General features: G+C 43.7%; 9 protein-coding genes across 26 annotated transcripts; 2 read left to right on the top strand and 7 right to left on the bottom strand.

The window, feature by feature from the left end:
- Positions 1-1921: 1921 nt before the first annotated feature.
- On the bottom strand, positions 1922-131609 carry LOC106611651 (disks large homolog 5). Of its 4 annotated transcripts, XM_045723553.1 has the most exons (38): positions 130840-131609; positions 82244-82312; positions 80578-80752; positions 78608-78751; positions 75362-75428; positions 75130-75246; positions 67169-67269; positions 66816-66971; positions 44994-45192; positions 44695-44808; positions 41227-41457; positions 30704-30888; positions 30291-30416; positions 29858-29990; positions 29544-29671; positions 29234-29409; positions 27787-27890; positions 25264-25356; positions 22668-23111; positions 20658-21434; positions 20293-20413; positions 19862-20009; positions 19540-19667; positions 18998-19084; positions 18570-18747; positions 14672-14834; positions 13147-13280; positions 12869-13033; positions 12396-12585; positions 11973-12121; positions 10931-11101; positions 10168-10361; positions 8399-8542; positions 7978-8105; positions 7209-7318; positions 3781-3890; positions 3420-3526; positions 1922-2861 (listed from the first exon to the last, which is right to left on the bottom strand). In XM_045723553.1, the coding sequence occupies exons 1-37, from the start codon at positions 131138-131140 to the stop codon at positions 3423-3425; spliced, it is 6264 nt and encodes a 2087-aa protein (XP_045579509.1). In that variant the 5' UTR covers positions 131141-131609; the 3' UTR covers positions 1922-2861; positions 3420-3422. The 4 variants fall into 4 exon arrangements, with proteins under 4 accessions (XP_045579509.1, XP_014067584.1, XP_045579499.1 ...); XM_014212109.2 differs by having other exon boundaries at positions 1922-3526; XM_045723543.1 differs by lacking the exons at positions 1922-2861; positions 3420-3526; positions 3781-3890; ... (1 more) ...; positions 7978-8105; positions 8399-8542 and adding an exon at positions 8567-9910 and having other exon boundaries at positions 80578-80737.
- A 3908-nt stretch (positions 131610-135517) lies between these two features.
- Positions 135518-159647, bottom strand: LOC106611643 (annexin A4). Its single transcript, XM_045723558.1, is given in 17 exon segments — positions 135518-136870; positions 137063-137185; positions 143781-143839; positions 144064-144159; positions 144589-144682; positions 149036-149092; positions 150278-150357; positions 151173-151263; positions 154597-154710; positions 158035-158129; positions 158402-158489; positions 158703-158831; positions 159099-159130; positions 159266-159392; positions 159394-159455; positions 159458-159523; positions 159526-159647. Coding segments are annotated over 17 exon segments (1488 nt in total). The 5' UTR covers positions 159641-159647; the 3' UTR covers positions 135518-136810.
- Positions 159648-179549: 19902 nt separating this feature from the next.
- On the bottom strand, positions 179550-231902 carry LOC106611598 (ribosome-binding protein 1). 10 transcript variants are annotated; one of them, XM_045723586.1, is made up of 29 exons: positions 231493-231899; positions 210090-210218; positions 209760-209858; positions 209076-209598; positions 203704-203861; positions 203140-203262; positions 202592-202744; positions 202316-202434; positions 200033-200186; positions 193736-193853; positions 191496-191677; positions 191117-191151; positions 190950-191028; positions 190502-190539; positions 190289-190370; positions 190147-190184; positions 189843-189930; positions 189570-189610; positions 189207-189354; positions 187451-187540; positions 186857-186949; positions 186318-186389; positions 186058-186138; positions 185302-185385; positions 184915-185007; positions 182043-182084; positions 181792-181890; positions 180812-180958; positions 179550-180467 (listed from the first exon to the last, which is right to left on the bottom strand). In XM_045723586.1, the coding sequence occupies exons 2-29, from the start codon at positions 210189-210191 to the stop codon at positions 180435-180437; spliced, it is 3114 nt and encodes a 1037-aa protein (XP_045579542.1). In that variant the 5' UTR covers positions 210192-210218; positions 231493-231899; the 3' UTR covers positions 179550-180434. The 10 variants fall into 10 exon arrangements, 9 of the variants coding, with proteins under 9 accessions (XP_045579542.1, XP_045579529.1, XP_045579525.1 ...); XM_045723573.1 differs by having other exon boundaries at positions 190941-191028; positions 231493-231898; XM_045723569.1 differs by lacking the exon at positions 191117-191151 and having other exon boundaries at positions 190950-191075; positions 231493-231900.
- Positions 231903-265826: 33924 nt separating this feature from the next.
- LOC106611592 (sorting nexin-5) lies at positions 265827-279302 on the bottom strand. Its single transcript, XM_014211977.2, has 13 exons — positions 279160-279302; positions 276346-276450; positions 275918-276028; positions 274387-274508; positions 274078-274201; positions 273408-273503; positions 272897-273002; positions 271680-271755; positions 271113-271152; positions 270595-270681; positions 270269-270428; positions 270093-270178; positions 265827-269714 (listed from the first exon to the last, which is right to left on the bottom strand). The coding sequence occupies exons 1-13, from the start codon at positions 279289-279291 to the stop codon at positions 269664-269666; spliced, it is 1296 nt and encodes a 431-aa protein (XP_014067452.1). The 5' UTR covers positions 279292-279302; the 3' UTR covers positions 265827-269663.
- A 5023-nt stretch (positions 279303-284325) lies between these two features.
- On the top strand, positions 284326-284832 carry LOC123727777 (mitochondrial genome maintenance exonuclease 1-like). The gene is made up of 2 exons (XM_045696890.1): positions 284326-284521; positions 284633-284832. Exons 1-2 carry the CDS (start codon positions 284326-284328, stop codon positions 284830-284832), a joined length of 396 nt encoding a protein of 131 aa, XP_045552846.1.
- An 8-nt stretch (positions 284833-284840) lies between these two features.
- Positions 284841-289325, bottom strand: si:dkey-76k16.6 (glycine N-acyltransferase-like protein 3). The gene is made up of 3 exons (XM_014215748.2): positions 289132-289325; positions 287710-287906; positions 284841-286385 (listed from the first exon to the last, which is right to left on the bottom strand). The coding sequence occupies exons 1-3, from the start codon at positions 289233-289235 to the stop codon at positions 286177-286179; spliced, it is 510 nt and encodes a 169-aa protein (XP_014071223.2). The 5' UTR covers positions 289236-289325; the 3' UTR covers positions 284841-286176.
- A 19599-nt stretch (positions 289326-308924) lies between these two features.
- Positions 308925-311665, bottom strand: LOC106611588 (cystatin). The gene is made up of 3 exons (XM_014211963.2): positions 311289-311665; positions 309809-309919; positions 308925-309265 (listed from the first exon to the last, which is right to left on the bottom strand). Exons 1-3 carry the CDS (start codon positions 311493-311495, stop codon positions 309185-309187), a joined length of 399 nt encoding a protein of 132 aa, XP_014067438.1. The 5' UTR covers positions 311496-311665; the 3' UTR covers positions 308925-309184.
- Positions 311666-324772: 13107 nt separating this feature from the next.
- On the bottom strand, positions 324773-328077 carry mad2l1bp (MAD2L1 binding protein). Of its 4 annotated transcripts, none has more exons than XM_014211924.2 (3): positions 327590-328077; positions 326978-327273; positions 324773-326669 (listed from the first exon to the last, which is right to left on the bottom strand). In XM_014211924.2, exons 1-3 carry the CDS (start codon positions 327999-328001, stop codon positions 326130-326132), a joined length of 1248 nt encoding a protein of 415 aa, XP_014067399.2. In that variant the 5' UTR covers positions 328002-328077; the 3' UTR covers positions 324773-326129. The 4 variants fall into 4 exon arrangements, with proteins under 4 accessions (XP_014067399.2, XP_014067408.2, XP_014067411.2 ...); XM_014211933.2 differs by having other exon boundaries at positions 324773-326666; positions 327590-328067; XM_014211936.2 differs by having other exon boundaries at positions 327650-328064.
- A 6553-nt stretch (positions 328078-334630) lies between these two features.
- Positions 334631-409352, top strand: LOC106611567 (uncharacterized). Of its 3 annotated transcripts, none has more exons than XM_045723609.1 (26): positions 334631-335290; positions 335385-335465; positions 337099-337171; positions 337364-337483; positions 346046-346162; positions 348141-348238; positions 349616-349731; positions 350806-350948; positions 351676-351844; positions 353855-353980; positions 355460-355635; positions 355791-355862; positions 356241-356300; positions 378914-379033; positions 379881-379932; positions 380154-380291; positions 381983-382065; positions 387910-387965; positions 396717-396810; positions 397657-403431; positions 403840-404127; positions 405612-405685; positions 405913-406137; positions 407891-408020; positions 408123-408276; positions 408387-409352. In XM_045723609.1, the coding sequence occupies exons 2-26, from the start codon at positions 335419-335421 to the stop codon at positions 408626-408628; spliced, it is 8748 nt and encodes a 2915-aa protein (XP_045579565.1). In that variant the 5' UTR covers positions 334631-335290; positions 335385-335418; the 3' UTR covers positions 408629-409352. The 3 variants fall into 3 exon arrangements, with proteins under 3 accessions (XP_045579565.1, XP_045579568.1, XP_045579567.1); XM_045723612.1 differs by having other exon boundaries at positions 335392-335465; XM_045723611.1 differs by lacking the exon at positions 334631-335290 and having other exon boundaries at positions 335314-335465.
- Positions 409353-556267: the final 146915 nt, after the last annotated feature.

A 556267-nucleotide genomic window follows, 5' to 3' on the forward strand; every position in this document is an offset into this window, starting at 1 on the left:
GTGACAAATAAAGTTTAATTTGATTTTGATTTGACTTTACTCTCTCACCTGGTCTTCAAATTAGGGCAAAGAGAAAAATGTGCAGTTTTATAGTTAATCCCATGCTATTCTACACATTCTGCCATTAGGCTGAGAGAAAATGATGTTTTAAAGCACATTTTCTGCAATTCTACATATTCTGTCATTGGGCAGGCGAATATGTGCAGTTTTAAAGCTAATACCATGCTATTCTACACATTTTGCCATGTGGCTGAGAAATTTTTGTTTTTTAAAGCTAAAATATAGGCGTGTTGACTGTGATAAAGGGACTGGATTATGTGCTGTCTTGTTTGCTAAATCAACAAATATAAGCAGGCAGTGATATCCATAGAAACACAGTGACATATGCGTCAATGCGGTCATATTTGTGGCTTATTGGGGGTGTGACTTTCAGCTAGTTATTTTTGCCCACCTGTGAAAGTGAATATAATTTCTGGCTATGCTACTACTAGATATTCCTGGGACTTTACTCTCTCACCTGGTCTTCAAATTAGGGAACTGCATTTTATATAACGTAGTACCGTGTTTGAGTATAGTATGTCTGTTAGTACAAATAGACTATTCATTTAATCAATCAATCAATCAACAAAATGTACTTTATAAAGCCCTTTTTACATCAGCATTTGTCACAAAGTGCTTCACAGATACCCAGTCTAAAACCCCAGAGAGCAAGCAATGCAGAGGCAGAAGCACAGTGTCTAGCAAAAACTCCCTAGAAGGCAGGAACCTAGGAAGAAACCTAGAGGAACCAGGCTCTGAGGGGTGGCCAGTCCTCTTCTGGCTGTGCCGGGTGGAGGGGAACCAGGCTCCGAGGGGTGGCCAGTCCACTTCTGGCTGTGCCGGGTAGAGAGGAACCAGGCTCCGAGGGGTGGCCAGTCCTCTTCTGGCTGTGCCGGGTAGAGAGGAACCAGGCTCCGAGGGGTGGCCAGTGTGAAAAATATGTGAAAAATATGAATATAACAGAGACATAACAGTAGATAGATCATACAGACATGATAATGGGCATAATTACACACTCATCTTAGAATAATATGGATACATTGTCTTCTTCTATAGACCAGTCCAAATACACTAGTAGCAAAGGGGACAGAGTGTATGTCAGACAAGGAGTGAGTTTTCTTGGAAGGTTACTCCTGCAATTACACTTCCATCAGAGTGCTCGTCACTCTTGGTCCTCAGCACACCATGTTATAACCACTCCTGCATGAACACAAATCCAGAGGCGAGTGCAAGCACAAATAACTGTCACGTTCGTCGTAAGGATGGGACCAAGGCGCAGCGGGAATGTGAATACTCATCTTCTTTATTTACGAAGAAAACCAAAATAAACACTTAACCAAAACAACAACGAAGAAACAGTCCTGTGAGGCACACAGCTACACTTGGAACAACTACCCACAAATCCCATAGACAAAACACCCCTATTGAATAGGACCTTCAATTAGAGGCAACGAGAAACAGCTGCCTTCAATTGAAGGTCAAACCAATAAACTAGACATAGAAATAGAAAACCTAGAACGAACATAGAAATACACTAACATAAACCAAAAAACCCCGAAACACCCTAAACAAACACCCCCTGCCACGCCCTGACCAAACTATAATAACAAACAACCCCTTTTACTGGTCAGGACGTGACAATAACACCATCCAGAAAAACAACTAGACAAATCTTTATCAGTCAATTAAGAAAATTGTGATAAAAATATGCATGTCTGTGTATGGTGTATACCTGACACGCTCCAAATGTGCCAGTTCACATATGCAGGTGCTGAGTTTCAGCGGAGTCCCTCGTCTCAGGAGGTAGTTGGCCTTGTGGTGAACGCTTTTGTTTGTGTGTAATGGTACAATGTAAATGTAAATTACAATTAAAACAAATCAATTGGACAACGTTCCCCACATGTATTTATTTTTCTTAACATTTGATACAAATAATATAATTTCATTGAGAAGTGAAGTTATATCTATAGTCTACTTTCGTGTTTCAACCAACATGAGAAGATGAAATATTATAGAAAAAAAAAGGAAAAGTAATTTACCAGTTCATCATAATGCTGAAATCAATGAATTCATCCTCTTTTAGTTTGGTACATTCAAACCCCTAGATCAGAAATAAAATATCCCTTTTTTAAATTCTACATTTCGGGTAATAGAAAGATGCCCATTAGGAAATGTATGAAATGTTAGGAACATTAGAACAACTCTACAACACATACATTTTCTCATGGTGAAACTATCGTACCTACGGTAAAGTATTATTGAATTTCTTAGTGTTCAAGCATTACTAGGTTGAAGGATAAATGGTGCAAAACAAATTTGTGTAGTTTGGCACAACATACAGAAGGAAACATATATAACCTGGAATTTTGCATTGAGAACAGTAAGTGGGTTGTAAAACAAACGTCTGTGGCTTATTCATGAATTACAAAATAAACATTAAGACAAAGTCTGTCATTTACATCAACTTAAAAAATAAAAAAAAGAATCATGCAAATTTGTCATACATTTTTGTCTTTAAATATGTAAATTATATGACAAACAACAGAGGGGAAAAATACAACATACACAATAATTTCTGGTCACTAACTGCTACATTTGTAGGCTATAAAGGAAGGTTCATAACCAACATTATTAGATTGGGATTAGAGAATTTAAATGACAAAGAAAACATACATAAAGATGAGAACACAGTGGTTCATTCCATTCTGTTAAGAAAAACTTGCTGCACCCATGTTGAGCCTGTTGCCATAGCTATAGTTCATCATGGTTATTACATGGTCTTCTAGACTGATCCCAGATCCGTTGTGACATCCTGATAACAACTACAGCACAAACAGGTCTGAGACAAGTCTAAAATGTGTTTTTTTTCTATTCCATGCATCAACTTCTATTCTGACATATGATTGAGAACCATAGGAACAGGAAGAGTCAAGGAGTACCATAGTGGAGTTAAGGGAAAAACATTCAAGTAAAAAAGCATTACAATATTAAATACTAGTGTAAACGAATCTCTAGGCCTGTCTGAAGTATACAGCATCACTATGACATCACCATTATTGTGGGATTATTACTTCTATTCGTGGGGTGTGAGAAAAATCAGTGCTATATGAATCTTCATCTTTCAGATAAGTGTTATTATGTTGAGAGTGTATCAGAGATTGCATCCCAAATAGCACCCTATTCCCTATATATAGTGGGGAAGTAGTGCACTACATAGGGAATATGGTGCTATTTGGGATGCAACCTCACAGTTGATTATTATAACAACAGTGATGTGATATTGTTGACTAGTTTTTACCATTTAGCTGTGGATAAGTGTATAATACCAAACCTTCCTTGTTAAGGGTTGAAGTGTTACATAGATAGAAGCACCTACAAACCTTCTAGAAAGCTCCGTCAGGAATCCATAGGACTTTACTTTGTTCTTGGTCCACTATAGTCATGATCTGAGTGCAAATGTAGGACAGGCTTCCTCCTTGGACGATACCTGCGACACAAAAAAACTGTTGTCAAATCTGGGCCATTACTGTCTCAGAGTAGAAGATCTGGTCCGGTTCTGTCTATGTAACTTTACTCATTATGAACCAACAGGCAAACCTGATCTTAGTTCAGCACTCCTACTCTGAGACAATTTATGAATATGAGGCCTGGAGTCTGACTCCAGACTGTAGGTACATAGGACAGGCCTTCTCACATAGCAACAAACTGAATGTTATTATATGATATTAACATAATACTAACCTGTAAAGACCTTGCTGTACTCCTGTTCAGTTTTCTGTGCCATCTCAAACTGCTCCTTGGAATGTTTCTGAGAGACTTTATCCCGCAAGTATAGAGGATCCTTCTGTTCTCTGAATGAAGGAAAGAACAAAATCATATTAAATATCAAATATTTCAGTTCATTAAAAAAAGAGGTGACATGGCACACAGTTGATATCGCACAGAGACTGTGGTGGCATGGCAACAAAATTACCCCTAATTAAGTGCATAGAAGCCAATCAACATGACAGCAATGACAAAAAAGAAAGACTGTCTCTGCTCTTCACTATAATTGCAGTTTTGATGAGTAATAGTGCTGTACGAACTGAGCGGTAAGTACAGTCAAACTTAAAACAGGCACACAGGGTGACAACTGGGTTAATGAGCTTCTCGTGTCTGTGATCTGTCTGCTCCTGACCTGACCTGCTGTTTCCTTTCCCTGCCTGGCCTACAGTCTACATATTGACTATATGACACCATCCAACGGATAGAAAGTCAGGGAGTGGTTCATGGTTTGGTTCTCTCTCTCGCTCACTCTCAAAGGCATCTGCCATAGACATACAGTGAGGGAAAAAAGTATTTGATCCCCTGCTGATTTTGTATGTTTGCCCACTGACAAAGAAATGATCAGTCTATAATTTTAATGGTAGGTTTATTTGAACAGTGAGAGACAGAATAAAAACAAAAAAATCCAGAAATACGCATGTAAAAAATGTTATAAATTGATTTGCATTTTAATGAGGGAAATAAGTATTTGACCCCCTCTCAATCAGAAAGATTTCTGGCTCCCAGGTGTCTTTTATACAGGTAACGAGCTGAGATTAGGAGCACACTCTTAAAGGGAGTGCTCCTAATCTCAGCTTGTTACCTGAATAAAAAGACACCTGTCCACAGAAGCAATCAATCAATCAGATTCCAAACTCTCCACCATGGCGAAGACCAAAGAGCACTCCAAGGATGTCAGGGACAAGATTGTAGACCTACACAGGCCGGAATGGGCTACAAGACCATCGCCAAGCAGCTTGGTGAGAAGGTGACAACAGTTGGTGCGATTATTCGCAAATGGAAGAAACACAAAAGAACTATCAATCTCCCTCGGCCTGGGGCTCCATGCAAGATCTCACCTCGTGGAGTTGCAATGATCATGAGAACGGTGAGGAATCAGCCCAGAACTACACGGGAGGATCTTGTCAATGATCTCAAGGTAGCTGGGACCATAGTCACCAAGAAAACAATTGGTAACACACTACGCCGTGAAGGACTGAAATCCTGCAGCGCCCGCAAGGTCCCCCTGCTCAAGAAAGCACATATACATGCCCCTCTGCAGTTTGCCAATGAACATCTGAATGATTCAGAGGACAACTGGGTGAAAGTGTTGTGGTCAGATGAGACCAAAATGGAGCTCTTTGGCATCAACTCAACTCGCCGTGTTAGGAGGAGGAGGAATGCTGCCTATGACCCCAAGAACCCCATCCCCACCGTCAAACATGGAGGTGGAAACATTATGCTTTGGGGGTGTTTTTCTGCTAAGGGGACAGGACAACTTCACCGCATCAAAGGGACGATGGACGGGGGCATGTACCGTCAAATCTTGGGTGAGAGCCTCCTTCCCTCAGCCCGGGCATTGAAAATGGGTCGTGGATGGGTATTCCAGCATGACGATGACCCAAAACACACGGCCAAGGCAACAAAGGAGTGGCTCAAGAAGAAGCACATTAAGGTCCTGGAGTGGCCTAGCCAGTCTCCAGACCTTAATCCCATAGAAAAATCTGTGGAGGGAGCTGAAGGTTCGAGTTGCCAAACGTCAGCCTCGAAACCTTAATGACTTGGAGAAGATCTGCAAAGAGGAGTGGGACAAAATCCCTCCTGACGTGTGCAAACCTGGTGGCCAACTACAAGAAACGTCTAACCTCTGTGATTGCCAACAAGGGTTTTGCCACCAAGTACTAAGTCATGTTTTGCAGAGGGGTCAAATACTTATTTCTCTCATTAAAATGCAAATCATTTTATAACATTTTTGACATGCGTTTTTCTGGATTTTTTGTTGTTGTTATTCTGTCTCTCACTGTTCAAATAAACCTACCATTAAAATTATAGACTGATCATTTCTTTGTCAGTGGGCAAACGTACAAAATCAGCTGGGGATCAAATACGTTTTTCCCTCACTGTATTATTCACGTGTTTATATGAGATGATTGATCTCTACTGGTTGCTGGTAGTGTGGAGTGAGTGAAGAGCAGCGAGGGCTTAGCCAAGTAGCTGAGAGTGTACTGTAGGGTCCAGCCTCCAGCCTCTCTCGCTCTCTCTCAGAGACAGAGACGAGCAGCCCCCAGTACAAAGCTCAAAGCTGGAAGAGACAGGCCCAGGTTTCAACCTCTCAGTCACAGGGATAGCTCAGCTAGACGCCCCCGCAGCCCACCACAGAGCTATTGGGCTCAGCCTCTCCTCCCATCCCAGGGACAGCTGGCACTCAGTTGATGACAGAGAAGGCTTAGTTCAATCAGATCCTCTCCATGTCCACTGCCGCACTGCACTAGTCTCTGTGAATGTGTGCGAGTATGTGTGAGACAGTGTGAGTGCCTGCAGGGCACTACAGTGCGCCTAAAAAAATGAAGGATTCTAGCTTTATTACCTCAAATATTTTTCATTGTGCTCCTAAATTTCTTTGTGCACGCCTACATTTTTCAACTTAGACACGTGCTCCTTGTAAAAAAAGTCAGCGTTGAGCCCTGGCGTGTCTGTGCCTGCGTTTGTGTCTGTGTGTGAGAGTGTGCATGTCTGTGTGTTCAGCAGACTTAATCTTCCCCTCTGATTACAAATGAAAATACCAACCAGAGATCTTCTCTAATGAATCACAATTATCCCAAGAGGAGTGTCGGCTTGGGCCGTTTCTGATTAATTACATTTTGATGACTTTGATGAATTTGTTTTGGAACGTGTCTGTGATAGGAATGAATCGGAGATCATTTCTGTAATGTTATAGTAATGAAAGTGCACCTAGACTGAAATACAATGAAACATAATAGACTTCTGTAAGTCAACCGTGAAAACAGCAGGGATATTGGAAAGTGGCAGTAGATGAGGTAATGTGCTGCTGCTTGCTTGCTTGCTGTTTGTGGTGTCGGCAGAGTTACCGAATAAGCACTTTGTAACAAGATCTGATGTAAAAAGGGCTTTATAAATACAGTTGGTTGATTGATTGATAGCATTGTTATTGGTTAAAAAAAGAGTTGTTTAAAGAAGACTAAAGGAGATCCATGAGCTTTCACATTTCAATAGAGGAACTCCATGAGGGAAAGCAGCTGTGATAGCTTGGCCAGATGACTCTGATAGCAGTGGTGTTAGGTCATTGTCTCAAAATGCAGCACACAAAAATAAGTATTTGTAGTAGAATGGGGGCTAGTACTCACTTTATCTGCTTTGCATTTTTGTAGCGAATGAAAATGACGATTGGGTAGATGTGAACGCTGTGAAGCCGTTCAATGGCGTGGGGTGCAATGTCAAGTAAACAGTGACAATCCTTCAAAATAGAAACAACAACAGAATCTAACCAGTTGGGTTTGCATGAGAAATGACAGCACAGCAAAGAATGTTTCCAAAATGACATATCATTAGATCAACTGACAAAACATAACAGCCATTTCGTTAGGTTTTGTCACACTGTACATAACATACACACTGTTACGATATGGGATGGCAGCTGTCATGTATTAATTCAGATATTTACTAGTCCTGTCTATGTACTGTCACGCCCTGACCTGAGAGAGCGGTTTTTCTCTGTTTAGTTAGGTCAGGGTGTGATATGGGGTGGGCATTCTATGTATTTATATTTCTATGTTTTGGCCAGGTATGGTTTCCAATCAGAGGCAGCTGTCTATCGTTGTCTCTGATTGGGAACCATACTTAGGCAGCCTTTTCCCACCTGTGTTTTGTGGGTAGTTATTTTCTGTTTTGTTATTCAGTGACCTGACAGAACTGTTGGCTTTCGTGTTGTTTCTTTTGTTTAAGTGTTTCGTTATCTATAATAAAGTATGAACACTTACCACGCTGCGCTTTGGTCCCCTCTCTACGACAGCCGTAACATGTACAAAATATGCTGAACTGGTTTCTCTCCTAAATATGTTTTTATCTCAATAAGACTAAACTGCAAATAAATAATAATAAATAAACTAAATATACCTTCTCTGTGATTTCCTTGATGGAAGCAACAGTTGTGACATCAAAATGGCCGCTCCTTCGTTTGAAGTCGATGAAGACGCAGTCCTTCACCCCTCGTTCTATCGCCTGCTGAGATGCCTTCATCACCTCTGAATGGACAGACAAAATAATCACATTTCAGTATTTCATGAGTCTGTATAAAATAACACATGATAATTGACAATCAATTTACTTATTTGAATTTACTTACAATCCTGTCATAACATGACATAGCATTATCATAACATGACATAGCACTGTTATAGCATGACATAGCATTATCATAACATGGCATAGCACTGTTATAACATGACATAGCGATGTTCTAACATGAAATAGCATTATCATAACATGACAGCACTGTTATAACATGACAAAGCATTATCACAACATAACAACCCACCAGGTAGGCACCGACAGAACCTCCCGGGGGCCTCCTTCACCAGCATGTCCTTGTTAGCCTCCACTAGGGGCCCCAGAACCAGCACTGGTCTGGGGCTGGAACACTCTACCTTCTGGACCCTCTGGTAGGCCAGGCTCACACCATCTGGTAGATAGACAACACACAGAACCATCAGCAGAATTATGTAAAACTACAGTGTGTATGTACATGATACCCTAACCCTAACCCCAGAACCAGCACAGGTCTGGGAATGGATCACTCCACCTCCTGGACACTCTGGTAGTTAGACATTATAGCACTGTGTCAAAACAGAGATCATGAACACTGCAGTGGAAAACTAGCTTTGCACCTACATGAATAATAGCATATGCCACTTGAGGCACTTTTATCCAAAGTAACTTACAGTACAAAGCAAGTGCATACATTATGGGGAATGTGAACCGTGTTGGAATGGACCAGGAAACCTTGGTGTTGCGAGAGCTGTGCTCTTACCCAGGGCTCTACGCTGACCTTTCATTTTTTTTTTTACAAGCAGCGAGTGTGCGCCTAAGTTGAACAAAATGTAGGAGCACACAAAGAAAAGTAGGAGCACAATGAGAAATATTTGAGGTATCAAGCCGATTTCTTTGTTGTAATGGTCCAAACATGCCAGTCATGAATCTGCGCTCAGTGTATTCCCATGGTGCTCAGTGTATTCTCCATGGTGCTCAGTGTATTCTCCATGGTGCTCAGTGTATTCTCCATGGTGCTCAGTGTATTGTCCATGGTGCTCAGTGTATTGTCCATGGTGCTCAGTGTATTGTCCATGGTGCTCAGTGTATTGTCCATGGTGCTCAGTGTATTCTCCATGGTGCTCAGTGTATTGTCCATGGTGCTCAGTGTATTCTCCATGGTGCTCAGTGTATTCTCCATGGTGCTCAGTGTATTCTCCATGGTGCTCAGTGTATTGTCCATGGTGCTCAGTGTATTGTCCATGGTGCTCAGTGTATTCTCCATGGTGCTCAGTGTATTCTCCATGGTGCTCAGTGTATTCTCCATGGTGCTCAGTGTATTCTCCATGGTGCTCAGTGTATTCTCCATGGTGCTCAGTGTATTCTCCATGGTGCTCAGTGTATTCTCCATGGTGCTCAGTGTATTCTCCATGGTGCTCAGTGTATTCTCCATGGTGCTCAGTGTATTCTCCATGGTGCTCAGTGTATTCTCCATGGTGCTCAGTGTATTCTCCATGGTGCTCAGTGTATTCTCCATGGTGCTCAGTGTATTCTCCATGGTGCTCAGTGTATTCTCCATGGTGCTCAGTGTATTCTCCATGGTGCTCAGTGTATTCTCCATGGTGCTCAGTGTATTCTCCATGGTGCTCAGTGTATTCTCCATGGTGCTCAGTGTATTCTCCATGGTGCTCAGTGTATTCTCCATGGTGCTCAGTGTATTCTCCATGGTGCTCAGTGTATTCTCCATGGTGCTCAGTGTATTCTCCATGGTGCTCAGTGTATTCTCCATGGTGCTCAGGGGCTGCAGTACAGTGAAGTAATCATTGCAACAATTATCCTCTGGGTGATTTTTAACCTCGTGCACTGGTGTTACTAAATTAACACTAAACTCCAGGTCGCACGGCAAAATATTTAGGCGCATATGCGGGTGAAATGGTCGCACTGTAGAGCCCTGTCACCAACTGAGTCACACATGACCATACATGAGATGAATCAAGAATCTACATGTTCCACGGTTATCATTTACAGTACAGCAAGGTTTGAATGGTCCTTCCTCACCCTCCATGATGGGCAGTGAGTCAGTGCTGATGGCGTCCACTAGGTCCTTCCCGTCTTTAGACCCAGAGCGTTTGTGCTTCTGTTTCCTGCGGAAGAAGGACCTGCGAGCGGCAGCCGATAGGGTCTTACTGGCAGTACCGCTCTCATCCTTCATATCAGGCATGCTGTGTCTCCTGTAGAACTCCTGGTCCATTCTGAAAAACACAGGGGAATACACAGTACAACGGGTTTGAATGAAGCAATAAGGCCTATGAAGGTGTGGTATATGGCCAATATACCACGGCTAAGGGCTGTTCTTACGGATGACGGAACGCGGAGTACCTGGATACAACCCTTAGCCGTAGTATATTAACAATACCTGAGGTGCCTTATTGCTATTATAAACTGGTTACCAACGTAATTAGAGCAGTAAAAATAAATGTTTTGTCGTACCCGTGGTATACGGTCTGATATACCATGGCTGTCAGCCAATCAGAATTCAGCGCTTGAACCACCCAGTTTATAATGCTTTTTAAACATGTTATAAGCACGCACAAGCATGAATAAAGTATTTTAATAAGGCTTATCATGTGTTTTTTAACCTTTATTTTAACAGGGAGTCATATTGAGACCCAGGTCTCTTTTACAAATGAGCCCTGCAGAATGCAGAAATACACACATCAAAAATCAAATGCAATCATTAAATATCTCTGTGTATCAACATTTCAACAGACAACATAACTGTTACCTGAAGTTTATTTACGGCAGGTACAGTATGACTTACATGTATTTGCTGGGGACCTGCCCTCGTGCCAGCTTGCGTGCGCTCTCATCTAACTGCCAGGCCATCCAGAAGCCAAAGTTGCCCTTTGGTAGCGTGTCTTCAATGTACAGGATGTCATCCTTCTTGAAACTCAGCTCCAGCTCCATCTCTGCTACTCGCTCATAAAGAGCTCTGAAAGGAGAAGGAACACAGATGGGTTAACGTTCATTTACACAATGGAAAGATCCTTTTCCGGGGGACGCAGTGATATTGTACAGTTAAAGTGAATAGACATGTAAAAACCAGGTACAGTTTATTTGCACCTGATGGATGTTGACTACAGGCCCAATGTGACTCCATACATGAAGAGGATTACAGTAGTAAGATGTTGACTACAGGCCCGAAGTGACTCCATACATGAAGAGGATTACAGTAGTAAGATGTTGACTACAGGCCCAATGTGACTCCATACGTGAAGAGGATTACAGTAGTAAGATGTTGACTACAGGCCCGATGTGACTCCATACACGAAGAGGATTACAGTAGTAAGATGTTGACTACAGGCCCAATGTGACTCCATACATGAAGAGGATTACAGTAGTAAGATGTTGACTACAGGCCCAATGTGACTCCATACACGAAGAGGATTACAGTAGTAAGATGTTGACTACAGGCCCAAAGTGACTCCATACATGAAGAGGATTACAGTAGTAAGATGTTGACTACAGGCCCAATGTGACTCCATACGTGAAGAGGATTACAGTTGTAAGATGTTGACTACAGGCCCAATGTGACTCCATACATGAAGAGGATTACAGTAGTAAGATGTTGACTACAGGCCCAATGTGACTCCATACATGAAGAGGATTACAGTAGTAAGATGTTGACTACAGGCCCAATGTGACTCCATACATGAAGAGGATTACAGTAGTAAGATGTTGACTACAGGCCCGATGTGACTCCATACGTGAAGAGGATTACAGTAGAAAGTGATGTTTCAAAAATAAATATGTGCAGCAATCTGATATGAAAACATTTCTGAGTGACAACATAGTTTTAGTACCTGATATAAAAACCATCTCCTGGTGAGTCTTTGAGCATGGCGAGCTCCTCCAGACGATGTTGGACTTTAAACATGACCGTTTCAGCCGGTTTCAACATCTCCAGGTAAGCCTCTTCCGCAGTCTTATTCTTCATGTTGACACCATTGTACTGTTGAAAAACATCCATTCAATATTGAGCAAAGTAATAATACAAAATATTTGTGAATCACTGAATAGTTTGCTAACATCAAATTAACTGTACATAAAAAATGGAATAGGTAGCTAGCAAATAAAAAGGTATGTGTTGGAGTAACTCTGCCTCTACTTCAGGGCTACACATGGCCCAGGAAGTCTGTATGTATACCTGTCAAACTCTCTACATATGTACCATACAGGTTACCTCTATACTACACCATACAATACTATACGGCTGTATACTGTACCTCCAGTATTTGGTCTCCAGGCACCAGTCCGTCGGGACACTTGGCAGGGCTGTCGTCCTCCAGACTCTCTACATATATACCATACAGGTTCCCTCCACAGAGCTGCACCCCCAGCTCTCCTTGGGGCTTCTTCAGCCGCACCAGCCTCACCTCTGGGGCCCTGCGAGAGCCTGCACCTGGAGAGGATAGCCTGGACAGAGACGGATATGCCTCCCATAGTCAGAGTCTATCTGGCAACCCAATTACCATCATTTCAATTCGGTCAATTCAGGAACGTAACTCAAATTCCAACTTCCTGCATTGACTGAATATGAATGGAATTGACTTAAACCCCGATGACCACTTTCCACTTAATAATTTGGCCATGCTTTGTTCCATACATATTAATAACTAACACCAAGGAACAGAATGCTACAGCTGCTGTTTATTTGATGTATTTCTACAATATTATGACCACCTGAGTTATCCTGTACCTGAAGGAGCTGTGAGGGCTGGTGGCTGGGGTGGTCTGTTTAGAAGGTGGTGTCATGGTCCCTTCGTCTTGCTCACTCAAGGTGTCGATGACGGAGTGATTGTCTGGAGTGGTGGCTCCGCTGAGCTGGGGGGTTGGCTGACCACTGATGGACTCCATACGAGAACTGAAGAGAATGTCATCAAAATCAGTCTCCTATTACCTGGAGCGAGAGAGGTTTCCCAGCTCTGTGTGTGTGTGTGTGTGTGTGTGTGTGTGTGTGTGTGTGTGTGCCCTTACCTGGAGCGAGAGTGGTTTCCCAGCTGGAACATGTGTGGGTTGTACTGAGCCAGGATGGTGATGGTGTCACACTGCTGACCAATCACAAGCCTCGCCTGCTGCTCGTTGGCGTTCCGCAAGTTGATCCCATTAAACTGAAAGAACAACAACAGTTTGAGTGAGTGAGTGTGTGAGGGAGGGATGAGCGAGAGGGATGAGAGAAAGAGACAGAAAGAGAGAAATTTAATTTTTATTGTTTATTTCACATTTGTATATTATCTACCTCACTTGCTTTGGCAATGTTAACACATGTTTCCCATGCCAATAAAGCCCCTTGAATTGAATTGAATAGAATAGAATAGAATAGAATAGAATAGAATAGAGAGAGAGAGAGAGAGAGAGAGAGAGAGAGAGAGAGAGAGAGAGAGAGAGAGAGAGAGAGAGAGAGAGAGAGAAAGGTGAGAGAGAGTAAGATTAAGTTTGAGAATGTGGGTAAATAGCATTTAAACATGTTTTTTGAGTTAAAGGTGCTACATGTAGAATGTTTCAGCCATGTGGAAGCTAGGTGAACACTTAGGCTGAAAATAAACAACTCTGCCCCTCCCCCCATCCCGTTTCCCCACAACACGGTAGAGACTCTGTGGCTGTGGAATCTAGTGGAAACCACTCGCGCTTGAGTCCTTTACTTACAGTATCATCCACCAGCTCTAAACAGCTGAAAATACTATATTTTTCATTATTTAAAAAATATTTGGGTAGCCTAGCGGTTAGAGCGTTGTGCCAGTAACCGAAAGGTTGCTGGTTTGAATACCAGAGCTGACAAGATGAAAGATCTGTCGATGTGCCCTTGAGCAAGGCACTTCACCCTTATTTGCTCCAGGGGCGCCGTACTGCTATGGCTGACCCTGTAAAACAACATATTTTATATCAAATGTATCGGTCGCAGGTGTAGCGAAATGCCACCGCTGCAGGTGACAATACAAAATTAAAACCTATATTTCATAGCGATTTAAATGGTACAATGATGCTGTACACAATGAATTGCTTGTTTTGTCACATAAACTGAAATTAGGCAAACATTATAGAATTCTAACATCCAGGTAATGGCAGGGCGATTTCTGCCATTGATGATTCTGCTTGTGGGAGTGACGCTGAAGGAATAGCGTGGTGGGTGGGGGGGTGCACCCTGCCAATTTAACAATAAGAGCCGGTCCGGCTTTCGTTGACCAATAGGAAGACTGAACCATCATTATGCAATTTTTAACATTGTGAAACCCTATCATTTCATTATTACTGCAGATATATTATGGACGTTTTCTGAAATTACTATACAAAAATAAAACATGATGGTTACCATCATGACTTTCTTACATTTTAGTCATTTAGCAGACACTCTTATCCAGAGTGACTTACAGTAGTGAGAGCATACATTTTCATACTGGTCCCCGGTGGGAATTGAACCAACAACCCTGGCGTTGCAAGCCCAATGATCTACTAACTGAGCTACACGGGACTATGACCCAAAAAGTAGGTGAGGAAAACATACCTCCAGCAGTTGGTCCCCGTACTCCAGCCGCGCTTGGTGTGCAATGCTTCCTGCCGTCACCTTGGACACGAACACACCCCCATTCTCCCCACTCACTATGGAGATGCCCAGCGGTTCTGCCCCCTTCTGTACCGTCACGTTACGGGGCTCCTCCAGATAGGGCCTTTTAGGAGACCAACAGAAAGAAGAACATTACAAAACCTAATACTGACTTAGCGTCATACTGTAGATGACACCACACACACACACACACAACCCATCCCGTTAAAACATCCTCATGCAAGAAGTGGTTTTACTTTGGCACAATTTTGAAATAATACTAAATATCAAAGGCCAATGAAAATGATAAGGGAAAGTACTGACTAGCCTGAATGTGAATGCCTCCTGTTAAAGCATTTTACAACACAACATAAGCTGCGCATACAAAGGATGTTCCAGGCAGGCTCCAGATCATGTTCCAATCATGCGATCAGACAAAATTCAACAGCATCGACATGCAATTTTAAGGAACTAGTGAAAAGCACTGAAGACACTTTAAAGGAATATAATGTGTATTTTCTCTTATGTTATAGCTTAGTCTCAACAACTCACTAAGGACTTCTCAAATGCAAAGGATTAGCGTTGCAAAATTCCAGGAAGTTTCAAAGTGGCACAAAATACTTTTTGGAATTCATGGGAATTTACATAGAATTTACAATTCGGGGAGTTTAAGCACACTGATTGCTTTTCCCCTTATTCTTATATGCTTCCTGTCATCAATTGAGCCATATTACTTAAAGCATTACAAATAAAACAGGCAGGTACTTTAAAAGTGTTAGAAAAATCAAGACTCAAGAGGCACCCATTTCTGCGTGCCTGACTAGTGTAGAACAAACCTCAAGCTCCGTAATGAGGAGAACCTGGGCCTAACAGTCAGAGGCAGGTGGAGAAAGGATCTGTTATAGAACAGATATCTAGAGCAGAGATGAAGCGAGGGAGGGAAGAGAGATGGGATAGGGAGGAGAGGGAAAGAGGGGGAAAGACAGGGTAAGAGGGAAAGACAGGGAAAGAGAGGGAAAGACAGGGAAAGAGAGGGAAAGACAGGGAAAGAGAAGGAAAGACAGGGAAAGAGAAGGAAAGACAGGGAAAGAGAGGGAAAGACAGGGAAAGAGAGGGAAAGACAGGGAAAGAGAGGGAAAGACAGGGAAAGAGTAGGAAAGACAGGGAAAGAGTAGGAAAGACAGGGAAAGAGAAGGAAAGACAGGGAAAGAGAGGGAAAGACAGGGAAAGAGAGGGAAAGACAGGGAAAGAGAGGGAAAGACAGGGAAAGAGAGGGAAAGACAGGGAAAGAGAGGGAAAGGGTGAAAGACAGGGAAAGAGAGGGAAAGACAGGGAAAGAGAGGGAAAGACAGGGAAAGAGAAGGAAAGACAGGGAAAGAGAGGGAAAGACAGGGAAAGAGAAGGAAAGACAGGGAAGAGAAGGAAAGACAGGGAAGAGAAGGAAAGACAGGGAAGAGAAGGAAAGACAGGGAAAGAGAGGGAAAGACAGGGAAGAGAAGGAAAGACAGGGAAAGAGAGGGAAAGACAGGGAAAGAGAGGGAAAGACAGGGAAAGACAGGGAAAGACAGGGAAGAGAAGGAAAGACAGGGAAAGAGAGGGAAAGACAGGGAAAGAGAGGGAAAGACAGGGAAGAGAAGGAAAGACAGGGAAAGACAGGGAAAGACAGGGAAAGAGAGGGAAAGACAGGGAAAGAGAAGGAAAGACAGGGAAGAGAAGGAAAGACAGGGAAGAGAAGGAAAGACAGGGAAGAGAAGGAAAGACAGGGAAAGAGAGGGAAAGACAGGGAAAGAGAGGGAAAGACAGGGAAAGAGAGGGAAAGACAGGGAAAGAGTAGGAAAGAGTAGGAAAGACAGGGAAAGAGAGGGAAAGACAGGGAAGAGAAGGAAAGACAGGGAAAGAGAGGGAAAGACAGGGAAAGAGAGGGAAAGACAGGGAAAGACAGGGAAAGAGAGGGAAAGAGAGGGAAAGAGAGGGAAAGACAGGGAAAGAGAGGGAAAGGGGGAAAGACAGGGAAGAGAAGGAAAGACAGGGAAAGACAGAAGAGAAGGAAAGACAGGGAAAGAGAGGGAAAGACAGGGAAAGAGAGGGAAAGGGGGAAATACAGGGAAGAAAATCCCACAGAGAGGGTGAAGAGAGGGAAAGAGGGCAAGGAGAGGAGAGGAACAGAGGGAAAGGGGAAAAGAGGGAAGAGAAGAAAGAGGGGAAGACGGAAAAAGAGTGATGAGGCAAAGGGGGGAAAGCAAGAAAGGGAAAGGGAGCGAAGAGTAAAATCACACAGAAAGAAGAGGATGCAGGTAATATTCAGAGAGAGCTCCAGATAGACAAGGGGGAAGAAAAGACAGTTTACAGATAAAGTGATAGAAGATGGAGCCGTGCCTGCCACACACGACGTGGGACACAGCTTCCAGACAGTGATGTTTACTGCATCACTAACACTAGATCAGCATCAACTCACAGACAGACAGACGAGAGACAAAGACAAACAGAAGAGAGACAGATGGGATGTATATATCAACATGTTCCATTGACTAATGAGGCAACAGGTAACAGTCAACGTGATGGGGGATGGTACCTCAAAGCAGGTGTGTGTGTGTGTGTGTGTGTGTGTGTGTGTGTGTGTGTGTGTGTGTGTTTTAGAGTCCTGCATCGGGTCAGAAACCCACGCTTCCCCGCGGGTGACCAGCAAAACAATCCCCTGGCGGTTAGAGCGAAAACATTCTTTCAACCCGTGGGTTGGCTCGCGGTTCAGAACAATTATATTGCGGGTCGGAAAGGTCTTAAATCAAAATATATAGATTTTTTACAAACCCAGGAGCTTGTTGTGTTGCATTGTGTTGTGAATTCCATTCTGTGAGTGGTGAGGCAGGCAGTAGGCTACCAGCCACGCAGTGAGAGCGTGTAGAGCAGGGACTGTCTCTTTGTGCGGTGCTGAAACATTCTAATTTGTCCACGTGCAGAGCTATGTTCCGTCCCGCTACCCCACGTGACAATACATTGACATGTTTTCTTTCCCTAGCTAGCCTAGCTCACTTGAAAATGGCTAATGTAACCAGATAAATAAGAAGATAGGTTATGATGGTGGAATACACCATTGTGGAAACAGGTGCTGGTTAGGAAGGATTTTGGAGTCACTGTACACAAGGAGAGCAACCGGGTAGATGGGTAGCTTACACAGCCTGCAAAAAGTGCCCAGAAGGTATTTGTTTCCAATAATTCTGTTCATTATCAGTTTGTTCATTTAGACCATACACACACAGATCATATAAAGTTTAAACGGATGCAGCTGGTGAAAGATTGAGTATAGCCAACTAAATGCATGTATTTTTGTAGGCTATATTAGATTCTGGGAATTGTTCATTTAAGTTTCAATGAAACGATTTGATTATCTGAAAACATATTGAATGTAGAGGTATTGTTTTGTATGTCGGCTATAGGCTTTCATTAGGTAAGAAGGCTAATTAGAAGTCGATTTGATTTGTCAATGTGCTGCATCGCATTATGAAGGAAATAAAATATTGGTTTCCTTTTATTCAAATGTTGAATAGACATGCAGACAAATTAATTAATGCAGGGAAGGGGAATAATAGCCTACTACTCTGGAGTCATAAAAACAATTAAATGTACATTATTTTGCAGGTCACAGATCAGCTCTCGAAACAATGCTATGCGGGTGGGTCGGGTTGCAGAGAAGAATCTGTCCTGATGTGGGGTAATGGGTGGGGCTCGGAATTGATGTAGCCGGCACGGGGCAGGTGTGGCTCCAAAAGAACTGACCCATGTAGGACTCTAGTGTGATGATGCGCGTGTGCATGCGCGCACGTGTGGCTGTGTGTGTGCGTTTGTGCGTGCATGTTAGCACCTGTCCTTCCGTCGGTCCCCAATTAAAGCCGGGCTGACTGATATCCTGGGCTGGGTGGCGCTGGTGGAGATAGAACTCTGTGATTGGCTGCTGGCAAAGGATGCTGTCTCTAGATTGGCGGGGGACATGGGAGGAGTGGAGTGGGACAGAGAGCTGCACTCTGAGTGGGACAACGACCCTGGTGGGGGGACGGCGAGAGGAGGGTGACATGGTGGAAGAAAAGAGAGGGAGGAGAAACTAAGTTACTCACAGGTTATTACTGTGTGGTAATCCATTTGCCCATGTACTTTCTAGGTAAATAACTGCTACTTTTTTAATTGAATCCCTTCAAATACATTCCTGAAAATCTATTCAATACATACATTCATAATTCAATAAGCTTACTGTCGGAGGAGTGTAAATAGCAGCAAGAGACATAGACAACCTACCTCTACCACACCCTGCAACAGACCGTGGGTATCGAGTAGGGGGGATTTTAATACGCTCGTGCCGGAAATGTAAATTACCAGAGGAACCTGTCAAGAACATAAACAGATGGAGGCGAGTTACCAGTAGTAACATACAGACTAACAGTAATAACTACCTCTATCTTAGCGCGGTAAGACAATTGAAAATCTAATATCATTCATGCCATGAAAGACCATACACTGATTGTAACGATAGTAAAAGCACTGCATGTATGATCCCGTGTGGCTCAGTTGGTAGATGCATGCAACTCCAGGGTTGTGGGTTCGAATCCCAAGGGGGACCAGTAAAAGAAAGTTTAAAATGTATCCACTCACCTCTGTAAGTCACTCTGATAAGAGCGTCTGCTAAATGACTAAAATGTAAATGATTGCTGTGCTCATAATTTAAAAATCTAATTATCTTCAACTGAATAAAGTATTTTATTTTCTATTCAATCATTTATTCATTCATTTATTCGTTCATTTGTTCGTTCACTTGTTCATTAATTTGTTCGTTCACTGACCCAGTCTGGTACTGGAGGGCAGGGAGTTGGTGCTGTGTGGTGTCTGGCTACAGGGCGATGAATCTGACGTTAAGTCACCAGACCGCTTGTGGCTCAAATCCAGGCTCAGACGACCTTGGTGCTGGGGACTATAGGAGAAGAACACAGTCATCAGATTCATGCAGCCAATTATGACATGTCTATGTTGAGCTATATTGTAAGATCTAGACCATTAAGAACATTGTTGACATTAAGTTTATGTTTTAATTACTGCCTTCTAATCATGGACTGATTCAGACCTGGGATACCTGGAATTGGCTTGGAACTGAGGAGGGGTATCTACCTGGGGTGAGAGTGTGAGTGGTTGCCTGAGGTGGGTGCAGGAGGACAGTTGTGGTTTGTGTGAACATCATGGCTCCAGGCGGTGTAGACTGGGTTCCTCATCACAGCGGTGACAGCAGGACATGGGGCTAGACCTCTGTGTCCGGGGTCTGGATGACCAAAAACAAGGACATTTACATTTTAGTCATTTAGCAGACACTCTCATACAGCTCTTATATGTTATACGCAATAAGGTAAAAAAGACATGATCACAATCATCATAATTCAAAAGAGACGCTATCTGTGAAATCAGGGCCAGTAAGAGTTAAGAAAACAGGAAATGAAAGAGATCAGGTGCAATATCACACCTGCACTGAAACACAGTGGAGAAAATAAGATAAGAAAATGCATGTTTAATGATAATCTAATAGATGGCTGTAACAGGAGACGTACGTGCGGTCATGGTGCTGCTGTATCCTGGTGGTACCACAGGCATGCTGTAACGATGAGAGCGCATGGGAGAGAAACGCACCAAGTCCACCGGCTCTGGAGACGCCTCGTCGTTAGAGAAACTCTGGACGGACAGTAAACACGGACAGGAACTATCAGCTCTAGTAACACACACTGACACTACATGCAGCGTATGGAAAACGCAGGAGTTTATTGCATAGTGAATATTTGTTGCGTGTAATGGCAAATCAATAAGAATATCAACATCGTACCAAAAGGAAACTTGGAAAGTTTGGCTAAGCACAGCCACAGGGCTCAATTAATTAATCAACCAATCAACCAATCAATCAATCAGGAATGTTAATTACCTGGATAGGGATGTGGATGTGTAGAGGGGTCATGTTCCGGCGTAACGCAGGGGCTGATTTGGGACGGTACCTTCTCCTGTCCCTGTCCAGCTCCTCCCCCCTCTGCCTGCTGACATCCTCATCACATGACTTCCTGGAGCTGATGATTGGCTGCATCCCCTCTCCAGGAGGGTCTATGTAGTAATTTTGCTTCTCACTGTCCCCGTCTCTGTCACGATTTTCTCTGTCTCGGTCCCTCTCTCTGTCTCTTTCCCCATCTCTGTCCCTTTCCCTATCTCTGTCTCGACCCTCCAGCCCCCCCCCCTCCTGTTGTTTGCCCACCAGGGGTAGAACACATGGGGCCTGGCCCGGGGTGGTTGGAGGGGTGCCTGTCCCTGTGGTGATGGTGGAGTCCGAGGCAGAGCTGGTCTGCTGGCGGTGTTTGAACCTGAACGAATCGCTCCTCTGAGGCGGGGTGGGAGGGGTCTGCCCTATCCCCACCCCTGGCCCCACCTCAGACTGAGAGTCCTGCGGGGAGTGTTTTGATAGCTGGGACAAGGAGAGGTAGTCCAGTTTGGAGGACGCCTCGGGCCGTTTGAAGGTGTCTGCGTCGAAGATGGACTTCCTCTGCTTGGGCTTCTTATAGATGGAGAGCTGGGCACACTCGAGGATGGACGCGCCCACCAAGACTTTAGGCCAGGTGCCTCCGCTCGGCTTCTCTCTCTCTGGAGTAGTGGTGTGTCCTTCCTCTCCTCCTCTGTCTCTGTCTCCTCCTCTGTCTCTGTCCAGCAGCGTGCTCTGAATAGAATATAACCCCAGGGTGGAAATTGATATGTTACAGTCTTACACACATAACATTACAGCACACATCAAAAACAATAACATTCAGGAGCTATTTAGAAAAAAACTACTTGACATGCATCCATTCCTCCCCCTCCCTCCACATCCCTCCAACCATCCATCCATTCCTCCCCCTCCCTCCACATCCCTCCAACCATCCATCCATTCCTCCCCCTCCCTCCACATCCCTCCAACCATCCATCCATTCCTCCCCCTCCCTCCACATCCCTCCAACCATCCATCCCCCTCCCTCCACATCCCTCCAACCATCCATCCATTCCTCCCCCTCCCTCCACATCCCTCCAACCATCCATCCATTCCTCCCCCTCCCTCCAACCATCCATCCATTCCTCCCCCTCCCTCCACATCCCTCCAACCATCCATCCATTCCTCCCCCTCCCTCCACATCCCTCCAACCATCCATCCATTCCTCCCCCTCCCTCCACATCCCTCCAACCATCCATCCATTCCTCCCCCTCCCTCCACATCCCTCCAACCATCCATCCATTCCTCCCCCTCCCTCCACATCCCTCCAACCATCCATCCATTCCTCCCCCTCCCTCCACATCCCTCCAACCATCCATCCATTCCTCCCCCTCCCTCCACATCCCTCCATCCATTCCTCCCCTCCCTCCACACCCCTCCAACCATCCATCCATTCCTCCCCCTCCACATCCCTCCAACCATCCATCCATTCCTCCACACCCCTCCAACCATCCATCCATTCCTCCCCCTCCCTCCACATCCATTCCATCTATCCATCCATTCTTCCCCCTACCTCCACATCCCTCCATCCATTCTTCCCCCTACCTCCACATCCCTCCATCCATTCTTCCCCCTACCTCCACATCCCTCCATCCATTCTTCCCCCTACCTCCACATCCCTCCATCCATTCCTCCCCCTCCCTCCACATCCATTCCATCTATCCATCCATTCCTCCCCCTCCCTCCACATCCCTCCATCCATTCTTCTTCCCCCTACCTCCACATCCCTCCATCCATTCTTCCCCCTACCTCCACATCCCTCCATCCATTCCTCCCCCTCCCTCCACATCCTTCCATCTATCCATCCATTCCTCCCCCTCCCTCCACATCCTTCCATCTATCCATCCATTCCTCCCCCTTCCTCCACATCCCTCCATCTATCCATCCATTCCTCCCCCTCCCTCCACCCATCCTTCCAAGACCAACCTGCAGGGTAATACAGTCGGAGGCCACAGGGGTGAAGGTGAGAGGTCGTCTGCTGTGTGACTCCCCTCTCCTGTAGCAGTAGTCCTGGTGGGGCTCTGGGGACCCCAGTGGCCCTGAACTAACTGGGCTGTGCTGCAGACAGCTCTCCCTGTGGGACAGAGAGCGGGAGTACATGGAGCTACTGGAAAACGGCTTGTGCTGGCAGACGGAGCCACCTCTACTGTTGTTGTCTACTGCTACAATGTCACTATGACTCCTGTCTTTGTTGGGATGGTTGTGTCTCTCTCCACCACTGGAGCCAATATCAGGGCAGAACATGTCTGTCTGGGTAGAGCTGTTGTTGTTCTTGGACTTCCGGGAGTGCCAAGAGTGGAGCGAGCGGCAGTTGGAGGTCTTCTCTGAGGCGTCTCGCAGGTTTTCAAAGATACTCTGGCCGGAGCAACTCTGAGGGAGCAAACAAGAGGTCACTCATTTCCACTCAGGTTATTCATAGTGCTGAAATTTGTGACCCGGGAAACATTTACAGTGCATTCAGAAAGAATTCATACCCCTTGACTTAATCCACATTTTGTTGTGTTACAGCCTGAATTAAAAATTGATTTCTCACCCATCTACACACAACATCCCATAATGAACTCTGGCAGCAGGTAGCCCAGTGGTTAGGAACGTTGGGCCAGTAGCCCAAAGGTCGCTGGCTCAAATCCCAGAGCCAACTTGGTGAAAAACCAGTTGATGTGCCCTTGAGCAAGGCACTTAATCCTAATTGCTCCAGGGTTGCCATCAATAATGGCTGATCCCTGGCACTGACCCCTCTCTGTGGGATTTGCAAAAAAAATACGTGAAATAGGACAAATGTAAGCCCCACCTAATTATCTTGTAATAACAAAGTGAAAACGTGTTTTTATACATTTTCACAAATGTATTGAAAATGCCATACAGTAGTATTTCAATTACATAAGTATTCACACCCTTGAGCCAATACTTTATAGAAGCAACTTTGGCGGCGATTACAGCTTTGAGTCGTCTTGGGTATGTCTGTATCAGCTCTGCACATCTGGATTTGGGGATTTTCCCCCATTCTTCCTTGTAGATTTTCTCAAGCTCTGTTAAGTTAGCTGGGGAGCGGCGGTGAACAACAATCTTCAAGTCTTCCACAGAGGTTCAATAGGATTCAAGTCTGGGCTTTGGCTGGGCCACTCAAGTACTTTCACATTCTTGTTCAGAAGCCATTTCAGCGTTGCTATGGCTGTATGCTTGGGGTCATTGTCCTGTTGGAATGTAAATCTTCGCCCCCCAGTGCAAGGTCATTTTCACTCTGAAGCAGGTTTTCATCAAGGATTTTCCTGTATTTGGCTCCATTGTTCTTTCTATCCTTACCAGTCTCCCAGTCCCTGTCGCTGAAAAGCATCCCCATAGCATGCTGCTGCCACCACCATGCTTCACAGTAGGGATGGTGTTAGCGCTTTACATTCAGGCCAAAGAGTACAATTTCTGTCTCCTCAGACCACAGAATCTTTCGCCTTATGCACTCAGACTTTCACGTACCTTTTTGAAAACTCCAGGCGTTCTGTCATGTTGCCTTTTTCTTAGCAGTGGCTTCTGTCTGGACACTCTCCCATAAAAGCCAGATTGTTGAATTGCTGTACAGACTGTTGTCCTTCTGACAGGTTCTCCCATCACAGCCAAGGAACTCTGAAATTCTTGGGTTCTTGGTCACCTCCCTGACTAAGGTCCTTCTTGCCCGGTTGCTCAGTTTGGTCGGACAGCCAGCTCTAGGCAGAGACTAGGTAGTTCCATATTTGTTTTCAATTTCCCAATGATGGAGACCTCTGTCCTCTTGGAAACTTTGAACACTCTAGAAATTGTTTTATATGACTCATCACAAATATATCTCAGAGATCTACAGACAGTTCCTTGGACTTCATGGTATAGTTTCTGCTCTGACATAAACTGTCAACTGTGGGACCTTATACATACAGGTGTGTTTATTTCTAAATCATGTCCAATAATTGAATTGGTCACAGGTGGAGACCAGTCAAGTTGTAGCGACATCTCAAGGATGATCATAGATGCACCTGAGCTCCAATTAGAGTGTCATAGCAAAGGGGTGTGAATACTTATGCAAAACACTTTGTCATTATGGGGTATTGTGTGTAGATGGGTGAGAGAAAAAAACAAGGGGAATGAATACTTTCTGAAGGCACTAACTGTTTAAAAAAAAATAGAGGAAACATTCATGATTATTACTTTCCCATTATTGGCAGGTAGAGTACATGCCAATACGGGTTACTATAACTTAATACCTCAGCTTAATAGACTAAATAAACTTTGTAATTATATGAACCAACCAGTTCCAATACAATATTTCAAATTTTCTCAGCCCCCATTACCAGCTCAAGATATTCATTCCACAGCTCATGCTAACATCTATCTATCCATTGGCTACAGCATTGATAACAAAGCCAGTAGATGAAGATATCCCTAATGGCATCCTATTCCCTATATAGTGCACTACTTTTGGCCAAAACCCTGGTCAAAAGTAATGCACTACATAGGAAATAGTGTGGCATTTGGGACTCAGACAGCCTTAACTCACCTTGATGAGAGAGACGCTGAGAGCATCTCTGCAGCTCCGCAGTAAAGCTTCACACTCAGACAGTGACTTGTTATCTAGTGCAATTCCATTTATCTGTGGAGGGGAAAATGAGGTCAGCACATTGTATCAAAACAATGTTATAGCAGGGAAGCAAGCAGGTCTTCACTTAAACACTCCCAAGTCCCAAATGGCCTCCTATTCCCTATGTAGTGCACTACTTTTGACTAGGGCCCTGGTCAAAAGTAGTGCACTATATAGGGAATAGGGTTCCATTTCATATGCAGACCAAATTATTTATAAATGAATAGAGTCACCAAGGTAATATGCATGCAAACTGTCTGGGCATCCATGAATGTGTTATGAAATGCAATTAAGATACGATGATGCAAAACTACAAATGGGAGAATCGGGTTGGTCATAAACAACAAGCTGAGATTTGCATACAAATATATATTATTAACATGTGACCATGTATTTACAATATAGGTCAGTAATAGTCACTTTCAACTTAGGTCATATACAAGCCTTCATAAACATTTTATTTATTTAACCTTTATTTTAACTGGGAGTCATATTGAGACCCAGGTCTCTTTTACAAATGAGCCCTGCAGAATGCAGAAATACACACATCAAAAATCAAATGCAATCAATAAACGAATATACAGTACCAGTCAAAAGTTTGGATAATTCTACTCATTCAAGGATTTTTCTATATTTTTACATTGTAGAATAATAATGAAAACATCAAAACTATGAAATAACACATATGGAATCATGCAGTGTCCAAAAAAAGCTTTCCACACTTTTGGCATTTTCTCAACCAGCTTGACCTGGAATGCTTTTTCAACAGTCTTGAAGTTCCCACATATGCTGAGCACTTGTTGGCTACTTTTACTTCACTCTGTGGTCTAACTCATCCCAAACCATCTCAACTGGGTTGAGGTCAGGTGATTGTGGAGGCCAGGTCATCTGTTGCAGCACTCCATCACTCTCCATCTTGGTCAAATAGCCCTTACACAGCCTGGAGGTGTGTTGGGACATTGTCCTGTTGAAAAACAAATGATAGTCCCACTAAGTGCAAACCAGATGGGATGGTGTATCGCTGCAGAATGCTGTGGTAGCCATGTTGGTTTAGTGTGCCTTGAATTCTAAATAAATCACTGACAGTGTCACCAGCAAAGCCCCCCCACACCATCACACCTCCTCCTCCATGCTTCACGGTGGGAACCACACATGCGGAGATCATCCGTTCACCTACTCTGCGTCTCACAAAGACACGGCGGTTTGAACCAAAAATCTCACATTTGGATTCATCAGACCAAAGGACAGATTTCCACCGGTCTAATATCCATTGCTCATGTTTCTTGGCCCAAGCAAGTATCTTCTTCTTATTGGTGTCCTTTAGTAGTGGTTTCTTTGCAGCAATGCGATCATGAAGGCCTGATTCACGCAGTCTCCTCTGAACAATTGATGTTGAGATGTGTCTGTTACTTGAACTCTGTGAAGCATTTATTTGGGCTGCAATCTGAGATTCAGTTAATTCTAATGAATTTATCCTCGGCAGCTGAGGTAACTCTGGGGCTTCTTTTCCTGTGGCGGTCCTGAAGAGAGCCAGTTTCATCATAGCGCTTGATGGTTTTTGCTTCTACATCTGCATTGCTTGCTGTTTGGGGTTTCAGGCTGGGTTTCTGTATAGCACTTTGTGACATCGGCTGATGTAAAAAGGGCTTTATAAATACATTTGATTGATTGATTGATGAAACTTTACAAGTTCTTGACATTTTCTGACTGACTGACTTTTATATTTTAAAGTAATGATGGACTGTTGTTTCTCTTTGCTTATTTGAGCTGTTCCTGTCAGAATATGGACTTGGTCTTTTACCAAATAGGGCTATCTTCTGTATACCACCCCTTCCTCGTCACAACACAACTGATTGGCTGAAACGCATTAAGAAGGAAATAAATTCCACAAATTCACTTTTAACAAGGCACACCTGTTAATTGAAATGCATTCCAGGTGACTACCTCATGAAGCTGGTTGAGAGAATGCCAAGAGTGTGCAAAGCTGTCATCAAGACAAAGGGTGGCTACTTTGAAGAATCTAAAATCTAAAATCTATTTTGATTTGTTAAACACTTTTTTGGTTACTAGATGTGTGTTATTTCATAGTTTTGATGTCTTCACTATTATTCTACAATGTAGAAAATAGTAAAAAAAAAAAAAAAACCCTGGAACGAGTAGGTGTGTCCAAACTTTTGACTGGTACTGTATAAATATTAAATACAAAGAAAATACAGATATACAAAAAACGAAATCATACAAAAAACACAATCATATATATTCATGAAGTGTGAGTACTAATCTAGAATTAGGTCCCCACCTAGTCATTCATTTTAATCTAACAGGCTAAACTGATCCTAGATAAGCACTCCTACTCAGATACGTTTTATGGATACAGGCCCAGGTTTAGTAGCAAAACAATATTAGCTTTCATAATAAAAGCAGGTGTAATGTGATACGTACAGCGATGAGTCTATCTCCGACCGTGAGTGAACCCTCCTTGGTTGCTGGAGAGCCCGGAGTGACCCCAGCTACAAACACCCCACACTCCAGCCCTATACCACTGGCTGGAGGAGACAGGGAGGATAACGTCATGTCTTCAGCACACACACATTTCATTAGCCTCCTCCTCGTCACAATCGTCATCATCAATCTTGCGATGGATACTGATCATACAATGACAGAGGTTTCACATTTTGCATTCCATCCAAAAATGGATGTCAAGTGCTTGGGCAGGGCGATACGCACTAAGAAAAGAGGGTTCCTCAAGGGTTCTTTGGGAAGAGTGATGGTTCTATGTGGAACCATAATGACTCAAATAACCCTTTGAGCGCTTCAATGATTCTTTGCAGTTCAGAAAAGGGTTCTTTGCTCTTTAAGTGACAATTCAAATATAGGGGCTCATTAGAATATTTTTGGGCATGGTTTGCTCACAGCTCTTTTGGTGAAACTGCGAGTGAGAGTGACATTCCAGTTGATCTAATGTGTTGTGTTATGATATTACATATTATATATGACAATGCCCAGTGATGGTGTCTTGTGAAAGACTGACCTATGGCCTTGCGTCAATTGAGAACCGATGTCTAAATCAGTAGTTCCCAAACCTCTCCTAGCACACCTGATACAACTTGTCAATTAACACAATAATAACACCTTTGGAATTTTAACAATATAATATGTCTAACCAGAAAAAAGAACCCAGCATTGTTCTTCAAACTGTTTTTTGTAGAAACTTTGCGATTGAGATAAAGGTTCTGTAAAAGAACCATTAAAAAGAGCATCAAAAAAGGCATCAAAAATGGTTGTAATCATAGCAGAATCCTTTTTGGTGCCCTTTTTAAAATAGTTCTTTATAGCACCATAAAGGTTACATTTTTAACCTTATGAGCATGCTTCTTTATAGAACATTCAAAAAAAGTTCTATATAGCACCAAAAAGGGATCCGCTATGTTTAGAAGTGAAAGAAGACTTATTTGGCATTTATATAGAACTGTACCTGTACACGGCCAATCTGTAAATAGCACACCCCACTACCTCATCCCCATATTGTTATTTATCCTCTTGCTCTTTTGCACCCCAGTATCTCTACTTGCACATCTATCACTCCAGTGTTAATGCTAAATTGTAATTATTTTGCCTCTATGGCCTATTTATTGCCTTACCTCCCTAACCTTACTACATTTGCACACACTGTACATAGATTTTCCTATTGTGTTATTGACTGTATGTTTGTTTATGTGTAACTCTGTGTTGTTGTTTTTGTCGTACTGCTTTGCTTTATCTTGGCCAGGTCGCAGTTGTAAATGAGAACTTGTTCTCAACTGGCCTACCTGGTTAAATAAAGGTGAAATAAAAAACATTTAAAAAAATTGTTTTTATTGTGTGAGGTATTGCTGTATATGAGTAATACCTTTGTATCCTGTGAGGTTGATCTCAATAGGAGTGATTAAGCGTCCTCCCATAGATTTCCTCCTGCGGACCACCATATTGATCACTCCTTCTCCGCTCAGCACCGCCTTCAGAACCTGCTTCCTGTCCTTATTGGTCAGGTCCACATTGTTTATCTTCAACAGCCAATCATTCACTCTGTAGAGAGAAGAGCAAACAATAATTTACTTTGTAGAGAGAAGATGCAACCAAGCAGAACTGTAAACAGTGGATGATTAATAATAACAATATGTTTTTCAAAAGTAGGAAGAAGGCCATTAAGTGTGATTTACCTTAGCCTTCCTTCAGCAATACCTCCTCTGTCCACCTTACTCACAAATATCCCACAGTCTCCTGGTAAATATGGCTCATTTATCCCCTCGGCAACGTCAAAACCAAGTGCTTTTAAATCCATGTGCTCCTGAAATAACGTAAATAAAGCATTACTCTTTCCTCATTAGAAAGGCACATTTGATCTAAAATGTGTCCATGTCTGAATATTACTACTGTATTCATTCTTTGTGGTTCAATTCAATTTGGCAATAGCACAAAGTAATGCATGTGGAAGTGGCTAAGGTAAATAGCTTGGTGAGCGCTAAACGCTTACTCTGTTTTTCTCAAACTCCACAACTTCCGTCTCCCACTCCAAAGAGTCGGTGTCGATGGCTGAATCGTGTGAATTATGAGCCATCAGCTGACGAAAACTGGCCTCCTTTTCCAACTGGTCTTCCATCCTTTCTCTGTAGAAAGAAAGATAATCTTTGAAAACAACCTTTACATTTGAAGACAAACTTGTACATGTACAGACAGCCAGTCGTTAGATACACATTTCAACCACTAGGTGGCAATAAAACCTGGTTGTAAATAATACTGTCAGAGCACCAAAACCCACAGTACTTCAAATCAAGTTACAGAACTGGCAAAGTTAAATAATAGGGTTCTATTACTCTGTACTGTAAATCGTTTTCAGAGGTGTATATTCTGATGTGGATTGATGGCGAAATGGATGGATGGAGGATATGGAGGGATGAATAACTCACTTGAGCTCCTTAAGTTCGCGTGACGCGTCATTTTTCTGTTTCCTGGTATCATCTAGGTTTCTCAAGGCATCTGCCAGGTCGCTCACCGCTCGGTCCCTCTCTCTCCTCAGGTTGTCACATAACGTTCTGACAGACACACACACAGGACGTCATCTTTATCTATTTATTCATTACCTTTCAAGCTTGTCCCATTTTATGTAAATATCCAATAATCACCCACTCTTCTCTGGAAATTTAAGACCGAGCCTTTCAACACTTGTAAATTTTCGGCACTGGCCACTGATCCTTGAGTCTTCAATATCGATATAAAGTGTGTTTCTTAGCTATCATCCAGTTGGCTTCCTGACAGGTTCTAGGGGCCACGTGCTATGGGATGTAAGATGTTTCTCTCTATTTATTCTCTCTCTACTCACCGAATACTCTCTCTCTCTGCCACTATCTTGTCTCTCTCCTGAAAGGCCCAGTCGCGTCGACACTTAGCCACCTCTGCTTCCTGCGTCGCCTCCTTCAGCTCCTGAGACATGGCTTCGTACTGCTTCCTCAGCACCTCTATCTCCTTGTTGGCCCGCTCCATGTCCAGGGTTGTCGAGTCTTGTTTCTGATGGGGAGGAAATGGGTGTAGGTTGAAGTTGCCCCTAGATGCTGATCCTGTGTCAGTTTAGTATCCCCCCCACTAATGGTTAAGATACGATTGGGGGAGGGGAAGCTTATCCTAGATCTTTACCTAGGAGAAACTTCACCCCGGAGCGAGGAAATACACAACTATATGACATATTGTTTTTATGACGAACTACACTCAGTGGCCAGTTTATTATGTGTACACCTATCTAGTACTGGGTCGGACCCCCCTTTGCCTCCAGAACAGTCTGAATTCTTCAGGGCATTGGAATGTTGCTCAATTGGTATCAAGGGACCCAACATGTGCCAGGAACACATTCCCCACACCATTACACCACTGCCACCAGCCTGTACCGTTGATATCAGGCAAGATGGGGCCATGTACTCATGCTGCTTACGCCAAATCGCAATCGGAACCGGAATTCCTCGGACCAGGCAATGTTTTTCGTGAACGGGGTGGTGGAACTAATAAACTAGATATTTCAAGCACACAAGTTCTTTCAGTTGAAAATATTAGGTGAATGTGTTTCCTCATAGGAAAACTGGAATTGAGAGTTAAAATTTCAATTCCAACTTCCTGATTTGATTGAACTGAAAATGGAATTGACCCCAACTGACTTGTTGTGTAACATTTTGTTTGAGTGCATCCTATGGATTAGATTATAGATTTGGCTGTGAAGTGGGACAGACAGGGATGTGACGGCTGGTTGTACTTTTTTCATTCCAGCTTTGCTCACTGTGCTGTGCCCTTTACCCAGCGTAACACCGCCAAGCAGGTGCCACATAGCAGGGGATTCATAAAAGATTATCCAGCCAGCCACCACGATGGCAGCAGGGAATTGGACCATTTTAAAAACAAACAGACAGACAGACAGACAGACAGACAGACAGACAGACAGACAGACAGACAGACAGACAGACAGACAGACAGACAGACAGACAGACAGACAGACAGACAGACAGACAGACAGACAGACAGACAGACAGACAGACAGACAGACAGACAGACAGACAGACAGACAGACAGACAGACAGACAGACAGACAGACAGACAGACAGACAGACAGACAGACAGACAGACAGACAGACAGACAGACAGAACCAATTCTACCACAGTATTTCTGCATCCCAAATGGCACCCTATTCCCTATATACAGCGGATTTGGACAGACCCCTTGACTTTCTCCACATTTTGTTACATTACAGCCTTATTCTAAAATGGATTAAATACTTTTTCCCCTCATCAATCTACACACAATACCCGATAATGGCAAAGCGAATACAGTTTTTAGAAATGGTAGCAAATGTATTGAAAATTTTAAAAAACAGACCCTTTGCTATGAGACTCGAAATTGTGCTCAGGTGCATCCTGTTTCCAGTGATTATCCATGAGATGTTTCTACAACTTGATTGGAGTCCACATGTGGTAAATTAAATTGATTGAACATGATTTGGAAAGGCACACACCTGTCTATATAAGGTCCCACAGTTGACAGTGCATATCAGAGCAAAAACCAAGCCATGAGGTCAAAGGAACTGTCCGTAGAGCTCCAAGACAGGATTGTGTCGAGGTACAGATCTGGGGAAGGGTACCAAAAAATGTCTACAGCATTGAAGGTCCCCAAGAACACAGTGGCCTCCATCATTCTTAAATGGAAGAAGTTTGAAACCACCAAGACTCTTCCTAGAGCTGTCCGCCCAGCCAACTGAGCAATCGGGGGAGAAGAGCCTTGGTCAGGGAGGTGGCCAAGAACCTGATGGTCACTCTGACAGAGCTCCAGAGTTTATCTGTGGAGATGGGAGGACCTTCCAGAAGGACAACCATCTCTGCAGCACTCCACCAATAAGGCCTTTATGGTAGAGTGGTTAAGCAAGCAGTGTGGCTTGGCAGGGTTGTGTTTCGGAGGAGGCATGGCTCTCGACCTTCGCCTCACCCAACTCCATGTGGGAGTTGCAGCGATGGGACAAGACTGTAATTACCAATTGGATATCATGAAATTGGGGATAACAATTTCTTTTCTTAAGATTCTCTGGTCTGATGATTGAATTCTTTGGCCTGAATCTGGAGGAAACCTGGCACCATCCCTACAGTGAAGCATGGTTGTGGCAGCATCATGCTGTGGGGAAGTTTTTCAGCGGCAGGGACTGAGAGACTAGTCAGGATTGAGGGAAAGATGAACGGAGCAAAGTACAGAGAGATCCTTGATGAAAACTTGCTCCAGACCGCTCAAGTCCTCAGACTGGGGCGAAGGTTCACCTTCCAACAGGACAATGACCCTAAGCCCACATCCAAGACAACGCAGGAGTGGCTTCGGGACAAGTCTCTGAATGTCCTTGAGTGGCCCCGCCAGAGCCCAGACTTCAACCCGACCAAACATCTCTGGAGAGACCTGAAAATAGCTGTGCAGCGACGCTCCCCATACAACCTGACAGAGTTAGAAAATCTGCAGAGAAGAATGGGAGAAACTCCCCAAATACAGGTGTGCCAAGCTTGAAGTGTCAAACCCAAGATTCGAGCCTGAAATTGCTGCCACAAGTGCTTCAACAAAGTATTGAGTAAAGGGTCGGAATACTTATGTAAATGTCATATTTCTGTTTTTTGTTTTTTTTATGAATTTGCTAAAATTGTGCTTTGACATCATGGGGTATTGTGTGTAGATTGATGAGATAAAAAAAAGATTTAATCCATTTTAGAATAAGGCTGTAACGTAACAAAATGTGGAAAAAGTCAAGGGGTCTGAATTCTTTCCAAATGCACTGTAGATATTCAGTAGAAAATAGAACATTTGTGGGCAGAACTGAAAAGCGTGTGCGAGCAAGGAGGCCTACAAACCTGACTCAGTTACACCAGCTCTGTCAGGAGGAATGGGCCAAAAATCACCCAACCTATTGAGGGAAGCTTGTGGAAGGCTACCTGAAACGTTTGACCCAAGTTAAGCTATTTAAAGGCAATGCTACCAAATACTAATTGAGTGTATGTAAACTTCTGACCCACTGGGAATGTGATGAAAGAAATAAAAGCTGAAATAAATCATTCTCTCTACTATTATTCTGACATTTCACATTCTTAAAATAAAGTGGTGATCCTAACTGACCCAAGACAGGGAATTTTTACTAGGATTAAATGTCAGGAAGTGTGAAAAACTGAGTTTAAATGTATTTGGCTAAGGTGTATGTGTATGTATATTCTAAGTCCGAACCGTCCAGAGTAGTGATGCTAGGTGGGGGGCGGGTGTGGGCAGTGATCGGTTAAAGAGCATGCATTTAGTTTTACTAAATTTACTTTAATGATGTCAATTATGTCAATTAGCCTATCAGAAGCTTCTAAAGCCATGACATCATTTTCTGAATTTTCCAATCTGTTTAAAGGCCCAGTCAACTTAATGTATGTAAACTTCTGACCCACTGGAATTGTGATACAGTGAATTATATAAGTGAAATAATATGTCTGTAAACAATTGTTTGAAAAATTTGTGTTGTGCACAAAGTACAAGTCCTAACCGACCAAAACTAGATTGTTAACAAGAAATTTGTGGAGTGGTTGAAAAACGAGTTTCAATGACTCCAACCTAAGTGTATGTAAACTTCCGACCTCAACTGTATATATACACTGCTCAAAAAAATAAAGGGAACTCTAAAATAACACATCCTAGATCTGAATGAATGAAATAATCTTATTAAATACTTTATCAACCCATGGAGGTCTGGATTTGGAGTCACACTCAAAATTAAAGTGGAAAACCACACTACAGGCTGATCCAACTTTGATGTAATGTCCTTAAAACAAGTCAAAATGAGGCTCAGTAGTGTTTGTGGCCTCCACGTGCCTGTATGACCTCCCTACAATGCCTGGGCATGCTCCTGATGAGGTGGCGGATGGTCTCCTGAGGGATCTCCTCCCAGACCTGGACTAAAGCATCCTCCAACTCCTGGACAGTCTGTGGTGCAACGTGGCGTTGGTGGATGGAGCGAGACATGATGTCCCAGATGTGCTCAATTGGATTCAGGTCTGGGGAACGGGCGGGCCAGTCCATAGCATCAATGCCTTCCTATTGCAGGAACTGTTGACACACTCCAGCCACATGAGGTCTAGCATTGTCTTGCATTAGGAGGAACCCAGGGCCAATCGCACCAGCATATGGTCTCACAAGGGGTCTGAGGATCTCATCTCGGTACCTAATGGCAGTCAGGCTACCTCTGGTGAGCACATGGAGGGCTGTGCGGCCCCCCAAAGAAATGCCACCCCACACCATGACTGACCAACCGCCAAACTGGTCATGCTGGAGGATGTTGCAGGCAGCAGAACGTTCTCCACGGCGTCTCCAGACTCTGTCACGTCTGTCATATGTGCTCAGTGTGAACCTGCTTTCATCTGTGAAGAGCACAGGGTGCCAGTGGCGAATTTGCCAATCTTGGTGTTCTCTGGCAAATGCCAAACGTCCTGCACGGTGTTGGGCTGTAAGCACAACCCCCACCTGTGGACGTTGGGCCCTCATACCACCCGCATGGAGTCTGTTTCTGACCGTTTGAGCAGACACATGCACATTTGTGGCCTGCTGGAGGTCATTTTGCAGGATTCTGGCAGTGCTCCTCCTGCTCCGCCTTGCACAAAGGCGGAGGTAGCGGTCCTGCTGCTGGGTTGTTGCCCTCCTACGGCCTCCTCCACGTCTCCTGATGTACTGGCCTGTCTCCTGGTAGCGCCTCCATGCTCTGGACGCTACGCTGACAGACACAGCAAACCTTCTTGCATTGATGTGCCATCCTGGATTAGCTGCACTACCTGAGCCACGTGTGTGGGTTGTAGACTCCGTCTCATGCTACCACTAGAGTGAAAGCACCGCCAGCATTCAAAAGTGACCAAAACATCAGCCAGGAAGCATAGGAACTGAGAAGTGGTCTGTGGTCACCACCTGCAGAACCACTCCTTTATTGGGGGTGTCTTGCTAATTGCCTATAATTTCCACCTGTTGTCTATTCCATTTGCACAACAGCATGTGAAATTTATTGTCAATCAGTGTTGCTTCCTAAGTGGACAGTTTGATTTCACAGAAGTGTGATTGACTTGGAGTTACATTGTGTTGTTTACCCTTACATTTTTTGAGCAGTGTATATATATATACTGCTCAAAAAAACAAAGGGAACACTTAAACAACACAATGTAACTCCAAGTCAATCACACTTCTGTGAAATCAAACTGTCCACTTAGGAAGCAACAGTGATTGACAATAAATTTCACATGCTGTTGTATATATATAACTCAGCAAAAAAATAAACGTCCCTTTTTCAAAGATAATTCGTAAAAATCCAAATAAGTTCACAGATCTTCATTGTAAAGGGTTTAAACACTGTTTCGCATGCTTGTTCAATGAACCATAAACAATGAATGAACATGCACCAGTGGAACGGTCGTTAAGACACTAACAGCTTACAGACGGTATGAAATTAAAGTCACAGTTATGAAAACTTAGGACACTAAAGAGGCCTTTCTACTGACTCTGAAAAACACCAAAAGAAAGATGCCCAGGGTCCCTGCTCATCTGTGTGAACGTGCCTTAGGCATACTGCAAGGAGGCATGAGGACTGCAGATGTGGTCAGGGCAATAAATTGCAATGTCTGTACTGTGAGATACCTAAGGCAGCGCTACAGGGAGACAGGATGGACAGCTGATCATCCTCGCAGTGGCAGACCACGTGTAACAACACCTGCACAGGATCGGTACATCCGAACATCACACCTGCGGGAAAGGTATAGGATGGCAACAACAACTTCCCAAGTTACACCAGGAACGCACAATCCCTCCATCAGTGCTCAGACTGTCCGCAATAGGCTGAGAGAGGCTGGACTGAGGGCTTGTAGGCCTGTTGTAAGACAGGTGCTCACCAGACATCACCGGCAACGTCGCCTATGGGCACAAACCCACCGTCGCTGGACCAGACAGGACTGGCAAAAAGTGCTCTTCACTGACGAGTCGTGGTTTTGTCTCACCAGGAGTGATGGTCAGATTCACGTTTATCGTCGAAGGAATGAGCGTTACACTGAGGCCTGTACTCTGGAGCGGGATTGACTTGGAGGTGGAGGGTCCGTCATGGTCTGGGGCGGTGTGTCACAGCATCATCGGACTGAGCTTGTTGTCATTGCAGGCAATCTCAATGCTGTGCGTTACAGGGAAGACATCCTCCTCCCTCATGTGGTGTCCTTCCTGCAGGCTCATCCTGACATGACCCTCCAGCATGACAATGCCACCAACCATACTGCTCATTCTGTGCGTGATTTCCTGCAAGACAGGAATGTCAGTGTTCTGCCATGGCCAGCGAAGAGCCCAGATCTCAATCCCATTGGGCACGTCTGGGACCTGTTGGATTGGAGGGTGAGGGCTAGGGCCATTCCCCCCAGAAATGTCCGGGAACTTGCAGGTGCCTTGGTGGAAGAGTGGGGTAACATCTCACAGCAAGAACTGGCAAATCTGGTGCAGTCCATGAGGAGGAGATGCACTGCAGTACTTAATGCAGCTGGTGGCCACACCAGATACTGACTGTTACTTTGACCTCCCCCCTTTGTTCAGGGACACATTATTCCATTTCTGTTAGTCACATGTCTGTGGAACTTGTTCAGTCCATGTCTCAGTTGTTGAATCTTGTTTTGTTCATACAAATATTTACACGTTAAATGTGCTGAATATAAACGGAGTTGACAGCGAGAGGACATTTCTTTTTTTGCTGAGTTATATATATATATATATATATGTAGAATAGGGTGCAATTTGGGACACATCCTATGTTTCAACCTCTCTGCATGCTTCAAAGTGTAACACTGATACTGGGGAAGTGATGCTGAGCAATAGTAGTAGTGAAGCATTGGGCGATTGAATTATGGTCCAGAGTAAATCAATCCCGTTCCATTTCCTGTGTTTACTGTGGCTGTTGGGCAGTAATGAAGTGCTTTGTATAGCGGCAGGCAGCACTTTTATACCCACTATGTGTCAAAGTCAGAGAAATGCCTTCCACTTCAATTGCTGATAATTTCATAATGTAGGGATCTTTTGACTTCTACCTCTGTAGGAAATTCTACAAGACAATCAGAGAGAGAAAGCTTGACACAAAATTAAATGATGCTGGGACAAATGTGTTGTAAGAGCCATGGAGAAGAGTTTCAGCAGTATCTGCAGAGGGGATTCAGAGAGGACAGTATGGGATGATGTGATTTGGGGTAATGCTAAGAATAAGATGAATGCATTAGTCTTTATCTTCACCTCAACACAGAAAGACTATAAACTATAACCAACCAACTACAGTATACAGCAGGGATCATCAACTAGATTCAGCCTCGGGCCAATTTCTTTCTTGAGCACACAGTCGGCGGGCCGGACATCATTTCAAATCATTTGTAGATTGCAGGTTGACCGCAAGAAGCCCAAACTGTTATTATATTTGACTAAAGCATAATCATTTCAAGCCTTGCTTACATTTGTATACAATCACGTCTCTCTATTATTATTCAATCAATCCTGTCTGGCCTGTATGGTCTGTCTGGCCTGTATGGTCTGTCTGGCCTGTATGGTCTGTCTAGCCTGTATGGTCTGTCTGGTCTGTATGGTCTGTCTGGCCTGTATGGTCTGTATGGCCTGTCTAGCCTGTATGACCTGTCTAGCCTGTATGACCTGTCTGTCTAGCCTGTATGGTCTGTATGGTCTATATGGTCTGTCTAGCCTGTATGGCCTGTATGACCTGTCTAGCCTGTATGCCTGTCTGTCTAGCCTGTATGGTCTGTCTGTCTAGCCTGTATGGTCTGTCTGTCTAGCCTGTATGGTCTGTCTGTCTAGCCTGTATGGTCTGTCTGTCTAGCCTGTATGGTCTGTCTGTCTAGCCTGTATGGTCTGTCTGTCTAGCCTGTCTAGCCTGTATGGCCTGTCTGTCTAGCCTGTATGGTCTGTCTGGCCTGTATGTATTGTCTGGCTGGCCTGTATTGTCTGGCTGGCCTGTATTACCTGTCTAGCCTGTATTACCTGTCTAGCCTGTATTACCTGTCTGGCCTGTCTGGGCTGTCTGGCCTGTATGGGCTGTCTGGCCTGTATGGGCTGTATGGCCTGTATTACCTGTCTAGCCTGTATTACCTGTCTAGCCTGTATTACCTGTCTGGCCTGTCTGGGCTGTCTGGCCTGTATGGGCTGTCTGGCCTGTATGACCTGTAATACAGGCCAGACAGACCATACAGGTAATACAGGCCATACAGGCTAGACAGACCATACAGGCTAGACAGACAGTACAGGCTAGACAGACAGACCATACAGGCTAGACAGACAGCCCAGACAGGCCAGACAGCCCAGACAGGCCAGACAGCCCAGACAGGCCAGACAGCCCAGACAAGCTAGACAGGTCATACAGGCTAGACAGGTCATACAGGCTAGACAGGTCATACAGGCTAGACAGGTCATACAGGCCAGACAGACAGGTCATACAGGCTAGACAGACCATCTGGTCTGTATGGTCTGTATGGCCTGTATGGTCTGTCTAGCATGTATGGCCTGTCTAGCCTGTCTAGCCTGTATCATCTGTCTAGCCTGTCTGGCCTGTCTGTATGGTCTGTCTGGCCTGTATTGTCTGTCTGGTCTGTATTGTCTGTCTAGCCTGTACGGTCTGTCTAGTCTGTACGGTCTGTCTAGCCTGTACGGTCTGTCTAGCCTGTACGGTCTGTCTAGCCTGTACGGTCTGTCTAGCCTGTACGGTCTGTCTGGCCTGTATGACCTGAATTGCCTGTCTGACCTGAATTGCCTGTCTGACCTGAATGGTCTGCCTGGTCTGTCTAGCCTGTATGGTCTGTCTGTCTAGCCTGTATGGTCTGTCTGTCTAGCCTGTACTGTCTGTCTAGCCTGTATGGTCTGTCTAGCCTGTATGGCCTGTATTACCTGTATGGTCTGTCTGGCCTGTATTACCTGTCTGGCCTGTATGGCCTGTATTACCTGTCTGGCCTGTATGGTCTGCCTGGTCTGTCTAGCCTGTATGGTCTGTCTGTCTAGCCTGTATGGTCTGTCTGTCTAGCCTGTATGGTCTGTCTGTCTAGCCTGTATGGTCTGTCTAGCCTGTATGGTCTGTCTAGCCTGTATGGTCTGTCTGGCCTGTATTACCTGTATGGCCTGTATGGTCTGTCTGGCCTGTATGACCTAAATGGCCTGTATGGCTTGTATGGTCTGTCTAGCCTGCATGGCCTGTATTACCTGTCTGGCCTGTATTACCTGTCTGGCCTGTATGGTCTGCCTGGTCTGTCTATCCTGTATGGCCTGTCTGTCTAGCCTGTATGGTCTGTCTGTCTAGCCTGTATGACCTGTCTGTCTAGCCTGTATGGCCTGTCTGTCTAGCCTGTATGGTCTGTCTGTCTAGCCTGTATGGCCTGGTCTGTCTAGCCTGTATGGCCTGGTCTGTCTAGCCTGTATGGCCTGTCTGTCTAGCCTGTATGGTCTGTCTGTCTAGCCTGTATGGCCTGTCTGTCTAGCCTGTATGGTCGGTCTGTCTGGCCTGTATGGTCGGTCTGTCTGGCCTGTATGGTCTGTATGGCCTGTATTTCCTGTCTGGCCTGCCTGGCCTGTATGGTCTGTCTGGCCTGTATGGTCTGTCTGGCCTGTATGGTCTGTCTGGCCTGTATGGTCTGTCTAGCCTGTATGGTCTGTCTAGCCTGTATGGTCTGTCTAGCCTGTATGACCTGTCTAGCCTGTATGACCTGTCTAGCCTGTATGACCTGTCTGTCTAGCCTGTATGACCTGTCTGTCTAGCCTGTATGACCTGTCTGTCTAGCCTGTATGACCTGTCTGTCTAGCCTGTATGACCTGTCTGTCTAGCCTGTATGACCTGTCTGTCTAGCCTGTATGACCTGTCTGTCTAGCCTGTATGACCTGTCTAGCCTGTATGACCTGTCTAGCCTGTATGACCTGTCTAGCCTGTATGACCTGTCTGTCTAGCCTGTATGACCTGTCTAGCCTGTATGACCTGTCTAGCCTGTATGACCTGTCTGTCTAGCCTGTATGACCTGTCTAGCCTGTATGACCTGTCTAGCCTGTATGTTCTGTCTATTTCAGCAGCTGGTCTTGCATTTACATTTACATAACATTTAAGTCAGTCAGCAGATGCTCTTATCCAGAACGACTTACATTCATCTTAAGGTAGCTAGGTGAGACAACATTTCTCAGGTATAGCAAGTACAACATTTCCTCAGTAAAGTAGCTTTCAGCAAAGTCAGTGCGAGTATTAGTTCTTGCTGTTCTCTCTTATACAGGTGTGTTTAAGGTGTGTGTGTGTGTCGTAATGATCTCAGGTGTGTGTGTGTTACCTGTCTAGTCTGGTAGTATTCTCTCAGTAGCTGGTCTCTCTGTATGATGGCCTCTGTCCTCTCCTTGCGGGCCACATCTCTCTCCTCCCGGATCGTCTGGATGTCTTTACAGGCCTGGCTCAACTCCTTCTGGGCCTCAGCCTTGTCCTTCACCTCGTGGCAGCACTTCTCCAGCAGCTCATTCTTCTCACAGATAGCTCTGTCTCGGTCAATCAGCGCCGAGCCAAGCTCCTTCAGGACAAAGAAGAGAGCAATTAGCTCAGAAACTTCAAGTGACAACAACAAAAAAAAGAGCCATATCATGGGGTTCCTTGATGTCCTGGTCATTTGTCAACCTTGTTATTGGTGTTTCTACCATGGCATGGCCTTTGTCTTTTATAATAGGATGCAGACGTGCAAGACTTGGAAGGCTTGCAAACTAGCTTATACATTCAGGTGTTTCATACTATTAAATGGCAGCTAATTGATTCTCTGTTATTGACGTGTTTCCTATATCGTTTTAAATAACAAATTAGCACACATAAGATCAACCAAGAGGACATTTCAGCCATGCATTCTGCGCATATTGAACCTTACCTGGCCTGACACAAACAAAATTACATTTACATTTGTTCTGAAAGGGGTACAATTGCTTGTCACTGTAGTGCTTCAGAACTAACCTTCTCCAGGGAAGGCTAACTCAGGGCTAGCTCCATTTATCCTGAAGAAAGTGTCGGAACCGCAAGTTGAGGACCAATGAAATCAGATTCCCTCCCTTCCCTCCTCCTCTTCTGGGCCTCATTTTCACCAAGTGAGTTTCAAGGCGAATGTTATAATTTATGACAATATATACATATCAGTGGAGGCTGGTGGGAGGAGCCATATGAGGGTGGGCTCATTGTAATGGCTGGAATGGAATGAATGAAATGGAGTCGAACATGTGGTTTCCATGTGTTTGATACCGTTCCATTCATGCCACTACAATTACCCCGTCCACCTATAGCTCCTCCCACTACCTCATAAGGCCTTATTTTAAGACCTAGTTTTACCCTACAGTGGCCTGAAATTCCTGGTTTACTGGCCACATCAGGCCTGTAAATCACATTATGCTGGCTTGGAAATTGATGTGTAATTCCTATTGGAATCAAGCCAGAGTTAGGATAGCCAACAGTTGGAATTTGTATTCACCTGCAATCTGCATTCAGAATAACTGACAGGGTTAGGAACATGATAAAGGAGACTACCAAACCATTTAAACTGGAACAACCATTTCAGTAACGGGTGCAATAAAATTAACTAACTGATTGGATTAGTTGAGAAAACTGTACATGAATTATCTTTATGTAGCATAAGATTAATCAGTCAAAGTAAATGCAAAAATACAGATATTAAAACAATTCTTTAAAAAAAATCTACCTGCAGTAGAGCATGCTGGGAAACATGATAATGATTATGGTACAAATTTGCCTTTTTAGGGTACCACCACCGTGACAAAGCCATTAATTCCTTTTAAGTGGCAACAATTCTGCTAAGCAAAGCTACAGATCAGTACCATCAAGAACTGAGGGTAGACAAAATACGTTTGTACCCTTGGAAATGGAGATTTACCTTCACCGTTCATTGAGAATGAGAGTGTGATGATTGTACCTTTATATAAAAACATTGGGTAGAAAAATCGACCATTATACTAGATTATCCACACATGTGCCCTAAAAGGTACCGAACAGTACCATGTGAGATCATACAGTGGGGCAAAAAAGTATTTAGTCGCCACCAATTGTGCAAGTTCTCCCACTTAAAAAGATGAGGCCTGTAACTTTCATCATAGGTACACTTCAACTATGACAGACAAAATGAGAAGAAAAAAAATCCTGAAAAATCACATTGTAGGATTTTTTAATGAATTTATTTGCAAATTATGGTGGAAAATAAGTATTTGGTCAATAACAAAAGTTTATCTCAATACTTTGTTATATACCCTTTGTTGGCAATGACACAGGTCAAACGTTTTCTGTAAGTCTTCACGAGGTTTTCACACACTGTTGCTGGTATTTTGGCCCATTCCTCCATGCAGATCTCCTCTAGAGCAGTGATGTTTTGGGGCTGTCGCTGGGCAACACGGACTTTCAACTCCCTCCAAAGATTTTCTATGGGGTTGAGATCTGGAGACTGGCTAGGCCACTCCAGGACCTTGAAATGCTTCTTATGAAGCCACTCCATTGCCCGGGCGGTGTGTTTGGGATCATTGTCATGCTGAAAGACCCAACCACGTTTCATCTTCAATGCCCTTGCTGATGGAAGGAGGTTTTCACTCAAAATCTCACGATACATGGCCCCATTCATTCTTTCCTTTACACGGATCAGTCGTCCTGGTCCCTTTGTAGAAAAACAGCCCCAAAGCATGATGTTTCCACCCCCCATGCTTCACAGTAGGTATGGTGTTCTTTGGATGCAACTCAGCATTCTTTGTTCTCCAAACACGACGAGTTGAGTTTTTACCAAAAAGTTATATTTTGGTTTCATCTGACCATATGACATTCTCCCAATCTTCTTCTGGATCATCCAAATGCTCTCTAGCAAACTTCAGACGGGCCTGGACATGTACTGGCTTAAGCAGGGGGACACGTCTGGCACTGCAGGATTTGAGTCCCTGGCGGCGTAGTGTGTTACTGATGGTAGGCTTTGTTACTTTGGTCCCAGCTCTCTGCAGGTCATTCACTAGGTCCCCCCGTGTGGTTCTGGGATTTTTGCTCACTGTTCTTGTGATCATTTTGACCCCACGGGGTGAGATCTTGCGTGGAGCCCCAGATCTAGGGAGATTATCAGTGGTCTTGTATGTCTTCCATTTCCTAATAATTGCTCCCACAGTTGATTTCTTCAAACCAAGCTGCTTACCTATTGCAGATTCAGTCTTCCCAGCCTGGTGCAGGTCTACAATTTTGTTTCTGGTGTCCTTTGACAGCTCTTTGGTCTTGGCCATAGTGGAGTTTGGAGTGTGACTGTTTGAGGTTGTGGACAGGTGTCTTTTATACTGATAACAAGTTCAAACAGGTGCCATTAATACAGGTAACGAGTGGAGGACAGAGGAGCCTCTTAAAGAAGAAGTTACAGGTCTGTGAGAGCCAGAAATCTTTCTTGTTTGTAGGTGACCAAATACTTATTTTCCACCATAATTTGCAAATACATTCATTAAAAATCCTACAATGTGACTTTCTGGATTTTCTTTCTCATTTTGTCTGTCATAGTTGGCGTGTACCTATAATGAAAATTACAGGCCTCTCTCATCTTTTTAAGTGGGAGAACTTGCACAATTGGTGGCTGACTAAATACTTTTTTGCCCCACTGTACATGTACCTCTGAAGGTACATTATATGTACAGTATACTGATCTTTTGGTACCCCAGGGAACAATACCGTACCCTTATTTCTGAGTGTGTACCTGCCGTAACACTACATACAGATTGAGGTACAGATTGAGGTATTGCCTTACCTGACGTAGTGCCTCCAACTCTTCGCTGGTCATCCTTTTCTCTGACGAGGTGTTCTTCAGTTTGGCCTCAGCCACCTCCAGCCCTGTCTGGAGCTTGTCCACCTCCGTGATCACCTGCTCCACACAAATACACACAATACACTTTACTGCATTATGGCTGTATTACGGTATTACTATTATACTTTATGTAGTATTTATACAGAAGGAAAAAAGCCTCCTGGCTAAATCTGGCAAATGTATAGAAATGTGCACTGTCCCTATCCAATAAACCTAGTAAAGTAAAAATATGTCTCGCTGACCTGGTCCCTCTCACTCATGATGAGTCTGTACTCATTGAAGACCGAGTCCCTCTCCTCCTTGTACTTCTCACAGTCCTTAACGGCCTTCAGCTGCTGGGTCTTCAGCCGTGTGGATTCTGTCTGCAGCCGCTCCATCTCTCTCTGTAGCTCCTTGTTCTGCACTGCAGCCTTCGACAGCTCCACCTGGGTCGAGTCAAACCTGACACAGGAACAGGACAGGGGGAGAGAGGTGGAGTCAAACCTGACACAGTAACAGGACAGGGGGAGAGAGGTAGAGTCAAACCTGACACAGTAACAGGACAGGGGGAGAGAGGTAGAGTCAAACCTGACACAGTAACAGGACAGGAGGAGAGAGGTAGAGTCAAACCTGACACAGTAACAGGACAGGGGGAGAGAGGTAGAGTCAAACCTGACACAGTAACAGGACAGGGGAGAGAGGTAGAGTCAAACCTGACACAGTAACAGGACAGGGGGAGAGAGGTAGAGTCAAACCTGACACAGTAACAGGACAGGGGGAGAGAGGTAGAGTCAAACCTGACACAGTAACAGGACAGGGGGAGAGAGGTAGAGTCAAACCTGACACAGTAACAGGACAGGGGGAGAGGTAGAGTCAAACCTGACACAGTAACAGGACAGGGGGAGAGAGGTATAGTCAAACCTGACACAGTAACAGGACAGCCGGAGAGAGGTAGAGTCAAACCTGACACAGTAACAGGACAGGGGGAGAGAGGTAGAGTCAAACCTGACACAGTAACAGGACAGGGGAGAGGTAGAGTCAAACCTGACACAGTAACAGGACAGGGGGAGAGGTAGAGTCAAACCTGACACAGTAACAGGACAGGGGGGAGAGAGGTAGAGTCAAACCTGACACAGTAACAGGACAGGGGGAGAGAGGTAGAGTCAAACCTGACACAGTAACAGGACAGGGGAGAGAGGTAGAGTCAAACCTGACACAGTAACAGGACAGGGGGAGAGAGGTAGAGTCAAACCTGACACAGTAACAGGACAGGGGGAGAGAGGTAGAGTCAAACCTGACACAGTAACAGGACAGGGGGAGAGGTAGAGTCAAACCTGACACAGTAACAGGACAGGGGGGAGAGAGGTAGAGTCAAACCTGACACAGTAACAGGACAGGGGGAGAGAGGTAGAGTCAAACCTGACACAGTAACAGGACAGGGGGAGAGAGGTAGAGTCAAACCTGACACAGTAACAGGACAGGGGGGGAGAGGTAGAGTCAAACCTGACACAGTAACAGGACAGGGGAGAGAGGTGGAGTCAAACCTGACACAGTAACAGGACAGGGGGGAGAGGTAGAGTCAAACCTGACACAGTAACAGGACAGGGGGAGAGGTAGAGTCAAACCTGACACAGTAACAGGACAGGGGAGAGAGGTAGAGTCAAACCTGACACAGTAACAGGACAGGGGGAGAGAGGTAGAGTCAAACCTGACACAGTAACAGGACAGGGGAGAGGTAGAGTCAAACCTGACACAGTAACAGGACAGGGGGAGAGAGGTAGAGTCAAACCTGACACAGTAACAGGACAGGGGAGAGAGGTAGAGTCAAACCTGACACAGTAACAGGACAGGGGGAGAGAGGTAGAGTCAAACCTGACACAGTAACAGGACAGGGGGAGAGAGGTAGAGTCAAACCTGACACAGTAACAGGACAGGGCGAGAGAGGTAGAGTCAAACCTGACACAGTAACAGGACAGGGGGAGAGAGGTAGAGTCAAACCTGACACAGTAACAGGACAGGGGAGAGAGGTAGAGTCAAACCTGACACAGTAACAGGACAGGGGGGAGAGGTAGAGTCAAACCTGACACAGTAACAGGACAGGGAGAGAGAGGTAGAGTCAAACCTGACACAGTAACAGGACAGGGGGAGAGAGGTAGAGTCAAACCTGACACAGTAACAGGACAGGGGAGAGAGGTAGAGTCAAACCTGACACAGTAACAGGACAGGGGAGAGAGGTAGAGTCAAACCTGACACAGTAACAGGACAGGGGAGAGAGGTAGAGTCAAACCTGACACAGTAACAGGACAGGGGGAGAGAGGTAGAGTCAAACCTGACACAGTAACAGGACAGGGGAGAGAGGTAGAGTCAAACCTGACACAGTAACAGGACAGGGGGAGAGGTAGAGTCAAACCTGACACAGTAACAGGACAGGGGGGGAGAGGTAGAGTCAAACCTGACACAGTAACAGGACAGGGGGGAGAGAGGTAGAGTCAAACCTGACACAGTAACAGGACAGGGGGAGAGAGGTAGAGTCAAACCTGACACAGTAACAGGACAGGGGGAGAGAGGTAGAGTCAAACCTGACACAGTAACAGGACAGGGGGAGAGAGGTAGAGTCAAACCTGACACAGTAACAGGACAGGGGAGAGAGGTAGAGTCAAACCTGACACAGTAACAGGACAGGGGAGAGAGGTAGAGTCAAACCTGACACAGTAACAGGACAGGGGGAGAGAGGTAGAGTCAAACCTGACACAGTAACAGGACAGGGGGAGAGAGGTAGAGTCAAACCTGACACAGTAACAGGACAGGGGGAGAGAGGTAGAGTCAAACCTGACACAGTAACAGGACAGGGGAGAGAGGTAGAGTCAAACCTGACACAGTAACAGGACAGGGGAGAGAGGTAGAGTCAAACCTGACACAGTAACAGGACAGGGGGAGAGAGGTAGAGTCAAACCTGACACAGTAACAGGACAGGGGGAGAGAGGTAGAGTCAAACCTGACACAGTAACAGGACAGGGGAGAGAGGTAGAGTCAAACCTGACACAGTAACAGGACAGGGGGAGAGAGGTAGAGTCAAACCTGACACAGTAACAGGACAGGGGGGGAGAGGTAGAGTCAAACCTGACACAGTAACAGGACAGGGGAGAGAGGTAGAGTCAAACCTGACACAGTAACAGGACAGGGGGAGAGAGGTAGAGTCAAACCTGACACAGTAACAGGACAGGGGGAGAGAGGTAGAGTCAAACCTGACACAGTAACAGGACAGGGGAGAGAGGTAGAGTCAAACCTGACACAGTAACAGGACAGGGGAGAGAGGTAGAGTCAAACCTGACACAGTAACAGGACAGGGGAGAGAGGTAGAGTCAAACCTGACACAGTAACAGGACAGGGGGAGAGAGGTAGAGTCAAACCTGACACAGTAACAGGACAGGGGGAGAGAGGTAGAGTCAAACCTGACACAGTAACAGGACAGGGGGAGAGAGGTAGAGTCAAACCTGACACAGTAACAGGACAGGGGAGAGAGGTAGAGTCAAACCTGACACAGTAACAGGACAGGGGGGGAGAGGTAGAGTCAAACCTGACACAGTAACAGGACAGGGGGAGAGAGGTAGAGTCAAACCTGACACAGTAACAGGACAGGGGGAGAGAGGTAGAGTCAAACCTGACACAGTAACAGGACAGGGGGAGAGAGGTAGAGTCAAACCTGACACAGTAACAGGACAGGGGGAGAGAGGTAGAGTCAAACCTGACACAGTAACAGGACAGGGGGGAGAGAGGTAGAGTCAAACCTGACACAGTAACAGGACAGGGGAGAGAGGTAGAGTCAAACCTGACACAGTAACAGGACAGGGGAGAGAGGTAGAGTCAAACCTGACACAGTAACAGGACAGGGGAGAGAGGTAGAGTCAAACCTGACACAGTAACAGGACAGGGGGAGAGAGGTAGAGTCAAACCTGACACAGTAACAGGACAGGGGGAGAGAGGTAGAGTCAAACCTGACACAGTAACAGGACAGGGGGGAGAGGTAGAGTCAAACCTGACACAGTAACAGGACAGGGGAGAGAGGTAGAGTCAAACCTGACACAGTAACAGGACAGGGGAGAGAGGTAGAGTCAAACCTGACACAGTAACAGGACAGGGGGGAGAGGTAGAGTCAAACCTGACACAGTAACAGGACAGGGGGAGAGAGGTAGAGTCAAACCTGACACAGTAACAGGACAGGGGGGAGAGAGGTAGAGTCAAACCTGACACAGTAACAGGACAGGGGGAGAGAGGTAGAGTCAAACCTGACACAGTAACAGGACAGGGGGAGAGAGGTAGAGTCAAACCTGACACAGTAACAGGACAGGGGGAGAGGTAGAGTCAAACCTGACACAGTAACAGGACAGGGGAGAGAGGTAGAGTCAAACCTGACACAGTAACAGGACAGGGGGAGAGAGGTAGAGTCAAACCTGACACAGTAACAGGACAGGGGGAGAGAGGTAGAGTCAAACCTGACACAGTAACAGGACAGGGGGAGAGAGGTAGAGTCAAACCTGACACAGTAACAGGACAGGGGGAGAGAGGTAGAGTCAAACCTGACACAGTAACAGGACAGGGGAGAGAGGTAGAGTCAAACCTGACACAGTAACAGGACAGGGGAGAGAGGTAGAGTCAAACCTGACACAGTAACAGGACAGGGGAGAGAGGTAGAGTCAAACCTGACACAGTAACAGGACAGGGGGAGAGAGGTAGAGTCAAACCTGACACAGTAACAGGACAGGGGGAGAGAGGTAGAGTCAAACCTGACACAGTAACAGGACAGGGGGAGAGAGGTAGAGTCAAACCTGACACAGTAACAGGACAGGGGGAGAGAGGTAGAGTCAAACCTGACACAGTAACAGGACAGGGGAGAGAGGTAGAGTCAAACCTGACACAGTAACAGGACAGGGGAGAGGAGGTAGAGTCAAACCTGACACAGTAACAGGACAGGGGGAGAGAGGTAGAGTCAAACCTGACACAGTAACAGGACAGGGGGAGAGAGGTAGAGTCAAACCTGACACAGTAACAGGACAGGGGGAGAGAGGTAGAGTCAAACCTGACACAGTAACAGGACAGGGGGAGAGAGGTAGAGTCAAACCTGACACAGTAACAGGACAGGGGGGAGAGGTAGAGTCAAACCTGACACAGTAACAGGACAGGGGGGAGAGAGGTAGAGTCAAACCTGACACAGTAACAGGACAGGGGGAGAGGTAGAGTCAAACCTGACACAGTAACAGGACAGGGGGAGAGAGGTAGAGTCAAACCTGACACAGTAACAGGACAGGGGGAGAGAGGTAGAGTCAAACCTGACACAGTAACAGGACAGGGGGAGAGAGGTAGAGTCAAACCTGACACAGTAACAGGACAGGGGGAGAGAGGTAGAGTCAAACCTGACACAGTAACAGGACAGGGGGGAGAGAGGTAGAGTCAAACCTGACACAGTAACAGGACAGGGGGAGAGAGGTAGAGTCAAACCTGACACAGTAACAGGACAGGGGGAGAGAGGTAGAGTCAAACCTGACACAGTAACAGGACAGGGGGAAAGAGGTAGAGTCAAACCTGACACAGTAACAGGACAGGGGAGAGAGGTAGAGTCAAACCTGACACAGTAACAGGACAGGGGGAGAGAGGTAGAGTCAAACCTGACACAGTAACAGGACAGGGGGAGAGAGGTAGAGTCAAACCTGACACAGTAACAGGACAGGGGGAGAGAGGTAGAGTCAAACCTGACACAGTAACAGGACAGGGGGAGAGAGGTAGAGTCAAACCTGACACAGTAACAGGACAGGGGAGAGAGGTAGAGTCAAACCTGACACAGTAACAGGACAGGGGGAGAGAGGTAGAGTCAAACCTGACACAGTAACAGGACAGGGGAGAGAGGTAGAGTCAAACCTGACACAGTAACAGGACAGGGGAGAGAGGAGTCAAACCTGACACAGTAACAGGACAGGGGAGAGGTAGAGTCAAACCTGACACAGTAACAGGACAGGGGAGAGAGGTAGAGTCAAACCTGACACAGTAACAGGACAGGGGGAGAGAGGTAGAGTCAAACCTGACACAGTAACAGGACAGGGGGAGAGAGGTAGAGTCAAACCTGACACAGTAACAGGACAGGGGAGAGAGGTAGAGTCAAACCTGACACAGTAACAGGACAGGGGGAGAGGTAGAGTCAAACCTGACACAGTAACAGGACAGGGGGAGAGAGGTAGAGTCAAACCTGACACAGTAACAGGACAGGGGGAGAGAGGTAGAGTCAAACCTGACACAGTAACAGGACAGGGGGAGAGAGGTAGAGTCAAACCTGACACAGTAACAGGACAGGGGGAGAGAGGTAGAGTCAAACCTGACACAGTAACAGGACAGGGGGAGAGGTAGAGTCAAACCTGACACAGTAACAGGACAGGGGGGAGAGGTAGAGTCAAACCTGACACAGTAACAGGACAGGGGGAGAGAGGTAGAGTCAAACCTGACACAGTAACAGGACAGGGGGAGAGAGGTAGAGTCAAACCTGACACAGTAACAGGACAGGGGGAGAGGTAGAGTCAAACCTGACACAGTAACAGGACAGGGGGAGAGAGGTAGAGTCAAACCTGACACAGTAACAGGACAGGGGAGAGAGGTAGAGTCAAACCTGACACAGTAACAGGACAGGGGGAGAGAGGTAGAGTCAAACCTGACACAGTAACAGGACAGGGGAGAGAGGTAGAGTCAAACCTGACACAGTAACAGGACAGGGGGAGAGAGGTAGAGTCAAACCTGACACAGTAACAGGACAGGGGGAGAGAGGTAGAGTCAAACCTGACACAGTAACAGGACAGGGGAGAGAGGTAGAGTCAAACCTGACACAGTAACAGGACAGGGGAGAGAGGTAGAGTCAAACCTGACACAGTAACAGGACAGGGGAGAGAGGTAGAGTCAAACCTGACACAGTAACAGGACAGGGGGAGAGAGGTAGAGTCAAACCTGACACAGTAACAGGACAGGGGGAGAGAGGTAGAGTCAAACCTGACACAGTAACAGGACAGGGGAGAGAGGTAGAGTCAAACCTGACACAGTAACAGGACAGGGGAGAGAGGTAGAGTCAAACCTGACACAGTAACAGGACAGGGGAGAGAGGTAGAGTCAAACCTGACACAGTAACAGGACAGGGGAGAAGGTAGAGTCAAACCTGACACAGTAACAGGACAGGGGGGAGAGGTAGAGTCAAACCTGACACAGTAACAGGACAGGGGGAGAGAGGTAGAGTCAAACCTGACACAGTAACAGGACAGGGGGAGAGGTAGAGTCAAACCTGACACAGTAACAGGACAGGGGAGAGAGGTAGAGTCAAACCTGACACAGTAACAGGACAGGGGGAGAGGTAGAGTCAAACCTGACACAGTAACAGGACAGGGGGAGAGAGGTAGAGTCAAACCTGACACAGTAACAGGACAGGGGGGAGAGGTAGAGTCAAACCTGACACAGTAACAGGACAGGGGGAGAGAGGTAGAGTCAAACCTGACACAGTAACAGGACAGGGGGAGAGAGGTAGAGTCAAACCTGACACAGTAACAGGACAGGGGGAGAGGTAGAGTCAAACCTGACACAGTAACAGGACAGGGGGAGAGAGGTAGAGTCAAACCTGACACAGTAACAGGACAGGGGAGAGAGGTAGAGTCAAACCTGACACAGTAACAGGACAGGGGAGAGAGGTAGAGTCAAACCTGACACAGTAACAGGACAGGGGGAGAGAGGTAGAGTCAAACCTGACACAGTAACAGGACAGGGGGAGAGAGGTAGAGTCAAACCTGACACAGTAACAGGACAGGGGGGAGAGGTAGAGTCAAACCTGACACAGTAACAGGACAGGGGAGAGAGGTAGAGTCAAACCTGACACAGTAACAGGACAGGGGAGAGAGGTAGAGTCAAACCTGACACAGTAACAGGACAGGGGGAGAGAGGTAGAGTCAAACCTGACACAGTAACAGGACAGGGGGAGAGAGGTAGAGTCAAACCTGACACAGTAACAGGACAGGGGAGAGAGGTAGAGTCAAACCTGACACAGTAACAGGACAGGGGGAGAGAGGTAGAGTCAAACCTGACACAGTAACAGGACAGGGGGAGAGAGGTAGAGTCAAACCTGACACAGTAACAGGACAGGGGGGAGGAGGTAGAGTCAAACCTGACACAGTAACAGGACAGGGGGGAGAGGTAGAGTCAAACCTGACACAGTAACAGGACAGGGGAGAGAGGTAGAGTCAAACCTGACACAGTAACAGGACAGGGGGGAGAGAGGTAGAGTCAAACCTGACACAGTAACAGGACAGGGGAGAGAGGTAGAGTCAAACCTGACACAGTAACAGGACAGGGGAGAGAGGTAGAGTCAAACCTGACACAGTAACAGGACAGGGGAGAGAGGTAGAGTCAAACCTGACACAGTAACAGGACAGGGGAGAGAGGTAGAGTCAAACCTGACACAGTAACAGGACAGGGGGAGAGAGGTAGAGTCAAACCTGACACAGTAACAGGACAGGGGGGAGAGGTAGAGTCAAACCTGACACAGTAACAGGACAGGGGGAGAGAGGTAGAGTCAAACCTGACACAGTAACAGGACAGGGGGAGAGAGGTAGAGTCAAACCTGACACAGTAACAGGACAGGGGGAGAGAGGTAGAGTCAAACCTGACACAGTAACAGGACAGGGGGAGAGAGGTAGAGTCAAACCTGACACAGTAACAGGACAGGGGAGAGAGGTAGAGTCAAACCTGACACAGTAACAGGACAGGGGAGAGAGGTAGAGTCAAACCTGACACAGTAACAGGACAGGGGAGAGAGGTAGAGTCAAACCTGACACAGTAACAGGACAGGGGAAGAGAGGTAGAGTCAAACCTGACACAGTGACAGGACAGGGGGGAGAGAGGTAGAGTCAAACCTGACACAGTAACAGGACAGGGGGAGAGAGGTAGAGTCAAACCTGACACAGTAACAGGACAGGGGAGAGAGGTGAGAGTCAAACCTGACACAGTAACAGGACAGGGGGAGAGAGGTAGAGTCAAACCTGACACAGTAACAGGACAGGGGGAGAGGTAGAGTCAAACCTGACACAGTAACAGGACAGGGGGAGAGAGGTAGAGTCACACCTGACACAGTAACAGGACAGGGGGGAGAGGTAGAGTCAAACCTGACACAGTAACAGGACAGGGGGGAGAGAGGTAGAGTCAAACCTGACACAGTAACAGGACAGGGGAGAGAGGTAGAGTCAAACCTGACACAGTAACAGGACAGGGGAGAGAGGTAGAGTCAAACCTGACACAGTAACAGGACAGGGGAGAGAGGTAGAGTCAAACCTGACACAGTAACAGGACAGGGGAGAGAGGTAGAGTCAAACCTGACACAGTAACAGGACAGGGGGAGAGAGGTAGAGTCAAACCTGACACAGTAACAGGACAGGGGGAGAGAGGTAGAGTCAAACCTGACACAGTAACAGGACAGGGGGAGAGAGGTAGAGTCAAACCTGACACAGTAACAGGACAGGGGAGAGGTAGAGTCAAACCTGACACAGTAACAGGACAGGGGGGAGAGGTAGAGTCAAACCTGACACAGTAACAGGACAGGGGGAGAGAGGTAGAGTCAAACCTGACACAGTAACAGGACAGGGGGAGAGAGGTAGAGTCAAACCTGACACAGTAACAGGACAGGGGAGAGAGGTAGAGTCAAACCTGACACAGTAACAGGACAGGGGGAGAGAGGTAGAGTCAAACCTGACACAGTAACAGGACAGGGGGAGAGAGGTAGAGTCAAACCTGACACAGTAACAGGACAGGGGGAGAGAGGTAGAGTCAAACCTGACACAGTAACAGGACAGGGGGAGAGAGGTAGAGTCAAACCTGACACAGTAACAGGACAGGGGGAGAGAGGTAGAGTCAAACCTGACACAGTAACAGGACAGGGGAGAGAGGTAGAGTCAAACCTGACACAGTAACAGGACAGGGGAGAGAGGTAGAGTCAAACCTGACACAGTAACAGGACAGGGGAGAGAGGTAGAGTCAAACCTGACACAGTAACAGGACAGGGGGAGAGAGGTAGAGTCAAACCTGACACAGTAACAGGACAGGGGAGAGAGGTAGAGTCAAACCTGACACAGTAACAGGACAGGGGGAGAGAGGTAGAGTCAAACCTGACACAGTAACAGGACAGGGGAGAGAGGTAGAGTCAAACCTGACACAGTAACAGGACAGGGGGGAGAGAGGTAGAGTCAAACCTGACACAGTAACAGGACAGGGGAGAGAGGTAGAGTCAAACCTGACACAGTAACAGGACAGGGGAGAGAGGTAGAGTCAAACCTGACACAGTAACAGGACAGGGGGGAGAGAGGTAGAGTCAAACCTGACACAGTAACAGGACAGGGGGGAGAGGTAGAGTCAAACCTGACACAGTAACAGGACAGGGGAGAGAGGTAGAGTCAAACCTGACACAGTAACAGGACAGGGGGAGAGGTAGAGTCAAACCTGACACAGTAACAGGACAGGGGGAGAGAGGTAGAGTCAAACCTGACACAGTAACAGGACAGGGGGAGAGGGTAGAGTCAAACCTGACACAGTAACAGGACAGGGGGAGAGAGGTAGAGTCAAACCTGACACAGTAACAGGACAGGGGAGAGAGGTAGAGTCAAACCTGACACAGTAACAGGACAGGGGGAGAGAGGTAGAGTCAAACCTGACACAGTAACAGGACAGGGGAGAGAGGTAGAGTCAAACCTGACACAGTAACAGGACAGGGGGAGAGAGGTAGAGTCAAACCTGACACAGTAACAGGACAGGGGAGAGAGGTAGAGTCAAACCTGACACAGTAACAGGACAGGGGGAGAGAGGTAGAGTCAAACCTGACACAGTAACAGGACAGGGGGAGAGAGGTAGAGTCAAACCTGACACAGTAACAGGACAGGGGGAGAGAGGTAGAGTCAAACCTGACACAGTAACAGGACAGGGGAGAGAGGTAGAGTCAAACCTGACACAGTAACAGGACAGGGGGAGAGAGGTAGAGTCAAACCTGACACAGTAACAGGACAGGGGGAGAGAGGTAGAGTCAAACCTGACACAGTAACAGGACAGGGGAGAGAGGTAGAGTCAAACCTGACACAGTAACAGGACAGGGGAGAGAGGTAGAGTCAAACCTGACACAGTAACAGGACAGGGGAGAGAGGTAGAGTCAAACCTGACACAGTAACAGGACAGGGGGAGAGGTAGAGTCAAACCTGACACAGTAACAGGACAGGGGGGAGAGGTAGAGTCAAACCTGACACAGTAACAGGACAGGGGGAGAGAGGTAGAGTCAAACCTGACACAGTAACAGGACAGGGGAGAGAGGTAGAGTCAAACCTGACACAGTAACAGGACAGGGGGAGAGAGGTAGAGTCAAACCTGACACAGTAACAGGACAGGGGGAGAGAGGTAGAGTCAAACCTGACACAGTAACAGGACAGGGGAGAGAGGTAGAGTCAAACCTGACACAGTAACAGGACAGGGGGAGAGAGGTAGAGTCAAACCTGACACAGTAACAGGACAGGGGGAGAGAGGTAGAGTCAAACCTGACACAGTAACAGGACAGGGGGAGAGAGGTAGAGTCAAACCTGACACAGTAACAGGACAGGGGGAGAGAGGTAGAGTCAAACCTGACACAGTAACAGGACAGGGGGAGAGAGGTAGAGTCAAACCTGACACAGTAACAGGACAGGGGGAGAGAGGTAGAGTCAAACCTGACACAGTAACAGGACAGGGGGAGAGAGGTAGAGTCAAACCTGACACAGTAACAGGACAGGGGGGGAGAGGTAGAGTCAAACCTGACACAGTAACAGGACAGGGGGAGAGAGGTAGAGTCAAACCTGACACAGTAACAGGACAGGGGGAGAGAGGTAGAGTCAAACCTGACACAGTAACAGGACAGGGGGAGAGAGGTAGAGTCAAACCTGACACAGTAACAGGACAGGGGGAGAGAGGTAGAGTCAAACCTGACACAGTAACAGGACAGGGGAGAGAGGTAGAGTCAAACCTGACACAGTAACAGGACAGGGGGAGAGAGGTAGAGTCAAACCTGACACAGTAACAGGACAGGGGAGAGAGGTAGAGTCAAACCTGACACAGTAACAGGACAGGGGGAGAGAGGTAGAGTCAAACCTGACACAGTAACAGGACAGGGGGAGAGAGGTAGAGTCAAACCTGACACAGTAACAGGACAGGGGAGAGAGGTAGAGTCAAACCTGACACAGTAACAGGACAGGGGGAGAGAGGTAGAGTCAAACCTGACACAGTAACAGGACAGGGGAGAGAGGTAGAGTCAAACCTGACACAGTAACAGGACAGGGGGAGAGAGGTAGAGTCAAACCTGACACAGTAACAGGACAGGGGGAGAGAGGTAGAGTCAAACCTGACACAGTAACAGGACAGGGGGAGAGAGGTAGAGTCAAACCTGACACAGTAACAGGACAGGGGGAGAGAGGTAGAGTCAAACCTGACACAGTAACAGGACAGGGGGAGAGAGGTAGAGTCAAACCTGACACAGTAACAGGACAGGGGGAGAGAGGTAGAGTCAAACCTGACACAGTAACAGGACAGGGGGAGAGAGGTAGAGTCAAACCTGACACAGTAACAGGACAGGGGGAGAGAGGTAGAGTCAAACCTGACACAGTAACAGGACAGGGGAGAGAGGTAGAGTCAAACCTGACACAGTAACAGGACAGGGGGGAGAGAGGTAGAGTCAAACCTGACACAGTAACAGGACAGGGGGAGAGAGGTAGAGTCAAACCTGACACAGTAACAGGACAGGGGAGAGAGGTAGAGTCAAACCTGACACAGTAACAGGACAGGGGGAGAGAGGTAGAGTCAAACCTGACACAGTAACAGGACAGGGGAGAGAGGTAGAGTCAAACCTGACACAGTAACAGGACAGGGGAGAGAGGTAGAGTCAAACCTGACACAGTAACAGGACAGGGGGGAGAGAGGTAGAGTCAAACCTGACACAGTAACAGGACAGGGGGAGAGAGGTAGAGTCAAACCTGACACAGTAACAGGACAGGGGAGAGAGGTAGAGTCAAACCTGACACAGTAACAGGACAGGGGAGAAGAGGTAGAGTCAAACCTGACACAGTAACAGGACAGGGGGAGAGAGGTAGAGTCAAACCTGACACAGTAACAGGACAGGGGGAGAGAGGTAGAGTCAAACCTGACACAGTAACAGGACAGGGGGAGAGAGGTAGAGTCAAACCTGACACAGTAACAGGACAGGGGGAGAGAGGTAGAGTCAAACCTGACACAGTAACAGGACAGGGGGAGAGAGGTAGAGTCAAACCTGACACAGTAACAGGACAGGGGGAGAGAGGTAGAGTCAAACCTGACACAGTAACAGGACAGGGGAGAGAGGTAGAGTCAAACCTGACACAGTAACAGGACAGGGGGAGAGAGGTAGAGTCAAACCTGACACAGTAACAGGACAGGGGGAGAGAGGTAGAGTCAAACCTGACACAGTAACAGGACAGGGGAGAGAGGTAGAGTCAAACCTGACACAGTAACAGGACAGGGGAGAGAGGTAGAGTCAAACCTGACACAGTAACAGGACAGGGGGAGAGAGGTAGAGTCAAACCTGACACAGTAACAGGACAGGGGAGAGAGGTAGAGTCAAACCTGACACAGTAACAGGACAGGGGGAGAGAGGTAGAGTCAAACCTGACACAGTAACAGGACAGGGGAGAGAGGTAGAGTCAAACCTGACACAGTAACAGGACAGGGGAGAGAGGTAGAGTCAAACCTGACACAGTAACAGGACAGGGGAGAGAGGTAGAGTCAAACCTGACACAGTAACAGGACAGGGGAGAGAGGTAGAGTCAAACCTGACACAGTAACAGGACAGGGGGAGAGAGGTAGAGTCAAACCTGACACAGTAACAGGACAGGGGGGAGAGGTAGAGTCAAACCTGACACAGTAACAGGACAGGGGGAGAGAGGTAGAGTCAAACCTGACACAGTAACAGGACAGGGGGAGAGAGGTAGAGTCAAACCTGACACAGTAACAGGACAGGGGGAGAGAGGTAGAGTCAAACCTGACACAGTAACAGGACAGGGGGAGAGAGGTAGAGTCAAACCTGACACAGTAACAGGACAGGGGGGAGAGAGGTAGAGTCAAACCTGACACAGTAACAGGACAGGGGGAGAGAGGTAGAGTCAAACCTGACACAGTAACAGGACAGGGGGAGAGAGGTAGAGTCAAACCTGACACAGTAACAGGACAGGGGGAGAGAGGTAGAGTCAAACCTGACACAGTAACAGGACAGGGGGAGAGAGGTAGAGTCAAACCTGACACAGTAACAGGACAGGGGGAGAGAGGTAGAGTCAAACCTGACACAGTAACAGGACAGGGGAGAGAGGTAGAGTCAAACCTGACACAGTAACAGGACAGGGGGAGAGAGGTAGAGTCAAACCTGACACAGTAACAGGACAGGGGGAGAGAGGTAGAGTCAAACCTGACACAGTAACAGGACAGGGGGAGAGAGGTAGAGTCAAACCTGACACAGTAACAGGACAGGGGGAGAGAGGTAGAGTCAAACCTGACACAGTAACAGGACAGGGGGAGAGAGGTAGAGTCAAACCTGACACAGTAACAGGACAGGGGGAGAGAGGTAGAGTCAAACCTGACACAGTAACAGGACAGGGGGAGAGAGGTAGAGTCAAACCTGACACAGTAACAGGACAGGGGGAGAGAGGTAGAGTCAAACCTGACACAGTAACAGGACAGGGGGGAGAGAGGTAGAGTCAAACCTGACACAGTAACAGGACAGGGGGAGAGAGGTAGAGTCAAACCTGACACAGTAACAGGACAGGGGGAGAGAGGTAGAGTCAAACCTGACACAGTAACAGGACAGGGGGAGAGAGGTAGAGTCAAACCTGACACAGTAACAGGGCAGGGGGAGAGAGGTAGAGTCAAACCTGACACAGTAACAGGACAGGGAGAGAGAGGTAGAGTCAAACCTGACACAGTAACAGGACAGGGGAGAGAGGTAGAGTCAAACCTGACACAGTAACAGGACAGGGGGGAGAGAGGTAGAGTCAAACCTGACACAGTAACAGGACAGGGGGAGAGAGGTAGAGTCAAACCTGACACAGTAACAGGACAGGGGGAGAGAGGTAGAGTCAAACCTGACACAGTAACAGGACAGGGGAGAGAGGTAGAGTCAAACCTGACACAGTAACAGGACAGGGGAGAGAGGTAGAGTCAAACCTGACACAGTAACAGGACAGGGGAGAGAGGTAGAGTCAAACCTGACACAGTAACAGGACAGGGGGAGAGAGGTAGAGTCAAACCTGACACAGTAACAGGACAGGGGGAGAGAGGTAGAGTCAAACCTGACACAGTAACAGGACAGGGGGAGAGAGGTAGAGTCAAACCTGACACAGTAACAGGACAGGGGGAGAGAGGTAGAGTCAAACCTGACACAGTAACAGGACAGGGGAGAGAGGTAGAGTCAAACCTGACACAGTAACAGGACAGGGGAGAGAGGTAGAGTCAAACCTGACACAGTAACAGGACAGGGGAGAGAGGTAGAGTCAAACCTGACACAGTAACAGGACAGGGGGAGAGAGGTAGAGTCAAACCTGACACAGTAACAGGACAGGGGAGAGAGGTAGAGTCAAACCTGACACAGTAACAGGACAGGGGGAGAGAGGTAGAGTCAAACCTGACACAGTAACAGGACAGGGGGAGAGGTAGAGTCAAACCTGACACAGTAACAGGACAGGGGAGAGAGGTAGAGTCAAACCTGACACAGTAACAGGACAGGGGAGAGAGGTAGAGTCAAACCTGACACAGTAACAGGACAGGGGGAGAGAGGTAGAGTCAAACCTGACACAGTAACAGGACAGGGGGGAGAGAGGTAGAGTCAAACCTGACACAGTAACAGGACAGGGGGGAGAGAGGTAGAGTCAAACCTGACACAGTAACAGGACAGGGGGAGAGAGGTAGAGTCAAACCTGACACAGTAACAGGACAGGGGGAGAGAGGTAGAGTCAAACCTGACACAGTAACAGGACAGGGGAGAGAGGTAGAGTCAAACCTGACACAGTAACAGGACAGGGGAGAGAGGTAGAGTCAAACCTGACACAGTAACAGGACAGGGGGAGAGAGGTAGAGTCAAACCTGACACAGTAACAGGACAGGGGAGAGAGGTAGAGTCAAACCTGACACAGTAACAGGACAGGGGAGAGAGGTAGAGTCAAACCTGACACAGTAACAGGACAGGGGGAGAGAGGTAGAGTCAAACCTGACACAGTAACAGGACAGGGGGAGAGAGGTAGAGTCAAACCTGACACAGTAACAGGACAGGGGGAGAGAGGTAGAGTCAAACCTGACACAGTAACAGGACAGGGGGAGAGAGGTAGAGTCAAACCTGACACAGTAACAGGACAGGGGGAGAGAGGTAGAGTCAAACCTGACACAGTAACAGGACAGGGGGAGAGAGGTAGAGTCAAACCTGACACAGTAACAGGACAGGGGGAGAGAGGTAGAGTCAAACCTGACACAGTAACAGGACAGGGGGAGAGAGGTAGAGTCAAACCTGACACAGTAACAGGACAGGGGGAGAGAGGTAGAGTCAAACCTGACACAGTAACAGGACAGGGGGAGAGAGGTAGAGTCAAACCTGACACAGTAACAGGACAGGGGGGAGAGGTAGAGTCAAACCTGACACAGTAACAGGACAGGGGGAGAGAGGTAGAGTCAAACCTGACACAGTAACAGGACAGGGGAGAGAGGTAGAGTCAAACCTGACACAGTAACAGGACAGGGGGAGAGAGGTAGAGTCAAACCTGACACAGTAACAGGACAGGGGGGAGAGGTAGAGTCAAACCTGACACAGTAACAGGACAGGGGGAGAGGTAGAGTCAAACCTGACACAGTAACAGGACAGGGGGAGAGAGGTAGAGTCAAACCTGACACAGTAACAGGACAGGGGAGAGAGGTAGAGTCAAACCTGACACAGTAACAGGACAGGGGGAGAGAGGTAGAGTCAAACCTGACACAGTAACAGGACAGGGGGAGAGAGGTAGAGTCAAACCTGACACAGTAACAGGACAGGGGGAGAGAGGTAGAGTCAAACCTGACACAGTAACAGGACAGGGGGAGAGAGGTAGAGTCAAACCTGACACAGTAACAGGACAGGGGGAGAGAGGTAGAGTCAAACCTGACACAGTAACAGGACAGGGGGAGAGGTAGAGTCAAACCTGACACAGTAACAGGACAGGGGGAGAGAGGTAGAGTCAAACCTGACACAGTAACAGGACAGGGGGAGAGAGGTAGAGTCAAACCTGACACAGTAACAGGGCAGGGGGAGAGGTATAGTCAAACCTGACACAGTAACAGGACAGGGAGAGAGAGGTAGAGTCAAACCTGACACAGTAACAGGACAGGGGGAGAGAGGTAGAGTCAAACCTGACACAGTAACAGGACAGGGGAGAGAGGTAGAGTCAAACCTGACACAGTAACAGGACAGGGGGAGAGAGGTAGAGTCAAACCTGACACAGTAACAGGACAGGGGGAGAGAGGTAGAGTCAAACCTGACACAGTAACAGGACAGGGAGAGAGAGGTAGAGTCAAACCTGACACAGTAACAGGACAGGGGAGAGAGGTAGAGTCAAACCTGACACAGTAACAGGACAGGGGGAGAGAGGTAGAGTCAAACCTGACACAGTAACAGGACAGGGGGAGAGAGGTAGAGTCAAACCTGACACAGTAACAGGACAGGGGGGAGAGGTAGAGTCAAACCTGACACAGTAACAGGACAGGGGAGAGAGGTAGAGTCAAACCTGACACAGTAACAGGACAGGGGAGAGAGGTAGAGTCAAACCTGACACAGTAACAGGACAGGGGGAGAGAGGTAGAGTCAAACCTGACACAGTAACAGGACAGGGGGAGAGAGGTAGAGTCAAACCTGACACAGTAACAGGACAGGGGAGAGAGGTAGAGTCAAACCTGACACAGTAACAGGACAGGGGGGAGAGGTAGAGTCAAACCTGACACAGTAACAGGACAGGGGAGAGAGGTAGAGTCAAACCTGACACAGTAACAGGACAGGGGGGAGAGAGGTAGAGTCAAACCTGACACAGTAACAGGACAGGGGGAGAGAGGTAGAGTCAAACCTGACACAGTAACAGGACAGGGGGAGAGAGGTAGAGTCAAACCTGACACAGTAACAGGACAGGGGGAGAGAGGTAGAGTCAAACCTGACACAGTAACAGGACAGGGGGAGAGAGGTAGAGTCAAACCTGACACAGTAACAGGACAGGGGGAGAGAGGTAGAGTCAAACCTGACACAGTAACAGGACAGGGGGAGAGAGGTAGAGTCAAACCTGACACAGTAACAGGACAGGGGGAGAGAGGTAGAGTCAAACCTGACACAGTAACAGGACAGGGGGAGAGAGGTAGAGTCAAACCTGACACAGTAACAGGACAGGGGAGAGAGGTAGAGTCAAACCTGACACAGTAACAGGACAGGGGGAGAGAGGTAGAGTCAAACCTGACACAGTAACAGGACAGGGGAGAGAGGTAGAGTCAAACCTGACACAGTAACAGGACAGGGGGAGAGAGGTAGAGTCAAACCTGACACAGTAACAGGACAGGGGGAGAGAGGTAGAGTCAAACCTGACACAGTAACAGGACAGGGGGGAGAGAGGTAGAGTCAAACCTGACACAGTAACAGGACAGGGGGAGAGAGGTAGAGTCAAACCTGACACAGTAACAGGACAGGGGAGAGAGGTAGAGTCAAACCTGACACAGTAACAGGACAGGGGGAGAGAGGTAGAGTCAAACCTGACACAGTAACAGGACAGGGGGAGAGAGGTAGAGTCAAACCTGACACAGTAACAGGACAGGGGGAGAGAGGTAGAGTCAAACCTGACACAGTAACAGGACAGGGGGAGAGAGGTAGAGTCAAACCTGACACAGTAACAGGACAGGGGGAGAGAGGTAGAGTCAAACCTGACACAGTAACAGGACAGGGGGAGAGAGGTAGAGTCAAACCTGACACAGTAACAGGACAGGGGGAGAGAGGTAAAGAGTGACTGAGTGACAGGACAGGGGGAGAGAGGTCTAGAGAGTCTGAAGTAACAGGACAGGGGGAGAGAGGTGAGAGTGAAGGATGGTTGAAGTGACAGGACAGGGGGAGAGAGGTGAAACGAAGAGGATAGTGACAGGACAGGGGGAGAGAGGTGAAACTAGAAGGGGGTTGAAGTGACAGGACAGGGGGGAGAGAGGTGAAACTAGAAGAGGATGGTTGAAGTGACAGGACAGGGGGGAGAGAGGTGAAACTAGAAGAGGATGGTTGAAGTGACAGGACAGGGGGAGAGAGGTGAAACTAGAAGAGGATGGTTGAAGTGACAGGACAGGGGGGAGAGAGGTGAAACTAGAAGAGGATGGTTGAAGTGACAGGACAGGGGGGAGAGAGGTGAAACTAGAAGAGGATGGTTGAAGTGACAGGACAGGGGGGAGAGAGGTGAAACTAGAAGAGGATGGTTGAAGTGACAGGACAGGGGGGAGAGAGGTGAAACTAGAAGAGGATGGTTGAAGTGACAGGACAGGGGGAGAGAGGTGAAACTAGAAGAGGATGGTTGAAGTGACAGGAGAGACACGGAGATAAGGGGATGAAGTACGATACAAACAAACAGCAGCCTGTTATGTGAATGAGAAGACATAAAATAGCTCACAGTAAAAATAACTTGGTAAAAATAGAGCAACATCTGATAAAAAAAAGCTACATTTGATGAGGCTTGGCCAGTCGGCATCACAAAGGAAACTCTTAAACTAAGTAGCATAGATCTGCAGTCACAGGCCTTCATCTCCTCTGGATTGAATTACTTCAAGCACTTCTGAGTGATTTATGAACAGTTATGAACACTTATGCAGTAATGATGGGGGAAAAAAACAGATGGTTACATATCATAAAATTATTTTGGACGATATTATTGACTCCAAGTTTTGATTTATTTATTTTTGCTAGGTAGCATTAGCTACCGCTAGCCGGAGGTGGTGTTGGAGGGCCAGTAGGAGGCACTCTTTCCTCTGGGCTAAAATAAAATATCCCAATGCCCCAGGGCAGTGATTGGGGATATTGCCCTGTGTAGGGTGCTGTCTTTCGGATGGGAAGTTAAACGGGTGTCCTGACTCTCCGTGGTCACTAAAGATCCCATGGCATTTATTGTAAGAGTAGAGGGGTTAATCCTGGTGTCCTGGGTAAATTTCCCATCTGGCCCTCATACCATCATGGCCACCTAACCATCCCATGCTTCGAATTGTCTCATTCATCCCCCTCCTCTCCCCTGTAACTATTCCCCAGGTGGTTGCTGTAAATGAGAATGTGTTCTCAGCTAACTTGGTTTCTCAAATGATTGCCTCGCCTGGTACACCAACTACTTCTCTGATAGAGTTCAATGTGTCAAATCGGAGGGCCTGTTGTCCGGACCTCTGGTAGTCTCTATGGGGGTGCCACAGGGTTCAATTCTTGGGACGACTCTTTTCTCTGTATACATCAATGATGTCGCTCTTGCTGCTGGTGATTCTCTGATCCACCTCTACGCAGACGACACCATTCTGTATACTTCTGGCCCTTCTTTGGATACTGTGTTAACTAACCTCCAGACGAGCTTCAATGCCATACAACTCTCCTTCCGTGGCCTCCAACTGCTCTTAAATGCAAGTAAAACTAAATGCATGCTCTTCAACCGATCGCTGTCTGCACCTGTCCGCCTGTCCAGCATCACTACTCTGGACGGTTCTGACTTAGAATATGTGGACAACTACAAATACCTAGGTGTCTGGTTAGACTGTAAACTCTCCTTCTAGACTCACATCAAACATCTCCAATCCAAAGTTAAATCTAGTATTGGCTTCCTATTTCGCAACAAAGCATCCTTCACTCATGCTGCCAAACATACCCTTGTAAAACTGACCATCCTACCGATCCTCGACTTCGGCGATGTCATTTACAAAATAGCCTCCAATACCCTACTCAATAAACTGGATGCAGTCTATCCCAGTGCCATCCGTTTTGTCACCAAAGCCCCATATACTACCCACCACTGCGACCTGTATGCTCTCGTTGGCTGGCCCTCGCTTCATACACGTCGCCAAACCCACTGGCTCCAGGTCATCTACAAGACCCTGCTAGGTAATGTTCCCCTTTATCTCAGCTCGCTGGTCACCATAGCAGCACCCACCTGTAGCACGCGCTCCAGCAGGTATATCTCTCTGGTCACCCCCAAAGCCAATTCCTCCTTCAGCCGCCTCTCCTTCCAGTTCTCTGCTGCCAATGACTGGAACGAACTACAAAAATCTCTAAAACTGGAAACACTTATCTCCCTCACTAGCTTTAAGCCCCAGCTGTCAGAGCAGCTCACAGATCACTGCACCTGTACTTAGCCCATCTATAATTTAGCCCAAACAACTACCTCTTCCCCTACTGTATTTATTTATTTATTTTGCTCCTTTGCACCCCATTATTTCTATTTCTACTTTGCACTATCTTCCACTGCAAATCTACCATTCCAGTGTTTTACTTGCTATATTGTATTTACTTCGCCACCATGGCCTTTTTTGCCTTTACCTCCCTTATCTCACCTCATTTGCTCACTTTGTATATAGACTTATTTTTCTACTATATTATTGACTGTATGTTTGTTTTACTCCATGTGTAACTCTGTGTTGTTATATGTGTTGAACTGCTTTGCTTTATCTTGGCCAGGTCGCAATTGTAAATGAGAACTTGTTCTCAACTTGCCTACCTGGTTAAATAAAGGTGAAATAAAAAATAAAACTTACCTGGTAAAATAAGGATAAATAATAAGGGTAATGGTAAATAAAAATAAAACACAATACATATCGGCACCTAAGTATGGTGATAATATTGTATCGTGAGGTCCCTGGCAATTCCCAACCCTATTATATAGACAGGCAATTAAAGTTGACCTCCTTGTGTGTGTGTGTGTGTGTGTGTGTGTGTGTGTGTGTGTGTGTGTGTGTGTGTGTGTGTGTGTCTCTCTCTCTCTCTCTCTTACCTCCTCATAGAGGTAGAGTACTGTTGTTGGTAGTGTGCAGCAGCGTCTCTCTGCTTCAACAACATATCCACCTGTTTCTGTAGCCTCCTGTTCTCCTCATCTGCCTGCTCCAGACGACTCAGGTCTGTGTTGTGGTTGGCAGTCTTCTCATTGTACCTAGAATAATATAATGAAACACCAAGGGAGAGTGAGCTCGTCCACAACCTTCTGGACTGGAGTCCTGCACGCTATCAACGGCTCCAAGAAGGCTAGCTCCCTTAGGGGGGGTCGATATACGTGCCCATCAACACAAGGTCACTAGTACAATATAGTAATATAACAATTAAATGATATATGTTGTCTTGTCGTTGTACCTCTTCCTCAAAGCCTCATAGTCTCTCTTGGTGCCCTCTAGCTTGTCCATAGCTGTGTCATACAGCTTGTTGAGGATCTCTGACGACCCATCTCTCATCACCTGGAACAGAGAGCTCATTCATTTTATTAAACAAATTCAATACTGAAAGTTTAATGCACTGACTATATGTTACTCTGGATAAGAGTCTGTGCTACATGACTACAACTTAAAACAATACAAAATGTACCAAACCATTTATGATAGGACAGTTACAGAGAGGGAGATGGGTAGTTGAAGGACAGTTACAGAGAGGGAGATGGATAGTTGAAGGACAGTTACAGAGAGGGAGATGGATAGTTGAAGGACAGTTACAGAGAGGGAGATGGGTAGTTGAAAGACAGTTACAGAGAGGGAGATGGGTAGTTGAAGGACAGTTACAGAGAGGGAGATGGGTAGTTGAAGGACAGTTACAGAGAGGGAGATGGGTAGTTGAAGGACAGTTACAGAGAGGGAGATGGGTAGTTGAAGGACAGTTACAGAGAGGGAGATGGGTAGTTGAAGGACAGTTACAGAGAGGGAGATGGGTAGTTGAAGGACAGTTACAGAGAGGGAGATGGATAGTTGAAGGACAGTTACAGAGAGGGAGATGGGTAGTTGAAAGACAGTTACAGAGAGGGAGATGGGTAGTTGAAAGACAGTTACAGAGAGGGAGATGGGTAGTTGAAAGACAGTTACAGAGAGGGAGATGGGTAGTTGAAGGACAGTTACAGAGAGGGAGATGGGTAGTTGAAGGACAGTTACAGAGAGGGAGATGGGTAGTTGAAAGACAGTTACAGAGAGGGAGATGGGTAGTTGAAGGACAGTTACAGAGAGGGAGATGGTAGTTGAAGGACTTTATAGAATTGATGCGTGGTCCGGAGTCAGCAGAACTACCACTAGACCAGTCTCCGGCACGTCCTTTTTCCCCATATTGATTTACTATAAACTGTAGGGGAATGCTTTGAGGATGTGAACCCAGCAGCCCTCCAGTTGCCAGATCAATACGCCCTTTTTCAGTACCTGGCCCAGGAATTGCCACTGTGCTATCTATCTATCTAAAAAAAATGGAACCTTTAATTAACTAGGAAAGTCAGTTAAGAACAAATTCTTATTTACAATGACGGCCTACCCCGGCCAAACCCGAACGAGTCTGGGCCAATTGCGCGCCGCCCTATGGGACTCCCGATCACGGCCAGATGTGATGCAGCCTGGAATCGAACCAGGGACTGATATGCAGTGCCTCAGACCGCTGTGCCACTCGGGAGCCCAATCTATCAGTGGAGGCTGGTGGCAGGAGCTATAGGAGGATAGGCTCATTGTAATGGCTGGAATGGAATAAATGGAACCGTAACAAACACATCAAACATATGGAAACCACTTTGACTCTGTTCTATGTATTCCATTGCAAATAGCCTGTCCTCCTATAGGTCCTCCCACCAGCCTCCACTGCTAGTTATCTATCTATCTATACATATACAGTGATTTCGGTAAATATTCAGACCCTTTTTCCACATTTACGTTACAGTCTTATTCTAAAATGGATTTTTTTTTTTTTTATCCTCATCTATCTACACACAATACCCCATAATGACAAAGCATTTACATACAGTACCAGTCAGAAGTTTGGACACACCTACTCATTCAAGGGGTTTTCTTTATTTGTACTATTTTCAACACTGTAGAATAATAGTGAAGACATCAAAACTATGAAATAACACTTACGGAATCATGTAGTAACCAAAAAAGTGTTACACAAATCAAAATATATTTTATATTTGAGATTATTCAAAGTAGCCACCCTTTGCCTTGATGAAAGCTTTGCACACTCTTGGCAATCTCTCAACCAGCTTCATGAGGTAGTCACCTGGAATGCATTTCAAATAACAGGTGTGCCTTGTTAAAAGTTAATTTGTGGAATTTCTTTCCTTCTTAAATGCGTTTGAGCCATCAGTTGTGTTGGGACAAGGTAGGGGTGGTATACAGAAGATAGCCCTATTTGGTAAAAGACCAAGTCCATATTATAGCAAGAACAGCTCAAATAAGCAAAGAGAAATGACAGTCCATCTTTACTTTAAGACATGAAGGTCAGTCAATATGGAACATTTCAAGAACTTTTAAAGTTTCTTCAAGTGCAGTCGCAAATCCCAGGAAGCGCTATGATGAAACTGGCTCTCATGAGGACCGCCACAAGAAAGGAAAACCCAAAGTTACCTCTGCTGCAGAGGACAAGTTCATTAGAGTTACCAGCCTCAGAAATGGCAGCCTAAATAAATGCTTCAGAGTTCAAGTAACAGACACATCTCAACATCAACTGTTCAGAGAAGACTGCGTGAATCAGTCCTTCATGGTCAAATTGCTGCAAAGAAATCACTACTAAAGGACACCAATAAGAAGAAGAGACTTGCTTTGGCCAAAAAACATGAGCAATGGACATTAGACCAGTGGAAATCTGTCCAAATTTGAGATTTTTGGTTCCAACCGCCGTGTCTTTGTGAGATGCAGAGTAGGTGAACGGATGATCTCCGCATGTGTGGTTCCCACCGTGAAGCATGGAGGAGGAGGTGTGATGGTGTGGGGGGGCTTGGCAGGGGACACCGTCTGTGATTTATTTAGAATTCAAGGCACACTTAACCAGCATGGCTCCCACAGCATTCTACATCAATTCGCCATCCCATCTGGTTTGCGCTTAGTGGGACTATCATTTGTTTTTCAACAGAACAATGTCCCAACACACCTCCAGGCTGTGTAATGGTTATTTGACCAAGAAGGAGAGTGATGGAGTGCTGCATCAGATGACCTGGCCTCCACAATCAGCCGACCTCAAGCCAATTGAAATGGTTTGGGATGAGTTGGACCGCAGAATGAAGGAAAAGCAGCCAACAAGTGCTCAGCATATGTGGAACTCCTTTGAGACTGTTGGAAAAGCATGCCTGGTGAAGCTGGTTGAGAGAATGCCAAGAGTGTGCAAAGCTGTCATCAAGGCAAAGGGTGGCAACTTTGAAGAATCTCAAATACAAAATATATTTACATTTTATTGGTTACTACATGATTCCATATGTGTTATTTCATAGTTTTGATGTCTTCACTATTATTCTACAATGTAGAAAATAGTAAAAATAAAGAAAACCCCTTGAATGAGTAGGTGTGTCCAAACTTTGACTGGTACTGTAAGTATTCAGACCCTTTGCTATGAGACTCGAAATTATGCTCAGGTGCATCCTGTTTCCATTGATCATCCTGGAGATGTTTCTACAACTTGATTGGAGTCCAGCTGTGGTAAATTCAATCATTTGATTTGGAAAGGCACACACCTGTCTATATAAGGTCCCACAGTTGTCAGTGCATATCAGAGCAAAAACCAAGCCATGAGGTCAAAGGAATTGTCCGTAGAGCTTCGAGACAGGATTGTGTCGAGGCACAGATCTGGGGAAGGGTACCAAAAAATGGCAAGCATCATATTTGGAGGAAACCAGGCACCGCTCATCACCTGGCCGATACCATCCCTACGGTGAAGCATGGTGGTGGCAGCATCATGCTGTGGGGATGTTTTTCAGCGGCAGGGACTGGAAGACTAGTCAGGATCGAGAGAAAGTGAACAGAGCCAAGTACAGAGAGATCCCTGATGAAAACCTGCTCCAGAGTGCTCAGGACCTCAGACTGGGGCGAAGGTTCACCTTCCAACAAGACAATGACCGTAAGCACACAGCCAGAACAACGCAGGAGTGGCTTCAGGACAAATCTCTGAATGTCCTTGAGTGGCCCAGCCAGAGACCGGACATCAACCCATCGAACATCTCTGGAGAGACCTGAAAATAGCTGTGCAGCGACGCTCCCCATCCAACCTGACAGAGGATCTGCAGAGAAGAATGGGAGAAACTCCCCAAATACAGGTGTGCCAAGCTTGTAGTGTCATACCAAAGAAGACTCGAGGCTGTAATCGCTGCCAAAGGTGCTTCAACAAAGTACTGAGTAAAGGGTCTGAATACTTATGTAAATGTAATTTCAGTTTATTTATTTTTTATACATTTGTAAAAAAAAAATAATAATAATAATAATAATTAAAGCCTGCATTTTCTTTGTCATTATGGGGTATTGTGTGTAGATTGATGAGTGAAAAACCCCAGATTTAATCAATTTCAGAATAAGGCTGTAACGTAATAAAATGTGGAAAAAGTCAAGGGGTCTGAATACTTTCCGAATGCACTGTATCTATAGTACATCTACAGATACAGCACTATACAATACATCTACAGATACAGCACTATACAATACATCTACAGATACAGCACTATACAATACACTACAGTACATCTACAGATACAGCACTATACAATACATCTACAGATACAGCACTATACAATACACTACATCTACAGATACAGCACTATACTACACACTAGAATACAGTCCATCTACAGTACATCTACAGTACAGTGTATCTACAGTACAACTACAGTACATCTACAGTACTGTGTATCTTCAGTACAGTGTATCTACAGTACATCCACAGTACATCTACCGTACAGTCCATCTACAGTACAGTGTATCTACAGTACAGTGTATCCACAGTACATCCACAGTACATCTACAGTACATCTACAGTACAGTGTATCTACAGTACATCTACAGTACAGTCCATCTACAGTACATCCACAGTACATCTACAGTACAGTGTATCTACAGTACATCCACAGTACATCTACTGTACATCTACAGTACATCTACAGTACAGTCCATCTACAGTACATCTACAGTACAGTGTATCTACAGTACATCCACAGTACAGTGTATCTACAGTCCATCCACAGTACATCTACAGTCCATCTACGGTACAGTCTATCTACAGGACATCTACAGTACAGTGTATCCACAGTACATCTACAGTACAGTGTATCTACAGTACATCCACAGTACATCTACAGTCCATCTACAGTACATCTACAGTCCATCTACGGTACATCTACAGTACAGTCCATCTACAGGACATCTACAGTACAGTGTATCTACAGTACAGTGCATCTACAGTCCATCTACGGTACATCTACAGTACAGTCCATCTACAGGACATCTACAGTACAGTGTATCCACAGTACATCCACAGTACAGTGTATCCACAGTACATCCACAGTACAGTGTATCCACAGTACTGTGTATCTACAGGACATCTACAGTACAGTCCATCTACAGTACATCTGCAGTACATCTACAGTACAGTCCATCTACAGTACATCTACAGTACAGTGTATCTACAGTACATCTGCAGTACAGTGCATCTACAGTACATCCACAGTACATCTACAGTACAGTCCATCTACAGTACATCTACAGTACAGTGTATCTACAGTACATCTACAGTACAGTGCATCTACAGTACATCCACAGTACATCTACAGTACAGTCCATCTACAGTACATCTACAGTACAGTGTATATACAGTACATCTACAGTACAGTGTATCTACAGTACATCTACAGTACAGTGTATCTACAGTACATCTGCAGTACATCTACAGTACAGTGTATCTACAGTACATCTACAGTACAGTGTATCTACAGTACATCTACAGTACAGTGTATCTACAGTACTGTGTATCTACAGTACATCTGCATCTACAGTACATCTACAGTACATCTGCATGTACAGTACATCTACAGTCTATCTACATTATACATAACCTCTGTGACCACTGGGAAATACAACAGTAGAATACAGTGGTCTCCATCTCCACCATACAATACATTACAGTACAGTTTATTTACAGCACAACAACACTATAGCACTCTCTCTGCAGCCGTCTCATTGATGACATGGCAGTGCTACAGATAATGACTCAACATGACTGAGTCAACAACCACTCTGTCTGAATAAAGCAGAGCAGACTGAAGTGCCCTCCTCTCCTCCATAGTGTAAAAATAGATTAAGCACCAGAAAACAAGACGTGCTTCAGTCAGTAAGGCAGCATCCCAAATGGCACCCTATTCCCTATATAGTGCACTATAGGCCATGTTCAAAAGTAGTGCATTGTATAGGGAGCCATTTGGGACGCAGCCCATGGCTATATTTACAAAGGTTACACCGAAACTCTGTTTCACTCTGAGAGCTCAGAGATCAAAGGAAAAGGTGCAACATTTTTCTAGTTAAATAAATAACCCAACATTGGAACAGTTTGTCAAATTACTTCCAAGAAAAAAAGTAATTTAGCAGAGTTGAGGGTCTTGGGGCTAAATGAAGACACTAAGCAGAGACTCTTTCAGTCAGAGAGAAGAGAAACCATACAGAACATTTACAATCTGCCTCTCCGGCTCCACTACACTTCTACTGCGACGGCTTTAAAACGACTCAACTAAAGAAAAGGATAATAATATGAACACACCTAATGTACAGTGGGGCAAAAAAGTATTTAGTCAGCCACCAATTGTGCAAGTTCTCCCACTTAAAAAGATGAGAGGCCTAGGTACACTTCAACTATGACAGACAAAATGAGAAAAACAATCCAGAAAATCACATTGTAGGATTTTTTATGAATTTATTTGTCATAATAACGAACATCCCACAGGATGAACAGTCACATACAGTAGGCTACAAAAAATGAATGCACTGACTGGACTATAAAGCGCTTTGGATAAAATTGGCACATATTTGTATGATTATTGCATTATGTATATTCAAAACCTACACAAGACATTTTCTGCACGTCTACCGCATGGCATTGGCTCGCTCATAAAATCCTTAACAGACGTAATTCACAACGGCAGCCTAATTTGAATTGACATCAGGCTCATTTGATTGTGAATTTCTATGCTGTTTGATGTTAGTTTACTTAGTAATGACATGAGCTCATGAGCAATCCCAGCTTTGGGAAGACAATGTATGTGCCCCAAATGGCACCTTATTCCCTTTATAGTGCACTACTTTGGACCAGGACCTGGTCAAAAGTAGAGCACTATATAGGGAATAGGGTGTCATTTGGGACCTGGCCAATTAGCCACCTACTGATCAGACTGGCATTGAAAGCATTCCCCATGAACACGTTAGGTATGACTGACAAACATTTAACGATCTGAACCAAGGGTTCAAACTATAATGAGAGCTAAAATAGATCCTACAGAGTGTGTGTCCCAAATGACACCTTATTCCCTTCAGGCCACTATGGACCCTGGTCAAAAGAGTTAACTATAAAGGGAATAGGGCGTTACTTGAGGTGCAACTAGAGCAGCAATGAGAGAAACTAAATGGTTGATTTAATTAATAATAATTAATTAATAATTTGGTCATGTGTCTAATTTGAAGGCATTTCTGATCGCTATGACGACATAGTGGAATGAGCTCGTCTGACCGTGCTAACGGTCCTAAATGGGCAGAACATGTAGAATCTGTCTCATATGTCAGAATCCAAAAAGGTATTTCAAGACGGCAAAGGTTTCGCCAAAGTTCCCGTCAAACCAGGGATTCGAACTAGCAACACTCTGGTCGCTGGCCTGCTTCTATAACGTCTATGCTAGCTGCCACCCCCTGGACCCAAAGAGAGGACCCTGACCCAAAGAGAGGACCCTGGACCCAAAGAGAGGACCCTGACCCCAAAGAGAGGACCCTGACCCAAAGAGAGGACCCTGACCCAAAGAGAGGACCCTGGACCCAAAGAGAGGACCCTGACCCAAAGAGAGGACCCTGGAGCCAAAGTGAGGACCCTGGAGCCAAAGTGAGGACCCTGGACCCAAAGAGAGGACCCTGGACCCAAAGAGAGGCCCCTGACCCCAAAGAGAGGACCCTGGACCCAAAGAGAGGACCCTGACCCCAAAGAGAGGACCCTGACCCAAAGAGAGGACCCTGGAGCCAAAGTGAGGACCCTGGAGCCAAAGTGAGGACCCTGGACCCAAAGAGAGGACCCTGGAGCCAAAAACCTTGAGCATGTCAGGGTGAGTGTGTATTCTACTCCAATACCTGTTGGTGAAGCAGTCTCATGTCTCCCAGCTCTCTCTGGTCCTCATCATGTAGTCTCCTCATCTCCTCACAGCTCTGTTTCACATGGTTGTGTTCTCTGACCAGCTGGATGTTGTCCTGCAGAATAGAATTAAATAGGATTGAATTGAATTGAATAGAGTACGGTAGTATTCCAATAGGGAAATGTGTTTTGCAACAAAGTACAGGTATACTTGGAATACAGATAACTTACCTGTCTCACAGCATCCAGCTCCTCCTTCAGCGGAGACTGCTCGCTGGCCAGACGGCTGTGGAGCGTGCTGCAAACAGAGAAAAGATACACCAACTTGAACGTGCATCGACCCTGGCAGTGGCATGTGTTCTCTTTTTAATAGGTGTTGTATTTCATGTGCTACAATGAGCAGGTAGGAGCATTCACACAGAGCAAACTACATTGTTGTGCTTAACAATCCAGTGTTCAAAATTGTGAAACTTCAAACTTGTGAGCAGTTTGGTGAAGAAACATTTTCTCAAGCTTTAAAGGAACAATCTACCAGTGCTTTGTGGACAGTTGCTTTTTGTCCCAAATGGGCAAGTCCACTCCAGAAGCAGACTTGCTAGTAAATAAATAAAAATGTTTTTTTTTCTGCTGCAGCCACAGATGAAGACAAACATGGCCTGGACCTAGAGGCAGAGACAGAGGCTTAAACATTGGGGCTAATCCTTCATCTGTCTGTTTTACATTCTGCCCCAGCTGTTAGGTTGGTTGTCCCCACACTATTGAGACAGTATGGCAGACATCATTAAATCACACAAATGGACAGACAGAGAACATCCTACCCCCTCTCCTCACGCCTTTCTTTTCCTCAATAAAGTAGCTATCAGCAAAGTCAGTGTTGCTACACTGTACAAATAGAATGACTCAAAACACCATGATTGTGTAATGAAACTATGAAAAAGAGTGCACCTAAGCTGAGATCTGGTGTTTGAATGGAAACCCAATGTAAGTGTTTTAATACAAAGAATGTCTTTTAAAACATAAATGAAGGACTCTGAAACACCCAAAGTGGTTCTTCAATCTGAATATTGGTGTTTTTAAGAGTGTTGTGAAAACACTTTTGGGGGTTTTAGTGCATGTAAAAGGCAGCATCATCATAATAACACGGTGTTTCTCATACAGGGTTGGGTTAAATGCAGAAGACACATTTCAGTTGAACACATTCAGTTGTACAACTGACTAGGTTACCCCCTTTCCCTGGTTAAGAAATGCAATGGTATATATCATTGATGATAAGGTCCTATGGAGAATATTTATTTTCTCAATGCTTTATTTAGACAGACTAGGAAAAGGAGGGGTAGTAAGATGGTACATTTTGTTGGAATTTGACCCACTCAACCACACAGCTACACTGTAAGAAATGATTCTGGGGTGAATTGTAATCGACAACAAAAAAACAACCAACATAATCCAAATGAATGCAAGTCACAGAGTCTGTGGTGTAGAGGTACGTCACCTGGCTTAGATACAGAGCACAGAGTCTGTGGTCTAGAGGTACGTCACCTGGCTTAGATACAGAGCACAGAGCACAGAGTCTGTGGTCTAGAGGTACGTCACCTGGCTTAGATACAGAGCACAGAGCACAGAGTCTGTGGTGTAGAGGTACGTCACCTGGCTTAGATACAGAGCACAGAGCACAGAGTCTGTGGTCTAGAGGTACGTCACCTGGCTTAGATACAGAGCACAGAGTCTGTGGTGTAGAGGTACGTCACCTGGCTTAGATACAGAGCACAGAGTCTGTGGTCTAGAGGTACGTCACCTGGCTTAGATACAGAGCACAGAGCACAGAGTCTGTGGTCTAGAGGTACGTCACCTGGCTTAGATACAGAGCACAGAGCACAGAGTCTGTGGTCTAGAGGTACGTCACCTGGCTTAGATACAGAGCACAGAGCACAGAGTCTGTGGTCTAGAGGTACGTCACCTGGCTTAGATACAGAGCACAGAGCACAGAGTCTGTGGTCTAGAGGTACGTCACCTGGCTTAGATACAGAGCACAGAGCACAGAGTCTGTGGTCTAGAGGTAAGTCACCTGGCTTAGATACACGTCCCCCCGCTCCCCTCAAAGACCGGGGTTCCCCGCTCCAACCCTTCAATCTGTTTCTCCCACCTATCTCTACCTCCTCCGTCATTTCACAACTGTCTCAATAAAGTGTCAAAATAGCTTACAAAATAATATAATGCAAGTCGTTTCAATTATTTGTTGATTTAATTTTTCCAAAATAATGTAAGAAGGAATCCAACTTAATATGTTGCTCAAAATGTAAGTATATTTTATGAGGATAACAAAAGAGAGAGAAAATTGAGTGATTTAACTCATTAGAAGCCTGTGGTTTTAAAAACCTTGCATTTCCTATCTTACCATGTGACTTGGATTGTGGGTAATTATTATTTTTTAAGACTTTATAGTATAATTCTATATTAGTATTAATTAAGCTTGCTGTGCCATGAGTTGGAATGGATCATGATGAATGGGTAGCACAACTGTCAGGCAAATTGACGTTCAATGAGGACAGCACCCATTCCAATATTCATGATTGTCAATGGAAGAGGTAAGTGCAGAATCCTCATTTCTAGCAGTTCAACCTCCAGTTAGTGCTGGTGGTTTGAACACTTTGCTTAAAAATGCCTGCCAAAACTGTATTAAATGGAAAATGATCAAGTACATAAAACAATGTTAAACATTAAAACACCAGACAATGGGATCTAATTCTGCACTAGACAGGATTCAACACATCCTAATAGAGAGTGTAAAAGAGACAAGGTGTGCATCCCAAATGGCACCCTATTCCCTACTCAGTGCAACCTATGGGTCCTTGTCCAATGTAGTACACTAAATAAGGAATAAGTTGCCATTTACAACGCAGGCTAGAACAGTAATGATCTGATCTTTCTGACAGAAAAGCAGTGGCTCTGCTCACTTCTAAAATCCCTGGTGTCAAAGGATTGGGATGATGGTTTAACTGAGCAGGAGCATTTGGAATGGGACATGAGATTGGTTGACCTCTTACCCCTCGGGAAAAAATGTTCTGTGCAATCTGACGCACAGATCTCATAAGAGGGACAAACACAGGTTAAAAGCCCCTCCATCCATTCCATCGCCTGATTGTTAGAACAGAGAGACTCAGAGCACGCAGGATAAATGAGCTGGGAGAAGGCTAAAATATTTATGGACCCCAACCACTCCCATGCACTTCACTACAGGGTTCAAATACTATTTGAAATACTGTCACAAACTTTGGGTGGGTTTGAATGAGCTCATCTGTTGCGAGCTAACCCCAACCACCTGGCATTCCAGGCAAGCTAAATTGAATGCACAAGGCATTTGAAATAGTTCTAATAGTATTTGAACCCAGGTCTGCACTCTACCACTCACTGGTAGATTAGAAAAGTGTGTGTGTGTGTGTGTGTGTGTGTGTGTGTGTGTGTGTGTACACCACTCACTGGTAGAAGTCAGCTTTCTTCACGGCCTCCTCACATCTCTTCAGTGTTGTGCTGTGTTGGTTCTGTAAGGACTGCAGGTCCACCATGGCCTTCATACACTGCAGCTTCAGATGCTCGTAGTCCTGGCCTGACTTGGAGTTGGGCCTGGTTCACACACACACACACACACACACACACACACACACACACACACACACACACACACACACACACACACACACACACACACACACACACACACACACACACACACACACACACACACACACACACACACACACAGACACACACAGACACACACACACAGACACACACACACACACACACAGACACAGACACAGACACACAGACACAGACACACAGACACACAGACGAGAGATGACAGAAAAGAGTGACGTATCAGAACCAAGCCCCCCAGGAGCAGAACACTATGGTGTGTGCGTTTGGTTATGAGAGAGGTGGGGACGAGCAGCTTCATTCAAAATACATACTCTTGTTTAATGTTTTAACAGAGTTACTGAGATCACAAAATGTGGATCCCATTTAGCGTCGCCTTTTTTTGCTTCTCTTTGCTTCTGGTGGTAGAGTGACTTTGGAGGAATAAAGAGGTGGTCATCCCTGGTGAGCCTGTTATCTGTTGGCTGAGGGTGGTCATCCCTGGTGAGCCTGTTATCTGTTGGCTGAGGGTGGTCATCCCTGGTGAGCCTGTTATCTGTTGGCTGAGGGTGGTCATCCCTGGTGAGCCTGTTATCTGTTGGCTGAGGGTGGTCATCCCTGGTGAGCCTGTTATCTGTTGGCTGAGGGTGGTCATCCCTGGTGAGCCTGTTATCTGTTGGCTGAGGGTGGTCATCCCTGGTGAGCCTGTTATCTGTTGGCTGAGGGTGTTCCCTGGTGAGCCTGTTATCTGTTGGCTGAGGGTGGTCATCCCTGGTGAGCCTGTTATCTGTTGGCTGAGGGTGGTCATCCCTGGTGAGCCTGTTATCTGTTGGCTGAGGGTGGTCATCCCTGGTGAGCCTGTTATCTGTTGGCTGAGGGTGGTCATCCCTGGTGAGCCTGTTATCTGTTGGCTGAGGGTGGTCATCCCTGGTGAGCCTGTTATCTGTTGGCTGAGGGTCTGTCTAGAACGGTTCTAAGTGATGTCAGGCAAGTACATCGCCTGGCTCTGTAGTGAGTCCTGTCCCTACAGTAGCTATAGTGCCTCTGTCTCCTATTATATTGGAATAATCCACCTCCATCAAAGGTGGTCCCAGGTGAAGGCCAGGCTCTGTCTATAGTGAGGGTTGTAGGAAAGGCTTCCCTAACTTCTTCACTCAGGCCTTCACCCTTCCAGCATTGGGGAACATCCCGTGCAAAAGCACTGTTCATGACATAAACTGTTCACACCCCTCTTGTTGGAGGTGAGAACATTTTGCATCAGTTATCGACACACAAATATCATACCCCCCCAAAAAATGCTAACCTCCCCTGTCATTGTAATGGTGAGAGGTTAGCATGTCTTGGGGTTATGATATAAAATGCTAACCTCCCCTGTTATTGTAATGGTGAGAGGTTAGCATGTCTTGGGGGTATGGTATAAAATGCTAACCTCCCCTGTCATTGTAATGGTGAGAGGTTAGCATGTCTTGGGGGGTATGATATTTGTGTGTCTAACTATCTCACTCATCATTATTCACGATTCATTCAGGACTATCTGTAATCATGGTAGAATCCATATTAATGTGTTTAGAATCATATTCTATTCTTATTTACAATAAAAGCGACTCCAAAATGACACAATACATTATTTACCATTCATTTCTATTTGGCACAAAATAATCTGAAACACAACCAAAGCAAACAGCAAATGTATCCAACAAGACTGTAGAGCCCACCCCCCTAGGGGGGCACCCCACAGTTTGGGACCCCCGGTGTAGAGTACTGTAACTGCAGTATCTACAGCGGTTCTGTCTCTACCAAGAGTTCTACTGTACCTGCAGTCATCGAAGGTGGTGCCGGGCGAGGACAGGGCCAGGCGTTTACGGAGCTCGTCCCTCTCGCGGGTCACCTGTCTCAGCTGGAACAGAACCGCCTCCATCTTGTCACTCATCTGACCGTGGCGGTTCTCCATGTGGGCTGGAGGAGGGGATGAGGCTTGACCCGTGGTACCTGTCACAGTCAGACTGTCACTGATGGCTAGGGCCCTTACACCGACATAGGCTCCATCGCCAAATCCACTCCAATAGCCTATACCAAGAGAAGGGCCCTTACACCGACATAGATGATGTGAGGTACATAGGGCAATAGGGTGAATTTGGGATTGGGCCTCAGAAGACATAAGAAGATTCAAGGCAAAAATGGAGACAGAGCTCGCTCTTTCCGCAGTCAGCATACCACAGGTGGCAAGGGCCCTTACCCAAAATAGGCCCAATCCCAAATCGACCCCTAAACCCTACTCCCTGCCCTATGCACTTGTGGAGATCTGAGAGGATTTGATTTGTATTAGCAGTGTGGTTAAAGTTAGCTCCAACCCAGCCCATCAAAGGGCAAGACGGAGCTATAACTATATTGTTTATTAGGCTGCACCTGTGAAATCCTCTCAGATCTCCACAAGCACATAGATGTCGATTTGGAGGACTTGAGGCAAACAATGGAGACTGAGAGCGCTTGTGTCATACTTCATGAAATACATAAGCCAAACAATCCAAAGTAAAGTAGCACATCGTTATTCTGAATAATGTGACAACAATAATCAACAAACCAGCGGGCAAAATGTGGCACATGACGTCTTCATGACTACGTTTAAAGGGGCAACCTGGGATTTAAACAATAACAGAGCGGACACCCCACCACTGTTTTTTTAACTAAGCTCGAGGCAGTTAAGAGCTGAAGTCTTTAAGAACCAATGGCTATATACCATTCATTTGGATGGAACAATCCCAGGTGGCCCCTTTAACCGTTGACTTGTGAGTGTAATCAGTCCAACACTCCAGCCATGCCTCAATTCATTAAATCATAGGGCCTATGTTGCAGTGTTGACATAAACAAAACACCTCTATATGTTTTCTTTCTGGACCTCTGACTGAAGACAACAACAAGCACCACAACAGAGTCCTGCGCCCCTCTCCTCTTTCAGCAGCTCTGCCCTGCAGGGCAATCCCTCTGGCCTCCACCCAAATGGCACCTCATTCCCTATATAGTGCACTACTTTTGACCAGGCCCCATAGGGCTCTGGTAAAATGTAGTGCACCATGTAGGGAATAGGGTGCCATTTGTTACACAGCCTCTATCTCTCTCCCTCAGAGAGAGAATGGCTCAATGAAAACCATTCTGGGGGGTTGGTGGGTTGCTTTTGTAAATCCTTTCACATCTGTGTAATCACTTGTTTGTGCTGACTGTAAGTCAGAAATAGCATGCTGTCTGGTTGGTTAGCCAGTTCTCTGGACCACTTTCACCTAGTTTCCTAATCCATAAGAACAATACATTTATATTCAAACATTCATACTACTACAGGATTTTTCCAGAAATCCTGGTTGGAGGATTCCGGATTTCCTGTATATTTCTGCTCGATTCCAGGAATATTCCAACTTGAGTTTCTGGCAAACCTGGGAATTTTGCAACCCTACTACTGGCAAGAGAGAGAAACCCATCCAGGCTCACCTGCGCTACTGAGGGAACTGCTGCTTTCAGAGTCAGACGGCATGGTGGACAAAACACTGTAGGTGGACCCTGCCAAACAGGACACACAAACATTAAAGTCAGTCCATTCATACAATACATCGTTACTGTTCATCAAAACAAAAATGTGTCTTGGAAGTTGACCAATTCAAACATGTAACTGTAACTAATCTGATGGACGTAAGAAGTGTGTTGTACCGGCCTGCCTGTTTTGTGTTTGTTATTCAATAAAATGTTTGATATTTAACATTTAAAAAATCGGAAATGTGTATGTTTGCTGTCTGTGAAATCCCAACCCTGTTGACACTACACATTTAGAGTGACATTCATTAGTCATGCTCTGATTACGTCAGCACCTTGGGTGTGATAAAAGTGCTTTACAAATGAAATGTATTGCTATTATCTATAGTACAGTAGCCTACTGTAGTATTGTGCCTCAATGCTGTGTATTACTCAGTGACTAACTACACTACACAGGCTTGGTTGAGTTCAAAGGGTTTATTCATAGATCAGTAAGAGACTTTGCTTCAACTTCAGATGAGAGACAGACAGACAGACAGACAGACAGACAGACAGACAGACAGACAGACAGACAGACAGACAGACAGACAGACAGACAGACAGACAGGCAGACAGACAGGCAGACAGACAGACAGGCAGACAGACGACAGGCTTTGGTCGGGTCTGACAGAAGACCCAGCAGAGAGGTGTGTGGCTTATTATCCTAGAGACAGGCGGGGATGCGTCCCAAACGGCACCCTATTCCATATATAGTGCACTTATTTTGACCAGAGCCCTAGAGGCCCTGGTGAAGAAGTAGTGCACACTACAAAGGGAAGAAAGTGCCATTTGGGACACAGGTAGACAGAAAGGCTAAACAGATGCTACTGCTGAAAAGGACCCAAAAGGGACTCAGCTCAGAGCAGTCAGCTTCCTCATGCCACCTCCACACACACACACAGAACAGAATCCTCTCCCATCTACAACTAAAGCTTCTCCTTCAATATGAGGACATTTCTTTATAGAAGCAATTCATTATTAATGAATCGCAAAATTCTAGGCATTATTTTATCAACAATCGTGACAAAAGCAGATTTATGCTTTTGAAGACGATTGAACATGAACCCTTTGCACCACGTTGTTGATAGACTATTTATTGTTGGGACAATCACTTATTTTACCTGCACATCTAAACCTGTATCTTGAGTATCTTGAAATTCCTGCCATGAGAATCTTCCCAACATTGCTCACAGCATCAGGCGCTCAGTCTTACAGCCAACTTACTTAGTTAGGCCTTCTACTCCTTCTGGAGCATACGCCATCGACATCGAGATGACATACAACTCTGTTGAAGGGACAATCTGCAGTTCAAACAACAACAACGTGCACACCCCACCACTGTTTTGGTAAACAGCTGAGGGATAGGAGAAATGTAACCACTCTCAAATGAATAGAGCTATGGACGCAAGGTGGGACCATGGTCTTAACAAGGGTGGAGGTTATACATTGTTTCCAAACAATGGAGCATGCTTATATTTTGGGTTCTGATGGGGTACGACAGTTTAACTAAGCTAATGAGGCATTAATAAGTTATATTCTTGGTGCATACATTTTTGCACTTAAATGCATGATATTATATTCACTTAATTACTTATCTATTGTTGTTGCATTGTCTTGAGGTGAACTTGCAAGACAGCATTTCGTTGCATTATGTACTCCACATATATCATGTGTATATGACTAATAAAAATTGAAGAGACAGAATCATTAGATCACTTGTTTTGGTACTGCTTGTTTTTGGTCACAGGTTCAGGAATGGCTGAATAATTGCAACATTTACCTGGAGTTAACTCTGCAAATAGCACTGCTGGGTGATTTGAAAAGTCGTAGTCAATCGATCAATAATATAATAATAGTCTTAGCAAAATCTGTAGAAGCTATGAGAATAGAAAGGTTCAAAGGTTTTGTGAAACATCACAGCTGAAAAATATACAGCATGGATGGTGTTCAGAGATGGATGGGAGGGGTTGAGTGTATCTGAAGGGTTAGACTAAAAATAACAAAAAACAAGATAAACAATGTCAAATATACTGTGTCCGTAGAATGTAAATAGTATGTATAAGCTGGAAGTAGAACCTGAAGTATTGTTGTCCATTAGTTTACTCCAACTATAAAGAAGGAATGCAGAAACCGCTCCGCTATTTCCTGGTTTCTAAAACTCAAATAGTTTGCCTAATTTCAGTTTATGTCACAAAATAAATATATTCTCCATAAGCCAAATATTGTATTTTCAGCTGTTTGAAGCTAGTGTACAAAACCAAAAGTAAAAGACCAAAAGCGAACCTTAAGAACGGGAAGCAGAGATAGAGCACATAAAATAGCTCTACCACTTCTTAAACTTGCTTTCAGTGAAACTGACAGATCCTTAACTCCCATTTCTATGTGAATCTGGTCACCAAAAAGTTACATATTGCCACTTTAAAAAATAAATATATTTACAAAAAAAGTAAAGGAGTCGGAAAGTATTCAGACCCCTTGACTTTTCCCACATGTTGTTACATTACAGCCTTATTCTAAAATGGATTAAATAAAAAATGTTCCTCAACAATCTACACAAAATACCCCATAGTAAAAAACAGAAATACTTTATTTACATAAGTATTCAGACCCTTTACTATGAGACTCGAAATTGAGCTCAGGTGCATCCTGTTTCTATTGATCATCCATGAGATGTTTCTACAACTTGATTAGAGTCCACCTATGGTAAATGATTTGGAAAGGCACATTCTTGTCTATATAAGGTCCCACAGTTGACAGTGCATGTCAGAGCAGAAACCAAGCCATGAAGTTGAGACAGGATTGTGTCGAGGCACAGATCTGGGGAAGTGTACCAAAACATTTCTGCAGCAAGACCACAGTGGTCTCCATCATTCTTAAATGGAAGAAGTTTGGAACCACCAAGACTCTTCCTAGAGCTGGCCGCCCGGCCAAACTGAGCAATCGGGGGAGAAGGGCCTTGGTTACAGAGGTGACCAAGAACCCAGATGGTCACTCTGACAGAGCTCCAGAGTTCCTCTCTGAAGATGGGAGAACCTTCCAGAAGGACAACCATCTCTGCAGCACTCCACCAATCAGGCCTTCATGGTAGAGTGGCCAGACGGAAGCCAGTCCTTGGTAAAAGACACATGACAGCCCGCTTGGAGTTTGCCAAAAGGCACCTAAAGACTCTCAGACCATGAGAAACAAGATTCTCTGGTCTGATGAAACCAAGATTGAACTCTTTGGCCTGAATACCAAGTGTCACGTCTGGAAGGAAACCTGGCATCATCCCTACGGTGAAGCATGGTGGTGGCAGCATCATGCTGTGGGGATGTTTTTCAGCAGGAGGGACTGGGAGACAAGTCAGGATGAAGGGAAAGATGAACAAAGCAAAGTACAGAGAGATCCTTGATGAAAAGCGCTCTGGAGCAGGTTAGGACCTCAGACTGGGGCGAAGGTTCACCTTCCAACAGGACAATGACCCTAAGCACACAGCCAAGACAACGCAGGAGTGGCTTCGGGACAAGTCTCTGAATGTCCTTGAGTGGCCCAGCCAGAGCTCCAACTTGAACCCGATCGAACATCTCTGGAGAGACTTGAAAAATAGCTGTGCAGCAATGCTCCCCATCCAACCTGACAGAGCTTGAGAGGATCTGCAGAGAAGAATGGGAGAAACTCCCCAAATTTAGGTGTGCCAAGCTTGTAGCGTCATACCCAAGAAGACTCTATGCTGTAATCGCTGCCAAAGGTGCTTCAACAAAGTACTGAGTAAAGGGTCTGAATACTTATGTGAATGTGATATTTCAGTTTTTAAATATTTATACATTTGCAAACATTTCTACAAACCTGTTTTTGCTTTGTCATTATGGGGTATTATGTGTAGATTGATAAGGGAAAAAAACGATTTATTCAATTTTAGAATAAGGCTGTAACGTAACAAAAATGTGGAAAAGGTCAAGGGGTCTGAATACTTTCTGAATGCACTGTATAGGGGATTGGAAATGATGCAGACAAATACATTGATAGAAGCCACAATCTGCAATATTAAAGCTGATCTACCCCCTACATTTCTTTGTTGAATAATAATAATAAAACTTCATATCATTCATTTAAGTAACAAAAAAGATATACCAATTGCAGATTGCCCCTTTAAAGCCACAAACATCCATAACCCCCTGGCCTGTCACCCAGCGCAACACAAAGCCTTAGCACATTCATTAACTTCTACTTGGCTCCAGGATGGAAGAGAACAGCTGATAGAACAGTTTTTTTAGCAACGTCTGGCCATGATGTAAGGCCTACCTACTACTCAAGTCAAAGAGAGCCAGCCAGGGTGACAAATGGTTCTATTTACCCACATCCCAGTAAGAGCACTATATCAATCCCTCTATGGCAACGTTCCCACTAGCTATAGGAGACTGTGGTTGGATTAAAACTAAGCAGAGAGAGAGAGAGAGAGCGAGACGAAAAGAGAGTCCAGAGAGAGAGAGTCCAGAGAGAGAGAGAGAGAGTCCAGAGAGAGAGAGAGAGTCCAGAGAGAGAGAGTCCAGAGAGAGAGAGAGAGAGTCCAGAGAGAGAGAGAGAGTCCAGAGAGAGAGAGTCCAGAGAGAGAGAGAGAGTCCAGAGAGAGAGAGTCCAGAGAGAGGGAGAGAGTCCAGAGAGAGAGAGTCCAGAGAGAGTCCAGAGAGAGTCCAGAGAGAGAGAGAGTCCAGAGAAAGAGAGAGAGTCCAGAGAGAGTCCAGAGAGAGACCAGAGAGTCCAGAGAGAGACCAGAGAGAGTCCAGAGAGAGAGAGAGTCCAGAGAGATAGAGAGAGTCCAGAGAGAGTCCAGAGAGAGACCAGAGAGAGTCCAGAGAGAGACCAGAGAGAGTCCAGAGAGAGAGAGAGTCCAGAGAGAGAGAGAGAGTCCAGAGAGAGAGAGAGAGTCCAGAGAGAGTCCAGAGAGAGACCAGAGAGAGTCCAGAGAGAGAGAGAGAGTCCAGAGAGAGAGAGAGAGTCCAGAGAGAGTCCAGAGAGAGACCAGAGAGAGTCCAGAGAGAGACCAGAGAGAGAGAGAGAGTCCAGAGAGAGTCCAGAGAGAGACCAGAGAGAGTCCAGAGAGAGAGAGAGAGTCCAGAGAGAGAGAGAGAGTCCAGAGAGAGTCCAGAGAGAGACCAGAGAGAGTCCAGAGAGAGACCAGAGAGAGTCCAGAGAGAGAGAGAGTCCAGAGAGAGAGAGAGAGTCCAGAGAGAGAGAGAGTCCAGAGAGAGTCCAGAGAGAGAGAGAGTCCAGAGAGAGAGAGACTCCAGAGAGAGAGATACTCCAGAGAGAGAGATACTCCAGAGAGAGAGACTCCAGAGAGAGAGACTCCAGAGAGAGAGAGTCCAGAGAGAGAGAGAGTCCAGAGAGAGAGAGATCCCAGGCTTACAGTACGGAGTCTCACCCCCTTCCTTTTCCCCCAGCCAGCAGAAGAGTGAAAGAAAAGAGGGATGTGCCTGAGGACCAGAACAGAACAGAGACATCCATCCCCATGGATCAAGTCTGCTTTGTTCTCTACAGCTTGAGTTTCCCATCAGTCTGTTTGGGCAGAGACTGAGGCTACGTGCCAAATGGCACCATACTCCCTATAGTGCACTGCTTTTGGCTAAAGCCCATGAGGGCCCATGACGCCCTGATCAAAAGAATGCACTACATAGGGAATAGGGTGCCATTTCAGACGCAGCCTGAGAGTGTCACAATGGGCAAGGTCCACGCCTCACTCACTTTCTGGCTTCTTGGAAACCATGTGACATTATCTGGAACTTTACTGCTGCAGTTGCTGGGATAGCTAGTGTGAGTGTGTGTGTGTGTGTGTGTGTGTGTGTGTGTGTGTGTGTGTGTGTGTGTGTGTGTGTGTGTGTGTGTGTGTGTGTGTGTGTGTGCGTGTGTGTGTGCCTGTCGTACCTCGTTTGTAACTCATTTGTGTTGATTACTTTGCCACAGCAGAGCAGCTGTGCTCTTCCCTGAACCGGGCGATAAAATGTTCAGATCAGTGGCGGTCTGTGCTGTTTAAGATTAGGGAGGACGATTTATTTTAAACATTTATGAGCATGGCCTTATTTCTATTACAGCATTTTGGATCACTCATTCATATTCCATTCACCCAGCTCGATGTAACATCGATAGGTTTAGGCTACTATATGATACTTTAATTTTCCCTAATCCCATCATGAGGTTGCTACTAGCCTACGAATGTAAGTTTATAACCTAGGTGCACAGGTAGAGAGACAAATTGGAGTAATCAAGGTGACAGACAGTGACACATTCAATACCGCCTTGCATAATCCTGCCGGCATTTAGCTGATCTAGGGTGTAATCATTAGTCCAAACAGTTGCAAATGATAGTTTCTATTGAACAGATTCAGGTAGGCTTATCCACACTTCATTCTGTTTGCTTCCATTCAAGAACAGTTTTTCACCTGCACACACAGTTTATTTTCATAGCAGCCACATACAAACAGCATCATCACTTTTCTCGTTGTATAATTCCTTCTCGGATCTACACCCTCTCCTCCTCTCACCTTCTCCCTTCGCGTGTGGACTTCAGTGCACAACAAAACAGCTGTATGTGACGAGGCAAAAAAAAAAACTTTCCAAGCCAAACCTTCATACCATAACCGCTAAATAGCCTACATCGTTGTCATCATATTAGCTAACGTCATAGTCAACATAGCTACTAGAACTAAGGTGTTAGTAAACCTGCTACAATCAAGCCGTACAGTGTACAGCAAGCAGTTTAACAGTTACACTGGCTGGCCCTGTTATTTTGTGAAGGCAGCAGCTACTCTTCATGGGGTCCAGCAACATTAAGGCAGTTATATACAATATTACATGACATAACATTTCAAAATACTTCTCACAACACATTAAGTGTGTTCCCTCAGGCCACTACTCTACTATCACATACCTACAATACATAATCCATGTGTACGTGTGTGTAGAGTGAGTGTCTTATCATGTGTATGTGTATGTGTGTGTGTGTGTGTGTGTCTTCACAGTCCCAGCAGTTCCATAAGGTGTATTTTTATCAGTTTTTGTATCTGATTCTACTACTTGCATCAGTTACCTGATATGGAATAGAGTTCCATGTAGTCATGACTCTGTTGTACTGAGCACCTCCCATTGTCTGTTTTGAAAATGTCATCAACTTTCTCCAGTCCCAACAACATCATACTGTTTTAGAGACTGAGAGAGACAGTCTGGTAGTGCTCCAGTCCCAACAACATCATACTGTTTTAGAGACTGAGAGAGAGTCTGGTAGTGCTCCAGTCCCAACAACATCAAACTGTTTTAGAGACTGAGAGACACAGTCTGGTAGTGCTCAAGTCCCAACAACATCAAACTGTTTTAGAGACTGAGACAGAGTCTGGTAGTGCTCCAGTCCCAACAACATCATACTGTTTTAGAGACTGAGAGACACAGTCTGGTAGTGCTCCAGTCCCAACAACATCAAACTGTTTTAGAGACAGAGACATAGTCTGGTAGTGCTCCAGTCCCAACAACATCATACTGTTTTAGAGACAGAGACATAGTCTGGTAGTGCTCCAGTCCCAACAGCATCATACTGTTTAGAGACAGAGACATAGTCTGGTAGTGCTCCAGTCCCAACAACATCATACTGTTTTAGAGACTGAGAGACAGAGTCTGGTAGTGCTCCAGTCCCAACAACATCAAACTGTTTTAGAGACTGAGAGACAGAGTCTGGTAGTGCTCCAGTCCCAACAACATCATACTGTTTTAGAGACTGAGAGACAGAGTCTGGTAGTGCTCCAGTCCCAACAGCATCATACTGTTTTAGAGACTGAGAGACAGAGTCTGGTAGTGCTCCAGTCCCAACAACATCAAACTGTTTAGAGACTGAGAGACAGAGTCTGGTAGTGCTCCAGTTTTCTCTGTCAGAAAAGCAACAGAGGACTTGGAAAGCAGATCAGCTCCTGTAGAGATGGCACTATGATTATTGTGAGTAACCTAATTTATGTTGCTTATCTCCACCTTCTAGTGAGTTAAACTGTCATCTCTTACCATTCTGATAGATTGGAGACTGTCAAAAAACATGGTTGTAATGTTAATAATGTGTTTGTTATTCCATTGGTTACCTCTAGGCAGATCCCACAAGGGCCGAATGGCCCACATTCATTGAATATGTAACTTTTAAATGAGTAATCACGAGTAAAACCTTTCTCAGGAATGACCTCATTACTGAGTGCAAAGTTGATTGCATGTTTCTCACTGAAACATGGCTGTCTTCAGACTGTAGCGCCGCTCTTATTGAAGCCTCCCCCCGGACTATCAGCCTCTATTTTTACTAATGCTCTCAGCTATAAGGACATTTTATTTGGCGAATACTGTTTAAATGTCAGCCACCAGTGCTGGCCTTAACCCTGTATAGGCCACCAAAGCACTGCCCCACTTTCTTTACTGATTTCTCTGAACTATTGTCTATTGTCCTTGAGAACTATGATATAAATCATTGTGTTGGGTGATTTTAATATTCATGTTGGCAAAGAGACTGATTCCAATGCCATTGAATTCATGAATCATTTGAGCTCTATGGACTTTATCCAACATGTTACTGGGCCCACCCATAACCATGGCCATAGTCTGGACCTGGTTATTACCACGGGGCTTTATTTTTGACATACCCTCTGTTGCTGATGTTGCTTTATCTAATCCTAATGTGTATTTTTTACCACCTTGTTGCCCATAGCACAGGGTAATACGGAAAGCATTATTAAGAAACGCTATCTGAATTTGCTACAGATTTTTTGAGTGTATAAACAATACTCCATCATCTATTCTGCCTTCCACTTTGATGAGTTAGTTGATAACTTTAATAACAAATGAAGGGCAACTATTGATGCTATAGCTTCAGTAAAGTTGAAAAACACCACATCCAAAATGGAGAGCCCCTTGGATAAGTGAAGAAACTAATAAATTAAAGAGAAATTGCAGAAAGGCAGAGCGGAAATGGAGAAAGTAAAAGTTACAGGTTACATTATTATATTCTGCGAGAGCAATTTGGCATAATATATCCTGAAAGGAGTCACATATATAACAAGGCAATTAGAAAAATGAGCCCGTATGGCATTTCTATCTTGATCACTCATAATCAGAATAATTAGAGAGGGCTCATCTCAACCATTGATGTCCTGATAAATCCTACCCCCGCAAACCTGTGAACTTTCCTCCACATCTAAATGTGATAAGTTTGCTGCATATTTCAGAGATAAGGTAACAAACATTAGGCTGGATATCAGTCAAGCAAGACCTGATGAGAAGTTTGATGATATGTGCCCTAGCAAAGCCACTATGGATTTATTTTGCTCAGGAAAGTCATATCACAACTTAAACCTTCTACCTGCCTTCTCGATCATATCCCCAACACCTTCTTCAAAATAGTTTTTATTTGCATATCAGAAGAAGCGCAAGCTATTGTTAATCACTCCCTGATCACAGGCAATTTCCCTACTGCACTAAAAACTGCTATGGTGAAACCCCTTCTGATGAAAAGTAATCTAGATTCTTCAGCTTTTAGCAATTTTGGAGTAATCTCCAACCTTCCATTCTTAAGCAGAATTCAGGAGAAATTTGTTTTCAAACAGCTAAATACATTTTTAAGTGAAAACTGTATTTAAAAAAAATAATCCAATCTGGATTTCATGCCCACTACAGCACAGAGATGGCCTTAGTTAAATTGGTAAATTATTTTAGAGCCAATACAGATGCCAAACAGCTCTCTGTCCTTGTACTCTTGGATTTATGCGCTGCATTTGACACTGTTGACCATGATGTCATTCTGGACAGACTGAAGAGGTGGGTTGGCCTCGCCAGTCCAGTTCTAAATTGGTTTAGGACCTATTTAACCGGTCAAGAGTTTTTGTCACCCTTGGTGAACATAACTCAGATAAAATACATGTCACGTGGCATTCCACAAGGTTCAATTTTGGGTCCGGAACTGGTCAGTTTATATACAGTACCAGTCAAAAATTTGGACACACCTACTCATTCAAGGGTTTTTCTTTATTTTTTACTATTTTCTACATTGTAGAATAATAGTGAAGACATCAAAACTATGAAATAACACATGGAATCAGGTAGTAACCAAAAAAGCGTTGAACAAATCAAAATATATTTTATATTTGAGATTCTTCAAAGTAGCCCCCTTTGCCTTGATAACAGCATTGCACACTCTTGGCATTCTCTCAACCAGCTTCACCTGGAACGCTTTTCCAACAGTCTTGAAGGAGTTCCCACATTTGCTGAGCACTTGTTGGCTGCTTTTCCTTCACTCTGCGATCCAACTCATCCCAAACCATCTCAATTGAGTTGAGGTCGGGTGATTGTGGAGGCCAGGTCATCTGATGCAGCACTCCATCACTCTCCTTGGTCAAATAGCCAGGAGGTGTGTTTTAGGTCATTGTCCTGTTGAAAAACAAATGATAGTCACACTAAGTGCAAACCAGATGGGATGGCATATCGCTGCAGAATGCTGTGGTAGCCATGCTGGTTAACTGTGCCTTGAATTCTAAATAAATCCAGACAGTGTCACCAGCAAAGCACCCCCACACCATCACACCTCCTCCTCCATGCTTCTCGGTGGGAACCACAAATGCGGAGATCATCCATTCACCTACTCTGCGTCTCACAAAGGCACGGCGGTTGGAACCAAAAATCTCACATTTGGATTCCTCAGACCAAAGGACAGATTTCCACCGGTCTAATGTCCATTGCTCATGTTTCGTGGCCCAAGCAAGTCTTCTTTTTATTGGTGTCCTTTAGTAGTGGTTTCTATGCAGCAATTCGACCATGAAGGCCTGATTCACTCAGTCTCCTCTGAACAGTTGATGTTGAGATGTATCTGCTCCTTGAACTCTGAAGCATTTATGTGGGCTGCAATTTCTGAGGCTGGTAGCCCTGTGGCAGTCCTCATGAGAGCCAGTTTCATCATAGCGCTTGATGGTTTTTGCGACTGCACTTGAAGAAACTTTAAAAGTTCAAGAAATGTTCCGGATTGACTAAACTTCATGTCTTAAAGTAATGATGGACTGTCGTTTTTCTTACCAAATAGCCCTATTTGGAGATAGCCCTATCTTCTTACAAACTGATTGGCTCAAACGCATTAAGGAGGAAAGAATTCCAAAAATGTACTTTTAACAAGGCACACCTGTTAATTGAAATGCATTCCAGGTGACTACATCATGAAGCTGGTTGAGAGAATGAGAAGAGTGTGCAAAGCTATCATCAAGGCAAATGGTGGCTACTTTGAAGAATCTCACATATTAAACATATTTTGATTTGTTTAACACTTTTTTGGTTACTACATGATTCCATTCATATTATTTAATAGTTTTGAGGTCTTCACTATTATTCTACAATGTAGAAAATATAAAAAATAAAGAAAAACCCTGAAATGAGTAGGTGTGTCCAAACTTTTGACTGTATGTTACCCCTTTGGCAGGGTTATCAGAAAGCACAGCATTGATTTTCACTGCTACACAGGCGATACACAACTGTACATTTCTGTGTCACCAGAGGATTTTAGCTCCACGGATAAATTATTAGACTGTATTAGTGATTTAAATACTTGGATGGCTCACAACTTCCTCCAGCTAAATCAAGATAAGACCAAGGTACTTATTGTTAGAGCCAAAGCACAGAGAGAGAATCTGCCCGCACATTTTAAGTCACAGGCAATAAAGATAAAACACCAGGTAAAAAACCTAGGTGTTAGTCAATTTTGAATCGCACATTAGGAATGTGACCAAAATAACTTTTTACCACTTGGAGGATCATTGCCAAGGTGCGGCCGTTTCTCTCCCAGGCTGACACAGAGACTGACCCATGCTTTTATTACAAGCAGGCTTGACTACTGTAAAGCCCCCTTTACTGGCCCAAATACTTTTGACGTTATCGATCATAGTCTGCTGCTGGAAAAATGTATGTGTTATGGCTTTACACCCCCTGCTATATTGTGGATAAAGAGTTACCTGTCTAACAGAACACAGAGGTTTTTATTTAATGGAAGCCTCTCCAACATAATCCAGGTAGAATCAGGAGTTCCCCTGGGCAGCTGTCTAGGCCCATTACTTTTTTATATCTTTACTAATGATATGCTACTGGCTTTGAGTAAAGCCAGAGAGTCTATGTATGCGGATGACTCAACACTATATATTGATACAATAGTAGTTAAGATGGGGAGAAGTCTGTCCATAATAAAGCACTGCTCTACCTTTTTAACAACACTATCAACAAGGCAGGTCCCACAGGCCCTAGATTTGTCGCACCTTGACTACTGTTCAGTCATGTGGTCAGGTGCCAAAAAAATAACTTAGGAAAATTGCAATTGGCTCAGAACAGGGCAGCACGGCTGGCCCTTGGATGTACACAGAGAGCTCTTCACAGTCCCCAAGTCCAGAACAGACTATGGGAGGTGCAAAGTCGGGTAAGTTTTTTATCCGGCCGTGAAAATACTGCCCCCTAGCCCCAACAGGTTAACCTGTTATGGCTAGGGGGCAGTATTTTCACGGCCGGATAAAAAACTTACCCGATTTAATCTGATTATTACTCCTGCCCAGAAACTAGAATATGCATATAATTATTAGCTTTGGATAGAAAACACTCCAAAGTTTCTAAAACTGTTTGAATGGTGTCTGTGAGTATAACAGAACTCATTTGGCAGGCCAAAACCTGAGAAGATTCCATGCAGGAAGTGCCCTGTCTGGCAATTTCTTGGCCTTCTTGATTATCTCTATCCATTACAGAGGATCTCTGCTGTTACGTGACACTTCCTACGGCTCCCATGGGCTCTCAGAAGGCGGCAAAAAGCTGAATCGTGGCTTTGCAGGCTCTGGCTGAAAAAAAGTAGCGCGTTTGGATAGTGGCTGGTCACAGTACTGTGAGACTCAGGCTCGTGCCCGAGTCGACCCCATGCTTTATTTTCTTTCGTCTTTTTACCTAAATGCAGATTCCCGGTCGGAATATTATCGCTTTTTTACGAGAAAAATGGCATAAAAATTGATTTTAAACAGCAGTTGACATGCTTTGAAGTACAGTAATGGAATATTTAGAAATCTTTTGTCACGAAATGCGCCATGCTCGTGACCCTTATTTACACTTCGGATAGTGTCTTGAACGCACTAACAAAACGCCGCTATTTGGATATAACAATGGATTATTTTGAACCAAACCAACATTTGTTATTGAAGTAGCAGTCCTGGGAGTGCATTCTGACGAAGAACACCAAAGGTAATCAAACTTTTCTAATAGTAAATCGGAGTTTGGTCAGGGCTAAACTTGGTGGGTGTCTAAATAGCTAGCCGTGATGGCTGGGCTATCTACTCAGAATATTGCAAAATGTGCTTTCACCGAAAAGCTATTTTAAAATCGGACACCTCGATTGCACAAAGGAGTTCTGTATCTATAATTCTTAAAATAATTGTTATGTTTTTTGTGAACGTTTATCGTGAGTAATTTAGTAAATTCACCGGAGGTTTGCGGGGGGTATGCTAGCTCTGAACGTCACATGCTAATGTAAAAAGCTGGTTTTTTATATAAATATGCACTTGATTGAACAAAACATGCATGTATTGTATAACATAATGTCCTAGGTGTGTCATCTGATGAAGATCATCAAAGGTTAGTGCTGCATTTAGCTGTGGTTTTGTTTTTTGTGACATTATATGCAAGCTTGAAAAATGGGTGTCTGATTATTTCTGGCTGGGTACTCTGCTGACATAATCTAATGTTTTGCTTTCGCTGTAAAGCCTTTTTGAAATCGGACAGTGTGGTTAGATAAAGGAGAGTCTTGTCTTTAAAATGCTGTGAAATAGTCATATGTTTGAAAAATGGAAGTTTTTGTATTTTTGAGGAATTTGTAATTCGCGCCACGCCTATCATTGGATATTGGAGCAGGTGTTCCGCTAGCGGAACGTCTAGATGTAAGAGGTTAAGGAGCCTTTGGGTCCTAGACTTGGCGCTCTGGTACTGCTTGCCATGCGTTAGCAGAGAGAACAGTCTATGACTTGGGTGACTGGAGTCTTTGACAATATTTTGGGCCTTCCTCTGACACCACCTAGTGTATATGTCCTGGATGTCAGGAAGCTTGGCCCCGGTGATGTCCTGGGCCGTATGCACTACCCTCTGTAGCCAAGCAGTTGCCATACCAGGCAGTGATGCAACCGGTCAGGATGCTCTCGATGGTGCAGCTGGGGCCACATGCTAAATATTTTCAGTCTTCTGGAGGGGGAAAAGGTGTTGTCGTGCCCTCTTCAGGACTGTCTTGGTGTGTTTGAACCATGATAGTTCGTTGGTGATGTGAACTAACAAGGAACTTGAACCTCTCAACCCACTCCACTACAGCCCCGTTGATGTTAATGGGGGTCTGACGGCCCGCTTTTTCCTGTACTCCACAATCAGCTCCTTTGTCTTTCTCACATTGAGGGAGAGGTTGTTGTCCTGGCACCACACTGCCAGATCTCTGACCTCCTCCCTATAGGCTGTCTCATCGTTGTCGGTGATCAGGCCTACCACTGTTGTGTCGTACAAGAGGGGACTAAGCACGCACCCCTGAGGGGCCCCAGTGTTGAGGATCAGCGTGGCAGATGTGTTGCGGCCTACCCTTACCACCTGGGAGCGGCCCGTCAGGAAGTCTAGGATCCAGTTGCAGAGGGAGGTGTTTAGTCCCAGGGTCATTAGCTTAGTGATGAGCTTTCTGGGTACTATGGTGTTGAACGCTGAGCTGTAGTCAATGAACAGCATTCTCACATAGGTGTTCCTTTTGTCCAGGTGGGAAAGGGCAGTGTGGGGTGCGATTGAGATTGAGTCGTCTGTGGATCTGTTGGGGCAGTATGCAAATTGGAGTGGGTCTAGGGTTTCTGGGATGATGGTGTTGATGTGAGCCATGACCAGCCTTTCAAAGCATTTCATGGCTACTGACGTGGTAATTTAGGCAGGTTACCTTCGGTTACCTTCGCTTTCAAACATACGGTGGTATGTTTGAAACATGTATTACAGACTCGGACAGGGAGAGGTTGAAAATGTCTGTGAAGACACATGCCAATTGGCATGCTTTGAGTATACGTCCTGTTAAATTGGTCTGGCCCTGCGGGTTTGTGAATGTTGACCTGTTTAAAGGTCTGGCTCACATCGGCTACGGAGAGCATGATCACACAGTCATCAGGAACAGCTGGTGCTCATGCATGCTTCAGTGTTGCTTGCCTCGAAGCGAGCATAAAAGGCATTTAACTCGTCTGGTAGGCTTGCGTCACTAGGCAGCTCACAGCTGGGTTTCCCTTTGTAGTCCGTAATAGTTTTCAAGCCCTGCCACATCCAACGAGCGTCAGAGCCGGTGTAGTAGGATTCAATCTTAATCCTGTATTGACGCTTTGCCTGTTTGATGGTTCGTCTGAGGGCGTAGTGGGATTTCTTATAAGCGTCCGGATTAGTGTCCCACTCCACGAAATCAGCAGCTCTAGCCTTCAGCTCTATGCAGATGTTGCCTGTAATCCATGGCTTCTGGTTTGGGATATGTACGTACGGTCACTGTGGGAATGACAGTGACTGTACTTATTGATGAAGCCGGTGACTGAGGTGGAATACTCCTCAATGCCATTGGATGAATCCTGGAACATATTCCAGTCTGTGCTAGCAAAACAGTCATGTAGCATAGCATCCGCGTCATCTGACCATTGATGTAAGTGGCGTGCATGTTGAATGTCCTTCCCTATAAGCGTTGCTGGAAGTCTGTTGTCAATTTGTTTGTTTTAAAATATCATTGTATCTGGTCAAACACCACTTTCCAAATGTTTACAAAGGGTTGGTAACAAGCTGATTGGTCGGCTATTTCAGCCAGTAAAAGGGGGCTTTACAATTCTTCTGTAGCGGAATGACTTTTGCTTCCCTCCAGGTCTGAGAGCACACACTTTCTTGTAGGCTTAAATTGAAGATATGGCAAATAGGAGTGACAATAACGTCCACTATTATCCTCAGTCATTTTGCATCCAGGTTGTCAGACCCAGGTTACTTGTACATTTTTTCACCTCTTCCACACTCACTTTTCAGAAATAAAAATTACAACGCTTGTCTTTTATCATTTGGTCAGTTATATTTGGATGTGTAGTGTCGGCATTTGCTGCTGGCATGTCATACCTAAGATTGCTAATCTTGCCGATTAAAAAAAATCATTAAAGTAGTTGGCAATATCAGTGGGTTTTGTGATGAATGAGCCATCTGTTTCAATGAACGATAGAGCTGAGTTTGCCTATTTTCCCAAAATGTCATTTAAGGTGCTCCAAAGCTTTTTACTTTCATACTTTATATCATTTATCTTTATTTCATAGTATATTTTATATATTTTTTTGTTTTGTCAAATCATTTCTCAATTTGCATTACGTTTGCCAATCGGTCATGCAGACAGACTTATTTGCAATTCCTTTCGCCTCATTCCTTTTGCCTCAACCATAACGTTTTTCAACTCCTCATCAATCCTCTGGGATTTAACAGTTTTTACAGTAATTTTCTTAATGGGTGCGTGCTTATTAGTAACTGGAATAAGCAATTTCATAAATGTGTCAAGTGCAGCATCTGGTTGCTCCTCATTACACACATCAGACCAGCAAATATTCTTTACATCATCAACATATGAATCACTACAAAACTTATTGTTTGACCTCTTATACACTATATTAGGCACAGCCTTTGGAACCTTGGTTTTCCTAGATATGGCTACTATATTGTGATCGCTACATCCAATGGATTTGGATACTGCTTTAGAGAAGATTTCTGCAGCATTAGTAAAGATGTGATCAATACATGTTGATGATTTCATTCCTGTGCTGTTTGTAAATACCCTGGTAAGTGAACTGATTACATGAACCAGGTTGCATGCACTGGTCACAGTTTGAAGCTTTTTATTGAGTGGGCAGCTTAATGAAAGCCAGTCAATATTAAGGTCACAGAGAAAATATACCTCTCTGTTGATATCAAGCATTTCACATATATCATCCAGATACTGACTGGTACCACTTGGTATCAGCTTCCCACAAGAATGGGCTTTAGGTGAGACAGGTGAACCTGTAGCCATATTACTTCAACAGTATTTAACATGAGATCCTCTTTAAGCTTTACAGGAAGTAGGCAGCAACACTGCCCCCATTGCCATTTCTGTCCTTTCTGTAGATGTTATAGCCATGTATTGCTACCAGGGTATCATCAAAGGTATTATCTAAGTCAGTTTCAAAGATAGTCAGAATATGAATGTAATTTGTTACTAGCAAGTTATTGATTTCTTGAACCTTGTTTCTTAGGCTACATATGTTAATGTGGGCTATTGTTTGCACTTTTCTGGGATGCTTGATTGTTTTTATTGCTTTACTGGGAGGCTTATCAGAAGTAGACATGACAATGTTATTTATGTTTGAGCTGATAGTGCTTCCAACTAGGGCACACTGCCCCAGTGTTAACAGTATAACTGTGGTTCATAGGCACATGATTGCTGTATACAATAGCTGTAGGATTGACAGATGCATTCAGGGAGTTAGAGGGAGATAAATTAGGTCACTTACATTGTGACTTCCAATGCTCCTGGGATAATGTACATGTACTGCAGCATTACTACAATTCAGCGACACAATGGTAGGGATTATCTGAGCTGGGCTTGTATCATTGATAAATCATTGTCTCAACTCCGCCTTGAAATGTGTGGACAGATTCCAGGAGCCACGATGATTTGGATGGACTCCATTATCTTCTGTTTCCAGAAGGTGTCAAAGTTATCTATAAAAGTTATTCCAACAGAGCTAGTAATCTTTTAGCCAGGAGTGTAATGCCAGTAGCCTGCTGAATCTTTTACACCCACGGCCCAACAATGGTACAGGACCTGAAATAATTGGCCGCTTTTTGGAATCTTTCAGAGCTTGAATCAGTTCTTTAAAATACATGTTCAGCAGTTCCGAGCTAGTCCTCCTAATGTTGTTTAAGCCCACATGGACTACGACAGCGTCAGCTCCCGGCAGCTGTCTCAGAACAGTCGGAAGCAGCCTTGTAATGTCCTGTACTCATGCTCCAGGATAGCACAGGGTTTTTGGCCTGGGAACCGAGATGTTTTTTTACCATTTTTTTACCTGATGACGACAGCTTGTGCAATGGCCGAGGAGGTCCAGCCATTATTTCGCCTCAAGTGGTTTCACAAACCCCTAAAGGACCGAAGAGCGGTGGGGCCCGATGGACCCGAGCCAGCTGTAGTATCCATCATGGATGATGAATGGGCTGGAGACTCAGACAGGCTCATGGTCCGATGAGGGGAATTTCTGAGGATCTGAACCCGAGGTAGAAGCCACCATTGTCGGGAGACAGAAGGCGCAGGTACCTCCGTTTCCAATCTTGAATCGGAAGCCCCCAGGGAAAAAGGCGCCGAAACCTCTGGATCCAGGGCAGCAAACGGTTTCTCATCTGTTTCCGGTCTGGCCTTACCGTCGCCTGGTGGCAATAAATTAATACAACCGAAAGCTTACCTGAAAGCTTACCTTGACTTGGAAGAGTTCCAGTGTTGGATAGCCTTAGCCAGCTAGCTAACATAAATAGCATTCCTCTCTGTTTGAGCCGGGTGTTTGAGTAGGCTAAATTAGCTAGCTACATTAGCTAGCTAAGTCAGTGAAAGTGAAAAACAAATACAATGAAATATAGCTAGCTCACTCTCTCTGCTGCTTCTCCTTAATTTTTGAATAAATTAATTTGTTAAAAACTGTTCAACTACTGACTTGCTCTCTCTGAGTGAACTACTCACCACATTTTATGCACTGCAGTGCTAGCTAGCTGTAGCTTATGCTTTCAGTACTAGATTCAATCTCTGATCCTTTGATTGGGTGGACAAGATGTCAGTTCATGCTGAGGACGTCCTCCGGAAGTCGTCATAATTACTGTGTAAGTCTATGGAAGGCGGTGAGAACCATGAGCCTCCTAGATTTTGTACTGAAGTCAATGTACCCAGAGGAGGACGGAAATAGCTAGCACCCCATGGTGCTACCCTACTGAGTGCTGCTGAGGTTGCTGTAGACCTTCATTGCAAAACAGTGTGTTTTAATAAATGATTTGGTGACGTGAATATATTTAATAGTTTTATCTAAAAAGGATTACATTTTTTAATGTTTCACTATTTTTATTTTGCTGAAATTCACTGAGTAGCATGGTACCCTTCCTCCTCTGAGGAGTCTCCACTGGTTCAGGTGGACAGAACGTGACAAATAGGATTTACTAGAAACATTGTTAAGATAAAACGCCCCAACCAAAAAAATATACATTTCTGTACTGAATTTAATAATGCAGTACTAAATAATATCAATTTAATTTGCTGGTCGCGTGCCCAGATTTCAAGATGTTATCGCAGATGTAGCCAAATGCTTGTGTTTCTAACTCCAACAGTGGAGTAATAATACCTAGCTATACAAAACAATACGCACATTATCCAAAAAGTAAAAACAAAGAAAATATCACAACGAGCGATGTCAGATTCAGGAATATAAATATATATACACACAATAGAGAGTATGATGGTGTGTATAGACATGGTCAGTATGTGAATAGAAAATGTGTGTACAACAGTAGTTTTATAGGACGAGCCATGACTAGAATATAAAATATACATATAAAGTGGGTAAAACAGTATGTAAACCTTATTAAAGTGACCAGTGACCAATTACTCTATGTATAGTGCCTTCAGAAGGTATTCACACCCCTTTTCGTTTTCCACATTTTGTTGTGTTACACCCTGCGTTTAAAATGGATTAAAACTAGATTTTTGTCACTGGCCTACACACAACACACCATCATGTCAAAGTGGAATTATGTTTTTCAAAATGTTTACAAATTAATACCGTAATTTCCGGACTATAAGCCGCAACTTTTTTCCCAGGCTTTGAACCTCGCGGCTTAAACAATGACGCGGCTAATATATGGATTTTTCCCTCTTTCAATTTTTTTCTCTCCAAAAAAACACATTCTGTGACATGCTCAGTTTTTTGGCGGCATGAAGCTTTCATTAGACCAATGAAATTGCCGAACGGGTTAAGGTCAAACAACTTTTTTGTTTACTGTTTAGATTAAATCGAGCGCTCTCAAACTTCCCATCATTCTGATTACGGTAGTCATTTTGTCACCCTCATCATGGCAAAGACACGGAGAAATGCATATGCTGCAGCTTTCAAGTTGAAGGCGATTGATCTGGCTGTTGGAAAAGGAAATAGAGCTGCTGCACGGGAGCTTGGTCTTAATGAGTCGATGATAAGACGTTGGAAACAGCAGCGTGAGGAATTGACTCAGTGGAAAAAGACAACTAAAGCTTACTGCTCATTTTTTATTTTTTGTTACAAGCCGTGTTTCGTTAAAGCCTATTTATTTTTGTTACAAGCCGTGTTTCGTTAAAGCCTATTTATTTTTGTTACAAGCAGTGTTTCGTTAAAGCCTGTGTAAAGTTAATTTGTTTCAATGTACCGGTAGGCACCTGCAGCTTATAGACATGTGCGGCTTATTTATGTTCAAAATAATTTTTTAAAAATCATTCAGTGGGTGCGGCTTATATTCAGGTGCGCTTAATAGTCCGGAAATTACGGTACATGAAAAGCTGAAATGTCTTGAGTCAATAACTATTCAACACCTTTATTGTGGCAAGCCTAAAGTTCAGGAGTAAAAATACACATGATAAGTTGCATGGACTCTATGTGCAATAATAGCGGTGAACATGATTTTCAATTAATATCTCAAGTCTGTACCCCACACATACAATTATGTAAGGTCCCTCAGCCGAGCAGTACATTTCAAACACATATTCAACCACAAAGACCAGGGAGGTTTTCCAATGCCTCGCAAAGAAGGGAACCAATTGGTAGATGGGTAAAAATGTAAAAAAGCAGACATTGAATATCCCTTTTAGCATGGTGAAGTTATTATTACACTTTGGATGTTGTATCAATACACCCAGTCACTACAACGATACAGGCGTCCTTCCTAACTCATTTGCCGGAGAGAAAGGAAACCGCTCAGTGATTTCACCATGAGGCCAATGGTGACTTTAAAACAGTTAGAGTTTAATGGCTGTGATAGGAGAAAACTGAGGATGGATCAACAACATTGTAGATACTCCACAAAATGTATCTAAATAATATAGTGAAAAGGAAGCCTGTACAGAATACAATATTCCAAAACATACATCCTGTTTGCAACAAGGCACTAAAGTAATACTGCAAAAACGGTGGCAACACAATTAACTTTAGGTCCTGAATACAAAGTGTTATGTTTGGGGCAAATCCAATACAACACATTACTGAGTAGCACTCTCCATATTTTCAAGCATAGCGGAGGCTGTGTCATGTTATGGGTATGCTTGTAATCGTTAAGGACTGGGGAGTTTTTCAGGATACAAATGAAACAGATGGAGCTAAGCACAGGCAAAATCCTAAAGGAAAACCTGGTTCAGTCTGCTTTCCACCAGACACTAGGAGATTAATTAACCTTTCAGCAGGACAATAACCTAAAACACAAGGCCAAATCTACACTGGAGTTGTTTACCAAGAAGACAGTGAATGTTCCTGAGTGGCCGAGTTACATTTTTGACTTAAATCTACTTGAAAATCTATGGCAAGACCTAAAAATGGTTGTCTAGCGATGATCAACAACCAATTTGACAGAGCTTGAAGCATTTTTAAAAGAATAATGGGCAAATGTTGCACAATCCATGTGTGGCAGCAAGCTCGAGACTCTTTCTTGATTCTTTGTTTTTACCTTTATTTAACTAGGAAAGTCTTAGAGACTTGCCCAGATAGACTTACAGCTGTAATCTCTGTCATAGGTGCTTCTACAAAGTATTCACTCAGGGGTGTGAATACTTATGTAAATTAGATATTTCTCTATTTCATTTTAAATAAATTGGCGAAAGGGTATGAATACTACCTGGAGGCAGTGTACATAGGGCAGCAGTCTCTAAGGTGCAGGGTAGAGTACCGGGTGGTAGCCGGCTAGTAACAGTGACTAAGGTTCAGGGCAGGGTACCGGGTGGAGGCCGGCTAGTAACAGTGACTAAAGTTCAGGGCAGGGTACTGGGTGGAGGCCGGCTAGTAACAGTGACTAAAGTTCAGGGCAGGGTACTGGGTGGAGGCCGGCTAGTAACAGTGACTAAAGTTCAGGGCAGGGTACTGGGTGGAGGCCGGCTAGTAACAGTGACTAAAGTTCAGGGCAGGGTACTGGATGGAGGCCCGCTAGTGGTGACTATTTTACAGTCTGATGGCCTGGAGATAGAAGCTGTTTTTCCCAGTCTCTCAGGCCCAACTTTGATGCACAGGTACTGTCTCCTTCTAGATGGTACTGGGGTGAACAGGCAGTGGCTCGGGTGGCTGAGAGGGCAGGCAGTGGGCCCCCGATGATGCGTTGGGCTGACCACACCACCCTCTGGTGAGCCCTGCAGTTGAGGACGGTGCAATTGCCGTACCAGGCAGTGAAACAGCCCGACAGGATGCTCTCAATGGGGCTCTTTGGATGTTTGTGAAGGGGGCCAAGCCCAATTTCTTCAGCCTCCTGAGGTTGAAGAGGTGCTGTTGTGCCTTCTTCACCATGCTGTCTGTGTGAAGTGACCATTTCAGGTCTTCAGTGATGTGCACGCCGAGGAACTTGAGGCTTTTGACCCTCTCCACTGCGGCACCGTCGATGTGGATGGGGGTGTGCTCGCTCTACCGTCTCCTGTAATCCACAATCAGCTCCTTCGTTTTGTTGACGTTGAGGGAGAGGTTATTTTCCTGGCACCATTCCACCAGAGGTCTCACCTCCTTCCTGTAGGCTGTCTCGTCATTGTTGGTAACCAGGCCTATCACTGTTGTGTTGTCAGCAAACTTGATGAATGAGTTGGAGACATGCGTGAGACTACAGGGGGGGCTGAGCACGCACCCCTGTTGGGCCCCCGTGTTGAGGATCAGCGTGGCGGAGGTGTTGATGCCTACATTCAACACTTGGGTCGGCCCATCAGGATGTCCAGGACCCAGTTGCACAGGGAGGGGTTCAGACCCAGGGCCCTGAGCTTTATGATGAGCTTGTAGGCCACTTTGGTGTTGAAGGCTGAGCTGTAATTGATTAACAGAATTCTTACTTAGGTATTTATCTTGTCCAGTTGGATAGGGCAGTGTGCAGTGCAATGGAGATTGCGTCATCCATGGATCTGTTGTGGCGGTATGCAAATTATAGTGGATCTGGGTTGTCGGGTTAGGTGGAGGTGATATGGTCCTTAACTAGCCTCTCAAAGCACTTCATGATGACAGAAGTGAGTGCTACAGGGCGATAGTCATTTAGTTCAGTTACCGTCCCTTTCTTGGGTACAGGAAGAATGGCTGACATCTTGGATCAAGTGGGGACAACAGACTGGGATATAGACAGATTGAATATGTCCACCATATGTAATGTGTTAATAATAACACATTATCCTACAGTAATAAAAGTCAACAAAATATAAAGCCCTCTTGGGATATGTGAAATAATGGTCCACTATCCCCTCAATTGAAAAGCCTAAATATAGTCTTGTAATAATAACAAAACATTTTAACAAGATGTCCCCTGAGAGTTGACTTGGTAATGAATGTTTGTTTTTTAACACTAAAGGGGTAGATCTGGGATAGAGTGACGGAGGCATGGAGAAGATGAACAGATAAAAGAAGTAGTGTAAGACGAAATGCAGGGCATAAGGACAGAGACAGCTGGCAACATCCCAAATGGCAACCTATTCCCTATTTAGTGTGATACTTATTGGGAATAAGCTGCCATTTGGGACACACTCAGTCACTGAGACATTATTCTCTCCTAGCAATCACTGCTCCATTCTGCCTTTTAGGAGAAATTAAGCACAACTGGAAAAATGAAAACACAACCACTGCTCGCTGGTGTTTGGAGCAAGTGAAACAGAACACAGGGAAGACAAGCCATACACATAAACACAAGCAGACGTGAAAAAAGACATCACACACCCGTCTCTAATATGCTGCAGGAAAGTCATTTAGAGCTCCACCAGAGACACAGAGCGTTCAGCACAGACAAAAGGTTGCATCTGCCAGCACCATGCCCTGCAGCTACCGTCATATAAAAAGGTATAGAATGGCTCGTTAATTAACAAGAAAACAACCTCGGGCTCTTGAACGAACCCCAAACAGATAAGAGCTGCTAACTCAATCTATTAAGTACTGGTAGCAAGTCTAACATACTTATCAATGTTGTCTCAGTTCATATCGTCTCACCCCATCAAAGGCATGTTACCATAACTGCCATCACTATTGTTGACCTCTGTTAATCTGCTAAGCCTTTCAACCCAATCTGTGATATTCTCTTAGGTAATATTAACAGCTCAAGTGCCATCTATCCATCCAGAGTGCTTCTTCTCTCGGTCCCCCCTTCTCTCTATTTCCTACTCTGTCCCCCCTTCTCTCTCTGTCTATTTTCTACTCTGTCCCCCCTTCTCTCTCCGTCTATTTTCTACTCTGTCCCCCCTTCTCTCTCTGTCTATTTTCTACTCTGTCCCCCCTTTTCTCTCTGTCTATTTCTACTCTGTCCCCCCTTCTCTCTCTGTCTATTTTCTACTCTGTCCCCCCTTCTCTCTCCGTCTATTTTCTACTCTGTCCCCCCTTCTCTCTCTGTCTATTTTCTACTCTGTCCCCCCTTCTCTCTCTCTATTTTCTACTCTGTCCCCCTTTCTCTCTCTCTATTTTCTACTCTGTCCCCCCTTCTCTCTCTGTCTATTTCTACTCTGTCCCCCCTTCTCTCTCTGTCTATTTTCTACTCTGTCCCCCCTTCTCTCTCTCTATTTCCTACTCTGTCCCCCCTTCTCTCTCTCTATTTCCTACTCTGTCCCCCCTTCTCTCTCTGTCTATTTCTACTCTGTCCCCCTTCTCTCTCTCTGTCTATTTCCTACTCTGTCCCCCCTTCTCTCTCTCTATTTCCTACTCTGTCCCCCCTTCTCTCTCTCTCTATTTCCTACTCTGTCCCCCCTTCTCTCTCCGTCTATTTCCTACTGTCCCCCCTTCTCTCCATTTTCTACTCTGTCCCCCCTTCTCTCTCCATTTTCTACTCTTTCCCCCCTTCTCTCTCTGTCTATTTTCTACTCTTTCCCCCCTTCTCTCTCTGTCTATTTTCTACTCTTTCCCCCTTCTCTCTCTGTCTATTTTCTACTCTGTCCCCCCTTCTCTCTCTCGGCCTGTGTTGATCAACATGAGGTTATCTAGCTCACACCATGTGGAATGCAGCATGACTTCAGTCTATAGAGACAACAGAACAGAGCAGTAAGGCTGCTGTACTGACAGTGCAGTATTGAAAGCCTGTCTGCTTGACTGGCTATACAGTGTTAATTTCATCACCTATTTCGCCAGGCTAACTCTCCCAGTGGAACAAGCTCCCGGTAGAAAACGGGGCGACGCGACGTTTGGAGCCACTTTACTTATCATGGCGAATGCAACGTTTCCATGGGAGAAGACAGCGTTTGCACCCACAAATTGACAGGGAAAAATACTGCCAACCTCAAGAGACATCTGAAAGTGCATCGTTCTGGTAATAACAGATTGATAATGCTAGCTAGTTAGTTTGCTGCAACCTATCAGACCGCTACTTATGACACAACTTTAATAACAATATAGCTACAGTATGTTCCAGACCGAGACCCTTTGACTTGGCTGTGCGAGGTATATTTTAATTGGTTGCATCAGTGCGAGCTGAACATGATCACCTCAATCAAAAGTTTCAAAAAACGTCCTATCTTTTGGCTACTGAAATCATGAATTGGTCAAACAGTAAAGTGCATTAGCCTCATGATTCCTGTAAAGAAAGTGTCTGCCCAGCCCCTGGGCCTGTTCCGCTGGGGCCGGTTCCGCTGGGGCCTGCTGCTGTGATGAGGGAGCCACTTGATGTGCGCTCCGGGAGAGAGAAAAAGGTTTATTTGTCACGTGCCTTGAACACAATAGGTGTAGACCTTACAGCGAAATGCTTACTTACAAGCTCTAACCAACAGTGCAATTTTGAGTAAAAATATATATATATATATATATATATATATATATATATATATATATATATATATATAAATAAATTGGTATTAGGTAAGCAATAGATAAGTTTAAAAAAAATACAAAAGAAAACAGTAAAATGACAGTGAAAATAACAGTAGCGAGGCTATATACAGGTGGTACCGGAGCCCTATTTTAACAGTATAATATAACAACAATAACATTGTCAACTCACAATTCATGACAATCACTGGATTAGGTTGCCCATCAAAATATATTGAATCATGCATTCCTGCTTAGACATGTTAGATGAAACAACGTATTTATTGAATAGCCTACCATCTCAGTAGTCTATTACACAGTCTAAAGCACTGTGAATGACTTCATAAGGTGATTACAATCATGTTCTATTGAGTGACACTGCAGAAAAAAATTGGTGCGACCAAATCATGGGCTTGTGTCACCAACTGAAAAAGTTAGTGGCACCAGTCTGGAGAATTGTCAAGGGGTGTGATTTTTAATTTGCTGCAGAGTAATGTGTTCTTCTGCCAGTTTGGCTGCAGGGAAGAGAATCATGCGATAGGATGTTATGCTGAAAGATATGTTGGTAGGACAAGGCTACAGTGCCTTCAGAAAGTCCTCACAAACCTTTACTTTTTCTACATTTTGTTGTGTTACAGATTGAATTTAAAATGTATTAAAATGTAGATTGTGGTCACTGGCCTACACACAATACCCCAAATTGGAATGATGTTTTATTTTTTTTATACAAAATTTTGGGGAAAAAATGAAAAGCTGAAATGTATTGAGTCAATAAGTATTCAACCCCTTTGTTATGGAAAGCCTAAATTAGTTCAGGAGTAAACATTTGCTTAACAAGTCACATAATAAATTGCATGGACTCACTCTGTGTGCAATAAGTGTTGAACATAATTTTTTTAATGACTATTTATCTCTGTACCCCACACACACTATTATCTGTAAGGTCCCTCAGTCGAGCAGTGAATTACAAACACAGATTCAACCACAAAGACCAGGGAGGTTTTCCAATGCCTCGCAAAGAAGGGAACCTATTGGTAGATGGGTAAAAAAAAGAAAATGCTGACATTGAATATCCCTTTGAGCATGGTGAAGTTATTATTACACTTTGGATGTCGTATCAATACACCCAGTCACTACAAAGATACAGGTGTCCTTCCTAACTCATTTGCCGGAGAGAAAGGAAACTGATCACTGATTTCACCATGAGGCCAATGGTGACTTTAAAGCAGTTACAGAGTTTAATGGCTGTGATAGAAAACTGAGGATGGATCAACAACATTGAAGTTACTCCACAATACTAACCTAAATGACAGAGTGAAAAGGAGGAAGCCTGTACAGAATACAAATATTACAAAACATGCATCCTGTTTGCAATAAGGCACTAAAGTAAAACTGCAAAATATTTGGCAAATAAATTAACTTTAGGTCCTGAATACAAAGCGTTATGTTTGGGGCAAATCCAACAACACATCACCGAGTACCACTTTTTATATTTTCAAGCATGGTGATGGCTGCATCATGTTATGGGTCTGTCTCTGAGTCTTTGCAGGTGTGTTGGAGTGACAGTGTGCGTTGTGTGCAAAAATAAGGTCAACTCAGATAGTCCGTGTAGCCATTTTGTTAGCTACTTAGTTAGCTATTTTGGAGTGTTATGGCATGAGGATAGAAGATATTCAGGAGCCTGTTGGTGTCAGACTTGATGCACAGGTACTGCTTGCCTTCTTCACGACTATGCGTGTGTCTGTGGACCATTTTAAGTTCTTAGTGATTTGGACACCGATTTCGCTCCACTGCAGCCCCTTGGATGTGGATGGGGTGTGCTCCCACCGCCCGTTTCCTGTAGTTCACGATCAGCTCCTTGGTCTTACTGATATTGAGGGAGAGGTCGTTGTCCCGGCCCCACACTGCCAGGTGATGATGATGACGTTGGAATCATGCATGACCACACTGTCGTGGGTGAACAGCGAGTAAAGGTGGGACACACCCCTGTGGGGCCCCCGTGTTGAGGGTCAGCGTGGCGTGGCCCACAACACCTGGGGTCGGCCCGTTAGGAAGTCCAGCATCCAGATGAAGAGGGAGGTGTTCAGTCCCAGGGTCCTAACCAGGGTGATGAGCTTGGAGGGGACAATGGTGTTGAAAGCTGAGCTGTAGTCAATGAACAGCATTCTCACATAGGTATTCCTCTTATCTAGGTGGGTGAGGGCAGTGTGGAGTGCAATTGAGATTGCGTCGTCTATGGATCTGTTGGGGCGGTATGAAAATGGTAGTGTGTTTAAGGTGTCTGGAATGTTGGAGTTGATGTGGGATGATGTAGTTGATGTGTGCCTTAACCAGCCTCTCAAAGCACTTAATGATTACAGATGTGAGTGATACAGGGTGGCAGTCATTGTGGCATGAATCCTTAGAGTTCTTGGGAACAGGAATGATGGTGGTCATCTTATAATTACAGGATTACAGACTGGGACAAAGAGAGGTTGAAAATTACCGGCAATATACAGCCTTGCGGGTATTGACCTGATTAAAGAATTTATTCACGTCGGCCTCAGAGAGCGAGATCACCCAATCTTCTGGATCGGTGCAGGACCTCACACCTGGCACGATATTGCTATTGTCAAAGCGAGCATGAAATGCATTGAGTTCATCTGGTAGAGAGGCATGGTTGGGCAAATCACGGCTGGGTCTTCTATTGTAATCCATAATGAAATATGGCCCCTGCCACATGTGGCAGGCGTCAGAGCCTGTGTAATATGGCTCCACCTTATTCCTATATTGTCCTTTTGCTCGTTTGAGTCAATGACGGAGATGGTTAACTCTTCGACGATATCGGCAAAGTCCTGAAAGATATTCCAATCAGTCCTGTAGTATAATATAGCATATCAGTCCTGTAGTATAATCTCTGATTCTGGAGACCATTTTTAACGGAGCGAGTCATGGGTAATTCCTGTTTGAGCTTCGGAGCCATGATCTGATTCGCAGAACAGCGGACGTATGCTTGCTTGTGGGTAGAATAACAATGGTCTAGGACTTGATCGCCCCTAGTGGAGGGAGAAGTGTTGCTGGAAGTTGGGCATCACGTCCTTAAAGACGCAGAATTAAAATCGCCGGCAACCAGGAAAGCAGCCACTGGATATACGTTTTCCTGCTTGGTTATAGCCTTGTACAGTTAAAGATGCACTATGCAGAAATCGCTCCACCATTTCCTGGTTGCAAAAATTCTAATAGTTCGCCTAATTTAAGTTCAAGTGAAAAAAAACGAAGCAGTCATTGTGTAGAGAATCATTGTACCATCTAAAACGCTGTGAAATATTTCCCATAACCAAAAATATTGTATATTCGGCTGTTAAAGCTGGTGTACAAAAACCTAAAGTAAAAGACGCACAAAAAAAACTTCAGAACGGGAAACACAGACATAACAGATCTACCACTTCTTAGAGCGATAATGGCACCGGAGGGGATGGCTGCCGTTTTACGGGCTCCTAACCAATTGTGCTATTCGGTGTGTTTTCTTTTGCGTTCTTGGTAACTTTTGTTGTACATAATGTTTCTGCCACTGTCTCTTATGACCTAAAACAGCTTCTGGACATCAGAACAGCGATTACTCACCTCGGACTGGACAAATATTTTTTATTTAATGAATCGGAGACGAAAGATTTACAAATCCTCCCGGACCAGGGCAAAATCGCTGTCATGCGCATGAAGAGGAGACGCCATTACAGGGGCCGCAGATCCGGGTGCTTGGTGGGAATTTGTCAGCAAGTGGATAATCCGCCTTTACCATCTGTCCTACTGGCGAATGTGCAATCACTGGAGAATAAACTGGATGAGCTCCCTTCGATATTATCCTACGAACGGGACATTAAAAACTATAATATCTTGTGTTTTTCCGAGTCATGGCTGAAAGAGGACATGGATTATATACACAGTTGGCTGGGTTTTCCGTGCATCGGCAAGACAGAACATCAACCTCTGGTAAGATGAGGGGTGGTGGTCGCTGTCTATTTGTCAATAGCAGCTGGTGCGTGATCTCTAATATTAAGGAAGTGTCAAGGTTTTGGTCACCTGAAGTACAGGTACCTCATGATAAGCAGTAGACCACGCTATTTACCAACAGAGTTTTCATCTATATTTTTCGTAACTGTCTATTTGCTACCACAAATTGATGCAGGCACTAACACCGCAATCAACGAGCTATATGAGGCCATAAGCAAACAAGAAAATGCTCACCCAGAAGCGGTGTTCCTAGTGGACAGGGATTTTAATGTAGAATTTTTTTAAAATCTGTTTTACTACATTTCTACCAGCATGTCACATGAATCAAAAAAATCAAGCAGGAAGTACCAGTGGCTTGTCCAATACGGAAGTGGTCAGATGATGTGGATGCTAAGCTACAGGAGTGTTTTGCTAGCACAGGAATATGTTCCGGGATTCTGCTGACCCTGCTAGGTAAAGTTCCCCCTTATCTCAGCTCGCTGGTCACCATAGCAGCACCCACCTGTAGCACGCGCTCCAGCAGGTATATCTCTGGTCACCCCCAAAGCCAATTCCTCCTTCGGCCGCCTCTCCTTCCAGTTCTCTGCTGCCAATGACTGGAACGAACTACAAAAATCTCTAAAACTGGAAACACTTATCTCCCTCACTAGCTTTAAGCACCAGCTGTCAGGGCAGCTCGGCTCAGCTCGGATTACTGCACCTGTACATAGCCCATCTATAATTTAGCCCAAACAACTACCTCTTCCCCTACTGTATTTATTTATTTATTTATTTTGCTCCTTTGCACCCCATTATTTCTACTTTGCACTTTCTTCCACTGCAAATCTACCATTCCAGTGTTTTACTTGCTATATTGTATTTACTTCGCCACCATGGCCTTTTTTGCCTTTACCTCCCTTATCTCACCTCATTTGCTCCCTTCGTATATTGACTTATTTTTCTACTATATTATTGACTGTATGTTTCTTTTACTCCATGTGTAGCTCTGTGTTGTTGTATGTGTCAAACTGCTTGCTTTATCTTGGCCAGGTCGCAATTGTAAATGAGAACTTGTTCTCAACTTGCCTACCTGGTTAAATAAAGGTGAAATTAAAAAATTACAATTTAAAAATCATCCAATGGCATTGAGAAGTATACCACATCAGTCACCGGCTTCATCAATAAGTGCATCAACGACATCATCCCCACAGTGACTCAGGCAACATCCACACTGAGCTAAATGCTAGAGCTGTCGCTTTCAAGGAGCAGGACAGTAATCTGGACGATTATAAGAAATCCCGCTATGCCCTCTGACAAACCATCAAACAAGCGTCCATACAGACTAAGATTGAATCTTACTACACCAGCTCTGACGCCCGTCGTATGTGACCGGACTTGCAAACCATTACCGATTACAAAGAAAAACCCAGCCGCGAGCTGCCCAGTGATGCGAGCCTACCAGATGAGCTAAATGCCTTTTATGCTCGCTTCGAGGCATGCAACACTGAACAATACATGAGAGCACCAGCTGTTCTGGATGACTGCGTGATCACACTCTTCGTAGGCGATGTGAGTAAGACCTGTAAACAGGTCAACAATAACAAGGCAGATGGATTACCAGGACACGTACTCAGAGAATGCGCTGACCAACTAGCAAGTGTCTAGCAAGTGTCTTCACTGACATTTTAAACCTCTCCCTGACCGAGTCTGTAATACCAACATGTTTCATACAGACCACCATAGTCACAGTGCCCAAGAACGCCAAGATAACCTGACTAAATGACTACCACCCCGTAGCACTCACATCTGTAACTTTGAAAGGCTGGTCATGGCTGGTCATGGCTCATAACATATCATCCCAAAAACCCTATACCCACTACAATTTGCATTCCGCCCCAACAAATCCACAGATGATGCAATCTCTATTGCACTCCATACTGCCCTTTCCCACCTGGACAAAAGGAACGCCTATGTGAGAATGTTATTCATTGACTACAGCTCAGCGTTCAACACCATAGTGCCCTCAAAGCTCATCACTAGGCTAAGGACCCTGGGACTAAACACCTCCTCTGTCATTGGATCCTGGACTTCCTGACGGGCCGACCCCAGGTGGAAAGGGTAGGCAACAACACATCTGCCACACTGATCCTCAAAATGGGGGCCCCTCAGGGGTGCATGTTTAGTCCCCTCCTGTACTCCCTGTTCACCCACGACTGCATGGCCATGCACAACTGCAACACCTTCATTGATTTTACCGACGACACAACAGTGGTAGGCATTATCACCGACAATTATGACAGCCTATAAGGAGGTCAGAGACCTGGCAGTGTGGTGCCAGGACAACAACAACCTCTCCCTCAATGTGAGCAACACAAAGGAGCTGATCATGGACTATAGGAAAAGGAGGGCCAAGCACACACCCATTCACATCGACGGGGTTATAGTGGAGCGGGTCGATAGCTTCAAGTCCTTTGGTGTCCATATCACAAAAAAAACTATCATGGTCCAAACACACCAAGGCAGTCTTGAAGAAGGCACGACAACGCCTATTCTCACTCAGGAGACTGAAAAGATGTGTCATGGGTCCTCAAATCCTCAAAAAGTTATACAGCTGCACCATCGAGAGCATCCTGACTGGTGGCATCACCGCTTGGTATGGCAACTAGTCGGCATCCGACCATAAGACGCTACAGAGGGTAGTGCGTACGGCCCAATAAATCACTGGGACCAAGCTTCCTGCCATCCAGGACCTCTATACCAGGTGGTGTCAGAGGAAGGCCCTAAAACTTGTGAAAGACTCCAGCCACCCAAGTCATAGACTGTTCTCTCTGCTACCGCACGACAAGCGGTACCAGAGCGCCAAGTCTATAAGACTGCTAAAGAGTTAATCAAATGGCTACACGGACAATTTGCATTGACCCCCTTTTATACGCTGTTGCTACTCGCTGTTTATTATTTATGCAGTCACTTTACCCATACCTACATATACAGTACCAGTCAAACGTTTGAACACATCTACTCATTAAAGGGGTTTTCATTTGAACTATTTTCTAAAATTGTAGAATAATAGTGAAGACTATCGAAACTATGAAATAACACATGGAATCATGTAGTAACTACAAAAGTGTTAAACAAATCAAAATATATTTTATATTTGAGATTCTTCAAAGTAGCCACCCTTTGCCTTGATGACAGCTTTGCACACTCTTTTAAAGAAAAAGTAAACGACAAAAGAATCACAAAATAGCAAAGTTGGGTCGAAACTTGCAAAACGCATCCATCCAGTATGGCACCAACTTCCATTTCTGAAGGCACTGAATGTATGTTTGTGCACATGAAAGTCAGTGATTTACAGTATGTTTACGATAGGTTAATGAGGTAATAAAAATGTGCTGTGACTAAAATGTGACCAAAATTAAAGGGCATTTAAGTTGACTAAAATGGTCCACTGTTTTCGGCATTTTGACAATCACTAGACTAATTCATTAACCAAATGACAAAAATTAGATTAAGACTGCCAGGACAGGGTCCTGTTCATTTGGACACAAAATCAATGGAACCCAGGTGTACCCTCCCTGTTTTTGTTCCATTGGCAGGTAATGCACAGGTCCCAGGAAAGGCCTGTAGAGGAGTGACTGAGTGGAGGAACCTGTCTGCCCAGTAGTGTGGGGAAGAACCCACTGTAACACCAGCTCTCTCTGTCTCTCACACGTTCTCTCTCTCAATCTCCCCCTCTCTCGCTCTCGCTTCACTCCCCCCTCTCTACCTCTCTAATTCTCTGCCTCTGCCCATTGTGACCTGTGTGAACTGCTCATCAGCCTGGTGGTGTAGGATTACAGAGAATACATCCTAAATGGCACTCTATTCCCTATACAGAGCACTATTTTCAACCAGGACCCATAGGACTGTGGTTGAAAGTAGTGCACTATATAGGAAATGGGGTGCCATTTGGGATGCACAGAGTGTGGTTTCTAATGGGCTCCTATGGGTGCATGGATGAAATATAAGGCTTCAGACAGACAGCGGCATAGCACAGGATGAAAAACTTTATAGTAGCCATTTTAACAGCCATGTTACAATTCAGAGACAATGTCATTTTAACAGCCATAGGCCTACTGTTATAATACAATGTCATTGTATTTTCTTTGGTACTTTTTACCCCTTTTTTTGTAATATCCAATTGGTACTTACAGTCCTGTCCCATCGCTGCAACTCCTGTACGGACTCGGGAGAGGCGAAGGTCGAGCCGCACTGCTTCTTGACACACTGCTCGCTTAACCCGGAAGCCAGCCGCACCAATGTGTCGGACGAAAAACACCGTACAACTTTCGACACGAGTCAGCGTGCATGCGCCAGGCCCGCCACAAGGAGTCGCTTGAGCGCGATGGGACAAGAACATCCCGGCCGGCCAAACCCTCCCCTAACTCGGACGACGCTGGGCCAATTGTGAGCCGTCTCATGGGTCTCCCGGTCGGGGACGGCTGCGACTCAGCCTGGGATCGAAACCGGGTCTGTAGAGACGCCTTAGACTGCTGCGCCACTCAGGAGAAGACAATGACTTTTTAACAGTCATAGGCCTACTGTTACAATTCAGTGACAATATCCTTTTAACAGTCATAGGCCTACTGTTACAATTCAGTGACAATATCATTTTAACAGTCATAGGCCTACTGTTACAATTCAGTGACAATATCATTTTAACAGTCATAGGCCTACTGTTACAATTCAGTGACAATATCATTTTAACAGTCATAGGCCTACTGTTACAATTCAGTGACAATATCATTTTAACAGTCATAGGCCTACTGTTACAATTCAGTGACAATATCATTTTAACAGTCATAGGCCTACTGTTACAATTCAGTGACAATGTTTGCACTAAATTTGAGTAAGTTAATTCATAATTGATATCATAAGATTGATATCTTACCAGGAAGAATCACTGGAAACTATGGCATGCTACTCTGGCTGTGTGGAGGAGAAACATGTAATGTAAGAGCCTTTGCAGATGCACAACAAAAGACAAGTGCCAACGAATTAATTAACACTAGCCGCAACTACATAATGTTTGAACAACTTGAGTTCGGTTCAACTCACCACACCAGCCAAGTTGCGTGTGCCAAGTGTTGCAAAATAAATGTACACATACAGTGCATTCAGAAAGTATTCAGACACCTTCCCCTTTTCCACATTTTGTTACGTTACAGCCTTATTCTAAAATGGATTAAACAAATATAGAATCCTCAATCTACACACAATACCACATAATGACAAAGAGAAAACATGTTTTTTGACATGTTTGTACATTTATTAAATACAAATTAAAAACAGAAATACCTTATTTACATAAGTATTCAGACCCTTTGCTATGAGACTCGAAATTGAGCGCAGGTGCACCCTGTTTCTATTGATCATCTTTGAGATGTTTCTACAAGTTGATTGGAGTCCACCTGTGGCAAATTCAATTGATTGGACATGATTTGGAAAGGCACACACCTGTCTATATAAGGTCCCACAGTTGACAGTGCGTGTCAGAGCAAAAACCAAGCAATGAGGTCCAAAGAATTGTCCGTAGAGCTCCGAGACAGGATTGTGTCGAGACACAGATCTGGGGAAGGGTACCATAACATTTCTGCAGCATTGAAGGTCCCCAAGAACACAGGGGCCTCGTCTTGGAACGACCAAGACGCTTCCTTGGGCTGGCCGCCAAGCTAAACTGAGAAATCGGAGGGGAATGGCCTTGGTTAGTGAGGTGACCAAGAACCAGTTACCCTGACAGAGCTCAAGAGTTCCTCTGTGGAGATGGGAGAACTTTCCAGAAGGACAACCATCTCTGCAGCACTCCACCAGTCAGGCCTTTATGGTAGGGTGGCCAAACGGAAGCCACTTCTCAGTAGAAGGCACGACAGCCCGCTTGGACTAACAGAGCATGAGAAACAAGATTCTCTGGTCTGATGAAACCAAGATTGAACTCTTGGCTTGAATGCCAAGTGTCACGTCTGGAGGAAACCTGGCACCATCCCTACGATGAAGCATGGTGGTGGCAGCATCATGCTGTGGGGATGTTTTTCAGCGGCAGGAACTGGGAGACTAGTCAGGATGAAGGGAAAGATGAAAGAAGCAAAGTACAGAGAGATCCTTGATGAAAACCTACTCCAGTGCACTCAGGACCTCAGACTGGGGCAAAGGTTCACCTTCCAACAGGACAACGAACCTAAGCACACAGCCAAGATAAGGAGTAGCTTCGGGACGAGTCTTTGAATGTCCTGGAGTGGCCCAGCCAGAGCTCCGACTTGAACCCGATCAAACATCTCTGGTGAGACCTGAAAATAGTTGTGCAGCCACGCTTCCCATCCAACCTGACAGAGCTTGAGAGGATCTGCAGAGAAGAATGGGAGAAACTCCCCAAATACAGGTGTGCCAAGCTTGTAGCATCATAACCAAGAAGACTCAAAGCTGTAATCGCTGCCAAAGGTACTACAACAAAGTATTGAGCAAACTGTCCGAAGACTTTTTTTTTTTTGATTTTGTGCCGGAACTCCAATTTGAGCAGCAGCAGCTGAAAAAATGAGCTCCTACAAATATTGAAATTTACATGGTTTTTAGAGTGAAGTACATCGGAAAAATGCAAAAGAAAACTGCAAGACTGAATAGGAGAAAAAACAAGCAACAAACAAAGAAGATAGGCTTTTGAAAAATAACTATTTTTCATAAAATTGTAGTTATCTTAGCTAGCTGAATTGTTTACCAGTTGCTAAGCAGTTGCTAGGGACTCTTTTGGAAGAAGCTAGCTAGCTAACGAAGAACAACAAAGAATATCTAGTTAACAGAAGAAAAGAAAGAGAAAATCAGGACAGAAGAAAAAGGATATCAAAGTGAAACAGTTCTCTAAAGACACAAGAGACAATAATACAAGAAACAACACTTCTGTAGCTTGTCAACTATGTGTCTGTCTATCCCTGTTCTCTCCTCTCTGCACAGGCCATACAAACGCTTCACACCGCGTGGCCGCTGCCACTCTAACCTGGTGGTCCCAGCGCGCACGACTCACGTGGAGTTCCAGGTCTCCGGCAGCCTCTGGAACTGCCGGTCTGCAGCCAACAAGGCTGAGTTCATCTCAGCCTATGCTACCCTCCAGTCCCTAGACTTCCTGGCGCTGACGGAAACATGGATTACCACAGATAACACTGCTACTCCTACTGCTCTCTCTTCGTCTGCCCACGTGTTCTCGCATACCCCTAGAGCATCGAGCATCTTTCTCCCCTGACCCATCTGTCTATCTCCTCATTTGAATTCCATGCTGTCACAGTTACCAGCCCTTTCAAGCTTAACATCCTTAGCATTTATCGCCCTCCAGGTTCCCTTGGAGAGTTCATCAATGAGCTTGACGCCTTGATAAGTTCCTTTCCTGAGGATGGCTCACCTCTCACAGTTCTGGGTGACTTTAATCTCCCCACGTCTACCTTTGACTCATTCCTCTCTGCCTCCTTCTTTCCACTCCTCTCCTCTTTTGACCTCACCCTCTCACCTTCCCCCCCTACTCACAAGGCAGGCAATACGCTTGACCTCATCTTTACTAGATGCTGTTCTTCCACTAATCTCATTGCAACTCCCCTCCAAATCTCCGACCACTACCTTGTATCCTGTTCCCTCTTGCTCTCATCCAACACTTCTCACTCTGCCCCTACTCGGATGGTATTGCGCCGTCCCAACCTTCGCTCTCTCTCTCCCGCTACTCTCTCCTCTTCCATCCTATCATCTCTTCCCTCTGCTCAAACCTTCTCCAACCTATCTCCTGATTCTGCCTCCTCAACCCTCCTCTCCTCCCTTTCTGCATCCTTTGATTTTCTCTGTCCCCTATCCTCCAGGCCGGCTCGGTCCTCCCCTCCTGCTCCGTGGCTCGACGACTCACTACGAGCTCACAGAACAGGGCTCCGGGCAGCCGAGCGGAAAAATGGAGGAAAACTCGCCTCCCTGCGGACCTGGCATCCTTTCACTCCCTCCTCTCTACATTCTCCTCTTCTGTCTCTGCTGATAAAGCCACTTTCTACCACTCTAAATTCCAAGCATCTGCCTCTAACCCTAGGAAGCTCTTTGCTACCTTCTCCTCCCTCCTGAATCCTCCTCCCCCTTCCCCCCCCCTGCGGATGACTTCGTCAACCATTTTGAAAAGAAGGTTGACGATATCCGATCCTCGTTTGCTAAGTCAAATGACACCGCTGGTCCTGCTCACACTGCCCTACCCTGTGCTTTGACCTCTTTCTCCCCTCTCTCTCCAGATGAAATCTCGCGTCTTGTGACGGCCGGCCGCCCAACAACCTGCACACTTGACCCTATCCCCTCCTCTCTTCTCCAGACCATTACCGGAGACCTTCTCCCCTTCCTCACCTCGCTCATCAACTCATCCTTGACCGCTGGCTACGTCCCTTCCGTCTTCAAGAGAGCGAGAGTTGCACCCCTTCTGAAAAAACCTACACTCGATCCCTCCGATGTCAACAACTACAGACCAGTATCCCTTCTTTCTTTTCTCTCCAAAACTCTTGAACGTGCCGTCCTTGGCCAGCTCTCCTGCTATGTCTCTCAGAATGACCTTCTTGATCCTAATCAGTCAGGTTTCAAGACTGGGCATTCAACTGAGACTGCTCTTCTCTGTGTCACGGAGGCTCTCCGCACTGCTAAAGCTAACTCTCTCTCCTCTGCTCTCATCCTTCTAGACCTATCTGCTGCCTTTGATACTGTGAACCATCAGATCCTCCTCTCCACCCTCTCCGAGTTGGGCATCTCCGGCGCGGCCCACGCTTGGATTGCGTCCTACCTGACAGGTCGCTCCTACCAGATGGCGTGGCGAGAATCTGTCTCCGCACCATGCGCTCTCACCACTGGTGTCCCCCAGGGCTCTGTTCTAGGCCCTCTCCTATTCTCGCTATACACCAAGTCACTTGGCTCTGTCATATCTTCACATGGTCTCTCCTATCATTGCTATGCAGACGACACACAATTAATCTTCTCCTTTCCCCCTTCTGATAACCAGGCGGCGAATCGCATCTCTGCATGTCTGTCAGACATATCAGTGTGGATGACAGATCACCAGCTCAAGCTAAACCTCGGCAAGATGGAGCTGCTCTTCCTCCCGGGGAAGGACTGCCCATTCCATGATCTCGCCATCACGGTTGACAACTCCCTTGTGTCCTCCTCCCAGAGTGCTAAGAACCTTGGCGTGATCCTGGACAACACCCTGTCATTCTCCACTAACATCAAGGCGGTGACCCGATCCTGTAGGTTCATGCTCTACAACATTCGCAGAGTACGACCCTGCCTCACACAGGAAGCGGCGCAGGTCCTAATCCAGGCACTTGTCATCTCCCGTCTGGATTACTGCAACTCGCTGTTGGCTGGGCTCCCTGCCTGTGCCATTAAACCCCTACAACTCATCCAGAACGCCGCAGCCCGTCTGGTGTTCAACCTTCCCAAGTTCTCTCACGTCACCCCGCTCCTCCGCTCTGGATAAGAGCGTCTGCTAAATGACTTAAATGTAAATGTAAATGTACTTATGTAAATGTGATATCTTTTTTTTTATATACATTTGCAAAAATGTCTAAAAAGCTGTTTTTGCTTTGTCATTATGGACTATGATGTGTAAATTGATGAGGGGGGAAAATAAATGTAATAATTTTTAGAACAAGGCTGTAATGTAACAAAATGTGCACTGTACATGTTATTCAATCATTTCATCCACAGCACTTGTGCACGTGAACAAGCGTCTGTGTAGCCAGGCGCTATTAGAGATGCTCCCCATCTACTCATTGGTTTTCAGGAGCATACAACCCCACGTGGGTATTTGAAAGATGAACGAGGAGAGGTTAATCATAAATAACTAACCAAAAACTCTGAGAGCATAATTTTCATATGTCATATGAATTTAACATTAATTACTCTGCCATTTTCAAAGTCATGTCCCCCCGTCCTTGACTTTTCCTAAATAAAAGTCTATTCAACACACTGAATTTCGATATGACAGAATTTCTGTTATAAGCATTTATAACCCTTCCTTCACCAGTTGACTGCCATCTGACAATGGCCGATCGGACACTGGCCCTTCCAAACTACACCTAAACTATATCAAAACTAATTTCACACATAGGCATACAATAATAGATGTAGCCTAAAGACTACATTCATTTGACAATATTATCAATTGACTTGTGAAGAGACTGCAGCGCACCGTGGGTAATTGAAAAAGAAGGGAATGGAGCTTACCTTCATAACCTATCGGAAAGAGCAGGTTCTCAGGTTTCTAAAACACTACATGTCACACCCTGATCTGTTTCACCGGTCTTTGTGATTGTCTCCACCCCCCTCCAGGTGTCGCCCATCTTCCACATTATCCCCTGTGTATTTATACCTGTGTTCTCTATTTGTCTATTGCCAGTTCGTCTTGTTTGTCAAGTCAACCAGCGTTTTGTCTCAGCTCCTGCTTTTCCCCAGTCTCTCTTTTTTCTCACCTACCTGGTTTTGACCCTTGCCTGTCCTGTCTCTGAGCCTGCCTGTCTGCCTGACCACTCTGCCTGCCCCTGCCGTCCTATACCTTTGCCCCTTCTCTGGATTACCGACCTCTGCCTGACCCTGAGCGTGCCTGCCGTCCTGTACCTTTGCCTGGATTATCGACCCCTGCCTGCCTTGAACTGTTGTTTGCCTGCCCCTGTTGCTGTAACAAATATTGTTACCTCGACACAGTCTGCATCTGGGTCTTACCTTCAAACCTGATAATACATTTGCCAAACAACTTAAAATTAAGGCATAGTTTCCATTTCAAAATATCACTTTTTTGTCAAATATTACAGCAGCTACATTCCATGAGTTCTACATGTGAGCACTTATGGCAGCATAGCCAAGGGCTACTAAGCACAGACTAGTAACAGAACATAAAATATGATGTTCTTTTGAAATATAATATATTCTTTTTTTTATGTTTCTAAAGACCTGCCTTAACGAAATAATGAATTTCTTTGCGATGCTGTATAACCCTTAAATTGTGGCATTTTGTGGTTTTTCATTTTTACATATAGCCTGCAGCAGAGTTCCCAAATAGGCGGCGCCGCGGGGCAAATTTGCAGAGTTTTCTGAGCAAAACAAAATGTGTATATTTCTTTTAGAATTGTTGTTCTTGGACATAAAAGACTTTAAAATCACCAGGAAATTAGCTCAGTGATTTGGATTTTGGAAATCTGTTCAAGTATTTCCTCACATAAATAGAGAGGCATATGTGATCATATCCCAATGTAATCAAGGTTTGAAATAATTCTGTTTTTCTCAAATACTATATCTGTTTGGGGTTCTTGCTGTCAATTTGCAGTGTACAAATTATTTACAGTGCATTCAGAAAGTATTCATACCCCTTGACTTATTACACATTTTGTTGTGTTACAGCCTGAATTCAAAACAGATTAAATATATATTTTTTCTTACCCATCTACACACTATACCCCATAATGAAAGTGAAAACGTTTTAGAAATTTTTGCAAATGTATTGAAAAATAAATATCTCATTCACATTAGTATTCACACCTGAGTCAATACTTTGTAGAAGCACCTTTGGCAGCGATTACAGCTGTGAGTCTTTCTGGGTAACATTTGCCAATTATTATTTTCAAACTTCTTCAAGCTCTGTCAAATTGGTAGTTGATCATAGCTAGACAATCATTTTTCAGGTATCGTCATAGAAGTAGATTTAAGTCAAAATTAACTCGGCCACTCAGGAACATTCACAGTCTTCTTGGTAAGCAACATCAGTGTAGATTTGGCCTTGTGTTTTAGGTTATTGTCCTGCTGAAAGTTGATTTAATCTCCATGTGTCTAGTGGAAAGCAAACTGAACCAGGTATTCCTCTAGGATTTTGCCTGTGCTTAGTTTATTACATTTATTTTTCTTCCTGAAAAACTCCCCAGTCCTTAATGATTACAAGCATACCCATAACATGATGCAGCCACCACTATGCTTAAAAATATGAAGAGTGGTATTCAGTAACGTGTTGAATTAAACACTTTGTATTCAGGAAGAAAAAAATATATATATATATTGTTCTAAGAAAAAAAAAATATATATACTCTTGTTCTAAGAAATGAAGGCTATTCCATGTGAGAAATTGCCAAGAAACTGAAGACTTCGTACAACGCTGTGTACTACTCCCTTCACAGAACAGCGCAAATTGTCTCTAACCAGAATAGAAAGAGGAGTGGGAGGCCCTGGTGCACAACTGAGCAAAAGGACAAGTACATTACAGTGTCTAGTTTGAGAAACGGATGCCTCACAAGTCCTCAACTGGCAGCTTCATTAAATAGTACCTGCAAAACACCAGTCTCAACGTCAACAGTGAAAAGGCGACTCCGAGATGCTAGCCTCTATGCAGAGTTCCTCTGTCCAGTGTCTGTGTTCTTTTGCCCAACTTAATCTTATATTTTTATTGTCCAGTCTGAGATATGGCTTTTTCCTTGCAACTCTGCCTAAAAGGCCAGCATCCCGGAGTCGCCTCTTCACTGTCGACCTTCTTTAATCTGTATGCCTACAGTAGCAAGAAAAAGTATGTGAACCCTTTGGAAATACCTGGATTTCTGCATAAATTGGTCATAAAATTGTATATGATCTACATCTAGGCCACAACAATAGACAAACACATTCTGCTTAAACTAATAACACACAAACAATTATACATTTTCATGTCTTTATTGAACACAACGTGTAAACATTCACAGTGCAGGGTGGAAAAAGTATGTGAACCCTTGGATTTAATAACTGGTTGACCCTCCTTTTGCAGCAATAACCTCAACCCAATGTTTTCTCGTCAGTTGCAGATCAGACCTGCACAACGGTCAGGACGAATTTCGGACCATTCCTCTTTACAAAACTGTTTCAGTTCAGCAATATTCTTGGGATGTCTGGTGTGAACTGCTCTCTTGAGGTCATGCCACAGCATCTCAAACAGGTTGCGGTCAGGACTCTGACTGGGCCACTCCAGAAGGCATATTTTCTTCTGTTGAAGCCATTCTGTTGTTGATCTACTCTGTGTGTTGGGTCATTGTCCTGTTGCATCACCCAATTTCTGTTGAGCTTCAATTGGCAGACAGAGACCCTTACATTCTCCTGCAAAATGTCTTGATAAACTTGGGAATTCATTTTTCTGTCAATAATAGCAAGCTGTCCAGGCCCTGAGGCAGCAAAGCAGCCCCAAACCATGATGCTCCCTCCGCCGTACTTTACAGTTGGGATGAGGTTTTGATGTTGGTGTGCTGTGCCTTTTCTCCACACAGTGTTGTGTGTTCCTTCCAAACAACTCAACTGTAGTTTCATCGGTCCACAGAATGTTTTGCCAGTAGCGCTGTGGAACATCCAGGTGCACTTTTGCAAACGTCAGACATGCAGCAATGTTTTTTTTGGACAGCAGTGGCTTCTTCCGTGGTGTCCTCCCATGAACACCATTCTTGTTTAGTGATTTATGTATCGTAGACTAGTCAACAGAGATGTTAGCATGTTCCAGAGATTTATGTAAGTCTTTAGTTGACACTCTAGAATTCTTCTTAATCTCATTGAGCATTCTTCGCGGTGCTCTTGCAGTCATCTTTGCAAGACGGCCACTCCTAGGCAGAGTAGCAACAGTGCTGAACTTTCTCCATTTATAGACAATTTGTCTTACCGTGGACTGATGAACGTCAAGGCTTTTAGAGATACTTCACTAACCCTTTCCAGCTTTATGCAAGTCAACAATTCTTAATCTTAGGTCTTCTGAGATCTCTTTTGTTCGAGTCAAGGTTCACATCAGGCAATGCTTCTTGTGATAGCTAACCTGGAGTCCAATCAAATTTGTGTTTGCTGACTCCTGACTCCAATTAGCTTGTGGAGAAGTCATTAGCCTAGGGATTCACATACTTTTTCCAACCTACACAATGAATGTTTAAATGATGTATTCAATATAGACAAGAAAAATACAATAACTTGTGTGTTATTAGTTTAAGCACACTATGTTTGTCTATAAGATCAGATCAAATTTGATGACCAATTTATGCAGAAATTCAGGTAATTCCAAAGGGTTCACATACTTTTTCTTGCCATGTATGTAGATATTCCATTAAAAATCAGCCGTTTCCAGCTACAATAGTCATTTACAACATTAACAATGTCTACACTGTATAGACACTGTTCTGATCAATTTGATGTTATTTTAAATGGACAAAAAAAAGGATTTTCTTTCAAAAATAAGGACATTTCTAAGTGACCCCAAAATGTTAAACGGTAGTGTATATATTAAATGTTTTTATTAAGACTGTTAGAATGTAATGGCTCATAACAGGATTGTTAGATGCCCTATTTGGAGTAGAGAAAAACATGATTTTGTATGATGGTCAAAATTCTACAAAGGATCATATGCGTTTCAGGTAAAATAACAACCCAATGTTCATCTCCCAGGACAGAACTAGCTAAATGTACATGAATGTTTCATGTGCGTTTGACATGCCCCCAAATTAATATAGTTTCTGAATTTTTTCACCTGCGTGTCATGATCGTGTCTGATGTGGATGGACAAAATCAACACGAGGCACGTGCATGGCTGGTGTAGTCAGTAAGTCAAACTTCAGTTTCGTTCAACTCAATGGAGGCTGTCAACGCTTAACAGACTTGCACCATTGAAGTGTAATAACACATTAACTACAGATAGGTAGGCCGCAACCTCACTAAAATGTGTCTTATGAAATGCAGCGGTTAAAGGCTATGAATATGGCTACGTTTACACAGGCAACCCAATTCTGATACTTTTCCACTAATTGGTCTTTTGACCAATCACATCAGCTCTTTTGCCAATAATTGGGCTACCTGTGTAAATCGCAGCCTATACGTCTTTAATAAACTACTCGAGAGGCAGGTTATAGTGACACCTTTTGAAATGATGCCCAATTATCATAATATTGAGCTGAAGAGTATTGAACTACACTGACTGATAATGACGCATACACTAGCATATTAACCATAACAGCTAAAATATGCTAAACATTATTTCCCCAGCTTCAGGATTTTGCAGTGGGGGGAAAAAAGCCTAAGTTCATGTGAGGTTGAAAGGAAACGATGGCACTGGGCGGATGCTTTCAGGAACACAAAGGCCGCAAATTAGCCCAAAAATATTCTGAATGTGGGTTAGGGGTAAATAAGTCATAGAATAGACAAAGAGAGCAGCTGCACAGGAGGCTGTGAGGTGATATGCTGCTAACAAACATCTTCTCCTCTTAACCTTACAGCTACTAAACACTGGACTCTGTCAAAAGCAATATGAACACTGGTAGATTAAACTTATAGACTAGGTGGTCCTTTTAGAGCAAATATATAGACCTAGTGATCATGCAGGTATAGCAGAGTTAGGAATGTGCAGTAATAGTGCAGGTATAACAGTGTTCGGAATGTGCAGTAATAGTGCAGGTATAACAGAGTTAGGAATGTGCAGTAATAGTGCAGGTATAACAGTGTTAGGAATGTGCAGTAATAGTGCAGGTATAACAGTGTTAGGAATGTGCAGTAATAGTGCAGGTATAGCAGAGTTAGGAATGTGCAGTAAACCCTCCCCTAACCCAGACAGTGAAGGGCCAATTGTGCGCCGCCCTATGGGACTCCCGGTTGTGACACAGCCTGGGAACAAACCAGAGTCTGTAGTGACGCCTCTAGTACTGCAATGCAGTGCCTTAGACAGCTGTGCCACTCGGGAGGCCATGTAAAAGCCTTACTCTGATATCTTAAATCGGCGTAAGATCAAAATCGAAGTAAGCATACACCGATAGAGGTCGACCGATTAATAGGGCCGATCTCAAGTTTTCATAACAATCGGTAATCGTCATTTTTGGGCGCCGATTATGGACGATTACATTGCATTCCATGAGAAGACTGTGTGTCAGGCTGCCCACCTGTTACGCGAGGGCAGCAAGGAGCCAAGGTAAGTAGCTAGCTAGCATTAAACTTATCTTATAAAAAACAATCAATCTTCACATAATCACTAGTTAACTACACATGGTTGATGATATTACTAGGTTAACTAGCTTGTCCTGCGTTGCATATAATCGATGTGGTGCCTGTTCATTTCTCATCGAATCACAGCCTACTTTGCCAAACGGGGGATGATTTAACAAAAGAGCATTTGCGAAAAAAGCACAATCGTTGCACGAATGTACCTAACCATAAACATCAATGCCTTTCTTTAAAATCAATACACAGAAGTACATTTTTTTAAACCTGCATATTTTGTTAAAATAAAATCATGTTAGCAGGCAATATTAACTAGGGAAATTGTGTCACTTCTCTTGCGTTCATTGCAAACAGAGTCAGGGTATATGCAGAAGTTTGGGCCGCCTGGCTCGTTGCGAACTGTGTGAAGACCATTTCTTCTTAACAAAGACAGTAATTAATTTGCCTGAATTTTACGTAATTATGACATAACATTGAAGGTTGTGCAATGTCACAGGAATATTTAGACTTAGGGTTACCAACCGTTCGATAAAATACGGAACAGTTCCGTATTTCACTGAAAGAAAAAACGTTTTGTTTTCAAAATTATAGTTTGCGGATTTCACCATATTAATGACCAAAGGCTCGTATTTCTGTGTTTATTATTATATTATAATTAAGTCTATGATTTGATATTTGATAGAGCAGTCTGACTGAGCGGTGGTAGGCAGCAGCAGGCTCGTAAGCATTCATTCAATATTTCCTACGTTTGCCAGCAGCTCTTAGCAATGCTTGATTCACACGCTGTTCATGACTTCAAGCCTATCAACTCCTGAGATTAGGCTGGCAATACTAGTGCCTATTAGAACATCCAATAGTCAACGGTATATGAAATACAAATGGTATAGAGAGAAATAGTCGATGTGTCATAATTCCTATAATAACTACAACCTAAAACTTCTTAACTGGGAATATTGAAGAACTGGGAATATTGAACCACCAGCTGTCATATGTTCTGAGCAAGGAACTTAAACATTAGCTTTTTTACATGGCACATATTGCACTTTTACTTTTCTTCTCCAACACTGTGTTTTTCCATTATTTAAACCAAATGGAACATGTTTCATTATTTATTTGAGACTAAATAGATTTTATTTATGTATTATATTAAGTTAAAATAAGTGTTCATTGTTCATTGAGTATTGTTGCAATTGTCATTATTACAAATATATAAAAATTAATCGGCCGATATTTTATATATATATATAAAAATCGGCCGATTAATTGGTATCGCGGCTTTTTTTGGTCCTCCAATAATCGGTTGGAGTTTTCACATACAAACTTTATACAGTATGTCCGAACTCAGAATTAAATATGCTTACCAAAAATAACATGGTCGCTGTGGTAGAATGTTTTGATTGGAAAGTTTCTGCATTCATCAGTGCCCTCATGTATCCATGAAAACAGGATTATTAGGGAATCGTTCTTGCAAAGCATGTAAATGTTTTAATCAAATTATTATACTATCTGACAACCCACAATAATTGCATTATTGTATGCATGTAACCATACTCATTGACAAGCCCAACATAAGGATTTGACAAGAGAGCAAAAACTGACTGGTACCCAGGTTAAAGAAAGGGGTGGAATAACTATATTTTGGGGTATCATCTACACCTACCTGTATTAGACGGAGGTCTCAGACTCTGACTATAGGTTTCTTATTGAATACTGAATGCTAAAAATGCTACTATGAAAGCTGTTAATCCAGTTTACCTTCTCTGTCTGATTCTGAGAAACTAGCTACCTTTTCTACACAGTTTTAACACGAAAAGCAATCCAAAGTTTATCACACATTACTATCACCTTATAACACAGTCACTGTAATGTAGGTGCAAACTCTCATTCAGTTGGCTTTGACATTTAACATCTATACAGTTATTGATTGTGTTCCAATAAGAGCATGGCCACTCTCACTACCACACCATTGATTATTTTAGTAATTTAATTCCATTAAATACTTTCACTAATAATACTTTCACTAATAGCAATGGGGGGTAAGGTGTTCAACCTGTGTGTGAGTGTAAAATCACTGTCGGTCTCTCTTTCTCTCTAAAAATAGAATTTAACCCAAAGAAACCCAAAGTCCCTCCACACTTTGTCCTGCTATCCTTTATGTTGTCATATTGTTAATATCAAAGCTGGAGAAGTGAATTAGGTTGGAATGGAGAACACACACACACACACACACACACACACACACACACACACACACACACACACACACACACACACACACACACTAGATCAAATCTTAAAGTGGACCACCAGATGTGGCAGATGTCCATAATGAACGTGGGACTGAGACCACACATGGGGCATAGTGACGTCAAGTTGTTTACATCGTCTTGTGATGGTCTTGATCATCTCAACGACTGCATTTGACAGATTTCTGGCCCATATTTCGGGTATGTATAATGACATTCTTTGACATTTGATTTGAGGATTGTAATTTCTCACCAGATGAATGATCTACGTCTCCAACGCCGTTCATTAAAAGTGCAGAATTCAGGTGAGGGTGCGTCTTTTCTAGGGCAACGCAAAGGTCTTTGAAATGGTCTCTCTCTTTGCTTATCAAGATTTTCAGCAGAAGAACCACTTTCTCCGAGTTGGACGAGCAGTTGTGACTCAGTTCAAAACGTTCCGATTGGGTGAGGGTACCAGTTTGAGACAACACCTCCACGACCCGGTCTGCATGTGTTATTGACTCCAGTAAGTTCTGGTAGCGTTTATCTAACAACTCTTTGTGCTTAGACTCCATCTCTCTCAACTCGCTGCTATTTGCACGACACCGCGTTGCCTACGTTTTATCAGCTGACCACTTTAAGATATCTATACAGTTCAGCTGTAACTCTTTCTGGATAGGTCACTTCTTGGAAGAGTTGAGTCGTCGTCCCGCGATTGTAGTGCATAGCCAAATTGTGTCGCTTTTCACCCCAAATAGAAAAGAGTAGACCCAAGTAGCCATATTTGTTGCCCAGGGCTGTTGACTGGTGCGCTAAGAAAAAGGGTTACATTTTACCACAGCGTTCAAGATCCAACTTTTCCTCCGTTTTCGTGACTATTAGGCTACGTCTGAAGTGGTCCGCTTCGTATACCCATTAAATCCGGTCTTTCTAAGTCGAGTTCGACCGACATGCTGAAAAGTAGTCCAACTCTTTAAGAGCCTTTGCCCAGAACCGCAACCTCCACCATGACTCGAGCGCAGCAGCTGTAGTTCCCCTGCCAATCATATTTTAGTGCAATGGCCAAGTGGGCGGGGCTTTTCACAGGCGCACCTGGCTTAAAACTTTACATTGAAAGGTAGAACAATATTACTGTGAATTGGTAGGGACACCATTTGCGATAAAATAGACCCACAAAAATAATAGCAATATTGAATTATCCCCGTTATTTCCTGTCATTTTCTGCTGAATGGAGGATCTTTGTAGTGAAAAATATTCAGTAGGTCTGTTGCATTATATAATTTCTCATGGCACGTTTTCCTCTGATGTATTTTATACCTATTTCTAAACCACAACACTCTGTCGATTATTAGGCTATCAGTTTGTATAAAATATTACAATATTCTGTTTATACTGAACGAGATATATTCCTCTTTGTGTCCCAAAAGGCAGCATATTTCCTGTATAATGCATAATTTTGACCAGAGCCCCTAATGCACTATATACGGAAAAGTGTTCCATTTAAGACGTATTCCTATCTGGATTGTCCACTGGTTGACACATCTGCACTTATACTTTTGCTTCTGCTCTACATAGTCGAATCCTTCTCACATCATCTAAAAGAAGGATTCAGTGACTGGAGGCAGAAGTCACATCTGCCATGCAGATGAGAAGGTCTTGAGAAACAAACGAGATTGAGTGAGGAAGACGAGATGAGGAGGCAAATGCTGGGAGATGGGGTCAATGGCCTAACTCTAAGCTATAACACACAGCCTCTAACCCTGACATCTATGGCCTATTTCTAACCCAACACTACAGTTTTATCATTGGAATGTGATACAAAACGAGGCCACGGTGTGCTTTAGGACCATGCGGACATCTCCGAGCAGTCGGGTAGGCTGTTTGGAGTGATAATCCGACTGGATAAAATAATATGTATATATATGGTATGGTAAATCCAAAGTTGCGCCCCTGGTAACATCTATGGGCCCTGTTCAAAAGTAGTGCCCTATATAGGGCATAGGGTGCCATTTGGGATGCAAACAATGCCATTCATTGCAGTAACCCATACACAGACGACCACCGCTGAGCTGGCCCTACTGTGAGTGAGCTTAATTCTGTACACACTGTGCCTATAGACTGACCCCTTGGCGTTTTAAACAGCTTGAAAACAATACTACTGATTATTCTAAATCGGTCAGCTCAGCTACTTCAGCTTTTTACTTGGAAAATCCATATAGAGCTGATTGGAATTTTGTGAAAATATGTAAATTCCTCGAACCTAACTGTCACAGAACATACGGGGTGTGAGGGTTGCTATTGAATGCTATAGTAGTCTTCTACTGTCAATTAGAATTCATTTGAACTTGAAATGCACATTGTGCTATCATATAGTCTATGAATGAATGCACGTGCATGCACACATTCACACACATGTGCGTGCCCGCACTCATACACACACGCACACATACACACACATACACATACACAAACACACTTAAGGGGGCTGAAACATCCCATCAACTCATGGTATAGATACAATTGGATACAATAGGATTTTATTGTAATACATCAAAAGACTTCACTTGTTTAGTTCATCAGAGGTAGCATGATTGAAAGGGTAGGCTATACATGCCAAAATCCAGGATTAAATGGGTGAGTTTCACTGCATCGGGAAATCTGCTATCTCATTATGATGTGTTATTCTTCTAATCCTTAATTTTTCATGGAGGATTGAGAGTTAAACAGGGATTACTACATCCATGGCAACCAAATGTCACTTCGGCAGAACGTTCACTCATTCCATATCAACTGGCTGGATAAATTCCACTCCTATCAACTCCTGTGAGTGACCACATTGTGCTACTGTCTATCCCCATAACTGGATGTAAATAAAGTAGAATGCCATGTTTCAGATCGGATTGATTGAAAAAGAGTATTTCCAACCTGAAAAAGAGTGTGTCCTGTCAGGAGCAGGGGTTAGGAAGTACACTCAAATTCCAATTCTCTTCAACACCTTTCAGTAAAGATTTTAAACATTTGGAACTGGAATTTAGTTTACTTTCTGAATTGACTTGACTTGAATTGAAATGGAATTGATCCCAACCCTGGTCAGTAATCAAATCATTTCAGTCTGAATTGTCTCCCCGGACCCTTTCTACATGAATTGAACATGGAATGGTATGGATCAGGTGAGAGACAGACAACCTGCCCCAACCTCCCTTGAGTACAATATACAGTAGTAGAGACAGTCCCAGGGGGAAGAAGACCCAGTGAGTCAGTCAATCAGTACATGGTGGTCTGACCTTGACAGCAGCTCTGGTTGACAGTAGCCCTGGTCTGACTGCACCAGTTCAGTTCTGATGACGCATGGACATATTATTGATCAACATGACTCTATGGGAGCATTTAAACAGCAAGCCAAATGTAGATTCCCCCACTCCCAGCCAATATGGCACATTCAGCCATTCTCTCTGATAGACAGCTGGAAATGACTATATGTGCACGCCATAGACGGTATAGGTGTATGTGTTTAAGCTGTGTAAAGGGCATGATGATTAGAAAGGCTTAAATATTTTCCTGGTACTAAAATATGTGTTAATAATTCATCAAGTGTAACTCTGTAACAACAGTACAAGGAAGTGGTCGGACTTTCCCGCTTTGCTCCTAATTTACCTTTGACCTTTATATTTGATGAAGGAAGGATCACATGGATTTACAAAGTGAAGGGTCATTTAGTAGTAACACCAAGCTAACCCTCAAACACAAAGATTTGGTTCCTATTTTTCCTCAGTATTATTGACATTTGTGTCATTAGAAGATGCTCTTAGAGCCTTTTTACACATACAAAATGTGTAAAATAATATTTTTTTTGACGTCAGATTTATACAGAGCGACTTACAATAAGTCAACTACGGTGGGTGAAAGAACCACAATCATTGCAGGTAAATCCAGCTTCAAAATAGCCTCTTTGATATGTAATTTATAAGTCTGTGACGGTACGATACAAGAAGCCTAGTCAACATATGTTAAAATGATTACAGATGCATGAGAAAAGCTTCATTCACTTAACATAAGAGTAGGGGTGTTAACCCCCGGTGCCTTGGCTAAATCCCCAATCTTTCATACCAATCATACCATCATGGCCACCAAATCAACCACAGCTTCCAAATTGGCTCATTCATCCCCTCTGAAACTCTTCCCCAGGTCATTGCTGTAAAATAATGTGTTCTCAGTCAACTTACCTGGTAAAATTAGGGTAAATAAGGGAGGGAAGAGAGTGGGAAAGATAGGAAAAGAGAGGGGGGGAGTCTTTGAAATATTGCCTTTGAATACATTTCTCTCATCCTCCATTTCATCCACTATTTTTAGCAGCCCAGCTAAAGCTCTCTGCTGTGCTAAAACCACTATCTGGTGTGGCAGTGAACTCTAACGCAAACCAACCTTTTTCTCAAGTCCCAATTGGCACCCTATTCGATGGGCCTTGGTCAAAAGTAGTGCACTATAAAGGGAATAGGATGCCATATGAGACACTATTTAATTTCCCCTCTCAGATAAGAGAGGAAGGCCCATGCAGAGACGATACTTTCATATGAGCCTTTTCATTTCCACCTTTGACTGTAGGTAAGGTGAGGTAAATCTTGTCTCTGAAGAGGGATTGAATGTCAGCTTGACTTCGATGTGTCTGCGTAGGTTCAAGGTGCAAATGAAACAGGCCTTTGAAATGCAAATTATCAATGTTGTCTTAAACAGCTGTCTAATAGGGAAATGACTATTTAAGAAGTTATTAAATGTCTCTCACTAGAGAAATTAGTCATTGCCTGGTCCCAAGTCTGTTTGTGCTCTTTCCATCTTCAATGCTGTCCTTGTCCAGCCTATGAGTGTAAAGGATTTAGCTTAATAGCACTCAGGCTATGACAATCAATGATATGAATATGAAGGACAAAAATCAAATTATTGAAACAGAAAATGAGTCAGTCAAAATATTTTAATTGACACTAAGGATGCCGTTATAAGCCTGTGGATGAACTTTACAACAATCAAATGATTGTAAACGTTAGTTTGTACAAAGGCAGCACTTTTGGGCCATTGTGACAAGTAAAAAAAGTGGTATTAATATAATAGCTATATACTGTGCCAGAAGTTATCATTTTCCAGTTACCATGTCTCAGTGGATCCATTGCCAATTTCACTTGTGTATAAAACCTGCTCTCTACTGGCATAACATTTTACTACATGTATACCGGTTATAGATACCTATGTAATGAATAAATGTTTCACGTTTGGCAAACAGATGCACAATGACTTACATTCAAATTACGGTAAAAATGGCAATGAACGATTACATGAGAAACAAATATTGACTTGTGTGGAACTAAATAGCTTTCAAAATAGATGGTATAACATTGAAAGAGTTGCATGCCATGGCGGGTTTTGGGTCTGCAGCATAAAAGGCAACATTGTGTTTATATCTGGGAAACAAGCAATGGAAAATTGCCTACATTAATAAAAGGTGTCACTAACAGAGAAAAATTTGGGAAAAAATGTGTGGTGATATTTCATTATTATTGGCTTTCATTCTAAATGAAACAAGGTGCTAATTTGCATAGAATATAGTAGTAGTCAGCAATAAAACTGTATGATACAACATTTTGTATATCTTAAGTATCTAAATCTCCTAAAATATTTGCACGTGTTTACACAAAGGCTTTAACATCCAGAAATGTTAATATATATTTAGTTTTTGGCAGAAAGCTAATCATTTGTAAATTATAGTACTGTATTTTAGTATACAATGATACTATCCTGATAACATGAAATATGATTACACATATCATGATTTAAAAAACATTTGAAAATGCAGTGGTGTAAAGTACTTAAGTAAAAATACTTTTTCTATTAAGGGATCTTTACTTTTAATCAAGTGTGACAATTGGGTACTTTTTCCACCACTGTGAAAATGTATCAAGACTACACAATAACTGATTGCATATGCAGCAAAGAAAATAATTATCTTGCATATATCATTTAGTACATTATGGTGTGTGTGTGTTAGTAGTTAGTAATGAAATGTTGCATTGGAGTGTGAGACACAAGTAAGGCTAAAATAACGACATGCATCACAGGTTGATATAGGATCGTGTCTGGCACATTCTTATGGACTAGCACACTCATAGAAATAGAACGGCCATAGCACCTCCGAATTGAAATATTCTCATTCTAACTCTATGACTTCACTGTCCTGGTTGATGTAGACGAATTTCCCTCTAATCACTTCCACCACACAGCTTCAGCAGCATCTTCTTGTAGTCACCAGAGGTGTCACCCTATCAGATGGAGAGAAAAAAACAGTATTAAATGCATCATTTTCCATTAGATAAACCAAGAAATGAATATAATTTATTATTATTCATTAATTTCCATAATTTTGGCAGCAATCCATCTCCATAGCATAAAATCAATGGATTGATTCCAATAAAATAATTTTAGCATAGTGATTATTTGTGTAAGCTACATACAGAGATAGCAGTGTACAGTGATTTCCCGTAGGTCTGCTGATACACCTGTCTGATGTCCAGCATGTCCACCTCAGAGCGAGTCACCATGACCCGAATCAGAGTCCTGTCCTTGGTCCCAGCCCCCTGGGAACACATAGTACAGAGTCAATACTAAACATGAATTAAAGGATTTATATCACAGAGGGGTTAAGGCATCAGTATGCTTCAGTTCGGCTGGCGCCAAGCCAAACTCGGCTAGGCAAACCGAACGAGTGTGCTTGCATACTCCCTTAAAAATTTGAAAAAAGCGGCAATAGTACCGTTTGTCCATTTTGAGACACCGTAGCCAGTATACACTTCAAAATAGTCAGAATTAATCCAAGATGACTCAAGAAAACTGTCAATAATTTTGACGTTTTTGCAACTTTACATTTAACTAAAATATTCGTGCAGTATTTATCAGTGAAAAATTGTGCATGAAAACGAGTCGTCTCTCATTGAATGACAACAAAGACTTTATTGAAGAATCCCTACTTTTGACCAATCACTGACAAAGGGGCATAGACTTCAGCTACTGACTTTGGCTACCAACTTCGGCTTGCCTCGAGAAAATAAATGTGCCCGAATAGTTGAAAAAACCCTTACCGAAGTCCAAAACTTTACAAAATGTCATCATAATATAAGCATAATCTCTCTACTCAACACAGTAGGTGACATCCCATGAAGTAGCACTGAAACATAGCTTGTAGTCTCCATCACTCCATCACCCCTATTACTAGCCTGTTCAACCTCTCTTTCGTATCGTCTGAGATCCCTAAAGATTGGAAAGCTGCCGCGGTCATCCCCCTCTTCAAAGGGGGAGACACTCTAGACCCAAACTGCTACAGACCTATATCTATCCTACCCTGCCTTTCTAAAGTCTTCGAAAGCCAAGTTAACAAACAGATCACCGACCATTTTGAATCCGACTGTACCTTCTCCGCTATGCAATCTGGTTTCTGAGCTGGTCATGGGTGCACCTCAGCCACACAAGGTCCTAAACGATATCATAACCGCCATCGATAAAAGACAATGCTGTGCAGCCATCTTCATCGACCTGGCCAAGGCTTTCGACTCGTGTCAATCACCGCATTCTTTTCGGCAGACTCAACAGCCTTGGTTTCTCAAATGACTGCCTCGCCTGGTTCACCAACTACTACTCAGATAGAGTTCAGTGTGTCAAATCGGAGGGCCTGTTGTCCGGACCTCTGGCAGTCTCTATGGGGGTGCCACAGGGTTAAATTCTCGGGCCGACTCTTTTCTCTGCATACACCAATGATGTCGCTCTTGCTGCTGGTGATTCTCTGATCCACCTCTACGCAGACGACACCGTTCTGTATACTTCTGGCCCTTCTTTGGACACTGTGTTAACAAACCTCCAGACGAGCTTCAATGCCATACAACACTCCTTCCGTGGCCTCCAACTGCTCTTAAATGCAAGTAAAACTAAATGCATAGTCTTCAACCGATCGCTGTCCACACCCGCCCGCCCGTCTAGCATCACTACTCTGGACGGCTCAGACTTAGAATATTTGGACAACTACAAATACCTAGGTGTCTGGTTAGACTGTAAACTCTCCTTCCAGACTCACATTTAAGCATCTCCAAAATTAAATCTAGAATCGGCTTGCTATTTCGCAACAAAGCATCCTTCACTCATGCTGCCAAACATACCCTTGTAAAACTGACTATCCTACCGATCCTTGACTTCGGCAATGTCATTTACAAAATAGCCTCCAACATACTACTCAGCAAATTGGATGTTGTCTATCACAGTGCCATCCATTTTGTCACCAAAGCCCCATAACCTACCCACCACTGCGACCTGCATGCTCTTGTTGGCTGGCACTCGCTTCATATTCGTCGCCAAACCCACTGGCTCCAGGTCATCTATAAAGGTCTTTGCTAGGTAAAGCCCAGCCTTATCTCAGCTCACTGGTCACCATAGCAGCACGCGCTCCAACAGGTATATTTCACTGGTCATCCCCAAAGCGAACTCCTTATTTGGCCGCCTCTCTGCTGCAAGTGACTGGAACTAATTGCAAAAATCACTGAAAGCTGGAGTCTTATATCTCCCTCACTGACTTTAAGCATCAGCTGTCAGAGCAGCTAACCGATCATTGTACCTGTACATAGCACATCTGTAAATAGCCCACCCAACTACCTCATCCCCATATTGTTATAAAAATAATTATCCTTTGCATCCCAGTATCTCTACCTGCACATTCATCTTCTGCACATCTATCACTCCAGTGTTTTAAATTGTAATTATTTCTCCACTATGGCCTATTTATTTATTGCCTTACCTCCCTAATCTTACTACATTTGCACACACTGTATATAGATTTTTCTATTGTGTTATTGACTGTACGTTTGTTTATTCCATGTGTAACTCTGTGTTGTTGTTTGTGTAGCACTGCTTTGCTTTATCTTGGCCAGGTCGCAGTTGTAAATGAGAACTTGTTCTCAACTGGCCTACCTGGTTAAATAAAGGTGAAATAAAAAATACATGAAAATCACTATGGCGTCTAAATGTGTGTGTGTGTAAGTGCTGAGTGATTAGTGCTTTTTGAGTTTGATTCGGTTTCGGTTCGATTATTAAAAAATAATCACGGTCTTCTATTTCGGTTTCGATTATTTGGGTTGAATGCTGTAACACAGAATACATTTTTTTTAAAGGGTCCCATGATGGTAGTCACTGCTCATTACTGCCTATTGCTTCTTAAGCATCTTTGTTTTACTAAAATATTTCAGTTGTGTATATTATATTTGTTCTATTTGACTGCTGCCTATGCGGTCTGACAAAATCACTATTTTGTAGTTCTTCAAAGTAAATAAGGCATCATTTTATGACTGCTGAATACCAACTATTAAATCACTTAGATCATTTATTTTCAGGTAGAGATACACAACATGAGAAAAAGTACGTGGACACCTGCTCATCGAACATCTCATTCCAAAATCATGGCCATTAATATGGAGTTGGTCCCCCCCTTTGCTACTATAATAGCCTCCACTCTTCTGGGAAGGCTTTCCACTAGATGTTACAACATTGCTGCGGGGACTTGCTCACATTCAGCCACAAGAGCATTAGTGAGGTGGGACACTGATGTTGGGTGATTAGGCCTGGCTCGCAGTCGGTGTTCCAATTCATCCCAAAGGTGTTCGATGGGGTTGAGGTCAGGGCTCTGTGCAGGCCAGTCAAGCTCTTCCACACCAATCTCAACAAACCATTTCTGTAGGGACCTCGCTTTGTGCACTGGGGCATTGTCATGTTGAAACAGGAAAGTCCTTCCCCAAACTGTTGCCACAAAGTTGGAAGCACAGAATCGTCTAGAATGTCACTTGAATGCAGTAGCGTTAATATTTCCCTTCACTGGATTTAAGGGGCCTAACCCGAACCATGAAAAACAGCCACAGGCCATTATTCCACCTCCACCAAACTACACAGTTGGCACTATGCGTTGGGGCAGGTAGCGTTCTCCTGGCGTCTGCCAAACCCAGATTCATCCATTTGACTGCCAGATGGTGAAGCATGATTCATCACTCCAGAGAACGAGTTTCCACTGCTCCAGAGTCCAATGGCGGCGAGCTTTACACCAGCCGATGCTTGGCATTGCGCATGGTGATCTTAGGCTTGTGTGCGGCTACTCGGTCATGGAATCCCATTTCACGAAGCTCCCGACTAACAGTCATTGTGCTAACGTTTCTTCCAGCGGCAGGACAGACGATTTTTACACGCTATTGTTACGGAGTCTACATTGGTGTCTGTCTTTATTACTTTATCCAATATTTCATACTGAAACAGCTATGTGCTTCAGCACTTGGCGGTCCCGTTCTGTGAGCTTATGTGGCCTACCACTTCACTGCTCAGCCTTTGTTGCTCCTAGACATTTCCACTTCACAATAACAGCATTTACAGTTGACTGGGGCAGCTCTAGCAGGACAGACATTTTATGAACTGACTTGTTGGAAAAGTGGCATCCTATGACGGTGCCACACTGAAAGTCACTGAGCTCTTCAGTAAGTCCATTCTGCTGCCAATGTTTGTCTATGGAGATTGCATGGCTGCGTGCTCAATTTTATACACCTGACAGCAACGAGTGTGGCTGAAATAGCAGAATCCACTAATTTGAAGGAGTGTCCACATACCTTTGTATATATAGTGTACCTCGCGACGCAACAGCTGCTCTCTATATCCCCTCAAGATTGCACATTCTTCCGCCTCTGCCATAGCATGCGTAAAAGAAACAGACCGGACAAGTAGATGCGCAATGGATTATGGTCATTGTAGTTAATTACCACGTTTTATGCACTAAATTATGTAGAATTGAGCTGTTGGAAACTACAACTCCCTATTACATCGCACAGTTCAGGCTGGATCTGATTTATCTCTAGACAAAGAAGAAAAAAACGGAACGAAATGGAATTCAAATAATTGAACCCTGTCAATTAGTTGTTGAACATTTTTTGGTTAATCACTCAGCACTAGTGTGTGTGTGTGTGTGTGTGTGTGTGTGTGTGTGTGAAAATATGTCTAAATCAAATCAAATTTTATTGGTCACATACACATGGTTAGCAGGTGTTAATGCGAGTGTAGCGAAATGCTTGTGCTTCTAGTTCCGACCATGCAGTAATATCTAACAAGTAATCTAACCTAACAATTTCACAACAACTACCTTATACACACAAGTGTAAAGGAATGAATATGAATATAAAAATATAGGAATGAGTGATGGCCGTACGGCATAGGCAAGATGCAGTAGATGGTATAGAGTACAGTATATACATATGAGATGAGTAATGTAGGGTATGAAAACATATATAAAGTGGCATTGTTTAAAGTGGCTAGTGATACATTTAATTACATACATTTTTCCATTATTAAAGTGGCTAGAGTTGAGTCAGTATGTTGGCAGCAGCCACTCAATGTTAGTGATGGCTGTTTAACAGTCTGATGGCCTTGAGATAGAAGCCGTTTTTCAGTCTCTCGGTCCCAGCTTTGATGCACCTGTACTGACCTCGCCTTCTGGATGGTAGCGGGGTGAACAGGCAGTGGCTCAGGTGGTTGTTGTCCTTGATGATCTTTTTGGCCTTCCGGTGACATCGGAGGGCAGGTAGTTTGCACCCGGTGATGCGTTGTGCAGACCCCACTACCCTCTGGAGAGCCTTACGGTTATGGGTGGAGCAGCTGCCGTACCAGGCGGTGATACAGCCCGACAGGATGCTCTCGATTGTGCATCTGTAAAAGTTTGTGAGTGTTTTTGGTGACAAGCCGAATTTCTTCAGCCTCCTGAGGTTGAAGAGGCGCTGCTGCGCCTTCTTCACCACGCTGTCTGTGTGGGTGGACCATTTCAGTTTGTCCTTGATGTGTACGCCGAGGAACTTAAAACTCTCCACCCTCTCCACTACTGTCCCGTCAATGTAGATAGGGGGCTGCTCCCTCTGCTGTTTCCTGAAGTCCACGATCATCTCCTTTGTTTTGTTGACATTGAGTGTGAGGTTATTTTCCTGACACCACACTCCGAGGGCTCTCACCTCCTCCCTGTAGGCCATCTCGTCGTTGTTGGTAATCAAGCCTACCACTGTAGTGTCGTCTGCAAACTTGATGATTGAGTTGGAGGCGTGCATGGCCACGCAGTCGTGGGTGAACAGGGAGTACAGGAGAGGGCTGAGAACGCACCCTTGTGGGGACCCAGTGTTGAGGATCAGTGGGGTGGAGATGTTGTTACCTACCCTCACCACCTGGGGGCGACCCGTCAGGAAGTTCAGGACCCAGTTGCACAGGGCGGGGTCGAGACCCAGGGTCTCGAGCTTAATGACGAGTTTGGAGGGTACTATGGTGTTAAATGCTGAGCTGTAATCGATGAACAGCATTCTTACATAGGTATTCCTCTTGTCCAGATGGGTTAGGGCAGTGTGCAGTGTTATGGCGATTGCGTCGTCAGTGGACCTATTGAGGCGGTAAGCAAATTGGAGTGGGTCTAGGGTGTCAGGGTAGGGTGGAGGTGATATGGTACTTGACTAGTCTCTCAAAGCACTTCAAGATGACGGAAGAGAGTGCTACAGGGCGGTAGTCATTTAGCTCAGTTACCTTAGCTTTCTTGGGAACAGGAATAATGGGGGCCCTCTTGAAGCATGTGGGGACAGCAGACTGGGATAAGGATTGATTGAATATGTCTGTAAACACACCAGCCAGCTGGTCTGCGCATGCTCTGAGGACGCGGCCGGGGATGCCGTCTGGGCCTGCAGCCTTGCGAGGGTTAACACGTTTAAATGTTTTACTCACGTTGGCTGCAGTGAAGGAGAGCCCGCAGGTTTTGGTAGCGGGCTGTGTTAGTGGCACTGTATTGTCCTCAAAGTGAGCAAAGAAGTTGTTTAGTCTGTCTGGGAGCAAGACATCGTGGTCCACAACGGGGCTGTTTTTTCTTTTGTAGTCTCTTTTGTGATTGACAGTTTTTTTCTTTTGTGATTGACTGTAGACCCTGCCACATAACTCTCGTGTCTGAGCCTTTGAATTGCGACTCCACTTTGTCTCTATACTGACACTTAGCTTATTTGATTGCCTTGCGGAGGGAATAGCTAATAGCTAAGACACTATAGTGATAGTGACTACAAACAATGTCTCATGGCGGCTACCCGTAAACACGGTTTAACAACATTTCCATCAGCGGAGTGGGAAACAGTTTTCTTTCCTTACCGCCATGGCCTTGTGAAGCCTCTCTGCAAAGTATTCAGGAGTGTTCCTGATGCATTTCACTGCAACACAAGAAGACAAGGCTTTACTTCATAGAGTAGAGACATGACTAACCTTCATACTGGCTTAGTCCCAAGTAGCAACCCATTCCTCCTTTAGAGCCCTATGTAGACACTGTGCATATCAAACCAAACCAAAGTGATCCTGAATCATATGATTTTCAACACTCATCAGTCAACAGGAATTTCAGATCCAAAAAGTGCTAGATAGTTATTTCTGAACTTACCAACAGCCACCATGCCATCCTCCACATCCCCAGACATCTCCCTGCAGATGCTCTTCACGATGTCTCTGCCACACATCTGTTGGTACTCATGGAACACTAGCAGAAACAAGAACCATGGGCAGGGTTGTTATAAACATGTCATAAGGTTGTTATAGCCATAGGCAGGGTTGTTATAACATAGGCAGGGTTGTTATAAACATGTAATAAGGTTGTCATAATATACTAATGAGCCATGGCTGTTATAACCATGGGCAGGGTTGTAATAACATGTAATACGGTTGTTATAGCCATAGGCAGGGTTGTTAAGCATGTAATAAGGTTGTCATACTAATGAGCCCTTTGCAAAGTTGCTATAACCATGCGCCGGGTTGCTGGAACCATGCGCCGGGTCGCTATAACCATGTAATAAAAAACAGTATATGAGGAAACAACCTCACTCAATATGTGAGAGGTTACAACCCTGTCGGCCAGAACAGTGAACTGACTTGGTAATATAAACACAGATACTGCAGGATGGTTAGCTACCTGCTCTCAGGTGGGGTTTGCTCCTGGCACACAGTATGGCGTTGAACTGGGACTCATCTGTCCCCACTTTGTTCTCCCCGGCAGCATACAGTTTCTAAACACACAACATAACATGATCAGTTTCTAAACACACAACATGATCAGTTTCTAAAGCACAACATGATCAGTTTCTAAAGCACAACATGATCAGTTTCTAAACGCACAACATGATCAGTATCTAACGCACAACATGATCAGTTTCTAACGCACAACATGATCAGTTTCTAAAGCACAACATGATCAGTTTCTAACGCACAACATGATCAGTTTCTAACGCACAACATGATCAGTTTCTAAACACACAACATAACATGATCAGTTTCTAAACACACAACATAACATGATCAGTTTCTAAACGCACAACATAACGATCAGTTTCTAACGCACAACATAACACGATCAGTTTCTAACGCACAACATAACACGATCAGTTTCTAACGCACAACATAACACGATCAGTTTCTAACGCACAACATAACACGATCAGTTTCTAACGCACAACATGATCAGTTTCTAACGCACAACATGATCAGTTTCTAACGCACAACATGATCAGTTTCTAACGCACAACATGATCAGTTTCTAAACACATAACATGATCAGTTTCTAAACGCACAACATGATCAGTTTCTAAACGCACAACATGATCAGTTTCTAAACACACAACATGATCAGTTTCTAAACACACAACATGATCAGTATCTAACACACAACATGATCAGTTTCTAAACACACAACATGATCAGTTTCTAACGCACAACATGATCAGTTTCTAAAGCACAACATGATCAGTTTCTAATGCACAACATGATCAGTTTCTAACGCACAACATGATCAGTTTCTAACGCACAACATGATCAGTTTTTAACACAACATAATCAGTTTCTAACGCACAACCTAACATGATCAGTTTCTAACGCACAACATGATCAGTTTCTAACGCACAACATGATCAGTTTCTAAAGCACAACATGATCAGTTTCTAAACGCACAACATGATCAGTTTCTAAACGCACAACATGATCAGTTTCTAACGCACAACATGATCAGTTTCTAACGCACAACATGATCAGTATCTAACGCACAACATGATCAGTTTCTAACGCACAACATGATCAGTTTCTAACGCACAACATGATCAGTTTCTAACGCACAACATGATCAGTTTCTAAACGCACAACATGATCAGTTTCTAACGCACAACATGATCAGTTTCTAAACACACAACATGATCAGTTTCTAACGCACAACATGATCAGTTTCTAACACACAACATGATCAGTTTCTAAACACAACATGATCAGTTTCTAACACACAACATGATCAGTATCTAACACACAACATAACACGATCAGTTTCTAACGCACAACATAACACGATCAGTTTCTAACGCACAACACGATCAGTTTCTAACGCACAACATAACACGATCAGTTTCTAACGCACAACATGATCAGTTTCTAACGCACAACACAACATGATCAGTTTCTAACACACAACATGATCAGTTTCTAACGCAAAACACAACATGATCAGTTTCTAACACACAACATGATCAGTTTCTAACGCACAACATGATCAGTTTTTAACACAACATAATCAGTTTCTAACGCACAACATAACATGATCAGTTTCTAACAAACAACATAACATGATCAGTTTCTAAACACACAACATAACATGATCAGTTTCTAACACACAACATGATCAGTTTCTAACGCACAACATGATCAGTTTCTAATGCACAACATAACACGATCAGTTTCTAACGCACAACATAACACGATCAGTTTCTAACACACAACATGATCAGTTTCTAACACACAACATGATCAGTATCTAACACACAACATGATCAGTATCTAACACACAACATGATCAGTATCTAACGCACAACATGATCAGTTTCTAACACACAACATGATCAGTTTCTAACGCACAACATGATCAGTTTCTAACGCACAACATGATCAGTTTCTAAACGCACAACATGATCAGTTTCTAACGCACAACATGATCAGTTTCTAACGCACAACATGATCAGTTTCTAACGCACAACATGATCAGTATCTAACACACAACATGATCAGTATCTAACACACAACATGATCAGTATCTAACGCACAACATGATCAGTATCTAACACACAACATGATCAGTTTCTAACACACAACATGATCAGTATCTAACACACAACATGATCAGTATCTAACACACAACATGATCAGTATCTAACACACAACATGATCAGTTTCTAACACACAACATGATCAGTATCTAACACACAACATGATCAGTATCTAACACACAACATGATCAGTATCTAACACACAACATGATCAGTTTCTAACACACAACATGATCAGTTTCTAACACACAACATGATCAGTTTCTAACACACAACATGATCAGTTTCTAACACACAACATGATCAGTATCTAACACACAACATGATCAGTATCTAACGCACAACATGATCAGTATCTAACGCACAACATGATCAGTTTCTAATGCACAACATGATCAGTTTCTAAACGCACAACATGATCAGTTTCTAATGCACAACATGATCAGTTTCTAACGCACAACATGATCAGTTTCTAACGCACAACATGATCAGTTTCTAATGCACAACATGATCAGTTTCTAATGCACAACATAACACGATCAGTTTCTAACACACAACATGATCAGTTTCTAATGCACAACATAACACGATCAGTTTCTAACGCACAACATAACATGATCAGTTTCTAACGCACAACATGATCAGTTTCTAATGCACAACATAACATTATCAGTTTCTAACACACAACTGCTCTTAAACGCTAGTAAAACTAAATGCATGCTTTTCAACCGATCGCTGCCCACACCCGCCCTCCAGACCGGCATCACTACTCTGGACGGTTCTGATTTAGAATATGTGGCCAACTACAAATAACTAGGTGTCTGGCTAGACTGTAAACTCTCCTTCCAGACTCATATTAAACATCTCCAATCCAAAATTAAATCTAGAATCGGCTTCCTATTTCGCAACAAAGCCTCCTTCACTCACTCACGCCGCCAAACATACCCTCGTAAAACTGACTATCCTACCGATCCTCGACTTCGGCGATGTCATTTACAAAATAGCCTCCAACACTCTACTCAGCAAACTGGATGCAGTCTATCACAGTGTCATCGGTTTTGTCACCAAAGCCCCATATACCACCCACCATTGCGACCTGTATGTTCTCGTCGGCTGGCCCTCGCTGCATATTCGTCGCCAGAACCACTGGCTCCAGGTCATCTATAAGCCTTTGCTAGGAAAAGCTCCGCCTTATCTCAGCTCACTGGTCATGATAACAACACCCACCCGTAGCACGCGCTCCAGCAGGTATATCTCACTGGTCACCCCCAAAGCCAACACCTCTTTGGCCGCCTTTCCTTCCAGTTCTCTGCTGCCAGTGACTGGAACGAATTGCAAGAATCGCTGAAGCTGGAGACTTATATTTCCCTCACTAACTTTAAACATCAGCTATCTGAGCAGCTAACCGTTCGCTGCAGCTGTACACAGCCCATCTGTAAATAGCCCATCCAATCTACCTACCTCATCCCCATATTGTTTTTATTTACTTTTTTGCACTCCAGTATTTCTACTTGCACATCATCATCTGCACATCTATCACTCCAGTGTTAATTTGCTCAATTGTAATTACTTGCTACTATGGCCTATTTATTGCCTTACCTCCTCATGCCATTTTCACACACTGTGTATATAGACTTTTTTTTATTTTTTAAATGGTGTTATTGACTGAACGTTTGTTTATTCCATGTGTAACTCTGTGTTGTTGTTTGTGTCGCACTGCTTTGCTTTATCTTGGCCACGTTGCAGTTGCAAATGAGAACTTGTTCTCAACTGGCCTACCTGGTTAAATAAAGGTGAAATAAAAAATAAAACAATAAACAACATGATGAGTTTCTAACACACAACATGATCAGTATCTAACACACAACATGATCAGTATCTAACACACAACATGATCAGTATCTAACACACAACATGATCAGTATCTAACACACAACATGATCAGTATCTAACACACAACATGATCAGTATCTAACACACAACATGATCAGTATCTAACACACAACATGATCAGTATCTAACACAAAATAACACTATCAGTAGAAGCATGAAATGCTTGTTTAACTCTTTGGAATCATACGGCTGCCAATATTTTTTTTATTCAATTTTTTAACATGAATATTGGCAGACACATGCTTCCTTAAGTAAAGTTTCAGATCAGAAATGAAACAAATAATGTCCAATTTCGTATAAGCCTACTGGGTATATAAGCACTATTGTGACATCACAAAGATCTTTAAAACAATTGAATTTCTATTATATTAACAGAACAGTGTTCACCTGAGCATCCTGTTTGGCCATGTTGGTGTCCACTTGTTCCCTCTCGTCTCGATTTCCCTTCAAACAGGAAGCAAAAAGATGGTTTTACTACAAAAGAAGTGGATGCGTCCCAAATGGCATCTTATTCCCTATATAGTGCACTGCTTTTGACCAGTGCCTGGGAGGCAGACGATATTATTCCACGGGGGGGAATCTGGAAACCCTTACAAACTATGAATAGTGGAATACTGGTAGCTAGGAAGGAATTTGAGGCATGGAAACTCAACTTCTCCTCCCCAATTTCAGTAATTGCTTCCATAAATCTTCCAGGGCATCTTTATGGGTTTGTATCCTAAATTACACCCTATTCCATTTATAGTGCCCTATTTTTGACCAGGCCCATACGGTTCTGGTCAAAAGTAGTGCACTATATAGGGAATAGGCTGCAGTTTTGGGATGCAGCCATAGACCCATTGCTTGTTGAAAAATCCAGACCCAGCCGCATCAAAAGTTTTGGGCACATATTCGCAGTAGAAAGGGGTATGTTTACATTGAAGTGGATACGATCACATTCAACTTCAAATACAGCTCCTGCGAGTTAACAAACACGTAATCAGATGGTCATCGTCTACAACATTGCAGATGTCATTGGAGGACTGATTACGTAGCATGCCAGCGAGGCAAGGTAAAATATCCCAAATAGAGCTAGGTAAAGCCAGAAGAATAATTACTTGTTGAACATAGCTATAGCCATCAGTCTTGTGTGTTTTCATGGTCATCACTCACACACTACTAAGTTTGTCAATGTCCCAACATCAGTGTATAGCTATCTGCTACAGGACGTTTTGCTGCGAGCATACATGTGCACCACTCCAATATGACGTTTGCTTGTAAACAAAAAATGGCTCTATAATAGGCTGTACTTCCTGACTCCTGACTCAGGAAGGGGCTATAGTAGATGTTTATCTTGAGAGGGCAATAGCAGTTTCATACAAATCTGGTTTCCCGAGTCGTTTTCGCTTGTTCACTTCATTAAAATAATATGACATTTCAGAAATTGTTAACACAAATGAAAGATATGTCTAATTTGTAGCCATTAGATAGCCAGTTTGAAGTGCAAGAGCACCGACTTTGTTGAGTATTAGGTTGTCATCATGAATCAGCTTTAGCCTTCACTTTCAAAGATGTTACACAATGATAACGATTAACAACACATCAATAACATAACAAAAACCCATCGATAACATATCAATAAAAAGTTACCTGACAGAGTGAGACGAGGAGCCTACGGAAGTGTCCTGAGGTGTCGTTACTGATGGAATCCTCCAGGGTCTTACCATACTCTGAAACAAACAGAATTTCAATACATATTCTTAAACGAACGGCATTTCAGTCAGTTACTCTGAAACACACAGGGCAGGTGTCTAGGCTCCTTACTTTTTTCAATCTTTACTAATGACATGCCACTGGCTCTGAGTAAAGCCTGTGTGTCTATGTATGCTGATGACTCAACACTATTCATGTCAGCTACCACAGCAAGTGAAATCACTGCAACACCTAACAAAGAGCTGCAGTTAGTTTCAGAGTGGGTGACAAGGAATAAGTTAGTCCTAAATATTTATAAAACTAAAAGCATTGTATTTGGGACAAATCATTCACTAAACCTCAACTAAATCATGTTGAAATTGAGCAAGTTGAGGTGACTAAACTGCTTGGAGTAACCCTGGATTGTAAACTGTCATCAAAACATATTGGTACAACAGTAGCTAAGATGGGGAGAAGTCTGTCCATAATAAAGTGCTACTCTGCCTTCTTAACAACACTATCAACAAGGCAGGTCCTACAGGTTCTAGATTTGTCGCACCTTGACTACTATTCAGTCGTGTGGTCAGTTGCCACAAACACACACACGATAGCATACGCATTATACACAGAGGTACACATGGATTTTGTACTGTAGATATGTGGTAGTGGTGGAGTAGGTGTGTTGTGAAATCTGTGAATGTATTGTAATGTTTTTTAAAAATTGTATAAACTGCCTTAACTCTGCTGGACCCCAGGAAGAGTAGCTGCTACCTTGGCATTTTAGCTACTGTTGCCTTGGCAGCAGCTACTGGGGATCCATAATAAATACAAATAATAAATACACAGCTCTTACCATGTTTGTAAATTTGATTGATTTCTCTGATTTCTGCATTGGAGCGAGATGACAGGATCTCAATCAGACATGCTTCATCAGTACCTGCACCCTGAGAACAAAACCAGCCAGGGTTAAGTATACAGTAAATTGGAATCCTCATCTCTCCCAAGTGGACATTCTCTCTTTCTCCCCTGACCCATCTGTCTATCTCCTCATTTGAATTCCATGCTGTCACAGTTACCAGCCCTTTCAAGCTTAACATCCTTATCATTTATCGCCCTCCAGGTTCCCTTGGAGAGTTCATCAATGAGCTTGACGCCTTGATAAGTTCCTTTCCTGAGGATGGCTCACCTCTCACAGTTCTGGGTGACTTTAACCTCCCCACGTCTACCTTCGACTCATTCCTCTCTGCCTCCTTCTTTCCACTCCTCTTTCGACCTCACCCTCTCACCTTCCCCCCTACTCACAAGGCAGGCAATACGCTTGACCTCATCTTTACTAGATGCTGTTCTTCCACTAATCTCATTGCAACTCCCCTCCAAGTCTCCGACCACTACCTTGTATCCTTTTCCCTCTCGCTCTCATCCAACACTTCTCACTCTGCCCCTACTCGGATGGTATTGCGCCGTCCCAACCTTCGCTCTCTCTCTCCCGCTACTCTCTCCTCTTCCATCCTATCATCTCTTCCCTCTGCTCAAACCTTCTCCAACCTATCTCCTGATTCTGCCTCCTCAACCCTCCTCTCCTCCCTCTCTGCATCCTTTGATTTCCTCTGTCCCCTATCCTCCAGGCCGGCTCGGTCCTCCCCTCCTGCTCCGTGGCTCGACGACTCACTGCGAGCTCACAGAACAGGGCTCGGGGCAGCCGAGCGGAAATGGAGGAAAACTCGCCTCCCTGCGGACCTGGCATCCTTTCACTCCCTCCTCTCTACATTTTCCTCTTCTGTCTCTGCTGCTAAAGCCACTTTCTACCACTCTAAACTCCAAGCATCTGCCTCTAACCCTAGGAAGCTCTTTGCTACCTTCTCCTCCCTCCTGAATCCTCCTCCCCCTCCCCACCCCTCCTCCCTCTCTGCGGATGACTTCGTCAACCATTTTGAAAAGAAGGTTGACGACATCCGATCGTCGTTTGCTAAGTCAAACGACACTGCTGGTCCTGCTCACACTGCCCTACCCTGTGCTTTGACCTCTTTCTCCCCTCTCTCTCCAGATGAAATCTTGCGTCTTGTGACGGCCGGCCGCCCAACAACCTGCCCACTTGACCCTATCCCCTCCTCTCTTCTCCAGACCATTTCCGGAGACCTTTTCCCCTACCTCACCTCGCTCATCAACTCATCCTTGACCGCTGGCTACGTCCCTTCCATCTTCAAGAGAGCGAGAGTTGCACCCCTTCTGAAAAAACCTACACTCAATCCCTCCGATGTCAACAACTACAGACCAGTATCCCTTCTTGCCTTTCTCTCCAAAACTCTTGAACGTGCCGTCCTTGGCCAGCTCTCTTGCTATCTCTCTCAGAATTACCTTCTTGATCCTAATCAGTCAGGTTTCAAGACTGGGCATTCAACTGAGACTGCTCTTCTCTGTGTCACGGAGGCTCTCCGCACTGCTAAAGCTAACTCTCTCTCCTCTGCTCTCATCCTTCTAGACCTATCTGCTGCCTTTGATACCGTGAACCATCAGATCCTCCTCTCCACCCTCTCCGAGCTGGGCATCTCCGGCGCCGCCCACGCTTGGATTGCGTCCTACCTGACAGGTCGCTCCTACCAGGTGGCGTGGCGAGAATCTGTCTCCGCACCACGTGCTCTCACCACTGGTGTCCCCCAGGGCTCTGTTCTTGGCCCACTCCTATTCTCGATATACACCAAGTCACTTGGCTCTGTCATATCCTCACATGGTCTCTCATATCATTGCTATGCAGATGACACACAATTAATCTTCTCCTTTCCCCCTTCTGACAACCAGGTGGCGAATCGCATCTCTGCATGTCTGGCAGACATATCAGTGTGGATGACGGATCACCACCTCAAGCTGAACCTCGGCAAGACGGAGCTGCTCTTCCTCCCGGGGAAGGACTGCCCGTTCCATGATCTCGCCATCACGGTTGACAACTCCCTTGTGTCCTCCTCCCAGAGTGCTAAGAGCCTTGGCGTGACCCTGGACAACACCCTGTCGTTCTCCACCAACATCAAGGCGGTGACCCGATCCTGTAGGTTCATGCTCTACAACATTCGCAGAGTACGACCCTGCCTCACACAGGAAGCGGCGCAGGTCCTAATCCAGGCACTTGTCATCTCCCGTCTGGATTATTGCAACTCGCTGTTGGCTGGGCTCCCTGCCTGTGCCATTAAACCCCTACAACTCATCCAGAACGCCGCAGCCCGTCTGGTGTTCAACCTTCCCAAGTTCTCTCACGTCACCCCGCTCCTCCGCTCTCTCCACTGGCTTCCAGTCGAAGCTCGCATCCGCTACAAGACCATGGTGCTTGCCTACGGAGCTGTGAGGGGAACGGCACCTCCGTACCTTCAGGCTCTGATCAGGCCCTACACCCAAACAAGGGCACTCCGTTCATCCACCTCTGGCCTGCTCGCCTCCCTACCTCTGAGGAAGCACAGTTCCCGCTCAGCCCAGTCAAAACTGTTCGCTGCTCTGGCACCCCAATGGTGGAACAAGCTCCCTCACGACGCCAGGACAGCGGAGTCAATCACCACCTTCCGGAGACACCTGAAACCCCACCTCTTCAAGGAATACCTGGGATAGGATAAAGTAATCCTTCTAACCCCCCCCTTAAAAGATTTAGATGCACTATTGTAAAGTGGTTGTTCCACTGGATATTATAAGGTGAATGCACCAATTTGTAAGTCGCTCTGGATAAGAGCATCTGCTAAATGACTTAAAATGTAAAATGTAAATATATAAATGCTATGTGTATGAGTTCCAGAAAAGATCTAGAAGACAATAATAATTACTGGCCAGGTGCAATAAAGTAATACTTATTCTGTACAGCTACAGTAAATCACCACATAGTTCACCATATAGTTTGTGGTTCAAGACAAGAATACATCATGGCCCAAGTAATACTTGTTCTCTACAAGCTACAGTAAGTAGCTAAATCACTTTTGTTCACCAGATAGTAAGATGGGTGATTCCTCAGGCCTCAACATACCTGACTTTTACTGTCTTTAATTGAGTTTTTCTTTCTGTTTCATACTGAAATGACTCACAAAAGAGGCCTAATATAAAGAGTGGAATAACCTGGGTGGTGTTCAGTAGGCACGAAACAGAAGAAAACGGTCCATAACGGACTGAAATGGGGAGGTAATATCAGAACTTGTCCAATAAGAAGCTTGTTTCTGTTGTTTTGTTTCAAAATGTTATCCGACGTTTTGCTCTAATGAACATGACCCTGGTATAGTCTAAGAGTAAACAAAAGAACCCGTTCAAACCGATATGGCTTCTTTGAGTTCAGATGCATCGAACTTGGCTGGTGTCTGCAACATGGCAATAGCCAGCTTCTCAAAACTCCCAGTCAGCTCAGACTTTAGATCGTGGAATAAATCCTGTGAAAAAGAAGATTGTGTAAGAGGTCACTCAACATACAGTAAATCTGTGCCCCAAATGTGCTGCTGCTCCACCCAATTCCCTTTATAGCACACTACTTTCGACCAGGGCTCATAGGGGAATAAATAGGGAATAGGGTGTCATTTGAGATTGTGGTGTAAATTAACCTGTTGGGGCTAGGGGGCAGTATTTTCACGGCCGGATAAAAAACGTACCCGATTTAAACTGGTTACTACTCTTGCCCAGAAGCGAGAATATGCATATAATTAGTAGATTTGGATAGAAAACACTCTAAAGTTTCTAAGACTGTTTGAATGGTGTCTGTGAGTATAACAGAACTCATATGGCAGGCCAAAGTCTGAGAAGATTCCATACAGGAAGTGCCCTGTCTGACAATTTGTTGTCCTTCTGTTGCATCTCTATCGAAAATATAGCATCTGTGCTGTAACGTGACACTTTCTAAGGCTTCCATTGGCTCTCTAAAGCCGCCAGAAAGTGGAATGGGGTGTCTGCTGTCTCTGGGCAAAGTACAGCAGCATAGTTTAAGTGGTCAGCCTGGGGACAGTGAGACAGATGCGAGTTCACAAGACTGGAATATTATCGCTATTTTACGAGAAAAAAATGCATAAAAATTGATTTTAAACAGCGTTTGACATGCTTCGAATATTTTGAAATTGTTTGTCACGAAATGCACTCGCGCGTTACCCTTCGGATAGTGACCTGAACCCACAACAAAACGGAGGTATTTGGATATAACTATGGATTATTTGGAACCAAAACAACATTTGTTGTTGAAGTAGAAGTCCTGGGAGTGCATTCTGATGAAGAACAGCAAAGGTAATCCGATTTTTCTAATAGTAATTCTGAGTTTAGTGAGCCCCAAACTTGGTGGGTGTCAAATTAGCTAGCCTGTGATGGTCGAGCTATGTACTCAGAATATTGCAAAATGTGCTTTCGCCGAAAAGCTATTTTAAAATCTGACATAGCGTTTGCATAAAGGAGTTCTGTATCTATAATTCTTAAAATAATTGTTATGTATTTTGTCAACGTTTATCATGAGTAATTTAGTAAATTCACCGGAAGTTTTTGGTGGGTATGCTAGTTCTGAACATCACATGCTAATGTAAAAAGCTGTTTTTTGATATAAATATGAACTTGATTGAACAAAACATCCATGTATTGTATAACATAATGTCCTAGGAGTGTCATCTGATGAAGATCATCAAAGGTTAGTGCTGCATTTAGCTGTGGTTTTGGTTTTTGTGACATATATGTTTGCTTTGAAAATGGCTGTGTGATTATTTTTGGCAGGGTACTCTCCTGACATAATCTAATGTTTTGCTTTCGCTGTAAAGCCTTTTTGAAATCGGACAATGTGGTTAGATTAACGAGAGTCTTGTCTTTAAAATGGTGTAAAATAGTCATATTGTCACGTCCTGACCAGTATAAGGGTTAATTGTTATTGTAGTTTGGTCAGGACGTGGCAGAGGGTATTTCTTTTATGTGGTTCGGGGTGGTGGTTGTTGTAGAAGGGCATTTGATTTATGTATTCCAGGGTTTTTGGGCACTGTGTCATATTCATGTATTTCTATGTTTAGTCTAGTGTATCTGTTTCTATGTTTAGTTAACTGGGGTTGGGACTCTCAATTGAAGGCAGGTGTTGTCTCTTTGCCTTTGATTGAGAGTCCTATATATTAGGGTGTGTTTGGGTTTGTATTTTGTGGGAGATTGTTTCTTGTTTTGCCTGTTTCTTGTTTAGCGTGAGTAAGCCTTACAAGACTGTTGTGTTGATCGTGAGTTCGTTGTTTATTATTTTGGTGTTCGTAATTTTGAGTTAAATAAAACGTCAAGATGAGCATCCACCATCCTGCTGCATTTTGGTCCTCCTTTCCCAACGACAACCGTGACACATATATTTTTTGGGTATTTGTATTTCGTGCCACGCGATTCCACTGGCTGTTGACTAGGGTGGGACGCAACGTCCCACCTAGCCCATAGAAGTTAAATATTAATTACATACTATACTGTTGAATTAGACACAGTGTCTCCCGACCCCTCCTGTCTCAGCCTCCAGTATTTATGCTGCAAAAGTTTGTGTCGGGGGCTAGGGTCAGTCTGTTATATCTGGAGTATTTCTCCTGTCTTATCTGGTGTCCTGTGTGAATTGAGGTATGCTCTCTCTAATTCTCTCTTTCTTTCTCTCTCTCGGAGGACCTGAGCCCTAGGACCATGCCTCAGGACTACCTGGCCTGATGACACCTTGCTGTCCCCAGTCCACCTGGTTGTGCTGCTGCTCCAGTTTCAACTGTTCTGCCTGCGGCTATGGAACCCTGACCTGTTCACCGAACGTGCTACCTGTCCCAGACCTGCTGTTTTCAACTCTCTAGAGACAGCAGGAGTGGTAGAGATACTCTGAATGATCGGCTATGAAAAGCCAACTGACGTTTACTCCTGAGGTGCTGACCCGTTGCACCGTCTACAACCACTGTGATTATTATTATTTGACCCTGCTGGTCATCTATGAACATTTGAACATCTTGGCCATGTTCTGTTATAATCTCTACCCGTCACAGCCAGACGAGGACTGGCCACCCCTCATAACCTTGTTCCTCTCTAGGTTTCTTCCTAGGTTTTGGCCTTTCTAGGGAGTTTTCCTAGCCACCGTGCTTCTGTACCTGCATTGCTTGCTGTTTTGGGTTTTAGGCTGGGTTTCTGTACAGCACTTTGTGACATCAGCTGATGTAAGAAGGGCTTTATAAATAAATTTGATTGACATACTAGGCTGTTTTACTTAAGAGAATTGTTATATGTTAGTATTTTTACTGATACAGGCTTGTCGTGTGACTTAGTCATAAATCTTGGCATACAGATAAGAGCCGTTAGGGTGCGACCTCAGTATGTACAATCCTGTTTTCACAATCTACAGGAACTTAGATGTGTGAAAACAAGCAGGAAGGAACAGACAGTTGATGTTGCCACCATTATCTGAACAGACAAGCTAAATCTGCTTTTACACACCATGTTCCGTCCCTGTTTCCATCTGATAAACTGCCACGTAGACAAAATAGGTGGTCGTTTTTCTATAAGAGAGAGAACTCTGTTCATTGGGCTTTCCTAACGATGCACTGAGTGGTTGTTATTGATTGCTTCATTTTTGCAAATGTTATAATAAAGTTGTTTTGAAGAATAGTCTCTCTCTCCTTTTGGTTAGAATTACCACTACAGGACGCAGACATAGATGAACACTACATGGAAGTTAAACTAACAGCAACAATAGCAGACAATAGAAGAAACCACAGTCATTACTCTAGTGTAAACCTCACCTTCCCATAAGTGGTTTTGTAGGCTGCAACCATTGGAACCCTCTGCTTGCTGGTGCGGCTTCCAAGAAGCTCAATTATAGCGGACTCATCCGTGCCTGTTGAAAATAATCTATTATTAGCAGTTTAACTGGTAGTAGATGGAATGTGTATCACTAAATAGTGTGCTCTTAATTGTATAATATTCTACATATGCATCTAGCCATTGAATATTTATAGAATATAATAAAATAACTATTTTCCCCAGAAGGAACTTCAGTTATGTAATGTGCATCTCTAAATAATGTGTTATTAGAATTTTATTGAATCTCATCAAATCCTTCATACATCTATCCATGATAGTGAATGTCTATAATGATGAACTACTGACCAAAGCCCTTCATGGCCTTGCGGAGGACTTCCACATCCCTCAGAGGGTCAGCACCTGGGTGGTCCTTTATCGCACCCCTGTAACCTCTCTAATGACAAATACAAACAAGTACTGAAAATTAAGCAAGGAAATGCTGAAACAAGGAAATGCTGAAACAAGGAAATGCTGAAACAAGGAAATACTGAAACAAGGAAATACTTTGTAAAGCATATTAGCAAAAAGCTATGTAAATACATTTAAATACAGGTTAATGGTTTCAATCCACATGACACAAACTGAAAAAGAAACAAGAGATTCTCACATTGATGGCAGGTGAATGGGGAATAGCCGGAGCACCACCTCCGTATCCTGGCATGGAGGGGTTGGGTGCCGGGGCTCCTCCAGGGTAGCCAGGCATGGGCTGCTGTCCTGGGGCAGGACCTCCGCCTGGCTGAAATGGAGAAAACTAGGTGATTAGCTGGTATCACATTACTGGCTTTGGCTATGTCCCAAATGGCACACTATTCCCTAAATAGTGCACTACTTTAGACAAGGGCCCATAGGAATGGGGAGCCATTTGGGACATAATGACATGGTAACAGACTCTATACATGTTACAGGGTGTGTAGATCAGGTCGTAAATAAAAGCCTGTCAATATGTTGGTAGTAACTTGGTTCTTAGTTAGCTACTTGATACAAGATAATAAGTCATATTTACCATTCCACCAACAGGGGCTCCACCCCACCCACCTAGAGAATGAAGAGACAACAAGTAAGTGATGTTGCATGATTTTAATGAACAGGATAACTCCAAACCAGAGCAAGCACACTTTTGCACTACCATGAAAACAAAATACTAATGTAGTCCCAAAATAATAGCCTTACCTTGTGCTGGAGGAATGGAAGGATAACCTCCGGCCTGCTGGGGAGGGTAGCCCCCTGCCTGAGGGGGGTAGCCCCCTGCCTGAGGGGGGTAGCCCCCTGCCTGGGGTGGGTAGCCCCCGGCCTGGGGGTGGGTAGCCGCCGGCCTGGGGTGGGTAGCCGCCGGCCTGGGGTGGGTAGCCGCCGGCCTGGGGGGGTAGCCGCCGGCCTGGGGGGGGTAGCCGCCGGCCTGGGGGGGATATGCACCCGGTTGTGGGGGTAGCCACCTGCCTGGGGAGGGTAGCCACCTGCCTGGGGAGGGTAGCCACCTGCCTGGGGAGGGTAGCCACCTGCCTGGGGAGGGTAGCCACCGGAGGGAGGGTAACCTGGATAACTCATCTTTAGGACCTGAAAGGCGCAAGTATTTAAAAAAAAAAATATTTATACAGTTGAAGTCAGAAGTTTACATACACTTAGGTTGGAGTCATTAAAACTAGTTTTTTAACCACTCCACAAATGTCTTATTAACAAACTATAGTTTTGGCAAGTCGGTTAGGACATCTACTATGTGCATGACAAGTCATTTTTCCAACAATTGTTTACAGACAGATTATTTCACTGTATCACAATTCCAGTGGGTCAGAAGTTTACATACACTAAGTTGAGTGTGCCTCTAACCTGTTTAGGATAGGGGGCAGTATTTTCACGGCCGGATAAAAAACGTACCCGATTTAATCTGGTTATTACTCCTGCCCAGAAACTAGAATAGGCATATACTTAGTAGATTTGGATAGAAAACACCCTAACGTTTCTAAAACTGTTTGAATGGTGTCTGTGAGTATAACATAACTCATATGGCAGGCCAAAACCTGAGAAGATTATGTACAGGAAGTGCCCTCTCTGACCATTCCTTGGGCTTCTTGACTCTTTTTATTGAAAACTTAGGATCTTTGCTGTAACGTGACACTTCCTACGGCTCCCATAGGCTCTCAGAACCCGGGAAAAAGCTGAACGATGTCGAGGCAGCCCCTGGCTGAAAAACATTAGCGCCTTTGGTAAGTGGTCTATCAGAGGACAATGAGACTGAGGCGCGTGCACGAGGCGACCCCATGTTTTTATTTTCTCTCTCTTTGAACGTAAACACGGTTTCCCAGTCGGAATATTATCGCTTTTTTACGAGAAAAATTGCATAAAAATTGATTTTAAACAGCGGTTGACATGCTTCGAAGTACGGTAATGGAATATTTAGAATTTTTTTGTGACGAAATGCGTCGGGCGAATCACCCTTCTTTACACTTCGGATAGTGTCTTGAACGCACAAACAAAACAGAGGATATTTGAACATAACTATGGATTATTTTGGACCAAACCAACATTTGTTATTGAAGTAGAAGTCCTGGGAGTGCATTCTGACGAAGAACAGGAAAGGTAATCAAACTTTTCTAATAGTAAATCTGATTTTGGTGAAGGCTAAACTTGCTGGGTGTCTAAATAGCTAGCCCTGTGATGCCGGGCTATCTACTCAGAATATTGCAAAATGTGCTTTCACCGAAAAGCTATTTTAAAATCGGACATATCGAGTGCATACAGGAGTTCTGTATCTATAATTCTTAAAATAATTGTTATGCTTTTTGTGAACGTTTATCGTGAGTAATTTAGTAAATTGTTAGTGAATTCGCCGGAAGTTTGCGGGGGGGTATGCTAGTTCTGAACGTCACATGCTAATGTAAAAAGCTGGTTTTTGATATAAATATGAACTTGATTGAACAAAACATGCATGTATTGTATAACATAATGTCCTAGGTGTGTCATCTGATGAAGATAATCAAAGATTAGTGCTGCATTTAGCTGTCTTCTGGGTTTTTGTGACATTATATGCTAGCTTGAAAAATGGGTGTCTGATTATTTCTGGCTGGGTACTCTGCTGACAATCTAATGTTTTGCTTTCGTTGTAAAGCCTTTTTGAAATCGGACAGTGTGGTTAGATTAACGAGAGTCTTGTCTTTAAATAGCTGTAAAATAGTCATATGTTTGAGAAATTGAAGTAATAGCATTTCTAAGGTATTTGAAAATCGCGCCACAGGATTCAACTGGCTGTTACGTAGGTGGGACGATTTGGTGCCACCTAGCCCAGAGAGGTTAAACAGCTTGGAAAATTCCTGAAAATTATGTCATGGCTTTAGAAGCTTCTGATAGGCTAATTGACATAATTTGAGTCAATTGGAGGTGTACCTGTGGATGTATTTCAAGGCCTGCCTTCAAACTCAGTGCCTCTTTGCTTGACATCATGGGAAAATCAAAAGAAATCAGCCAAGACCTCAGAAAAACATTATAGACCTCCACAAGTCTGGTTCATCCTTGAGAGCAATTTCCAAACGCCTGAAGGCACCACGTTCATCTGTACAAACAATAGTACGCAAGTATAAACACCATGGGACCACGCAGTCGTCATACCGCTCAGTAAGGAGACGCGTTCTGTCTCCTAGAGATGAACGTACTTTGATGCGAAAAGTGCAAATCAATCCCAGAACAACAGCAAAGGACCTTGTGAAGATGCTGGAGGAAACAGGTACAAAAGTATCTATATCCACAGTAAACCGAGTCCTATATTGACATAACTTGAAAGGCTACTCAGCAAGCAAGAAGCCACTGCTCCAAAACCGCCATTATAAAATCCAGACTACGGTTTGCAACTGCACAAAGGGGTCAAAGATGGTACTTTTTGGAGAAATGTCCTCTGGTCTGATGAAACAAAAATAGAACTGTTTTGCCATAATGACCATAATTATGTTTGGAGGAAAAAGGGGGAGAATTGCATGCCGAAGAACACCATCCCAACCGTCAAGCACGGGGGTGGCAGCATCATGTTGTGCGGGTGCTTTGCTGCAGGAGGGACTGGTGCACTTCACAAAATAGATGGCATCATGAGGTATGATGCCAGAGCACCTTCTTCCAGTCATAATTTAAATGATGTTTGGCAAACTCCAAGCGCTTGCGTCTGTGTCTTGGGGTCAGAAAGGGCTTTCCTCTGGAAACCCTTCCAAAGAGCCTGTGGTTGTGGAGGAGGCGTCTGATGGTGCTTTTTGAAACCTGGTGACCCCAAGATGCCACCAAGGCCTGCAATTCTTTCACAGTGATTCTTGAGGATTTTGTTGCTTCTCTCACCATCCTCCTCCCTATCCTGGGGGGCAAAATGCATTTGCATCCTCTACCCGTGACTTTTTCAACTGTTCCATATCTTTTGAATTTTTGTATAATTGCCCTGACAGTGCTCAGTGGTATATTCAATCATTTGTGGATCTTCCTGTAGCCATTACCATATTTATGAAGGTTTACGACCATGGACTGTAAAAATGGCACTGGAGCAGAAGGCAGACGTTATACGTGACCCCAAACGATTGTGTTTTTTTGTTTGTTTATTTGTGTTGTTTGTAACTTATTTCTTTATTATTTCTGTACATAATGTTGCCGCTACCATCTCTTATGACCGAAAATAACTTCTAGACATCAGGACTGCGATAGCCGAGGACTTTAATGCAGGGAAACTTAAATCAGCTTAACCTAATTTCTATCAACATGTTAAATGTACAACCAGAGGGAAAAGAACTCTGGACCACCTATACTCATTTTACATTTTAGTCATTTAGCAGACGCTCTTATCCAGAGCGACTTACAGTATTGAATGCATACATTTCATACATTTGTTCTCCGTACTGGTCCCCCGTGGGAATCGAACCCACAACCCTGGCGTTGCAAACACCATGCTTTACCAACTGAGCCACATGGGACTCCACACAGAGATGCATACAAAGCTCTCCCTTGCCCTCCATTTGGCAAATCTGACCATAATTCTATCCTCCGGATTCCTGCTTACAAGCAAAAATTAAAGCAGGAAGCATCAGTGACTAGATCAATAAAAAAGTGGTCAGATGAAACAGATGCTAAGCTACATGACTGTTTTGCTAGCACAGACTGGAATATGTTCCGGGATTCCTTCAATGGCATTCAGGAGTACACCACATCAGTCATTGGCTTCATCAATAAGTCGATGACGTTGTACCCACAGTGACTGTACGTGGGTACAACCATGGATTACAGGCAGCATCCGCACTGAGCTAAAGGCTAGAGCTGCCTCTTTCAAGGAGCGGGACTCTAACCCGGAAGCTTATAAGAAATCCCGCTATGCCCTCCGACGAACCATCAAACAGGCAAAGCGTCAATACAGGACTAAGATTGAGTCCTACTACACCGGCTCTGACGCTCGTCGGATGTGTCAGGGCCTGCAAACCATTACAGATTACAAAGGGAAGCACAGCTGAGAGCTGCCCAGTGACACAAGCCTACCGGAGGAGCTAAACTACTTCTATGCTCACTTCGAGGCAAATAACACTGAAACATGCATGAGAGCACCAGTTGTACCGGAAGACTATGTGATCACGCTCTACACAGCCGATGTGAGTAAGACCTTTAGACAGGTCAACATTCACAAGGCCGAGGGCCAGATGGATTACCAAGACGTGTACTGCGAGCATGGGCTGACCAACCAGCAACTCTCTCCCTGTCCGAGTCTGTAATACCAACATGTTTTAAGCAGACCACCATAGTGCCTGTGCCCAAGAACACTAAGGTAACCTGCGTAAATGACTACTGACCCATAGCACTCACGTCTGTAGCTATGAAGTGCTTTGAAAGGCTGGTTATGGCTCACATTTTATATTTTGCCTTTATTTAACCAGGTAGGCCAGTTGGGAACAATTTCTCATTTACAACTGTGACCTGGCCAAGATAAAGCAAAGCAGTGCGACAAAAACAACAACACAGAGTTACACATGTGATAAACAAACGTACAGTCAATAACATAATAGAAAAGTCTATGTACAGTGTGTGCAAATGTAGTAAGATTAGGGAGATAAGGCAATAAATAGGCCATAGAGGTGAAATAATTACAATTTAGCATTAACACTGGAGTGACAGATGTGCAGATGATGGTGTGCAAGTAGAGATACTGGGTTGCAAAAGAGCAAAAAAAATATAATAACAATATGGGGATGAGGTGTTGGATGGGCGGGTGTTGCTATGGTGACCAGTGAGCTGAGATAAGGTTGGGCTTTACCTAGCAAAAACGTATAGATGACCTGGAGCCAGTGGGTTTGGCGACAAACATGTACCAACACCATCATCCCTAACCCTAACCCTTTTCCCATCTGGACAAAAGGAACACCTACGTGAGAATGCTATTCATTGACTACAGCTCAGCGTTCAACACCATAGTGCCCTCAAAGCTCATCACTAAGCTAAGGACCCTGGGACTAAACACCTCCCTCTGCAACTGGATCCTGGACTTCCTGACGAGCCGCCCCCATGTGGTAAGGGTAGGTAACAACACATCCGCCACGCTGATCCTCAACACAGGGGCACCTCAGGGGTGCGTGCTCAGCCCCCTCCTGTACTCCCTGTTCACTCATGACTGCACGGCCAGGCATGACTCCAAACCATCATTAAATCTGCCGATGACACAACAGTGGTAGGCCTGATCCCTGTAGGTACTGATTATCAGTACATCACTGGGGCCAAGCTTCCTGCCATCCAGGACCTCTATACCAGGCGGTGTCAGAGGAAGGCCCTGAAAATTGTCAAAGACTCCAGCCACCCTAGTCATAGACTTCTCTCTGCTACCACACGGCAAGCAGAGCGCCAAGTCTAGGTCCAAGAGGCTTCTAAACAGCTTCTACCCCCAAGCCATAAGACTCCTGAACATCTAGTCAAATGGCTACCCAGACTATTCACATTACGCGCTGGTTTTCAATGTATTTCAAGTCTGAAGACTAAGATGGCCATTGCAAAATGGTTAATTTTGTGGTCAATTACCCATTTCTTTGTGGATTTTGATGTGTGCTTGGGGTTATTGTCTTGCTAGAAGATCCACTTGCAGTCAAGTTTCAGCCTCCTGGCAGAGGCAACCAGGTTTTTGGCTAAAATATCCTGGTACTTGTTAAAGTTCATGATTCAGTTGACCTTAAGAAGGACCCCAGGACCAGTAGAAGCTAAACAGACCCATAATATCAAAGGTCCACCACAATATTTTACAGTGCTATTTCCTGGCACTTGGATTGGAACCGGTACTACGGGCAGATGACAAAAAAGTAGAGCTCTTTGGCCTGGATGCATATACAGAAAAGTACCTCATACCTACTGTAAAATATGGTGGTGGATCTTTGATGTTATGGTTATTTTTATTGCTTCCACTGGTTCTGGAGCCCTTGTTATGGTCAACACATATGGGAACATACATAGGAGGTACCGGGAAGAAATTTAAATCTACTTTCACCCCTGGGTAAGTTTCTCAAAACCAAGTGAAATCGCAAAAGAAGTGTCTGGACACTTCTACAACATACCATTTAAAGTCAAAATACAGATTTGGTAAAAAATTAAAGTTAACTCATCCTTTAAGCATACACAGACATTTCCATGTGACAAGATTTCCAGGCATTGGATTATTACATAAGAAAAAGCTCATTGTTTTGCGTAACACCTACTTCCCCTTAGACTTGGCAAGTTAAATAAAGGTTAAATGAAATGGAGATAAAAAAAAGTTTGAGTCTTCCTTCCTTTCCAAAACACACTGTAAGGACATGACATACGTACCTTTCCTAAAGGATCAGAGGAAGCATAATTACTGGGGAAAAATAGCTGACCAAATATTCTTTTCAAAGAATAAATCTGCTAATTTTATTCAGAGAATAAAGAAGTGTAAAGGCATAGTTCACTAAATATACTCAAATTATAATAGAGAAGTAAAAGTTCACAGGCAAATGGAGACTCGATGTGCCTCGCATAGGCTACATGGAGTAGTTGAGATGAATGATATGACTCTGGGATCAAATGAACAAACAGTAGACACTATTACAGACTCGTGACCAGTTTACCAGTATTCCACTACCACGACTTGATGTGAGGCCGGGGTATACCAGAATAAACATAAACTGCCTAGCAGGTTTCTGGTTTCAGGGCCTGTAATCGCAAAGTGGTGCACTAGGTTCAGTTTTGCCTTTTAAATCGTAATTAATACAAGGGAGACCTGTTCTTACATCAGCACTCCTACTTTGAGACACTCCCTGGACTGGTTAACCCCAACAAAGCAACATAACCAGTGACATATGGAGGGGGATTGGGTGTTCCCCACCCCCTCCACTCTGTTGTGCCGAAAATCTAGGCTGCATTTCATTTTTTTTTATGGTGTTTGATTGCAGGGGAGGCGCTAGTAATGTCTGCAGTTTTCAGTTTGGCTATTTGTTTCAAGTGTATTAGTCTAAATACATCTCTTTGCCAAAATTCGTCATCTCTCCCATGTCTTATTCGGCTAGTAGTTGTTCTGAAATGTTTATTGCCTGCCTACATTTTACTCCCTCCTCTATGTTTAATATAACACACATACATTAATTATTAATTTCGGTTGCCTATCCCGACGTGAAGTTTGTTCTATTGAAAGTATTTGACTCTAGACACCAAATTAAGGAAATTAGAAGGGGGGGAATTTCAGCAGGCAAGAAAATTAAATGAAATGAAACGCAGCCTAACGTGATCATTGACAGCTGCCTTGAAGGACACAAATAAAAAATACTTTCTGCTACTAAGATCAGTGAACTGTAGGCTAAACTGACAACGGAGTGAAGAGCAGAAATCTCAACTAGCAAGCAAGTCGCAGCAATGAAGAATTGAGTGTGTTCACGCGAAGGGGGGAGAGAATTCTGGCAGGGGGCGATTTTCGGCACAACACCGGGATCTCAGTCGTATCTACCCTGAACACGGAATTATCTGAATAAACAGGCCGGGGGGCGGGGCCAGTACAGGCCTAATGCAAAGTTTAACAATTAAAGTAATTGCTAGAGAACTAGCTTCGAACACACGACAATGTGTCTGTCAAGGCTTGATTCTTCGATTTGAACACAACAAAATAACGAAATAAAACCATAAAGCAAATAATTTCATAAAACAACATACTTTCGGCTACATCAGACTAGAATGGTTGCTACAATGTAACCTTCCAGCCAATCAGAATAGTCTGTGTTGTCTCATGTTTCATGTGTTCCTTTCTCCGCTGAATAATAAATATATGATACACTGAGGTTGTTACATAATATTACAATGTAGCCATCCAAGAAATATCACATTGTAGCCAAGTAGCCTACGCATCCCGAGTTGAGGCAAAATGGCAGTTTGAGATTAAACTATAGCCTGCCTCTATTGCGTAGGTCTAATTAGAAAACCTGTTCGATCTGCCAAGTAGGTTCATGTAGGAGAAGAAAAATATGACAAATAGTGTAGCGATTAAACAAGTGACAATAACTAAATCCAGGATAGTTAACAAATAAGAGCGTTTTCAAAGGGCGATGGTGGGCTTGGTGTTGAAACGAGATGCTGACATGGGAAATGCTTTGCTCTGACAGAAAATTAGCAGAATAGCTAAATAAAGCCATTCATTAGATTAAACCTGCACACAATTCTAAAAGCACATTTCGATAAATAGTCGAGTTCACTTGGATCGGTACAAAAGCTAACATTTAAGAATATAACCCTATAAAATCAAAATAACTTGTCTTACTTGATTTTGACGGCGGGTGCCGTTGAAGGGGAGATTCAGGAAGTAGTATGGGTGGGTCAGTGTATTTGTTGTGCTTTCTATTTTTTATCATTATATATAGTCCCATTTCTGTGTTTGCAAACATTGTGATGCTCGGAAGTTGGTGGCAGAACACGGGAGAGTTCTTATAAAATGCCAGCTAAAAAAGCCTATATTTACATTTTACTTATGAGTGCATTTCACACTACTTATGGATTACAATTGGATTTTAAGGCTCGTATGAATGTCCTGCTTAATATAATGTTTGTGTCTTCATCGCAAATCAACTGCATCATACTTAAAAAACAAACTTCAACCAGTAAAATGGCTTTTTGGCTAGCTTTCGCTACAGCTACAATTATTCTAGCTAACTGCTGCATCCAAAATAGTTATTATGCAAAGATCACAACAAAATAGGATTTTAGCGACTGCTCAAGCAAGAATCAAAACATCATTGTAAACATATGAGAACCCCCCAAAATGATTTTGTTTAAAAGGAATAAAAACATTAATTTAGGCTATGTTGAATGGGCGCAGATGGTGATGGCTTTCTTTGTTTCTCCTTATTTTTTTTATTCATAATACATAAACTTACATTGCTACATCATACAAAACAGAACGCATGTATTAACAAGAAAATACTAAAACATACAAAAATATCAATGAAATAATAAAAAAATAAACAATTCTAGTACAAGTGTAATCACTCTGAAAAAATATAATTATAATGATTCAGGAAAATGTTATTCTTGTTATTCACTAGGGATAATGTTTTAATAAGATTGAATTTAACTATCAAAAATTTGTAGTTTTGGTATAGAATTTTGGATTTTTTGTTTGTGTCTAAAGTATTTGTCAACAAGAATTTAAAAAATCATAATTATTTCAATGGTCTTGTTATCATTGTAATAGTAACATATTATATCCGTCATGTCAAAAACACAGGTAGTGTTCATAATGGTAAATAAGTATTCTGCAAGGTTTTCCCAAAATTCTGACACAAATTTACATTCAAAGAACAAGTGAGAGATTCTCACCTTTTTCACAGAAAACACATATATCATCAATAGCCACAAATTTGGACAACATAGAATTACAAGGATATATCTTATGTCAAATTTTAAAATGAACTTCCTTAAATTTGTTTGGGTATTCAATATTTGTAAGGCCTTAACCATGCATTTTTCCAGACAATGTCAGGAATAAGCATGTTCCAGAAAAATGTTCCTCTAGGTGTAAGTTGGTCTTGTGAATGGAGAATTTGTCTTATATTTATCACAACAAGATTTCTCAAGTAAGCCCACGCCTTTAAAACTGAGTTCTGGATAAGCTTTGTGATCATTACCAAAGCTGAGATGAGTTTTCATTAGTGTAGTTAGACCACTGGGAACAGCTTTGATCACAGAAATAAACTCTATGGAAGGTATTGGAAACTTTTTCAATGTTATAAATTGTTCATATGTAAGAATATTACCCCTGTTGTCAAAAGCATCAAGAACAAAGTCAATATTTCTCTCATGCCAGCTGAGGTAGAACAATGACTTATTCCTTACAGTTATATCTGAATTATTCCACAAAAGAGCTTTATGTGGGGAAAATATGTGCAGGAAACATATTTTCCAGGCCATTAAAGCTTGTTGGTGGAACCTAGCCAATTTAGTGGGTAATCTTTCAGGAATATAATTACACTTCAGTAAAAATTGAAGACCTCCCAACTTATTAAACACATTATTTGGAATGAAATACCATATTGAATCAGTATTCATCAAACATCTTTTCAACCAGTTTATCTTAAAAGTGTTATTTACAGTTGAAGTCGGAAGTTTATATGCACCTTAGCCAAATACATTTAAACTCAGTTTTTCACAATTCCTGACATTTAATCCTTATAAAAATCTCTGTCTTAGGTTAGTTAGGATCACCACTTTAGGGCTATATCTGTTCTTAGTTCTATATTTTTTTAACGGGGCATGCTTATTTAAGATGGCGAGGAAAGCACTTTTAAAGAATAACCAGGCATCCTCTACTGACGGGATGAGGTCAATATCCTTCCAGGATACCCGGGCCAAGCCGATTAGAAAGGCTTGCTCGCTGAAGTGTTTCAGGGAGCGTTTGACAGTGATGAGGGGTGGTCGTTTGACCGCGGATCCATTACGCACGCAGGCAATGAGGCAGTGATCCTGGTTGAAGACAGCAGGGGTGTATTTAGAGGGCAAGTTGGTCAGGATGATATCTGATCCTGCGGTATCATAGCCTCTTTGATGCGGAGCTTCTTCTCATCCAGAAACTTGTTCCCCTTGGCCATTTTCCAGATGATGTCCCTGTAATGGCGTATAGTTAAGCGCAAGATGATACTGCGTGGGGGTTCATCAGATCTTCGTTTCCCAATTCGATCACGTCTCTTAGCTTGTCTTTGATGCACAGAGCCACCTTTCCCAGGATATTAATGACTGCTTCCCTAATATCCTCTCCCGCCACCTCTTTTACACCTAGGGGTTTCAGATTCCACCTGCGAGAGTACCTTTGAAGTTCAGCTACATTCTCACACAGCTCATTATATTGGGATTGCAGTTTCTTCAACTCATTCTCTAGGAACGTTATCTTTTCCTTGTTCTCGCTCACAATTTTGTGAAGCTGACTGACAGTTTCTGACAAATTATCGATCTTCTTTGATGTTACTTCGGTGGCCCGCTCTATGATGGACACTTTGGAGAACGTGGCGTCTTGTTTAGTAGACAGGGACTGGATTGCAGAGAAAAGTTCAGACATGGAAATGTCATCTTTCACCGGTGGATTTTTTTATTGGGGTCTGAGGTAAAGAGGTTGCAAGGATTTCATCGTGGTCAGTTTTGTTCTTTCTATTGTTTGAGCTCGCTGCATCTTGTGTATCCATGCTGCTCTGGCTCTCGTCGTGGCTAGCTAGCATGTCTGCCGTCTTCTGTGAGGCTTGGATATTCCGTCAACTATTGTCTTTCTGTTGTGTTCTTCCCATTCAACTTGACAAAAACGAACTCTAAACTTATCCTATGTTGCTAAAACAAGTTATAGTTAGTTTCTTTCAACATTGATAGCCAATACTAGACTTAACTGCCTAACCCTCAATGTTGCTTTGACAGGCGAGAAAACACTCCCTCTCACAGCAACGCCATCTTGTCCCTCCCTGATGTCTTTCTTACTAAGGTCAGAAGTCTGTGCGTGACGTCAGTGTGTCGGGGTCTATATATTTTTTCTGACGGCATACTTTAATTTAACATATTTACATCATCATTCAAAGTCTATCTGTACATCTGCATTTTATCCTAATATAAATAAACGTACAATAACATACATACATTTATATTTTCTCCCAAATCACGTTATTATACAATATTCAAGTACAATCCAACCAAACTGTAGGTGTAATCCGAATAAATTAACCTGTTAAAGGCACACTCAGTAGTTTGTTACAAACAACAAAATAACTGATTCAAAAAAATCCCTTTAAAATGCTATATGAACAAAGACGAACAATATATGCAAAATCCAACCGTTGTAATGAAGGGGGAGGAGCTCAGCGGCTGTGTGTGGGTGTTTGACTGTGAAAGACACAGATGAGAGCCAACTAGTAAAAGCACAGCCCCCTTCATTATCGAGGCACTGTGCCTTCAACACCAAAGAGCCATTCCAGACCCTGAAGTCAGAAGGACTTTGAGAGAAAAGTCTCAAGTTTTATTTTTAAGTACAATGAAACCAGTGCAGTAATCAAGATCAGTAGTAAAAATATTTATAAAGTAAAGTAAAGTAGAAAGTCAGTAGCTATATACAGGGTCAGTTCCAGGGTCAGTAGCTATATATAGGGTCAGTTCCAGGGTCAGTAGCTATATACAAGGTCAGTTCCAGGGTCAGTAGCTATATACAGGGTCAGTTCCAGGGTCAGTAGCTATATCCAGGGTCAGTTCCAGGGTCAGTAGCTATATACAAGGTCAGTTCCAGGGTCAGTAGCTATATACAGGGTCAGTTGTGGGGTCAGTAGCTATATACAGGGTCAGTTCCAGGGTCAGTAGCTATATACAGGGTCAGTTCCAGGGTCAGTAGCTATATACAGGGTCAGTTCCAGGGTCAGTAGCTATATACAGGGTCAGTTCCAAGGTCAGTAGCTATATACAGGGTCAGTTCCAAGGTCAGTAGCTATATCCAGGGTCAGTAGCTATATACAGGGTCAGTTCCAGGGTCAGTAGCTATATACAACGTCAGTTCCAGGGTCGGTAGCTATATCCAGGGTCAGTAGCTATATACAAGGTCAGTTCCAGGGTCAGTAGCTATATACAAGGTCAGTTCCAGGGTCAGTAGCTATATACAGGGTCAGTTCCAGGGTCAGTAGCTATATACAGGGTCAGTTCCAGGGTCAGTAGCTATATACAGGGTCAGTTCCAAGGTCAGTAGCTATATACAGGGTCAGTTCCAGGGTCAGTAGCTATATCCAGGGTCAGTTCCAAGGTCAGTAGCTATATACAGGGTCAGTTCCAGGGTCAGTAGCTATATCCAGGGTCAGTAGCTATATACAGGGTCAGTTCCAAGGTCAGTAGCTATATACAGGGTCAGTTCCAGGGTCAGTAGCTATATACAGGGTCAGTTCCAGGGTCAGTAGCTATATACAGGGTCAGTTCCAGGGTCAGTAGCTATATACAGGGTCAGTAGCTATATACAAGGTCAGTTCCAGGGTTGGTAGCTATATACAGGGTCAGTTCCAGGGTCAGTAGCTATATACAGGGTCAGTTCCAGGGTCAGTAGCTATATACAGGGTCAGTTCCAGGGTCAGTAGCTATATACAGAGTCAGTTCCAGGGTCAGTAGCTATATACAGGGTCAGTTCCAGGGTCAGTAGCTATATACAGAGTCAGTTCCAGGGTCAGTAGCTATATACAGGGTCAGTTCCAGGGTCAGTAGCTATATACAGAGTCAGTTCCAGGGTCAGTAGCTATATACAGGGTCAGTTCCAGGGTCAGTAGCTATATACAGGGTCAGTAGCTATATACAAGGTCAGTTCCAGGGTTGGTAGCTATATCCAGGGTCAGTAGCTATATACAGGGTCAGTTCCAGGGTCAGTAGCTATATACAGGCTCAGTTCCAGGGTCAGTAGCTATATACAGGGTCAGTTCCAAGGTCAGTAGCTATATACAGGGTCAGTTCCAGGGTCAGTAGCTATATACAGGGTCAGTTCCAAGGTCAGTAGCTATATACAGGGTCAGTAGCTATATACAGGGTCAGTTCCAGGGTCAGTAGCTATATACAGGGTCAGTTCCAAGGTCAGTAGCTATATACAGGGTCAGTTCCAGGGTCAGTAGCTATATACAGGGTCAGTTCCAAGGTCAGTAGCTATATACAGGGTCAGTTCCAGGGTCAGTAGCTATATACAGGGTCAGTTCCAGGGTCAGTAGCTATATACAGGGTCAGTAGCTATATACAGGGTCAGTTCCAAGGTCAGTAGCTATATACAGGGTCAGTAGCTATATACAGGGTCAGTTCCAGGGTCAGTAGCTATATACAGGGTCAGTTCCAGGGTCAGTAGCTATATACAGGGTCAGTTCCAGGGTCAGTAGCTATATACAGGGTCAGTTCCAGAGTCAGTGCCAATACCATATTTACAATGTGCAAGGATAAAGGAGTGGTAGGGGTAGATATGTATAGGGGTAAAGTGACTAGGCATCAGGATATATTATAAACAGAGTACCAGTAGCATATACAGTATGATAAATGTGTGTGCGTGTGATGTACAGTATGTGAGCAAATTAAGTGAGTGTGTGTGTTGGAGTGTCCGTGTGAGCGTGTGTGTGTGAGTGAAAAGTCAATGTAGATGGTCCGTGTAGCCATTTTGTTAACTATTTAGCAGTCTTATGGCTTGAGGATATAAGCTGTTCAGGAGCCTGTTGGTGTCAGACTGGTTGCTCCGGTACCACTAGCCGTGCGGAAGCAGAGAGAACAGTCTATGGCTTAGGTGTCTGGAGTCTTGCAACATTTTCCGGGCCTTCCTTTCATGATATAGAGGTCCTGGACGGCAGGGATCTCGGCCCCAGTGATGTACTGGGCTGTCTGCACCACCATCTGTAGCGCCATGCAATCGAGGGCTTAGCAGTTGCCATACCAAGCAGTGATGCAGCCAGACTGTTTGCGTGTGTGTGGACCATTTTATGTCTTTAGTGATTTGGACACAGAGGAACTTCAAATCAAATGTTATTTGTCACATGATTCGTAAACAACAGGTGTAGACTAACAGTGTAATACCTACGTGTTTCAAGCAAACCACCATAGTCACTGTGCCCAAGAACACCAAGGTAACCTGTCTAAATGACTACCGCCCCATAGCACTCACATCTGTGGCCATGAAATCTTTTGAAAGGCTGGTCATGGCTCACATCAACACCATCATCCTCGAAACCCTAGACCCACTCCAATTCGCATACCGCCCACTGATCCACAGAAAACGCCATCTTTATTGTTCAACACCATAGTGCCGACCAAGATCATCAGTAAGCTAAGGAGCCTGGGACTGAACACCTCCCTCTGCAACTGGATCCTGGACTTCCTGATGGCCCGCCCCCAGGTGGTGAGGGTAGGCAACAACACATCTGCCACGCTGATCCTCAACACGGGGGCCCCTGAGGGGTGCGTGCTTAGTACCTTCCTGTACTCCCTGTTCACACAGGACTGCGTGGCCAAGCACGACTCCAACGCCATCATTAAGTTTGCCAATGACAACAATGTTAGGCCTGATCACTGACAACGATGTGACAGCCTATAGGGAGGTCAGAGACCTGGCAGGTTGGTGCCAGGACAACAACCTCTCCATCAACGTGGGCAAGGCAAAGGAGCTTATTTTGGACTACAGGAAACAGAGCTGAACACACCTCATTCACACCGACAGGGTTGTAGTGGAGCTGGCCGAGAGCTTCAAGTTCCTAGTTGTCCACATCGCTAACGACCTGTCATGGTCAAAAGAAACAGTCGTGAATAGGGCATGACAATGCCTCTTCACCCTCGGAGGCTGAAAAGATTTGGCATGGGCCCTCAGATCCTGAAAAAGTTATACAGCTGCACCATTGAGAGCATCTTGACTGGCTGCATCACCACTTGGTATGGCAACTCCTCGGCATCTGACCGCAAGGCGCTAGAGGTTAGTGCGTACGGCCCAGTACATCACTGGGGCCAAGCTTCCTGCCATCCAGGACCTCTATACTAGGCAGTGTCAGAGGAAGGCCCTAAAAATTGTCTAAGACTCCAGCCACCTAAGTCATGGACTGTTCTCGCTGCTACCGTACGACAAGCGATACCGGAGTGCCAAGTCTGGGACCAAAAGGCTCCTGAACAGCTTCTACCCGAAAGTCATGACTGCTGAACAGATAATCAAATGGCTACCCGGGATTATTGACCACAGTTTTTTTTTTTTTTAATTGCACTGACTCTCTTGCACTGGCTCTATGCACATTCACACCTACTACACTGACACTAACAGACACACACACACGCACGCACGCATATTGACGCCACATACACACAGCTGCTACTCTGTTTATTATACAGTACCGGTCAAAAGTTTGGACACACCTACTCATTCAAGGGTTTTTATTAATTTGTACTATTTTCTACATTGTAGAATAATAATAGTGAAGACATAAAAACTATGCAATAACACATATGGAATCATTGAGTAACCAAAAAACTGTTAAACAAATCAAAATATATTTTATATTTGAGTTTATTCAAAGTAGCCAACCTTTGCCTTGACAACAGCTTTGCAAACTCTTGGCATTCTCTCAACTAGCTTCATGAGGTAGTCACCTGGAATGCATTTCAATTAACAGGTGTGCCATGTTAAAAGTAAATCTGTGGAATTTTTTTCCTACTTAATGCATTTGAGCCAACCAGTTGTGTAAAGGTAGGGTTGGTATACAGAAGATAGCCCTATTTGGTAAAAGACCAAGTCCATATTATGGCAAGAACAGCTCAAATAAGTAAAGAAAACAACAGTCCATCATTACTTTAAGACATGAAGTTCAGTCAATTCGGAAAATGTCAAGAATTTTTTACGTTTCTTCAAGTGCAGTCGCAAAAACCATCAAGCGCTATGATGAAACTGGCTATCATGAGGACCGCCACAGGAAAGGAAGACCCAGAGTTACCTCTACTGCAGAGGATATGTTGATTATAGTTAATTGCACCTCAGATTGTTACTTGACGCATTTATTTGGGAAGCAGACACATCTCAACATCAACTGTTCAGAGGAGACTGTGTGAATTAGGCCTTCATGGTCGAATTGCTGCAAAGAAACCACTAATAAAGGACAACAATAAGAAGAGACTTGCTTGTGCCAAGAAACACGAGCAATGAACATTAGACCGGTGGAAATCTGTCCTTTGGTCTGATAAGTCCAAATATGAGATTTCTGGTTCCAACCGCTGTCTCTTTGTGAGACGCAGAGTAGGTGAACGGATGATCTCCGCATGTGTGGTTCCAAGCGTGAAGCATGGAGGAGGAGGTGTGATGGTGCTTTTCTGGTGACACTGTCTGTGATTCATTTAGAATTTAAGGCACACTTAACAAGCATGGCTACCACAGCATTCTGCAGCAATATACCATCCTATCTGGTTTGCACTTAGTGAGACATCATTTGTTTTTCAACAGGACAATGACCCAAAACACCTCCAGGCTGTGTAAGGGCTATTTGACCAAGGAGAGTGATGGAGTGCTACATCAGATGACCTGGCCTCCACAATCACCCGACCTCAACCCAATTGAGATGGTTTGGGATAAGTTGGACCGCAGAGTGAAGGAAAAGCAGCCAACAAGTGCTCAGCATATGTGGGAACTCCTTCAAGCCTGTTGGAAAAGAATTCCTTATGTAGCTGGTTGAGAGAATACCAAGAGTATGCAAAGCTGTCATCAAGGCAAAAGGTGAAGAATCACAAATATAAAAATATATATACAGTTGAAGTCGGAAGTTTACATACACTTTAGCCAAATACATTTAAACTCAGTTTTTCACAATTCCTGACATTTAATCCGAGTAAACATTCCCTGTCTTAGGTCAGTTAGGATCACCACTTTATTTTAAGAATGTGAAGTGTCAGAATAATAGTAGAGAGAATGATTTATTTCAGCTTTTATTTCTTTCATCACATTCCCAGTGGGTCAGAAGTTTACATACACTCAATTAGTATTTGGTGGCATTGCCTTTAAACTGTTTAACTTGGGTCAAATGTTTTGGGTAGCCTTCCACAAGCTTCCCACAATAAGTTGGGTGAATTTTGGCCCATTCCTCTATGGTAGAGCTGGTGTAACTGAGTCAGGTTTGTAGGCCTCCTTGCTCACACAAGCTTTTTCAGTTCTGCCCACAAATTTTCTACAGGATTGAGGTCAGGGCTTTGTGATGGCCACTCCAATACCTTGACATTGTTGTCCTTAAGACATTTTGCCACAACTTTGGAAGTATGCTTGGGGTCATTGTCCATTTGGAAGACCCATTTGCGACCAAGTTTTAACTTCCTGACTGATGTCTTGAGATGTTGCTTCAATATATCCACATAATTTCCCTCCCTCATGATGCCATCTATTTTGTGAAGTGCACCAGTCCCTCCTGCAGCAAAGCACCCCCACAACATGAAGCTGCCACCCCCGTGCTTCACGGTTGGGATGGTGTTCTTCGGCTTGCAAGCCTCACCCCTTTTTCCTCCAAACATAACAATGGTCATTATGGCCAAACAGTTCTATTTTTGTTTCACCAGACCAGAGGACATTTCTCCAAAAGGCACAGTCAACTTAGTGTATGTAAACTTCTGACCCACTGGAATTGTGGTACAGTGAATTATAAGTGAAATAATCTGTCTGTAAACAATTGTTGGAAAAATTACTTGTGTCATGCACAAAGTAGATGTCCTAACCGACTTGCCAAAACTATAGTTTGTTAACAAGACATTTGTTGAGTGGTTGAAAAACAAGTTTTAATGACTCCAACCTAAGTGTATGTAAACTTCCAACTTCAACTGTAAATACCGTTTTTGTTACTATATGATTCCATGTGTTATTTCATAGTTTTGATGTCTTCACTATTATTGTACATTGTAGAAAAATAGTAAAAATAAAGAAAAACCCTGGAATGAGTAGGTGTGTCCAAACTTTTGACTGGTACTGTATATCCCCTGATTGCCTCATCACTTTTACCCCTACCTACATCTACATACTGTATTACATCGTACCCTTTCACATTGACTGTACTGATACCCCTTGTATTTTGCCTTGTTGTATTACCATTTCCTTTTATATTTAGAACGTATGTATAACTTTGTAACTCTGTAATGTTGGGAATAGGCTTGTAATTCAGCACTTCATGGTAAAGTCTACATCGGTTGTATTATGCGACCAATAAAATGTTATTCTGAATTATAGGACTCCTTCAGCTATCATCTTTTTATTTTAAATGATTTGTTCAAATATTGAATTTGGCTTTTACTACAGCCCATAGAAACGCATTGAATAGCATTCTTAAATGGCAAAAAATACATTTAAAAAAAATACGCTTTTGAAGTGTCCCTCCTGTATTTAGGAGATATAAGAACGCTCGGGAAATATTGTAGTTTTTTTGGACACATTTAACCGCTTACATTTGTTAGCATAAAACTACCTCCATAGTTCAGTGACACTTCAGGAGGATGAAGAGCAAATAGGAGAATACTATTATGTCTGCGAGAGTTATCTTTCCATATAGTGGTCATATTACCATTCGGACACTATCAGACGTTTTCGTGAGAAGACCGATATTCAGGATGTCTCATGGTCTGACCAACACCGCTGTAGCTCGTCCACCTTCCACTGCAGGTGCAGAAAGCTGACATAGGCAGATGGGATGGATTGAGAGTTTAAATTTCCAGATTTTGATGGGGATATTTTTGTTACTTTGCACTGGTGCATCAATAGACTTAAGGACTGTAGCCCCTGACATTTTATTTAACTAGGCAAGTCAATGACGGCTTACCACAGCCAAACCCTCCCGATGCTGGGCCAATTGCGCCCTATGGGACTCCAGATCACAGCTGGTTGTGATACAGTTCGGGATCGAACCAGGTTCTGTAGTGACACCTCTTGCACTGAGATACAATGCCTTAGACTGCTGTGCCACTCAGGGGCCCAAAATGCGGCATTTTAGTCTGTGTAATAGGATTCTACCTTGTTCCTATATCGTCCTTGCTTGTTTGATGGCTCTGCAGAGGTTGTAGCGGGATTTATTCTACTTGTTTGTGTCCTCAGCTATAGCTTCGGGGTTGGCTGCGATACATAGCCCTGTGTGCAGTAGCCCTGTCCTTTATTTTAGCGCCAACCTCGGTGTTATTCCGGGGCTTTTGATCGAGGAAACAGCGAGCATTCACTTTGGCAACAACGTCGGTGATGCATTTCTTAATGAAGCCTGTGATGGAGGTTAGCTCGTCGATGCTATCGGCGGAGTCCTGGAACATATACCTGTCAGTGCTCGCAAATAAGTCCTGTAGCCTCTGATAGTGTGACCGTTATGTGGCAGTTTATCCAAATTAGGTGGATGTTTATCAATATTAGATGGCTAATGTAACAATCCTGCTTTCTGGAACAGCCACAAGGTCTCTTTCATCAATCCTTTGTTTAAATGTCAACAACAACAGGTTCAAGCAGGACTGAGTCACAACACATAGCTACATTGTAGTTTATTCTTTATCAAATTCATTCATGTGTGTTGGCAGCCAGCTACTGCACACACAGTACTGAAGGAGGCACTCACTGTATTGCATTCGCCCATCATCCATTGTGGGTACCATAAAATCTACCCGCCATTCAACCAACCTCTTAGAAAAGACACACACAAAAGGTGTGTCCGAAAGTGGCACCATATTTATTCCCTATATAGTTCACTTCTTTTGATCAAGGGCCCATTGCGTTTCGTCGAGGGCCCTGGTCAAAAGTAGTGGGCTATATAGGGAATAGGGTGCCATTTTGGATACAAAGTAATTGCACAGGTTGATGTACGCGTTAACGCACAATTGTTTTCCCTTTTAACACTGGACTCTGGTTTGGGGGGGGTCATTATGAATATAAGGCAGAGTAGGTAATAGGTTAACTCTGGTCCAGGGCGTTAATCGATAGCGATACAGGGCGTAGTGGAGGAACGTGCACGAATGCCCTGGACCAAAGCTAGTATTAGGTATAACTCCTGACATAGCCAGAATCGTAGATGGAATGGAGGTTTTTCTTCAACAAAGTTTTGTTTGCAGCATAGTCTTTTTTTCCTCATCACAGATCATACAATGAAATGGTCATAGCAATAGCTAAACATCTTGGTCCGATTTCACAGACACAGATTAAGCCTAGTCCTGGACTAAAAAGTTATTTTAAATGGAGATTCTCCATTGAGCATGCATCTGTGTCCGGGAAACTGGTCCTTTGATTCTTACAGGAGTTGCAGAAATCAACTACTACAGTACAAAGAAATAAGAATGGTTTTGGAATGCATAACTGTGGTAATAGTAATCATATGAAGGCCTTTTTGGAATGTTTTAATGTCTTGTCTTCAGTCTCTTAAACAGATGTTCCTTCCTTCAGCACTGTACTCTGAAAGTCAGACACAAAAATACACATTTACAACCACACGCAAACAATAAATACATGAATCAATCAAAACAATCATTGATGGACATTACAAAAAAATATAGAAAAGACATGACATAACCACACTCATGCAGCAGTTCAAAACAGTATTACTGTAGTCATTCAGGCTAAGTATACAATAATAAAAAAATATATATTTAACTCTGTATTCCACTAAGCAGATGCAGATATCCAAAACAACTGTCAGTACAGTGAGTGGATACATTTTTAGTTTGGGTATGTGATCCCTGTGGGAATTGAACCCACAACCTTAGCATAATAAATGAGTAATAGATTGTAATAGCCACCTTGGTCTCATCAGAGTGGTCCTGTAGTGTGCGGTGTTTGTTCCTCTCTTTGGCGAGCTGCTCCTGAGTGTACTTTAAGAGCTGCTGGAGTTTGGTGGCTGCTTGGCCAAGATCTTTGATTAGTTTTCTCTCTTTCTGTAGGCGCTCCTGAGGAGAAAAGAAGAGGGACAGACGATGATCCTTCGGACCTCACACAACCTCATCGGCTTCAGTACTGACCAGGGCGTGTATTCATAAAGTGTCTCAGAGTAGGAGTGCTGATCTGGGATCAGTTTTTCCTTTTAGACTATAGTGAATGGACAGGGGTGACCCATAGAGATGTATAACGATCACAACGTTGAATAGGCTACTGTACATCCCATTATAGCATTTGTGACAGCATGGGCAGCGCTATTCAGGCACCATTTTAAAATTAGTCAATTTGTTCTTATACTACTTCTATGAGCTGGTAAACTAACTTTAAGGGTGCATACTGCCACTTGGAGTGTGTTGTTTGAACAGGTATAAAGCCAAGGTTGGTGATTTATTGCCACCTACAGTTATGGAATGTTAGCTCAAGAGTATGATTAATTGGCTGATTCCTCCTGATGACCTGGATGGAATCATGTGATCCTTCCTTGACCCATAATAAGTTGACTACTTTAAAATTGTAAAAGTCCTCAATGGCAGTGCCCATGCTAAAACAGGCATTTGGGCACTAGAGTCCTCACCCCAGATAGATGTATAAATCCTAGATCAGCACTCCTATTCAGAGACACTTGATGAATACTGGCCCTGGTCCACATTTAGTAGGCAAACGTTGTCCAATGTTGCAGGGTTAGGGTTAGAAATGTAATGAATAGAGCCTACATGATTACTATTTTTATTCTACATGTCAAAGAGACATGTTTGTTCTACATAACATATTTCTATCCGAAAGTTCCACAGCATTGTGTCCTGATGAACACAGCCAAGGGTCATGTTCAGTGCTATGTGGGTACCTTTAGTTGAGCTACGTCCTCTGTGTTGGCCTGTGGGGAGTCTCCTGCCTCTTTCAGCAGGTCCAGCTGAGCCTGGAGCTCTGCAACTGTCTTCTGAGCCTGGGGATCAAGACAAAACAGTCAGAGAAACAGTTGATCCGACAAATCACTGTGTCTAACTAAGCAGTTTTGTTGTTAGCCAATGTCAAACTTGCTAGCAAGAGCTACCCTCTTCCGATTGGTATGTAGTGAGGGGTGGGCGAGGGTAGTACCTGTTCAAACTCCTCTGTGGTCTGATTCAACTGGGACTGGACCTTGAGATGGACAAAATATAGTATAAGATGAATATCTGTACTAGAGGTCGACCGATTAATCGGAATGGACGATTAATTAGGGTCGATTTCAAGTTTTCATAACAATCGGTAATCGGCATTTTTGGATGCCGATTACATTGCGCTCCACGAGGAGACTGCGTGGCAGGCTGACCACCTGCTACACGAGTGCAGCAAGGAGCCAAGGTACATTTCTAGCTAGCATTAAACTTCTTATAAAAAACAAATCAATCTTAACATAATCACTAGTTAACTACACGTGGTTGATGATATTACTAGTTTATCTAGCTTGTCCTGCGTTGCATATAATCAATGCGGTGCCTGTTAATTTATCATCAAATCACAGCCTACTTCGCCAAACGGGTGATGATTTAACAAGCACATGCGCGAAAAAAAGCACAATCGTTGCACCAATGTGTACCTAACCATAAACATCAATGCCTTTCTTTAAAAATCAATACACAAGTAAAACATTTTAAACCTGCATATTTAGTTAATATTGCCTGCTAACATGAATTTCTTTAAACTAGGGAAATTGTGTCACTTCTCTTGCGTTCTGTGCAAGCAGAGTCAGGGTATATGCAGCAGTTTGGGCAACCTGGCTCGTTGCGAACTGTGTGAAGACCATTTCTTCCTAACAAAGACTAATTAATTTGCCAGAATTTTACATAATTATAACATAACATTGCAGGTTGTGCAATGTAACAGCAATATTTAGACTTAGGGTTACCGCCTGTTCGATACAATATGGAACGGTTCCGTATTTCACTGAATGAATTAAACGTTTTGTTTTTTCGAAATTATAGTTTCCGGATTTGACCATATTAATAACCTAAGGCTCGTATTTCTGTGTGTTTATTATAATTAAGTCTATGATTTGATAGAGCAGTCTGACTGAGCGATGGTAGGCAGCAGCACGCTCGTAAGCATTCATTCAAACAGCACTTTCCTGCGTTTTCCAGCAGCTCTTCGCTGTGCTTCAAGCGTTGCGCTGTTTATGACTTCAAGCCTATCAACTCCCGAGATTAGGCTGGCAGTACTAAAGTGCCTATAAGAACATCCAATAGTCAAAGGTATATGAAATACAAATGGTATAGAGAGAAATAGTCCTATAATAACTACAAACTAAAACTTCTTAACTGGGAATATTGAAGACTCATGTTAAAAGGAACCACCAGCTTTCATATGTTCTGAGCAAGGAACTTAAACGTTAGCTTTTTTACATGGCACATATTGCACTTTTACTTTCTTCTCCAACACTTTGTTTTTGCATTATTTAAACCAAATTGAACATGTTTCATTATTTATTTGAGACTAAATTGATTTTATTTATGTATTATATTAAGTTAAAATAAGTGTTCATTGTTCATTCAGTATTGTTGTAAATTGTCTTCATTACAAAAAATAAATAAATAAATAAATATAAATCGGCTGATTAATCGGTATCAGCATTTTTTGGTCCTCCAATAATCGGTATCGGTGTTGAAAAATCATAAATCGGTCGACCTCTAATCTGTACGGACACTAGAGATGTTGTGTGTTCCTCCTTGCTACAGACAAAAATAGATAAAAGCATGTAAAAGCACTATAAAATGTTTTGATTTGCGCACCCACACCACCCTGTGTCATGTTAGTGCCCACTTCACTCCACACCAGGCAAGAAGCAGCGTCAAGACCAAAACAGTGTGGTTCTTCAGTGAAAAATCTAAAATCAGTGGGAAACTGAACCCAAGGAGTGAGTGATCATGCTAAGATGAGATTGATAGAAGCCGTGGTTAGAGTAGCTGCAGTTGGTAGTCAACACACACTGGCTGGTTAAACACACACCATGGTTAGAGTAGCTGCAGCTGGTAGTCAACACACACTGGCTGGTTAAACACACACCATGGTTAGAGTAGTGTTGGAGCAAACACACTGGCTGGTTAAACACACACCATGGTTAGAGTAGCTGCAGCTGGTAGTCAACACACACTGGCTGGTTAAACACACACCATGGTTAGAGTAGCTGCGCTGGTAGTCAACACACACACTGGCTGGTTAAACACACACCATGGTTAGAGTAGCTGCAGCTGGTAGTCAACACACACTGGCTGGTTAAACACACACCATGGTTAGAGTAGCTGCAGCTGGTAGTCAACACACACTGGCTGGTTAAACACACACCATGGTTAGAGTAGCTGCAGCTGGTAGTCAACACACACTGGCTGGTTAAACACACACCATGGTTAGAGTAGCTGCAGCTGGTAGTCAACACACACACTGGCTGGTTAAACACACACCATGGTTAGAGTAGCTGTGAATGGAGAGGACTGGACAGACTAGACAAACAGTCGGGCTCAGAGGAAGCAACGTTCTGGAGCTAGTGACGACCCCCGTCTGAAGCACAGGCATACCAGATTGCCCTTCTGTTTCTTTTATTTCTGTAATGTTTTTATCAATCAAAATGTGTCAGTTAAAGAACACTTTTCTACTGCGATCAAATGGTTCCTAACTCCACAGATACATGGTTTAACAGCAGGAGAGATACTCATTTAGAATTTAGTCCATAGAAATAAAATCTAGTCATTTTATTTATGAGTTAGTCCCTATACATGACATGCCAAGATGGCTGCCATTACTAGAACATTTTAAAACCTCTGGCTGCTGTCTATGGTCATGACATCAGCCAGTAGTATTTGTATATCTCTCTATTCCCTGGTTGTGGTAACCATTGCTGTCCAGTGACCAGTTTCCAGAAAGTCTAGTACCCCCCATTAGAACAGACAAGCAGTGAAGGGTGCCCCATGACCTATAACCTCCGGTGCACTCTGACCTCAGGCTCTGATTGGCTGTTCTGTGCCCTGGTTTCAGGGACTGCCTCCTGGCTCTGAGCACACATCATCGCCTCGCTCAGCTGACCTCTGACCTGGAAAAGGAAGCTCCAAGGGTTAGGGACAAGAGGGGAGGGGAAGAATTGTGATACATACCAAGTAGACCTCAACAGGCAGCCCACTGCGTTTCCTGTCAGGACCACAGGAGACAGGGGCGTGCACACACAGTCTTGTTTAACTAACCTTGTGGGGGATTGATTCCATTCCCTATTTTCCCTAGTCCCAAAACCTAACCTTAAACCCCTAACCTTTTTCCTTGTGGGGACTAACAAAATGTGGTCACATTTTTGTTTGTTTACTATTCTAGTGGGGACTTCTCTTTCTCCTACCGTAGCCAGCACTTCCTTGTGCGTCTGGGCTTCCGTCTGGGCTGACTCCAGCGGACTCTGAGACTCTGACAGTAGCTGCTTCAACTGGAGAAGACAGACCAGAACAATTTTACTTAACCTTTATTTGACAGGGAGTCATATTGAGACCAAGGTCTCTTTTGCAAATGAGCCCTGCAATTACAAAGATGCAAAAAAGGAATAGAAAACCCAATCATTCTTCAGTAAATATATCCTCAATCAGCAGTGTGAATTGCCCTAGAGGCACCAAACAAGAGTCTCAGCAATGTACTAGATTATTTGGTCAGCCATGTGATTTAGTGAGACAAGAGCACAAACCAGCTGGTGATATGGGATGATGTCTTTACTAGTCAGTGTATCGGTGTCATCAATCCCCTGTGTCTGGACGGTCTCTGACTGTTTCTACTACATGAATGCTGGTGTGTATAGCTAGTGTACCTATGGTGTACTGTATGGATGTAGATGTGTATAGCTAGTGTACTGTATGGATGTAGATGTGTATAGCTAGTGTACCTATGGTGTACTGTATGGATGTAGATGTGTATAGCTAGTGTACTGTATGGATGTAGATGTGTATAGCTAGTGTACTGTATGGATGTAGATGTGTATAGCTAGTGTACCTATGGTGTACTGTATGGATGTAGATGTGTGTAGCTAGTGTACCTATGGTGTACTGTATGGATGTAGATGTGTATAGCTAGTGTACCTATGGTGTACTGTATGGATGTAGATGTGTACCGGTGCCATTTCCTCCTCTGTCGGGGCGGTCTCGGACTGTTTCTCCAATTGGGCTTCCAACAACATCAACTGCTCCTTCAGCTGGAGGAAGAGGAGGTTAAGGAGTCCATTAGTGAAGTACAATTCAGTACAGACAGTACCAGTCCAGCACTACACACCTACTGGACCGTAGTTGAAATCAGCCTGATATTATGATAAACCCATTCAGGTGGAAATTAATGAACAGATTATTTTATAAAATGTCGATATATTTATTATACCTGTTCTATGCTTTGGTTCTCTGCCTTCAAGCTCTCTGCAGTCTCCTTCAGAGTGTGCACTTGTTCCAGGGCCTAGTGTGAGTAGAGAGGGTGTGCTTTAGAACATGGCAGTGTTTCCCCAATAATCATTGAACAGTGGCGGGGTGATTTTTAAAAATACATTTGTGGTAATTTTCGGGATGTAAATGTTTTCAGTGTAAACTTAAACGACTATGTAGAGAATATATTTCTACATACTTTATATCTGGTTTTGGTATATAGAGCTATATTTTAATAAGATATTTAAGTAAAATAAATAAAAACTAGACAGTCAGAGAATTTAAAATCACAGCACAAGAACACAGCATAAGCCATGGCAAAATGTGAAGAATTTCAGGAAATGTGCTTTAAAACAGCAAAATTTTGTCTCTGTGGCCAAGAAAAGGGCCTTTAAAATGTTGGGTCGGAGACGGCAACATTGGCCACGCCCACTAATACACTGCAGGGCCACACAGAGAGAGTACTGTATTACAGTTGGAGAGAAAACACTGCTTCTTCACCTTCTTCAACTGGTCCTCAGAGTCAGCAATCTTGGATTTCCACACCAGCTCCTCCTGCTCAACACTCTTCTGAAGGCACTTCAGCATTCCTTCCTGTGTAGAGACAGATACATGATTGTGTGAGTATTTCTTTATTTGAAATTTTGCAGGATGAAATCTTGTAGACCACAACTCGCTCACTCACACACACACACACTTGTATTTTTAAGCAAGAAAACGTTTTGCTTGAGGTCAAATTTCACATCTTTATAGATGCAGGTTTTGGGTGATAAATTCGGTAGATCTATCCCCCATTTACACCCGTCTCTCACTCACACAAACATGTAATTGTCTTATGTTGTAGGCCCATTTTTAAGTTAATCTAGAGCAGGGGTATTCAAATCTTACACTACGAGGTCCAAAGTACTGCTGGTTTTCTGTTCTACCAGAATTAATTGCACCCACCTGGTGTCCCAGATCTAAATCAGTCCCTAATTAGAGGGAATAATGAAAAAAGCAGTGGAACTGGTTTCAAGATCCACATTTTAATTTGAGGGATCTAGATATGCCGATGTGTAAACGAACTGGGCGTGTTGTGTTGTTGTAGGTACTCACTGTTTCAGCGAGGACTGTTCTGTACTGGTCACACTCTGCCTGCAGTGTCCCGTGGCTGTCCTCTGCTTCCTTCAGTTTCTCCAACAGCTCCTGGAATCAAAACACCACAGTCAGTCAGAACAAATGAGAAAACATTAATGTCCATTACATTTTCTACAAATGTGATATTTTTCTGTGGTGCTCTGGCTTACAGGTAAAAGCAGATAAACGATATACAGTAGCAGTCAAAGTTTGGACACACCTACTCATTCCAGGTTTTTGCGTAATTTTTTACTATTCTCTACATTGTAGAATAATAGTGAAGATATCAAAACTATCAAATAACACATTTGGAATAATGTAGAAACCAAAAAGTGTTAAACAAATCAAAATATATTTTATATTGGAGATTCTTCAAAGTAGCCACCCGTTGCCTTGTTGACAGCTTTGCACACTCTTGGCATTCTCTCAACCAGCTTCATGAGGTAGTCACCTGGAATGCATTTCAATTAACAGGTGTGCCTTGTTAAAAGTGAATTTGTGTAATTTAATGCGTTTGTGCCAATCAGTTGTATTGTGACAAGGTAGGGGTGGTATACAGAAGATAGCTCTATTAGGTAAAAGACCAAGTCCATATTATTGCAAGAACAGCTCAAATAAGCAAAGAGAAATGACAATCCAGCTTTACTTTAAGACATGAAGGTCAGTCAATGGGAAAAATGTCAAGAACTTTGAAAGTTTCTTCAAGTGCAGTCGCAAAAACCATCAAAGCACTATGATGAAACTTGCTCTCATGAGGACCGCCACAGTAAAGGAAGACCCCGAGTCAACTCTGCTGTAGAGGATAAGTTCATTAGAGTTACCAGCCTCAGAAATTGCAGCCCAAATAAAGGGGGGTTCAAGTAACAGAAACATCTCAACATCAACTATTCAGAGGAGACTGTGTGAATCAGGCCTTCATGGTCGAATTGCTGCAAAGAAACCACTACTAAAGGACACCAATAATAAGAAGAGACTTGCTTGGGCCAAGAAACACGAGCAATGGACATTAGACCGGTGACATTAGATCTGATGAGTCCAAATTTGCGATTTTTGGTTCCAACCGCCGTGTCTTTGTGAGATGCAGAGTAGGTGAACGGATGATCTCCACGTGTGGTTCCCACCGTGAAGAATAGAGGTGGCGGTGTGATGGTGCTTTGCTGGTGACACCATCTTTGATGCATTTAGAATTGAAGGCACACTTAACCAGCATTGCTACGACAGCATTCTGCACCGATACGCCATCCAATCTGGTTTGCGCTTAGTGGGACTATCATTTGTTTTTCAACAGGACAATGACCCAACACACCTCCAGGCTGTGTAAGGGCTATTTGACCAAGAAGGAGAGTGATGAGTGCTGCATCAGATGACCTGGCCTCCACAATCACCCAACCTCAACCCAATTGAGATGGTTTGGGATGAGTTGGACCGCAGAGTGAAGGAAAAGCAGCCAACAAGTGCTCAGCATATGTGGGAACTCCAAGACTGTTGGAAAAGCATATGTTCGGTAGCCAAAAGCATATGTTCGGTAGCCAATCTTTGTCGAACATTGCATATAGAACTGCCGTGAATAGAGCAGACGTGATTCCTTATTCTACATGTCAGAGAGGCACGTTTGTTCGACAAAACCTATTTCTATCTAAACGTTTCATAAACGGGCCACATGACTTCTGTCAGACCAGACCAAACCACTCAAGTTATGATCATGGCTCAGTCAGATTTGTACATCATGTCTTACCGGCAGCTCTGTGCTCAGCTCTGATTCCTGGCTCTGCTGGACCTGAGCGAGGGTCTCCTGTACCTTCCGCGATTGGTCCCTGGCTTCCCTTAGCTCCACCTGTAGTGATGCCATCATAGCGTCCCTCTCTGCCAGACTAATAAACAACCAGAGGGCCAGAAACACAGTTTACTTTAGTATCCTTTTTATATAGAAGCGCCAAAAGCAAATATTCCATATAGCTTTTAATCAACATTTGTATTGTTTTACTGTAAAATGTGTTGCGATTTTAAAGACACTTTAAATACAGTTTGATTTGATATTCCACAAGGGAAAAACCAAGTTAAAATCAATGGGTTTGGTGATGAACAAGGCTTTTTGTACCTGGTTTGTAGCGCCGCCAGTTCTGCGGTGTTGTCGGACTGCTGAAACATAAAGCAGGAATTCAGATAACTATATCCTACGGTAGTACAATTCAAGTTGATACACAAGAAGGGCAACTATAGCCTGGTCCCAAAGCTGTTTGTGCGGTCTTGCCAACTCCTACGGTTGTTGTCATACCAAACGACCGTAGGAGATTGGTAAAACAGCACAAATGGGCCTGGGACCAGACTAGGGTAACTGTAGGTGACTGTAGGAGAGGAATGGCACACTTACAGCAGGGCTGCTCTGGGCCTGCTCTGATGTTTCTTTGAGTTGCTTCACGTCTTCTGTTGATGCGTCTTGGCTCGTTCTCTCCTTCAGACTGGAATGAAGGACCACATGGTTAACCAGCATTAGGCAATGGTGTGTTGTAATGAAGTTGTATTGAAACATATATTTTTTTGTTTGTTGTTGATCAAGTGAGCACAAGGCATAGAACTATAATTACTAGAACTAACAATCCCATTCAAGACAATGTTCTGTCCCTTCTAGTAAGTATATTCTTCTGAAACTAGGTTTCAGTAAAACCATAACTCACCTGTTGAGTAGCTGTTCCGTCTCTCCAGTGACATCAGCCTGACAAAAAAGCAGTCAACTATGAGAAAACATGTCAATATTCATAATGGAAAAGCTGTCGTGTAAATATAGAAATGTACCACTTTTAGCTCAAAGAAACTTACGGGAGAGTTTTTAAGTTGCTCCATCTCTTCTTTAAGCTGCTTCAGTTCTTCCTGAAGTGATGCCACCAGGCTTGCTTCCTCACTGAAATTAAGAGAGATTCATATGAGGATGTTCAGGTACATAATAGCAGAATTGAACAAAGTTGGTGACATAGTTTCAGCTTCAAATGGGTGATTTAAACTGAAATAGCAGTGGACTTGCTCCAGACATACCTTTTAGGTGCCCACTCTGTCTCGGCTGTAGCGACTGCCTGCCGGGACAGAGTAAGAAGATAATGAAAGATAAAAAGACAACATTATGGTTCTCAATACCCCCCTTTGGAAACCAAATGTCTCTTCCCAATGGATACAATTCTGCCTAGAAATGTCCAAATACATTCAGTTAGGAAATCAATAGAGAACTAACTGATTCAGTTAGGAAATCAATGAAATAAATGTATTTATAAAGCCCTGTACAGAAACCCAGCCTAAAACCCCAAACAGCAAGCAATGGAGGATGTAGAAGCACGGTGTCTAGGAAAAACTCCCTGGAAAGGCCAGAACCTAGGAAGAAACCTAGAGAGGAAATCAATAGAGAAATAACTGATTCAGTTAGTCAAAGTGCATGGCCATCCAATTAGCAAGCACAATGAATACAGAATAGACTACTTACAGAACTTACAGTAGCCTCCTGTTTCATTTCTTGGAGCTGCTTCAGCTCCTGTTGGAGTGATGCCAACTGACTGTCTCTGTCCTGAAGACTGGAAGATAAATGATTGGTGTTGTTGAGAAAAGACCAACTCCACATCTATAAAGAGAATTATGAGGGACAGATTATCAAAACCATACCTGCTCTTTAGCTGTTCCAACTCAGTGGAGTTACCCTGTAAAACATAAATAAACATGAATTTCAGAAGTGGACCCCAAAAAAACATTGATAGCATGGTTTTCACCACCACAACATCTCCGGACAAGCCATTGCTCATTAGCACCAGAGAGGTTTGAAACAGACACTCAATTTGTGATTACCTCCTGCAAATACTTTGAACAAATTTGCCATTGACAGTGCTCTGAAACTTCATCATTGGTATTTACAGAAAGTCATCGCATTTTGAGTCTCTCAGTTAACAACCTCTCTGGCACTAGTAAGCACTGGCTCACGCAGAGTGTGCAAGTGCTGGTTGGGAGCAGTCTAGGCGCTTACCCTAACCCTGATCTGATAACTCACCTCCGTGTCCTCGTCCACGTCTCTGTTGTGGCTGGCCTCCAGCAGCACGTTGATGGATTCTACCTGATCCTCCAGTTGTCCCTTCTCCAGCTTGGTCTGCTCCAGCTGGGCTGTTAGGGCCTCCACCTGGGCACTACGCTCTTTCAGATCAGCCTCTATCCTGCCCAGATGGACCTGGATGTCTGGAGGGATGGCAGACAACACTCACTACAAACTATATATTTATAGAGCACCAGCTGTTCTGGACGACTGTGATCACGCTCTCTGTAGCCGATGTGAGCAAGACCATTAAACAGGTCAACATTCAAAGTCGCGGGGCCAGACGGATTACCAGGACGTGTACTCAAAGCATGCGCGGACCAACTAGCAAGTGTCTTCACTGACATTTTCAACCTCTCCCTGACCGAGTCTGTAATACATACATGTTTCAAGCAGACCACCATAGTCCCTGTGCCCAAGAAAGCGAAGGTAACCTGCCTAAATGATTACTGCCCCGTAGCACTCACGTCGGTAGCCATGAAAGGCTCACGTCAACACCATCATGCCGGGAAACACAAGATCCACTCCAATTTGCATACCGCCCCAACAGATCCACAGATGACGCAATCTCAATCGCACTCCACACTGCCCTTTCCCACCTGGACAAAAGGAACACCTACGTGAGAATGCTGTTCATTGACTACAGCTCAGCATTCAAACACCACAGTGCCCACAAAGCTCATCACTAAGCTAAGGACCATGGGACTAAACACCTCCCTCTGCAACTGGATCCTGCACTTCCTGACAGACAGACCCCAGGTGGTAAGGGTAGGCAACAATACATCTGCCACTCTGATCCTCAACACTGGGGCCTCTCAGGGGTGCGTGCTTAGTTCCCTCCTGTATTCCCTGTTCACCCACGACTGCATGGCCAAGCATGACTCCAACACCATCATTAAGTTTGCTGACAACAGTGGTAGGCCTGATCACCGACAACGATGAGACAGTCTATAGGGAGGAGGTCAGACACTTGGCAGCATGGTTGCCAGGACAACAACCTCTCCCTCAATGTGAGCAAGACAAAAGGAGCTGATCGTGGACTACAGGAAAAGGCGGGCCGAACAGGCCCCCATTAACATCGACGGGGTTGTAGTGGAGCGGGTCGAGAGTTTCAAGTTCCTTGGTGTCCACATCACCTACGAACGATCATGGTCCAAACACACCAAAACAGTCGTGAAGAGGGCATGACAACACCTTTTCCCCTCAGGAGAAAAGATTTGGCATGGGCCCCAGATCCTCAAAAACTTCTACAGCTGCACCATCGAGAGCATCCTGACCGGTTGCGTCACCGCCTGGTATGGCAACTGCTCTGCATCTGACCGTAAGGCGCTACAGAGGGTAGAGTGTACGGCCCAGTACATCACTGGGGCCAAGCTTCCTGACATCCAGGACCTATATGCACTAGGCAGTGTCAGAGGAAGGCCCCAAAAAATTGTCAAAGACTCCAGTCGCCCAAGTCATAGACTGTTCTCTCTGCTACCGCACGGCAAGCGGTACCAGAGCATCAAGTCTAGGACCAAAAGGCTCCTTAACAGCTTCTACCCCCAAGCCATAAGACTGCTGAACAATTAATCAAATGGCCACCCGGACTATTTACATTGACTGACGCCCCCCTTTGTTTTTACACTGCTGCTACATGCTGTTCATTATCTATGCAGTGTCGATTTACAAATGACCTATACTAACCTGTACCCCCGCACATTGACTATGTACCGGTACCCCCTGTATATAGCCTCGTTATTGTTATGCAATTTTCTTGTTTTACTTTAAGATTATATATATAAAAAAATATATAATAATCACTTTAGTTTATTTAGTAAATATTGTCTTAACTATTTCTTGAACTGCATTGTTGGTTAAGGGCTTGTAAGTAAGCATTTCACGGTAAGGTCTACACCTGTTGTATTCGGCGCATGTGACAAATAAAATTTGATTAACGCTGTTGAATCAATAGATCTTATTTAGTGCAATTTTGAAGAATAAAATACAATTGGTTAAGGTTGGCAGTCAAATAACGTGACTATAGCTAATCCGATTTCTTATTTTGGTCGGTTTATTAAATCTGACGGTTCAATTTAATGGTCAAATTTGAGGAAAGTTTGACATTGACTTCAATTGAGCATTTTCACTTCATACCCCGTTAGTGGAATTGGAATTCTGGAATTCGAACAAACATGGCCGAAACGTGAATAATGTCTTACCTGAGAGGGTGGTAGCGTCCTGCTGGGCTTTCTCCAGGGTGCTCTGTGAACTCCTCAACTCCTCACTAACCTCCTCCAGCCTCCTCTGCAGCACCTGCTCACTCTCTACACGGCTGGCCTGAGGTAGAGTTAGACATATTTTAATATTCTGTAATACTACAGTAAGCATTGTAACAGCATGCGCAGGGTAAGATATGACCACAACTAGAATGAGATTGTATTTCTATGATTATAACAGTATGACATTATTCCCAGGGTCTGGCCTGAGGATGAAGGGTGGGGGCGCATTGTATGTTACTAACCACCAGAGGGCAGCAGAGGCTAAATACAAAATATATCTACTACATTATTATCCAGCTACAGAGTTAGTAATAGGTATACAACTGGTGTGTGTGAGAGAGAGAGAGCGAAAGAGAGAGACTAGAATCTGGAGGGCTAAGGATAGTGACGTGTATATTCACTAATAGGCACGTAACATTCTGTTGATAAACCTCGGGACGGTCCAGGAGGACATGATAATTAAATGATTAAATAAAATGAACTCTTGACTGCCAGGAAGTAAAACATTGACTCACTCACTTCACACATCCCATAATAGTACACACACACACACACACACCATTCCATTAGGATTTACCGAATGGACTAAACACAGCTGGTGTGTAGTAGTGTTTTAAACTTTGCTTGGGCACATAGCACACATTCCATCTTGTGCCAGCCAGCCAGCCAATTAGTCAGCCCGTGAGCCAGCCAACCAGTCAGCAACCAACCAGCCAGCCAGCTAGTCATTCAGCCCCATTATTGTGTGGCTGCATTCCATATCAACACACAGCTCTATGATTTCAAGGCCATCAGAGACCCCAGCCGCATCACAGGCGCATTAGACGGGTGGGGTACCAGCCGGTAGCTAAGGCTTTAGAGGGGTAGGGGACCAGCCGAGGGTAAGGCTTTAGAGGGGAGGGGGACCAGCCGGAGGGTAAGGCTTTAGAGGGGTGGGGGACCAGCCGGTGGGTAAGGCTTTAGAGGGGTGGGGGACCAGCCGGTGGGTAAGGCGAAGGCTCACAGCAAACTGGCAGTTCTAGAACTAGGGTGCAGCCTAGCAGTTCAACCTACCCTTGGATATATTGGAATTCCTAATTTTCCTTGATCACACAACAGACTAGCTAAATCTAGTGCAATACTATGTCATGACTGTCCTGTGAGCATCCAGATGGGTCAGATCAGCTTTGCAGCAGATGACTTCAGCCAGACTGGTGGTGGGTTGACAGTTCACACCCTGTTGTAAATCAGGGATTAGAACGTTCAGCTTTCTCCCTCTCCAAATTCACACAGGAATGTGCCTTTGTTTCATAGACGTTTCTCGCTGAAACTCTAACACGTTCTAAAGCGAATACTGGAACAATATTTCTAACATAGAACGTGTGGAATGGTCAGAAGTGATCTAAAGAAGAATGTCATTTTGGTTATTTTGTGATGTCATTAAAAATATGTTATAAAGGAAATACTGTAACTTGAAAAGTATATACACACTACATGTACGAAGTCTCCATCCTTTACGTTGTGTATGAAAAATGATGTGTTTTTGTTAACCTTTTCATACGTGAGTTCCAAATATCTCTAACGGTCGACCCCAGTGTGAGTTGTTTTATGCACATGTCAGAATGCACTCACTGTTCCAAAATGTGATTATTACGCAACAGGACAGTTAACACGCGCTGCCTGCTAATTATCTATAGGCTGGGTTTCAACTTGTCAAAATTATTTTCTAACAGTTAGAATTGAGGTGTGTTCCGCCTCTTCATTAATTTACATAGAAGTAGCCCTTTTCAGCGTTGTGGACAATTTATGTTCGAGGCTTTACTGAGCCAGACAAACTTCTCTTCGAGGAGAGCCCACGCATTTCACCAATGTTTGCGCAGATCAAGTATGTAGATATTTGCGCAATCTTGCACGAATTGAAACATTTTCTGGCTGGCAAATAATAACTTTGGACACGTGTGCGTTCCAATCAAAGTTGCTTATTTTCTGTATATCGTGTTGTTGTTTCTACTGTATGTATGTATGTATGTATGTATGTATGTATGTATGTATGTATGTATGTATGTATGCATGCATGTACGTACGTATGTACGTACGTACAGTTGAAGTTTACATACACCTTAGCCAAATACATTTAAACTCAGTTTCACAATTCCTGATATTTAATCCTAGTAAAAATTCCCTGTCTTAGGTCAGTTAGGGTCACCACTTTATTTTAAGAATGTGAAATGTCAGAATAATAGTATAGAGAATTATTCATTTCAGCTTTTATTTCTTTCATCACATTCCTAGTGGGTCAGAAGTTTATACACTCAATTAGAATTTGGTAACATTGCCTAAATTGTTTAACTTGGGTCAAACGTTTTGTGTAGCCTTCCACAAGCTTCCCACAATAGGTTAGGTGAATTTTGGCCCATTCCTTCTGACAGAGCAGGTGTAACTGAGTCAGGTTTGTAGGCCTTCTTGCTCACACACGCTTTTTCCGTTCTGCCAACAAATTTTCAATTGGATTGAGGTCAGGGCTTTGTGCTGGCCACTCCAATACCTTGACATTGTTGTCCTTAAGCCATTTTGCCACAACTTTGGAAGTATGCTTGGGGTCATTGTCCATTTGGAAGACACATTTGCAACCAAGCTTTAAATTCCTGACTGATGTCTTGAGATGTTGCTTCAATATATCCACCTAATTTTCCTACCTCATGATGCCATCTATTTTGTGAAGTGCACCAGTCCCTCCTGCAGCAAAGCACCCCTACAACATGATGCTGCCACCCCCATGCTTCACGGTATTCTTCGGCACGCAAGCTTTCCCCATTTTTCTCAAAATAACAATGGTCATTATTCTTCTTAAAAAATATGTTTTAACCTTTATTTAACTAGGCAAGTCAGTTAAGAACAAATTCTTATTTTCAATGACGGCCTAGGAACAGTGGGTTAACTGCCTTGTTCAGAGGCAGAACAACATATTTTTACCTTGTCAGCTCGGAGATTCGATCTTGCAAACTTTCGGTTACAAGTCCATCGCTCTAACCAGTAGGCTACCTGCCGCCCAATTATGGCCAAACAGTTCTATTTTTGTTTCATCAGACCAGAGGACATTTCTCCAAAAAGTACAATCTTTGACCCCATGTGCAGTTGCAAATCTGCTTTGAGAGGGACTGAAACGCCTTACAATGAAACTAACGGTGTCAGTCCCACCACTGACCCGGTGACTCCAACTGGTGAAACACTGTGCGATATCGCCGAAAGATATCCTCCTCTCAGTTTGCAGGTACTGGAACGGTTACCCACGACAGCCACTGAGCTTTTTGAAGCACAAACACCAGGAGATATGGTTGAAAGGTTACAGCCAATCTACTAACAACGTGACTACTGACAACTCGTACAAAGGGTCTGACATTTTCGTTCAAAAGGGTCGAGACTACGTGCAACACTGTACGAGGCCACCCGATCAGCCAACAAATCAAGTTGTAAACTTCCCCATGAGAACAGAGAGGAGCGGACAAGCCCCTCGACAGGGATAAACTCATAGAATACATCTGTGACATCACGGAGGTGTCACACTGGTAGTAAAAGAAGTCCAGTGGACTTTCTACCTCCAAAAACAAATGGCAACAATAATCATTTATTGCCATGTGTAGTCTCAACTACAATGCTACTAGTAAAATGCTCTAGTCATGTGTTCCGGTACGATAACATTTTGGGATAAATTGGTAGGGTAGCTGGTCCCCTTGGGTACCAATGTCAGCAACAGTCATTAAGAAGGTTAGAGACCTAACAATTCGAATTGCCATTGATAACAGCGGTAGTAGTCACTCAGATTGCAACACGTGTAAGGGAATCTCCAAAACACTCTTCTGATGGTTAACACAGATGCCACTAATAAATAGAACCCTTCATTCAGGAGGAAAGTTAGAAGTCATGAACCATGATCACACCGCATACAACTGGTTCAGTACTTATAGAGTACTTCCGTCATGAGGTTAGCTCCTCCATGGATAATATAGCTTTGAAATAGACTCCTTCATATCTATCGCGACTACAATGGTGTAAGACACTTAGTAAAACCACTAAAGGTCCCCTTGACATATGGCTTGAGGTTGGCACCGATTCTTACAAACACACGGTCATTGACATGGAAATTATCTGATGACGTCAGACTCATTCTACCCAGATTGCAGCCTACCAGGATACTTAGTTTTCTTGCCCTTGACATGTGCGCTTGTGCAAGCATAAACGCACATGCACCACAAAAGATTTTTATGTGGATTTATACTAGGATCACTTAAGGGTCCGAGCAAAATACCAGTCTTGGTAAAGTTGAAAATAGACCCTGAAGCCCTTTGACTCTAAAGCTACATTAATCACCAGTTTCTCCCCAGAGGTCCATAGGTCATCCCTGTAGACGGTCCAAATCTAGTGCCTTACAGATGTAGACTTATCATGTAGTTATCAACTTAGGATAGTGCACTAAGAAACACACCACTATGTAGGATCGCCCTCATTTAGCCAAGACCATGGACCAGTGGCTACACAGAGTGTTTTAGATGTAATTTGTGGTTTAGTACGGTACCATGCGTCACTGCTCCAGTCCAGCATCCAGGGACACAAAAGCTCTAACTGACAATGAATGGGCGACATAAACCAAATAGAAACTGATCATTTTGTTTCTACTCGTCAGTATTATTTACTAAAACTGTTGTTACACAAAGGTTTTTATTCTAAGAGAAACAAAATGCTCAATTATATTCCATGATATTCTTAAGATATATGTGTTGACTGAATATAAGCAAGTGATGTCTGCTAAATAATCAAGTTGATGGTGCAGTCATATAGCCTCGGCACCTACATAAAGCTGAGTGACTCACTCATTCATGGATTTGGATCAAAATAAATAAGTACCAACATTCTTTCTGATAGTCTTTAATAAAGAAATGTTTTTGTTTTCCTGACCTGGACACCATGTAAACTCAGCAAAAGAAGAAACGTCTTTCAAAGATAATTCATAAAAATCCAAATAACTTCACAGATCTTCATTGTAAAGGGTTTAAACACTGTTTCCCATGCTTGTTCAATGAACCATAAATAATTAATGAACATGCACCTGTGGAACGGTCGTTAAGACACTAGCAGCTTACAGACGGTAGGCAATTAAGGTCACAATTATGAAAACGTAGGACACCAGAGGCCTTTCTACTGACTCTGAAAAACACCAAAAGATGCCCAGGGTCCCTGCTCATTTGCGTGAACGTGCCTTAGGCATGCTGCAAGGAGGCATGAAGACTGCAGATGTGGCCAGGGCAATAAATTGCAATGTCCCTACTGTGAGACGCCTAAGACAGAGCTACAGGGAGACAGGACGGACAGCTGATCGTCCTCGCAGTGGCAGACCACATGTAACAACACCTGCACAGGATCAGTACATCTGAACATCACACCTGCGGGACAGGTATAGGATGGCAACAACAACTGCCCGAGTTACACCAGGAACGCACAATCCCTCCATCAGTGCTCAGACTGTCCGCAATAGGCTGAGAGAGGCTGGACTGAGGGCTTGTTGGCCTGTTGTAAGACAGGTCCTCACCCGGCAACAACGTCGCCTATGGGCACAAATCCACCGTCGCTGAACCAGACAGGACTGGCAAAAAGTGCTCTTCACTGACGAGTCACGGTTTTGTCTCACCAGGGGTGATGGTTGGATTCGCGTTTATCGTTGAAGGAATGAGCGTTACACCGAGGCCTGTACTCTGGAGTGGGATCAATTTGGAGGTGGAGGGTCCGTCATGGTCTGGGGCGGTGTGTCACAGCATCATCGGACTGAGCTTGTTGGAGGTTACGACTGTTACGAATGATAATATGATACAAGGTTATGATTAATACGTTGACTATTTTATGGATGTGATAGGTAAAGACCTTTAGAGTTTCATTCGGGACATGGTAACTCTTTAAACAACCGCTCTCGTGGTGCCCCAAATTCCTAATTAGTTAATTGTTACATGATTAACTTAAAAATCGGATAACAATTAAACAGTTAGTTGATTAGATAAATAACAGTCATCAGATTAATGAAAGTAAAGTCACGACAACTACTTACAGTATGTTACATTTTCCTGGGTCACAGAACAGACTAGCTAAATCTGGTGCGATACTACTTATAGCAGCAGGGCCAGTACCTCCAGCCCTCTCCAGATGTTGTCATTAGTCTGAACGTGTGTGTGTCCATGTGCGTCTGTGTGCGTCTGTGTTTTCCAGTCCTACCTGCAGTAGAGTAAGTTGTTTCTCTACAGAAGACACCTTAGTCTCCAGCCCTCTTTTGACCTTCTCATCAGCTTGAAGGCTCTCACTCCTCTCCCCCAGCTCCTTGGTCAGTCTGGCACAGTCCTGTCTCAGCTTGGCAAGCTCTGCATTCTGTCTGAGGAGAGAAGAGAGAGGGAGGCCAGGTCAGTCAGGAAAATACACTACATGGCTAAAAGTATGTGGACACCTGCTCGTCAAACAGCTCATTCCAAAATCATGGGTATTAATATGGAGTTGGTCCCGCCTTTGCTGTTATAACAGACTCCACTCTTCTGGGAAGGCTTTCCACTAGATGTTGGAACACTGCTGCGGGGACTTGCTCACATTCAGCCACAAGAGCATTAGTGAGGTCGGCCACTGTTGTTTGGCAATTAGACATGACTCGCAGTCGGTGTTCCAATTCATCCCAAAGGTGTTCGATGGGATTGAGGTCAGGGCTCTGTGCAGGCCAGTCAAGTTCTTCCACACCGATCTCGATAAACCTTTTCTGTATGGACTTTACTTTGTGCACAGGGGCATTGTCATGCTGAAACAAAGTTGAAAGCACAGAATAGTCTAGAATGTCATTGTATTCTGTAGCGTTAAGATCACCCTTTACTGGAACTATGAAAAACAGCCGCAGACCATTATTCCTCTTCCACCAAACTTAACAGTTGGCACTATGCACTTGGGCAGGTAGCGTTCTCCTGGCATCCGCCAAACGCAGATTCATCCGTTTGACTGAGAGTTGTTGAAGCGTGATTCATCACTCCAGAGAACGCGTTTACCCTGCTCCAGTCCAATGGCAGCGAGCTTTACACCACTCCAGCACAAGCTTGGCATTGCACATGGTGATCTTAGGCTTGTGTGAGGCTGCTCGGCCATGAAAACCCACTTCATGACTTTGCTTCCAGAGGCAGTTTGGAACTTGATAGTGAGTGTTGCAACTGAGGACAGACGATTTTTACTTGTTACGCTCACAGAACGGCAGTCCCGTTCTGTGAGCTTGTGTGGCCTACCACTTCGCAGCTGAGCCGTTGTCGCTCCTAGACATTTCCACTTCACAATAACAGCACTTACAGTTGACTGGGACAGCTCTAGCAGGACAGAAATTTGACAAACTGACTTGTTGGAAAGGTGCCCGCCTATGACGGTGCCACGTTGAAAGTCCCTGAGCTCTTCAGTAAGGCCATTCTACTGACAATGTTTATCTATGGGGATTGCATGGCCTCATGCTCGATTGTATACACCTGTCAGAAACGGGTGTGGCTGAAAAAGCAGAATCCACTAATTTGAAGGGGTGTCCACATACTTTTGGCCATGTAGTGTACCTCAGAGCAGGCTTCAGTCTCTTAGTCAGACACACTAATCCTAGACCTAGTAATCCTAATTTACTGTGTTCCATACAAATTTACATCTGCATTCTCAAAACAAAACGTATTCTTCGTAGTGGCAAATACTAAAACGTTTTGGGACAGGGGCCAGGAACAGACACCTACTTGCTCTCTGCCTGGCTGGTGGCCTGGTTCAGGGTTAGGGGTTTAGGTTAGGAACAGACACCTACTTGCTCTCTGCCTGGCTGGTGGCCTGGTTCAGGGTTAGGGGTTAGGTTAGGAACAGACACCTACTTGCTCTCTGCCTGGCTGGTGGCCTGGTTCAGGGTTAGGGGTTAGGTTAGGAACAGACACCTACTTGCTCTCTGCCTGGCTGGTGGCCTGGTTCAGGGTTAGGGGTTAGGTTAGGAACAGACACCTACTTGCTCTCTGCCTGGCTGGTGGCCTGGTTCAGGGTTAGGGGTTAGGTTAGGAACAGACACCTACTTGCTCTCTGCCTGGCTGGTGGCCTGGTTCAGGGTTAGGGGTTAGGTTAGGAACAGACACCTACTTGCTCTCTGCCTGGCTGGTGGCCTGGTTCAGGGTTAGGGGTTAGGTTAGGAACAGACACCTACTTGCTCTCTGCCTGGCTGGTGGCCTGGTTCAGGGTTAGGGGTTAGGTTAGGAACAGACACCTACTTGCTCTCTGCCTGGCTGGTGGCCTGGTTCAGGGTTAGGTTGGTTAGGAACAGACACCTACTTGCTCTCTGCCTGGCTGGTGGCCTGGTTCAGGGTTAGGGTTTAGGTTAGGAACAGACACCTACTTGCTCTCTGCCTGGCTGGTGGCCTGGTTCAGGGTTAGGGGTTAGGTTAGGAACAGACACCTACTTGCTCTCTGCCTGGCTGGTGGCCTGGTTCAGGGTTAGGATTTAGGTTAGGAACAGACACCTACTTGCTCTCTGCCTGGCTGGTGGCCTGGTTCAGGGCATCTCTGAGGATGGAGTTCTCTTGCTGCAGACAAGCCAGCTGGGCAGTGGGACCTGACTCCAACTGCTCCTGAAGACTGATGACCTTAGAGTAGGGAGGGACATTTGACTTCAAGTTTTGGAATGCTTTGGAAATCTTTACATAACTAATTTAAATCCAATAAAGTATACTGAATTCTAATGAGAAAAAGACAGCAGCTGACAGACAGAGATAGACCTGCATTCTATTCTATATACACTACCTTGGCGGTGAGTTTCTGTGTCTGTGCTACGTGGTCCTGGTAGGAGGCCTGCATCCGAGCCTGCAGAGCGATCATCTCTTGCTCCCTGGACGAGAGCTGCGAACTCAGCCTGGTTTCCACACTGGCCACCTTGGACTTCTCAGCAAACAGCTCCTACAGAAGGAGGAGAGATACAGACTGTCAGACAGCTCCTAGAAGGACTGGGGTCAATTCAGGAAGTAATTCAATGATTTTTTTTTTTTTTTAAATGTCATATTAATTTTAAACATTTTCATTTATTTTTTTTAATATTTCATGTGAAATTCCAAATCCCTTCCTGAATTGACCCCAACCCTGGCTCCTACACACAGACAACAGTGGTAAACAATTGTTCAACTCGTCCATGGGAGGGGTTCTAGTTATGTGGTTATCTAGTTATAAGTCGTATTTTCAGAGATATTCTCAATGTGTGAGAATGTGTGTTTTACCCCGGTGAGTTCTCCGAGTCTGTTCTTGGTTGCGGTGACACACTCCTGCGCATTGTTTGTGTATGTGTGTGTGTGTGTTACCTTGGTGAGTTCCCTCAGTCTGTTCTTGGTTGCGGTGGCGTCCTCTTGCTGAGTTGCCAGCTGTTTCTGATTCTCCTCTAACTGTTTCTTCATCACAGCCACCGGGTCGCCCTTCTGAGTAGCCTGAGTAGCACGCGCACACACAGGAAGTTAGTCACAATCAATATCAAAATCAACAACTGTAGTGTATTTGTGAGTGTCTGACCAATCACCCATCCTCCTCATGCATGACGTGTGTCAGTGTCACCACCCCTCCCAGTGGTTTCTCCCGTCCCATGCAGTACCACCCCCCCACCACACACAAACACTCCCAGTCCAACCCCCTCAAATGACATTTCCCATCCAGTCCTGACCAGATTGTATTATATGCCCTGCCGGATTCCCTACCCTCCAACTCAAGCCTTACATTTGTCAACCCCCCTTCAACTCCACAATGGTATCTCCCATTCCGGGTCATACCACAATGTCATGCATGATGTCCTCCCCCAACCCCCAGAGTGATTTCATATCACCCCTCTCCACCCCCAGACTGACATATCTCCCATCCCACGCCACGGGTCGTACCATGTGCCAGGTGTCTTGTTTGATGCCAGCCTTGTCAGACAGGATCTCTATGAGGCGCTGGGCCTCTCCCTGACTGATCACCATACTGCTAACGGTAGAGGCCAGGGCCCTGTAGGGCAGGTACAGGGGGGAATCCAGACCAGAGTCCACTGCTACGGCTAAACAGAGAGCACAACAGGGAGAGAGATGTTATTACACATTATTACAAGCATCCAGAGAGTCAGCTGCTACAGGTAAGGAGAGGAAATCATAGATATTAATAAAACATCCTTCCCTACTGAGAAAAGCACTCATCAAAAGGACAGTTACTGTGCACAGGAATACAATGTTGGCAGAACTTGGGAAGTTAAGGGGTAAAAAGCCATGTGGAATATTCCTACTGTCTGGTACAGTATGCCTGCCATCGTAAGATTGTGGGTTCTCACACTGCCACCAGGCTAGGGCCTGGTCAGTAACAGGGGAGGGAACTGGGCACTGCGGGCAGCCTAGGGCCTGGTCAGTAACAGGGGAGGGAACTGGGCACTGCGGGCAGCCTAGGGCCTGGTCAGTAACAGGGGAGGGAACTGGGCACTGCGGCCAGCCTAGGGCCTGGTCAGTAACAGGGGAGGGAACTGGGTACCACCAGCCTAGGGCCTGGTCAGTAACAGGGGAGGGAACTGGGCACTACCACCAGCCTAGGGCCTGGTCAGTAACAGGGGAGGGAACTGGGCACTGCCACCAGCCTAGGGCCTGGTCAGTAACAGGGGAGGGAACTGGGCACTGCCACCAGCCTAGGGCCTGGTCAGTAACAGGGGAGGGAACTGGGCACTGCCACCAGCCTAGGGCCTGGTCAGTAACAGGGGAGGGAACTGGGCACTACCACCAGCCTAGGGCCTGGTCAGTAACAGGGGAGGGAACTGGGCACTGCCACCAGCCTAGGGCCTGGTCAGTAACAGGGGAGGGAACTGGGCACTGCCACCAGGCTAGGGCCTGGTCAGTAACAGGGGAGGGAACTGGGCACTGCCACCAGGCTAGGGCCTGGTCAGTAACAGGGGAGGGAACTGGGCACTACCACCAGCCTAGGGCCTGGTCAGTAACAGGGGAGGGAACTGGGTACCACCAGCCTAGGGCCTGGTCAGTAACAGGGGAGGGAACTGGGTACCACCAGCCTAGGGCCTGGTCAGTAACAGGGGAGGGAACTGGGCACTACCACCAGCCTAGGGCATTCTATTCTATTAGGTTTGACTGATATTTGGCAGAAATCAGTTGTCTTGGTGGGGAGTTTGTGGGGTAAAAGGCAATAAATGAAGGCTAAATACAGTTGAAGTTGGAAGTTTACATACACCTTAGTCAAATACATTTAAACTCCGTTTTTAAACATTCCTGATATTATATCCTAGTAGAAAATCCGTCTTAGGTCAGTTAGGATTAACCACTTTATTTTAAGAATGTGAAATGTCAGAATAATAGTAGAGAGAATTATTTATTTCAGCTTTTCTTTATTTTATCACATTCTCAGTGGGTCAGAAGTTTACATACACTCAATTAGTATTTGGTAGCATTGCTTTTAAATTGTTTAACTTGGGTCAAAGGTTTCGGGTAGCCTTCCACAAGCTTCCCACAATAAGTTGGGTGAATTTTGGCCCATTCCTCCTGACAGAGCTGGTGTAACTGAGCCAGGTTTGTAGGCCTCCTTACTCACACACGCTTTTTCAGTTCTGCCCAAAGATTTTCTACAGGATTGAGGTCAGGGCTTTGTGATGGCCACTCCAATACCTTGACTTTGCTGTCCTTAAGCCATTATGCCACAACTTTGGAAGTGTGCTTGGGGTCATTGTCCATTTGGAAGACCCATTTGCGACCAAGTTTTAACTTCCTGACTTATGTCTTGAGATGTTGCTTCAATATATCCACATAAATTTCCTACCTCATGATGCCATCTATTTTGTGAAGTGCACCAGTCCCTCCTGCAGCAAAGCACCCCCACAACATGATGCTGCCACCCCCGTGCTTCACGGTTGGGATGGTGTTCTTCAGCATGCAAGCCTCCCCCCTTTTCTCTCCAAACATAACGATGGTCATTAAGGCCAACAGTTCTATTTTTGTTTCATCAGACCAGAGGACATTTCTCCAAAAAGTACCATCTTTGTCCCCATGTGCAGTTGCAAACCGTAGTCTGGCTTTTTTGGAGCAGTGGCTTCTTTCTTGCCGAGTGGCCTTTCAGGTTATGTCGATATAGGACTCGTTTTACTGTGGATATAGATACTTTTGTACCTGTTTCCTCCAGCATCTTCACAAGGTCCTTTTCTGTTGTTCTGGGATTGATTTGCACTTTTCGCAACAAAGTACGTTCATCTCTAGGAGACAGAACACGCCTCCTTCCTGAGTGGTATGACGGCTGCATGGTCCCATGGTGTTTATACTTGCGTACTATTGTTTGAACATGGTTCCTTCAGGCATTTAGAAATTGCTCCCAAGGATGAACCAGACTTGTGGAGGTCTACAATCTTTGGCTGATTTCTTTTGATTTACCCATGATGTCAAGCAAAGAGGCACAGAGTTGTTTGAAGGTAGGCCTTGAAATACATCCACAGGTACACCTCCAATTGACTCAAATTATGTCAATTAGCCTATCAGAAGCTTCTAAAGCCATGACATCCTTTTCGGGAATTTTTCAAGCTGTTTAAAAGGCACAGTCAACTTAGTGAATGTAAACTTCTGAACCACTGGAATTGTGATACAGTGAATTATAAATAATCTGTCTGTAAACAATTGTTGGAAAAATTACTTGTGTCATGCACAAAGTAGATGTCCTAACCGACTTGCCAAAACAATAGTTTGTTAACAAGAAATTTGTGGAGTGGTTGAAAAACGAGTTTTAATGACTCCAACCTAAGTGTATTTAAACTTCCGACATCAACTGTATGTCTATTATGCTTAATATGTCTGTCATCACAAGACTGAGTAAATTCCCATGGCTCAGGACAGAGTGGGTGGGAACTGGGCAGCTGAACCCCTGGCTGAGAGGGCAGAGTGGTACCAGGCAAACACAGCCCCTGTGGCACCAGAGAAACTCCCTATTGTCTGGGTTACTGAGAGGCTTTGTCAGCTAGCACAACAGGGCCAAAGCTGTGCACACATACACATGCACACACTGAGCAGGAGGGCGCCACTGCAGCCAAGAACAGACTGAGAATTGAACCGGGTACCACACACCCACACGTTGTCATTGTTGTAGTAAGAGTGTTACAGTAGTGCTTGTGTTTTGGCTAAAGTAGTTCCTGCGTAGACTACCATTTCCACTCATTAAAAACAGAAAGATATGTTTTTAACAGCCTACCTAGCAGTTACCTCACTTCCTGTGTTGGTCTGTCTGTCAGTCACAAAAACACAACCCATATAAGGAAGAATGACATCTACAGACAGACAACATACTTCCCTGGTTTTCCAGAAATCCTGGTTGGAGGATTCCAGATTTCCTGCTTATTCACTCCTGATAGCAGGATTCCTCCAACAGGGATTTCGGGAAAACCATGGAATGTATTGAAAGTTCCTGGAATTTTACAACCCTAGGATAAACTACTGTACTTGTGATCCTGTACTTGTGGTCCTGTTGTTCTTGTGCAGCTGGCACACAGAATGAGGGAAGCTTTTCTTTGAAGACCTACTCTGTTTGGTGGCGCGCACACACACACACACACACACACACACACACACACACACACACAGGCCTTGGCCATGTCCTGCATAATGTGTGCAGTAGTAGTCTTTCGACCAGACCACACCCAGTTAGACTGGCTGAGATCAGAGTCCACCACGGCAGCCTTCGTCAGATGCCGCCGAAACGCATCCGTTTTGCTCTGACCTATGCTGCTAAAAAAAAAAAGACATGAAAACTTAAAGAATATTTCAGTGAGTGCAGGTTTTTCTTTCTTCCATGTATACCTTTTGAACCCGGCACCCAAACACTGTTACGACAAACTTCTCAGCTGAGCACACCAATTCCTCATTCTAATCAGTCCACCACAGAGAAAACAGCTAAGCTTTGTTCTGCAGTGTAGGAGCACAAGTCTCTCTGTAGATATTATATAGTCCGGACTATTATATAATTAAGCAATAAGGCCCGAGGAGGTGTGGTATATTGGCCATATACCACAAACCCTTGACGTGCCTTATTGCTACTATAAACTGGTTAACAACGTAATTAGAACAGTAAACAAGTAATTTTGCGTCATACCCATGGTATATTGTCTGATATGAAACTGTGTGGTTCGAGCCCTGAATGCTGATTGGCTGAAAGCCAATACCACGGGTATGAGAAAACATTTATTTTTACTGCTCTAATTGCGTAGGTAACCAGTTTATATTAGCAGTAAGTCACCTCGGGGGTTTGTGATATATGGCTAATATACCACGGCTAAGGGCTGTGTCCAGGCACTGCGTGTTGCGTCAATCAGCATCCAGGAGCCGTTTCTCTAAATCAAATAGCCTACTAGTTAGAAATGGAACTGGAAGAGCTGCTGTTCATTGATATCTCTTAGACAATGTAAACTAAGCTTTGTCCCTATTATTGCTAAAACAATTTCTATTTTCTGCAAAATTGAAAAAATATGCAACTAGGAAACTAAAAGGCATGCCCACACGCCAATATTTATCAATAATGCCTTGCGATCAGGAGGACGGCCTTTCACATCGACCCAATGCAGTATCCGTACCCTTGGCGATATCATGGATAGTAATGATTTGAGGTCATTCCAAGATCTGAAGGAAGCATTTTTTTTATTTTTTTACTTAAGTCAGCTATGCTGGCCTATGGAGTTCCATGGGAAACCCAGCTGTCGACCCATCCAATGATGGAATTTTTAAACAGACTATCTGGTCTCCCGAAAGGACTAATCTCTGTAACATATAAACTATTGGAAAGCCCATACTCTGAGCTAGCCATTAAAAAGTATGGCCCACAGATCTAAATGTAACTGAATCATCCTTTAACTGGACCAGAATACAGAAAAACATTACCCTGGAATCCTGACCATCAATTTATTCATTTCAACTTTGTTCACAGATTAACACCCAATAAATGTTTTATAATGAAATTGGCCTCAAATCTTTGTGTGCATTGCTCTGTTCTTTTTTATTTTGAGTGGCAGCCAACAGTTACTAGGAAATATCAAATGGAAATATGATAACTGAATATATGAATATGACTGAATGTTATACCTGTAACCCCCTTCTAATGTTATACCTGTAACCGAAAAAATGACAAACTAAATAAAAAGTTGGTCATAAAAAATACATGCATATTATCAACAGTTGTGTTGCTCTCCAGTTATGTGAAATAATACATATGTAAAATGATTGAAATACAATGAAAATAGACAAAGCTTCCTTACCAGATTCTGCTTTTTTCTTGGAAGATGCCTTCTTCTTAGAAGGGTTCTGAGCCTTGGCCTCCTGAGCCTTGGCCTCCTGAGCCTTGGCCTCCTGAGCCTTGGCCTCCTGAGCCTTGGCCTCCTGAGCCTTGGCCTCCTGAGCCTTGGCCTCCTGAGCCTTGGCTGCAGTCTGCTGGGAGCCAACTGGGGGCACTGCCATCACGGGGACCTCCTTGGTGACAGCCTCCAGGACTGGTGCAGGCTTGGAGGGGGCAACGGGTGTGGTGGTTGCCTGAGCTGGCTCTACCTTGGCCACCTTCTTCTCCTTCTTCTTCTTTGGTGCAGGGGCAGGTGGGGCCTCTACGGCAGTGGGAACTGGGTGAGTGGTTGGTTCAGGGGCAGGGGCAGGAGCAGTGACTCTTTCTGGGGCTGGGGTTGGTTCAGGTTCAGGCTCGGCCACTGGGACCTCCTCTGGTTCCGATTCTGGCAGCTTCCCATTGGGCTTGTCTTCCTTCTTCTTACCACGGTTCTTCTTCTCAGATGCCTTAATGATTAGAATAATACATTTCATTTAGAACACACTTTTACATTATATGACAATCAAAATGCGCTACAGTATGTGCATTAAAATGCAAGCAGACACACACAGCTAGAATAATTCTACAAAAAGGCATTTGAGTAGAGGTGTGTTTTGTCTCGTTTTACCTTGTCCTTCTTCTTGTCCTTCTTGGTCAGTTGGCTGGGAGGTGCCATTTTGCCCAGCTCTCTACGCTGCTGGGCCAGAGCCTCCTCATACGAGGTCTCCTTCATGGAGAAGAATGAGAAAACATAACAGTTAAATGTAATACATGCTCACCACGACGACAACAACTGTGTATCTCAGTAGGTAGAGCATGGTGCTTGCAATACCAGTGTTGTGGGTTTGAGTGCTGCTGGGGCTACCCATAAGAAAAATGCACGCATGCATGACTAAGTCGCTTTGGATCTGCTAAATGGTATACATTATGATTATTATATTAACAACAGTTAGGCTACCTTCATGGAGAAGGTGGAGACCAGGACGATGCCGAGGGCTGAGATGACCATGAAGCCTCCAAATACCATGATGCCTAGCGTCTGAGGGTCATACAGCTCCATGATGACCACTATGACGGGTTAGCTGTCCTGTTGGACGGGGAGAAAAAAAAACAGAAATTATTAGAATTGTATTTCACCTTTAAGGACCAATGGAATGGCCTAAAAAAGGTGCAGACTTAGCCCACCCGGGGCACCGGGCCATGCAAAACGAACTCGCCCAGTGAAAGAGATGGGGTGTGGGAGGGCGGGAGTGTGAAAGCCTGTGTAAAGTAATCAGTACAGATGGTTAGTGTTTTTAATAACAGTGTTCAAATCAAATTTTCACATGCGCCGAATACAACAGGTGTAAACCTTACAGTGAAATGCTTACAAGCCCTTAACCAACAAGAAAATCACCCCCCCCAAAAAAGATAAGAATAACAGATAATTAAAGAGCAGCAATAGCGGGGCTATATACAGGTGATACCAATACAGAGTCAATGTTGGGGGGGTGGGGGCAATGCAAATAGTCTGCATAGCCATTTGATTAGCCATTCAGGAGTCTTATGGCTTGGGGGTAGAAGCTATTTAGAAGCTTCTTGGACCTAGACTTGGCGCTCCGGTACTGCTTGACGTGCGGTAGCAGAGAGAACAGTCTATGAGTAGGCTGGCTGGAGTCTGACAATTTTTAGGGCCTTCCTCTGACACCGCCTGGTACAGAGGTCCTGGATGGCAGGAAACTTGGCCCCGGTGATGTACTGGGCCGTACGCACTACCCTCTGTAGTGCCTTGCGGTTGCCATACCAGGCAGTGATGCAACCAGTCAGGATGCTCTTGATGGTGCAGCTGTAAAATCTTTTGAGGATCTGAGAACCCATCCAAAATCTTTTCAGTCTCCTGAGGGGGAATAGGTTTTGTCGTGCCCTCTTCACAATTGTCGTGGTGTGCTTGGACCATGTTAGTTTGTTGGTGATGTGGACGCCAAGGAACTTGAAGCTCTCAACCTGCTCCACTACAACCCCATCGATGAGAATGGGGGTGTGCTCGGTCCTCCTTTTCCTGTAGTCCACAATCATCTCCATTGTCTTGATCACCTTGCGGGAGAGGTTGTTGTCCTTGCGCCACACGGTCAGGTCTTTGACCTCCTCCCTATAGGCTGTCTCATCGTTGTTGGTGATCAGATGTGTTGCTACCTACCCTCACCACCTGGGTGTGGCCTGTCAGGAAGTCCAGGATCCAGTTGCAGAGGGAGGTGTTTAGTCCCAGGATCCTTAGCTTAGTGATGAGCTTTGACGGTACTATGGTGTTGAACGCTGAGCTGTAGTCAATGAACAGCATTCTCACATAGGTGTTCCTTTTGTACAGGTGGGAAAGGGCAGTGTGCAGTACAATAGAGATTACATCATCTGTGGATCTGTTGGTGTGGTATGCAAATTGGAGTGGGTCTAGGGTTTCTGGGATAATGGTGTTGATGTGAGCCATGACCAGCCTTTCAAAGCATTTCATGTCTACAGACGTGAGTGCTACGGGTTGGTAGTCACTTAGGCAGGTTACCGTAGTGTTCTTGGGCACAAGGACTATGGTGGTCTGCTTTAAACATGTTGGTATTAGACTCAGACAGGGAGAGGTTGAAAATGTCAGTGAAGACACTTGCCAGTTGGTCAGCGCATACTCGGAGTACACGTCCTGGTAATTGTTGGACAAGTTTAAAAGCTCTTTGTTCTATTGTATACATAGAGACAGTTTATTTTTCCTACAGTTACACACATTTAAAATGCTTCAAGCTTTAACAGTACTTATGGATGTGTGTCGCCATTAATAATATATGCCATTTAGCAGATGCTTTTATCCAAAAGCGACTTCTAGTCATGCGCATACATTTTACACATGGATGGTCCCGGGAATTTAACCCACTACCCTGGGGTTACAAACACCATGCTCTACCAACTGAGCTACAAGACCACAAAATACATTTACTCGATTCATTATTTTAATCGTTTGACAGCCCTAGAAATAAATAATCAGAAATTAAAATTGGCCCGTTGATGCAGCTGAATTTTAAATGACATTGGAGGCCCTTTGGCCTAGAGACATTTTCGCATTTAAGCCAATTTCCTGCAATTCTACAAATTTCTCCATGGAGCTGAGAAAATATTGCAGTTTTAAAGCCAATTTCCTGCAATTCTATGCATTTGCCATGGCTAATGCTGTGTTGAGTAAAACAAACAATAATAATAATAATATCAATACTGCTAAATTCATTGTTTTGTGAATTTTCAATTCTCGACTGTCTAGCTGTCATTTTGGTGATTGAGAACTAACAAAGCTTATATTATTTTAAAATATATAGGTCCATTATCTTTTCTACATGCTTTATATCTGGTTTTAGTAATTTAAGCTTACACTGAAAGCATTTTTCCATCCAGAATTTGTATTTTATTTATTATACTGTTTGGACTTAGGCGACCCAGAAAGAAATGCTTAGGCGGCACACCCAAGCACTTCAATAGCAGAAAAATCCCTGTATATCAAAAGGGCACTTCATTTCATATCACAGGCTTTTAAAATCCAATATTGGAGCACAATTTCTACTTAAAATATCAAAGTGACGCAAAAGGGACTCGTTAAACACACAGGGAAATGGATAGTTAGGTCTAGCCTAATTAAAAGGGCATTTGGTCTAACTCCAAGTTGTCTTCAGCTCTCTCATCTAGATCTTAGACAACCTTTGCCTTCAAGATCAAAGTACAAAGTTTGCACCTCTAGCACAGTATCTGGGATTCCCTACATAAGAGGACCTACACCTCGCATTTTCTTTCAACTGCAATGGCAAATTGTGTTAGACTACAACATGTTTAATAAAAGGGTGAAACCATTTGAAAATCAATCACATTATGACAGCATCCCCTTTGATTTTCATTCATGTTTCCATTGGAAGAAGTGGTCAGAAAGTGATCTTTCGGACCTGAATGACAAAACTTTCAGGAGATAAAAGTTTACCCATTTTACATACCCCACCATACCATGAGACATTTAAAAGCTTACAAACAGGGTTGCGAAACTATTTTATAATTTTTGGATTGACGTTTAAAGAACTTTTCCCACCTACAAAACACACCCACAAGAGACACCCACATCAAACCATACCCCCAAAACCCAACTCAAGTTGGAATTCAGTCATGGTCGCTAGCATTTCTTAATGAACCAAATCTAAAAACGAGGCCAAATCAAGAAGTGCAGTCGCCCTTTAAGGTTAAAAATGACATTAAAAAACATTTTAAAATTGTTTGACAAGCTTTTAAATTACATCAAATCTCAACCGTTGATCTTTGCAGTGATGAAGCCATGGAATGCAAAATAGGTCAACTTTGAGCAGCCTTATCTCTTGAATGTTTTGGTATTCAGGTACAAAGTCACTTTCTGAGCACTTCTTCAATGGGCAAACCTGTAATCAGCCCAGGTGACAGACCCAGGTCTATAGTGGTCAAGGTCCTAAGGTTCAAGGACAAGATGGCTGTTCTGGAGAGAGCCAAGAACTTGAGAGGAATCAACATCTTCCTCAATGAGAACTTCTCTGAAGCTGTGCGTCAGAGGCAGATAGAACTTATCCCAGCTATGAAAGCTGCCACAGAGCGTGGGGACATTGCTTACATCTGCTACGACAAGCTCATTGTCCACCCTCCCAAAAGTCTGGGAGGAGTGAGAGCTTCAGGCCAACGTCACACACAAGTGCCTGATTGTTTGGCTAATATATTGTAGTCAATGTTTTTATTTTACAAAAACATTTCTCCATATGTCTATCGGTGATAGGCTACCCAGGAAAGGGCTAAGAATAGCCAATATTAATGAAGCCTTAGAAATAAAGTTAATGAAATCAATAACTTGCTAACATTCATACATTTATTTATATAACTAGGCAAGTCAGTTAAGAACAAATTCTTATTTACAATGACGACCTACCGAGGAACAGTGGATTAACTGCCTTGTTCAGGGGTAGAAGGACAGATTTTTACCTTGTCAGCTCAGGGATTCGATCCAGCAACCTTTCGGTTACTGGCCCAACGCTCTAACCACTAGGCTTCCTGCTGCACGCGCACACACCTTTGGGGTCACTTAGAAATGTCCCTGGTTTTTTCAATTAAAGCACATCATTTTGTCCATTAAAATAGCATCAAATTGATCAGAAATGCAGTGTAGACCTTGTTCATGTTGTAAATGACTATTGTAGCTAGAAAGGGCAGATTTTTAATGGAATACCTACATAGGCGTACAGAGGCCCATTATCAGCAACCATCACCCCTGTGTTCCAATGGCACGTTGTTTTAGCTAATACAAGTTTATCATTTTAAAAGGCTAATTGATCAAAGGTCAAAAGACCTTTCTTCTGAAACTCGTCAGTCTATTCTTGTTCTGAGAAATGAAAGCTATTCCATGTGAGAAATTGGCAAGAAACTGAAGATCTTGAATAACACTGTGTACTACTCCCTTCACAGAACAGCGCAAATTGGCTCGAACCAGAATAGAAAGAGTGGGAGGCCCTGGTGCACAACTGAGCAAGAGGACAAGTACATTAGAGTGTCTAGTTTGAGAAACAGACGCCGCACAAGTCCTCAACTGGTAGCTTCATTAAATAGTACCCGCAAAACACCAGTCTCAACGTCAACAGTGAAGAGGCGACTCCAGGATGCTGGCCTTCTAGGCAGAGTTGCAAAAAAAAAGCCATCTGGCCACCAGATTTTCTATGGGTTTTAAGGTCTGGAGACTGGCTAGGCCACTCCAGGACCTTAATGTGCTTCTTCTTGAGCCACTTCTTTGTTGCCTTGGCCGTGTGTTTTGGGTCATTGTCATGCTGGAATACCCATCCACAACCCATTTTCAATGCCCTGGCTAAGGAAAGGAGGCTCTCACCCAAGACTTGACGGTACATGGCCCCGTCCATCGTCCCTTTGATGCGGTGAAGTTGTCCTGTCTCCTTAGCAGAAAAACACCCCCAAAACATAATGTTTCCACCTCCATGTTTGACGGTGGGGATGGTGTTCTTGGGGTCATAGGCAGCATTCCTCCTCCTCCAAACACGATGAGTTGAGTTGATGCCAAAGAGCTCCATTTTGGTCTCATCTGACCACAACACTTTCACCCAGTTGTCCTCTGAATCATTCAGATGTTCATTGGCAAACTTCAGACGGGCATGTATATGTGCTTTCTTGAGCAGGGGGACCTTGCAGGTGCTGCAGGATTTCAGTCCTTCACGGTGTAGTGTGTTACCAATTGTTTTCTTGGTGACTATGGTCCCAGCTGCCTTGAGATCATTGACAAGATCCTCCCGTGTAGTTCTGGGGTGATTCCTCACCGTTCTCATGATCATTGCAACTCCACGAGGTGAGATCTTGCATGGAGCACCAGGCCGAGGTAGATTGACAGTTCGTGTTTCTTCCATTTGCGAATAATCGCACCAACTGTTGTCACCTCACCAAGCTGCTTGGCGATGGTCTTGTAGCCCATTCCAGCCTTGTGTAGGTCTACAATCTTGTACCTGACATCCTTGGAGAGCTCTTTGTTCTTGGCCATGGTGGAGAGTTTGGAATCTGATTGATTGATTGCTTCTGTGGACAGGTGTCTTTTATACAGGTAACAAGCTGCGGTTAGGAGCACTCCCTTTAAGAGTGTGCTCCTAATCTCAGCTCGTTACCTGTATAAAAGACACCTGGGAGCCAGAAATCTTTCTGATTGAGAGGGGGTCAAATACTTATTTCCTTCATTAAAATGCAAATCTATTTATAACATTTTTGACATGCGTTTTTCTGGATTTTTTTGTTGTTATTCTGTCTCTCACTGTTCAAATAAACCTACCATTAAAATTATGGACGGATCATTTCTTTGTCAGTGGGCAAATGTACAAAATCAGCAGGTGATGAAATACTTTTTTCCCCTCACTGTATGTATATACACACATACACTGGCCATCTCTGAAACTCACTTAATTCCTTTGATGATACAGCAGCAGCAAGATAAGGATATAACATCTACAGAAAAGACAGGAAAGCATATGGGGAGGTGTTGCTGTACACTGAATGTACAAAAACATTAGGAACACCTTCCTAATATTGAGTTGCACCACCTTTTGCCCTCAGAACAGCCTCACTTCATCAGGGCACGGACCCGAAAGTTGTCGAAAGCGGATGCTGGCCCATGTTGACTTCAATGCTTCATACAAAATGTTTCTCAGGAATCCTTTGGTGAAGATGTATGTTGGTCTGATATGTATGAGGAAGTGAATCCAGATGCAGAACTGGAAGTATTTGTAAAATTATTCATGACAATTGTCGACAAGCATGCACCTGTTTTTTTATTTATTTAACCTCTTACATCTAGACGTTCCGCTAGCGGAACACCTGCTCCAATATCCAATGATAGGCGAGCGCGAAATCCGAAAACTTCAATTTTTCAAACATGACTATTTTACACCATTTTAAAAAGACTCTCCTTTATCTAACCACACTGTCCGATTTCAAAAAGGCTTTACAGCGAAAGCAAAACATTAGATTATGTCAGCAGAGTACCCAGCCAGAAATAATCAGACACCCATTTTTCAAGCTAGCATATGTCACAAAAAACAAAACCACAGCTAAATGCAGCACTAACCTTTGATGATCTTCATCAGATGACACTCCTAGGACATTATGTTATACAATACATGTATGTTTTGTTCAATCAAGTTCATATTTATATCAAAAACCAGCTTTTTACATTAGCATGTGACGTTCAGAACTAGCATTCCCACCGAAACCTTCCAGTGAATTTACTAAATTACTCACGATAAACGTTTACAAAAAACATAACAATTATTTTAAGAATTATAGATACAGAACTCCTTTATGCAATCGCGGTGTCCGATTTTAAAATAGCTTTTCGGTGAAAGCACATTTTGCAATATTCTGAGTAGATAGCCCGGCCATCACAGGCTAGCTATTTTGACACCCACCAAGTTTGGTACTCACCAAACTCAGATTTACTATAAGAAATATTGGATTACCTTTGCTGTTCTTCGTCAGAATGCACTCCCAGGACTTCTACTTCAATAACAAAATGTTGGTTTGGTTCCAAATAATCCATAGTTATATCCAAATAGCGGCGTTTTGTTGTGCGTTCAAGACACTATCCGAAGGGTAAAGAAGGGTGACGCGCCTGGCGCGTTTCGTGACAAAAAAAATTCAAAATATTCCATTACCGTGCATGTCAAACGAAGCATGTCAAACGCTGTTTAAAATCAATTTTTATGCGATTTTTCTCGTAAAAAAGCGATAATATTCCGACCGGGAAACCCTGTTTTAGTTCAAAGACTGAAAATAAAAACATGGAGTCGTCTCGTGCACGCGCGCACCAGTCTCATTGTTCTCAGATCGACCACTTACCAAATGCTCTACTGTTTTTCAGCCATGGCCTGCAAAGTCATCATTCAACGTTCTGGTGCCTTCTGTGAGCCTATGGGAGCGTTAGAAAATGTCACGTTACAGCAGAGATCCCCTGTTTTGGATAGAGATGATCAAGAAGGCCAAGAAATGGTCAGAGAGGGCGCTTCCTGTTTGGAATCTTCTCAGGTTTTGGCCTGCCAAATGAGTTCTGTTATACTCACAGACACCATTCAAACAGTTTTAGAAACTTTGGAGTGTTTTCTATCCAAAGCTAATAATTATATGCATATTCTAGTTTCTGGGCAGGAGTAATAATCAGATTAAATCGGGTACGTTTTTTATCCGGCCGTGAAAATACTGCCCCCTATCCATAACAAGTTAACCTTTTTAACTAGGCAAGTCAGTCAAGAACAAATTCTTATTTACAATGACGGCCTATGAAAAGGCATCCTGAAGGGACGGGGGCTGGGATAAAAAAATATAGGACAAAAACGCACATCACGACGAGAGAACACTACATAAAGAGAGACCTAAGACAACAACACAGCAAGGCAGCAACACATGACAACACAGCATGGTAGCAACACAACAACATGGTACAAACATTATGGGGCACAGACAACAGCACAAAGGGCAAGAAGGTAGAGACAACAATACATCCCACAAAGCAGCCACAACTGTCAGTAAGAGTGTCCATGATTGAGTCTTTGAATGAAGAGATTTATATAAAACGATCCAGTTTGAGTGTTTGTTGCAGCTCGTTCCAGTCGCTAGCTGCAGCGAACTGAAAAGTGGAGCGACCCACGGATGTGTGTGCTTTGGGGACCTTTAACAGAATGTGACTGGCAGAACGGGTGTTGTATGTGGAGGATGAGGGCTGTAGTAGGTATCTCAGATAGGGGGGAGTGAGGCCTAAGAGAGATTTATAAATAAGCATCAACCAGTGGGTCTTGCGACAGGTATACAGAGATGACCAGTTTACAGAGGAGTATAGAGTGCAGCGATGTGTCCTATAAGGAGCATTGGTGGCAAATCTGATGACCGAATGGTAAAGAACATCCGTTACAAAAATAATTTTGAGCCCCCTGGCTGATGATGAAAAAGAAAAACTGTATGGTTCAAATAAATTATGCAAAAGTTGTGGCAAACAAGTCAGGCTGCTCAGCTGATTGTCTAAATTTACAGTATGTCAACCATTTTGTGACAACTTAAAAATAATAAATTATATTACCAAACCAAGATAAATGACAAAAAACACACAAAGGAAAAAGACTTGAGTACCGTAGCCCTTTACACTCGTACATGGATAGTAGCTGTACAGTAACATGCTATACATGATGGGTAGTAGCTGTACAGTAACATGCTATACATGACGTCAGAGCTTTGGCTAGGCGCTTCACAGCGCTGTATGGGTTTTGACTGACAGCGGTTCTGAACTTGAGCACTGCGCATGACAAGAAGTTGCCCCCATCCCTCCGGCTAATTGGGCAACTTTTGCTAATATTTTGTCTGAGTGACGGAAATGCTGTAAATTAAGATGATTCAATGTATTTTGAAAGATGAGACATTGAGGATTATAATAAATACCGTTTTGTTATCATACAAGCAAACCAAACACCTGTGAGTCCAAATGTGCACTTCACATTTCCAAATCATAAAACTCAAGTCATATACAGTGTCAACGTTTATGATCACTATGTTTGATGTACAAGATGACATGGCGATATATTCTGTTGAGAACAACCCAGGGTATGACCATTTTTCTTTATTGTGAGCCCCCGAATGCACTCATGACTCATTTCTATGAGCACCAAAATTACAATATGTTTCTCTGAATTGCCATGTGAAAACCTAACACTAAGATCATATTTTATAACTTAGCTAGTCACGTTGGCAATAGAACAAGCTTTCAAATTATGCCCACCTGACCCAGATTGCGATTTACAATGGACCGTTTTTGGATAGCGTAAACAGTAATTTTGTGATGGCGGAGATGCAGGGCTGTGTTCCAAATGAAACAACTACAAGTAAGCTTGCCCTAGTTCCTGAACAGCAAAGCTAGGGGAGAACAAAAAAAAAGTACCTTATAGTTGAAGACTCTTCAAGTCATAAAAGCGCATTAAAATTGCTTAGGAACTGTTCACACATTGGAGAGGTGTGTGACCACTTGGAGACACTGGATAGTCCTCTTACTCAAACACCTTGTACTTACCCCACATTTTCCACGAATAGTCTTATGATACTGAATATATCCAGAGTATTTTCAGATTTCATTATCAACAAATGATGCAAAAAGTAAAAAAAATAATAATAATAATAAAAAGTCACAAACCAACAGTGTAATGTCTGGATTCAGTCATGGGTCAGGTGAACTGTTGTGTATTCACCTTTATGATGTATTCACCTTTAACATCTCTAAAACTTTTCCCATTATATCAAAACTGTTCCCTTTCAATTGCTACCATGGTTATGCATATGCTTTTCATATTTCTTCTGTAAGAAAGATTTCAATTCAGCCCTATTCATACAAGCTAATTCCCACATGTAAAGGGTCAAGTTAGTATGGGAGAGGTGGAAAAACTATTGTTATCCATCAATAATAAGCCACCAGGTATTGACAACCTAGATGGGAAACTATTGGGAATGGTAGCAGACTGTATTGCCACCCCTATTTGCTAGATATTTAACCAAAGCCTGAAGGAGTGTGTCCACCAATGGCGTAAAGTATTTCAGTAAAAACACTTTAAAGAACTACTTAAGCATTTTTTCCCCCTGTACCTTACTATTTATATTTGACTACTTTTAAAGAAAAGAAAGAATGTAGTTTTTACTCCATACATTTTCTCTGACACCCAAAAGTACTTGTTACATTTTGACAGGAAAATAGTCACCCCTAGTGCGTCTGAACCGGCGGACTCACTAAACACAAATGCTTCGTTTGTAAATTATGTCTAAGTATTGGAGTGTGCCCCTGGCTATCCATCAATAAAAATAACATTTAAGTGGTGCCGTCTGGTTTGCTTAATATAAGGAATTTTAAATGGTTTACAATTTTACTTTTGATACTTAAGTACATTTGAGCATGTACATTTACTTTTGATACTTAAGTATATTTAAAACCAAATACTTTTAGACTTTTACTCAAGTAGTATTTTACTGAGTGACTTTCACTTGAGTCATTTTCTATTAAGGTATCTTAACTTTTACTCTAGTAGGACAATTGAGTACTTTTTCCACCACTGCTGTCCACAGGCGTGGGAGGAAGCTAAAGTAATTCCACTACCTAAAAATAGTAAAGCACCCTTTGCTGGCTTGAACAGCCACCCAAATCAATTTGCTGCCTGGTCTTAGTAGATTGGATGGCGAGAATTGTGTTTGACTACTGACTTTCAGCATTCCTATAGAGAAGGGCACTCAGCTTGTACTGCACTGACTCAGATGACTGATGATTGCCTAAAATAAACGGATAATAAGATGATAGTTGGAGCTGTATTGTTAGATTTCAGAGCAGCCTTTGATGTTATTAATCCTAAAGCTTCTCTAACATCAGATATGTACAGTGCGGTGTCCTTCAGGGCAGCTGCCTTGGGCCGTTACTGTTCTCTATTTTTACAAATGGTTTGCCACTAGTCTTACACAAAGCTACAATACTAGGTATGCAAATTACTTCACAGTCTACAGGTCAGCATCCAAAGCCAGTGAGCTCACTGAAATTCAAAATAAGGAGTTGCGGTCAGTATCAGAATGGGTGATTAATAATAAACTGGTCTTAAATACATATAAAACCAAAAAAATTGTATTTGGTTCAAAGCATTCTCTAAGACCTAAACCGCAACTGGAGTTGTGCATAGAGGGTCTTAACATTGAGCAAGTCAAGGAAACTAAACTCCTAGGGATATTGTCATTGCCAAGTCATATTGACAAATTTGTTGTGAAGATGGGGAGGGATGTGTCTGTTATAAAAAGATGATCTGCGTTTGACACAAAATCAACTGTACTAGTTGTTCAGGGTCTTGTCCCATGTGACCTAACCACCTCGATTCGGTCTTACGTAGCAAAATGTTAAATTGTTTTTTACATTAGATAAAAATTAGAGCTAGAAAATTGTATATCATACACTGCAGTTGAGGAACAACGGGAAAGTCATTCTGCTTTGAAAGTTGATAAACTTGTAGCCCCACTTTTGAGTAAATGGTCCTTGAATATTTTGATACACCTACTGGAGAGCCCTTCTTTGTCAGTCATTCAGCATCATTCACACCCTCTCTTAAGCCTTAGCCACACCCATCTCTTTAAGGATTCACATGTGAGGCCATGTGGTAAACACACGCTATATCAAATAAAATGTGTCTATTTGTCACATGCACAGGATACAGAATGTGTAAACTGTATAGGGACAGTACTTGCATACCAGCAATATCAAAAACTGAAAGTGTTCAAATAAAAATATTTTATCGTTATTAGATTACCCGACACACTTGTCTAAATGTATGGATCGTGTGAAGGAAATGCTATAACCAGCCTCCACCCACATCTAGCTAAGCAGATGGATCACTATTGTCTACACATGTTCATGAAATACAATCGATGGCCTTAATCACCTCCAGACACACCCAATTTGATAGGTTGTGTAATAATCTGGCCGAAGTGGAGTCTTTTGATTAGACATGTAGCTAGCTAGCTAAACAATGAACCTGCATAACCCAACTCATACTACTACCAATACAAACACTGTCATAGCTATAGTATGAATCTGCAGGTAAAGCTAACAAACTAGGTTCAATGTTAACTAGCAATGCAAATCGATTTCTGATTCAAATAATATTACTACACAGATCATAAATGTAAGGTTAGCTAGCGAGCCAGCAAGCTAACATTTGCTAACTAACAGTATGCTTTAACTTGCAATAAAAATAACTTTGACAAAATTATAAAGTGTATCTGGAAAATGTAGCTAGACTCCTGCCCGTATACATGGATGAATGCTTCATGGCAGACTGGAACCATTTAACTCTGTTTTGTTTGTAGCTACAGCTTGTTTGGCCAGCTTTGTGTCAAGTCACACCGGTTCACACTGACCGTGTGTGACGTGTGCAGAAAGTAGCCCATCACTTTTTCCTACCGATCTGCCGATAGCGTCTGCTAAATTCTGGGCATCAATGTTGTGGAGAAAAGTAGCAAACTTTTGTAGTTCGATGGTTAACGTTATATCTTTCAAAAACAGCACGGTAGAAAGGACTGTCAACACATACTGAACAGCTCACGTTAAAGACTGGTCTGCCATGTAGCACGCTTCTATCTAAACTCATTTCCCGGCATGTCCAGCCCATAGATTATCTCAGCCAATCATGGCTAGTGGGAAGGTTCCTGTGTTTTTCCATGGCTAAACCAACCAGGCTTGTAATTTAACAATTTTAATCGTATTTATGGATGGAATACAAGTTTGTTATTAAGGCACGTGAAAATTGACGTTCCAGAAGGCATTTCTGACAAAAAAACGCATTTTGATAAAAAATGTCATGTTTACGTTCAAATGCTGCTCCTGTGAAGTACAGTAGAGACGTTGACATATGCATAGTTTCCTGAAACGAGTCACATGTGGTCAAGTGCAGCAAAGCAAGACCTAGCAAAGCTGCAGCTGGCTCAAAACAGAGCAGCACACCTTGCCCTTAACTACACATACAAAACTAACATCAACAACATGCATGCCAGTCTTTCCTGGTTGACAATTGAGAGACTTACTGCTTCTCTTTTAGTTATGAGAAATGTTACTGTCATAAATTCCAGATTGTTTGCATAATCAAATAACATTCAACTCAGGCACCCATACATACCTCACAAGACATGCCACCAGGAGTTTCTTCAGTCCCCAGATCCAAAACGAATTCACGGCAACGCAAAGTATTATACAGAGCATTGATCGCATGGAACTAACATCTCTAATTACTCAAGCAAACAGCAAAACTACCTTTAAAATCAGATTAAGCAACATCTCACGGAACGGTGGGGACTGTGAGGGGACACACAGACAATCATTTTGTTGTATTGTTTGTATTATAATTTTTGCATATCGTTGTATTTAAAATTTGTGTGACTGTCCTTGTCTATCAGTGTTCTGTTACTTGTCATGTTTTGTGCTTTTTGTGGACCCCAGGAAGAATAGCCTAGCTGCTACTTCTGCAAAAGCTAATTGGGATCCAAATAAACAAATAATTATGGAAGGTTTCATTCAAATCAAAAGGGGTGCTGTCAAAAAGTGATTGAATTCAAATGGATTAACCCTAAACTAAACCCATTTTGGCAAATCAAAAGAAAGAAGTATGCTTGAATTGAAAGCTCTTTCTGCCACCCAAACGCAGCATAGCCTACCTGCTCAGTGTTTTTATAGGCCTAATTATGGCTTGGTGGAATTAACCATTCGGCAAATTATGCAAAGGGAGGAGGAAATATAAGCAGTGAGTCATGCCAAGAGCTCAGCCTCTCCATTTGGTTAGGAAGTAAGGTCAAGCTAGACAGAGCAAACAGAGTGTGCCTGCCTCTAACTTGCACACCAAGCTTAAAAAACATATGTGTAGAAAGAAAAGGCAACACAAAGCTAGCCATATGCCACCTACTGTACCTCTGAAGAAATGTCCCTTTCATGCAGAGAGAAATGCAAATCTCAGTCATTTAGGAAAATCATATAGCCTATTAGGCAACATCATTTTCCATCCTTCCCATTCTCTCTAATATCAGTATACTCCATCAGAAGCTCTCCATGACAGTCAATAGAATTTAGCCTATTAGGGTTGCCACATGTCCCGGATTGTATAGGACAGTACCACATTTTGGCACTTTGTCACGCATCCCACACCCAAACAATCACGTCCTGCATTTTATCAACAAATTAAAACCAGTCATTTACAAAAAAAAGGTTGATTTGTCCTATATTTCAGTCAGGTGAGAACTGACAGTCCAACCTGTCTCTATTGCAGTCACGTTGCACTTATGACAAGATATTATATGATAAAGATGTGCTGCTGGTAATGTTATACACTTCTCCAATCGTTGTTGAGATCTGATAATCACGGTACTCCATCTTGTTTATTTTTTTGTTTATCTGTCAGCCCTAGCCCCAAACTCAGGCCCTGTGTGTAGTTAACTGACCCTCTCTGCCCATTCATCACCATTTTACCTGTTGTTGTTGTTGTCTTAGCTGATTAGCTGTTGTTGTCTTACCCGTTGTTGTCTTAGCTAGCTCTCCCAATCAATACCTGTGATTGCTTTATGCCTCGCTTTGTCTCTCTCTCATGTCAATATGCCTTGTATACTGTTGTTTAGGATAGTTATCATTGTTTTAATTTACTGCGGAGCCCCTAGTCCCACTCAACATGCCTCAGATACCTCCTTTGTCCCACCTCCCACGCATGCGGTGACGTCACCCAGCATAACTAGTATGTCCAGAGATGCAACCTCTCTTATCGTCACAAAATGCCTGGGTTTACCTCCACTGTACCCGAGCCCCACCATACCCGTCTGTACATTGTGCCCTGAATCTATCCTACCACGCCCAGAAATCTGCTCCTTTTATTCTCTGTCCCCAACGCACTAGACGACCAGTTTTGATAGCCTTTAGCCGTACCCTCAGCCTACTCCTCCTCTGTTCCTCGGGTGATGTGGAGGTTAACTCAGGCTCTGCGTGTCCCCAGGCACTCTCATTTGTTGACTTCTGCAACCAAAAAAGCATTGGTTTCATGCATGTTAACATCAGAAGCCTCCTCCCTAAGTTTGTTTTACTCACTGCTTTAGCACACTCCGCCAACCCTGATGTCCTTGACGTGTCTGAATACTGGCTTAGGAAGGCCACCAAATATTCGGAGGTTTCCATCCCCAACTACAACATTTTCCGTCAAGATAGAACTGCCAAAGTGGGATGAGTTGCAATCTACTGCAGAGATAGCCTGCAAAGTTCTGTCATACTTTTCAAGTCTATGCCCAAACAGTTCTAGCTCCTAATTTTAAAAATTGATCTCCCCAGAAACAAATCTCTCACTGTTGCCGCCTGTTTTAGACCCCCCTCAGCTCCCAGCTGTGCTCTGGACACCATATGTGAATTGATTGCCCCTCATCTATCATCAGAGTTCGTTCTGTAAGGTGACCTAAAGTGGGATATGCTTAACACCCCGGCAGTCCTATAATCTAAACTAGATGCCCTGTATCTCACACAAATTATCAAGAAACCCACAAGGTACAATCCAAAAACCGTAAACATGGGCACCCTCATAGATATCATCCTGACCAACTTGCCCTCCAAATACACCTCTGCTGTTTTCAATCAGGATCTCAGCGATCACTGCCTCATTGCCTGCGTCCGCTATGGGTCCAAGGTCAAACGACCACCCCTCATCACTGTCAAACACTCCCTAAAACACTTCTGCAAGCAGGCCTTTCTAATCGACCTGGCCCGGGTATCCTGGAAGGATATTGACCTCATCCCGTCAGTAGAGGATGCCTGGTTACACTTTAAAAAGTACTTTCCTCACCATCTTAAATAAGCATGCCCCGTAAAAAAAAAATTGAACTAGGAATAGATATAGCACTTGGTTCACTCCAGACCTGACTGCCCTCAACCAGCACAAAAACATCCTGTGGCGGACTGCAATAACATTGAATAGTCCCTGTGATATGCAACTGTTCAGGGAAGTCAGGAACCAATACACACAGTCAGTCAGGAAAGCTAAGGCTAGCTTATCCAAACAGAAATTGACATCCTGTTGCTCTAACTCCAAAATGTTCTGGGACACTGTAAAGTCCATGGAGAACAAGAGCACCTCCTCACAGCTGCCCACTGCACTGAGGCTAGGTAACAGTGTCACCACCGATAAATCCACGATAATCGAGAATTTCAATAAGCATTTCTATACAGCTGCTTTCCTCCTGGCTACCCCAACCCCGGCCAACAGCTCCACAACCCCCGCAGCTACTTGCCCAAGCCTCCCCAGCTTCTCCTTCACCCAAATCCAGATAACAGATGTTCTGAAAGAGCTGCAAAACCTGGACCCGTACAAATCAGCTGGGCTAGACAATCTGGACCCTCTCTTTCTAAAACTATCCGCCGCCATTGCTGCAACCACTATTACCAGTCTGTTCACCTCTCTTTCATATCGTCCGAGATCCCTAAAGATTGGAAAGCTGCCGCGGTCATCCCCCTCTTCAAAGGGGGTGACACTCTAGACCCAAACTGTTATAGACCTATATCCATCCTGCCCTGCCTTTCTAAAGTCTTCGAAAGCCAAGTTAATAAACAGATCACTGACCATTTCGAATCCCACCGTACCTTCTCCGTTGTGCAATCCAGTTTCTGAGCTGGTCACGGGTGCATCTCAGCCACGCTCAAGGTACTAAACGATATCATAACCGCCATCTATAAAAGATTGTACTGTGCAGCCGTCTTCATCGACCTGGACAAGGCTTTCGACTTTGTCAATCACCACATTCTTATCGGCAGACTCAATAGCCTTGGTTTCTCAAACGACTGCCTCGCCTGACTCACCAACTACTTCTCAGACAGAGTTCAATGTGTCAAATTGGAGGGCCTGTTGTCTGGACCGCTGGCAGTCTGGATGGGGAAACCACAGGGTTCAATTCTCGGGCCGACTCTTTTCTCTGTATATATCAATGATGTCGCTCTTGCTGCGGGTGATTCCCTGATCCACCTCTACGCAGACGACACCATTCTATATTCATCTGGCCCTTCCTTGGACACTGTGTTAACCTCTCTAGGCTAGGCGGGACGAATTCGTCCCACCTACGTAACAGCCAGTGTAATCCAGTGGCGCGATTTTCAAAACGTTAAAAATCCTATTACTTCAATTTCTCAAACATATGACTATTTTACAGCCATTTAAAGATAAGACTCTCGTTAATCTAACCACACTGTCCGATTTCAAAAAGGCTTTACAACGAAAGCAAAACATTAGATTATGTCAGCAGAGTACCAAGCCAGAAATAATCAGACACCCATTTTTCAAGCCAGCATATAATGTCACCAAAACCCAGAAGACAGCTAAATGCAGCACTCACCTTTGATGATCTTCATCAGATGACAACCCTAGGACATTATGTTATACAATACATGCATGTTTTGTTCAATCAAGTTCATATTTATATCAAAAACCAGCTTTTTACATTAGCATGTGACGTTCAGAACTAGCATACCCCCCGCAAACTTACGGGGAATTCGCTAACATTTTACTAAATTACTCACGATAAACGTTCACAAAAAGCATAACAATTATTTTAAGAATTATAGATACAGACCTCCTCTATGCACTCGATATGTCCGATTTTAAAATAGCTTTTTGGTGAAAGCACATTTTGCAATATTCTAAGTATATAGCCCAGGCATCACGGGCTCGCTATTTAGACACCCGGCAAGTTTAGCACTCACCATAATCATATTTACTATTATAAAAATGTCATTACCTTTTGTTGTCTTCGTCAGAATGCACACCCAGGACGTCTACTTCAATAACAAATGTTGGTTTGGTCCAAAATAATCCATCGTTATATCCGAATAGCGGCGTTTTGTTCGTGCGTTCCAGACACTATCCGAAATAGTAAAGAAGTGTCGCGGCGCTTGGCGCAATTCCTGACAATAAAATTCAAAGTATTCAATTGCCGTACGTCGAAGCATGTCAACCGCTGTTTAAAATCAATTTTTACGTCATTTTTCTCGTAGAAAAGCGGTAAAATTCCGACAGGGAATCTCCTTTTCGGCAAACAGAGGAAAAAATCCCAAAGGCGGGGGCGGTCGGGGTCACGCGCATAAGCTAGTGTCTCTTGATGGGCCACTTGAGAAAGGCGATAATGTGTTTCAGCCTGGGGCTGGAATGACGACATTCTGTTTTTTCCCGGGCTATGAGAGCCTATGGACGACGTGGGAAGTGTCACGTTAGAGCAGAGATCCTTAGTAAATGATAGAGATGGCAAAGAAGTTCCAGAAATGGTCAGACAGGCCACTTCCTGTAAAGGAATCTCTCAGGTTTTGACCTGCCATTTGAGTTCTGTTATACTCACAGACACCATTCAAACAGTTTTAGAAAATTTAGGGTGTTTTCTATCCATATGTAATAAGTATATGCATATTCTAGTTACTGAGTAGGAGTGGTAACCAGATTAAATCGGGTATGTTTTTTATCCAGCCGTGTCAATGCTGCCCCCTAGCCCTAACAGGTTAACAAACCTCCAAACGAGCTTCAATGCCATACAACACTCCTTCCGTGGCCTCCAACTGCTATTAAACGCTAGTAAAACTAAATGCATGCTTTTCAACCGTTCGCTGCCTGCACCCGCCGAGCATCACTACTCTGGACGGTTCTAACTTAGGTATTTGTAGTTGCCCACATATTCTAGGTGTCTGGCTAGACTGTAAACTCTCCTTCCAGACTCATATTAAACATCTCCTATCCAAAATTAAATCTAGAATCGTCTTTCTATTCCGCAACAAAGCCTCCTTCACTCATGCAACCAAACACACCATCATAAAACTGACTATCCTACCGATCCTCGACTTCGGCGATGTCATTTACAAAATAGCCTCCAACACTCTACTCAGCAAACTGGATGCAGTCTATCACAGTGCCATCCGTTTTGTCACTAAAGCCCCATATACCACCCACCACTGCGCCCAGTATGCTCTCGTCGGCTGGCCCTCGCTACACATTCGTCGCCAGACCCACTGGCTCCAGGTCATCTATAAGTCTTTGCTAGGTAAAGCGCCGCCTTATCTCAGCTCACTGATAACAATAACAACACCCACCCGTAGCACGCGCTCCAGCAGTATATCTCACTGGTCATCCCCAAAGCCAACACCTCCTTTGGCCGCCTTTCCTTCCAGTTCTCTGCTGCCAATGACTGGAACGAATTGCAAAAAAAATAAAAAATAAAAATAAATAAATAAAATTAAAATCGCTGAAGCTGGAGACTTATATCTCCCTCACTAACTTTAAACATCAGCTTTCCGAGCAGCTAACCGAACGCTGCAGCTGTACATAGCCCATCCAATCTACCTACCTCATCCCCATATTGTTTTTATTTACTTTTCTGCTCTTTTGCACTCCAGTATTTCTACTAGCACATCATCATCTGCACATCTATCACTCCAGTGTTCATTTTGCTAAATTGTAATTACTTGCTACTATGGCCTATTTATTGCCTTACCTCCTCACGCCATTTGCACACACTGTATATAGACTTTTTTTATTAAATGTATTGTGTTATTGACCGTACGTTTGTTTATTCCATGTATAACTGTGTTGTTGTTTGTGTCGCACTGCTTTGCTTTATCTTGGCCAGGTTGCAGTTGTAAATGAGAACTTGTTCTCAACTAGCCTACCTGGTTAAATAAAGGTGAAATTAAAAAATAAATTATAATAATTCTGCGCAGTCCAAGAAGAGGCGTTGGCCAATTTCATATCGTCAACCAAATACATTTGTCAACTCCTTTCGGGCTACATTCCAGCTAAACTAGGAGTGGACAGTTAACTACCGGTACTTACAAAAAGCGTGCATCTAACAAAGAGTTACGAAAGTAAATAGCCATATTAGACTTCAAGACATAAGGTAATTTTGTCAAACTCTCAATGCCCATTCAACATATTTGCTGCTACTTTATTCAACCCTGTTTTAAAAGTCTCCCTAACAGTTTAGATTCCCTGACACAAACCAGAAATGTTTCCTTGGCCAAATATTCCCAGAATTTCATAAAACAGACACATAAATGTTCTCGTTTTTCTGGATCACCAAAAGAGTCGGCTACGTACACTTCAATTAGCTCACTCAGTGCAGTTGGGGTAGATGTGTGTGTGCTTGGCATTATAGTGCCAAGCATGATATGTATCATTATAACAAGTGCTTGGCATAATGCCAACAGCCCAATGCTCCGTCCAAGTTTGTCTGGACATTCCAAAGGGATTATTTTACTCCCCGGCCAGAGAAGTAACTTCCCCCCAGCCCCTGCTCTCTGACTCCCATCCAAATCAAATCCAATTTTATTGGTCAAAAACACATGTTTAGCAGATGTTATTGCGGGTGTAGCGAAATGCTTGTGTTTTTATACATACATATATATTTTTTATCCTTATGATACATGATGCTGTATTCGTCCAGGGGCCCCCGACCTCCCAGATAGCATATGAATACCCCATAAGCGCCAGCAAGAAATTTGCTTTAAAACCGCTAAATGTTATCATCCTTGGCAAAATGTGAAGAATAGCATGAGATTAGCTATAAAATAGCACATTTTATCTCTGTCCCATGACAAAGTGTTGAAATGCAGGAAGTTCGTTTTTTGGGGGAAAAACTGCTAAAACAAATTCATACTGCCCCCCCCAAAAAAAAAAAAAGTGGCGGTAGGTGCCCTGGTGCCCCAAATGCGGTGGTCTGTCAGGCCCTGTATTCAGCATGTTTATCATAAAAACGCTGTCATGTAATTTCGAAATATTTTATCATGGCATGAAATGGAAATTAAGTTGTGTCATTACTAACTGGCATCTTGTGGGAAACTGTCGTAACTTGCAAAGCTAACGCGTTAGCAAGAAAGTCGAGATAACCAGCTGAGAATTCGCAACTCCACAAATCTATGTAACTACCGTTACACAGAGTTTATCTTGCTATGTAGCGACATCACATCTCGAGTTGAGAATGATCAGCTAGGAGCTGGCTAGCTAACGTTAGCTAGGATAGTAGGCTACTACACGTTAGCTAGCTGGCTTTTTAGCCATTTAACTTAGTTTCATTGCTAGTTTATTATTATAAAATTGCGAAGTTGTCAGCTTCTGCCTAGTAAGAATCACATGCTAAATAGTTACAGTCATCATTAGCCAACCAGCTAGTTAGTTAGTTAGTTAGTCTGACTTCCATCCATATGAAATATGGAATAAGGTTCTGATTTTTCAGAATAGTATTCTAGAGCTCTTCAGAATTCATACCTTATTTTTTATATATATCTGCTGATGTAGCTACTGTAGACCGCTTCTGGAGGCGGTTGAAGAAGCACGGATTTTGTCGTTGAATTCCTTTCAATCTGAAGTCAAATATGCAACTATTTTCACAAATTATCTCTCTCAGGCAGTCCGTCTGGGAATCCTCTTCCTTTAAATGGAGTCGTGGCACTTTGAGCTGGCTCACACCGGGCCAGTGAGGGGGTTCGATTAATCTCGCCCGGGCGCCCATGTACAACATTCAAACATTTATTTTATGTTGACAAAATGACTGAGCCGCGCACAGATTAGAGAATGGTGCTCCTCCCTCCCCGCTTTCGCACGATGTTTGACGGCATTTGCTTAAACACCGACTCCGATTTTGTGCCCTGGGCTCATGTCCCTGTTGGATATTGGGCGGATTCGATTCCATGGCCCGTGACGTGACAGGCAAAAGCGGTGAGGGAGGAGCGCCTTTCTCAAATCGGACAGTAATCTGCGCAGTTCAGTTATGTTGTCATCAAGGCAGCATGGTGCATCGTCCACAAACAAATAACATATATTTTCCATAAAATATATTTTTCATTGGGAAGAAAGATAAAGCGTTTTCATCAAAATCCTTAATTACTTCTCGTGCTTAATTACGTCACTGTTGTTTTGAGCCGATTTCGCCGTGGACTTTGAATGGGGCACCTGGCTCACATCCCGGAGGCAGCCCGGTCCCAAAACTAATGCAATCAAATTGTGCTAAACACGGCCACACCGCCACTAGTAAACATGAATCCCCTCATTAATCCACAAGATTCCTAATTGGCTAAATCTACTCACAATGGAAAGTGTTTCTGGGAGTTGTTGTTTAAATACTCGTTGGAATTACTTGGCTTGAACGGTGAAAGCTCGTTAAAACTACAACAGATGAGGAGAGGGACACACTGGCAAGAACGTGAGCATCACATATTATTTTCATGCTCCCTTTGTGGACACGATTTTATTCGAGAATATTCAAGGTAGCTATGCACATCTGTTTCTGGCACACGAGGTTGGTGGCACCTTCATTGGGAAGGATGGGCTCTTGGTAATGGCCAAGATAAAGCATAGCAATTCGATACATACAACAACACAGAGTTACACATGGAATAAACAAAACATTCAGTCAATAATACAGTAGAAAAAAAGAAAAAATTCTATATACAGTGAGTGCAAATGAGGTAAGATAAGGGAGTTAAGGCAATAAATAGGCCATTGTGGCGAAGTAATTACAAATAAGCAATTAAACACTGGAATGGTAGATGTGCAGGAGATGAATGTGCAAGTAGAGATACTGGGGTGCAAAGGAGCAAGATAAATAAATAAATACAGTATGGGGATGAGGTAGATAGATGGGCTGTTTACAGATAGGCTATGTACAGGTGCAGTGATCTGTTAGCTGCTCTGACAGCTGGTGCTTAAAGCTAGTGAGGGAGATATGAGTCTCCAGCTTCAGAGATTTTTGCAGTTCGTTCCAGTCATTGGCAGCAGAGAACTGGAAGGAAAGGCGACCAAAGGACGAATTGGCTTTGGGGGTGACCAGTGAGATATACCTGCTGGATCACGTGCTACGAGTGGGTGCTGCTATGGTGACCAGTGAGCTGAGATAAGGTGGGGCTTTACCTAGCAGGGACTTGTAGATGACCTGGAGCCAGTGGGTTTGGCGACGAGTATGAAGCGAGGGCCAACCAACGAGAGCATACAGGTCTTTGGTGACAAAATGGATGGCACTGTGATAGACTGCATCCAATTTGTTGAGTAAAGTGTTGGAGGCTACTTTATAGATGACATCGCCGAAGTCGAGGATCGGGAGGATGGTCAGTTTTACAAGGGTATGTTTGGCAGCATGAGTGAAGGATGCTTTGTTGCGATATAGGAAGCCGATTCTAGATTTAATTTTGGATTGGAGATGCTTAATGTGAGTCTGGAAGGAGAGTTTACAGTCTAACCAGACACCTAGGTATTTGTTGAACCCTGTGGCATCCCCATAGAGACTGCCAGAGGTCCGGACAACAGGCCCTCTGATTTGACACACTGAACTCTATCAGAGAAGTAGTTGGTGAACCAGGCGAGGCAATCATTTGAGAAACCAAAGCTGTCGAGTCTGCCAATAAGAATGTGGTGATTGACAGAGTCGAAAGCCTTGGCCAGGTCGATGAATACGGCTGCAAAGTAATGTCTCTTATCGATGGCGGTTATGATGTCGTTTAGGACCTTGAGCGTGGCTGAGGTGCACCCATGACCAGCTCTGAAACCAGATTGCATAGCGGAGAAGGTATGGTGGGATTCGAAATGGTCGGTAATCTGTTTGTTAACTTGGCTTTCGAAGACCTTAGAAAGACAGGGTAGGATAGGTCTGTAGCAGTTTGGGTCGAGTGTGTCCCCCTTTGAAGAGGGGGATGACCGCTGCAGCTTTACAATCTTTGGGAATCTCAGACGATACAAAAGAGAGGTTGAACAGGCTAGTGATAGGGGTTGCAACAATTTTGGCAGATAATTTTAGAAAGAAAGGGTCCAGATTGTCTAGCCCGGCTGATTTGTAGGGGTCCAGATTTTGCAGCTCTTTCAGAACATCAGCTATCTGGATGTGGGTGAAGGAGAAATGGTGGGGGCTTTGGCGGGTTGCTGTGGAGGGTGCCGGGCAGTTGACCGGGGTAGGGGTAGGGGTAGCCAGGTGGAAAGCATGGCCAGCCGTAGAGAAATGCTTATTGATATTCTCAATTATAGTGGATTTATCGGTGGTAAGTGTTTCCTAGCCTCAGAGCAGTGGGCAGCTGGGAAGAGGTGCTCTTATTCTCAATGGACTTTACAGGGTCCCAGAACTTTTTTGAGTTTGTACTACAGGATGCAAATTTCTGTTTGAAAAAACTAGCCTTAGCTTTCCTAACTACCTGTGTATATTTGTTCCTAACTTCCTTCAAAAGTTGCATATCACGGGGGCGATTCGATGCTAATGTAGAATGCCACAGGATGTTTTTGTGCTGGTCAAGGGCAGACAGGTCTGGAGTGAACCAAGGACTATATCTATTCCTAGCTCTACATTTTTTGAATGGGGCATGCTTATTTAAGATTGTGAGGAAGGCACTTTTAAAGAATAACCAGGCATCATCTACTGACGGGATGAGGTCAATGTCATTCCAGGATACCCCTGCCAGGTAGATTAGAAAGGCCTGCTCGCAGAAGTGTTTTAGGGAGCGTTCGACAGTGATGAGGGGTGGTCGTTTGGTTGCAAACCCATTACGGATGCAGGCAATGAGGCAGTGATCGCTGAGATCTTGGTTGAAAACAGCAGAGGTGTATTCGGAGGATGAGTTAGTTAGGATGATATCTATGAGGGTGCCGTGTTTACGGATTTGGGGTTGTACCTGGTAGGTTCATTGATTATTTGTGTGAGATTGAGGGCATCAAGCTTAGATTGTAGGATGGCCAGGGTGTTAAGCATGTCCCAGTTTAGGTCACCTAGTAGCACTAGCTCAGAAGATAGATGGGGGCAATCAATTCACATATGGTGTCGAGGGCACAGCTAGAGGCAGAGGGTGGTCTATAGCAAGCGGCAACAGTGGGAGACTTGTTTCTGGAAAGGTGAATTTTTAGAAGTAGAAGCTCGAATTGTTTGGGTACAGACTTGGATAGTAATACACAACTCTGCAGGCTATCTTTGCAGTAGATTGCAACACCGCCCCATTTGGTAGTTCTATCTTGGTGGAAAATGTTATAGTTAGGGATGGAGATTTGAGGGTTTTTGATGGTTTTCCTAAACCAGGATTCAGACACGGCTAAGACATCCGGGTTGGCAGAGTGTGCTAAAGCAGTGAGTAAAACAAACTTAGGCAGTAGGCTTCTAATGTTGACATGCATGAAACTAAGGCTTTTATGGTTACAGAAGTCAACAAATGAGAGAACCTGGGGAGTGGGAGTGGAGCTAGGCACGGCAGGACATGGATTAACCTCTACATCACCAGAGGAACAGAGGAGAAGTAGGATAAGGGTACGGCTAAAGGCTATACGAACTGGCCGTCTAGCACGTTCGGAACAGAGAGTAAAAGGAGCAGGTTTCTGGGCACGATAGCATAGATTCAAGGCATAGTGTACAGACAAAGATAAGGTAGGATGTGAGTACATTGGAGGTAAACCTAGGCATTGAGTAATGATGAGATAGATATAGTCTTTAGAGATGTTTAAACCAGGTGATGTCATCGCATATGTAGGAGGTGGAACAACATGGTTGGTTAAGGCATATTGAGCAGGGCTAGAGGCTCTTCAGTGAAATAAGACAGTAATCACTAACCAGGACAGTAATGGACGAGGCATATTGATATTAGAGAGAGGCATGCATAGCCAAGTGAACATATGCGTCCAGTGAGTGGTTGGGCTGGCTGGGGACACAGCGATTCAGACAGTTAGCAGGCCGGTGCTAACAAGCTAACAGTTAGTAGGCCGGGGCTAAACAAACTAGCAGTTAGCAGGCCGGGGCTAAACAAGCTAGCAGTTAGTAGGCCGGGGCTAAACAAACTAGCAGTTAGCAGGCCGGGGCTAAACAAGCTAGCAGTTAGCAGACTGGGGCTAGCAAGCAAGCAGTTAGCAGACCGGGTTAGCAAGCATGCAGTTAGCAGACCAGGGCAAGCAAGCAGTTAGCAGACCGGGGCAAGCAAGCTAGCAGTTAGCGGACCGGGGCAAGCAATAGAGAAGGATAGAGAATTCCAAGATAGATATTGAATTCCATAGAGAATAGGAATATGAGACAGTCCTCTGTCTCTTTGAGTAGCCTATATCTAATCAGATTAGGTCATTTTGGAGTTTGTGGTGAGTACGATAGAATAGAACTGATTAGAATAACTTTGTTTTCAGGGTGAATTGCCCATGATGGTCGCCATCCCTTTTCCCAGGCAACCATGTGAAGAAAAACCGAGATCACGCAGACAGTCATCCAGACTTACACAAGAAGTGACCATCAATCAATGAAATTTATTTATAAAGCCCTTTTTACATTAGCAGATGTCACAAAGTGCTATACAGAAACCCAGCCTAAAACCCCAAACAGCAAGCAATGCAGATGTAGAAGCACGGTGTCTAGGAAAAACTCCCTAGAAAGGCCAGAACCTAGGAAGAAACCTAGAGAGGAACCAGGCTCAGAGGGGGTGGCCTGCCCTCTTCTGCCTGTACTGAGTAGATAACGGGTGGGGTGGTGGGGCTCTATCAGCCGGGGTCCGGGAGAAGGTAGCACGCCCTGTGAAGTCAGGTTAGGTCAAGGGTCTACAGCTGCAGTCATAACAGCAACATGACAAGGTGGATTGGGGACAGGAACAGCCGGGAGTTCTGGAAAAATTACACATACCGGTATTCAAGGAGGAGTCTGTCATTTGTTTTCTAATGATCTTTTCGTTAAAGAAAGTTCAATGTGACAATTTGATCCAAACTTTAGGTCACATAAAGATAAGATAGAAACAGATCCCTATGCTGTCAAATATGTCACTTCAGCACCACAGCCTCTGTTCAGCCATCACCTTATAATGCCATCACAACCACACCTATCACACAAAGAAAATGGATGGAAATAGATCTCTGTGCTGTGAAGTGATGGCAGCAACCTGTGCATTCAACAGAGCTCTTCCATTCCCTTTAGGGAATACAGTGTCCTCTACCTTCACCACTGACAGTGCTGTTCCAAACCATCCACTCCAGGGCCATCACAACTGCACCTGTTGGATGTGCTGAAAAGTCACTGGTCACTGTAGACTACACACACACACTTCCTGACGTGTGCCAAAAGGTAATTTTCTTACACTGCTAGCTGCAGGCACCAGGATAACACTGTAGGCTACACACGCACACTTCCTGACGTGAGCCAAAATGTACTTTTTTCACACTGCTAGCAGCACCAGGATAACACTGTAGGCTACACACACTTCCTGACGTGAGCCAAAATGTAATTTTTTCACACTGCTAGCTGCAGGCACCAGGATAACACTGTCAGAAACACTGTTAGCACCGCAGTGACGTCTTTGTTTTTCGTACGTCTGCTGCTGTTAGTGAGTGTGTGTTACCTTGTCAGCCTTATCTGTTGGCGAAAGACACGCACACCTGTTAAGATGCAATAATTGATTAACCTAATAACCAACGTTTCGACAGACAAGTTGTCTTCATCAGGGTATAATAACCTTGTCAGCCTTGCTTGTACTCAAAAGCTGACAGAGTAAAAGCTTCACACCTCACCTTCTCTTTCTCCTTTCCGTCCTTTCTACTGAACACAAAAGACTGCTTCTCTCGGGCGTCAATGACATATCAGCTCCTATGAATGAAAGGTCATATTTTGGTTATGCTGTAGCCATATTCAACTCCATGTATTGCAATGCTGTTGAAGCTTACGTACAGGGCCGGTCCTGGACGTTCTGCCGCCCTAGGCAAGGCAAAAATCAAGACAATAAAATGTATAACCAATAGAAGTGCTTCCCTAAAAGCTGCCTGGGTTTAAACAAACATATTCTCGTTTCAAAAAGAGAAAAGCTCAATTAATAGGAACAGAATAGCAAAGTCATTTTTTTTGTATCCCCTCGAATATTATAGGCTGCAGTTTAGCTTCAGATTGTCATAGAGAGGAATCAATATATTCCCATATGGATCAGAGTCATGTCTTTGCCGGCATTTTAGAGCTTGTCTCTACCATAAGGCGCCAGAGTTAAGCATTGTTATAGAACGCTTGATATAATCTGGATACATTTTATGTATTTATTTCAAAATATAAATCAAACAATAGATATCCTTTTTCCCTTTTCTTTAACAAAGGGTATATGATACCCTCACTCAATTCGAGACCTGGTTTTAGTCAAACACACCAAGCCCTTCCCAGACACGGAGGTATTTAATCAGTGCATGCGACAGTATTGGAGTATTTGGCTATACCAACATCTATGGATAGGATAATTGTGTCTGTCAAACAGGTAGGCTTACCACTTCTTTTTTGGAAGATGAAGAAATAAACTCCAATTATCTATGCCCATAAACATGTTTGGTGGACGCGTGCACGTATAGGAGGTCCCTTACCAGGCAGAGGGGAATTTTACTTTAACCCCTGCATCGGGGAGGTACATTGTTGCGATCACTATGCAACCTACTACCTATAGTAGGAAAACAAGTTTCTTATTAATAATATCCCACCTGTTATCACACATGGCACGACCCCATAATTGTTACAATTACAATAAAAATAACACTTTTATTTAACATATTTAACATATATTTTAATATTCCTGTAGAACTGTAAAACAGAGTAAGATCATTTGAACTTTGGAAACAAGTGCTTTTATAAATGCATGACGGGTCTCGTTTCGCTGGAGCAGTGTAAAATAAGCTTTATGTCAATGACCCAGCCTTAACGAATTTCGTTGATTTACATATTGAATTGATTGTCCAACATTAGCATTAATTTATTTCGTCTCCACCTAGAGCGGCCTCTTTCCTCTGCTGTGGCGCTGCATTGCAGTCAGCGATGTTTTCTCTCGGTAGCTGTCCATGGTCATGAAATCAAATCGTCTGAGTTTGATTGGACACCAGCCTGATCTCCAGCTCCTTCCACCTCTGGAAACCATCTAGGTGGTCATGTGACTTCTCATGCGAGCTGAGGAGGTGGCACTGATTCTTCCAGTCCCTGGTTTCATCCCTGACCAGGGCAGATTTGCACTCGCACTTCGCCATCCTCCTATTGTAGTGGGCCACCGAAAACGTTCGCTGCCCCTCATCACTTGGTAAATTCCCCTCCTTATCCTGATGTGGCCCAGCCTGCACTAACATCCCGTAAAGATCAATTTATATATCTTGGCCACTCACCGGATCTTTTATGTTTTTTGTCTGGGAGTCGGATTTAGCAGCAGCACCACCACTGTCATCTGGGACGGGGAGCGACAAATCTGGGTCCAAGATAGTAGGGTCTTCGCCGGCATTGTTTGTAGGTGTGGCTAGACCTGGTGCGACCACCTGTTCTTGTCCAGCCAGAGAGCTGTCATCATTGGTGGAAGTGCATGGCTCGGACTTCTTCGGTTTGCCCTCTTCGCTGCTGGAATCAGCGAACGGGGGCTCGTCGTTCTCGGCGAATGAATGGCCTGTCCTCGTAGGCTTGTCATTCTCCACACCGGCTGATGGACATTGCTGCACACTGATACATTTCACCAGCGAATTTCTTTGGTTTAGAGATTGTGCCTCTTTTCTCATTGTTTGGCATTAACATGGTAACAAATTGTTTCAAATCTCTATAGATTAGTTTTAGCTAAAAGTATATCCACTATTAGTAGCTAGCTAAAGTCACTAATCGTCTTCGTCACACACACTTTTTTTTTTAATGCAATCATTTATTTGAAATATTCATTTTTATTAATGTTTCACAATTGGATAATCCCATATAAACACACACATCACCATAGCACCACTAGGATAGTGGGAGTGAACTTCGGGAGAAGCGGGAATGGGGTGGGGGCGGGAACTGCAGCAACGCTATGAGCTGGTGGTTGGGGTGCCGCGGGCGGTGTAAATCAGGGGCGACGGAGGGCGGCAGCCAATTGTCAAAATACAGCCTCAAATTCAAGTGCCGCCATAGGCGATGGCCTAATCTTTCCTAATGGGAGGGCCGGCCCTGCTTACATACACAGCCGGGGGAAGGTGTTGGCGGGGGTTGTGGTGCTGGGATGCATTGTTGCTATATACACAAAGTCATAAAACAAAGAACGGAATCCGGTCAATCCTCCAATGCTGACAAATGAATTGTTCTTGTGCACACAAAAATATTTGTTTTCCAATGACACAGTAAAAACTATAACTGCATACATAACCTAAAAAAAAGGAAACGCTGAATTAATGAAAGGAAATGCTAAAAGTACTGCTTAGAATGTATTAATTTGATCCATGATTAGTGAACATACTCAACATACTGTGCCCTGTGTAAACATGTCAACATGTTTACACAGGACCAGCAGTAAAAGAGATCCAGGTCTCAGTCTGTTTTCCCTGTTAAAATAAAGATTAAAAAAATAAATAAAAAATACTGTATAATGATGTTGAACATTTTGATGCATGTTGGGCCCAACACCAGCCTAATACAGCATTTACAATACAGCCTACCACAGTATGTTGCTATGCAATCTGGTTTCCGAGCAAGTTATGGGTGCACCTCAAGGTCCTAAATGATATCATAACCGCCATTGATAAAAGACAATACTGTGCAGCTGTATTCATCGACCTGGCCAAGGCTTTCGACTCTGTCAATCACCGCATTCTTATCGGCAGACTCAATAGCCTTGGTTTCTAAAATGACTGCCTCGTCTGGTTCACCAACTACTACTCAGATAGAGTTCAGTGTGTCAAATCGGAGGGCCTGTTGTCCGGACCTCTGGCAGTCTCTATGGGGGTGCCACAGGGTTCAATTCTCAGGCTGACTCTTTTCTCTGTATACATCAATGATGTCGCTTTTGCTGCTGGTGATTCTCTGATCCACCTCTACGCAGACGACACAATTCTGTATACTTCTGGCCCTTCTTTGGACACTGTGTTAACAAACCTCCAGACGAGCTTCAATGCCATACAACTCTCCTTCCGTGGCCCCCAACTGCTCTTAAATGCAAGTAAAACTAAATGCATGCTCTTCAACCGATCGTTGCCCACACCTGCCCGCCCGTCACGCATCACTACTCTGGACGGTTCTGACTTAGAATATGTGGACAACTACAAATACCTAGGTGCCTGGTTAGACTGTAAACTCTCCTTCCAGACTCACATTAAGCATCTCCAATCCAAAATTAAATCTAGAATCGGCTTCCTATTTCGCAACAAAGCATACTTCACTCATGCTGCCAAACATACCATCGTAAAACTGACTATCCTACCGATCCTCGACTTCGGCGATGTCCTTTACAAAATAGCCTCCAACACTCTACTCAGCAAATTGGATGCAGTCTATCACAGTGCCATCCGTTTTATCACCAAAGCCCCATATACTACCTGTATGCGACCTGTATGCTCTCGTTGGCTGGCCCCCACTTCATATTCGTCGCCAAACCCACTGGCTCCAGGTCATCTATAAGTCTTTGCTAGGTAAAAATAAATAAAAATATATATAATAGCTATAGTATATGGGTCAATCTATTTTAATTCAATAACTTCTTGACAGCATCCATTTGGATTTAAACAACTTTCCATACATGTATGCCCATGGAAGAAGTGGTCGGAAAGTGACTTTTTGGACCTGAATCCCAAAACATTCATGAGATAAAGGTGCTCAAAGTTGGTCCATTTTGAATACCCCACCATACCATGAGACATCGATGTCTTCATCACTGGGAAAGATAAAAGGTTGAGTTTGATATAATTTAAAAGCTTACAAACACTCTTCTCAAACAATTTTATTATTTCTTGAAATAAATATTTTAAATTAACATTGTAATTAAAAAAAAAACTTTAATGTCAATTATCTATCCGCATAGGTTGTAATGTAGCTTAGACCCTATTTCACATCGTCTGAGGATTTCGTGTTGTGCCCACATCGGTTGAGACACAACATGCTCTTGAATAAAGCGGGGGATTTCAATCATAGAAATAACATTTATAGAATGGACCTATCCCTTCAGACCACAGACCATTAGCTGGCACACCATTGAAATTTAAATTGAATTGACATTTTTACTACTAATTACTACCACAAAGATGACTGCCAGCCCACCCACCGTTGAATGTTATGTCTTGTTGTATTATCTATATTTATTTGATTTCAATAGGTTTCCTATGGAGGATTGACAGTATAATTTAAAACAACAGATATTACCATTCAAGTCAACATTCTCTCGTGTGAACCTCCAACCATCTTTGTGGTACCATTTGAAAGATGAAATTTCAATTCTATTCATATTTTAGTATATTTATTAGCCAAAACATGTCTCAACTGATTGTGGGCACAGCACAAACACCTTAGATTATGTAAAATAGGGTCTCAGGTACAACATACTGTATGCGAATATGAAAACAACGTGTAAGATAATTGACATTAAAAGGTCAAAAAAATGACAGAATTTGTACAATTTAAAAAAAAAAATTGTATGACAACCCTGTTTGTAAGCTTTTAAATTATATAAATCTTAACCTTTTGTCTTTTCCAGTGATGAAGACATGGATGTCTAATAGTACGGTGGGGAATCTAAAATGGGTCAATTTTGAGCACCTTTATCTCTTGAATGTTTTGGGATTCAGGTCCAAAAAGTCACTTTCTAAGCACTTGTACAAATGGGCAAATATGTATGGAAAGTTTAATTCAAATCAAAAAGGGGTGCTGTCAAAAAGTGATTGAATTCAAATAGATTTACCCAAATAGATTTATTAGACCATTGAAGCTTTGACCTCAGCCTTGACCTCAGCTCCATGGATAGTCACAACTGTTACTGATCCCCCTTCAGAGTAAACAAGTATTGTGGAGTAACTACAATGTTGTTGATCCAGCCTCAGTTTTCTCCTATCACAGCAATTAAACTCTGTAACTGTTTTGAAGTCCCCATTGGACCCATGGTGAAATCCCTGTGCGGTTTCCTTCCTCTCCGGCAACTGAGTTAGGAATGATGACTGTATCTTTGTAGTGACTGGGTGTATTGATACACCATCCAAAACCTAATTAATAACTTCACTATGCTCAAAGGGATATTCAGTATCTGCTTTTTTACATTTCTACCCATCTACCAATATGTGCCCTCCTTTGCGAGGCATTGGAAAACCTTCCTGGTCGTTGTGGTTGAATTTGTGTTTAAAATTCACTGCTCGACTGAGGGACCTTACAGACGATTGTATGTGTGGGGTACAGAGATTAGGTAGTCATTCAAAAATCATGTTAAACATTATTATTGCACACAGAGTGAGTCCATGCAACTTATTATGTGACTTGTTAAGCACATTTTTAGTACTGAACTTATTTAGGCTTACCATAACAAAAGGGGTTGAATACTTATTGACTGACTTTTTATTTGTAATTAATTTGTAAACATTTCTCAAAACATAAATCCACTTTGACATTATGGGGTAAGTGTGTAGATCAGTGACAAAATCTAAATTGAATCCATTTTAATTCCGGCTGTAACACAACAAAATTTGGAAAAAGTCAAGGGGTGTAAATACTTTGTGAAGGCACTCTACCCTTGACACAGACTACACTCTAGTGCTCTGTGGTGTGTGAGCCTCATGTGAAGTACTTTCAGATGCACAACGCTTAACTGCCAACCAACTGACTAAGGGGAACTCAGTTCAAGTCATGCGTGTGTCCCTCTGATGCACTACTGGAACCCAAGACTCCAATTTTCATCTTTAAGTTCAACCCAGCATGAAGGAGAGCCTGAAGCACTTAATTTCTCTCCTGGGCTTGTACTGATACTAAGAGTATGACCACGGGCCCTGAAGCCTATGTTATTGTGCTGCCCTGCCCTCTGGCTCTGTTTCCTCATTTTTGGCAATACCATGTGACTCATATCCAGCTCCTAAAAGTAAAACATTGTGTGCGTCCCAAAAGGCAGCCCACGCCCTATAAAGTTCACCACTGATGACCAGGGCCCATATGGTTCGGGTCAAAAATAGCACACTATAATATAGGGAATAGAGTGCCATTTGGGATGCAATCATTGACTTCAGTTCAGTCAGTTCATAGTAGCCTTTTCTCCGCCTTGCCCTTTTAAAATGCTGCTGTTTCTCTGTTTGCAGCTCATGGCACATACTAGCATTATGTCCGATACCGAATAATATATTGACATGAAAACCATAACACAATTGACATGAAGTACAGTATTTATGCCCCAGACAACAAGAGAGATTTGATATGGACAATCTAAATAATGATTTCTATCCTAAATGTTTCTAATCAGCGTTTCTGTGGTGTCTTCGTGAGTATAATTTGACTCTTGATCATTTTGTTGTGAGCAAACAGTATTATCAATGACACAAGACACTGCCGAGGTAGGGCACTGCAGGGCAGGGGAAACTAACCTGTCTATTTGCAGTAGTGAAATACTGACTCAAACACACAGTACAGGCAAATCCTAATTTAGTCTGCTGCTGAAGATTTGATCCCAGAAAAACTACCCACCGTCTTTATAGCGTGTTATGTACATTTGAAGTCGGAAGTTTACATACACCTTAGCCAAATACATTTAAACTCCGTTTTTCACAATTCCTGACCTTTAATCCTAGTAAAAATTCCCTGTCTTAGGTCAGTTAGGATCACCACTTTATTTTAAGAATGTGAAATGTCAGAATATTAGTAGAGAGAATGATTTATTTCAGCTTTTATTTCATCACATTCCCAATGGGTCAGAAGTTTACATACACTCAATTAGTATTTGATAACATTGCCTTTAAATTGTTCAACTTGGGTCAAACGTTTCGGGTAGCTTTCCACAAGCTTCCCACAATAAGTTGGGTGAATTTTGGCCCATTCCTCCTGACAAAGCTGGTGTAACTGAGTCATGCTTGTAGGCCTCCTTGCTCGCACACGCTTTTTCAGTTCTGCCCACAAATTTTCTACAGGATTGAGGTCATGGCTTTGTGATGGCCACTCCAATACCTTGACTTTGCTGTCCTTAAGCCATTATGCCACAACTTTGGAAGTATGCTTGGGGTCATTGTCCATTTGGAAGACCCATTTGCGACCAAGCTTTAACTTCCTGACTGATGTCTTGAGATGTTGCTTCAATATATCCACATATTTTCCTGCCTCATGACGCCAAGTATTTTGTGAAGTACACCAGTCCCTCCTGCAGCAAAGCACCCCCACAACATGATGCTGCCACCCCCATGCTTCATGGTTGGGATGGTGTTCTTTGGCTTGCAAGCCTCCCCCTTTTTCCTCCAAACGTAACGATGGTCATTATGGCCAAACAGTTCTATTTTTGTTTCATCAGACCAGAGGACATTTCTCCAAAAAGTACGATCTTTGTCCCCATGTGCAGTTGTAAAACGTAGTCTGGCTTTTTTTTTATGGCGGTTTTGGAGCAGGGCTTCTTCCTTGCTGAGCGGCCTTTCAGGTTATGTCGATATACTGTGGATGCAGATATTTTTGTACCTGTTTCCTCCAGCATCTTCACAAGGTCCTTTGCTGTTGTTCTGGGATTGATTTGCAGTTTTTGCATGAAAGTACGTTCATCTCTAGAAGACAGAACACGTCTCCTTCCTGAGTGGTATGATGGCTGCGTGGTCCCATGGTGTTTATACTTGCGTACTATTGTTTGTACAGATGAACGTGGTACCTTCAGGCGTTTGGAAATTGCTCGCAAGGATGAACCAGACTTGTGGAGGTCTACCATTTTTTTCTGAGGTCTTGGCTGATTTCTTTTGATTTTCCCATGATGTCAAGCAAAGAGGCACTGAGTTTGAAGGTAGGCCTTGAAATACATCCACAGGTACAACTCCAATTGACTCAAATTATGTCAGTTAGCCTATCAGAAGCTTCTGAAGCCATGACATAATTTTCTGGAATTTTCCAAGCTGTTTAAAGGCACAGTCAACTTCGTGTATGTAAACTTCTGACCCACTGGAATTGTGATACAGTGAATTATAAGTGAAATAATTTGTCTGTAAACAATTGTTGGAAAAATGACTTGTGTCATGCACTAACATTTACATTTAAGTCATTTAGCAGACGCTCTTATCCAGAGCGACTTACAAATTGGTGGATTCACCTTATGATATCCAGTGGAACAACCACTTTACAATAGTGCATCTAAATCTTTTAAGGGGGGGGGTTAGAAGGATTACTTTATCCTATCCCAGGTATTCCTTAAAGAGGTGGGGTTTCAGGTGTCTCCGGAAGGTGGTGATTGACTCCGCTGTCCTGGCGTCGTGAGGGAGCTTGTTCCACCATTGGGGTGCCAGAGCAGCGAACAGTTTTGACTGGGCTGAGCGGGAACTGTGCTTCCTCAGAGGTAGGGAGGCGAGCAGGCCAGAGGTGGATGAACGCAGTGCCCTTGTTTGGGTGTAGGGCCTGATCAGAGCCTGAAGGTACGGAGGTGCCGTTCCCCTCACAGCTCCGTAGGCAAGCACCATGGTCTTGTAGCGGATGCGAGCTTCAACAGGAAGCCAGTGGAGAGAGCGGAGGAGCGGGGTGACGTGAGAGAACTTGGGAAGGTTGAACACCAGACGGGCTGCGGCGTTCTGGATGAGTTGTAGGGGTTTAATGGCACAGGCAGGGAGCCCAGCCAACAGCGAGTTGCAGTAATCCAGACGGGAGATGACATGTGCCTGGATTAGGACATGCGCCGCTTCCTGTGTGAGGCAGGGTCGTACTCTGCGAATGTTGTAGAGCATGAACCTACAGGATCGGGTCACCGCCTTGATGTTAGTAGAGAACGACAGGGTGTTGTCCAGGGTCACGCCAAGGTTCTTAGCACTCTGGGAGGAGGACACAATGGAGTTGTCAACTGTGATGGCGAGATCATGGAACGGGCAGTCCTTCCCCGGGAGGAAGAGCAGCTCCGTCTTGCCGAGGTTCAGCTTGAGGTGGTGATCCGTCATCCACACTAATATGTCTGCCAGACATGCAGAGATGCGATTCGCCACCTGGTTATCAGAAGGGGGAAAGGAGAAGATTAATTGTGTGTTGTCTGCATAGCAATGATAGGAGAGACCATGTGAGGATATGACAGAGCCAAGTGACTTGGTGTATAGCGAGAATAGGAGAGGGCCTAGAACAGAGCCCTGTGGGACACCAGTGGTGAGAGCACGTGGTGCGGAGACAGATTCTCGCCACGCCACCTGGTAGGAGCGACCTGTCAGGTAGGACGCAATCCAAGCCTGGGCCGCGCCGGAGATGCCCAACTCGGAGAGGGTGGAGAGGAGGATCTGATGGTTCACCGTATCAAAGGCAGCAGATAGGTCTAGGAGGATGAGAGCAGAGGAGAGAGAGTTAGCTTTAGCAGTGCGGAGAGCCTCCGTGACACAGAGAAGAGCAGTCTCAGTTGAATGACCAGTCTTGAAACCTGACTGATTTGGATCAAGAAGGTCATTCTGAGAGAGATAGCAGGAGAGCTGGCCAAGGACGGCACGTTCAAGAGTTTTGGAGAGAAAAGAAAGAAGGGATACTGGTCTGTAGTTGTTGACTTCGGAGGGATCGAGTGTAGGTTTTTTCAGAAGGGGTGCAACTCTCGCTCTCTTGAAGACGGAAGGGACGTAGCCAGCGGTCAAGGAGGAGTTGATGAGCGAGGTGAGGTAAGGGAGAAGGTCTCCGGAAATGGTCTGGAGAAGAGAGGAGGGGATAGGGTCAAGCGGGCAGGTTGTTGGGCGGCCGGCCGTCACAAGACGCGAGACGCAAGACGCAGCCTTCCCTGTAGCTCAGTTGGTAGAGCATGGTGTTTGCAATGCCAGGGTTGTGGGTTCGATTCCCACGGGGGGCCAGCACAGAATTTTTTTTTTTTTTAAATGTATGAAATGTATGCATTCACTACTGTAAGTCGCTCTGGATAAGAGCATCTGCTAAATGACTAAAAATGACTAAAAATTTCATCTGGAGAGAGAGGGGAGAAAGAGGTCAAAGAACAGGGTAGGGCAGTGTGAGCAGGACCAGCGGTGTCGTTTGACTTAGCAAACGAGGATCGGATGTCGTCGACCTTCTTTTCAAAATGGTTGACGAAGTCATCCGTAGAGAGGGAGGAGGGGGGGAGGGGGAGGAGGATTCAGGAGGGAGGAGAAGGTGGCAAAGACCTTCCTAGGGTTAGAGGCAGATGCTTGGAATTTAGAGTGGTAGAAAGTGGCTTTCGCAGCAGCGACAGAAGAGGAAAATGTAGAGAGGAGGGAGTGAAAGGATGCCAGGTCCGCAGGGAGGCGAGTTTTCCTCCATTTCCGCTCGGCTGCCCGGAGCCCTGTTCTGTGAGCTCGCAATGAGTCGTCGAGCCACGGAGCAGGAGGGGAGGACCGAGCCGGCCTGGAGGATAGGGGACATAGAAAATCAAAGGATGCAGAAAGGGAGGAGAGGAGGGTTGAGGAGGCAGAATCAGGAGATAGGTTGGAGAAGGTTTGAGCAGAGGGAAGAGATGATAAGATGGAAGAGGAGAGAGTAGCGGGAGAGAGAGAGCGAAGGTTGGGACGGCGCAATACCATCCGAGTAGGGGCAGAGTGAGAAGTGTTGGAGGAGAGCGAGAGGGAAAAGGATACAAGGTAGTGGTCGGAGACTTGGAGGGGAGTTGCAATGAGATTAGTGGACGAACAGCATCTAGTAAAGATGAGGTCAAGCGTATTGCCTGCCTTGTGAGTAGGGGGGGAAGGTGAGAGGGTGAGGTCAAAAGAGGAGAGGAGTGGAAAGAAGGAGGCAGAGAGGAATGAGTCAAAGGTAGACGTGGGAAGGTTAAAGTCACCCAGAACTGTGAGAGGTGAGCCATCCTCAGGAAAGGAACTTATCAAGACGTCAAGCTCATTGATGAACTCTCCAAGGGAACCTGGAGGGCGATAAATGATAAGGATGTTAAGCTTGAAAGGGCTGGTAACTGTGACAGCATGGAATTCAAATGAGGAGATAGACAGATGGGTCAGGGGAGAAAGAGAGAATGTCCACTTGGGAGAGATGAGGATTCCAGTGCCACCACCCCGCTGGCCAGATGCTCTCTGGGTATGCGAGAACACGTGGGCAGACGAGGAGAGAGCAGTAGGAGTAGCAGTGTTATCTGTGATAATCCATGTTTCCGTCAGTGCCAAGAAGTCGAGGTGCTGGAGGGTAGCATAGGCTGAGATGAACTCAGCCTTGTTGGCCGCAGACCGGCAGTTCCAGAGGCTGCCGGAGACCTGGAACTCCATGTGGGTCGTGCGCGCTGTGACCACCAGGTTAGAGTGGCAGCGGCCACGCGGTGTGAAGCGTTTGTGTGGCCTGTGCAGAGGGGAGAGAACAGGGATAGACAGACACATAGTTGACAGGCTACAGAAGAGGCTACGCTAATGCAAAGGAGATTGGAATGACAAGTGGACTACACTTCTCGAATGTTCAGAAAGTTAAGCTTATGTTGCAAAAATTTTATTGACTAAAATGACGAAGATGATACAGTACTGCTGGCTGGTGAAGTAGGCTAGCTAGCAGTGGCTGCGTTGTTGACTTTGTTTGAACGTGTAGCTGGCTAGGTAACCTCGATAGTTTCAGTACTACACCTTATCATGATACAAAAGCAACTATGTAGCTAGCTAACATAGCACTAATCAAGACGTTCCTTTGTAATGTATTTAGTTTCTACAATGCTGCTCGTCGGTAATAGTTGGCTAGGTTTGGAAAAATGGCGACGCGGGGGACGAAAATAGCTGGCTAGCTAACCTCGATAATTACTCTAAACTACACAATTATCTTAGATACAAAGACAGCAAAGACAGCTATGTAGCTAGCTAGCACTACACTAATCAAGTCGTTCCGTTGTAATGTAATAGTTTCTACAGTGCTGCTAGTCGGTAGAAGTTGGCTAGTTGGCTAGCTAGCAGTGTTGACTGAGTTAGGAGGACGAAAACAGCTGGCTGGCTAGCTAACCTCGATAATTACTCACAAAGTAGATGTCCTAACCGTCTTGCCAAAACTATAGTTTGTTAACAAGAAATTTGTGGAGTGGTTGAAAAACGAGTTTTAATGGCTCCAACCTAAGTGTATGTAAACTTCCGACTTCAACTGTATGCTATCATTCTGTTATGTTGTCATTTTTTTCTTGTTTCCATTTTCTTCTAGTCCATTACACATCTAGAAATACATATTGGACTGAAAGGCCTCTTGTTAAATTCACTGTTAGTCCAATGTAGAGCCTCTCACAATGGCTGGCAGAACCCCTGGAGGCGTGCCAGGGAAACCCCCTGCTGGTCCTGCATCAATGATAACTGTGTGTGAAATGGCACTATATAGTGAATAGAGAGCCATTTGACCATTGACAGACAACTCTCTGATAAAGCAGCCATTCTGGAACGGGGGCTTTTTGGCATCTGCAAGATGTCAATATAGTGGCATATCCAATCAGATTGCATTGCTGGATTCCGAAATGCCCGTAGCCACAGATCTAGGATCAGCTTACCATACCTAAATCCTAACCTTAACCATTAAGAGGAGAAACACAAAACTGACGTTAGATCAGTGTCAAGAAGAAACTATATCCTACTCCTCTGTCTCATATAAAGGACTCTGGTTACCTTCTACCTTTAACAACTGATTTAAGATCAGCTTTCTTAACATCAACAAGAAATGCATTAGAAGTCATGACGTCTGCAATATGGCGAAAGCTGGTGTGGCTGACTTGAGAGCCGGTTGTGTGTGTTGTGTGTGTGTGTAATTGGCCTTAACCATTATGTCACCAGTCACCTTACCCAAAGAGCCAGGGAGGGGCATTCGTACTTAAAGACATTTAAACTGCAATTACCAGAAAACAAGTTTGACATGTTTCATGACATGAGAGACAAAAAGGTAACACTTCACTATTCTTAGAGGATTTATTAAATGTTTATAAGCGGTTCAGCCATATCTCTTATAATCCCAGAGTACTCACCAAGGCTCTATGACAGCCTTGGCAACATACTGTAGCGTATATTCCCTCCATGGAATTGACTTTGGACGAGTTCATTGAACAGGAAGGCACAGGTCTTTATCGAATATTTTTGGAATTCGAACAACTCTTCTAATTTACTCAAACATCAACATGGCCTATTAGACCACTTTCCATTGGTGCTGATAGATGTAAGTCTGCATCCAAAATCATACCCTATATAGTGCACTTCTTTTGACCAGAGAGGTATGGCCCTGCTCAAAAGTAGTGGACTACATGGGGAATAGGGTGCCATTTGGGACACAACCATTGTGAACACTATTTGTCATTCTGCAGTTGAATAGTGAGTGTTATTTGCCAGTTTGCCAGTGTTACTGCTGTGTGGGAAATGGCTGTTTGCTCTGTACACGTTACAACAATGTTTGCTTAGGAAGTCTAGGGCTCCCGAGTGGCGCAGTGGTCTAAGACACTGCATTTCAGTGCAAGAGGCGTCACTGCAGTACCTGGTTTGAATCCAGGCTGGATCACATCTGGCCATTATTGGGAGTCCAATAGGGCAGCGCACTATTGGCCCAGCGTCGTCCGGGTTTGGCCGGGTTAAGCCGTCATTGTAAATAAGAATTTGTTCTTAAATGACTTGTCTAGTTAAAAAAATTTTGTTACCTTTTATTTAAGAAAGTCTCAGCACAGCTCTCACATTGGAGAGACACGCACACACACACAAATTCCACAACCTCGAAGCACATTTCCTCCAGAGCTTATGGTTCTGTGAAGAGGAAGGTAAAATGAGCTGCAAGGTGCAAGAATCTACACTGAACAAAAATATAAAACGCAACAAGTAAAAGTGTTGGTCCCAAGCATCATGAGATGAAATAAAAGATCCCAGAAATTGTCCATACAAAATGCCTATTCAAATCAAATTTAATTTGTCACATGCGCCGAATACACCTTACCGTGAAATGCAGTTCAAGAAAGAGTTAAGAAAATATTTACTAAATAAACTAAAGTAAAAAAAAATATCATAAATGTAACAAAATAACAATAACGAGGCTATATTACAACGGAACGATTTGACTAGTGCAGTGTTAGCTAGCTAGCTACTTAGTTGTCTTTGTCATAGCTTGATAATTGTGTAGTTTAGTAATTATCGAGGTTAGCTAGCCAGCCATCGAGGTTAGCTAGCCAGCTATTAACGTCCCCCGCGACGCCATTTTTCCTAACCCAGCCAACTATTACCTACGAGCAGCATTGTAGAAACTAAATACACTACAAGGAACGTCTTGATTAGTGTTATGTTAGCTAGCTAGCTACAAAGTTGCTTTGTATCATGACAAGGTGTAGTACTGAAACTATCAAGGTTACCTAGCCAGCTACACGTTCAAAGTCAACAACGCAGCCACTGCTAGCTAGCCTACTCCACCAGCCAGCAGTACTGTATCATTTTCGTCATTTTAGTCAATAAGATTTTTGCAACGTAAGCTTAACTTTCTGAACATTCGAGACGTGTAGTCCACTTGTCATTCCAATCTCCTTTGCATTAGCGTAGCCACTTCTGTAGCTTGTCTACTATGTGTCTGTCTATCCCTGTTCTCTCCCCTCTGCACAGGCCATACAAACGCTCCACACCGCGTGGCCGCTGCCACTCTAACCTGGTGGTCCCAGCGCGCACGACCAACGTGGAGTTCCAGGTCTCCGGCAGCCTCTGGAACTGCCGGTCTGCGGCCAACAAGGCTGAGTTCATCTCAGCCTATGCTACCCTCCAGTCCCTAGACTTCCTGGCGCTGACGGAAACATGGATTACCACAGAAAACACTGCTACTCCTACTGCTCTCTCCTCGTCTGCCCACGTGTTCTCGCATACCCCTAGAGCATCGAGCCAGCGGGGTGGTGGCACTGGAATCCTCATCTCTCCCAAGTGGACATTCTCTCTTTCTCCCCTGACCCATCTGTCTATCTCCTCATTTGAAATCCATGCTGTCACAGTTACCAGCCCTTTCAAGCTTAACATCCTTATCATTTATCGCCCTCCAGGTTCCCTTGGAGAGTTCATCGATGAGCTTGACGTCTTGATAAGTTCCTTTCCTGAGGATGGCTCACCTCTCACAGTTCTGGGTGACTTTAACCTCCCCACGTCTACCTTTGACTCATTCCTCTCTGCCTCCTTCTTTCCACTCCTCTCCTCTTTTGACCTCACCCTCTCACCTTCCCCCCCTACTCACAAGGCAGGCAATACGCTCGACCTCATCTTTACTAGATGCTGTTCTTCCACTAATCTCATTGCAACTCCCCTCCAAGTCTCCGACCACTACCTTGTATCCTTTTCCCTCTCGCTCTCCTCCAACACTTCTCACTCTGCCCCTACTCGGATGGTATTGCGCCATCCCAATCTTCGCTCTCTCTCTCCCGCTACTCTCTCCTCTTCCATCTTATCATCTCTTCCCTCTGCTCAAACCTTCTCCAACCTATCTCCTGATTCTGCCTCCTCAACCCTCCTCTCCTCCCTTTCTGCATCCTTTGATTTTCTATGTCCCCTATCCTCCAGGCCGGCTCGGTCCTCCCCTCCTGCTCCGTGGCTCGACGACTCATTGCGAGCTCACAGAACAGGGCTCCGGGCAGCCGAGCGGAAATGGAGGAAAACTCGCCTCACTGCGGACCTGGCATCCTTTCACTCCCTCCTCTCTACATTTTCCTCTTCTGTCTCTGCTGCTAAAGCCACTTTCTACCACTCTAAACTCCAAGCATCTGCCTCTAACCCTAGAAAGCTCTTTGCTACCTTCTCCTCCCTCCTGAATCCTCCCCCCCCCCCTCCTCACTCTCTGCGGATGACTTCGTCAACCATTTTGAAAAGAAGGTTGACGACATCCGATCCTCGTTTGCTAAGTCAAACGACACCGCTGGTCCTGCTCACACTGCCCTACCCTGTGCTTTGACCTCTTTCTCCCCTCTCTCCAGATGAAATCTCGCGTCTTGTGACGGCTGGCCGCCCAACAACCTGCCCACTTGAACCTATCCCCTCCTCTCTTCTCCAGACCATTTCCGGAGACCTTCTCCCCTACCTCACCTCGCTCATCAACTCATCCTTGACCGCTGGCTACGTCCCTTCCGTCTTCAAGAGAGCGAGAGTTGCACCCCTTCTGAAAAAACCTACACTCGATCCCTCCGATGTCAACAACTACAGACCAGTATCCCTTCTTTCTTTTCTCTCCAAAACTCTTGAACGTGCCGTCCTTGGCCAGCTCTCTTGCTATCTCTCTCAGAATTACCTTCTTGATCCTAATCAGTCAGGTTTCAAGACTGAGCATTCAACTGAGACTGCTCTTCTCTGTGTCACGGAGGCTCTCCGCACTGCTAAAGCTAACTCTCTCTCCTCTGCTCTCATTCTTCTAGACCTATCTGCTGCCTTTGATACTGTGAACCATCAGATCCTCCTCTCCACCCTCTCCGAGCTGGGCATCTCCGGCGCGGCCCACGCTTGGATTGCGTCCTACCTGACAGGTCGCTCCTACCAGGTGGCGTGGCGAGAATCTGTCTCCGCACCACGTGCTCTCACCACTGGTGTCCCCCAGGGCTCTGTTCTAGGCCCTCTCCTATTCTCGCTATACACCAAGTCACTTGGCTCTGTCATATCCTCACATGGTCTCTCATATCATTGCTATGCAGATGACACACAATTAATCTTCTCCTTTCCCCCTTCTGACAACCAGGTGGCGAATCGCATCTCTGCATGTCTGGCAGACATATCAGTGTGGATGACGGATCACCACCTCAAGCTGAACCTCGGCAAGACGGAGCTGCTCTTCCTCCCGGGGAAGGACTGCCCGTTCCATGATCTCGCCATCACGGTTGACAACTCCCTTGTGTCCTCCTCCCAGAGTGCTAAGAGCCTCGGCGTGACCCTGGACAACACCCTGTCGTTCTCCACTAACATCAAGGCGGTGACCCGATCCTGTAGGTTCATGCTCTACAACATTCGCAGAGTACGACCCTGCCTCACACAGGAAGCGGCGCAGGTCCTAATCCAGGCACTTGTCATCTCCCGTCTGGATTACTGCAACTCGTTGTTGGCTGGGCTCCCTGCCTGTGCCATTAAACCCCTACAACTCATCCAGAACGCCGCAGCCCGTCTGGTGTTCAACCTTCCCAAGTTCTCTCATGTCACCCCGCTCCTCCGCTCTCTCCACTGGCTTCCAGTCGAAGCTCGCATCCGCTACAAGACCATGGTGCTTGCCTACGGAGCTGTGAGGGGAACGGCACCTCCGTACCTTCAGGCTCTGATCAGGCCCTACACCCAAACAAGGGCACTGCGTTCATCCACCTCTGGCCTGCTCGCCTCCCTACCTCTGAGGAAGCACAGTTCCCGCTCAGCCCAGTCAAAACTGTTCGCTGCTCTGGCACCCCAATGGTGGAACAAGCTCCCTCACGACGCCAGGACAGCGTAGTCAATCACCACCTTCCGGAGACACCTGAAACCCCACCTCTTTAAGGAATACCTGGGATAGGATAAAGTAATCCTTCTAACCCCCCCCTTAAAAGATTTAGATGCACTATTGTAAAGTGGTTGTTCCACTGGATATTATAAGGTGAATGCACCAATTTGTAAGTCGCTCTGGATAGGAGCGTCTGCTAAATGACTTAAATGTAAATGTATATACAGGGGGTACCGTACCGAGTCAATGTGCGGGGGTAAAAGGTTAGTCAAGGTAATTTGTACCTGTAGGTAGGGGTAAAGTGACAACAGATAATAAACAGCGAGTAGCAGCAATGTAAAAACGGGGGGTGGGGGGGGGGTCAACGTAGACAGTCCGGGTGGCCATTTGATTAATTGTCCAGTAGTCTTATGGCTTGGGGGTAGAAGCTGTTAAGCAGCCTTTTGGTCCTAGACTTGGTGCTCCAGTACCGCTTGCCGTGAGGTAACAGAGAGAACAGTCTATGACTTGGGTGACTGGAGTCTTTGACAATTTTTTGGACCTTCCTCTGACACCACCTGGTATATACAGCACCAGTCAAAAGTTTGGACACACCTACTCATTCAAGGGTTCTTCTAGACTTCAAAACTATGAAAGGACACATACGGAATCATGTAGCAACTAAAAAAAGTGTTAGGAGTTCCCACATATGCTGAGCACTTGTTTGCCGCTTTTCCTTCACTCCACGGTCTAACTCATCCCAAACCATCTCAATTGGGTTGAGATGCAGCACTCCATCACTCTCCTTCTTGGTCAAATAGCCCTTACACAGCCTGAAGGTGTGTTGGGTCATTGTCCTGTTGAAAAACAAAAGATAGTCCCACTAAGCTCAAATCAGATGGAATGGCATATTGCTGCAGAATGATGTGGTAGCCATGCTGGTTAAGTGTGCCTAGAATTATAAATAAGCACCCCCACACCATCACACCTCCTCCTCCTCCATGCTTCACGGTGGGAACCACACATGTGGAGATCCTCCGTTCATCTACTCTGCATCTCACAAAGACACGGCGGTTGGAACCAAAAATCCCAAAATTTGGACTCATTAGCCCAAAGGACTGATTTCCACGAGTCTAATGTCCATTTATTGGCACAAGCAAGTCTCATTATTATTGGTGTCCTTAAGTAGTGGTTTCTTTGCAGCAATTCAACCATGAAGGCATGATTCACACTCTCCTCTGAACAGTTGATGTTGAGATGTGTCTGTTATTTGACGCATTTATTTGGGATGCAATCTGAGGTGCAATTAACTCTAACTTATAATTCGCAGCAGACATAACTGTGGGTCTTCCTTTCCTGTGGCGGTCCTCATGAAAGCCAGTTTCATCATAGCACTTGACGGTTTTTGTGACTGCACTTGAAGAAACCTTAGCAGTTCTTGACATTTTCCAGATTGACTGACCGTCAGGTCTTAAAGTTATGATGGACTGTCGTTTCTTTTAGCTTATTTGAGCCGTTCTTACCATAACATGGACTTGGTCTTTTATCAATTAGGGCTATCTTCTGTATACATACCATACCTTGTCCAAAACACAACTGATTGGCTCAAAAGCATTAAGGAAGAAAGAATTCCAAAAATATACTTTTAACAAGGCACACCTGTTAATTGAAATGCATTCCAGGTGACTACCTCATGAAGCTGGTTGAGAGAATGCCAAGGCTTTGCAAAGCTGTCATTAAGGCAAAGGGTGGCACTTTGAAGAATCTCAAATATAAAATATAGTTTGATTTGTTTAACACTTTTGGTTACTACATGTGTTATTTCATAATTTTGATCTCTACACTATTATTCTACAATGTATAAAATTGTGAAAAAATAAAGAAAAACCCTTGAATGAGTAGGTGTGTCTGAACTTTTGATGGGTACTGTAGGTCCTGGATGGCAGGAAGCTGGGCCCCAGTGATGTCCTGGGCCATACACACTACCCTCTGTAGCGTCTTATGGTCAGATGCCGAACAGTTGCCATACCAGGCAGTGATGCAACAGGTCAGGATGCTCTCTATGATGCAGCTTTAGAACTTTTTGAGGATCTGGGGACCCATGCCAAATCTTTGCAGTCTCCTGAGGGGAAAAAGGTGTTGTCACGACTGTCTTGGTGTGTTTGGATCATGATAGTTCGTTGGTGATGGGACACCAAGGAACTTGAACCTCTTGACCTGCTCCACTACAGCCTCGTCGGAGTTAATGGGGGCCTGTTCAGCCTGCCTTTTCCTGTAGTCCACGATCAGCTCATTTGTCTTGCTCACATTGAGGGAGAGGTTGTTGTCCTGGCACCACTCTTCCAGGTCTCTGACCTCCTTCCTATAGGCTGTCTCATCATTGTCGGTAATCAGGCCTACCACTGTTGTGTCGTCAGCAAACTTAATGATGGTGTGGAGTCGTGCTTGGCCACGCAGTCGTGGGTGAACAGGGAGAACAGGAGGGGACTAAGCACGCACCCCTGAGGGGCCCCAGTGTTGAGGATCAGCGTGGCAGATGTGTTGTTGCCTACCCTTACCACCTTGGGGCAGCCCGTCAGGAATTTCAGGATCCAGTTTCAGAGGAAGGTGTTTAGTCCCAGTGTCGTTAGCTTAGTGATGAGCTTTGTGGGCACTATGGTGTTGAATGCTAAGCTGTAGTCAATGAACAGCATTCTCACATAGGTGTTCCTTTTGTCCAGGTGGGAAAGGGCAGTGTGGAGTGCGATTGAGATTGCGTCATCTGTGGATCTGTTAGGGCAGTATGCGAATTGGAGCAGGTCTAGGGATTCCGGGATGATGTGAGCCATGACAAGCCTTTCAAAGCACTTCATGGCTACCGACGTGAGTGCTACGGGGCGGTAATCATTTAGGCAGGTTACCTTTGCTTTATTTGGCACAGGGACTATGGTGGTCTGCTTGAAACATGTAGGTATTACAGACTCGTTCAGGGAGAAGTTGAAAATGTCAGTGAATACACTTGCCAGTTGGTCCGCACCTGCTTTGAATACTCGTTCTGGTCATCCGTCTGGCCTCGCAGCTTTGTGAATGTTGACCTGTTTAATAAAGGTCTTGCTCACAATCAGCTACGGAGAGCGTGATCACACAGTCGTCTGGAACAGCTGGTGCTCTCATGCACGCTTCAGTGTTGCTTGCCTCAATGCGAGCATAAAAGGCATTTAGCTCGTCTGGTAGGCTCGCGTCACTGGGCAGCTCGTGGCTGGGTTTCCCTTTGTAGTCCGTAATAGTTTGCAAGCCCTGCCACAGCCGACGAGCGTCAGACCCTGTGTAGTAGGATTCAATCATAGTCCTGTGTTGACGCTTTTCCTGTTTGATGGTTTGTCTATGGGTGTAGCGGGATTTCTTATAAGCATCAGTATTAGTGTCCCTCTCCTTGAAAGTGGCAGCTCTAGCCTTTAGCTCGGTGCAGGTGTTGCCTGTAATCCATGGCTTCTGGTTGGGATATGTACGTACGGTCATTGTTGGGACAACGTCATCGATGAAGCCAATGACAGATGTGGTGTACTCCTCAATGTCATTGGATGAATCCTGGAACATATTCCAGTTGTTGCTAGCAAAACAGTCCTGTAGATTAGAACTTGCGTCATCTGACCACTTCCGTATTGAGCGAATCACTGGTAATTCCTGCTTTAGTTTTTGCTTGTAACCAGGAATCAGGAGGATAGAATTCTGGTCAGATTTGCTAAATGGAGGGCGAGGGAGAGATTTGTATGCGTCTCTGTGTGTGGAGTAAAGGTGGTCTAGAGCTTTTTCCTCTGGTTGCAGGTGACATGCTGGTAGACATTAGGTAAAACGAATGCATCGCTTTGTGGTGGTAAATAGACGGCTACGAATAATATAGATGAGTACTCTCTTGGTAGATAGTGTGGTCTACAGCTTATCATGAGGTACTCTACCTCGGGCGAGCAATAACTCGAAACTTCTGTAATATTAGACATTGCGCAATAGCTGTTATTGACAAATGGACACACACCACCGCCCCTCGTCTTATCAAACGTAGCTGCTCTGTCCTGCCGATGCATGGAAAACCCAGCCAGCTCTATATTATAACTTAAGATATTACAGTTTTTAAATGTCCAGTTGGTAGGATAATCTTAATTGTAGATAGTACAGTTTATTTTCCAATGGTTGTATGTTGGCCAATAGTACGGATGGTAGTGGAGGTTTACTCACTTGCCTACGAATTCTCACGAGGCACCACGACCTCCTCCCCTTTTTTCTCCGTCTTTTCTTCACACGAATGACAGGGACCTGGTCTCGAGAAAGCAGTATATCCTTCGCATTGGACTCATTAAAGAAAAATATCTTTGTCCAGTTCGAGGTGAGTTAATCGCTGTTCTGATGTCCAGAAGCTCTTTGTCATAAGAGACAGTAGCAGCAACATTATGTACAAAATTAATTACAAACAATGTGAAAAAACAAAGATGCGGGGCTGGTTTTGTGGCTGTTGGACTTCTTGAGCCAACGCTCACAGCGAGTCAAAATAGGTCCCTACGTGTCGGATATACGCAATACCAACACAGGCTCTCCTCAGGGATGTTTTGTCCCCACTCCTGTACACTAATATCTGTACTAGTTCCCATACTGACAGACACCTCGTTACGTTCGCTGTTGACATTGCCTTGGTCAGCCTGTTGCATGATGACGAGGAACATCATGGCCCGGTCCTAGATGACTTTGTAGAGTGGTGTGAGGAACCACACTTGGTCCTCAATACCAACAAGACCAAAGAGATGTGCATAGACTTCAGGAGGCGTACAACACCTACCTCTGCAACATCTATCAGAGGTCAGAATATAGAAATTGTAGAGGAATACAAATATCTGGGTGTCCTTTTGGACAATAAGCTTCAGTGGAGTAAATGTACAGACCTGATCTACAAAAAGAGCCAACAGAGACTGTACTTTCTCAAAAAGCTGGGATCGTTTAATGTAGACTGTACTATATTGACTCTGTTTTACAAATCTTCTATTGAGAGTATTTTAACTTTTTGTATTGTTTGTTGGTTTGGCAATGCCACTGACAGCCAGAGAAATATGTTGAGAAGGATTATTACCACAGCAAGCAGGGTACTTGGAGTCAAACTGTCAGGCCTGGATGATATCTAAGGTCAGGGCCCTCCGTAAGGCTCACAAAATAATTTTACCCAAGCCACCCTCTGTACCTGGACTTTGAACTACTCCCCTCTGGGCGCAGGTATAGGGCACCCATCCGCAGGTAAAACAGAACTAGACAATCATTTGTGCCAGGTGTGATATCCCTCCTAAATAGCTCAGGCTAATGTTCCTATTTACTCCATAAGGCCAGCAGGCTAGACTTTCTTTTTTTTAATGTTTTATTTCTTTACATTTTTATTTATTGGTATGTAACTGTTGTATTGTCAATTTTGTTTGGTATTTAAACGCCACTTTAAATGTGTACATGACACTGCAAAACATTTCCCCATGGGGACAATAAAGTAAGTAAGTAAGAATGCAGTGATTGACAGAGTCGAAAGCCTTGGCCAGGTCGATGAAGACGGCTGCACAGTACTGTCTTTTATCGATGGCGGTTATGATATCGGTTTAGGACCTTGAGCATGGCTGAGGTGCACCCATGACACGCTCGGAATCCAGATTGCATAGCGGAGAAGGTACGGTGGGATTCGAAATGGTCGGTGATCTGTTTGTTAACTTGGCTTTCGAAGACTTTAGAATGGCAGGGTAGGATAGATATAGGTCTGTAACAGTTTGGGTCTAGAGTGTCTCCCCCTTTGAAGAGGAGGATGACCGCGGCAGCTTTCCAAACTTTAGGGATCTCAGACGATACGAAAGAGAGGTTGAACAGGCTAATAATAGGGGTTGCAACAATTGCAGCGGATAGTTTTAGAAAGAGAGGGTTCAGATTGTCTAGCCCAGCTGATTTGTAGGGATCCAGATTTTGCAGCTCTTTCAGAACATCAGCTATCTGGATTTGGGTGAAGGAGAAATGGGGGAGTCTTGGGCAAGTTTCTGTGGGGGGGTGCGGAGCTGTTGACCGGGGTAGGGGTAGCCAGGTGGAAAGCATGGCCAGCTGTAGGAAAATGCTTATTGAAATTCTAGATTATCGTAGATTTATCGGTGGTGATAGTGTTTCCTAGCCTCAGTGCAGTGGGCAGCTGTGAGGAGGTGTTCTTATTCTCCATGGACTTTACAGGGTCCCAGAACTTTTTGGAGTTTCTGCTACAGGATGCAAATTTCTGTTTGAAAAAGCTAGCCTTTGCTTTCCTAACTGCTTGTGTATATTGGTTCCTAACTTCCCTGAAAAGTTGCATATCGCCGGGGCTATTCGATGCTAATGCAGTACGCCACAGGATGTTTTTGTGCTGGTCAAGGGCAGTCAAGTCTGGAATGAACCAAGGGCTATATCTGTTCTTAGTTCTACATTTTTTGAATGGGGCATGCTTATTTAAGATGGTGAGGAAAGTACTTTTTAAAGCGTAACCAGGCATCCTCTACTGACAGAATGAGGTCAATATCCTTCCAGGATACCCGGGCCAGGTAGATTAGAAGGCCTTCTCGCTGAAGTGTTTTAGGGAGCGTTTGACAGAGATGAGGGGTGGTCGTTTGACCGCGGACCCATTAGACGCAGGGGGGGTCTATAACATGTAGCAACAGTGAGAGGCTTATTTCTGGAAAGGTGGATTTTTAAAAGCAAAAGCTTGAACTGTTTGGGCACAGACCAGAATAGCACGACAGAACTCTGCAAGCTAACTCCAGTCCCTTTGGCAGTTCCATCTTGGCGGAAAATGCTGTAGTTGGTGATGGAAATTTCAGAATTTTTGGTGGCCTTCCTAAGCCCGGATTCAGACACGGCTAGGACATCAGGGTTGGCGGAGTGTGCTAAAGCAGTGAATAAAACAAACTTAGGGAGGAGGCTTCTGATGTTAACATGCATGAAACCAAGGCTTTTACAGTTACAAAAGTCAACTAATGATAGCGCCTGGGGAATAGGAGTGAAACTGGGGGCTACAGGGCCTGGGTTAACCTCTACATCACCAGAGGAACAGAGGAGGAGTAGGGTAAGGTTAAGGCTAAAGGCTATTAGAACTGGTCGTCTAGTGCGTTGGGGACAGAGAATAAAAGGAGGATATTTCTGGGCGTGGTAGAATAGATTCAGGGCATAATGTACAGACAATGGTATGGTAGGATGAGAGTACAGTGGAGGTAAACCTAGGCGTTGAGTGACGATGAGAGGTTTAGTCTCTGGAGGCACCAGTTAAGCTAGGTGAGGTCTCCGCATGTGTGTGGGGTGGGACGAAAGAGCTGTCTAAGGCATTTTAAGCAGGACTGAGGGCTATACAGTGAAATAAAACAATAACTAGCCAAGACCGCAGTAGACAAGGCATATTGACATTCGAGAGAGGCATAAAGCAATCACAGGTGTTGATCAGGAGCGCTAAGACAACAATGGGGAAATGGCGATGAATGGGCAGAGTGGGTCAGTAAGGTAGTACATACAGGACCTGAGTTCGAGGCTGGGGCCGACAGGTAAACAAAATGAGGTACCGTGTTATTGAAACAGTCCAGGGGGCATCAGCTGTGTAGCCGAGTGATCATAGGGTCAAAGGAGCAGCAATAGGTGAGTCAGGGTGCCGTTCGGTAGTCACTACAACGCTAGGCGAGCAGGGGACACAGCGTTCAAAAAAGCTAGCGGGCCATGGCCAGTGATGGTTTTTCGGCGATATGGTAACAGAATAGCCTATTGAGACCACATCGGGCGATCACGTCGGCAGTCCAGTCGTGATGGCCAATTGGAAAAGGTATTGTAGACCTAGAATTAGCTTGTATATGGGCCTAGCTCGAGGCTAGCTGGTGCTTGCTTCGTGACAGAGGCGTTAGCTGACAGCCACTCGTTTGCAGCTAGCTAGCTGTGATGATCCGGTGTAATGATCCAGAGCTGCAGGAATCCGGTGTTTGGTAGAGAGAAGCAGTCCAATAAGCTCTGGGTTGATATCGCGCTGTGCAGACTGGCAGGTGTTGTCCGAGCTAAGGCTGGCGACCGAGAAAAAGGTGACGACGGCTAGCCGTGGCTAACAAAGACTAGTAGCTAGTTAGCTGGCTAGCTCCTGATGGAAGTTCCAGTTATATGGAATAAAAACAGCAGATCCGTACCACATTTGGTGAGGCGGGTTGCAGGAAAGTATATTTAGTTCGTAAATAGAAAGTGAGATTAAGATATATACGACACGGGATAAGAAAGACAAATACACACGTCCTACTGCTACGCCATCTTGGATTGCCATTGACATGCATGACTCAGGCCCATACTCTACACAGACCAGTGCGCCATAACCAATCAGAGCTGCAGTAGGCCTATAAGCAAATAGACCATTGCCATATATGGATCTCTGCCATTCACTTTGAACTGGACTTTTCACTGTATGGGCAGTTATAGATCATTTGTAGTCAGCAATGGGGAGTGATTGCTTCCTACAAGAGCACAAAACATGTGAATTTCTAGACAAGTCAAGTAAAGGGCTTTTTTTTGTCTTAAAAGGGCAGTGTTGTATTTTGAGACAGGTTTGAATAAGCTTAGTAGCCAATAGGCAGAGGGTAGCATAATTTGTATGAGTCTCTGTAATAATGGTATGGGAATAATGATGCATTTCATTTTGTAAAGTGGTTTCTTGCATCAAAACAACATTTTCAGTCACCTCCTTGTCTGACGGACAAGTGGATAAACATGTTGTTAAGCCCGGCATGTTTTTTTCCCCCAGAAGTCTCATGGAATGTAGGCCTACTTTGAACGCCACACATTGGCTGCTACTGTAGGCTGAATGATAGAACAGCTATTTCCATGTTAAAATGTTATGGGATGCATTTTTATGTTCAACTAGCCACAGTAGCCTACTTGAACACTATTAAAACTAACTTAAAGCGGCTACCGCCTGTGTTCACAGTAAACGCACGCCGGAAGTTGCACCAAAATTTCACAACTTTTAAGTTTGCGCTCAGCAGACCTGAAATCTGTGACATTTTTGTTGTTGAGGGAACGTTGATTTCCAATCATGTGAAATCCATAGATTAGGGCCTAATTTATTTAAATTGACTGATATCCTTATATGAACTGTAACTCAGTAAAATCTTAGAAATTGTTGCATTTATATTTTTGTTCAGTGTAAATCTGATTGTTGTAGCTAAAAGGCTTGTCAGTTAACACTTGGTTTGTACCTATGGAATTATCTTTAATCTTTAACAAACATTCAGAAAAATACAAGGTAGTGTATACATGTACAGTTCTGTAGATTGTAGACAGCATCAGGCCATAGGAAAGCTTTTACCAATCATATTCTCACTAAACCCAAACAAGTAGAAGCGTGTAAAGAGCTCGGCCAGTGTATTTCAGAGGCCCTAGTGCAGGGCTGTAAAGAGCTCAGCCAGTGCATTTCAGGCTGTAGGCCCGCTGGTTTGTTTAGTAGCGGTTGCTAAGAAGCACTCGCCAAGCTAGATATGTAGTCACAGCGTGCTTTGGTAGTGACAAGTCCCTGAGGCACACTGTCAATTCCTCTCCACTCACCTACAGTACACTACAGCAGACTGTCTGTCCCAGTCTTACCTCAGGACACAGGATGAGTGACCAATCTTTTTAACAGACACACGGAAGGACACATACACAGAGTTTACTGTTCTAAGATATGGAAGTTCCTCTTACAGTTGAGTAAAGTTAGTCAAGATAAGTTCCCCTTACAGTCCAAGGGGAAACTGCACCTGGCATTGCAACTGGCAGCCTTTTCCAGCCTAAATATACACTACCTTCCCATGACACTCCAAAATATGTTGTCATCAAATCAGCATTGCCAATGATAGTCCTACTGTGGACCTTACTGTGAGCAGGGGAACTCAGAACAGACACATACTGTATGTTCAACAGTATAGTGGCAACGCTCTGAGAGAAAGTACATCATTACAAAGTAGTGTTGAGGTGATTATGGGGTCTATTCATGCATTTTCAACATTGTGCATAAAAATACCTTAAACTCCCTATACCAACTGACATGGCCTATTGTGAGATGAGAAAAGGCAAACCAGTGCGTAAAAAAAAATAACACTTCCAGATATTAGTAGTTTAGGTTTTTGGTGGGCTACTCTCTCCTATCCTCTTCAGCATGCAGACTGCACCACCTGCTGGTGTGAAGATGCCATGGTCCTGGTGACAGTTGATGTTCACTTCAATAGTAATATGCTACTTTCAAATTTGCATACATTGTTTTTGTGTAGAGCTTATCATTGGTTGATTCTGATACTTGCTAAGTCAGAAATGTCCAAATTCTGAGTTGTCTTGAACGAGTCCATCTTATCAGAGTGATGATATCACACGCTGTTCTATTACCTTAATAAGATACTAACACAGTAAGTATTTTGGGAAAGAACTTATTTAATGTCATTATTGCATTTTTTTTTTTATGTAGACGCTCCGTAAGAAAAAGAACTAGGTAAAGAAGTATTTCACACAGTTGTAATCCATTAGAAATACATTCAATTAGCAAAAAAACATTTTAGATTTCTTTATAAACACAGCTCTCTCTGGGCTTGGAAATGATTGCTAAGTATTTACCATCTTCATAGTGCATTATTTTGTACATTTTATCTCATTCTTTTCTTAAACAATTCAAAGAATTCAATCGTTTTTGTTTCAATATGAACCCTTTCATTTCACAGGTTAATGAGTGTTGGCATAGCCTGGTCCCTGATCTGTTAGTGCTCTTGCCAACGCCACTGCTGTCATAGTCAAGCCAGACCAGGCATGACAAATCCATAAGGAGTAGGCAAGACTGCAGAAACAGACTGGTACCCAGGCTAGTTTAGCACTGGCAAAGGTTCTGTCAGTAACAAAAAGCAATAGGAGAAATATAGGCTACGCCAAACTTAATTGCTTAAAAACAAATACTGCATCAGCAGTAAGAAGCAAGGGGATTGGTGGGTTGGTTAGGTTAGTGTTGCTCTGTAAGCAGGTGTAGTAGGCCACTGGTAAACAACAGGAAATCAATGAAGTGCACAGTCATGTAGCCTACTCTCTGCATCCCAATTATATTGGTAGTGTACACTCGTCCTCATCACACAATTGAAAACATTGGATTGGTATAAGCATGTCAGAGCCTTTCAAATTCATGAAGGGAAGTGAACACTTAGGGCAGAACATTCTAGAATTGAAACATAGACAACAGCTTCAAGCAGATGCTGAAGGACATGAGTCAGTCAAACTCCTCTGAATAAGTGCTAGGACCAGAGTTACTCTCCAATAGCCAATATAAGTCTAGTGCTTGATGCTTGCTTAATGTTAACTATATAAAACATGAAGCTTCCCAACTGACCAGGCTACATATGCAATGTAATGATTGTGCCGACTTGACAGAGCACAATCCTACAGTAACTTTAAAATGTATGTCAAGCAAAATCCAATAATTTCAAGGTTTAACAAACCATACAACTATGCACAACTACTTTAAACATTTGAGAGAAATAAATAAAACGACTGGATAAACTGGGCAGATGCAAAGTTCAGTAACAGATTTACAGTAAAATCTGTTTTTTTCTGTTACCAAACGTATCTACACAGTTCTTCCTGTAAAATATGCTTTTGTAAACTTTTCAGTGGAAATTAATGTTTAACCTAACTTTTTGTTTGGTATACATTTTAAAGTGAAACATCTGAGTATAATTCCGTTACCATGGAAATTCCCTAGAGCAACTGGCTGAAGGGTGAGTGGACTTGGACCTGCTGCTGGCCTCAAACTTCCTGCTGTGTGTGTGTCACGTGATTCATAGGTATACAGTACAGTCAGCTACTACGGGTGGACTTCACTGACTGATTCAAACTAGTCCACTGACCATTCACTCAATGAGTACAGAAACCAGTGTTTCCTGGCACTCACGAGTCTAGACATGGCAGATTGAAAAGGGGGGGGGGAATACATTTGTAAAAAAAGAAAATCAACAACAAAAAAATCTCACATATCACGTGTTTGTTTGGCAGTCAACTTTGATAAAAGGGACAACTACCAGTCCTGACACTCACAAGGGCTGTGGTGAAAATAATCTATTGGTCCATATTATGTGTAAGTAAACTTGTCAAAAGCAATGTGAATCTTAAGAATTTAGCTCCAGTTACTGGCAGTAATGGAGACGAACGTGAGAAGAGCCATGTAGCCATTCCTGAGGTACGGCCAAAGCATTTCTGTGTAGTACCACACAGTATGGATACACAACCACACACACACACTAGTGTGTACTCAGCATTCTTAACCATGAAAAAGAGCACTTCACTTCACTGGCGGTTTGAGAGAGTTCGGCCCAGACTAATCTGAGTATGTAGTCTAAGTCCCAATTCTCCACCCTTCTCCCACTTCCTGTCATGGATTTAACAATGGTGGAAACTCCCATCAGCCAATGTTTACATCAACCCAATGTATTTAAATCCAGGACGGGAGTGTGCAAGTGCACACTTTGGTAGAAAGGTGGACAACCGGGACGCAGTCATAAGGACCTTTATTTAGGCACTAAGTTAGTCTCTCTCCCTTTTCCATCCACTTTATATGTTCTTTATGAACAGTTGCTCCATCTGGGTCGTATTCACTAGGCACAAAACCGAAGGAAAAAACAAACAGGGAGGGGCTCTGAACTTGTCCAATAAGAAATTGTTTTCGTTTTCTATTGCAAAATGTTTTGCTACACCGTGGCCTAATGAATACGACCTTTTAAACTGTTCCATTACAAACCAGAGAAGCGGCAGCTGAGCTCAGCTGTCAGTTATTTACTATGTGATTCCTCCGAGTATTTCTGGTTTAAAGTGGCGTTGCAGTAAGAAAACAGACAGCTATACCCGCACCATAAAAACCTCAGGTTATTCCAAAACAACTCTGCCTAGTTAAACTCTTAAGCTAGATTCACATTCAGTAGGTCCAAATTCCACCTAAATTAAATACTTATTGTGTTCTGTTGCAAAACGGTTTGCTACGGAGTTCCCTAATGAACACGACCCAGATGTATGCACTTACATATATAAAAGTGCGGGACCTAACGGGGTTCGTTAAGAGTTTGCTGTGAAAGGCAAGCAAAACATCACAATGAGGCTATTATTCCACAATCAACATCGTTAAAAATGGAAGATACAAGAATAAAGAGTAATCCATCCAGAATAGAAAAATGTATCACAATCTATGATTCGTAAATTCACTCTGGAGTGCCAAAGGGCGCTCGTAAATTCAGAGCGTTGTCAGATTGTCCGTTTGTGAATTTAGAGCCACACTGGACGCCCTGGCCGAGGAGTAGGGTTGATCTGAGCGTTCGGGCCTCACAACGGCAGTCAAACATCCAAGCTAACTGGCTAAAGTAAGTTAGCTTGCTAGGTACTTCCAGACATAAACGAGGGAACACCTCACTCTGCTAGGGCAAGTAAAATGGTCAGAGGTCGTTAGGCTGTTTATCGTTATCCAGAGCGTTGGTGACAGCTGGCAACAATTTAATTATGTTTACTGACACCGGCCATATTCAACAGGTGTTGAGCGTTCGTTCATCAGTTATTCTGCGTTCTGGCACACTGAGACGAGAGCGCTCTGAAATCGGAGCAGATAACCAGAGTGAATTTACGAAGGCGCCCAGATGAAAGAGGAATATCAGAAGACAATGCAAGCGGCTACATTCTCCCTGTTCCGGAATGCTGGCATCACAAAAGGTGAGTGTTACATGAGGCGGAGTAGAAAGAGATGGGTTGCCAGGTGGGCAGGGACTATGCAAACCTTGAGACAGAAACTGCAAACAGACGGCTGCAGGTTCTTGTGCAGGTTTCTGAAATGGCATCATTTGGGGGTGGAGGTACCCAGGATCGTGTTTAATAGGCATAGAATGCTCTGAAACCGAGTGAAACGGTGAGGGACTATCTAATTCTGTGTAATAAGAAAGGCTCCTTTCCTTTTGCAAATGGATGTTTTTCTACCATGTCCCCTAATGAACACGACCCAAGGTCCCCTGGGGGTAGAGGGTGGTGGGAAGGGGTGTCCAGGTTCTCTTCTCAAAGGCTGGGTCAGTAGCCTGGTTCCAGATCCGTTTGTGCTTTTGCCTACGCCATTGGCACTGTTCTGCATGACAGTTCCATACGGAGTTGGCAAGACAGCAAAAAACAGACTGGCACCCAGGCTAGCTGGTCGGTGGGTGGTGGTCTGGCGGTCTGGGAGGATTGGTAGGAGACAGGTGGTTCAGTTGCTCTTGAGAAGCTCAATGCAGCCCTGCAGCAGAGCCATGTTGTTCTGTAGTTACAAAGAGAACAGGGATATCAGTATCATATCCATTCAACAACAGACATTTCACAAGGATAAGGGCACAATATACCACATAACATGAACCACATTTTGCTCATAGTTGCTACATATTCCATATTCACTGAAAGCTCCTGAACAGTCCAGTCTATCAGAGAAAAGTACCAACAATGTAGTGTTGTGTCTGCGGTTGGTCTAGTGGGGAACACCTCCTGCAGCACATAACAGTTTAGTGATATTGTGGGATTGAATCCCACGGCTTCTGATTGTCATTCGATCTCTCTCCTCCGCCTATATTTCATTACTGCATATCCCCCCCAAAAATCTCAAACACGGGAAGGAAAAACAACTCTGTGTACCCTGACTCACCTTGGCGTGTTTGATCTCCAGTTCAGCCATCTCTATTAGGTTCTTACGGAAAGCCACCACTCTCCTGCCCTTAAAACTGGTCAGCTCTGGGAGGAGAAGACCATACTGTCAGTTTACTCACTGTACTGTATTATAGAAGAAAATGTTAGCCCAAACACACACCGTCTTACACAAACCTCTTTTTCCAGACTCGGAGAGCTTGTCAAACTTCTGCAGACACTGTTGTTGGTGCTCCTCAGCCTGGGTGATGTCTTTACTCTTCAGCCGGGCCTTGTCCAGGGCCTTGTTACTGTTCTCATAGTCAGCCAGGGCCCGGGCCCGCCTGTACAACAGGTCCTAACACACACACACACACGTAGTGGTTAACACAAACAGCATTTCTCAGAGAACGTATGTAATATGCATGCCTACCGTGTTTCCACATGCATTGAAGAAAAAACAAATGATTCAAGAAGAAGTTGCTGAGGGTTTTTGAGAGAGAAACAGACTAGACGTGGCTCACCTTGGCTGCCTGGATGTCCAGCATGTAGTAACGGAGCAGCTCTGTGAGCTTCAGCTCCTCATCTGACGCCACTCTGCCCTCCACTTTCTACAGGCAGGACCAGATAGACAACATCGATGCTACCGCCATGCTCAAAGAACATAAGATACACATTTAAAAATATATATAAATGACACTCGCACATTTCCAACTAGCACTGACTTTGCTGATTGCTACTTTAGAGGAAAATTGTACTTACTATGACTGAGATATGTGGTTGTCTCACCTAGCTATCTTAAGATGAACTGCATGTCGCGCTGGATAAGAGTGTCTGCTAAATGACTAACTTGTAAAAAATGTAGACATTTGCACAGCTCACAAAAGCAAAATGCACACACACGTGTTTAAAATGTATTGCTGACCTCACAAAATTTGAATTTGCATGGAAATGGACAATAGGGATTATATAAAAACATATACAATGAATAGAAAAACAATCCAGGTTGAGAAGTGCAGAAGACCAGCACTGTGGTTCTTACCCTTAGTTTTTCAAACAGGTCTGCAAACTTCTCAAGGTGCCTGAAGGGAATAGACAAACCATGAGAACTTGAGTAAAGTCACAATTTGTTGTTGCTGATATTGGGTGAGATGTAAAGCATTCATTTAGCAACCCATAAACTCTTGTAGCTAGACTACATAAACATACATGGTACCCTAGATCGATGATTATACTATGGGCACCGATAGCTAACAAGCAGCAATAGTTCCAGTGCTTGGGTTCTCAATCACTGATTATTTGGACAAATCATGATTTTGCAGGTGTTCGCATCTTTCTGAATTTCAGAACGGGGGGGCATTTTTCCCATATAATAATTGCCCGTAATTTGCAAAGAGGTTGGAGCTCCTTGTTCTGGTTCCGCTCCTCATTCTAGCATCTCTTCATCTTCTCTTAAGACGTATTGTCCCATAACTTAATCAAGCTTCTGACTAATTACGTAAGACTTTAGTTCTGGGTTAACCGAGATTAAGCCACCCGTAGTTGGCTTGAGGAAACAACGGCACCATTCGTATACCTCGAACTAGAGCGTATTTATATTGTTACTCACTTTTTAAGTGCGGTGTTGTCGTCGACAGAGAGACTGTTCAAAGTGGCAGAGATGTGGATGTAATCATCAGCAACATCTGAGACAAAATACAACATGTTAAAATCTAAATTCTTGGCCCACTTTAAATCTGAACTCAGCCCGAGTGACTTCAAGAGGTTAGGGGTCACCATATTGCAAAACCTGGTATCCTAGGTGGTCTCCCTGAGGCCAAGGGTCAACGGCTGTAAATTCCAAGCAATCAATAAAACTCAGTATGGGTAACCTACTGTGAGAAGTTGCACCACTTTGGTGACGCCACACAATGCTACTACACATCCTGCTTTTCATCTAAAAACATCTGAACGTCTTAAACCGATCTGGCCTTAATGGCTACATGTACTCTTAAATCTCCACCCGGCACAGCCAGAAGAGGCCTGGCCACCCCTCGGCGCCTGGTTCCCCTCCACCCGGCACAGCCAGAAGAGGACTGGCCACCCCTCGGAGCCTGGTTCCCCTCCACCCGGCACAGCCAGAAGAGGACTGGCCACCCCTCGGAGCCTGGTTCCCCTCTACCCGGCACAGCCAGAAGAGGACTGGCCACCACTCGGCGCCTGGTTCCTCTCTACCCGGCACAGCCAGAAGTACTGCCAGAAGTGGACTGGCCACCGGAGCCTGGTTCCCCTCAGGAAGAGGACTGCACGGGCCTGGTTCCTCTCTACCCGGCACAGCCAGAAGTGGACTGGCCACCCTCGGAGCTTTCCCTGAAGCGGGCCTGGTTCCCCTCACGGCACAGGGGGGACTGGATAGAGCCTGGTTCCCCTAGGTTTCTTCCTACATTCCTGCCTTCTGAGTTTTTCCTAGCCACTGTGCTTCTGCATCACCATTGCTTGCTCTTTGGGGTTTTAGGGTAGGCAGTGTTTGACTTTGGCAGGAGCTGAGTACTTGCACCTCAAATGTTCTGTTCCTCTCATAGAGTATTAGCAAAAAATTATTGTGGAGCTTCTGCACCTAACTATAAAACAGTACCGGCAGCCAAAATGAGTACCGGCACCCATTTTAGTCCGAAGTCCAGCATTGAGGCTAGGTATCGCCAAAGCAATATGACAACTGCTGATGTTAAAAAGGGCTTTATAAATGACATGTGATTGATTGAGCCAGATATGAAGGGGAAAAAAACACTGTTCTTATCAATAACTCAAAAAGCAAAAAGTTGGTTGTTGTTGATATCATAGTCATACTTTTGTGAGAGCGGGTCATCTTCTCTGCCCTGGCAGTAGAGTCTTTGATCTTGGACGAATAATCAAGCAGGAAGGTCTTCTCCTGCTCAAAGAAATCATCTACTTCCTGCAAGAACAAAAAATATATAAAAAAAAAGACATAAACCTTCTGCCTAAGACACAAAAAACACAAAGCCAGATCTTCATCCTGGATACGAAGGTCCCTGCTCAGCTTGTAAACCGTTACGATCTGTAGCTGCATTTGTTTCTCTTTGTTTAAGTCTGCTACTGTAATGCATTGACTTTCTGCATCTGGTTTGTAATGCACTGCTGACCTCACAAAATGACATTTCATGGAAATGGACAAATGGGCTTGTTTGACAATGCAGGCGACTGCTGACTGATCTTGAAATCACCTTGCATAAATTAATGTTTGTAGGTCAGTCAATCACAATTTACCCACAATGCCTCACAGATGTGATGCTCTCGAATGTGGCTGGTATTGTATGATATGGGCTGAGGCCACACCTACCTTTATCCCAGAGATGATGACCTCGTCAGCACTCTTGACCATGTTCTTAAAGAAACTCCCAAACGTCTCCTTGGCGTTCTTCCTTCGTACGCTCAGCTACGTGGACCAATCACAGGGAGGGAAATTATTTATTTAGCCAATGAGACCACAGTACAAGTTCGCAATGTAAAATTGATTACGTAAGCTACAATACCTGTGGCACTGTCTTGTGGAAGCCTTTTGTTCCACATAGGAATGAAGAAAGTGAGTAAGAACTACAATAAGTGTTCCGGTTTTTCCTGATAATTTTATAAAATGTCTGTATAACATTTCCCAAAAGGACAAACAAAACCATCTCGGCAGACCCTGGCTGACTCACAGCTCCACTGACCGAGTGGTTTAGAAATAGAGCTGAACTCAGCAGCAGGATGTGTGTCCTAGGTCTGCTTGCCTGTCTTCCTCTATCCCCCTCCCTCCTCTATCCCCCTCCCTCCATCCAGCCATCGTGTTCACTAGGCACAAAACGGAAGAAAATGACTGGAAATTGAGAGGTACTAACTGAACTGCATTGGGAAATGTTTTTCAACGGTGTGCTCTAGTGAACACGACTCAGCAGTTAACTAGGAAGTCAGTACTGCTGGAAAGTACGCAGTCTGTTTTCTTCGTTTCCTTTTCCAAGTGTCAAACTCACATCCTGGTCATACTCCAGGAATATCTGGAAGTTTCTGTCCTTGCTCAGGATCGGGTGAGAAGATAGTCGCTGCAGGAATACCTCGTGGACTTGTACAGTCTTCTTAAATACAGCCAGGTACTCACTGGGAGACAGAGAGCCAGAAGATGGCAAATTACCAACTGATAGTGCGCACATACAGATACACAAGCTTGAGATCACCAGAATCATTCCCACAGGTATCGTAATACAACATTTAAAAATGCAGAACTGTGCCAATTAAGCTTGGACACAGTGACAAGGGGTAAAGGAGGAAAGGTCAGAACTCACGCCTCTAACTCCTGCTTCATCTTGGTGTATTCCTCCTTGGTCATGGTGGCTTCTCCCTCGCCCAGTTTATGCATCTTCTCCCTTGGGCTCTCGAAGTCTGGCTTCGGGGGGGCTGGGGGGATCTGGACAGACAGGGAGAGGAAAAGAGCAGAGGGGGAGTAATGGAGGAAGGGGAGAGGTAGAGAGGAAATGGGGAGAGGAGCAAGGGCAGAGGAAGAGAGGAAGGGGAAGTTGAGGAGAGGCGAAGGTAGGGGAGAGGAGAGGGAGCTTCTAGTAAGATTTCCTACACAGGCATGTCCCTGCATGCAGAGCTGCAATAAAACTGCTGATATAAAAAACATTTGAGCAGAAACCAGAGTGCTTTGCATCTTCCCCTTCATCAAATAACACTCACATGTCCTGACAGTGAACTTGCAAAATTACATTCACAGTGGCAGCATTGGCTGTGAGTGTGAACTATACTGTAATTAAGTGGTGTGTGTGTGCGCGTGCATATTCCGTAGACTACTCCATAGAGCTGGGACGATAAACTGAAAATGATCAATACTGACCACTTATCACAGGCATTTTGCTGATATCGTTCATTACGATAAGTAGCCGATACTAGATAAGTTTAAAATGAAATACGTTTGCTAATCTGGATCACTGTTAATGGAACAACTGATGGCTACAACCATCAAACCAGTATTAGTAGTTAAGGATAGAAATAAACATCTGTGGTGTACATTAAATGTTATAAACTACCGTAATTGCCGGACTATTAAGCGCACCTGAATATAAGCCGCACCCACTGAATTTAAAAATATATATTATTCGGAACATAAATAAGCCGCAGGTGCCTACCGGTACATTGAAACAAATCAACTTTACACAGGCTTTAACGAAACACGGCTTGTAACAAACAAAAAAATTTGCAGTAAGCTTTAGTTGTCTTTTTGCACTGAGTCAATTCCTCACGCTGCTGTTTCCAACGTCTTATCATCGACTCATTAAGACCAAGCTCCCGTGCAGCAGCTCTATTTCCTTTTCCAACAGCCAGATCAATCGCCTTCAACTTGAAAGCTGCATCATATGCATTTCTACGTGTCTTTGCCATGATGAGGCTGACAAAATGACTACCGTAATCAGAATGATGGGAAGTTTGAGAGCGCTCGATTTAATCTAAACAGTAAACAAAAAAGTTGTTTGACCTTAACCCGTTTGGCAATTTCATTGGTCTAATGAAAGCTTCATGCCGCCAAAAAACTGAGCACGTCACAGAATGTTTTTTTTGTAGAAAAAAAAATTGAAAGCGGGAAAAATCCATATATTAGCTGCGTCATTGTTTAAGCCGTGAGGTTCAAAGCTGGGAAAAAAGTTGCGGCTTATAGTCCGGAATTTACGGTACTCATTATCGCATCAATCCAGGAAATTTATCGCGATGTGGACTTTTTGTCCATATCGCCCAGCTCTACTGCTCAAGTCACTCAATGAGCCCAGCGTAGTCCCAAACCAGTGTGCGTGTGTGTGGTGGACTTAACAGGTCACTCACGATGAGCCCAGCGTAGTCCTCAGTCTCAACCAGCGTGTCATGGAGCCAGATAAAGTCCTCATGTTGCCTAGGAACAGAGAAGTCTGGCTTCTGGAAGGAGCTCAGGGTGGTCTGACAGAAAAGACAATTCAAGCTCCATTTAAAGTGCATTACCACAAGGTTGTAATATACTTTAAAAGTAAAACATCTAGAGATAGACAGTTACTGTTATTTATTTTTCGCTGACACTGATCCAGAGCGACTTACAGTGCAGCATTCAACTAAGGTAAGTAAGACAACCACATTTGACATAGAAACAACATAAGCCGTAGTTCAAGCCTGCTGTACACGAAGAGCATTATATATTATTTGAATAACTGACAGGGAAGTGAGGGAACTAGCGGTGACCCTTAGCTTAGGAACTGAAACTGTGGAGTTGCTGTTTTTACCTTGGTGTGGACAGTGAACTTGACTTTGTCACGTTCACAGAGTGCATCAGGAATGTCGATGAGTAGAGAGGCGTCGTTGTTTAGGTCCACAGACACAGAGCGTGCCTAAGACAAGGGAGAAGAGGGTAAAGGACAAGGTTATTTCAGCTTTTATTTCTTTCAGCACATTCCCAGTGGGTCAGAAGTTTACATACACTCAATTAGCATTTGGTAGCATTGCCTTTAAATTGTTCAACTTGGGTCAAACGTTTTGGGTAGCTTTCCACAAGCTTCCCACAATAAGTTGGGTGAATTTTGGTCCATTCCTCGTGACAGAACTTGTGTAATTGAGCCAGGTTTGTAGGCCTCCTTGCTCACACACACTTTTTCAGTTCTGCCCACACATTTTCTATAGGACTGAGGTCAGGGCTTTGTGATGGCTTCTCGAATACCTTGACTTTGCTGTCCTTAAGCCATTATGCCACAACTTTGGAAGTGTGCTTGGGGTCATTGTCCATTTGGAAGACACATTTGCGACCAAGCTTTAACTTCCTGACTGATGTCTTGAGATGTTGCTTCAATATATCCACCCTCATGATGCCATCTATTTTGTGAAGTGCACCAGTCCCTCCTGCAGCAAAGCACCCCCACAACATGATGCTGCCACCCCCATGCTTCACGGTTGGGATGGTGTTCTTCAGCATGCAAGCCTCCCCCTTTTTCCTCCAAACACAACGATGGCCATTATGGCCAAACAGTTCTATTCTTGTTTCATCAGACCAGAGGACATTTCTCCAAAAAGTACAATCTCTGTCCCCATGTGCAGTTGCAAACCGTAGTCTGGATTTTTTATGGTGGTTTTGGAGCAGGGCTTCTTCCTCGCTGAGCGGCCTTTCAGGTTATGTCGATATAGGACTCGTTTTACTGGGGATATAGATACTTTCGTACTTGTTTCCTCCAGCACCTTCACAAGGTCCTTTGCTGTTGTTCTGGGATTGATTTGCACTTTTCGCACCAAAGTACGTTCATCTCTAGGAGACAGAACGCGTCTCCTTCCTGAGCGGTATGACTGCTGCATGGTCCCATGGTGTTTATACTTGCGTACTATTGTTTGTACAGATGAACATGGTAACTTCAGGCATTTGGAAATTGCTCCCAAGGATGAACCAGACTTGTGGCGGTCCACACATTTTTTCCTGAGGTCTTGGCTGATTTCTTTGGATTTTCCCATGATCTGAAGCAAAGAGGCACTGAGTTTGAAGGCAGGCCTTGAAATACACCCACAGGTACACCTCCAATTGACTCAAATGATGTCAATTAGCCTATCAGAAGCTTCTAAAGCCATGACCTCATTTTCTGGACTTTTCCAAGCTGTTTAAAAGCACAGTCAACTTAGTGTATGCAAACTTCTGACCCACTGGAATTGTGATACAGTGAATTATAAGTGAAATAATCTGTCTGTAAACAATTGTTGGGAAAATTACTTATTTCATGCACAAAGTAGATGTCTTAACAGACTTGCCAAAACTATAGTTTAACAAGAAATTTGTGGAGTGGCTGAAAAACGAGTTTCAATGACTTCAACCTAAGTGTATGTAAACTTCCGACTTCAACTGTATATATCCTTGGGATTGAATTACACACTCACCGCACTTGAAGCAATAACTCCAGCTGATTTCCCAAAAGGGTCAGTCAGTGTTCCCAAGAGTCTGCTAGCTAGTGCACATTTCTCCTAGCATGGTCCCAGATCTGTTTGTGCCATCCTACCACTCCCTATGGTCATTATTGTCAAGGCTACGTTTCTCCCATCTTAACAACTGTTTCTGTTTGAGTAGGAGAAACCTTGATCGTATGGGTGGCCCCAGTGGGAACTGACCCATGATCCTGGCGTTGCAAGCACCATTCTCTATCAATTTAGCCAGTACTTCCTGTGTGAATAACCCACAGCCTCAGTGTTTCACCATACTACTACCGAACTCTGCTACTCAGCTTGACAGAGTCAACCGAAATAAAGCAGAGTAAGTCTCCTCTGGAAAGTCTCAGAGGAAAAGGAGAAAACAAATTGCAGAAAATAAAATAACCACAGGCCTGTCCAATTCCACACCATATGTAAGCGATCTGAGTTATTCTGTCATTGGCCAGGACAATACTAGCCTCTTACTGCCACGTTGCAAGTCCCCAAAGGCAATGCTTAGATCAGTGGTCTGTGGTCCAAATTCTAAACTCAATAGCCCTCTAGCTAGATATAATTCAAAATAGTAATGGGGGTAACAGGAAGAGCAGAAATTAAACCAGCGAGCCTGGCCTGACGTTATTGGGGTTAGTGCTGTGCCATGCAAGCCCAACTCTCTTGTCAGAGGCAGTGGAACACAGAGGCTTCGACATCAAGTACTTACGGCAAACTAAAAGTAGCCTGGGGTGGTGACAATACAATAATGGATAAGACATTTTGTGACAACATTCATCTGTGAAGTAGTTAGCTAGGCCAATGCCAAAGATCGTGGTAGAATGTTTTCTATACCGCCTCCAATACTAGTTGACGTTATAAGTTACACTGTTGCTTTCAACAGACTGTAGCTGTTGATTCCTCTATTTAGCTAGCCAGGCAACCTTATTTTCAGTTTATTAGCTAGCCAGCGAAATTTATCATAGATACCTGACTGTTTCAATAGCGTTACCTAAATACTGCACAGTTGTGTTTTAAGCAAGTGAGCATCTCATGAACTTCCTCGCTAGCTAGCTAAAATATAGGCTACAGTTAGCTGGCTATTTAACATTAAGCGAAGAGCAAGGTAGTTGGCTAACAAAGACGATAGTACATCGTTCATAACGTACCTTTTCTTTTTCGCTATCATCAAGAGTAGATGTCATGATTATAAAAGTACAACAACGTTGCAGATCGTCGTATTGTGCTGCAAGTCTAGCTATCTTCTGGAAACAACCCCCGTTTCGCTCTTCCTGTCTCATGACAGATAAATCCCGCCCAATAACTCACCCTGATGTTTTTGATTGGACAAGGTTTCTGAACGTCAATCAAAATAGTTCGTTGCTTTTTTTTGTCCAACCCAAGTCGCATTTCGAACATACGTTACCGGTACAACAATTAAACATAATAAATAATTACATTTGTAATAATGTACTGTATATGGCCACAGCGTATGTGGACTTTTCGAAGTAAACTTTGGTTCCATGTCAGGAAAACACGGACCAGTTTCAAAGACCCACCTTCAAGGGATTACTGGACTAGTTTTGTCTATCATGTCCCATCAAGGATTTACTTGAGAAAAAAACGACATGCCTTGCAGCCTGTCCCTCATCGGTCAAAATGTTGTAACAAAACAAAAATCGCGCGACGTTTGGGAGGTAACGACTGTCCACTACATGTATTCATTGTTTTCCATATATTCAGTAATCATTTCATGTAACCAAAGCATAGGCTAAGGTACTCCCTGTTCACCAATGACTGCATGGCCAAGCACGACTCCAACACCATCATTAAGTTTCCTGAGGACACAACAGTGGTAGGCCTGATCACCAACAACGATGAGACAGCCTATAGGGAGGAGGTCAGAGACCTGGCAGTGTGGTGCCAGGATAACAACCTCTCCCTCAACGTGATCAAGACAAAGGAGATGATTGTGGACTACAGAAAAAGGAGGACCAAGCATGCCCCCATTTTCATCGACGGGGCTGTAGTGGAGCAGGTTGAGAGCTTCAAGTTCCTTGGTGTCCACATCACCAACAAACTATCATGGTCCAAACACACCAAGACAGTCCTGAAGAGGGCACAACAATGTCTATTCCCCCACAAGAGACTGAAAAGATTTGGCATGGGTCATCAGATCCTCCAAAAGTTCTACAGCTGCAACATCGAGAGCATCCTGACTGGTTGCATCACTGCCTGGTACGGCAACTGCTTGGCCTCCGACAGCAAGGCACTACAGAGGGTAGTGCGTACGGCCCAGTACATCACTGGGGCCAAGCTTCCAGGTGTAACAGTGTAGGTTCTGTCCCTCTCTTCGCCCCAACCAGGGACCCTTGCACACATCAACAACTGACACCCACGAAGCATCGTTACCCATCGCGCCACAAAAGCCGCGGCCCTTGCAACGCAAGGGGAATAACCACTTCATGTCTCAGAGCGAGTGACGTCACTGATTGAAACGCTATTAGGGCACACCACCGCTAACTAACTAGCCATTTCACATCCGTTACACAGGCGGTGTCAGAGCATGGCCCCAAAAAATTCCAAGGACTCCAGCCACCCCAGTCATAGACTGTTCTCTCTGCTACCGCACGGCAAGCGGTACCCATGCGCCAAGTCTAGGTCAAAAAGGCTTCTTAACTGCTTCTAACCCCTATAGGACTCTTGAACAATAAATCAAATGGCTACCCGGACTATTTGCATTGTCCCCACCCCACCCCCCATTTTTACGCTGCTGCTACATTCTCTTTATTATCTATGCATAGTCACTTTACCTCTACCTACATGTATATATTACCTCGACTAACCGCTGCCCCCGCACATTGACTCTGTGCTGGAACCCTCTGTACCGGAACCCCCTGTATTTAGCCTCGCTACTGTTATTTTATTGTTACTCCGTAATTATTTGTTCTATTTATTTATTTATTTTTCTAAAACTGCATTGTTGGTTAAGGGCTTGTAAGTAAGCATTTCACTGTAAGGTCTACACCTGTTGTATTCAGTGCATGTGACAAATACAATTTTATTTGTTGTATTGAGTCACTCTAAATACAAAGCCGCAAACGCAAAGATGGAGAAAGAACGTATATCAAATCAAATTGATTTATATAGCCCTTCTTAGATCAGCTGATATCTTAAAGTGCTGTACAGAAACCCAGCCTAAAACCCCAAACAGCAAGCAATGCAGGTGTAGAAGCACAGTGGCTAGGAAAAACTCCCTAGAAAGGCCAAACCCTAGGAAGAAACCTAGAGAGGAACCAGGCTATGAGGGGTGGCCAGTCCTCTTCTGGCTGTGCCGGGTGGAGATTATAGCAGAACATGGCCAAGATGTTCAAATGTTCATAAATGACCAGCATGGTCAAATAATAATAATCACAGTAGTTGTCGAGGGTGCAGCAGGTCAGCACCTCTACCGCTCCTGCTGTCTCTAGAGTTGAAAACAGCATGTCTGGGACAGGTATCACGTCCGGTGAACAGGTCAGGGTTCCATAGCTGCAGGCAGAACAGTTAAAACTGGAGCAGCAGCACAGCCAGGTGGACTGGGGACAGCAAGGAGTCATCATGCCAGGTAGTCCTGAGGCATGGTCCTAGGGCTCAGATCCTCTGAGAGAGCATACTTAAATTCACACAGGACACCAGATAAGACAGGAGAAATACTTCAGATAACAGACTGACCCTAGCTCCCTGACACATAAACTACTGCAGCATAAATACTGGAGGCTGAGACAGGAGGGGTCAGGAGACAGTGTGGCCCCATCCGATGATACCCCCGGACAGGGCCAAACAGGCAGGATATAACCCCACCCACTTTGCCAAAGCACAGCCCCCCACACCACTAGAGGGATATCTTCAACCACCAACTTACCATCCTGAGACAAGGCCGAGTATAGCCCACAAAGATCTCCACCACGGCACAACCCAAGGGTGGGGGGTGCTAACCCAGACAGGAAGACCACGTCAGTGACTCAACCCACTCAAGTGACGCACCCCTCCTGGGGATGGCATGGAAGAGCACCAGATAAGCCAGTGACTCAGCCCCTGTAAAAGGGTTAGAGGCAGAGAATCCCAGTGGAGAGAGGGGAACCGGCCAGGCAGAGACAGCTAGGGCGGTTCGTTGCTCCAGTGCCTTTCCATTCACCTTCACACTCCTAGGCCAGACTACACTCAATCATAGGACCTACTGAAGAGATGAGTCTTCAATAAAGACTTAAAGGTTGAGACCGAGTCTGCGTCTCTCACATGGGTAGGCAGACCATTCCATAAAAATTGAGCTCTATAGGAGAAAGCCCTGCCTCCAGCTGTTTGCTTAGAAATTCTAGGGACAATTAGGAGGCCTGCGTCTTGTGACCGTAGCGTACGTGTAGGTATGTACGGCAGGACCAAATCGGAAAGATGGGTAGGAGCAAGCCCATGTAATGCTTTGTAGGTTAGCAGTAGAACCTTGAAATCAGCCCTTGCCTTAACAGGAAGCCAGTGTAGGGAGGCTAGCACTGGAGTAATATGATCACATTTTTTGGTTCTAGTCAGGATTCTAGCAGCCGTATTTAGCACTAACTGAAGTTTATTTAGTGCTTTATCCGGGTAGCCGGAAAGTAGAGCATTGCAGTAGTCTGACCTAGAAGTAACAAAAGCAAAAGCAAGTTTTCTGCATCATTTTTGGACAGAAAATGTCAGATTTTTGCAATGTTACGTAGATGGAAAAAAGCTGTCCTTGAAACAGTCTTGATATGTTCGTCAAAAGAGAGATCAGGGTTCAGAGTAACGCTGAGGTCCTTCACAGTTTTATTTGAGACGACTGTACAACCATCAAGAGTAATTGTCAGATTCAACAGAAGATTTCTTTGTTTCTTGGGACCTAGAACAAGCATCTCTGTTTTGTCCGAGTTTAAAAGTAGAAAGTTTGCAGCCATCCACTTCCTTATGTCTGAAACACAGGCTTCCAGCGAGGTCAATTTTGGGGCTTCACCATGTTTCATTGAAATGTACAGCTGTAGCAGTGAAAGTTAACATTATGTTTTCAAATGACATCCCCAAGAGTTAAAATATATAATGAAAACAATAGTGTTCCTAAAACGGAACCTTGAGGAACACTGAAATTTACATCCACAGAGACAAACTGATATCGTTCCGACAGATAAGATCTAAACCAGGCCAGAACTTGTCCGTGTAGACCAATTTGGGTTTCCAATCTCTCCAAAAGAATGTGGTGATCGATGGTATCAAAAGCAGCACTAAGGTCTAGGAGCACGAGGACAGATGCAGAGCCTCGGTCTGACGCCATTAAAAGGTAATTTACCACCTTCACAAGTGCAGTCTCAGTGCTATGATGGGGCCTAAAACCAGACTGAAGCATTTCGTATACATTGTTTGTCTTCAGGAAGGCAGTGAGTTGCTGCGCAACAGCTTTTTCCAACACATTTTGAGAGGAATGGGAGATTCGATATAGGCCAATAGTTTTTTTATATTTTCTGGGTCAAGGTTTGGCTTTTTCAAGAGAGACTTTATTACTGCCACTTTTAGTGAGTTTGGTACACATCCGGTGGATAGAGAGACGCTTATTATGTTCAACATAGGAGGGCCAAGCACAGGAAGCAGCTCTTTCAGTAGTTTAGATGGAATAGGGTCCAGTATGCAGCTTGAAGGTTTAGAGGCGATGATTATTTTCATTGTGTCAAGAGATATAGTACTAAAACACTTTAATGTCTCCCTTGATCCTAGGTCCTGGCAGAGTTGTGCAGACTCAGGACAACTGAGCTTTGGAGGAATACGCAGATTTAAAGAGGAGTCCGTAATTTGCTTTCTAATGATCATGATCTTCTCCTCAAAGAAGTTCATGAATTTATTACTGCTGAAGTGAAAGCCATCCTCTCTTGGGGAATGCTGCTTTTTATTTAGCTTTGCGACAGTATCAAAAATACATTTTGGATTCTTCTTATTTTCCTCAATTAAGTTGGAAAAATAGGATGATCGAGCAGCAGTGAGGGCTCTTCGATACTGCACGGTACTGTCTTTCCAAGCTAGTCGGAAGACTTCCAGTTTGGTGTGGCGCCATTTCCGTTCCAATTTTCTGGAAGCTTGCTTCAGAGCTCGGGTATTGTCTGTATACCAGGGAGCTAGTTTATGTTGACAAATGTTTTTAGTTTTTAGGGGTGCGACTGCATCTAGGGTATTGCGCAAGGTTAAATTGAGTTCCTCAGTTAGGTGGTTAACTGATTTTTGTCCTCTGTCATCCTTGGGTATATGTCCTACAACTTTCACTGTGTACTATTGTATGTGGCAAGCTAAGTTAACTAACTATGCATTTCTATCAGCTGTTTAGATGTGCCCATCGTGTGTGGGAGCCAGCTAGGGTTGTGACTGGACTCTTCTCCCATTGTACCCCGACTTCCGTGAATACTTTCTCCACTTCCAATGTATCTCCAGCTTGTAAGAAAAGCAGTCCATACAGTTCCATGGACAGCAGACGTTACTCTACACTTGTTAAGTCAGTTGTGTCCCACTGAGTCAGTGCTCAAACTACCAAGATCCTAGAGGAGCCAGATGCTCAAATCTACGGACCTGTGAGAAAATCCCAAACACCCTCTTAACGACTGCCACCCAAAGTGCTTAAAATCCTTCACCCGTTGCTTAACCGCAACAGGGCATTTGAATCTGGCGAAACTGAGCTTGGGTGTGTGATCCATATCCTTCAGCAGACACTATCCCCGGAACAAAAGTTTTACCTGGAGAGGTGTAAGAGGAAGATGATCACTCAACTGGTAGAGGACAGCTTTAAGGAATACAATATGAGTAAGCAGGTGTAAGCAGAACCCTCTGATTGTAAAAGTTTATTTAATTCTCAAAAATATGAATTTGCCATATATGAGGACATACACACAAACAAACATGTCAGATCTAGTCAGGGAAGGGAAGCTATTCCACGTGACTGTAGGGAGTGTTTGCCCATTGACAACAGAGGAGGCCCCAGGGGAAGACACAGCAGATCCTGAGAAGGCACCAGAGGTTCCAGCAGAGGTAGAGGGGTACATGGAGAGTATACACCATATGCAGGAGGACGTTAGGGGAGTGAGAGCCATCGAGAGCCGTGTGCAGCATGACAAACTAGGCTATCTTTGATTTGTGGCCTGCGTTGCTTTCTACAGGTGAGGATGGCCACGTTCCAGGCTAACTACATTGCAGACGACTACCAGATCTCTCAACGACTGGATAGATGTTCAACATATCAGCTAACCACATAATTTGATGTAATGCAACGTCTGCAATGTTGTCAGCCTGGAACGCGACCAACATCTTATCAAAGAAACGACTAGAGGCTCTACCTGACCTGTACGTTTATTTGGCCAACTCAGACTTTTATTCATTCTCTCCAGACACAGATAAAGCCTAGCCCTGGACTAAAAAAACATGTATGCTCAATGGAGAATCTCAATTGAAAGTGCTTTTAACGGAAACATAAGAGGTTGAAACCTTTCCTCATCAACATGTACGACAATCCTCTACAGGTGGCAGACTACTTTGGGGCCTTAAACAACGACGTGAACTACAACTACCATACTCTCATCCTAATTCACTTCCTACAGCTCCTCCTTAGCACTAATCCTTCAATGTTAGCAGTTTTGAAGGTTCTGGATAGGAATAAGCAGTGTAGTGATGGAGCTTCCAGTATTGCTGCCACCATACAGAAATGCAAACATCGACGAGTTAGGGCCAAGGGGGAAGAGCAGGGAGTGAAATGAGTCTCTCTCTCAAATGTCTTTCTCACTTAATACACAATGTGCTTCATTTCCTCCATGGGTTCTTGCTCTCCCTGCAGGTTGAGAATAGACAGATAGTAGTGGCCTATAAAGATGGTTCCCTGGCCCATCTACTGAAAAAGGGACGTTTCTATTTTTTGTTGAGTTTAATTATATTTATTTTTCTATTTTTTGTTTTGTTTTTGTAAACATTCCCTCATTTGAGGTTTTAAATTAACATTTGGAATCAGAAATCTAAACAACACGAATGAAGTGTTATTGCTCAGAATACAATTAGCATATCTTATGTGTCATTCTAATTACACCACACTGAAAATAAGCCTGGAGAAACAAACATAATGGGGTCCCGTGTGGCTCAGTTGGTAGAGCATGGCGCTCTATGCAAGACCTTAGTCACAAACTGTTAAAGTCAAACCATGCAGCCCTGTATTGAGGGTCCTCAGTAAAGCCCAGGTTGGTGTAGAGGCTGTAGGACAGTGTATTCTCCTCCTCAACGAAGCAGTACACTGGGAAGCCCTGAGAATAGAGTCTCCTGGACATGCTGCTGACCAGGGCTTTGGCCAGGCCCTGTCCTCTGTGCTCCTGCAGGGTGTACAACATACCTGTGATGGGGTAGGAACCATTGTTTTGGTAATTGTTTCCCAGTGCGCCCAAAATAAGGAGGGACATGTAAAATGTATAAAAGCATTCCTTAGTCCTGTTCAAGTGAGAGCTGTGTACAGTGCCTTCAGAAAGTATTCACACCCTTTAGCTTTTTCCATATTTTGTTGTGTTACAGCCTGAATTTCAAATTTATTAAATCGAGGTTTTGTGTCACTGTCATACACATAATACCCCACAATGTCAAAGTGGACTAGTGTTTTTTTTAATGTTTACAAATTAATAAAAAATGAAAGGCTGAAATGGCCAGCAGCATACCACCCTGCATCCCACTGCTGGCTTGCTTCTGAAGCTAAGCAGGGTTGGTCCTGGTCAGTCCCTGGAAGTGGTGTTGGAGTGCTAGTAGGAGTGACCCTTTCCTCTGGTCTAAAAAAAATATCCCAATGCCCCCGGGCAGTGATTGGGGACATTGCCCTGTGTAGGGTGCTGTCTTTCGGATGGGAAGTCAAATGGGTGTCCTGACTCTCTGTGGTCACTAAAGATCCCATGGCACTTATCGTGAGAGTAAGGGGTGTCAACCGCGGTGTCCTGGCTAAATTCCCAATCTGGCCTTCATACCATCTTGGCCACCTAATCATCCCCAGCTTACGATTGGCTCATTGATCCCCCCTCCTCTCCCCTGTAACTATTCCCAGGTCGTTGCTGTAAATGAGAACGTGTTCTCAGTCAGCTTACCTGGTAAAATAAGGGATAAATAAATTAAAATAAATGTATTGAGTCAATAAATATTCAACTCCTTTGTTAAAGAAAGCCTAAATTAGTTCAGGAGCAAAAATTACAAGTCACATAAATTGTATGAACTCACTCTGTGTGCAATAATAATGTTCAACATGATTTTTTAATGACTACCTCATCTCTGTACCCCACAGAGAATTATCTGAAGGTTCCTCAGTCGAGCAGTGAATTTCAAGCACAGATTCAACCATAGTGGTGGCTGCATCATGCTATGGGTATGCTTGTAATCATTAAGGAGAGGGGAGTTTTTCAGGATACAAATGAAACGGATGGAGCTAAGCACAGCCAAAATCCTAGAGGAAAACCTGGTTCAGTCTGCTGTCCACCAGACACTGGGAGATTAATTCACCTTTCAGCAAGACAATAACCTAAAACACAACGCCAAATCTACACTAGAGTTGCTTACCAAGAAGACATTGAGTGGCCGAGTTACAGTTTTGACTTAAATCTACTAGAAAATCTATTACAAGACCTGAAAAAATAAAATAATTGAAAAATTGAAAACCAATTTGACAGAGGTATTCCACATACCCATGGCACAGGAGGAATAGGTCAGAATCCAGGCTATGGGCTGCTGGCTCTCTGCATCCAGCACACAGCAAGACGGGTAGTGCCGGATCATGTTCCGGATCATCTGGAAACTGTCCTCCGTGTTCCCGAACTTCCAGGTTTTGTTGACTAGATCAGTGTGGGATTCGTCCAGTGAGGATATCATTGATTCAATTGCACTGTGGATTTGAGAAGGAAAGAAAGAAGAGAGGTGTGAGATAGATAGCACATCGTAAAGCGGCTGCTCGGGGTAACTCCGTCGGGATCTCAAATTACCGTTGAGCGTTAGAAAAGTAGAATACACAAGGTTCACTTAAGAGTATTAAGGACCTAAGCCACCCGAGCCATGGTCCGTTCACTCTGCTACCATCTAGCAGGTGCATCAGAGCTGGGACTGAGAGACTGAAATACTGCTTCTATCTCAAATCAAATTTTATTTGTCACATACACATAGCAGATGTTAATGCGAGTGTAACGAAATGCTTGTGCTTCTAGTTCCGACCATGCAGTAATATCTAACAAGTAATCTAACCTAACAATTTCACAACAACTACCTTATACACACAAGTGTAAAGGAATGAATAAGAATATGTACATAAAAATATATGAATGAGTGATGGCCGAATGGCATAGGCAAGATGCAGTAGATGGTATAGAGTACAGTATATTTATCTCCAGGCCATCAGACTGTTGAACAGCCATCACTAGCTGGATACCTGCCCGGTACTCTGCCCTGCACCTTGAGACTAATGCCCCATGTATATAGAGACATTTAACAGTGGTCACTTCATTTACTTTTTATATACTGTTGTTTACTCACTGTGTATGTATACTGTATTCTCCACATAGCTCATCCTAATATACCTACTATTGTACCTACCATTTTCTTTTCCAAATGATATACTGTCTAATGTCTATACACATCATGTATTTATATTCTGGATTTTTACATCGCTCACTCTAATATAGTATCTACTTTGGATTTTTAATTGTACTTGTTCTCATTTCTTGTTTAGATTGTTTTATTATTTGTGTATTGAATTTGCTAGACATTCTACTGCACTGTTGGAGCTGGTAACGTAAGCATTTCACTGCACCTGCTATAACAACTGCAAATCTCTGTACGCGACCAATAAAATGTTATTTTAAATTTGGTATAGTGAATCCTCAGTTTTCCTCTTGTTATGTCAGTCACTGACAGTCACTCAAGTAGCCCATGTCAGCAATGGTACTGCCCATGCATGCAGTGCACTTGCCATTGATTTTGTTTGAATGTGACACTCAGATATCATAAGAACATTGCACAAGTCATGGCAAAATTTGTAGAATTGCAGGAAATTAGCTTTAAAATTGCAAAAATGTCTCTACCCCATGGTAAAAGGAAAAGAGCTGAGCCCATCATACCTTTCTACAGGTGGAAGGCGGGATGGATCCTGGAGCACCATCATGTGACTAACAGACACTTTATTCACGGGTACCTTTCTCTCAGAAGCCATCGCCATCACCATCTCCTCATAGCAAAGACTGGTGCCTAAAATAGCAGACGGCTGTAATGTTGGCAAACAACTTCTATGAAATTGAACTTTGTGCTATATGGTGTGTGACTAATGAAACCACCCCAGATCCCAGCAGCCTAGAGACAACCGGAGACACCAGGGGCCGTATCTATCAAGCGTCTCAGAATAGGAGTGCTGATCTAGGATCAGTTCCTCCTTCTTCATAAATATGAAAAACTGATCCACTATGTTAGTAGAGGAAGGTGCAATAATGACCTGAACCAGAGCTCAGTTTGGGGGAGCTTGAGAGAGAGCTAAAGAGGGCGTTACACTCTGAATGGGGAATTCTCAACATGGTACATGCATTTTAAGGTCCATGGGTGATGGTTTTAGGAGAGAGAGAAACTTACTTTAGTTTCAGGAAAGAGAAACAACAAGAGAGACAGAGGGGGGTGGGGCGAGCAGGCAAAGTGCAAGTGGCAGGTACTGTAATTACAGTGTAATTACCTAAACAGAGGAACTTTGTCCAGTCAATTATGTTGTTCTCTTCAAGGATATTCCTAAAAGAAGCTTCATCTTTAGTAAAAACACATGTGTCTTTAAAAAGGTCCCCCTCCTGCAAAATGGGCAAATGCAGAGTTGAGACATCAAAATACACATTATTTCTATTAAGATTGGGACAGGTGTATCTTTATGAACTTATCTAATGTTACCTTCTCATATGGTGGTTTGCAGAGAATGACATTGAATTCTGGCCAGCGGTCCACAAAAACCTGAATCGGGTCAGCCATAACTCTGTTCATCAGGAAAATGTAACCATAAACCTTGACAAGACAAGGCAAAAATAACCCTTAGACACTACAGATAAAATTGGACATGTACCTGACAGTTCCTTAGATGCCTCCTTTATAGTCAATATATTTTGTCTAGCATTTGTATCTGTTATGTTTCAAGTCCAGTGTGGCTCAGTTGGTAGAGCATGGTGCTTGCAACGCCAGGGATGTAGGTTTGATTCCCACGGAGGTGCAGTACAGGGGGAAAAAAATACAAAAAAATGTATCCACTCACTACTGTAAGTTTCGCTGGATGAGAGCCAAATTACTAAAAATGTAAATGTTGCTGTTTTACACCGAGTATACAAAACATTAGGAACACCTTCCTAATATTGAGCTGCCCTCAGAACAACAACAATAGCGTTACACAGTTGTGTCAAGTTGGCTGAATGTCCTTTGGGTGGTGAACCATTCTTGATACACATGAGAAACTGTTGAGTGTGAAAAACCCAGCAGCGTTGCAGTTCTTGACACACTCAAACCGGTGCGCCTGGAACCTACTGCCATACCCTGTTCAAAGGCACATAAATCTTTTGTGTTTCCCACTCACCCTCTGAATGGCACACATGCACAATCCATGTCTCAATTATGTCAAGGCTTAAAAATACTTAATGTGTCTCCTCCCCTTCATCTACACTGATTGAAGTGGATTTAACAAGCGACATCAATAAGGCATCATAGCTTTCACCTGGTCAGTCGATGTCAAGCAAAGAGCAGGTGTTCCTGATGTTTTGTACACTCAGTGTATGTTTTAATATATATTTTTATTTATTTATTCATTTTATTTCACCTTTATTTTACCAGGTAGGCTAGTTGAGAACAAGTTCTCATTTGCAACTGCGACCTGGCCAAGATAAAGCAAAGCAGTTCGACACATACAACAACACAGAGTTACAGATGGAATAAACAAACATACAATCAATAATACAGTAGAAAAATCTATATACAGCATGTGCAAATGAGGTAGGATAAGAGAGGTAACACAATAAATAGGCTATGGTGGCAAATTAATTACAATATAGCAATTAAACACTGGAATGGTAGATGTGCAGAAGATGAATGTGGAAGTTGAGATACTGAGGTGCAAGGGAGCAAGATAAATAAATACAGTATGGGGATGAGGTAGATTGGATGGGCTATTTACAGATGAGCTATGTACAGGTGCAGTGATCTGTGAGCTGCTCTGACAGCTGGTGCTTAAAGCTAGTGAGGGAGGTAAGAGTCTCCAGCTTCAGAGATCTTTTCAGTTCGTTCCAGTCATTGGCAGCAGAGAACTGGAAGGAGAGGCGGCCAAAGGAAAAATTGGCTTTGGGGGTGACCAGTGAGATATACCTGCTGGAGCGCGTGCTACGAGTGGGTGCTGCTATGGTGACCAGTGAGCTGAGATAAGGCGGGGCTTTACCTAGCAGAAACTTGTAGATGACCTGGAGCCAGTGGGTTTGATGACGAGTATGAAGCGAGGGCCAGCCAACGAGAGCATGCAAGTCGCAGTGGTTTTGGTGACAAAACGGATGGCACTGTGATAGACTGCATCCAATTTGCTGAGTAGAGTGTTGGAGGCTATTTTGTAAATGACATCGCCAAAGTCGAGGATCGGTAGGATGGTCAGTTTTACGAGGGTATGTTTGGCAGCATGAGTGAAGGATGCTTTGTTGCGAAATAGGAAACTGATTCTAGATTGAATTTTGGATTGGAGATGTTTAATGTGAGTCTGGAAGGAGAGTTTACAGTCTAACCAGACACCTAGGTATTTGTAGTTGTCCACATATTCTAAGTCAGAACCGTCCAGAGTAGTGATGCTGGACGGGCGGGCAGGTGCGGGCAGAGATCGGTTGAAGAGCATGCATTTAGTTTTACTTGCATTTAAGAGCAGTTGGAGGCCACGGAAGGAGAGTTGTATGGCATTGAAACTCATCTGGAGGTTTGTTAACACAGTGTCCAACGAAGGGCTAGAGGTATACAGAATGGTGTCGTCTGCATAGAGTTGGATCAAAGAAACACCAGCAGCGAAAGCGACATCATTGATGTATACAGAGAAGAGTCGGCCCGGAAATTGAGCCCTGTGGCACCCCCATAGAGACTGCCAGAGGTCCGGGCAACAGGCCCTCCGATTTGACATACTGAACTCTATCGGAGAAGTAGTTGGTGAACCAAGCGAGGCAATCATTTGAGAAACCTGTTGAGTCTGCCAAAGAATGTGATTGACAGAGTCGAAAGCCTGGCTGAGCGTGGCTGAGGTGCACCCATGACCAGCTCTGAAACCAGATTGCATAGCGGAGAAGGTACGGTGAGATTCTAAATGGTCGGTAATCTGTTTGTTAACTTGGCTTTCGAAGACTTTAGAAAGGCAGGGTAGAATAGATATAGGTCTGTAACAGTTTGGGTCTAGAGTGTCTCCCCCTTTGAAGTGGGGGATGACCGCGGCAGCTTTCCAATCTATGGGAATCTCAGACGATATGAAAGAGAGGTTGAACAGGCTAGTAATAGGGGTTGCAACAATTTCAGCGGATAATTTTAGAAAGAGAGGGTCCAGATTGTCTAGCCCGGCTGATTTATAGGGGTTCAGATTTTGCAGCTCTTTCAGAACATCAGCTATCTGGATTTGGGTGAAGGAGAAGTGGGGGAGGTTTGAGCGAGTTGCTGTGGGGAGCGCAGGGCTGTTGACCGGGGTAGGGGTAGCCAGGTGGAAAGCATAGCCAGCCGTAGAAAAATGCTTATTGAAATTCTCAATTATTGTGGATTTATCGGTAGTGACAGTGTTTGCTAGCCTCAGTGCAGTTTGCAGCTGGGAGGGGGTGCTCTTATTCTCCATGGACTTTACAGTGTCCCAGAACATTTTTGAGTTTGTACTACAGGATGCAAATTTCTGTTTGAAAAAGCTAGCCTTAGCTTTCCTAACTGCCTGTGTATATTTGTTCCTAACTTCCCTGAAAAGTTGCATATCACGGGGGCTATTCGAAGCTAATGCAGAACGCACAGGATGTTTTTGTGCTGGTCAAGGGCAGACAGGTCTGGAGTGAACCAAGGGTTATATCTATTCCTAGTTCTACATTTTTTGAATGGAGCATGCTTATTTAACATGGTGAGGAAGGCACTTTTAAAGAATAACCAGGCATCATCTACTGACGGGATGAGGTCAATGTCATTCCAGGATACCCCGGCCAGGTCGATTAGAAAGGCCTGTTCGCTGAAGTGTTTTAGGGAGTGTTTGACAGTGATGAGGGGTGGTCGTTTGGTTGCAGACCCATTACGGATGCAGGCAATGAGGCAGTGATCGCTGAGATCTTGGTTGAAAACAGCAGAGGTGTATTTGGAGGGCAAGTTAGTTAGGATGATATCTATGAGGGTGCTCGTGTTTACGGATTTGGGGTTGTACCTGGTAGGTTCATTGATAATTTGTGTGAAATTGAGGGCATCAAACTTAGATTGTAGGATGGCCGGGGTGTTAAGCATGTACCAGTTTAGGTCACCTAGCAGCACGAGCTCAGAAGATAGATGGGGGCAATAAATTCACATATGGTGTCCAGGGCACAGCTGGGGGCAGAGGGTGAGACACTTGTTTCTGGAAAGGTGAATTTTTAAAAGTAGAAGCTCAAATAGTTTTGACACAGACCTGGATAGTAAGACAGAAGTCTGCAGGCTATCTCTGCAGTAGATTGCAACACCGCCCCCTTTGGCAGTTCTATCTTGGCGGAAAATGTTATAGTTAGGGATGGAAATTTCAGGGTTTTTGGTGGTTTTCCTAAGCCAGGATTCAGACACGGCTAAGACATACGGGTTGGCAGAATGTGCTAAAGCACTGAATAAAGCAAACTTAGGGAGTAGGCTTCTAATGTCAACATGCATGAAACCAAGGCTTTTACAGTTACAGAAGTCAACAAATGAAAGCACCTGGGGAGTAGGAGTGGAGCTAGGCACTGCAGCTCCTGGATTAACCTCTACATCACCAGAGGAACAGAGGAGAAGTAGGATAAAGGTACGGCTAAAAGCTATAAGAACTGGCCGTCTAGCACATTCAGAACAGAGAGTAAAGGGAGCAGGTTTCTGGGCACGATAGCATAGATTCAAGGCATAGCCCCCAGGCGTTCTCTCGTGGTAACCTGAATTTTAGAAAACCTTGTCTGAAGAAATAGCACCATTTTTACTTGAAATCTTTAAGGAGGCTTTAAATAAGAGAGAACTGCCTGCCTCTCTGAAGCAAGGGGTTATTACTCTTATACCTAAACCACACAAGGATCTCTTAAATATTGATAATTGGCGTCCAATCACACTCCTAAATAACGACTACAAAATTATAGCCTTAATCTTTGCAAAAAGGTTAAAGTCTTGCTTGAATTATCTGATTGATGAATGTCAATAAGGGTTTATGAAAGGGTGCCATATATCTAATAATCTGAGGCTGGTGTTAGACTTGTTGAGTATTGTGATCTGTTGGATGACTTCCCTGTTAATCTATTTTTGGATTTTCAGAAAGCATTTGATACAGTAAGTCACAATTTTATCTTTGATTGTCTTAAGCATATGAAGTTTGGTCTTTTTTTATGCTATTAGAACTCTGTATAATGGTGGCAATAGCTGTATCAAACTCTGTCATGGAACTTCTTCAAGGTTTAACATTTACAAAGGAATACGACAAGGTTGTCCAATTTCACCTTTTTTTTTTTTTGTATCTCAAATGTTATGCTCATTAGTTCATAAAAGTACATTTGAAGGCATTACATTCTAGGCCAGAGAGATCAAGATATCCCTACTGGCGGATGACACCTCACTTTTTTTGAAAAATGTGTCACAAGCTAGATTAGCATTGGATACCGTGAAGCAGTTCTCCAAAATCTCAGGTTTGGTATTAAATCTTTCCAAATGTGAGAAGTTTGTTCTGAAAGGAGCTGTCAATCCAGCAGATTGTAACATCTCTGAAAAAGATACTGTAACCTACCTCGGTGTAAAGATCACCAAAAATCTTAAGGCTGTGAATGATCTTAATTTGAACCCTGTAACTGAATCTGTCAACAACACAAAAAATCCTCATGGTCAGGGAGAGATTTAAGTCTTCAAGGAAGGGTGCTTTTATCCAAAGCTGAGGGGCTGTGTTTTTTCATCTATTGACATTCCCAAATCCACTTGCTGTGCCTTAGATAGGCTATTGTACAACTTCATATGGAAAAAAGCCACATAAGATAAAAAGAGATGTTATCACCAACAGGGTTTGTGATGGCGGTCTAAATGTCTTAGACTTCACTCTCTTTAATCAGATATCAAAAATCAACTGGGTTAAAAGGTACAGAAAAAATCATCATAGTTTCTGGAATATTATACCTCATTTTGTTTTCAGAAGGGCATCATTTTTTACTACAATGTCCATATATTGTGGGTAAATTTCCTGTGAAACTGGCGGCTTTTCACAAGCAGGCTTTAACTTCTTATGGATGGGTGGCAGTATTGAGTAGCTTGGATGACTGACGTGCCCAGAGTAAACTGCCTGCTACTCACGCCCAGAAGCTAATATATGCATATTATTAGTAGATTTGGATAGAAAACACTCTGAAGTTTCTAAAACTGTCTGAATGATGTCTGTGAGTATAACAGAACTCATATGGCAGGCAAAAACCTGATATAAAATCCAACCAGGAAGTGGTTTGTAGTTTTTCAAGTGATTGCCTATCCAAACTACAGTGTCTGTGGGGTAATTTTGCACTTCCTAAGGCTTCCACTAGATGTCAACAGTCTTTAGAACCTTGTTTGAGGCTTCTACTGTGAACTGGGGGAGAATAAGAGCTCATTGAGTGAGAGGACTGCCAGCAGGGCATGAGCCTCAGCCATGCGCGCTCACGTGAGAGGTAGCTCAGTTCCATTGCATTTCTGTCGAACTGCTTTGCTTTATCTTGGCCAGGTCGCAATTGTAAATGAGATCTTGTTCTCAACTTGCCTACCTGGTTAAATAAAGGTGAAATAAATAAATAAAACATTGGGTGAGGCGGGTTGCAGGAGAGTATTTTGAAGTTGAGGTTTAGGAAAAATATTAAAAAGAATGCGAAGAAAAATATATAAAAAGATATATACCATGGGACGAGACAAAACAAAGACAAAGACGTCTGACTGCTACGCCATCTTTGAACTCTTTAGGCTATGTAGTAGAGTTAAAATGGTTATTCCAGCAAACTTCAAATTATTAGAATAGTACACAACGCAGAACAGAACAATCAGGTTGAGGGTCAGTGGCCAAAGCCCGCGAACAGGAATATTCCAAGTTCAGACAGAAGGGGGGAGTCAGATCGCCAGGAACTTTACTTTTGGTTTCTAATTTTAATTGTTGCTCTACTGGTGATGCCTGTTGATGTTAGGTAGGCAGCTACAGTAGCTGAATGATGTTAACATCTTCAGGTTTTGTTTCATTAAATGTATTTTATTTTATCTGGGTGCTTACGTCACCTACTAACACCCTGGTACTACCCATAGATCCCGCTCTCCTCAGTCTGAGAAAACACTGAGAGAGAAAGGTACGGGTTGCAGATTACTCCTTTGTAGAAGTCCGTAACGTGAAATAAATAAACGTCCCAAGGTTAATGCTGTAGATATTGTTATAAGGGGATGTGAGACTATCGAAACACGTAACTTTCAGAGTTTTATTGTTGTTATTAATATAGTTACAGAGTGCTAAAAGTGTTGCTAGCTAGTATGACTTTCTTTCTGTGATGCAGACGGCTAGCTGAGCTGCCGACTAGTGATGGTGTTGCATTATGGGGGATGTAGTTTTTGCCCTCTAAGGCGATTTTACGTTGTAACTTGTTTGTGTTGCAGTGGTTTTGTACATGAGTTGTTGTATTTTGCTACTATCAACACTGAAAGCACCTAGCAATGTATTGGGGATGTGAGACAGGATATGTGTTTTACCTTTCTTCATGCTCCTGTGTAGAACAACTTGTCAGGTGGTGCATTGGAGACTGATGTGTTCCTGTCCTGTCTTTTCATAATACTATTGCAGGTATGGTTCTATTGTCTAAGAATTAAGATTATACATTCTTTGTATTAAGGACTGGTTATTATTTTATACTATACATTATGGCTTTATGTATGAGTGTGATTGTGAGAGTCTGAGAAAACACTGAGAGAGAAAGAACAACTTGTCAGGTGGTGCATTGGAGACTGATGTGTTCCTGTCCTGTCTTTTCATAATACTATTGCAGATCAACATAAAAGCCTAAAAGACAGCCGTGGTGTCGCTCTTCATTTCTTGGTTCTCCTGTGGTGCATAAGAAACCCGCTACAGCTACATCTTATCCGACTTGCCACAACTAAAGGAAAAATAGTTATTCTGTTATAATATATAATAATGTAATCTATTCCAAAAAGCATAATCTTTGCATTATCAAATCAAATTACAATTTATTTAAAGTGCATTTAAGCCTTAATAAACTTCACAAAAAAAAGTATAATTTAATAATAAAAATGAATATAAATCACACTATACTACCTTAATACCCACCTGCTGCGACTGAGGAAATAGCTCTTTCAGTTGGGTCTCAACAGTCTTCAGCTGCATTTCATTCAGTTGCTCCATGGTTGTTCCTCGTTCTGACACTTGCATGACTTGACACTAAACAAACGACTGTACAATAGGCTAAATAGCCTAAGGCTGGCAAATCATTACATTACTTCCAGAATTTATCACGCAATAGTGAACAATTTTACTTCAACATGTTTTTACAATCTTCTGTAGTTTACTTTCGGAGTTACGAGGGAGGTGAAATGACTCCCACATCGTGAAAATGACAAACTGACCCGTTCTTATTTTGGTCAAAAACTACTTTAAATCGAAAAAGTGTCTGTGCACATGCGCAGTTCGGCGCAAGACGACCGTTCGACCCGATGATGTATTTGTACGCTTACATTTAGCTAGCCAACGTCGCCATGACATCTCCTACCAGCGTGATTGGGGATTTATATTGGAGAAACAGTTTTAGCCTGTCTTCATGTAACAGTGTAGGTTCCGTCCCTCTCTTCGCCCCAACCCGGGCTCGAACCAGGGACCCTTGCACACATCAACAACTGACACCCCACGAAGCATCGTTACCCATCGCGCCACAAAAGCCGCGGCCCTTGCAACGCAAGGGGCAACCCTACTTCAAGTCTCAGAGCTAGTGACGTCACCGATTGAAACGCTATTAGCGCGCACCACCGCTAACTAACTAGCCATTTCACATCGGTTACATTCATACTGTTGTAGTCCAAAAAAACAAAGTATTTACCTCTGGTTCTTTCAGCCATTCCTATGGGGAAAATGAGTCGGGAAAGAATTGGGTTTTGGGATAAACCCCTGCAAACAAGGTCTGTTAACACAGGCTTAGGATATTTTATACGTTTTGTTCTATGAGATAATATCAGTCAGTTAACATGACCTTTATGTTTTCTGAAGCTTTTAATGTGCTTTTTTAAATGATTACATAAATGCTTCAAAATTCACAAAAAGTGACATAAACTGATTAAGATTATCTCAGAACAAAACGTTTAAGATCTGCTAAGCCTGTGTTTACCACAGACCTTATTTTCGGCGTTTATCCAAACGCCTACAAAAACTCCATTCTTATTCCCATAGGCTTTGTCCAATGAACCATGGCAGAGTTAGTGCCAACAAAAAGACACCATTACTTTCTCTCTATAAGAGTCCTGTCCTGTATATTTTGTAAATGAATAATTAGGGTGAAAATGTGCACAATTATTGATATATGTATACTAGTTATCCTACAAAGAATAATCAAAACTATTTCTATAAGTTATATTGTGATTTATATGTTTATGTTTTATTTTTTAAAGCCTAAATGGTCAATATGTTTTTTGTGTGTGTACTCCTATCATTAATTGGACTGTATATACAGTGAGCTCCAAAAGTATTGGGACAGTGACAAATGTTTTGTTGTTTTGGCTCTGTATGCCAGCACTTTGGATTTGCAATTGCACAATAACATTAAATAGTACCCGCAAAACACCAGTCTCAACGTCAACAGTGAAGAGGCGACTCCGGGATGCTGGCCTTCTAGGCAGAGTTGCAAAGAAAAAACATATCTCAGACTGGCAAATAAAAAGAAAAGATTAAGATGGGCAAAAGAACACAGACACTGGACAGAAGAACTCTGCCTAGATGGCCAGCATCCCGGAGTTGCCTCTTCACTGTTGACGTTGAGACTGGTGTTTTGCAGGTACTATTTAATGAAGCTGCCAGTTGAGGACTTGTGAGGCGTCTGTTTCTCAAACTAGACACTCTAATGTACTTGTCCTCTTTCTCAGTTGTGCACCGGGGCCTCCCACTCCTCTTTCTATTCTGGTAAGAGCCAGTTTGCGCTGTTCTGCGAAGGGAGTAGTACACAGCATTGTATGAGATCTTCAGTTTCTTGGCAATTTCTCACATGGAATGGCCTTCATTTCTCAGAACAAGTATATGTAACCGATGTGAAATGGCTAGTTAGTTAGCGGTGGTGCGCACTAATAGCGTTTCAATCAGTGACGTCACTCGCTCTGAGACTTGAAGTAGGGTTTCCCCTTGCGTTGCAAGGGCCGCGGCTTTTGTGGCGCGATGGGTAACGATGCTTCGTGGGGTGTCAGTTGTTGATGTGTGCAAGGGTCCCTGGTTCGAGCCCAGGTTGGGGCGAAGAGAGGGAGGGAACCTACACTGTTACATATAGACTGACGAGTTGCAGAAGAAAGTACTTTGTTTCTGGCCATTTTGAGCCTGTAATCGAACCCACAAATGCTGATGCTCCAGATACTCAACTAGTCTAAAGAAGGCCAGGTTTATTGCTTCTTTAATTGGCACAAGTTTTCAGCTGTGCTAACATAATTGCAAAAGGGTTTTCGAATGATCAATTAGCCTTTTAAAATTATAAACTTGGATTAGCTAACACAACGTGCCATTGGAACACAGGAGTGATGGTTGCTGATAATGGATCTCTGTACACCTATGTAGATATTAAATAAAAAAACTGCCATTTCCAGCTACAATAGTCATGTACAACATTAACAATGTCTACACTGTATTTCTGATCAATTTGATGTTATTTTAATGGACCAAAAATTAGTTTTTCTTTCAAAAACAAGGACATTTCTACGTGACCCCAAACTTTTGAACGGTAGTTAATATATATATATACATATAGTATCTATATCTTTTTTTACAGGACAAATCTGAGGGCGCACGTGCCCCTGTGCCCCCTGCATGATGCCATAATAACTACCTATTGTGGTCATAGTTATTTTTTATGCTGTTAACAATATTGTCAATGCTATAATGTTATTTATCCTACTAAAGCTATCACTTCTTTATGTTAGCAGACTTTTTTTAAAGTCTGCTAACGTTTACTTATAGTATTTTACAAAATTCGACCATTTGTATTACTTTTACTATCTGTATTTCGGGACTTTTATTTTGAAGGGAAATTGCCGAGGTCACGTCCTTAGGTCTTGCTTATTTTTGCTGGCTTCTCAGAGGTACAAAGTATAAACAAAGATTTTTATTACTAAACCACAGCCTGTGGTTTAGCATTGTACAAGTTTTCATAAGCATTCGACTCCCATCACATAATGACAAAATAACAGACAGGCCTATTGTCAGTGTTGAAAAATTACAGCACAAGTAGACTAACAGATAGCACTCAGTCAGTCCATCAAGACATTATAAATATGTTAGAAGGCATTATACCTATTGTATACCACATTTATAAATTGATAAAAAGTCAGACAAGTGACTACAATAGGCTATATGTCAAAGGTATGCAGTTTGCTGCATAATGGACTGACTGAGTGCTATCTGTGGTCGTCTCCACAGAAAGAAGTGGGAAACTGGCTTTTGTATTTAGATTCAATGGAATGTTATCGAAATACCTATTATATGTTAGCCTACTTGTGCTATAATTTTTCAACACTGACAATAAGCCTGTCTGTTATTTTGTCATTATGTGATGGGAGTCGAATGTTTATGAAAACTTATACAGTGGAATATTCCCAAAAGTGCAGACTCCGCCCACCAGCTCTGCGGGCGAGCTAAAACAAACACACTTATTTAGATTCATGCTGCGAACTGCATACCTTTGACATATAGCCTATTGTAGCCCACCGGTGCTGCGGGCGAGTTAAAACAAACACCTATATACTTACTTGTAACACATCCAATCATAGCTCCGAAGTTTACTCAAAATTAAACATTAACGAAGTGTATACCATTTGGGGACAGTCGAAAGCATAAGTAATCAAGTGATTTGGTTACTTTGTAGGCCTATTACTCCATTGTGCAATAGCCAGCAGGGTATAATTTCAGCCTGTTTGTGGGTTCCTTTTGTGTGGGTAGTTGGTTTTAGTTCTGCTGACTGTTGTTTTGTTCAAGGATGAAGATTCTGAACTTGAATGAACTGCTGGTTGCTGAAATAATTCTTCGATCACATTTATTTAAAATAAAATAAAATTACATTTGTCACACGCGCCAAATACAACAGGTGAAATGCTTACTTACAAAACCTTAACCAACAATGCAGTTTTAAGAAAAATAAGTGTTAAGTAAAAAATAGATAGGTAAAAAATTAAATAAATAAAAGTAACAAATAATTAAAGAGTAGCAGTAAAATAACTGTTGCGAGGCTATATACAGGGGGTACCGGTACAGAGTAAATGAGCGGGGGCGCCGGTTAGTGAAGGTAATTGAGGTAATATGTACAGTGAGGGAAAAAAGTATTTGATCCCCTGCTGATTTTGTACGTTTGCCCACTGACAAAAAAATGATCAGTCTATAATTTTAATGGTAGGTTTATTTGAACAGTGAGAGAAAGAATAACAACAACAAAAAATCCAGAAAAACGCATGTCAAAAAATTTTGAAATTGATTTGCATTTTAATGAGGGAAATAAGTATTTGACCCCTCTGCAAAACATGACTTAGTACTTGGTGGCAAAACCTTTGTTGGCAATCACAGAGGTCAGACGTTTCTTGTAGTTGGCCACCAGGTTTGCACACATCTCAGGAGGGATTTTGTCCCACTCCTCTTTGCAGATCTTCTCCAAGTCATTAAGGTTTTGAGGCTGACGTTTGGCAACTCGAACCTTCAGCTCCCTCCACAGATTTCCTATGGGATTAAGGTCTGGAGACTAGCTAGGCCACTCCAGGACCTTAATGTGCTTCTTCTTGAGCCACTCCTTTGTTGCCTTGGCCGTGTATTTTGGGTCATTGTCATGCTGGAATACCCATCCATGACCCATTTTCAGAGGTTCTCACCCAAGATTTGACGGTACATGGCCCCGTCCATCGTACCTTTGATGCGGTGAAGTTGTCCTGTCCCCTGAGCAGAAAAACACCCCCAAAGCATAATGTTTCGACCTCCATGTTTGACGGTGGGGATGGTGTTCTTGGGGTCATAGGCAGCATTCCTCCTCCTCCAAACACGGCGAGTTGAGTTGATGCCAAAGAGCTCCATTTTGGTCTCATCTGACCACAACACTTTCACCCAGTTTTCCTCTGAATCATTCAGATGTTCATTGGCAAACTTCAGACGGGCTTGTATATGTGCTTTCTTGAGCAGGGGGACCTTGCGGGCGCTGCAGGATTTCAGTCCTTCACGGCGTAGTGTGTTACCAATTGGTTTCTTGGTGACTATGGTCCCAGCTGCCTTGAGATCATTGACAAGATCCTCCCGTGTAGTTCTGGGGTGATTCCTCACCGTTCTCATGATCATTGCAACTCCACGAGGTGAGATCTTGCATGGAGCCCCAGGCCGAGGGAGATTGACAGTTCTTTTGTGTTTCTTCCATTTGCGAATAATCGCACCAACTGTTGTCACCTTCTCACCAAGCTGCTTGGCGATGGTCTTGTAGCCCATTCCAGCCTTGTGTAGGTCTACAATCTTGTCCCTGACATCCTTGGAGAGCTCTTTGGTCTTGGCCATGGTGGAGAGTTTGGAATCTGATTGATTGATTGCTTCTGTGGACAGGTGTCTTTTATACAGGTAACAAACTGAGATTAGGAGCACTCCCTTTATGAGTGTGCTCCTAATCTCAGCTCGTTACCTGTATAAAAGACACCTGGGAGCCAGAAATCTTTCTGATTGAGAGGGGGTCAAATACTTATTTCCCTCATTAAAATGCAAATCAATTCATAACATTTTTGACAAGCGTTTTTCTGGATTTTTTTGTTGTTATTCTGTCTCTCACTGTTCAAATAAACCTACCATTAAAATTATAGACTGATCATTTCTTTGTCAGTGGGCAAACGTACAATATCAGCAGGGGATCAAATACTTTTTTCCCTCACTGTACATGTAGGCAGTTTTTTAGGGCCTTCCTCTGACACTGCCTGGTAAAGAGGTCCTGGGTGGCAGGAAGCTTGGCCCCAGTGATGTACTGGGCCGTACGCACTACCCTCTGTAGTGCCATGCATTCGGAGGCGAAGCAGTTACCATACCAGGCAGTGATGCAATCAGTCATGATGCTCTCGATGGCGCAGCTGTAGAACTTTTTGAGGATCTGAGGACCCATACCAAATCTTTTAAGTTTCCTGAGGAGGAATAAGCTTTGTCGTGCCCTCTTCACAACTGTCTTGGACCATGATAGTTTGTTGATGATTTGGACACCAAAGGAAGCTCTCAACCTGTTCCACTACAGCCCTGTCGATGAGAATGGGGGCGTGCTCGGTCCTCCTTTTCCTGTAGTCCACAATCAAATCCTTTTTCTTGGTCATGTTGAGGGAGAGGTTGTTATCCTGGCACCATATGGCTAGGTATCTGACCTCCTCCTTGTAGGCTGTCTCATCGTTGTCGGTGATCAGGCCTACCACTGTTTTGTCATCGGCAAATTTGATAATGGTGTTGGAGTTGTGCCTGGCTATGCGGTCATGAGTGAACAGGGAGTACTGGAGGGGACTGAGCACGCACCCCTGAGGGGCCCCCGTGTTGAGGATCAGCATGGTGGATATGTTGTTACCTACCCTCACTACCTGGGGGCGGCGCGTCAGGAAGTCCAGGATCCAGTTGCAGGTGTTTAGTCCCAGAGTTGTTAGCTTAGTGATTTAAAGGCACTATAGTGATGAACACTGAGCTGTAGTCAATGAATAGCATTCTCACATAGGTATTCCTTTTGTCCAGGTGGGAAAGGGCAGTGTGGCGTGTAATAGAGATTGCATCATCTGTGGATCTGTTGGGGCGGTATGCAAATTGTAGTGGGTCTAGGGTTTCTGGGATAATGGTGTTGGTGTGAGCCATGACCAGTCTTTCAAAGCACTTCATGGCAACAGATGTGAGTGCTACGGGTCTGTAGCCATTTAGGCAGTTTACCTTAGTGTTCCAGGGCACAGGGACTATGGTGGTCTGCTTGAAACATGTTGGTATTATAGACTTAGTCAGGGACAGGTTGACAGTGTCAGTGAAGGCACTTGTCAGTTGGTCAGCACATGCTCGGAGTACACGTCCTGGTAATCCATCTGGCCTTGCGGCCTTGAGAATGTTGGCCTGTTTAAAGGTCTTACTCACATCGGCTACGGAGTGTGTGATTACACAGTCGTCTGGAACAGCTGATGCTCTCATGCATATTTCAGTGTTACTTGCCTTGAAGCTAGTATAGAAGTAATTTTGCTCATCTGGTAGGCTCGTGTCACTTGGCAGCTCGCAGCTGTGCTTCCCTTTGTAGTCTGTAATAGTTTGCAAGCCCTGCCACATCCGATGAGCGTCGGAGCCGGTGTAGTATTTGGCTGTCCCCATTGGAGAACCCTTTTTGGTTCCAGGTAGAACCCTTTTGATTTTAGGTGGAACCTAAACTCAGCAAAAATAGAAACGTCCTCTCACTGTCAACTGCGTTTATTTTCAGCAAACTTAACATGTATTAAATATTTGTATGAACATAACAAGATTCAACAACTGCCCCAGACCATGACGGACCCTCCACCTCCAAATCGATCCCGCTTCAGAGTACAGGCCTCGGTGTAACGCTCATTCCTTCGACGATAAACTCGGTTCCGACCATCACCCCTGGTGAGACAAAACTGTGACTCGTCAGTGAAGAGCACTTTTTGCCAGTCCTGTCTGGTCCAGCGACGGTGGGTTTGTGCCCATAGGCGACGTTGTTGCCGGTGAAGACTGGTGAGGACCGGCCTTACAACATGTCACGCCTTGACCATAGAGAGCCCTTGGTTCTCTATGGTGTTGTAGGTCAGGGCGTGACTAGGAGGTGTTCTAGTCTTTTCATTTCTATTTTGGTGCTCTTGGTATGGTTCCCAATTAGAGGCAGCTGATGTTCATTGTCTCTAATTGGGGATCATACTTAAGGTGTCCCTGTTCCCACCTGCTTTGTGGGATATTGTTTGTGTTAGTGTGTTTAGCACTACGGCTTTCACGTTCGTTTTATGTTTGTTTATTGTTTTGGTAGTTTCACTATATAATAAAGTATGTGGAACTCAACTCACGCTGCGCCTTGGTCCGCTCCTTTAAACGATCGTGACAGAATATCCCACCAAACAAGGACCAAGCAGCGTGCAACGGAGGGAAAAGTGAGTTGGACCTGGGAAGAGATCATGGGAGGATGCGAGACCCTTCCTTGGTGGGAGTCGCCAGGAAATCAGGAAGGACAGCGACGACGCGGCCACAGAAACCCCAAGATTACCCAGAGCCCGAATGGGAGTCGATGGAGGAGTGCAATGAGGGATACCGGAGAGAAGAGTTAGCGAGGAGTAGGCTACAGCGCAGGCGTGCTGAAGAGCGTGTCATCAGTCCGGTGCCATCTGTGCCGGCTCCATGCACCAGGCCACCAGTGCGCCTCCCCAGCCTGGTATGTCCTGTGCCGGTTCCTCGCACTCGCCATGAGGAGCGTGTCTTCAGTCCGCTGCCACAGAAACCCCAAGATTCTTTGGGGGGAGGCACATGGAGCTGGCGGCTGAGCAGAGGGAAGCGCCAGAGACCGTCAGGGAGGCGATGGAGAAGTTGGGGGAGAGAGAGAGGAGAGAGATGTTGGTCAAGTGTGTTCTGCTCAACATTCGACCTGAAGAGCCTGTCAGCAGTCTGGTAAAGTCTGTGCCGGTTTCACGCATCTGGCCTCCAGTGCGCCTCCCCAGTCCAGTACGTCCTGTGCCAGCTCCCCGCACTCGCCCTGAAGTGTGTGTCATCAGTCCGGTGAAAGCTGTACCGGCTCCACGCACCAGGCCTCCAGTGCGCCTCCCCAGTCCGGTACGTCCTGTGCCAGCTCCTCGCACTCGCCCTGAAGTGCGTGTCACCAGTCCGGTGCCACCTGTGCCGGCTCCACGCAACAGGCCTCCAGTGCGCCTCCCCAGTCCGGGACGTCCTGTGCCAGCTCCCCGCATTCACCCTGAAGTGCATGTCAACAGTCCGGTGCCACCTGTACCGGCTCCATGCACTAGGCCTCCAGTGCACCTCTCCAGCCCGGAGCGTCCTGTGCCGGCTCCACGGACTCGACCTGAGGAGCGTGTCATCAGTCCGGTGCAACCTGCACTGATGCCCAGTCCAGGCACGGTGTCCAGTCCCGCTCCCTGGCAGGAGCCTCCCTCTGCACCGGTGCCCAGTCCAGGCACGGCGTCCAGTCCCGCTCCAAAGCCGGAGCCTTCCTCTGCGCCGGTGCCCAGTCCAGGCACGGCGTCCAGTCCCGCTCCATGGCAGGAGCCTTCCTCTGCGCCGGTGCCCAGTCCAGGCACGGCGTCCAGTCCCGCTCCATGGCAGGAGCCTTCCTCTGCGCCGGTGCCCAGTCAAGGCACGGCGTCCAGTCCCGCTCCAAGGCCGGAGCCCTCCTCTGTGCCGGTGCCCAGTCCAGGCATCCAGTACCGCTCCAAGGCCGGAGCCTTCCTCTGCGCCAATGCCCAGTCCAGGCACGGCGTTCAGCCTGGCGCCATAGCCAGATCCGGGGTCTGGGCGGGGACGGCGACCCGCACCGGAGCCGCCGCCGACACTAGTCACCCCCCTACCCTCCCCATTTGGTTTCAGGTTTTGCGGCCGGAGTCCACACCTTTGAGGGGGGGTACTGTCATGCCCTGACTATAGAGAGCCCTTGGTTCTCTATGGTGTTGTAGGTCAGGGCGTGACTAGAGGGTGTTTCATTTCTATGTTGGTGCTCTTGGTCCGCTCCTTTAAACGATCGTGACACAACAGGCCTACAAGCCCTCAGTCCAGCCTCTCTCAGCCTATTGCGGACAGTCTGAGCACTGATGGAGGGATTGTGCATTCCTGATGTAACTTGTAACCCTGTACCCATCCCGCAGGTGTGATGTTCAGATGTACCGATCCTCTGCAGGTGTTGTTACACGTGGTCTGCCACTGCGAGGACGATCAGCTATCTGTCCTGTCTCCCTGTAGCGCTGTCTTAGGCGTCTCACAGTAGGGACATTGCAATTTATTGTCTTGGCCACATCTGCAGTCCTCATGCCTCCTTGCAGCATATCTAAGGCACGTTCACGCAGATGAGCAGGGCTGTCATGTGCCTTTTATTGAGGATCGGCTTCCGTCTGGCCACTCTACCATAAAGGCCTGATTTGTGGAGGGCCGGAGAGATGGTTGTGCTCGTGGAAGGTTCTTCCATCTTCACAGAGGAGCACTGGAGCGCTTTAATAGTGACCATCGGGATCTTGGTCACCTCCTCCGATTGCTCAGTTTGGCTGGGCGGCCAGCTCTAGGAAGAGTTTTGGTGGTTCCAAACTTCTTCCATTTAAGAATGATGGAGGCCACTGTGTTCTTGGGGACCTTCAACACTGCAGAAATGTTTTTGTACTCTTCCCCAGAGCTGTGCCGCAAGACAATCCTTTCTCAGAGCGCTACGGACAATTCCTTCAACCTCATGGCTTGGTTTTTACTCTGACATGCACTGTTAACTGTTGGACCTTACATAGACAGGTGTGTACCTTTCCAAATCATGACCAATTCAATTTACCACAGGTGGACTCCAATCAAGTTGTAGAAAGGATGATCAATGGAAAAAGGATGCACCTGAGCTCAATTTCGAGTCTCATAGCAAAGGGTCTGAATACCTGTAAATAATGTAAAAAAGTTATGTTTTTTATACATTTGCCAACATTTCTAAAAACCTGTTTTCACTTTGTCATTATGGGGTTTTGTGTACAGATTGTCATTTTTGTATTAAATCCATTTTACATTACATTTTAGTAATTTAGCAGACGCTCTTATCCAGAGCGACTTACAGTAGTGAATGCATACATTTCACTTCATGCATTTAAAAAAAAAAAATTGTACTGGTCCCCCGTGGAAATCCATTTGAGAAAAAGGCTGTAACGTAACAAAATGTGGAAAAACTCAAGGGGTTTAAATACTTTCCGAATGCAATATACCACAAACCCCAAAGGCGTCTTATTGCTATTATAAACTGGTTACCAACGTAATTAGGGCAGTAAAATAAATGTTTTGTCATACCCGTGGTATACGATCTGATATACCACGACTTTTAGCCAATTCAGGGCTTGAACAACCCAGTTTATAATAATGTATAAATAGCCAATAGTCCCTTATGATGCACCTTGTTTTTAGTAGTCCCTTGTCTCTGACCCATTATCAATTATTTTAAAAATGCTGTGATATTCAATAGGTATGCTGTGTCATGGGGCGGACTGGGACCAGAAATCAGCCCTGGCATTTCAAACACACAGCCCCCGGCCCATTTTTCACAACATAAAAAAAAAAAGTTGACAGGCCCACTGGGCTAAAAACAGACAAGCCCATCTGTCTTATTACATTTATCTGTCACATCCTGTTTTCTGTGGGTTCTGTGACTCATTGGGCGTGTGACTAGCGGTTGTATTTCTCAACTTTGGACACAGTCATGCATATCTAGAACTTACTTTGTAAAGGAGAGGTTTGGGCATATGGCAACAAAATGTAGCAAATAACCACATGTAAATGTTCCAAAACATCTCTTTATTTAGTTAACTGTTGCATCATTTTAATACTACATTCTCAAGACAACAATGTTTGCATTAAGTGCTTATATTAGTGTGGGGATGCAATAAGTTTGAAAATCTGTTATTAGTGGGATTCTCTGAATACATCCTAGACAAGGAGGTTGAACTGCATTGGTAAGACTAACAAATAACACTAGATAATACTAGTTATTGTGTAGACTAGACATTCATTGAAGTCTTCTCTTCATTGTGTCTTTACTGCTTGCACTGGTTCTTGACCATCTGGATATCGCTCAGCCAGGGGCGGCTCCACACCTCGAAGGTGCACTTGTAGGGCTGAGGAGACAGAAAGCAACATGAGTTGGCATAGTAACACAACCTTTCAGCAAGCAGAACACTTGACAATGGACTTGTTCGACATTGCAGCCGACTGCCTGATCTACAAATCAACTTGCGTCATAAATAACTACTCATTATTTGTAGATCAGTCACAATATATCAGTTTTTATGCTCTTGAACATGGCCAAAGGCTGCACACAGCCTCAATTTGTTAGGGCATGGACAGAATGAAGTGGATTTAACAAGTGACATCAGTTAGGGAACATAGCTTTCACCTGGTCAGTCTGTCATGGAAAGAGCAGGTGTTCTTAATGTTTTGAATACTCAGTGTATAGCAATAACTGAACATTTATAAGTAGTTTATCAACGGTAGTCTAAATTCTTAGTTACCAATGTGCTTTGACTGTTTGCAACATGTTACAAACAATCTATGGACCAGTTATAAGCCGGACATATAGGAAGCTCCGATAACCGACTGGCACTTAGGCTGAGGACAAACCGATCTGGGAACAGGCTAGTCTAGGCCCTAGTGGTCCTTACCGCAGCCATCTGTGTGTCCTTGTGCACGGAGCAGACCTTCTCAACACCTCCCTTCCTGCATGGGGTCCTGGCCATCTGCACTGTGAAGATGTACTTCATCCCAGATACCAACTGTAGGCAAGCAGGTGGGTTACACAAACAATATTTTTTAATCATGGCCATCATTTTATGGGATCATATCATTCACATATACAGAAATCACATCTGCTTTCAAAGTAATTTTGAAAGTTTTATTGATTGTCCATGTCATGTTAGATTAGGCCAGGGTGGCATTCTGTTTCTGCTCTTTTGCCAAATCCTGGCAGAACTGCCATGCAAAACACAGTACATTAAAGCAAAAACAGATTGGCACTCTTGACTATCTTAGGCTATGAGATCAACTAACTGAGCTGATGAACAGCATTTTGGCCTAATCCTAGATTGGTTCTTCTCCCTATCATGCACGGATGATAAATAATTGAACAGGAAAAAAAACGGAATCCAATCCATGATCCACCCCTTCCGCATTCTATGCTGTGTTCTCAAATCAGCCCACCTGGTTTAGAAATGAATAGTCCTCTGCATAATGGCGAATGTGCACTGATCCAGAGGGGTTGGGAAATTGGCATATAAACAGACAATCATTGAGCTTTCAATGTGGTGGTACTCTTGTGTTAATCTGATGAACTCCCTGGCAAGAAGACCCATTCCCATTTTCAGTCATTTAGCAGATGCTCTTATCCAGAGCGACTTAGTTCATGTTTCATTCCTCACTTGAGGAATGAAACATGAGAAAACAGAATAAGCATGGACAGGCGCCAGAGGTCTTTTGGGCATCTATGTTTGGTCCTGCCTAGACTTGTCCCAATCATAGACATCTATGTTTCACAGCACAGTACAGAAGAGCGCAGCACAGTAGAGAAAATTAGGTATAGTTGAGTACAGTAGAATGTACCATATTGTACTCTACTGAATTAAACTATATTGTACTGTACTCTGAATAAAACTCTACTGTGCCATACTATACTGTTCAAACTTGTGAAACAGCCTTGACGTCTATGATTCTTTCAGATTTGGTCTGGGCTGACCAAATTGGTACTTGTTTATTGGCGACTTTTATTCGAATAATACCCAGCATGCCTCGTTCGTTTTTTTTAACATTTAGGTCGTTCAGCTTATCCAGAACGACTTAAATATGTCAGTCATAACAAGAAACAGTTATTTCTATAACCGTCACTAAGAATGTTATTGTAGTTGGTTAATTCATTTTGAACATCGCTGCCATCTTTAAAGCTTTTAAAAAAAGCTAACAAATGCATGTGACAGATTGGCATATTTTTTATAATAATAAATTCCTCCCATACTGCAACCATCCATAAAAGACGCATTTTGAACATACGTATTTTCTAATTTATGTATTTTCTAAGTAATTTTGCTCACTGGGTAAACTACACAAACAAAATTATCTTGTCGTGAACTAATAAAGGGAAAAGGATCAGACCTGTTTCTGTGCCTTGACAACCTTGGCCACCTGCCTGACAAAAATGTCGTTTGATTTCTTGTTGTGTTCGACCACCGCGAACTGCAGGGCGTCTCTCGTTCCTTGGTCGTTCATATTTGCGTCCATGGGGCCTCCGATCAAACCGGCGCTCGCCACGGTAAAGGCCACGGCGAGCAAAGGAACGACGATCTTCCATTCCATGATCATTTTCCCGTTTGATACCTTTTTTTTATCGTAACTCCAATAGTATTAAACAAACAAATTCTTGCCTCAGACGACTGTTATATAAACACGGTGACGTCACTGCCTGCTTGCTGAGAATGGGGCTTGATCTTGATTCCACCAATCACTTCAACCCAAAACCTAAAGAGGAGGACCTAAAAGTATACACGCATTAAGTGCGTTTGTTTTGCAGAACGGCTCTTTTTTTTTTTTTTAAACCAGGCAAGTCAGTTAAGAACAAATTCTTATTTACAATGACGGCCTAGGAACAGTGCCCCAGAACTGCCTTGTTCTGGGGCAGAACGACACATTTTTACCTTGTCTGCTCGGGGATTCGATCCTTTCGGTTACTGGCTCAACACTCACCTGCCGACTGGCTTACCCAGTCTTGTTTGCCTGGTTGTACAGCTAAATACATAATTGAAAAACACTTATGAAACGTCACGAGACCCTGCTCACCAATGGATTTGTAAAAAAAACAAAAAAACATTTCATATGGCCCTGAAGCAAAATTTGATTTGCAAATTCTTGGTTCCATTTGAAAGGAAACACTGACGTTTGTGGAAATGTGAAAGGAATGTAACCTCAAACTCATATTGTACAGATGAAGAATTCTGCAAAGAAAGATGCCCAGGGTCCCTGGGCATCCAACCATCACCCCGGTGAGACAAAACCGCAAAGTCCGGACAAAAGTTAGACATTTTTAAATATTTTTTTAGATACAGTATGTCACCCATTATTATGTATATTGTTGCAAACACTAACACAATTATGCCATGGGTGTTCATTTATATTTTTAGGAGAAATTTCAACATTTTACAAACAACTTTGTCATTAGAATTTACACTGATGTACATTGACACTTTCCAGCTCAATAACTCCCTTAATTTAATAGTTTGCAACACAAATATTCAAAAGAAGGGTAAGTGATAACATATTTATACACTTATCTTTTTATGTTAAATGAATGGCCTCGTGACACCAAATTTACACACACACACACATACATATATATATATATATATGTATATAAATAAATGATAAACTAAATAGGCCTACGACTAGGATTTATCAGCCATTAATGAATGCCTTTAGGGATTATTGGCAATTTATACATTCTAGTACAGGGGTATTCAACTCTTACCCTATGACAGGGATCATCAAATAGAGTCAGCCGCGGGCTGACTTTCTTGAGCGGATGGTCAGGGGGCCAAGACATAATTACAAATAATTTGTAGACTGCAAATTGACTGCAAGAAGCCTAAACAGATATAATAGTTGGCTAAAACATAATCAATTCAAACTTTGCTTACATTTGTATATGATCACATACATCTCTGTATTATGCGTGGGAATAATTTGGAACAGATTTACTCAATTAAAATCACTTTGAGATGCTTTGCAGGTGTTTTTACAGTCTTTTCTGTCCCAAAAATAATAACCTTACCCATGATCCTCCAGTTGGGGAACCCTGCCCTACAAGGTATGGAGCCTGCTGGTTTTAACCTGATAATTAATTGCAATCACCTGTGTCTCAGGTCTAAATCAGTCCCTGATTAGAGGGAACAATGAAAAAATGCACAAGGCAGTAGAACTGGCATCGAGGTCCGGAATTGAGTTTGAGGGAATAACATTAAGACAGTGCTGGCTAATGCAACCCTGTTCCTGGTGACCTACCTTTCTGTAGGTTTTCTCTCCAACCCCAGTTGCAACTAACCTGATTAATTTAATCAACAACCAGTTTATTCTAATCAGGTGTGCTAGATTAGGGATGCAGTGAAAACCTACAGGATGATAGCTCTCCAGGAACAGGGTTGGAGAGCCCTGCCTAGACTAGATTTGTGAATTGGCTTCTGTGCTTGTTATATAGCCTACAGAAACCTCATCATGACAACAATACACACAGGCTGGAGGAGTTGTAGAAAATCAAATCAAATTTTGTTCGCAAAAACTTATTTAGTAGATGTTATTGCAGGTGTCGCGAAATGCTTGTGTTCCTAATTCCAACAGTGAAGTAATATTTAAGAGATAGTGGCTGAGAAGCTGGTGTTAGGAGGGTATAGAGTCCCAGTGGAGGTGTCATAATACCCATAAAACCTAGCGGTCAAACAGGGAAATGGTTCCAATCATTTTTCCACCGTTCCTTTTTCCCCGTAGAGGATTTTAGAAACACTTAAAATAAGGGCTGTGTTTTGTGTAGCATTATCCTGGCATGACGTTTTGATAACCATGTAAATCTCTAGGAAAAGGTGACTTTTATCAATATATTCGGCTCTATTTACTCTCAGATTCGAAAATGCTAATTCACATAAAAGTAGGCGTCATGCAAAACTACAAATCCCTGCAAGCTCCTGCATGTCCTCTCTAGCTGACATCTTTGCTAACAGGTATTGTGTCAATTTAAAACTTGCACAAGACAATTCACATCATTGTCCATTTAAAGAAATGTAGCCAATTTATTCATTACTAAATTTAACGTTAGTTAATCCAGATATTATTACCTTTGCCTCAATTCATCAGTTTCGTCCAGAGGACCATAGCATTGGTTGTTCTTTAGCCACATTAGCAGCTAATTAGAATTTCATTTTGGGGAGGGTAAATACAGGCAACTATTTTGATAGAAGTCACCTTGTCCTAGAGAGATTTACACATTTATCAAAACATCACGCCAGGGTAAGCCTACACAAAAAACAGCCCTTATTTTAATTGTTTCTAAAATCCCATATGGGAAAAATTTATTGTGGAAAAACGATTGGAACCATTTCCCTGTTTGACCGCTAGGTATTATGACTCATACTGTCACAGATAGAACAATGAGACAGATATTTCACTGGATGTATAAATATGGCGTTTCCACTTATTACCAAATATGGTTGTGAGAGGAAGCCCACTGGGGGGCAGATGGGGAAGTCGGAACGAGATGGATCTTGGCCTACATTCTGCAAATGTTCTTATCGATGAAAACTCGAATCTGTTATGAACAGAGTGGACTAAGTTTTGTAGACTTTAGCCTTTGCCAAAGTTTTTAAAAATCGTGTTGTTTAGAAGGAGTGCAAAGTCCAACTGAGTTAGTGCACACGTGAATTTCACAGAGTAAGCGTTCCCTAATGGAAATATGCAGATGTATGCAAGAACAGGCCAATAAGATCTCGCAAGCTCGTGCTTGGCTCTGCCCACCTACCTATGTGTAGAAAATAGTAAAAATCAAGAAAAACACTTGAATGAGTAGGTGTGTCCAAACTTTTGACTGGTATAGTACATTGACAGCAGACTATGGTGCAGGGTTGAGTAACCGGGTGGTAGCCGGCTAGTGACAGTGACTAAGGTTCAGGGCAGGGTATTGGGCGGAGGCCGGCTGGTGGTGACTATTTAACAGTCTGATGGCCTAGAGATAGAAGCTGTTTCTCGGTCCCAGCTTTGATGCAACTGTACTGACATGACGTAAGATGGGGCCGAAGAGGATGGCTGACGTTTTACATGCTCCTAACCAACTGTGCTATTTTGTTAGTTTTTTGCGTTGTTTGTAACTTATTTTTTTAAACTTATTTTGAACATAGTGTTGCTGCTTATGTCTCTTATGACCGGAAATAACTTCTGGACATCAGAACAGCGATTGCTCACCTTGAACTGGAAGAAGATTTTTCCTTTAACAAGTCCAACAAACAGGCTCAAATCCCCCCCATGAAAATGGGGAGCAGGTCGGGCTGCCTTCGGAGAATCCGTAGACGAGTGCGTAAACTACCAATGTCATCAGTTCTACTAGCTAACATGCAATCATTGGAAGAAAAATGATGACCTACGATTACGATTATCCTACCAACGGGACATTAAAAACTGTAATATCTTATGTTTCACCGAGTTGTGGCTGAACGACGACATGGATAATATAGAGCTGGCGGGATTTTCCATGCACCGGCAGAACAGAGAAGCTACGTCTGTTAAGACGAGTGGTGGGGGTGTGTGTCTATTTGTCAATAACAGCTGGTGCGCGATGTCTAATATTAAAGAAGTCTCAAGGTATTGCTCGCCTGAGGTAGAGTACCAAGAGAGTTGTCATCTATATTATTCTTAGCCGTCTATTTACCCCCACAGACTGATGCTGGCACTAAGACTGCACTCAACCAACTCCATAAGGCCATAAGCAAACAAGAAAATGCTCATCCAGAAGTGGCGCTCCAAGTGGACTTTAATGCAGGCAAACTTAAATCAATTTTACCACATTACCAGCATGTCACATGTGCAACTAGAGGAGAAAAAAACTCTACACACAGAGATGCTTACAAAGCTCTCCCCCGCCCCCCATTTGGCAAATCTCACCATAGTTCTATCCTCCTGATTCCTGCTTACAAGCAAAAACTAAAGCAGGAAGTACCAGTGACTCGCTCAATACGGAAGTGGTCAGATGAGGCAGATGCTACGCTACAGGATTGTTTTGCTAGCACAGACTGGAATATGTTCCGGGATTCATCCAATGGCATTGAGGAGTATACCACCTCAGTCATTGGCTTCATCAATAAGTGCATCGACGACATCATCCAGAGAGTGACCGTACATACATATCCCAACCAGAAGCCATGGATTACAGGCAACATCCGCATCGAGCTAAAGGCTAGAGCTGCCGCTTTCAAGGAGCAGGACACTAATCCAGACGCTTATAAGAAATCCCGCTATGCGCTCAGACAAACCATCAAACAAGCAAAGCATCAATACAGGATTAAGATTGAATCCTACTACACCGGCTCTGACACTCGTCGGATGTGGCAGGGCTTGAAAACTATTACGGACCACAAAGGGAAACCCAACCGCGAGCATACCGGATGAGCAAAATGCCTTTTACGCTCGTTTCGAGGCAAGCAACACTGAAGCATGCATGAGAGCACCGGCTGTTCTGGTCGACTGTGTTATAATGCTCTCGGTAGTCAACGTGAGCAAGACCTTTAAACAGGTCAACATTCACAAAGCCGCGGGGACAGATGGATTACCAGGACGTGTACTCAAAGCATGCACAGACCAACTGGCAAGTGTCTTCACAGACATTTTCAACCTTTCCCTGACCGAGACTGTAATACCTACATGTTTCAAGCAGACTACCATAGTCCCTGTGCCCAAGGAAGCGAAGGTAAGCTGCCTAAATGATTACTGCCCTGTAGCACTCATGTCGGTAGCCAGGAAGTGCTTTGAAAGGCTGGTCATGGCTCACATCAACAGCATCCTCCCAGATACCCTAGACCCACTCCAATTCGCATACCGCCCCAACAGATGCACAGAAGATGTAATCTCAATCATACTCCACACTGCCCTTTCCCACCTTGACAAAAGGAACACCTATGTGAGAATGCTGTTCATTGACTACAGCTCAGCGTTCAACACCATAGTGCCCACAAAGCTCATCATAAAGCTAAGAACCCTGGGACTAAACACCTCCCTCTGCAAATGGATCCTGGACTTCCTGACGGGCCACACTGGGTAGGCAACAACACGTCTGCCACGCTGATCCTCAACACTGGGGCCCCTCAGGGGTGTGTACTTAGTCCCCTCCTGTACCCCCTGTTCACCCATGACTGCGTGGCCAAACACGACTCCAACACCATCATCAAGTTTGCTAACGACACAACAGTGGTAGGCCTGATCACCGACAATGATGAGACAGCCTATAGGAAGGAGGTCAGAAAACTGGCAGTGTGGTGCCAGGACAATAACCTCTCCCTCAATGTGAGCAAAACAAAGTAGCTGATTGTGTACTACAGGAAAAGGCGAGCCGAACAGGCCCCCGTTCTCATCGATGGGTCTGTAGTGGAGCAGGTTGAGAGTTTCAAGTTCCTTGGTGTCCACATCACCAACAAACTATCATAGTCCAAACACACCAAGACAGTCGTGAAGAGGGCACAACAAAACATTTTCCCCCTCAGGAGACTGAAAAGATTTGGCATGGGTCCCCAGATCCTCAAAAAGTTCTACAGCTGCACCATCGAGAGCATCCTGATCAGTTGCATCACCGCCTGGTATGGCAACTGCTCGGCATCTGACTGTAAGAATCTACAGAGGGTAGTGCGTACGGCCCAGTACATCACTGGGGACAAGCTCCTGCCATCCAGGACCTATATAATAGGTGGTGTCAGAAGAAAGCCCATCAAATTTTCAGAGACTCCAGTCACCCAGACTCCAGACTGTCTTCTCTGCTACTGCACGGCAAGCGGTACTTGAGTGCTAAGTCTAGGACCAAAAGGCTCCTTAACAGCTTCTACCCCCAAGCCATAAGACTGCTGAACAATTAATCAAATGGCCACCGGACTATTTACATTGCCCCCCCATTTGTTTTATACACTGCTGCTACTCGCTGTTTATTATCTATGCATAGTCACTTCACCTCTACCTACATGTACAAATTACCTCAACTAATTTAGTTTATTTGGTAAATATTTTCTTAACTCCTCTTGAACTGCACTGTTGGTTAAGGGCTTGTAAGTAAGCATTTCACGGTAAGGTCTACACTTGTATTTGGCGCATGTGAAAAATAAAGTTTGATTTGATTTGACCTCGCCCTCTGGATGGTAGCGGGGTGAACAGACCGTGACTTGGATATCTGAGTTCCTTAATGATCGTTTTGGCCTTCCAGGTGCTTTAGATGTCCTGGAGGGCAGGCACTGTACCCCCGGTGATGCGTTGGTCAGACTGAACCACCTTCTAGAGAGCCCTGCGGTTACGGACTGTGCAGTTGCCGTACCAGGCGGTGATACAGCCCGACAGAATGCTCTCAATGATTCATCTGTAAAAGTTTGTACACTAGAAGGTATAATAGTAATAAATGTCCCACTTCTATCTTTATTTATTATTTAATTATCAAGCAACATTTAATAGTTCAATATGAATACAATAAGGAGATTCATGAAGAAGAATACGTTATTGTCCATTGTCATTTTCTGATTCTGGTAATTGATCTTCGTTTTACTTTTTAACCCAGACCCATTCAGTAAAGTCTTACTATTAATTCACTGTACTAGGACAAGGTAGGCTACTAAGGGCTATGGTCTTCCTTTGGTGTCATGCTAACTTATTGTATCTGCTCTTCTTCTGTGGTGTCCCTCCCGGCAGGCTTTAACACTCTGGATGCAGCGAGGGTCTTCCACAAGCTGATGGAGAGTCTGGGATTCTGAGAGTATTATCTGCAAAGAGGAGACTGGGGCTCACTCATCAATACCAACATGGCCCAGATGAAGCCACAGTAAGAACAGAGTCCCAATTCTCCACTCTTTTCTAGATGTGTCCACTTGCACACTCCCAATCATGGATTTTAAAGCATGTGATTGGTGTAAGCATTGGCTGGAGTGATTTGCCAGCATTGTTTAATCCATGAGAAAAAAGTGTTCATCTGTATACTTTGGGTGAAAATCAGGACGCACCCTAAGAACAGAGAGACAGCTTGCCCCAACTGTCCTTCCCCTTGGACCTCTTTCATCTTTGTTGATCTGTTAGGTGTGTTAGGTTCAAATTTTTCAGAGTAAATAACTCACGGACACTAGAGAAGCTTAACCAAGTTTAATTCTTCCCAAAGGGTCATTACAGCTGTAATTCATACAAAGACATGTTCCCACCATCACAAGTATACATACTCCACTTTAGACACCCCTCCTTCTCTCCAATCCATACATCTTATAGTTCGACAGGAAGAGGGTAACAGGATAATGAACCATTATTTCTCCCTTCAGGGGATCTGACCTGACCTCCTAACCTCAACCCTTCCTTCGCCTAATCCACAGATGTCCTCTCATATCACCTATCGCACTCCCGTGACTCCCTCCCGTCTACCCAGCACATTCCACAGCCACTCTGTCTTTCTACATAGAACCATTAACTTCTGACATAAAAACCAGTCTCTTTCACTCCTTTATATACCATGCTTCTGATCTATCATGTCTTTAGTATATCAATGTTCAAAGTTTACTCCGAATCCAACAGGTGGAAGCAAGCAATATGGTGGAAGCGCCACCACTATACTGCTTACACATACCCAGACCCTTCAGATGTGCAAATATCGAAGGGTTAGGGCTGCAGGGACATTAGTGTACACAGATTCAAATGTTTTCAGTGCATTGAACTTGAGTCAATCCTCAACACTAAACCCCACTAAGCAGACAGCCCCCTTTGTTTAATTCTCTAAATTGAGTGACCACATTCTTTTCTCTCTTCCTGTGCTACTGTAGGTGTGTGAAGGGTCTCCACCTCAATATGGTAACTGGCAAACAGAGGGGGTTGGGTGTCCTGTTTACTGTCCTGATTGGTCGCTAGCTGCCCTGGTTGGGTTCACCCGGGAGGACGTCAGGAGATTGTATGGCTTAGTAGGTTTCATGGAGGGGAACGTACTGTATATTATCCTAAGTGGCGCAACGATCTAAGGCACTGCATCTCAGTACAAGAGGTGTCACTACAGTCCCTGGTTCAAATCCAGGCTGTATCACATCTGGCTGTGATTGGGAGTACCATAGGGTGGTGCACAATTGGTCCAGCATCGTCCAGGTTTGGCTGGGGTAGGCCGTCATTGTAAATAAGAATTTGTTCTTAACTGACTTGCTTAGTTAAATAAATAAAAAAATTCAATAAAAAATATGAGATCCTCAGGGAGACTGGCTAGCTGCTCATCCAGGCCACCAAGCAAGACTCTGTTGGTGAGAATGTGATCATCACACACATTTTTACCTCACTGTCAAACACACAAACTGCCCATCTGAAATTCAAAGTAGTAATATGATGTATTGTATGATCATATGTTTTTAACCTGTGATATCCTTTGTGGAAGCAATAGCACTTTTTAATGTCCAAGACACATTTCCCCTCAGGGACAACAAAATAAATCCTAAATCCTAATCGAGGCGTTCTGAAGAAACCTACACTGGATGGATTCGAGGTGGCTCTAGTCATGCACGTAAATAAAAATAAATAAATACAATTTGTGGACAATGTCTCCCCTTGCAGGTTGAGAGGTGAATGACTCTCCAGTGGCTCTACAGACTGGAAAAGTTTTCCACCTGGACTGACTTCAACAACAGGGACTTGGGTAACACTTTATTTGGTTAGTCCATCTGTAGTTGCTCTACAGACTATCTACAGATGATCAGTAACATTTCAACTAACTATCTACTAAAACAAACCCTAACCTTAGCAAGCAGTTGCTTATGAAAAGGTACACTGAACAAAAATATAAATGCAACATTGAAAGGGCTAGTCCCATGTTTCATTACCTGAAATAAATGATCCCTGAAATGTTTCATACACACAAAAACCTTATTTCACTCAAATTGCGCACAAATTTGTTTACATCCCTGTTAGTGAGCATTTCTCCTTTGCCAAGATAATCAATCCACCTGACAGGTGTGGCATACAAAGAAACTGATTAAACAGCGTGTTCATTACACAGGTGCACCTTGTTTTGGGGACAATAAAAAGCCACTCTAAAAATGTTCAGTTTTGTCACACAACACAATGCCACAGATGTCTCAAGTTTTGAGGGAGCGTATAATTGGCATGGTGAATGCAGGAATGTGCCACCAGAGCTGTTGCCAGTGAATTTAATGTTAATTTCTGTACCATAGGTCACATCCAACATTGTTTTAGACAATTTGGCAGTACATCCAACCGGGCCTCACAACCGCCTCACAATGGCGTTGTGTGGGCGAGCGGTTTGCTAATGTCAAAGTTGGGAACAGAACGCCCCATGGTGGCTGTGGGGTTATGGTATGGGCAGGCATAAGCTACAGACAACAAACACAATTGCGTTTTATAGCTGGGAAATTTAAATGCACAGAGATACCGTGATTGAGGCCCATTGTCGTGCCATTCATCCGCCGCCATCACTTCATGTTTCAGCATGATAATGCTGTGTCGCAAGGAAGGACCTGTACACAGTTCCTGGAAGCAGAACATGTCCCAGTTCTTCCATGGCCTGCATACTCACCAGACGTCACCCATTGAGCTTGTTTGGGATGTTCTGGATCGACTTATCCGACAGCGTGTTCCAGTTCCCCACAATATACCACTTCGCACACCCATTGAAGAGTGGTTCAACATTCCACAGGCCACAATCAACATCCAGATCAACTCTATGTGAAGGAGATGTGTTGCACTGCATGAGGCAAATGTTGGTCACACCAGATACTGACTGGTTTTCTGGTCCACACCCTTACTTTTTTTTATAAAGGTATGTGACCAACAGATGCATATCTGTATTCCCAGACATGTGAAATCCATAGATTAGGGCCTAATGAATTTATTACAATTGACTGATTTCCTTATATGAATTATAACTCAGTCAAATCTTTGAAATTGTTGCATGTTGAGTCTATATTTTTGTGCAGTATAGTTTGTTGATAGAACATATAGTTGAAGTCAGAAGTTTACATACACCTTAGCCAAATACATTTAAACTCTGTTTTTCACAATTCCTGACATTTAATCCTAGTTAAAATTCCCTGTCTTTGGTCAGTTAAGACAACCACTTTATTTTCAGAATGTGAAATAATAATAGAGAGTGATTTATTTCAGCTTTTATTTCTTTCATCACATTCCCAGTGGGTCAGAAGTTTACATACACTCAATTAGTATTTGGTAGCATTGCCTTTACATTTTTTAACTTGGGTCAAACATTTCAGGTAGCCTTCCACAATAAGTTGGGTGAATTTTGGCCCATTCCTCCTGACAGTGCTGGTGTAACTGAGCCAGGTTTGTAGGCCTCCTAGCTCGCACACGCTTTTTCAGTTCTGCCCACAGATTTTCTATAGGATTGAGGTCATGGCTTTGTGATGGCCACTCCAATACCTTGACTTTGTTGTCCTTAAGCCATTTTGCCACAACTTTGGAAGTATGCTTGGGGTCATTGTCCATTTGGAAGACCCATTTGCGACCAAGCTTTAACGTCCTGACTGATGTATTGAGATGTTGCTTCAACATATTCACATAATTGTCCATTCCCATGATGCCATCTATTTTGTTATGTGCACAAGTCCCTCCTGCAGCAAAGCACCCCCACAACATGATGCTCCCACCCCCGTGCTTCACGGTTGAGATGGTGTTATTCGGCTTGCAAGCCTCCCCCTTTTTCCTCCAAACATAACGATGGTCATTACAGCCAAACAGTTCTATTTTTGTTTCATCAGACCAGAGGACATTTCTCCAAAAAGTACGATCTTTGTCCCCATGTGTAGTTGCAAACCGTAGTCTGGCTTTTATAATGGAGCAGTGGCTTCTTCCTTGCTGAGTGGCCTTTCAGGTTATGTCGATATAGGACTCGTTTTACTGTGGATATAGATACTTTTGTACCTGTTTCCTCCAGCATCTTCACGAGGTTCTTTGCTGTTGTTCTGGGATTGATTTGTACTTCACGCACCAAAGTATGTTCATCTCTAGGAGACAGAACGTGTCTCCTTCCTGAGCGGTATGACGGTTACGTGGTCCCATGGTGTTTATACTTGTGTACTATTGTTTGTACAGATGAACGTGGTACCTTCAGGCATTTGGAAATTGCTCTCAAGGATGAACCAGACTGTGATGGTCTACAATTTTTGGCTGAATTATTTAGATTTTCCCATGATGTCAAGCAAAGAGGCAATGAGTTTGAAGGTAGGCCTTGAAATACATCCACAGGTACACCTCCAATTGACTGAAATTATGTCAATTAGCCTATCAGATGCTTCTAATGCAATGACATATGGAATTTTCCAAGCTGTTTAAAGGCATAGTCAACTCAGTGTATTTAAACTTCTGACCCACTGGAATTGTGATACAGTGAATTAATTATAAGTGAAACAATTGTCTGTCAACAATTGTTGGAAAAATAACTTGTCATGCATAACGTAATGTCCTAACCGACTTGCCAAAACTATAGTTTGTTAACAAGACATTTGTGGAGTGGTTGAAAAACAAGTTTTAATGACTCCAACCTAAGTGTATGTAAACTTCCGACTTCAACTGTATACAGATGGAATATCCAAATAAAGTGTGACCGGGACTTGGAAGACGGGGCTAGAGGAGAAATCCACCCCCTTTTGATGGCCAGTTCTACCAGCTGCTGGTTATTGTCTGCATCCCAAATGGCACCCTAATCCATTCTAGTGCACTACATTTGACACAGATCAAAAGTAGAGCACTATATAGACAATGGAGTATCATTTCAGATGCAGACACAGCATTCTTCCTGTTGTCGGAGCTGCTGATTGGTCCTTTCTTTTTCCCGTCTTTAGGAAGTTCACCCTGGACTACCTGCTGACCAACACTATGATCTACTGGACCACCGGCTCCATCGTCTCTACAAAGAGAACCTCAAGACCAACATTGAGAACAGACTGGATAACGAGTGAGTGTTTGTGTTGCAGCACAGTGCTCCACTATGACATGAGGCTGTTGGCTTTCTCTCTACAGGGCCTGTCATTTAATACCTGTTTAATGAAAACAGTAATGCCACTTAATATGCCATAAGTAACTTACTGTACATTTGTAGTTGTATGTGATCCTTGCAGGACTTGAACCCATGACCAACTGAATTACAGAGCCCTAATCATACTTGCTTTATGATTGCAGGCTCCCAATAATGAGGGTCTCTAAGTGGTTGTTTGACCTACTTTAGTTGAATGGACTGATTCTAATTCACCCTGGGAAAGAGCGCCTGCTAAATGAGTGTCTGCTGTGAATAAAATGTAATTGTGTTGCAGTGTTTGTTCTCTCTCGTGTCCTCAGGAAGAGGGTGTACAGTATGTGCCTACAGGCTTAGCGACGTTCCTTAATGAGATAATGCATGTGCCCCAGCCGTGGGCCAGGTTCAGGAACATCTACTCCTACTTCCCCCGAGGAAGCCACTTCGCTGCCTTCGAAGAGGCACGGCTCTTGGCCGACGACCTGCTGCAGTTTGTTAGGAAGGTGGAGAAGTTGTAGGGCTGATGCAACAGCCAGTCCCAAATTGCTACCTACCACTTGGCACAAACCCCTCAATGTTTGCAGTTCTGTAGATTCTGGATAGGTATAAGAAGTGCAGTGGTGAAGCTCACACCATATTTGCTGACATAATAAAGACCTGCAGAAATGAAGGGTTAGGGCCAAGGAAGAGAGGTAGGAAGCGTTTGGGACCGTCAGGAGAAGGGGTGGGACATGGGTTTGGTATGTAATGAACACAACCCAGGTACGTACACTGCACTCTCCAGCCAAGTGCCAGGAAGAGAACCAACAGAACTTCAGGGACTTCGTGTTATCACAGAGGTGCACAACTAATTTCTAATAGGTCAAGTTTCTCTAAAACCATTTTATACTGTTATCAAAGCTCAAAATCACAAACTGTCTTATCAAGTCAATATTTGAAATACTCTGTCAAACAATGCTATTATAATTTAAGATCAATGTAATATGCATAAAGCTTAGTCATTTGATAATGTGTACTATCAGTCAAAACATAATTGACCAGCACTAATACATTCAGGTTACAAATGTCTTCCATATTGAACAAGAACTGTGAAAGCAACATATAATCATAGATGTTTCAGCTCTTTCCTTCTCTTGTCCTTGTTGCAATAATGCACTACTGCTGTAATCGTGACTATTGTGACAGCCCTGTAATGTCTGGTTGGTTAAGTCTTTTGTAGTGTCTAATATTGGTGGGGCTGGTTTCCCAGAATAACCCGGACACAGCTTAAGTCTAGTCCTGGAATGTATACTACAATTCATCTTTTAGTTGCAGATGTGTACAATTCAAATGAACCTGAAATCATTTAGTGATCATGCTAAAACGGACATACAGCACTGTATATTTACAAAATATTGTTTCAGACCTCCATTTTTAAGCTATTGAAAACCAAGACACGTCAATGTACAGTACAGGTACAGCCAGTGTTGCGTCTCAACCAGATGAAAAGTAGGCATACTGTGCATAACATTTTTTAGTAGGCTATATTATACACAGTAACAGCACCAATACTGTTTTCATTACAGCACATAGCCAAGCTAAAAGTAAATACATAGCTAAAAGACAACATAATTAATTAAAAATCATTCTGTACAGATCCCGACAGTTTTTCATATGACTGGTAATAAAAACACAGTCCCTGGACTAGGCTCAGGATTACATACGCTGTGTTTACACAGGCAGCACAATTTTGATATTTTTTTAATTTCACATGAGATCTTTTTCAGAGCTGATCTGATTGGTCAAAAGACCAATTAGTGAAAACAAGATCAGAACTGGACTGCCTGTGTAAACGCAGCCAGAGAGACAGGGGTCCCTGAGAGAGAGAGAGAGGTATGGCAAATGTGTAAATCCGCTCAGTCAACACTTTTGCTGCGTTTACACAGGTCCATATTCACAAATGGTCTCTGAGTGCTGATCTAGGACCAGGTGCCCTCAGTCCATATAATGTTAGTCATTGTGATCAAAAAGATCAAACTGAACCTAGATCAGCACTCCTACTCGGAGACACTTCATAAAGACGGGCCCAGTTTTGCCTTCAGATCAGTACGAGTAGGATTATATAGACATGGGGGACCTGATCCTAGATCAGTACTCTTACTTTCAGACTCTGAATACAGGACCTTGTCTCATCTCATACTATGGCTGTGGGTCAGAGTACCTTCCTTGTCCCTTGTATGTCACTTGCTGAAGCCTTTGATAGCCAAGGGGGCCTGAAACCACACATAATCCTGCCAGGCAGTCTGCCCTCCTCCCTCAGACGTCCCAGACCCAGAGACACTACTGGGGTCACAAGACAGAGAAATAACCTGGCTCCTCACCCGTGTGGGGACCTTGAAATCCAGCTTGGGCCGGAACCACCCCACACCACAGTCCCTATGGGCCAGAACCATGACCGTCGTGGCTGTGAGCCGGACAGGTTTAGCGTCAGACAACAGGTCGGCCACGAAGAGCGTGCGGAAGACTTGGCGCAAACACGAGGAGACGCGTAGGCTCCGGTCGCCGGCGGCTAGTATCACATCCTCCATGTTGACTTCGTATTGCTCCTTGGGAAGGAGGAGGGAGCCGCCGACCAGGAGGAGCACGCGGGGGACCAGGGAGAGGGAGAAGAGCACTTCCAGTTGTTGTAGCACCTGCTCAAGGTCTTGGAGGGTACGCTGGCACCTCCTCCAGTCCAGGCCTTCTGCAGTGGACTGACCGGGCCTCCAGCCCACCGCCTCCTCATTCCGGGGGAAAGAGGAAGAGAGAGGGCCTGGGGTCAAACAGCAACTCATAGATACTAGACAACACTGCTAGGAGTAGGGCTATTATAGCAGACAGTATTTATTCGATTGGAATAAATCTGTATTGGAGGAGGTTCCCAAGGTTCATCCCTTCCGACCTTCTCCAATTCATTTTGAGAAAGTGGTGAGAAGAGATGAAACAAGGAATTAAAGAAAGACAAATTGGGAAAACAGTCATTGATGTTAAATAAGTAGTGAGAGAAACATGGTCGAGAACGTTGGAAGCCTCACTGCCCAGCACTCACCTGCATGGCAGCTTGCTGTCTCTTCTGAGAGTAAACCAGCTGGTCATAGGTCATGGGCAGCTGTTGTCTTTGGTAAAGGATACACTTCAGTATCTCACTGACGAAGCGGCAGCAGCCCTCCTGTGTGACCAAGCCTGGGAACACTACCTCCACACAGCCCTCCTCCCTGGCCCTCCGTAGCGTCTCTGCATCGTCAGCCTCAGCCTGCTTGGAGGGGGTCAGAGGGGGGAGAGTGGTGGCTGTGTCTGTGCTGGTCTCGGTGACAACCTGACAGGTACTATCTGTGGATGACGGATCTGTGGATAGAACACAATAGAATCATCTGATAGGAATCATTTGAGCAGATTACTGTGAAATAACTTTTTAGGAGATAGGTTCTGGGTTTCCAAGACTAATGAGAGGCTAGGCACCATGGTGGCATGCAACCAGTCAGAGAGACTAGGCTGTCATAAGTGTTGTTGGTTCAATAAGCTTATTTTACAATACAAACAATTTCTATAGCTATGTTTCAAAGAATTGATCACCTGACATATCATGCGTATGACCTGGCTGACTGACGAATGATATTATCATGCACACGAGAGATATCTTAGCTACAAGTACTGTAGCTACCTACGAATAGCAACACGTGAACATCATGCCCAAGTGAATAGGAATAGAAGAGAGACCGACCAACATCAGAGACACAGGAGAGGATGTCGTTTTCCTTATCGTCCGTGGTTACTACGATATCTTTGGATTTAATCTCATCTGATTTGAAGCTGTTTGATGTGTTACATCTGCTTGTTGTTGTCGGTGTTTCCCGGGATAGTCGCCCCGACGTTTCCGTAGCTGGTTGTTCGTCTGAGAAGTCGTTTGTCCTGCTCGGGACGTTACATATGGTGTCGGATTTAATGTGTATGTTGATCCCTTTTCCTTGCGAAGTTGGGAGACACATTTTTGATCGAAGGTTGTGATCATTTGTGAATGTATTTGTTGTCTCTCCGTTCCCCGTGACCACCTCCCTGCTAGCTTGTTCCGCCATCGCTGACTCGTTTTGAAAAATTCCACTCAGTGCGTTGCATCATGGGAGACGAGTGGAAACCGGTCATTGCTAGAAGGGAGTCAAGCTTCTTCTTCTTTGAGGTTTAACGGCGGTTGGCATCAAATACATTTTGCATTACCGCCACCTACTACACTGGAGTATAACTCCCTGCTGCTTCGCTTGAATCTTTTTTTATAAATCAACAAATACCCTACCATCTAAACCTACCAACCTACTCCTCTATTTACATCTATTTAGTTCTACCTAAGGCCAACAGCCTGAAAGGATGGGACACCACCACTTAACACACCCTGTAACTCTTCTGACGTCAAGTCTCGCACACCCAAATACCTCTCTGCAGCTGCCACCACCACCTCAACTTTCTTCACTGCCTCAGCATAAGACAACTTGTGCACTACTCTAACCCTGGAAATCTCAACCTGCCTCTCTTGACCAGACATTTTTTATCCCCAGCCCCAATGTACATCCCTACAATTAACACATACCACTACTTTCCCCAATGCTACACATTCCTTTGTCTCATGCCCTTCTGCACACTTCTCACACCTAGTAACCTCCCTCCTACATACTGCTGTGACATGCCCATAAGCTTGATACCTGTAAAACGTAATGTATACGGCACAAAAGTTTGCACGGGATAACTTATATATCCTTCCATCACTTTGTCAGGCAAAGACTCAACATCAAAACTGAAAAGAACAGACCGATTCTTCTTTTTCACCATTCACGCCACCCTGTCTGCGTCGCACCAAACGACGAACTTCACAAACACCTGCAATCTTAAGGGATCTAGCTTTCGTCAAATGAACGTCAAAAGTAGAATTTGGGGGGATTTTAGCTAACCCTAAACCTTTTCTAAACATTTACATAATTCTCTTAACCTGCTACATGTATTATCCTAACCTGCTCCCTAAGTTCTCTTAACCTGCTGTGAAAAGTCAAATCTGACTTTAATTTGACAAAAGCTCCATTACGAAAAAAGATTGCACTCAGGGTGTACTATAACTGCAGTATTCGACAAATACTGCGTCCAACATTTTTTTTTTACTGCAGTGGTTTTAGAGTGCAGTATAACTACTAGAGTTATTCTGCAATAACTGCGTCCAAAATACCATAGTCCACTGCAGTTACTGCACTTTGACTGCAGTTTCAAAACTCAAATCTTTTTTTGTAAGGCCTGGATCAAAGGTGTTTATAACTAACCCAAGACAGACCACAGCACTTCTTTTTCTTCTTTTTCTTCTTCTATGATATCATGGCAGACTGCAAACAAATGTTTCAAGTGCATGCCGTCACCTACTGTGCTTGAATGTCCGATCAATCATGATCTGCCCAATTCTATACTACCATGAAAATTCTAAACCAAATAAATTCCTACTAACTTCTACCACACCCTCTCCCCCAAAAAACTCCCGACCCCATTAAACTTAATCTATATTATGCTGAAAAAATCCACCCTTAGGATTGTTCAGCATGTCAGAAACCATTTCAACAGTAACGTATGTTACCTACAATATCTATTTTGCCATCTTCACAATAACCTTCATCCTGGAATTTCTGCTTTCCACAACGGAGTCGTATTGATAACCTTACCAATTAAAGCTATGAAGTCAACTTTATTAATTATCAAAGTGTCATTTGACACCGCACATTCATGAGTTCAAGGTTTTCTGGACAGGCCTCAAAACCATGCCAAGACCAGTAGAAGCACTGACTACAGTTGCTACTGCAGGAACATCCATGTAAGCGCCTCTACCCCTATTACGGGGGCTGAGTCACTGGCTTACTGGTGTTCTTCCATGCCGTCCCTGGGAGGGGTGCGTCACTTGAGTGGGTTGAGTCACTGACGTGGTCTTCCTGTCTGGGTTGGTGCCCCCCCTTGGGCTGTGGTAGGATATAACCCCACCCACTTTGCCAAAGCACAGCCTCCACACCACTGGAGGGATATCTCCAACCACCAACATACCATCCTGGGACAAGGCCGAGTATAGCCCACAAAGATCTCCACCACGGCACAACCCAAGGGGGGGCGCCAACCCAGACAGGAAGACCACGTCAGTGACTCAACCCACTCAAGTGACGCACCCCACCTAGGGACGGCATGGAAGAACACCAATAAGCCAGTGACTCAGCCCCTGTAATAGGGTTAGAGGCAGAGAATCCCAGTGGAGAGAGGGGAACCGGCCAGGCAGAGACCGCAAGGGCGGTTCGTTGCTCCAGAGCTATTCCGTTCACCTTCACACTCCTGGGCCAGACTACACTCAATCATAGGACCCACTGAAGAGATGAGTCTTCAGTAAAGACTTAAAGGTTGAGACCGAGTCTGCATCTCTCACATGGGTAGGCAGACTATTCCATAGAAATTGAGCTCTATAGGAGAAAGCCCTGCCTCCAGCTGTTTGCTGAGAAATTCTAGGGACAATTAGGAGGCCTGCGTCTTGTGACCGTAGCGTGCGTGTAGGTATGTATGGCAGGACCAAATCGGAAAGATAGGTAGGAGCAAGCCCATGTAATGCTTTGTAGGTTGGCAGTAAAACCTTGAAATAAGCCCTTGCCTTAACAGGAAGCCAGTGTAGGGAGGCTAACACTGGAGTAATATGATCAAATTTTGGGGTTCTAGTCAGGATTCTAGCAGCAGTATTTGGCACTAACTGAAGTTTATTTAATGCTTTATCCGGGTAGCCAGAAAGTAGAGCATTGCAGTAGTCCAACCTAGAAGTAACAAAGGCATGGATTAATTTTTCTGCATCATTTTTGGACAGAAAGTTTGTGATTTTTGCAATGTTACGTAGATGGAAAAAAGCTGCCCTTGAAACAGTCTTGATATGTTCTTCAAAAGAGAGATCAGGGTCCAGAGTAACGCCGAGGTCCTTCACAGTTTTATTTGAGACGACTGTACAGCCATCAAGATTAATTGTCAGATTTAACAGAAGATCTCTTTGTTTCTTGGGACCTAGAACAAGCATCTCTGTTTTGTCCGAGTTTAAAAGTAGAAAGTTTGCAGCCATCCACTTCCATATGTCTGAAACACAGGCTTCCAGCGAGGGCAATTTTGGGGCTTCACCATGTTTCATTGAAATGTACAGCTGTAGCAGTGAAAGTTAACATTATGTTTTCGAATGACATCCCCAAGAGGTAAAATATATAGTGAAAACAATAGTGGTCCTAAAACGGAACCTTGAGGAACACCAACATTTACAGTTGATTTGTCAGAGGACAGACCATTCACAGAGACAAACTGATATCTTTCCGACAGATAAGATCTAAACCAGGCCAGAACTTGTCCGTGTAGACCAATTTGGGTTTCCAATCTCTCCAAAAGAATGTGGTGATCGATGGTATCAAAAGCAGCACTAAGATCTAGGAGCACGAGTACAGATGCAGAGCCTCGGTCTGACATCATTAAAAGGTCATTTACCACCTTCACAAGTGTAGTCTCAGTGCTATGATGGGGTCTAAAACCAGACTGAAGTATTTCGTATACATTGTTTGTCTTCAGGAAGGCAGTGAGTTACTGCGCAACAGCTTTTTCTAAATTTTTTAAGAGGAATGGAAGATTCTATATAGGCCGATTGTTTTTTATATTTTCTGGGTCAAGGTTTGGCTTTTTCAAGAGAGGTTTTATTACTGCCACTTTTAGTGAGTTTGGTACACATCTGGTGGATAGAGAGCCGTTTATTATGTTCAACATAGGAGGGCCAAGCACAGGAAGCAGCTCTTTCAGTAGTTTAGTTGGAATAGGGTCCAGTATGCAGCTTGAAGGTTTAGAGGCCATGATTATTTTCATCATTGTGTCAAGAGATATAGTACTAAAACACTTTAATGTCTCCCTTGGTCCTAGGTCCTGGCAGAGTTGTGCAGACTCAGGACAACTGAGCTTTGGAGGAATACGCAGATTTAAAGAGGAGTCCGTAATTTGCTTTCTAATGATCATGATCTTCTCCTCAAAGAAGTTCTTGAATTTATTACTGCTGAAGTGAAAGCCATCCTCTCTTGGGGAATGCTGCTTTTTAGTTAGCTTTGTGACAGTATCAAAAATACTTTTTGGATTGTTCTTATTTTCCTCAATTAAGTTGGAAAAATAGGATGATCGAGCAGCAGTGAGGACTCTTCGATACTGCACGGTACTGTCTTTCCAAGCTAGTCGGAAGACTTCCAGTTTGGTGTGGCGCCATTTCCGTTCCAATTTTCTGGAAGCTTGCTTCAAAGCTCGTCTATTTTCTGTGCTATTTTCTGTGCTTTCAAATGCTTTCAGTTTTTAGGGGTGCAACTGCATCTAGGGTATTGCGCAAAGTTAAATTGAGTCCCTCAGTTAGGTGGTTAACTGATTTTTGTCCTCTGATGTCCTTGGGTAGGCAGAGGGAGTCTGGGAGGGCATCAAGGAATCTTTGGGTTGTCTGAGAATTTATAGCACGACTTTTGATGCTCCTTGGTTGGGGTCTGAGCAGATTATTTGTTGCGATTGCAAACGTAATAAAATGGTGGTCCGATAGTCCAGGATTATGAGGGAAAACATAAAGATCCACAACATTTATTCCACGGGACAAAACTAGGTCCACGGGACAAAACCCACTGAGTCGATGATGGCTCCGAAAGCCTTTTGGAGTGGGTCTGTGGACTTTTCCATGTGAATATTAAAGTCACCAAAAATTAGAATATTATCTGCTGTGACTACAATGTCCGTCCGATAGGAATTCAGGGAACTCAGTGAGGAACGCTGTATATGGCCCAGGAGGCCTGTAAACAGTAGCTATAAAAAGTGATTGAGTAGGCTGCATAGATTTCATGACTAGAAGCTCAAAAGACAAAAACGTCGTTGTTGTTTTTTTGTAAATTGAACTTTGCTATCATAAATGTTAGCCACACCTCCGCCTTTGCGGGATGCACGGGGGATATGGTCACTAGTGTAACCAGGAGGTGAGGCCTCATTTAACACAGTAAATTCATCAGACTTAAGCCATGTTTCAGTCAGGCCAATCACATCAAGATTATGATCAGTGATTAGTTCATTGACTATAACTGCCTTTGAAGTGAGGGATCTAACATTAAGTAGCCCTATTTTGAGATGTGAGGTATCACGATCTCTTTCAATAATGGCAGGAATGGAGGAGGTCTTTATTCTAGTGAGATTGCTAAAGCGAACACCGCCATGTTTAGTTTTGCCCAACCTAGGTCGAGGCACAGACACGGTCTCAATGGGGATAGCTGAGCTGACTACACTGACTGTGCTAGTGGCAGACTCCACTAAGCTGGCAGGCTGGCTAACAGCCTGCTGCCTGGCCTGCACCCTATTTCATTGTGGAGCTAGGGGAGTTAGAGCCCTGTCTAGGTTCGTAGATAAGATGAGAGCACCCCTCCAGCTAGGATGGAGTCCGTCACTCCTCAACAGGCCAGGCTTGGTCCTGTTTGTGGGTGAGTCCCAGAAAGAGGGCCAATTATCTACAAATTCTATCTTTTGGGAGGGGCAGAAAACAGTTTTCAACCAGCGATTGAGTTGTGAGACTGCTGTAGAGCTCATCACTCCCCCTAACTGGGAGGGGGCCAGAGACAATTACTCGATGCCGACACATCTTTCTGGCTGATTTACACGCTGAAGCTATGTTGCGCTTGGTGACCTCTGACTGTTTCATCCTAACATCATTGGTGCCGACGTGGATAACATTATCTCTATACTCTCTACACTCGCCAGTGAAGAGACCTCTTGTGGCATTTCTTGTGGGGTATGCATGGGTGTCCGAGCTGTGTGCCAGTAGTTTAGACAGACAGCTTGGTGCATTCAACATGTCAATACCTCTCATAAATAAAAGTACTGATGAAGTCAATCTCTCCTCCACTTTCAGCCAGGAGAGACTGACATGCATATTATTAATATTAGCTCTCTGCGTACATCCAAGGGCCAGCCGTGCTGCCCTGTTCTGAGCTAATTGTAATTTTCCTAAGTCCTTTTTTGTGGCACCTGACCACATGACTGAACAGTAGTCAAGGTGTGACAATACTAGGGCCTGTAGGACCTGCCTTGTTGATAGTGTTGTTAAGAAGGCGTGGCACTGCTTTATTATAGACAGACTTCTCCCCATCTTAGCTACTACTGCATCAATATGTTTTGACCATGACAGTTTACAATCTAGTGTTACTCCAAGCAGTTTAGTCATCTCAACTTGCTCAATTTCCACATGATTTATTACAATATTTAGTTGAGGTTTAGGGTTTAGTGAGTGTATTGTTCCAAATACAATGCTTTTAGTTTTAGAAATATTTAGGGCTAACTTATTCCTTGCCACCCACTCTGAAACTAACTGCAGCTCTTTGTTGAGTGTTGCAGTCATTTCAGTCGCTGTAGTAGCTGACCTGTACAGGCTTTACTCAAAGTCAGTGACAATGCAGTGCATATGGGACAAATTCTCAAACATTGAAACTAAGGAATCCTATCTGTACATTTTCTTTAATATCATCTATGGACATAGATATTGTGACCCCATTGATGACTCCGCTCAACATAGCATATGCACCAGGTAAGCATTTCACTGTAAGGTCTTCACCTGTTGTATTTGGCGCATGTGGCAAATAACATGTGATTTGAGGTACATTGCTTTTAACCTTCTTCCCATTAAGCTTTTCCATTTGCAGAATCTTCCCTTGTTGAGCCTGGCTATCCACAGCCTGTCGTTTTCAATGGGACCGAATTAGTCATAGGGGCAGAGCCAAGCACGAGCAAGCGCAACCTGGCTAGCGAGATCCTATTGCCGCGTTCTAGCATGTATTTGGCTATTTCCTTTAGGGAACGCCTACTCTAATGTGTGCGTGTGCAATAACTCAATTCACAACTGTACTCCTTCTAAACAACGCCATTTTTTAAACCTTTGGCGAAGGGTAAAGACTACAACACTTAGTCCACTCTGTTCGTAATAAATTATAGTTTTAGAAACAGAAAACTGTTGAGAGAATGTCGTCCATAATCCATCTCTCTCCATCTTCTCCCACTGGCCACTGGGCCTTCTCTAACCACCATATAAGGTAGTGAGTGGAAACGCCAAGCGCATGCTTCACATTTATACATCCGGTTAAATATCTGTCTCATTGTTCTATCTGTGGCGGAATACCTTCTTGACATGACCGTGGAAGACTGGAGCCCAAATCAAGTAGAGCCACCTAGCGGTGAGTCTGTGCACACTTGGACAAGCACAGTGGCAGCAGCTGCATCACGCAGTTAATCAAATTGATATCAGTCCGTTCTGAGAAGTACACTATTGGAAGAGGCCTGCAAACGAGTAAGTTTCACACAGCTATTAAAACTGAATCAGTATGTTGCCATTTCAAAGATTTTAACGGATTGTAGCTACTTATGTGACTGACACGGTGCAGTTCTCAGGTGACTTGGACGAAAGTGCGCTGTGCCATGGCGTCAGTGCGTGTGGCTGTCCGTGTACGACCCTTGATGAAAAGGTCTGTATACCGATGGAGTCAGTCAATACGCACTATAGCAACGTTAATGAACAGTATTTCTACACAGTTTCACATTACTTATTATTCTTCTCTTGGGTACATGGAGGGGCATATTGAAAAAGTGTAAGTGGAAAGTTGTTGCAGTTTTAAAGTAACTGTTCAGTTACTATCTCATATGTTCATTCTGTTAACTCCTACCCAAATAATGTTGTTGACTCATCCTATAGTGGTATTTGTTGCCACCGCATACATTCTAGAAGAAACACTTCCAAAAACTCCACCTCAAACAGGCCGTATAAAACACAGAAAAGCTGCTTTTTAAAATACTTTTTAACAAAAAATGTGTCAGGAAAACGATTTGACTCATGTAGGTCATATTTCATAGACATTTGCAAACGTTGGACAATCACTTTAAAGGTTGACTTTGGGTAAAAATACAATTTAAATCAAGTATTTTTTTGTAACTGATAATGTACTATCAAATGCTTTCCCAAACTCATATCCCCTGTTTCAACGAGGCCTTTATTTTATTTAACTAGGTAAGTCAGTTAAGAACAAATTCTTATTTTCAATCACAGTCTAGGAACAGTGGGTTAACTGCCTTGTTCAGGGGCAGAATGACAGATTTTTACCTTGTCAGCTCGGGAATTTGATCTAGCAACCGTTCGGTTACTAGTCCAACGCTCTAACCACTGGGCTATGTACAGTCATGTTGACATATCAGTATTTTTTTTATTATATGACTTAGGCTTCTTTAGTCCATTAAAGGGCTAATGTTACTCTTTATAGTCCAAGGACATAAAATGTTCTGTTTAGGGGAGAATTGGCTGTGGCAGCCAAATACTCCATCTAAACGTGAATCAATTCTCAATTGCAATATTGTTGTAGAAATATGAAGTCCCCTCCTAACAAAATAATTTCACAAATGTAAAATATGTTCACTGTTTTAACCGGTTTAAATAGTTGCAGCCGACATTATTCTTTCAGTGACAACACATTTGTGTATTCCTATTACACACAGGTTTTCGTAGACGCAGATGATTAGAACATAGTCGATAATGTCGTTGCTCTGTTTTCCGTAAACAAGCGCTGTAACATGGACATATGGCTGTGTGGGAACCCTAACCCTATAAATGCGTGTAGTAATATAACCGTGTTTTAAAATAAAATGATTTCTCGCTTATATAAAACATACGTTCCTTATGTTTCCAAAACCAAACCGCAAGCGACGCGTGTTAACATTTCGAGCAAGCGTTGAGCTCTAAATAAAACTCCCCCGGCCAGAAGATACTATCGTCAATAGGGGCTAAATGTAGTTGGCGTCTATATGGGCTAGATATTCCTCAGAATAAGAATGAAGGCTATATATGTTGTGATATAGTCGTCATTCACACAACACATTTTGAAGTCCAATGGTGATTTTTCAAAGAATAACTGCACAGTTCCAACTCTTCTTACCTGATAAGAGGGGGATTTCTGATTCAAGTAAATTATCATGACACTGACTGTATTTATCAAGGCACTAACAATCAATTGGCTGTAGGCCTACATTGGGCATTGTATTCAGTTTTCTACATAAAACAGCCTGACTGACTTAAAGTAAACTGCTCAAAAATCTACATTAATTTCACAGAGAAAAGGAAATGTCTGCGACGGTCATTATCCACATGGAGGGGAGCACCACTTCCATAGATTGCAACAAAAAGGTGAATTATTGATTAATTTCCATGCAAAATATATATAAAATTAAGCATTCAAAGAACAATGTTTAAGAGACATTTTTGTACAAATATCGGGACCAACTAAAGGCTCTAGAATGAGGATGACATGTTGCACAATGACTAAAATAACAATACCGCTCCTGTTTTATAAATTAATCTAAGCTATTATGCTTGTAGCACCTTTCCAAAGGCACCCCTGGCACTGGGCTGAAGGACAGAGGCAGACAGTCATTCTCCTATGATTTCTCCTACGATTCTACAGATGTCGGAAGCCCCAACTTTGTGCCTCAGGAGAAGGTATAGAACACAAACACACCTATAAACCTGCAGCCACTCTCAAGCCAAGTGGTAAGCTGTTGGTTACAACTTGATCAGCTATACTCTATGGTGTGTGTGTTCTCTTTTCTACATGGAGGAGAGGCTGTGCATCTCTTATCTTCAGCTCCAGACTTGAGTCCTGCAGTGATGTTCTTCAAACTCTTTGTACTCTAGAGCAGAACCCTCAGATACTGACTGAATTCACCCTGTTTTCACACATGCTTCAGGCTTAACCCCTATTTCACCTCTTACTCTCACCCCCAGGGCCCTCTTCAACCACCCCCATCACTGTTGCACCCCATATAATTACATATAGGACACCTCCTATGCTCCTCTCTCACCACTGTCTACTAAGATTCCAGTATTTTGTACACCATGCACTGTCTGAGGCTGTATATAATACTATACATGTTGAAGTAAGACCAACTCTTGTGAACCTGTCCCCAACCATTGCATACTCTGTACCTAAAACCAAATAAAAATCAAATGTTATTTGTCACATGCGCTGAATAAAACGGCTGTAGACCTTACAGTGAAATGCTTACTTACAAGCCCTTAACCAACAATGCTGTTAAAAAAAAAATGCCGGAAAAAAAATGCCTTAAAAAAAATGATAAAATAATTAAAGAGCAGCAGTCAAATAACAATAGTGAGGCTATATACAGGGGGGTACCGGTACAGAGTCAATGTGCAGGGGCACCGGTTAGTTGAGGTAATATGTATATGTAGTTATTAAAGTGACTATGCATAGATGATAAGAGAGCAGCAGTGGTGTAAAAGAGAGGGGGGGAGACAGTGCAAATAGTCTGGGTAGCCATTTGATTAGATGTTCAGGAGTCTTGTGGCTTGTTTAGCCGTTCAGAAGCCTCTTGGACCAAGACTTGGCACTCCAGTACTGCTTGCCATCCGGTAGCAGAGAGAACAGTCTATGACTAGGGTGGCTGGAGTTGGACAATTTTTAGGGCCTTCCTCGGACACCGCCTGGTATAGAGGTCCTGTATGGCAGGAAGCTTGGCTCCAGTGATGTACTGGGCCGTACGCACTACCCACTGTAGTGCCTTGCGGTTGGAGGCTGAGCAGTTGTCATACCAGGCAGTAATGCAACTATTCAGGATGCTCTCGATGGTGCAGCTGTAGAACCCTTTGAGGACCCATGCAAAATCTTTTCAGTCTCCTGAAGGGGAATAGGTTTTGTCGTGCTGTTGGGTTCTGAGAATATGGAATATACTTATTCATGTCACTTAGGGAGAGAGGGTAATGTATACCGTTTACATTATATCAGGTATGCTATTGAAATATTGAGTGCAGGGAAGCAATCACATGTGGCAGGCATTGATAAGGGGAGAGAGCCATGGATTAGTGATGAAGGGGGGTCGAGGTCAGGTCACATTAAGGGAGAAATAAGTTTATGGCCGTATTACTTTGTCCTGCCTAGCAGTAAAGACACAATGTTTGTTCAGATGTGTAGGAGGAGACTCGGCCTAGGAGAACGGGTTAAATATCAGTCCTTGTGTGAACAATGTCTTTGTCTAATGCAGCTGTATTGCTCCTCTGGGAAGGATAAACTTGGTTAAGCTTTCAGTGTCAGTTGAGTTTTTACTCTGAGAACTAGTACGTAACAGTGCCCTCATCATGATTGTCTTGGTGTGCTTGGACCATGTTATTTTGTTGATGTGGACACCAAGGAACTTGAAGCTCCACTACAGCCCAATCGATGAAAATGGGGGCGTACTTGGTCCTCCTTTTCCTGTAGTCCACAATCATCTCCTTTGACTTGATCACGATGAGGGAGAGGTTGTTGTCCTGGCACCACACGGCCAGGTCTCTGACCTCCTCCCTATAGGCTGTCTCGTCGGTGATCAGGTCTACCCCTGTTGTGTCATTGGCAAACTTGATGATGGTGTTGGAGTCGTGCCAGGCCATGCAGTCATGAGTGAACAGGGCGTACAGGAGGGAACTGAGCACGCATCCCCGAGGGGGCCCCGGTGCCTGGTTCCTCTCTAGGTTTCTTTCTAGATTCTGGCCTTTCTAGGGAGTTTTTCCTAGCCACTGTGCTTCTACACCTGCATTGCTTGCTGTTTGGGGTTTTAGGCTGGGTTTCTGTACAGCACTTTGTGACATCAGCTGATGTAAGAAGGGCTTTATCCTCTCTAGGGTAGGTGGCACCAAATCGTCCCACCTACGTAACAGCCAGTGTAATCCCGTGGCGCGTTATTCAAAAACCTCAAATGCAAAAACTTCAATTTTTCAAACATATGACTATTTTACACCATTTTAAAGACAACTCTCGTTAATCTAACCACACTGTCCGATTTCAAAAAGGCTTTACAACGAAAGCAAAACATTAGATTATGTCAGCAGAGTACCCAGCCAGAAATAATCAGACACCCATTTTTCAAGCTAGCATATAATGTCACAAAAAACAACCACAGCTAAATGCAGCACTAACCTTTGATGATCTTCATCAGATGACAACCCTAGGACATTATGTTATACAATACATGCATGTTTTGTTCAATCAAGTTCATATTTATATCAAAAACCAGCTTTTTACATTAGCATGTGACTAGCATTCCCACCGAACACTGCCGGTGAATTTACTAAATTACTCACGATAAACGTTCACAAAAAGCATAAGAATTATAGATACAGAACTCCTCTATGCACTCGATATGTCCGATTTTAAAATAGCTTTTCGGTGAAAGCACATTTTGAAATATTCTCAGTAGATAGCCCTGTGATGCCGGGCTATTTAGACACCCAGCAAGTTTAGCACTCACCAAAGTTAGATTTACTATAAGAAAAATGTTATTACCTTGGCTGTCTTCGTCAGAATGCACTCCCAGGACTTCTACTTCAATAACAAATGTTGGTTTGGTTCAAAATAATCCATAGTTATATCCAAACAGCGGCGTTTTGTTCGTGCGTTCAAGACACTATCCGAAAGGGTAAATAAGGGTGACGAGCATGGCGCAATTCGTGACAAAATGTCTAAATATTCCATTACCGTACTTCGAAGCATGTCAACCGCTGTTTAAAATCAATTTTTATGCCATTTTCTCATAAAAAAGCGATAATATTCCGACCGGGAATCTGCGTTTAGGTAAACAGACGAAAGAAAATAAAGCATGGGGTCGACTCGGGCACGCGCCTAAGCCCATAGTACTCTGATCGGCCACTTGCCAAAAGCGATAATGTGTTTCAGCCAGAGGCTGCCTCGATATCGTTCAGCTTTTTCCCGGGCTCTGAGAGCCTATGGGAGCTGTAGGAAGTGTCACGTTAGAGCAAAGATCTTCAATAAAAAGAGCCAAGATGAAACACAACTTGTCAGACAGGCCACTTCCTGCATGGAATCTTCTCAGGTTTTGGCCTGCCATATGAGTTCTGTTATACTCACAGACACCATTCAAACAGTTTTAGAAACTTTAGGGTGTTTTCTATCCAAAGCCAATAATTATATGCATATTCTAGTTACTGGGCAGGAGTAGTAACCAGATTAAATCGGGTACGTTTTTTTATCCGGCCGTGTCAATACTGCCCCCTAGCCCTAACAGGTTAAAAATACATTTGATTGATTGAGGATCAGCGTGGCGGATGTGTTACCTAATCTTACAGCCTGGAGGTGGCCCATCAGGAAGTCCAGGATCCAGTTGCAGAGGGAGGTGTTTAGTCCCAGGGTCCTTAGCTTAGTGATGAGCTTTGAGGGCTCTATGGTGTTGAACGCTGAGCTGTAGTCAATGAATAGCGTTCTCAAATAGGTCTTCCTTTTGTCCAGGTGTGAAAGGGCAGTGTGGAGTGCAATAGAGATTGAATCATCTGTTAGGATGGTATGCAAATTGTAGCGGGTCTAGTGTTTCTGGGACAATGGTGTTGATATGAGCCGCCTTTCAAACCACTTCATGGCTACAGATGTGAGTGCTACAGGTCGGTGTTTTTCCTATTTTGTTGCATTACAACTTATATTTAAATTGATTTTATTTGGATTTCATGTAATTGACATACACAAAATAGTCAATTGGTGAAATGAAAAAAATGATTTGTTTAAAAAAATGGAAAAGGGGTGCATGTACATGTATTCACCCCCTTTACTATGAAGCCACTAAATAACATCTGGTGCAACTAATTCCCTTCAGAAGTCACATAATTAGTTAAATAAAGTCCACCTGTGTGCAATCTGTCTCATGATCTCAGTGTATATATATATACACTAGAGGTCGACCGATTATGGTTTTTCAACGCCGATACCGATTATTGGAGGACCCGAAAAAAGCCCGATACCGATTTAATCGGCCGAATTATTTATTTATTTGTAATAATGACAATTACAACAATACTGAATGAACACTTATTTTAATTTAAAATAATACATGGATAAAATCCATTTAGCCTCAAATAAATAGTGAAACATGTTCAATTTGGTTGAAATAATGCAAAAACAAAGTGTTGGAGAAGAAAGTAAAAGTGCAATATGTGCCATGTAAGAAAGCTAACGTTTAAGTTCCTTGCTCAGAACATGAGAACATATGAAAGCTGGTGGTTCCTTTTAACATGAGTCTTCAATATTCCCAGTTAAGAAGTTTTAGGTTGTAGTTATTATAGGACTATTTCTCTCTATACCATTTGTATTTCATATACCTTTGACTATTGGATGTTCTTATAGGCACTTTAGTATTGCCAGTGTAACAGTATAGCTTCCGTCCCTCTCCTCGCCCCTACCTGGGCTCGAACCAGGAACACGTCGACAACAGCCACCCTCAAAGCATCGTTAGCCATTGCTCCACAAAAGCCACATCCCTTGCAGAGCAAGGGGAACAACTACTCCAAGTCTCAGGGTGAGTGACGCTATTAGCGCGCACCCCGCTAACTAGCTAGCCATTTCACATCGGTTACACCAGCCTAATCTCGGGAGTTGATAGGCTTGAAGTCATAAACAGCTCAATGCTTGAAGAACTGCTGGCAAACGCAGGAAAGTGCTGTTTGAATGAATGCTTACAAGCCTGCTGCTGCCTACCATCGCTCAGTCAGACTGCTCTATTATCAAATCATAGACTTAATTATAACATAACACACAGAAATACGAGCCTTAGGTCATTAATATGATCGTATCCGGAAACTATCTTTTTATCTAACGGATGGCATCCCTAAGTCTAAATATTGCTGTTACATTGTACAACATTCAATGTTATGTCATAATTATGTACAATTCTGGCAAATTAATTACGGTCTTTGTTAGGAAGAAATGGTCTTCACACAGTTCGCAACGAGCCAGGCGGCCCAAACTGCTGCATATACCCTGACTGCTTGCACGGAACGCTAGAGAAGTGACACAATTTCCCTAGTTATAAGAAATTCATGTTAGCAGGCAATATTAACTAAATATGCAGGTTTAAAAATATATACTTGTGTTTTGATTTTAAAGAAAGGCATTGTTTATGGTTAGGTACACATTGGTGCAACGACAGCGCTTTTTTTTTCGCGAATGTGCTTGTTAAATCCTCACCCGTTTGGCGAAGTAGGCTGTGATTCGACGAGAAATGAACAGGCACCGCATCGATTATATGCAATGCAGGACAAGCTCGATAAACTAGTAATATCATCAACCATGTGTAGTCTGTTTTTTATAAGATACATTTAATGCTAGCTAGCAACTTACCTTGGCTTCTTGCTGCCCTCGCGTAACAGGTAGTCAGCCTGCCACGCAGGCTCCTCGTGGAGTGCAATGTAAGGCAGGTGGTTAGAGCGTTGGACTAGTAACCGGAAGGTTGCAAAAACAAATCCCCGAGCTGACAAGGTAAAAATCTGTCGTTCTGCCCCTGAACAAGGCAGTTAACTCACCGTTCCTAGGCCGTCATTGAAAATCATTGAGAATGTGTTCTTAACTGACTTGCCTAGTTAAATAAAGGTGTAAATAAATAATGGCCACAATCAGTGTCCAAAAATACAGATTATGAAAACTTGAAATCGGCCCAAATTAATCGCCCATTCCGATTAATCGGTCGACCTCTAATATACACACCTGTTCTGAAAGGCCCCAGAGACTGCAAGGGGCACAACCAAGCAAGTGGCAATATAAAACCAAGGAGCTCTCCAAACAGGTCAGGGACAAAGTTGTGGAGAAGTACAGATCAGGGTTGGGTTCAAAAAAAATATCTGAAACTTTGAACATCCCATGGAGCACCATTTAAATCCATTATTTAAAAATGGAAATAATATGGCACTACAACAAACCTGCCAAGAGAGGGCTACCCACCAAAACTCACGGACCAGGCAAGGAGGGCATTAATTGGAGAGGCAACAAAGAGACCAAAGCTGACTCTGAAGGAGCTGCAAAGCTCCACATCGGACATTGGAGTATCTGTCCATAGGACCACTTTAAGCCGTACACTCCACAGAGTTAGGCTTTACAGAAGAGTGGCCAGAAAAAGCCATTGCTTAAAGAAAAAAAATAAGCAAACATGTTTGGTCTTCGGCATGTGGGAGACTTTTCAAACATATGGAAGAAGGTACTCTGCTCAGATGAAACAAATATTGAGCTTTTTGGCCATCAAGGAAAACGCTATTTCTGGCGCAAACCCGACACCTCATCACCCCGAGGACACCATACCATAAGCATGGTGGTGGCAGCATCATGCTGTGTAGAGGTAAACCGATTCCGATTTTTCAAAGCCGATAGCGATTATTGGAGGACCAAAAAACCCGATACCGATTTAATTGGGCAATTAATGAAAAAAATATAGATATTTGTAATAATGACAATTACAACAATACTGAATGAACAATGGTTCTCATTGTTCATTCAGTATTGTTGTTTACTTTTGTTTTAACTTAATATAATAAATAAAATCTCTTTGGTCTCAAATAAATAATGAAACATGCTCAATTTGGTTTAAATAATGGAAAAACAGTGTTGGAGAAGGTAAGTGCAGTATGTGCCATGTAAATAAGCTAACATTTGTCAATAAGCTAACGTTTAAGTTCCTTCCTCAGAACATGAAAGCTGGTGGTTCAATATTCCCAGTTCTTCAATATTCCCAGTTAAGAAGTTTTAGGTTGTAGTTATTATAGGAATTATGACGCGTCGACTATTTCTCTCTATACCATTTGTATTTTATATACTTTTGCCTATTGGATCTTCTAATAGGCACTAGCATTGCCAGCCTAATCTCAGGAGTTGATAGGCTTGAAGTCATGAACAGCGTGTGAATCAACCATTGCTAAGAGCTGTTGGCAAACGTAGTAAAGTTTGAATGAATGCTTACGAGCATGCTGCTGCCTGCCACTGCTCAGTCACTGCTCTATCAAATATCAAATCATAGACTTAATTATAATTAACACAGAAATTACGAGCCTTTGGTTATTAATATGGTCAAATCCGGAAACTATCATTTTGAAAGCAAAACGTTTATTTTTTCAGTGAAATACGGAACCGTTCCATATTTTTTCGAACGGTTGGCAACCCTAAGTCTAAATATTGCTGTTGCATTGCACAACCTTCAATGTTATGTCATAATTATGTAAAATTCTGGCAAATTAGTTCGCAACGAGCCAGGCGGCCCAAACCGTTGCATATACCCTGACTCTGCATGCAATGAACGCGAAAGAAGTGACACAATTTCCCTAGTTAATATTGCCTGCTAACATGAATTTCTTTAAACTAAATATGCAGGTTTAAAAAAAATATACTTCTGTGTATTGATTTTAAGGAAACCATTGTTTATGGTTAGGTACATTCGTGCAACGATTGCGCTTTTTTTAAAAACATCACCCGTTTGGTGAAGTAGGCTGTGATTCGATGATAAATTAACAGGCACCGCATTGACTATATGCAACATAGGACAAGCTAGTTAACTGCACATGGTTTATGATATTACTAGGTTAACTAGTGATTATGTTAAGATTTGATTTAAAAAAAAAAAAAATAAAAAAGTGTAATGCTAGCTAGCAACTTACCTTGGCTCCTTGCTGCACTCGCGTAACGGGTGGTCAGCCTGTCAGTTTCCTCATGGAATGCAATATAATCGGCATCCAAAAATGCCGATTACTGATTGTTATGAAAATGTGAAATTGGCCCTAATTAATCGGTATGGCTAGTCGGTCTAATGCTGTGGGGATGTTTTTCATCGGCAGAGATTGGGAAACTGGTCAGAATTGAAGGAATGATGGACACTAAATAACAGGGGGGGGGTGAATAGTTATGCACGCTCAAGTTTTCATTTGCATCTTCAAAGTGGTAGGCATGTTGTGTAAATCAAATGATACAAACCCCCCAAAAATCTATTTTAATTCCAGGTTGTAAGGCAACAAAATAAGAAAAATGCCAAGGGGGGGGGGGGGGTGAATACTTTCGCAAGCCACTGTAGGCAGGTTACCTTAGTGTTCTTGGGCACAGGGACTATGGTGGTCTGCTTGAAACATTTTGTTATTACAGACTCCGACAGGGAGAGGTTGAATATGTCAGTCAAGACACTTGCTAGTTGGTCAGCGCATATAGTTTCAGGTGTTTAAAGACTTGCACTGTGATGTTTCTCTGTGTCATTGCAGGTGTTTAAAGACTTGGGCTGTGATGTCCTGGAGGCAGCGTTTGATGGTTATAACGCCTGTGTGTTCGCCTATGGACAGACGGGATCAGGGAAGTCTCATACCATGATGGGAAGCCCAGTAAGTCACTTTTGAGACGCCATGATAATATGCACTATTGTTGATTCACTCCGGTCACAGAGCTGTTTGAGTTAGTGTTTGTGCCACAGAGATCCTATTGAATAATATGCAGTTCTATGTATCCTGTAGTGTTGCCTTCAATTATTCCATTTCAATTCAGTGAATTCTGTAAGAAACCCTTATTTTCTTCCTGAATGAACCATTTCTATCCATTTTTTAAATCTCTCTGCAACTTGATCCTGGACTTCCTAACAGGCCGCCCCCAGGTGGAACGAGTAGGCAGCAACACATACGCCACGCTGATCCTCAACACGGGGGCCCCTCGGGTGTGTGCTCAGTGCCCTCGTGTACTCCCTGTTCACTCATGACTGCATGGCCAGGCACGACTCCAACACCATCATCAAGTTTTCCGATGACACAACAGTGGTAGGCCTGATGGCCAACAACGATGAGACAGCCTATAGGGAGGAGGTCAGAGACCTGGCTGTGTGGTGCCAGGACAACCACCTCTCCCTCAACGTGGTCAAGACAAAGGAGATGATTGTGGACTACAGGAAAAGGAGGACCGAGCACGTCCCCATTCTCATCGACGTGGCTGTAGTGGAGCAGGTTGAGAGCTTCAAGTTCCTTGGTGTCCACATCACCAACAAACTATCATGGTCCAAGCACACAAAGACAGTTGTGAAGAGGGCACGGCAAAGCATATTCCCCCTCAGGAGACTGAAAAGATTTGGCATGGGCCCCCAGATCCTCAAAAGGTTTTACAGCTGCACCATCGAGAGCATCCTGACCGGTTGCATCACTGCCTGGTATGGCCTCTGACCGCAAGACACTACAGAGGGTAGTACGTACGGCTCAGTATCTTACTTGGGCCAAGCTTCCTGGCATCCAGGACCTCTGTACCAGGCTGTGTCCGAGGAAGGCCTTAAAAATTGTCAGACTCCAGCCACCCTTGTCATGGACTGTTCTCTCTGCTACTGCATGGCAAGCGGTACCGGAGCGCCACGTCTAGGTCCAAGAGGCTTCTGAACAGCTTCTACCCGACGCCATAAGACTCCTGAACAGCTAATCAAAGGGCTACCCAGACCCCTCTTTTATGCTGCTCCTACTCTGTTTATTTACTTTAACTCTACCTAAATGTACATATTACTTCGACTAACCGGTGCCCCCGCACATTGACTCTGTACTGGTACCCCTTGTATTAAGCCTCACTATTGTTATTTTACTGCTGATGTTTAATTATTTGTTACTTTTCTCTCTTAAGGCATTGTTGGTTAAGGGCTTGTAAGTAAGCATGTCACTAAGGGCTACACCTGTTGAATTCGGCGCATGTGACATAACATTTTATTTGTTTCTCTCCACTAATCAGAAAATGTGATGAGTGGAGCCGTCTGAGTCCCGTCCATTTACTGTCGCTCTCCATATCTCTCTTCTCCTTGCACAGCACAGGAAACACTCAGTACACAAAAGTCAGACTGTCTGAGGCTAATGAGTTTTCTGCTTGTCTAACCACCAGGATACTTTTATACAAGGTCAACAGCACCATACAGAGCTGCTGTCAACATGTAGGATAATCATACAGGGCTGTTAATAACAATATTCACTATCTGCTGTGTGTGCTAATTAGAAACAAGGACAGGACATCACAAATCAGAGTGGACCGACGTGCTGTTACGCCTCAGTAACGCTAACTCCACATTAGATGCCCTGGCTGGCTGGCTAGTTGGTATTTGTAGGCTGTTAAAGCAGTTGCCTGAATGGATGAGTCAGTGTGTGGACAGAAGAGGAGATGGAATATAGGAAATGTTTTACCACACATAGCCTCTAATGGTGAACAGGGATAGTACTAAGGTTAATCAAATACAGTTTTCATTTATTTATAATAAATGTAAATAATTCTGAAGGGTATTATTATATTATTACAGTATGTTTAGCAAATATAAATGTAAGTCCTCTGTCATACTTTCTACTGTTGCAGGGAGATATAGGTCTGATTCCACGGATCTGTGAAGGCCTGTTCTGTCAGATATCAGAGAAGAGCCAGGGGGATGGGGCCTCATTCCGCACAGAGGTCAGGTAAGAGTCAGCACTGCTGAGCAACAAACAACAACCAGGATGCTGTCACGGAACATTTTATGGCGACACGAGATGGCTACAAGGTACAGATTTCCTCTGGGGGACCAGTAGCAGTTTAAATACGTCTGGCAGACACTGTGGTCCAACGGTCTTGGCTGGATGGCATATTAATTTAGCTCCTATCTAACAAGTAACTAATTACCTGACAAGTGAGGAATGGCCCATGTGCGGCCATCTGTTGGTTTTTGCTGCATTTACCTGGCTAGACTTTTACCTGGCTAGACTTTTACCTGGCTAGACTTTTACCTGGCTAGACTTTTACCTGGCTAGACTTTTACCTGGCTAGACTTTTAGCCAGTAGTGTAGATAAGAACAATATGTGGTGGATGCCCCAACTGGAAGTCTGAGGGACAATAGCTAGCTATCCGCTAGCTGAATTAATTGCCAAACCCCATAGAGGAGTGCTAGCTTACCTGACTGCCAATCCTCATAGGATAGACTAGCTGAGCTAATTGCTACAGTAGCTGACCTGACTGGCAAGCCAAACTTTTGCCTTAATAGACTTCTGCCCATTGTGAATGATTGCGGAGTACAAAGTGCATGCTGTATGTCTGTATGCCAATGAGCATAAAGAAACGCTGTAATTTAACATCTCTCCTGTCAGTAATAATTATTTTGGCTTTTATGACTAAATAAAAACATTTCCCCAGCCACTGTCAGAATAAATGGGTTGTGAGAACTATTGTAATTCAATAAATATCATCTAGGTGTTTTAAAATGTATTCAGGTGGAAGTTGTTTCAGCTTTCATTTGTGTGCTCACAGAGAAATCATTGTGAGCACTAAAGTAGGCAGGTCGTTGACTCGAGTTTTCCAAACAACTGAGCAATAACATTCACTGTCATTTCCTCTCGCTAACAAATGAACAGAATCTCTGTTCAGGCGGTGAATATTATTTGCTCTGAAGTTAGTCTCTTTAATCTCTGTCAGTACAACAATCGATGAGAAAAATCATGGATTTTAATGTGTTTTTCTGACATGGTTTAATTGGGTAATTCGTTAACTGAGCGCTGAAAATGAGCTTGAAATACCATTTGTCAGTGGATGGATCTAGTGAAAAGTTGTGTTGATATTTTTCTTATGGTTGAGTGAAAGCAGCCATGTCAGTGTGACAGACATCAGGAACAGGAAATGGAGTAGCTTTCTAACGTCTTCAGACTGATGTAATTCTCTGAGGTTTGATAGTGGAATGAAGACAAGTAGTTTTAATCACATGGCCAACCTCTTTAGAGCATGTAGCTACTGAAGGAAGCATGCGGTAGATTGTTCTGCAGTCTGACGATGGTGATGTGAAATGTTCCATGTGTTCTTCTGTTAGTTACCTGGAGATCTATAATGAGCGTGTGCAGGATCTTCTCACGACTAAGAAGAGCCCAGAGAACGGGTCAGGACTCAAGGTCAGAGAACACCCCAAGGATGGGCCGTATGTGGAGGGTAAGACTTCCTCTCTCACAACCATACTACCACATTGATTAAGAACAGACCAGTGGTATAATCATAATGTTGACAAGCATATAAATACAATGAATAGAGAGGGCATCTCCAGTCAAGTCAATGATGGCAAAATGGGTGGACTGGCAGCCATTTTGAGTATAGGAAGTAAAAGCTGAAGGTGTACCCTTCAATTTCTGCTGACACTACAAAAATGCATTCCATTCTAAATTACCATGGCAATCCAGCATCAGTTGATAGAACATTCCAAAATACCATGGAAATTATTGCAGCCATTGCGAGTATACCCATGAGTTTACCAGTCAAATTACCAGGGTTAGAGCTTCCAAGACCGTTCTATTCATTATATTACCCTTTACAGACAGAATGCTGGTACAGTGACGGGTCGATAGCAACAATTGATAACCTTTAAGACAATTTTTAAAAAGTTCTGCATCAGAAACATCTGTACTTTTTCAGACAGTAGAATTCTGCTCTGGCATAGAATGTTTTGTCTGTTTCCCTGACCACAATAGACATCGCTGCTTTTACTGCAGTGTAATTTTTTATGGTATGGTAGCTAGATGTTTTATTTCTACTAAATGTCTTGGTAAGTCACAGTATTTAATTAACTTTAACATCCCTTTTTTAGGAGAGTGGTCTGAGTGCTCGCAGCTGGAGATTATTTAATTGACAGTTCTGGTGATGGACGTTAGTCCCACTTCAGAAGCGGCATTCCTTTACAGACAAGTAAAATGGCTGTTCAGTGGCACTTCGAAGCAATCTCCAGAGGTTTCATGGCAGGCATTTAGAAAGCTGTAGTTTACCCTTAGACAGACAAACAAACATGTCGTAGCCGAGGTGCTTTCAAGGTGGCACATTCCGTAAGTCTGAAAAGGGTACCTTTCTATGTTGACAAGGCTCCTTTCTCCAGTGAGATTCTCCTACTGGTCTGGGCCGTAGACAGGCATGATGCTAACCAACACAGACAGGTCATAGTGACTAACAGGATCTGAGCATGTCAGTATATGTGATGTGTCAGTGTGATTCTCCTTGGGGGGGTGTGTGTGTGTTCAGACCTGTCGAAGCACCTGGTTCAGAACTACAGGGATATAGAGAAGCTGTTGCATGCTGGGAAAGCCAAACGCACCACGTCGAGCACGGGCATGAACGATGTTAGCAGCCGCTCGCACGCCATCTTCACCATCAACTTCACGCAGGTACACACACACTGTTAGTGACCAAGTGTTCACTACATCTATTTTGATTAATATAACAATATATGCTACTTTTATCCAAAGCATCTTACTGTACATTGAGTCATAAATGTTTCTGTGTCACTGTGTGATCCCTGTAGGGAATTGAACCCACAACCGTGCTTACAACCTTATCAACTGGTGTGTGTGGTTGACGCTTTTGATTTTGTAAATACTATATTTTCTAGCCTTAGGGTGCAACCGAAGACCAGCCCTCAAGAGCCAGTTAGTCCATTTATTGAGTAAATTTGTCCAAAATTAGTATTGAACATGTTTGCTTTGAGCCACATCCAGCTATACATGTTAAGTAGCACCGTATTGATTGTTAGTTCCCCTTTGCCCTTCATAGGCAAAGTGTTGAAGGTGATTCCACAAATCAGATTTCCACTTCCTGCATGGAATCTTCTCAGGTTTTGGCCTGCCATATGAGTTCTGTTATACTCAGACACCATTCAAACAGTTTTAGAAACTTGAGTGTTTTCTATCCAGAGCTAATAATTATATGCATATTCTAGTTACTGGGCAGGAGTAGTAACCAGATTAAATCCGGTACGTTTTTTATCCGGCCGTGTAAATACTGCCCCCTAGCCCCAACAGGTTAAATGGATGGTTTGCTTTGGATCCTTCTCTCTCTCCCTCCCTTCATCCATTCCCATGGATAACAGCTCTGAGTGTATGTACCCATCTCCAGGCTCGTTTTGATGCAGAGCTGCCATGTGAGATGGTGAGTAAGATCCACCTGGTAGATTTGGCGGGCAGTGAGAGGGCCGACGCCACGTGCGCCACCGGTGCCAGGCTGAAGGAAGGAGCCAACATCAACAAGTCCCTGGTCACACTGGGCATTGTCATCTCTGCTCTGGGTAAATGATGCTTAGTACACACACCAGGGTTTCTGTTAGCCAGCTTTTAGCCGATTACATAAAAAATGAAAAGCCAATAAATAAAATTGCTGCTGGTCAATTGTCCGGGAGAAGAGAACAATCGAATTGCAAAATAATGCTTTTTAGCCTATTCATTCATGGAAATTCCAGTCGATGTAAATGCATATCACTGTTCATGCTTATCAGTCTATAGGTTAATTTGCATAATTTCGTGGAATTAAATTGTTTTGCGTGTGAAGTATATTCGTTATGGATCTAATTTATCACACAGGTACAGAATGCACAGCCTTTGAGCGGAAAATCTGTCAGGCAGCGCAAGAGCTGCTGCTACAGCATCTCAAACAGCAAATGCATAGGCATCAGCTCGTCACACCACTAATGAGCAGTATGCATTTTGAAAACATATACTTAATTGTTTTGAAACCTGAACGTTTTACTACATGTTATGAGGCATGTCTTGCTTCAAAGTAGCCTAGCCAAAACCGGACCATATCCATGAAGGCAATTATTTTATATAAACCTTCTTTCATTGTCCAGTAGCCAAAGGCACAATCCTAGTCATATTAGCAACCTATGTTAGTTGTTGCATATTAGATCTCCCCTCTTTCTAAATGTCAACAAAAAAATTACAGCAGATCAGAACGTTTGGCTTGAAATGTTGATACACTATTGTTTCTTCATATTATAAACACAGCAATATTTGAATCTGTCATATGAATCCGCTTTTGACAATTGCATTATGGAACGAAGATTCACCTGTAGCCTACTGCCTTGTACGCATTGCTGAGCTTATGTGAAGAAACAATAGTGTATCAACATATTAAGCTAAATGTATGTTGCATCAGATAAATTATTTTAAAAAAAATGTTTGTACTTTTTACCCCTTTTTTCTCCACAATTTCGTGATATCCAATTGGTAGTTACAGTCCTGTCCTATCGCTTCAACTCCCGTACGGACTCGGGAGAGGCGAAGGTCGAGAGCCGTGGGTCCTCCAAAACACGACCCTGCCAAGCCACACTGCTGCTTGACACACTACTTGCTTAACCCGGAAGCCAGCCGTACCAATGTGTCGGAGGAAACACTACAACTGGCGACCGAAGTCCATTTACAGGCTCCTGGCCCACCACAAGGAGTTGCTAGAGTGTGATGGGACAAGGACATGCTGGCCAAACCCTTCCATAAGCAGGATGACGCTGGGCCGATTGTGCACCGCCTCATGGGTCGCCCGGTCATGGCTGGCTGTCTGTAGTGGTGCCTCAAGCACTGCAATGCAGTGCCTTATACCGCTGCACCACTCGGGAGGCGGAATTACCATATTCTAAATGCGATTTCTGACGACTGTTGGTGGATGCACTAATCAGGTTACGCACCCAATGCATATGGGTCCGGTACGTTTCTCAATGTCCATTTTAAATTAAAATTCTACCGTTCAAATGTCCAGTGCCACAAACCCTGACACAGACATGGTACACACGCACGTGCCACACCACATGCCTGATGCCAACCATGACACAACAACTTACTCCATTTTAGACTCAGTAAGTTAATAACACCAATTAGATTCTGGATAAGGATTCATTTCTTAAATCAGTCTGCTGCACAAGTGGTAGCTACATGTACTTATGATTCCATTTCTATCTGCCTAGTTTTGTGGCACATTGTTACATGCTTTTGTAGTTGGTTTTGGAGAGGATGTTTTTGTGTAATTTTCTATTTCAGTGTTTGTCTTTACGTGGAGGAGAAGTTGGAGGGGTTACCAAGAGGAAAAAGCAGCACTTTGTACCCCTATAAAGACTCTGTCCTAACCCCTCTTTCTGTCTGTGTCCTCCTAGCTGATATAATTGGAGCATTAGGAAGTAAGTGAAGGCTCTCGGTCCCAGACCATTGGAAGAAGAGGAAGCAGCTGTTTATCCCCTACAGAGACTGTTCTGACCAGGCTTTTTCTCTATCTCTCTTGGTCTCTCGCTCTGTGTGTGTGGCTGGAGAAGGAGATGGAGGGGGCTCCCACAAGGGAAAAAGGAAGAAGCCGCTCTTCATCCCCTACAGAGATTCTGTTCTGACCTGGCTCCTGAAAGACAGCCTGGGAGGAAACTCCAAGACCATCATGATAGCAAGTATGGTTGATCTTAATCAGTGGTATTCAAATTGGGGTCACAATCCTATATTTAAAAAAAATAAATAAGAGTACATATTATTATAATGGACAATATACACACTTTTTGAGAAGAATACATTGAAAAATAACATTTTGAGTAAATATAATTATTGGATGACTTGATTTTGATGAGATGAAAATGTAATGAATTGAAGGTTATTTGTTGTTGATGTAAAAATAGAAATGTACTGATTTTAAAGGTTGCCATTAGATTAAGGGTTGAGGTCGTGAAATAAATGGTGTCCCTACTGAAAAAGTTTGAATACCACTGATCTAAGTCCTACCTCTGACACTACACAGCGTAACACGTTCTTTGTTCCCTCCACCAAGCAGTTAAGCGATGCCTTTGCATGTTGATAAGGGGGAACTAGTAATGTAACCTATTTGGTGGGGAATATTCCTAGTATTCCTTTGGGTATTACTGTTTAGCACAGCTGCTGATTAAATACAGGCAGGAGTTAAAGTTATCCTTCTTTGCGACGGATTTACGTTATATGGATTTTACAATTTAATTTAGTATTTTTTGGGGGAGATGTATATTAAATATGAATCCAATATTGAAAAGGACTGGAATTAGTCAACTATCATTTTAATACATGATGGTTATTACTTTTTTCTACATGAAAGGGAAGGTTAACACTCGGCGTGCTGGAATTCCAGAGCTACTAGAATGGCCTTCCTGACTGTTGATATTTCAACTGTGTAAATATTCCAGAATAGTGAAATTAATGCATTTATTATGTTTAAAATATGTCATATATGAAACCTCAGGACACCAAATGTAAATTGTAATCAGACAAATGTATTGATTGATCCAGAAGCGCATAGACTGTAAATACTAAAATAAGACGATAATGTATTTTCTGCTTGTAAGACAATAGTTGCCTGCCCAGCTAATGCATGACCCAAACTACACCTAAATTATATTGAAACTAAATTCGCACACACATTAGATGTAGCCTAAAGACAAGATTAAATTGACAATCGTCTGATGGGTATAAAATTGTCTTAATTTAAAGAAAATCTATGACCTTCCTAAACAAAACATTAATGAATTTCTTTTTGATATATTTAAATGGATTTATTAGACTGGTCTATTGTGACTTGTGGAGGCCTGGCTATTTTACTGATAGAAATGCAAAAAGTTTTTGTATTTCTTGTATTTATCTCAAAGTACTACTACTACTACTACTACTACTAAAATACACATATTTAGGAAAAGTCAGGGACAGGTATGTTTAAGGTTTTTATTGAAATTAAGTTATTAAAATTACTAAATTGAAAATGGTCAGATTTTCGTGGTGTTTCTACTGTTAACTTGGCCCCAGACAGTCAATCTGAGATCGTCTTACGTTTCAGTCATGGATTATCATTTGCTATAACTCCTGTACAGGGGATTTTTAGTAAGAGATGTGTTCCTGTCAATGTTCCCGCCCAGCTCTTTCTCCTGCTGACGTGAACTACAGTGATACACTGAGCACGCTGCACTACGCTAACCGAGCTAAAAACATCGTCAACAAGCCCACAGTCAACGAGGAGAGCAGTGTTACAGTCATCAGAAAACTGCAGGAGGAGATTGTCAGACTGAAAGGTCTAGTGGAGAAGAACAACCAGGTAGATGGGGAGGGTGGGTGTGTATGTTAAAGCATTTGGCTAATATCTGTACATGTGACTCTCCAGCAAAGCAACCATGTGTGTGTGTGAGAGAGAGATTATGTAAGGGTTTGTTGAAGTACAATGCTCATACAGTATGGCCTCTCTCTCGCCAGGCTCGCCTTTCTCCTCAGGATCTCTCCAAGACACTGAAGGTGGAGGAGAAACTTCACAAGAATGAGGTCAAAGTGAGTTCACTCTTTAGGCCTACAGGAAGTGTTCCTGGGTTGACTTGTGTATGTTTCTCAGTGTGACTCCTAAGGTCTTGGGTTCTATTCCTGCTGGGATCGTCATACACATTCTAAAGCTGAATGCATTCACTGTAGCTTATTGTAAGTGTCTGCCAGTACCTCGTGGAATGTACTGAATGTGTTTCTCTGCAAATATGAAAAGTTGTATGTCAATGTTTTGTGACAACAGATCTGTTCTCTCAACAACTGGAGACGCATAAGTTTAGCTTTTTTAATTAACTAGAAAATCAACAGTTATTTCTAGTTGTTTATTCAAGTTAGGCCGCTAACTTATTGATCATGCTTTGTAGTAAACCCTTCTGTGCTCTCCCACAGGTGTTAGAACTGACCAGGGAGTGGACCAACAAGTGGGGGGAGACCCAGAACATTCTCAAGGTACAGTTGGCAATCCTTCCTCTGTTTAATGTTTTGGATCTAAACCTTCGTACAACATTTTCTCTGACTCACACAATTTTGGCGAGATGATATATGCGCTCTCTCACTCATCCCCATCGCTGGCATATCGGTTTATGCATTGGCTGACTCATAGGTCAGCAACAAAGGCTCTCCACTAGATAGATGATGATATCATGTACTCATTTTCTAGCATCTGGGGTATGCTGGAATGTAGAATGAGTCTTGGGCGCTGGAATGCCAGTCACTGTGTAAACCTAGTGAACAGTAAGACATTTGAACCTTTTCTTGCTCTGTCATCTTGTCTCCATTTGTGTGATTATCGGTCACACTTTCTCAGACACATGCGCAAGCGGGTACACTTCTCCCAGTGGATCGGCCGAAAAGATGGCTGTGTCAGTGTCTGAGCTTTGGGCCCCGTCTGACCGTCTGTCTAGATCCACAGCTCCCTCAGAAGGCCATAGGCGTTTGACATGTATAAGCACTATTTATCTTTAAGGGTATATCTCAAATGAAACCTTTTCTCTTTATAGTGTACTACTTTTGGTCAAAAGTAGTGCACTACATAGGGTGACATTTGGGACTTACACTTAGTCTTGGCTGCCTGGCTTCTCATCTCACACAATTCTGTTGCTAGAACCATCTCTTGTTTGTGTGGCAGCCAAATAAGATTACAAAAAAGTTCTGAAATATCCAGGGACCAATTTGCTGTTGGTTCTGTCAACTCAGAACCTCTATCCCAAATTGCACCCTATTCCCTTTATAGGGCTCTGGTCAAAAGTAGTGCACTGTATAGGGAATAGGGTGCCATTTGGGATGTAGTAACAGAGGCTCAGCGGGCTTCATAGTGCTGTCTGGTGTATGGAAATGAGTTGGTTGATACTCGGCACAGTATAATCACTTGATGTAGGAGGACTTTGGTGCAGTATTTTCTAGTTTTCCAGTAAATGAACATTTTGTTTTCTGCTTATTAGTTCTTGTCGTGGACTGATTAGCTAGCTATGCTGATTATGAACTGAATAATGTTTGGAAAGAAGAACCAAATTGTTTGGAAATTAAAGTTGGAGGATTTTGCAAGATTGTATTATGACAATTGCACTAAGCCACACTGGCCACTTGATTTAATACTAAAACTTGCTAGTCCATGTACCCTTTGGTCTTCTTAACGATCAGCCCTTCGATTGGGTTTGTTCGCTTACCCACTTCAATCAGTGTAGATGAAGGGGAGGAGACAGGTTAAAGAAGCATTTTTAAGCCTTGAGACAATTGAGACATAGATTGTGCCATTAAGAGGTTGAATGGGCTAGACAAAATATTTAAGTGCCTTCTAGCAGGGTTTGGTAGTAGGTGCCAGGCACACCGGTTTGTGTCAAGAACTGCAACGTTGCTCGGTTTTTCATGCTCAACGGTTTCCTGTGTGTATCAAGAATGGTCCACCACCCAAAGGACATCAAAATCAAATCGAAATGTTTTTATTAGTCACATGTGTAGACCTTAGTGAAATGCTTACTTACAAGCCCCTAACCAACAATGCAGTTAAAATTTTTTTTTACGAAGAATAAATAAAAGTAACATGTAATTAAAGAGCAGCAGTAAAATAACAATAGCGAGACTATATACAGGGGGGTACTGGTACAGAGTCAATGTGAGGGGGCACCGGTTAGTTGAGGTAATTTGTACATGTAGGTAGAGTTATTAAAGTGACTAGGCATAGATGATAACAACAGAGTAGCAGCGGTGTAAAAAAAAAAAGAGGGGGGGCAATGTAAATAGTCTGGGTAGCCATTTGATTAGATTCAGGAGTCTTATGGCTTGGGGGTAGAAGCTGTTTAGAAGCCTCTTGGACCTAGATTTGGCGCTCCGGTACCGCTTGTCGTGCGGTAGCAGAAAGCACAGTATGACTAGGGTGGCTGGAGTCTTAAACAATTTTTAGGGCCTTCCTCTGGTGTAGAGGTCCTGGATGGCAGGAAGCTTGGTCCCAGTGGTGTACTGGCCCGTATGCACTACCCTCTGTAGTGCCTTGCGGTCGGAGGCCGAGCAGTTTCCATACCAGGAAGTGATGCAACCAGTCGGGATGCTCTTGATGGTGCAGCTGTAGAACCTTTTGAGGACCGATGCCAAATCCTGCGAACTTGACACAACAGTGGGAAGCATTGGAGTGAACTGTTTTCGACACAATGTAGAGTCCATGCCCTGACGAATTGAGGGCAAAAGGGGAGGAGGGGTTTTGTGCAACTCAATATTAGTAAGGTGTTCCTAATGTTTGATATACTCGGTGTATATACACAACCGGTCAAAAGTTTTTTAGAACACCTACTCATTCAAGGGTTTTTCTTTATTTTGACTATTTTCTTCATTGCAGAATAATAGTGAAGACATCAGAACTATGAAATGACACATATGGAATCATGTAGTAACCAAAAGTGTTAAACAAATCAAAATATATTTTATTTTTGAGATTCTTCAAAGTAGCCACCCTTTTCCTTGATGACAGCTTTGCACACTCTTGACATTCTCTCAACCAGCTTCACCTGGAATGGTTTTCCAACAGTCTTGAAGTAGTTCCCACATATGCTGAGCACTTTTCATTCACTCTGCGGTCCGACTCATCCCAAACCATCTCAACTTGGTCATGGCCAGGTCATCTGATGCAGCACTCCTTCTTGGTAAAATAGCCCTTACACAGCCTGGAGGTGTGTTAGGTCATTGTCCTGTTGAAAAACAAATGATAGTCCCACTAAGCACAAACCAGATGGCATGGCGTATCGCTGCAGAATGCTGTGGTAGCCATGCTGGTTAAGTGTGCCTTGAATCCTAAATAAATCAGTGTCACCAGCACAGTACCATAACACCTCCTCCATGCTTTACGGTGGGGAAATACACATGCGGAGATCATCTGTTCACCAACACCGCATCTCACAAAGACACGGCGGTTGGGACCAAAAATCTCCAATTTGGACTCCAGACCAAAGGATACATTTCCACTGGTCTAATGTCCATTGCTCATGTTTCTTGGCCAAAGCAAGTCTTTTCTTCTTATTGGTGTCCTTTAGTAGTGATTTCTTTGCAGCAATTTGACCATGAAGGCCTGATTTACGCAGTCTCTGAACAGTTGATGTGTCTGTTACTTGAACTCTGAGGCATTTATTTGGGCTGTAATTTCTCAGGCTGGTAACTCTTATCGTCTGCAGCAGAGGTAAATCTGGGTTTTCTTTTCCTGTTGCGGTCCTCATGAGAGCCTGTTTCATCATAGCACTTGAGAACTTTCAAAGTGCTTGAAATGTTCCATATTGACTGACCTTCATGTCTTAAAGTACTGATGGACTGTCGTTCTTCCCTTATTTGAGCTGTTCTTGCCATAATATGGACTTAGAGCTATTTGGTAAAAGACAATCTTCTGCATACTTGTCAAAACGCAACTGGTTGGCTCAAATGCATTAAATTCCACAGATTAACTTTTAACAAGAGACACCTGTTAATTGAAATGCATATCAGGTGACTACCTCATGAAGCTGGTTGAGAGAATGCCAAGTGTGCAAAGCTGTCGTCAAGGCAAAGGGGTTACTTTGAAGAATATCCAATATAAAATATATTTAGACTGGTTTAACCCTTTTTTGCTTACTACATGGTTCCATATGTGTTATTTAATAGTTTTGATGTCTACAATGTAGAAAATAGTAAATAACAAGAAACCCTGGAATAAGTAGGTGTTTCCAAACTTTTGACTGTGTTTGACTGTATACAACCCAATATGGACTTAGAGTTGCAAGTTTTCCTACATTCAGTTGCCAGTTTACAAAACAATCTAACCAACGTTCCCCTCTTTCTTCCTTGTTCCGTCCCATGTAACTGCTGCTTATAGTTCCTGTAACCTACCAGCGGGTGTCAGTGTTGCTCTGCTGAACCTCAACATGGCGTTGCTATTTAATTTTCCAGCTATTTAGCTTAAATGGCATCCAGCTGACATTATAGCTGCTTAAATGGTCCTGAAGTCAACATCTGACACTGGGAGAAGAGTGAGGGAGAGAAGGGGAAACTCATCAGACATGCCTAATCGCTTACTCTCTCTACATCCCATATGGCTCATCAGTGTGCCGGAGAGAGAGTGGGAGAGAATTTCCCCCTTCACACTTAAGCGTGCCAGCACAGAGTTTAGTTTATGCTACTCAGGCCCAAGGATAAAATAAGAAGTTGATGTTCACTTCAGCTTCGCAGAGATGACAGGTTTTGAGGCAAAAGTTGGAAAAAGCGTTCTAGGGGGTGGGGAAAACACAGGTCGCGCAGCCACTCCATTTGAATCTCAATTGTATTTCCTTGATTCCTCATCTCCTGCTCAAAACCCATTGGATGAGAAGTTCAGAGGGGAGAGACCTCTGACCTTCTCAATCAATGGGTTTTGAAAAGGTGAGGAATCAAGGAAAAGCAGTTGAGTTTCTCACATGTACTTGGCCCAGCTGAGACGAGTTGAAAAGGACTTGATTTACTTTCACATTAAATTGGTTCAACTTCTCAAGTAGCTCTTGTTCAGGCCTTGAGTTTTCCTACAGTGTCTACATGGACTAGTCCTAGATGGTGGTGATTGTTCCCCACATAACACAGCAGGGTCATACTCTAAGGCTGTTCAGAACAGGTGTATGGTTTCTTGAACAAGAATAATGCATGACAGACGAATAGAGGGTGAGAGAAGACATCAGGAGGAAGATAAGATGACAGACTGACACATGCACACATTTTTAGCTGGTCGGCATTGGCATCATGTTTCCAAGTGTCAACCATGTTCAGCTTTGAATCTTATTCACAATTTTCTGCAGTGGTTACTTTACTCACTTTGAAACGTTGCATTTCATTTCAAAATCTTTAAGCATTTGCACCCCACTGAACTGGACCCTGCTGCTAGAGCTAATGAACATTGTAGTTTATTACCTGACACTGCTGATATCTAATTAACAGATCTTGATTAGCTACATAGGGCACTGGGGCAGGCAGGTAGCCTAGTGGTTAGAGCATTGGACTAGTAACCGAAAGGTTACTAGATTGAATCCCCGAGCTGACAAGAATCTGTCGTTCTGCCCCTGAACAAGGCAGTTAACCCACTGTTCCTAGGCCGTCATTGTAAATAAGAATCTGTTCTTAACTGACTTGCTAACTTAAAGGGAAAATAAAAAATTAAATTAATTTAGCTGCTGTCCTGTCTGTCCCACGTGTATATTATTACAGCCATGTTGTAAATCTCAGATTACATGTTCAACGGTCAATCATATGGGCTGTGTCTGAAATGGCACCTGGGCCCTGGTAAAAAAAGCTTTTCACTATGAAGGGTACCATTTTTGCCAAAAAGTTCACATCTCTGAGGTCACATATTTTGTCTTTTTTTAAAAAAAAATGTTTTTTTAGAACAATCTGGTTTTTCTGATGTATGGTGGGTATGAAATCCCACAAGGCAAAACTCTCTCTCCTCCCCCCCCCATGTTGAGCATACCTGTTCACGTATTGACTATTGGTTTGTTGATGACAAATTGTCACTTGTCAACGTTTGCAACTATGACTGCATTGTAATATCTGACCATGCTCCTCTTGTCCTCCAGTTTACAGTCCCTGATAGAAAAAGCCTTAACAAAGTCTGGTGCCTTAACTCGCTGCTGACTGAACAAAGTTTTGACTTTATCACAGCTCAAATAGTGTTTTGTGGAAGTCAATAAGACTCCTGATATTTCTCCCTCTATTCTATGGGAAACGGTTAAAGCTTTTATTCGTGGACAGATGATCTCATACTCAGCCAACAAAAACAAAACAACATGCATAGAAAGTGGCTGAGAGTAATTTAGGGATTGGCGTCCCATCAACGGGACAGTTGTAAATCATGCAGCACCTTGTGTCACGATCGCAGATTTTAGAGAAACAACAAATGTCGATGCATATAAGTGTCTTATATCGGCTGAAAGCTTAAATTCTTGTTAATATAACTGCACTGTCCAATTTACAGTAGCTATTACTGTGAAAAAATGCCATGTTTGAGGAGAGCTCCTAACAAAACACTTTTTTTCACCACGATAAGTTTGATAAATTCACCGTTGAAGGTGAAATGTGTACTTACATTCTGAAATCTTGCTCTGATTTATCATCCAAAGGGTCCCAGAGATAACATGAAGTGTCGTTTTGTTAGATTATTTTTCATATGCTAAAAAGGTCCGTATAGCATGCACGATTGATTTTTTTTTTTGTATTTCCACTCGGTCAATTTGCAAAGGGAATCTGTGAAAATCTAACCCTAAACGTTGTTTCAACCAGTCAAATCACGTTCGTATGTATTCCTCAGATCCTAGAAATTAACCAGACTTCACTATCATTAAGGGTGCAGTATATCCTATAGGACACCAAATTTGGTCAGAGCGTGACGCCTTCATGGCACGCCGATGACGTGGGCGTTCTTCACCTGATCGACTTTAACTTTGTCGAATAAGCACCAATCGGGGTCAAACAAAGCTAGCTAGATAGCCAATGAGCTGGGTATCCGGAAACCCTGTATCTTTTGCAAAATGTAGCTGCTAACCTTTTATGACAGCATGCCTTTTCCTTTTGGACAAAAAATTATAAGAATATTCAGAGTTAGGAAAACTGGTTGTTTTGCAAATGTTGAACTTATAAGATGGCTACTAATACTGGAAAAGCTAAATCAAAGTCCAAGTATACAGATTTGACTATTCTTGCAGAAAAATGTAATATGAATGCAAACATCTCCTTCACGATTCTCCCAAATGTACCTGGGTGACTTCATACTAATTTTGATGTAGTTCGCTCATACTTCAAGTTATCAGTCTGAAACTTTTCACATGCACTGCTACCATCTTGTGGACACCATTGAAATTACAACGAGTGATGGCTGGAAGTGGGACCTTTCTGTTGCATTTCAAAGATGGTGGCAGAAAGAAAGACTTTATTTTATTCTACCAGATCTATTGTGTTATATTCCCCTAGATTCAATTCACATTTCCACAAACTTCAAATGGTATCAAGAATATGCATATCCTTGCTACAGGCAGTTAGATTTGGGTATGTCATTTTAGGCGAAAATTGAAAAAAAGGGGGCTATCCCTAAGAAGTCTTATAGACCGTATTCACAAACTGGTCATCAGTGCTCCATCTCCCTGACCTGTACAGAACTATCTTTACAATTAGTTTGACTTGATTTCAACAGCCCAAGCTGAACGGCATCTGCTGAGGGCCCGTCATTCTACTTTTGAATATGGTGAAAAGGCGAGTAGAAATCTAGCCCAACAATTAAGCACAGCTTCCTGCCTAATCTCCCAGCTTCGTACTGAAGCAGGGACGATTTCAAATGATAACCATGTGATCAATAAGCAGTTAAACATTTACTTTGATTTATATTGCACTGAAGCCACTGATGATTCCCCGTTGATACACTTTCAAGTTTAGCAATACTGAAGCTAAACAATGCGGTGAGACTGGATCTTGATAAACCACTTCAGAAATTTTACAAGCCATGAAGTCCTTAAAGAATGGCGACGCACTGTGACCAGAAGGGTTCTCAGCAGAATTTAAGACATTTGCTAAACAGCTCGTACCGCTTTAAGCCCCAGCCTTCTCCCACTCCTTTGATACGAAATCTCTACCCCAGACTTTTTACTAAGCCACTATATCAATCATTCTAAAGAAAGATAAGGATCCCCTCGTGTGTGTGTGTGTGCCTCCTACATGCCTATTTCATTTCTGGATGTAGACTAAAGTATTAGCTAAACCCTAGCACTTAGACTTGATATTGCCTTACCTTCTATAATCAACCCCAATCGGAAAAGCTTTATTAAAACATAATTTTAAAAAATTAGATATTTACTACACCCACTGCAAACTCGAATGCAGAAAAGGTGTTTGACCGTGTAGAATGGGATTGTTTATTCCAAGAGTTTAAAATAAGATACAAATCTCCACTGGCTTCAGTTAGAACTAATGGCATCCTTTCTGAATACTTTCCTTTACAAAGTTACACTAGGCAGGGGTGTTTTGATGTCTCGACTCCTTATTTCTATAGCCATAGAGCCACATTGCTCTACGTAGCGGTGCGGTAGTGGTAAGCAGAGGTCTCACTTTAACACAAAATCTCACTTTATGCTAATGATATTCTTTAATTAATCTCTGGTATAAACCAGTGGAGGCTCATCAGAGGAGGAAGGGGAGGGCCATTTTCAGTGAATTTCATAAAACAAAAAATAGTGGAACATTTAAATGTTATCCTTTTTAGGTACAACTATACTAAATATATTAATGTCACCAAATAATCAATTAAAACAGGTCTAACCTCAGCAGCACTCAAAATTAAGGAAAAGCGAGAACATTGCTAGATATATAAAAATACACAGTTGAAGTCAGAAGTTTACATACACTTAGGTTGGAGTCATTAAAACTCGTTTTTCAACCACTCCACACATTTCTTGTTAACAAACTATAGTTTTGGCAAAACGGTTAGGACATCTACTTTGTGCATGACACAATTTTTCCAACAATTGTTTCCAGACAGATTATTTCACTTATAATTCACTATCACAATTCCAGTGGGTCAGAAGTTTACATACGCTAAGTTGACTGTGCCTTTAAACAGCTTGGAAAATTCTAGATAATGATGTCATGGCTTTAGAAGCTTCTGATAGGCTAATTGACATTTCAGTCAATTGGAGTTGTACCTGTGGATGTATTTCAAGGCCTACCTTCAAACTCAGTGCCTCTTCGCTTGACAACATGGGAAAATCCAAAGAAATCAGCCAGTACCTCAGAAAAAAATTGTAGACCTCCAAGTCTGGTTCATCCTTGGGAGCAATTTCCAAATGCCTGAAGGTACCACGTTCATCTGTACAAACAATAGTACACAAGTATAAACCCCATGGGACCACGCAGCCGTCATACCGCTCAAGAAGGAGACGTTCTGTCTCCTAGAGATGAACATACTTTGGTGCAAAAAGTGCAAATCAATCCCAGAACAACAGCAAAGGAGCTTGTAAAGATGCTGGAGGAAACGGGTACAAAAGTATCTATATCCACAGTAAAACGAGTCCTATATCTACATAACCTGAAAGGCCGCTCAGCAAGGAAGAAGCCACTGCTCCCAAACCGGAAGGAGAATTGTGGATATATTGAAGCAACATCTCAATACATCCGTCAGGAAGTTAAAGCTTGGTTGCAAATGGGTCTTCCAAATGACAATGACCCCAAGCATACTTCCAAAGGTGTGGCAAAATGGCTTAAGGACAACAAAGTCAAGGTATTGGAGTGCCCGTCACAAAGCTCTGACCTCAATCCAATACAGAAAATGTGGGGGGAGAACTGGAAAAAATGTGTGCGAGCAAGGAGGCCTACAAACCTAACTCAGTTACACCAGCTCTGTCAGGAGGAACGGGCCAGAATTCACCCAACTTATTGTGGGAAGCTTATGGAAGGCTACCCAAAACGTTTGACCCAAGTTAAACAATTTAAAGGCAATGCTACCAAATATTAATTGAGTGTATGTAAACTTCTGACCCACTGGGAATGTGATGAAAGAAATAAAATCTGAAATAACTCATTCTCTCTACTATTATTCTGGCATTTCACATTCTTAAAATAAAGTAGTGATCCTAACTGACCAAAGACAGGGAATTTTACTAGGATTAAATGTCAGGAATTATGAAAAACTGAGTTTAAATGTATTTGGCTAAGGTGTATGTAAACTTCTGACTTCAACTATATATATATATATATATATATATATATATATATATATATATATATATATATATATATATATATATATATATATATATATATATATATATATATATATATATATATATAATATATATCACTTAGCTTGCAATGCAGCTAGTTAGTTTAGCCTACTCAAACTCCCAGTTCAAACAGAGAGGGATGCTATGTTGGACAGCCATAGCCAGCTAGCTAACACTGGAACTCTTCCAAGTCAAAGTAAGCTTTTGGTTTTATTAATTTACGGCATGATTTGGTTACTAACGCATTAGTTCTAGTAGCCATGTTGACTGACATTAATATGGTGAAAACGATGTAGGCTTTGTGTAGCGGTTATGGTATGAAAGGTTTTTTCACCTGGTCACACAGCTGTTGTATACACCCTTGATCACACGCATACACAGAACTAGCAGCCACGTATAAACCGCATCACTTTGCTCATTGTATATATAATTCCTTCTTGCATCTATGCTCGCTCTTCCTCTCACCTTTCCCCTTTGCTTGTCGACTTCAGTGCACAATACAACAGCTGTAACCCAATCATGCACTGTGTACAGCAAGCATGTTAGCAGTTACACTGGTGGGCCCCGGTGACAATAAATTAAACAGCTAGCTAACATAACATCCCTCTTTGTTTTGAACCGGGTGTTATGAGTAGGCTAAACTAGCTAGCTGCACTGCTAGCTAAGTGAAAGTAAAAAAACTAAAATACAAACACCTATAGCTAGCTAGCTCTTGCTTAATTCAAGAAGAAATTAATTTGTTAAACTATTGTCTGTCTTTGAATCAAATTCAAACCACATTTTATGCAGTGCTAGCTAGCTGTAGCTTGTGCTTTCATTACTAGATTCCTTCTTTGATCCTTCGTTCTCTGCAGGAGCTCTGATAGATTGATGTACTCCGGAGTTGTCATAATTACTGTGCATGTCTATGGAAGATGGTGAGAACCATGAGCCTCCTAGGTTTTGTATTGAAGTCAATGTACCCAGATGAGGACAGAAGCTAGCTGTCCTCTGGCTACACCATGGTGCTACCCTACAGAGTGCTGCTGAGGCTGCTTTAGACCTACATTGCGAAACAGTTTGTTTTTAATCAATTATTTAATGACGTGAATATATTTAGTATAGTTCCATCTAAAAAGGATAACTTTTTTTAAAATGTGTAACTTTTTATGAAATTCACTGAGGATGGTCCTCTGAGGAGCCTCCACTGATTCTCACCAAAAGATGTATAGTTCTTGAGTGGAACAGCATCCACCCTCCATTGCACAGTCGAAGGCTGCATGATTTTATTCACTTTTTAAATACAATAAAACACAACTTGCCTTTTTAAAGTATAAAATATGTATTTCATTCTACCTGTGGACCGCCAGACCCTCCTTTTTTGACTTTGTTATTTATTTTTAAATATTTTATTTGCATCCATTGTGTGTGTGTGTGTGTGTGTGTGTGTGTGTGTGGCTGGATTGGTCCCGCTAAGAATCTGTTACCATACCTGTCCATACCTCGGAGTTGTGCTTCTTGGTCCTGGTCCTTGGGACCCATTAAACCTCTCATTTGGGTTGGATGGGGGCCAGGGGAAGGAATATGTGCAACCCTTTGTGTTCCCAGGAGCTGGGAAGCATTTCCCTCCAATGTGAAAATGTCCATGTCCTTGAATGTACATGACCCATCTGAATACATACATGCATGCATACAGTACCAGTCAAAAGTTTGGGCACACCTACTCATTCCAGGCTTTTTATTTGTTTACTATTTTATACATTGTAGAATAACAGTGAAGACATCAAAACTATGAAATAAGACCTATGGAATCATGTAGTAACCAAAAAGTGTTAAACAAATCAAAATATATTTAAGATTCTTCAAAGTAGACACTGCCTTGATGACAGCTTTGCACACTCTTGGCATTCTCTCAACCAGCTTCATGAGGTAATCACCTAGAATGCATTTTAATTAACAGGTGTGCCTTAAGTTAATTTGTGGATTTTGTTTCCTATTGCGTTTGAGACAATCAGTTGTGTTGACAAGGTAGGGCTATCTTCTGTATACCACCCCTATTTGGTAAGAGACCAAGTCCATATTATGCCACGAACAGCTCAAATAAGCAAAGAGAAATGACAGCTATCATTACTTTAAGACATGAAGGTCAGTCAACGCTTAGCACTTGAAAAACTTTTAAAGTTGCTTCAAGTGCGGTCGCAAAAACCAAGCGCTATGATGAAACAGGTTTTCATGAGGACCGCAACAGGAAAGAAAGACCCAGAGTTACCTCTGCTGCAGAGGATACGTTCATTAGTTACCAGCCTCAGAAATTGTAGCCCAAATAAATGCTTCACAGAATTCAAGTAACAGACACATCTCAACATCAACTATTCAGAGGAGACTGTGTGAATCAGGCCTTGATGGTTGAATTGCTGCAAAGAAACCACTACTAAAGGACACCAATAAGATGAAGAGACTTAGACATTAGACCGGTGGAAGTCTGTCCTTTTGGTCTGAAGAGTCAAAATTAGAGATTTTTGGTTCCAACCGTTGTCTTTGTGAGATGCAGAGAAGGCAATGCAAATAGTCTGGGTGGCCATTGATTAGATGTTCAGGAGTCTTTTGGCTTGGGGGAGGAAGCTGTTTAGAAGCCTCTTGGACCTAGACTTGGCGCTCCGGTACCGCTTGCCGTGCCGTAGAAGAAAGAACAGTATGACTAGGGTGGCTGGAGTCTTTGACAAATTTTTTTGGGCCATCCTCTGACACCGCCTGGTATAAAGTCAGGATGCTGTCGATGGTGCAGCTGTTTAACCTTTTGAGGATCTGAGGACTCATGCCAAATCTTTTCAGTCCTGAGGTGGATTAGGTTTTATCGTGCCCTCTTCACAACAAAACCCTTGAATGAGTAGGTGTGTCAACTTTTGACTGGTACCGCGCGCGCACACACACACACTCTGATATGAAGCCTGGCCATGTTTTTCCATGTTAAATGTTCAGCACGTCACCCGGTCTGAAAGGCCACTGTACTGGCAAGCGGCAGGCATACTGATGTTGCCATAACGATAAGTGTTTGATGAACAGCTTTATGGATTTGACATTTTGTCTTCCCCTATATTTGAATTCTGTGCAGGGTGACGAGTGGTCGAACTAGCCATAGAGCCAGGGGTACGGTGTGGAATGCAGGGGATGTATTAGTGGCTATAGTGTGTGTGTGGAGACGGGTTAATTCTGTTGATGAGAGCTGCTTCGCTTCTCCCTGAAAGGAAAAGGCTGTGAGGCTCCCTCCATGGAGCCAGGGGTACGGTGAGGAATGCGGGCGACCATATTAGGCTCCCGCTCCTCGTCAGAGAAGGAGAGCAGTGTAAACACAAGGTTAATGACGTTTCCCAGGTAGATTTTAGAATGCAAATGGCACCCAATTCCTCATTTAGTCCACTACTAAATAGGGAATATGGCACCCCTTTTGACCGTAGCCGTATGGGCCCTGGTCATAAGTAGTGCACTAAATAGGGAATAGGGTGGCATTTGGGATGCAGTTAAAGATTGTTTGCAAGGTTCGTGGGAAAGGTAATTTATGAGATGGTTTGAAGAGCAGCCTTAGGGAAGAGGTGGCGGGAGAAAGGTAGAGGGAAAGATACCAAAATGTTCTCATCTCCTGCTGTATCCTTTCACGCGTGCACACACAAGATTGCAGGATGTACCTGCACATTTTTGGAGAGAGGTGGCGCAGATGAATGCAAACCTGTTCTTATCGTGTGGGTAGCGTCCCAAATGTAGCCCTATCCCCTATATCGTGCACTACTATAGTTAAAAGAAGTGCACTATATACGGAATAGGGTACCATTTGGGACACACGCTTGGAATGAAGAACATGATGAAAAAATATGAGGCGCTTTGCCCTCTTGATTTGCAGAAAGGGAGACTGTTACTTTCTGGAGGTTTTATACTGTCATGAGAGCTAGTGCCAACGGGACTGTTAGTTGGGTTGGATGAATCAATTGCTCTCGCTCTCTTCCTGATCTTTTTTTTAATTTTCTGTCAGCTCAAAGCGCACATTGCACAGTTTCTCTAGAGAAATCACATCCAGCCAGAACTATGCAATGTATTAGGGAGTTGTAGTTTCCAACAGGCTAATATTTGACGTAGTTTAGCGCATAAAGTGGTAAATAACTACATTGTGCATCTACTTGTCCGGTCTGTTTCAAAAGACCGTACGCCTGCTACAGAAGAGACAGTAATCCGTGATCGATCGTGAGGAGATGGAGAGCTGCTGTTGCTTCGTGAGGTATCTCTACCTGAAAATACATGATCAAAGTGATTTTGAAGAAGTACAAAATTGTGATTTTGTCAGAGCATACGCAGCAGCTTTATAGAGATGAGATTATGACTTGGAATGAAAAGTCTTCAAATAAAACAAATGTAATATACACATTAAATATTTTAGGAAAGTAATGTGAATAAAATACTGGTAATAATTGATAGACAGTAATGGGCGTTCACTACCATCATGGGACATTTATGTATTTTTTTTCTATTCAACCCAAATAATCAAAACCGTGATTGTTTTTGATAGTCGAACCGACCACAAAAAGCACTAATCGCTCGCTCGGCGCTACATCTGTCATCCCCACAGACTTTCTGTTCTTCCGCCATTGTCTTTGGTCTGTCATTTCTACATTATATTTAATCATTAAGGGATTCCATGACATTCTAGTATCTACCCTTTAAGCAGTTAGGCCTTGATGTATCATTTGAGATGACCTTAGAACAATCACAATCTATAACCTTTACATGAGCGATGGAGCTCAATTTCAGATGGCTTGACTTGACTCGCAGTGGAAATCAATACGCATTCAAGTTGCTGCTGTTTTTGAGCCCTTAACTTCAATCAAGTCCACAGTAAATCCCATTAATGCCTAGATCTGTAATCTATGAGCTTCATTCTAATGTCTTTGGCCACTTCCCTTAGACCTGCTCTGACTGGAGAAGTCTTGTTGTGCTTTTTTATTGAAGTGTTTCAGTATGGGTTTCTGTACGCGAGGTGGACAGACGGGTGACTTTCTTGCAAGCTGGACAGGTGCTTTGCTGTCCTACTGTGTAGTTTGTTTGTTTGATATGTAGAGTCAAGTAGGGAAACTCCTAGGTGTCTGTAGATGCTCAGAAACCCATGTAAAGATGGAATCTGCATGTAGGGGATACGGTTAAACTGTCCGTCCCGTGGCAATTATTTTGTTGCATAAGCAGAGCTGGGGAGCGTTGCACATCGTGATTTTTGTTGTTGCAGTACATATGCTGCTGTTCTATCGTGTGTGTGTGTGTGTGTGTGTGTGTAATGATGTCGGAGGTGTAAAAAAGCGGCGCTAGCAGTAACTTCTTTGTTTAAATATCGGAAACGGACATGTCACTTTCACCATTATGGATTCTAGCTTGAAAGCCATCTGCAGTTGGGTGACATTTTAATAATGCAATGTTTGCTCTCAAGGCCTCAAGCATTTTGTTGCAACTCCCAAATATAAAACCCAATAATTCAAGTATCTGTGATGGGTGAACATAATTTCAATTTCTTTGGAGAGATATCCCCCCAAGTTACCACAGCACTGTTCCATTTTGAGATGGCCTACTACCCTACTCTGCCCTGTGCTATCTCTGTGGGAGGAGTTTTTATTGATGTGACGGATTAAGTAAAGTTTGCCATATTTATAAAATATATTGGAAATCTTACTCACTAGTTTTCTCATCATAGCTCTCCGATGAATAGACGCTCTCATCAGAGCTCTCATGGACAGGTGGTGGGCTGACCTTGCAGTGGAGTTACTTTTAATTTATGTAAAGTGAAGTAGGGAAACTGAGTGGAAGTGCTCACAAATGCATGAAAGCCATCATCTGCAGTTGGGTGAAATTTTAATGCGAGTTTAAATGCTGCCCAAGCCTGGCTGATAGATGAGTGTGTGTGTGTGTGTGTTTGTGCCCAAGCCTGCCCAAAAGATAATTACGTCCACCACCTGCCTCAATCAAGGGATGGAGAGCGGCATCATGCTGCATGGCCTGGCCCTATACTCTGATTTGGTCTGACTAAGAAAGAGAATCTCATCTACCCATCCTGTCTCAGGGAAGTGTGTGTCCAGGCCTGTAGTTAATTAAAGGGTTCCTTCACAGACTTCATTAGAGGTGAAGAGAGGAGCCTGGCAGATTAATGCACTGTGTCACTTCACTGAGACAGGACTGGGAGATGAGACACAGACACACACTGAAGGAGTTGGTTTGTTATTCAGCAGGAGCCACTGACTGAAAGAAAAAGGCCGTTTAGCCTTGAACCCAAGGTGGGAAGTCTGCTCTGTTTTTAATGTCTGGTGCCATTTCATCAATGTCAATAGTCATAACACTGGTGACTTGTATTTTATGTATGTATGTGTATGTGTATGTGTATGTGTGTATATGTATGTGTGTGTATTATATATATATATATGTATATGTGTATTTTATGTATATGTATGTATATATGTATATATATGTATATATGTATATATATGTGTATATATGTGTGTATATATATATGTGTATATATATATACTGCTCAAAAAAATAAAGGGAACACTAAAATAACACATCCTAGATCTGAATGAAATAATCGTATGAAATACTTTTTTCTTTACATAGTTGAATGTGCTGACAACAAAATCACACATTTGATTTCCATTGATTATTTATCAACCCATGGAGGTCTGGATTTGGAGTCACACTCAAAATTTAAAGTGGAAAACCACACTACAGGCTGATCCAACTTTGTAATGTCCTTAAAACAACTAAAAATGAGGCTCAGTAGTGTGTGTGGCCTCCACGTGCCTGTATGACCTCCCTACAACGCCTGGGCATGCTCCTGATGAGGTGGCGGATGGTCTCCTGAGGGATCTCCTCCCAGACCTGGACTAAAGCATCTGCCAACTCCTGGACAGCCTGTGGTGCAATGTGGCGTTGGTGGATGGAACGAGACATGATGTCCCAGATGTGCTCAATTGGATTCAGGTCTGGGGAACGGGCGGGCCAGTCCTCTTGCAGGAACTGCTGACACTCCAGCCACATGAGGTCTAGCATTGTCTTGCATTAGGAGGAACCCATGGCCAACCGCACCAGCATATGGTCTCACAAGGGGTCTGAGGATCTCATCTCGGTACGTAATGGCAGTCAGACTACCTCTGGCGAGCACATGGAGGGCTGTGCGGCCCCCCAAAGAAATGCCACCCCACGCCATGACTGACCCACCGCCAAACCGGTCATGCTGGAGGATGTTGCAGGCAGCAGAACGTTCTCCACGGTGTCTCCAGACTCTGTCACGTCTGTCACGTGCTCAGTGTGAACCTGCTTTCATCTGTGAAGAGCACAGGGCGCCAGTGGCGAATTTGCCAATCTTGGTGTTCTCTGGCAAATGCCAAACGTCCTGCACGGTGTTGGGCTGTAAGCACAACCCCCACCTGTGGACGTCGGGCCCTCATACCACCCTCATGGAGTCTGTTTCTGACCGTTTGAGCAGACACATGCACATTTGTGGCCTGCTGGAGGTCATTTTGCAGGATTCTGGCAGTGCTCCTCCTGCTCCTCCTTGCACAAAGGCGGAGGTAGCGGTCCTCCTACGGCCTCCTCCACGTCTCCTGATGTACTGGCCTGTCTCCTGGTAGCGCCTCCATGCTCTGGACACTACGCTGACAGACACAGCAAACCTTCTTGCCACAGCTCGCATTGATGTGCCATCCTGGATGAGCTGCACTACCTGAGCCACTTGTGTGGGTTGTAGACTCCATCTCATGCTACCACTAGAGTGAAAGCACCGCCAGCATTCAAAATTGACCAAAACATCAGCCAGGAAGCATAGGAACTGAGAAGTGGTCTGTGGTCCCCACCTGCAGAACCACTCCTTTATTGGGGGTGTCTTGCTTATTGCCTATAATTTCCACCTGTTGTCTATTCCATTTGCACAACAGCATGTGAAATTTATTGTCTATCAGTGTTGCTTCCTAAGTGGACAGTTTGATTTCACAGAAGTGTGATTGACTTGGAGTTACATTGTGTTGTTTAAGTGTTCACTTTATTTTTATGAGCAGTGTGTGTGTGTGCGCACGAATGTCGACTCCCTCTCTCAGGACAGTTTCCTGATATTAGCCAAGCTCCCGTACTGTGGGCAGTGAAGCAGACAGATCGCCGATGGAAATGTAGAATTGTAGCTCTCTGTACTAAAACGTTGAAAATGTCTTCCACAGATCAATTCCATTTATCCTGCCTCTTATCACCCTCTTCTGACGTGCAGAAACCTGAAATGCATATTTAGCAGGGATTTCTGGACAAGCGTCATGGATTTTTCCACCTGAACATTCATTGATTTGAGGCTGACTTTTGAGTTTCTGATGCGACCAAAGGCTAACGTGGGGGTGTGACTGCCTCTAATGTGAATGTCAGCACTATAAGGGCAGCATTCATCACACACACACTCACACTAACTATAGGGTCGCATTAATCAGACTCGTGGAGTATGGATGTTAAAAACCCTTCTATTAGTCAGTGTTTGACATGGAGGTTTCTGTGTGAATGAATGAATAAATAAATAAATAAAAATGTTCAGAAAGGAAAATGGTTGATACGGCCATGAAATTGTTCAATAATGATTCATATTCACCCGATCCTTCAACCTTTCCTCATGAAGATGGTGCATTGAAAGATAACTTGTTCTATAAAGGGCTTACAAGTAAGCATTTCACTGTAAGGTTGTATTCGGTGCATGTGACAAATACGATTTGATTACGAGGAGGGCAACATGCAGTGCCTTCAGAAAGTATTCCTGCCCCTTGACTTATTCCACATTGTGGTGTTACAACCTGAATTCAAAATAGCAAGCTTTTTGTTTCTCACCCATCTACACACTACCCCATAATGACAGTGAAAACATGTTTTTAGACATTTTTGTACAGAAATATCTTATTTACATAAGTATTCACACCCCTGAGTCAATACATGATAGACTAAAGCTGTGAGTTTTTCTGGGTAAGTCTGTAAGAGCGTTCCATACCTGAAATTCTTCGTTCTCTGTTAAGTTGGTTATTGATCATTGCGAGACAGCCATTTTCAGGTCTTGCCTTAGCTTTTCAAACCGTATTAAGTTAGTTTTAACTTGGCTACTCAGGAACATTCAATGTTGTCTTGAAGCAACTCGTGTCTTTTTTTTTTGCCTTGTTTTAGGTTACTATCCTGCTCAAAGGTGAATTTGTCTCCCAGTGTCGGTTGGAATGCAGACTGAACTAAGTTTTTCTCTAGGATTTTGCCTGTGATTAGCTCTATTCAGATTATTTTTATAAAAATAAAAACTCCCTAGTCCTTCCTGATGACGGGCATACTCTTGTTGCAGCCACCACCATGCTTGAAAATATGAAGTGGTACTCATTGATGTTAGAATTGCCCCAAACATAACGCTTTGTGTTCAGGACATAAAGTACATTTATTTGCCACATTTTTGGCAGTTTAGTGCCTTATTTCAAACAGGATGTATGTTTTCGGAATATTTTTATTCTGTACAGGCTTCCTTTTCAGTGTCATTTAGGATATTAGCCTAGTAGTTAGAGCATTGGGCCAGTAACTGAAAGGTTGCTGGATCGAATCCCCAAGCTGACAAGGCAAAAATCTGTCCTTCTGTCCCTGAGCAAGGCAGTTTACCCACTGTTCCCCGGGCGCCGACGACTTGAATGTCGATTATGGCAGCCCCCCACACCTCTGCTTCAGAGGGGTTGGGTTAAATACGGAAGACACATTTCAGTTGAATGCATTGTTGTACAACTGACTAGGTTTCCCCCTTTCCCTTTCCTTTCCCTGGTATTGTGGAGTAACGATGTTGATCCATCCTCAGTTTTCTATCGCAGCCATTAAACTCTGTAACTGTTTTAAAGTCACCATTGGCCTCATGGTGAAATCCCTGAGCAGATTCCTTCTTCTCCGACAACTGAGTTAGGAAGGACTCCTGTATCTTTAGTGACTGGGTGTAGTGATAGACCATGGAATAATAATTAATATACTGTTTGCTTTGGTATTTTTTTTATTTTTACCCATCTATCAATAGGTGCTCTTTGCGAGGCATTGGAAAACCTCCATGGTCTTTGGTTGAATCTTTATTAGAAATTCACTGCTCAACTGAGGGACCTTACAATTATCTGTATGTCTGGGGTACAGAGATCAGGTAATCATTCAAAAATCATGAACACAGTGAGTCCATGCAACTATGTGACTTAAGCAAATTTTTACTCGTTAACTTATTTAGGCTTGCCATAACATAGGTTGAATGCTTATTGACTCAAGACATTTAAGCTTTTCATGTTTTATTAATTTGTAAACAGTTCTGAAGCATAATCCCATTTTGACATTATGGGGTATTTTGTGTAGTCCAGTGACAATCTCAATATATACATTTGAAATTCAAGCTGTAACAACAAGATGTGGAAACATCAAGGGGTGTGAGTAGTTTCTGAAGGCACGCTATACCTTTTATATTCAGAAGAGGTGGATGGGGTTTGGAGGGTGTGTTTAGAGTAACAAAATCGCTGCCAAGGCAACGTCTACTCTTCCTGGGGTCCAAACAGGAAACACATAAAATGAATAATATACAGTACATAATGTCTGTCTCTGGTGGGAATTCCACTAACGGTCCGTATGTAGCCAAACGTAGCTGCTGCTCATTCCGTTTGCGCGAAAATCGCTTAATGTTTTAAAACAGTATAGAGACACATACCAGCTCTACTGATAGTACTGCTACTACCCGCAGTACTACACCTGCACCTGTCGACGACACAAGTTCTGCTTCCACGAGCACATCCAATGCTAGCATCAGTAATTCTACATTTGTTGTTAGCCCAGCTAGCATGGAGACTGACAGTTGTGAATCTGATGCAGCAGAAGATACTGCTCGCTTACCCGGGAAAGCACCGAACAACAGACCGGGACGTTGGACCATCGAAGAGGCGCAAATATGATGAGAACTACATTGATTTGGGGTTCACTTATATTGGAAGTAGTGCCTTTCCTCAAACACAGTCAGTACTTTTGCACATATAACAATCTCACAACTCGAAGAAACCTTCACTCTTGCGCAGACATTTAGAAACAAAACATGCCAATTTGAAAAATAAGCCACGGAAGTTTGAGTGAAAATTAAGACTTGAGTAGTAAGATGTATAAAAGCAACAGATACCATGAATGAGAAGGGTCTAGAAGCGTCTTATATGGTGAGCTACCGAGTGGCTAGGTCAGGCAAGCCCCATGCTATTGTGGAGGACTTAATTCTTCCTGCTGCCACGGATATGGCTGGGACAATGCTGGGGGAAATGGCCCAAAAAACTATACAGACAATGCCTTAATCAAAAAAATGTTTCACGACATCAGTGACATGGCAGGAGCTGTTTTGAAACAATTACTGCGTCGCATACAAGCCAGTGAATTCTATGCGTTACAGCTGAATGAGTCAACAGACGTGGCGGGCTTGGCACTGCGCCTGGTATATGTCCGTTACGTTTATGGGGGATCAATTAAGGAAGACATCCTCTTCTGCAAACCACTGGAAACCAGGACAACAGGAGAGGATATTTTTTAAAGTACTGGACAGCTTTGTGACATCAAATGGACTTTGGTGGTCAAGATGTTGGTATATGTACTGTGATGGCACAAAAGCCACAAAATAGTGGAGTGGTAATGCACGTGGGTACACTGCAGCATCCACCGAGGCTCTTGCTGCCAAGGAAATGCCTGACAGCTTGAAAGACATTTTAGACACTACAGTGAAAATGGTTAACTTTAAAGCAAGGCCCCTGAACTCTCGTGTATTTTCTGCGGTATGCAATGATTTGGGCAGCGACCATGTAACGCTTTTACAACATACAGAAAGAAGTGTGCTGTATGTGTCTGACTATGTATGACTGTCTGTCTCTGATTTATGTATGATCATACATGCACTACTGTTCAAAAGTTTGGGGTCACTTAGAAATGTCCTTGTTTTTGAAAGAACTTCTCGCATGGAATAACCTTCATTTCTCAGAAAGAATAGACGGACAAGTTTCAGAAGAAATGTCTTTGTTTCTGGCCATTTTGAGCTTGTAATCGAACTGTCTTTGACTGTAACTGTCTATGACCCTGAGTGTCTCTGATTCTGTGTGTCTTTGACTGACTGTGTGCTGACGCTCCAGATACTGAACTAGTCTATTGTATGTTGGTTTATTCCATGTGTAAGACTGTTATGTGTCGAACTGCTTTGCTTCATCTTGGCCAGGTCGCATTTGCAAATGAGAACTTGTTTTCAACTAGCCTACCTGGTTAAATAAAGGTGAAATAAATAAGGCCAGTTTTATTTCTTCTTTAATCAGTACAACAGTTATCAGCTGTGCAAACATAATTGCAAAAGGGTTTTCTAATGATCAATTAGCCTTTTAAAATGATAAACTTGGATTAGCTAACACAATGTGCCATTGGAACACAGGAGTGATGGTTGCTGATAATGGGCCTCTGTACGCCTATGTAGATATTCCATTAAAAATCAGGCGTTTCCAGCTACAATAGTCATTTACAATATTAACAATGTCTACACTGTATTTCTGATGTTATTTTAATGGACAAATGTGCTTTTCAAAAACAAGGACATTTCTAAGTGACCCCAAACCTTTGAACGTTGGTGTGTATGAGAAGACAGTGTTGGACTTCTACCTCACCTGTCTGTTAATCTCCTGCTATATAGGAGACTGTAGCTCTGAGGAAGCAGGGTATAGGCGTAGTGCTGAGTTAACATGTTAACATGTTATCATAATAGTAGTACTACCCTGTTCTGTGTCTGGTACTATATAGGAGGGGACTGTAGCTCTGAGGAAGCAGGGTATAGGCGTGGTCATGGACTCCAAACTACCTCACCTAATCGGCATCGATGATGATCTTCTCAGCAATGGCATCATTCTCTATCATTTAAAAGTGAGTAAGACAAATACATAGAGTATACTGTATACACTGAGTGTATAAAACTTTAGGAACGTCTTCCAAATTTTGATTTGCACTCCCTTGTGCCTTCAGAACAGCCTCAATTTGTCAGGGCATGGACTCTACAAGGTGTCGAAAGCATTCCACAGGGATGCTGGCCCATGTTGACTGCAATGCTTCCCACAGTTGTCATTGGCTGGATGTTCTTTGGGTGGTGGACCATTCTTCATAGACATGAGAAACTGTTGAGCGTGAAAAACCCAGCAGTGTTGCAGTTCTTGATACAAACTGGTGTGCCTTGCATCTACTACCATAGCACATTCAAAGGCACTTAAATATTTTGTCTTTCCCATTCACCCTCTGAATGGCAAAGATGCACAATCCATGTCTCAATTGTTTCATGGCTTAAAAATCCTTTAACCTCTGTCCTTCCCTTCAACTGCACTGATTGAAGTGGATTTAACAAGTGACATCAATAAGGGATCACAGCTTTCACCTGGTCAGTCTGTCATGGAAAGAGCAGGTGTTCCTAATGTTTTGTACACTCGGTGTACTTTCTCAGTGGGTCTGTGGTACTAGCCAATAGTGTAGCTTGTTTTAAAACTACTGCTAAATGTGGAAAATCCATATTAGTTTATTCACTACTGGTCTCTTAGTCTACATACCAAATGTCACCCTCTTCCCTTTTAAAGTGCACTCCATTTGACCAGGGCTATAGTAGTGCACTATATACGGAATAGGGTGCCGTTTGGGATGCATCCTTAGATTTGGATTCTCCCGTGAGCAAATCAGCTTACCATCAGGCAGACCTAATGGCATTGGCCTTGTGATCTGATTGCAGGAGGGCAGGACGCTGGTGGGTCGAGACGAGGCTTCATCCAATCCGGATATTGGTGAGTCAGTAGGCAGACAGGATATCTGCTGTGGGCTGTTGCTTGGGGTTCATGTGAGTTTAGTGTTATTCCAGAGCATTAGACACTCATTTTCCTGTGTCTTACACTGATCATTATATGATCTAGATAAGTGATTCTGAGCCTCACCTCAACTGACCCCCTTAAACTCACGCTTTTTCTACATCAACCTCTGACCGCTTCTCTCCCTTTCTTCCCTGCAGTGCTACATGGTGCTGGTCTGCTGGATGAACACTGTGTGTTTGAGAACCGTGATGGAGTTGTGACTCTGATCCCCCAGACGGGGGCACTGTGCTCTGTCAACCAACTGGAGACGACCCTGCCCTGTCAGCTGACACAGGGTAAGAAGCTGTGTGTGTCATCTCTCATCTCCCGGTCGTGTGTGAGTGTGTGTAGAGACTCTGCAGGATAATGTGTACAAAATCCTCTCTCTGACCCTGGGAGTTGGAGGCACAAGCTTTGAGGCTCACAAACTTTGCGACTGGTCATTTCCGTCCTCCAACCGGGGCGCTGGGACAGTTGGTCATTTCCGTCCTCCAACCGGGGCGCTGGGACAGTTGGTCATTTCCGTCCTCCAACCGGGGCGCTGGGACAGTTGGTCATTTCCGTCCTCCAACCGGGGCGCTGGGACAGTTGTACCTATAATCTAAACCGGCGCATCTCTTTCAATGAGCCTGTGTGGACTTGGAAGACATCTTTCCCCTTCTTACTTTGGGACTAGACAACACAACTCTTAACTTTCAGGCAACTTGACAAATAAACAGAAAAAGTTTTACTCATTTTCTCAGTCCTTTGCCGCGGTAAAGTGAATATATTGCCATGAAGTACACAATCTCTCTGACATGATTGGCTTTCGTCAAGACCCCGGCTGGGTGATTTACCGAAGGTAATAGGCTAGAAAAACTCTAGGATGTGTTGTAAAGCTATGGAATAGAGGCTGGTATTGGGGCTTATATATCTAGCAGGCTCACACTTAAAAGATTTTCTCCAGGTCTCACATGCACGCTCGCTCTCTCCTTCTTTCTGTGCAGAAAATACTAATCTTGCTTCGATTAATAGCTTCTGACGAGTGACAATGCACCTGAGCTGCAACAGGAGCAGAAATTACTATCATTTGTTGTGTAGAAAATGGCCTGAGATGCAGTTGCTTCGGAGGGGCTATTGGGTCAATTGAAATGGCTATGAAGGAGTAGTTGCAGGGACCTTTTGATGTGGGGTGCTGGGACTCTCACTCTTTCTCCTCTATCCTCTCACTCACACACACACGCACACGCACAGCTGTTCTTTATTTCTGAGCCAGAGCCGGTTGGTGTAAGCGAGGCTACGATTGGAAAAAAGCTTACAGGCAGACAGACCTGGCAGAGCTAACTGAATAGTGGGTTTTTCTATCGGGGCCAAAGTTAGCTCTTCAGCTCTCTGCCTGCCTGACTGGCTCTATTCCCACTTTTCTGTAAAGGTTGATCCTGGTCTCTACTTCAGACCCCACTCTGCTATCACCACCATCTGCCAATTGACCGGAGAGGCCTGGAGCTTTGTTCAGGGCTTTTTCCAAGGCCTCTCACCCACAAATGTTTAGTAAAATAAATGTCATCTGCCCTGTGGAGAAGGGATGTGAGCGTGGTTCACAGCCACTCCTGACTGGTAACACTGAATGCTTCAGAGGGAGACACAATGCAGGAATTTGAAGTGGATACCATGAGAAGAGGTGAAGAGGCAGCACTTTAATCTTAACAACATTTGGGAGAGATGTGTTGTGCGCCTCCCACTAAAACTGAACCCACTTTATCAGCTTTTAATACTGTTCTAATTACCAACCGTCCACTGCCACAGCACTCAACTCAGGGCTGGTTTCCCAGACACCGATCAAGCTTAGTCCTGGACTAAAAATCTATTTCAATAGAGATTCTCTTTAGTCCAGGACTAAGTTTTTTATCTTTGTCCAGGAAACCAACCATCAGTGTAAAACTTTGTTCACGTTATAACTATGTTCCATTTACATTGAGCATGTTTGTCTCTGTCTGGTTGGTTTCAGGTGCAGTAATCCAGTTAGGGAGAGGGACTATATTCCGTTTCAACCATCCTAATGAAGCTGAACATCTCAGAGAGCAACACAAGGTGAGTCACACCACAACCACTCTTACTAACCCAACCCCCCCGACCACACCACAACCACTCTTACTAACCCAACCCCCCCCGACCACACCACAACCACTCTTACTAACCCAACCCCCCCGACCACACCACAACCACTCTTACTAACCCAACCCCCCCGACCACACCACAACCACTCTTACTAACCCAACCCCCCCAGACCACACCACAACCACTCTTACTAACCCAACCCCCCCAGACCACACCACAACCACTCTTACTAACCCAACCCCCCAGACCACACCACAACCACTCTTACTAACCCAACCCCCCGACCACACCACAACCACTCTTACTAACCCAACCCCCCCGACCACACCACAACCACTCTTACTAACCCAACCCCCCCCCGACCACACCACAACCACTCTTACTAACCCAACCCCCCCAGACCACACCACAACCACTCTTACTAACCCAACCCCCCCCAGACCACACCACAACCACTCTTACTAACCCAACCCCCCCCCGACCACACCACAACCACTCTTACTAACCCAACCCCCCCGACCACACCACAACCACTCTTACTAACCCAACCCCCCCCGACCACACCACAACCACTCTTACTAACCCAACCCCCCCGACCACACCACAACCACTCTTACTAACCCAACCCCCCCCGACCACACCACAACCACTCTTACTAACCCAACCCCCCCGACCACACCACAACCACTCTTACTAACCCAACCCCCCCCGACCACACCACAACCACTCTTACTAACCCAACCCCCCCAGACCACACCACAACCACTCTTACTAACCCCCCGACCACACCACAACCACTCTTACTAACCCAACCCCCCAGACCACACCACAACCACTCTTACTAACCCAACCCCCCCAGACCACACCACAACCACTCTTACTAACCCAACCCCCCCGACCACACCACAACCACTCTTACTAACCCAACCCCCCCGACCACACCACAACCACTCTTACTAACCCAACCCCCCCGACCACACCACAACCACTCTTACTAACCCAACCCCCCCCAGACCACACCACAACCACTCTTACTAACCCAACCCCCCCCAGACCACACCACAACCACTCTTACTAACCCAACCCCCCGACCACACCACAACCACTCTTACTAACCCAACCCCCCGACCACACCACAACCACTCTTACTAACCCAACCCCCCCGACCACACCACAACCACTCTTACTAACCCAACCCCCCAGACCACACCACAACCACTCTTACTAACCCAACCCCCCCCAGACCACACCACAACCACTCTTACTAACCCAACCCCCCCAGACCACACCACAACCACTCTTACTAACCCAACCCCCCCAGACCACACCACAACCACTCTTACTAACCCAACCCCCCCCGACCACACCACAACCACTCTTACTAACCCAACCCCCCCAGACCACACCACAACCACTCTTACTAACCCAACCCCCCCAGACCACACCACAACCACTCTTACTAACCCAACCCCCCCGACCACACCACAACCACTCTTACTAACCCAACCCCCCCCACCACACCACAACCACTCTTACTAACCCAACCCCCCGACCACACCACAACCACTCTTACTAACCCAACCCCCCCCAGACCACACCACAACCACTCTTACTAACCCAACCCCCCCGACCACACCACAACCACTCTTACTAACCCAACCCCCCCGACCACACCACAACCACTCTTACTAACCCAACCCCCCCAGACCACACCACAACCACTCTTACTAACCCAACCCCCCCCAGACCACACCACAACCACTCTTACTAACCCAACCCCCCCCAGACCACACCACAACCACTCTTACTAACCCAACCCCCCCAGACCACACCACAACCACTCTTACTAACCCAACCCCCCCGACCACACCACAACCACTCTTACTAACCCAACCCCCCCAGACCACACCACAACCACTCTTACTAACCCAACCCCCCCCAGACCACACCACAACCACTCTTATTCTCTTGGGGCCAGTTTCCCGGACACCGACTAAGCCTATCCCTGGACTAAAAAACACTTTCAATAGACAATTTACATTTAGCATGCTCTTTATTCCAGGGCTAGTTTTGTATTAATATTTTTGGGAAATCAGTCCTTGCAACCCAATCAACTCTTATTTCCAGACCAGAGTAAACTCCAGCCCAGAACATAACCTTACATTTCCCTAACTTTCCTGTTATAGATCAGTTAGCTTGTGATTTCTGCTCAAGTTTATCTAACCCAGTACGTAAAGTCATTTGCAATTCTTCATCTCGGAGTCATAATTAGTGCTGTGCCGTCGGATATATATCAAACAAGGAAAAAACACATCTTCAAAGAAATGCATCTTCCACTTCCTCTAAGCTATCACTGTAAATACTGTATCTCCTCCTACTTTACCATGTCTGTACACACACACACACACACACACACACACACACACACACACACACACACACACACACACAGAGATGTGAAGCACTTCTGGTAACACCTGCTGGCATAATACTTCATAGCTTGTTATCAACAAGTATTTATTTATAATGTCTTATAATAAGGCATATAATATGCTCTCAAGGTGGCTGGTATTTAGTCAGGATCATGATGATTGTAAGACATAAGGGGGTCATATATTGTATGCTTATGACAAGTCTAGTCTAACTGAATTAAAATGCATTATATACCTGCTGGTTTTAAGTACTGTAAAGTGTTACCGAACTGCTTCTTTGGATAATGGGCTGTAACTGGCAGGTTCCAGGCTCAGTGCTCTTTATAGTGTACTACTTTTGACCAGGGACCATAGGGCACTTTGTAGGGAATAGGGTTCCATTTGGGACGCTGACATCCATTTACTGAGGCAGGTTCAGCAGGTAATGGTAGAGTTCCAGGTTGTTAAGTCCTTTTAATGTAGAGTATATTTCATGAAGCCAGTGACTGATGCAAGAGTTTCTATACCAACAATTATTAGTTAATACTTGCTGTAAGCACCTTTTGGAAGCCATTACATCTGTAAATCCTATTGAATGAGATTGTATCAACTCTTAGGTAAACATATAAGATTCAGTCCAATTGCTCAATACATTTGCTTGTGAATCATTGGGCAGGAATGGCCCTGGAGGACATGGTTGCTGATTTTAGGGGCTCCTAATCAATTGTGCTATTGTGTTTAACTTTGTACATAATGTTTCTGCCAACGTCTCTTATGACCGAAAAGAGCTTCGGGATATCAGGACAGCGATAACTCCCCTCGCACAAAGATTTTTTTCTTTAAAGAGTCGACGCAAAGATTTACTTCAGACACCGGGACGAGGCCCAAATCCCTGTCAATCGCTTGAAGAGACTGAGATATCGGGGACGTAGTTTGGGATGCCTTGTAAGGATCCGAAGGCGAGTGGGTAATCCGCCTCTACCATCAGTCCTATTAGCCAACGTGCAATCATTGGATAATAAAATCGATGAGCTCTGATCAAGACTAACCTACCAACGGGACATTAAAAACTGTAATATCTTCTGTTTAACCGAGTCGTTGCTGAACGACGACATGGATAACATACAGTTGGCTGGGTTTTCCATACATCGGCATAGATAGAACAGCTGCCTCTAAGACAAGAGGTGGCGGTCTGTCTGTGGCGGTCTGTACTGTACGTACATACATACCCCAACCAGAAGTCATGACAAAAATTACAGGCAACATCCACACTGAGCTAAAGGGTAGAGCTGCCGCTTTCAAGGAGCGGGACTCTAACCCGGAAGCTTTGAAGAAATCCCGCTATGGCCTCCGATGAACCATCAAACAAGCAAAGCGTTAATATAGGACTAAGATTGGATCGTACTACACCGGCTCCAACACTCGTCGGATGTGGCAGTGCTTGCAAGCTATTAGACTATAAAGGGAAGCACAGCCGCGAGCTTCCGAGTGACACAAGCGAACCAGACGAGCTAAATTACTTAAATGCTCGCTTCGAGGCAAGCAACACTGAAGCATGCATGAGAGCACCAGCTGTTCCAGATGACTGATCACGGTCTCCGTAGCCGATGTGAGTAAGATCTTTAAACAGGTCAACATTCACAAGACTGCAGGGCCAGACGGATTACCAGGACGTGTATTCCGAGCATGCGCTGACCTACTGGCAAGTGTCTACACTGACATTTTCAAACTGGCCCTGACCGGGTCTGTAATACCAACATGTTTCAAGCAGACCACCATAGTCTCTGTATCCAAGAACATGAAGGCAACCTGCCTAAATGCCTACCAACCCGTAGCACTCACGTCTGTAGCATGAAGTGCTTTGACAGGCTGGTCATATCTCACATCAACACCATTATCACAGAAACCTAAACTCTCCAATTTGCATACCACCTCCACAGATGATGCAGTCTCTATTGCACTCCACACTGCCCTTTCCCACCTGGACAAAAGGAACACTTACGTGAGAATTCTATTCATTGACTACAGCTCAGTGTTCAACACCATAGTGCCCTCAAAGCTCATCACTAAGCTAAGGACCCTGGGACTAAACACCTCCCTCTGCAACTGGATCCTGGACTTCCTGACGGGCCACCCCCAGGTGGTAAGGGTAGGTAACACATCTGCTACGCTGATCCTCATGGGCGCGTGCTCAGTCCCCTCCTGTACTCCCTGTTCAACCATGACTGCATGGCCAAGCACAACTCCAACATCATTAAGTTTGCCGACGACACAACAGTGGTAGGCCTGATCACTGACAACGATGAGACAGCCTATAGACCTGGCAGTGTGGTGCCAGGATAACAACCTCTCCCTCAACGTGATCACGACAAAGATGATTGTGGACTACAGGAAAACGAGGGCCGAGCACGTCCCCATTCTCATCGACAGGGCTGTAGTGGAGCAGGTCGAGAGCTTCAAGTTCATTGGTGTCCATGTCACCAACAAACTATCATGGTCCAAACACACCAAGACAGTCATGAAGAGGGCACGACAACGCGTATTCCCCCTCAGGAGACTGAAAAGATTTGACATGGGTCATCAGATCCTCAAAAGGTTCTACAGCTTCACCATCGAGAGCATCCTGACTGGTTGCATCACTGCCTGGTATGGCAACTCAGTACATCATCACTGGGGCCAAGCTTCCTGCCATCCAGGACCTCTATACTGGTGTCAGAGGAAGGAAGACCTTAAAAATTTCCAGACTCTAGCCACCCTAGACCCCCCCCCCCCCCCATCATTTGTTATGCTGCTGCTACTCTGTTTATCTATGCTTAGTCACTTTACCTTTTTTATTTACTTCAGTTTATTTTAGTAAATCATTTCATAACACTTTATTTTTCTTACAAACCCTTATCCAAGAATGTATTTAAGTAAGCATTTCACTGTTGTATTCGATGCATAAACTTTGATTTAAACTTGTCTCTGCTTTTCAAGCAAATTTAATTCAGGACTGAGACTGGAACAATCAACACCTATTGGAAAGCCATTCTGGTCTGACTTTGGAATTAGTTTGATTGTCCTGCTGAAAAATATAGACAACTTTTTAATGATTTGAAAGAATTTCAATACATTTTCTTTCACTTAGAAAATGTGGACTAGATTGGTAGGAAAATATCTAATGTAATCTTTTTTTAATTGTTGACTTTCACTAAGCACTGTAATTGCCCGGTCTTTGGAAGGACGACAAGTGTATAGATCAGGAACAGCATGTTCAATGTCTCCATGTTTTCAAAACCATTTGGAGCTTAGTTTCCATTATGTCCATAAAGTCCTTTGGTGGGACCTCTTATGTTTGCAACATCCAGTTGTTTTTACTAGTGAAAGTGTGTGTGTGTAATACTGTGTATCTTATGTTTTCTCCCAGAGTGGCCTTCTCTCCAGCCTTTCCTTGACCGACTTCTCCAGGCTTTTCCATCCTGGGTGAGTTAACCTCTATGGGCTAGGTGGGACGCTAGCGTGCCACCCGTGGTGCACTCCATCAACAGCAGGTGCATTTCAAGAGCGGCAAATTTGAATCCAAATAAATGTCAAAATTCAAATTTTTCAAACATACAACTATTTTACACCCTTTGAAAGATAAACATCTCCTTAATCTAACCACGTTTTACGATTTCAAAAAGGTTTTACGGCGAAAGCATAAATTTAGAGTATGTTAGGACAGTACATTTACAAGAGTTGTGTGTAATGTTTTGTCAATTCAAAGACGGTCACACAAACCATAAAACCAGCTAAAAGGATGCACTAACCTTTTACAATCTCCATCAGATGACACTCCTAGGACATTATGTTAGACAATGCATGCATTTTTAGTTCTATCAAGTTCATATTTATATCCAAAAACAGCGTTTTACTATGGCATTGATGTTGAGGAAATCGTTTCCCTCCAATAACAGGCAGTCAAGTCAGTACCACAAATGAAATAATTAAAATTAGAAAACATTGGTAAAATATTATATTGTCATTTAAAGAATTATAGATTTACATCTCTTGAACGCAATCAACTTGCCAGATTTAAAAATAACCTTACTGGGAAATCACACTTTGCAATAATCTGAGCACTGCGGGGAGATCATGTTGGGGAGATCTAAAATCGAAAATACTATGTAAATAATCCATTACCTTTGATTCTCTTCATCAGATGTCACTTCCAGGTATCACAGGTCCATAACGAATGTAGTTTTGTTCAAAAAAGCTCATCATTTATGTCCAAAAATCTCCGTCTTGTTAGCACATGATCTAAGCCAGCCGGACTTCTCGTCATGAACGAGGGGAAAAAATATATTTCCGTTCGTTCAAACATGTCAAACGTTGTATAGCATTAATCATTAGGGCCTTTTTTAACCAGAACATGAATAATATTCAAGGTGGACGAATGCATACTCTTTTATAACGTATTGGAACGAGGGTACCCAACATGAACTCGCGCGCCAGGTGTCTAATGGGCCATCATCGTTCCATGGCTCTTGTTCGGTCAGATCTCCCTCCAGAAGACTCAAAACACTTTGTAAAGGCTGGTGACATCTAGTGGAAGCAATAGGAAGTGCCAAAATATTCCTCAGCCCCTGTTTTTCAATGGGATAAGTTTAAAGGTAATACAACACATCAGGTATCCACTTCCTGTCAGAAAATGTCTCAGGGTTTTGCCTGCCAAATGAGTTCTGTTATACTCAGACACCATTCAAACAGTTTTAGAAAATTTAGGGTGTTTTCTATCCATATGTAATAAGTATATGCATATTCTAGTTACTGGGTAGGAGTGGTAACCAGATTAAATCGGGTATGTTTTTTTTATCCAGCCGTGTCAATACTGCCCCCTAGCCCTAACAGGTTAACACGCATGCATGCACACACGCACGCACCCATGAACCCCCCCCTCCACTCCCATAATATTGCAACTACACAAACATGTCATTGGATGGGTATTCTAATTTCTTGGTAACAATTAGATACCTTACTGTAACGGTTTTCCATTTAAAATGGTAAAGACAGGTGGTAGTTTCATCAGCTGTTGTGCAATATGATTTTTGACTGCACTAGAAACCAGTAGGCTTCTCCAGTCGGAGATGACGTTACATAAATAAATAAAAAATTGAGGATCAGAACACCATTAAGGCAGAGGATTATTTACATTGTGGTCCTCCTCGGTGTTGCTTGTTGCCTAGTGTTGGTCAGTCTGGCATGAAGACCAAATAAAACCCATTTGTCACTGCTCCCTCCAATTGAAGTGTAAGTGGGGAGCGTACACACACATACACACTCCTGTAGACCACTGATGGAGTAGGACACAGCAGGCTTCTCTCAGCCTCTGTGTGGGGGTGATCACAGTAGGCCTGTTCCTTGGCTCCTAGGCCTGGTTGTGTGATCTGGTGTTACAGCTACTACTCCTGTCTGACTTGTAATTTACTCCGCAAGACAACGTCCCCTAACAGCGGCACAGCACTCTCCTGCAGGCTTTAGACAGAAGATATGATTTGGAGAGGGGATTGAGGGAGATGGATGGAGGGAGGGAGATGTGGTGGAGGGAGGGTCTGCGAGGGAATGTGAGGAGAAAAGATGGAGGGGGAGGGAAGGAGACAAAGATAGAAGACAGGAGATGGAGAGAACGAGCTAGTCAGATGAGATGGATATCCTCTCGTGCTAGTGGGTGATATTGAGAATGCAATCTTGGAGAAGTTCAGAGGTCGTATATCCTAGTGGGATTCAGAGGGATAAGATACAACCATCAGTGTTAGAGATGTCTCTAACACTGAAAGATAGCAGACAGACAAAACAAAGCTAAAACACAGATACGACAACATGCAGCCACCATAGTTACCACACACTCTAAAGCCAGGTGGACAGTTTCTCACATTAAACCACTTTTTCTTTTTTTTTTTGTCTTGCCAACGTAATGGTGCGCAGACTAAGCTATGTAGCACAGACGGGTGTCGCACACTACGAGATTCTTAACTTGATCGTGAGGATTCTCGATAATGTTGTTTCGCAAAAATGTGATTAGATTTAACATAGCTATGAGCTGTGGCTCAAATCAAATTTTATTAGTCACATGTGTGAAAATACAACAGGTGGGGACCTTACAGTGAAATGCTTACTTATGTGTTATTGACTGTATGCTTGTTTATCCCACATGTAACTCTGTTGTTTTTTTGTCACACTGCTTTGCTTTATCTTGGCCAGGTCGCAGATGTAAATGAGAACTTGTTCTCAACTGGCCTACCTGGTTAAATAAAGGTGAAATAAATAAAAACTACAAAAAAACAATGCAGTTAAAAAAAATACATATAAGAAACAAAAGTAACAAGTAATTAAAGAGCAGCAGTAAAATAACAATAGGGTGACTATATACAGGGGGGTACCGGTACAGAGTCAATGTGAGGGGGCACCGGTTAGTTGAAGTAATATGTACATGTAGGTAAAGTTATTAAAGTGACTATGCATAGATTATAACAACAGAGTAGCAGTGGTATAAAAAAGAGGGGGGGAGGGGGGTCATTTGATTAGATGTTCAGGAGTCTTGTGGCTTGGGGGTGGAAGGGAAGCTGTTTAGAAGCCTCTTGGACCCAGACTTGGCTCTACGGTACCGCTTGCCATACGGTAGCAGGGAGAACAGTCTAGGGTGGCTGGATAATTATTTGTATTTTTTTTAATTACCCCTTTTTTTTCTCCCCAATTTCGTGGTATCCAATTGGTAGTTAGTCTTGTCTCATCGCTGCAACTCCCGTACGGACTCGGGAGAGACAAAGGCTGAGAGCCATGCGTCCTCCGAAACACAACCCAACCAAGCCGCACTGCTTCTTGACACAATGCACATCCATCCCGGAAGCCAGCCGCACCAATGTGTCGGAGGAAACACCATACACCTGGCAACCTGGTCACTGCGCCCGGCCTGCCACAGGAGTCGCAAGTGCGCGATGAGACAAGGATATTCCTGCCGGCCACACCCTCCCTAACCCGGACAACGCTGGGCCAATTGAGCGTCGCCCCATGGGCCTCCCGGTCGCGGCCGGCTGCGACAGAGCCTGGACTCGAACCCAGAATCTCTGGTGGCACAGCTAGCACTGCGATGCAGTGCCTTAGACCACTGCGCCACCCAGGAGGCTCTGTGGCTGGAGTTTTTGACAATTTTTAGGGCCTTCCTCTGACACCGCCTGGTAAAGAGGTCCTGGATGGCAGGAAGCTTGGCCCCAGTGATGTACTGGGCTGTACGCACTACCCTCTGTAGCGCCTTGCGGTCGGAGGCTGAGCAATTGCCATACCAGGCAGTGATGCAACCAGTCAGGATGTTCTCGATGGTGCAGCTGTAGAACCGTTTGGAGGATCTGAGGACACATGCCAAATCTTTTCAGTCTCCTGAGGGGGAGTAGGTTTGGTCATGCCCTCTTCACGACTTTCACGACTGTCTTTGTATGCTTGGACCATGTTGGTGTTGTGGACACCAAGGAACTTGAATCTCGCCGACATTTTGAATTGAATAACATTGCTTGTGAACTTCAGAGCCCTCCGGGATTACATCTTTGACCTGCTCAAATTAAACGAGTGTCGGTCGCACGCCCAGTGTAAGCGACGACATGGGGATTCCCCCCAATCTCAAAACATTTGTCTGGGACAGCTAAATCATGGCCAAAATCATTTAGTGTACACCCTGCTTAACAGATAATGGACTGAGAAGACTGGGATAGTTTTGGCTGCTCTAAAATGAGGTGTGTGCGTGTACAGTATATCGAGAGACTCATATATATATATAGATAGATAGATAGATAGATAGATAGAGATATAGTTGGAGTCATTGAAACTCGTTTTTCAACCACTCCACACATTTCTTGTTAACAAACTATAGTTTTGGAAAGTCGATTAAGACATCTACTTTGTGCATGACACAAGTCATTTTTCCAACAATTGTTTACAGACAGATTATTTCACTATCACAATTCCAGTGGGTCAGAAGTTTACATACACTAGGTTGACTGGGCCTTTAGCTTGAAAAACAGCTTGAAAAATTCTAGAAAATTGTCATGCTTTAGAAGCTTCTGATAGGCTAATTGACATCATTTGAGTCAATTGGAGGTGTACCTGTGGATGTATTTCAAGGCCTACTATCAAACACAGTGCCTTTTTGCTTGACATCATGGGAAAATCTAAATAAATCAGCCAAGACCTCAGAGAAAAAAAAAATGTAGAACTCCAAGTCTGGTACATCCTTGGGAGTAATTTCCAAACGCCTGAAGGTACCACGTTCATCTGTACAAACAATAGTACGCACCATGGGACCACGCATCCGTCATACCGCTCAGGAAGGAGACGCGTTCTGTCTCCTGGAGATTAATGTGCTTTGGTGCGAAAAGTGCAAATCAATCCCAGAACAACAGCAAAGGACCTTGTGAAGATGCTGGAGGAAACGGGTACAAAGTATCTAAATCCACAGTAAAACGAGTCCTATATCGACATAACCTGAAAGGCCGCTCAGCAAGGTAGAAGCCACTGCTCCAAAACCGCTATAAGAAATCCAGACTACAGTTTGCAACTGCACATGGGGACAAAGATTGTACTTTTTGGAGAAATGTCCTCTGGTCTGATGAAACAAGAATAGAACTGTTTGGCCATAATGACCATTGTTATGTTTGGAGGAAAAAGGGGGATGCTTGCAAACCGAAGAACACCATCCCAACCGTGAAGCACAGAGGTGGCAGCATCATGTTGTGGGGGTGCTTTGCTGCAGGAGGGACTGGTGCACTTCACAAAATAGATGGCATCTTGAGGTGGTAAAACGGCTTTAGGACAACAAAGTCGAGCTATTGGCGTGGCCATCGCAAAGCCCTGACCTCAATCTTATAGAACATTTGTGGGTAGAACTGAAAAAGCATGTGCGAGCGAAGGAGGCCTACAAACCTGACTCAGTTACACCAGCTATGTCAGGAGGAATGGGCCAAAATTCAACCAACTTATTGTGTGAAGCTACCCGTAACATTTGACCCAAGTTAAACTATTTAAAGGCAATGCTACCAAATACTAATTGAGTGTATTTAAACTTCTGACCCACTGGGAATGTGATGGAAGAAATAAAAGTTGAAATAAATAATTCTATATTATTCTGACATTTCACATTCTTAAAATAAAGTGGTGATCCTAACAAACCAAAGACAGGGAATTTTACTAGGATTAAATGTCAGGAATTGTGAAACACTTTAGTTGAATACATTTAAACTCAGTTTATGTAAACTTCCAACTTCAAGTGTGTATATATATACTGCTCAAAAAAATAAAGGGAACACTTAAACAACATAATGTAACTCCAAGTCAATCACACTTCTGTGAAATCAAACTGTCCACTTAGGAAGCAACACTGATTGACAATAAATTTCACATGCTGTTGTGCAAATGGAATAGACAACAGGTGGAAATTATAGGCAATAAGCAAGACACCCCCAATAAAGGAATGGTTCAGCAGGTGGGGACCGCAGACCACTTCTCAGTTCCTATGCTTCCTGGCTGATGTTTTGGTCACTTTTGAATGCTGGCGGTGCTTTCACTCTAGTGGTAGCATGAGACGGACTCTACAACCCACACAAGTGGCTCAGGTAGTGCAGCTCATCCAGGATGGCACATCAATGCGAGCTGTGGCAAGAATGTTTGCTGTGTCTGTCAGCGTAGTGTCCAGAGCATGGAGGCGCTACCAGGAGACAGTCCAGTACATCAGGAGACGTGGAGGAGGCCGTAGGAGGGCAACAACCCAGCAGCAGGACCGCTACCTCCGCCTTTGTGCAAGGAGGAGCACTGCCAGAGCCCTGCAAAATGACCTCCAGCAGACCACAAATGTGCATGTGTCTGCTCAAATGGTCAGAAACAGACTCCATGAGGGTGGTATGAGGGCCCGACGTCCACAGGTGGGGGTTGTGCTTACAGCCCAACACCGTGCAGGACGTTTGGCATTTGCCAGAGAACACCAAGATTGGCAAATTCGCCACTGGCGCCTTGTGCTCTTCACAGATGAAAGCAGGTTCACACTGAGCACGTGACAGAGTCTGGAGACGCCGTGGAGAATGTTCTGCTGCCTGCAACATCCTCCAGCATGACCGGTTTGGCAGTGGGTCAGTCATGGTGTGGGGTGGCATTTCTTTGGGGGGCCGCACAGCCCTCCATGTGCTCGCCAGAGGTAGCCTGACTGCCATTAGGTACCGAGATGAGATCCTCAGACCCCTTGTGAGACCATATGCTGGTGCGGTTGGCCCTGGGTTCCTTCTAATGCAAGACAATGCTAGACCTCATGTGGCTGGAGTGTGTCAGCAGTTCCTGCAAGAGGAAGGCATTGATGCTATGGACTGGCCCGCCCGTTCCCCAGACCTGAATCCAATTGAGCACATCTGGGACATCATGTCTCGCTCCATCCACCAACGCCACATTGCACCACAGACTGTCCAGGAGTTGGCGGATGCATTAGTCAAGGTCTGGGAGGAGATCCCTCAGGAGACCATCCGCCACCTCATCAGGAGCATGCCCAGGCGTTGTAGAGAGGTCATACAGGCACGTGGAGGACACACACTACTGAGCCTCATTTTGACTTGTTTTAAGGACATTACATCAAAGTTGGATCAGCCTGTAGTGTGGTTTTCCACTTTAATTTTGAGTGTGACTCCAAATCCAGACCTCCATGGGTTGATAAATTGGATTTCCATTGATTCTTTTTGTGTGATTTTGTTGTCAGCACATTCAACTATGTAAAGAAAAAAGTATTTAATAAGATTATTTCATTCATTCAGATCTAGGATGTGTTGTTTGTGTTCCCTTTATTTTTTTGAGCAGTGTATATTTATACATATTTGTGTGTGTGTATACATACATACATACATACATACATACACATGTGCATGTGTGTTTAACTGTCTTGCTGTACTTGTGAGGATGTTTTGGGGACCAACTATCTGTTTCAATTCAAAATACTATTTTCCCTAACCCTAACCTTTAAACCTAAAATAGCCTTTTTACAAGTGAGGACAGGCAAAATGTCCACACTTTTTAGATATTTTTTTTTGGTTTACGATTCTTGTGAGGACGTATAGTAAAACGTGCCGCACGCGTGCTCGCGCGCTATTCGATTTGAATAGCAAACAGCCCCAATGTCTGGATAAGGATTATGGGACACTCAACTAGCTGTGAAGTGAAGCAGAATGACTGTGCGTGTGTAGATTGGAGGATTAACATAAAGTACAATACTGGGTCTGCGTCCCAAATGGCACCCTATTTCTTATGTGCCCTGGTCAAAAGTAGTGCACTATACAGGAACCAGGGTGCTATTTGTGACGCGACCTCTATCTGGGAGTGTGGGGGGGAGGAGTACACCGAGCGAAACCAAATATACAGCTCGGGAAGATATCTGACAGCAGACTTAGCGAGGGCTAAATGTATTACTGTATTAGTGTGTGTGTGTGTGTGTGTGTGTGTGTGTCTGTGCATGAGTCTCTTGTGTCACAGCATGAAAATAATTTAAATGGCTTTTGGAGAAAAAAAAAGGTTACTGCCAGCGGGATAAACCCAATTTGCTCTGAACCTCCATCCCTCTCGTCTTTTATATATTGTTAGTGTCCGTCAAGTTTTTACTCAAATTAGAACCTATGAAAGCTTAAACCAAGTTTATTCTTCCCAGAGGATCAATACAGCTGCATTAGACAAAGACATTGTTCACCCAAGCACTAATATTTAACCCTTTCTCCTAGGCTGAGTTGAGTCAATTTCTACTACTGCTAGGCAGGAAACTAAATTTGCCCGTAAACTTTTCTTTCTCCCTTAACGTGACCTGACCTCGACCCCCTTCATCACTAATCCATGGCCTTCTCCCCTTATCAGTGACTGCCACGTGATCACTTTCCCTGCACTCAGCACATTCCAAGCTTAATTGCACACACTATTATACCTTCCTCCTACAGATAACCATTAACTTCTGGTGTAGACCCTCTAAACCTAAGCACTCAATATTTCAATAGGATACCTGATAATTAACCCTATCCCAAGTTTAGGAGTCAGTACCCAGAGTCTATTGATCTAGAGAGGGAGAGGGGGATCCATGTCCTCTGGCTTAACCGCTGCCTTATCGAGATCCTATTAAATTACTTTACCAATATGGATGATTTCTAGTGTTCTAATTCTTGATTATATGGCTACCTCCTTCTCCACCAACAGGATGGATGTGTTCGCTGTAGCAGGAGAGAATGGAGAGTCTAGACAACAGAGGAGCTCTGTGCACTCTCCTCAACTACAGACCTGTACGGTTATGGTACGTACACACACAGTGATATAAACACGTACATGCATAGATGGATACTGTGCTAGTGGATGGGTAAACCTTTTACTAACTAACAATGGGGCAAATTTGCTAAATGTTTCTAACAAAAAGGTAAAATGGAGATTAAGTGTTTAAGATAGACAACATGTGAAGTGGGTTTAACTGTCAGACTATGGTGTAGGCTGCGTTTCTATCTCCACAGCATGCCCAATACATTGCTTTATTCCATGTGTATGTGAGTGCTCTGAACGTCGCCATCTCAGCTCTAGTCAGGTCGGATTTCACAGCTTCTTCTTTGCAAATTGTTAGATAATAATATAATGGCTACTCCTGTCCCCTGCCTCGGCCTAATGCATTCACGCACGCACACACAGCCTAATACAGACTTTTATGGAGCATGAAATGCCTGTTCCCTTGGCTTGTTTTCTTTGTTTAATATGCACATATTTCAAACCCATTACCTTCCTGCAGGGTTTTCAGAGCCCACCTCAGAGAAAACGACTAGCGTTTTGTGAAAGCACATTGTACACAAAGCAAGACGTTAGTGTGTTTACATCTCTCCCTGTCTCTCTCTCCTGCTCCCCCCCTCTCTCTGATCCTCACTCCATTGGCTTGTTAATGCTTTGATTAATGTTTTTTCTACAGAAGAAAACAGACATGCTTTAAATACTTGAAAAGGTTATTTTTTTCATTGGCTTTCTTACCAGTCCTTTTACTTTTGAATGAACAATTTCTATTAAAAACAAACAGGCTACCTGGTTATATGAGGAATGACTTGTTTCAAAAATTTGAAAGATGAAGCAGAAGTTATTTATCATGTTTTTCTCTCTCACCCAGACAGAGGCCATGCCTATGGAGGCTCCTGTCTCTGTCTCTCGTCATCCTTCAGCGTGTTATGCTGTACCTCTTCAGATTGGAGCCGGAGCCCCTCAGCATCTGCAGGCCGTCTCCTCTCTGCATGCTGGGGTAAACAGGTGGAGCTTCGGTGCGGCTGAGGGCCGTGAACGGCCCTGCAGTATTACTAATGAAGAGAGCCAGAGGAGGGCCAGGGCCTCCCCAGTCCACCGGACAGGGACTCCTACTCTCACTTCCGACCTCACTCCCACTGCCTTGGAACGGGACAGCCTGCAGCAGGGATTGGAAGGAGAGGTGGAAGAGTGGGATTCATGTCATCAATCAGGGTCTGGGGTGGGAGTGTCTGATAGGTGGCTGGAGGGAGCTCTGCGTAGAGCGAGGGAAGAGGGAGGACTCTATTGGGGTGAGGAGGCCTGGTCTGGACCTGGGGCAAGAGACAAGGAAAGGAACCGGGCCCTCCAGCAGACACCTGTCCTCCTGGTCCAGCAGGCTGATGTATGTACCGTTGGGCCGGAGGGGCTACCGGGGCCTGCTAACAAGAGCCCAGGTGTCCTGTCAGGCCTACCTGATGGCTGCAGGGTCCTGGGAGGGGTCCTGGCAACTGACTGCTGCAGAAGGGACCTGTCCAGGGCCGGAGCCCGCTACCGTGGCCCTGCAGGGACCTCATTAGGCACTGCTGTATCCTATCTGCAGAGAGGAGACGGAGGAGGAATAGACTGGTGGACAGAGGAACGAACGGACCGTGCCCACCTCCCACAGGCCAGCAGCAGCTCAACATACACACAGACCTCTCTCTCTCGGTTTGACACACACACTCCCTCTGTGTCTCAGCTCGACAATCACAGCCAGGCAACACACACTGCCTCTCTGTCTCAGATTGACACACACAATGACAGCCAGGCAACACACACTACCACTCGGCAGGACAGACACAGACGCAGCCAGGCAGTACGCGGTCTACCGCTAGAGGCTTTGGAGGGCCAGTTCAGTCGTGTCATGATGGATCGATCCAGGACGACGGTGAAGGGCCACAGGGAGAACAACAAGGAGGGGGAGGCTGGGGCTAGGAGGGAAGAGGTGGAGCAGAACTTCAGGCTGGGCGCTCTAGTTAGCAGGGTGTTTAGGGAGGAGGAGGAGCGGAAAGAGGAGCTGGAGGAGGAGAACCAGTTCTCCGTCTCTGGACTAAGTGCTGTGGTTAGAAGGGTATGCCCGATCTCTGGGATTGGAGCGGAGCAGGAGCTAGACTCTCTGGGGGAAGAGCTCTCTGGGATGGGTTCTCTGGTCAGCAGGGGGCTCTCCTGGATGTTTCCGGACATAGGCTGTCTCCTTCGCAGCTCCACCCCCAGGATCCTGCAGCAGATCTGGGACGGTACAGGAGTTCTGCAGCCTGCAGCTGGGGGAGGGGCTGGCAGTCTGCAGCCTGGAGCTGGGGGAGGAGCCAGCTCCAACTGGTCCAGTCAGGTTGTCTCCATTGTGGGGGAAAGTCGGGTGCTGTCGGTTGTCAAAGATAGCCAGGTCTTCTCATTGGTCAGAGAGAGTCACGTGTACTCCCTGGTCCGAGACAGTCAGGTGTTCTCTATGGTCAGTGAGCTGCCCTTTGTGCATCACATCAGCACAGAGCTAACTCAAGACTTCGGGATCATTCACAATGAGCTCACACAGGTTCTTCAGCCAGTGGCGTCAACTGGACTCCAGCAGAAAGCTATTGACCTCAACACAACACCAGAAATAAAACAGCCCCTAGTTCACAACACTGTCCTCAGCACAGTAACGAGCCTGTACCCAGCCCACAACACCATAGAATTTGCAAATAAACGGAACACAGGTAAAGAAGTGGATTGGAGAGCAGAGGAACAGAGTCCCATCAGAGAACTGGCTTGTACATCGGAGCAGGAGGGTGGAGAGGAAGCTCTAGCTAAGTTTGAACAGAGTCCTGTCAGAGGACTGGCATGTACATCAGAGCACGATGGTGGAGATGAAGCTCTAGCTAAGTCAGAAGAACCAAGTCCCATCAGAGAACTAGAGTGTACATTGGAGGGCGGAGAGGAAGCTCTAGCTGTTTCGGAGGAACAGATTCCCATCAGAGAACTGGCGTGTACATCAGAGAACAAGGGTGGAGAGGAAGCTCTAGCTAAGTCAAAAGAACCAAGTCCCATCAGAGAAGTGGAGTGTACATCGGAGCAGGAGGCCAAAGAGGAAGATAAGTCGGTGGAACAGTGTCCCATCAGAGAACTGGCGTGTACATCAGAGAACAAGGGTGGGGAGGAAGCTCTAGCTAAGTCGGAGGAACGGAGTCCCATCAGAGAACAACAGTGTACAACAGAGCACGATGGTGGAGATGACGCTCTAGCTAAGTCAGAAGAACCAAGTCCCATCAGAGAACTAAAGTGTACATTGGAGCAGGAGGGCGGAGAGAAAGCTCTAGCTATTTCGGAGGAACAGAGCCCCATCAGAGAACTGGCGTGTACATCAGAGAACAAGGGCAGAGAGGAAGCTCTAGCTAAGTCAGAACCAAGTCCCATCAGAGAAGTGGAGTATACATCGGAGCAAGAGGGCAGAGAGGAAGCTCTACCTAAGTTGGAGGAACAGATTCCCATCAGAGAACTGGCGTGTACATCAGAGAACAAGGGTGGAGAGGAAGCTCTAGCTAAGTCAAAAGAACCAAGTCCCATCAGAGAAGTGGAGTGTACATCGGAGCAGGAGGTCAAAGAGGAAGATAAGTCGGAGGAACAGTGTCCCATCAGAGAACTGGCGTGTACATCAGAGAACAAGGGTGGAGAGGAAGCTCTACCTAAGTCGGAGGAACGGAGTCCCATCAGAGAACAACAGTGTACAACAGAGCACCAGGATGGAGAGCAAGCTCTAGCTAAGTCAGAAAGAACAAGTCCCATCAGAGAAGTGGAGTATACATCGGAGCGAGAGGGCAGAGAGGAAGCTCTAGCTAAGTTGGAGGAACAGAGTCCCATCAGAGAACAACAGTGTACAACAGAGCACGAGGATGGAGAGGAAGCTCTAGCTAAGTCGGAGAAACGGAGTACTATCAGAGAACTGGCATGTACATCAGAGCACGAGGATGGAGAGGAAGCTCTAGCTAAGTCAGAAGAACCAAGTCCCATCAGAGAACTGGAGTGTATATCAGAGCAGGAGGGCAGAGAGGAAGCTCTAGCTAAGTCAGTAGAACCAAGTCCCATCAGAGAACTAAAGTGTACATTGGAGCAGGAGGGAGGAGAGGAAGCTCTAGCTATTTCGGAGGAACAGATCCCCATCAGAGAACTGGCGTGTACATCAGAGCACGAGGGTGGAGAGGAAGCTCTAGCTAAGTCGACGGAACAGAGTATCATCAGAGAACTGGCGTGTACAACAGCGAACAAGGGTGGAGAGGAAGCTCTAGCTAAGTCAGAAGAACCAAGTCCCATCAGAGAAGTGGAGTGTACATCGGAGCAAGAGGGCAGAGAGGAAGCTCTACCTAAGTTGGAGGAACAGAGTCCTGTCAGAGAACTGGAGTGTACATCAGAGCAGGAGGGCAGAGAGGAAGCTCTAGCTAAGTCGGAGGAACGGAGTCCCATCAGAGAACAACGGTGTACAACAGAGCACGATGGTGGAGATGAAGCTCTAGCTAAGTCAGAAGAACCAAGTCCCATCAGAGAACTAGAGTGTACATTGGAGGGCGGAGAGGAAGCTCTAGCTGTTTCGGAGGAACAGATTCCCATCAGAGAACTGGCGTGTACATCAGAGAACAAGGGTGGAGAGGAAGCTCTAGCTAAGTCAAAAGAACCAAGTCCCATCAGAGAAGTGGAGTGTACATCGGAGCAGGAGGCCAAAGAGGAAGATAAGTCGGTGGAACAGTGTCCCATCAGAGAACTGGCGTGTACATCAGAGAACAAGGGTGGGGAGGAAGCTCTAGCTAAGTCGGAGGAACGGAGTCCCATCAGAGAACAACAGTGTACAACAGAGCACGATGGTGGAGATGACGCTCTAGCTAAGTCAGAAGAACCAAGTCCCATCAGAGAACTAAAGTGTACATTGGAGCAGGAGGGCGGAGAGAAAGCTCTAGCTATTTCGGAGGAACAGAGCCCCATCAGAGAACTGGCGTGTACATCAGAGAACAAGGGCAGAGAGGAAGCTCTAGCTAAGTCAGAACCAAGTCCCATCAGAGAAGTGGAGTATACATCGGAGCAAGAGGGCAGAGAGGAAGCTCTACCTAAGTTGGAGGAACAGATTCCCATCAGAGAACTGGCGTGTACATCAGAGAACAAGGGTGGAGAGGAAGCTCTAGCTAAGTCAAAAGAACCAAGTCCCATCAGAGAAGTGGAGTGTACATCGGAGCAGGAGGTCAAAGAGGAAGATAAGTCGGAGGAACAGTGTCCCATCAGAGAACTGGCGTGTACATCAGAGAACAAGGGTGGAGAGGAAGCTCTACCTAAGTCGGAGGAACGGAGTCCCATCAGAGAACAACAGTGTACAACAGAGCACCAGGATGGAGAGCAAGCTCTAGCTAAGTCAGAAAGAACAAGTCCCATCAGAGAAGTGGAGTATACATCGGAGCGAGAGGGCAGAGAGGAAGCTCTAGCTAAGTTGGAGGAACAGAGTCCCATCAGAGAACAACAGTGTACAACAGAGCACGATGGTGGAGAGGACGCTCTAGCTAAGTTAGAGGAACAGAGTCCTATCAGAGAACTGGAGTGTACATCAGAGCAGGAGGGCAGAGAGGAAGCTCTAGCTAAGTCAGTAGAACCAAGTCCCATCAGAGAACTAAAGTGTACATTGGAGCAGGAGGGAGGAGAGGAAGCTCTAGCTATTTCGGAGGAACAGATCCCCATCAGAGAACTGGCGTGTACATCAGAGCACGAGGGTGGAGAGGAAGCTCTAGCTAAGTCGACGGAACAGAGTATCATCAGAGAACTGGCGTGTACAACAGCGAACAAGGGTGGAGAGGAAGCTCTAGCTAAGTCAGAAGAACAAAGTCCCATCAGAGAACTAGAGTGTACATCGGAGGGCAGAGAGGAAGCTCTAGCTAAGTCAGAAGAACCAAGTCCCATCAGAGAACTAAAGTGTACATTGGAGCAGGAGGGCGGAGAGAAAGCTCTAGCTATTTCGGAGGAACAGAGCCCCATCAGAGAACTGGCGTGTACATCAGAGAACAAGGGCAGAGAGGAAGCTCTAGCTAAGTCAGAACCAAGTCCCATCAGAGAAGTAGAGTGTACATCGGAGCAGGAGGGCGGAGAGGAAGCTCTAGCTAAGTTGGAGGAACAGAGTCCCATCAGAGAACTGGCGTGTACATCAGAGCACGATGGTGGCGATGAAGCTCTAGCTAAGTCAGAAGAACCAAGTCCCATCAGAGAAGTGGAGTATACATCAGAGCACGACGGTGGAGAGGAAGCTCTAGCTAAGTCGGAGGAACAGAGTCCCATCACAGAACTGGAGTTTACATCGGAGCACAAGGGTGGAGGTGAAGCTATAGCTAATTCAGAAGAACCAAGTCCCATCAGAGAACTGGAGTGTACATCAGAGCAGGAGGGCAGAGAGGAAGTTCTAGTTAAGTCAGAGGAACAGAGTATAACCAAGGAGGCGCTGTGGCCATCACGATCTCGATCTGGTCCTTTGGAGGACCAACGGTGTGTCACTTGTGGAGCCAAGAGCACCAAGTCACAGGCCCCTCCAGAGCAGCATAACAACACCAGTTCCACATCCCCAGAGAATATCTTTATTCCTGGGCATGGGAATCAGAGGACTGATGATGTTCAGGTGTATTATGGGGTGCGTTTTCTTTTTCTTTTTTAAACCCATATATAATAATTGTAAATTGTGATTAAATAATTCAGCCTTTGATGCTATTGATACCGTGAGTGCGTTCACTACAACAAAACGGTTTACAACGTTTAATTCAATGGAGATGGCACTGTATTTAACGACCAGAACAGTGTAATTATGGTGGCCCCGAGGGAGGTTGTATATGGTGTTTTCTGCACGAGTTTTACGATTTCAAATGGTCACACCCATATTGATCTGACCACACCGCGAAGGCTGCTGAAGAACGATGTGCATAGTTTTGGGTAAACGCGTTGTTCAGTGCAAACGTCAAGCAACGTAGCAAATGTTGAATCGAACTGAACGCACATATGTAATGTTGCTTTAATAAAGTAAACCATTTTCTCTTTCTCTCAGAGCCTGGTGGAGTTCCCAGGGGCTCTGGTTAAACTCCAGTCCCTTCCCGTATCCACCCTCCTGGGCTGTCTCCAGTCCGTCCTCCCCTCAGTCTTTACCTCACGGAGACTACTGGCTCTCTACTGGCTGGGCGTGGCTAACTGCAGCCAGCCCCACCCACACCTCGCCCTTGTTCTCCTATTGGAGTCCTGCCTCTACGCCCTGACCTTTGACCCTGACATGCCCGATCAGACCACTTCTCTGACAGTGTTCCACCACCTCCCCCTGCTACAGGTTAAGGAGATCCTGGTAGGCTGTTTTTTTTGTTTTTTATAAGAAAAAAATTATATTATATAAATGTTATTGTTCTACCAATTAAATCATTTTTCTTTGTACCTACTAAGATTTTTCTTTATCAGCATCCAGATTTTTCTATATATTCACTATATACACTACCGTTGAAAAGTTTGGGGTCACTTAGAAATGTCTTTTTTTTCCAAGAAAAGCACATTGTCTTGTCCATTTAAAATAATATCAAATTGATCAGAAATACAGTGTAAACATTTAATGTTGTAAATTACTATTGTTGCTGGAAATGGCTTTAATTTTTTTTGTGGAATACCCTTTTCTAGTTATGTTAGCATATGACAACTGTTGTGCTGATTTTAAAGAAGCAATAAAACTGGTCTTCTTTAGACTAGTTGAGTATCTGGAGCATCAATATTTGTGGGTTCGATTACAGGCTCAAAATGGCCAGAAACAATGAACTTCCTTCTGAAACTCATCAGTCTATTCTTGTTCTGAGAAATGAAGGCTATTCCATGTGAGAAATTGCCAAGAAATTGAGGATCTCGTACAACCCTGTGTACTACTCCTTTCACAGAACATCACAAACTGGCTGTAACCAGAATAGAAAGAGTGGGAGGCCCCGGTGCACAACTGAGCAAGAGGACAAGTACATTTAGTGTCTCTTTGAGAAACAGACGGCTCACAAGTCCTCAACTGGAAGCTTCATTAAATAGTACCCGCAAAACACCAGTCTCAATGTCAATAGTGAAGAGGTGACTCCGGGATGCTGGCCTTCTAGGCAGAGTTGCAAAGAAAAAGCCATATCTCAGACTGGCCAATAAAAAGAAAAGATTAAGATGGGTAAAAGAACACAGATAATGGACAGAGGAACTCTGCCTAGAAGGCCAGCATCCCGGAGTCGCCTCTTCACTGTTGACGTTTAGACTGGTGTTTTCCGGGTACTATTTAATGAAGCTGCCAGTTGAGGACTTGTGAGGCTTCTTTAATCAGCACAACAGTTTTCAGCTGTGCTAACATAACTGCAAAAGGGTTTTCTAATGATCAATTAGCCTTTTAAAATGGTACACTTGGATTAGCTAACACAACGTGCCATTGGAACACAGGAGTGATGGTTGCTGATAATGGGCCTCTGTACGCCTATGTAGATATTCCATTAAAAATCAGGCGTTTCCAGCTACATAAGTCATTTACAACAATGTCTAAACTGTAATTCTGATCAATTTGATGCTATTTTAATGGACAAAAAATTTGCTTTCAAAAACAAGGACATTTGTAAGTGACCCAAAACTTTTGAACGGTAGTGTATGTGGACACCCCTTCGAATGAGTGGTTTTGGTAATTTCAGCCACACCCGTTGCTGACAGGTGTATAAAATCGAGGCCATGATTTTGGAATGAGATGTTTGACGAGCAGGTGTCCACATATACTTTTGCTCATGTAGTTTATATCCATCTGTTCATCTATTCATTTATCCATCCATCTAGGTGGGTTTTTGCGGTCAGAGCCTGCGTCTCAAGGCCTCCAGTGAGGAGTGTGTCCTCACTCTCTACACCCACAGGTAAAGGACAGAACCAAGGTGCTTAACTCTTATCCTCTAAACAAATGAATGGGTGCTTGGAGCCAACAGTGGATCAAGAATGATCGCCAATCAAACGGTCACATTTTTTTCCAGATAGGCCAGCACTTGAATATAAGTAGATTGTAAAGTAGTTTACTAAGAAATGTTGCTTAAATATAGATGTCTTTTTTTAAACTAAGCTTCAGTTGCACCCTATACTTCCACAGCCAGACCCTCACCCAGGCCCTCACCCACACCCTGCTTGGGGTCCTCTGTCCTGGGGACCAGCGAGTGTCCCAACACCCCCTCCTGGTGGAGAACCTGATGGTTCTGTCTCTAGACTGGAAGGCACAGGCACCTGACCTACTGCTGAATGCTGAACTGAGGCTGTCTGGCCAGTTCCACAAGACCCTAGCTGACCTGGTCTACCTCGTCCACGGCAACATGAACCGGTATGGTAGTAGTGGTGGTCTCAGGCTGTCTGGCCAGTTCCACAAGACCATGGCCAGGTAGTAGTATTTCCTGTTCTTGAAAGGATAGCTCAGATATTACAGCTCTATTTCTTCTATTCAGTGTCTGTTTCAGGGAAAGCAAGTCAGTGGGCAGTTGAGAGGTAAAGATGTATATCTATCGATCGATAGGATATATATCTATACACACACACACACACACACACACACACACACACACACACACACAGTTGAAGTCGGAAGATTACATAAACCTTAGCAAAATACATTTAAACTCAGTTTTTCACAATTCCTGACATTTAATACTTGTAAAAATTCCCGGTCTTAGGTCAGTTACGATCCCCACTTTATTTTAATGTGAAATGTCAGAATAATAGTACAGTGATTTATTTCTTCCATCAAATTCCCAGTGGGTCAGAAGTTTACATACACTCAATTAGTATTTGGTAGCATTTCCTTTAAATTGTTTAACTTGAGTCAAACATTTCGGATAGCCTTCTCCAATCTTCCCACAATAAGTTTGGTGAATTTTGGCCCATTCCTCGTGACAGAGCTGGTGTAACTGAGTCAGGTTTGTAGGCCTCCTTGCTCGCACACGGTTTTTCAGTTCAGCCCACAACATTTCTGTAGGATTGAGGTCAGGGCTTTGTGATGGCCACTCCAATACTTCGACTTTGTTGTCTTTAAACCATTTTGCCACAACTTTGGAAGTATGCTTGGGGTCATTGTGCATTTGGAAGACCCATTTGCGACCAAGCTTTAACTTCCTGACTGATTTCTTGAGATGTTGCTTCAATATATCCACCTAATTTCCCTCTCTCATGATGCCATCTATTTTGTGAAGTGCACCAGTCCCTCCTGCAGCAAAGCACCCCCACAACATGATGCTGCCACCCCCGTGCTTCACGGTTGGGATGGTGTTCTTCGGCTTGCAAGTATCCCCCTTTTTCCTCCAAACATAATGATGGTCAGTATGGCCAAGCAGTTCTATTTTTGTTTCATCAGACCAGAGGACATTTCTCCAAAAAGTACGATCTTTGTCCCCATGTGCAGTTGCAAACCGTAGTCTGGCTTTTTTATGGATGGTTGTGGAGCAGTGGCTTCACGGCCTTTCAGGTTATGTCGATATAGAACTCGTTTTACTGTGGATATAGACTCTTTTGTACCTGTTTCCTCCAGCATCTTCACAAGGTCCTTTTCTGTTGTTCTGGGATTGATTTGCACTTTTCGCACCAAAGTACGTTCATCTCTAGGAGACAGAACGCGTCTCCTTCCTGAGCTATATGACGGCTATGTGGTCCCATGGTGTTTGTACAGATGAACGTGGCACTTTCAGGTGTTTGGAAATTGCTCCCAAGGATGAACCAGACTTGTGGAGGTCTACAATCTTTTTTTCTGAGTTCTTGGCTGATTTCTTTTGATTTTCCCATGATGTCAAGAAAAGAGGCACTGAGTTTGAAGGTAGGCCTTGAAATACATCCACAGGTACACCTCCAATTGACTCAAATGATGTCAATTAGCCTATCAGAAGCTTCTAAAGCCATGACATCATTTTCTGGAATTTTCCAAGCTGTTTAAAGGCCCAGTCAACTTAGTGTATTTAAACTTCTGACCCACTGGAATTGTGATGCATTGAATTATAAGTGAAATAATCTGTCTGTAAACAATTCTTGGAAAAATTACTTGTGTCATGCACAAAGTAGATTATCTATCTAAAATGTTTTAGTCTTTTCAGACAGAAGCCTCATCTGGGACAGGTTAGACTGCTGCTTTACACCAGCGTTGGTGTGATAACGACCCCTGACCCCAGACCTGACCCCTGGGCCCAGCTCCTCCTCACAGACACACACCTGGGACTGGTGCAGGTACATTAACTATGTCAAATACATTTCTTAATAAATTAATACATTCATTAATTTATGCAGGAGGATGCCATGCGCAAAGCACTCACTCACTCGTTCACTTAGGAGGATACAGTGTTCCACCCCGTCCCCCTGCTGTCCCGCCAGGCCCAGTTCAAGGGGGTGACCCTCCGTTGCCTCTCCGACGTCCGCTGTGTGATAGTCCGAGACGGGGTTGGGTGCTCGACCAGTGTGGGTGGAGATGGAGCCGGGGATGAAGGTATGATGTATTTAACCATTGAAAAACACAATTCAACCACACATATGGATACAGTTTATTTAAATTAATCAACGAAAACAGTTTAACAACTTATTTCTGTATGGTCTTAGGTGGGGCAACCAGGCTGGACATCATCCTGTCTCAGGACTGGAGAACCAGGAAAGAGAGGCCTGGAGTTCACCCTGAAAGAGGTGCTGAAGCTGATGGAAGTGCGGTAGGGGTGGTAGTTGGAGCTAGTGTCCTGTCTGCTGCCTCTAATTCATGTCCTCTGCAGCAGGCTGAAGTATGGAAATTACATTTCAGCTGCTCCTCCGAGGCCGCCTGTCTGATTAATCACTTGTCAAACGTCTGAATGGTCACTGATCAAGGACTAGAGGACTGGACAGAACATAATGAACTACAGCTTAGACAGGTACCAGTTCTGTCCGGTCCTAACTCGCATCGAGAGGACAGCAAGGTGTGTGTTTGCTCACTGAGTGGCAGTCAAGGGTCCAATGTATCTCAAACAAACAATGGAGAATATCGCTAGCATTAAACTATTTAGGGCCAGTTTCCCGAACACAGACTAAGCCTAGTCATGGACTTAACAGCAGGCTCAAAAGACGATCTCCTTATTCCTTATAGTCCAGGGAACAGGCCCATAGAGTATAGTAATACATTGATGTGTTTAAGTTTTGGTGAATGTTTCCATGCACATATTTCTAGGCAATTTCTAAATCAAATGTTCCACTTACTTTCACGTTCATTTAAAGAGACTCAGCAACATGACATAGTAGTGGTCCATAGTGGGTCAATTTCCGCAAAAACTGAGAGCATTGAAGCGCGAGGCTCAACTTCTCCGCTGTCTTGGTGTCCTAGCTACCAGCGAACACATGTGCATGAGCAGATACTGTGTGTGACTGAGAGCGAATTCCTGCATCTCGCACATCTCAATATTTGCGGAGCTGCTTGTGGCCACGTCATTTCGCAGTATACCTTTTTGCTGTTTTTGTTCACACTATGGAGGGAACACAGGACACTTGATTCTACAGAATGTAAGCCATTAAGGGAAGATGTGAAGGGCACAAATAATTGCAGGGTAAGCTTTTTATGCATATTTGCACATTTGACCACAAAATAGACCAGTGTTAAATATTAAAATGTTTGTTTTATGGACGTGTAAACGATGAATGTGTTTTATACCAAATAAAGTCATGCAATTGAATTAAATATATTTGGAATATTTGCCTGTCATAATTTGACACTCGCTGTAAATTATGTATTAAAATGATCATGTTTACAATGCTGCAGGTGGCAAGGCTGTTTTTTGTTTGTAAACTAATAAAAGTAATTATTTTTTGATTTGTCAGTCAATTGTTTATAGTAGACTCTTGTGTGAAGGGTTGGAACTCTTTAGAATTTGGCTGACGCTGTTCATTCTTTGAATCTCTCTTTGGCGCCATGATCTAATTTCCCTTTGTTTTCCTGTCTTTCACACAAATTCTGTCTCATCTCTCTCTCCATCTGTCTGGCTGTCTCTGTTTCTTCACTTGTGCTCTCTCGCTCTGTGATAACTCTGTCAGTAACTTGCTTCCTCTTGTCCCTCAGGACCCAGCCTAGGGTAAATCAGTATTCTACTCCAAGCTCGGCACCACACACACCTGTTTAAGTGCCTGAGGTCAAGGTGAACCTCTTAACTGCTATTTCCCAACTCCTACACCCAATACCCAATAGATTTTCCTTTTCCAGTGAACATTGCGCTACACCAATGGATAGGCCTTTTGTAGTGGATAAAAACTGATGAAGATGTTGGTTTAACAGCTGATCATCATGGTCCATCTGAGAAGAATTTGAGGTCAAACTAATTTAGAAGCTGACAGGCTGAGTGCACGTACACTGAGATCAGGACTGACTGTGCTCCAATACAGCCTGCTAAATTACAGGCCCAGCAGCAGCAGAGTGCAATAAATCCTGCTTTCTCTTCCTTTCTTCTCTCCTAGTCTGAATGGGATGATGGGGAGAAAAGGGTATGTGCATAGGGACGGGAGGTTTGGGGCAATTTTGCGGCACTATGCTTTTACTGGTGTTTCCAGCAATGTCCACTAGTTTTCCTGCAGGTAGGAATCCTAGGAAATGTTCTGCGATTGACACAATCAATGTCTGGTTTGTGCGTGTGTGTTTGGCAGGGAGATTGCCTAAGCCAGGGGAGGCATAGCTCTGCGACTCAATCGCACAAAGCCTATTTGGAAGGGAATACTATTAAATAAGTGATTCTACACCTCGCTTTGTTCAAACTGATCCACTCCAACAGACTTGAAGTTATAGCTAAAAATGTGTCAATTAGGCACAGTTAATGGGTGAGTTGATTAAACCAACCAATGAAGTATGTTTTTGTGAATTCGGGGGTAGCCCTGACCAGGACTCAAACCCAGGTCCAGCGACCATTAAGCCAACACCTTAACCATTACCCCAAGAGAGCCAAACCTCTTTGCATACGGTTAATGTTGGCTTGACAGTTTCTGGGTTTGGGTCGGGGCTACCCCCAAATTCACTGCCCTTTTAAATGTTCCTAATTGACCCATTTTTTTTTAGTAACTTCTGAGTCCATTGTCCTTTCAAATGATCAAAGATTGATGAGTTGGTTATTTGAATCAGCTGTGTAGTGCTAGGGCAAAAACCAACACGTGCACCCCTTGTGGTCCAGAGGAAGGATTGTGGGAAACCCTGATGTAGGGAATAGGGTGTCATTTGGGGGGGACCATGTTCTCCCCATCAGATTAGACCACGCTGTGAATGTACACGAGATGTATCACAACTCTTTACAGGTCTCAGTCCGTCTAAAAGGCTCTCTACTTTCTCTCGTCCTCTTTTCCTCTCCTTTCTCTTCCTCTCCGTTTTCTTCCTCTTTCTCTCCTGAGTGCTGAAAGACATTTCATTAGTGCACTCAAGCCATCCATCTGTCCTTCGTTGTGTATTTTGTCATCTCCATCCCCTTCATCCCTCTTTTGTATCAAACACCAAAAGGATGAGAAGAAAAAAGAAATCATAACCTAATGTTGCGTATTAAAATGTAGATCCATGCTCTAACAACGTGCAAGGGAAAGTTTGAATTATGGTTTCATTTTCTTCGCCCCCGGCTCATTTCTAAATTCTGAAGCTATATTGGAGGGGGGCTAATGTATTGCAAATATTTGTACAGGTCCTGAAAGGGGTTGTTAATATACTGTAGATGAGAGAGGAGACTCTGTCCTCTAGTAGATAAGCCTATAAAGTGGAGTCTGTAATTGAAAACACAGCGTAAGTTCATTCCGTTCTGAATTAGACTTCACCTCACACACACTTTATGAAGGTCCATCTAACAAACCAGTTGAGATTTGTGATTGAAAAATAATCATTGATCATTCTCTCCCCCCTTTATGTCCCAAATGGCAACCTATTCCCAATCTAGTGCACTACTGCCCTATAGTCCCTGATCAAAAGTAGTGCACTACATAGGAAATAGGGTGCCATTTGGCACACCATCTCTTAGTAGAGAAGCAGTGAGATGAGGGAGAGAAGGACTGTTCTGTCTTAATAAAACCAGTCACTCTAACATTTCATCTTCAATAACCCCTCGTGTTCTCTTCTGCCATATCAACCTAAGACCTTCAAAGTTTTTCTTTGTAACTGTGCTGCTTTGAACATTCATGGAAGAAAAAATAAATATCTGTGTAAAAAAGTGTCTAATCTTTCAGTGGTTGTCATCTTGGTATCTCAAAATAAAATAAATAGTGGTTTTGTTTGGGTCATAAAGTTCAGACGGTTCTGTATCATAATGCACTGTATCAATCATACCATCAATAATGGCACTGACCGAATCTTCGACCGGACCAAAAGTTTAAACGTGTTGTAGGCTAAATGTCCATGCCTAGCCTGGTCAGCGCCAAGTTTTGGTGCTAACAGATCATTCCTCCAGCCTACAGAAAATGTAATCTTGGTTGTCAAAAATAAATAACATTTTTGACATGCGTTTTTCTGGATTTTGTTGTTATTCTGTCTCTCACTGTTCAAATAAACCTTCCATTAAAATTATAGACTGATCATTTCTTTGTCAGTGGGCAAACGTGCAAAATCAGCAGGGGATCAAATACTTTTTTCCCTCACTGTATGTCCCCTCTTTCTCTGTCCCATGTCCCCCTGTCCCCTTTACCTTTTTCGCCTGCCCCATGCCCCCTTTTTCCTGTCCCCTGTCCCTGTCCCCTGTATGTGTTCACTGTGTGTCATTATTATTTTCTGTAATAGATGGCTGAGCCGTACGGGCCACAGTCAGGGTTTAGGTTACCTCCACCCCAGGCAACTTCGAGCGAGACTAGGGTTTAGGAAACACTGGATGCATCCCAAATACACCCTATATAGGAGACACTGGATGCAGGCCTTGGTCAAAAGTAGAGCACTAGACAGGGAATAGGGGGCTATTTGGGATGCAGACACTCATTCTTAGCATAGGCATCAGGCATGGAGATATTCATAGGTCAAGCTCTGAATTCTAATGCTTACCGTTGTTGGATTTCTCTGCCTGGCCTCCAGTATTAGTGTTGTGAATCTGAACACAGTTTGTTCCCTTCACAATTTAGTCATAAACAAAGCTGTCAGTTCTCAGTGTATTTAGCCTTACCTGTGAATGTAATGTCCTCTCAAGGCTTTGTATTCTAATGCCATAGACTTAGACAACTCTAGTGCCCCAAAACACCTTTTAGCATGGGCAGTGCCATTGAGGACTTAAACCATTTTGAAGTAGTCAACTGGATGGGACTTCCTATGGGTTAAGGAAGGATCATATAATTCCATTCAGATCATCAGGAGGGATCAGCCAATTAATTATACTCTCAAGTTAACATTCCATACCTGCAGGTGTCAATAAGTCATCAACCTTTATACCTGTTCAAACAACACACTCCAGTTGGCAGTATGCTCCCTTAAAGTTAGTTTACCAATTCATAGAAGTAGTAGAATAAGAAATGGACTACTTTAAAATGGAGATAGCCTCAATAGCATTGCCCATGCTGTCAGAGATGCTATAATGGAGCAGATACAAAGATGAGAAGTCAAACTAAGTCTATGTATAAAGCTATGTATTGTTTGAGTTTATCTGTGCTCATTATTCATAGTTTGTTTACCTCTTAATTTAGTCATAAACGGAGCTGTCAGTCTTCAGTCAGATTTCTGAGGTTGAGCTCACTTGATCACTCTATCCTTAGAGGGCAAAATAAATTAACCAAGATGTACACAATCCAAGTAATGCAAAAACGTATAAAGGCTGTAGGGCTATTTCTGTTGTTGCTCAATTAGCCAATGGATATAGAAAGGCTAAATTCAGTAAGACATATACTGGAGAATATTAAAACTAGTTGAATTATCTACAGTATAATAGCTGTATTCTTTGTTCTGTTTTCAGTGGCGAGTTCTTCACAGTTCTACTTTAACACAGAAGGAGCGTCAAAGTTGCACTGAACGTGTGTGAATGTGAGTGTCTGAGTGTGTATCTGAGTGTGTGAGTATCTGATCTCAGTGTGTGAGTGTCTGAGTGTGTGAGTATCTCAGTGTGTGAGTATCTCAGTGTGTGAGTATCTGAGTGCGTGAGTGAGTATCTGATCTCAGTGTGTCTGTGTGTGAATATCTGAGTGTGTGAGTATCTGAGTGTGTGAGTGTCTGAGTGTGTGAGTGTCTGAGTGGGTGAGTATCTGAGTGTGTGAGTATCTGAGTGTGTGAGTGTCTGAGTGTGTGAGTGTCTGAGTGGGTGAGTATCTGAGTGTGTGAGTATCTGAGTGTGTGAGTGTCTGAGGGTCTGAGTGTGTGAGGGTGTGTGTGTGTGTGTGTGTGTGTGAGGGTCTGAGTGTGTGTGTATCTGTGTGTGTGAGTATCTGAGTGTGTGACTGTGTGTGTGTGTGAGTATCTGAGTGTGTGAATGTGTGTGTGTGTGAGTGTCTGAGTATGTGTGTGTGTGAGTATCTGAATGTCTGATTGTCAGAGCGTAAGAGTGTTTGAGTCTTTGAGTGTGTAAGTGTCTGAGTGTGTGAGTGTCTGATCTCAGTGTGTAAGTGTCTGAGTGTGTGAGTGTCTGATCTCAGTGTGTAAGTGTCTGAGTGTGTGAGTATCTGAATGTCTGATTGTCAGAGTATCTGATTGTCAGTGTGTGAGTATCTGAGTGTGTGAGTGTGTGAGTGTGTGAGTATCTGAGTGTGTGAGTGTGTGAGTATCTGAGTGTGTGAGTATCTGATCTCAGTGTCTGTGTGTGTGTGTGTGTGAGTATCTGTGTGTGTGAGTATCTAAATGTTAGTGTTTGAGTGTGAGTATCCGAGTGTCTGAGTGTCTGAGTGTCTGATCTGAGTGTGTGAGTATCTGATCTCAGTGTCTGAGTGTGTGAGTATCTTAGTGTGTGAGTATCTGAGTGTGTGAGTTTCTGAGTGTGCGAGTATCTGATCTGAGTGTGTGAGTATCTGAGAGTGTGAGTATCTGATCTGAGTGTCTGAGTGTGTAAATGTATGAGTGACTGAGTATCTTGTGTCTGAGTGTGTGAGTGTCTGAGTATCTTGTGTGTGAGTGTGTGAATATCTAAGTGTGTGAGTGTCTGAGTGTCTGAGTGTGTGAGGGTCTGAGTGTGTGTGTATCTGTGTGTGTGAGTATCTGAGTGTGTGAATGTGTGTGTGTGAGTATCTGAGTGTGTGAATGTGTGTGTGTGAGTATCTGAATGTCTGATTGTCAGAGCGTGTGAGTGTTTGAGTGTCTGAGTGTCTGAGTATCTGAGTGTGTGAGAATCTGAGTGTCTGAGTATCTGAGTGTGTGAGAATCTGAGTGTGTGAGTATCTGAGTGTGTGAGTATCTGAGTGTGTGAGTATCTGAATGTGTGAGTATCTGAGTGTGTGAGTGTGTGAGTATCTAAGTGTGTGAGTGCCAGAGTGTGTGAGTATCTGAGTGTGAGTATCTGAGTGTGTGAGTATCTGAGTGGTTCTGTATCTGAGTGTGTGAGTATCTGAGTGTGTGAGTATCTGAGTGTGTGTGTATCTGAGTGTGTGAGTATCTGAGTGTGTGAGTGTGTGAGTATCTGAGTGTGTCTGTATCTGAGTGTGTGAGTATCTGAGTGTGTGAGTATCTGAGTGTGTGAGTATCTGAGTGTGTGAGTATCTGAGTGTGTGAGTATCTGAGTATATGAGTATCTGAGTGTGTGAGTGTCTGAATATCTGAGTGTGTGAGTGTCTGAATATCTGAGTGTGTGAGTGTCTGAATATCTGAGTGTCTGAGTGTGTGAGTATCTGAGTGTGTGAGTATCTGAGTGTGTGAGTGTCTGAATATCTGAGTGTCTGAGTGTGTGAGTATCTGAGTGTGTGAGTATCTGAGTGTGTGAGTGTCTGAGTGTGTGAGTGTCTGAATATCTGAGTGTCTGAGTGTGTGAGTATCTGAGTGTGTGAGTGTCTGAGTGTGTGAGTATCTGAGTGTGAGAGTGTCTAAGTGTGTGAGTATCTGAGTGTGAGAGTGTCTAAGTGTGTGAGTGAGTGTCTGATCTCAGTGTGTCTGTGTGTGAATATCTAAGTGTGTGAGTATCTGAGTGTGTGAGTGTGGGAGTATCTGTGTGTGTGAGTATCTGCGTGTGTGAATGTGTGTGTGTGAGTGTCTGAGTATGTGTGTGTGTGAGTATCTGAGTGTGTGTGTAACTGAGTGTGTGAGTGTGTGAGTATCTGAGTGTGTGTGTAACTGAGTGTGTGAGTGTGTGAGTATCTGAGTGTGTGAGTATCTGAGTGTGTGAGTATCTGAGTGTCAGAGTATCTGTGTGTGTGAGTATCTGAGTGTGTGTGTAACTGAGTGTGTGAGTGTGTGAGTATCTGAGTGTGTGAGTATCTGAGTGTGTGAGTATCTGAGTGTGTGTGTATCTGAGTGTGTGTGTATCTGAGTGTGTGAGTATCTATGTGTGTGAGTATCTGAGTGTGTGTGTATCTGAGTGTGTGTGTATCTGAGTGTGTGAGTATCTGAGTGTCTGAATGTGTGAGTATCTGAGTGTGTGAGTATCTGAGTGTGTGAGTATCTGAGTGTGTGTGTATCTGAGTGTGTGAGTATCTGAGTGTGTGAGTATCTGAGTGTGTGTTTATCTGAGTGTGTGAGTATCTGAGTGTGTGAGTATCTGAGTGTGTGTTTATCTGAGTGTGTGAGTATCTGAGTGTCTGAGTATCTGAGTGTGTGAGTATCTGAGTGGTTCTGTATCTGAGTGTGTGAGTATCTGGGTGTGTGTGTATCTGAGTGTGTGAGTATCTGAGTGTGTGAGTGTGTGAGTATCTGAGTGTGTCTGTATCTGAGTGTGAGTATCTGAGTGTGTGAGTATCTGAGTGTGTGAGTATCTGAGTATATGAGTATCTGAGTGTGTGAGTGTCTGAATATGTGAGTGTGTGAGTGTCTGAATATCTGAGTGTGTGAGTGTCTGAATATCTGAGTGTCTGAGTGTGTGAGTATCTGAGTGTGTGAGTATCTGAGTGTGTGAGTGTCTGAATATCTGAGTGTCTGAGTGTGTGAGTATCTGAGTGTGTGAGTATCTGAGTGTGTGAGTGTCTGAGTGTGTGAGTGTCTGAATATCTGAGTGGCTGAGTGTGTGAGTATCTGAGTGTGTGAGTATCTGAGTGTGTGAGTGTCTGAATATCTGAGTGTCTGAGTGTGTGAGTATCTGAGTGTGTGAGTATCTGAGTGTGTGAGTGTCTGAGTGTGTGAGTGTCTGAATATCTGAGTGGCTGAGTGTGTGAGTATCTGAGTGTGTGAGTATCTGAGTGTTCGAGTGTCTGAATATCTGAGTGTCTGAGTGTGTGAGTATCTGATTGTGTGAGTATCTGAGTGTGTGAGTGTCTGAATATCTGAGTGTGTGAGTGTCTGAATATCTGAGTGTCTGAGTGTGTGAGTATCTGAGTGTGTGAGTATCTGAGTATGTGAGTTTCTGAATATCTGAGTGTGTGAGTGTCTGAATATCTGAGTGTGTGAGTGTCTGAATATCTGAGTGTCTGAGTCTGTGAGCGTCTGAATGTGTGAGTATCTGAATGTGTGTTTATCTGAGTGTGTGAGTATCTGAGTGTGTGAGTATCTGAGTGTGTGAGTATCTGAGTGTGTGTATCTGAGTGTGTGTTTATCTGAGTGTGTGAGTATCTGGGTGAGTGTCTGAATGTGTGAGTATCTGAGTGTGTGAGTATCTGAGTGTGTGAGTATCTGAGTGTCTGAGTATCTGAGTGTGTGTATCTGAGTGTCTGTTTATCTGAGTGTGTGAGTATCTGAGTGTGTGAGTATCTGAGTGTCTGAATGTGTGAGTGTCTGAGTGTGTGAGTGTCTGAATGTGTGAGTATCTGAGTGTGTGAGTGTCTGAGTTTGTGTGTATCTGAGTGTGTGAGTGTCTGAGTGTGTGTGTATCTGAGTGTGTGAGTATCTGAGTGTGTGAGTATCTGAGTGTGTGAGTGTCTGAGTGTGTGAGTATCTGAGTGTGAGTATCTGAGTGTTTGAGTATCTGAGTGTGTATGTATCTGAGTGTGTGAGTATCTGAGTGTGTGAGTATCTGAGTGTGTGAGTATCTGAGTGTGTGAGTGTGTGAGTATCTGATGTGAGTGTGTTAGCGTGTAAATGTATGAGTGACTGAGTATCTTGTGTCTGAGTATATTGTGTCTTAGTGTGTGAGTGTCAGAGTATCTTGTGTGTGAGTGTGTGAGGGTCTGAGTGTGTGTGTGAGTATCTGATCTCAGTGTGTGAGTGTATGAGTATCTGAGTGTCTGAGTGTGTATCTGATCTCAGTGTGTCTGTGTGTGAATATCTAAGTGTGTGAGTATCTGAGTGTGTGAGTATCTGAGTGTGTGAGAATGTGAGTGTCTGAGTGTCTGAGTGTCTAAGTGTGTGAGTGAGTGTCTGATCTCAGTGTGTCTGTGTGTGAATATCTAAGTGTGTGAGTATCTGAGTGTGTGAGTGTGTGAGTATCTGAGTGTGTGAGTGTGGGAGTATCTGTGTGTATGAGTATCTGAGTGTGTGAATGTGTGTGTGTGAGTATCTGAGTGTGTGAATGTGTGTGTGTGAGTGTCTGAGTATGTGTGTGTGTGAGTATCTGAGTGTGTGTGTGTAACTGAGTGTGTGAGTGTGTGAGTATCTGAGTGTGTGTGTAACTGAGTGTGTGAGTGTGTGAGTATCTGAGTGTGTGAGTATCTGAGTGTGTGAGTATCTGAGTGTCAGAGTATCTGTGTGTGTGAGTATCTGAGTGTGTGTGTAACTGAGTGTGTGAGTGTGTGAGTATCTGAGTGTGTGAGTATCTGAGTGTGTGAGTATCTGAGTGTCAGAGTATCTGTGTGTGTGAGTATCTGAGTGTGTGTGTAACTGAGTGTGTGAGTGTGTGAGTATCTGAGTGTGTGAGTATCTGAGTGTGTGAGTATCTGAGTGTGTGTGTATCTGAGTGTGTGTGTATCTGAGTGTGTGAGTATCTAAGTGTGTGAGTATCTGAGTGTGTGTGTATCTGAGTGTGTGTGTATCTGAGTGTGTGAGTATCTGAGTGTCTGAATGTGTGTGTGTGAGTATCTGAGTGTGTGAATGTGTGTGTGTGAGTGTCTGAGTATGTGTGTGTGTGAGTATCTGAGTGTGTGTGTAACTGAGTGTGTGAGTGTGTGAGTATCTGAGTGTGTGTGTAACTGAGTGTGTGAGTGTGTGAGTATCTGAGTGTGTGAGTATCTGAGTGTGTGAGTATCTGAGTGTCAGAGTATCTGTGTGTGTGAGTATCTGAGTGTGTGTGTAACTGAGTGTGTGAGTGTGTGAGTATCTGAGTGTGTGAGTATCTGAGTGTGTGAGTATCTGAGTGTGTGTGTATCTGAGTGTGTGTGTATCTGAGTGTGTGAGTATCTATGTGTGTGAGTATCTGAGTGTGTGTGTATCTGAGTGTGTGTGTATCTGAGTGTGTGAGTATCTGAGTGTCTGAATGTGTGAGTATCTGAGTGTGTGAGTATCTGAGTGTGTGAGTATCTGAGTGTGTGTGTATCTGAGTGTGTGAGTATCTGAGTGTGTGAGTATCTGAGTGTGTGTTTATCTGAGTGTGTGAGTATCTGAGTGTGTGAGTATCTGAGTGTGTGTTTATCTGAGTGTGTGAGTATCTGAGTGTCTGAGTATCTGAGTGTGTGAGTATCTGAGTGGTTCTGTATCTGAGTGTGTGAGTATCTGGGTGTGTGTGTATCTGAGTGTGTGAGTATCTGAGTGTGTGAGTGTGTGAGTATCTGAGTGTGTCTGTATCTGAGTGTGAGTATCTGAGTGTGTGAGTATCTGAGTGTGTGAGTATCTGAGTATATGAGTATCTGAGTGTGTGAGTGTCTGAATATGTGAGTGTGTGAGTGTCTGAATATCTGAGTGTCTGAGTGTGTGAGTATCTGAGTGTGTGAGTATCTGAGTGTGTGAGTGTCTGAATATCTGAGTGTCTGAGTGTGTGAGTATCTGAGTGTGTGAGTATCTGAGTGTGTGAGTGTCTGAGTGTGTGAGTGTCTGAATATCTGAGTGGCTGAGTGTGTGAGTATCTGAGTGTGTGAGTATCTGAGTGTGTGAGTGTCTGAATATCTGAGTGTCTGAGTGTGTGAGTATCTGAGTGTGTGAGTATCTGAGTGTGTGAGTGTCTGAGTGTGTGAGTGTCTGAATATCTGAGTGGCTGAGTGTGTGAGTATCTGAGTGTGTGAGTATCTGAGTGTTCGAGTGTCTGAATATCTGAGTGTCTGAGTGTGTGAGTATCTGATTGTGTGAGTATCTGAGTGTGTGAGTGTCTGAATATCTGAGTGTGTGAGTGTCTGAATATCTGAGTGTCTGAGTGTGTGAGTATCTGAGTGTGTGAGTATCTGAGTATGTGAGTTTCTGAATATCTGAGTGTGTGAGTGTCTGAATATCTGAGTGTGTGAGTGTCTGAATATCTGAGTGTCTGAGTCTGTGAGCGTCTGAATGTGTGAGTATCTGAATGTGTGTTTATCTGAGTGTGTGAGTATCTGAGTGTGTGAGTATCTGAGTGTGTGAGTATCTGAGTGTGTGTATCTGAGTGTGTGTTTATCTGAGTGTGTGAGTATCTGGGTGAGTGTCTGAATGTGTGAGTATCTGAGTGTGTGAGTATCTGAGTGTGTGAGTATCTGAGTGTCTGAGTATCTGAGTGTGTGTATCTGAGTGTCTGTTTATCTGAGTGTGTGAGTATCTGAGTGTGTGAGTATCTGAGTGTCTGAATGTGTGAGTGTCTGAGTGTGTGAGTGTCTGAATGTGTGAGTATCTGAGTGTGTGAGTGTCTGAGTTTGTGTGTATCTGAGTGTGTGAGTGTCTGAGTGTGTGTGTATCTGAGTGTGTGAGTATCTGAGTGTGTGAGTATCTGAGTGTGTGAGTGTCTGAGTGTGTGAGTATCTGAGTGTGAGTATCTGAGTGTTTGAGTATCTGAGTGTGTATGTATCTGAGTGTGTGAGTATCTGAGTGTGTGAGTATCTGAGTGTGTGAGTATCTGAGTGTGTGAGTGTGTGAGTATCTGATGTGAGTGTGTTAGCGTGTAAATGTATGAGTGACTGAGTATCTTGTGTCTGAGTATATTGTGTCTTAGTGTGTGAGTGTCAGAGTATCTTGTGTGTGAGTGTGTGAGGGTCTGAGTGTGTGTGTGAGTATCTGATCTCAGTGTGTGAGTGTATGAGTATCTGAGTGTCTGAGTGTGTATCTGATCTCAGTGTGTCTGTGTGTGAATATCTAAGTGTGTGAGTATCTGAGTGTGTGAGTATCTGAGTGTGTGAGAATGTGAGTGTCTGAGTGTCTGAGTGTCTAAGTGTGTGAGTGAGTGTCTGATCTCAGTGTGTCTGTGTGTGAATATCTAAGTGTGTGAGTATCTGAGTGTGTGAGTGTGTGAGTATCTGAGTGTGTGAGTGTGGGAGTATCTGTGTGTATGAGTATCTGAGTGTGTGAATGTGTGTGTGTGAGTATCTGAGTGTGTGAATGTGTGTGTGTGAGTGTCTGAGTATGTGTGTGTGTGAGTATCTGAGTGTGTGTGTGTAACTGAGTGTGTGAGTGTGTGAGTATCTGAGTGTGTGTGTAACTGAGTGTGTGAGTGTGTGAGTATCTGAGTGTGTGAGTATCTGAGTGTGTGAGTATCTGAGTGTCAGAGTATCTGTGTGTGTGAGTATCTGAGTGTGTGTGTAACTGAGTGTGTGAGTGTGTGAGTATCTGAGTGTGTGAGTATCTGAGTGTGTGAGTATCTGAGTGTCAGAGTATCTGTGTGTGTGAGTATCTGAGTGTGTGTGTAACTGAGTGTGTGAGTGTGTGAGTATCTGAGTGTGTGAGTATCTGAGTGTGTGAGTATCTGAGTGTGTGTGTATCTGAGTGTGTGTGTATCTGAGTGTGTGAGTATCTAAGTGTGTGAGTATCTGAGTGTGTGTGTATCTGAGTGTGTGTGTATCTGAGTGTGTGAGTATCTGAGTGTCTGAATGTGTGTGTGTGAGTATCTGAGTGTGTGAATGTGTGTGTGTGAGTGTCTGAGTATGTGTGTGTGTGAGTATCTGAGTGTGTGTGTGTAACTGAGTGTGTGAGTGTGTGAGTATCTGAGTGTGTGTGTAACTGAGTGTGTGAGTGTGTGAGTATCTGAGTGTGTGAGTATCTGAGTGTGTGAGTATCTGAGTGTCAGAGTATCTGTGTGTGTGAGTATCTGAGTGTGTGTGTAACTGAGTGTGTGAGTGTGTGAGTATCTGAGTGTGTGAGTATCTGAGTGTGTGAGTATCTGAGTGTCAGAGTATCTGTGTGTGTGAGTATCTGAGTGTGTGTGTAACTGAGTGTGTGAGTGTGTGAGTATCTGAGTGTGTGAGTATCTGAGTGTGTGAGTATCTGAGTGTGTGTGTATCTGAGTGTGTGTGTATCTGAGTGTGTGAGTATCTAAGTGTGTGAGTATCTGAGTGTGTGTGTATCTGAGTGTGTGTGTATCTGAGTGTGTGAGTATCTGAGTGTCTGAATGTGTGAGTATCTGAGTGTGTGAGTATCTGAGTGTGTGAGTATCTGAGTGTGTGTGTATCTGAGTGTGTGAGTATCTGAGTGTGTGAGTATCTGAGTGTGTGAGTATCTGAGTGTGTGAGTATCTGAGTGTGTGAGTATCTGAGTGTGTGTTTATCTGAGTGTGTGAGTATCTGAGTGTCTGAGTATCTGAGTGTGTGAGTATCTGAGTGGTTCTGTATCTGAGTGTGTGAGTATCTGGGTGTGTGTGTATCTGAGTGTGTGAGTATCTGAGTGTGTGAGTGTGTGAGTATCTGAGTGTGTCTGTATCTGAGTGTGAGTATCTGAGTGTGTGAGTATCTGAGTGTGTGAGTATCTGAGTATATGAGTATCTGAGTGTGTGAGTGTCTGAATATGTGAGTGTGTGAGTGTCTGAATATCTGAGTGTGTGAGTGTCTGAATATCTGAGTGTCTGAGTGTGTGAGTATCTGAGTGTGTGAGTATCTGAGTGTGTGAGTGTCTGAATATCTGAGTGTCTGAGTGTGTGAGTATCTGAGTGTGTGAGTATCTGAGTGTGTGAGTGTCTGAGTGTGTGAGTGTCTGAATATCTGAGTGGCTGAGTGTGTGAGTATCTGAGTGTGTGAGTATCTGAGTGTGTGAGTGTCTGAATATCTGAGTGTCTGAGTGTGTGAGTATCTGAGTGTGTGAGTATCTGAGTGTGTGAGTGTCTGAGTGTGTGAGTGTCTGAATATCTGAGTGGCTGAGTGTGTGAGTATCTGAGTGTGTGAGTATCTGAGTGTTGGAGTGTCTGAATATCTGAGTGTCTGAGTGTGTGAGTATCTGATTGTGTGAGTATCTGAGTGTGTGAGTGTCTGAATATCTGAGTGTGTGAGTGTCTGAATATCTGAGTGTCTGAGTGTGTGAGTATCTGAGTGTGTGAGTATCTGAGTATGTGAGTTTCTGAATATCTGAGTGTGTGAGTGTCTGAATATCTGAGTGTGTGAGTGTCTGAATATCTGAGTGTCTGAGTCTGTGAGCGTCTGAATGTGTGAGTATCTGAATGTGTGTTTATCTGAGTGTGTGAGTATCTGAGTGTGTGAGTATCTGAGTGTGTGAGTATCTGAGTGTGTGTATCTGAGTGTGTGTTTATCTGAGTGTGTGAGTATCTGGGTGAGTGTCTGAATGTGTGAGTATCTGAGTGTGTGAGTATCTGAGTGTGTGAGTATCTGAGTGTCTGAGTATCTGAGTGTGTGTATCTGAGTGTCTGTTTATCTGAGTGTGTGAGTATCTGAGTGTGTGAGTATCTGAGTGTCTGAATGTGTGAGTGTCTGAGTGTGTGAGTGTCTGAATGTGTGAGTATCTGAGTGTGTGAGTGTCTGAGTTTGTGTGTATCTGAGTGTGTGAGTGTCTGAGTGTGTGTGTATCTGAGTGTGTGAGTATCTGAGTGTGTGAGTATCTGAGTGTGTGAGTGTCTGAGTGTGTGAGTATCTGAGTGTGAGTATCTGAGTGTTTGAGTATCTGAGTGTGTATGTATCTGAGTGTGTGAGTATCTGAGTGTGTGAGTATCTGAGTGTGTGAGTATCTGAGTGTGTGAGTGTGTGAGTATCTGATGTGAGTGTGTTAGCGTGTAAATGTATGAGTGACTGAGTATCTTGTGTCTGACTATATTGTGTCTTAGTGTGTGAGTGTCAGAGTATCTTGTGTGTGAGTGTGTGAGGGTCTGAGTGTGTGTGTGAGTATCTGATCTCAGTGTGTGAGTGTATGAGTATCTGAGTGTCTGAGTGTGTATCTGATCTCAGTGTGTCTGTGTGTGAATATCTAAGTGTGTGAGTATCTGAGTGTGTGAGTATCTGAGTGTGTGAGAATGTGAGTGTCTGAGTGTCTGAGTGTCTAAGTGTGTGAGTGAGTGTCTGATCTCAGTGTGTCTGTGTGTGAATATCTAAGTGTGTGAGTATCTGAGTGTGTGAGTGTGTGAGTATCTGAGTGTGTGAGTGTGGGAGTATCTGTGTGTATGAGTATCTGAGTGTGTGAATGTGTGTGTGTGAGTATCTGAGTGTGTGAATGTGTGTGTGTGAGTGTCTGAGTATGTGTGTGTGTGAGTATCTGAGTGTGTGTGTGTAACTGAGTGTGTGAGTGTGTGAGTATCTGAGTGTGTGTGTAACTGAGTGTGTGAGTGTGTGAGTATCTGAGTGTGTGAGTATCTGAGTGTGTGAGTATCTGAGTGTCAGAGTATCTGTGTGTGTGAGTATCTGAGTGTGTGTGTAACTGAGTGTGTGAGTGTGTGAGTATCTGAGTGTGTGAGTATCTGAGTGTGTGAGTATCTGAGTGTGTGTGTATCTGAGTGTGTGTGTATCTGAGTGTGTGAGTATCTAAGTGTGTGAGTATCTGAGTGTGTGTGTATCTGAGTGTGTGTGTATCTGAGTGTGTGAGTATCTGTGTGTGTGAGTATCTGAGTTTGTGAGTATCTGAGTGTGTGAGTATCTGAGTGTGTGAGTATCTGAGTGTGTGAGTATCTGAGTATGTGAGTGTCTGAGTGTGTGAGTATCTGAGTGTGTGAGTATCTGAGTGTGTGAGTATCTGAGTGTGTGAGAATGTGAGTATCTGAGTGTGTGAGTATCTGAGTGTGTGAGTATCTGATTGTGTGAGTGTCTGAGTGTGTGAGTATCTGAGTGTGTGTATCTGAGTGTGTGTTTATCTGAGTGTGTGAGTATCTGGGTGAGTGTCTGAATGTGTGAGTATCTGAGTGTGTGAGTATCTGAGTGTGTGAGTATCTGAGTGTGTGAGTATCTGAGTGTGTGTATCTGAGTGTCTGTTTATCTGAGTGTGTGAGTATCTGAGTGTGTGAGTATCTGAGTGTCTGAATGTGTGAGTGTCTGAGTGTGTGAGTGTCTGAATGTGTGAGTATCTGAGTGTGTGAGTGTCTGAGTTTGTGTGTATCTGAGTGTGTGAGTGTCTGAGTGTGTGTGTATCTGAGTGTGTGAGTATCTGAGTGTGTGAGTATCTGAGTGTGTGAGTGTCTGAGTGTGTGAGTATCTGAGTGTGAGTATCTGAGTGTTTGAGTATCTGAGTGTGTATGTATCTGAGTGTGTGAGTATCTGAGTGTGTGAGTATCTGAGTGTGTGAGTATCTGAGTGTGTGAGTGTGTGAGTATCTGATGTGAGTGTGTTAGCGTGTAAATGTATGAGTGACTGAGTATCTTGTGTCTGAGTATATTGTGTCTTAGTGTGTGAGTGTCAGAGTATCTTGTGTGTGAGTGTGTGATGGTCTGAGTGTGTGTGTGAGTATCTGATCTCAGTGTGTGAGTGTATGAGTATCTGAGTGTCTGAGTGTGTATCTGATCTCAGTGTGTCCGTGTGTGAATATCTAAGTGTGTGAGTATCTGAGTGTGTGAGTATCTGAGTGTGTGAGAATGTGAGTGTCTGAGTGTCTGAGTGTCTAAGTGTGTGAGTGAGTGTCTGATCTCAGTGTGTCTGTGTGTGAATATCTAAGTGTGTGAGTATCTGAGTGTGTGAGTGTGTGAGTGTGTGAGTATCTGAGTGTGTGAGTGTGGGAGTATCTGTGTGTGTGAGTATCTGAGTGTGTGAATGTGTGTGTGTGAGTATCTGAGTGTGTGAATGTGTGTGTGTGAGTGTCTGAGTATGTGTGTGTGTGAGTATCTGAGTGTGTGTGTGTAACTGAGTGTGTGAGTGTGTGAGTATCTGAGTGTGTGTGTAACTGAGTGTGTGAGTGTGTGAGTATCTGAGTGTGTGAGTATCTGAGTGTGTGAGTATCTGAGTGTCAGAGTATCTGTGTGTGTGAGTATCTGAGTGTGTGTGTAACTGAGTGTGTGAGTGTGTGAGTATCTGAGTGTGTGAGTATCTGAGTGTGTGAGTATCTGAGTGTGTGTGTATCTGAGTGTGTGTGTATCTGAGTGTGTGAGTATCTAAGTGTGTGAGTATCTGAGTGTGTGTGTATCTGAGTGTGTGAGTATCTGAGTGTGTGAGTATCTGAGTGTGTGAGTATCTGAGTGTGTGAGTATCTGAGTGTGTGAGTATCTGAGTATGTGAGTGTCTGAGTGTGTGAGTATCTGAGTGTGTGAGTATCTGAGTGTGTGAGTATCTGAGTGTGTGAGAATGTGAGTATCTGAGTGTGTGAGTATCTGAGTATGTGAGTATCTGAGTGTGTGAGTATCTGAGTATGTGAGAATGTGAGTATCTGAGTGTGTGAGTGTCTGAGTGTGTGAGTATCTGAGTGTGTGAGTGTCTGAGTGTGTGAGTATCTGAGTGTGTGAGTATCTGAGTGTGTGAGTATCTGAGTGTGTGAGTGTCTGAGTGTGTGAGTGTCTGAGTGTGTGAGTGTCTGAGTGTGTGAGTATCTGAGTGTGTGAGTATCTGAGTGTGTGAGTATCTGAGTGTGTGTTTATCTGAGTGTGTGAGTATCTGAGTGTGTGAGTATCTGAGTGTGTGAGTGTCTGAGTATGTGAGTGTCTGAGTGTGTGAGTATCTGAGTGTGTGAGTATCTGAGTGTGTGAGTATCTGAGTGTGTGAGAATGTGAGTATCTGAGTGTGTGAGTATCTGAGTGTGTGAGTATCTGATTGTGTGAGTGTCTGAGTGCGTGAGTATCTGAGTGTGTGAGTATCTGAGTGTGTGAGTATCTGAGTGTGTGAGAATGTGAGTGTCTGAGTGTGTGAGTATCTGAGTGTGTGAGTATCTGAGTGTGTGAGTATCTGAGTGTGTGTTTATCTGAGTGTGTGAGTATCTGAGTGTGTGAGTGTCTGAGTGTGTGAGTATCTGAGTGTGTGAGTATCTGAGTGTGTGAGTATCTGAGTGTGTGAGAATGTGCGTGTCTGAGTGTGTGAGTGTCTGAGTGTGTGAGTATCTGAGTGTGTGAGTATCTGAGTGTGTGAGTATCTGAGTGTGTGTTTATCTGAGTGTGTGAGTATCTGAGTGTGTGAGTATCTGAGTGTGTGAGTATCTGAGTGGTTCTGTATCTGAGTGTGTGAGTATCTGAGTGTGTGAGTATCTGAGTGTGTGTGTATCTGAGTGTGTGAGTATCTGAGTGTGTGAGTGTGTGAGTATCTGAGTGTGTCTGTATCTGAGTGTGTGAGTATCTGAGTGTGTGAGTATCTGAGTGTGTGAGTATCTGAGTGTGTGAATATCTAAGAGTGTGAGTATCTAAGTGTGTGAGTATCTGAGTGTGTGAGTATCTGAGTATGTGAGTATCTGAGTGTGTGAATATCTAAGTGTGTGAGAATCTGAGTGTCTGAGTATCTAAGTGTGTGAGTATCTGAGTGTGTGAGTATCTGAGTGTGTGAGTATCTGAGTGTGTGAGTATCTGAGTGTGTGAGTATCTGAGTGTGTGAGTGTCTGAGTGTGTGAGTATCTGAGTGTGTGAGTATCTGAGTGTGTGAGTATCTGAGTGTGTGAGAATGTGAGTATCTGAGTGTGTGAGTATCTGAGTATGTGAGTATCTGAGTGTGTGAGTATCTGAGTATGTAAGAATGTGAGTATCTGAGTGTGTGAGTGTCTGAGTGTGTGAGTATCTGAGTGTGTGAGTATCTGAGTGTGTGTGTATCTGAGTGTGTGTGTATCTGAGTGTGTGAGTATCTGAGTGTGTGAGTATCTGAGTGTGTGAGTATCTGAGTGTGTGAGTATCTGAGTATGTGAGTGTCTGAGTGTGTGAGTATCTGAGTGTGTGAGTATCTGAGTGTGTGAGTATCTGATTGTGTGAGAATGTGAGTATCTGAGTGTGTGAGTATCTGAGTATGTGAGTATCTGAGTGTGTGAGTATCTGAGTATGTGAGAATGTGAGTATCTGAGTGTGTGAGTGTCTGAGTGTGTGAGTATCTGAGTGTGTGAGTGTCTGAGTGTGTGAGTATCTGAGTGTGTGAGTATCTGATTGTGTGAGTATCTGAGTGTGTGAGAATGTGAGTATCTGAGTGTGTGAGTGTCTGAGTGTGTGAGTATCTGAGTGTGTGAGTATCTGAGTGTGTGTTTATCTGAGTGTGTGAGTATCTGAGTGTGTGAGTATCTGAGTGTGTGTTTATCTGAGTGTGTGAGTATCTGAGTGTGTGAGTATCTGAGTGTGTGTTTATCTGAGTGTGTGAGTATCTGAGTGTGTGAGTATCTGAGTGTGTGAGTATCTGGGTGTGTGTGTATCTGAGTGTGTGAGTATCTGAGTGTGTGAGTGTGTGAGTATCTGAGTGTGTCTGTATCTGAGTGTGAGTATCTGAGTGTGTGAGTATCTGAGTGTGTGAGTATCTGAGTGTGTGAGTATCTGAGTATATGAGTATCTGAGTGTGTGAGTGTCTGAATATCTGAGTGTGTGAGTGTCTGAATATCTGAGTATGTGAGTTTCTGAATATCTGAGTGTGTGAGTGTCTGAATATCTGAGTGTGTGAGTGTCTGAATATCTGAGTCTCTGAGTGTGTGAGCGTCTGAATGTGTGAGTATCTGAATGTGTGTTTATCTGAGTGTGTGAGTATCTGAGTGTGTGAGTATCTGAGTGTGTGTATCTGAGTGTGTGTTTATCTGAGTGTGTGAGTATCTGGGTGAGTGTCTGAATGTGTGAGTATCTGAGTGTGTGAGTATCTGAGTGTGTGAGTATCTGAGTGTGTGAGTATCTGAGTGTGTGAGTATCTGAGTGTGTGTATCTGAGTGTCTGTTTATCTGAGTGTGTGAGTATCTGAGTGTGTGAGTATCTGAGTGTCTGAATGTGTGAGTGTCTGAGTGTGTGAGTGTCTGAATGTGTGAGTATCTGAGTGTGTGAGTGTCTGAGTTTGTGTGTATCTGATTGTGTGAGTGTCTGAGTGCGTGAGTATCTGAGTGTGTGAGTATCTGAGTGTGTGAGTATCTGAGTGTGTGAGAATGTGAGTGTCTGAGTGTGTGAGTATCTGAGTGTGTGAGTATCTGATTGTGTGAGTGTCTGAGTGCGTGAGTATCTGAGTGTGTGAGTATCTGAGTGTGTGAGTATCTGAGTGTGTGAGAATGTGAGTGTCTGAGTGTGTGAGTATCTGAGTGTGTGAGTATCTGAGTGTGTGAGTATCTGAGTGTGTGTTTATCTGAGTGTGTGAGTATCTGAGTGTGTGAGTGTCTGAGTGTGTGAGTATCTGAGTGTGTGAGTATCTGAGTGTGTGAGTATCTGAGTGTGTGAGAATGTGCGTGTCTGAGTGTGTGAGTGTCTGAGTGTGTGAGTATCTGAGTGTGTGAGTATCTGAGTGTGTGAGTATCTGAGTGTGTGTTTATCTGAGTGTGTGAGTATCTGAGTGTGTGAGTATCTGAGTGTGTGAGTATCTGAGTGGTTCTGTATCTGAGTGTGTGAGTATCTGAGTGTGTGAGTATCTGAGTGTGTGTGTATCTGAGTGTGTGAGTATCTGAGTGTGTGAGTGTGTGAGTATCTGAGTGTGTCTGTATCTGAGTGTGTGAGTATCTGAGTGTGTGAGTATCTGAGTGTGTGAGTATCTGAGTGTGTGAATATCTAAGAGTGTGAGTATCTAAGTGTGTGAGTATCTGAGTGTGTGAGTATCTGAGTATGTGAGTATCTGAGTGTCTGAATATCTAAGTGTGTGAGAATCTGAGTGTCTGAGTATCTAAGTGTGTGAGTGTCTGAGTGTGTGAGTATCTGAGTGTGTGAGTATCTGAGTGTGTGAGTATCTGATTGTGTGAGACTGTGTGTATCTGAGTGTGTGAGTATCTGAGTGTGTGAGTATCTGAGTGTGTGAGTGTCTGAGTGTGTGAGTATCTGAGTGTGAGTATCTGAGTGTTTGAGTATCTGAGTGTGTATGTATCTGAGTGTGTGAGTATCTGAGTGTGTGAGTATCTGAGTGTGTGAGTATCTGAGTGTGTGAGTGTGTGAGTATCTGATGTGAGTGTGTTAGCGTGTAAATGTATGAGTGACTGAGTATCTTGTGTCTGACTATATTGTGTCTTAGTGTGTGAGTGTCAGAGTATCTTGTGTGTGAGTGTGTGAGGGTCTGAGTGTGTGTGTGAGTATCTGATCTCAGTGTGTGAGTGTATGAGTATCTGAGTGTCTGAGTGTGTATCTGATCTCAGTGTGTCTGTGTGTGAATATCTAAGTGTGTGAGTATCTGAGTGTGTGAGTATCTGAGTGTGTGAGAATGTGAGTGTCTGAGTGTCTGAGTGTCTAAGTGTGTGAGTGAGTGTCTGATCTCAGTGTGTCTGTGTGTGAATATCTAAGTGTGTGAGTATCTGAGTGTGTGAGTGTGTGAGTATCTGAGTGTGTGAGTGTGGGAGTATCTGTGTGTATGAGTATCTGAGTGTGTGAATGTGTGTGTGTGAGTATCTGAGTGTGTGAATGTGTGTGTGTGAGTGTCTGAGTATGTGTGTGTGTGAGTATCTGAGTGTGTGTGTGTAACTGAGTGTGTGAGTGTGTGAGTATCTGAGTGTGTGTGTAACTGAGTGTGTGAGTGTGTGAGTATCTGAGTGTGTGAGTATCTGAGTGTGTGAGTATCTGAGTGTCAGAGTATCTGTGTGTGTGAGTATCTGAGTGTGTGTGTAACTGAGTGTGTGAGTGTGTGAGTATCTGAGTGTGTGAGTATCTGAGTGTGTGAGTATCTGAGTGTGTGTGTATCTGAGTGTGTGTGTATCTGAGTGTGTGAGTATCTAAGTGTGTGAGTATCTGAGTGTGTGTGTATCTGAGTGTGTGTGTATCTGAGTGTGTGAGTATCTGTGTGTGTGAGTATCTGAGTTTGTGAGTATCTGAGTGTGTGAGTATCTGAGTGTGTGAGTATCTGAGTGTGTGAGTATCTGAGTATGTGAGTGTCTGAGTGTGTGAGTATCTGAGTGTGTGAGTATCTGAGTGTGTGAGTATCTGAGTGTGTGAGAATGTGAGTATCTGAGTGTGTGAGTATCTGAGTGTGTGAGTATCTGATTGTGTGAGTGTCTGAGTGTGTGAGTATCTGAGTGTGTGTATCTGAGTGTGTGTTTATCTGAGTGTGTGAGTATCTGGGTGAGTGTCTGAATGTGTGAGTATCTGAGTGTGTGAGTATCTGAGTGTGTGAGTATCTGAGTGTGTGAGTATCTGAGTGTGTGTATCTGAGTGTCTGTTTATCTGAGTGTGTGAGTATCTGAGTGTGTGAGTATCTGAGTGTCTGAATGTGTGAGTGTCTGAGTGTGTGAGTGTCTGAATGTGTGAGTATCTGAGTGTGTGAGTGTCTGAGTTTGTGTGTATCTGAGTGTGTGAGTGTCTGAGTGTGTGTGTATCTGAGTGTGTGAGTATCTGAGTGTGTGAGTATCTGAGTGTGTGAGTGTCTGAGTGTGTGAGTATCTGAGTGTGAGTATCTGAGTGTTTGAGTATCTGAGTGTGTATGTATCTGAGTGTGTGAGTATCTGAGTGTGTGAGTATCTGAGTGTGTGAGTATCTGAGTGTGTGAGTGTGTGAGTATCTGATGTGAGTGTGTTAGCGTGTAAATGTATGAGTGACTGAGTATCTTGTGTCTGAGTATATTGTGTCTTAGTGTGTGAGTGTCAGAGTATCTTGTGTGTGAGTGTGTGATGGTCTGAGTGTGTGTGTGAGTATCTGATCTCAGTGTGTGAGTGTATGAGTATCTGAGTGTCTGAGTGTGTATCTGATCTCAGTGTGTCCGTGTGTGAATATCTAAGTGTGTGAGTATCTGAGTGTGTGAGTATCTGAGTGTGTGAGAATGTGAGTGTCTGAGTGTCTGAGTGTCTAAGTGTGTGAGTGAGTGTCTGATCTCAGTGTGTCTGTGTGTGAATATCTAAGTGTGTGAGTATCTGAGTGTGTGAGTGTGTGAGTGTGTGAGTATCTGAGTGTGTGAGTGTGGGAGTATCTGTGTGTGTGAGTATCTGAGTGTGTGAATGTGTGTGTGTGAGTATCTGAGTGTGTGAATGTGTGTGTGTGAGTGTCTGAGTATGTGTGTGTGTGAGTATCTGAGTGTGTGTGTGTAACTGAGTGTGTGAGTGTGTGAGTATCTGAGTGTGTGTGTAACTGAGTGTGTGAGTGTGTGAGTATCTGAGTGTGTGAGTATCTGAGTGTGTGAGTATCTGAGTGTCAGAGTATCTGTGTGTGTGAGTATCTGAGTGTGTGTGTAACTGAGTGTGTGAGTGTGTGAGTATCTGAGTGTGTGAGTATCTGAGTGTGTGAGTATCTGAGTGTGTGTGTATCTGAGTGTGTGTGTATCTGAGTGTGTGAGTATCTAAGTGTGTGAGTATCTGAGTGTGTGTGTATCTGAGTGTGTGAGTATCTGAGTGTGTGAGTATCTGAGTGTGTGAGTATCTGAGTGTGTGAGTATCTGAGTGTGTGAGTATCTGAGTATGTGAGTGTCTGAGTGTGTGAGTATCTGAGTGTGTGAGTATCTGAGTGTGTGAGTATCTGAGTGTGTGAGAATGTGAGTATCTGAGTGTGTGAGTATCTGAGTATGTGAGTATCTGAGTGTGTGAGTATCTGAGTATGTGAGAATGTGAGTATCTGAGTGTGTGAGTGTCTGAGTGTGTGAGTATCTGAGTGTGTGAGTGTCTGAGTGTGTGAGTATCTGAGTGTGTGAGTATCTGAGTGTGTGAGTATCTGAGTGTGTGAGTGTCTGAGTGTGTGAGTGTCTGAGTGTGTGAGTGTCTGAGTGTGTGAGTATCTGAGTGTGTGAGTATCTGAGTGTGTGAGTATCTGAGTGTGTGTTTATCTGAGTGTGTGAGTATCTGAGTGTGTGAGTATCTGAGTGTGTGAGTGTCTGAGTATGTGAGTGTCTGAGTGTGTGAGTATCTGAGTGTGTGAGTATCTGAGTGTGTGAGTATCTGAGTGTGTGAGAATGTGAGTATCTGAGTGTGTGAGTATCTGAGTGTGTGAGTATCTGATTGTGTGAGTGTCTGAGTGCGTGAGTATCTGAGTGTGTGAGTATCTGAGTGTGTGAGTATCTGAGTGTGTGAGAATGTGCGTGTCTGAGTGTGTGAGTGTCTGAGTGTGTGAGTATCTGAGTGTGTGAGTATCTGAGTGTGTGAGTATCTGAGTGTGTGTTTATCTGAGTGTGTGAGTATCTGAGTGTGTGAGTATCTGAGTGTGTGAGTATCTGAGTGGTTCTGTATCTGAGTGTGTGAGTATCTGAGTGTGTGAGTATCTGAGTGTGTGTGTATCTGAGTGTGTGAGTATCTGAGTGTGTGAGTGTGTGAGTATCTGAGTGTGTCTGTATCTGAGTGTGTGAGTATCTGAGTGTGTGAGTATCTGAGTGTGTGAGTATCTGAGTGTGTGAATATCTAAGAGTGTGAGTATCTAAGTGTGTGAGTATCTGAGTGTGTGAGTATCTGAGTATGTGAGTATCTGAGTGTGTGAATATCTAAGTGTGTGAGAATCTGAGTGTCTGAGTATCTAAGTGTGTGAGTATCTGAGTGTGTGAGTATCTGAGTGTGTGAGTATCTGAGTGTGTGAGTATCTGAGTGTGTGAGTATCTGAGTGTGTGAGTGTCTGAGTGTGTGAGTATCTGAGTGTGTGAGTATCTGAGTGTGTGAGTATCTGAGTGTGTGAGAATGTGAGTATCTGAGTGTGTGAGTATCTGAGTATGTGAGTATCTGAGTGTGTGAGTATCTGAGTATGTAAGAATGTGAGTATCTGAGTGTGTGAGTGTCTGAGTGTGTGAGTATCTGAGTGTGTGAGTATCTGAGTGTGTGTGTATCTGAGTGTGTGTGTATCTGAGTGTGTGAGTATCTGAGTGTGTGAGTATCTGAGTGTGTGAGTATCTGAGTGTGTGAGTATCTGAGTATGTGAGTGTCTGAGTGTGTGAGTATCTGAGTGTGTGAGTATCTGAGTGTGTGAGTATCTGATTGTGTGAGAATGTGAGTATCTGAGTGTGTGAGTATCTGAGTATGTGAGTATCTGAGTGTGTGAGTATCTGAGTATGTGAGAATGTGAGTATCTGAGTGTGTGAGTGTCTGAGTGTGTGAGTATCTGAGTGTGTGAGTGTCTGAGTGTGTGAGTATCTGAGTGTGTGAGTATCTGATTGTGTGAGTATCTGAGTGTGTGAGAATGTGAGTATCTGAGTGTGTGAGTGTCTGAGTGTGTGAGTATCTGAGTGTGTGAGTATCTGAGTGTGTGTTTATCTGAGTGTGTGAGTATCTGAGTGTGTGAGTATCTGAGTGTGTGTTTATCTGAGTGTGTGAGTATCTGAGTGTGTGAGTATCTGAGTGTGTGTTTATCTGAGTGTGTGAGTATCTGAGTGTGTGAGTATCTGAGTGTGTGAGTATCTGGGTGTGTGTGTATCTGAGTGTGTGAGTATCTGAGTGTGTGAGTGTGTGAGTATCTGAGTGTGTCTGTATCTGAGTGTGAGTATCTGAGTGTGTGAGTATCTGAGTGTGTGAGTATCTGAGTGTGTGAGTATCTGAGTATATGAGTATCTGAGTGTGTGAGTGTCTGAATATCTGAGTGTGTGAGTGTCTGAATATCTGAGTATGTGAGTTTCTGAATATCTGAGTGTGTGAGTGTCTGAATATCTGAGTGTGTGAGTGTCTGAATATCTGAGTCTCTGAGTGTGTGAGCGTCTGAATGTGTGAGTATCTGAATGTGTGTTTATCTGAGTGTGTGAGTATCTGAGTGTGTGAGTATCTGAGTGTGTGTATCTGAGTGTGTGTTTATCTGAGTGTGTGAGTATCTGGGTGAGTGTCTGAATGTGTGAGTATCTGAGTGTGTGAGTATCTGAGTGTGTGAGTATCTGAGTGTGTGAGTATCTGAGTGTGTGAGTATCTGAGTGTGTGTATCTGAGTGTCTGTTTATCTGAGTGTGTGAGTATCTGAGTGTGTGAGTATCTGAGTGTCTGAATGTGTGAGTGTCTGAGTGTGTGAGTGTCTGAATGTGTGAGTATCTGAGTGTGTGAGTGTCTGAGTTTGTGTGTATCTGATTGTGTGAGTGTCTGAGTGCGTGAGTATCTGAGTGTGTGAGTATCTGAGTGTGTGAGTATCTGAGTGTGTGAGAATGTGAGTGTCTGAGTGTGTGAGTATCTGAGTGTGTGAGTATCTGATTGTGTGAGTGTCTGAGTGCGTGAGTATCTGAGTGTGTGAGTATCTGAGTGTGTGAGTATCTGAGTGTGTGAGAATGTGAGTGTCTGAGTGTGTGAGTATCTGAGTGTGTGAGTATCTGAGTGTGTGAGTATCTGAGTGTGTGTTTATCTGAGTGTGTGAGTATCTGAGTGTGTGAGTGTCTGAGTGTGTGAGTATCTGAGTGTGTGAGTATCTGAGTGTGTGAGTATCTGAGTGTGTGAGAATGTGCGTGTCTGAGTGTGTGAGTGTCTGAGTGTGTGAGTATCTGAGTGTGTGAGTATCTGAGTGTGTGAGTATCTGAGTGTGTGTTTATCTGAGTGTGTGAGTATCTGAGTGTGTGAGTATCTGAGTGTGTGAGTATCTGAGTGGTTCTGTATCTGAGTGTGTGAGTATCTGAGTGTGTGAGTATCTGAGTGTGTGTGTATCTGAGTGTGTGAGTATCTGAGTGTGTGAGTGTGTGAGTATCTGAGTGTGTCTGTATCTGAGTGTGTGAGTATCTGAGTGTGTGAGTATCTGAGTGTGTGTGTATCTGAGTGTGTGAGTATCTGAGTGTGTGAGTGTGTGAGTATCTGAGTGTGTCTGTATCTGAGTATGTGAGTATCTGAGTGTCTGAATATCTAAGTGTGTGAGAATCTGAGTGTCTGAGTATCTAAGTGTGTGAGTATCTGAGTGTGTGAGTATCTGAGTGTGTGAGTATCTGAGTGTGTGAGTATCTGAGTGTGTGAGTATCTGAGTGTGTGAGTGTCTGAGTGTGTGAGTATCTGAGTGTGTGAGTATCTGAGTGTGTGAGTATCTGAGTGTGTGAGAATGTGAGTATCTGAGTGTGTGAGTATCTGAGTATGTGAGTATCTGAGTGTGTGAGTATCTGAGTATGTAAGAATGTGAGTATCTGAGTGTGTGAGTGTCTGAGTGTGTGAGTATCTGAGTGTGTGAGTATCTGAGTGTGTGTGTATCTGAGTGTGTGTGTATCTGAGTGTGTGAGTATCTGAGTGTGTGAGTATCTGAGTGTGTGAGTATCTGAGTGTGTGAGTATCTGAGTATGTGAGTGTCTGAGTGTGTGAGTATCTGAGTGTGTGAGTATCTGAGTGTGTGAGTATCTGATTGTGTGAGAATGTGAGTATCTGAGTGTGTGAGTATCTGAGTATGTGAGTATCTGAGTGTGTGAGTATCTGAGTATGTGAGAATGTGAGTATCTGAGTGTGTGAGTGTCTGAGTGTGTGAGTATCTGAGTGTGTGAGTGTCTGAGTGTGTGAGTATCTGAGTGTGTGAGTATCTGATTGTGTGAGTATCTGAGTGTGTGAGAATGTGAGTATCTGAGTGTGTGAGTGTCTGAGTGTGTGAGTATCTGAGTGTGTGAGTATCTGAGTGTGTGTTTATCTGAGTGTGTGAGTATCTGAGTGTGTGAGTATCTGAGTGTGTGTTTATCTGAGTGTGTGAGTATCTGAGTGTGTGAGTATCTGAGTGTGTGTTTATCTGAGTGTGTGAGTATCTGAGTGTGTGAGTATCTGAGTGTGTGAGTATCTGGGTGTGTGTGTATCTGAGTGTGTGAGTATCTGAGTGTGTGAGTGTTTGAGTATCTGAGTGTGTCTGTATCTGAGTGTGAGTATCTGAGTGTGTGAGTATCTGAGTGTGTGAGTATCTGAGTGTGTGAGTATCTGAGTATATGAGTATCTGAGTGTGTGAGTGTCTGAATATCTGAGTGTGTGAGTGTCTGAATATCTGAGTATGTGAGTTTCTGAATATCTGAGTGTGTGAGTGTCTGAATATCTGAGTGTGTGAGTGTCTGAATATCTGAGTCTCTGAGTGTGTGAGCGTCTGAATGTGTGAGTATCTGAATGTGTGTTTATCTGAGTGTGTGAGTATCTGAGTGTGTGAGTATCTGAGTGTGTGTATCTGAGTGTGTGTTTATCTGAGTGTGTGAGTATCTGGGTGAGTGTCTGAATGTGTGAGTATCTGAGTGTGTGAGTATCTGAGTGTGTGAGTATCTGAGTGTGTGAGTATCTGAGTGTGTGAGTATCTGAGTGTGTGTATCTGAGTGTCTGTTTATCTGAGTGTGTGAGTATCTGAGTGTGTGAGTATCTGAGTGTCTGAATGTGTGAGTGTCTGAGTGTGTGAGTGTCTGAATGTGTGAGTATCTGAGTGTGTGAGTGTCTGAGTTTGTGTGTATCTGAGTGTGTGAGTGTCTGAGTGTGTGTGTATCTGAGTGTGTGAGTATCTGAGTGTGTGAGTATCTGAGTGTGTGAGTGTCTGAGTGTGTGAGTATCTGAGTGTGAGTATCTGAGTGTTTGAGTATCTGAGTGTGTATGTATCTGAGTGTGTGAGTATCTGAGTGTGTGAGTATCTGAGTGTGTGAGTATCTGAGTGTGTGAGTGTGTGAGTATCTGATGTGAGTGTGTTAGCGTGTAAATGTATGAGTGACTGAGTATCTTGTGTCTGAGTATATTGTATCTTAGTGTGTGAGTGTCAGAGTATCTTGTGTGTGAGTGTGTGATGGTCTGAGTGTGTGAGTATCTGAGTGTGTGAGTGTCTGAGTGTGTGAGTATCTGAGTGTGTGAGTGTCTGAGTGTGTGAGTATCTGAGTGTGTGAGTATCTGATTGTGTGAGTATCTGAGTGTGTGAGAATGTGAGTATCTGAGTGTGTGAGTGTCTGAGTGTGTGAGTATCTGAGTGTGTGAGTATCTGAGTGTGTGTTTATCTGAGTGTGTGAGTATCTGAGTGTGTGAGTATCTGAGTGTGTGTTTATCTGAGTGTGTGAGTATCTGAGTGTGTGAGTATCTGAGTGTGTGTTTATCTGAGTGTGTGAGTATCTGAGTGTGTGAGTATCTGAGTGTGTGAGTATCTGGGTGTGTGTGTATCTGAGTGTGTGAGTATCTGAGTGTGTGAGTGTGTGAGTATCTGAGTGTGTCTGTATCTGAGTGTGAGTATCTGAGTGTGTGAGTATCTGAGTGTGTGAGTATCTGAGTGTGTGAGTATCTGAGTATATGAGTATCTGAGTGTGTGAGTGTCTGAATATCTGAGTGTGTGAGTGTCTGAATATCTGAGTATGTGAGTTTCTGAATATCTGAGTGTGTGAGTGTCTGAATATCTGAGTGTGTGAGTGTCTGAATATCTGAGTCTCTGAGTGTGTGAGCGTCTGAATGTGTGAGTATCTGAATGTGTGTTTATCTGTGTGTGAGTATCTGAGTGTGTGAGTATCTGAGTGTGTGTATCTGAGTGTGTGTTTATCTGAGTGTGTGAGTATCTGGGTGAGTGTCTGAATGTGTGAGTATCTGAGTGTGTGAGTATCTGAGTGTGTGAGTATCTGAGTGTGTGAGTATCTGAGTGTGTGAGTATCTGAGTGTGTGTATCTGAGTGTCTGTTTATCTGAGTGTGTGAGTATCTGAGTGTGTGAGTATCTGAGTGTCTGAATGTGTGAGTGTCTGAGTGTGTGAGTGTCTGAATGTGTGAGTATCTGAGTGTGTGAGTGTCTGAGTTTGTGTGTATCTGAGTGTGTGAGTGTCTGAGTGTGTGTGTATCTGAGTGTGTGAGTATCTGAGTGTGTGAGTATCTGAGTGTGTGAGTGTCTGAGTGTGTGAGTATCTGAGTGTGTGAGTATCTGAGTGTGTGAGTGTGTGAGTATCTGATGTGAGTGTGTTAGCGTGTAAATGTATGAGTGACTGAGTATCTTGTGTCTGAGTATATTGTATCTTAGTGTGTGAGTGTCAGAGTATCTTGTGTGTGAGTGTGTGATGGTCTGAGTGTGTGTGTGAGTATCTGATCTCAGTGTGTGAGTGTATGAGTATCTGAGTGTCTGAGTGTGTATCTGATCTCAGTGTGTCCGTGTGTGAATATCTAAGTGTGTGAGTATCTGAGTGTGTGAGTATCTGAGTGTGTGAGAATGTGAGTGTCTGAGTGTCTAAGTGTGTGAGTGAGTGTCTGATCTCAGTGTGTCTGTGTGTGAATATCTAAGTGTGTGAGTATCTGAGTGTGCGAGTGTGTGAGTATCTGAGTGTGTGAGTGTGGGAGTATCTGTGTGTGTGAGTATCTGAGTGTGTGAATGTGTGTGTGTGAGTATCTGAGTGTGTGAATGTGTGTGTGTGAGTGTCTGAGTATGTGTGTGTGTGAGTATCTGAGTGTGTGTGTGTAACTGAGTGTGTGAGTGTGTGTGTAACTGAGTGTGTGAGTGTGTGAGTATCTGAGAGTGTGAGTATCTGAGTGTGTGAGTATCTGAGTGTCAGAGTATCTGTGTGTGTGAGTATCTGAGTGTGTGTGTAACTGAGTGTGTGAGTGTGTGAGTATCTGAGTGTGTGAGTATCTGAGTGTGTGAGTATCTGAGTGTGTGTGTATCTGAGTGTGTGTGTATCTGAGTGTGTGAGTATCTAAGTGTGTGAGTATCTGAGTGTGTGTGTATCTGAGTGTGTGAGTATCTGAGTGTGTGAGTATCTGAGTGTGTGAGTATCTGAGTGTGTGAGTATCTGAGTATGTGAGTGTCTGAGTGTGTGAGTATCTGAGTGTGTGAGTATCTGAGTGTGTGAGTATCTGAGTGTGTGAGAATGTGAGTATCTGAGTGTGTGAGTATCTGAGTATGTGAGTATCTGAGTGTGTGAGTATCTGAGTATGTGAGAATGTGAGTATCTGAGTGTGTGAGTGTCTGAGTGTGTGAGTATCTGAGTGTGTGAGTGTCTGAGTGTGTGAGTATCTGAGTGTGTGAGTATCTGAGTGTGTGAGTATCTGAGTGTGTGAGAATGTGAGTGTCTGAGTGTGTGAGTGTCTGAGTGTGTGAGTATCTGAGTGTGTGAGTATCTGAGTGTGTGAGTATCTGAGTGTGTGTTTATCTGAGTGTGTGAGTATCTGAGTGTGTGAGTATCTGAGTGTGTGAGTATCTGAGTATGTGAGTGTCTGAGTGTGTGAGTATCTGAGTGTGTGAGTATCTGAGTGTGTGAGAATGTGAGTATCTGAGTGTGTAAGTATCTGAGTGTGTGAGTATCTGATTGTGTGAGTGTCTGAGTATGTGAGTATCTGAGTGTGTGAGTATCTGAGTGTGTGAGTATCTGAGTGTGTGAGAATGTGAGTGTCTGAGTGTGTGAGTGTCTGAGTGTGTGAGTATCTGAGTGTGTGAGTATCTGAGTGTGTGAGTATCTGAGTGTGTGTTTATCTGAGTGTGTGAGTATCTGACTGTGTGAGTGTCTGAGTGTGTGAGTATCTGAGTGTGTGAGTATCTGAGTGTGTGAGTATCTGAGTGTGTGAGAATGTGCGTGTCTGAGTGTGTGAGTGTCTGAGTGTGTGAGTATCTGAGTGTGTGAGTATCTGAGTGTGTGAGTATCTGAGTGTGTGTTTATCTGAGTGTGTGAGTATCTGAGTGTGTGAGTATCTGAGTGTGTGAGTATCTGAGTGGTTATGTATCTGAGTGTGTGAGTATCTGAGTGTGTGAGTATCTGAGTGTGTGTGTATCTGAGTGTGTGAGTATCTGAGTGTGTGAGTGTGTGAGTATCTGAGTGTGTCTGTATCTGAGTGTGTGAGTATCTGAGTGTGTGAGTATCTGAGTGTGTGAGTATCTGAGTGTGTGAATATCTAAGAGTGTGAGTATCTAAGTGTGTGAGTATCTGAGTGTGTGAGTATCTGAGTATGTGAGTATCTGAGTTTGTGAATATCTAAGTGTGTGAGAATCTGAGTGTCTGAGTATCTAAGTGTGTGAGTATCTGAGTGTGTGAGTATCTGAGTGTGTGAGTATCTGAGTGTGTGAGTATCTGAGTGTGTGAGTATCTGAGTGTGTGAGTGTCTGAGTGTGTGAGTATCTGAGTGTGTGAGTATCTGAGTGTGTGAGAATGTGAGTATCTGAGTGTGTGAGTATCTGAGTATGTGAGTATCTGAGTGTGTGAGTATCTGAGTATGTGAGAATGTGAGTATCTGAGTGTGTGAGTGTCTGAGTGTGTGAGTATCTGAGTGTGTGTGTATCTGAGTGTGTGAGTATCTGAGTGTGTGAGTATCTGAGTGTGTGAGTATCTGAGTATGTGAGTATCTGAGTGTGTGAATATCTAAGTGTGTGAAAATCTGAGTGTCTGAGTATCTAAGTGTGTGAGTATCTGAGTGTATGAGTATCTGAGTGTGTGAGTATCTGAGTGTGTGAGTATCTGAGTGTGTGAGTATCTGAGTATGTGAGTGTCTGAGTGTGTGAGTATCTGAGTGTGTGAGTATCTGAGTGTGTGAGTATCTGATTGTGTGAGACTGTGTGTATCTGAGTGTGTGAGTATCTGAGTGTGTGAGTATCTGAGTGTGTGAGTGTCTGAGTGTGTGAGTATCTGAGTGTGAGTATCTGAGTGTTTGAGTATCTGAGTGTGTATGTATCTGAGTGTGTGAGTATCTGAGTGTGTGAGTATCTGAGTGTGTGAGTATCTGAGTGTGTGAGTGTGTGAGTATCTGATGTGAGTGTGTTAGCGTGTAAATGTATGAGTGACTGAGTATCTTGTGTCTGAGTATATTGTATCTTAGTGTGTGAGTGTCAGAGTATCTTGTGTGTGAGTGTGTGATGGTCTGAGTGTGTGTGTGAGTATCTGATCTCAGTGTGTGAGTGTATGAGTATCTGAGTGTCTGAGTGTGTATCTGATCTCAGTGTGTCCGTGTGTGAATATCTAAGTGTGTGAGTATCTGAGTGTGTGAGTATCTGAGTGTGTGAGAATGTGAGTGTCTGAGTGTCTAAGTGTGTGAGTGAGTGTCTGATCTCAGTGTGTCTGTGTGTGAATATCTAAGTGTGTGAGTATCTGAGTGTGCGAGTGTGTGAGTATCTTAGTGTGTGAGTGTGGGAGTATCTGTGTGTGTGAGTATCTGAGTGTGTGTTTATCTGAGTGTGTGAGTATCTGACTGTGTGAGTGTCTGAGTGTGTGAGTATCTGAGTGTGTGAGTATCTGAGTGTGTGAGTATCTGAGTGTGTGAGAATGTGCGTGTCTGAGTGTGTGAGTGTCTGAGTGTGTGAGTATCTGAGTGTGTGAGTATCTGAGTGTGTGAGTATCTGAGTGTGTGTTTATCTGAGTGTGTGAGTATCTGAGTGTGTGAGTATCTGAGTGTGTGAGTATCTGAGTGGTTATGTATCTGAGTGTGTGAGTATCTGAGTGTGTGAGTATCTGAGTGTGTGTGTATCTGAGTGTGTGAGTATCTGAGTGTGTGAGTGTGTGAGTATCTGAGTGTGTCTGTATCTGAGTGTGTGAGTATCTGAGTGTGTGAGTATCTGAGTGTGTGAGTATCTGAGTGTGTGAATATCTAAGAGTGTGAGTATCTAAGTGTGTGAGTATCTGAGTGTGTGAGTATCTGAGTATGTGAGTATCTGAGTTTGTGAATATCTAAGTGTGTGAGAATCTGAGTGTCTGAGTATCTAAGTGTGTGAGTATCTGAGTGTGTGAGTATCTGAGTGTGTGAGTATCTGAGTGTGTGAGTATCTGAGTGTGTGAGTATCTGAGTGTGTGAGTGTCTGAGTGTGTGAGTATCTGAGTGTGTGAGTATCTGAGTGTGTGAGAATGTGAGTATCTGAGTGTGTGAGTATCTGAGTATGTGAGTATCTGAGTGTGTGAGTATCTGAGTATGTGAGAATGTGAGTATCTGAGTGTGTGAGTGTCTGAGTGTGTGAGTATCTGAGTGTGTGTGTATCTGAGTGTGTGAGTATCTGAGTGTGTGAGTATCTGAGTGTGTGAGTATCTGAGTATGTGAGTATCTGAGTGTGTGAATATCTAAGTGTGTGAAAATCTGAGTGTCTGAGTATCTAAGTGTGTGAGTATCTGAGTGTATGAGTATCTGAGTGTGTGAGTATCTGAGTGTGTGAGTATCTGAGTGTGTGAGTATCTGAGTATGTGAGTGTCTGAGTGTGTGAGTATCTGAGTGTGTGAGTATCTGAGTGTGTGAGTATCTGATTGTGTGAGACTGTGTGTATCTGAGTGTGTGAGTATCTGAGTGTGTGAGTATCTGAGTGTGTGAGTGTCTGAGTGTGTGAGTATCTGAGTGTGAGTATCTGAGTGTTTGAGTATCTGAGTGTGTATGTATCTGAGTGTGTGAGTATCTGAGTGTGTGAGTATCTGAGTGTGTGAGTATCTGAGTGTGTGAGTGTGTGAGTATCTGATGTGAGTGTGTTAGCGTGTAAATGTATGAGTGACTGAGTATCTTGTGTCTGAGTATATTGTATCTTAGTGTGTGAGTGTCAGAGTATCTTGTGTGTGAGTGTGTGATGGTCTGAGTGTGTGTGTGAGTATCTGATCTCAGTGTGTGAGTGTATGAGTATCTGAGTGTCTGAGTGTGTATCTGATCTCAGTGTGTCCGTGTGTGAATATCTAAGTGTGTGAGTATCTGAGTGTGTGAGTATCTGAGTGTGTGAGAATGTGAGTGTCTGAGTGTCTAAGTGTGTGAGTGAGTGTCTGATCTCAGTGTGTCTGTGTGTGAATATCTAAGTGTGTGAGTATCTGAGTGTGCGAGTGTGTGAGTATCTTAGTGTGTGAGTGTGGGAGTATCTGTGTGTGTGAGTATCTGAGTGTGTGAATGTGTGTGTGTGAGTATCTGAGTGTGTGAATGTGTGTGTGTGAGTGTCTGAGTATGTGTGTGTGTGAGTATCTGAGTGTGTGTGTGTAACTGAGTGTGTGAGTGTGTGTGTAACTGAGTGTGTGAGTGTGTGAGTATCTGAGAGTGTGAGTATCTGAGTGTGTGAGTATCTGAGTGTCAGAGTATCTGTGTGTGTGAGTATCTGAGTGTGTGTGTAACTGAGTGTGTGAGTGTGTGAGTATCTGAGTGTGTGAGTATCTGAGTGTGTGAGTATCTGAGTGTGTGTGTATCTGAGTGTGTGTGTATCTGAGTGTGTGAGTATCTAAGTGTGTGAGTATCTGAGTGTGTGTGTATCTGAGTGTGTGAGTATCTGAGTGTGTGAGTATCTGAGTGTGTGAGTATCTGAGTGTGTGAGTATCTGAGTATGTGAGTGTCTGAGTGTGTGAGTATCTGAGTGTGTGAGTATCTGAGTGTGTGAGTATCTGAGTGTGTGAGAATGTGAGTATCTGAGTGTGTGAGTATCTGAGTATGTGAGTATCTGAGTGTGTGAGTATCTGAGTATGTGAGAATGTGAGTATCTGAGTGTGTGAGTGTCTGAGTGTGTGAGTATCTGAGTGTGTGAGTGTCTGAGTGTGTGAGTATCTGAGTGTGTGAGTATCTGAGTGTGTGAGTATCTGAGTGTGTGAGAATGTGAGTGTCTGAGTGTGTGAGTGTCTGAGTGTGTGAGTATCTGAGTGTGTGAGTATCTGAGTGTATGAGTATCTGAGTGTGTGAGTATCTGAGTGTGTGAGTATCTGAGTGTGTGAGTATCTGAGTATGTGAGTGTCTGAGTGTGTGAGTATCTGAGTGTGTGAGTATCTGAGTGTGTGAGTATCTGATTGTGTGAGACTGTGTGTATCTGAGTGTGTGAGTATCTGAGTGTGTGAGTATCTGAGTGTGTGAGTGTCTGAGTGTGTGAGTATCTGAGTGTGAGTATCTGAGTGTTTGAGTATCTGAGTGTGTATGTATCTGAGTGTGTGAGTATCTGAGTGTGTGAGTATCTGAGTGTGTGAGTATCTGAGTGTGTGAGTGTGTGAGTATCTGATGTGAGTGTGTTAGCGTGTAAATGTATGAGTGACTGAGTATCTTGTGTCTGAGTATATTGTATCTTAGTGTGTGAGTGTCAGAGTATCTTGTGTGTGAGTGTGTGATGGTCTGAGTGTGTGTGTGAGTATCTGATCTCAGTGTGTGAGTGTATGAGTATCTGAGTGTCTGAGTGTGTATCTGATCTCAGTGTGTCCGTGTGTGAATATCTAAGTGTGTGAGTATCTGAGTGTGTGAGTATCTGAGTGTGTGAGAATGTGAGTGTCTGAGTGTCTAAGTGTGTGAGTGAGTGTCTGATCTCAGTGTGTCTGTGTGTGAATATCTAAGTGTGTGAGTATCTGAGTGTGCGAGTGTGTGAGTATCTGAGTGTGTGAGTGTGGGAGTATCTGTGTGTGTGAGTATCTGAGTGTGTGAATGTGTGTGTGTGAGTATCTGAGTGTGTGAATGTGTGTGTGTGAGTGTCTGAGTATGTGTGTGTGTGAGTATCTGAGTGTGTGTGTGTAACTGAGTGTGTGAGTGTGTGTGTAACTGAGTGTGTGAGTGTGTGAGTATCTGAGAGTGTGAGTATCTGAGTGTGTGAGTATCTGAGTGTCAGAGTATCTGTGTGTGTGAGTATCTGAGTGTGTGTGTAACTGAGTGTGTGAGTGTGTGAGTATCTGAGTGTGTGAGTATCTGAGTGTGTGAGTATCTGAGTGTGTGTGTATCTGAGTGTGTGTGTATCTGAGTGTGTGAGTATCTAAGTGTGTGAGTATCTGAGTGTGTGTGTATCTGAGTGTGTGAGTATCTGAGTGTGTGAGTATCTGAGTGTGTGAGTATCTGAGTGTGTGAGTATCTGAGTATGTGAGTGTCTGAGTGTGTGAGTATCTGAGTGTGTGAGTATCTGAGTGTGTGAGTATCTGAGTGTGTGAGAATGTGAGTATCTGAGTGTGTGAGTATCTGAGTATGTGAGTATCTGAGTGTGTGAGTATCTGAGTATGTGAGAATGTGAGTATCTGAGTGTGTGAGTGTCTGAGTGTGTGAGTATCTGAGTGTGTGAGTGTCTGAGTGTGTGAGTATCTGAGTGTGTGAGTATCTGAGTGTGTGAGTATCTGAGTGTGTGGGAATGTGAGTGTCTGAGTGTGTGAGTGTCTGAGTGTGTGAGTATCTGAGTGTGTGAGTATCTGAGTGTGTGAGTATCTGAGTGTGTGTTTATCTGAGTGTGTGAGTATCTGACTGTGTGAGTGTCTGAGTGTGTGAGTATCTGAGTGTGTGAGTATCTGAGTGTGTGAGTATCTGAGTGTGTGAGAATGTGCGTGTCTGAGTGTGTGAGTGTCTGAGTGTGTGAGTATCTGAGTGTGTGAGTATCTGAGTGTGTGAGTATCTGAGTGTGTGTTTATCTGAGTGTGTGAGTATCTGAGTGTGTGAGTATCTGAGTGTGTGAGTATCTGAGTGGTTATGTATCTGAGTGTGTGAGTATCTGAGTGTGTGAGTATCTGAGTGTGTGTGTATCTGAGTGTGTGAGTATCTGAGTGTGTGAGTGTGTGAGTATCTGAGTGTGTCTGTATCTGAGTGTGTGAGTATCTGAGTGTGTGAGTATCTGAGTGTGTGAGTATCTGAGTGTGTGAATATCTAAGAGTGTGAGTATCTAAGTGTGTGAGTATCTGAGTGTGTGAGTATCTGAGTATGTGAGTATCTGAGTTTGTGAATATCTAAGTGTGTGAGAATCTGAGTGTCTGAGTATCTAAGTGTGTGAGTATCTGAGTGTGTGAGTATCTGAGTGTGTGAGTATCTGAGTGTGTGAGTATCTGAGTGTGTGAGTATCTGAGTGTGTGAGTGTCTGAGTGTGTGAGTATCTGAGTGTGTGAGTATCTGAGTGTGTGAGAATGTGAGTATCTGAGTGTGTGAGTATCTGAGTATGTGAGTATCTGAGTGTGTGAGTATCTGAGTATGTGAGAATGTGAGTATCTGAGTGTGTGAGTGTCTGAGTGTGTGAGTATCTGAGTGTGTGAGTATCTGAGTGTGTGTGTATCTGAGTGTGTGAGTATCTGAGTGTGTGAGTATCTGAGTGTGTGAGTATCTGAGTATGTGAGTATCTGAGTGTGTGAATATCTAAGTGTGTGAAAATCTGAGTGTCTGAGTATCTAAGTGTGTGAGTATCTGAGTGTATGAGTATCTGAGTGTGTGAGTATCTGAGTGTGTGAGTATCTGAGTGTGTGAGTATCTGAGTATGTGAGTGTCTGAGTGTGTGAGTATCTGAGTGTGTGAGTATCTGAGTGTGTGAGTATCTGATTGTGTGAGACTGTGTGTATCTGAGTGTGTGAGTATCTGAGTGTGTGAGTATCTGAGTGTGTGAGTGTCTGAGTGTGTGAGTATCTGAGTGTGAGTATCTGAGTGTTTGAGTATCTGAGTGTGTATGTATCTGAGTGTGTGAGTATCTGAGTGTGTGAGTATCTGAGTGTGTGAGTATCTGAGTGTGTGAGTGTGTGAGTATCTGATGTGAGTGTGTTAGCGTGTAAATGTATGAGTGACTGAGTATCTTGTGTCTGAGTATATTGTATCTTAGTGTGTGAGTGTCAGAGTATCTTGTGTGTGAGTGTGTGATGGTCTGAGTGTGTGTGTGAGTATCTGATCTCAGTGTGTGAGTGTATGAGTATCTGAGTGTCTGAGTGTGTATCTGATCTCAGTGTGTCCGTGTGTGAATATCTAAGTGTGTGAGTATCTGAGTGTGTGAGTATCTGAGTGTGTGAGAATGTGAGTGTCTGAGTGTCTAAGTGTGTGAGTGAGTGTCTGATCTCAGTGTGTCTGTGTGTGAATATCTAAGTGTGTGAGTATCTGAGTGTGCGAGTGTGTGAGTATCTGAGTGTGTGAGTGTGGGAGTATCTGTGTGTGTGAGTATCTGAGTGTGTGAATGTGTGTGTGTGAGTATCTGAGTGTGTGAATGTGTGTGTGTGAGTGTCTGAGTATGTGTGTGTGTGAGTATCTGAGTGTGTGTGTGTAACTGAGTGTGTGAGTGTGTGTGTAACTGAGTGTGTGAGTGTGTGAGTATCTGAGAGTGTGAGTATCTGAGTGTGTGAGTATCTGAGTGTCAGAGTATCTGTGTGTGTGAGTATCTGAGTGTGTGTGTAACTGAGTGTGTGAGTGTGTGAGTATCTGAGTGTGTGAGTATCTGAGTGTGTGAGTATCTGAGTGTGTGTGTATCTGAGTGTGTGTGTATCTGAGTGTGTGAGTATCTAAGTGTGTGAGTATCTGAGTGTGTGTGTATCTGAGTGTGTGAGTATCTGAGTGTGTGAGTATCTGAGTGTGTGAGTATCTGAGTGTGTGAGTATCTGAGTATGTGAGTGTCTGAGTGTGTGAGTATCTGAGTGTGTGAGTATCTGAGTGTGTGAGTATCTGAGTGTGTGAGAATGTGAGTATCTGAGTGTGTGAGTATCTGAGTATGTGAGTATCTGAGTGTGTGAGTATCTGAGTATGTGAGAATGTGAGTATCTGAGTGTGTGAGTGTCTGAGTGTGTGAGTATCTGAGTGTGTGAGTGTCTGAGTGTGTGAGTATCTGAGTGTGTGAGTATCTGAGTGTGTGAGTATCTGAGTGTGTGAGAATGTGAGTGTCTGAGTGTGTGAGTGTCTGAGTGTGTGAGTATCTGAGTGTGTGAGTATCTGAGTGTATGAGTATCTGAGTGTGTGAGTATCTGAGTGTGTGAGTATCTGAGTGTGTGAGTATCTGAGTATGTGAGTGTCTGAGTGTGTGAGTATCTGAGTGTGTGAGTATCTGAGTGTGTGAGTATCTGATTGTGTGAGACTGTGTGTATCTGAGTGTGTGAGTATCTGAGTGTGTGAGTATCTGAGTGTGTGAGTGTCTGAGTGTGTGAGTATCTGAGTGTGAGTATCTGAGTGTTTGAGTATCTGAGTGTGTATGTATCTGAGTGTGTGAGTATCTGAGTGTGTGAGTATCTGAGTGTGTGAGTATCTGAGTGTGTGAGTGTGTGAGTATCTGATGTGAGTGTGTTAGCGTGTAAATGTATGAGTGACTGAGTATCTTGTGTCTGAGTATATTGTATCTTAGTGTGTGAGTGTCAGAGTATCTTGTGTGTGAGTGTGTGATGGTCTGAGTGTGTGTGTGAGTATCTGATCTCAGTGTGTGAGTGTATGAGTATCTGAGTGTCTGAGTGTGTATCTGATCTCAGTGTGTCCGTGTGTGAATATCTAAGTGTGTGAGTATCTGAGTGTGTGAGTATCTGAGTGTGTGAGAATGTGAGTGTCTGAGTGTCTAAGTGTGTGAGTGAGTGTCTGATCTCAGTGTGTCTGTGTGTGAATATCTAAGTGTGTGAGTATCTGAGTGTGCGAGTGTGTGAGTATCTGAGTGTGTGAGTGTGGGAGTATCTGTGTGTGTGAGTATCTGAGTGTGTGAATGTGTGTGTGTGAGTATCTGAGTGTGTGAATGTGTGTGTGTGAGTGTCTGAGTATGTGTGTGTGTGAGTATCTGAGTGTGTGTGTGTAACTGAGTGTGTGAGTGTGTGTGTAACTGATTGTGTGAGTGTGTGAGTATCTGAGAGTGTGAGTATCTGAGTGTGTGAGTATCTGAGTGTCAGAGTATCTGTGTGTGTGAGTATCTGAGTGTGTGTGTAACTGAGTGTGTGAGTGTGTGAGTATCTGAGTGTGTGAGTATCTGAGTGTGTGAGTATCTGAGTGTGTGTGTATCTGAGTGTGTGTGTATCTGAGTGTGTGAGTATCTAAGTGTGTGAGTATCTGAGTGTGTGTGTATCTGAGTGTGTGAGTATCTGAGTGTGTGAGTATCTGAGTGTGTGAGTATCTGAGTGTGTGAGTATCTGAGTATGTGAGTGTCTGAGTGTGTGAGTATCTGAGTGTGTGAGTATCTGAGTGTGTGAGTATCTGAGTGTGTGAGAATGTGAGTATCTGAGTGTGTGAGTATCTGAGTATGTGAGTATCTGAGTGTGTGAGTATCTGAGTATGTGAGAATGTGAGTATCTGAGTGTGTGAGTGTCTGAGTGTGTGAGTATCTGAGTGTGTGAGTGTCTGAGTGTGTGAGTATCTGAGTGTGTGAGTATCTGAGTGTGTGAGTATCTGAGTGTGTGAGAATGTGAGTGTCTGAGTGTGTGAGTGTCTGAGTGTGTGAGTATCTGAGTGTGTGAGTATCTGAGTGTGTGAGTATCTGAGTGTGTGAGTATCTGAGTGTGTGTTTATCTGAGTGTGTGAGTATCTGAGTGTGTGAGTATCTGAGTGTGTGAGTATCTGAGTATGTGAGTGTCTGAGTGTGTGAGTATCTGAGTGTGTGAGTATCTGAGTGTGTGAGTATCTGAGTGTGTGAGAATGTGAGTATCTGAGTGTGTGAGTATCTGAGTGTGTGAGTATCTGATTGTGTGAGTGTCTGAGTGTGTGAGTATCTGAGTGTGTGAGTATCTGAGTGTGTGAGTATCTGAGTGTGTGAGAATGTGAGTGTCTGAGTGTGTGAGTGTCTGAGTGTGTGAGTATCTGAGTGTGTGAGTATCTGAGTGTGTGAGTATCTGAGTGTGTGTTTATCTGAGTGTGTGAGTATCTGACTGTGTGAGTGTCTGAGTGTGTGAGTATCTGAGTGTGTGAGTATCTGAGTGTGTGAGTATCTGAGTGTGTGAGAATGTGCGTGTCTGAGTGTGTGAGTGTCTGAGTGTGTGAGTATCTGAGTGTGTGAGTATCTGAGTGTGTGAGTATCTGAGTGTGTGTTTATCTGAGTGTGTGAGTATCTGAGTGTGTGAGTATCTGAGTGTGTGAGTATCTGAGTGGTTATGTATCTGAGTGTGTGAGTATCTGAGTGTGTGAGTATCTGAGTGTGTGTGTATCTGAGTGTGTGAGTATCTGAGTGTGTGAGTGTGTGAGTATCTGAGTGTGTCTGTATCTGAGTGTGTGAGTATCTGAGTGTGTGAGTATCTGAGTGTGTGAGTATCTGAGTGTGTGAGTATCTAAGAGTGTGAGTATCTAAGAGTGTGAGTATCTAAGTGTGTGAGTATCTGAGTATGTGAGTATCTGAGTTTGTGAATATCTAAGTGTGTGAGAATCTGAGTGTCTGAGTATCTAAGTGTGTGAGTATCTGAGTGTGTGAGTATCTGAGTGTGTGAGTATCTGAGTTTGTGAGTATCTGAGTGTGTGAGTATCTGAGTGTGTGAGTGTCTGAGTGTGTGAGTATCTGAGTGTGTGAGTATCTGAGTGTGTGAGTATCTGAGTGTGTGAGAGTGTGAGTATCTGAGTATGTGAGTATCTGAGTGTGTGAGTATCTGAGTATGTGAGAATGTGAGTATCTGAGTGTGTGAGTGTCTGAGTGTGTGAGTATCTGAGTGTGTGAGTATCTGAGTGTGTGTGTATCTGAGTGTGTGAGTATCTGAGTGTGTGAGTATCTGAGTGTGTGAGTATCTGAGTATGTGAGTATCTGAGTGTGTGAATATCTAAGTGTGTGAAAATCTGAGTGTCTGAGTATCTAAGTGTGTGAGTATCTGAGTGTATGAGTATCTGAGTGTGTGAGTATCTGAGTGTGTGAGTATCTGAGTGTGTGAGTATCTGAGTATGTGAGTGTCTGAGTGTGTGAGTATCTGAGTGTGTGAGTATCTGAGTGTGTGAGTATCTGATTGTGTGAGAATGTGAGTATCTGAGTGTGTGAGTATCTGAGTATGTGAGTATCTGAGTGTGTGAGTATCTGAGTATGTGAGAATGTGAGTATCTGAGTGTGTGAGTGTCTGAGTGTGTGAGTATCTGAGTGTGTGAGTGTCTGAGTGTGTGAGTATCTGAGTGTGTGAGTATCTGATTGTGTGAGTATCTGAGTGTGTGAGAATGTGAGTATCTGAGTGTGTGAGTGTCTGAGTGTGTGAGTATCTGAGTGTGTGAGTATCTGAGTGTGTGTTTATCTGAGTGTGTGAGTATCTGAGTGTGTGAGTATCTGAGTGTGTGTTTATCTGAGTGTGTGAGTATCTGAGTGTCTGAGTATCTGAGTGTGTGAGTATCTGAGTGGTTCTGTATCTGAGTGTGTGAGTATCTGAGTGTGTGAGTATCTGGGTGTGTGTGTGTATCTGAGTGTGTGAGTATCTGAGTGTGTGAGTGTGTGAGTATCTGAGTGTGTCTGTATCTGAGTGTGAGTATCTGAGTGTGTGAGTATCTGAGTGTGTGAGTATCTGAGTGTGTGAGTATCTGAGTGTGTGAGTATCTGAGTATATGAGTATCTGAGTGTGTGAGTGTCTGAATATCTGAGTGTGTGAGTGTCTGAATATCTGAGTATGTGAGTTTCTGAATATCTGAGTGTGTGAGTGTCTGAATATCTGAGTGTGTGAGTGTCTGAATATCTGAGTGTCTGAGTGTGAGAGCGTCTGAATGTGTGAGTATCTGAATGTGTGTTTATCTGAGTGTGTGAGTATCTGAGTGTGTGAGTATCTGAGTGTGTGAGTATCTGAGTGTGTGTATCTGAGTGTGTGTTTATCTGAGTGTGTGAGTATCTGGGTGAGTGTCTGAATGTGTGAGTATCTGAGTGTGTGAGTATCTGAGTGTGTGAGTATCTGAGTGTGTGAGTATCTGAGTGTGAGTATCTGAGTGTTTGAGTATCTGAGTGTGTATGTATCTGAGTGTGTGAGTATCTGAGTGTGTGAGTATCTGAGTGTGTGAGTATCTGAGTGTGTGAGTGTGTGAGTATCTGATGTGAGTGTGTTAGCGTGTAAATGTATGAGTGACTGAGTATCTTGTGTCTGAGTATATTGTGTCTTAGTGTGTGAGTGTCAGAGTATCTTGTGTGTGAGTGTGTGATGGTCTGAGTGTGTGTGTGAGTATCTGATCTCAGTGTGTGAGTGTATGAGTATCTGAGTGTCTGAGTGTGTATCTGATCTCAGTGTGTCCGTGTGTGAATATCTAAGTGTGTGAATATCTGAGTGTGTGAGTGTGTGAGTGTGTGATTATCTGAGTGTGTGAGTGTGGGAGTATCTGTGTGTGTGAGTATCTGAGTGTGTGAATGTGTGTGTGTGAGTATCTGAGTGTGTGAATGTGTGTGTGTGAGTGTCTGAGTATGTGTGTGTGTGAGTATCTGAGTGTGTGTGTGTAACTGAGTGTGTGAGTGTGTGAGTATCTGAGTGTGTGTGTAACTGAGTGTGTGAGTGTGTGAGTATCTGAGTGTGTGAGTATCTGAGTGTGTGAGTATCTGAGTGTCAGAGTATCTGTGTGTGTGAGTATCTGAGTGTGTGTGTAACTGAGTGTGTGAGTGTGTGAGTATCTGAGTGTGTGAGTATCTGAGTGTGTGAGTGTCTGAGTGTGTGAGTATCTGAGTGTGTGAGTATCTGAGTGTGTGAGTATCTGAGTGTGTGAGAATGTGAGTGTCTGAGTGTGTGAGTGTCTGAGTGTGTGAGTATCTGAGTGTGTGAGTATCTGAGTGTGTGAGTATCTGAGTGTGTGTTTATCTGAGTGTGTGAGTATCTGAGTGTGTGAGTATCTGAGTGTGTGAGTATCTGAGTATGTGAGTGTCTGAGTGTGTGAGTATCTGAGTGTGTGAGTATCTGAGTGTGTGAGTATCTGAGTGTGTGAGAATGTGAGTATCTGAGTGTGTGAGTATCTGAGTGTGTGAGTATCTGATTGTGTGAGTGTCTGAGTGTGTGAGTATCTGAGTGTGTGAGTATCTGAGTGTGTGAGTATCTGAGTGTGTGAGAATGTGAGTGTCTGAGTGTGTGAGTGTCTGAGTGTGTGAGTATCTGAGTGTGTGAGTATCTGAGTGTGTGAGTATCTGAGTGTGTGTTTATCTGAGTGTGTGAGTATCTGAGTGTGTGAGTGTCTGAGTGTGTGAGTATCTGAGTGTGTGAGTATCTGAGTGTGTGAGTATCTGAGTATATGAGTATCTGAGTGTGTGAGTATCTGAGTGTGTGAGTATCTGAGTATATGAGTATCTGAGTGTGTGAGTGTCTGAATATCTGAGTGTGTGAGTGTCTGAATATCTGAGTATGTGAGTTTCTGAATATCTGAGTGTGTGAGTGTCTGAATATCTGAGTGTGTGAGTGTCTGAATATCTGAGTGTCTGAGTGTGTGAGCGTCTGAATGTGTGAGTATCTGAATGTGTGTTTATCTGAGTGTGTGAGTATCTGAGTGTGTGAGTATCTGAGTGTGTGAGTATCTGAGTGTGTGTATCTGAGTGTGTGTTTATCTGAGTGTGTGAGTATCTGGGTGAGTGTCTGAATGTGTGAGTATCTGAGTGTGTGAGTATCTGAGTGTGTGAGTATCTGAGTGTGTGAGTATCTGAGTGTGAGTATCTGAGTGTTTGAGTATCTGAGTGTGTATGTATCTGAGTGTGTGAGTATCTGAGTGTATGAGTATCTGAGTGTGTGAGTATCTGAGTGTGTGAGTGTGTGAGTATCTGATGTGAGTGTGTTAGCGTGTAAATGTATGAGTGACTGAGTATCTTGTGTCTGAGTATATTGTGTCTTAGTGTGTGAGTGTCAGAGTATCTTGTGTGTGAGTGTGTGATGGTCTGAGTGTGTGTGTGAGTATCTGATCTCAGTGTGTGAGTGTATGAGTATCTGAGTGTCTGAGTGTGTATCTGATCTCAATGTGTCCGTGTGTGAATATCTAAGTGTGTGAGTATCTGAGTGTGTGAGTATCTGAGTGTGTGAGAATGTGAGTGTCTGAGTGTCTGAGTGTCTAAGTGTGTGAGTGAGTGTCTGATCTCAGCGTGTCTGTGTGTGAATATCTAAGTGTGTGAGTATCTGAGTGTGTGAGTGTGTGAGTGTGTGATTATCTGAGTGTGTGAGTGTGGGAGTATCTGTGTGTGTGAGTATCTGAGTGTGTGAATGTGTGTGTGTGAGTATCTGAGTGTGTGAATGTGTGTGTGTGAGTGTCTGAGTATGTGTGTGTGTGAGTATCTGAGTGTGTGTGTGTAACTGAGTGTGTGAGTGTGTGAGTATCTGAGTGTGTGTGTAACTGAGTGTGTGAGTGTGTGAGTATCTGAGTGTGTGAGTATCTGAGTGTGTGAGTATCTGAGTGTCAGAGTATCTGTGTGTGTGAGTATCTGAGTGTGTGTGTAACTGAGTGTGTGAGTGTGTGAGTATCTGAGTGTGTGAGTATCTGAGTGTGTGAGTGTCTGAGTGTGTGAGTATCTGAGTGTGTGAGTATCTGAGTGTGTGAGTATCTGAGTGTGTGAGAATGTGAGTGTCTGAGTGTGTGAGTGTCTGAGTGTGTGAGTATCTGAGTGTGTGAGTATCTGAGTGTGTGAGTATCTGAGTGTGTGTTTATCTGAGTGTGTGAGTATCTGAGTGTGTGAGTATCTGAGTGTGTGAGTATCTGAGTATGTGAGAATGGGAGTATCTGAGTGTGTGAGTATCTGAGTGTGTGAGTATCTGATTGTGTGAGTGTCTGAGTGTGTGAGTATCTGAGTGTGTGAGTATCTGAGTGTGTGAGTATCTGAGTGTGTGAGAATGGGAGTATCTGAGTGTGTGAGTATCTGAGTGTGTGAGTATCTGATTGTGTGAGTGTCTGAGTGTGTGAGTATCTGAGTGTGTGAGTATCTGAGTGTGTGAGTATCTGAGTGTGTGAGAATGTGAGTGTCTGAGTGTGTGAGTGTCTGAGTGTGTGAGTATCTGAGTGTGTGAGTGTCTGAGTGTGTGAGTATCTGAGTGTGTGTTTATCTGAGTGTGTGAGTATCTGAGTGTGTGAGTGTCTGAGTGTGTGAGTATCTGAGTGTGTGAGTATCTGAGTGTGTGAGTATCTGAGTGTGTGAGAATGTGCGTGTCTGAGTGTGTGAGTGTCTGAGTGTGTGAGTATCTGAGTGTGTGAGTATCTGAGTGTGTGAGTATCTGAGTGTGTGTTTATCTGAGTGTGTGAGTATCTGAGTGTGTGAGTATCTGAGTGTGTGAGTATCTGAGTGGTTATGTATCTGAGTGTGTGAGTATCTGAGTGTGTGAGTATCTGAGTGTGTGTGTATCTGAGTGTGTGAGTATCTGAGTGTGTGAGTGTGTGAGTATCTGAGTGTGTCTGTATCTGAGTGTGTGAGTATCTGAGTGTGTGAGTATCTGAGTGTGTGAGTATCTGAGTGTGTGAATATCTAAGAGTGTGAGTATCTAAGTGTGTGAGTATCTGAGTGTGTGAGTATCTGAGTATGTGAGTATCTGAGTGTGTGAATATCTAAGTGTGTGAGAATCTGAGTGTCTGAGTATCTAAGTGTGTGAGTATCTGAGTGTGTGAGTATCTGAGTGTGTGAGTATCTGAGTGTGTGAGTATCTGAGTGTGTGAGTATCTGAGTGTGTGAGTGTCTGAGTGTGTGAGTATCTGAGTGTGTGAGTATCTCAGTGTGTGAGTATCTGAGTGTGTGAGAATGTGAGTATCTGAGTGTGTGAGTATCTGAGTATGTGAGTATCTGAGTGTGTGAGTATCTGAGTATGTGAGATTGTGAGTATCTGAGTGTGTGAGTGTCTGAGTGTGTGAGTATCTGAGTGTGTGAGTATCTGAGTGTGTGTGTATCTGAGTGTGTGAGTATCTGAGTGTGTGAGTATCTGAGTGCGTGAGTATCTGAGTATGTGAGTATCTGAGTGTGTGAATATCTAAGTGTGTGAAAATCTGAGTGTCTGAGTATCTAAGTGTGTGAGTATCTGAGTGTATGAGTATCTGAGTGTGTGAGTATCTGAGTGTGTGAGTATCTGAGTGTGTGAGTATCTGAGTATGTGAGTGTCTGAGTGTGTGAGTATCTGAGTGTGTGAGTATCTGAGTGTGTGAGTATCTGATTGTGTGAGAATGTGAGTATCTGAGTGTTTGAGTATCTGAGTATGTGAGTATCTGAGTGTGTGAGTATCTGAGTATGTGAGAATGTGAGTATCTGAGTGTGTGAGTGTGTGAGTATCTGAGTGTGTGAGTATCTGAGTGTGTGAGTATCTGAGTGTGTGAGTATCTGAGTGTGTGAGAATGTGAGTATCTGAGTGTGTGAGTATCTGAGTGTGTGAGTATCTGAGTGTGTGAGTATCTGAGTGTGTGAGTATCTGAGTGTGTGAGTATCTGAGTGTGTGTTTATCTGAGAGTGTGAGTATCTGAGTGTGTGAGTATCTGAGTGTCTGAGTATCTGAGTGTGTGAGTATCTGAGTGGTTCTGTATCTGAGTGTGTGAGTATCTGAGTGTGTGAGTGTGTCAGTATCTGAGTGTGTCTGTATCTGAGTGTGTGAGTATCTGAGTGTGTGAGTATCTGAGTGTGTGAGTATCTGAGTGTGTGAGTATCTGAGTGTGTGAGTATCTGAGTATATGAGTATCTGAGTGTGTGAGTGTCTGAATATCTGAGTGTGTGAGTGTCTGAATATCTGAGTATGTGAGTTTCTGAATATCTGAGTGTGTGAGTGTCTGAATATCTGAGTGTGTGAGTGTCTGAATATCTGAGTGTCTGAGTGTGTGAGCGTCTGAATGTCTGAGTATCTGAATGTGTGTTTATCTGAGTGTGTGAGTATCTGAGTGTGTGAGTATCTGAGTGTGTGAGTATCTGAGTGTGTGTATCTGAGTGTGTGTTTATCTGAGTGTGTGAGTATCTGGGTGAGTGTCTGAATGTGTGAGTATCTGAGTGTGTGAGTATCTGAGTGTGTGAGTATCTGAGTGTGTGAGTATCTGAGTGTGAGTATCTGAGTGTTTGAGTATCTGAGTGTGTATGTATCTGAGTGTGTGAGTATCTGAGTGTGTGAGTATCTGAGTGTGTGAGTATCTGAGTGTGTGAGTGTGTGAGTATCTGATGTGAGTGTGTTAGCGTGTAAATGTATGAGTGACTGAGTATCTTGTGTCTGAGTATATTGTGTCTTAGTGTGTGAGTGTCAGAGTATCTTGTGTGTGAGTGTGTGATGGTCCGAGTGTGTGTGTGAGTATCTGATCTCAGTGTGTGAGTGTATGAGTATCTGAGTGTCTGAGTGTGTATCTGATCTCAGTGTGTCCGTGTGTGAATATCTAAGTGTGTGAGTATCTGAGTGTGTGAGTATCTGAGTGTGTGAGAATGTGAGTGTCTGAGTGTCTGAGTGTCTAAGTGTGTGAGTGAGTGTCTGATCTCAGTGTGTCTGTGTGTGAATATCTAAGTGTGTGAGTATCTGAGTGTGTGAGTGTGTGAGTGTGTGAGTATCTGAGTGTGTGAGTGTGGGAGTATCTGTGTGTGTGAGTATCTGAGTGTGTGAATGTGTGTGTGTGAGTATCTGAGTGTGTGAATGTGTGTGTGTGAGTGTCTGAGTATGTGTGTGTGTGAGTATCTGAGTGTGTGAGTATCTGAGTATGTGAGTGTCTGAGTGTGTGAGTATCTGAGTGTGTGAGTATCTGAGTGTGTGAGTATCTGATTGTGTGAGAATGTGAGTATCTGAGTGTTTGAGTATCTGAGTATGTGAGTATCTGAGTGTGTGAGTATCTGAGTATGTGAGAATGTGAGTATCTGAGTGTGTGAGTGTCTGAGTGTGTGAGTATCTGAGTGTGTGAGTGTCTGAGTGTGTGAGTATCTGAGTGTGTGAGTATCTGATTGTGTGAGTATCTGAGTGTGTGAGAATGTGAGTATCTGAGTGTGTGAGTGTCTGAGTGTGTGAGTATCTGAGTGTGTGAGTATCTGAGTGTGTGTTTATCTGAGTGTGTGAGTATCTGAGTGTGTGAGTATCTGAGTGTGTGTTTATCTGAGTGTGTGAGTATCTGAGTGTCTGAGTATCTGAGTGTGTGAGTATCTGAGTGGTTCTGTATCTGAGTGTGTGTGTATCTGAGTGTGTGAGTATCTGAGTGTGTGAGTGTGTGAGTATCTGAGTGTGTCTGTATCTGAGTGTGAGTATCTGAGTGTGTGAGTATCTGAGTGTGTGAGTATCTGAGTGTGTGAGTATCTGAGTGTGTGAGTATCTGAGTATATGAGTATCTGAGTGTGTGAGTGTCTGAATATCTGAGTGTGTGAGTGTCTGAATATCTGAGTATGTGAGTTTCTGAATATCTGAGTGTGTGAGTGTCTGAATATCTGAGTGTGTGAGTGTCTGAATATCTGAGTGTCTGAGTGTGTGAGCGTCTGAATGTGTGAGTATCTGAATGTGTGTTTATCTGAGTGTGTGAGTATCTGAGTGTGTGAGTATCTGAGTGTGTGAGTATCTGAGTGTGTGTATCTGAGTGTGTGTTTATCTGAGTGTGTGAGTATCTGGGTGAGTGTCTGAATGTGTGAGCATCTGAGTGTGTGAGTATCTGAGTGTGTGAGTATCTGAGTGTGTGAGTATCTGAGTGTGAGTATCTGAGTGTTTGAGTATCTGAGTGTGTATGTATCTGAGTGTGTGAGTATCTGAGTGTGTGAGTATCTGAGTGTGTGAGTATCTGAGTGTGTGAGTGTGTGAGTATCTGATGTGAGTGTGTTAGCGTGTAAATGTATGAGTGACTGAGTATCTTGTGTCTGAGTATATTGTGTCTTAGTGTGTGAGTGTCAGAGTATCTTGTGTGTGAGTGTGTGATGGTCTGAGTGTGTGTGTGAGTATCTGATCTCAGTGTGTGAGTGTATGAGTATCTGAGTGTCTGAGTGTGTATCTGATCTCAGTGTGTCCGTGTGTGAATATCTAAGTGTGTGAGTATCTGAGTGTGTGAGTATCTGAGTGTGTGAGAATGTGAGTGTCTGAGTGTCTGAGTGTCTAAGTGTGTGAGTGAGTGTCTGATCTCAGTGTGTCTGTGTGTGAATATCTAAGTGTGTGAGTATCTGAGTGTGTGAGTGTGTGAGTGTGTGAGTATCTGAGTGTGTGAGTGTGGGAGTATCTGTGTGTGTGAGTATCTGAGTGTGTGAATGTGTGTGTGTGAGTATCTGAGTGTGTGAATGTGTGTGTGTGAGTGTCTGAGTATGTGTGTGTGTGAGTATCTGAGTGTGTGTGTGTAACTGAGTGTGTGAGTGTGTGAGTATCTGAGTGTGTGTGTAACTGAATGTGTGAGTGTGTGAGTATCTGAGTGTGTGAGTATCTGAGTGTGTGAGTATCTGAGTGTCAGAGTATCTGTGTGTGTGAGTATCTGAGTGTGTGTGTAACTGAGTGTGTGAGTGTGTGAGTATCTGAGTGTGTGAGTATATGAGTGTGTGAGTATCTGAGTGTGTGTGTATCTGAGTGTGTGTGTATCTGAGTGTGTGAGTATCTAAGTGTGTGAGTATCTGAGTGTGTGTGTATCTGAGTGTGTGAGTATCTGAGTGTGTGAGTATCTGAGTGTGTGAGTATCTGAGTGTGTGAGTATCTGAGTGTGTGAGTATCTGAGTATGTGAGTGTCTGAGTGTGTGAGTATCTGAGTGTGTGAGTATCTGAGTGTGTGAGTATCTGAGTGTGTGAGAATGTGAGTATCTGAGTGTGTGAGTATCTGAGTATGTGAGTATCTGAGTGTGTGAGTATCTGAGTATGTGAGAATGTGAGTATCTGAGTGTGTGAGTGTCTGAGTGTGTGAGTATCTGAGTGTGTGAGTGTCTGAGTGTGTGAGTATCTGAGTGTGTGAGTATCTGAGTGTGTGAGTATCTGAGTGTGTGAGAATGTGAGTGTCTGAGTGTGTGAGTGTCTGAGTGTGTGAGTATCTGAGTGTGTGAGTATCTGAGTGTGTGAGTATCTGAGTGTGTGTTTATCTGAGTGTGTGAGTATCTGAGTGTGTGAGTATCTGAGTGTGTGAGTATCTGAGTATGTGAGTGTCTGAGTGTGTGAGTATCTGAGTGTGTGAGTATCTGAGTGTGTGAGTATCTGAGTGTGTGAGAATGTGAGTATCTGAGTGTGTGAGTATCTGAGTGTGTGAGTATCTGATTGTGTGAGTGTCTGAGTGCGTGAGTATCTGAGTGTGTGAGTATCTGAGTGTGTGAGTATCTGAGTGTGTGAGAATGTGAGTGTCTGAGTGTGTGAGTGTCTGAGTGTGTGAGTATCTGAGTGTGTGTTTATCTGAGTGTGTGAGTATCTGAGTGTGTGAGTGTCTGAGTGTGTGAGTATCTGAGTGTGTGAGTATCTGAGTGTGTGAGTATCTGAGTGTGTGAGAATGTGCGTGTCTGAGTGTGTGAGTGTCTGAGTGTGTGAGTATCTGAGTGTGTGAGTATCTGAGTGTGTGAGTATCTGAGTGTGTGTTTATCTGATTGTGTGAGTATCTGAGTGTGTGAGTATCTGAGTGTGTGTATCTGAGTGTGTGTTTATCTGAGTGTGTGAGTATCTGGGTGAGTGTCTGAATGTGTGAGTATCTGAGTGTGTGAGTATCTGAGTGTGTGAGTATCTGAGTGTGTGAGTATCTGAGTGTGAGTATCTGAGTGTTTGAGTATCTGAGTGTGTATGTATCTGAGTGTGTGAGTATCTGAGTGTGTGAGTATCTGAGTGTGTGAGTATCTGAGTGTGTGAGTGTGTGAGTATCTGATGTGAGTGTGTTAGCGTGTAAATGTATGAGTGACTGAGTATCTTGTGTCTGAGTATATTGTGTCTTAGTGTGTGAGTGTCAGAGTATCTTGTGTGTGAGTGTGTGATGGTCTGAGTGTGTGTGTGAGTATCTGATCTCAGTGTGTGAGTGTATGAGTATCTGAGTGTCTGAGTGTGTATCTGATCTCAGTGTGTCCGTGTGTGAATATCTAAGTGTGTGAGTATCTGAGTGTGTGAGTATCTGAGTGTGTGAGAATGTGAGTGTCTGAGTGTCTGAGTGTCTAAGTGTGTGAGTGAGTGTCTGATCTCAGTGTGTCTGTGTGTGAATATCTAAGTGTGTGAGTATCTGAGTGAGTGAGTGTGTGAGTGTGTGAGTATCTGAGTGTGTGAGTGTGGGAGTATCTGTGTGTGTGAGTATCTGAGTGTGTGAATGTGTGTGTGTGAGTATCTGAGTGTGTGAATGTGTGTGTGTGAGTGTCTGAGTATGTGTGTGTGTGAGTATCTGAGTGTGTGTGTGTAACTGAGTGTGTGAGTGTGTGAGTATCTGAGTGTGTGTGTAACTGAATGTGTGAGTGTGTGAGTATCTGAGTGTGTGAGTATCTGAGTGTGTGAGTATCTGAGTGTCAGAGTATCTGTGTGTGTGAGTATCTGAGTGTGTGTGTAACTGAGTGTGTGAGTGTGTGAGTATCTGAGTGTGTGAGTATATGAGTGTGTGAGTATCTGAGTGTGTGTGTATCTGAGTGTGTGTGTATCTGAGTGTGTGAGTATCTAAGTGTGTGAGTATCTGAGTGTGTGTGTATCTGAGTGTGTGAGTATCTGAGTGTGTGAGTATCTGAGTGTGTGAGTATCTGAGTGTGTGAGTATCTGAGTGTGTGAGTATCTGAGTATGTGAGTGTCTGAGTGTGTGAGTATCTGAGTGTGTGAGTATCTGAGTGTGTGAGTATCTGAGTGTGTGAGAATGTGAGTATCTGAGTGTGTGAGTATCTGAGTATGTGAGTATCTGAGTGTGTGAGTATCTGAGTATGTGAGAATGTGAGTATCTGAGTGTGTGAGTGTCTGAGTGTGTGAGTATCTGAGTGTGTGAGTGTCTGAGTGTGTGAGTATCTGAGTGTGTGAGTATCTGAGTGTGTGAGTATCTGAGTGTGTGAGAATGTGAGTGTCTGAGTGTGTGAGTGTCTGAGTGTGTGAGTATCTGAGTGTGTGAGTATCTGAGTGTGTGAGTATCTGAGTGTGTGTTTATCTGAGTGTGTGAGTATCTGAGTGTGTGAGTATCTGAGTGTGTGAGTATCTGAGTATGTGAGTGTCTGAGTGTGTGAGTATCTGAGTGTGTGAGTATCTGAGTGTGTGAGTATCTGAGTGTGTGAGAATGTGAGTATCTGAGTGTGTGAGTATCTGAGTGTGTGAGTATCTGATTGTGTGAGTGTCTGAGTGCGTGAGTATCTGAGTGTGTGAGTATCTGAGTGTGTGAGTATCTGAGTGTGTGAGAATGTGAGTGTCTGAGTGTGTGAGTGTCTGAGTGTGTGAGTATCTGAGTGTGTGTTTATCTGAGTGTGTGAGTATCTGAGTGTGTGAGTGTCTGAGTGTGTGAGTATCTGAGTGTGTGAGTATCTGAGTGTGTGAGTGTCTGAGTGTGTGAGAATGTGCGTGTCTGAGTGTGTGAGTGTCTGAGTGTGTGAGTATCTGAGTGTGTGAGTATCTGAGTGTGTGAGTATCTGAGTGTGTGTTTATCTGAGTGTGTGAGTATCTGAGTGTGTGAGTATCTGAGTGTGTGAGTATCTTAGTGGTTCTGTATCTGAGTGTGTGAGTATCTGAGTGTGTGAGTATCTGAGTGTGTGTGTATCTGAGTGTGTGAGTATCTGAGTGTGTGAGTGTGTGAGTATCTGAGTGTGTCTGTATCTGAGTGTGTGAGTATCTGAGTGTGTGAGTATCTGAGTGTGTGAGTATCTGAGTGTGTGAATATCTAAGAGTGTGAGTATCTAAGTGTGTGAGTATCTGAGTGTGAGAGTATCTGAGTATGTGAGTATCTGAGTGTGTGAATATCTAAGTGTGTGAGAATCTGAGTGTCTGAGTATCTAAGTGTGTGAGTATCTGAGTGTGTGAGTATCTTAGTGTGTGAGTATCTGAGTGTGTGAGTATCTGAGTGTGTGAGTATCTGAGTGTGTGAGTGTCTGAGTGTGTGAGTATCTGAGTGTATGAGTATCTGAGTGTGTGAGTATCTGAATGTGTGAGAATGTGAGTATCTGAGTGTGTGAGTATCTGAGTATGTGAGTATCTGAGTGTGTGAGTATCTGAGTATGTGAGAATGTGAGTATCTGAGTGTGTGAGTGTCTGAGTGTGTGAGTATCTGAGTGTGTGAGTATCTGAGTGTGTGTGTATCTGAGTGTGTGAGTATCTGAGTGTGTGAGTATCTGAGTGTGTGAGTATCTGAGTATGTGAGTATCTGAGTGTGTGAATATCTAAGTGTGTGAAAATCTGAGTGTCTGAGTATCTAAGTGTGTGAGTATCTGAGTGTGTGAGTATCTGAGTGTGTGAGTATCTGAGTGTGTGAGTATCTGAGTGTGTGAGTATCTGAGTATGTGAGGGTCTGAGTGTGTGAGTGTCTGAGTGTGTGAGTATCTGAGTGTGTGAGTATCTGAGTGTGTGAGTATCTGATTGTGTGAGAATGTGAGTATCTGAGTGTGTGAGTATCTGAGTATGTGAGTATCTGAGTGTGTGAGTATCTGAGTATGTGAGAATGTGAGTATCTGAGTGTGTGAGTGTCTGAGTGTGTGAGTATCTGAGTGTGTGAGTGTCTGAGTGTGTGAGTATCTGAGTGTGTGAGTATCTGATTGTGTGAGTATCTGAGTGTGTGAGAATGTGAGTATCTGAGTGTGTGAGTGTCTGAGTGTGTGAGTATCTGAGTGTGTGAGTATCTGAGTGTGTGTTTATCTGAGTGTGTGAGTATCTGAGTGTGTGAGTATCTGAGTGTGTGTTTATCTGAGTGTGTGAGTATCTGAGTGTGTGAGTATCTGAGTGTGTGTTTATCTGAGTGTGTGAGTATCTGAGTATGTGAGTATCTGAGTGTGTGAGTATCTGGGTGTGTGTGTATCTGAGTGTGTGAGTATCTGAGTGTGTGAGTGTGTGAGTATCTGAGTGTGTCTGTATCTGAGTGTGAGTATCTGAGTGTGTGAGTATCTGAGTGTGTGAGTATCTGAGTGTGTGAGTATCTGAGTATATGAGTATCTGAGTGTGTGAGTGTCTGAATATCTGAGTGTGTGAGTGTCTGAATATCTGAGTATGTGAGTTTCTGAATATCTGAGTGTGTGAGTGTCTGAATATCTGAGTGTGTGAGTCTCTGAATATCTGAGTCTCTGAGTGTGTGAGCGTCTGAATGTGTGAGTATCTGAATGTGTGTTTATCTGAGTGTGTGAGTATCTGAGTGTGTGAGTATCTGAGTGTGTGTATCTGAGTGTGTGTTTATCTGAGTGTGTGAGTATCTGGGTGAGTGTCTGAATGTGTGAGTATCTGAGTGTGTGAGTATCTGAGTGTGTGAGTATCTGAGTGTGTGAGTATCTGAGTGTGTGAGTATCTGAGTGTGTGAGTATCTGAGTGTGTGTATCTGAGTGTCTGTTTATCTGAGTGTGTGAGTATCTGAGTGTGTGAGTATCTGAGTGTCTGAATGTGTGAGTGTCTGAGTGTGTGAGTGTCTGAATGTGTGAGTATCTGAGTGTGTGAGTATCTGAGTGTGTGAGCATCTGAGTGTGTGAGTATCTGAGTGTGTGAGTGTGTGAGTATCTGAGTGTCTGAGTATCTGAGTGTCTGAGTATCTGAGTGTGTGAGTATCTGAGTGTGTGAGTATCTGAGTGTGTGAGTATCAGAGTGTGTGAGTGTGCGAGAATCTGAGTGTCTGAGTATCTGAGTGTGTGAGTATCTGAGTGTGTGAGTATCTGAGTGTGTGAGTATCTGAGTGTGTGTGTATCTGAGTGTGTGAGTATCTGAGTGTGTCAGTATCTGAGTGTGTGAGTATCTGAGTTTGTGAGTATCTGAGTGTGTGTATCTGAGTTTGTGTTTATCTGAGTGTGTGAGTATCTGAGTGTGTGAGAATGTGAGTATCTGAGTGTGTGAGTATCTGAGTGTGTGTTTATCTGAGTGTGTGAGTATCTGAGTGTGTGAGTATCTGTGTGAGTGTCTGAATGTGTGAGTATCTGAGTGTGTGAGTATATGAGTGTGTGAGTATCTGAGTGTGTGAGTATCTGAGTGTGTGTATCTGAGTGTGTGTTTATCTGAGTGTGTGAGTATCTGAGTGTGTGAATGTGTGAGTGTCTGAGTGTGTGAGTATCTGAGTGTGTGAGTATCTGAGTTTGTGAGTATCTCAGTGTGTGTATCTGAGTGTGTGTTTATCTGAGTGTGTGAGTATCTGAGTGTGTGAGAATGTGAGTATCTGAGTGTGTGAGTATCTGATTGTGTGTATCTGAGTGTGTGTTTATCTGAGTGTGTGAGTATCTGAGTGTGTGAGTATCTGTGTGAGTGTCTGAATGTGTGAGTATCTGAGTGTGTGAGTGTCTGAGTGTGTGTGTATCTGAGTGTGTGAGTGTCTGAGTGTGTGTGTATCTGAGTGTGTGAGTATCTGAGTGTGTGAGTATCTGAGTGTGTGAGTTTCTGAGTGTGTGAGTATCTGAGTGTGTGAGTATCTGAGTGTGTGAGTATCTGAGTGTGTGAGTATCTGAGTGTGAGTATCTGAGTGTTTGAGTATCTGAGTGTGTGAGTATCTGAGTGTGTGAGGTTCTGAGTGTGTGAGGTTCTGAGTGTGTGAGTATCTGAGGGTGTGAGTATTTGAGTGTGTGAGTATCTGAGTGTGTGAGTATCTGAGTGTGTGAGTATCTGAGTGTGTGAGTATCTGAGTGTGTGAGTATTTGAGTGTGTGAGTATCTGAGTGTGTGAGTATCTGAGTGTGTGAGTATCTGAGTGTGTGTGTATCTGAGTGTGTGAGTATCTGAGTGTGTGAGTATCTGAGTGTGTGAGTATCTGAGTGTGTGAGTATCTGAGTGTGTGAGTGTGTGAGTATCTGAGTGTGTGAGTATCTGAGTGTGTGAGTATCTGAGTGTGTGTATCTGAGTGTGTGTTTATCTGAGTGTGTGAGTGTCTGAGTGTGTGAGTATCTGAGTGTTTGAGTATCTGAGTGTGTGAGTATCTGAGTGTGTGAATATCTGAGTGTGTGAGTGTGTGAGTATCTGAGTGTCTGAGTATCTGAGTGTGTGAGTATCTGAGTGTGTGTGTATCTGAGTGTGTGAGTATCTGAGTGTGTGAGTATCTGTGTGAGTGTCTGAATGTGTGAGTATCTGAGTGTGTGAGTATCTGAGTGTGTGAGTATCTGAGTGTGTGAGTTTCTGAATATCTGAGTGTGTGCGTGTCTGAATATCTGAGTGTCTGAGTGTGTGAGTATCTGAGTGTGTGAGTTTCTGAATATCTGAGTGTGTGAGTGTCTGAATATCTGAGTGTGTGAGTGTCTGAATATCTGAGTGTCTGAGTGTGTGAGTATCTGAGTGTGTGAGTATCTGAGTGTTTGAGTATCTGAGTGTGTGAGTATCTGAGTGTGTGAGTATCTGAGTGTGTGAGTGTGTGAGTATCTGAGTGTCTGAGTATCTGAGTGTGTGAGTATCTGAGTGTGTGTGTATCTGAGTGTGTGAGTGTCTGAATGTGTGAGTATCTGAGTGTGTGAGTGTCTGAATGTGTGAGTATTTGAATGTGTGTTTATCTGAGTGTTCGAGTATCTGAGTGTGTGAGTATCTGAGTGTGTCAGTATCTGAGTGTGTGAGTATCTGAGTTTGTGAGTATCTGAGTGTGTGTATCTGAGTTTGTGTTTATCTGAGTGTGTGAGTATCTGAGTGTGTGAGAATGTGAGTATCTGAGTGTGTGAGTATCTGAGTGTGTGTTTATCTGAGTGTGTGAGTATCTGAGTGTGTGAGTATCTGTGTGAGTGTCTGAATGTGTGAGTATCTGAGTGTGTGAGTATATGAGTGTGTGAGTATCTGAGTGTGTGAGTATCTGAGTGTGTGTATCTGAGTGTGTGTTTATCTGAGTGTGTGAGTATCTGAGTGTGTGAATGTGTGAGTGTCTGAGTGTGTGAGTATCTGAGTGTGTGAGTATCTGAGTTTGTGAGTATCTCAGTGTGTGTATCTGAGTGTGTGTTTATCTGAGTGTGTGAGTATCTGAGTGTGTGAGAATGTGAGTATCTGAGTGTGTGAGTATCTGATTGTGTGTATCTGAGTGTGTGTTTATCTGAGTGTGTGAGTATCTGAGTGTGTGAGTATCTGTGTGAGTGTCTGAATGTGTGAGTATCTGAGTGTGTGAGTGTCTGAGTGTGTGTGTATCTGAGTGTGTGAGTGTCTGAGTGTGTGTGTATCTGAGTGTGTGAGTATCTGAGTGTGTGAGTATCTGAGTGTGTGAGCTTCTGAGTGTGTGAGTATCTGAGTGTGTGTGTATCTGAGTGTGTGAGTATCTGAGTGTGTGAGTATCTGAGTGTGAGTATCTGAGTGTTTGAGTATCTGAGTGTGTGAGTATCTGAGTGTGTGAGGTTCTGAGTGTGTGAGGTTCTGAGTGTGTGAGTATCTGAGGGTGTGAGTATTTGAGTGTGTGAGTATCTGAGTGTGTGAGTAACTGAGTGTGTGAGTATCTGAGTGTGTGAGTATCTGAGTGTGTGAGTATTTGAGTGTGTGAGTATCTGAGTGTGTGAGTATCTGAGTGTGTGAGTATCTGAGTGTGTGTGTATCTGAGTGTGTGAGTATCTGAGTGTGTGAGTATCTGAGTGTGTGAGTATCTGAGTGTGTGAGTATCTGAGTGTGTGAGTGTGTGAGTATCTGAGTGTGTGAGTATCTGAGTGTGTGAGTATCTGAGTGTGTGTATCTGAGTGTGTGTTTATCTGAGTGTGTGAGTGTCTGAGTGTGTGAGTATCTGAGTGTTTGAGTATCTGAGTGTGTGAGTATCTGAGTGTGTGAGTATCTGAGTGTGTGAGTGTGTGAGTATCTGAGTGTCTGAGTATCTGAGTGTGTGAGTATCTGAGTGTGTGTGTATCTGAGTGTGTGAGTATCTGAGTGTGTGAGTATCTGTGTGAGTGTCAAAATGTGTGAGTATCTGAGTGTGTGAGTATCTGAGTGTGTGAGTATCTGAGTGTGTGAGTTTCTGAATATCTGAGTGTGTGCGTGTCTGAATATCTGAGTGTCTGAGTGTGTGAGTATCTGAGTGTGTGAGTTTCTGAATATCTGAGTGTGTGAGTGTCTGAATATCTGAGTGTGTGAGTGTCTGAATATCTGAGTGTCTGAGTGTGTGAGTATCTGAGTGTGTTAGTATCTGAGTGTTTGAGTATCTGAGTGTGTGAGTATCTGAGTGTGTGAGTATCTGAGTGTGTGAGTGTGTGAGTATCTGAGTGTCTGAGTATCTGAGTGTGTGAGTATCTGAGTGTGTGTGTATCTGAGTGTGTGAGTGTCTGAATGTGTGAGTATCTGAGTGTGTGAGTGTCTGAATGTGTGAGTATTTGAATGTGTGTTTATCTGAGTGTTCGAGTATCTGAGTGTGTGAGTATCTGAGTGTGTGAGTATCTGAGTGTGTTTATTTGAGTGTGTGTTTATCTGAGTGTGTGAGTATCTGAGTGTGTGAGTATCTGTGTGAGTGTCTGAATGTGTGAGTATCTGAGTGTGTGAGTATCTGAGTGTGTGAGTATCTGAGTGTGTGAGTATCTGAGTGTGTGAGTATCTGAGTGTCTGAAAGTCTGAGTGTGTGAGTGTCTGAATGTGTGAGTATCTGAGTGTGTGAGTGTCTGAGTGTGTGTGTATCTGAGTGTGTGAGTATCTGAGTGTGTGAGTGTCTGAGTGTGTGAGTATCTGAGTGTGTGTGTTTCTGAGTGTGTGAGTATCTGAGTGTGTGAGTATCTGAGTGTGAGTATCTGAGTGTTTGAGTATCTGAGTGTGTGAGTGTCTGAGTGTGTGAGTATCTGAGTGTGTGTGTATCTGAGTGTGTGAGTATCTGAGTGTGTGAGTATCTGAGTGTGTGAGTATCTGAGTGTGTGAGTATCTGAGTGTGTGTGTATCTGAGTGTGTGAGTATCTGAGTGTGTGAGTATCTGAGTGCGTGAGCATCTGAGTGTGTGAGTATCTGAGTGTGTGAGTGTGTGAGTATCTGAGTGTCTGAGTATCTGAGTGTGTGAGTATCTGAGTGTGTGAGTATCTGAGTGTGTGAGTATCAGAGTGTGTGAGTGTGCGAGAATCTGAGTGTCTGAGTATCTGAGTGTGTGAGTATCTGAGTGTGTGAGTATCTGAGTGTGTGAGTATCTGAGTGTGTGTGTATCTGAGTGTGTGAGTATCTGAGTGTGTCAGTATCTGAGTGTGTGAGTATCTGAGTTTGTGAGTATCTGAGTGTGTGTATCTGAGTTTGTGTTTATCTGAGTGTGTGAGTATCTGAGTGTGTGAGAATGTGAGTATCTGAGTGTGTGAGTATCTGAGTGTGTGTTTATCTGAGTGTGTGAGTATCTGAGTGTGTGAGTATCTGTGTGAGTGTCTGAATGTGTGAGTATCTGAGTGTGTGAGTATATGAGTGTGTGAGTATCTGAGTGTGTGAGTATCTGAGTGTGTGAGTATCTGAGTGTGTGTATCTGAGTGTGTGTTTATCTGAGTGTGTGAGTATCTGAGTGTGTGAATGTGTGAGTGTCTGAGTGTGTGAGTATCTGAGTGTGTGAGTATCTGAGTTTGTGAGTATCTCAGTGTGTGTATCTGAGTGTGTGTTTATCTGAGTGTGTGAGTATCTGAGTGTGTGAGTGTCTGAGTGTGTGTGTATCTGAGTGTGTGAGTGTCTGAGTGTGTGTGTATCTGAGTGTGTGAGTATCTGAGTGTGTGAGTATCTGAGTGTGTGAGTATCTGAGTGTGTGAGTATCTGAGTGTGTGAGTATCTGAGTGTGTGAGTATCTGAGTGTGTGAGTATCTGAGTGTGAGTATCTGAGTGTTTGAGTATCTGAGTGTGTGAGTATCTGAGTGTGTGAGGTTCTGAGTGTGTGAGGTTCTGAGTGTGTGAGTATCTGAGTGTGTGAGTATCTGAGTGTGTGAGTATCTGAGTGTGTGAGTATCTGAGTGTGTGAGTATCTGAGTGTGTGAGTATCTGAGTGTGTGAGTATCTGAGTGTGTGAGTATCTGAGTGTGTCTGTATCTGAGTGTGTGAGTATCTGAGTGTGTGAGTATCTGAGTGTGTGTATCTGAGTGTGTGTTTATCTGAGTGTGTGAGTATCTGAGTGTGTGAGAATGTGAGTATCTGAGTGTGTGAGTATCTGAGTGTGTGTTTATCTGAGTGTGTGAGTATCTGAGTGTGTGAGTATCTGTGTGAGTGTCTGAATGTGTGAGTATCTGAGTGTGTGAGTATATGAGTGTGTGAGTATCTGAGTGTGTGAGTATCTGAGTGTGTGAGTATCTGAGTGTGTGTATCTGAGTGTGTGTTTATCTGAGTGTGTGAGTATCTGAGTGTGTGAATGTGTGAGTGTCTGAGTGTGTGAGTATCTGAGTGTGTGAGTATCTGAGTGTGTGAGTATCTCAGTGTGTGTATCTGAGTGTGTGTTTATCTGAGTGTGTGAGTATCTGAGTGTGTGAGTGTCTGAGTGTGTGAGTATCTGAGTGTGTGAGTGTCTGAGTGTGTGAGTATCTGAGTGTGTGAGTATCTGAGTGTGTGAGTATCTGAGTGTGTGAGTATCTGAGTGTGTGAGTATCTGAGTGTGTGTGTATCTGAGTGTGTGAGTATCTGAGTGTGTGAGTATCTGAGTGTGAGTATCTGAGTGTTTGAGTATCTGAGTGTGTGAGTATCTGAGTGTGTGAGGTTCTGAGTGTGTGAGGTTCTGAGTGTGTGAGTATCTGAGTGTGTGAGTATTTGAGTGTGTGAGTATCTGAGTGTGTGAGTATCTGAGTGTGTGAGTATCTGAGTGTGTGAGTATCTGAGTGTGTGAGTATTTGAGTGTGTGAGTATCTGAGTGTGTGAGTATCTGAGTGTGTGAGTATCTGAGTGTGTGAGTATCTGAGTGTGTGAGTATCTGAGTGTGTGAGTATCTGAGTGTGTGAGTATCTGAGTGTGTGAGTGTGTGAGTATCTGAGTGTCTGAGTATCTGAGTGTGTGAGTATCTGAGTGTGTGTGTATCTGAGTGTGTGAGTATCTGAGTGTGTGAGTATCTGTGTGAGTGTCTGAATGTGTGAGTATCTGAGTGTGTGAGTATCTGAGTGTGTGAGTATCTGAGTGTGTGAGTTTCTGAATATCTGAGTGTGTGAGTGTCTGAATATCTGAGTGTCTGAGTGTGTGAGTATCTGAGTGTGTGAGTTTCTGAATATCTGAGTGTGTGAGTGTCTGAATATCTGAGTGTGTGAGTGTCTGAATATCTGAGTGTCTGAGTGTGTGAGTATCTGAGTGTGTTAGTACCTGAGTGTTTGAGTATCTGAGTGTGTGAGTATCTGAGTGTGTGAGTATCTGAGTGTGTGAGTGTGTGAGTATCTGAGTGTCTGAGTATCTGAGTGTGTGAGTATCTGAGTGTGTGTGTATCTGAGTGTGTGAGTGTCTGAATGTGTGAGTATCTGAGTGTGTGAGTGTCTGAATGTGTGAGTATTTGAATGTGTGTTTATCTGAGTGTTCGAGTATCTGAGTGTGTGAGTATCTGAGTGTGTGAGTATCTGAGTGTGTTTATTTGAGTGTGTGTTTATCTGAGTGTGTGAGTATCTGAGTGTGTGAGTATCTGTGTGAGTGTCTGAATGTGTGAGTATCTGAGTGTGTGAGTATCTGAGTGTGTGAGTATCTGAGTGTGTGAGTATCTGAGTGTGTGAGTATCTGAGTGTCTGAAAGTCTGAGTGTGTGAGTGTCTGAATGTGTGAGTATCTGAGTGTGTGAGTGTCTGAGTGTGTGTGTATCTGAGTGTGTGAGTATCTGAGTGTGTGAGTGTCTGAGTGTGTGAGTATCTGAGTGTGTGTGTTTCTGAGTGTGTGAGTATCTGAGTGTGTGAGTATCTGATTGTGAGTATCTGAGTGTTTGAGTATCTGAGTGTGTGAGTGTCTGAGTGTGTGAGTATCTGAGTGTGTGTGTATCTGAGTGTGTGAGTATCTGAGTGTGTGAGTATCTGAGTGTGTGAGTATCTGAGTGTGTGAGTATCTGAGTGTGTGTGTATCTGAGTGTGTGAGTATCTGAGTGTGTGAGTATCTGAGTGTGTGAGCATCTGAGTGTGTGAGTATCTGAGTGTGTGAGTGTGTGAGTATCTGAGTGTCTGAGTATCTGAGTGTGTGAGTATCTGAGTGTGTGAGTATCTGAGTGTGTGAGTATCAGAGTGTGTGAGTGTGCGAGAATCTGAGTGTCTGAGTATCTGAGTGTGTGAGTATCTGAGTGTGTGAGTATCTGAGTGTGTGAGTATCTGAGTGTGTGTGTATCTGAGTGTGTGAGTATCTGAGTGTGTCAGTATCTGAGTGTGTGAGTATCTGAGTTTGTGAGTATCTGAGTGTGTGTATCTGAGTTTGTGTTTATCTGAGTGTGTGAGTATCTGAGTGTGTGAGAATGTGAGTATCTGAGTGTGTGAGTATCTGAGTGTGTGTTTATCTGAGTGTGTGAGTATCTGAGTGTGTGAGTATCTGTGTGAGTGTCTGAATGTGTGAGTATCTGAGTGTGTGAGTATATGAGTGTGTGAGTATCTGAGTGTGTGAGTATCTGAGTGTGTGAGTATCTGAGTGTGTGTATCTGAGTGTGTGTTTATCTGAGTGTGTGAGTATCTGAGTGTGTGAATGTGTGAGTGTCTGAGTGTGTGAGTATCTGAGTGTGTGAGTATCTGAGTTTGTGAGTATCTCAGTGTGTGTATCTGAGTGTGTGTTTATCTGAGTGTGTGAGTATCTGAGTGTGTGAGAATGTGAGTATCTGAGTGTGTGAGTATCTGATTGTGTGTATCTGAGTGTGTGTTTATCTGAGTGTGTGAGTATCTGAGTGTGTGAGTATCTGTGTGAGTGTCTGAATGTGTGAGTATCTGAGTGTGTGAGTGTCTGAGTGTGTGTGTATCTGAGTGTGTGAGTGTCTGAGTGTGTGTGTATCTGAGTGTGTGAGTATCTGAGTGTGTGAGTATCTGAGTGTGTGAGTTTCTGAGTGTGTGAGTATCTGAGTGTGTGTGTATCTGAGTGTGTGAGTATCTGAGTGTGTGAGTATCTGAGTGTGAGTATCTGAGTGTTTGAGTATCTGAGTGTGTGAGTATCTGAGTGTGTGAGGTTCTGAGTGTGTGAGGTTCTGAGTGTGTGAGTATCTGAGTGTGTGAGTATTTGAGTGTGTGAGTATCTGAGTGTGTGAGTATCTGAGTGTGTGAGTATCTGAGTGTGTGAGTATCTGAGTGTGTGAGTATTTGAGTGTGTGAGTATCTGAGTGTGTGAGTATCTGAGTGTGTGAGTATCTGAGTGTGTGTGTATCTGAGTGTGTGAGTATCTGAGTGTGTGAGTATCTGAGTGTGTGAGTATCTGAGTGTGTGAGTGTGTGAGTATCTGAGTGTGTGAGTATCTGAGTGTGTGAGTATCTGAGTGTGTGAGTATCTGAGTGTGTGAGTATCTGAGTGTGTGAGTATCTGAGTGTGTGAGTATCTGAGTGTGTGAGTATCTGAGTGTGTGTGTATCTGAGTGTGTGAGTATCTGAGTGTGTGAGTATCTGTGTGAGTGTCTGAGTGTGTGCGTGTCTGAATATCTGAGTGTCTGAGTGTGTGAGTATCTGAGTGTGTGAGTTTCTGAATATCTGAGTGTGTGAGTGTCTGAATATCTGAGTGTGTGAGTGTCTGAATATCTGAGTGTCTGAGTGTGTGAGTATCTGAGTGTGTGAGTATCTGAGTGTTTGAGTATCTGAGTGTGTGAGTATCTGAGTGTGTGAGTATCTGAGTGTGTGAGTGTGTGAGTATCTGAGTGTCTGAGTATCTGAGTGTGTGAGTATCTGAGTGTGTGAGTATCTGAGTGTGTGAGTGTCTGAGTGTGTGAGTATCTGAGTGTGTGAGTGTCTGAATGTGTGAGTATCTGAATGTGTGTTTATCTGAGTGTTCGAGTATCTGAGTGTGTGAGTATCTGAGTGTGTGAGTATCTGAGTGTGTGTATTTGAGTGTGTGTTTATCTGAGTGTGTGAGTATCTGAGTGTGTGAGTATCTGTGTGAGTGTCTGAATGTGTGAGTATCTGAGTGTGTGAGTATCTGAGTGTGTGAGTATCTGAGTGTGTGAGTATCTGAGTGTGTGAGTATCTGAGTGTGTGAATAGTGTGAGTGTGTGAGTGTCTGAATGTGTGAGTATCTGAGTGTGTGAGTGTCTGAGTGTGTGTGTATCTGAGTGTGTGAGTATCTGAGTGTGTGAGTGTCTGAGTGTGTGAGTATCTGAGTGTGTGTGTATCTGAGTGTGTGAGTATCTGAGTGTGTGAGTATCTGAGTGTGAGTATCTGAGTGTTTGAGTATCTGAGTGTGTGAGTGTCTGAGTGTGTGAGTATCTGAGTGTGTGAGTATCTGAGTGTGTGAGTATCTGAGTGTGTGAGTATCTGAGTGTGTGAGTATCTGAGTGTGTGAGTATCTGAGTGTGTGTGTATCTGAGTGTGTGAGTATCTGAGTGTGTGAGTATCTGAGTGTGTGAGTATCTGAGTGTGTGAGTATCTGAGTGTGTGAGTGTGTGAGTATCTGAGTGTCTGAGTATCTGAGTGTGTGAGTATCTGAGTGTGTGAGTATCTGAGTGTGTGAGTATCTGAGTGTGAGTGTGTGAGTATCTGAGTGTGTGAGTATCTGAGTGTGTGAGTATCTGAGTGTGTGAGTATCTGAGTGTGTGAGTATCTGAGTGTGTGAGTATCTGAGTGTGTGAGTATCTGAGTGTGTGAGTATCTGAGTGTGTGAGTATCTGAGTGTGTGAGTATCTGAGTGTGTGAGTATCTGAGTGTGTGAGTATCTGAGTGTGTGAGTATCTGAGTGTGTGAGTATCTGAGTGTGTGATGTGTGAGTATCTGAGTGTGTGAGTATCTGAGTGTGTGAGTATCTGAGTGTGTGAGTATCTGAGTGTGTGTATCTGAGTGTGTGTTTATCTGAGTGTGTGAGTATCTGAGTGTGTGGATGTGAGTATCTGAGTGTGTGAGTATCTGAGTGTGTGGTATCTGAGTGTGTGTTTATCTGAGTGTGTGAGTATCTGAGTGTGTGAGTATCTGTGTGAGTGTCTGAATGTGTGAGTATCTGAGTGTGTGAGTATCTGAGTGTGTGAGTATCTGAGTGTGTGAGTATCTGAGTGTGTGTGTATCTGAGTGTGTGAGTATCTGAGTGTGTGAGTATCTGAGTGTGTGAGTATCTGAGTGTGTGAGTATCTGAGTGTGTGAGTATCTGAGTGTGTGAGTATCTGAGTGTGTGAGTATCTGAGTGTGTGAGTATCTGAGTGTGTGAGTATCTAAGTTTGTGAGTATCTGAGTGAGTGAATATCTAAGTGTGTGAGTATCTAAGTGTGTGAGTATCTGAGTGTGTGAGTATCTGAGTGTGTGAGAATGTGAGTGTCTGAGTGTGTGAGTATCTGAGTGTGTGAGTATCTGAGTGTGTGAGTATCTGAGTGTGTGAGTATCTGAGTGTGTGAGTATCTGAGTGTGTGAGTATCTGAGTGTGTGAGTATCTGAGTGTGTGAGTATCTGAGTGTGTGAGTATCTGAGTGTGTGAGTATCTGAGTGTGTGAGTATCTGAGTGTGTGAGTATCTGAGTGTGTGAGTATCTGAGTGTGTGAGTATCTGAGTGTGTGAGTATCTGAGTGTGTGAGTATCTGAGTGTGTGAGTATCTGAGTGTGTGAGTGTGTGAGTATCTGAGTGTGTGAGTATCTGAGTGTGTGAGTATCTGAGTGTGTGAGTATCTGAGTGTGTGAGTATCTGAGTGTGTGAGTATCTGAGTGTGTGAGTATCTGAGTGTGTGAGTATCTGAGTGTGTGAGTATCTGAGTGTGTGAGTATCTGAGTGTGTGAGTATCTGAGTGTGTGAGTATCTGAGTGTGTGAGTATCTGTGTGAGTGTCTGAGTGTGTGAGTATCTGAGTGTGTGAGTATCTGAGTGTGTGAGTATCTGAGTGTGTGAGTATCTGAGTGTGTGGTATCTGAGTGTGTGTTTATCTGAGTGTGTGAGTATCTGAGTGTGTGAGTATCTGAGTGTCTGAATGTGTGAGTGTCTGAGTGTGTGAGTATCTGAGTGTGTGAGTATCTGAGTGTGTGAGTATCTGAGTGTGTGAGTATCTGAGTGTGTGAGTGTCTGAGTGTGTGAGTATCTGAGTGTGTGAGTATCTGAGTGTGTGAGTATCTGAGTGTGTGAGTGTCTGAGTGTGTGAGTATCTGAGTGTGTGAGTATCTGAGTGTGTGAGTATCTGAGTGTGTGAGTATCTGAGTGTGTGAGTATCTGAGTGTGTGAGTATCTGAGTGTGTGAGTATCTGAGTGTGTGAGTATCTGAGTGTGTGAGTATCTGTGTGAGTGTCTGAATGTGTGAGTATCTGAGTGTGTGAGTATCTGAGTGTGTGAGTATCTGAGTGTGTGAGTATCTGAGTGTGTGAGTATCTGAGTGTGTGAGTATCTGAGTGTGTGAGTATCTGAGTGTGTGAGTATCTGAGTGTGTGAGTATCTGAGTGTGTGAGTATCTGAATGTGTGAGTAACTGAGTGTGTGAGTATCTGAGTGTGTGAGTATCTGAGTGTGTGAGTATCTGAGTGTGTGAGTATCTGAGTTTGTGAGTATCTGAGTGAGTGAATATCTGAGTGTGTGAGTATCTAAGTGTGTGAGTATCTGAGTGTGTGAGTATCTGAGTGTGTGAGTATCTGAGTATGTGAGAATGTGAGTATCTGAGTGTGTGAGTGTGTGAGTATCTGAGTGTGTGAGTATCTGAGTGTGTGAGTATCTGAGTGTGTGAGTATCTGAGTGTGTGAGTATCTGAGTGTGTGAGTATCTGAGTGTGTGAGTATCTGAGTGTGTGAGTATCTGAGTGTGAGTATCTGAGTGTGTGAGTATCTGAGTGTGTGAGTATCTGAGTGTGTGAGTGTGTGAGTATCTGAGTGTGTGAGTATCTGAGTGTGTGAGTATCTGAGTGTGTGAGTATCTGAGTGTGTGAGTGTGTGAGTATCTGAGTGTGTGAGTATCTGAGTGTGTGAGTATCTGAGTGTGTGAGTATCTGAGTGTGTGAGTATCTGAGTGTGTGTGTATCTGAGTGTGTGAGTATCTGAGTGTGTGAGTATCTGAGTGTGTGAGTATCTGAGTGTGTGAGTATCTGAGTGTGTGAGTGTCTGAGTGTGTGAGTATCTGAGTGTGTGAGTATCTGAGTGTGTGAGTATCTGAGTGTGTGTATCTGAGTGTGTGTTTATCTGAGTGTGTGAGTATCTGAGTGTGTGAGTATCTGAGTGTGTGAGTATCTGAGTGTGTGAGTATCTGAGTGTGTGTGTATCTGAGTGTGTGAGTATCTGAGTGTGTGAGTATCTGAGTGTCTGAATGTGTGAGTATCTGAGTGTGTGAGTGTCTGAGTGTGTGAGTATCTGAGTGTGTGAGTATCTGAGTGTGTGAGTATCTGAGTGTGTGAGTGTCTGAGTGTGTGTGTATCTGAGTGTGTGAGTATCTGAGTGTGTGAGTATCTGAGTGTGTGAGTATCTGAGTGTGTGAGTATCTGAGTGTGTGAGTATCTGAGTGTGTGAGTATCTGAGTGTGTGAGTATCTGTGTGAGTGTCTGAATGTGTGAGTATCTGAGTGTGTGAGTATCTGAGTGTGTGAGTATCTGAGTGTGTGTATCTGAGTGTGTGTTTATCTGAGTGTGTGAGTATCTGAGTGTGTGAGTATCTGAGTGTGTGAGTATCTGAGTGTGTGAGTGTCTGAGTGTGTGAGTATCTGAGTGTGTGAGTATCTGTGTGAGTGTCTGAATGTGTGAGTATCTGAGTGTGTGAGTATCTGAGTGTGTGAGTATCTGAGTGTGTGAGTATCTGAGTGTGTGTATCTGAGTGTGTGTTTATCTGAGTGTGTGAGTATCTGAGTGTGTGAGTATCTGAGTGTGTGAGTATCTGAGTGTGTGAGTATCTGAGTGTGTGAGTATCTGAGTGTGTGAGTGTGTGAGTATCTGAGTGTGTGAGTATCTGAGTGTGTGAGTATCTGAGTGTGTGAGTGTCTGAATGTGTGAGTATCTGAGTGTGTGAGTATCTGAGTGTGTGAGTATCTGAGTGTGTGAGTATCTGAGTGTGTGAGTATCTGAGTGTGTGTTTATCTGAGTGTGTGAGTATCTGAGTGTGTGAGTATCTGAGTGTGTGAGTATCTGAGTGTGTGTTTATCTGAGTGTGTGAGTATCTGAGTGTCTGAGTATCTGAGTGTGTGAGTATCTGAGTGTGTGAGTATCTGAGTGTGTGAGTATCTGAGTGTGTGTATCTGAGTGTATGTTTATCTGAGTGTGTGAGTATCTGAGTGTGTGAGTATCTGTGTGAGTGTCTGAATGTGTGAGTATCTGAGTGTGTGAGTATCTGAGTGTGTGAGTATCTGAGTGTGTGAGTATCTGAGTGTCTGAATGTGTGAGTGTCTGAGTGTGTGAGTATCTGAGTGTGTGAGTGTCTGAGTGTGTGAGTATCTGAGTGTGTGAGTATCTGAGTGTGTGAGTATCTGAGTGTGTGTGTATCTGAGTGTGTGAGTATCTGAGTGTGTGAGTATCTGAGTGTGTGAGCATCTGAGTGTGTGAGTATCTGAGTGTGTGAGTGTGTGAGTATCTGAGTGTCTGAGTATCTGAGTGTGTGAGTATCTGAGTGTGTGAGTATCTGAGTGTGTGAGTATCTGAGTGTGTGAGTGTGCGAGTATCTGAGTGTGTGAGTATCTGAGTGTGTGTGTATCTGAGTGTGTGAGTGTCTGAGTGTGTGAGTATCTGAGTGTGTGAGTATCTGAGTGTGTGAGTATCTGAGTGTGTGTTTATCTGAGTGTGTGAGTATCTGAGTGTGTGTATCTGAGTGTGTGTTTATCTGAGTGTGTGAGTATCTGAGTGTGTGAATGTGTGAGTGTCTGAGTGTGTGAGTATCTGAGTGTGTGAGTATCTGAGTTTGTGAGTATCTCAGTGTGTGTATCTGAGTGTGTGTTTATCTGAGTGTGTGAGTATCTGAGTGTGTGAGAATGTGAGTATCTGAGTGTGTGAGTATCTGAGTGTGTGTATCTGAGTGTGTGTTTATCTGAGTGTGTGAGTATCTGAGTGTGTGAGTATCTGTGTGAGTGTCTGAATGTGTGAGTATCTGAGTGTGTGAGTGTCTGAGTGTGTGTGTATCTGAGTGTGTGAGTGTCTGAGTGTGTGTGTATCTGAGTGTGTGAGTATCTGAGTGTGTGAGTATCTGAGTGTGTGAGTTTCTGAGTGTGTGAGTATCTGAGTGTGTGAGTATCTGAGTGTGTGAGTATCTGAGTGTGTGAGTATCTGAGTGTGTGAGTATCTGAGTGTTTGAGTATCTGAGTGTGTGAGTGTCTGAGTGTGTGAGTATCTGAGTGTGTGTGTATCTGAGTGTGTGAGTATCTGAGTGTGTGAGTATCTGAGTGTGTGAGTATCTGTGTGAGTGTCTGAATGTGTGAGTATCTGAGTGTGTGAGTATCTGAGTGTGTGAGTATCTGAGTGTGTGAGTATCTGAGTGTGTGTATCTGAGTGTGTGTTTATCTGAGTGTGTGAGTATCTGAGTGTGTGAGTATCTGAGTGTGTGAGTATCTGAGTGTGTGAGGTTCTGAGTGTGTGAGTATCTGAGTGTGTGAGTATTTGAGTGTGTGAGTATCTGAGTGTGTGAGTATCTGAGTGTGTGAGTATCTGAGTGTGTGAGTATCTGAGTGTGTGAGTATCTGAGTGTGTGAGTGTGTGAGTATCTGAGTGTGTGAGTATCTGAGTGTGTGAGTATCTGAGTGTGTGAGTGTGTGAGTATCTGAGTGTGTGAGTATCTGAGTGTGTGAGTATCTGAGTGTGTGAGTATCTGAGTGTGTGAGTATCTGAGTATGTGAGTGTGTGAGTATCTGAGTGTCTGAGTATCTGAGTGTGTGAGTATCTGAGTGTGTGAGTATCTGAGTGTGTGAGTATCTGAGTGTGTGTATCTGAGTGTATGTTTATCTGAGTGTGTGAGTATCTGAGTGTGTGAGTATCTGTGTGAGTGTCTGAATGTGTGAGTATCTGAGTGTGTGAGTATCTGAGTGTGTGAGTATCTGAGTGTGTGAGTATCTGAGTGTCTGAAGGTGTGAGTGTCTGAGTGTGTGAGTGTATTCATGTGTGAGTATCTGAGTGTGTGAGTGTCTGAGTGTGTGTGTATCTGAGTGTGTGAGTATCTGAGTGTGTGTGTATCTGAGTGTGTGAGTATCTGAGTGTGTGAGTATCTGAGTGTGTGAGTGTCTGAGTGTGTGTGTATATGAGTGTGTGAGTATCTGAGTGTGTGAGTATCTGAGTGTGTGAGTATCTGAGTGTTTGAGTATCTGAGTGTGTGAGTGTCTGAGTGTGTGAGTATCTGAGTGTGTGTGTATCTGAGTGTGTGAGTATCTGAGTGTGTGAGTATCTGAGTGTGTGAGTATCTGAGTGTGTGAGTATCTGAGTGTGTGAGTATCTGAGTGTGTGAGTATCTGAGTGTGTGAGTATCTGAGTGTGTGAATATCTGAGTGTGTGAGTATCTGAGTGTGTGAGTATCTGAGTGTGTGTGTATCTGAGTGTGTGAGTATCTGAGTGTTTGAGTATCTGAGTGTGTGAGTATCTGAGTGTGTGTGTATCTGAGTGTGTGAGTGTCTGAATGTGTGAGTATCTGAGTGTGTGAGTATCTGAGTGTGTGAGTATCTGAGTGTCTGAGTATCTGAGTGTGTGTGTATCTGAGTGTGTGAGTGTCTGAATGTGTGAGTGTGTGAGTATCTGAGTGTGTGAGTATCTGAGTGTGTGAGTATCTGAGTGTGTGAGTATCTGAGTGTGTGAGTATCTGAGTGTGTGTATCTGAGTGTGTGAGTATCTGAGTGTGTGAGTATCTGAGTGTGAGAGTATCTGAGTGTGTGAGTGTGTGAGTATCTGAGTGTCTGAGTATCTGAGTGTGTGAGTATCTGAGTGTGTGAGGATCTGAGTGTGTGAGTATCTGAGTGTGTGAGTATCTGAGTGTGTGAGTATCTGAGTGTGTGAGTGTGCGAGTATCTGAGTGTCTGAGTATCTGAGTGTGTGAGTATCTGAGTGTGTGAGTATCTGAGTGTGTGAGTATCTGAGTGTGTGTGTATCTGAGTGTGTCAGTATCTGAGTGTTTGAGTATCTGAGTGTGTGAGTATCTGAGTGTGTGAGTATCTGAGTGTGTGAGTATCTGAGTGTGTGAGTATCTGAGTGTGTGAGTATCTGAGTGTGTGAGAATGTGAGTATCTGAGTGTGTGAGTATCTGAGTGTGTGTATCTGAGTGTGTGTTTATCTGAGTGTGTGAGTATCTGAGTGTGTGAGTATATGTGTGAGTGTCTGAATGTGTGAGTATCTGAGTGTGTGTGAGTATCTGAGTGTGTGAGTATCTGAGTGTGTGAGTATCTGAGTGTGTGAGTATCTGAGTGTGTGTATCTGAGTGTGTGTTTATCTGAGTGTGTGAGTATCTGAGTGTGTGAGTATCTGAGTGTCTGAATGTGTGAGTGTCTGAGTGTGTGAGTGTCTGAATGTGTGAGTATCTGAGTGTGTGAGTGTCTGAGTGTGTGTGTATCTGAGTGTGTGAGTGTCTGAGTGTGTGTGCATCTGAGTGTGTGAGTATCTGAGTGTGTGAGTATCTGAGTATGTGAGTGTCTGAGTGTGTGAGTATCTGAGTGTGTGTGTATCTGAGTGTGTGAGTATCTGAGTGTGTGAGTATCTGAGTGTGAGTATCTGAGTGTCTGTGTATCTGAGTGTGTGAGTATCTGAGTGTGTGTATCTGAGTGTGTGTTTATCTGAGTGTGTGTTTATCTGAGTGTGTGAGTATCTGAGTGTGTGTTTATCTGAGTGTGTGAGTATCTGAGTGTGTGAGTATCTGAGTGTGTGAGTATCTGAGTGTGTGAGTGTCTGAGTGTGTGAGTATCTGAGTGTGTGAGTATTTGAGTGTGTGAGTATCTGAGTGTGTGAGTATCTGAGTGTGTGAGTATCTGAGTGTGTGAGTGTGTGAGTATCTGAGTGTCTGAGTATCTGAGTGTGTGAGTATCTGAGTGTGTGAGTATCTGAGTGTGTGAGTATCTGAGTGTGTGAGTGTGCGATTATCTGAGTGTCTGAGTATCTGAGTGTGTGAGTATCTGAGTGTGTGAGTATCTGAGTGTGTGAGTATCTGAGTGTGTGTGTATCTGAGTGTGTGAGTATCTGAGTGTTTGAGTATCTGAGTGTGTGAGTATCTGAGTGTGTGTGTATCTGAGTGTGTGAGTGTCTGAGTGTGTGAGTATCTGAGTGTGTGAGTATCTGAGTGTGTGAGTATCTGAGTGTGTGTATCTGAGTGTGTGTTTATCTGAGTGTGTGAGTATCTGAGTGTGTGAGAATGTGAGTATCTGAGTGTGTGAGTATCTGAGTGTGTGTATCTGAGTGTGTGTTTATCTGAGTGTGTGAGTATCTGAGTGTGTGAGTATCTGTGTGAGTGTCTGAATGTGTGAGTATCTGAGTGTGTGAGTATCTGAGTGTGTGAGTATCTGAGTGTGTGAGAATCTGAGTGTGTGAGTATCTGAGTGTGTGTATCTGAGTGTGTGTTTATCTGAGTGTGTGAGTATCTGAGTGTGTGAGTATCTGAGTGTCTGAATGTGTGAGTGTCTGAGTGTGTGAGTGTCTGAATGTGTGAGTATCTGAGTGTGTGTGTATCTGAGTGTGTGAGTATCTGAGTGTGTGAGTATCTGAGTGTGTGAGTATCTGAGTGTGTGAGTATCTGAGTGTCTGAAGGTGTGAGTGTCTGAGTGTGTGAGTATCTGAGTGTGTGAGTGTCTGAGTGTGTGTGTATCTGAGTGTGTGAGTATCTGAGTGTGTGAGTGTCTGAGTGTGTGAGTATCTGAGTGTGTGAGTATCTGTGTGAGTGTCTGAATGTGTGAGTATCTGAGTGTGTGAGTATCTGAGTGTGTGAGTATCTGAGTGTGTGAGTATCTGAGTGTGTGTATCTGAGTGTGTGTTTATCTGAGTGTGTGAGTATCTGAGTGTGTGAGTATCTGAGTGTGTGAGTATCTGAGTGTGTGAGTGTCTGAGTGTGTGAGTATCTGAGTGTGTGAGTGTGTGAGTATCTGAGTGTGTGAGTATCTGAGTGTGTGTGTATCTGAGTGTGTGAGTGTCTGAATGTGTGAGTATCTGAGTGTGTGAGTATCTGAGTGTGTGAGTATCTGAGTGTGTGAGTATCTGAGTGTGTGTATCTGAGTGTGTGTTTATCTGAGTGTGTGAGTATCTGAGTGTGTGAGTATCTGAGTGTGTGTATCTGAGTGTGTGTTTATCTGAGTGTGTGAGTATCTGAGTGTCTGAGTATCTGAGTGTGTGAGTATCTGAGTGTGTGAGTATCTGAGTGTGTGAGTATCTGAGTGTGTGTATCTGAGTGTGTGTTTATCTGAGTGTGTGAGTATCTGAGTGTGTGAGTATCTGTGTGAGTGTCTGAATGTGTGAGTATCTGAGTGTGTGAGTATCTGAGTGTGTGAGTATCTGAGTGTCTGAAGGTGTGAGTGTCTGAGTGTGTGAGTATCTGAGTGTGTGAGTGTCTGAGTGTGTGTGTATCTGAGTGTGTGAGTATCTGAGTGTGTGAGTATCTGAGTGTGTGTGTATCTGAGTGTGTGAGTATCTGAGTGTGTGAGTATCTGAGTGTGTGAGTATCTGAGTGTGTGAGTATCTGAGTGTGTGAGTGTGTGAGTATCTGAGTGTCTGAGTATCTGAGTGTGTGAGTATCTGAGTGTGTGAGTATCTGAGTGTGTGAGTATCTGAGTGTGTGAGTGTGCGAGTATCTGAGTGTGTGAGTATCTGAGTGTGTGTGTATCTGAGTGTGTGAGTGTCTGAGTGTGTGAGTATCTGAGTGTGTGAGTATCTGAGTGTGTGTATCTGAGTGTGTGTTTATCTGAGTGTGTGAGTATCTGAGTGTGTGTATCTGAGTGTGTGTTTATCTGAGTGTGTGAGTATCTGAGTGTGTGAATGTGTGAGTGTCTGAGTGTGTGAGTATCTGAGTGTGTGAGTATCTGAGTTTGTGAGTATCTCAGTGTGTGTATCTGAGTGTGTATTTATCTGAGTGTGTGAGTATCTGAGTGTGTGAGAATGTGAGTATCTGAGTGTGTGAGTATCTGAGTGTGTGTATCTGAGTGTGTGTTTATCTGAGTGTGTGAGTATCTGAGTGTGTGAGTATCTGTGTGAGTGTCTGAATGTGTGAGTATCTGAGTGTGTGAGTGTCTGAGTGTGTGTGTATCTGAGTGTGTGAGTGTCTGAGTGTGTGTGTATCTGAGTGTGTGAGTATCTGAGTGTGTGAGTATCTGAGTGTGTGAGTTTCTGAGTGTGTGAGTATCTGAGTGTGTGAGTATCTGAGTGTGTGAGTATCTGAGTGTGTGAGTATCTGAGTGTGTGAGTATCTGAGTGTTTGAGTATCTGAGTGTGTGAGTGTCTGAGAGTGTGAGTATCTGAGTGCGTGTGCATCTGAGTGTGTGAGTATCTGAGTGTGTGAGTATCTGAGTGTGTGAGTATCTGTGTGAGTGTCTGAATGTGTGAGTATCTGAGTGTGTGAGTATCTGAGTGTGTGAGTATCTGAGTGTGTGAGTATCTGAGTGTGTGTATCTGAGTGTGTGTTTATCTGAGTGTGTGAGTATCTGAGTGTGTGAGTATCTGAGTGTGTGAGTATCTGAGTGTGTGAGGTTCTGAGTGTGTGAGTATCTGAGTGTGTGAGTATTTGAGTGTGTGAGTATCTGAGTGTGTGAGTATCTGAGTGTGTGAGTATCTGAGTGTGTGAGTATCTGAGTGTGTGAGTATCTGAGTGTGTGAGTGTGTGAGTATCTGAGTGTGTGAGTATCTGAGTGTGTGAGTATCTGAGTGTGTGAGTGTGTGAGTATCTGAGTGTGTGAGTATCTGAGTGTGTGAGTATCTGAGTGTGTGAGTATCTGAGTGTGTGAGTATCTGAGTATGTGAGTGTGTGAGTATCTGAGTGTCTGAGTATCTGAGTGTGTGAGTATCTGAGTGTGTGAGTATCTGAGTGTGTGAGTATCTGAGTGTGTGTATCTGAGTGTATGTTTATCTGAGTGTGTGAGTATCTGAGTGTGTGAGTATCTGTGTGAGTGTCTGAATGTGTGAGTATCTGAGTGTGTGAGTATCTGAGTGTGTGAGTATCTGAGTGTGTGAGTATCTGAGTGTCTGAAGGTGTGAGTGTCTGAGTGTGTGAGTGTCATTCATGTGTGAGTATCTGAGTGTGTGAGTGTCTGAGTGTGGGTGTATCTGAGTGTGTGAGTGTCTGAGTGTGTGTGTATCTGAGTGTGTGAGTATCTGAGTGTGTGAGTATCTGAGTGTGTGAGTGTCTGAGTGTGTGTGTATATGAGTGTGTGAGTATCTGAGTGTGTGAGTATCTGAGTGTGAGTATCTGAGTGTTTGAGTATCTGAGTGTGTGAGTGTCTGAGTGTATGAGTATCTGAGTGTGTGTGTATCTGAGTGTGTGAGTATCTGAGTGTGTGAGTATCTGAGTGTGTGAGTATCTGAGTGTGTGAGTATCTGAGTCTGTGTGTATCTGAGTGTGTGAGTATCTGAGTGTGTGAGTATCTGAGTGTGTGAATATCTGAGTGTGTGAGTATCTGAGTGTTTGAGTATCTGAGTGTGTGTGTATCTGAGTGTGTCAGTATCTGAGTGTTTGAGTATCTGAGTGTGTGAGTATCTGAGTGTGTGTGTGTATCTGAGTGTGTGAGTGTCTGAATGTGTGAGTATCTGAGTGTGTGAGTATCTGAGTGTGTGAGTATCTGAGTGTTTGAGTATCTGAGTGTGTGTGTGTATCTGAGTGTGTGAGTGTCTGAATGTGTGAGTATCTGAGTGTGTGAGTATCTGAGTGTGTGAGTATCTGAGTGTGTGTATCTGAGTGTTTGAGTATCTGAGTGTGTGAGTGTCTGAGTGTATGAGTATCTGAGTGTGTGTGTATCTGAGTGTGTGAGTATCTGAGTGTGTGAGTATCTGAGTGTGTGAGTATCTGAGTGTGTGAGTATCTGAGTCTGTGTGTATCTGAGTGTGTGAGTATCTGAGTGTGTGAGTATCTGAGTGTGAATATCTGAGTGTGTGAGTATCTGAGTGTTTGAGTATCTGAGTGTGTGTGTATCTGAGTGTGTCAGTATCTGAGTGTTTGAGTATCTGAGTGTGTGAGTATCTGAGTGTGTGTGTGTATCTGAGTGTGTGAGTGTCTGAATGTGTGAGTATCTGAGTGTGTGAGTATCTGAGTGTGTGAGTATCTGAGTGTTTGAGTATCTGAGTGTGTGTGTGTATCTGAGTGTGTGAGTGTCTGAATGTGTGAGTATCTGAGTGTGTGAGTATCTGAGTGTGTGAGTATCTCAGTGTGTGTATCTGAGTGTGTGAGTATCTGAGTGTGTGAGTATCTGAGTGTGAGAGTATCTGAGTGTGTGAGTGTGTGAGTATCTGAGTGTCTGAGTATCTGAGTGTGTGAGTATCTGAGTGTGTGAGGATCTGAGTGTGTGAGTATCTGAGTGTGTGAGTATCTGAGTGTGTGAGTATCTGAGTGTGTGAGTGTGCGAGTATCTGAGTGTCTGAGTATCTGAGTGTGTGAGTATCTGAGTGTGTGAGTATCTGAGTGTGTGTGTATCTGAGTGTGTCAGTATCTGAGTGTTTGATTATCTGAGTGTGTGAGTATCTGAGTGTGTGTGTATCTGAGTGTGTGAGTGTCTGAATGTGTGAGTATCTGAGTGTGTGAGTATCTGAGTGTGTGAGAATGTGAGTATCTGAGTGTGTGAGTATCTGAGTGTGTGTATCTGAGTGTGTGTTTATCTGAGTGTGTGAGTATCTGAGTGTGTGAGTATATGTGTGAGTGTCTGAATGTGTGAGTATCTGAGTGTGTGTGAGTATCTGAGTGTGTGAGTATCTGAGTGTGTGAGTATCTGAGTGTGTGAGTATCTGAGTGTGTGTATCTGAGTGTGTGTTTATCTGAGTGTGTGAGTATCTGAGTGTGTGAGTATCTGAGTGTCTGAATGTGTGAGTGTCTGAGTGTGTGAGTGTCTGAATGTGTGAGTATCTGAGTGTGTGAGTGTCTGAGTGTGTGTGTATCTGAGTGTGTGAGTGTCTGAGTGTGTGTGCATCTGAGTGTGTGAGTATCTGAGTGTGTGAGTATCTGAGTATGTGAGTGTCTGAGTGTGTGAGTATCTGAGTGTGTGTGTATCTGAGTGTGTGAGTATCTGAGTGTGTGAGTATCTGAGTGTGAGTATCTGAGTGTCTGTGTATCTGAGTGTGTGAGTATCTGAGTGTGTGAGTATCTGAGTGTGTGAGTATCTGTGTGAGTGTCTGAATGTGTGAGTATCTGAGTGTGTGAGTATCTGAGTGTGTGTATCTGAGTGTGTGTTTATCTGAGTGTGTGTTTATCTGAGTGTGTGAGTATCTGAGTGTGTGTTTATCTGAGTGTGTGAGTATCTGAGTGTGTGAGTATCTGAGTGTGTGAGTATCTGAGTGTGTGAGTGTCTGAGTGTGTGAGTATCTGAGTGTGTGAGTATTTGAGTGTGTGAGTATCTGAGTGTGTGAGTATCTGAGTGTGTGAGTATCTGAGTGTGTGAGTATCTGAGTGTGTGAGTGTGTGAGTATCTGAGTGTCTGAGTATCTGAGTGTGTGAGTATCTGAGTGTGTGAGTATCTGAGTGTGTGAGTATCTGAGTGTGTGAGTGTGCGATTATCTGAGTGTCTGAGTATCTGAGTGTGTGAGTATCTGAGTGTGTGAGTATCTGAGTGTGTGAGTATCTGAGTGTGTGTGTATCTGAGTGTGTCAGTATCTGAGTGTTTGAGTATCTGAGTGTGTGAGTATCTGAGTGTGTGAATGTGTGAGTGTCTGAATGTGTGAGTATCTGAGTGTGTGAGTATCTGAGTGTGTGATTATCTGAGTGTGTGTATCTGAGTGTGTGTTTATCTGAGTGTGTGAGTATCTGAGTGTGTGAGAATGTGAGTATCTGAGTGTGTGAGTATCTGAGTGTGTGTATCTGAGTGTGTGTTTATCTGAGTGTGTGAGTATCTGAGTGTGTGAGTATCTGTGTGAGTGTCTGAATGTGTGAGTATCTGAGTGTGTGAGTATCTGAGTGTGTGAGTATCTGAGTGTGTGAGAATCTGAGTGTGTGAGTATCTGAGTGTGTGTATCTGAGTGTGTGTTTATCTGAGTGTGTGAGTATCTGAGTGTGTGAGTATCTGAGTGTCTGAATGTGTGAGTGTCTGAGTGTGTGAGTGTCTGAATGTGTGAGTATCTGAGTGTGTGAGTGTCTGAGTGTGTGTGTATCTGAGTGTGTGAGTGTCTGAGTGTGTGTGTATCTGAGTGTGTGAGTATCTGAGTGTGTGAGTATCTGAGTGTGTGAGTGTCTGAGTGTGTGAGTATCTGAGTGTGTGTGTATCTGAGTGTGTGAGTATCTGAGTGTGTGAGTATCTGAGTGTGAGTATCTGAGTGTTTGAGTATCTGAGTGTGTGAGTGTCTGAGTGTGTGAGTATCTGAGTGTGTGTGTATCTGAGTGTGTGAGTATCTGAGTGTGTGAGTATCTGAGTGTGTGAGTATCTGTGTGAGTGTCTGAATGTGTGAGTATCTGAATGTGTGAGTATCTGAATGTGTGAGTATCTGAGTGTGTGAGTATCTGAGTGTGTGAGTATCTGAGTGTGTGAGTGTCTGAGTGTGTGAGTATCTGAGTGTGTGAGTATCTGTGTGAGTGTCTGAATGTGTGAGTATCTGAGTGTGTGAGTATCTGAGTGTGTGAGTATCTGAGTGTGTGAGTATCTGAGTGTGTGTATCTGAGTGTGTGTTTATCTGAGTGTGTGAGTATCTGAGTGTGTGAGTATCTGAGTGTGTGAGTATCTGAGTGTGTGAGTGTCTGAGTGTGTGAGTATCTGAGTGTGTGAGTGTGTGAGTATCTGAGTGTGTGAGTATCTGAGTGTGTGTGTATCTGAGTGTGTGAGTGTCTGAGTGTGTGAGTATCTGAGTGTGTGAGTATCTGAGTGTGTGAGTATCTGAGTGTGTGAGTATCTGAGTGTGTGTATCTGAGTGTGTGTTTATCTGAGTGTGTGAGTATCTGAGTGTGTGAGTATCTGAGTGTGTGAGTATCTGAGTGTGTGAGTATCTGAGTGTGTGAGTATCTGAGTGTGTGAGTGTGTGAGTATCTGAGTGTCTGAGTATCTGAGTGTGTGAATATCTGAGTGTGTGAGTATCTGAGTGTGTGAGTATCTGAGTGTGTGAGTGTGCGAGTATCTGAGTGTGTGAGTATCTGAGTGTGTGTGTATCTGAGTGTGTGAGTGTCTGAGCGTGTGAGTATCTGAGTGTGTGAGTATCTGAGTGTGTGTATCTGAGTGTGTGTTTATCTGAGTGTGTGAGTATCTGAGTGTGTGTTTATCTGAGTGTGTGTTTATCTGAGTGTGTGAGTATCTGAGTGTGTGAATGTGTGAGTGTCTGAGTGTGTGAGTATCTGAGTGTGTGAGTATCTGAGTTTGTGAGTATCTCAGTGTGTGTATCTGAGTGTGTATTTATCTGAGTGTGTGAGTATCTGAGTGTGTGAGAATGTGAGTATCTGAGTGTGTGAGTATCTGAGTGTGTGTATCTGAGTGTGTGTTTATCTGAGTGTGTGAGTATCTGAGTGTGTGAGTATCTGTGTGAGTGTCTGAATGTGTGAGTATCTGAGTGTGTGAGTGTCTGAGTGTGTGTGTATCTGAGTGTGTGAGTGTCTGAGTGTGTGTGTATCTGAGTGTGTGAGTATCTGAGTGTGTGAGTATCTGAGTGTGTGAGTTTCTGAGTGTGTGAGTATCTGAGTGTGTGAGTATCTTAGTGTGTGTGTATCTGAGTGTGTGAGTATCTGAGTGTGTGAGTATCTGAGTGTTTGAGTATCTGAGTGTGTGAGTGTCTGAGAGTGTGAGTATCTGAGTGCGTGTGCATCTGAGTGTGTGAGTATCTGAGTGTGTGAGTATCTGAGTGTGTGAGTATCTGTGTGAGTGTCTGAATGTGTGAGTATCTGAGTGTGTGAGTATCTGAGTGTGTGAGTATCTGAGTGTGTGAGTATCTGAGTGTGTGAGTATCTGAGTGTGTGTATCTGAGTGTGTGTTTATCTGAGTGTGTGAGTATCTGAGTGTGTGAGTATCTGAGTGTGTGAGTATCTGAGTGTGTGAGGTTCTGAGTGTGTGAGTATTTGAGTGTGTGAGTATCTGAGTGTGTGAGTATCTGAGTGTGTGAATGTGTGAGTGTCTGAGTGTGTGAGTATCTGAGTATGTGAGTATCTGAGTTTGTGAGTATCTCAGTGTGTGTATCTGAGTGTGTATTTATCTGAGTGTGTGAGTATCTGAGTGTGTGAGAATGTGAGTATCTGAGTGTGTGAGTATCTGAGTGTGTGTATCTGAGTGTGTGTTTATCTGAGTGTGTGAGTATCTGAGTGTGTGAGTATCTGTGTGTGTCTGAATGTGTGAGTATCTGAGTGTGTGAGTGTCTGAGTGTGTGTGTATCTGAGTGTGTGAGTGTCTGAGTGTGTGTGTATCTGAGTGTGTGAGTATCTGAGTGTGTGAGTATCTGAGTGTGTGAGTTTCTGAGTGTGTGAGTATCTGAGTGTGTGAGTATCTTAGTGTGTGTGTATCTGAGTGTGTGAGTATCTGAGTGTGTGAGTATCTGAGTGTTTGAGTATCTGAGTGTGTGAGTGTCTGAGTGTGTGAGTATCTGAGTGCGTGTGCATCTGAGTGTGTGAGTATCTGAGTGTGTGAGTATCTGAGTGTGTGAGTATCTGTGTGAGTGTCTGAATGTGTGAGTATCTGAGTGTGTGAGTATCTGAGTGTGTGAGTATCTGAGTGTGTGAGTATCTGAGTGTGTGAGTATCTGAGTGTGTGTATCTGAGTGTGTGTTTATCTGAGTGTGTGAGTATCTGAGTGTGTGAGTATCTGAGTGTGTGAGTATCTGAGTGTGTGAGGTTCTGAGTGTGTGAGTATCTGAGTGTGTGAGTATTTGAGTGTGTGAGTATCTGAGTGTGTGAGTATCTGAGTGTGTGAGTATCTGAGTGTGTGAGTGTGTGAGTATCTGAGTGTGTGAGTATCTGAGTGTGTGAGTATCTGAGTGTGTGAGTATCTGAGTGTGTGAGTATCTGAGTGTGTGAGTGTGTGAGTATCTGAGTGTCTGAGTATCTGAGTGTGTGAGTATCTGAGTGTGTGAGTATCTGAGTGTGTGAGTATCTGAGTATGTGAGTGTGTGAGTATCTGAGTGTCTGAGTATCTGAGTGTGTGAGTATCTGAGTGTGTGAGTATCTGAGTGTGTGAGTATCTGAGTGTGTGTATCTGAGTGTATGTTTATCTGAGTGTGTGAGTATCTGAGTGTGTGAGTATCTGAGTGTGTGAGTATCTGAGTGTCTGAAGGTGTGAGTGTCTGAGTGTGTGAGTGTCATTCATGTGTGAGTATCTGAGTGTGTGAGTGTCTGAGTGTGTGTGTATCTGAGTGTGTGAGTATCTGAGTGTGTGAGTATCTGAGTGTGTGAGTGTCTGAGTGTGTGTGTATCTGAGTGTGTGAGTATCTGAGTGTGTGAGTATCTGAGTGTGAGTATCTGAGTGTTTGAGTATCTGAGTGTGTGAGTGTCTGAGTGTATGAGTATCTGAGTGTGTGTGTATCTGAGTGTGTGAGTATCTGAGTGTGTGAGTATCTGAGTGTGTGAGTATCTGAGTGTGTGAGTATCTGAGTCTGTGTGTATCTGAGTGTGTGAGTATCTGAGTGTGTGAGTATCTGAGTGTGTGAGTATCTGAGTGTGTGAGTATCTGAGTGTGTGAGTATCTGAGTGTGTGAGAATCTGAGTGTGTGAGTATCTGAGTGTGTGAGTATCTGAGTGTGTGAGTGTGTGAGTATCTGAGTGTGTGAGTATCTGAGTGTGTGAGTATCTGAGTGTTTGAGTATCTGAGTGTGTGAGTATCTGAGTGTGTGAGTGTGTGAGTATCTGAGTGTCTGAGTATCTGAGTGTGTGAGTATCTGAGTGTGTGAGTATCTGAGTGTGTGAGTATCTGAGTATGTGAGTGTGTGAGTATCTGAGTGTGTGAGTATCTGAGTGTGTGAGTATCTGAGTGTGTGAGTATCTGAGTGTGTGTATCTGAGTGTATGTTTATCTGAGTGTGTGAGTATCTGAGTGTGTGAGTATCTGAGTGTGTGAGTATCTGAGTGTGTGAGTATCTGAGTGTCTGAAGGTGTGAGTGTCTGAGTGTGTGAGTGTCATTCATGTGTGAGTATCTGAGTGTGTGAGTGTCTGAGTGTGTGTGTATCTGAGTGTGTGAGTGTCTGAGTGTGTGTGTATCTGAGTGTGTGAGTATCTGAGTGTGTGAGTATCTGAGTGTGTGAGTGTCTGAGTGTGTGTGTATCTGAGTGTGTGAGTATCTGAGTGTGTGAGTATCTGAGTGTGAGTATCTGAGTGTTTGAGTATCTGAGTGTGTGAGTGTCTGAGTGTATGAGTATCTGAGTGTGTGTGTATCTGAGTGTGTGAGTATCTGAGTGTGTGAGTATCTGAGTGTGTGAGTATCTGAGTGTGTGAGTATCTGAGTCTGTGTGTATCTGAGTGTGTGAGTATCTGAGTGTGTGAGTATCTGAGTGTGTGAATATCTGAGTGTGTGAGTATCTGAGTGTGTGAGTATCTGAGTGTGTGTGTATCTGAGTGTGTCAGTATCTGAGTGTTTGAGTATCTGAGTGTGTGAGTATCTGAGTGTGTGTGTATCTGAGTGTGTGAGTGTCTGAATGTGTGAGTATCTGAGTGTGTGAGTATCTGAGTGTGTGAGTATCTGAGTGTGTGTATCTGAGTGTGTGTTTATCTGAGTGTGTGAGTATCTGAGTGTGTGAGAATGTTAGTATCTGAGTGTGTGAGTATCTGAGTGTGTGAGTATCTGAGTGTGAGAGTATCTGAGTGTGTGAGTGTGTGAGTATCTGAGTGTCTGAGTATCTGAGTGTGTGAGTATCTGAGTGTGTGAGTGTCTGAGTGTGTGTGTATCTGAGTGTGTGAGTATCTGAGTGTGTGAGTATCTGAGTGTGTGAGTTTCTGAGTGTGTGAGTATCTGAGTGTGTGAGTATCTTAGTGTGTGTGTATCTGAGTGTGTGAGTATCTGAGTGTGTGAGTATCTGAGTGTTTGAGTATCTGAGTGTGTGAGTGTCTGAGAGTGTGAGTATCTGAGTGCGTGTGCATCTGAGTGTGTGAGTATCTGAGTGTGTGAGTATCTGAGTGTGTGAGTATCTGTGTGAGTGTCTGAATGTGTGAGTATCTGAGTGTGTGAGTATCTGAGTGTGTGAGTATCTGAGTGTGTGAGTATCTGAGTGTGTGAGTATCTGAGTGTGTGTATCTGAGTGTGTGTTTATCTGAGTGTGTGAGTATCTGAGTGTGTGAGTATCTGAGTGTGTGAGTATCTGAGTGTGTGAGGTTCTGAGTGTGTGAGTATCTGAGTGTGTGAGTATCTGAGTGTGTGAGTATCTGAGTGTGTGAATGTGTGAGTGTCTGAGTGTGTGAGTATCTGAGTGTGTGAGTATCTGAGTTTGTGAGTATCTCAGTGTGTGTATCTGAGTGTGTATTTATCTGAGTGTGTGAGTATCTGAGTGTGTGAGAATGTGAGTATCTGAGTGTGTGAGTATCTGAGTGTGTGTATCTGAGTGTGTGTTTATCTGAGTGTGTGAGTATCTGAGTGTGTGTGTATCTGTGTGAGTGTCTGAATGTGTGAGTATCTGAGTGTGTGAGTGTCTGAGTGTGTGTGTATCTGAGTGTGTGAGTGTCTGAGTGTGTGTGTATCTGAGTGTGTGAGTATCTGAGTGTGTGAGTATCTGAGTGTGTGAGTTTCTGAGTGTGTGAGTATCTGAGTGTGTGAGTATCTTAGTGTGTGTGTATCTGAGTGTGTGAGTATCTGAGTGTGTGAGTATCTGAGTGTTTGAGTATCTGAGTGTGTGAGTGTCTGAGAGTGTGAGTATCTGAGTGCGTGTGCATCTGAGTGTGTGAGTATCTGAGTGTGTGAGTATCTGAGTGTGTGAGTATCTGTGTGAGTGTCTGAATGTGTGAGTATCTGAGTGTGTGAGTATCTGAGTGTGTGAGTATCTGAGTGTGTGAGTATCTGAGTGTGTGTATCTGAGTGTGTGTTTATCTGAGTGTGTGAGTATCTGAGTGTGTGAGTATCTGAGTGTGTGAGTATCTGAGTGTGTGAGGTTCTGAGTGTGTGAGTATCTGAGTGTGTGAGTATTTGAGTGTGTGAGTATCTGAGTGTGTGAGTATCTGAGTGTGTGAGTATCTGAGTGTGTGAGTGTGTGAGTATCTGAGTGTGTGAGTATCTGAGTGTGTGAGTATCTGAGTGTTTGAGTATCTGAGTGTGTGAGTATCTGAGTGTGTGAGTGTGTGAGTATCTGAGTGTCTGAGTATCTGAGTGTGTGAGTATCTGAGTGTGTGAGTATCTGAGTGTGTGAGTATCTGAGTATGTGAGTGTGTGAGTATCTGAGTGTCTGAGTATCTGAGTGTGTGAGTATCTGAGTGTGTGAGTATCTGAGTGTCTGAAGGTGTGAGTGTCTGAGTGTGTGAGTGTCATTCATGTGTGAGTATCTGAGTGTGTGAGTGTCTGAGTGTGTGTGTGTATCTGAGTGTGTGAGTGTCTGAGTGTGTGTGTATCTGAGTGTGTGAGTATCTGAGTGTGTGAGTATCTGAGTGTGTGAGTGTCTGAGTGTGTGTGTATCTGAGTGTGTGAGTATCTGAGTGTGTGAGTATCTGAGTGTGAGTATCTGAGTGTTTGAGTATCTGAGTGTGTGAGTGTCTGAGTGTGTGAGTATCTGAGTGTGTGTGTATCTGAGTGTGTGAGTATCTGAGTGTGTGAGTATCTGAGTGTGTGAGTATCTGAGTGTGTGAGTATCTGAGTCTGTGTGTATCTGAGTGTGTGAGTATCTGAGTGTGTGAGTATCTGAGTGTGTGAATATCTGAGTGTGTGAGTATCTGAGTGTGTGAGTATCTGAGTGTGTGAGTATCTGAGTGTGTGAGTATCTGAGTGTGTGAGTATCTGAGTGTGTGAGTGTGTGAGTATCTGAGTGTGTGAGTATCTGAGTGTGTGAGTATCTGAGTGTTTGAGTATCTGAGTGTGTGAGTATCTGAGTGTGTGAGTGTGTGAGTATCTGAGTGTCTGAGTATCTGAGTGTGTGAGTATCTGAGTGTGTGAGTATCTGAGTGTGTGAGTATCTGAGTATGTGAGTGTGTGAGTATCTGAGTGTCTGAGTATCTGAGTGTGTGAGTATCTGAGTGTGTGAGTATCTGAGTGTCTGAAGGTGTGAGTGTCTGAGTGTGTGAGTGTCATTCATGTGTGAGTATCTGAGTGTGTGAGTGTCTGAGTGTGTGTGTGTATCTGAGTGTGTGAGTGTCTGAGTGTGTGTGTATCTGAGTGTGTGAGTATCTGAGTGTGTGAGTATCTGAGTGTGTGAGTGTCTGAGTGTGTGTGTATCTGAGTGTGTGAGTATCTGAGTGTGTGAGTATCTGAGTGTGAGTATCTGAGTGTTTGAGTATCTGAGTGTGTGAGTGTCTGAGTGTATGAGTATCTGAGTGTGTGTGTATCTGAGTGTGTGAGTATCTGAGTGTGTGAGTATCTGAGTGTGTGAGTATCTGAGTGTGTGAGTATCTGAGTGTGTGTGTATCTGAGTGTGTGAGTATCTGAGTGTGTGAGTATCTGAGTGTGTGAATATCTGAGTGTGTGAGTATCTGAGTGTGTGAGTATCTGAGTGTGTGAGTATCTGAGTGTGTGAGTATCTGAGTGTGTGAGTATCTGAGTGTGTGAGTGTGTGAGTATCTGAGTGTGTGAGTATCTGAGTGTGTGAGTATCTGAGTGTGTGAGTATCTGAGTGTGTGAGTATCTGAGTGTGTGAGTGTGTGAGTGTCTGAGTGTCTGAGTATCTGAGTGTGTGAGTATCTGAGTGTGTGAGTATCTGAGTGTGTGAGTATCTGAGTATGTGAGTGTGTGAGTATCTGAGTGTCTGAGTATCTGAGTGTGTGAGTATCTGAGTGTGTGAGTATCTGAGTGTGTGAAAATCTGAGTGTGTGTATCTGAGTGTATGTTTATCTGAGTGTGTGAGTATCTGAGTGTGTGAGTATCTGTGTGAGTGTCTGAATGTGTGAGTATCTGAGTGTGTGAGTATCTGAGTGTGTGAGTATCTGAGTGTGTGAGTATCTGAGTGTCTGAAGGTGTGAGTGTCTGAGTGTGTGAGTGTCATTCATGTGTGAGTATCTGAGTGTGTGAGTGTCTGAGTGTGTGTGTGTATCTGAGTGTGTGAGTGTCTGAGTGTGTGTGTATCTGAGTGTGTGAGTATCTGAGTGTGTGAGTATCTGAGTGTGTGAGTGTCTGAGTGTGTGTGTATCTGAGTGTGTGAGTATCTGAGTGTGTGAGTATCTGAGTGTGAGTATCTGAGTGTTTGAGTATCTGAGTGTGTGAGTGTCTGAGTGTATGAGTATCTGAGTGTGTGTGTATCTGAGTGTGTGAGTATCTGAGTGTGTGAGTATCTGAGTGTGTGAGTATCTGAGTGTGTGAGTATCTGAGTCTGTGTGTATCTGAGTGTGTGAGTATCTGAGTGTGTGAGTATCTGAGTGTGTGAATATCTGAGTGTGTGAGTATCTGAGTGTGTGAGTATCTGAGTGTGTGTGTATCTGAGTGTGTCAGTATCTGAGTGTTTGAGTATCTGAGTGTGTGAGTATCTGAGTGTGTGTGTATCTGAGTGTGTGAGTGTCTGAATGTGTGAGTATCTGAGTGTGTGAGTATCTGAGTGTGTGAGTATCTGAGTGTGTGTATCTGAGTGTGTGTTTATCTGAGTGTGTGAGTATCTGAGTGTGTGAGAATGTTAGTATCTGAGTGTGTGAGTATCTGAGTGTGTGAGTATCTGAGTGTGAGAGTATCTGAGTGTGTGAGTGTGTGAGTATCTGAGTGTCTGAGTATCTGAGTGTGTGAGTATCTGAGTGTGTGAGGATCTGAGTGTGTGAGTATCTGAGTGTGTGAGTATCTGAGTGTGTGAGTATCTGAGTGTGTGTATCTGAGTGTGTGTTTATCTGAGTGTGTGAGTATCTGAGTGTCTGAGTATCTGAGTGTGTGAGTATCTGAGTGTGTGAGTATCTGAGTGTGTGTTTATCTGAGTGTGTGAGTATCTGAGTGTGTGAGTATATGTGTGAGTGTCTGAATGTGTGAGTATCTGAGTGTGTGTGAGTATCTGAGTGTGTGAGTATCTGAGTGTGTGAGAATGTGAGTATCTGAGTGTGTGAGTATCTGAGTGTGTGTATCTGAGTGTGTGTTTATCTGAGTGTGTGAGTATCTGAGTGTGTGAGTATATGTGTGAGTGTCTGAATGTGTGAGTATCTGAGTGTGTGTGAGTATCTGAGTGTGTGAGTATCTGAGTGTGTGAGTATCTGAGTGTGTGAGTATCTGAGTGTGTGTATCTGAGTGTGTGTTTATCTGAGTGTGTGAGTATCTGAGTGTGTGAGTATCTGAGTGTCTGAATGTGTGAGTGTCTGAGTGTGTGAGTGTCTGAGTGTGTGAGTGTCTGAGTGTGTGAGTGTCTGAGTGTGTGTGTATCTGAGTGTGTGAGTGTCTGAGTGTGTGTGCATCTGAGTGTGTGAGTATCTGAGTGTGTGAGTATCTGAGTATGTGAGTGTCTGAGTGTGTGAGTATCTGAGTGTGTGTGTATCTGAGTGTGTGAGTATCTGAGTGTGTGAGTATCTGAGTGTGAGTATCTGAGTGTCTGTGTATCTGAGTGTGTGAGTATCTGAGTGTGTGAGTATCTGAGTGTGTGAGTATCTGTGTGAGTGTCTGAATGTGTGAGTATCTGAGTGTGTGAGTATCTGAGTGTGTGTATCTGAGTGTGTGTTTATCTGAGTGTGTGTTTATCTGAGTGTGTGAGTATCTGAGTGTGTGAGTGTCTGAGTGTGTGAGTATCTGAGTGTGTGTATCTGAGTGTGTGAGTGTCTGAGTGTGTGTGTATCTGAGTGTGTGAGTGTCTGAGTGTGTGTGTATCTGAGTGTGTGAGTATCTGAGTGTGTGAGTATCTGAGTGTGTGAGTTTCTGAGTGTGTGAGTATCTGAGTGTGTGAGTATCTTAGTGTGTGTGTATCTGAGTGTGTGAGTATCTGAGTGTGTGAGTATCTGAGTGTTTGAGTATCTGAGTGTGTGAGTGTCTGAGAGTGTGAGTATCTGAGTGCGTGTGCATCTGAGTGTGTGAGTATCTGAGTGTGTGAGTATCTGAGTGTGTGAGTATCTGTGTGAGTGTCTGAATGTGTGAGTATCTGAGTGTGTGAGTATCTGAGTGTGTGAGTATCTGAGTGTGTGAGTATCTGAGTGTGTGAGTATCTGAGTGTGTGTATCTGAGTTTGTGTTTATCTGAGTGTGTGAGTATCTGAGTGTGTGAGTATCTGAGTGTGTGAGTATCTGAGTGTGTGAGGTTCTGAGTGTGTGAGTATTTGAGTGTGTGAGTATCTGAGTGTGTGAGTATCTGAGTGTGTGAATGTGTGAGTGTCTGAGTGTGTGAGTATCTGAGTGTGTGAGTATCTGAGTTTGTGAGTATCTCAGTGTGTGTATCTGAGTGTGTATTTATCTGAGTGTGTGAGTATCTGAGTGTGTGAGAATGTGAGTATCTGAGTGTGTGAGTATCTGAGTGTGTGTATCTGAGTGTGTGTTTATCTGAGTGAGTGAGTATCTGAGTGTGTGAGTATCTGAGTGTGTGAGTATCTGAGTGTGAGTATCTGAGTGTTTGAGTATCTGAGTGTGTGAGTGTCTGAGTGTATGAGTATCTGAGTGTGTGTGTATCTGAGTGTGTGAGTATCTGAGTGTGTGAGTATCTGAGTGTGTGAGTATCTGAGTGTGTGAGTATCTGAGTCTGTGTGTATCTGAGTGTGTGAGTATCTGAGTGTGTGAGTATCTGAGTGTGTGAATATCTGAGTGTGTGAGTATCTGAGTGTGTGAGTATCTGAGTGTGTGAGTATCTGAGTGTGTGAGTATCTGAGTGTGTGAGTATCTGAGTGTGTGAGTGTGTGAGTATCTGAGTGTGTGAGTATCTGAGTGTGTGAGTATCTGAGTGTTTGAGTATCTGAGTGTGTGAGTATCTGAGTGTGTGAGTGTGTGAGTATCTGAGTGTCTGAGTATCTGAGTGTGTGAGTATCTGAGTGTGTGAGTATCTGAGTGTGTGAGTATCTGAGTATGTGAGTGTGTGAGTATCTGAGTGTCTGAGTATCTGAGTGTGTGAGTATCTGAGTGTGTGAGTATCTGAGTGTGTGAAAATCTGAGTGTGTGTATCTGAGTGTATGTTTATCTGAGTGTGTGAGTATCTGAGTGTGTGAGTATCTGTGTGAGTGTCTGAATGTGTGAGTATCTGAGTGTGTGAGTATCTGAGTGTGTGAGTATCTGAGTGTGTGAGTATCTGAGTGTCTGAAGGTGTGAGTGTCTGAGTGTGTGAGTGTCATTCATGTGTGAGTATCTGAGTGTGTGAGTGTCTGAGTGTGTGTGTGTATCTGAGTGTGTGAGTGTCTGAGTGTGTGTGTATCTGAGTGTGTGAGTATCTGAGTGTGTGAGTATCTGAGTGTGTGAGTGTCTGAGTGTGTGTGTATCTGAGTGTGTGAGTATCTGAGTGTGTGAGTATCTGAGTGTGAGTATCTGAGTGTTTGAGTATCTGAGTGTGTGAGTGTCTGAGTGTATGAGTATCTGAGTGTGTGTGTATCTGAGTGTGTGAGTATCTGAGTGTGTGAGTATCTGAGTGTGTGAGTATCTGAGTGTGTGAGTATCTGAGTCTGTGTGTATCTGAGTGTGTGAGTATCTGAGTGTGTGAGTATCTGAGTGTGTGAATATCTGAGTGTGTGAGTATCTGAGTGTGTGAGTATCTGAGTGTGTGTGTATCTGAGTGTGTCAGTATCTGAGTGTTTGAGTATCTGAGTGTGTGAGTATCTGAGTGTGTGTGTATCTGAGTGTGTGAGTGTCTGAATGTGTGAGTATCTGAGTGTGTGAGTATCTGAGTGTGTGAGTATCTGAGTGTGTGTATCTGAGTGTGTGTTTATCTGAGTGTGTGAGTATCTGAGTGTGTGAGAATGTTAGTATCTGAGTGTGTGAGTATCTGAGTGTGTGAGTATCTGAGTGTGAGAGTATCTGAGTGTGTGAGTGTGTGAGTATCTGAGTGTCTGAGTATCTGAGTGTGTGAGTATCTGAGTGTGTGAGGATCTGAGTGTGTGAGTATCTGAGTGTGTGAGTATCTGAGTGTGTGAGTATCTGAGTGTGTGTATCTGAGTGTGTGTTTATCTGAGTGTGTGAGTATCTGAGTGTCTGAGTATCTGAGTGTGTGAGTATCTGAGTGTGTGAGTATCTGAGTGTGTGTTTATCTGAGTGTGTGAGTATCTGAGTGTGTGAGTATATGTGTGAGTGTCTGAATGTGTGAGTATCTGAGTGTGTGTGAGTATCTGAGTGTGTGAGTATCTGAGTGTGTGAGAATGTGAGTATCTGAGTGTGTGAGTATCTGAGTGTGTGTATCTGAGTGTGTGTTTATCTGAGTGTGTGAGTATCTGAGTGTGTGAGTATATGTGTGAGTGTCTGAATGTGTGAGTATCTGAGTGTGTGTGAGTATCTGAGTGTGTGAGTATCTGAGTGTGTGAGTATCTGAGTGCGTGAGTATCTGAGTGTGTGTATCTGAGTGTGTGTTTATCTGAGTGTGTGAGTATCTGAGTGTGTGAGTATCTGAGTGTCTGAATGTGTGAGTGTCTGAGTGTGTGAGTGTCTGAGTGTGTGAGTGTCTGAGTGTGTGAGTGTCTGAGTGTGTGTGTATCTGAGTGTGTGAGTGTCTGAGTGTGTGTGCATCTGAGTGTGTGAGTATCTGAGTGTGTGAGTATCTGAGTATGTGAGTGTCTGAGTGTGTGAGTATCTGAGTGTGTGTGTATCTGAGTGTGTGAGTATCTGAGTGTGTGAGTATCTGAGTGTGAGTATCTGAGTGTCTGTGTATCTGAGTGTGTGAGTATCTGAGTGTGTGAGTATCTGAGTGTGTGAGTATCTGTGTGAGTGTCTGAATGTGTGAGTATCTGAGTGTGTGAGTATCTGAGTGTGTGTATCTGAGTGTGTGTTTATCTGAGTGTGTGTTTATCTGAGTGTGTGAGTATCTGAGTGTGTGAGTGTCTGAGTGTGTGAGTATCTGAGTGTGTGTATCTGAGTGTGTGAGTGTCTGAGTGTGTGTGTATCTGAGTGTGTGAGTGTCTGAGTGTGTGTGTATCTGAGTGTGTGAGTATCTGAGTGTGTGAGTATCTGAGTGTGTGAGTTTCTGAGTGTGTGAGTATCTGAGTGTGTGAGTATCTTAGTGTGTGTGTATCTGAGTGTGTGAGTATCTGAGTGTGTGAGTATCTGAGTGTTTGAGTATCTGAGTGTGTGAGTGTCTGAGAGTGTGAGTATCTGAGTGCGTGTGCATCTGAGTGTGTGAGTATCTGAGTGTGTGAGTATCTGAGTGTGTGAGTATCTGTGTGAGTGTCTGAATGTGTGAGTATCTGAGTGTGTGAGTATCTGAGTGTGTGAGTATCTGAGTGTGTGAGTATCTGAGTGTGTGAGTATCTGAGTGTGTGTATCTGAGTTTGTGTTTATCTGAGTGTGTGAGTATCTGAGTGTGTGAGTATCTGAGTGTGTGAGTATCTGAGTGTGTGAGGTTCTGAGTGTGTGAGTATTTGAGTGTGTGAGTATCTGAGTGTGTGAGTATCTGAGTGTGTGAATGTGTGAGTGTCTGAGTGTGTGAGTATCTGAGTGTGTGAGTATCTGAGTTTGTGAGTATCTCAGTGTGTGTATCTGAGTGTGTATTTATCTGAGTGTGTGAGTATCTGAGTGTGTGAGAATGTGAGTATCTGAGTGTGTGAGTATCTGAGTGTGTGTATCTGAGTGTGTGTTTATCTGAGTGAGTGAGTATCTGAGTGTGTGAGTATCTGTGTGAGTGTCTGAATGTGTGAGTATCTGAGTGTGTGAGTGTCTGAGTGTGTGTGTATCTGAGTGTGTGAGTGTCTGAGTGTGTGTGTATCTGAGTGTGTGAGTATCTGAGTGTGTGAGTATCTGAGTGTGTGAGTTTCTGAGTGTGTGAGTATCTGAGTGTGTGAGTATCTTAGTGTGTGTGTATCTGAGTGTGTGAGTATCTGAGTGTTTGAGTATCTGAGTGTGTGAGTGTCTGAGAGTGTGAGTATCTGAGTGCGTGTGCATCTGAGTGTGTGAGTATCTGAGTGTGTGAGTATCTGAGTGTGTGAGTATCTGTGTGAGTGTCTGAATGTGTGAGTATCTGAGTGTGTGAGTATCTGAGTGTGTGAGTATCTGAGTGTGTGAGTATCTGAGTGTGTGTATCTGAGTGTGTGTTTATCTGAGTGTGTGAGTATCTGAGTGTGTGAGTATCTGAGTGTGTGAGTATCTGAGTGTGTGAGGTTCTGAGTGTGTGAGTATCTGAGTGTGTGAGTATTTGAGTGTGTGAGTATCTGAGTGTGTGAGTATCTGAGTGTGTGAGTATCTGAGTGTGTGAGTATCTGAGTGTGTGAGTGTGTGAGTATCTGAGTGTGTGAGTATCTGAGTGTGTGAGTATCTGAGTGTTTGAGTATCTGAGTGTGTGAGTATCTGAGTGTGTGAGTGTGTGAGTATCTGAGTGTCTGAGTATCTGAGTGTGTGAGTATCTGAGTGTGTGAGTATCTGAGTGTGTGAGTATCTGAGTATGTGAGTGTGTGAGTATCTGAGTGTCTGAGTATCTGAGTGTGTGAGTATCTGAGTGTGTGAGTATCTGAGTGTGTGAGTATCTGAGTGTGTGTATCTGAGTGTATGTTTATCTGAGTGTGTGAGTATCTGAGTGTGTGAGTATCTGTGTGAGTGTCTGAATGTGTGAGTATCTGAGTGTGTGAGTATCTGAGTGTGTGAGTATCTGAGTGTGTGAGTATCTGAGTGTCTGAAGGTGTGAGTGTCTGAGTGTGTGAGTGTCATTCATGTGTGAGTATCTGAGTGTGTGAGTGTCTGAGTGTGTGTGTGTATCTGAGTTTGTGAGTGTCTGAGTGTGTGTGTATCTGAGTGTGTGAGTATCTGAGTGTGAGTATCTGAGTGTCTGTGTATCTGAGTGTGTGAGTATCTGAGTGTGTGAGTATCTGAGTGTGTGAGTATCTGTGTGAGTGTCTGAATGTGTGAGTATCTGAGTGTGTGAGTATCTGAGTGTGTGTATCTGAGTGTGTGTTTATCTGAGTGTGTGTTTATCTGAGTGTGTGAGTATCTGAGTGTGTGAGTTACTGAGTGTGTGAGTGTCTGAGTGTGTGTATCTGAGTGTGTGAGTGTCTGAGTGTGTGTGTATCTGAGTGTGTGAGTGTCTGAGTGTGTGTGTATCTGAGTGTGTGAGTATCTGAGTGTGTGAGTATCTGAGTGTGTGAGTTTCTGAGTGTGTGAGTATCTGAGTGTGTGAGTATCTTAGTGTGTGTGTATCTGAGTGTGTGAGTATCTGAGTGTGTGAGTATCTGAGTGTTTGAGTATCTGAGTGTGTGAGTGTCTGAGAGTGTGAGTATCTGAGTGCGTGTGCATCTGAGTGTGTGAGTATCTGAGTGTGTGAGTATCTGAGTGTGTGAGTATCTGTGTGAGTGTCTGAATGTGTGAGTATCTGAGTGTGTGAGTATCTGAGTGTGTGAGTATCTGAGTGTGTGAGTATCTGAGTGTGTGAGTATCTGAGTGTGTGTATCTGAGTGTGTGTTTATCTGAGTGTGTGAGTATCTGAGTGTGTGAGTATCTGAGTGTGTGAGTATCTGAGTGTGTGAGGTTCTGAGTGTGTGAGTATTTGAGTGTGTGAGTATCTGAGTGTGTGAGTATCTGAGTGTGTGAATGTGTGAGTGTCTGAGTGTGTGAGTATCTGAGTGTGTGAGTATCTGAGTTTGTGAGTATCTCAGTGTGTGTATCTGAGTGTGTATTTATCTGAGTGTGTGAGTATCTGAGTGTGTGAGAATGTGAGTATCTGAGTGTGTGAGTATCTGAGTGTGTGTATCTGAGTGTGTGTTTATCTGAGTGTGTGAGTATCTGAGTGTGTGAGTATCTGTGTGAGTGTCTGAATGTGTGAGTATCTGAGTGTGTGAGTGTCTGAGTGTGTGTGTATCTGAGTGTGTGAGTGTCTGAGTGTGTGTGTATCTGAGTGTGTGAGTATCTGAGTGTGTGAGTATCTGAGTGTGTGAGTTTCTGAGTGTGTGAGTATCTGAGTGTGTGAGTATCTTAGTGTGTGTGTATCTGAGTGTGTGAGTATCTGAGTGTGTGAGTATCTGAGTGTTTGATTATCTGAGTGTGTGAGTGTCTGAGAGTGTGAGTATCTGAGTGCGTGTGCATCTGAGTGTGTGAGTATCTGAGTGTGTGAGTATCTGAGTGTGTGAGTATCTGTGTGAGTGTCTGAATGTGTGAGTATCTGAGTGTGTGAGTATCTGAGTGTGTGAGTATCTGAGTGTGTGAGTATCTGAGTGTGTGAGTATCTGAGTGTGTGTATCTGAGTGTGTGTTTATCTGAGTGTGTGAGTATCTGAGTGTGTGAGTATCTGAGTGTGTGAGTATCTGAGTGTGTGAGGTTCTGAGTGTGTGAGTATCTGAGTGTGTGAGTATTTGAGTGTGTGAGTATCTGAGTGTGTGAGTATCTGAGTGTGTGAGTATCTGAGTGTGTGAGTATCTGAGTGTGTGAGTATCTGAGTGTTTGATTATCTGAGTGTGTGAGTGTCTGAGAGTGTGAGTATCTGAGTGCGTGTGCATCTGAGTGTGTGAGTATCTGAGTGTGTGAGTATCTGAGTGTGTGAGTATCTGTGTGAGTGTCTGAATGTGTGAGTATCTGAGTGTGTGAGTATCTGAGTGTGTGAGTATCTGAGTGTGTGAGTATCTGAGTGTGTGAGTATCTGAGTGTGTGTATCTGAGTGTGTGTTTATCTGAGTGTGTGAGTATCTGAGTGTGTGAGTATCTGAGTGTGTGAGTATCTGAGTGTGTGAGGTTCTGAGTGTGTGAGTATCTGAGTGTGTGAGTATTTGAGTGTGTGAGTATCTGAGTGTGTGAGTATCTGAGTGTGTGAGTATCTGAGTGTGTGAGTATCTGAGTGTGTGAGTGTGTGAGTATCTGAGTGTGTGAGTATCTGAGTGTGTGAGTATCTGAGTGTTTGAGTATCTGAGTGTGTGAGTATCTGAGTGTGTGAGTGTGTGAGTATCTGAGTGTCTGAGTATCTGAGTGTGTGAGTATCTGAGTGTGTGAGTATCTGAGTGTGTGAGTATCTGAGTATGTGAGTGTGTGAGTATCTGAGTGTCTGAGTATCTGAGTGTGTGAGTATCTGAGTGTGTGAGTATCTGTGTGAGTGTCTGAATGTGTGAGTATCTGAGTGTGTGAGTATCTGAGTGTGTGAGTATCTGAGTGTGTGAGTATCTGAGTGTCTGAAGGTGTGAGTGTCTGAGTGTGTGAGTGTCATTCATGTGTGAGTATCTGAGTGTGTGAGTGTCTGAGTGTGTGTGTATCTGAGTGTGTGAGTGTCTGAGTGTGTGTGTATCTGAGTGTGTGAGTATCTGAGTGTGTGAGTATCTGAGTGTGTGAGTGTCTGAGTGTGTGTGTATCTGAGTGTGTGAGTATCTGAGTGTGTGAGTATCTGAGTGTGAGTATCTGAGTGTTTGAGTATCTGAGTGTGTGAGTGTCTGAGTGTATGAGTATCTGAGTGTGTGTGTATCTGAGTGTGTGAGTATCTGAGTGTGTGAGTATCTGAGTGTGTGAGTATCTGAGTGTGTGAGTGTGTGAGTATCTGAGTGTGTGAGTATTTGAGTGTGTGAGTATCTGAGTGTGTGAGTATCTGAGTGTGTGAGTATCTGAGTGTGTGAGTATCTGAGTGTGTGAGTGTGTGAGTATCTGAGTGTGTGAGTATCTGAGTGTGTGAGTATCTGAGTGTTTGAGTATCTGAGTGTGTGAGTATCTGAGTGTGTGAGTGTGTGAGTATCTGAGTGTCTGAGTATCTGAGTGTGTGAGTATCTGAGTGTGTGAGTATCTGAGTGTGTGAGTATCTGAGTATGTGAGTGTGTGAGTATCTGAGTGTCTGAGTATCTGAGTGTGTGAGTATCTGAGTGTGTGAGTATCTGAGTGTGTGAGTATCTGAGTGTGTGTATCTGAGTGTATGTTTATCTGAGTGTGTGAGTATCTGAGTGTGTGAGTATCTGTGTGAGTGTCTGAATGTGTGAGTATCTGAGTGTGTGAGTATCTGAGTGTGTGAGTATCTGAGTGTGTGAGTATCTGAGTGTCTGAAGGTGTGAGTGTCTGAGTGTGTGAGTGTCATTCATGTGTGAGTATCTGAGTGTGTGAGTGTCTGAGTGTGTGTGTATCTGAGTGTGTGAGTGTCTGAGTGTGTGTGTATCTGAGTGTGTGAGTATCTGAGTGTGAGTATCTGAGTGTCTGTGTATCTGAGTGTGTGAGTATCTGAGTGTGTGAGTATCTGAGTGTGTGAGTATCTGTGTGAGTGTCTGAATGTGTGAGTATCTGAGTGTGTGAGTATCTGAGTGTGTGTATCTGAGTGTGTGTTTATCTGAGTGTGTGTTTATCTGAGTGTGTGAGTATCTGAGTGTGTGAGTGTCTGAGTGTGTGAGTATCTGAGTGTGTGTATCTGAGTGTGTGAGTGTCTGAGTGTGTGTGTATCTGAGTGTGTGAGTGTCTGAGTGTGTGTGTATCTGAGTGTGTGAGTATCTGAGTGTGTGAGTATCTGAGTGTGTGAGTTTCTGAGTGTGTGAGTATCTGAGTGTGTGAGTATCTTAGTGTGTGTGTATCTGAGTGTGTGAGTATCTGAGTGTGTGAGTATCTGAGTGTTTGAGTATCTGAGTGTGTGAGTGTCTGAGAGTGTGAGTATCTGAGTGCGTGTGCATCTGAGTGTGTGAGTATCTGAGTGTGTGAGTATCTGAGTGTGTGAGTATCTGTGTGAGTGTCTGAATGTGTGAGTATCTGAGTGTGTGAGTATCTGAGTGTGTGAGTATCTGAGTGTGTGAGTATCTGAGTGTGTGAGTATCTGAGTGTGTGTATCTGAGTGTGTGTTTATCTGAGTGTGTGAGTATCTGAGTGTGTGAGTATCTGAGTGTGTGAGTATCTGAGTGTGTGAGGTTCTGAGTGTGTGAGTATCTGAGTGTGTGAGTATTTGAGTGTGTGAGTATCTGAGTGTGTGAGTATCTGAGTGTGTGAGTATCTGAGTGTGTGAGTATCTGAGTGTGTGAGTGTGTGAGTATCTGAGTGTGTGAGTATCTGAGTGTGTGAGTATCTGAGTGTTTGAGTATCTGAGTGTGTGAGTATCTGAGTGTGTGAGTGTGTGAGTATCTGAGTGTCTGAGTATCTGAGTGTGTGAGTATCTGAGTGTGTGAGTATCTGAGTGTGTGAGTATCTGAGTATGTGAGTGTGTGAGTATCTGAGTGTCTGAGTATCTGAGTGTGTGAGTATCTGAGTGTGTGAGTATCTGAGTGTGTGAGTATCTGAGTGTGTGTATCTGAGTGTATGTTTATCTGAGTGTGTGAGTATCTGAGTGTGTGAGTATCTGTGTGAGTGTCTGAATGTGTGAGTATCTGAGTGTGTGAGTATCTGAGTGTGTGAGTATCTGAGTGTGTGAGTATCTGAGTGTCTGAAGGTGTGAGTGTCTGAGTGTGTGAGTGTCATTCATGTGTGAGTATCTGAGTGTGTGAGTGTCTGAGTGTGTGTGTATCTGAGTGTGTGAGTGTCTGAGTGTGTGTGTATCTGAGTGTGTGAGTATCTGAGTGTGTGAGTATCTGAGTGTGTGAGTGTCTGAGTGTGTGTGTATCTGAGTGTGTGAGTATCTGAGTGTGTGAGTATCTGAGTGTGAGTATCTGAGTGTTTGAGTATCTGAGTGTGTGAGTGTCTGAGTGTATGAGTATCTGAGTGTGTGTGTATCTGAGTGTGTGAGTATCTGAGTGTGTGAGTATCTGAGTGTGTGAGTGTGTGAGTATCTGAGTGTGTGAGTATCTGAGTGTGTGAGTATCTGAGTGTTTGAGTATCTGAGTGTGTGTGTATCTGAGTGTGTGAGTATCTGAGTGTGTGAGTATCTGAGTGTGTGAGTATCTGAGTGTGTGAGTGTGTGAGTATCTGAGTGTGTGAGTATTTGAGTGTGTGAGTATCTGAGTGTGTGAGTATCTGAGTGTGTGAGTATCTGAGTGTGTGAGTATCTGAGTGTGTGAGTGTGTGAGTATCTGAGTGTGTGAGTATCTGAGTGTGTGAGTATCTGAGTGTTTGAGTATCTGAGTGTGTGAGTATCTGAGTGTGTGAGTGTGTGAGTATCTGAGTGTCTGAGTATCTGAGTGTGTGAGTATCTGAGTGTGTGAGTATCTGAGTGTGTGAGTATCTGAGTATGTGAGTGTGTGAGTATCTGAGTGTCTGAGTATCTGAGTGTGTGAGTATCTGAGTGTGTGAGTATCTGAGTGTGTGAGTATCTGAGTGTGTGTATCTGAGTGTATGTTTATCTGAGTGTGTGAGTATCTGAGTGTGTGAGTATCTGTGTGAGTGTCTGAATGTGTGAGTATCTGAGTGTGTGAGTATCTGAGTGTGTGAGTATCTGAGTGTGTGAGTATCTGAGTGTCTGAAGGTGTGAGTGTCTGAGTGTGTGAGTGTCATTCATGTGTGAGTATCTGAGTGTGTGAGTGTCTGAGTGTGTGTGTATCTGAGTGTGTGAGTGTCTGAGTGTGTGTGTATCTGAGTGTGTGAGTATCTGAGTGTGAGTATCTGAGTGTCTGTGTATCTGAGTGTGTGAGTATCTGAGTGTGTGAGTATCTGAGTGTGTGAGTATCTGTGTGAGTGTCTGAATGTGTGAGTATCTGAGTGTGTGAGTATCTGAGTGTGTGTATCTGAGTGTGTGTTTATCTGAGTGTGTGTTTATCTGAGTGTGTGAGTATCTGAGTGTGTGAGTGTCTGAGTGTGTGAGTATCTGAGTGTGTGTATCTGAGTGTGTGAGTGTCTGAGTGTGTGTGTATCTGAGTGTGTGAGTGTCTGAGTGTGTGTGTATCTGAGTGTGTGAGTATCTGAGTGTGTGAGTATCTGAGTGTGTGAGTTTCTGAGTGTGTGAGTATCTGAGTGTGTGAGTATCTTAGTGTGTGTGTATCTGAGTGTGTGAGTATCTGAGTGTGTGAGTATCTGAGTGTTTGAGTATCTGAGTGTGTGAGTGTCTGAGAGTGTGAGTATCTGAGTGCGTGTGCATCTGAGTGTGTGAGTATCTGAGTGTGTGAGTATCTGAGTGTGTGAGTATCTGTGTGAGTGTCTGAATGTGTGAGTATCTGAGTGTGTGAGTATCTGAGTGTGTGAGTATCTGAGTGTGTGAGTATCTGAGTGTGTGTATCTGAGTGTGTGTTTATCTGAGTGTGTGAGTATCTGAGTGTGTGAGTATCTGAGTGTGTGAGTATCTGAGTGTGTGAGGTTCTGAGTGTGTGAGTATCTGAGTGTGTGAGTATTTGAGTGTGTGAGTATCTGAGTGTGTGAGTATCTGAGTGTGTGAGTATCTGAGTGTGTGAGTATCTGAGTGTGTGAGTGTGTGAGTATCTGAGTGTGTGAGTATCTGAGTGTGTGAGTATCTGAGTGTTTGAGTATCTGAGTGTGTGAGTATCTGAGTGTGTGAGTGTGTGAGTATCTGAGTGTCTGAGTATCTGAGTGTGTGAGTATCTGAGTGTGTGAGTATCTGAGTGTGTGAGTATCTGAGTATGTGAGTGTGTGAGTATCTGAGTGTCTGAGTATCTGAGTGTGTGAGTATCTGAGTGTGTGAGTATCTGAGTGTGTGAGTATCTGAGTGTGTGTATCTGAGTGTATGTTTATCTGAGTGTGTGAGTATCTGAGTGTGTGAGTATCTGTGTGAGTGTCTGAATGTGTGAGTATCTGAGTGTGTGAGTATCTGAGTGTGTGAGTATCTGAGTGTGTGAGTATCTGAGTGTCTGAAGGTGTGAGTGTCTGAGTGTGTGAGTGTCATTCATGTGTGAGTATCTGAGTGTGTGAGTGTCTGAGTGTGTGTGTATCTGAGTGTGTGAGTGTCTGAGTGTGTGTGTATCTGAGTGTGTGAGTATCTGAGTGTGTGAGTATCTGAGTGTGTGAGTGTCTGAGTGTGTGTGTATCTGAGTGTGTGAGTATCTGAGTGTGTGAGTATCTGAGTGTGAGTATCTGAGTGTTTGAGTATCTGAGTGTGTGAGTGTCTGAGTGTATGAGTATCTGAGTGTGTGTGTATCTGAGTGTGTGAGTATCTGAGTGTGTGAGTATCTGAGTGTGTGAGTATCTGAGTGTGTGAGTATCTGAGTGTGTGAGTATCTGAGTCTGTGTGTATCTGAGTGTGTGAGTATCTGAGTGTGTGAGTATCTGAGTGTGTGAGTGTGTGAGTATCTGAGTGTGTGAGTATCTGAGTGTGTGAGGTTCTGAGTGTGTGAGTATCTGAGTGTGTGAGTATTTGAGTGTGTGAGTATCTGAGTGTGTGAGTATCTGAGTGTGTGAGTATCTGAGTGTGTGAGTATCTGAGTGTGTGAGTGTGTGAGTATCTGAGTGTGTGAGTATCTGAGTGTGTGAGTATCTGAGTGTTTGAGTATCTGAGTGTGTGAGTATCTGAGTGTGTGAGTGTGTGAGTATCTGAGTGTCTGAGTATCTGAGTGTGTGAGTATCTGAGTGTGTGAGTATCTGAGTGTGTGAGTATCTGAGTATGTGAGTGTGTGAGTATCTGAGTGTCTGAGTATCTGAGTGTGTGAGTATCTGAGTGTGTGAGTATCTGAGTGTGTGAGTATCTGAGTGTGTGTATCTGAGTGTATGTTTATCTGAGTGTGTGAGTATCTGAGTGTGTGAGTATCTGTGTGAGCGTCTGAATGTGTGAGTATCTGAGTGTGTGAGTATCTGAGTGTGTGAGTATCTGAGTGTGTGAGTATCTGAGTGTCTGAAGGTGTGAGTGTCTGAGTGTGTGAGTGTCATTCATGTGTGAGTATCTGAGTGTGTGAGTGTCTGAGTGTGTGTGTGTATCTGAGTGTGTGAGTGTCTGAGTGTGTGTGTATCTGAGTGTGTGAGTATCTGAGTGTGAGTATCTGAGTGTCTGTGTATCTGAGTGTGTGAGTATCTGAGTGTGTGAGTATCTGAGTGTGTGAGTATCTGTGTGAGTGTCTGAATGTGTGAGTATCTGAGTGTGTGAGTATCTGAGTGTGTGTATCTGAGTGTGTGTTTATCTGAGTGTGTGTTTATCTGAGTGTGTGAGTATCTGAGTGTGTGAGTGTCTGAGTGTGTAAGTATCTGAGTGTGTGTATCTGAGTGTGTGAGTGTCTGAGTGTGTGTGTATCTGAGTGTGTGAGTGTCTGAGTGTGTGTGTATCTGAGTGTGTGAGTATCTGAGTGTGTGAGTATCTGAGTGTGTGAGTTTCTGAGTGTGTGAGTATCTGAGTGTGTGAGTATCTTAGTGTGTGTGTATCTGAGTGTGTGAGTATCTGAGTGTGTGAGTATCTGAGTGTTTGAGTATCTGAGTGTGTGAGTGTCTGAGAGTGTGAGTATCTGAGTGCGTGTGCATCTGAGTGTGTGAGTATCTGAGTGTGTGAGTATCTGAGTGTGTGAGTATCTGTGTGAGTGTCTGAATGTGTGAGTATCTGAGTGTGTGAGTATCTGAGTGTGTGAGTATCTGAGTGTGTGAGTATCTGAGTGTGTGAGTATCTGAGTGTGTGTATCTGAGTGTGTGTTTATCTGAGTGTGTGAGTATCTGAGTGTGTGAGTATCTGAGTGTGTGAGTATCTGAGTGTGTGAGGTTCTGAGTGTGTGAGTATTTGAGTGTGTGAGTATCTGAGTGTGTGAGTATCTGAGTTTGTGAGTATCTCAGTGTGTGTATCTGAGTGTGTATTTATCTGAGTGTGTGAGTATCTGAGTGTGTGAGAATGTGAGTATCTGAGTGTGTGAGTATCTGAGTGTGTGTATCTGAGTGTGTGTTTATCTGAGTGTGTGAGTATCTGAGTGTGTGAGTATCTGTGTGAGTGTCTGAATGTGTGAGTATCTGAGTGTGTGAGTGTCTGAGTGTGTGTGTATCTGAGTGTGTGAGTGTCTGAGTGTGTGTGTATCTGAGTGTGTGAGTATCTGAGTGTGTGAGTATCTGAGTGTGTGAGTTTCTGAGTGTGTGAGTATCTGAGTGTGTGAGTATCTTAGTGTGTGTGTATCTGAGTGTGTGAGTATCTGAGTGTGTGAGTATCTGAGTGTTTGAGTATCTGAGTGTGTGAGTGTCTGAGAGTGTGAGTATCTGAGTGCGTGTGCATCTGAGTGTGTGAGTATCTGAGTGTGTGAGTATCTGAGTGTGTGAGTATCTGTGTGAGTGTCTGAATGTGTGAGTATCTGAGTGTGTGAGTATCTGAGTGTGTGAGTATCTGAGTGTGTGAGTATCTGAGTGTGTGAGTATCTGAGTGTGTGTATCTGAGTGTGTGTTTATCTGAGTGTGTGAGTATCTGAGTGTGTGAGTATCTGAGTGTGTGAGTATCTGAGTGTGTGAGGTTCTGAGTGTGTGAGTATCTGAGTGTGTGAGTATTTGAGTGTGTGAGTATCTGAGTGTGTGAGTATCTGAGTGTGTGAGTATCTGAGTGTGTGAGTATCTGAGTGTGTGAGTATCTGAGTATGTGAGTGTGTGAGTATCTGAGTGTCTGAGTATCTGAGTGTGTGAGTATCTGAGTGTGTGAGTATCTGAGTGTGTGAGTATCTGAGTGTGTGTATCTGAGTGTATGTTTATCTGAGTGTGTGAGTATCTGAGTGTGTGAGTATCTGTGTGAGTGTCTGAATGTGTGAGTATCTGAGTGTGTGAGTATCTGAGTGTGTGAGTATCTGAGTGTGTGAGTATCTGAGTGTCTGAAGGTGTGAGTGTCTGAGTGTGTGAGTGTCATTCATGTGTGAGTATCTGAGTGTGTGAGTGTCTGAGTGTGTGTGTATCTGAGTGTGTGAGTGTCTGAGTGTGTGTGTATCTGAGTGTGTGAGTATCTGAGTGTGTGAGTATCTGAGTGTGTGAGTGTCTGAGTGTGTGAGTATCTGAGTGTGTGAGTATCTGAGTGTGTGAGTATCTGAGTGTGAGTATCTGAGTGTTTGAGTATCTGAGTGTGTGAGTGTCTGAGTGTATGAGTATCTGAGTGTGTGTGTATCTGAGTGTGTGAGTATCTGAGTGTGTGAGTATCTGAGTGTGTGAGTATCTGAGTGTGTGAGTATCTGAGTGTGTGAGTATCTGAGTCTGTGTGTATCTGAGTGTGTGAGTATCTGAGTGTGTGAGTATCTGAGTGTGTGAGTGTGTGAGTATCTGAGTGTGTGAGTATCTGAGTGTGTGAGGTTCTGAGTGTGTGAGTATCTGAGTGTGTGAGTATTTGAGTGTGTGAGTATCTGAGTGTGTGAGTATCTGAGTGTGTGAGTATCTGAGTGTGTGAGTATCTGAGTGTGTGAGTGTGTGAGTATCTGAGTGTGTGAGTATCTGAGTGTGTGAGTATCTGAGTGTTTGAGTATCTGAGTGTGTGAGTATCTGAGTGTGTGAGTGTGTGAGTATCTGAGTGTCTGAGTATCTGAGTGTGTGAGTATCTGAGTGTGTGAGTATCTGAGTGTGTGAGTATCTGAGTATGTGAGTGTGTGAGTATCTGAGTGTCTGAGTATCTGAGTGTGTGAGTATCTGAGTGTGTGAGTATCTGAGTGTGTGAGTATCTGAGTGTGTGTATCTGAGTGTATGTTTATCTGAGTGTGTGAGTATCTGAGTGTGTGAGTATCTGTGTGAGTGTCTGAATGTGTGAGTATCTGAGTGTGTGAGTATCTGAGTGTGTGAGTATCTGAGTGTGTGAGTATCTGAGTGTCTGAAGGTGTGAGTGTCTGAGTGTGTGAGTGTCATTCATGTGTGAGTATCTGAGTGTGTGAGTGTCTGAGTGTGTGTGTGTATCTGAGTGTGTGAGTGTCTGAGTGTGTGTGTATCTGAGTGTGTGAGTATCTGAGTGTGAGTATCTGAGTGTCTGTGTATCTGAGTGTGTGAGTATCTGAGTGTGTGAGTATCTGAGTGTGTGAGTATCTGTGTGAGTGTCTGAATGTGTGAGTATCTGAGTGTGTGAGTATCTGAGTGTGTGTATCTGAGTGTGTGTTTATCTGAGTGTGTGTTTATCTGAGTGTGTGAGTATCTGAGTGTGTGAGTGTCTGAGTGTGTAAGTATCTGAGTGTGTGTATCTGAGTGTGTGAGTGTCTGAGTGTGTGTGTATCTGAGTGTGTGAGTGTCTGAGTGTGTGTGTATCTGAGTGTGTGAGTATCTGAGTGTGTGAGTATCTGAGTGTGTGAGTTTCTGAGTGTGTGAGTATCTGAGTGTGTGAGTATCTTAGTGTGTGTGTATCTGAGTGTGTGAGTATCTGAGTGTGTGAGTATCTGAGTGTTTGAGTATCTGAGTGTGTGAGTGTCTGAGAGTGTGAGTATCTGAGTGCGTGTGCATCTGAGTGTGTGAGTATCTGAGTGTGTGAGTATCTGAGTGTGTGAGTATCTGTGTGAGTGTCTGAATGTGTGAGTATCTGAGTGTGTGAGTATCTGAGTGTGTGAGTATCTGAGTGTGTGAGTATCTGAGTGTGTGAGTATCTGAGTGTGTGTATCTGAGTGTGTGTTTATCTGAGTGTGTGAGTATCTGAGTGTGTGAGTATCTGAGTGTGTGAGTATCTGAGTGTGTGAGGTTCTGAGTGTGTGAGTATTTGAGTGTGTGAGTATCTGAGTGTGTGAGTATCTGAGTTTGTGAGTATCTCAGTGTGTGTATCTGAGTGTGTATTTATCTGAGTGTGTGAGTATCTGAGTGTGTGAGAATGTGAGTATCTGAGTGTGTGAGTATCTGAGTGTGTGTATCTGAGTGTGTGTTTATCTGAGTGTGTGAGTATCTGAGTGTGTGAGTATCTGTGTGAGTGTCTGAATGTGTGAGTATCTGAGTGTGTGAGTGTCTGAGTGTGTGTGTATCTGAGTGTGTGAGTGTCTGAGTGTGTGTGTATCTGAGTGTGTGAGTATCTGAGTGTGTGAGTATCTGAGTGTGTGAGTTTCTGAGTGTGTGAGTATCTGAGTGTGTGAGTATCTTAGTGTGTGTGTATCTGAGTGTGTGAGTATCTGAGTGTGTGAGTATCTGAGTGTTTGAGTATCTGAGTGTGTGAGTGTCTGAGAGTGTGAGTATCTGAGTGCGTGTGCATCTGAGTGTGTGAGTATCTGAGTGTGTGAGTATCTGAGTGTGTGAGTATCTGTGTGAGTGTCTGAATGTGTGAGTATCTGAGTGTGTGAGTATCTGAGTGTGTGAGTATCTGAGTGTGTGAGTATCTGAGTGTGTGAGTATCTGAGTGTGTGTATCTGAGTGTGTGTTTATCTGAGTGTGTGAGTATCTGAGTGTGTGAGTATCTGAGTGTGTGAGTATCTGAGTGTGTGAGGTTCTGAGTGTGTGAGTATCTGAGTGTGTGAGTATTTGAGTGTGTGAGTATCTGAGTGTGTGAGTATCTGAGTGTGTGAGTATCTGAGTGTGTGAGTATCTGAGTGTGTGAGTGTGTGAGTATCTGAGTGTGTGAGTATCTGAGTGTGTGAGTATCTGAGTGTTTGAGTATCTGAGTGTGTGAGTATCTGAGTGTGTGAGTGTGTGAGTATCTGAGTGTCTGAGTATCTGAGTGTGTGAGTATCTGAGTGTGTGAGTATCTGAGTGTGTGAGTATCTGAGTATGTGAGTGTGTGAGTATCTGAGTGTCTGAGTATCTGAGTGTGTGAGTATCTGAGTGTGTGAGTATCTGAGTGTGTGAGTATCTGAGTGTGTGTATCTGAGTGTATGTTTATCTGAGTGTGTGAGTATCTGAGTGTGTGAGTATCTGTGTGAGTGTCTGAATGTGTGAGTATCTGAGTGTGTGAGTATCTGAGTGTGTGAGTATCTGAGTGTGTGAGTATCTGAGTGTCTGAAGGTGTGAGTGTCTGAGTGTGTGAGTGTCATTCATGTGTGAGTATCTGAGTGTGTGAGTGTCTGAGTGTGTGTGTATATGAGTGTGTGAGTGTCTGAGTGTGTGTGTATCTGAGTGTGTGAGTATCTGAGTGTGTGAGTATCTGAGTGTGTGAGTGTCTGAGTGTGTGTGTATCTGAGTGTGTGAGTATCTGAGTGTGTGAGTATCTGAGTGTGAGTATCTGAGTGTTTGAGTATCTGAGTGTGTGAGTGTCTGAGTGTATGAGTATCTGAGTGTGTGTGTATCTGAGTGTGTGAGTATCTGAGTGTGTGAGTATCTGAGTGTGTGAGTATCTGAGTGTGTGAGTATCTGAGTCTGTGTGTATCTGAGTGTGTGAGTATCTGAGTGTGTGAGTATCTGAGTGTGTGAATATCTGAATGTGTGAGTATCTGAGTGTGTGAGTATCTGAGTGTGTGAGTATCTGAGTGTGTGAGTATCTGAGTGTGTGAGTATCTGAGTGTGTGAGTATCTGAGTGTGTGAGTGTGTGAGTGTCTGAGTGTGTGAGTATCTGAGTGTGTGAGTATCTGAGTGTTTGAGTATCTGAGTGTGTGAGTATCTGAGTGTGTGAGTGTGTGAGTATCTGAGTGTCTGAGTATCTGAGTGTGTGAGTATCTGAGTGTGTGAGTATCTGAGTGTGTGAGTATCTGAGTATGTGAGTGTGTGAGTATCTGAGTGTCTGAGAATCTGAGTGTGTGAGTATCTGAGTGTGTGAGTATCTGAGTGTGTGAGTATCTGAGTGTGTGTATCTGAGTGTATGTTTATCTGAGTGTGTGAGTATCTGAGTGTGTGAGTATCTGTGTGAGTGTCTGAATGTGTGAGTATCTGAGTGTGTGAGTATCTGAGTGTGTGAGTATCTGAGTGTGTGAGTATCTGAGTGTCTGAAGGTGTGAGTGTCTGAGTGTGTGAGTGTCATTCATGTGTGAGTATCTGAGTGTGTGAGTGTCTGAGTGTGTGTGTATCTGAGTGTGTGAGTGTCTGAGTGTGTGTGTATCTGAGTGTGTGAGTATCTGAGTGTGTGAGTATCTGAGTGTGTGAGTGTCTGAGTGTGTGTGTATCTGAGTGTGTGAGTATCTGAGTGTGTGAGTATCTGAGTGTGAGTATCTGAGTGTTTGAGTATCTGAGTGTGTGAGTGTCTGAGTGTATGAGTATCTGAGTGTGTGTGTATCTGAGTGTGTGAGTATCTGAGTGTGTGAGTATCTGAGTGTGTGAGTATCTGAGTGTGTGAGTATCTGAGTCTGTGTGTATCTGAGTGTGTGAGTATCTGAGTGTGTGAGTATCTGAGTGTGTGAATATCTGAGTGTGTGAGTATCTGAGTGTGTGAGTATCTGAGTGTGTGTGTATCTGAGTGTGTCAGTATCTGAGTGTTTGAGTATCTGAGTGTGTGAGTATCTGAGTGTGTGTGTATCTGAGTGTGTGAGTGTCTGAATGTGTGAGTATCTGAGTGTGTGAGTATCTGAGTGTGTGAGTATCTGAGTGTGTGTATCTGAGTGTGTGTTTATCTGAGTGTGTGAGTATCTGAGTGTGTGAGAATGTTAGTATCTGAGTGTGTGAGTATCTGAGTGTGTGAGTATCTGAGTGTGAGAGTATCTGAGTGTGTGAGTGTGTGAGTATCTGAGTGTCTGAGTATCTGAGTGTGTGAGTATCTGAGTGTGTGAGGATCTGAGTGTGTGAGTATCTGAGTATGTGAGTATCTGAGTGTGTGAGTATCTGAGTGTGTGAGTATGCGAGTATCTGAGTGTCTGAGTATCTGAGTGTGTGAGTATCTGAGTGTGTGAGTATCTGAGTGTGTGAGTATCTGAGTGTGTGTGTATCTGAGTGTGTCAGTATCTGAGTGTTTGAGTATCTGAGTGTGTGAGTATCTGAGTGTGTGTGTATCTGAGTGTGTGAGTGTCTGAATGTGTGAGTATCTGAGTGTGTGAGTATCTGAGTGTGTGAGTATCTGAGTGTGTGTATCTGAGTGTGTGTTTATCTGAGTGTGTGAGTATCTGAGTGTGTGAGAATGTGAGTATCTGAGTGTGTGAGTATCTGAGTGTGTGTATCTGAGTGTGTGTTTATCTGAGTGTGTGAGTATCTGAGTGTGTGAGTATATGTGTGAGTGTCTGAATGTGTGAGTATCTGAGTGTGTGTGAGTATCTGAGTGTGTGAGTATCTGAGTGTGTGAGTATCTGAGTGTGTGAGTATCTGAGTGTGTGTATCTGAGTGTGTGTTTATCTGAGTGTGTGAGTATCTGAGTGTGTGCGTATCTGAGTGTCTGAATGTGTGAGTGTCTGAGTGTGTGAGTGTCTGAGTGTGTGAGTGTCTGAGTGTGTGAGTGTCTGAGTGTGTGTGTATCTGAGTGTGTGAGTGTCTGAGTGTGTGTGCATCTGAGTGTGTGAGTATCTGAGTGTGTGAGTATCTGAGTGTGAGTATCTGAGTGTCTGTGTATCTGAGTGTGTGAGTATCTGAGTGTGTGAGTATCTGAGTGTGTGAGTATCTGTGTGAGTGTCTGAATGTGTGAGTATCTGAGTGTGTGAGTATCTGAGTGTGTGTATCTGAGTGTGTGTTTATCTGAGTGTGTGTTTATCTGAGTGTGTGAGTATCTGAGTGTGTGAGTGTCTGAGTGTGTGAGTATCTGAGTGTGTGTATCTGAGTGTGTGAGTGTCTGAGTGTGTGAGTATCTGAGTGTGTGAGTGTCTGAGTGTGTGAGTATCTGAGTGTGTGAGTATCTGAGTGTGTGTGTATCTGAGTGTGTGAGTGTCTGAGTGTGTGAGTATCCGAGTGTGTGAGTATCTGAGTGTGTGTATCTGAGTGTGTGTTTATCTGAGTGTGTGAGTATCTGAGTGTGTGTTCATCTGAGTGTGTGAGTATCTGAGTGTGTGAATGTGTGAGTGTCTGAGTGTGTGAGTATCTGAGTGTGTGAGTATCTGAGTTTGTGAGTATCTCAGTGTGTGTATCTGAGTGTGTATTTATCTGAGTGTGTGAGTATCTGAGTGTGTGAGAATGTGAGTATCTGAGTGTGTGAGTATCTGAGTGTGTGTATCTGAGTGTGTGTTTATCTGAGTGTGTGAGTATCTGAGTGTGTGAGTATCTGTGTGAGTGTCTGAATGTGTGAGTATCTGAGTGTGTGAGTGTCTGAGTGTGTGTGTATCTGAGTGTGTGAGTGTCTGAGTGTGTGTGTATCTGAGTGTGTGAGTATCTGAGTGTGTGAGTATCTGAGTGTGTGAGTTTCTGAGTGTGTGAGTATCTGAGTGTGTGAGTATCTGAGTGTGTGTGTATCTGAGTGTGTGAGTATCTGAGTGTGTGAGTATCTGAGTGTTTGAGTATCTGAGTGTGTGAGTGTCTGAGAGTGTGAGTATCTGAGTGCGTGTGCATCTGAGTGTGTGAGTATCTGAGTGTGTGAGTATCTGAGTGTGTGAGTATCTGTGTGAGTGTCTGAATGTGTGAGTATCTGAGTGTGTGAGTATCTGAGTGTGTGAGTATCTGAGTGTGTGAGTATCTGAGTGTGTGAGTATCTGAGTGTGTGTATCTGAGTGTGTGTTTATCTGAGTGTGTGAGTATCTGAGTGTGTGAGTATCTGAGTGTGTGAGTATCTGAGTGTGTGAGGTTCTGAGTGTGTGAGTATCTGAGTGTGTGAGTATTTGAGTGTGTGAGTATCTGAGTGTGTGAGTATCTGAGTGTGTGAGTATCTGAGTGTGTGAGTATCTGAGTGTGTGAGTGTGTGAGTATCTGAGTGTGTGAGTGTCTGAGTGTGTGAGTATCTGAGTGTGTGTATCTGAGTGTGTGAGTGTCTGAGTGTGTGAGTATCTGAGTGTGTGAGTGTCTGAGTGTGTGAGTATCTGAGTGTGTGAGTATCTGAGTGTGTGTGTATCTGAGTGTGTGAGTGTCTGAGTGTGTGAGTATCTGAGTGTGTGAGTATATGTGTGAGTGTCTGAGTGTGTGAGTATCTGAGTGTGTGTGAGTATCTGAGTGTGTGAGTATCTGAGTGTGTGAGTATCTGAGTGTGTGTATCTGAGTGTGTGTTTATCTGAGTGTGTGAGTATCTGAGTGTGTGCGTATCTGAGTGTCTGAATGTGTGAGTGTCTGAGTGTGTGAGTGTCTGAGTGTGTGAGTGTCTGAGTGTGTGAGTGTCTGAGTGTGTGTGTATCTGAGTGTGTGAGTGTCTGAGTGTGTGTGCATCTGAGTGTGTGAGTATCTGAGTGTGTGAGTATCTGAGTATGTGAGTGTCTGAGTGTGTGAGTATCTGAGTGTGTGTGTATCTGAGTGTGTGAGTATCTGAGTGTGTGAGTATCTGAGTGTGAGTATCTGAGTGTCTGTGTATCTGAGTGTGTGAGTATCTGAGTGTGTGAGTATCTGAGTGTGTGAGTATCTGTGTGAGTGTCTGAATGTGTGAGTATCTGAGTGTGTGAGTATCTGAGTGTGTGTATCTGAGTGTGTGTTTATCTGAGTGTGTGTTTATCTGAGTGTGTGAGTATCTGAGTGTGTGAGTGTCTGAGTGTGTGAGTATCTGAGTGTGTGTATCTGAGTGTGTGAGTGTCTGAGTGTGTGAGTATCTGAGTGTGTGAGTGTCTGAGTGTGTGAGTATCTGAGTGTGTGAGTATCTGAGTGTGTGTGTATCTGAGTGTGTGAGTGTCTGAGTGTGTGAGTATCTGAGTGTGTGAGTATCTGAGTGTGTGTATCTGAGTGTGTGTTTATCTGAGTGTGTGAGTATCTGAGTGTGTGTTCATCTGAGTGTGTGAGTATCTGAGTGTGTGAATGTGTGAGTGTCTGAGTGTGTGAGTATCTGAGTGTGTGAGTATCTGAGTTTGTGAGTATCTCAGTGTGTGTATCTGAGTGTGTATTTATCTGAGTGTGTGAGTATCTGAGTGTGTGAGAATGTGAGTATCTGAGTGTGTGAGTATCTGAGTGTGTGTATCTGAGTGTGTGTTTATCTGAGTGTGTATCTGAGTGTGTGAGTATCTGTGTGAGTGTCTGAATGTGTGAGTATCTGAGTGTGTGAGTGTCTGAGTGTGTGTGTATCTGAGTGTGTGAGTGTCTGAGTGTGTGTGTATCTGAGTGTGTGAGTATCTGAGTGTGTGAGTATCTGAGTGTGTGAGTTTCTGAGTGTGTGAGTATCTGAGTGTGTGAGTATCTGAGTGTGTGTGTATCTGAGTGTGTGAGTATCTGAGTGTGTGAGTATCTGAGTGTTTGAGTATCTGAGTGTGTGAGTGTCTGAGAGTGTGAGTATCTGAGTGCGTGTGCATCTGAGTGTGTGAGTATCTGAGTGTGTGAGTATCTGAGTGTGTGAGTATCTGTGTGAGTGTCTGAATGTGTGAGTATCTGAGTGTGTGAGTATCTGAGTGTGTGAGTATCTGAGTGTGTGAGTATCTGAGTGTGTGTATCTGAGTGTGTGTTTATCTGAGTGTGTGAGTATCTGAGTGTGTGAGTATCTGAGTGTGTGAGTATCTGAGTGTGTGAGGTTCTGAGTGTGTGAGTATCTGAGTGTGTGAGTATTTGAGTGTGTGAGTATCTGAGTGTGTGAGTATCTGAGTGTGTGAGTATCTGAGTGTGTGAGTATCTGAGTGTGTGAGTGTGTGAGTATCTGAGTGTGTGAGTGTCTGAGTGTGTGAGTATCTGAGTGTGTGTATCTGAGTGTGTGAGTGTCTGAGTGTGTGAGTATCTGAGTGTGTGAGTGTCTGAGTGTGTGAGTATCTGAGTGTGTGAGTATCTGAGTGTGTGTGTATCTGAGTGTGTGAGTGTCTGAGTGTGTGAGTATCTGAGTGTGTGAGTATCTGAGTGTGTGTATCTGAGTGTGTGTTTATCTGAGTGTGTGAGTATCTGAGTGTGTGTTCATCTGAGTGTGTGAGTATCTGAGTGTGTGAATGTGTGAGTGTCTGAGTGTGTGAGTATCTGAGTGTGTGAGTATCTGAGTTTGTGAGTATCTCAGTGTGTGTATCTGAGTGTGTATTTATCTGAGTGTGTGAGTATCTGAGTGTGTGAGAATGTGAGTATCTGAGTGTGTGAGTATCTGAGTGTGTGTATCTGAGTGTGTGTTTATCTGAGTGTGTGAGTATCTGAGTGTGTGAGTATCTGTGTGAGTGTCTGAATGTGTGAGTATCTGAGTGTGTGAGTGTCTGAGTGTGTGTGTATCTGAGTGTGTGAGTGTCTGAGTGTGTGTGTATCTGAGTGTGTGAGTATCTGAGTGTGTGAGTATCTGAGTGTGTGAGTTTCTGAGTGTGTGAGTATCTGAGTGTGTGAGTATCTGAGTGTGTGTGTATCTGAGTGTGTGAGTATCTGAGTGTGTGAGTATCTGAGTGTTTGAGTATCTGAGTGTGTGAGTGTCTGAGAGTGTGAGTATCTGAGTGCGTGTGCATCTGAGTGTGTGAGTATCTGAGTGTGTGAGTATCTGAGTGTGTGAGTATCTGTGTGAGTGTCTGAATGTGTGAGTATCTGAGTGTGTGAGTATCTGAGTGTGTGAGTATCTGAGTGTGTGAGTATCTGAGTGTGTGTATCTGAGTGTGTGTTTATCTGAGTGTGTGAGTATCTGAGTGTGTGAGTATCTGAGTGTGTGAGTATCTGAGTGTGTGAGGTTCTGAGTGTGTGAGTATCTGAGTGTGTGAGTATTTGAGTGTGTGAGTATCTGAGTGTGTGAGTATCTGAGTGTGTGAGTATCTGAGTGTGTGAGTATCTGAGTGTGTGAGTGTGTGAGTATCTGAGTGTGTGAGTATCTGAGTGTGTGAGTATCTGAGTGTTTGAGTATCTGAGTGTGTGAGTATCTGAGTGTGTGAGTGTGTGAGTATCTGAGTGTGTGAGTATCTGAGTGTGTGTATCTGAGTGTATGTTTATCTGAGTGTGTGAGTATCTGAGTGTGTGAGTATCTGTGTGAGTGTCTGAATGTGAGAGTATCTGAGTGTGTGAGTATCTGAGTGTGTGAGTATCTGAGTGTGTGAGTATCTGAGTGTCTGAAGGTGTGAGTGTCTGAGTGTGTGAGTGTCATTCATGTGTGAGTATCTGAGTGTGTGAGTGTCTGAGTGTGTGTGTATCTGAGTGTGTGAGTGTCTGAGTGTGTGTGTATCTGAGTGTGTGAGTATCTGAGTGTGTGAGTATCTGAGTGTGTGAGTGTCTGAGTGTGTGTGTATCTGAGTGTGTGAGTATCTGAGTGTGTGAGTATCTGAGTGTGAGTATCTGAGTGTTTGAGTATCTGAGTGTGTGAGTGTCTGAGTGTATGAGTATCTGAGTGTGTGTGTATCTGAGTGTGTGAGTATCTGAGTGTGTGAGTATCTGAGTGTGTGAGTATCTGAGTGTGTGAGTATCTGAGTCTGTGTGTATCTGAGTGTGTGAGTATCTGAGTGTGTGAGTATCTGAGTGTGTGAATATCTGAGTGTGTGAGTATCTGAGTGTGTGAGTATCTGAGTGTGTGAGTATCTGTGTGAGTGTCTGAATGTGTGAGTATCTGAGTGTGTGAGTATCTGAGTGTGTGAGTATCTGAGTGTGTGAGTATCTGAGTGTCTGAAGGTGTGAGTGTCTGAGTGTGTGAGTGTCATTCATGTGTGAGTATCTGAGTGTGTGAGTGTCTGAGTGTGTGTGTATCTGAGTGTGTGAGTGTCTGAGTGTGTGTGTATCTGAGTGTGTGAGTATCTGAGTGTGTGAGTATCTGAGTGTGTGAGTGTCTGAGTGTGTGTGTATCTGAGTGTGTGAGTATCTGAGTGTGTGAGTATCTGAGTGTGAGTATCTGAGTGTTTGAGTATCTGAGTGTGTGAGTGTCTGAGTGTGTGAGTATCTGAGTGTGTGTGTATCTGAGTGTGTGAGTATCTGAGTGTGTGAGTATCTGAGTGTGTGAGTATCTGAGTGTGTGAGTATCTGAGTCTGTGTGTATCTGAGTGTGTGAGTATCTGAGTGTGTGAGTATCTGAGTGTGTGAGTATCTGAGTGTGTGAGTATCTGAGTGTGTGAGTATCTGAGTGTGTGTGTATCTGAGTGTGTCAGTATCTGAGTGTTTGAGTATCTGAGTGTGTGAGTATCTGAGTGTGTGTGTATCTGAGTGTGTGAGTGTCTGAATGTGTGAGTATCTGAGTGTGTGAGTATCTGAGTGTGTGAGTATCTGAGTGTGTGTATCTGAGTGTGTGTTTATCTGAGTGTGTGAGTATCTGAGTGTGTGAGAATGTTAGTATCTGAGTGTGTGAGTATCTGAGTGTGTGAGTATCTGAGTGTGAGAGTATCTGAGTGTGTGAGTGTGTGAGTATCTGAGTGTCTGAGTATCTGAGTGTGTGAGTATCTGAGTGTGTGAGGATCTGAGTGTGTGAGTATCTGAGTATGTGAGTATCTGAGTGTGTGAGTATCTGAGTGTGTGAGTATGCGAGTATCTGAGTGTCTGAGTATCTGAGTGTGTGAGTATCTGAGTGTGTGAGTATCTGAGTGTGTGAGTATCTGAGTGTGTGTGTATCTGAGTGTGTCAGTATCTGAGTGTTTGAGTATCTGAGTGTGTGAGTATCTGAGTGTGTGTGTATCTGAGTGTGTGAGTGTCTGAATGTGTGAGTATCTGAGTGTGTGAGTATCTGAGTGTGTGAGTATCTGAGTGTGTGTATCTGAGTGTGTGTTTATCTGAGTGTGTGAGTATCTGAGTGTGTGAGAATGTGAGTATCTGAGTGTGTGAGTATCTGAGTGTGTGTATCTGAGTGTGTGTTTATCTGAGTGTGTGAGTATCTGAGTGTGTGAGTATATGTGTGAGTGTCTGAATGTGTGAGTATCTGAGTGTGTGTGAGTATCTGAGTGTGTGAGTATCTGAGTGTGTGAGTATCTGAGTGTGTGAGTATCTGAGTGTGTGTATCTGAGTGTGTGTTTATCTGAGTGTGTGAGTATCTGAGTGTGTGAGTATCTGAGTGTCTGAATGTGTGAGTGTCTGAGTGTGTGAGTGTCTGAGTGTGTGAGTGTCTGAGTGTGTGAGTGTCTGAGTGTGTGTGTATCTGAGTGTGTGAGTGTCTGAGTGTGTGTGCATCTGAGTGTGTGAGTATCTGAGTGTGTGAGTATCTGAGTGTGAGTATCTGAGTGTCTGTGTATCTGAGTGTGTGAGTATCTGAGTGTGTGAGTATCTGAGTGTGTGAGTATCTGTGTGAGTGTCTGAATGTGTGAGTATCTGAGTGTGTGAGTATCTGAGTGTGTGTATCTGAGTGTGTGTTTATCTGAGTGTGTGTTTATCTGAGTGTGTGAGTATCTGAGTGTGTGAGTGTCTGAGTGTGTGAGTATCTGAGTGTGTGTATCTGAGTGTGTGAGTGTCTGAGTGTGTGAGTATCTGAGTGTGTGAGTGTCTGAGTGTGTGAGTATCTGAGTGTGTGAGTATCTGAGTGTGTGTGTATCTGAGTGTGTGAGTGTCTGAGTGTGTGAGTATCTGAGTGTGTGAGTATCTGAGTGTGTGTATCTGAGTGTGTGTTTATCTGAGTGTGTGAGTATCTGAGTGTGTGTTCATCTGAGTGTGTGAGTATCTGAGTGTGTGAATGTGTGAGTGTCTGAGTGTGTGAGTATCTGAGTGTGTGAGTATCTGAGTTTGTGAGTATCTCAGTGTGTGTATCTGAGTGTGTATTTATCTGAGTGTGTGAGTATCTGAGTGTGTGAGAATGTGAGTATCTGAGTGTGTGAGTATCTGAGTGTGTGTATCTGAGTGTGTGTTTATCTGAGTGTGTGAGTATCTGAGTGTGTGAGTATCTGTGTGAGTGTCTGAATGTGTGAGTATCTGAGTGTGTGAGTGTCTGAGTGTGTGTGTATCTGAGTGTGTGAGTGTCTGAGTGTGTGTGTATCTGAGTGTGTGAGTATCTGAGTGTGTGAGTATCTGAGTGTGTGAGTTTCTGAGTGTGTGAGTATCTGAGTGTGTGAGTATCTGAGTGTGTGTGTATCTGAGTGTGTGAGTATCTGAGTGTGTGAGTATCTGAGTGTTTGAGTATCTGAGTGTGTGAGTGTCTGAGAGTGTGAGTATCTGAGTGCGTGTGCATCTGAGTGTGTGAGTATCTGAGTGTGTGAGTATCTGAGTGTGTGAGTATCTGTGTGAGTGTCTGAATGTGTGAGTATCTGAGTGTGTGAGTATCTGAGTGTGTGAGTATCTGAGTGTGTGAGTATCTGAGTGTGTGAGTATCTGAGTGTGTGTATCTGAGTGTGTGTTTATCTGAGTGTGTGAGTATCTGAGTGTGTGAGTATCTGAGTGTGTGAGTATCTGAGTGTGTGAGGTTCTGAGTGTGTGAGTATCTGAGTGTGTGAGTATTTGAGTGTGTGAGTATCTGAGTGTGTGAGTATCTGAGTGTGTGAGTATCTGAGTGTGTGAGTATCTGAGTGTGTGAGTGTGTGAGTATCTGAGTGTGTGAGTGTCTGAGTGTGTGAGTATCTGAGTGTGTGTATCTGAGTGTGTGAGTGTCTGAGTGTGTGAGTATCTGAGTGTGTGAGTGTCTGAGTGTGTGAGTATCTGAGTGTGTGAGTATCTGAGTGTGTGAGTATCTGAGTGTGTGAGTGTCTGAGTGTGTGAGTATCTGAGTGTGTGAGTATATGTGTGAGTGTCTGAATGTGTGAGTATCTGAGTGTGTGTGAGTATCTGAGTGTGTGAGTATCTGAGTGTGTGAGTATCTGAGTGTGTGTATCTGAGTGTGTGTTTATCTGAGTGTGTGAGTATCTGAGTGTGTGAGTATCTGAGTGTCTGAATGTGTGAGTGTCTGAGTGTGTGAGTGTCTGAGTGTGTGAGTGTCTGAGTGTGTGAGTGTCTGAGTGTGTGTGTATCTGAGTGTGTGAGTGTCTGAGTGTGTGTGCATCTGAGTGTGTGAGTATCTGAGTGTGTGAGTATCTGAGTATGTGAGTGTCTGAGTGTGTGAGTATCTGAGTGTGTGTGTATCTGAGTGTGTGAGTATCTGAGTGTGTGAGTATCTGAGTGTGAGTATCTGAGTGTCTGTGTATCTGAGTGTGTGAGTATCTGAGTGTGTGAGTATCTGAGTGTGTGAGTATCTGTGTGAGTGTCTGAATGTGTGAGTATCTGAGTGTGTGAGTATCTGAGTGTGTGTATCTGAGTGTGTGTTTATCTGAGTGTGTGTTTATCTGAGTGTGTGAGTATCTGAGTGTGTGAGTGTCTGAGTGTGTGAGTATCTGAGTGTGTGTATCTGAGTGTGTGAGTGTCTGAGTGTGTGAGTATCTGAGTGTGTGAGTGTCTGAGTGTGTGAGTATCTGAGTGTGTGAGTATCTGAGTGTGTGTGTATCTGAGTGTGTGAGTGTCTGAGTGTGTGAGTATCTGAGTGTGTGAGTATCTGAGTGTGTGTATCTGAGTGTGTGTTTATCTGAGTGTGTGAGTATCTGAGTGTGTGTTCATCTGAGTGTGTGAGTATCTGAGTGTGTGAATGTGTGAGTGTCTGAGTGTGTGAGTATCTGAGTGTGTGAGTATCTGAGTTTGTGAGTATCTCAGTGTGTGTATCTGAGTGTGTATTTATCTGAGTGTGTGAGTATCTGAGTGTGTGAGAATGTGAGTATCTGAGTGTGTGAGTATCTGAGTGTGTGTATCTGAGTGTGTGTTTATCTGAGTGTGTATCTGAGTGTGTGAGTATCTGTGTGAGTGTCTGAATGTGTGAGTATCTGAGTGTGTGAGTGTCTGAGTGTGTGTGTATCTGAGTGTGTGAGTGTCTGAGTGTGTGTGTATCTGAGTGTGTGAGTATCTGAGTGTGTGAGTATCTGAGTGTGTGAGTTTCTGAGTGTGTGAGTATCTGAGTGTGTGAGTATCTGAGTGTGTGTGTATCTGAGTGTGTGAGTATCTGAGTGTGTGAGTATCTGAGTGTTTGAGTATCTGAGTGTGTGAGTGTCTGAGAGTGTGAGTATCTGAGTGCGTGTGCATCTGAGTGTGTGAGTATCTGAGTGTGTGAGTATCTGAGTGTGTGAGTATCTGTGTGAGTGTCTGAATGTGTGAGTATCTGAGTGTGTGAGTATCTGAGTGTGTGAGTATCTGAGTGTGTGAGTATCTGAGTGTGTGTATCTGAGTGTGTGTTTATCTGAGTGTGTGAGTATCTGAGTGTGTGAGTATCTGAGTGTGTGAGTATCTGAGTGTGTGAGGTTCTGAGTGTGTGAGTATCTGAGTGTGTGAGTATTTGAGTGTGTGAGTATCTGAGTGTGTGAGTATCTGAGTGTGTGAGTATCTGAGTGTGTGAGTATCTGAGTGTGTGAGTGTGTGAGTATCTGAGTGTGTGAGTGTCTGAGTGTGTGAGTATCTGAGTGTGTGTATCTGAGTGTGTGAGTGTCTGAGTGTGTGAGTATCTGAGTGTGTGAGTGTCTGAGTGTGTGAGTATCTGAGTGTGTGAGTATCTGAGTGTGTGTGTATCTGAGTGTGTGAGTGTCTGAGTGTGTGAGTATCTGAGTGTGTGAGTATCTGAGTGTGTGTATCTGAGTGTGTGTTTATCTGAGTGTGTGAGTATCTGAGTGTGTGTTCATCTGAGTGTGTGAGTATCTGAGTGTGTGAATGTGTGAGTGTCTGAGTGTGTGAGTATCTGAGTGTGTGAGTATCTGAGTTTGTGAGTATCTCAGTGTGTGTATCTGAGTGTGTATTTATCTGAGTGTGTGAGTATCTGAGTGTGTGAGAATGTGAGTATCTGAGTGTGTGAGTATCTGAGTGTGTGTATCTGAGTGTGTGTTTATCTGAGTGTGTGAGTATCTGAGTGTGTGAGTATCTGTGTGAGTGTCTGAATGTGTGAGTATCTGAGTGTGTGAGTGTCTGAGTGTGTGTGTATCTGAGTGTGTGAGTGTCTGAGTGTGTGTGTATCTGAGTGTGTGAGTATCTGAGTGTGTGAGTATCTGAGTGTGTGAGTTTCTGAGTGTGTGAGTATCTGAGTGTGTGAGTATCTGAGTGTGTGTGTATCTGAGTGTGTGAGTATCTGAGTGTGTGAGTATCTGAGTGTTTGAGTATCTGAGTGTGTGAGTGTCTGAGAGTGTGAGTATCTGAGTGCGTGTGCATCTGAGTGTGTGAGTATCTGAGTGTGTGAGTATCTGAGTGTGTGAGTATCTGTGTGAGTGTCTGAATGTGTGAGTATCTGAGTGTGTGAGTATCTGAGTGTGTGAGTATCTGAGTGTGTGAGTATCTGAGTGTGTGAGTATCTGAGTGTGTGTATCTGAGTGTGTGTTTATCTGAGTGTGTGAGTATCTGAGTGTGTGAGTATCTGAGTGTGTGAGTATCTGAGTGTGTGAGGTTCTGAGTGTGTGAGTATCTGAGTGTGTGAGTATTTGAGTGTGTGAGTATCTGAGTGTGTGAGTATCTGAGTGTGTGAGTATCTGAGTGTGTGAGTATCTGAGTGTGTGAGTGTGTGAGTATCTGAGTGTGTGAGTATCTGAGTGTGTGAGTATCTGAGTGTTTGAGTATCTGAGTGTGTGAGTATCTGAGTGTGTGAGTGTGTGAGTATCTGAGTGTGTGAGTATCTGAATGTGTGTATCTGAGTGTATGTTTATCTGAGTGTGTGAGTATCTGAGTGTGTGAGTATCTGTGTGAGTGTCTGAATGTGAGAGTATCTGAGTGTGTGAGTATCTGAGTGTGTGAGTATCTGAGTGTGTGAGTATCTGAGTGTCTGAAGGTGTGAGTGTCTGAGTGTGTGAGTGTCATTCATGTGTGAGTATCTGAGTGTGTGAGTGTCTGAGTGTGTGTGTATCTGAGTGTGTGAGTGTCTGAGTGTGTGTGTATCTGAGTGTGTGAGTATCTGAGTGTGTGAGTATCTGAGTGTGTGAGTGTCTGAGTGTGTGTGTATCTGAGTGTGTGAGTATCTGAGTGTGTGAGTATCTGAGTGTGAGTATCTGAGTGTTTGAGTATCTGAGTGTGTGAGTGTCTGAGTGTATGAGTATCTGAGTGTGTGTGTATCTGAGTGTGTGAGTATCTGAGTGTGTGAGTATCTGAGTGTGTGAGTATCTGAGTGTGTGAGTATCTGAGTCTGTGTGTATCTGAGTGTGTGAGTATCTGAGTGTGTGAGTATCTGAGTGTGTGAATATCTGAGTGTGTGAGTATCTGAGTGTGTGAGTATCTGAGTGTGTGTGTATCTGAGTGTGTCAGTATCTGAGTGTTTGAGTATCTGAGTGTGTGAGTATCTGAGTGTGTGTGTATCTGAGTGTGTGAGTGTCTGAATGTGTGAGTATCTGAGTGTGTGAGTATCTGAGTGTGTGAGTATCTGAGTGTGTGTATCTGAGTGTGTGTTTATCTGAGTGTGTGAGTATCTGAGTGTGTGAGAATGTTAGTATCTGAGTGTGTGAGTATCTGAGTGTTTGAGTATCTGAGTGTGAGAGTATCTGAGTGTGTGAGTGTGTGAGTATCTGAGTGTCTGAGTATCTGAGTGTGTGAGTATCTGAGTGTGTGAGGATCTGAGTGTGTGAGTATCTGAGTGTGTGAGTATCTGAGTGTGTGAGTATCTGAGTGTGTGAGTGTGCGAGTATCTGAGTGTCTGAGTATCTGAGTGTGTGAGTATCTGAGTGTGTGAGTATCTGAGTGTGTGAGTATCTGAGTGTGTGTGTATCTGAGTGTGTCAGTATCTGAGTGTTTGAGTATCTGAGTGTGTGAGTATCTGAGTGTGTGTGTATCTGAGTGTGTGAGTGTCTGAATGTGTGAGTATCTGAGTGTGTGAGTATCTGAGTGTGTGAGTATCTGAGTGTGTGTATCTGAGTGTGTGTTTATCTGAGTGTGTGAGTATCTGAGTGTGTGAGAATGTGAGTATCTGAGTGTGTGAGTATCTGAGTGTGTGTATCTGAGTGTGTGTTTATCTGAGTGTGTGAGTATCTGAGTGTGTGAGTATATGTGTGAGTGTCTGAATGTGTGAGTATCTGAGTGTGTGTGAGTATCTGAGTGTGTGAGTATCTGAGTGTGTGAGTATCTGAGTGTGTGAGTATCTGAGTGTGTGTATCTGAGTGTGTGTTTATCTGAGTGTGTGAGTATCTGAGTGTGTGAGTATCTGAGTGTCTGAATGTGTGAGTGTCTGAGTGTGTGAGTGTCTGAGTGTGTGAGTGTCTGAGTGTGTGAGTGTCTGAGTGTGTGTGTATCTGAGTGTGTGAGTGTCTGAGTGTGTGTGCATCTGAGTGTGTGAGTATCTGAGTGTGTGAGTATCTGAGTATGTGAGTGTCTGAGTGTGTGAGTATCTGAGTGTGTGTGTATCTGAGTGTGTGAGTATCTGAGTGTGTGAGAATCTGAGTGTGAGTATCTGAGTGTCTGTGTATCTGAGTGTGTGAGTATCTGAGTGTGTGAGTATCTGAGTGTGTGAGTATCTGTGTGAGTGTCTGAATGTGTGAGTATCTGAGTGTGTGAGTATCTGAGTGTGTGTATCTGAGTGTGTGTTTATCTGAGTGTGTGTTTATCTGAGTGTGTGAGTATCTGAGTGTGTGTTTATCTGAGTGTGTGAGTATCTGAGTGTGTGAGTATCTGAGTGTGTGAGTATCTGAGTGTGTGTATCTGAGTGTGTGTTTATCTGAGTGTGTGAGTATCTGAGTGTGTGAGTATCTGAGTGTGTGAGTATCTGAGTGTGTGAGGTTCTGAGTGTGTGAGTATCTGAGTGTGTGAGTATTTGAGTGTGTGAGTATCTGAGTGTGTGAGTATCTGAGTGTGTGAGTATCTGAGTGTGTGAGTATCTGAGTGTGTGAGTGTGTGAGTATCTGAGTGTGTGAGTATCTGAGTGTGTGAGTATCTGAGTGTTTGAGTATCTGAGTGTGTGAGTATCTGAGTGTGTGAGTGTGTGAGTATCTGAGTGTCTGAGTATCTGAGTGTGTGAGTATCTGAGTGTGTGAGTATCTGAGTGTGTGAGTATCTGAGTATGTGAGTGTGTGAGTATCTGAGTGTCTGAGTATCTGAGTGTGTGAGTATCTGAGTGTGTGAGTATCTGAGTGTGTGAGTATCTGAGTGTGTGTATCTGAGTGTGTGTTTATCTGAGTGTGTGAGTATCTGAGTGTGTGAGTATCTGTGTGAGTGTCTGAATGTGTGAGTATCTGAGTGTGTGAGTATCTGAGTGTGTGAGTATCTGAGTGTGTGAGTATCTGAGTGTCTGAAGGTGTGAGTGTCTGAGTGTGTGAGTGTCATTCATGTGTGAGTATCTGAGTGTGTGAGTGTCTGAGTGTGTGTGTATCTGAGTGTGTGAGTGTCTGAGTGTGTGTGTATCTGAGTGTGTGAGTATCTGAGTGTGTGAGTATCTGAGTGTGTGAGTGTCTGAGTGTGTGTGTATCTGAGTGTGTGAGTATCTGAGTGTGTGAGTATCTGAGTGTGAGTATCTGAGTGTTTGAGTATCTGAGTGTGTGAGTGTCTGAGTGTATGAGTATCTGAGTGTGTGTGTATCTGAGTGTGTGAGTATCTGAGTGTGTGAGTATCTGAGTGTGTGAGTATCTGAGTGTGTGAGTATCTGAGTCTGTGTGTATCTGAGTGTGTGAGTATCTGAGTGTCTGAGTATCTGAGTGTGTGAATATCTGAGTGTGTGAGTATCTGAGTGTGTGGGTATCTGAGTGTGTGTGTATCTGAGTGTGTCAGTATCTGAGTGTGTTAGTATCTGAGTGTGTGAGTATCTGAGTGTCTGAGTATCTGAGTGTGTGAGTATCTGAGTGTGTGAGGATCTGAGTGTGTGAGTATCTGAGTGTGTGAGTATCTGAGTGTGTGAGTATCTGAGTGTGTGAGTGTGCGAGTATCTGAGTGTCTGAGTATCTGAGTGTGTGAGTATCTGAGTGTGTGAGTATCTGAGTGTGTGAGTATCTGAGTGTGTGTGTATCTGAGTGTGTCAGTATCTGAGTGTTTGAGTATCTGAGTGTGTGAGTATCTGAGTGTGTGTGTATCTGAGTGTGTGAGTGTCTGAATGTGTGAGTATCTGAGTGTGTGAGTATCTGAGTGTGTGAGTATCTGAGTGTGTGTATCTGAGTGTGTGTTTATCTGAGTGTGTGAGTATCTGAGTGTGTGAGAATGTGAGTATCTGAGTGTGTGAGTATCTGAGTGTGTGTATCTGAGTGTGTGTTTATCTGAGTGTGTGAGTATCTGAGTGTGTGAGTATATGTGTGAGTGTCTGAATGTGTGAGTATCTGAGTGTGTGTGAGTATCTGAGTGTGTGAGTATCTGAGTGTGTGAGTATCTGAGTGTGTGAGTATCTGAGTGTTTGTATCTGAGTGTGTGTTTATCTGAGTGTGTGAGTATCTGAGTGTGTGAGTATCTGAGTGTCTGAATGTGTGAGTGTCTGAGTGTGTGAGTGTCTGAGTGTGTGAGTGTCTGAGTGTGTGAGTGTCTGAGTGTGTGTGTATCTGAGTGTGTGAGTGTCTGAGTGTGTGTGCATCTGAGTGTTTGAGTATCTGAGTGTGTGAGTATCTGAGTATGTGAGTGTCTGAGTGTGTGAGTATCTGAGTGTGTGTGTATCTGAGTGTGTGAGTATCTGAGTGTGTGAGTATCTGAGTGTGAGTATCTGAGTGTCTGTGTATCTGAGTGTGTGAGTATCTGAGTGTGTGAGTATCTGAGTGTGTGAGTATCTGTGTGAGTGTCTGAATGTGTGAGTATCTGAGTGTGTGAGTATCTGAGTGTGTGTATCTGAGTGTGTGTTTATCTGAGTGTGTGTTTATCTGAGTGTGTGAGTATCTGAGTGTGTGTTTATCTGAGTGTGTGAGTATCTGAGTGTGTGAGTATCTGAGTGTGTGAGTATCTGAGTGTGTGAGTGTCTGAGTGTGTGAGTATCTGAGTGTGTGAGTATTTGAGTGTGTGAGTATCTGAGTGTGTGAGTATCTGAGTGTGTGAGTATCTGAGTGTGTGAGTATCTGAGTGTGTGAGTGTGTGAGTATCTGAGTGTCTGAGTATCTGAGTGTGTGAGTATCTGAGTGTGTGAGTATCTGAGTGTGTGAGTATCTGAGTGTGTGAGTATCTGAGTGTGTGAGTGTGCGATTATCTGAGTGTCTGAGTATCTGAGTGTGTGAGTATCTGAGTGTGTGAGTATCTGAGTGTGTGAGTATCTGAGTGTGTGTGTATCTGAGTGTGTCAGTATCTGAGTGTTTGAGTATCTGAGTGTGTGAGTATCTGAGTGTGTGTGTATCTGAGTGTGTGAGTGTCTGATTGTGTGAGTATCTGAGTGTGTGAGTATCTGAGTGTGTGAGTATCTGAGTGTGTGTATCTGAGTGTGTGTTTATCTGAGTGTGTGAGTATCTGAGTGTGTGAGAATGTGAGTATCTGAGTGTGTGAGTATCTGAATGTGTGTGTATCTGAGAGTGTGAGTATCTGAGTGTGTGAGTATCTGAGTGTCTGAGTATCTGAGTGTGTGAGTATCTGAGTGTGTGAGTATCTGAGTGTGTGAGGTTCTGAGTGTGTGAGTATCTGAGTGTGTGTGTATCTGAGTGTGTGAGTATCTGAGTGTGTGAGTATCTGAGTGTGTGAGTATCTGAGTGTGTGAGTGTGTGAGTATCTGAGTGTGTGAGTATCTGAGTGTGTGAGTATCTGAGTGTGTGAGTATCTGAGTGTGTGAGTATCTGAGTGTGGTATCTGAGTGTGTGAGTATCTGAGTGTGTGAGTATCTGAGTGTGTGAGTATCTGAGTGTGTGAGTATCTGAGTGTGTGAGTATCTGAGTGTGTGAGTATCTGAGTGTGTGAGTATCTGAGTGTGTGAGTATCTGAGTGTGTGAGTATCTGAGTGTGTGAGTATCTGAGTGTGTGAGTATCTGAGTGTGTGAGTGTCTGAGTGTGTGTGTATCTGAGTGTGTGAGTATCTGAGTGTGTGAGTATCTGAGTGTGTGAGTATCTGAGTGTGTGAGTATCTGAGTGTGTGAGTGTCTGAGTGTGTGAGTATCTGAGTGTGTGTGTATCTGAGTGTGTGAGTATCTGAGTGTGTGAGTATCTGAGTGTGTGAGTATCTGAGTGTGTGAGTATCTGAGTGTGTGTGTATCTGAGTGTGTGAGTATCTGAGTGTGTGAGTATCTGAGTGTGTGAGTATCTGAGTGTGTGAGTATCTGAGTGTGTGAGTATCTGAGTGTGTGAGTATCTGAGTGTGTGAGTATCTGAGTGTGTGAGTATCTGAGTGTGTGAGTATCTGAGTGTGTGAGTATCTGAGTGTGTGAGTATCTGAGTGTGTGAGTATCTGAGTGTGTGAGTATCTGAGTGTGTGAGTATCTGAGTGTGTGAGTATCTGAGTGTGTGAGTGTGGAGTATCTGAGTGTGTGAGTATCTGAGTGTGTGAGTATCTGAGTGTGTGAGTATCTGAGTGTGTGAGTATCTGAGTGTGTGTGGTATCTGAGTGTGTGAGTATCTGAGTGTGTGAGTATCTGAGTGTGTGAGTATCTGAGTGTGTGAGTATCTGAGTGTGTGAGTGTCTGAGTGTGTGAGTATCTGAGTGTGTGAGTATCTGAGTGTGTGAGTATCTGAGTGTGTGTATCTGAGTGTGTGTTTATCTGAGTGTGTGAGTATCTGAGTGTGTGGTGTGAGTATCTGAGTGTGTGAGTATCTGAGTGTGTGTATCTGAGTGTGTGTTTATCTGAGTGTGTGAGTATCTGAGTGTGTGAGTATCTGTGTGAGTGTCTGAATGTGTGAGTATCTGAGTGTGTGTGAGTATCTGAGTGTGTGAGTATCTGAGTGTGTGAGTATCTGAGTGTGTGAGTATCTGAGTGTGTGGTATCTGAGTGTGTGTTTATCTGAGTGTGTGAGTATCTGAGTGTGTGAGTATCTGAGTGTCTGAGTGTGTGAGTATCTGAGTGTGTGAGTGTCTGAGTGTGTGAGTGTCTGAGTGTGTGAGTGTCTGAGTGTGTGAGTATCTGAGTGTGTGAGTGTCTGAGTGTGTGTGTATCTGAGTGTGTGAGTATCTGAGTGTGTGAGTATCTGAGTGTGTGAGTGTCTGAGTGTGTGAGTATCTGAGTGTGTGTGTATCTGAGTGTGTGAGTATCTGAGTGTGTGAGTATCTGAGTGTGAGTATCTGAGTGTCTGTGTATCTGAGTGTGTGAGTATCTGAGTGTGTGAGTATCTGAGTGTGTGAGTATCTGTGTGAGTGTCTGAATGTGTGAGTATCTGAGTGTGTGAGTATCTGAGTGTGTGAGTATCTGAGTGTGTGTGTATCTGAGTGTGTGTTTATCTGAGTGTGTGAGTATCTGAGTGTGTGTTTATCTGAGTGTGTGAGTATCTGAGTGTGTGAGTATCTGAGTGTGTGAGTATCTGAGTGTGTGAGTGTCTGAGTGTGTGAGTATCTGAGTGTGTGAGTATCTGAGTGTGTGAGTATCTGAGTGTGTGAGTATCTGAGTGTGTGAGTATCTGAGTGTGTGAGTATCTGAGTGTGTGAGTGTGTGAGTATCTGAGTGTCTGAGTATCTGAGTGTGTGAGTATCTGAGTGTGTGAGTATCTGAGTGTGTGAGTATCTGAGTGTGTGAGTATCTGAGTGTGTGAGTGTGCGATTATCTGAGTGTCTGAGTATCTGAGTGTGTGAGTATCTGAGTGTGTGAGTATCTGAGTGTGTGAGTATCTGAGTGTGTGTGTATCTGAGTGTGTCAGTATCTGAGTGTTTGAGTATCTGAGTGTGTGAGTATCTGAGTGTGTGTGTATCTGAGTGTGTGAGTGTCTGATTGTGTGAGTATCTGAGTGTGTGAGTATCTGAGTGTGTGAGTATCTGAGTGTGTGTATCTGAGTGTGTGTTTATCTGAGTGTGTGAGTATCTGAGTGTGTGAGAATGTGAGTATCTGAGTGTGTGAGTATCTGAGTGTGTGTATCTGAGTGTGTGAGTATCTGAGTGTGTGAGTATCTGAGTGTGTGAGTATCTGAGTGTGTGAGTATCTGAGTGTGTGAGTATCTGAGTGTGTGAGGTTCTGAGTGTGTGAGTATCTGAGTGTGTGTGTATTTGAGTGTGTGAGTATCTGAGTGTGTGAGTATCTGAGTGTGTGAGTATCTGAGTGTGTGAGTGTGTGAGTATCTGAGTGTGTGAGTATCTGAGTGTGTGAGTATCTGAGTGTTTGAGTATCTGAGTGTGTGAGTATCTGAGTGTGTGAGTGTGTGAGTATCTGAGTGTCTGAGTATCTGAGTGTGTGAGTATCTGAGTGTGTGACTATCTGAGTGTGTGAGTATCTGAGTATGTGAGTGTGTGAGTATCTGAGTGTCTGAGTATCTGAGTGTGTGAGTATCTGAGTGTGTGAGTATCTGAGTGTGTGAGTATCTGAGTGTGTGTATCTGAGTGTATGTTTATCTGAGTGTGTGAGTATCTGAGTGTGTGAGTATCTGTGTGAGTGTCTGAATGTGTGAGTATCTGAGTGTGTGAGTATCTGAGTGTGTGAGTATCTGAGTGTGTGAGTATCTGAGTGTCTGAAGGTGTGAGTGTCTGAGTGTGTGAGTGTCATTCATGTGTGAGTATCTGAGTGTGTGAGTGTCTGAGTGTGTGTGTATCTGAGTGTGTGAGTGTCTGAGTGTGTGTGTATCTGAGTGTGTGAGTATCTGAGTGTGTGAGTATCTGAGTGTGTGAGTGTCTGAGTGTGTGTGTATCTGAGTGTGTGAGTATCTGAGTGTGTGAGTATCTGAGTGTGAGTATCTGAGTGTTTGAGTATCTGAGTGTGTGAGTGTCTGAGTGTATGAGTATCTGAGTGTGTGTGTATCTGAGTGTGTGAGTATCTGATTGTGTGAGTATCTGAGTGTGTGAGTATCTGAGTGTGTGAGTATCTGAGTCTGTGTGTATCTGAGTGTGTGAGTATCTGAGTGTGTGAGTATCTGAGTGTGTGAATATCTGAGTGTGTGAGTGTCTGAGTGTGTGAGTGTCTGAGTGTGTGAGTGTCTGAGTGTGTGTGTATCTGAGTGTGTGAGTGTCTGAGTGTGTGTGCATCTGAGTGTGTGAGTATCTGAGTGTGTGAGTATCTGAGTATGTGAGTGTCTGAGTGTGTGAGTATCTGAGTGTGTGTGTATCTGAGTGTGTGAGTATCTGAGTGTGTGAGTATCTGAGTGTGAGTATCTGAGTGTCTGTGTATCTGAGTGTGTGAGTATCTGAGTGTGTGAGTATCTGAGTGTGTGAGTATCTGTGTGAGTGTCTGAATGTGTGAGTATCTGAGTGTGTGAGTATCTGAGTGTGTGTATCTGAGTGTGTGTTTATCTGAGTGTGTGTTTATCTGAGTGTGTGAGTATCTGAGTGTGTGTTTATCTGAGTGTGTGAGTATCTGAGTGTGTGAGTATCTGAGTGTGTGAGTATCTGAGTGTGTGTATCTGAGTGTGTGTTTATCTGAGTGTGTGAGTATCTGAGTGTGTGAGTATCTGAGTGTGTGAGTATCTGAGTGTGTGAGGTTCTGAGTGTGTGAGTATCTGAGTGTGTGAGTATTTGAGTGTGTGAGTATCTGAGTGTGTGAGTATCTGAGTGTGTGAGTATCTGAGTGTGTGAGTATCTGAGTGTGTGAGTGTGTGAGTATCTGAGTGTGTGAGTATCTGAGTGTGTGAGTATCTGAGTGTTTGAGTATCTGAGTGTGTGAGTATCTGAGTGTGTGAGTGTGTGAGTATCTGAGTGTCTGAGTATCTGAGTGTGTGAGTATCTGAGTGTGTGAGTATCTGAGTGTGTGAGTATCTGAGTATGTGAGTGTGTGAGTATCTGAGTGTGTGAGTGTGTGAGTATCTGAGTGTGTGAGTATCTGAGTGTGTGAGTATCTGAGTGTTTGAGTATCTGAGTGTGTGAGTATCTGAGTGTGTGAGTGTGTGAGTATCTGAGTGTGTGAGTATCTGAATGTGTGTATCTGAGTGTATGTTTATCTGAGTGTGTGAGTATCTGAGTGTGTGAGTATCTGTGTGAGTGTCTGAATGTGAGAGTATCTGAGTGTGTGAGTATCTGAGTGTGTGAGTATCTGAGTGTGTGAGTATCTGAGTGTCTGAAGGTGTGAGTGTCTGAGTGTGTGAGTGTCATTCATGTGTGAGTATCTGAGTGTGTGAGTGTCTGAGTGTGTGTGTATCTGAGTGTGTGAGTGTCTGAGTGTGTGTGTATCTGAGTGTGTGAGTATCTGAGTGTGTGAGTATCTGAGTGTGTGAGTGTCTGAGTGTGTGTGTATCTGAGTGTGTGAGTATCTGAGTGTGTGAGTATCTGAGTGTGAGTATCTGAGTGTTTGAGTAACTGAGTGTGTGAGTGTCTGAGTGTATGAGTATCTGAGTGTGTGTGTATCTGAGTGTGTGAGTATCTGAGTGTGTGAGTATCTGAGTGTGTGAGTATCTGAGTGTGTGAGTATCTGAGTCTGTGTGTATCTGAGTTTGTGAGTATCTGAGTGTGTGAGTATCTGAGTGTGTGAATATCTGAGTGTGTGAGTATCTGAGTGTGTGAGTATCTGAGTGTGTGTGTATCTGAGTGTCTATGTATCTGAGTGTTTGAGTATCTGAGTGTGTGAGTATCTGAGTGTGTGTGTATCTGAGTGTGTGAGTGTCTGAATGTGTGAGTATCTGAGTGTGTGAGTATCTGAGTGTGTGAGTATCTGAGTGTGTGTATCTGAGTGTGTGTTTATCTGAGTGTGTGAGTATCTGAGTGTGTGAGAATGTTAGTATCTGAGTGTGTGAGTATCTGAGTGTGTGAGTATCTGAGTGTGAGAGTATCTGAGTGTGTGAGTGTGTGAGTATCTGAGTGTCTGAGTATCTGAGTGTGTGAGTATCTGAGTGTGTGAGGATCTGAGTGTGTGAGTATCTGAGTGTGTGAGTATCTGAGTGTGTGAGTATCTGAGTGTGTGAGTGTGCGAGTATCTGAGTGTCTGAGTATCTGAGTGTGTGAGTATCTGAGTGTGTGAGTATCTGAGTGTGTGAGTATCTGAGTGTGTGTGTATCTGAGTGTGTCAGTATCTGAGTGTTTGAGTATCTGAGTGTGTGAGTATCTGAGTGTGTGTGTATCTGAGTGTGTGAGTGTCTGAATGTGTGAGTATCTGAGTGTGTGAGTATCTGAGTGTGTGAGTATCTGAGTGTGTGTATCTGAGTGTGTGTTTATCTGAGTGTGTGAGTATCTGAGTGTGTGAGAATGTGAGTATCTGAGTGTGTGAGTATCTGAGTGTGTGTATCTGAGTGTGTGTTTATCTGAGTGTGTGAGTATCTGAGTGTGTGAGTATATGTGTGAGTGTCTGAATGTGTGAGTATCTGAGTGTGTGTGAGTATCTGAGTGTGTGAGTATCTGAGTGTGTGAGTATCTGAGTGTGTGTGTATCTGAGTGTGTGTTTATCTGAGTGTGTGAGTATCTGAGTGTGTGAGTATCTGAGTGTCTGAATGTGTGAGTGTCTGAGTGTGTGAGTGTCTGAGTGTGTGAGTGTCTGAGGGTGTGAGTGTCTGAGTGTGTGTGTATCTGAGTGTGTGAGTGTCTGAGTGTGTGTGCATCTGAGTGTGTGAGTATCTGAGTGTGTGAGTATCTGAGTATGTGAGTGTCTGAGTGTGTGAGTATCTGAGTGTGTGTGTATCTGAGTGTGTGAGTATCTGAGTGTGTGAGTATCTGAGTGTGAGTATCTGAGTGTCTGTGTATCTGAGTGTGTGAGTATCTGAATGTGTGAGTATCTGAGTGTGTGAGTATCTGAGTGTGTGTATCTGAGTGTGTGTTTATCTGAGTGTGTGTTTATCTGAGTGTGTGAGTATCTGAGTGTGTGTTTATCTGAGTGTGTGAGTATCTGAGTGTGTGAGTATCTGAGTGTGTGAGTATCTGAGTGTGTGAGTGTCTGAGTGTGTGAGTATCTGAGTGTGTGAGTATTTGAGTGTGTGAGTATCTGAGTGTGTGAGTATCTGAGTGTGTGAGTATCTGAGTGTGTGAGTATCTGAGTGTGTGAGTGTGTGAGTATCTGAGTGTCTGAGTATCTGAGTGTGTGAGTATCTGAGTGTGTGAGTATCTGAGTGTGTGAGTATCTGAGTGTGTGAGTATCTGAGTGTGTGAGTGTGCGATTATCTGAGTGTCTGAGTATCTGAGTGTGTGAGTATCTGAGTGTGTGAGTATCTGAGTGTGTGAGTATCTGAGTGTGTGTGTATCTGAGTGTGTCAGTATCTGAGTGTTTGAGTATCTGAGTGTGTGAGTATCTGAGTGTGTGTGTATCTGAGTGTGTGAGTGTCTGATTGTGTGAGTATCTGAGTGTGTGAGTATCTGAGTGTGTGAGTATCTGAGTGTGTGTATCTGAGTGTGTGTTTATCTGAGTGTGTGAGTATCTGAGTGTGTGAGAATGTGAGTATCTGAGTGTGTGAGTATCTGAGTGTGTGTATCTGAGTGTGTGTTTATCTGAGTGTGTGAGTATCTGAGTGTGTGAGTATCTGTGTGAGTGTCTGAATGTGTGAGTATCTGAGTGTGTGAGTATCTGAGTGTGTGAGTATCTGAGTGTGTGAGAATCTGAGTGTGTGAGTATCTGAGTGTGTGTATCTGAGTGTGTGTTTATCTGAGTGTGTGAGTATCTGAGTGTGTGAGTATCTGAGTGTCTGAATGTGTGAGTATCTGAGTGTGTGAGTGTCTGAGTGTGTGTGTATCTGAGTGTGTGAGTGTCTGAGTGTGTGTGTATCTGAGTGTGTGAGTATCTGAGTGTGTGAGTATCTGAGTATGTGAGTGTCTGAGTGTTTGAGTATCTGAGTGTGTGTGTATCTGAGTGTGTGAGTATCTGAGTGTGTGAGTATCTGAGTGTGAGTATCTGAGTGTTTGAGTATCTGAGTGTGTGAGTGTCTGAGTGTGTGAGTATCTGAGTGTGTGTGTATCTGAGTGTGTGAGTATCTGAGTGTGTGAGTATCTGAGTGTGTGAGTATCTGTGTGAGTGTCTGAATGTGTGAGTATCTGAATGTGTGAGTATCTGAGTGTGTGAGTATCTGAGTGTGTGTATCTGAGTGTGTGTTTATCTGAGTGTGTGAGTATCTGAGTGTGTGAGTATCTGAGTGTGTGAGTATCTGAGTGTGTGAGTGTCTGAGTGTGTGAGTATCTGAGTGTGTGAGTATCTGTGTGAGTGTCTGAATGTGTGAGTATCTGAGTTTGTGAGTATCTGAGTGTGTGAGTATCTGAGTGTGTGTATCTGAGTGTGTGTTTATCTGAGTGTGTGAGTATCTGAGTGTGTGAGTATCTGAGTGTGTGAGTATCTGAGTGTGTGAGTGTCTGAGTGTGTGAGTATCTGAGTGTGTGAGTGTGTGAGTATCTGAGTGTGTGAGTATCTGAGTGTGTGTGTATCTGAGTGTGTGAGTGTCTGAATGTGTGAGTATCTGAGTGTGTGAGTATCTGAGTGTGTGAGTATCTGAGTGTGTGAGTATCTGAGTGTGTGTATCTGAGTGTGTGTTTATCTGAGTGTGTGAGTATCTGAGTGTGTGAGTATCTGAGTGTCTGAATCTGTGAGTGTCTGAGGTTCTGAGTATCTGAGTGTGTGTGTATCTGAGTGTGTGAGTATCTGAGTGTGTGAGTGTCTGAGTGTGTGTGTATCTGAGTGTGTGAGTATCTGAGTGTGTGAGTATCTGAGTGTGTGAGTATCTGAGTGTGTGAGTGTCTGAGTGTGTGAGTATCTGAGTGTGTGTGTAACTGAGTGTGTGAGTATATGAGTGTGTGAGTATCTGTGTGAGTATCTGAGTGTTTGAGTATCTGAGTGTGTGAGTGTCTGAGTGTGTTAGTATCTGAGTGTGTGTGTATCTGAGTGTGTGAGTATCTGAGTGTGTGAGTATCTGTGTGAGTATCTGAGTGTGTGAGTATCTGAGTGTGTGAGTATCTGAGTGTGTGAGTATCTGTGTGAGTATCTGAGTGTGTGAGTATCTGAGTGTGTGAGTATCTGAGTGTGTGTGTATCTGAGTGTGTGAGTGTCTTAGTGTGTGTGTATCTGAGTGTGTGAGTATTTGAGTGTGTGAGTATCTGAGTGTGTGAGTATCTGAGTGTGTGAGTATCTGAGTGTGTGAGTGTGTGAGTGTCTGAGTGTCTGAGTATCTGAGTGTGTGAGTATCTGAGTGTGTGAGTATCTGAGTGTGTGTATCTGAGTGTGTGAGTATCTGAGTGTTTGAGTATCTGAGTGTGTGAGTATCTGAGTGTGTGTGTATCTGAGTGTGTGAGTATCTGAGTGTGTGAGTATCTGAGTGTGTGAGTATCTGAGTGTGTGAGTATCTGAGTGTGTGAGTGTGTGAGTATCTGAGTGTCTGAGTATCTGAGTGTTTTAGTATCTGAGTGTGTGAGTATCTGAGTGTGTGTATCTGAGTGTGTGAGTATCTGAGTGTTTGAGTATCTGAGTGTGTGAGTATCTGAGTGTGTGTGTATCTGAGTGTGTGAGTGTCTGAATGTGTGAGTATCTGAGTGTGTGAGTATCTGAGTGTGTGAGTATCTGAGTATGTGAGTATCTGAGTGTGTGTATCTGAGTGTGTGTTTATCTGAGTGTGTGAGTATCTGAGTGTGTGAGTATCTGAGTGTCTGAATGTGTGAGTGTCTGAGGGTCTGAGTATCTGAGTGTGTGTGTATCTGAGTGTGTGAGTATCTGAGTGTGTGAGTGTCTGAGTGTGTGTGTATCTGAGTGTGTGAGTATCTGAGTGTGTGAGTATCTGAGTGTGTGAGTATCTGAGTGTGTGAGTGTCTGAGTGTGTGAGTATCTGAGTGTGTGTGTATCTGAGTGTGTGAGTATCTGAGTGTGTGAGTATCTGTGTGTTTGAGTATCTGAGTGTGTGAGTATCTGAGTGTGTGAGTATCTGAGTGTGTGAGTATCTGAGTGTGTGAGTGTCTGAGTGTGTGTATCTGAGTGTGTGTTTATCTGAGTGTGTGAGTATCTGAGTGTGTGAGTATCTGAGTGTGTGTGTATCTGAGTGTGTGAGTATCTGAGTGTGTGTGTATCTGAGTGTGTGAGTATCTGAGTGTGTGAGTATCTGAGTGTGTGAGTATCTGAGTGTGTGAGTATCTGAGTGTGTGAGTATCTGAGTGTGTGTGTATCTGAGTGTGTGAGTGTCTGAGTGTGTGTGTATCTGAGTGTGTGAGTATCTGAGTGTGTGAGTATCTGTGTGAGTATCTGAGTGTTTGAGTATCTGAGTGTGTGAGTATCTGAGTGTGTGAGTATCTGAGTGTGTGAGTATCTGAGTGTGTGTGTGTATCTGAGTGTGTGTGTGTATCTGAGTGTGTGAGTATCTGAGTGTGTGTGTATCTGAGTGTGTGAGTATATGAGTGTGTGAGTATCTGAGTGTGTTAGTATCTGAGTGTGTGAGTATCTGAGTGTGTGAGTATCTGAGTGTGTGAGTATCTGAGTGTGTGAGTATCTGAGTGTGTGAGTGTCTGAGTGTGTGAGTATCTGAGTGTGTGAGTATCTGAGTGTGTGAGTATCTGAGTGTGTGTGTATCTGAGGGTGTGAGTATCTGAGTCTGTGTGTATCTGAGTGTGTGAGTATCTGAGTGTGTGAGTATCTGAGTGTGTGAGTATCTGAGTGTGTGAGTATCTGAGTGTGTGAGTGTCTGAGTGTGTGAGTATCTGAGTGTGTGAGTATCTGAGTGTGTGAGTATCTGAGTGTGTGTGTATCTGAGGGTGTGAATATCTGATTGTGTGAGTGTCTGAGTGTGTGAGTATCTGAGTGTGTGAGTATCTGAGTGTGTGAGTATCTGAGTGTGTGAGTATCTGAGTGTGTGTGTATCTGAGTGTGTGAGTGTCTGAGTGTGTGTGTATCTGAGTGTGTGAGTATCTGAGTGTGTGAGTATCTGAGTGTGTGAGTATCTGAGTGTGTGAGTATCTGAGTGTCTGAGTATCTGAGTGTGTGAGTATCTGAGTGTGTGAGTATCTGAGTGTGTGTATCTGAGTGTGTGAGTATCTGAGTGTTTGAGTATCTGAGTGTGTGAGTATCTGAGTGTGTGTGTGTATCTGACTGTGTGAGTATCTGAGTTTGTGAGTATCTGAGTGTGTGAGTATCTGAGTGTGTGAGTATCTGAGTGTGTGAGTATCTGAGTGTGTGTATCTGAGTGTGTGAGTATCTGAGTGTTTGAGTATCTGAGTGTGTGTGTATCTGAGTGTGTGTGTATCTGAGTGTGTGAGTGTCTGAATGTGTGAGTATCTGAGTGTGTGAGTATCTGAGTGTGTGAGTATCTGAGTGTGTGAGTATCTGAGTGTGTGTATCTGAGTGTGTGTTTATCTGAGTGTGTGAGTATCTGAGTGTGTGAGTATCTGAGTGTCTGAATGTGTGAGTGTCTGAGGGTCTGAGTATCTGAGTGTGTGTGTATCTGAGTGTGTGAGTATCTGAGTGTGTGAGTGTCTGAGTGTGTGTGTATCTGAGTGTGTGAGTATCTGAGTGTGTGAATATCTGAGTGTGTGAGTATCTGAGTGTGTGAGTGTCTGAGTGTGTGAGTATCTGAGTGTGTGTGTATCTGAGTGTGTGAGTATCTGAGTGTGTGAGTATCTGTGTGAGTATCTGAGTGATTGAGTATCTGAGTGTGTGAGTATCTGAGTGTGTGAGTATCTGAGTGTGTGAGTATCTGAGTGTGTGACTATCTGAGTGTGTGAGTATCTGAGTGTGTGAGTATCTGAGTGTGTGTGTATCTGAGTGTGTGAGTGTCTGAGTGTGTGTGTATCTGAGTGTGTGAGTATCTGAGTGTGTGAGTATCTGTGTGAGTATCTGAGTGTTTGAGTATCTGAGTGTGTGAGTATCTGAGTGTGTGAGTATCTGAGTGTGTGAGTATCTGAGTGTGTGTGTGTATCTGAGTGTGTGTGTGTGTATCTGAGTGTGTGAGTATCTGAGTGTGTGAGTATCTGAGTGTGTGTGTATCTGAGTGTGTGAGTATCTGAGTGTGTGAGTATCTGAGTGTGTTAGTATCTGAGTGTGTGAGTATCTGAGTGTGTGAGTATCTGAGTGTGTGAGTGTCTGAGTGTGTGAGTGTCTGAGTGTGTGAGTATCTGAGTGTGTGAGTGTCTGAGTGTGTGAGTATCTGAGTGTGTGAGTGTCTGAGTGTGTGAGTATCTGAGTGTGTTATTATCTGAATGTGTGAGTATCTGAGTGTGTGTGTATCTGAGTGTGTGAGTATCTGAGTGTGTGAGTATCTGAGTGTGTGAGTATCTGAGTGTGTGAGTATCTGAGTGTGTGAGTGTCTGAGTGTGTGAGTATCTGAGTGTGTGAGTATCTGAGTGTCAGGGGAAGACAACGTGTTGAGATGTGTGCTTGATATGCCGTGTTTACACATTTAGACTTCCTTCACCTGTTTTTATTCACAGGATTCATCCATCAACTGCTGCCTTAAAAAACATTGCTCATTTTTGGCGTGATGTCGTGACAGAGTAACAGTGCGAGTCCAGCCTGTGCTAATGAAGAAATGAGAAGCGTCATTGTATGTTCCGAAAGCGTGCTTTCATATATTTTCGTAAGGTGGTCCCAGGAATTGAACCAACTAACTTGGTGTTGCAAGCACCATTCTCTCTCCCGCTCTGTGCACTCTTCCCTAATGAACCCAGTGTGAGCCAGCAGAGCAGGGTTTTATTACGCCCTTCTAATGTAATGTAGTCTCTGAGGAGAACGTCACAATGGCACACTGAATGTCACACCACCACCACATCCCTCTGAGCTCAGCTCATTTGTGTCTGTCCTCAGGCCAGATACATTTCAATGCCGTTTTTAGAAGGATGGTTTTGTACCTTTCTAAATTGGAATAAACTCTGAGTCCCCTCCAACCCTGTCGACCACACTTCCTCCAACCCTCCTCGTTTGTTGGACCTCTCATGAGTTGAATTAGCATTTGTAGGAACTGCGAGACATTTGCCACCATGGTTTGTGACAGATTTCACAGGTTCCGTTTGACTGCTGCTGCCTTGGGGGAGGAGACAGAGCAGGGCAGCATTCAGTCAGACCATCTGTTGACTCTCTGTGACTGGCTGGAGCTACTTAGCACATACTTAAAGGTCCAATGCAGCCGACTTTATCTCAATATCAGATCATTTCTGGGTAACAATGAAGTACCTTACTGTATTTGTTTTCAATTCAAATTGTCAAAAATAAACAAAAATAGCTTCTTAGCAAAGGGGAATTTCTCAAACAAGAATTTAGCTAGGACTGTCTGAGAGTGGTCTGAGATGGGAGGAGAAAACAGAAAATGTGCTTTTATTGGCAGAGGTTTGGAACTCTTTCTTATTGGTCTATTAACTAATTTACCACATGATGATGTCACCAGGCAGGCCAAGACTCCATCCCACCAAAACATGCAGAAATTGCTGGCGGCCTTTTCAAACAGCTCTTACACTAAAAGGGCATTACCATATGTTTCACACTTTCACATTATTATTCCAACCTCATAGTGTGGAAAATATATAAAACAGGAAAATCACGTTTTTCATTGCACTGGGCCTTTAAGAGGGGAGAGAGAGTGTGTGCGCATGTGTCTGTGTGCGTGAGAGAGAGTCCTTCAGGGACCACTGCCATTTCTGCCACTGCTCTCTGAAGCCCAAGGGACTGTGATGTCTGGGGATTGGAATGTGATATCACCATAAGGCTCTCTAGGCATCAGCAGACTGAAAATGTAGTATTTACATTAGCTATTATGGAAAATTGTTTTGTGAGAAGAACTAAACTACCCCGTACTTTTCAAATGTGCATATTTCTATGTGGGATGATTTTTGTTTTGAATGAAGACTGAGTGTACTGTATGCCCAGTGGTATTCATACATTGAGTGTGTTTTGAATGGACTCTTACTTTTACAGTGGTTTACTGTAATGCCATTAGTTAGATAACATCTAAGAAAACGGTCCATTAAATGTCCATTACATTTTCATAAAAAGGACATTTTCTTTTGGCACTCAGGCTTGAATAGAAGCAGAGGACAATTGGATGGAATAATAGTGTTTACACATAGATAGACTGAAAGGGCACAGAGTGGAGGGGTGAAGGGGTGGAGGGGTGGTGTATTAACATAACGATACATCCTTAAAAAGTATGGAGGCAATTTACATCAGGGCTGGAAGGGCAGAGCAGAGCCAGGCAGTCTTCTGAGGCCTAAAGCACTTAGAATCCATTATGCTCTTCAACAGCCTATTAATAAAGGAGAGAGTGGTAGAGGGATGTATATAGGACATTCTGAATGTATGGGACATCTGTACAGCTATAAATGATTGTTCTGTATGATAATCATTCCAGAATGAGTTCTTTACAAAACCATGGTGTGGTAGTTGTGAAAAGACTGTGGATTGTGGAAGTGGGTGAGAGATACGTATGGGAGGTATCTGTATTTATTATGGATCGCCAAAGCAGCAGCTACTCTTCCTGTGGTCCAGCAAAATGAAGGCAGTTTATACAATTTAAAAACATTACAATACATTCACAACAGATTTCACAACACACGACTGAACAGTAGTCAAGGTGCGACAAAACCAGGACCTGTAGGACCTGCCTTGTTGAATGTACTGTTAAGAAGGCAGAGCAGCTCTTTATTATGGACAGACTTCTCCCCATCTTAGCTACTGTTGTATCAATATGTTTTGATGACAGTTCGCAATCCAAGGTTACACCAAGCAGTTTAATCACCTCAACTTGCTCAGTTTCCACATCATTCATTACAAGATTTAGGTGAGGTTTAGGGTTTAGTGAATGATTTGTCCGAAATACAATGCTTTTAGTTTTTGAAATATTTCGGACGAACTTATTCTTTGCCACCCATTCTGAAACTAACTTCAGCTCTTTGTTACGTTTTGCAGTCATTTCAGTTGCTGTAATAACTGACGTGTATAGTGTTGAGTCATCCGCATACATAGACACACTTTACTTAAAGCCAGTGGCATGTCATTAGTAAAGAATTAAAAAAGTAAGGGGCCTAGAAAGCTGCACTGGGGAATTCCTGATTCTACCTAGATTATGTTGGATAGGCTTCCATTAAAGAACACCCTCTGTGTTCTGTTAGACAGGTAACTCTTTATCCACAATATAGCAGGGGGTGTAAAGCCATAACACATACATTTTTCCAGCAGCAGACTATGATCGATAATGTCAAAAGCCGCACTGAAGTCTAACAAAACAGACCCCACAATCTTTTTATCATCAATTTCTCTCCGCCAATCATCAGTCATTTGTGTACGTGCTGTGCTTGTTGAATGGGGTGGCAGGTAGCCTAGTGGTTAGAGCGTTGGAATAGTAACCGGAAGGTTGCAAGATTGAATCCCCGAGCTGACAAGGTAAAAATCTGTTGTTCTGCCCCTGAACAAGGCACTGTTCCTATGTGTCATTGAAAATAAGAATGTGTTCTTAACTGACTTGCCTGGTTAAATAAAAAAGCAAAAACATTTAAATGTCCTTCCATATAAGCGTGCTGAAAGTCTGTTGTCAATTTGTTTACTTTAAAATTGTCACATGAATTGACGCTGGAGAGATGAAGCAGGCACGGGGAGTAAAACATTTAATAAAGACGGACATAGAACAAGACAGGAACAGCGTCAGCAAACTAATATTAAAGCCAAAAATAATACAATACAGCAGCGGGGAACAGAGCTGGGGAACTGACAAATATAGGGGTGGAAATTAACAGGTGATAAGTGAGTCCAGGTGAGTCCAATAACGCTGATGTGCGTGACGAGGGAAGGCAGGTGTGCGTGATGGATGGCAGGAGTGCGTGATGCAGGGCAACCTAGCGCCCTCAAGCGCCAGGGGGAGGGAAGAGCGGGAGCAGACGTGACGGTACCTCCCCCTCTTGGGGCGCCACCCGGTGTCTCACCTGGGCGAACCGTCCGGTACATGGGCGCTGAGCAAGCCGGGTGGGGCGTGGAAGCCCGAGGATCCGGCTGAGGCAACACGCCTGTTGATCCCACTGCAGAGTAGGAGCCCGAAGATCCGGCGGAGTGTGACGTGGGATGGGAAGCCGCCAAGCCAACCGAGGCAAGGAAACCTCTTGAGCCAGCCAGGGCGTGAAAGCCCGACGGCTGGCTTAGGCACCCCCGGTTCCAATCTCCGTTCAGTCAGTCATGCTTCCAGCTATTTGTTGTTATTTAAGATCCTGTATCCTGCTGTGCTTGTTTCTTTGCCTGATGCTGTTTCTCCTCTCACTGCAGTGTTGCCGCTCTGACTCTGGTTCCTGTCTCCTGTTCCACATCTCACCACCCTGCTACCCTGTTCTGGATTCCCCTCCGGACCTGTTTACCCTGTCCCAACCCAGCTCACTCCAACCTCAGCTTCCACATCTGGTTTCCTACAACTCATTCAAGCTTCCCTGGATCTGCACTTCATCTCTCCCTGTGTTACAATAAATATCATGCTTCATTCAACCTCGTTTCCTGGTTTGAGTCTGCTCCTGGGTTCCCCTGTGATGCTCCGCTTAACAAAAATAGCATTGCATCTGGTCAAACACCATTTTCCCCGAAAGTTTACTAAGGGTTGGTAACAGGCTGATTGGTCAACTATTTGAGCCAGTAAAGTGGTCTTTACTATTATTAGGTAGGGGAACTTTTTCTGACTTTTTTTCCCCTCCAGTCCTGAGGGCACACACTTTCAATTAAACTTAAATTGAAGATATGGCAAATAGGAGTGGCAATATTGTCCGCTATTATCCTCAGCAATTTTTCATCCAAGTTGTCAGACCCCGGTGGCTTGTCAATGTTGATAGACAACAATACGTTTTTCACCTCTTCCACACACACTTCACAGAATTCAACATTTAAACGCTTGTCTTTCATAATTTGGTCAGATATACTTGGATCTGTAGTGCCAGTGTTTGTTGCTGGCATGTCATGCCTAGGTTTGCTAATCTTGCCGATGAAAAAATCCTTAGTTGGCTATATCAGTGGGTTTTGTGATGAATGAGCCATTGGATTCAATGAATGATGGAGCGGAGTTTGCCTTTTTGCCCCAAAATGTCATTTAAGGTGCTCCAAAGCTTTGTACTATCATTCATCTTTGTTTCAAACTGTTGTTTCCTCATCTTTTTATTTAGTTTAGTCACATGATTTCTCAATTTGCAGTACGTTTGCCAATTGGTTGGGCTGCCATGCTTATTTGCCATTTATTTTGCCTCATCCCTCTCAACCATACAAATGTTCAATTCTTCATCAATCTACGGGGATTTAACAGTTTTTACAGTCATTTACTTAATTGGTGCATGCTTATTGATAACTGGGATAAGCAATTTCATAAATGTGTCAAGTGCAGCGTCTGGCTCCTTCTCATTAAACACCACAGACCAACAAATATTCTTTACACCAACAACATAGAAATCACTACAAAACTTCTTGCATGACCTCTTATACACCCTATTAGGCCCAGCCTTTGGAACTTTGGTTTTCCTAGATATGGCTACTGTATTGTGATCACTACATCTGATGGATTTGGATACTGCTTTCCAGCAAATGTCTGCAGCATTAGTAAAGATGTGATCAATACATGTTGATGATTTAATTCCTGTGTTGTTTGTAACTACCCTGGTAGGTTGACTGATAGCCTGTAACCTGGTTCAGGTTATCAGGAATCAAGGTACGACCCAGATGCAGACATGTCAAATTGACAATGGTTTAATATTCCAACAGGGGCAGGCAATAGACAGGTCAAGGCAGGCATTGGTCAGTAACCAGAGGTGGGGCAACAGTACCAGATGGCAGGCAGGCTCAGGGTCAGGGGCAGGCAGAGTGGTCAGGTAGGCGGGCTCAGAGTCAGGACAGGCAAGCGTCAAAACCAGGAGGATGAGAAAAAGGAGAGACTAGGAAAAGCAGGAGCTGAGAACAAAAACGCTGATTGACTTGACAAACAAGACGAACTGGCAATGGACAAACAGAGAACACAAGTATAAATACACGGGGGATAATGGGGAAGATGGGCGACACCTGGAGGGGGGTGGAGACAATCACAAGTACAGGTGAAACAGATCAGGGTGTGACAGAGGCACTAGTTACATTTTGAAGCTTTCTATTGAGTGGGCAGCCAGATGAAAGCCAGTCAATATTTACTATAGTATATCCCACAAATGTTCCAACTACGGTATTTATACACACACACACACACACACACACACACACACACACACACACACACACACACACACACACACACACACACACACACACACACACACACACACACACACACACACACACACACACACACACACACACACACACACACACACACACACACACACACACACACACTGTAGTGGTTCTGTTCATTGTGAAACAAATCACTGTGTATTGTTTTGTTGAGTTGATAGTGCTGATTTCAATCTGGGCCTGGCCGCTGTTCACCAGAAAAGTCTGATTTGTCCTCTTTCTTGCCAGTTTAGCACCTTCCTTTATGACATTTCTCTCAGATAAGATCTATTTTCTGAGGATGTAAGCACAAGGTTAATTGTCTGGCCCTGTATGTGTTTGGGGCATACAGAGGGCCTCATTACCCATTGAATATTGAGTAAACGTGTGCGTTTTGTTAAGACCACACACTATAGGAGGTAGTAGAGGGCGTTGGGAAATACTAAAAGTACTGTCTGGGTGTTCTGTAGTGAGATGTACTCCCTGGGCGATGATGAGTTCTATCACCATGCCTCTCGCCTCGACAGATTCTGTCTTCTACCACCGGTCTCTATTATTTACCACAGCCAGACACACACGCATGCACACACACAAACATACACACGTGCAAGCACAACCACAGAGACACACACACCCACTCTGCCTTCCACGCAGCAGACAGCCTGTCATATTTACGACAGCCCCTCTGACAAACAGGACAAGGCTGTTTTCCCAACCAACCTGCTGCATTTTACTTTTATGGGTGAAGGGATAAAGTGTGTGAGAGAGAAGAGGAGATATGACAGAGAGAGAGAGGAGAGGAGAGAGAGGAGGAGAGTTGACAGAGAGAGAGGAGAGGAGAGAGAGAGAGAAAAGGAAAGCTGACAGAGAGAGAGAGAGAGAGAGAGAGGAGAGGAGAGCTGTGACAGAGAGAGGAGAGGAGAGAGAGAAGAGGAGAGGAGAGGAGAGCTGTGACAGAGAGAGAGAGGAGAGAGAGAAGACGAGAGGAGAGAGAGGAGGAGAGGAGAGCTGTGACAGAGAGAGGAGAGGAGAGGAGAGAGAGAAGAGGAGAGGAGAGCTGTGACAGAGCGAGAGAGGAGAGATGAGCTAACAAAGAGAGGAGGGTAGAGAGAGGAGAGGAGAGCTGTGACAGAGAGAGGGGAGAGAGAGGGTAGAGCTGACAGAGAGAAGAGGGAGAGAAGAGGAGAGGAGAGCTGTGACCGAAAGAGAGAGGAGAGAAAGGAGGGTAGAGCTGACAGAGAGAAGAGAGAGAGAAGAGGAGAGCAGAGCTGTGACAGAGAGAGAGAGGAGAGAGAGAAGAGGAGAGAGAGAAGAAGAGAGAGAGCTGACAGGGAGAGGAAAGGAGATGAGAGCTGGGACAGAGAGAAAGAGAGAGAGGAGAGGAAAGAGAGAGAGGAGAGCTGACAGAGAGAGAAAGGAGAGCTATGGGAGAGAGGGAGAGAGCGAGAGGAGAGGAAAGAGAGAAGAGAAGAGGAGAGTTGACAGGGAGAGAGAGGAGAGGAGAGAGCTGTGACAGAGAGAGAGAGAGATATGAGAGGAAAGAGAGAAGAGAAGAGGAGAACGGTGAAAGAGAGAGGGAGGGGAGGAGAGGAGATACAGTGGGGGAAAAAAGTATTTGATCCCCTGCTGATTTTGTACATTTGCCCAGTTACAAAGAAATGATCAGTCTATAATTTTAATGGTAGGTTTATATGAACAGTGAGAGACAGAATAACAACAAAAAATCCAGAAATAACGCATGTCAAAAATGTTATAAATTGATTTGCATTTTAATGAGGGAAATAAGTATTTCACCCCTCTGCAAAACATGACTTAGTACTTGGTGGCAAAACCCTTGTTGGGAATCACAGAGCTCAGACGTTTCTTGTAGTTGGCCACCAGGTTTGCACACATCTCAGGAGGGATTTTGTCCCACTCATCTTTGCAGATCTTCTCCAAGTCATTAAGGTTTCGAGGCTGACGTTTGGCAACTCGAACCTTCAGCTCCCTCCACAGATTTTCTATGGGATTAAGGTCTGGAGACTGGCTAGGCCACTCCAGGACCTTAATGTGCTTCTTCTTGAGCCACTCCTTTGTTGCCTTGGCCGTGTGTTTTGGGTCATTGTCATGCTGGAATACCCATCCACGACCTATTTTTAATGCCCTGGCTGAGGGAAGGAGGTTCTCACCCAAGATTTGACGGTACATGCATCTGACCACAACACTTTCACCAGTTGTCCTCTGAATCATTCAGATGTTCATTGGCAAACTTCAGACGGGCATGTATATGTATTCTTCAGCAGGGGGACCTTGCGGGCGCTGCAGGATTTCAGTCCTTCACGGCGTAGTGTGTTACCAATTGTTTTCTTGGTGACTATGGTCCCAGCTGCCTTGAGATCATTGACAAGATCCTCCCGTGTAGTTCTGGGCTGATTCCTCACCGTTCTCATGATCATTGCAACTCCACGAGGTGAGATCTTGCATGGAGCCCCAGGCCGAGGGACATTGACAGTTCTTTTGTGTTTCTTCCATTTGCAAATAATCGCACCAAATGTTGTCACCTTCTCACCAAGCTGCTTGGCGATGGTCTTGTAGCCCATTCCAGCCTTGTGTAGGACTACAATCTTGTCCCTGACATCCTTGGAGAGCTCTTTGGTCTTGGCCATGGTGGAGAGTTTGGAATCTGATTGATTGATTGCTTCTGTGGACAGGTGTGTTTTATACAGGTAACAAGCTGCGGTTAGGAGCACTCCCTTTAAGAGTGTGCTCCTAATCTCAGCTCGTTACCTGTATAAAAGACACCTGGGAGCCAGAAATGTTTCTGATTGAGAGGGGTCAAATACTTATTTCCCTCATTATAATGCAAATCAATTTATATCATTTTTGACATGGGTTTTTCTCAATATTTTTGTTGTTATTCTGTCTCTCACTGTTCAAATAAACCTACCATTAAAATTATAGACTGATCATTTCTTTGTCAGTGGGCAAACATACAAAATCAGCAGGGGATCAAATGCTTTTTTCCCCCACTGTAGGAGAGGAGAGGAAAGCTTCAACAGAGAGCATGATAACCCACATGAAGAAATACTATAGTGTATACTGTGGTAGGAATTCACTGTAGTGTTGTTGTGGACTTTATTGTAGTATTCACTGTAGTTTATTGTAGTATACTGTAGTATTTACAGTTTACTATAGTAGAAATACTGTAGTAGAAAAAATAGTAGTATATATTATAGTAATTACTGTCGTGTTTTTGCAGACGTTACTGTAGTATTTACTAGTGTTTTTGTTTTATTTACTTTTACATAAAAGTGGGATATTTCTCCTTGAGGAAACTATTGCTGGATTCAAACTCACAACCTTTGGAATCAGAGGCAGATGCTTATCCCTGTCCACAAAACCTACTTGAAACTAACAGTGCTCACTGTTTCCCCTAGTGGCTGGATTCCACATCATGTCCTGACATCCTCGGACATGGATGGACGTCGAATACTGACCCGGGTGACCTGGCTGGGGGAATGGACAGGGTATATTCATATTAATTACTTCAGTATTTACTAAAGTTGCGGACTGTGGTGTTTTTGAGGACATTTCTGAAGTATTTACTGAAGTGATTTTTGTGTGGATAATTCTGTAATATTTACTACAGTATTCTATACTAAATACTTATGATCGAGGGATACTACAGTGTGTAGTATAGTATTCTACAGTATACTAAAGGTTACTACAGAATTCTATATTAAGTACTGTAGTATTCTATATTAAACTGGAGTATTTTTTTCATTACATTTTACATTTTAGTCATTTAGCAGAGGCTCTTATCCAGAGCAACTTACAGTAGTGAATGCATACATTTCATACATTTTTTTCCCCATACTGGTCCCCCGTGGGAATCAAACCCACAACCCTGGCGTTGCAAACACCATGCTCTACCAACTGAGCCACACGGGACCTTTTCATGTGGGAAAGGTGCCCTTCAACCTAACACAAGCCTAATTCAAGGTCCATGTAGGTCCAATTTACTACATTCACAGTCATACCACTTCCCTCTTTCACATTGTCATTGAGAGGCTTTTTATATGATATTGATATAGATGTTCAACCTTTTATCCAAGGTAGCTCTTGGCCTGCTCTGCTGTCATGTCTGAGTCAGTCTTAACATCTTGTTACATAGGCATTCTCCTGTAATACCCATTCTCCTGCATTATTTTTATGTGGCAATGATAGGAAAGAGGAGAGGAGAGGAGAGGAGAGGAGAGGAGAGGAGAGGAGAGGAGAGAGGAGAGGAGAGGAGAGGAGAGGAGAGGAGAGGAGAGGAGAGGAGAGGAGAGGAGAGGAGAGGAGAAAAAAGAGGAGAGGAGAGGTGTGCTGTGACAGAAAGCGAGAAGGAGTGGAAAGAGAGAGACAAGAGGAAAAGAGAGGGGAGAGGAGAGCTTCAACAGAGAGAGAGAAGGAGAGGAAAGAGAGAAGAGGAGAGCTGACAGAGCGAGCGAGCGAGAGAGAGAG

This window comes from Salmo salar, chromosome ssa01, assembly GCF_905237065.1.
Source record: "Salmo salar chromosome ssa01, Ssal_v3.1, whole genome shotgun sequence".
Classification (NCBI taxonomy): domain Eukaryota; kingdom Metazoa; phylum Chordata; class Actinopteri; order Salmoniformes; family Salmonidae; genus Salmo; species Salmo salar.

Coding starts and splice junctions, on each gene's coding strand:
- LOC106611567 (XM_045723609.1), top strand. CDS start 335,419: ATGGCGTCAGTGCGTGTGGCTGTCCGTGTACGACCCTTGATGAAAAG. Junction 346,163..348,140: donor ATACCATGATGGGAAGCCCA/GTAAGTCACTTT, acceptor CTACTGTTGCAG/GGAGATATAGGTCTGATTCC. Junction 379,933..380,153: donor TTCATCCAATCCGGATATTG/GTGAGTCAGTAG, acceptor TCTTCCCTGCAG/TGCTACATGGTGCTGGTCTG.
- LOC106611651 (XM_045723542.1), bottom strand. CDS start 131,140: ATGGAGTCTAAGCACAAAGAGTTGTTAGATAAACGCTACCAGAACTTA. Junction 20,010..20,292: donor CAGCAGCACCATGACCGCAC/GTACGTCTCCTG, acceptor TTGGTCATCCAG/ACCCCGGACACAGAGGTCTA. Junction 19,668..19,861: donor CACTCACACTCTCACCCCAG/GTAGATACCCCT, acceptor CTTCTCCTATAG/TCCCCAGCACCAAGGTCGTC.
- LOC106611598 (XM_014212037.2), bottom strand. CDS start 210,191: ATGGAGCTGTATGACCCTCAGACGCTAGGCATCATGGTATTTGGAGGC. Junction 203,862..209,075: donor CAAGAAAAAAGCAGAATCTG/GTAAGGAAGCTT, acceptor CTCTCTGTTTAG/CCGTAGCAGTGGACTCTGGT. Junction 189,931..190,146: donor ACGGAACAGCTACTCAACAG/GTGAGTTATGGT, acceptor CCTTCATTCCAG/TCTGAAGGAGAGAACGAGCC.
- LOC123727777 (XM_045696890.1), top strand. CDS start 284,326: ATGCATTTCTATCAGCTGTTTAGATGTGCCCATCGTGTGTGGGAGCCA. Junction 284,522..284,632: donor TACACTTGTTAAGTCAGTTG/TGTCCCACTGAG, acceptor TGCCACCCAAAG/TGCTTAAAATCCTTCACCCG.
- si:dkey-76k16.6 (XM_014215748.2), bottom strand. CDS start 289,235: ATGGTGATGGCGATGGCTTCTGAGAGAAAGGTACCCGTGAATAAAGTG. Junction 287,907..289,131: donor CGCCTTCCACCTGTAGAAAG/GTATGATGGGCT, acceptor TCAAATCCACAG/TGCAATTGAATCAATGATAT. Junction 286,386..287,709: donor CTATTCCTCCTGTGCCATGG/GTATGTGGAATA, acceptor ACCCCATCACAG/GTATGTTGTACACCCTGCAG.
- mad2l1bp (XM_014211924.2), bottom strand. CDS start 328,001: ATGGCGGAACAAGCTAGCAGGGAGGTGGTCACGGGGAACGGAGAGACA. Junction 327,274..327,589: donor TCACGTGTTGCTATTCGTAG/GTAGCTACAGTA, acceptor TTCTATCCACAG/ATCCGTCATCCACAGATAGT. Junction 326,670..326,977: donor GACAGCAAGCTGCCATGCAG/GTGAGTGCTGGG, acceptor CCCCGGAATGAG/GAGGCGGTGGGCTGGAGGCC.
- LOC106611592 (XM_014211977.2), bottom strand. CDS start 279,291: ATGAGACAGGAAGAGCGAAACGGGGGTTGTTTCCAGAAGATAGCTAGA. Junction 270,429..270,594: donor TGGACATCCAGGCAGCCAAG/GTGAGCCACGTC, acceptor TGTGTGTGTTAG/GACCTGTTGTACAGGCGGGC. Junction 269,715..270,092: donor TGGAGATCAAACACGCCAAG/GTGAGTCAGGGT, acceptor TTGTAACTACAG/AACAACATGGCTCTGCTGCA.
- LOC106611588 (XM_014211963.2), bottom strand. CDS start 311,495: ATGATCATGGAATGGAAGATCGTCGTTCCTTTGCTCGCCGTGGCCTTT. Junction 309,920..311,288: donor TTGTCAAGGCACAGAAACAG/GTCTGATCCTTT, acceptor GCTTGCCTACAG/TTGGTATCTGGGATGAAGTA. Junction 309,266..309,808: donor AGGACACACAGATGGCTGCG/GTAAGGACCACT, acceptor CTGTCTCCTCAG/CCCTACAAGTGCACCTTCGA.